Source organism: Bos grunniens, chromosome 5 (assembly GCF_055505025.1).
Source record: "Bos grunniens cultivar Pamir isolate PY7600 chromosome 5, Bosgru_T2T1.0, whole genome shotgun sequence".
NCBI lineage: Eukaryota > Metazoa > Chordata > Mammalia > Artiodactyla > Bovidae > Bos > Bos grunniens.
The window spans coordinates 115,434,453-115,987,985 of NC_141169.1; the positions used below are offsets into that span (position 1 = coordinate 115,434,453).

At 50.6% G+C, this 553,533-nt stretch overlaps 5 protein-coding genes, 2 long non-coding RNA genes, 1 other non-coding gene and 1 pseudogene across 20 annotated transcripts; 4 read left to right on the forward strand and 5 right to left on the reverse strand.

The window, feature by feature from the left end:
* The first annotated feature begins 73,932 nt into the window (after positions 1-73,932).
* On the forward strand, positions 73,933-142,127 carry MPPED1 (metallophosphoesterase domain containing 1). Its single transcript, XM_086403188.1, has 6 exons — positions 73,933-74,451; positions 83,602-83,783; positions 112,577-112,802; positions 135,038-135,153; positions 136,913-137,026; positions 139,793-142,127. The coding sequence occupies exons 1-6, from the start codon at positions 74,228-74,230 to the stop codon at positions 139,909-139,911; spliced, it is 981 nt and encodes a 326-aa protein (XP_086259314.1). The 5' UTR covers positions 73,933-74,227; the 3' UTR covers positions 139,912-142,127.
* On the reverse strand, positions 120,742-120,813 carry TRNAC-GCA (transfer RNA cysteine (anticodon GCA)). The gene has a single exon. It is a non-coding gene; the product is annotated as a tRNA-Cys (tRNA).
* Positions 142,128-153,721: 11,594 nt separating the features above from the next.
* Positions 153,722-406,529, reverse strand: EFCAB6 (EF-hand calcium binding domain 6). Of its 7 annotated transcripts, XM_086403189.1 has the most exons (33): positions 406,326-406,492; positions 404,860-405,066; positions 386,012-386,100; positions 385,614-385,759; positions 376,013-376,224; positions 365,072-365,160; positions 354,035-354,101; positions 331,356-331,492; positions 327,112-327,224; positions 319,732-319,856; positions 312,608-312,756; positions 295,667-295,774; positions 293,375-293,480; positions 283,984-284,151; positions 280,526-280,585; positions 280,269-280,429; positions 273,918-274,091; positions 271,670-271,838; positions 247,029-247,143; positions 244,634-244,767; positions 238,911-239,146; positions 223,921-224,017; positions 220,200-220,318; positions 209,055-209,249; positions 203,291-203,446; positions 196,471-196,666; positions 192,939-193,130; positions 171,275-171,502; positions 163,603-163,833; positions 161,938-162,097; positions 160,322-160,506; positions 156,795-156,944; positions 153,722-154,157 (listed from the first exon to the last, which is right to left on the reverse strand). In XM_086403189.1, the coding sequence occupies exons 4-33, from the start codon at positions 385,750-385,752 to the stop codon at positions 154,035-154,037; spliced, it is 4,494 nt and encodes a 1,497-aa protein (XP_086259315.1). In that variant the 5' UTR covers positions 385,753-385,759; positions 386,012-386,100; positions 404,860-405,066; positions 406,326-406,492; the 3' UTR covers positions 153,722-154,034. The 7 variants fall into 7 exon arrangements, 6 of the variants coding, with proteins under 6 accessions (XP_086259315.1, XP_086259316.1, XP_086259320.1 ...); XM_086403190.1 differs by lacking the exon at positions 386,012-386,100 and having other exon boundaries at positions 406,326-406,529; XM_086403194.1 differs by lacking the exon at positions 386,012-386,100 and having other exon boundaries at positions 273,918-273,993.
* On the forward strand, positions 163,640-165,277 carry LOC147373217 (uncharacterized). The gene is made up of 2 exons (XR_015164619.1): positions 163,640-163,779; positions 164,471-165,277. It is a non-coding gene; the product is annotated as an uncharacterized LOC147373217 (long non-coding RNA).
* A 9,658-nt stretch (positions 406,530-416,187) lies between the features above and the next one.
* SULT4A1 (sulfotransferase family 4A member 1) lies at positions 416,188-451,597 on the reverse strand. 4 transcript variants are annotated; one of them, XR_015164620.1, is made up of 8 exons: positions 451,296-451,572; positions 434,498-434,628; positions 433,234-433,314; positions 431,463-431,589; positions 427,714-427,808; positions 420,532-420,670; positions 418,942-419,075; positions 416,188-417,661 (listed from the first exon to the last, which is right to left on the reverse strand). XR_015164620.1 is itself a non-coding variant. In XM_086403195.1 (7 exons), exons 1-7 carry the CDS (start codon positions 451,462-451,464, stop codon positions 417,549-417,551), a joined length of 855 nt encoding a protein of 284 aa, XP_086259321.1. In that variant the 5' UTR covers positions 451,465-451,597; the 3' UTR covers positions 416,188-417,548. The 4 variants fall into 4 exon arrangements, 2 of the variants coding, with proteins under 2 accessions (XP_086259321.1, XP_086259322.1); XR_015164621.1 differs by lacking the exon at positions 451,296-451,572 and adding an exon at positions 437,648-437,824; XM_086403195.1 differs by lacking the exon at positions 418,942-419,075 and having other exon boundaries at positions 451,296-451,597.
* Positions 451,598-458,526: 6,929 nt separating this feature from the next.
* On the reverse strand, positions 458,527-473,932 carry PNPLA5 (patatin like domain 5, triacylglycerol lipase). Its single transcript, XM_086404362.1, is given in 14 exon segments — positions 458,527-459,941; positions 460,495-460,611; positions 463,055-463,175; positions 465,058-465,231; positions 466,373-466,433; positions 467,681-467,816; positions 467,818-467,873; positions 468,143-468,208; positions 470,259-470,491; positions 471,087-471,179; positions 471,182-471,374; positions 471,513-471,534; positions 473,401-473,516; positions 473,837-473,932. Coding segments are annotated over 14 exon segments (1,569 nt in total). The 3' UTR covers positions 458,527-459,856.
* Positions 473,933-491,303: 17,371 nt separating this feature from the next.
* LOC147373220 (uncharacterized) lies at positions 491,304-504,347 on the forward strand (annotated as a pseudogene).
* Positions 504,348-517,873: 13,526 nt separating this feature from the next.
* Positions 517,874-551,713, forward strand: LOC147373221 (1-acylglycerol-3-phosphate O-acyltransferase PNPLA3-like). 4 transcript variants are annotated; one of them, XM_086403197.1, is made up of 9 exons: positions 517,874-518,137; positions 520,592-520,824; positions 522,003-522,068; positions 525,166-525,375; positions 526,879-526,939; positions 529,996-530,196; positions 533,010-533,142; positions 538,077-538,181; positions 539,694-551,713. In XM_086403197.1, exons 1-9 carry the CDS (start codon positions 517,951-517,953, stop codon positions 539,698-539,700), a joined length of 1,203 nt encoding a protein of 400 aa, XP_086259323.1. In that variant the 5' UTR covers positions 517,874-517,950; the 3' UTR covers positions 539,701-551,713. The 4 variants fall into 4 exon arrangements, with proteins under 4 accessions (XP_086259323.1, XP_086259324.1, XP_086259326.1 ...); XM_086403198.1 differs by lacking the exon at positions 529,996-530,196; XM_086403200.1 differs by lacking the exons at positions 526,879-526,939; positions 529,996-530,196; positions 538,077-538,181; positions 539,694-551,713 and having other exon boundaries at positions 533,010-533,140.
* Positions 520,056-520,750, reverse strand: LOC147373222 (uncharacterized). Its single transcript, XR_015164622.1, has 2 exons — positions 520,623-520,750; positions 520,056-520,425 (listed from the first exon to the last, which is right to left on the reverse strand). It is a non-coding gene; the product is annotated as an uncharacterized LOC147373222 (long non-coding RNA).
* Positions 551,714-553,533: the final 1,820 nt, after the last annotated feature.

The following is a 553,533-nucleotide window of genomic DNA, read 5'->3' on the forward strand; positions in this document are numbered from 1 at the left end:
TCCCTCTCTCTGCCCCCTGCTCCTACGTCCCGCCCTGTCCGTCGAGGGTGGCCGCTCCTTAGGGGGCAGCACCCATCCACCAGCACGCGCGCGCGCGCGCGCGCGTACACACACACACACACACACACACACACACACACACTCTAGGGAGAGGAGGGGGCCTGCCCACCGGCTCTGGAGGTCGAGAAAGGCCCCGGAGGCATCCATTTGTATCGAAAGAAACGCAGACCGCTAGAAGCAGAATTGCTCTTTCATCCATTTCGTAAGTGTTTATTGAGCACCTACTGTGTGCAACTTCCCTGGTAGCTCCGACGGTAAAAGCGGCTGCCTACAATGCGGGAGACCAGGGTTCGATCCCTGGGTCAGGATGATTCCCCTGGAGGAGGAAATGGCAACCCACTCCAGTATTCTTGCCTGGAGAATCCAATGGACAGAGGAGCCTAGTAAGCTAACAGTCCATGGGGTCACAAAGAGTCCGACACGACTGATCGACTTTACTTTCACTGTGTGCCCAGCACTGGCAAGGCAGCCGTGAAGAAGACAGGCAGGAAAACCTTCTGAAGATCGTTTTCACATTTACGTTCAAAACAAACCAACTTTTTACCGCTCCCCAAAAGACAATGGCCTATAAATGCGCTTGTCCTAGGACAACCGCGGGATCCGTGTCTGCAAGGGGGCGCGGCGAAGATTCTGTGTCTGCCTCGCGGTCAGTCTTGGCTGCCACAGCTTGTCTCAAGGCTGACGTCTTACACAGCAAAGTTTGATGAGCCCCCGCCCCCAGAATGCAAGGTCCCGCGGGATGGTGGGCTGGGGGTGGGAAGACCAAGCAGTCAGGTCATTCCACCCAAAAGTTGCTCTGGCAGGGCCTGGGGTCTACACCTGACTCCTTTGAGACCTGGATCCAAGACCCCCTGCCCAGCGGGCAAAGTTGGAAATAAATGGCCCTTCTCAGCCCCAGGCAGGACGCTTGAAGGCAAGAAAGTTCAGCAAACCCCAAGGCCCATCTCCTTGACAACCACCAATAAGAGCTTCTTTTTTCCTCTCCTGCTCTCCAGGTCTACTGAAAGACAAGACTTCCCTCTTTTTGCCCACTCTGCTTGCGCCAGTACACACCCAAGTTTCCTCTCCACATTGGCTCCCTTCCCTGCCCCCCAACACACCCACACACGCAGGTACACCCTCCAACACACCCCCTCAGGCATACAGGCTCTCGCACTCATATACATCCTCACCAACACCCTCGCACACAATCCCACACTTTAAACACGCAACCTCTCACACACAAATGGGTGACTGCACACACACTCCCACAACCTTCTGGAGGCAGTCTCCACAGCCCTGGAAGTTAAATCGGTGTCCAGCCACCTTTGCTCCCTGTCTGACCTCGTATCACGGACAGCCTGTGGCACTAGCCTGGGGGCTGAGGCAAGGGGTCCCCACACGGGGGGACCAGAGAGGGTTAGCCCTCTCCCCCATCACACTTGACATATCGTGTATGGTTGTGCTGGCCAGTGGTTTAATTTGGGAGACCCTGTTACCAGGCTTTATTTTGCCCTTGCGTGGCTTTGGGTTTCTGGGGGAGAAGCACCCTCAGAACATAGGTTTCTGCATGATGCACACTGTCCTGTGTATTAGATAGCAGAGTAACAAAGGTGAGTTGGGGCGGGAGGGCAGGTCCTTTCAGGGGCTCGAGCCGACTAGAAACAATGCTCTTTAATGGGCTTCTTCAACAGCAGCCCCTCATCCCTGGCCCGGTGCCCCCCAAGCTTGATGGTAGCAGGGGGTTCTTATTTTGGGCTCCGTCGTCCCAAATCAAGGAGGCAATGGAGGCAGGATGGTGGCCTGTTAGACTGTCCCTCCCAGAACCCAGAGGCAGCTCTCAGTGACACCAAGTCCTGTCCCCAGCTAGCCTCGCCAGAGTGTGCAGAGAAAAAGTCATTCCTTCCAAGAGATGATGGTCTGTGCAGAGGAGTCAGGAAGCAGAGAGGGCTGGAGAGGAGACACACTCCTAAGTCCCCCACAAATGCACTCAAGGACATGGCAGAGAAAGAGGTGGTTGGTTCTGGCACAGGGGTGGTCAGGGAGGCCTCCCGGGGCACAGGACCCTGGAATTGGGCACCAAGGGTGAGGAGGAGATTTCTGCGATGGACAAGGCCGTGTGCAAGGTCAGCGGGAGAAGGTGGGGACCTAGGAGTGAGTGTTCTCAATGCATCTCACAAACTGTAAAGTGCTGCACAAGGCTGTTGGTGACACAGAAGCCAGCTGCTCACAGAGACGGTGGTGCCTGGGCAGCTGGTGGGGTGAGATCCCGTTTGTCTGGACTCCAGCAAGGGGTATCTTGAAACTAGATACTAGTTTCTCATCTAGAAACTGAGCTGGGCGAGTGAGGCCTGGACATGGATGAGACAGTCGCCTTGGGAGGGAACACTCCATGGCTCCTTGTTGCCTACCAAGCAACGCTGAACACTCTGTGGGGCTCACAACGCACCCTTTGCCCTCCCCAGTGGTCCTCTCCTCAACAAACCAATGCAAAGAGGGCCCCACAGGCATCCTATGTTCACAGCTCTCAGTCTCTGCCAGGATCACCCTTGATCTTCACAAGGCTCACCCCTCTTCTTCTGCCCCATCCCCACCCCCAAGCAGGGGGTAGGTCCTCCTCTGGGATCCAACAGGCACTGCCGCTTTCCCATCAGAGTCCAGCTCACCCTGGGTTTCATTTTTGTCGCCTCCAAGCCTGGGGGTTCCTGAAGGTGGGGCTCACAGCTGATCCGCATCTGGAGTCACAGCTCCCAGCTGGGACCTAAGGAATGATTGTTGGATAAATGAATGAATGGACAAAGAAACAAGGCAGACATCACTTAACTGAGGATTTGCATCACCCCAGGGAGTGGATAAAGCTTATTTTGGCTGTTTGACAGGGTCCTGGGGCGTGAATCCAGCTGCCCACACACTCCTGGTCACCTCCATCCTCGGTGCCCACAGGGAAGCTGGGCTGGCCAGCAGGACCGCTGTCCTCTGGGGCCCTTTGGCGCCCCCTGGTGACAGAGGCTTGCGCAGAAGCTGACCTGAGTACTTCTCTTCTGCCAGACAGACACACAGCCTGGGCCACTGGACGCCAGCCTGCTGACTCCAGCCCTCCATGTAAGAACACCTTGCTTTTGTTTTTACTTCCTCATGAAAAAGTCTCTTGATTCCTAACAGTTGTTCTTTAACCACAGAAAGTTCTTTGAGAAAATAAAGTTTAAGCATAAAATGTCACTGCAGGGATGTGAAAGCCTTGATCTTGATGACTTTAGAGGCTTTCGTTATCCTCTCTTATTAAAAATGAACGTTCATAGTCATACCACTTCGTGTTTGCATACTTCTTTAGACCTTGAAGGCTCATCCTTTCTGTAATCGGTAGGTGACTATGGGGGCTTCTCTCTCATGCAACTGGTGGCTCAGTGGTAAAGAACCTGACTGCAATACAGGAGATGGAGGTTTGATCCTTGGGTTGGGAAGATCCCCCTGGAGAAGCAAATGGCAACCCAGTCCAGTATTCATGCCTGAAAATCCCATGGACAGAGGAGCCTGGTGGGCTACAGTCCACGGGGTTGCAAAAGAGCCGGACACGACTGAGCAACTAAACAGCAGCAGGTGACCAGGGGCCCCATGGACCAGGCTCCTCGGCTCCAGCTCTTATTTTCAAATGAGGGTCTCAGTCCCCAGAAGCCAGGGACGTCTCCAGCTCATGTTCCAGACTCCTCTGAGATCACTGGCCTCAGATTCAGCACTCAGGGTATTCTGACCTCCTGGCTCTCTCTGTCCCCAGTTATAGCAACAGGTACAATGTAAGCAGTGTCCCTGTGTTCCTAGCATTGTGCCCAGATGTCTTGTGTGTTACATCACTTATCCCGAGAGGTAGAAACTGCCACCATCCCCACCTTACACCTGAAAAAACAAAGACCCACGCCACTTCCTTGGGGACCACAGAGCCAGCTAATGGCAGACATGGGATCCGAATTCAGCTCTGTGCAGCTCCTGAAGACAGGCTCCAAGCCACTGCCTGCGTGCTAAGCCGTTTCAGTCGTGTCCAACTTTGTAACCCCATGGACTGTAGCCCGCTAGGCTCCTCTGTCCATGGGATTCTCCAGGCAGAAATAGTGGAGTGGGCTGCCATTTCCTTCTCCAGGGGATCTTCCCTACCCAGGGATCGAACCTGTGTCTCTTATGTCTCCTGCATTGGCAGGCAGATTCTTTACCACTAGCACCACCTGGGAAGAGCTGATAATAAAACCCACTCGGAAGGCATTAGGGCACTCCTGGCTGTAACACACAAAGTATGTTTTGGTTTCCATATTGAGAAAGGAGGTTTTTACATAGCAGACAAATTGTAACAGTTCACAGTTCATATGGCTGATTTTAGGTACTAACCAGTTTCATGCTCACCCATCTATCTAACAGTTCCTCCCTTCCCAGTTTATTTTCTTATCTAGGATGGCAACAAGTCACTCTAGGATCCTGGGAGGGGTTGTGTAGAAGTGGGAAGTGATGGGGAGGTGATATGACACACACACACACCATTCCCCCCGGGGAAATGACTCAAGCTGCAAGGCCATACATGCAGGGAACGCTGGAAATGAAACCTGGAGACATTCCAGCATCACAGAGCGGGGAAACTTCCGCCCGAAACCCAGATCTGCTGCCCCATGGCCGGGCCCACCAGAGCCCCCTTAGGCACCTCAAAGTCGCCAACTGGGCCCTCACCTCCTCCTGCCTAGGGCTGCTCCTCAGGGCTGGCATCTTTCCTCTCTCCTCACCCACCAAGCCCTGTCAACGAATGGCACATCACTTCTCTCCATTCCCAGAGGCCGCTGGCTTTGACGAAAGGACACCAACTTCCGCCCGCATGACTCCATAGATGCTCACACCCACACCCATCAGAGTAGCGGAGTCAGTGCTCAAAGGCAGACCGGACCTCTCCAGTCCTTGCTGCCTACAGGACACCGTCCACTCAAGGCCGTGGGAGAGGGATTTCCTGGTGGTCCAGTGGCTAAGACTCCACGTTCCCAATGCAGGGGGCTTGGGTTCAATCCCTGGTCAGGGAACTAGATCCCATGTGCCACAACTAGAGAGCCTTCGTGCGGCAGCTAAGACCTGGCCCAGCCAAAAAAACAAAAAACGCTGTGGGAGGTGGGCCTATCCTCTGCCTGGGAAAGCCCTCGCCTCCCCTCTGCCCTGCACTGCCTCATGCCTTGAGCCACAGCTTTTTCTGCTCCCTTCTGTCTCAACAAACTTCCCCATTCCTATGTCTGACAGGCTTAGACTCAAGGCTCAGGAGCTCTGTCCTGCCTGCGACTTTGTGGAGTGAATCCAGCCGCCCATCTTCTCCTGTCCCCCTCCATCCTCTGTGCCCTGAGGGCACGCTGGGCCTGCCAGCAGGACGGAACCTACGACCTGGGGCCCTTGGTCTTGCAGAAGCCCTCGCCATGGGCACTGGTTCCGCTCTGAAACCTGGAACTGATTGGCTAGAAGATTTTTCCTTCACTTAGGTCAAGATGTTGGGGTGGGCAGGTGAGTTAGACTTCCTGGTCACCTAGTATCCCTTGCAGACCTTAAGCCAAGACTTCAGTAGTGAACAGGTGGCTCTGGTTGGGCCATTCATTGTATTTTATGCCCCAGCTATAAAGTTCGTCCAGGGAGAAGGGGGTGACGGGATGAGACAGTTAGATAGCATCACCGACTCAATGGACATGAGTTTGAGCAAACTCTGGGAGACAGTGAAGGACAGAGAAGCCTGGCGTGCTGCAGTCCATGGGGTCGCAAAGGGTCAGACACGACTGAGCGACTGAACAATAAGAACATGTGACTAAGTGAAGCCCATCAGATGTCTGCCCGGGGGTTCTCTGAGTGGGGCTGTTGAGGTGTATCTACTTCCGTACATGGGCAGAGAGCAGTGAGGATGGGTGTCGGAGCTCCCCGTGGCTGTGGTTCTATTGCCATGCAGACAGCTGGCCTCAGGGAATGAATCCGTCAGAGAGCGGAGGAAAGAAATGGGAAGGGCCAGAGAAGAGACAAAGAGAGTAGAGAAGGCCATGGACCCCCCTCCATCATCTCAACCTCCTCTGCCCGTTAAGGTCACTAGCTGGCACTCTTCCCAGTGACACTGCCCATGGACGCCACTTGCTTGAGATGCAAGCATCTCTAAAAACCCAAGCCAATACAGCCCTCCAAGGAGACAGAGCCATCAGGAAGCCAGACAAGGGCTTCATGGCTGCAGACAGGATGAGACCCCTAATACTAGGTAGCAAGCAGGGACCCCATGAATGAATGAGGGGGTGACCGGTTTTCTTCCTTCCCTCCCACGTCCAGCAAGTGGTCTGGCAGGGCAGGCACTGAAAACAGGCGTAGCAGTGGCGACGTCTGCCTGGAATCCCCTCAAACATTTTCTCTCGGGCTAATTGTTGGCAGCAATCATAGACAATCAGGAGGCGACGATGCTGGTCAGCGACATCCGAGAGCGGGTCTCTCAGGATCCAGAAAGTCGAGGGTGCATGTCCCAGGGACCCATGGCTTTCCCATCTTCCAGGGTCTAGTCCCAGACTGCCATTTGCATGGAAGATGCTGGCCCTTCTCTGGTCCTAGGGCCTAGCCTAGTTCAACTCCAAGACTGTCCTCAACACAAAGGAGGAAGAGCTTGTGTGACCACAATAAAGGTCTCCCAAGAGCCGCCCTTGGCATGCTGCAGCCGGTCATGGCTCCCATTCACAATGAGCCATTGTGGTTTTCCTGCCTGACATCCTTATCTCCCAGGACTATGGGGGGCGGGAAGGAGACTGCTCCAGGGAGCTTGGGTTCTCCCGCCCTGCCCTAGGGTCAGCAATGTGCTTTGATAACTAGCCAGGCCAGGCTGATATTGACAATGGGCATTTGCGCAAGACTTTACCAGACTCCTTCACACCCATCATCCTGTTTGATCCTCAAAGACAAAGGTTGAGATCACGTGTCTCATAGCCTGTTTTGCAGGCGGAGAGCCTGAGTCCAAGAAAAGAAAATACCCCCCACTGTAGACTGCACTGTTGTTTGGTCACTAAGTTATGTCTGAGCTGTTAGTGACCCCCATGGATGGTAGTCCGCCAGGCTCCTCTGTCATGGGATTTCCTAGGCAAGAATACTGGAGCGGGTTGCCATTTCCTTCTCCAGGGGATCTTCCCAATTCAAGGATCGAATTCACGCCTCCTGCATCACAGGCAGATTCTTTACGGGTGAGCCACGAGGGAAGCCCATAAAGTGCATTGGCTCCACCTAAATTCTTAGAGAAAGGAGAAGAGTTATTTAGTTGTTGTGCTATTGTCCAAAAGAGACAGATGAGTTATTTCCATTAGGAAGACATTTACTGGGAATTCCGTGGCAATGGCAACCCACTCTAGTGTTCTTGCCTAGAGAATCCCAAGGATGGGGGAGCCTGGTGGGCTGCTGTCTATGGGGTCGCACAGAGTCGGACATGACTGAAGAGACTTAGCAGCAGCAGCAGCCAGTGGTTAGAACTCGGCCTTTTCACTGCTGCGGTCCAGGATCAATCAAAAAAAAAAGGGAAATTTACTAAGCAATGACTTCCTGTGCTGGACACTAAGAACACAGGAAGAGACTTGGACCCTGTTTAGGAAGAGCTCAGGCTAGAGAGGGAGACCCTGGCTCATGAATTCTGCAGGAAGCAGCCAAAATTCCCGCCAGAGGGCCCTGCCTCTTAAATCCACCCTTGCTCCTCTTTGCTTTACTGCAAGTCTCCTGCAAGCGACCACATGAATTGGTTTTAAACCGGAAAGGACAGAACTAGGTAAGCAGCTGCGTGTCCTCAAGGACGTTCGGCTTCAGCTTCCCCACATGTAAGACAAGTATAGGAAGCTCTCGTCATAAGTGCTCAGTGAGGACTTCCCGGCGGCCCAGTGGTCGAGAATCCGCCTGACAATGTAGGCAACACAGGTTCAATCCCTGGTCTGGGAAGGTTCCACATGCCCTGGAGCAACTAAGCCACGACTACTGAAGCCCCCCAGCCCTAGAGCCTGTGCTCCACAACGAGAGAAGCCAGCACAATGAGAAGCCCACGGACCACAACTAGGGAGAGCCTGCACACAGCAACCAAGACCCAGAGCAGTCAAACAGAATCAAAGAACAAGTGCTCAGCAAGGGAGAGATGAGACGAGGCACGTGAAGCTCTTGGCATCGTTGTTGGCATGCAGCTGACACTCAACAGAAACTGAAATAAATTTTAGACAGGATAGAGTAAGTGTCAAGAAATCGGTGTAAAGAAAAGTTCAGGGAGGGCCAGCTTGGCAGAAAGAGGAGCATGGCTTAGAGTTCATTGGTTGTGACAGAAGGTGGCCCTGGATACCGTAAACCACACAAGATCTATAGGAAAGAAGGGGATGCCTTACTGGTGGGGAGGGAAGGGGCTCAGATCAATCCCAAACTCCTTGTGGTCACAGGAATGAATTCATAATGGACTGGAGTCAATAGGCAAAGTATGTGAATAGGTAGTTTACAGAGGAGGAATTCCTAAAGGACAGAGTATTTCCAGAAAGAAAAAAACAAAACGCTAACTTCACTCCTATCAAAGGGGCCAACTAGCTCAATGAGACTTGCAAAAAAGACAAATATTAGTAACACTCAGTGCTGGAGAAGCTGCAGGGAGATGGACAGTCTTGGGCACTGTTGTGGGAAGTACACTGGCACTTCTCTGTCAAAACTTTGGTCTTTCCTCACCTCTAGGGTGGGGGTCTGAGTGAGGAGGGCACACACAGGAACGTCCTAGGGGTGTTGGAAATGTTCTATACTTTGGTCTGGGTGGGATGACAGAGATGCATCCCTGCATATCAAATGTACTGAGCTGACTGTTATGCACCTTACCCTATGTATTGTATAAAAAAGGAAAAATGAAATAAAATGCAAAATCACCTTTGATCAACCATTGCCCATCCAAGAATCTCTATCCCTTGCTCATGGACAGAGGTAGCTGCTCCAGGATGCTCAGGACCCAGTCGTTAGCAACAACTCTTGAAAACAACTCAGATATCTTTCAGTAGGGGAAGGCTGGAGGAAATGGTGGCACAGACACAAAAGAATATTAATATGCAGCCATGAAATAGCATTTCGGAAAAAATGTTCCTGATGCATTGTGGCAAAAGCAGGTTTTCAAACAAGATCTGCGATGCTGCGCTTGCAAAAAGCACAGAAACTAAAAATCCCTCTCTGTTTGTGCTTGTGTATTTGTATAAAGTCTCAAAAAGGGACATCCAAGTGTGAACAGTGGTTTCCTCCATCGAGAGGGATTAGGGAGCCGCCACTGAGATCTTTGAGTCTACTGTGTCCCCGCGTGTCATGGAATTGTTTTGCAATGGGCAGTCACTACTTTTGCAATTAAAAAAAAATCCCACAGAAATAAAATCAAGCAGGAGAGGTGCCTGGCACACAGTAGGTGCTCACTAAATAGCTGATAAAGGGCAAGGCTTCGGTTGCCCTCAGGTTGCTAAAGCTTCTCCTTCAGACTGCCTGCTCCCACCGGGGTGGGCCCGCATGACCCTGTGCCAGGCTCCCCCAGGGCCCTGGGATGTTCCTGGAATGGATGCTAGGGGAAGCTTGAAGCCGGTGGCCACATTTCCCTGGGGACTGCTGCTCTACAGCCAGAGCTCTGCTGGGTTGGCTCCAATTTTTTATTTGTAGGGAGATTAAGAAAAAGTAAAATAAAACATATAAAGCGACCCAGCCATCCTTTCCAAGTCCACTGCGGGTGGATGGTGGGGCTTGGGGCGGGCCCGGCGCCTGCAGAATAGCTGGCCACAAAAAAACAAACACGATCGTGGGGCACAGAAGCGCTCTATGCGCGCCCCTCCTCCCGTGCGGTCCCTCGGCCTCCGCGCGCCATCCCCTCCCCTCCCCTCCCCTTCCCTCCCCCTCCGGGAGCCCCTCCCCCGCCCCCAACCCTCCCCGCCCCGCCCCCAACCCCGCCGAAGACTTTTTGAAGTTGATCAATGAAACATGTTTTATTTACGGGCCCGTTCCTGGGCAGAGACTGTGCGAGGCCTTCGTTAGTTCCACATAATGAAAGAATGGGCCGATTCAAGGGGGCTTGGGAGAGAAAAGAGGGAAAATTAGAGTTCGGTCTGCTCACTTAAAAGAAGAAGAAGAAGGGGGTGGGGGAGTAGGGGAGAAATTGTGGATTTGCTAAATAAAGCTCCCGGGCTTCATTCAGGGCCCGCGGAGAGGTCCCGGCTCAACCCTCTGAGTCCAGACAATGTGGGCCGGAGACTGGCCGGCCGGCGGCTCGCATTCCTCCCCGGGCTGGAAGGGCAATGGGCTGTTTAAATTGCTACTTAAGTTTCCAGCTGTTTTACCAGTGATTTGCCCAACCTAATAGCTCTTTAAGGCTTTAAACAAGAAAATAGCTCTTCTCACGGCTCAAAGCAGCGGCACTGGTTAGCTCAGACGGCGCCCATTGTCCGAGGCTTAAACCCTTCTCTGCGCCGACTCCCCTCCCCCCCCCCCTCCCCAGCGGTCCCAGACTTTGTCCAGCTCGTGGAGGCTATTTATCCTTTTAAGATGCTGGTTTTCTGGGCTTCTGTCCAGAGGACTTCTAAATAAGTCCTTATTTGAGGGGACTGCCTGTCTGCTGCCCTTACATGTCCCCCCAACAAGTTAGTGACAAATTGTAAATTTCGTAGGACCCTAGCGCCTACTTAGTGGACACCTACTGTGTGCCAGACCTTGGGTCCCCTCGTCTCGTTTCATTCTTGCCCTGGTCTACAAGGACGTGGTCCAGCTATGGGCACAGCTTTACGATGGGGACCCAGACACAGTGGAAGGAACCCACCTGGCCAAGTTCACACAGAGGCCTAGAGCCGGGTCAGGCTGGTCTGATTTCCAGGGTCTAGATGCTTAACCACCACCTGCTACTAGGTAGCCGTGGAAACTTGAACAGGCCACGGGAGGGGACTGCTGGGATGTGGGTTCTAGCTTGGTGCCTCTGGCTGTGGACATTCAGAGGGCCCAGTTTCCAGGGAGACCGCACGGGTTGTGGGGAGTGGGCAGGACAGGAGGGGACCACGGGGAAGGTGATGGTGGGGGATCTGACCTCATCCATCCCAGTCCAGAACCTCCCTCTAATTGTCTGAAAATAATTCTCTATCTATTATGACTTAACTGTGTGTGTGTTAGTCGCTCAGTCGTGTCTGACTCTTTGCCACCCCACGGACTCCTGTGACCACCAGTCTCCTCTGTCTTTGGGATTCTCCAGGGAAGAACACTGGAGTGGGTTGCTGTCTCCCTTGTCCAGATGACTCAACTCTAATGAACTAAAAACCACGGTTGTTTTTCTGACTATAAAAGCCATACATGTCAATTGTGGAGACCTTAAAAAAGATATCAAAATAAATAGAGAAGCACCTGTTAAACGTTTAGGGTGCTGCTCAGCTGGGAGTGAGCACTCAGTCTGTGTAAGCTGTCATCATCTTTGTCATCTGTGCTACCCTTTTTAAAAAGAATTTTATTGAGTATAGTTGCTTTAAAATGTTGTTTGTTTCTGCTGGACAGCAAAGGGAATCAGTTATACATGTACACATAACACCTCTTTTTTGAAATTTCCTTCCCATTCAGGTCACCACAGCACACTGAGTAGAGTTTCCTGTTACACAGTAGGTTCTCATCAGTTACCTGTCTTATACACAGTATGCCAATCCCGATCTCCCCGTTCCTTCTATTCCCCGTTCCCTCTGGTGTCCATACATCTGGGCTCTATGCCTGTGTCTCTATTTCTGTTTTGCAAATAGGTCATCAGTACCATTTTTTCTAGATTCTACGTGTGTGTGTTAATATACAATATTTGTTTTTCTTTCTGACTTCACTCTGTATGACGGACTCTAGGTCCATCTACATCTTGGCAAACAGCACAATTTCATTCTTTTTTCTGGCTGAGTAATATTCCTCTGTATATATGTGCCACATCTTCTTCACCCACTTCTCTGTTGATGGACAGTCAGGTTGCTTTATCCCTGTTATCCTAATGAAGGCGCTGGACGCGAGAGCACTGTGGTGTGCCTTTCCTCCTGGGCTTTTTCTCTGTGTATTTAAACATACCCAGGCTTGAGCTTAATTTTACTATGCACTGTTTTGCACATGCATACATTTTTTCCCTCTAAATTCATCAAGCCAGGAAGCTGTGATGAAGGCTTATCAAATTTCTCTATTGACCCTATGCTCTCGGATTACACAGTGTAGATTATGAGCAAGATAACCGTGCAAAGGAAGTCATTAGAGATGACCTGGAGATCTTTGCAGGGGAGCAAGCCACAGGAGGCGGGAAAGTCCCCAGATAAGGTGCACGTTCAAAGTTCAGTTTGGGAAGTGGAGACTGTGTGTCTGCCCAAACCACAGGCGGAGGTGGGGCCAGAATCCACAGCCTCAAGGCCAGACACAGTTAAGGGGTCCCACTTTATTCCTGCAGGTAATGGGGAGCCACAGATGCTTCTTGAGCAAGGGCTGTGACCAGGATACTTTTGCATGGCCCACACTTAAAACACCAGGAAAGACAGTCTTGAGGTCCAGCCTGCATCCTGGCAAAAAAAACAATGACTGCTCCAACAGAGTAGAAACTGGCTGCCCGGCCTTCCCTGACCACCCGTTGAAGAATGAGACCCAGTCCTGTCTGCCCAGTGGGGCCGTCCTGGAGCCTCTGATGTGACTTTGTCTCTGTATGTGGGAGGGAAGAGCTGGCAGGCGTGGCCTCTCACCTGCTTCTGCCGTCCAGATGCTCACAGGTTACGACCCATTCACTCTGTTATTTGGTGAGCAGGTTTTAGAAGCATCAATTCATTTTATTCCATTTATTTTACAGATAGGGAAGCTGAGGCTCAGAGTGGGGAGGCAATATGTCAGGTAAATGGCAAAGACAGAACTAAGAAATGTTTTAAACTTTTGTACCACGGTTTGCAATTCCTGCTCATCTCTGCCTTATCCCTTGTCTTTTTTCTTTTTTTAAACACATACTTAAAACAATATTAATATTATAATTTTGCTACTGGAAAAGGCACAGGGACACACAGATTGATTGGAGTGCAAACTGCTGTAACTTCATGGGAAGGCGATTTGGTTATATCTATCAAAACTTTTAATACAAAAGTCCCAGTTCGATCCCTGGGTTGTGAAGTTCCCCTGGAGAAGGAAATGGCAACTCACTCCAGTACTCTTGCCTGGAAAATCCCATGGACAGAGAAGCCTGGTAGGCTACAGTCCATGGGGTCGCAAAGAGTCGGACACAGCTGAGCGACTTTCACTTTCCATCGCCTAGAATTATTCCTACAAATATAGCCTCATGTGTGTGCAAAGATGTGTGTACAAGGATGTTCACCACAATACTACTTGTTAAAAAACTTTACAAAAACGTGTTGATTTATTTTTGGCCGCGTCAGTTGCAGCCCCTGGATCTTTGTTTTCATGTGGGCTTCTCTCTAGTCACGGTGCGCAGCCTCGCGAGTGCAGGCTCAGGAGTTGTGACGCATGGGCTGGGTTGCCTCACTGCAGTCTTAGTGGGATCTTCGTTCCCCGACCAAGGACTGAACTTGAGTCCCCTGCATTGCAAGGCAGACTCTTAACCAGTGGACCGCTAGGGAAGCTCCACTAGGGAACTGCTTCTTATGTCTAGAACTGGAAGAAAAAGAACCAGCAACTCTAAGCATCTATAAATGGTGACCGGTTAAATAATCTTTTCTACGTCCACATGTCGAGTATTATACAGCCATACAAAAGAATGGAGGAAACCATTTCATACTCCTGATATCAGTGTGTGAGACTGACTCTTTTCTCTCTAAACTTAGGCATTATTTTCAAGCTTTGACATTTTGAAAAAAAAAGAGTATTTTATTGCTTTTACTTCAGTCAGTTCAGTTCAGTTGCTCAGTCGTGTCCGACTCTTTGCAACCCCGTGGACTGCAGCATGCTAGGCCTCCCTGTCCATCACCAACTCCTGGAGGTCACTCAAACGCATGTCCATTGAGTTGGTGATGCCATCCAACCATCTCATCCTCTGCTGTCCCCTTCTCCTCCTGCCTTCAATCTTTCCCAGCATCAGGGTCTTTTCAAATGAGTCAGCTCTTCGCATCAGGTGGCCAAAGTGTTAGAGTTGCAGCTTTTACTTACATTTCTTAATTATGAGTGAGGTTGAACATTTTTCATAATGTTGTTCATTTTAAATTCTTTTTGTATGAATTTCCTTTCCATATACAGCTTTTGCCTGTTTTTCTGTTAGGTTTTAAGTCTTTTTCTCACTTGTATGAGAGTTTCCCAAATTAAAGCAATCAGTCCTAAGAAACGTCAGACACTGTTTGACTTTTGTCATGACTTTGCCTATACTGTTTTCTTCACCTAGACATTTAAAAATTTTATGTAAATCATATTTTTTAAACTTTGATTTTTTTTTTTGGTACAGAAGATATATTTTAAAAAATAGCTGAATCAGTTCTCCTTTCCTTTTTTGAATTTTTTCAATCAATTTAAAGCCTGGATGTTTCTTATCCCTCCAGAGACTTGGCCAATATTACTTATATTTTTGGCCAGTATTTCTAGAATTTAATTTGCTTTATAAATCATTTATTCTTCAGCATATAAAAATGGATTAAAACTTGTACTTTTCCTCACATGGTCTCATATTTATTCAGCCTTCCTTCATTGTTCATTAGTTGGAGAAGACACTGTTATTATAGTTTGAGTTATTTTACAAAGGAAAGAGAGTTTCTCTGCTCTCCATTAATCATGGATTCTAATATCAGAGAGGGATTATTTCTCGTCTCTTTGAAAATAATCTTTGGATTTCTCACTCATTTATTTCCTCAAATGAATTTTATTATGGCTTCTGGGTATCCTGCTTAGAAAGAGCTTTCCTTTCCAAGATTATAAATAACTTCACTTATGTTTCCCTTTAGAATTTTTATGGCTCAATATTTTTTTGTTGAAATCTTGGATCCATCTGGAATTTATTTTGGTGTAAGGGGTGAGGTAGGGATTCGATTTTATTCTTTCCAGATGGCTGACTACCCAGGTATCTCAACGTCCTGCTTTGACTAATAGGTCTCTTCCCTCTGATATGAAATGCCTCCTTTTTTTCCCACGTGCCAAATTCCCACACATATTTCCATGGATTTCTGCACTCTGGGCTGGATTGAGTGTCTAGTTCCTTTCCAATACTAAACTTTAAAAGTTATTGTACTTTCATAATATGTTTTAACATCTGGTAAAGCCAGTTCCCGCTCATTAGTTTTGTTTTTCCTTAGAATTTCCCTGGCTGGTCTCACATGTTTATTTTTCCAGATGAAATTTGGTATCATTTTGTCAAGTTCCAAAAAATAAATAAATAAATAAAACCCGTGTTGGTTTAAGACCTTTCCTACCAATGAATATACCTCCCCCACCCCCCGATTATTGTTATTAACCTTTTGTTAGTTCATTTTTCTCCATGTTAACTTTTTTCTGTGGTACAGAAGATTTTTTGTCTTGATACAGCCCAACCCTTTCTCCTCTGCTTAAAAAAAATATCAATAATTTTAAGAGCTTGAAAACATCCTATTCCTTCAGAGATCTGGTCAATATTCACTTATATTTTTGGCCAGTCTTCCTAAGATCTGCTTTGCTTTATAAACCATTTGTGTTGTGACGATCTGTGAAAGATGGGGAAAATGTATTTAAACTGATTTTTTAAAAAATTTCATTTATTTATTTGGTTGTACTCTTGAGAGTCCCTTGGACTGCAAGGAGATCAAACCAGTCAATCCTAAAGGAAATCAACCCTGAATATTCATTGCAAGGACTGATGCTGAAGCTGAAACTCCAATACTTTGGCCACCTGATGGGAAGAGCTGACTCATTTGAAAAGACCCTGATGCTGGGAAGGACTGAAGGCAATCAGAAGCGGATGGCAGAGGAAGACATGGTTAGATAGCATCACTGACTCAATGGACATGAATTTGAGATAGTGAAGGACAGAGGAGTCTGGCTGGCTACAGTTCATGGATTTGCACATAGTTGGAGATGACTGAACGCACACACATGCACACACACACCAGATCTCAGCTGTGGCATGCGGGATCTAGTTTCCCAATCAGGGAGAGAACCTGGGCCCCCTGTTTGGGAGTGTGGGGTCTTAGCCACTGGACCACCAGGGAAGTCCCCTAAACTGAGTTTTTTTCATGTTCGACTTCTTTCATTGTTCTTTGTCTACTCAAGACAACCCTATCATATCTTAAATTCGTTTACATGAGAAGCTTTCTTTGTCTCCATTCTGTTTCATCCGTGCCTGTCCTGCTATTTAATCCAGAGGCTAATCATCTATTTTAACATCCGAGAGGACTGATTGCTTATGTTTCTCAAAATATCCTTTGGATTTCTCACCCTTCTATTTCCCAAAATACACCAGCCTGTGTGATTCACGTGGCCCTCGCGAAAACCTGGTGAAAGAGGCTAGAAGCCTTAATTCCGTTAGCCGAGTGTCCCCTTGAGTGACAGGGGCTAAGGGACAGATCAGATGAAACACAGTTGTCACAGCCCCGCGGGAACAAAAGTGTTCCTTTAGGATATGAAATTCCCCGGAACTGCCTGGCCAGCAGCACCTTCGGTTGTTGAGTTTAACACTTAGAAGAAAAGTTGGGGATGGCGTCTAATACTCAGCCTCATTGATCAGGGGGCTGCCAACTAGGAATCTTCAGTAAAACTGGACCCCACAACTGAATCAGCATAAGGACATCAGGAGAAAGGGGCAGAGGGTCCCATCTGGGCTGAGCTGGGGGCTGAGCTGAGATGGGATGAGGTTTCCCGCATGCCTGAGGCACACGCACCTCCCCGTGCCCCCCGACGGATTCTACTTGGTCTCTGTGACCTCAGGTGCTGAGCGTGTCCCTGGAGAGTCCGTGTGTCAGCCTGTGTCTGTGTCATTAGCGTGTGTGGTGACAGCCCTTGATAGCCCGGCTGCTTTCAAGGATCGAGGTTCTCAGATGAGGGGCCAGGCCAAGCATTCCTGGGAGAATCCCTCATTTGCAGTTGACATGGAGATGTCAATATCAGCAGCCCCTGAATGAGCTAGGAGGTTGACGCAGATGGGGTCTCGGCAGGAACCTTCCACCAATCCGGGGCCATAACTCACCCAGGGGAATGGCCCTGATGATGGTTGAGGGCCAGTGGGGGGTGCCTGCCAGGTCAAAGGCAGGGTCCAGGGGGAAACGAGACTACCACTCCCCCTCCACACACCCCCACCCCAGGCCCACCCTGGCAGCCCTGGCTGGCAGGCTCAGTCTAGGATCAGGGGGATGTTGTTTATTTCTTTTCTTTATTTTTAGCTTTTACTTTGATCAGACTTATACAGGCAAATAGTTCTACAGCGTTTGTTAAGAAAAACAGCAGTTTCCTGCTCTTGTTCCCCACTCTCTCCCATACGCCCTCCCCAGAGGCTATTTCACCTCCTTTAACTGATTATTTTGATTTTTACCTCCCTGCCATTGAAACTGCATCTTGGTTTCTGTAGTTGTCAGCTTTATCGACTGATTTGTTCTAATAGGGGAGGATTTTGCTGTTTCCTGCCTCATCCCCACCAGGCACACCTCTCCCAGGCCTGATGAACACTGGCCATCTCTGTTTTCAGTAATTAAGGGCATGGACTCTGGAGCTGCCTGCCCTGGTTCCAACCCTTGTTTTGGCACTTTCTAGCTGTGTGATACTAGATAAGTCACCCAGCCTCTTGGTTGATAGCCACCTACCAGGACTCGCTGGGAGGTGAGTTAAATGAGTGTTGTTCAGTCGTTAGTCTTGTCTGACTCTGCGACCCCGTGGACTGCAGCACGCCAGTCTCCTCTGTCCTTCACTATCTCCCAGAGTTTGTCCAAGTTCATGTCCATTGGGTGGGTGATGCCATCCAACCATCTCATCCTCTGTGGCCCCCTTCTCCTCCTGCCCTCAATCTTTTCCAGCATCAGGGTCTTTTCCAATGAGTCAGCTCTTTGCATCAGGTGGCCAAAGTATTGGAGCTTCAGCATCAGTGCTTCCAGTGAATATTCAGGGTTGATTTCTTTTAGGATTCACTGGTTTGGTCTCCTTGCAGTCCAAAATAAATGGGCATAAGCACTGAATAGACATTTTCCCAAAGATGAAATGCAGATGGCCAACAGACACATGAAAAGATGCTCAACACTGGTAATCATCAGGGAAATGCAAGTCAAAACGACAGTGAGATGTCACCTCACACCTGTCACAGTGGCTATCACCAAAAATAAGGTAATTATCAAATGTTGGTGAAAATGTGGAGAAAAGGGAATCCTTGTACACTGCTAGTGGGAACATAAATGGGCACAGCTACTGTGGAAAACAGTATAGAGGTTTCTCAAAAAACTAAAAATAGAGCTACCCTATGACCCAGCAATTCCATACCAGAGTATATACACGAAAAAAACAGAAGCATGAATTGGAAAAGATGCCTGCAGCCCAGTGTTCATAGCAGCAGCATCTACAATTGCCAAGTGTCCATTGATATAAGACATGGATAAATGGATAAAGAAGATGTGGCATATACATATGTACACACGAACTCACACACAATGAAATATTACTCAGCCATAAAAAAGAGCAACATCCTGCCATTGCAGCAACGTGGATGGGCTTGGGAGATATTATGTCAAGTCAAATAAATCAGACACAGAAAGACAAATACCATATGTCACTTATATGTGGAATCTAAAAAAAATACAATAAGCTAGTGAATACAATGAAAAAGCAGACTCACAGATGTAAGGAACACGTTAGTGGATACCAGTGTGGGGGACAGGGGCAACAGAGGGCTGGGAGGCGCAAACTGTTGGATATAAGAGAGGCTGCAGGAATGTCTTGTACAACACGGGGAATACAGCCAATACTGTCTAATAACTGTAAATGGAATATAACCTTTAAACAGGGTATAAAAATAAGAAATAAAATTTTAAAATGAATTCATTTACGTAAAATGCTTGCCTCACACAGGCTCGAAATAGAATGTGCTCACAAGTGTCAAGATGAAGAGAAGGCCATATCTGTGACAACCTTTGAGTCAGTGGTACCCCCATCCCAGCTGATAGCTGTCCTCTTTCTCCTGAATCTCAGTGGTACCCCCATCCCAGCTGTTAGCTGTCTTCTTTCTCCTGAGTCTCAGTGGGACCCCCATCCCAGCTGATAGCTGTCCTCTTTCTCCTGAGTCTCAGTGGTACCCCCATCCCAGCTGATAGCTGTCTTATTTCTCCTTTCTTAGGTTCTTCTGCTGATGCTGCTAACTCAGTCTGGAACTGGCCTCACGGCTATTGGATACATCAGGCTTTCTGCACTTCCAGCCAGGGGCTGGGCTGCTGTCCTAGGGTCTCTGTTCCCTAGCAGCCTGGGGAGTCCCCTTTCCTCTTCCAGTTTCCTGTATCCCATACTGCTCTCTCTCTTTTTTAAACAATTTATTTATTTGGCCACACTGCACAGCAAGTGGGATCTCAGTTCTCCAACCAGGGGTTGAACCTGTGCCCCCTCCACTGGAGTGCAGAGTCTTAACCACTAGACCACCAGGGAAGTCCCTTTCCTCTTTCTTGATTTATCCCCTTATTCAGGTGATCTTGACAAGTAATGTCCTGAGAAAGAGTGTACGGAAAGTACAGTCCATTCTCATTATTTGAGGGAGTTAAATTCTATGAGATAATCCTAAAGGGAATCAGTCCTAAATATTCATTGGAAGGACTTATGCTGAAGCTGAAGCTCCTGATGGGAAGAGCTGACTCATTGGTAAAGATCCTGATGCTAGGAAAGGCTGAAGGCAGGAGAAGGGGACGACAGAGGATGAGATGGCTGGATGGTATCACCGACTCGATACACATGGGTTTGAGCAAGCTCTGGGAGATGGTGAAGGACAGGGAAGCCTGGCGTGCTGCAGTCCATGGGGTCACAAAGAGTCAGACACGACTTAGTGACTGAACAACAATGACATTCTGTGAAGTCACCACAACACTGAGTTAGCCCCTGCCGTGCCATTGCTCCCAGCAGAAACACAAGGTTAGATTGCTACGAGTCTGTGGTCACAGTGTTTTCTTTCTCTTCTCTTTTTGGCTCTTGGCTGCTGCAGTGGCTTGCGGGATATTGGTTCCCCGACCAAGGATTGAACCTGGGCCACAGGAGTGAAGGCCTAGAATCCTAACCACCAGGCCCCCAGGGAACTCCCACAGCATTCGTATCAACTGATCAACACCTACCCTTGCTTTCTGGGGGCTTTATGTGTATTTTCTGTGTCAACACGCTTTATTTAATGTGTTGCTGACTCACTGGCATTGAGCTCTCGGCCACCAGCACAGTGACTCAAGCCTGAACAAAGCTCAGCCGACACACGCGTTTTCTCCCTAAGGCACCTCGGTTTTTTGTACTTGGGAACAATAGACGACCTTTCAGCACTTTGCCTGGAACAACTTTCAGCAGCAAAATCACTAACAAAAAGCACAAAAAAGTAAGAAATGCGGCGCTTCGTAGATTGCCGAAAGGACACGGTTTACAGTATGAGAGCTGAAGAAGGGCATTGAAGATTTTGCTACTGAGTGCAAGTCTGTGAACGATCACGGGTGTACCACGAGTATTGACTTTGAGGTTACGAATACATTTTAGTGAGTAGGTGAGTTTGCACATAAGGAATCTGTGAATAATGAGGATGGTCTGGAAATGTTTCAAGACTTTCACTTTGCTTTGGACCGATAGCTTCATTTTATCCTTCTGTTGGATTGACCGCTTGTCTGGGTAAAGACATTTAGCTTGGGAAGTAACTTCTTCAGCATTTTTCAGGCATCATCTGGAGCTGCTGATGTAGTCGAGAAGCTTAAAGCTAAAGGGAGCCTCGTATGTGACCCTTTTCTGCTTGTGGGATTTTCTTTTGTCCCAGCATCTCAAGTTTCATGATGATGTACCCTTGTATGAGTCTCTTTTTATTCTTTGCCCAGAGGGGTACTTGGTGGGTCTTTATAATTGATACATTTAGATCCTTTTGTTTTAAAACATTCTCCAAGTGGTTGATGAATTGCTTCCCTTCCTTTTCCCTGGTCTGTTTCTGGAAGTTCTACTAACTGGATGTCATACCTCTTGGACTGCTCCACTTGTTTGTTTTTCCTCCTGTATTAGTACCCTTCGGAGGGGGAAGAATCTGCCTGCCATGCAGGAGACTGCCTGCAATACAGGAGACACAGCTGCAATCCCTGGGTAGAGAAAATCCTCTGGAGAAGGAAATGGTAATCCACTTCAGTATTCTGGCCCAAAAACCCTATGGACAGAGGAGCCTTGCGGGCTGCGGTCCACGGGGATCACAAGAGTCAGACACAACCTAGCAACTGAGCCACCAGCACTGTATTAGTTCCAGGGTTCTCCAGAGAAAAAGAGCCAGGAGGAACCGTCTTTGTTTTTATTTCTAGCTCTACATCCTGTTGGTTTTGAATCTATACCTATACATCTTATTGGTTCTGTGTCTATCTATCCATCCATCCATCTGCCTATTCACACTCACGAATTTATGAAGGCTAAGTTGTACAGGCTACTGTCTGCAAGCCGGACATCCAGGGAAGCTGGTGATGTAACTTCAGAGGCTGGTTCTGTAAGTTCCAGTCCAAGGATGGGAGAAGATGGATCTCTCGGTTCCAGCAGTCAAGAGGAGAGAGAAAATTCTTCCTTGTTCCACCTTTTCGTTCTATTCAGGCCCCCAGACAGTTATATGAGACTCACCCACTTTGGGGACAGTAATCTGCTTTCCTCTGTCTACAGATTCAAACGCTAATCTCACCTTGGAAACACCCTCACAGACACAGAAATAATGTTTAGCCAAATACTGGGCACCCTGGGATCTAGTCAAGTCGACACATAAAGTGAACCAGTACATCTCCTACTTCCGCCTTGGTTCTTTTGCTCTACTTTCTAGAATATTTCTTCAGATTTGCAGTCAAGCTCTTCTATTCTGTTTAAACCTCTGCTAGATTTTGGTTTCGAAGAGTTCTTTTTAAAACTTGAAGTGTAGTTGGTTCAGTGCTGTATTAGTTTTTGCAGTACAGCAAAGTGATTCGGTTATACATATATATACACATTTCCTTTTCCATATTCTTTTCCACTAGCGTTTATTACAGAATATTGAGCCTAGTTCCCCGTGGTGTACAGTAGGCCCTTATCTATCTGTTTTATATACGGTACTTTATATCTTCTAATCCCAAACCCCTAATTTATCCCTCTTCCTGCTAATTATGTTTGTTTTCTATGTCTGAGTCTGTTTCTGCTTCACTTGCGTCATATTCTAGATTCCACGTGTAAGTGACATCATATGGCATTTGTCTTTCTCATTCTGACTTCGTATGATGATCTCTAGGCCCATCCATGTTACTTCAAATGGCATTGTATCATTCTTTTTCACGGCTGAGTAATATTCCACTGCCTACATGTACCACATCTTCTTTATCCATTCATTTGTCAATGGACCTTTAAATGGAATAGCTTCCATGTGTTGGCTATTGTAAACAGTGCTGTTGTGAACACTGGGGTGGATGTATCTTTTCAAATTAGTTTTCTCCAGATACATGCACAGGAGTGGTATTGCTGGATCATATGGCAACCCACATTTAAGTTTTAAAAGGAAACTCCACATTGTTTTCCATAGTGGCTGTACCAATTTACATTCCCACCAACAGTGTAGGAGGGTTTCCTTTTCTCCATACCCTCTCCAGTATTTGTTATTTATAGGCTTTTTTTCAATGATGGCCATTCTCAGTGGTGTGAGGCGGTACCTCATTGCAGTTTTCATTTGCAAATTTCTCTAATAATTAGTGATATTGAGCATCTCTTCCAGTGCGTTTGGCCATCTGTTTGTCTTCTTTGGAGAAATGTCTATTTAGATCTCTGCCCATTTATCGATTGGGTTGTTTGTCTTTGAGTTGTACAAGCTATTTGTATATTTTGGAAATTAAACACTTGTCAATTGCATCATTTGCAAATAATTTATTCTAGTCCACAGACTGTCTTTTTGTTTTGTGTATGTTTCCTTTGCTGTGCACAAGCTTGTAAGTTTGAATAGGTCCCATATGTTTATTTTTGCTTTTATTTCTATTGCCCTGGGAGACTGATCTAAGAAACCATTGGTACAATTTATGTCAGAGAACCTTTTACCTATATTCTACTCCAGGGGTTTTATGGTGTCATGTCTTATAGTTAAGTCTTTAAGCTGTTTTGAGTTTATTTTTGTGTAGGATGTGAGGTTGTGTTCTGACTTCACTGATGAAATCCAGTTGGTTTTAACCAGCTTAGCATTCAGTTTCCTCACCTGCAAAGTCTTCCATATGCTCTTCAGCTTCTTAAATTTGGTTGTTGCTGTTTCTTCCCCCATCCTTTCCACTTTTCTTTGGTTCTGGCTTTCAAAGAGTCCCTTTGCTGTCTTTTTAATGGGGCTTGGGGAGGCAAAACACCAATGCAGGTGTTGAATCTGTCATCTGTTGGAAATCCCTGTTTATTTCTTTAATGTCTCTGGCATATTAGCCTGCAAGCTTCCTCGCAATGCCAATTCCTCATTGAGTCCCCTGAGTAAGCACAGAACCCAGCCTCGGCAGTTGTGAACTTGATGGTTTAGGTGAGAAAAGCCAGTTGACCTTCCCACAAGGGAGGCAGATCTCAAGCCAGGAGATGGGACTTCCTGGAATTGGACAAGTCGTTTTGTTTCTCTGTGCCTCAGTTTTTTCATCTGCAAAATGGGTATACCTAGATTACCTCATAAAGTCGATCTAAAGCAGAGGCCAGAAGGTATATACGAGGGCACTGAATGAACACGAGACCATGTTAGATATTTAGTTAATAGTAATATGGAAAGTATGATCACAGTATTAGAAGTAGGCAATGGTGAAAAAACACGGGATTGGAAATCTGTAACTTTTTTTAGGTTGAAATCTTCCAATCTTTTGAACTTGAAGAAATATCCTAGAAAGAGTAGCAAAAAAGCAAAGCCAGAGACAGGAGGGATGATGGTTCCTTAGCTCTCCTGGGCTGCCATCCTGCTTCTGCCCCTGCTTTTTTCTTTCTTTTTTTAAAAAATGTATTAATTTTTTGGCCACACAGCATGCAGGATCTTAGTTCCCTGACCACCAATCAAACTTGTGCCCCGTGCAGTGGAAGTGCGGAATCTTAACCACTGGAGCGCCGGGAAGTCCCAGCCCCTGTTTTTAAAGTAACTTTGATCGTGTGTTTCCTTTCTCAGTTCAGTTTCTTCTCCTCCAGCACCATCATCACCGTCTCACAAGTGTGGATACACAGCGAAAGTGCAGCATCTGTCATACCACCAACACTTGGTCCATCTGCTCTCAAACTCGATAAACACCACGGTTATATATAATTACGTATATACTTTTATTTGACTGTTATGACAACATTATGAGGTAGGTTTATTAGCATCACCTCTCTCTTAGGTTCAGAAAATGGAGACTCCTGGGAAGTGACTTGCTCGGTGTCATGAGACTGAGAAGTGGTAGGGAAGCCTGTAAAGCCGGTTTTATCTGACTCACAAGCTTGCCTTTTACCTCTGAACCCAGCTGTCGCCGGGGCCTCCCTAGTGCTGTGCTTTTGTGATTCCTCCTAAACCCTGAGGCCATGTGTCCAGGGGCCGAGGGACTGCTTCACATTACAGCTTGTGAGACTTTCCTTCCTGACCCTCACTTTCACTGGTTTTACATCGCAAGTGTTTTAAGGTGTTTTTCCGTCAAGTTAAAATACACTTTCACGAGGTTGGCGGATCCAGTGTAGACTCTGAGATACTGTTTGGCTTGGCACGGCTTCCAAATGTCTCCCAGCCACGGTTGCTCTGTATTGCTTTTTGCCAGGACCGAGATCAGAAATAACTCGGCTGTGAAAAAATATATATAAGCTTGGCAGCTGTCCTTGAGGAAGATGAATTGCTGGTGGGTTATTTTCCCCCCTTGAGTCAGAAGTGTGAAGGTAGGTGGGGGAAGCAGCAAGGTTTTGAAAGACCCATGTATATTTAGGTACCAGGATCCGTTCCATTTTAAGAGAGACGAGGGCTGAAGCATCGGTGCTCCGTCAGACAGGGCAGCTTGTTTTCTGCCAGGCTCTGACGCCCATGGGTCGCGCCTTCTTGGGAGGGTCGCTGAAACCCACAGGCCCCAAATGTGGTTGGTTTGATTCCAGCTGGCAAGAAATATTTTCATTTTGTGGCATGAAACCTTTTTTTTTTTTTTAACTGGTCAGTTTTGAAACTTTCTGTGACCATATCCTGGTTGAAACACAGTTCTGAGCACCCAGATGCAGCTGGGATTAGCAGCGAGCGGCACACAAATATCTCGCACAAATGTTATCCTTTCTCCCGACACCTGAGAGAAGCCGTCAGGCAGGGCATGGGTTGGACTGGAAATTCACAGACTGTGCAGATGAAGCAGACTGGGTATTGTAACGAGGATTGGCTTGTTCATTCATTTATTCAACTTTCTCTACGCATTTCTCAGGTGCCCACAATATGTCAGGCTCAGAGCAGGACCGAGAACACCAGACTGCCCTCCCTTCTGACCCTGGAGGAACCCATGGTCTTGAGGGGAAAATAACACAACAGCAACCCCCACAAGCACCACAAGAAGCCCACGGGTCATTACAGGCTGCGGTCGTGTGTGTTAATAGAGGCAAACAGGCTGAAAAGGCCAAAGTAAGTTCTGGAAAGTTCTCAGAGACAACTTCTCTTCCTGGCGCTCTGCCAGATTAGAGGCCTTTCACAGCTCCCCTGGTTATAATTAACATGCTGGATAAAATATTTTTTTAAACTTCTCTCTTGACACATTGCTGAGTTGGCATGAAAGTCGGGAAATGACGGATCTCGAAAATGAAGTGGGGGCGACGCCCTTTGACCTGTTTCTGTAGCTGCTGAAATGCCAGGAACAGGAGATAAACACTGGATACCACTCGAAGGCAGGATTTGGTGGGAGACCCCCTTCAAAGTTAGAGTCCAAGGGCTACGTCCAGAGGGTAAGGAAGGAGTGAAAAGTGCGTCTCACCCTGCAGAAGAGAAAGCAAGGCTGCCTGTTTTGAACTTGACACTGGGTTGAGAGAGGGGAAAGAAAAAGAATCTCCCTTGAGAGTTTGTAATCACAAGCTGGTCCTCACATGCTTTTCAGTTTGAATTTATGCTACTTGTGTGGCTCAAACAAACTCAACTGGAAAATTTAAAGTGGTCGCTGCTTGGTCGTACCCCTAGTCAACTGGCAGAAGCAAACCCTATGCCTCCCTCGGAGAACTGAATCACATGTCAACCATATAGAACGTCCACAAACACAGTTCCAAAGGAAAGGAGCAGCTCGCAGTGAAAACTAATAATAAACTCCGCAAGGAGGAAAAGAGAACCGGCAGGAACGAGAGACGATAGAAACACCTCTTAAGCCTTTAGATTTGAAATGATCCTATGCAGACTGAAACAAATTCAAACAACTATCGTTGTGTCTCTACAGAAATAAAAGAGAGGTTTGAAAGCAAGAGCAGAGAATGAGACTGTCATGGTCAGGTTTGAAAACGAACCCAAGAAAACTGATGAGAAATGTTAAGACCTGTAATTTGAAACTCAGTGGACAGATTGAACAGTGGATTAGATACAGCCAAAGAGAGGATTAGTAAACCAATCGAGCCACAGGAAATATCCAGAAGAACAGAGTGAGAGGGCCTACGGTACATCTTTTCAGAGCTCTAGAAGGAGACGATAGGATGCAGGGACAGGCAATGAGAACATAATGGCTGGTAATTCTGTAGAATTGTTGTGTTGACAGATACCAAACCTCAGATCCAGGAAGTCCGGTGAACCTTAAGGAAGGTAAATGAGAAGAAATTCACATCTAGACACACGATAGAAAAATTGTGGAATATCAAAGAAGAAGAGACGATGCTAAGAGCATCGGAGACAAAAATAATCTCCAAATAAATCCGCTCCAGTGTAAATCCACTGCTGGGGTTACACCGAGCATCTCACTGTCCTCAACGGAAGCCAGGAGACAGTGGCGCTGTATCTTTAGAGTGCTGAGAAAAAGTGACTGTCAGCTTAGAGCTCTGTACCATCCTTCAGGAGCAAAGGAAACGGACTTCCCTGGTGGGCCAGGGGTTCCGACTTCACCTGCCAATGCAGGGGGTGCAGCTTGGTTCCCTGGCTGGGGAGCCAACATCCCACGTGCCTCGCAGCCAAAACACCGAAAACATAAAAGTGCAGCAATATTGTGACAAATTCAGTAAAGACTTTAAAATGGTCCACATTAAAAAAAATTCTTAAAGTAAGGGAGAAATTAAGATATATGCAGAAGAATAAAAAACCATGAGATACTACCACCAAAAGGCTTCACGAAAGAAAATTCTAAATGTAATGTACTTCAGGCAGAATAAAAATTATTCCAGGGAAAAGGCAAGATACATAAGGAAAAATGGGCAAAGATATTGGCAAATATTTGGAGAGAAGCTGAAAAAGAAGAATTGTATCATTCTACAAGGCTTCCCTGGTGGCTCAGATGGTAAAGAATCTGCCTGCTGTACAAGAGACCCGGGTTCGGTCCCTGGGTGTGAAAGATCCCCTGGAGAAGGAAATGGCAACTTACTCCAGTGTTCTGGCCTGGAGAATCCCATGGAGAGAGGGCTGCAGTCCATGGGGTTGCAAAGAATCGGACGACTGAGCGACTAACCACATGCACACAATATTATCTACTTTATGGTAGAAGAAAAACAGGCTGGTGCTGAAGTACTGAACACCAACATATAACTTTGGAGGGAATGGCCAAAATTTAAGTTTTCAAATTCTTTCAAGGACTTGAGAAGAAGGCAAATATATTAAGTTTAGACGTTGTTAGTTAACTGCTCAGTATTAAAATGGCTAGGGTAAGCAGGAAAAAAACCAGTCATAGCATGTACAAGTTCCAAACAGTTAGAAAAATTAGGATAAGGAAAAGAAGATTAAAAATCTCAAATGAGGGACTTCCCTGCTGGTCCAGTGGCTGACTCCAGGCTCCCAATTCAGGGTTTGATCCCTGGTCAGGGAACTAGATCCCACATGCCACAGCTAAGACCCAGTCAAATGCAGAAATCTGTGATTTTTTAAAAATCACAAATGATTGAAAAGAAGGTAAAAGGAGAGCTGGGGACAGGAAAAGATGGAATGAATAGAAAATACATCGTAAGATAAGCTATCAGTAATATATGTAAAAGGACCAAAGTCTTTGGTTTAAAGGAGATTATTTTAGATTTTTTAAAATTAGATTATTAATTAATAATTATTAATTATTTTAGATTTAGTTTAAAAGAGATTTATTTAGACTGGATTTTAGAAACACCTGGATTATGCTCTGTGATGGGAGATAAACTTCAGACATAAGGACCAGAATGTTTAAAGGTCCCAAGTGTAGAAAAAATTTACTAGGCAAGTACTGACTCAAAGAAAGCTGCTACGGCTGTATTCATGAAATAGAAATAGAGATTCAGGGAGAAAAGCATTATTAGAGATAGGGTTAGATAGATGTTAGATAGACAGGGTTAGATGAATGCTTCAATTTTCCAGGAAGTTCAACAGTCCTTAATTTATATATAACTAATATCATAGCGTCCTGCCCCATCAGTTCAGTTCAGTTCAGTTGCTCAGTCGTGTCCGACTCTTTGCGACCCATGAATTGCAGCATGCCAGGCCTCCCTGTCCATCACCAACCCCTGGAGTTCACCCAAACCCATGTCCATTGTGTCGGTGATGCCATCCAACCATCTCATCCTCTGTCGTCCCCTTCTCCTCCTGCCCTCAGTCTTTCTCAGCATCAGGGTCTTTTCAAATGAGTCAGCTCTGCATCAGGTGGCCAAAGTATTGGCGTTTCAGCTTCAGCATCAGTCCTTCCAATGAACACCCAGGACTGATCTCCTTTAGAATGGACTGGCTGGATCTCCTTGCAGTCCAAGGGACTCTTAAGAGTCTTCTCCAACGCCACAGTTCAAAAGCATCAATTCTTCACCACTCAGCTTTCTTTACAGTCCAACTCTCACATCCATACATGATCACTGGAAAAACCATAGCCTTGACTAGATGGACCTTTGTTGACAAAGCAATGTCTCTGCTTTTTAATATGCTGTCTAGGTTGGTCACAACTTTCCGTCCAAGGAGTAAGCATCTTTTAATTTCATGGCTGCAATCACCATCTGCAGTGATTTTGGAGCCCAGAAAAATAAAGTCAGCCACTGTTTCCACTGTTTCCCCGTCTATTTGTCATGAAGTGATGGGACCAGATGCCATGATCTTAGTTTTCTGAATGTTGAGCTTTAAGCCAACTTTTTCACTCTTCTCTTTCACTTTCATCAAGAGGCTCTTTAGTTCTTCTTCACTTTCTGCCATGTGGGTGTTGTCATCTGCATATCTGAGGTTATTGATATTTCTCCCAGCAACCTTGATTCCGGCTTGTGCTTCCTCCAGCCCCATCACTTGATGGCAAATAGAAGGAGGGAAAGTGCAAGCAATGACAGATTTTATTTATTGGTCTCTAAAATCACTGCCGACGGTGACTGTAGCCATGAAATGAAAAGATGCTTACTCCTTGGAAGGAAAGCTATGACAAACCTAGACAGTATATTTAAAAGCAGAGACATCACTTTGCCGATGGTTTTTCTAGTAGTCATGTACAGATGTGAGAGTTGGACATTAAAGTAGGCTGAGCGCCGAACACATTGATGCTTTCAAATTGTGGTGCTGTATAAGACTCTTGAGAGTCCCTTGGACAGCAAGGAGATCAAACTAGTCCATCTTAAAGGAAATCAACCCTGAATACTCATTGGAAGGACTGATGCTGAAGCTGAGGCTCCAGTACTTTGGCCACCTGATGAGAAGAGCCGACTCATTGGAAAAGATCCCCTGATGTTGGGAAAGACTGAAGGCAAGAGGAGAAGGGTGAGACAGAGGGTGAGATGGTATGATAGTGTCACCGACTCAATGGACATGAATTCGAGCAAACTCGAATGGTGAAGGACAGGGAAGCCTGGCGTGCTGCAGCCCATGGGTTCACAAAGAGTCGGACACAACTTAGTGACTGAACAACAGTATCAGAGCTGCAAAACATATAAACAAACACAGGGAGAACAGGAGTAGAGACGTAGCCACCTCGTAATGAGCTATTTCTTAGGCCATCTCATGTGACATCTGTTGAACATGACTGTAAATTTAATATGAACGACATATGTAGACTGTGGGATCCCAGTCACATTCTTTTCAAGCACGCTTAGAACATTTAGAAAAGATGCTAGTCTATAAAGGCAACCTCAGCAAAATTTGAAGATTAGGGCTGCAGTCTGGATCTCCTGGGAACTTGACTCTGAGATGGAGCTCAGGGTTCAGGAAGTTTATTATTAGGGAACACTCTTGGGACTGGCGCCAAGGAGAAGGAGAGGAAAAAGCAGGCTGATATAGCAGGAAATTGAGCTGCAGTGCTCTATTAACGGCAGCCTTGGCTGCCTCCATGGACAGCTCTGGAACAGGTATTGTACTCTAGGTTCTTGGCTTGGGGGAGGGCCCTTTATCCTCCCACATTTACTGGAATCAGCCTGAAGGAGGCACGAGCTTGGTGGGGCCGGGCAATTTCTTTAGCCCATGCCACCCTCTCCCTCCCAAGGCTGACACTGAGGACCACCTTCTGGACCGCTCCTTTAGCACCTGGGGGAGTAAGTCCTTCATCCCAGCAGGTGTCCTGAGCAGTGATCATAGCATCCAGCACCGTGTGTACACAGACTCTATTCTCTGATCACAGTCCAAAGAAATCAGACGTTGATAACCAAAAAGGTAACTAAAAAAAGCTCATACTGTTGGAAACTTGGAAGCAGGCACCCAAATGACTCACGAACCACCGAAGAAATCATAACCAAAATTAGAAAATACTTAGTACTGAACAATAACAAAAATATTTGCATCAAGACTTGTGAGATGCCACCAAAGCAGTATTTGGAGAAGAGTTTATAACTGTGAATGTTTGTATTGGCAAGTAAGAAATGATCAAACCTAATAAGCTAAGTATCTAACTTGAAGAGTTAGAACAAGGACAGCAGAATCAACCCAAAGACATCAAATGATTAGAAGCACAGAAATGAATGAGACAGACAGCAGAGAGTAGGATGAGCGAAGACAAAAGAGGATTCTTTGAAAACAATAAAAATATTAGACAAATCTCTTACAAGATGAATTAAGATAAAAGAGAAGGCACAAATAGTCAGTATGAAGAATGAAAGGGCATGATGACAGATGAAGTGCAGACCACATGGATCATATAAAAATAGCATGTTGTTGAGTCACTCAGTCGTTTCCAATTTTGTGACCCCATGGACTGCAGCACACCAGGCTTCCCCATCCTTCACCAGCTCCCTGAGTTTGCTCAAACTCATGTCCATTGAGTCGGTGATGCCATCCAACCATCTCACCCTCTGTTGTCCCCTTCTCCTCCCGCCTTCAATCTTTCCCAGCATCAGGGTCTTTTCCAATGAATCTGCTCTTCGCATCAGGTGGCCAAAGTTTTGGAGCTTCAGCTTCAGCATCAGTCCTTCCAACGAATATTCAGGACTGATTTCCTTTAGGATTGACTGGTTTGATCTCCTTGCTGTCCAGGGGACTCTCAAGAGTCTTCTCCAGCACCAGTTATACTAAAAATAGTATAAATGACCTTATTTATTGGAAGTCTTAAATGATATTGACAAACTCCTAGAAAAATTAAACTTACGAAAACTGACTCAAGTAGTAGAAAACCTGAATGGTTCCATAATTATGAAATAAATTAAATTAGTAGTTTAAAATCTTCCTATATGCAAAACACCATTTCCTGATGGCTTTATAAATGAATGCTGCTATTAAAAAACAGACTACCTCAAGATTACCTAAATTTCTACTCCAAAGTGAAGGCAGTACAGTAAAGAAAATTTTTAAGTTAATTTCACTCATGAACACAGGTCCAAAAATTCTTTTAAAAAAGTCAGCTTAGTGAATTCAGCAATAATTGAAAAATACGGTGCCTCATGTTTAAGTTGTGTTTATCTTATGAAGGTAAGGTTGGCGTATTAGGAAAGGAAGGGACATACTTCATCACATTAACAGTTTAAAGGAAAAAAGTGATTATTTCATCAGATGAAAACTTATTCAATACAACTTAACATTCATTCGTTACAAAAATTCTCTCCAAACCAGGAATTGAAAGGAATGTCCTTACCTTGTAAAGGAAAATAGATAAAAATGACATGATATATAATAATGAAATAATGAAAATATTACCTTGAGGATCAGAAACAAATCAGGGATGCAAATTCTTTTCAACTTTAAGGTTCGGTTCTAGCCAGGGTTGTAATACAAGAAAAACTAAACGACATAAAGATTGAAAGGGAGAAATAAAACTAATACTAAAAACAGACAGTATGACCATCTATTGGAACATAAAGAAAGCTGAGTGCCGAACAATTGATGCTTTTGAACTGTGGTGTTGGAGAAGACTCTTGAGAGTTCCTTGGACTGAAAGGAGATCAAATCAGTCCATCCTAAAGGAAATCAATCCGAATATTCATTGGAAGGACTGATGCTGAAGCTGAAGCTCCAATACTTTAGCCACCTGATGTGAAGAACTGACTCGTTAGAAAAGACCTTGATGCTAGGAAAGATTGAGGGCAGGAGGAGGGGATGGCAGAGGATGAGCTGGTTGGATGGCATCACCAGCTCAATGGACAGGAGTTTGAGCAAGCTCCGGGAGTTGGTGATGCACAGGGAAGCCTGGTGTGCTGTAGTCCATGGGGTCACAAAGAGTCAGACACGACTGAGCGACTGAACTGATTAGTTGTGAATAAGCAGCAGGTATAAACTGATACTGTCCCAAGCAAAGAAAGACATGTGGTCACTCTAACATGATCTCATTTAATGCCTTGAACCCTACAGGGTAAGTGATGGACAGGGAAGCCGGGTGTGCTGCTGTCCATGGGGCTGCAACTGGACATGACTGAGCGACTGAACAACAAATTATTAGAATCAAATGTCCAGCAAGTCTGTTCAATATATAAAAACACATTAAAAAGCCAATTGTATGTTTATACACTATCTGCCATCACTTAGGAAAAACAATCTAAAAGAAATGTCATTTGAGGATGTGGAGAAAAGGGAACCCTTGTGCACTGTTGGTGGGAATATAAATCCGTGAGCCACTGTGGAAAACAGATGGAACTTTTCCCCTAAACTAATAATAGAACTACCATATGACCCAGCAATTCTGCATCTGGGTATGTGTCTGAAAAACTCCAAAACACTAACTTGAAAAGATACAAGCACCTCAATGTTTCAGTTCAGTCGCTCAGTCGTGTCCGACTTTGCGACCCCATGAACCGCAGCACGCCAGGCCTCCCTGTCCATCACCAACTCCCGGAGTCCACCCAAACCCGTGTCCATCGAGTCGGTGATGCCATCCAACCATCTCATCCATAGCCTTGGCTGGACGGATGTTTGTTGGCAAAGTAATGTCTCTGCTTTTGAATATGCTGTCTAGGTTGGTCATAACTTTCCTTCCAAAGAGTAAGCGTCTTTTAATTTCATGGCTGCAATCACCATCTGCAGTGATTTTGGAGCCCAGAAAAATAAAGTCAGCCACTGTTTCCACTGTTTCCCTATCTATTTGCCATGAAGTGATGGGGTCGGCTCCAAAATCACTGCAGATGGTGATTGCAGCCATGAAATTAAAAGACGCTTACTCCTTGGAAGGAAAGTTATGATCAACCTAGATAGTATATTCAAAAGCAGAGACATTACTTTGCCAACAAAGGTTCATCTAGTCAAGGATATGGTTTTTCCAGTGGTCATGTATGGATGTGAGAGTTGGACTGTGAAGAAAGCTCAGCGCCAAAGAATTGATGCTTTTGAACTGTGGTGTTGGAGAAGACTCTTGAGAGTCCCTTGGACTGCAAGGAGATCCAACCAGTCCATTCTGAAGGAGATCAGCCCTGGGATTTCTTTGGAAGGACTGATGCTAAAGCTGAAACTCCAATTCTTTGGCCACCTCATGCGAAGAGTTGACTCATTGGAAAAGACTCTGATGCTGGGAGGGATTGGGGGCAGGAGGAGAAGGGGACGATAGAGGATGAGATGGCTGGATGGCATCACCGACTCGATGGACATGAGTCTCAGTGAACTCTGGGAGTTGGTGATGGACAGGGAGGCCTGGCGTGCTGCAATTCATGGGGTTGCAAAGAGTCAGACACAACAGCGATTGAACTGAACTGATGGGATCAGATGTTTATGGCAGCATTATTTATAATTGCCAAGATAGGAACACAGCTTAAGTGTCCATTGACAGATGAATGGATAAAGATGTGAGATATATCTATGAGTATATATGAATATTACTCTCAAGAAAGTTCTGGACCAGAGAGGATGCACTCCAGAGCTACCAGGGTGAGTCTAGCCCTCGGGCATCCCTAGCTGCGTTGAACTATGGGCACACCCCCCGCCACGGCTCTCCCATGCTCTAAACTGGTCCCTGTGCCTGGATGATGGGAGAGCAGCACCCGGCCCCCTGCTCAGGTCTCAGGTCTGCTCAGCGGCCGCCACCCACATGCCAAGTGTCCCTTCATGTCACTGTCGCAACCTCTGTGTGTATGTCTCTCCCCTCACCCCCTACCCCTCTACCCTGCAAGGTCCCAGCTTTGGAAGGATGGAAAGCTGCTGTCTAGCTTGGTCCCTGGGATGGCCCTGGAATTCAAGGATCTGCACAGATCTTGTCTGGGAGTGGTCATTGGCTGTGTATATAAGCCACTCACGAATGCTCATAGCAGTAGCTTATGGGATGTTTGGCGGTGTCCAGAGATATTTTTGATTGTCATGACCTGGGGGTGCAAGACCAACCCCAGACAGAGGAGAATTAAATGATGCAAAAAAAAATCAGCGGTGCTGGGGTTTGGGGGCAGGAGGAGAAGGGGACGACAGAGGATGAGATGGCTGGATGGCATCACTGACTCGATGGACTTGAGTCTGAGTGAACTCCGGGAGTTGGTGATGGACAGGGAGGCCTGGCGTGCTGCGGTTCATGGGGTCACAAAGAGTCGGACACGACTGAGCGACTGAACTGAACTGAACTGAGAAACCCCGCCTTACATGGCCTGGCTACCAAGGAGCCCCCTTGGTCTCAAATGCGGATGCCTTCTGAAGTCCAAGGGCTGCACAAATGTCTTGGGGGAGGATTGAGTGGTGTTGAAGGGGGGACAGAGTCATCCAGCCCAGCAGCGACTGATGGACGCCCAGTGTGGCCAGAGTTTCTGGTTTCTAAGAAAGCCAAAAACTCTGGACTGGGGTATGAAATATGATTTTTAAATGCTAACAACTAAATATGATTTTTTGAAAACCTTTGTAGACTGAACAGAACCGTATACGTCGTCCGCTGTGCTTGGCCGGGCCACGATTCCTGCGCGGGTTGCGGGAGGGCAGCCCCGCGATGGCCGGGGCGCTGCTGCCTCCCTGTGGCCGCAGCGGGGAGGTGCCGGCTGTGATGTGGATAAAGGGGTTTGTGATTGTCCGCGAGAACCAGGGTCCAGGCTCCTGCTGACATTCTCGGGAGACCGGGGTTTGACTCAGAGCTGCCCGGTCTACAGTGAGCGTGACAGTCGGAATAACCCTCTTTGGGCCTCCATTTCCTCAACTGAAAAATGGGGATGGGTCTTCCCTGGTGGTTCAGTGGAGAAGACTCTGCACTCCCAATGCACGGGGCCTGGGTTCTAGTCCCTGGTCAGGGAACTAGACCCCGCATGCTGCAATAAGCCCTGGAGCAGCCAAATAAAATTTTTTTTAAGAAAAATGGGGATGGAAACAGGGGTTTCATTAGGGTTAAGTGAGATAACAGTGGTAAAAGGGCCAAGCATTGGCAAGGTGACGGGTGTGCACACAGCCAGCGTTCGTGTCACTTTCGGAGGTTGGCATCACTTCCTGGGCAACGCTCACCATCAGGTCAGCTATTCACGAGCACCAACGACACCCCGGTGCTCTGCCCTCTGTGCAGAGGTCATCTTCCCTGATCCTTCCGTCGTCCAGGAGGCAGCTGCCTCCAGCATCCTCACTGACCAGCGATCAGATGGGACTACATGGGTGGGGCAGGTAACCAGCCCAAGGGCTCCTCAAACACCAGGGCTGGACTGGAAGCTGAGTTCCACCATGTTTATAGAGAAGTGCATGACTTACCTACAAGGGGCCTTAGGATACGGGCTCCAGGAGTGGCTGCAGATACAGTGAGGGGCCAAAACTTGGAGACGGAGGGGACTCCGGTGTGGTCTGGTCCACGGAGCCCTCCCAGCCACCAGTGAGTCGCCTCACTGTCCTAGAGGGAGGCGGGCTTGTCCTGGCTGCAGCATCCCTGAGCCACCATGTGGCCGGGGACTCCTGCTTGCCTTCTCAGTCTCCGAACCATCTTGGCTTTGGTCACCCAAAGACAGGTCACCTTGGGGAAACTGAGGACGTGCGGCCCCACTGAGGAGCCTGTGCATCTCTGCGCTTGCTGATGAGGGGAGGTGGGCGAAGAGGATTATAAAGCTTCAGATCAACTTAGGTGGGAGGGAAACTGAAGCCAGGGAGGAGATAGTAACTGCCAAGTGCCCCAGGGACTGGCTTGTCTTATGCAGGGCCCTCTTCTCTCCTAAAGGATGATGGGCTCATTCAGGGAGAAGGGGTTGGGTAGGGGTGGGGAAGATGGTCTCCGGCAGATGGCGTTTGACTACTTGGCATTCTGCTTACTCATCCCTTTAGATGGGAGAGGAGTAGCATCTTCCTGAATGTGGGTCTAACTCATATAAATGGTGGAAACCCATGAACCCAACCCCTGGAGAAACAGCTGCTCCTTGTAAGGGCTATTTTTGTACCTGGTGGTAGATGTGCCAGGGAGCCTTGCAATTCCCACCTCCTGGGTCCTAGCAGACCTGCCTCCTTATCTGAGCTCCACCTCCTGCTGCTGTGTGACCTTGGGGAAGCCCCTCCACCTCTCTGAGCCTCACTTGTAAAATATCAGTCACATCCTTCCTACCTTGCTGAACTGGTGGGGAGGGCAGCTGAAGCAATGTTGCATGCTCTCCTTGCCCATTAGCACGATTATGCTAACATCTGGGCTTCCCTGGTAGCTCAGACGGTAAAGAACCTGCCTGCAACGCGGAAGACCTGGATTTGATCCCTGGGTCAGGAAGATCCCCCGGAGAAGGAAATGGCAACCCACTGCAGTATTCTTGCCTAGAGAATTTCATGGACAGGATCCTGGAGGGCTACAGTCCATGGGGATTGCAAAAGAGTCGGACACGACTGAGCAACTAACACAACAATGCCTACAATTAAATGGTTCCTGAGGAATAAGTTGTTTAATCCCAGCCTCCTGCCCTCAGAGTCCACAGAGACCATGGTTGTCTTGTTGGTCACCATTCATCAGTGCCAAGCACAAGAGCCGGCCCTTTGTACACGTTTGGGAGTTAGTGAAGGCTTTTAGTGTCTGACACATCTCTGACGTATAAAGAAGTCACATCTAGGAAAACCACGTGGAGCAGTTGTTTGGAGGAACTTGTAGGGAAGGGGCGGCCACGCCCCCTACCCCCCCAACAGGACACACCTGCCCACGCTCAAGGACAACGGTGAAAAGCGGACACAGATGCGCTTCTCAGCTGTGCCCAGCAGGTGGCGCCCGCCCCTGCCCACAGGCCAGTGGCAGTCTGGCTGCGTGCTGTGAGTTGCTGGGGTGTCCCCTCACAGTGTATTCATTTCGGGGGTGTGTCTGCTCACAGTTCCCGGCGGGGAGCAGAGGGCTTTGGTGCAGTCTTCAACGCCCAGCTCAGCAGCCGCTCCAGGCAAAAGGGACCCTTCCTGGGGGTCCAGCGGGGGGTCTGTGTGGGGAAGGTGCTCGAATGTTGTTACCCGAACCACGTGGAATAAGAGGTCCCAGCGGAGGGCTGGTGGGGTGGGCGTGGGCAGGAGGAGCCCCGAGACTCCTGTCTCATTCGTTTGAAATGAACAAATGTTTACATGTACAAAAGCCTGTGTCTGAGTGGGTCATGGATGGATGTAAAAAGAATTGAAGGAAGGAGGGGAGGGGGGAGAAGGGAGGGAGGGAAATGAAAGGAGAGGAACCTAAGCAGAGCCAAAGGGCATAACGTGGGACTTCCCTGGGGGTCCGGTGGCTAAGACTCTGCACGCCCAATGAGGGGGGCCCAGGTTCAATCCCTGGTCGGGGAGCTAGATCCCACACAGCACAACTAAAGATCCTGGTACCATAGCTAAGATCCGGTGCAGCCAAATAAATAAATATTCAAACAAAAAAACCCAAAATGGCATAAAGTGAAAATTAGGTCTTTCTGCCCCCAGTCAGCCCCACTTGTCTTGGCTTCCTGAACATTCTTCCATTGTGTGTGTATGCTCGCATGCACACATGTGTGTTTGTGTGGAGGGGGGATGTCAGAGCCACACCATAGGGAAAGAAATAGTCTTGTCTTGAAAAACTCCTTAGCCAGAAAGGTTTGGGTCCAACTAGAGAGAAACTGTCTTGCCAGTTTGTGGGGGATGGGAAGAGGGTGGAAATCAGACTCTGAGTTGGGGGGCTTCAGGATCTGACTCCCAATATTAGCATCTCTCATGGACGACAGTGCTCTGTGGTTTGCAAAACCCCCTTCTAAGTCACACTCAGTATTGGGTTTGGGGCTCTGACAGCTCAGGTTGGAGGGTATTTCAGCTTCCCCTTTACATAGGGGACCAGGGCCAAGGGTCCAGGGGACAGCTCCGTGCCACACAGTTGGTGACCAAACTGGAGTACAGAGCTGGGTATCCTGGTTGCCTCCCCCCGACTCCCCCCAGCCTCAGTGATCTTCCAGGTCCAGATGGCAAGGGAAAGACCAGACACTGGGGACCTGACCCACTGATGGGCAGACAGGTGGGCACCCAACCAACCGACCTGGCCCAGGCCCTTCCAGCTTGGTGGCTCCTAAAGCTGGTTGGAGACCAGCCTTCACAATATTTTCTGTTCTTCCTCCCCCTCCACTTCCCTCCTCCCTCTTTCCCACTTGTCAGGAATCTGCAAGAAGAGTGGAGAGCGGATTGTAATTGCCCCCCACGGAACTCACCTGCCATGAAAGGGTGTTAAATAACGCGCAATTTACATGTCTTCCCTGTAGGAAATGATAGAATCAGAGCTTTCAAATTAGCAATAGATTTTTCTAATTGAATCTATTTCCCGTACGGCAGGTGAAGTGAGAAATGATCAGGTAGCTCAGTTTCCCCTGCAAATGGACCACCAGACAATTGAAGGAGCTAAATGCTTACTAAAAGTGCGGGTAAAATTGATATTGTGTTTCTGGGAAATGTGTAGCATGATAGCTGAGGGGCATGTGCGTCCACGTGGTCCCCCTCATGACAAGATAAAGGGCGTCTATACCCAAGGGGGAAAAGGGTGTGGATGAGGGGTGGATCTGGGAGGAAAAAGGGGAACCGGATGGTTGCCCCCGAGCTACCTGTATTAGCACACAGCCAGACCGTGAGGCTTGGGGCTTACTCTGTTGTGTTAAGGGCTTCCCGGATGATAAAGAATCTGCCTGCAAAGCAGGAGACCCGGGTTTGATCCCTGGGTCAGGAAGATCTCCTGGATGAAGAAAAGGGCTCCCCACACCAGTATTCTTGCCTGGAGAATTCCATGGACAGAGGAGGCTGGTGGGCTTCAGTCCATGGGGTCGTGAAGAGTCAGACGTGACTGAGGGACTAACACTTTCATTTTTTCTGTCTTCTGTTAACCTGTTTTTTTCACCTGTGAATGGTAACCATAAGATAGTTCTGGTGAGCGTGAGGAATAAATAAGATCGCATGGGAGGCATTTAAATGGTGCCCAGCACATAGACGCTCAGTCGCTCAGTCACTCATTTGTGACTCTCTCCGACCCTGTATACTGCAGCATGCTGGGCTCTCCTGCCCTTCACCATCTCCCAGAGCACAGAGTAGGTGCTCAGTAGAATAAACGCGTCTGACTGTCAGTGCTACTTCTTAGCATTACTATGTTCGCCTGTGTATTAAATGTCTATAATAAAGCATCACAGCACGGAGTGGCTTAAAGCACCACGTATCTGTCATTCACATTTCATGGCTTCTGTGGGTCAGGAGTCTGGCAGAGCTTAGCTGGGTCCTCTCAGCTTCAGAACCCTTCCAAAGCTCCAATCATGGTGTCGGTCCAGGGCCTGCAGTCTCACCCGAAGGCTCAGCTGGGGAAGGATTCACGCCCAAGCACGTGGTTGTTTTGGGATTCCACTCCTTGCTGGAGCCCACTGTGGGCTCTATGCCCCGTGGGCTTCTCCGGGATAGCAGCTCACGACACAGCAGCACAGGTCGTCAAACCCAGCAGGGCGGGGAGTCTGCCAGCGAGGCAGGAGTCACAATCTTGCGTCACCTCATCACAGGAGTGACATCCATCAGCTTTGCCACGTGCAGCGTGTGTGTGCTCAGTCGTGTCCGGCTCTTTGTGACCCCATGAATCACAGCACACCAGGCCTCCCTGTCCATCACCAACTCCCGGAGTCTACCCAAATTCATGTCCATCGAGTCAGTGATGCCATCCAGCCATCTCATCCTCTGTTGTCCCCTTCTCCTCCTGCCCCCAATCCCTCCCAGCATCAGAGTCTTTTCCAATGAGTAGTCCATGGTTAAAACCAAGTCCCAGGTCCTGGGACTTCCCTGGCAGTCCAGTGGTTAAGTCTCTGTGCTTCCATTGCAGGGGCACTGGTTCGATCCCTGGCTGGGAAACTAAGATCCTCCTGCCATGGAGTGTGGTCTGAAAGTAAATAAAAATACAGGCCAAAAAAAAAATTCAAATAAAAAAATGTTAAGAAGTCCCAGGTTCCGCCTGCACTCTGGGGAGTCGTGGGGGTCTTGGTAGAAGCTGCCAGATCAGATCAGATCAGTTCAGTCGCTCAGTCGTGTCCGACTCTTTGCGACCCCATGAACCGCAGCACGCCAGGCCTCCCTGTCCATCACCAACTCCCGGAGTTCACTCAGACTCACGTCCATCGAGTCAGTGATGCCATCCAACCATCTCATCCTCTGTCGTCCCCTTCTCCTCCTGCCCCCAATCCTTCCCAGCATCAGAGTCTTTTCCAGTGAGGCAACTCTTCGCATGAGGTGGCCAAAGTACTGGAGTTTCAGCTTTAGCATCATTCCTTCCAAAGAAATCCCAGGGCTGATCTCCTTCAGAATGGACTGGTTGGATCTCCTTGCAGTTCAAGGGACTCTCAAGAGTCTTCTCCAATACCACAGTTCAAAAGCATCAATTCTTCGGCGCTCAGCTTTCTTCACAGTCCAACTCTCACACCCATACATGACCCCTGGAAAAACCATAGCCTTGACTAGACAGACCTTTGTTGGCAAAGTAATGTCTCTGCTATTGAATATGAGGGGACCAGCATCACAGCTGATTGTGGTTCCCTACTGGTGGAGTGACCCAACCTTCATTCCTAAGTCTGGATTAGCAGTCCTACCTGGATCGGGCTGTCATTTCCCATGGATGTTTCCCCATCCTGATTCTGCTGTCAAAGACCAGGCCGCCTTCAGGAATAGGGCACTTTCCCCCCTACCGGCAGGCATCTTAACCCTGCATGTACCCCAACCTCTAAAGCTTTTTGCTGCTGGGAGTCAACACAAACCCTGAGCCCTTTACGCACTGCAGGAGAAATCTCACTGGGAGAATATGTGTGTGTTAGTCGCTCAGTCGTGTCCAGCTCTTTGTGACCCCATGGACTGTAGCTGGCCAGGCTCCTCTGTCCATGAGATTCTCCAGGAAAAAATACTGGAGTGGGTTGCCATGCCCTTTCTCCAGGGGATCTTCCAGCCCAACCCAGGGATTGAACCCATGTCTCCTGTATGGCAGGCAGATTCTTTACCATCTAAGCCACTGGGAGAATAACCAAGCCCAAATCAAACCCCACCCCAGAAAGCTTATTGATTTAGGGGTTGATGGAAGAATCAAACCTTTTCAACCGAATTTAGAACTTGCAACCTAGGTCTTTGAAACACTGAGCTTGGTGGGAAAAAAACCGTTACCAGAGGAAACTCACAGTGTGGCAGGAGCTATGATGGGCAAAATGTGACACGGCTGAAACGCCGTTGGGAGAATGAAATCATCAGGGCAAATGTCGTATGGGAAACTATGGATCCCCGTGAATATGAGTTCAGTAAAATGAAAATAAAAGTAATAAACCAGAGGATTTCCCTGGCGGTCCAGTGGTTAAGCCCTCACGTTCCAACACAGGAAGTGAGAGTTCAATCCCTGGTTGGGGAAGTAAGATGCCACCTGCCTCAAGGCCAAAAAGCCAGAACATCAGCAACAGAGGCAATATTGTAACAAATTCAAAAAAGACTTTAAAAAATAAACAAATTAGAAACAGGTTAACCTCACTTGGCAGAAGACTGGCCAAGAAACTAAACTAACGGAAGGAGCTTCAATCTTGAAAATGATACAGTGCTGATAGAATCCCGCCAATGAGAATGCTTGTTACTGATAACAAGAGGTCAGAAGGCTGGGCCAGGCATCGCACTCTGCCCCCAGGGAGTGCCGCGCTGTTCCCCCAGCAGGTGGGGGCCCCTCCACAGGGGTCCCAACACCCCCATCACTGTCCCCCTTCCCTGGGATGAAGGGTGCACAGCTGGGGCTCCCATGCCCCATGGGGCAGATGCTCCTTTGTCAGGGGCCATCAGGCAGGGTGACGATGCAGGGTGACGATGCAGGGTGCTCAGGGCTGGAGTGATGACAATGGCCTGGGGCAGAGGTCTGGGTGAGAGGACTCGTTGGGCCTGCCCTGGGCTCCTCTGTGAGGACAGAGGTTCCCCGGGGCCTGCCGGGTTCTGAGCTCAGGAGCCAGAGCCAGAGCCGGAGCTGTGCTGGGGACCTGGCCCGGCTCGCTCAGCCCTGGGGCAGGCAGCCTGGGCGGGGGTTGGGGGGGAACGGTCAGCTGAGTCCAGTTGATGGGAGGCTGAGGAATGAGGAGAGGCCAGGAAAGCGGGGGGAGAGATGACTACTTATTGAGCACTTACTGTATACACCCGGCACCTGACGGCAGGCATCCAATACAGGCCTATAAAACCCCATGCAGGAGATCACCGTCTGTCCACCTTGCACTTGAAGGCCCGGGGAGAGGAGCTCCAGTCCCAGGCCACTCCACGAGCAGGTTGCAGGCCCGGGTCTGTCCGTCTGTCTCTCTGTGTCTCCAGAGCCCCCCTTGGGCCCATGGCCTCCCAGCCCAGTCTTTCCCTGGGATCCTTTCTCACAGATTAAACGCCCCCCACCCCTCACAATTATTCCCCCTAATGAAAGCGCCCTTGTCTTTCCCGGTACGTGCTCTCTCTCGGGAAGGGCTTCACTCCCCTCCCGCCCTTTGTCCCAGGCCACAGCCTCCAGGCTTTCCCAACCTGGGCTCGGCCACCTCCCAACCCCCTCAACTCCCTCCCGCACCCCCCATTCCCACCCCCTCCCTCCCCCCGGCCCCGTCTCAGGAGGCCCCCGGTGAGGTCATCCCTGTGTCAACAGGAGCCGCACAATGGGGCCAGGGTCTGTCTTTCTGCTGAAGAGGGAGACTGGGCTGCGGGAAAGAGGCAGGAGCCGGCAATTACAGGTCCCACAATGGGGCGCCGTCAAGGGGCCTCCGTCAATTAGAGCCGCTGCGCAGGCAGGGGGCAGGGGAGGGGTCGGGTGCAGGGGGCCAGGCAGGGCCCAGGAGCACCAGGCCAGGTAGGTTATTGTTCCTCCGTTCCACACTCGGTCATTCATTCATGTTCATGTTGTCTGAGCACCTACTATGTGCTAACCCCCCAGAGGCCCAGCCAGCAAGGTCTGGCTCTGACAGCAAATCGCGGTAGGGGAGGCAGACAGTAGATAAGTGTGCGGATACGTGCACGTGTGCCACACTTCCCGATAGACTCAAGCGCCACGAGGGAACTAAAACAGCAGGAAATCGTAGACAGGTAGGAGACAAAGGCGGCAGGAGTGCCCAGGCAGACAGGGCAGGCTTCCTGGAGGAGGTGACGTTCGAGCTGAGACCTGGGAAGCGAGACCTGGCCAGCTGCGCCACAGCTGGAGGGAGGCGTGTCCCAGGCAGAGGATACAACAACAAGTCCAAAGGCTCCGGGGCAGGAACACGCCTGGTACGCACAGAGGTCAGCAAACGGCTGATGTGGGACGAGGGACGCGGGTGATGGAGCAGACAAGGGGGCTGTGGTGTGGTGGGGGTGGTTCTCATCAGCCCCCAGCGGGTGTCTACACACAGCTGCTCCCACCTGGGCTGTGGGTCGGTAGCTTGAGATGAACCACTGTGCGAGGAGTTGCACCACTTGTGCGTGCTAAGTCGCTTCAGTCATGTCCGATTCTTTGCGACCCTCTAGGGCCGTAGCCTGCCAGGCTCCTCTGTCCACGGGATTCTCCAGGCCAGAATACTGGAGGGGGCTGCCATTTCCTCCTCCAGGGCATCTTCCCCACCCAGGGATGGATCGAACCCGCGTCTCTTACATCTCCTGCTTTGGCAGGCGGGTTCTTTACTGGGAGGTCCCCATTTACACCGTGGAAATCAGCCAATGCTACACGACGGAGCTTTTCCCCCCAGAAGACCCACAGTTGGCAGTGAGCTCGGGCTGAGCCAGGGGCTTTCTAAACACTGTACCTGCCCTAGCTTATTGAATACCTAGGATGGCGCCACGAGGTGGAAGTTAAGAGTAACCTCACCGCGTGGTACAGCCAAAGAGAAAGAGGCCCGAGCAGCGCAGCAACTTGGGCGAGATCCCCCAGCTGGTGAGCGGCAGGGCTGGGGGGTGGGGTGGTCTGAGCCAAGGGGCTCCCGGCCCCTTCTCGCAGCTTCTGTTTTCCCCTGGGTAGGAGCCCAGCTTGAGCACACGGCTTGGCACAAGGGCTGCTTGTTAAAGGGATGAGGGATGGGGCGAAGTTTGCTGGGGGAGAGTGTTGACAGCGGGTCAGCGGGCCGATGCTGCCAGCAAGAGGCCACGCCAGACAGGGAAGTGGGATGAGGCTGGGGCAGGGCTGGGCGCCGGGGGCTGGCCGGGCGTCCCCGCCAACCTGCTCACCAGGTCGCTCGAGATCGCGTGGACTGCTTCCCCAACAACGAGGAGACAGGGTGCAGCCCTCCACCCACACGTGGTGCACGCAGCGCGCGGGGGGAAGACGAGCGTGGCTGCACCAGCGCCGGGCTGCTGGGGGCATCAGAGCCAGACACGCAGCTGGCACCAGGGCGTCTGCCCCTCCGACGCCCCACAATCTCCCTTCAGCCTCTGTTTGCCATGTAAACACCCAGCTTCCTGCTGGAGGCTGCCTGGTCCTGCCCGCCCTCCCTCGGTGTCAGGCGAGAAAGGTGGGCAAGTCCACTCGGCTCCCGCGGGCCTCCTGGATCCGTGAGCCGCCGAGTATTCAGAACACAAGCTTCCAAGGGTCAAATGCGGGCTTCCCTGCTGGCTCAGTGGTCAAGAATCCACCTGCCAGCGCAGGAGACAAGGGTTCGATGCCTGATCCGGGAAGATCCCACGTGCTGCCAGCAACTAAGCCCGTAAGCCCCAACAACCGCGCCTGCGCTCTAGAGCCCGGGAGCCGAAACTACGGAAGCCCACGTGCCTAGAGTCTGTGCTCTGCAACAAGAGACGCCACCGCCAGGAGAAGCCCGTGGACCGCAGCAAAGAGTAGCCTCCACTCCCTGCCACTAGAGAAAGCTTGAGTGCGGCCCCGAAGACCCAGGTGGCCAAAAATAAAGAAATAAAATTATAAAAATGGAGGGCCATCAGAGTTGTACTTGTGCACGTATGACTGCTATATCGCTTCAGTCGTGTCCAACTCTTTGCCACCCTGTGGACTGTACCCGCCAGGCTCCTCTGTCCATGAGATTCTCCAGGCAAGAATACGGGAGTGGGTTGCCATGCCCTCCTCCAGGGGATCTTCCCCACCCAGGGATCGAACCCGCGTTTCCTGAGGCTCCTGCATTGCCGGCGGATTCTTTACCACTGGGCCATCGGAGAAGCCCCAAGGAGGTCAGCTGGGACAGCGTGACAAGCTCCAGCTGATTGAAATAAGTCAGGCCAGAGGGTGCAGGTGCGACCCAGGCCACACCAAGCAATGGTACAGGCAAAGGCAGGCAGGTGGAAAGGACTGGATCATATTTAAGGGCGTCACTGGGGCCCTGGAGGTCCCACAGCACCGCTGGTTGACTGTTGTATTGGAGCATTCGAGTTGCAGGCTGCTCTCTGCTGCCAGCTACCGAAGGGCAGAGCCTGCACTGGTTCTGTCTTTATTTCTTTGGTTGGTTCTTTTTTTTTTTTTTTTTAATACTGATTTATTTGTTTGGCTGCCCTGGGTCTTCGTAGCTGCACTCGGGCTTTCTCTAGTTACAGGCAGTGGAGGCTGCTCCTTGTCGCGATCCACGGGCTTCTCATGCCGGTGGCTTCTCTTGCTGCATAGCACAGTCTCCAGCCTCACGGACTTCAGTAGTTGAGACGCATGGGCTCCATAGTGGTGGCACACGGGCTTAGCTGCCCACGGCATGTGGGATCTTCCTAGACCAGGGATCGAACCTGTGTTCCTTGTACTCCAAGGCAGATTCTTAATCCCTGGACCACCAGGGAAGCCCCTCTCTTTGTCTGGTTCTTTTTGGTCCAACATCCAACCTAAGCAGGGCTCCTCTCTCTCTATGCCAGCTGTCTGTCTGAAGTATTAATACAAACCAAGCCTTACAGTAGCCCCAGGAGATGGTGCATAAAGCCCATTTTACAGATGAGGAAACAAAGGCTCTGACGTGGGGTCCAGACCTACCCAAGGTCAAGTGGTAGGGCCAGGATTTGAGCCGAGCCCCACCAAGCTCCAGAGCCTGTGCTGGCATCGGGAAGCCATGGCACCTCTGGAATGGCCCCCGATCTGGGAGCCCACCCGTCCTCAGGCCTCCTTCCTGATGTGCCGGGGTGCAGCAGCTACTCCCTGAAGCCCAGACACAGGTGACCAACCGGGCGGGCATCCACCAGGCCCTCCCAGGCCTCACGGGGGCCGCCCTCACCTCTGAGGCCTCCTGATGAGGGCAGGGGCGGAGGCGGGATGGGGCTCTTCCCGGGTTCGCCAGGGAGGCCTAGAGAAGTCACTGTGGTCAAGCAGACAGGGCTGCCTTTGCCTTCCTGCAGGGGCCCTCCTTTTCACTTTTCACTCTGGAAAGAGGGCAGCAGGGGGATGGGAAGGGTGGCAGCTAGCCCCCTCACTCCTTCCACCTGTCAGCAGGCTGCCCAGAAGAAGCGGATTTGGATTGGCAGAGGGGGACGCGAAGGCTCAGAGAATGCAGAGGGTCTCCGCGGAGGCAATCCTGGAGCCAGGGCTGGGGTCTCTTATCCTCATTCGAAGCCAAGGGCAGGGGACAGTTTCCTGAGACGTCTCTGTGAAATCAGGGGTCCGCCTGCCCAGCCCGCAGCTGCCTCCCCTGGGCACAGTCAGGATAAGGATGGTGGTCCTGCCTCTAGGAGCCCCACACAGCTGTCCTGAAGGGCCCGCCACGTGTCCACCACGAGGAGAAGTTGGAGAGCCCACGAGGCCCCGTCTCCTGGCCCTAGGCTTCCTTAGCCATCAGGGCCATCCATCAAGGCCCATCCGGCTGACCATTGGCTGGCATTTGGGGTGAGTGTTGTGAGTGCTGAGGTGGGGCTTGGACCCGAGTGATGGACAGGACTCTCCTCTGAGCAAAGGCCACCCTGGCTGAACTCTGAGAGTCGGTCAGGGGCTGAACGGAGAGCATCCCTGCAGAGGAGAGAACCTCGTCCAGATTTCGGATGGTCACTCTGATGGGCTGACTTGACTAATTTAGACAGTTCCAGAAAAGACCAGGTGGATTCCCAGCCTCAGTGTCCTGATTTGTGATGCGGAGGGCTGGACAACCCCTGCCCCTGAGTGAGGACCCCTCCCTGCCTCCTGTAGCTGTGGGCTGGGGCTGGCTTCCCACCCTGCTGGCCTGACAACCATGCCTGAGGCCACACATGGGGTCTCAAGGCTGTGTGAGCCTGGGCAGGTCACTTAACCTCTCTGAGCCTCAGCTTGCGCCCCTGTTCAGCCGAAACAACAGTATCCACATCACTTTTCACTGCTGAATCCTTCTGTTTACAAAAGGGTGTGGCACAAAGTAGGTGCTCAATAAATATTTTTGGAACTAATGAATCAGCATTGGAGGATAGGACTGAATATTCCATTCTTAGCACAATGCCTGGCATATAGCAGTTCTAGATAAGCAATAGCTTTGTGGCAGGTTTTTAAAAAATTTTATTTATTTTTAACTGGAGGATAATCACTTTACAATGTTCTGTTGGTGTTTTTTTCTTTTTCTTAACCGGGGGAGAGGACTGAGCTAGCACGCAATCTCAGAACCAATGAGAAGGAAGTTGGTAGATGCATTTGGAGAATAGGGTGGAGTAGGGCATGGAACAAGACTGGAAATTTTCCTAGGATCAAGAAAGACAGACTCGAAGGCCGCAGCCAGGAGGCTGCACTCTGTCCTGTTCAGTTCAGTCACTCAGTTGTGTCCGACTCTTTGCGACCCCATGGACTGCATGGGGTCCTCCCTGGACAGGCCTCCCTGTCCATCACCAACTCCTGGAGTTTACACAAACTCAGGTCCATCGAGTTCGTGATGCCATCCAGCCATCTCATCCTCTGTTGTCCCCTTCTCCTCCTGCCTTCAATCTTTCCCAGCATCAGGGTCTTTTCCAGTGAGTCAGTTCTTCACATCAGGTGGCCGAAGTATTGGAGTTTCAGTTTCAGCATCAGTCCTTCCAATGAATACGCAGGACTAATCTCCTTTAGGATGGACTGGTTGGATCTCCTTGCAGTCCAAGGGACTCTCAAGGGTCTTCTCCAACACCACAGTTCAAAAGCATCAATTCTTTGGTGCTCAGCTTTCTTTATAGTCCAACTCTCACATCCATGCATGACTACTGGAAAAACCATAGCTTTGACTAGATGGATCTTTGTTGGCAAAGTAATGGCTCTGCTTTTTAATACGCCGTCTAGGTTGGTTATAGCTTGAGAGCAGGGGAAAAGGCCCAGATGACTGGCGATGAGCAGAGTGGTGGTGGACACCAGGAGGGAGACCCTGCCTGGCCTGAGGAGAGGGCCAGGAAGCAGGGAAGCAGAGCCGGCATGGGTGGAGGCCCTTTTCCAGGAAACTTGGCTGAGAAGAGAAAAGAGAGGTAGTAGCTGGGGGGTGATGATGGAGGGACAGCGGTCTTGTTTCATAGGTCAGGAGAGTTGAGAAGATATAAATGCAGGTGGTAAGGCGCTGGACCACTGGGGTGCCTGAAGCCACAGAAAAGGCGGTACTGACTACAGGGGTCCCTGAATGAGGCAGAGCTGGAGGGGCAACCCTGGAGGGGGGGATTCAGGAAGGGCTTCAGCTTTGGGTTTAGACCAGTGGTGGTGGTGGGGGGGTTCTGTGGCTGAGTGGAGTACGAAGGCTGGCCATCTTCTGGGGGGTGGGGTGGGTGGGTAGAGGCTCCAGAGAGCTGTGGGGAGGGGCCAGGTCTCTGGGGAGAGGGCATGGTGGAGTGTAGGGGAGCTCTGCTGGACCATGGTGAGTCTGGGTGCAGCTCCAGACCCCAGCCTGCAGGGAGCTGACCGCCTCTGTTGTACAGGGTGAGGCGGGCCTGCCGACTGAGGCCGTGGGAAGGTCACAGCCCAGCAGGTTCTTGGGGAGAGGAAGGTAGGTGATGTCTGTAGGGCCAGCCCTGCCTGGGGGCTGCCTGGGGCCCTGGCTAGCATTCTGGCTCATCAGAAAGAGCACACCATTGATTAGTGATGTCTGCTCGGAGCACACGATGGAAGGGGAGGGCTTGAGCCATTTCTGTGCTGCCCCCCTTGCCCAGGCAGCAGCAGAAAGCCGGCGGCCAGGCACGGAACACTGCTGGGACTGGTGTCGTTCCACCCCACGCAAGGACTCAAGGTGTGACTCAGCCCCAGTGCCTGTCATCCGTAAACTGGAAATGATAGGGCCACCTGTACGGGCGATCATGAGGATGAAAGTCATGATGTGTGTGCTCAGACACGGCAGCTTGTGTCGCCTCTGTGATGGGCAGAAGGAGCAGGGTGGAGTCAGGGAGTCTGGGGATGGGAGTCAGGAGGGACGCTGAATGAGCGAGGCTCCACTGGGGTGGGGGCTTGGGGCACACGTCTTTCCCTTCCCCTCGGCTGTCCGCAGAGCATCGTCACGGATGAAAGCACGTGGAGGGTGGGGCCGTGAAGATCTAGACAGGTCCTGGATACATACTGGCCAGGTCACCCAACAGGTGACCCAACTTCACTGTAAAATAAGGTAAGACAAGGTGATCGTCCTGATGAACTGGAGCAGTGAGATTTATCAGCAGGCCCGTGGCCTCTGGCATCGACCATCCTGGATAGTTCAGTTCAGTCGCCCAATGGTATTGAACTCTTTGCAACCCCATGGACTGCAGCATGCCAGGCCTCCCTGTCCATCACCAACTCATGTCCATTGACAGAGAAATCAATGGACAGAGAACTCATGAAAGTCTGTTTTCAGCTCCCTCCCCTCCACTCCTCCACTCTCCTTTCAGCGAGTATTTATCCTTCACCCTCAGCTGAGGACAGGCTATCCCTGCTCTTATGATTCTTTCTCAGTCTGGTCCTAGTCTCTTCTTTGTACGGTACGGCAGTAGGGTGAGGTTGTGATAGAAGGGCACAAATATCTCTTCCAGCTTTGGTGGCTCTGTTCAAAACTGCTCTTAGGAAGGGGCTGGACACATTCAGACTAGAGTGTGAGTGACTGCCACGGCAGCAGCACAGCAGTACTTTGCTGGCCTCTTCCCTCCCTGCCAACGCCAACCTAGGAGCTGCATTTGGTCTCAGTGCCAGTCTTGTGGGAAGAGAGAGACTCGTCCAAAGAGGGTGAAGATGGGCAGGGGTGGGGTGTGGCCAGCTTAGCTGAGGGAGGGATCATTGCAGGGACACGGGTGTGAGTCTGGGAGCCGTGGGACTCAGGGAGATTTCTGCTGATGGCCCCAGGGCTCCTCAAGGCCACCCTGGAAGAGGGAAGCCGAGGGTGCAATCCTGCAGGTGGGTGGGAATCAGGGGGGAAAAGCGACAAGCTCCACAGAAGATAAAACCTTCTGACAGGTAAGAAGACCCCAGAAGTGGAACAGGTCCCTGGGGAAGTGGGGTGGGATGGGCTTTGGGGACAGACAAGCAGAGGTGTGAGGGTCCTTGCAGGATGTGGGGGAGGGGGCTTCCTCCCCAAAGCAGGGGACTGTGGGGGGTGCATCGGCACAGGAGGCTGGCACTCCCGCCCCCACTGCGATGCCTCCCTGGGACTCTCTTTGCCTTTCACCAAGGAGAGCAGTCCCTCCCAGTGGGAGGGCATCAACAAAGGTGAGGGGGCTCCCTGGGGCTCCTCTGTCTAATAGACCTGCCAGCTGTGGGGAGTGGAGCTGGGATCAGGCAGCGAACAGCACGGACACACCAGTGGTCAAGGAGAGGCCGGGCAGAGGTCTCCCGGGCACTGTCACTGATGGGCACTTGCTGAGTCATGGCAGCACTAGGGCATTCACAGTCCTCACCCCACGTGATTGGCGCCACCTAACGCGGCAGGTATGTTTACCCCGGTTTCACAGGTGAGGGACCAGGTCCAGCACCCTGCCCCAGGACCCCAGCAGCAGGTCCACACCCGTGCGACCCCTCGGACCCTGCTCGCCCACCAGCACTGCGTCCGGCAGGTGAGAGGTGCCTGGAGGGAAGTGGGGCGGGGCTGGGGGATGTTGGCCTGAAGCCCCAGTCCCAAGTGCTGCTGCGCCCCAGGCCTGCTTAACTCTTGATCCCCTCTCGGAGGGAGCCTGGATCCCATTGCTGGCCATGGGCTGAGGGGGAAGGCAGAGCAGGTACAGACCCGTGTGGGCCCGGGAGGGACAGGTTGCCTAGGGAAGTCCATCCTGTGTGGCAGGGGCCGAGGTCCCCCGACCCCCTCCTCCTCAGGATGCAGACTTAGGAGCAGTGGGGAGCCCCGGAGGTGTCCAATCAGGGGAGAGGGGTTCCTGACAGCACTGTGGGGCAGAGGGCTCAGGGAAGGCCCTGAGGTTGGGGGCTTCAACTCAGGAGGCAGCCGGACGACTGGGGGAGCCAGCAGAGGCAGGAGAGAGGGACAGAAGGTGGGCATGGGGGTGCCCAGGTTTCGGATCCTGCTGCCTTTGATGGGGGTGCCCGCTCTGAGCTGGTGACGGGTGCCTTCACCTCCCAGCTCTCTATTCCCCTGGGGCATTCATTCTAGGGTCTGGACCCACCTGGGGGCCCTGCTTGGTCCCAGCCAGGACTCCTGTGCTAGGACCAGCCTGGGTCTGTCCTGAGCATCCTGGCCTCCCAGTGCGGGTGGGGGAGGCAGAGGGCTGGATCTGGGCAGGACCTCTCTGCCCTGATCCTTTCCTGGGTCCCGGGAGCAAAACCCTGCTTCCTCCCTTCTTTCTTCAGGTTTGGCTCTGGCACTGCCATTGACTTGGCTCATCGACTTGAAACTGGGGCTCCCACTACTGGGTGTGGCACCTGGGCCCTGGGGTTCTTGTGAGGATAGGGTCCCCCCCGTCCCGGTATCCACAAACCCAAGCTGCTTTTGGTAGGGGGCGGAGCAGCTCCTAGACGGCCGACCCAGAGAAGGGAAGACTCAGGGCAGTTGGCTAGTGCCAGAGCTGCCTGGAGAGGTGTGTGAGTGCCAGCCATGGAGCCAAGCGCTGCCAAGGGTGGAGGGCAGTCTGGGCTTCACCTGGCTTCTCCAGGAGCCCAGGAGGCATCTGGCACGTCCACCTCTTTTCTGGGTGAGGATGCAGGACCCGGGGACGCTGAGGAGATCGAAAGCTCAGTTGGAGGCAGCCCGTGGAGCCTGCTGCGTCTCAGTTCCTCCCACCGCCTCTCCTGACTCCGTCCCGAGCTGGTGCACGGGTTGCCAGGATGGAGGGAGGAGACCCACATCAAGTGCCTGGGATTTACCTCCTATGGCCTATACATCAGGGAGCCCTGGGCATTTCGTCTCCCGGGCCCCTCTTCACCATCCCTGTGTCCCCTCTTCCCTCATCCACTGCTGAGCGATCAGACCAGGCTCTGCCCACGCTCCCCGGACTCTACTCTGCGGCTACAGGGGTGCTGGGCGGGGTGAACCTCTGCCCACTCCTCTCTCTGAACCCCTCCCTTCATCACCCCAGGGTCCCCTTTGGTTCCTGCCTCTAGATCTTTGCTTACTTGGCCCCTCCCCCGAGATGCCCTCCTTCCTCTGCCCTTGTCACCAGGCACTGTCTGAGCATCTCCTCTTCATCTGTCCCCTTGTAGGGTGAGAGGTCCCCTGTGAGGCCCCCATGTGCCCAGCAGTGCATGGCCATTGCTAGTTTCCAGGCCCCACACCCTTTGGATCCCTTGCTCAGGGGCAGGGTCACCTCTGAGTCCCTCTAAGTCTCTGGCTTTGCCTGGCCCTGAGGAGGTGGCTAGGATATCTATGGAAGGTTATTGAATATGAGCTACCCACTGGCCTGACCTCTGTTGCACCCGTTTTTTCAGAAAAGGAAACCAAGGCTTTAGTGTTCAAGTGTGGTATTCAAGGGCCCCCAGGCAGTGCAGGCAAAGCAAGGGCAGGAGCCCTGGGTGGGGCCAGCTCCACCTTCTCCCACTTCTTCACTGTCTAGGAGGTCAGAGGACATAGTCTTCTGGGAAGGACCGGAGAAGTCTGCAGGGCCGGACTGGGCATGGCCAGGACCCTGGACAGCTCAGCAGAGCTCAGCAACAGCTGGCAGGGCTGGGACGGTCCCTTGATGTGTTGCGGGCCTTTGGTGGGGTTGGAAGGAGCTGGCCTGGCACCTGGCAGGGAGCAGGATGGGTGAGGGGGAGAGCAGGTGTCCTGGAGTTTGAAGATCGGCCTTGCAGTTTCCTTTTTATCACATACTAGCTGGACAGGCCTCAAATAATCTTTTGGAACCTCAGTTTCTTCATCTGTAAAATGGGCCTTCTGGTCTCCCTTTGCAGGGATGGTCGCCCCTACCTGAGGTCCCAGCCAGGCTATGGTGAGAAATAAGGCAGCTCTAAGGAATCTGGAAAAATTCTCTAGAAACACTAAAGGCAGCCAGTGAGGGGCGGGGCCAAGGGTGCTGGGAACCTAGGCCACCCACCTTAGTGGTGACTCGGAGTGGCACCAGGAGCTGACCCCACCCTCAGGAGGCCTGTGGGCTGGGCACCCTCCTGCTCCCGCAGCCTGCAGGGAGGTGGGTGGCCTCCCAGGGCTTGGCCTCTGTCCAGCTCCTGGTGACTCCAGTCCTGGAGCAGCATCGCTTGGGGCAGGGAACATGATTCCTGAAGCGTGTCTTGGGCCCTCTGTCCAGTGACAAATGCCTCGCCCCCCAGGCCCATCTGCCAGGGGCAGACCCCGGTGGAATGATCAGTCAGGTGTCTGGAGCTCGCTTTATACAAGGAACCCTTCTCTGCAGCCCCCTTCTCTTGCTTTCAGTCTTCTCCAGCATCAGGGTCTTTTCCAATGAGTCAGCTCTTCTCGGAGGATGAGATGGTTAAATAGCATCACTGACTCAATGGACATGACTTTGAGCAAACTTCGAGAGATAGTAGAGGACAGAGGAGCCTGACCTGCTGCAGTCCATGGAGTTGCAAACAGTCGGACGTGACTCAGCGACTGGACAACAAAAACAACAGCCTCTCTGCTCCTGGCTTTCTGAACGATGATCCGAGGGTCATGTGGGAGAGCACCCCGGAACGGGGTGGAGGACTCATCTGGCCCACAGCCTGCCTGAGGTCCTCACCTCGGGGCAGGAGAGAGCTGTGGGGTCTTCCCACATCTTGACGTTCACCTTTGAGCAAGTCCAGGAGTGAGCTGGGACATCACTTTTGTCCTCAGGCTGAGAAAACCACGAGGATGTGCCAAGGGCCCAAGCTACTTGGTGGCAGAACTAGGTTAAAATCCAGATCCCTAGAATTGGTATCAAGAACTGTGATGGTGCTAACAGCCTCCACTTGCTGAGTGCCACCGGGGCACTGGGCCCTCTAGCTGCACTGCCCTTGAGTTAGAAATTACTGTACCGGCTTTACGAAAAAAAAGGAAGAGACTGAGGTTCAGAGTCACAGGTTGTAAGTGGCAGAGGCTGGACTTGAACCAGTGGTTCCATAGTTGGGGCAGTCCTCATAGGCTATACCTGACCCTAACCAGAGGTGGGAAGAGTCTGGGGGCTCCCGACAGGGGGGCTCCCGACAGGGTGGCTCTCCCACCCACGGCTCCGGGCTGAGGGGAAGACCCAGGGAAGAGTCTGGGGGCTCCCGACAGGGTGGCTCTCCCACCCACGGCTCCCGGCTGAGGGGAAGACCCAGGGAAGGCCCACGCCAGATGGCTGCATTTGAAACTGACCAGCCTTCAGGGTCCAGATAGACCTGAACCAGCAGGCGGAGACCTTGGAGGGGCGGAAGGGGGGAAGATGTGGGGGTGCAGGGTCAGGCTTCACCCTTCCAGCCCCAGCTTGGGTCACCTCCTCCAGGGAGCCTCTCTCAATCCCTCTAGCCCATGCTAATTCCCACTTCCCCTAAATCCTGGGGCTTCCTCTGTCAGGGCGATTCTCAGGGCCTGACCCAGCTCCTGGCATGCCACAGGGGCCCACTGAACATCTGCTGAATAATAACTGTTTCCTACGGGCTGGCTCTGAGCCAGGCACCATGGAGGATCTCCTCTGCCAACAAGGCAAGTCCTCCAGGGCCTGTTACTTGCCACACCTCCAGCTCACCCCAGCCCCTGCCCTACACTGCCCCCCTCACTCTGCTCACTCCCCTGCCTGGACGCCCCTCTCTCCACTCCTCATGATACTCTGATGATTTTAGAAGAGTTTGAGACAACATAAAGGTCCCATAAATGGAGTTACGAATCACCCTTCATGTTATCCCCAGGGTTGACCTGTGGCTCTACAATACTACCGAGCTCTTTTTCTTCCCCTCCTTTCATTTTTCAAAACCCAGAGTCAGGGGCCTGCTTCCCTTGTCCGCAGGATGTGTGATGACCACGGACACGTTCCTGCCACGCTACATGCCAGCACCAGGATCTCGCTACTTAATATCCCCTGGACACACCTTAAAACCGATCCCCTCTGGCTGGGCACCTGGCTTGTTTTGGATAGGGGGCTACTATAAATAGTTACTGCCCCAGACACCTTCCTGGAAAGGTGGATTTCTTGGCCAGCGAATATCACCCCCACGCTCTTTGGAGACTCTATGGCTTGGCACGGCTGGTCCTTCTGCTGGGTTGTCCTTATCCCATTTATCCTCATAGCAAAGCCGTCTTCCTTGGAAACATGCCTGTCACCTCTTTTTTTTTTAGAACATATATATTAAATATTTATTTATTGGGCTGGGCTGGGTCTTAGTTGTGGCATGTGGGATCTAGTTCCTTGAGCAGGAACGGAACCCCGGGCCCCCGCATTGGAAACGTTGAGCCTCCACTACCGGACCACCAGGGATGTCTCGCACATCACCTCCTGCTGAAGCGTCGCTGCTGCCCTGTTCTCAGCTGCCCTCTTCTCTCTGGTGTCGTGAGCATCTGCTGACCTGCTTCTCCAGCGGGGCAGACAGCCTACCATCTCCTGTTTTCCCCTCCGGCTTCCAGCACATAGTAGGGGCCTGGGAAAGACTTCCCCGCTGAACGAGCCATCCCCTGGCTGGTTGGCAGTGCGGGATTGTGTGGTGTTTCTATTAGTCTCCATGAACAAGTGCCACTGTGTTATTAAATTTTCCCAAAGCAGAATGTCTGCTGTGTTTGCCAGATTGGTTGCTCTTTTAGGAGTGGGTCTACCCTGCCCATCCCTCACTCCTCATTCTCCGTCTTTCAGAGCCCATTCGCTGGGCACCTACTGAGCTCCAGGCCTATGGGACGCAGTGCTGGGGGCCGAGGCAGCCTGACCCCCAGCAGGCATAGCCGGGACCAGGGTAGGTGTGGGTCAAGTTCAGAGCTCAGTGCCTGGGACAGGGTGGGGCAGGTGATGCCAGGCCCCGTAAAGGGTGGGGACCTTATGCTTTGACTGGAAGGAAATGGTAAGTGTTGGGCACACAGTCGGTGCTCCATAAACGTGTATTGCGGGAAGGTAAGGGATGCCGTCTGGGAGCTGAGTGGAGGGCGGGTGGGATCAGAGGAAGGGAAGAAGCTGAATTTGGAGGATGAGTGTCACCAGAATGTCTCTACTATCGCCCCAAGACCAAAACTTCACCACCAATTCTCAACCACATGTCCCCCATGGTCTGCGAGGTCATGAACAAATTGTGCCTTTGTCCTTGGCTGGTAACGGGTGGAGTCTGTTGGGCTACTGAGCCCAAGTCCTGTCTCCCAGGCAGGTACGCTGGACTCCTGGAGACACTGTGCTCGGGAAGCCTCCATCCTGAGGGGAGGAAGATGCACCCGGTGGAGTTTGGGATGCTCCTTCATGCTCCAGAGTTGGGCAGCCGAGCTGCAGGAGCTGGGAGGCTGTGTGCTAAGTGGAGTTGAGGTCAGTAGACCTCATCCTTCACCTGCTTGTTCCTTCACTCACTCACTCAACACTGGCCTTGTCCCGGGTGCTGGGACACAGAACCTCTTGCTCAGAAGCCTTCAGGGGCACCCACGACCCACTGGGCACGGCATTCAAGGCCAGCCTATGGAATGCTCCAGGGGTCCGCGCCTCCTTGCCCTCCCCACCCTTCTTGTCCTGGCCTCTGCTGTTTGTGCTCTCAGGAATGCCCATCAGGCCCCTGTCCTCTGTCCACACTCTGCCCTTTCTCCCAGGCCCAGTTCCAGGCTCTCTTCCAGGAAGCCCGGCACCATCCCCCAGGCTGGGCCTCTCTCCTTACCACCCAACATTTGGTCCGGAGTGGTCTCTGGGTTTGTCTCCCCTTTGGCCTTTCATGGATACCCCCTGCATCCTTGGTCACCCAACACAGGTCTGGGAGACACACAGTTCCCAGGACAACACAGGCCCCTGGTGGATGCTCTAGCTGCCTGAGCTGTGGAGCTGACAATGGAATGATCAAACATTCTCCTTGACAGCAGGCCTGTGCTTTAACCTGGGGTCTCTTTCCTAAATTTCCAGGGGACGCTGCCACTCCTCTCCGCCTGGCCTGGAGGGCTTGCCTTGGGGCTCCGACCCTCAGAGGGCCAGGCCTACTCAAGCTGGGCATCTGCAAACATCAGCATGGCTTCGGGGGCCCGAGAAATATCATGGGGGGACACTGGGGGGAACCTGCCTTCCAGGACTGGCCCCAAAGGAGAGCGGGTGACCTGCCGTCTCCGTGCCCACCCACCACATTTCACCTGTCCCTCCTGCTTGCCCAGCTCATCTTGTGTTTCTAGCCCAGACTCTGCCCCAGAGATACTGTGCAGTGAGGTTCACAGACAAGGAAACAGGGGAGGGGTGACCAGCCCAGGCCCCCCTCAGCCGGCCCTGGCCCAGGCTTCCATCATCTCCCTCTGCAATCCCAGCCTCTCCCCTCCTCTTCAGGGCTGCCTGTGCATGTTGAGTCGTCTGAGCCGTATCCAACTCATGACCCTATGGACCGTAGCCCGCCAGGCTCCTCTGTCCATGGGATTCTCCAGGCAAGAATATTGGAGTGGGTTGCCATTTCCTCCTCCAGGGGATCTTCCCGACCCAGGGATTGAACCCAAGTCTCTTATATCTCCTGCTTTGGCAGGCGGGTTCTTTACCTCTAGCACAGCCTGGGAAGCCCAGGGCTGCCTGAGCAAACTCTAAGGTAAAGCCGGTCAGGTGCTCCCACTCAAAGACCTTCGATGGCTCCCAGTGACAAAGCCTACCCCCTTAGGCAGGCATCCAAGCCCTTCAGCTCTGGTTCCTTCTCCTCCCCCTCCTGCCCACATTTCCTCTTTCTCCAGCTCCGAGGAAGCTGCCATCTCAGATACGCGAAGGCCCTGCCTGGACTGCCTCTTCCATACCTTCTTTCCATGACACCCACTTCACTGGGGGGTGTCCACCTCCAGGAAGCCCCACTGGGTAGTGGCTCCCACTTCCCCTCCCTCACCTGCCCTGCCCCTGTCTGCCTTCCTCCCCAATAGGGTGTCCTGTCCTTGGGGATTGTGTCTGAAGCTCTGATGAAGGCAGAATGCCATGTGAGTGTGCCAGGGGAGGGGGACCCACAAACCTCTGTTGGGGTGCCTTAGATGGGCCTCCTCACCTCTCGGTCTGGGAGGCCCCAGCCTGACCTGTGCCCTGTGGCCACCAGTCTCCACCCATGGCAGGGGTGAGAGGTCATAAGGGACCAGTCCATCTCCCCAGGGTGGGCCCACCAGGTGCCGCTCCCCTGTCTCCCCAGTGAGTCAGAGCCTTCTTCAAACCAGGGGCCAGGTCCTCGGATCCGGCCTGATGACTTGCCCGCTCTGGGTTAGCTTTCCGCTGGCCACCCATTGTACTCCGGGTCGGGGACCTGAGACCCCCAGAGGGAAGACATGGGGACACCGGAGGGGGACCAGGCCTACGCAGCCTAGGGGCTGGGGGTCCACATCTCTCGGAAGAGGGGGCGGAGGAGGACTCGCAGACGCCCGGCAGGAGGGGTTCCGGGCGGGGTGCCCTCGCGGTCCTGGGAGAGGGTCCGGGCCGGGGGCGGGGGGCCGCGGCGCCCCGGAAGGAGCCGCGCACGCCCCAGCACGCGGTACCCGCCGCGGCGGCCTCGGATCCGGAGGTGAGCGCGCCCCCGCCCCGCTCCCCGCCCACCCCGCGCGCTGCGGGGCCCGGGGGGCCGGGGGCGGGCCGGAGAGGGGCGCGGGGCGAGGCGGGGCCGCGCCGGCCCTTTTCCGCAGCGCGGGCCCCCTCCTCCTCGCCGCGCCCGGGCCCGCTCTTCCCCCTGGGGCGGCGGGATGCGGCGCCGGGCCCGGGCGGGGGCCGCGGGCCGAGGCCTGGCCGGCTCGGCGGGGGCCCCGGCGGGCGGGCGCGCGGGGCCGGGGCCCGAGGGCGCGATCGCGCCCCTCCCGGCGCCGGGGCGGGGGGAGGCGGGGAGGAAGAGGGGGCGGGCGGCGGCGGGCGGGGGAGCCGGGCAGGCTCGGAGGCGCGCGGCGGGCAGGCGGGCGGGCGGGCGAGGGAGCGGGCGGCGGGGAGCCCCCCGCCCCCCGAAGGAGGAGTCTGGCTCCCACTTGCTGCCTCGGACGCGCGGCTAGGCGGCCGCCGCCGGAGGAGCCCCCGCCCCTGCGCGCCTCCCTCCCCGGAGCCGGGCCCCTGCCTCCCTCCGTGCGCGCTGCTGCTCGCGGCCGCCGCGGCCGCCGAAGAGGAGCCCGGGGCCAGGTAGGGCTGGGGGCGGGCGGGGCGCGGGCCGGGGGCGCGCGAGGGGCGCGGGGCGCGGACGCCGGGCCGGTCAGGGGGCGCGGCCGGGACCCTCTCCGGGCGCGGGGTGACGCCCGCGGCGCGGCGCAGGGGCGCCCGCAAAGTTACTTTGGCTGCCTTCGCCGGGTGCTGGCGCCCTGGCCCCGCAGCCTGGCTGCTCCGTGGGCCGAGCGGGTGCCGCGGGGAGGGGCTCGGCCGGAGCGCTGGACTTCGACTGGGGCCGAGGGGTCAGCGAAACTTTTCCCCGGCTCGCCGGTCGCTGCTGGCTGCTGGCGGAGTTGCTGGTGGAAGCAGCGCATTGGTGGGGTGCAAGTGATGAGGATGGTGATAACAATAGCAGCCCCTCGACGCTGAGAGCCTACTGTGCGCAGCGAAGCCCCTGCTGGTGCTTGGGGGGCGCAGGAGGCGGGGACTGATGCTGATCCACTGGCCACTTTGGCTCCGCATTGCTGGAAACTTCATCCATCCATCCACCCACCCAGCCATCCACCCATCCATCCACTCATCCGCTCACTCATTCCGCACATATTTATTACTGTCTGCTCTGTGCCGGTCGCAAGGGATTCAGTGGCTACCCAGGCAGGTTCCAGCCCTCGCAGGCAATATTTCAGGGGCTGCTCAGGCTAAGCAGCAGTTCTGCCTCTTGTGTGTTTCTTCTGGTACTTGTTACAGGAAGGTGAATTCTCACGCCAGTCTCCCTTGACCTGGTGGAAACAGAAGAGGGTCGGTCTGAGAGCTGATGTGTCCAGGAGTCTGTTGTGTCCAGGCTTCGTGTCCTAGACCCCCCACCCCCTTTCCTCCATTGCCTCCCCACTGGGGCTGGGCGCCGGGGCTGGGATCAGGAAGCCCCACTCTGAAATTGGCCCCCAAGGCCACTTAGCTGTCCTCTCTGGGAAGTCTTTGCCTGGGTGCTGGGGGCTGAGCTTCTCCCATCCCTTGGGGGCTTGGTTGCCTCTCCCTCCTGGATTCTAAGGCCCCTATTGAATGGCCCAGAGGAGAGCTTGTTAAGTGGCAAACAATTATGAAATTAAACCCGGGAACAAAAGTGGGGTGGTTGGTGAATGGTGAGCTGGCTCCGCAGGACTTGAATGGTGGTGGGAGACTTGTTAGCAGGGCTCAGCCAGGCTGGGGGCTGGGGGTTTGACACTACCATCGTCCATATCCTGGCTGGTATTTGCAACAACAGAAAAATGCACCAACTTCACGAATAATTTGTCACATTGCCTAAAATGCTTGGGGGATGTCGGAGAGGCCACCGGCTGACTGCCACGTTCAAGTTGGAAGCCGGGCTTCCACCCATGGGAACCAGTGAACTGGGAGGCTGTTTGGGGAGGGGCTGGTGGATTTGGCTGGGCCGAGGCAGGCCTCTGGTGGTGGATAGCACACCGGGGCTGTCGAGCCAGCTGGTGGGGATCGGGAGGCATTCTGGAGCCCGGCACAGTGTCCGTGGGGACCGCGGTGTGAGAGTCGTGCATAATAAACTGTGCTTCATGATGCCCGGCTCCTTGCAAATTGGCTTTCCGAGTGGCAGCCCCACAACACTTGTAAAACCTTTTTCCTTAAGATGGGTTTCTGCGAAATGGTTACATCTATTTGAGTGCTCACTCCGTGGAGGTCCATTAATTGGCTGATGGCTAGTCAAAAGGCGATAATCCAGTCACAGTGGTTTAATCGTGTCTTTGGAAGTGGTACAACATGGGGCTGCCTTCCTATTTATTTCTCAGCCCTAGGAGTTTCCGAAGACCTGGATTGAAGTAGACCCCTATGATGCTGATGTGGACGGGCTCAGATTTTGTCACCTACCCGAGGGATGTCATATCTCGGGCACAGTTGCCGTATGAACACTTAAAATCATTCATATACACCCTAACCCTGTAGGCTGTGTTTATGGACAAATAGGTCTAAGTAGAGGTAAGAGACTAGGGCTTAGGGTCTCTCTGTTAAGACCCTCACTGTCAGGATTGCAGTGACACACAAATGCAAGAAAAGCCTGCTTTTGAAAAATTTCCCGGTCCACCGGTTAGACTATTAAATCTTCATCCGATGAAAGCGATTTAAATTCATTTGTTTTCCCTTGAACTTGCTACAATCCCTTGCAGGCTCTCACCTGCAAGGACACATCTCTCTCAGGACACATCTCTGCACTTGTTTGAAGAATTAAGCATGGTAGCAGGATTTCACCGAAGAGTAGCGCTCAAGGAGAAAAACCAGCATTCTGGGCGCAGGTTCCGGACTAGTGGAGAAAAGAAAACCCTCCCTGAAGTGCAGTCATCTTTTAATCTATCAAAATGATTTCATTTTTCCAATTTCAGGCCCGTGAACCAATCACGAATAGCAGGGCAGAGGAAATTAATCGGCCAGGCAACGACTTTTAACAAGTAAATATTATGCACAGAAAAACACGCAATTAGTGGAGGTTAGTTAATGCCTTTTAAGTTTCGGCGGCGAGCTGCCGTTAGGGTGGAATTTCTGCGTTATCGCTGAATTGTCTGTCAAAAACCTTCAGTGTGACAATGCGACATGTCTCTTCCATCGCCCCTCCCTCTCCAGAAACAGAAAAGGGACCTTTTCTAGCATCACCCCTTTTTCATTCTTCTCTCTGAGATCTCTCCGTTCGGCAGTTGGTGTTTACCTTTGTCTGTCTGCACCTCTGGAGTGAGGGGTCCTGGGGAGAGGGACACCCCAGGTGTAGGAGCCCGGGAATGGAATCTCAGGCTTGAGCTGTGCCCGCTGATCACAGTGGAATCTCGGATGAGAGACAGGCTGTCCTGGGGTCTTCCTTCCGGCCAGACGTCTTACCCTCTAGGATCAGTGTGCCAAACACTTGCTGGGCAGGGAAGAGACGGGGGTGAGGGGAATGTGTCCCATAGTGAGAACCGCCGAGCCTGTGCTAGTTCATCCTGAAGGCAGTTCTTCCCTGCAACCGTGTTTCCTGGGGTGTCGACATCCCCCAGGTGGAATGAAACCACCAGCTAGCAAGCATCCTCTCCAGACTGCTGCTGACGTTGTGTGACCTGGAGCTGAAGAAGTGACAAAATTGTAAAAAAACAAAAGCAACCCTAAGGGAGAGAAAAAAAGAGAGACCCCCTTTTTGGCAGGTGGTGTTGGAGAGAAGGTATATATAATTTCTTCATTAATTTGCTGTGGTTCTCCCTGGTGATGTGGTCATTCTGCTTCCAAAACAGATACTTTATTTTGACCCTACCCCCCCCCCCCAAACGAGATAAGACTCCATTGTGCTTTATTTCCATTTAAAGTATCTGTGACTGCTAAGGGCAGGCCAATCTCATGATAGACAGTCTTAGCAAGTTGGGATTATGTATTTTAGTTTTGAACTCAGGTAGTGGCTCGAGATGGCCTTTGGTCTTTCTATACCATTCTGTGAATTACTGTTCCGGGTTTCTTCTTGGATGTGAACTTGGCCAGCTTGATGTTAGACTTTGGTTGTACATCAGAGGCAGATGCAGCAACCGAAACAAGAAGTCACCCCTCTGGCTGATTGCGATATGCGTTGAGTTCAGAACCAAGAATTGACCAGATCCCTCTCTCCACCACCCCAACCCCAAACCCTGCAAGTTTGCTTCGATTGCACGACTTCACATGTCCCTCCCCTCCTTCCAAGGATCTGAGGCTCAGCCCTGAGACACATGGAAAGACTTTTGGCACCACCTGTGCTAATTTCATCACTTTCGGGAGAACATGAGGCCTGATTCGCGTTTCCCCTTCATTTCATTCTCCTGCATTTTCCGACAGTACCGCAGCCTGCAAGGCTGCAAAATATATGGCACTGGCTACCTGAGAAGCGTGAGCTCTTCCCCGAACCCTGCCTCTCCCCCTTCCCAGCGAAGCGCTGTGGCATTGCGGTGCTCATGGAAAAGGCAGCCGGTCCCTCCCCCACCCTGGGCTCCCTGCACAAAGGGGCGTGTGTGGTGGGGGTAGGGGGCACACAGAGAACGGAGTTTTGCTTTTGTTAAGTTTGTCATTCAGACACATTCGTTAATTGATCATACTTTTGGAGGTTTCATCCTTAATTGCAGATTCCCGCATGATCACACACACAAAAAAATGCACTTAAGCTGATCATAAAAATGGCAAAACCCCAATCTCCGACTTAAGTGTAGAATTACCATAGTGCCGATTTGATTATGCTTCAGTGACATCTGTTTAATAGATTTCCACGAGAACTGTAAATCCACGTTTACTTTCTTTGCAAATTGTATGTGAACGCCGAGCACCCAGGACCACCCTGCTGCTCCCCCTCCCCGCCACCGTGTGTGCCCCACACCCCCAGGAATGTGGAGTGTGACTGGATGGATACGTGGGAAGGGGACGCAGAATCCTGGTTTTTTCACGTGTACCTCTTTTTTCCTTTTGTGTGTGGGTACGTCTGCGTGCACGTTTGAAACGAATCTGAGCAGCTTCCCACCTCAACCCCACAGACTCTCGAATCTCCAAATGCTTTATTTTGAAAACTAGGACATAGCACTTTGCAGAAGAAAAATCAGTCCATTCACCGTTATTTATGTGATTGCTGATCGGCTAGATGGATATAGAAAGCACCAAGAATTATAATAATTTATGGAGCGGAGCAGTGGTTTACAAACATTATTTCTTAACCCGAGCTTTGAGGGTTTCTTTGCTTCTCGGGCCTCGTTGGGTGCTATGGGAATGGAGGATATTCAGAATTTGAAGACCAGCCGGGTGAACTGACTGTCTTCCTATCTAAGGTTCAAGGAATAAGTGAGCAGCTATTTGTGGCAGACAGGACATGATCCAGTAAGTAGCTCTCTTCATCATTCTGAAATAAAAGTACATAATTGGAAAATGAAGCAGCAGCGGCTGCTGGGGTGGGGGGCAGCGAGGAATTAGAAAGGGTAATTTAAAATCATGTAGTCATAATTCAAAACAGGCCCGGCTAAAAGGTTTGAAAGTGGTAAATGCTTTAAAGTCACTTGTGGTTGGTCCTTTTTCAAGGAATATGGTCTAATTTTCATAGTATTTGTGGATTCCTTCATCGACTTACTCATCAACTTATTCAACGTGGCTGCTAATAGCTGCATGCCAGCGTTCCCCAACCCTCTTGGAATCCACAGTTCATGAAGAAGGAGGAGGTCAAATATAAGAGCTTTATTTTCGGGATATCAGGGGATTAGGTCTGAATTTTTTTTTCTTGCTAGGCTGTCTGTCCCCTTTCTTTTCCTTTGGGTTCTTGCAGTGTTTCTTATTTTTACCTTTTCTGATATTTTCAACTACTGGCTAATCAACTGCGTATTTGCTGGCACTAACAAAATAAGGGGGGGAAAAAACAGTTTAAATGTGATTTTTTTGAGCTCGTGTGGAAGCACGGCCTATAAGAGAATCATCCCCAAACCCCCACTTTGGTATTAATACTCTTCTGTTAGATTCCATTTCCCCAGCGTTTTGCCTGGGGTGGGAGCCACGACTTAGGAGGTGGTAGCATGGATTTTCTGTGACACTTTGCCACCTTGCTACTAAGCTCTCAACTAAAGCATCAGCGCCTTTGGCTGAGCTGACTTTCTCTCAGCATCGCTCTGGGTGAGCGGTCGGATCCAATCGTCTGCTTGCTGGGCTGCCCCCTTGGCGGGCTGCCGGCTACCCCCAACTCAAGGTCCAGGGAGGAGAGGCGTGGGAGCGAAGACGGGGTTGGGATCCTGCAGAGGTTTTCCAGGTGTTGGGCTTTGTGGGAACGCTGCTGCGGTGCAGTCTCTCCCGGCAGGTGTTTCTCGGGGGCGTCTCCTGTTTAATGGATAGTCTCTCCTGTGTGGTCATTGATTGTCCTCCTAATTTGGGATTCAGGACAATATAACATTGCCCTGGCCTCACAGTTACGGCTTTCTTGTTCTTCAATCGCCAAGTCATGTCCAACTCCTTGAGACCCCATGGACTGTAGCCCTCCAGGCTCCTCTGTTCATGGGATTTCCCAGGCAAGGATACTGGAGTGAGTTGTCATTTATTTCCTCCTCCAGGGGATCCTCCTGGACCAAGGATCAAACCCGTGTCTCCTGCATTGGCGGGCCGGTTCTTTACCTCTGAGCCACTCTAAACATGCTAATGCTGGAGAGAGACAGACGTTGGTCACCTTAACAGCCTCAGGTTGGCTTTGATTATGGTGACCTTTGCCCTTCGTGACATTTTCAGCTGTTGAAATGGGGACACTTTTGAGAGCCGGAGAGAATGCTGGTCATAATGACTGACGGGACAGCAGATGTGAGCTGAGACTGTCCCGGGCCCGTCCTGGCTCTGAGGAGCCTGTGGACGTGCTGCTCAAGCCTAGTGGAAAAAGGAAGCTATCTTGGGGCTGCCGATCGGCGACCCTGGCAGCACAGTGGCTCGTAGATTCCCTCTCAGGCCCGTTGGGCAGATTTGGGCTGCTGGGATCACTCAGGTCTCTCCTTTGCAGAAAATCCACCTGCTGTTAAGATGCTCTTTTTTTGGGCCTTGGGCACATGCTGGTAGGTGTAGGTAGGGGCCTTCTCGGGGCCCCCGAGCCCCCTCCCCTCTAGGGTCTGAGTTGCCCTGTTGATCTGTCCAGCTCCTCCTGCTGGGTCCCAAGCCCTTCAAGGGTCAGTTTCCCATCTGAGTCATTTGGGTCCCAGAACAGGATCTTCCCTCTGAGTTGGGGCAGCATGTGTTTCAGAGTTGGCTGGAGTCCTGTGGTGCCCAGGGCACGGGAGTGGTGAAGTCGGCCTAGAAAACTCGTCACGGGGCAGGTGGTACTGGGTGTGTCCAATTGCATCACCCTGGGAAGGACTGACCTCTGGAACGCCTGGTCACAGGGTGGGCGGGTGGGGGCTGGGAGCCCCCTGAGTATCTGAAAATCTCTGCTTGATGCTGGGAAACTCCGCGCAGAGCTCTTGGGCTTCTCTGGAACTTTCTGACCCGAGGGGAAGAGGTGCTTGAGGGGCACCTGCTGTGTGCCAGCTCTCTGCCAGGTGGTTCTGCAGGCGCCGTGCCCTGGACTCCTGCCAGTGGCTCTGGGAGGGAGGTTCTGGCATCCGCGTGTTTGCAGGTGAAAAACCTGGGATCTGAGGAGGTGAGAGGTGCTCTGGAGTCTGGACCTGAGGCCCAAGGGCTGCGGTTTCTCTCACTGGTTCATTTGCTCATGTATTGTTTTATGCTTTGGCTTCTGACCTCAGACTCAGAACGTTCATCTGGGAGCTTTGGTGAGAGAAAGCCTGGGAAGGCTGGGGGCCGGGGCAGGCGACATCTCCCCAAGCCAGGAGATAGGTGTGGCACCTGGGGTGGGGGGCGGGGCGTGCTTGGAGCCTTCCAGGCAGAGGAAGAGCAGGATTGAAGGCTCCGAGGTGGGGACTCCCCGTGTGCAAACCCGGAGCAGAAACTGTGGCCCGAGTGGTGAGGCTGGGGTCGGCGTGGGGTCCTGGCTTATCTGAGGGCCAGTGTGGGCTCCTGGGCTGGTCTGAGGGGCTGAGTGTGCTTCTGGGCTGGTCTGAGGGGGTGGTGTGGGCTCCTGGGCTGGTCTGAGGGGCTGAATGGGCTCCTGGGCTGGTCTGAGGGGCCAGCGTGGGGTCCTGGGCTGGTCTGGGGGGCTGAGTGGGCTCCTGGGCTGGTGTGAGGGGCTGGCGTGGGGTCCTGGGCTGGTCTGAGGGGCTGAGTGGGCTCCTGAGCTGGTGTGAGGGGCCGGCGTGGGGTCCTGGGCTGGTCTGAGGGGCCGGCGTGGGCTCCTGGGCTGGTTTGAAGGCCTGAGTGGGCTCCTGGGCTGGTCTGAGGGGCCAGTGTGGGGTCCTGGGCTGGTCTGAGGGGCTGAATGGGCTCCTGGGCTGGTCTGAGGGGCCAGCGTGGGGTCCTGGGCTGGTCTGAGGGGCTGAGTGGGCTCCTAGGCTGGTCTGAGGGGCCGGCGTGGGCTCATGGGCTGGTTTGAGGGCCTGAATGGGCTCCTGGGCTGGTGTGAGGGGCTGGCGTGGGGTCCTGGGCTGGTCTGAGGGGCTGAGTGGGCTCCTGAGCTGGTGTGAGGGGCCGGTGTGGGGTCCTGGGCTGGTCTGAGGGGCTGAGTGGGCTCCTAGGCTGGTTTGAGGGGCCAGTATGGGGTCCTGGGCTGGTCTGAGGGGCTGAGTGGGCTCCTGGGCTGGTCTGAGGGGCCAGCGTGGGGTCCTGGGCTGGTCTGAGAGGCTGAGTAGGCTCCTGGGCTGGTCTGAGGGGCTGAGTGGGCTCCTGGGCTGGTCTGAGGGGCTGAGTGGGCTCCTGAGCTGGTCTGAGGGGCTGGCGTGGGTTCCTGGGCTGGTCTGAGGGGCTTAGTGGGCTCCTGGGCTGGTCTGAGGGGCCGGCGTGGGATCGTGGGCTGGTCTGAGGGGCTGGTGTGGGGTCCTGGCTGATCTGAGGGCCTGAGTGGGGCCCTGGGTGATCTGAGGGCCGGATTTCCCCTCAGGGCAGCAGGATGCTCCTGATGAGATCTAGTGTGTGGGAGGGAATGTCATGGCCAGGGTGCCTCCTGGGCCCTTGTTTCTGGAGGCTGGTGTGGTGTGTGGGCTTGCTGACACACCACGGAGGGCAGGCAGGTTGTGGGGCAGCCGCGGGAGGAGGCGCCTGGCTCAGCCTCTTTCCTGGCCGTAAGCTTCCGGTGCCGTCGGTCCCTAATGCCTCCTCACCACCTGGTAGCTTGGCCGGCGCCCGGACTTCTCCTGGCCTGACTTGACTTAGGACGCCAAAAAATAAATGCCTCTGAGGGAAAACAGAAAGAGAAACTGCCTTGTGAGAGAATAAGACTTTTGAAAAGCAATCCCTAAAAAAAATGGAGGGATTTTTCAGCAAGAATTTTTCAACCCAGACATTTCAAGAGCTTTTCAGCTTTCCCAGTCTGGACTGACCAGGCCTTTGTGGGGCAGCCAGCACAGTTTCCCCACCATCCCCTCTGTTACCTCCAGACAGGGCCAGTGAGGAAGCGGAAGCACAGAGAGGTTAAGGGATTGCCCAGGGTCCCACGGCTCAGCAGTACTGACGTCAGAGTCTGGGCCCTTCTCTGTTGCAGAAGTGCACCAGGGCCAAATAATAATGCAATGAGACAGTTCATTAATGCTGCCTCTGCCTCAGGGCCTTTGCACCTGCGTTCCGCTGCCTGAATTCTCTTTCCCAGGTTTCTGGGCGTGGCTGGCTCCCTCTCAGCACTCACTTTAGAAACGATGTCACCTCTTCAGTCAGTCCTTGCTTGATCAAAAGTTTAAAGTCACAGCCCTCTTCTCCCCCCGTACCCCTTACTCCATCACCCTGTCCTGTCTCCTGCCCGGTACCTGTTATTGTCTGTAGGTATCTCTTCTATTGACTTATGTGTTTGCTTTGTTGCCCCCACCCCCTTGAGGGCAGTGACCTGTTCATTCTTTTACTGCTCTTCGTGGCATCTGGACTGGTGACGGTGTGTAGGGCCAAGGCAAACATTTGTTGAGTAAGGAAATGCATTAATTGGGCTTCCCCAATGGCTCAACGACTTTCCTGGTAGCTCAGACGGTAAAGTGTCTGCCTACAATGTGGGAGATCTGGGTTCAATCCCTGGGTTGGGAAGATCTCCTGGAGAAGGAAATGGCAACCCACTCCAGTACCCTTGCCTGGAAAATCCCATGGACGGAGGAGCCTGGTGGGCTACAGTCCATGGGATTGAAAAGTGTTGGACACGACTGAGCGACCTCACTGATGGCTCAGCAGTAAAGAACTCTGCTGGGATGCAGGAGACACAGGAGATGTGGGTTCCATCCCTGAGTTCGGAAGATCCCCTGGAGGAGGGCATGGCAACCCACCCCAGTATTCTTGCCTGGAGAATCCCGTCCACGGGGTCACAAAGAGTTAGACACAGTTGAAGCGACTGAGCATGCACGCGTGCAAAGGCATTAACCAGTCTATTCCACCCTCTTCTTTGTGGTCCCACTTCCTTCCTGCTCCCTGGCACGGAGGAGGCCCCTGTGGCCCGGGCTGGGTGTGCGACTTGCTCAAGGTCACTCTGCTGGCCAGAGATCCAGGACGGAAGCCCGGGTGGTCTCTGTCCCAGCATCCTCTGCGTGTGTTGCCTGCACGCGTTGCTGTTCTGTGGACCAGGTGTGAATGCTTCCCAAGCTCACAGCCATTTGCTGGGGAATCGCGCTCCCGCCCCGTGGATCGGCTGTGTTCTCCGCACGGTGGCTGATGCTGCTGCGGCTCCATAAATATTAAATGGGTATTAAAAGAAAGCTCTGCGTTCCCAGTTTCCCTGATTTCTCTGAGCAGGGCCCATTGCAAACCCCCTTTATGTGAAATGCAGCGTTTCACTGCAGAGTGCCTCCCGGGACGCTGTGCCGCCTGCCTTTCCTGGCTGAGTCCCCTGGTGCTGAGTGTCCTCCCCCACTGCGGCTGGCCGCAGGGCATGCAGGCACCCACCCGCTCCCTGGGGGCAGGGGGACGGGTGAGGGCCTGGTCCCTGCACCCCTCCCTTCATCTCTGCCTTCATCCTTGCATCTCTTCACCCTTCCCTCCATTTCTCCATCCTTCCCTCCATCCCTCCATCCGCACATTCACCAATTCAATATTTATGAAGCATCTGTGATGAGCCCTGGGGTGATGAGGATGGTGATGATAAAACCAACACTCACAATGTTTTTGAGCGTTTACTAGGCACTGGGCTCTGTGATAAGCTGTTTACACATGTCACCTCATTTAATCCTCATGACTGTCTGATGCTGGCTACTCTTTCTCTCTTCCATTTCGTGGACAAGGAAACAGCCTCTGGCAGGTGAAACCTCTTGCTCAGGGTCGCAGAGCTGTGGGGGCTGTGTCGGAGGTACCGGGTGATGAGCAATCAAGTGAGACCCAGGCTCAGCCCCCCGAGCACATGCAGGCCCTTCATGGGACCCTGGGACAAAGACCCCTGATCAAGGCTTCTCTGGGGAAATACTGGCCTTGTGGAGGGGTGAAGGGTGAGGTTAGCCAGCTGGGGAGGAGGACAAAGGCGGTCCAAGCTGCCTGCGTCCAGATGTCAGCATCACCTTCTCTCTCTCCGTGCCGGGCTTGGCAGGAGACTTCACTTCTCTGTGACTCACCATTCTCATCTGCAAAATGGGAGAAATCAGAGTATCTATGTTACAGGTAGGTGGTGATCTTAGAGAAGGCCCCCTGAGAGGATTTGAATTGTGTGCTTTGAACACAGCACTCCTTAGCTGGAGGCATCTGAGCACTAGAGCCCGCTGGGCGCAGACCTGTGTAGCTGGAGTGTAGTTAGGGCCCTCGGGTCTTGGGTCCTCATCATTGGAGCCATGGAAACCCAGGGAGAGGATTTCAAGCAGGGCCGTGATGTGGTCAGCTTGCATTTGAGAAAACTGAGGTTCTTCAAGGCTGCTCTGCTGTCTGCTTTGCTTGGCCTTGCTTGGCCTTCACATCGAATGCCCTTGGACCACAGGCACCTCAGTGCCTGGGCAGCACCTGCCCACAGCGGGCCTTCTGCACACAGGTCTCCAGCTGAGCTGAATAGTGTGATGTTGTGGTTTAGTCACTGAGTCCTGTCCGACTCTTGCAACCCTGTGGGCTGTAGCCCACTGAGCTCCCCTGTCCATGGGATTTCCCAGGCAAGAATACTGGAGTGGGTTGCCATTTCCTCCTCCAGGGGATCCTCCCGACCCAGGGATCAAACTCGGGTCTCCTGCATTGCAGGCAATCTCCTGCATTGCAGGCAGATTTTTTTTTACCAACTGAGCCACCAGGGAAGCCCCTGTGATTGCAATAGTACCTGAGAATATTAGCTAGGAACTTGGTACCTGTGCTCAGAATTCCTGTTCATTTAACTCATATAGCTGCTCTGGGAGGTGATGTTACTGTTATCAAATCCACTTTCCAGAAGAGGAAGCTGAGACTTAGATTAGGAAGTTGGCTTGAGATCACACCCTGGTGGCTCAGAGGATAAAGAATCTGCCTGTAATGCAGGAGACCAGGGTTCGATCCCTTGGAGAAGGGAATGGCTACCCACTCCAGTATTCTTGCCTGGAGAATTTTATGGACAGAAGAGCCTGGCAGGCTACATTCCATGGGGTCGCAAAGAGTTGGACTTGACTGAGCAACTTAACACTTCAAGGTTAACACAGCAGCTCAGCACAAAGAGGGGACATTCAGACCTGGGCTGATGGAGCCTGTACCTCAGCGTTTGCTGCCCCAAGGCCTCTCCCAGGGATAACAGGATGGTAACAGGCCAGAGGCCTGGATGCCTGGACTCACCCAGCCAGGAGGCCGGCCACACAGCATGTGGTTAGGAGAGCTGATTCGCTTAGAAACAATGAAAAGGACAGGGAACAGGAGTGAGTCGTCTCCTGGAGAGAAGAGGCTGATTTTTTTCCCCTGATCTTCCCAAGTGGATAAGAGGGATGTGTATGCTGAATCAGGATGTATTTGGGAGGGGGGGAAGGGAGTGAGGGGAGAAGAGAAGGATATTGCTATTTATTGCACTGTGTATGGGCATGCTTGTTGAGAGTTAAAAAAATTAATAATCCACTTCTGCTTTGCACCTAATTAAAATGTTCTCCAGTCTTTAATTTTTGTCGTTTTCCTAATCTAGTTTATTTTCTGACTGTGTCTATTCTGCCGCTTGCAAAGAGGATTTTTCTTCGTTTAATGTGACTGGGATCTGACTGTCCAAGAATAGTTTAAATGATGTTATTTTCTCCTTGGTTAAATGTGGCACAGATGCAATCGTCGGAGGGTCTTAATGACCAAAACCTGAAACAAAACAAATCTTTGAAGCGTTTCCTATTTACATAGTTAAAAAAAAAATTATGGAAAAAAGCAAGAAAAAAAAAAAAAGATGATCTTAGTTAAGAAGCTGCGGCTGTCGTGGCAAGTCTGTGTATCAGAGTAGGATGGAATCTTATCCAGGATTCCACATAGCTGAGCTGGAATCGAAAAGGGACAGTTTCATCCAGTAACTACAAATACAAACTGCACTTTCCAATGAACGAAATGAAAAAAATATATATAGCATTTGTGAGCTGTGATTATGAGTGGTTTCAAGGTTTGACTGGGCACAGCGAAATTCCTGAGATCCTTACAAAGCTTTTGAGAAGGTTTTTTGTTATTTTTTTCTTTTAAAGTAGGTCTTCCCCTTCCCTACCCCACACCGCAACGGCCACCCCCTGAGTTGAGTTGGTATACGGCAAGCTTTCTGGGAAAATCCCTTCTCCAGGCTCTGCTAAAAGATCTTTAGGCGAAATGGTTGTTGGTGAAGGAATTTGCCCCCGCGCCGTCTTCACCTGCTTGGGCTTGTGTGGGTGCGCATGTGGGTCTGTGTGGGAGAGTGTGTATGCTTGGGTGGGGGGAGGTCTGTGTGGAGGGCGTGGGGTTGGAGGTGATTCCTTCTTATTCCCCAATCCTGAAAAGTAAAACTTACCTTACCTGTTTCCAGAATACCAGCCATTGTCTTCCGCATCTCACGGTCACCCTATGGGCTCTGGGGGTGGGAGGGGGGTGGTGGTGGTTTGTTGAAGGCAGAAAAAAAGTCTTAAGTATTTAAACATGTTGGACCATGCATGCATCTGTCCATGGTGTTGTGGTTTTTGTTTTATTTTTTTTTTTTTTGGTCCCCTCCCTCCCTTCCCTTTTCTTTTTACCAAAGTATATTCATCAAACTGCTGAGTTGGAAAGATTTGTAATGAGTTTTTGAGCTGTACGACTGTGGGTTTTTTTTTCCCTCTTCCCCGCCCTCTCCCTCTTTCTAAATCTTCATCTGACATTAAATAAGGCAAATCCCAAACAGATTAACTGTCTCCTGGTTCTGCTCCGTCTCCTCAGTCTGTTCCCAGGTCTGGCTCGGGGCCGGGCGGCGGGAGATGCCCGCGGGGCCCGCGGAGGTCCATGTGGCGCGCTAGGTGGGACCCCGGCGTCCTGAAGGCAGAGGCCCTGGCCCTCCTGCCCTGCGGCCTGGGCATGGCCTTCTCGCAGTCCCACGTGATGGCCGCCCGGAGGCACCAGCACAGCCGGCTCATCATCGAGGTGGACGAGTACAGCTCCAACCCCACCCAGGCCTTCACCTTCTACAATATCAACCAGGGCCGCTTCCAGCCGCCGCACGTGCAGATGTAAGTGGGCACCCCTGATGGAATCCACACCCCACCCCCCCGGGTGGGGGAGGGGGCTAGAGCGGGAGGGCCGCCTGGGGGTGGGCTCCTGGACTCGGGGTACCCCACCGTCTCCTGCGCGTTGACGGCGGTGGATGGTGAGGCTCGGGACGGGAGGGACGGGGGAGAAGCTGCAGTGTGCTGGTCTTGTGGGCTGACTCTGGCCCAGAGTCTTGTTTCCTTTGGCCAGGAGGACGTTTTACAAACATTGAAAAACAACGTGATGGCACGTAAAAATCCAGACTTCTGGCTTTGCTCTACGAAACCCAAAGTCGTGGCAACCCCAGGCCCATTTGGCCTCGTGGTAGCGTCTGTGGGGCGGGGGGCACTGAGTTCCAGCTGCTGCCCCCTTGGTGTTTGGGTTACTGACCCCCTGGTCTAATTCCTGTTCCTCATTGCACAGATGGGGAGACTGAGGCACAGAGAGGGGGCAAGACGAGACTTGCTGCAGGACCAGGACAGGGCAAGACCCTGGTCGTGGACTGACTGTTCTCCTTTCCTTCTGCCCAGACCCCCTTGGCTTCCCCCAGAGAACTGGGGAATTCTGCCACCTGCCCTTTGGGGCTGATGGAAAATATCAGAGGCGCCCCAGCAGTAGGGCTGCAGTGAGAGCGCAGACTCAGGACCCTCGCACGAGGAGAACCTTTCTGCTCCCTGGGTCTTTTCCAGCGGTTGGGAGAGGAGCCGATGGCACGGGGTAGAGGGGGATAAATTCCTGGCCCGGCCCTGGGCGGCTCCCTGTGCCACTCCATCTCCCCCTCCTTTGTCTCCGCTGGCCTGTCCATCAGTCCGGCCAGACAGGTGACCCCCTGCGAGCCCCACACACCTGGCAGGCACCGGAGCTGACATCTGCCTCCAATCCAGGGTGTTCTGCATGCTTAGCATCCTTTCCTGGTGATGTCTGTGGACAGGAGTACTCACGTGCTTTCCTCTGAGAGTTTAGGCGTTGTCCGCTCCACTGTTGAAACTCCTCTCAGCCTCTTCGGGGTACCCCTGTGCTGGGTCTGTCTGGGTCTCTGACAAGCCCCTGGTGAGTGGAGAGCCCCACGAGTCCACAGTGACAATATAGGAGATGAGAGCTGTGGTGGGACGTTCCTGGGCTGTGGGGCCCAGGGCAGGTCCCCAGACCAGCAGGCTGGTCAGATTTCCCCCCCGAGGACACAGGGCCCGGCTTCCTCTTGGGCCATGGGCACTAGCTCTGGGGGGCAATGGTCACGTGAAGTGCTGGCCGCTGCCCGTTTAGGGAGACAGGAGGATCTGGGATGTGACCCGAGTCGAGAAGGAGCCCGGGGGAGTTCCACTCCCAGGCCCAGAGGTGGTGTGACTGGGTCACTGCCTCGTGTTCCTGTGTGTTTCTCTCAGGACGAGTCTTCTGTTGTAAAGGGTGGGTGCAGCGATTATTCGTGGGAGCAAGGGCTCTGGAGGGCAGGGGGCACCCAGCCTGGGGGTGGGCCCCAGCACTGGGACCTCCCTCTTCCCTGCAGTGCCTGCTCATTTCCGTGGGGGCTGCAGGGCTGGCATTGTCAGTAAGATGAGATGGTTGGATGGCATCATCGGCTCAGCGGACATGATGAGTTTGAGTAAACTCCGGGAGATGAAGGACAGGGAAGCCTGGCGGGCTGCAGTCCGTGGGGTCGCAAAGAGTTGAACACGACTGAACAGTTGAAGGACAAGAACAAGATTTCTCTTTGGGAAACTCCCTGCAATGTCCAGTTTGGAATCAGACGGCAGATTTGGGCAGGACGGGAGGCCTTGAGTCTCAAGCACGCTGTTCCTTGGTCTCTCTGGGACCTTGAGGCCTGGCGTGGCTGCTGCCAGGGGAGGCCTTCCCAGGGCTGGGTTTTCTCTTCTGTTGATGGAATTGGTCCTCCTGGGCTGCAAGTACAGTGCCTGAGGTCCCCAGATGCTGGGAATGGGTGGGAGCCCCAGGCCCTCAGGCGGAGCAGGTGGGGGTGTGTGTGTGTGTGCCTGTGTGCACGCCCATTCAGAGGGGTGCCTGGGCACAGCAGATAAAGCCAAGTAGAGACAGACAGAGCTGTCATGTAGGGGACCCCTGGGTAGCCCCAGTCGCAGAACAGAGCTAGGGCTACAGAAGTCAGGAGAGTTGGGGGAGCCAAGGGGCTGAGGGAGGACCCTCTGGAGAAAGTGCCTTGTAGGTTGAGACCCAGAGAAGCAGGATCAGGGGCAGCAAGTTGGGAAGTTGCCGCAGGGTCTGAGCCAAAGGTAGTGGGAATGTCCAGGAACTTCCAACCCAGGCAGGAAGCTCGCGGGCCCCTGCGGGTCAGGCTGTGTCAGAGGAAGGGCGGTGAGTGGCCAGGTGAGAGGGGTCAGTCCCCTCATCTAACAACTCTGGCTTATTGGTTCATTTCTTCATTCACTTACCCAGCCGGGGTGTCTGTGAGCAAGTTGCCAAGCACGCTGGTTAGATAGGAATGTGGGCTCCGGGGGCATCCTTGGTGGCTCATTTGGTGAAGTGTCTGCCTGCAATACAGGAGACCCAGGTTTCATCCCTGGGTTGGAAAGATCCCCTGGAGAAGGAAATGGCCACGCATGCAGTATTCTGGCCTGGAGCATCCTGTGGACAGAGGAGCCTGGTGGGCTACAGTCCATGGGGTCGCAAGGGTTGGACATGACTTAGCGACTAAACCACTGCCATGGGCTCCAGGCTAGACCACCTGGATTTGAGTCCTGGTTTTGCCGCTTGATTGTGATGTGTCTCTTGGTGCCTCTGTTTCCCCGCCTACATAATGCTGCTCCTTGTATTGCTGAGCATCAAGTATGTGGATCCACGTAGAGAGGGGCCTGGCGGCAGGCATCCATGCCTACTGGACTAGGTGCTCGGGACTCAGCAGTGACCACAGATGCAGCCTCACCTGCACTGAGCTGATGATCCCGTGGGCTGTGCCATGAAAGTCAGAAAGTGCAGTAGCGTAGGGTTCTGGTAGCGCTAAGTGCCCTGGAGAAAAAGCTTAATGGCTTTTTGCGGTCACTTAGCTGTTGTGGGCAGAGCAGGTTCACACTGGCCTGCCCCGCTCCATCCCTCCTGGCTTGCTCTGTGCGGTCCCCTCCTGAGGCTCAGGCAGTAGGGCTCGGGGGTAGTTAGGGATTTTGGCCGGGCTCCCGAGGAGAGCATACAGTGAGCCCCGGCTCTGGACTCCTGGTCCAGTGCTCTCTGATTGTCTGCTTGGGTCACCCTGGCTTGGAAATGCAGCTTTGCACACAGCCAGGTGAAGCCGGGCCCCTGCAGGACTAGGTGGGTGGCCGCTGTCTCCCACCCCCCTTCTTCCGACTCACACCCTGCGCGCAGAGGAAGCGTGTGGGTTTCCATGGCGAGTCTCCACCGAGGGAGATGCCACTTCCCAACACGTGATTTATCGCCGCCCTGGGCTTTGTCTCGGGGTGAGGGAGCGAGGGGCCTTATTTAATAAATCCACAATTTATATTTAATAACAACAATGACAGCCCAAACGTGGCCTCCGATGGAGCCCTGTGATTTATGCGGTTGCCCCCAGAGACCCTGGTGGTAACCAGGCTGCCTTTGCCTGAAGAACGAATGACTGGATCTGGGGCTCTGGGTTTGGAGCCCTGAGACCAAAGACCCCCTCACCCTGGGGACTGAGCAGTGCTGCCCCTGGGGAGATCCCCTCTAGGTACCGGCCCCTATGTCCTGAGCGGGGCAGGTGGACCACTGGCCTGGTGCTCAGTGAGTGAGAAGGCAAGAACCATGCAGGAGGGACAGATTACCATAGGGATCCACCTTAGAGGAGACTGGAGCCAGGCGTGGCAACTCCTCTTTGGCCTTTTTTATTTATAATATTTATTTATTTGTTTGACTGTGCTGGGTCTTCACTGGCGCACGTGGGGTCTAGTTCCCTGACTGAACCCAGGCTCCCTGGGTGGGAGCATTGAGTCTTGGCCACTGGACCATCAGGGAAATCCCTCTGTCTTTAAAAGGAGTCCTATTGGTGGATACTCAGTTCGGTTTAGTTCAGTCATCCAGTCGTGTCCGACTCTTTGCGACCCCATGGCCTGCAGCATGCCAGGCCTCCCTGTCCATCCCCAACTCCCGGGGTTCACCCAGATTCTTGCCCATCGAGTCGGTGGTGCCATCCATCCGTCTCATGCTAGTGGAATCATTTAAAGACCCTCCAAGCACGTCAGACTGTGTGGGGGTCCTTGATGAATGTGGCAGGGTGGGGGGCATCACTCTGTGCCAGGCCAGGAGTGTCCCCTGGTTCCCGGCCTCCTCACTGAGTAAGGCTGGAGAGCTGATGCCCTCACTAGGTGAGATGGAGGCTTCAGAAGGGGCCCGCTGGCCCCTAGCCTGTCCAGGTGCTGCGAGGTCTCTAGGAGACAGTGAGGGTCAGCCTTGAGCCCAGGAGAGGTGGGGGTTGGGGTGGAACGGCAGGCAGGCGGCCCTCACCTGGGCTCTGTCTGTTCTCAAGTGCCACCCTGAACCTCTCCCCAAGGGCTCCGGGTGGAGTTCTGTTTTCTGGGACCTTACTTTCTCCCTCCTGCCTCCAGGCTTTGCACAGGCTGCCTCCCCTAGTCTATGTCCTGCTAACATGGACTCATCCTTCGGATCTCATCTCCTCAGAGTGCCTTCCCCGATCCCTTGCCAAATCTCTCTGGCTGCCCTCCTTCCCCTAGATCTAGGCATGCAGAGCCTCCCATTCACGGCACTGCTTCAGCCTGTGCTGATACATGCACTCGTGGGAGAGCTTTCTAAGCGTTCCTCCCCTCCGCCAACACGGGCTATCTCCCAAGCCTAGCATGGCGGACAGGAGGAGAGAAAGAAAAGGGAGCGAGGATTAGGCAAGGCACACGCTCCAGGAAGAGTGAGGGGATCAAGGAGGGCTTCCTGGTGGCGACGGCATAACCCCTGGGCTTGGAGGACCGGCAAAAGCAAAGCCAGGATGTGGGGAGGAAGGGAGGCATGGGGCCTCCGGGTGCAGGCTTGCCTTAGAGCCAGTGCTTGGTGGGAAGGAGCCTTAGGCAATCGTGCAGCTTAGCACCAACCAGTCCTTGCCTTCCCCTGGGCCTCCGTTTCCCCACTGCTAGGAGAGAAGGAGACTAGAGGTATCTCTCATTCTAAAAACCGTGGCTGGTGCCCAGTCACATGATTGGACACGGTTTTGGAACTTCACTGAAGACAGGTCCTGTGCCATCCAGCCCCCTGACCTTCAGGGTACCCTGTTTCCCCAGAAATTGAGATATGGGGTGGGACGGCCTCTGCCTCCCACGCCTCTGTGAGTTTTTGGCATCAGTAGTTGCACTTCCAGGGTGTCAGTGGCTCAGGGGAGAGACCGACAGGGGGCCAGGACGTAGGACACAGGCTGCAAGGGACATGCATCAGGTTTCCAGTTCTCACAGCATCTCCAAGAGAGTGGGTGGTCCCCACCGCACAGAGCCGGATGGGAGGCTGGGAGGGTCTTGGGCACAGTGAGGAGGCCACTGAGCCCAGACGCTATCCTGGATCTGGGCGCTGGAGGCTGGGTTCTCTATTCTGCATCTTCCCTGCCGCCAGGGTTCCTGTGGGAAGGTCCCGGGGGAGGCTGGGGGGACGCGGTGACAGGTTTCAGGTCTCAGAGAAAGAAGGAAAGAGCCACAGACTTGCTTGGGGCCATCTCGGCAGGTAGACGCTTTGCAGGAGTCGAGTTTGCCCCCTCCCAGACCTGGAACATTTATTTCCATCCTTTCTCTCTGGTCCCCCGAAGAACGTGGCTGGGAAATAACCATTTTCCTCTGTTTTATGAGGTTAAGTGCTCCAATTCCTGTTCTGAAGACCCAGGTTCAAATTCTACTCTATAACTTAGGAGCCCCGGTCCTGGGTGTGGAACTAACCTTTCCAGCCCTCAGTTACTTGCTACACCGAGCTGCTACAACTCAAGGGTTAGCTGGACTGCAAACTGTCGTATGGGTAAAGGAGAGTGTCCTGGCTCACATCCAGGTTTGGGCCCAGCTTCAGGCACAGCGGGATCTCGGGCTCAGCTGGTGTTGCCAAGCCCTCCCACCCTTTGCGTGCTGTCTCCTCCTCAGTACCCTCATTCTTGTTCTTTTCCTCCCTTCGAAACACAGGTGGGGTTTCTAGGAGCTGCACAAGGTCTCCATGGGTGTCCAGCAGGTGTTTGGTATGTAGTAGGCTGGACTCAAGAAGCATTTGTCTATAGATTGACTGGATGCAATGAAGTAAGGCCTGGAAATAGTCCAGCTTGGTGTGAATTCTGGAACCAAAAACTGGCTTCAAATTCCAGCTCCACCAGCTTCCATAGCTGAGATCCTGGGCAAGTCAACCTTTTCTTTTTTTAAAAAAAAATTCTTTTTTTAATGTGGACCATTTTTAAAGGCTTTATTGAATTTGTTAGAATATTGCTTCTGTTTTATGTTTTCCTTTCTTGGCCACAAGGCCTATGGGATCTTAACTCCCCGACCAGGGATCAAACCCACACCCCCTGCATGGGAAGGTGTGGTCTTAACCACGGGACCGCCAGGGAAGTCCCTAGCCAGCCTTTTTTTGATCCTCAGTTTCCTCATCTATAAAATGGGCACATGCAGAGTGCCCTGCTCAGACGGCCCCTGTGAGGGTGAAGAGAGCAGATGCGTGTACAGTGCTTTGCACACAATGAGCTCTCTACCCGCGGGAATCATCAATATCATTACTGTTGTTATTATTTCAAGGTTGAGCATTTGTTACAATCCGAATAGCTGGAGGACAGTGCAGGGAAATAAAAGTCTGTTTTTGTTTTTTCCTCTGGGGATTATTAGGTTTGCCTCCTCACGGAGCTCAGAAGCCTCAGGGCGAAGAGAAACAAGAGCGGAGTTAATTAAAGAGCCTGGGCTCCAGGAGCAGGCCCAGCCCGACTAGTGCCCGTGGAATTTGTGTGCTCCTGGCTGGTGGGCAGCAGGAGCGTCAGCTGGCTCAGGGCTCCTGTACGGAGGGACGCACAGGACGAGGGGTTGCTGGGGCCCGAGGTGGCTCTGGGGATGATGTCTCACTCCCTGTGTCCCCCTTCTTTGTCTCTTGGACTTGGTCTCAGCCGCCTTGTGGCATCTTTACAACCTTGGTGTATGTGAGGCCAATGAATGAATGGATGAGTTTGATTGACTCACTCATGTTAATTACTGGGCCAGGCCAATAGCCCAGTAGTGACTGGCTGCCTTGCTCCAATATCAGCTGTGTTAGGGGCAGACAGGTGGATTCCCAGGCCTCTTACCTGCAAGACTTGTCTGTCATATGGTGGGTGGTGGCGGGGAGCGACCCAGAGGACAGAGGAGTGGCAGGAATTCCTGGGAGGGAGATTTGCGCTTCTCCACTGGTTGAGGCATCACCTCCTCCTGGCAAGTTCAGGGGGCCCCAGGCCAGACTAGGGCCTTCTCTGGCCCCCAGGCCCTCTGCTGCCCCATGCGACCTTGTGGCTTTATTGTTACTAGCTGGCCAAGTCTCGTCTCCACCATCAGTCTGGGACCTGGCCTGGTTCATTCACTTCTCCAGCTCTGAGCTCATAACTGGTACCGAGTAGGCGTTCAGGGTGTGTTTTGTTGAATGAATGAAGGACGGAAGGAAAGAATGGAGAGAAGAGAAAGGACTCCAAGAACCCTCCTGTTGGACATCATCAGACTCAGAAATTCTTCCTTTTCCGCGATCGGACCTAACTCTGACCCGCTGGGGGTCCTCGCTTGACTTAACCACCCCCAGCAAAGGGCCCTGGAAGTCTCTTCCCCGGAGGCCGGGTGACGGGGTGATGCTGGCACGGGGCTGCGGCTGCCGCCGGGCGGATGGAGCTTCCTCGTGCTCTCTGCACATTAGCATGCTGAACCCACGTCTCTCGTAAGGTGTTAATTAAATTTATTCGAAGTATATTGTCTGAAAAAAAAAGGATAATTAGAAAGATGTCTTTAAAAGTATTTATGTAACTGATATGGTACTGCTTTTGGTTTGCCGCATAATTAGATTTAAACACAGCTCCTCGAGCGGCATACTCATTTGGAGAGAGCAGCTCGTTGAAATGTCATTGTGCTGTTTTTCAGCGTTTTGAGCCTGGCAGAACCAGTCAGCTGAGGAGGCAAGAGCTGGGGTTCTCGGGGAGTACGCGAACTGGGAGCAGGGAGCTGGGGTTGTTTCCCACGGTCTGCATTTGTTCCCTGGGACACCCGGGCCACCGGCTCAGTATCCTCACATGCAAGACAAGAGGGCTTCCAGGGCCTCCCGGGGACCGAGAGCTTACAGTTACACAGCCACAGCTTTTAAATGTTCTGTGTCGTTGCCTAGTGAGGGACGGAGCTCCATTATACAGGTGAGCAAACCAAGGCCAGGCATTTTCTTGAGGTTATATGTTAGCAACGATCAGCAGATCTGGGTCTTCTAAATCCAGAGCTGTTTTCCTGCAGGACCCTGGAAAGCCCTCGTTCTCAACATGATCAGACCAGCTCATAGGTTTGGAAAATTGCTGTTTGCCTTTCGTGCCTTTATCTTGCAAGTTCCCATGAAATCCTGCCCTGCACACATGGCTCTCCCTGGATGCTCTCTCTGCACGGCCCTGCAGAGTCAGTTCTTCCAACTGGATGAGGACCTCAGTCCATGCATCCTCCATGGGGCCGACAGCAACCCCCCAAGGGGGTGAAACCTGGATTTTTGGGGGTGAACAAAATCTTACTCTTATTATAAAGTGCAGATACACACATCGTAAATGAACAGATATACAGAGTATCTGTGGTGTTAAAATTTCACAAGAGGAGTGAGTAGAAAAAGCATCAGGTCCCTTAGAGGCTGATGATGGAAAAAAAAAAATGGTTGAGAGGCACTGCTTATCAAACAGCAGGTCAATTGTGGTCATCACACAGGTGCACGTAGGCCCACGTGCTGGGCTGTACCTGTCAGCTCTTTCCACTCATCACCTCCTTTAACCCTCACACAACACCTGGGGGTTCCTGTGTTACGGAGGGGAAACTGAGGCTCAGGGGGAAATCTTCTGCCAGATTGGTGAGCGGAGGGTCAGGGTTTGAATGCGGGTGGATGTGATCTGGACCACACGTGATCCGATCTGGATGGGACGTGCGCTGTAGGCTCCCAACGCTTTGGCCCCTGGACCCCACGGTCCCCTCTCTCCCCAGGGTGGACCCGGTGCCTCATGACGCCCCCAAGCCGCCCGGCTACACCCGCTTTGTCTGCGTGTCTGACACCCACTCAAGGACGGACCCCATCCAGATGCCCTACGGCGACGTGCTGATCCACGCCGGGGACTTCACGGAGCTGGGGCTCCCGAGCGAGGTGAAGAAATTCAACGAGTGGCTGGGTAGGTGCCAGAAGGGGTGGCGCCTGGGAGCGGCCAGACTCGGGCCAGACCCCTGCCGCCGCCCCTCCTCCCTGCTCTGCCTGGCCCCTCCCCGGCCTCTGTCACCTGTCCACCTCCCCAGGGAAGCCCCTGACCTCCGGGACCAGGCCTCAGCCCTCTGACTATCTCGTCACACCTGGGAGGTCTCCTGCCCCAGCACGTGTCTGTGCTGTGACTTTCTATTTGTGGGATATTTTTCGGCCTGGGAGACTCCCTTCCGCAAACCCAGGTTCATTTTTGTCTGGTTGCGTGTCCAGCCCCCAGTACCTGGTCCAGGTAAGTCCCAATAACTAACTGAATGAATGAATGAATGAATGGGTGAGTCAGTGGCTGACTGGGTGAACAAATGAATGACTCTCTGGGAACAGTGATACCAAGGCAGGTGCTCAGCTGGTCAGACCGGCTCAGACACCCGCCACCCTCGACCGCTGCCCAAATGAGAGGACCCTCCTGGCCTCCGTGGCCCCAGCAGGAGCCCAGGGGTTCCGGTGTGGGCTCCTCCGTGGACAGCTGTTGGTACAGGCAGCAATGCGAGTGCCATCCCATGCTGTGGGAGATGGTGGGCCGTGATTCGCAACACAACCCCCAGGGTTTTGTCTCTGGTTTTGTTTTCTTCCAAAATAAGAAAGACATAAATATGGGGTGCCCTCCTGGGAAAAGCTGCTTGCTTGGAATCCAGAGAAACCTCACGGCGACTCTCCCCGCCACGGCCCCAGTGGGGACTGCTGGACGGCCCCGGTGCGCAGGCCTGCTGTCTCGGAGGCGTGGGGCCGGGGCCGGCCCACCTCCCCTCGCAGCCCCTCGTGGCCGCCAGACGGTCCCCCGCGCCTCCCCAGGGGCATCCCGCTGTGCAGTTGGCTGGGAGCTCCACGAGCAGAGGGCCAGGAGCGAGGCGGGTAGCTGCAGCGAGAGAGGCCCGGCTTTGCCAGTCGAGACAAATATTTACAAGCAAGGCCTTTCCCTCCTCTTGGCAGGCTTGGAGCTTTCAATATTGATCTTTCAAATGGGAAATTCTAATTGAGGCCCCTGTTTGGGCTGAAACCTGTGAAGGCTGGGATGGGGTGGGGAGCGCTCCTCCAGGAGGTGAGTCTGCCTCAGTGCATCTCCCTTTGCCAGGTCCTAGGAAGGGGGCCCTCGCGGAGATGGCTTTCTCTTGAGTATTTATTTACTGGATTTTGGCTGCATCAGGTCTTAGTCCCTGGGAAGCCTCACCCCTCTTCGGTTAGTTGCGGTGTTTGGGCTTATTTGTCCTATGGCATGTGGGATCCTGGTTTCCCCGATCAGGAAATCTAACCTGTGTCCCCTGCATGGCAAGGCAGATTCTTAACCACTGGCCCACCAGGGCAGTCCCGAGGCTGCTTTCTTAGCCCCCTGCTCTAGGGTCTCAAAGAGACGTGAGGCTGAACCGAGAGTCCACGTCCCCAGCAGAGAGCAGGAGTCGCTGGTGGCTGGGCACGTGCTCTGCCAGGCCCACTTGGTAGGCTCCTTACCGCTGCTGCCCAGTTGGATGTGAGGAGCAGCTGTTTGGCATGGGCGCTGTCTGGATCCTTATCTGACCAAAGGCGACGTTGGCCCCCGGCCCCGCCCTGAGGTTCCCAAAGGTGGGGACTGTTTCTGATGTACCCCTGGCCCAAACGTGTTCCTCTCCATGCTGAATGAGTAATGAAGCCAACAGTTGCATGTACCATGGCGGGTGGGTGGCCGGGGCGGGGGGCTGGTGGCCAGGGCTGGTGACCGGGGGCCGTGAGCTCTCAGTGCAGGTGCTGAGGGTGGCCTCCCCCTGGATGGGAGGTTTCAGGGACAAGCTGTCGCTGGGCTGGGTTTGGCCTGAAAAATCGGGGAGTTTGTGCGGGGAAAGGGGTAGCTGAGGCCAGAGCCTTCGTGGGACATGTGAGAGGTGGCGTTATGTGTCTGGGCTGGAGGGAGGGGGTCTGGGGGAACATGAAGGCAGTGAGCCTGAAAAGGGGCGTGAGGCCTCCCAGAGACTCTGAAGCCGAGTGGAAGCCAGGGGCCTGGGAGGCCTGCCTGGTGAGATGGCCATTTTAGGAAAATCTCTCTACCTGCCTCTTAGTAGAAGTCAGAACTAGGTGCTGTGGGAATTTGCGGGGGAGGGGGCTTTCTTGGTAATTTGCACTTGGCGTTGGATTGATTTATTTGCCTGATCGTGGCAGGTGGGAAGGGTGAACTTGCAGAGGGGTCTTCCTTTTACAAAAGGGGCTTCTCCCCTTGGCAGCCTTGAAGAGTTTGCAGATGTCAGTGCTTGTCACTCAAGTGGACTGGGCGGGGCTTGAGGCTGAGGAGTGACTGAATGGGCCGGGGGGGGGGGGGGGGGGGGGGGGAGGGGAGGGAGGGGATGATTTGCATGTGAGCATCAGTAGGAACTGTTTTGAGCATCCAACTGCAGCCGGCTTCTCGGGAGCGTGCCTGCTGGGCAAAGGGACTCCCCTCTGAGGGCTTGTGGCTCACGTGCCCAGGGATGTGGTTGGTGATCATGGTGGAGAGATGGACTCAGGAGGTGTGGTTTTATAAAGAGCTCGTGTTTATCGACTCTTCACGTGTGCTGGGTGCCCTTTATGTATATTTTTAAATCATTTGATTCGCTTGGTCAGGGGATGAGGCAGGAGCTATTATCATCCCCATTTAACAGAGGAGAAACCAAGGCTCAGAGGAGTGAAGTAACTTGCCCGAGGTCACACAGCCAGCAAGTGGCAGAGCTGGGATTCAAACCTAGGCAGTTGGACTCTGGAGCCAAGCTCTCATCGTCTCCTCTGTATCACCTCTCTTGTTTTTGTGGTGAAACTTCTCTGTTTTGAAATAAAGATGTGCCTTTTGGGGCCAGATGTCCAGGGTCAGCTTCCTCCCAGGTGACCGCAGCAGTCAGGTGACCTCTCTGAGCCTCTCTGACCTCATTTTAAATGGGGAGGAGGTCAGGCTTCCCTTATCCTGTCTGCCTCTTCGGAGGTGAGTTGTTTTAAGGCTCTATTGGGCTGGAGGAAATGCTCAAGTGTTATAATCTGTAAAAGGCTGTGCAGATGGCCAAAGCCCAGGAGGTGGCGTTGGCCAGATCGGGGCTCCCCTTGGGGTAGAGGTAGGGGTCATGGGTTGGTCCCATGGAGGGCTGGGGGATTTGACCCGAGCCTGCATGCTGAATTGCAAGGAGAAGCGGTAGATGATTTGTGTGTCAAAGTATGTTGAGTTTCCGAGAAATGTTGACCTAGAACCTCATCTATGCAGGCGGTTCTTACACACACACACGCGCGCGTAGGAAAGACTGCAGGGGCTCTTCATTCCTCCGTCAGTGCACCTCTCTGAGAACATGGGGTAAGTGTGCAGTGGGTGATGGTAGGAGTGAGGAGAGGCCACTGCGTTTGATGATGGGGATGCCGCGGACGGGTGGACCCACCGGAAACAGCAAGAGGACCATTCTCATGATGAGGTCTGTGGAGCGCTGGCCCTGGATGATGCTGACGGAGAGCTCCTTGAAGCAGCCATGGAAGGCCTCCCTGAAGAGGTGGCCTTGGGTGAGGCATGAAGGTGACAGTGAGCCCTGCAGGAGGAACATTCCAGGCAGGGGCACAGCGGCTGCAGAGGCCCCGCGGGCAGGCGGCAGGAGGGTTTCCACCACTGCAGCTACGCCCCGTGGGCCAGCGGCAGGAGTTTGGGGTTGATTCTAGGTGAGCTGGGCTCTTCGGGAGGGTTTGCAAAAGGCAGTGACCTTTAAAAAGGCCTGGACTGCAGAGGCAGAATGGAGGCCTCAAGGCCAGTGAGGGCCAAGGCTCTGGAATGTTCCAGAAGTGATGTCTGGGACTGTGGGGGATTTTTATTTTCTTCTTTGTGGTTCTCTGTTTCTTTTATCCCTCTGATTTTTCTGTAGGGAGCATGTATTATTCTCGTAGCTTTAATTGAAGACAACACTAAAGTCCATTGCTTTTAAAGAAACGTTGGCCTCTCTGGAGTCTGATGCGTGGCGTATCCCAGGATGGGGGTGGGGACGGTGCTGGGCCCAGGTCAGTCCTGGCATCATCCAGCTACTCAGGAGGTCACCTGGAGTCCCTTCCCCAGCCAGCAGGGCCCTGCCTGCCTCTCAGACCCACGGGCCCAGCCCTTCCTCCTCCTGAGTGAGAAAGCTGCTGATCTGAAATTCATAACCAGCTTCTTCTCTGCTCATTGATCTCATGGAGAATACCTACAATCATATTGTAGGAGCCACCTCCAGACAGACAGGAGGAGATTTAAAAAATTAATAAAGACCCTTTTGTAAGAGAAGATTAGGTGCCTAACTGGGGAGACGTGCGGCTCCCCTCACGCGTCTCTAATTTGCTGTCGGGTGGGTTGCTCTCAGCCTGGCTGTGAGGGTGTCCGCGTTTTGCCCACTTGCAGGCTTCTGTCTGGGTCTGTGTTCTTTAGAGGGCACTAGGTTGGGGGTGATAGGGCCCCCTGACAGATCCCTTTTCCCGTGGGCCATTAATATCCCCAATACATTCATGAAGTAGAACCGCCAGATGGATTTGTAAATGTCCCAGTAAGCAGCTAAAAAATTGCTAAGGATGGGCTTTCCAGCTGTAAAGAATGAAAAGAAGAGCACAGTTGACTGAAGATGGAGAAGAATGTGCTGGAAGCCCCATGCTCATCCGCAGGAATCGCGTGATGACGGACGGGCAGCCTGGAGCCTGCAGGCCGATTGGCCCAGTAACTCGTGTCTGTGCAGGGAGGTGGGACGGCAGGGAGGTTACGCGCTCCCGTCTGGCAGTCAAGAAGGCCTGTCTTCACCCCTACTTCAGCCTCTTATTTGCTGTGTGACCTTCACTTAGTCGCTCAACCTCTCTGTGCCTCATTTGTAAAATGGGAAGATTTATTTACCTACCCCAGAGGGTTGGGGAGAAGTGATAGTCATATGCTTAGTACATCGCGGACTCAGGGAGAAGCCCTTGAGGAGTGGCGGCTGTTGTCATAAAAAGCTTGCTTCTCCCTGATCCGAGACCCCACAAACACACCTGCCAACCAACCAGCCTCAGCACTGGCCGAGCCGTTTTGTTCTGGCCACACCGGTTGACTCCAGTTCCCCACCCTGGACCTTGGCTCATTCTTGTCCTCTGGCTGTTTCTCGTCCACCTGGCAGAGTCTGACCCACCCCGGCTCGAATGTAGCTCTTGTGAAACTACACGCCCCACGGCCCCCTCCTGCCCTGCTGGGCTACATCGGTTCTGCCCCCCGTACACCAGGACTCCCTGTTCAGGGCTTGGTGGTGGCCCTTGGAGGGAGGCCCCTGTGTCTTCATGCCTCCCGTCGGCCCCACCTAGACTGTCCGCCCCTGGAGGGTGGGACGAGCCTCACCCCCAGCGCCGACCGGGCCTCAGCCTGGGGAAGCCCTGGACAGAGGCATGGACTCGGGGTGGGTGTGCTGTGAGCTGGTCCCTGCATCCTGGCAGGGCTGGTTGCCATGGGGGGCGGCAGGGAGCAGCCATAAGAGGGGCTTCCAGGAGGGCAGGACCGTGACACCAGAGAGTGTGAGCTGTGGCTGTCACAACATGGGACTTGGGGAGAGTCTTCGCAGGGGCAGAGGCCGAGCGGGGCGTCTCCAGATTGAGGCTGGGAACTGAGGCCAGTGGGTGTTGGGGACCCGGCCTAGGGAGGGCCAGGTATTCCGGGGGTGTGTGTGGGCTCCCCTCTGGAAGCCAGGGGTGCTGAGCAGAGGCTGAGCGCCCGGGAGCACCCATGCCCAGGACGACCCCGAGGCCTGGACACCGCCCGCGTCTGCCCCAAGGCAAGAACACCGGCCCGTTTCTGCTTCCAGATTGGAGTGACAGCCATGCCCTGGAGAACTGTCAGTTCCTGACTGGGGATTCGCGAGATGCTGGAAGGCTCGCTCTCTGTGACTGGCAGGTGCCAGGTTTTCCTCCGCACCCCACCCCCTGCCAGGAGAAGCCTGCAGCCTCCACAGCCCCTCCTCTCCCCTGGAACTCCCAGCTTCACACCCTAGCACTGGCCTCAGAGTGACCGATCACCCCTCCTCTCCACCTCCCTGTCCACCCTGGGGCCTCCTTCTCCAGCTTCTCTCTCTAGCGCCCCCTTCTCCATCTCTCCTTTTGTTTCTGGTTCTCCTTCTCACTGATGGTGGCTCCGCTCAGGACCAACCCTGAGCTTCTCAACCGCCTTCTGTCCAGATGATAATGAGCTCCCCCCGCAACCAGATCTTGCTCCCACCCAGACTCACAGACGCCTCCCACTCTGCCCCGGACCAGATCTCTCTTTGAGATCCAGAGGGTGTATTATTCAGTCAACTCAGAAGACACCTCCTCCTGGCTGTCCACCAGGATTTTAGACTTGTTCTGTGTCAAGCTGAACTCCCAAACTGTAGATCCACTCCCAGAGGGTATGTGGTAAGGCACGGGCCTCCACTGAGACCCTCTCAACCCCAGCTCCCTTCCCTCTGAAGTTATCAGGGCCTCCTATTGTTATTTGGGCTCTGCTGTTGTCTGTCCTGCCCATGTCCTCGTCACTCACTTCTGCCACCACTGAGCTGCTTTGAGCTCCCAAGTGGGCCGTCCTGCCAGCCTCCCCATCCTCCTGCAGGACCTGTGAGCCCTTTGAGGGTCGAGGCTGAGCTGGGTCAAGTGCAGGTCCTCGGAGTCCCCCCTGGCCCTGAGGGGTGCTGGCGGGCATCTGCTGAAAGGTCTGTAGAGCACCCAGGAGTCGCTTAATTAAGTGACTCTACCCTTAGCAGCATTGGGCAGGGAGGAAGATGAGGGCCTGGAAATGGAGAGCTTAGAAGTTATAATTAACTTTTTACTGGCGCCCTACCATAAAACGATGTGTAAGACAATATAAAAGGGGTCCAAGGATCTAGTTAAACAGAGCTAGGTCTTTTGCAAGTAAACCCTTAATTAAAATCTGTGAGGGAGGAAGGGAGAGAAAGGGAAAGCAGAGAAGCCGTTCCGAGGTGGGTTTCTTAGGTGTTTGCCTCATCTGCCGCTGCAGGGAGGCTGCGGGGCCGCGGGCAGGGGCCGGGGGTGGTTGGGGAAGAAAGGGCTCCACGCAGTCTTTTTGCCTCTGTGCCATCAGATACGAGAGCCCCTGATAGGAGCTGCGGGTGGACCCGAGGGGCTTTGGCAAGGAGCGGGGGGGCCTCAGGGTCCCCGTGCAGGAGCGGGAGATGCCTCCTGAGTGCAGAACTGGTCTTTGCGGGAACAACCGTTTCAGATGCGGCTGGAAGTTGACGACCTCCCCACCCACTGCCCACCCTCAGCCCTTCTCTTCTTTCCCCCCACCCAACCCCGGCCCGGGGTGAGGCCGAGGCCAAGTTACCGCTCCCCACTCCCCGCAGCTCTGGCCACAGCGGCTTATGCAAGTCGCTGCTTTTGTCTTATTCCTGAGAAAATTGGTTTTTTTGTTTTTCACCTCATGCAAAGGCTCCCTTCTTCCCAGAGCCTCGGACCTTCATGTTCACATCTGTCTCTTTGTGCCCAGTACCTGCCCCGGGCCGTGGACTGTCCCCACAGTGGGCATCAGAGCATCAGGCCTGAGAGACAGGACCGGGGTGGCTCTGGCCCGGTGTGTGCACACCCCACGAGTGGGGCTGAAAACCTTCTGGGTTTCTTGGGCGGAGCCATCCTGCTGTCCTGCCCAATGTGGCCAGGGTGGTGGGGTGCAGTGGGTTTCCCAGGACTGGCCGCGGTACCAGGGTGTAAGCGGCTCAGCGGGCTGGCAGGTCCGGGCGGACAGGCTTCATGTGGACTGAGGTCAGGGTTCGCAGCCCCTTCAGTGGAGCTGGGAGTCTGGTTCTGGGCCCCTCCTTCTGACTCTGACCTTAACCTCGCTTTTCCTGCTGAATGTTCACGTCCATGTCCAAAAAATATGACGTTTGGACCATGTGTCGACTGAGGCCCCTCCCTGGGCCCCAGCTTGGGTCTCCTCTCGGACCAAACTCCTTCTGGCCTCTGAGCCCTGCTGTGGGTGAGCTGAGTGTCCATCTCTCCCACGGGAGAACAGGGGAGGGGTCCACACGCGTCCCAGTCATCCCAGGTCTTGGGTGGGGTGGGGTGGCGCTGTGTTCACTGTCTTGTCTTGAAGATTTAGTGATAACCGATGTAGCTACTTCCAGAGGGCCCAGGGACCCATGTATGGTCTGACAATGCAGTCAACAGGCAAGGTCACTTCGGTGATTGGATCAATGAATCAGACGATCAGGGAGAGGTGATAGTGATCAAGGTGGGAGGGTTTTTTTTTTTTTTTAATATAGATGGTTTCAGTTCAGTTCAGTTCAGTCACTCAGTCATGTCCGACTCTTTGCGACCCCATGGACTGCAGCATGTCAGGCCTCCCTGTCCATCACCAACTCCCGGAGTAGATGGTTTAGGATGGTCTAAAAGAGGTCCCATGAGTAGAGGAGGACCCAGCCCTGAATTGCCTGGTTTACAGGCAAGGTCTGCAGGGCTGAGCCCAGAGATGGTAGAGGCCAGGGAGGAAGGCCCAGGTCTGCTGATGCGTGGGGCAAAGGTGTGAATTTTATCCTAAGTGTTAAAGATGCCACGGGGCCTTAGAGTCCCTTGGACAGCAAGGAGATCCAACCAGTCCATCCTAAAGGAAATCAGTCCTGAATATTCATTGGAAGGACTGACGCTGAAGCTGAAACTCCAATACTTTGGCCACCTGATGTGAAAAACTGACTCATTTGAAAAGACCCTGATGCTGGGAAAGATTGAAGGCGGGAGGAGAAGGGGATGACAGAGGATGAAATGGTTGAATGGCATCACTGACTCAATGGACATGACTTTGAGTAAACTCTGGGAGTTGGTGATGGACAGGGAGGCCTGGCTTGCTGCGGCCCATGGGGTCGCAGAGTCGACACAATTGAGCGACTGAACTGAACTGAATGGTGTGACTCGGTGTTTTGAAAGACTCCTTTGGCTGCTGGGTGGTGCATGGTCACAGCAGGCGGAGGAGGACACTGGGGCCCCAGGAGAGGCAGGGGGACCTGGGAGTGGACCTGGAGGGGGCCCAAGGGACAGAGAGCAGGGCGGGGGTTCGGCTACGGCGTGGAGATGAGATCAACAGGAGAGGCTGCTGGGAGAGACGGGCTGGCGGGCCGGGGGGATGGTTAACAGGTGTCCACAGAACCTGGCAGGCCTGGCACGAGGTGGGCAAGTCTTTGTCACCAAGTGGGCTTCCCTGGTGGCTCAGATGGTTAACGAATCCACCTGCGGTGCGGGAGATTGGAGTTCGATCCCTGGGTAGGGAAGATCTCCCTGGAGGAGGAAATGGCAACCCACTCCAGTATTCTTGCCTGGAAAATCTCATGGACTGAGGAGCCTGGTGGGCTACAGCCCTCGGGGTTACATGAGTCAGACACGACTGAGCGACCAAGTGCACGCATACACACGACTCCAGTTTTTAGAGAGTTCATAATGGTCATCAGTGGATGTGCCCAGCAGGCTTAAAGCAGATCCTGGCTCATTTGCTTGTTAGTCTGGATAAAAAGGCCTGATCCAGACGTCCTCCAGACACAGGAGGTTGCTATTCCTACATAGACTAGAGATTGAATATTTAAAACAAAATTTTTTTTGACTCTGGGCCTCACATCATCTCTGGCTGTCTCTGTTTGGGAGTGGGTTGGTGTCAAGGGATTTTGGTTGTGTGTAGGCACAGTGGCCAGCTTGACTGATAAACAAGTGGTCGCCCAGAAAGAGGGAGACTGATGCTCAGATCAAAAATCGGAGGGCGAGGAGAGCAGAGGTTTGGTATTCATTCAAAAAATTAACTTTCTCTATTTTTCATCAAAAAAAAATTTCTCACAAAGCCAAGCTGTGTTTCAGGGGCTATAAGAAAATTAACTTCTAATAAAGATGAAAAATCTAGAATTCTAAGTGGTAGTCAAGCGATTTTGGCCAGCCATAATTATAGTATTTTCATGTTAATGTATAAACCCCTTGAAAGGTGTGCTTAAGTGCTAATTATCTATTTACAACAGAATGGCTTTGGAAATGAAATGAGACCCACTGCGGTGTGTGTGTGTGTGTGTATTTCAAACATGTTTTGTGGGTTTTTTAAGACTGTCATCCTAAAAGTCTTTGCCTTATATTAAATTTTTTTTTTTTAATGTTTAAATAAGGTACAGATATATTTCTCTGAAAGGTGTGGGCTCTCTCAAAGTTTTTCCTTAGTTTTATTTTTTGTGTTTCGTTGTTTCGTTGTTCGTTTGGGTTTTTGCTTGCTTATTTATATCTCATCTTGTGTGAAAAGATTTGAGACGGTTTATAAAAAACAGTAAGAATGGTAAAATGGTAGAGTGTTGGTGATAAATTAAGAGCCAGAATTAAGACAAAGAAATCAGAGCAGTTCAGAGGGCTGGCTTAGACTATCAACACCCGGGGCTCACGTGGGCTTGCTGTGCTGAGCCTGAGCTTCCTGGTGGCCAAGGTGAAAAATGGTGGACGCATCTGCAAACGGCTGCGATTGTTGGGTGGAGGAGATGTGTCAGTTCCTCTGATTGGTCCATCTGCAAACGCTGCGATTGTTGGGTGGAGGAGATGTGTCAGTCCCTCTGATTGGTCCATCCCCTGTAGCGATGTCTGATGTCCGTTTCAGCTGTGACTCTCTTGAGGATCAGACCTGTGTTCTGGTCATTTCTGTGTAGGGGGACCTTGGTAAAGATTTTTGATTTGAATAATGTGAATAGAAAAAATAATGACTCTTTATTTAGTTTTTTCTAGGACATAAAACATTTCTGTCATTCATGTTGTGCTTTCTGTCTCCCTCCTCTGCTTATTGTTTGGATTGATGGAAGCTTCTTTTTTTCCCCTCTACTGGTTTGGAAATTCTCCATTCTTTTTCAATTTGTTTAATGGTTACTCGTAATAGTTTAATATGCATATCCAACTTAGTCTAAAATTAATCAACACTCCCCCTCTTCCCTGAAGGTCGCTGGAATGTGCCCACCACACCCGCTCCTACTACTGTCTTATGTATATTTGTTGTCTGGAGTTTGCCGTCTTACTTTAACACCACCTCACAGCAGTCACCGTCATTACTGTGTGTGTTTTCCCATTTGCACCTGATTCTTTACTCAGTGGACATTTGCTGAGCCCTTTTTTATGTGCAGGGTATGATTCTGGGCACTGAAGATGCAGCAGTGAACACACAGAAGACAGGCCATGGGCAAACAGGGCTATAACATGCTGGGAGGATCAGGGATCAGGGGACAGGGTGTGACATCACCTTCTGATGAAGTGGCACCGGAGCAGAGACCAGAATGGAGGGAGCCAGCCATGTCCACGTCAGGGAGGACATTATTAGCGGGGGCAGCAGCTCTGAGTCAGAGAGTTGGTGGAAGCTTCAAGGACTGGCAAGGAGACATGGGGCCTGGGGTGCGCTTGGAGGGCCCCAGGGCCAGTGGGGACCGTAGAGGCTGAATGGGGACCAAGTAGGGCAGGTGGGGTTGCTTCATGTAGGAGGGAGACCTTGGCATCTGGGCAGTGTTTGGACAAGTGGAGGGTGGGGTGCAGGCCTTCCAACTCAAAGGGGCAGGCTGTCCAAGAGTCCAAGGCTGGAGCTCTTATTGCCATTAGGTTGTACTCCTTCATTCATTCAGCGTACATTTACTAAGGGCCTCCTCTAGTCTAAGGCATCTGTTAGATGCCCAGGATATGGTGGGGAGCAAAACAGCCAAGACTCCCATGCAACAGGAACATAAACAAGAAAATGCCATGATGTCAAGGAGGCAGAACTGGGTGAAGTGGTAGCCTGTGACCAGAGGAGACACTCAACCGCCTCCCAGGTGTGTGAGATGGAGAGCCGGTGATTCACCTGCCCTGCATCTGAGGGTCCTCATCCATCTAGAGGAGGATGGTGAGGCCTTCCTCCCAGACTGGTGATTGTGCCAATGAGAGACGAAGGGTTAAAAACAACTTGTTCTCTGAGGCTTTGCTGGGTTTTCCATTGTGAACCTTCTTCTTTGCCCTGAACTGCATTTTTCCTCATCAGGGCTGGTTGTGGGCTGTGGAACCATTGGGAGAAATCGTTGGTTGGAAGAGAAATAGCTGGTTGGCCATTAGAGAGTTGGGGGAAGCAAGATTCTCTTGCTAGTATGCTTTTTTTTTTTCCCTACAAACATGGAGAGATGTGTTTGGATATGAAATCAGTCTGTGGGTTTTTTAAAATGTCATTTTCATGTTGGACTTCATTCCAAAACAGGAATAGTCAACAAGCCAGAAAATCCTGCCCAGCACAGAATTGAAATATTCCGTCCCCCTGTGCACACACTTATCAAATGTCTGAGAGACTCTATTTTTCTGTCTACACCACCTTCCTCTGCCTGCCCCCTGCACCTGGACTCAGCCCAACCTTTGTCAGAGGTTCGGTGACTAGTTTGGTTTGGAGGTTAGGACCATCAGTTAAAGAAGGTGTGGGAACTGCCCTGTCCTGTTATCCTTGCCATGGCTTACAGAGCTTGCCCCTTCTCGTGGAGTGTCCCCCAACCCCTACCCCAGCCTCTCCCAGGCGGCCCTGCTCAGATGCTAGGTGCATGAGAATTCCCTGGAGAGGTGGCGGGAAATCTGGTTGAGATGCAAGTCTCAGTCTGGTGGTTCTGAGATGGGCTGGAGATCCTGCATTTCTAGCCTCCATATATTTGTGGTTTTTTTGTAGTTTGTAGTTTGTTGTTGTTGTTGTTGTTTTTGCCTATAGCTGATATCTAGTCTTTAGCATTGTGGTCGGAAAAGATGCTTGAAATGATTTCAATTTTTAAAAATTTACTAAGGCTTGATTTGTGACCCAAGATGTGATCTATCCTGGGGGAAGTTCCATGTGCACCTGAAAAAAAAGTCACCTCTGCTGGTTTTGGATGAAATGCCCTGTAGGTATCAATTAGAGATTCTGCATTTCTAGCCAGCTCCCAGCTGATGAGTAGCCAGACCCTGAGCTGTCCAGTACTGCAGCCACCTGTCTCTTGGGGATATTGAGCACTTGAATGGTGGCTAGTGTGACTGAGAAACTGACTCTTGTGTTTCATTTCATTGCAATTAATTTAAATTAAATAACCACAGGGGGTTAATGGCTACTGTAGGGACAAGACAACCCCTTGAAGAGTCTGCTGTTACTGTCTCTGTGGATGAAAGAACTGAGCTTGGATAGGTGGAGAGCTAGCCCGAGATTGTATAGTGAATAAAAGTGGAATCAAGATTCTAACCCAAGGCCTAGGCTCTTTAAAAATTTTTAAATTCTTTTTTTAATACCTAGTGGCTCAAACAGTAAAGAATCCGCCTGCAGTGCAAGAGACCCAGGTTTCATCCCTGGGTCAGGAAGATCCCCTAGAGAAGGGAATGGCTACCCACTCCAGTATTCTTGCCTGGAAAATTCCATGGACAGAAGAGCCTGGGAGGCTACAGTCCATGGGGTCGCAAAGAGTCGGACTGAGTGACTACACTTTCACTTTTAAGATGACCTTGTATATTCAGAGTATCCATGCCCTTTCTATCAGCAGATTCCTCCTTTCCAAGTCTGTTTTAGTATTTGTGGTCAGAAGTAACACTTTATAGCATCAGAACCAATTCACAAAGTCATATTTAAGTTGCTGACAGGACACAAGAGGGTTCAACACTCTATGTTTCATATGTGAGAGCCACATTTTGCTACAAGGCCTCATATACAGGTTGTATGAGAGCTGAACAATGATTTTTTTTCTGGACAGCACTTTACAGTTTAAAAGGTGCATTCATGTTGTTTGCTCTGAAACAAACAGCCTGGATCCTGAGTAATGTCATCCCCACCTTACAGATGAGGAGACTGAGACCTGGTGTAGGAATGTAGTTTCCTGGGGGTCACCCAGGTCCTGGCTGTCAGGGGTCACCTTCCCAGAGAGCCCTTCTTGATGGCCCTACATGATCCACGCCCCCATCTCAATGTGCCCTGTCCCTCTCACCTGGCTTTATTATTTTCCATATCTGTTATCCCCACCTGACCTAGTACTTAATTCTTTGTTCGTTTATTGCTGATTCCTAGGAAGGTTCATTCCTCAAAGGCGAGGATTGTGCTGTTTGTCTCAGTCATGTTGCATCTTCAGCACCATGGACAGCAACAGCCACCCAGTCGGCACTCAAAATTGTTACTTATTATTTATAAATTAAATGATTTATAAATCCAGAAGTGAGAGAAGAGCCAGTGGAGAGCATGCGGCTTTGGAGCGGGCAGGACTGCCTTCCCTATCCTGCCTGGCCACATGCCTGCTGGGGAGCACTGAGGAAGTGATTACTCTCTTGGGCCTCAATGTATTCATCTGCTGCTGCTGCTAACTGCTAAGTCGCTTCAGTCGTGTCCGACTCTGAGCGACCCCAGAGGCGGCAGCCCACCAGGCTCCCCCGTCCCCGGGATTCTCCAGGCAAGAACCAGTGTGAGGCCAACACACATTTCTTTGTAGGCTGTTGTGAGGATTGAATAAGCCACTGCAGGTGGGATCCTGTTTAAACATGTGGATCTGGAGAGACCCCCTTGAGTTTGGATTGTGGCTCCATTCTTCCAAGCCACCTGGCTTTCAGCATATTATGTCTTCTCCCTGAGCCTCAGTTTTCTCATCTGTAAAATGGGACTGATATTGGGAGAGTTCTGTGAGGCAGGGACTGATCCTGCCCTGTGAGGCAGGGACTGATCCACGCAGGCTGAGCCCTGGGCTCAGCACAGGGCCTGACCTGAGAGCTACTCACGTAACAATAAATGCCGCTACTGTTTTTGTTGTGGCTGTTTTGTGAACGCATCTAAAATGCCTGGCAAAAAGCAGATGCCCAGTTGATGGGAGCTTTGTTTTTGTTTCGTTTTGTTTTAAATGATGGACCAGATTTAAGCTCTTGCCCATACAGTGTTCATTCTTTTTTTTTACCCACTAACAGACAATGCTGTGATAGTTTCAGGTGGACAGCGAAGGGACTCAGCCCTGCATATATCCGTGTCCATTCTCCCCCAGACTCCCCTATGGGAGTTTTAATTACTATTGTTAATATCAGGCAAGGATGCCTTCCTTTAAAAATGTTTTTATTTATTTATTCATCTGGCTGTTTCAGGTCTTAGTTGTGAAATATGGGATCTAGTTTCCTGACCAGGAACTGAACCCACACCCTTGCACTGGGAGCATGGAGTCTCAGTCACTGGACCACCGGGGAAGCTCCCTGCCTTCCTTTTAAAAAAATATCAGATATTTAAAACCTAGCATTTAGTTCTAGAAAATTTGCTTTTCAGAAAATCAGTTTTTAAAAAGTGTATAGGTTTGTTTTCTTGATTTCTCTTAAGAAGGGATTTCACACCTTTCCAAGTGTGCACGATGCAAATGAAGATCTGAGCGCTCTGGGAAGGCCGTTTGGAGCTAATTCGGGGCTGGTTTGACAGCCGTGACACTGAAGGGGAAGCGTGGAGCTGACAAAGCTGGGCTTTCTCTGGTGGCGTCCCAGCCGCTCCAAATAGTCACTTTCCAGACTAGCATTTGTCATACTGGTGTTTGAAAGAAGTTTTTTGTTTATCGGTCCAACCAGAACCCTCTCCCCTTAACACTCTTTGTTGGTTCCCTGCTGTGTCCCGGGTGAAGTCCAGACCTTCCTGGGTAGTGGCGTCCCCTCCTGCTGTGACCCCATCTGTCCCTTCCCAGGCCTGCCCCCTCTCGCATCGTCATCTGCCCTAGGTTTTTAAGCAGTTACCAAATACCTGGCCAGTGGGTTTTCCCACCTCCATGCCTTTGCTTTTGGGGCATAGTCTTCCCGGAGACCCCTCCCAGCTTTGTCTGCCTGGAGAGCTGCTATTTCTCTGATGCCCATTCTCATCCGCCTTTACGAAGCTCCCCCCTCTCTTCTGATGGGGGAAAGGAAAACTCACGGCTGTGTATGGTTCCTTAGGACTTGGTACCACCCCCATTGTATGCATGCGTGTATGATCAGTCGTGTCTGATTCATCGAGACCCTATGGATTTAACCCACCAGGCTCCTCTGTCTATGGGATTCTCCAGGCAAGAATACTGGAGTGGGTTGCCATTTCCTTCTCCAGGGGTTCTTCCTGACCGAGGGATCGAACCCAGGTCTTTTACATCTCCTACACTGGCAGGCAGGTTCTTTACCACGAGCGCCACCTGGGAAGACCACCACCCCCATTACAGATCCCAAATCGCTTGCATGTGTCTTTCCCACACTAGATTACAGGAGAAGGGGCTGGGGAGGGGGGAGCCTCTCTGTCCCCAGCTCCCAGCACAGAGGGTCCAGAACTTATTAGGACCAAGGAGAGTGACTGTGGAATGAAGGAGAGAATACACAAAAGTGGTGAGAGGATTCTACTCTCCTATATTTTAATCTTCAAAATGCTTGTTTAGCTTTAAAACACTTGGTTTCACTAAGAAGTATTTTAAAAATAGGAATCTTTTGTCTTTACCATTTTCAAATACTTACTTCAGTTTACTGCGAAGAAGATTGTTTGGATCAATTTCCCCCCTTTAAATGGTTGGTCTGTAGGTGTCAGAAGGCACCAGAAGAACCTTATGGAAAATGTTTGTTCAGTAACATGAGGGTCAGATCTCTGCCCTGCATCCTTGCCTTTCATGCAGAGTGGTCAGATCCCAGGTGAAATCCATGCTGGGAATTTTTTGGAAGGGTGGAAGCAAGTATAGACTTCCTAGCCTGGAACTCCTCAATTAGGGCTTTTTGATAAAGTGGGGAGGGTAAGGGGGCCCAGTCGTTAGATGGCCACTCAGTCCCTGTCCACCTTGAAATGCTGATGACTTCCAAAGTTCTAGATTTATTCACTTCCAAGGTCAGAATGATTGGCCACCAGGGTTCTAAGATTCAAGGACTCTCAGAGTTCCAACAAACTAAGGTTCTACGTAGGATTCAGGGTGCTCAGTTCTCTTCTAAAATTATTTAAAAAAATTTTTTTGATTAAATATACAAACATTTACCACTGTAACCTTGCTGAAGAGTACAGTTCAGTGGCATGTAGTTCAATCACACTGTGAATGGAGCCCTCAATACCATCTACTTCCTTCATTCTGTCATGGAGCCATCACTGGCGGCTGTCTCTTCCCCACTATCAGTGAGCCATCACCACTGTCTCTCCTTCACACTGTCATGCAGCCCTCACTGCCGTCTGTCTCCTCACACTGTCATGGGGCCCTCACCATCCTCTGTCTCCTCACACTGTCATGGGGCCCTCACTGCCATCTGTCTCCTCACACTGTCATGGGGCCCTCACTGCCATCTGTCTCCTCACACTGTCATGGGGCCCTCACTACTGTCTGTCTCCTCACACTGTCATGGAGCCCTCACTACTGTCTGTCTCCTCACACTGTCATGGAGCCCTCATTACCGTCTGTCTCCTCACACTGTCATGGGGCCCTCACTGCCATCTGTCTCCTCACACTGTCATGCGGCCCTCACTGCCATCTGTCTCCTCACACTGTCATGGGGCCATCACTACTGTCTGTCTCCTCATACTGTCATGGAGCCCTCACTACTGTCTGTCTCCTCACACTGTCATGGGGTCCTCACTGCCATCTGTCTCCTCACACTGTCATGGGGCCCTCACTACTGTCTGTCTCCTCACACTGTCATGGGGCCCTCACTGCCATCTGTCTCCTCACACTGTCATGGGGCCCTCACTGCCGTCTGTCTCCTCACACTGTCATGGGGCCCTCACTGCCGTCTGTCTCCTCACACTGTCATGGGGCCCTCTGTTTCATCTGTCTCATGAACTCTTCATCTTCTCAAACTGAAACCCCATATCCACGAAACACTAACTCCTCCAGCCCCTGGTACCACCATTCTTTTGTCTCTGTGAATTTAGCTATAAACATCTGCTACAGGTAGAATCATACAGGCTTTGTTCTTTTGTGACTGGCTTATTTCTCTGAGCACAATATCCTCAAGGTTCACCCACGCTGAAGCTTGGAGTCAGAATTCCCTCCCCTTTAAAGGTTGAATTGTATCCCATTGTATGGATAGAGCACATTGTATTCATCCATTTATCTGCTGATGGACTCTTGAGTTGGTCTCACCTTTTGGCCTTTTGAATATGAGTGTACAAATGCCTGTGCCTCTGTTTCCAATTCCTTAGGTTATATACTCAGAAATGGAATTGCTGGATCTGTTTTAAATTTTTTGAGAAATTTCTGTACCATAGTGGCTGTTTCATTTTATTCTCCCTCCAACAGTGCCCGAGGGCTGTCATTTCTCCATATCCTCACCAGCTCTTGTTGTTTTGTTTTTCTGATAGTAACCTTTCTGATGTATGTGAGGTTATTATCTCAGAGTTCTATTTGCATTTCCCTAGTAATGTGATTTGCAAATATATTTCCCCCAATCTTTGGGTTGCCTTTCACTCTGCCGGTGGTATCTTTGATGTGCAGACGTTTTAAACTTTGATATGTTTTTTCATTCGTTGCTTGTGCTTTTGGTGTCATATCCAAGAAATCATTGCCAAATCCAGTGTCATGAAGCTTTCCTCCTATGGTTTCTTTAAAAGTATTATAGCTTTAGCTCTTACTTTTAGATCTTTGTTCCATTTTGAGTTACTTTTTGCATGCAGGAGACCTAAGAGATGCGGGTTCGATCCCTGGGTTGGGAAGATCCCCTGGAGGAGGGCCTGGCAACCCTTTCCCGTATTCTTGCTTGGAGAATCCCATGGACAGAGGAGCCTGGTGAGCTACAGTCCAGGGGGTCACAAAAAGTGAGATGTGAATAAAGTGACTTAGGAAGCATGGATTAAGTGGCTAGCTTCATTCTTTGACATGTGGATGTCCAGTTTTCCCGGCACCATCTGTGGAAGACTGTCTTTTCCTCACTGAGTGGTCTTAAGTTCTTTGTAAAAAATAACTTGACCATATACATTTATCTCTGGACTCTATTCCATTGCATTGATATGTGTGTTTGTGTTTATGCCAGTACCATACTGTTTTAATTACTGTAGCTTTGTAGTCAGTTCTGAAGTCAGGAAGTAAGAGACTTTCAACTTGGTTTTTCTTTTTCGAGATTCCTTTGGCTATTTAGGGACCCTTGAGATTCCATGTGAATTTTAGGATGGATTTGCTGTTTCCGAAAGAAACATCATTGAAATTTTGGTAGTAATGGCATTGAATCTGTAGATCATTTTGGGTAGTATTGACATATTAATAATAGGAAGTCTTCCAATTCATGGGCACAGGATATCTTTCCACTTATTGGTGTCTTCTTTAGTCTCTTAGCAGACATTTTGGAGTTTTTACATACAGATCTTCTTCCTGCTTGGTTAAATTTATTTTTATATATTTTTTTCTTTATGATGCTGTTGCAAATAGGGTTGTTTTCTTAATATCCTTTTCAGATTGTTTATTGTTAGTGTTTAAAAATGCAACTGTCTTCCCCATTGTTTTTGTATCCTGCACCTTTGCTGAATTCGTTTATTTTGTTCTAAAATCTGTACTGCTTTTCAAAATGGTCTTTAAAGGTTTGTTTACGAAGCCACAAGATATCTTGAAAATATTATGTTGTTTAAAATAAAGTCATTGAGAGCTCCTCAGCAGGAGGTTTTGTAAGGACTCAAGTGTATAGCACCATTTTTTCCATTTCTAGAGAAATGTTTAATGCAAAAACTTTGGTGTATATAATACGTCTGGGTGATTGTGACAGATATGGAGAAATCGTGGCTTCAGCTACAGATGGATCAGGGTTCAGGTTCCGACTTCTCTGCTTAACCAATTTGCACTTCTTTAACATAACTGAGCCCCAGTTCCTTCATCCACTGATCTACTGCCAGTTTTGTGGGGCAGTTGTGAGGGTTAGATGTCGGGCATGGGGGAGCATGTCTCAGATTCTCAGCAGGTGACACCTGCGATGCCATTCGTGGCTGTCGGACCTGCCAGGTGAGGAGCTGCTTGGCCGGATCACCTGCCTTTGAACCTGGTTGCCAGACCTCCCAGCACTTAGACCCTCAGAATCGCAGAGGAGTCAACCAGTTCAGGTTTTCTGCCTGCTCTGTCTTTCCACCAGTCTCAACTGTGGCCTCATTTTATTTGGTTCTAGATTTTGAGCAGGAGGTAGAGCGAGTGAGAGATCAGGCTGCTCTGGGCAGAGGCAGGAGGCAGGTGAGGAGTGCCTGGCCTCTGACGCCTTCGTTTAATTTCATTGCAGTTTTATTTATTACCCTATTGTTGCTCAGTTGCGTTAGACTCTTTGCAACGCCCTGGACTGTAGCCCTCCAGACTCCTCTGTCCATGGGATTCTCCAAGCAAGAATTCTGGAGTGGGTTGCCATTTCCTTCTCCAGGGGATCTTCCCAACCCAGGGTCACACCAGCATCTCCTGCGTCTCCTGCCTTGGCAGGCAGATTCTTTACCACTGTGCCACCTGTTAAGGTAATGCATGTGCGCAGTGAGTCATAACAGCTACAAGGCTTATGGTAAAGCCAACAGTCTTCTCCCTAGTGATTTCTATTCCCTATGCATATTGGGTAGCTGCTCCTTTATTACCACGGCGTCTCTAAGTAACAACCTCATATTGCTGCGTTTTATTTTTCAATTTTAGAGATTCCTTTTTAATGTCTTACAGTGAAAACTTAGAGACTCAGTCTCTCTATCCATATATACACATCTCTGATCCTTTTTCTACAGTCCCATCACAGTTTTTGGTTAAATGTTCACTGTATAACCTATTGTTTTTTGTAAAGTAATTAATTGGTTTGTTTGTTTGCTTTTTTCCCTGTGTACCCATCGTGGTTCATCCCCGTCTCCTGCAGGGTTTTAAATGCCTCTCAGCAGTGTGGTGAGCTGGGCTGGACCCTCTGTTGGCTCATTTTTCTTGTACTTCCTGAGCCTCTGACCCCTGCCCCAATCTGGATTAGCTGCCTGCCAGGCCTCTGCACCCTCACCATCCTGGGATCGCCCTTCACCATTTCCGTTTGCCTTCCTCTGTCTTGGAGCTCCTGGTCCTGAGGTCCTGTGACTTCCTTTTTCTTGGTTTACTCCCTCATTCTGGTGGAGCACACGCTTCAGTAGCTTTTCTGAGAAAGAATGCACTGGAGATAACTGTCTGGCCAAATGGTACGTCAGGAAAAGTATTTTGTCCCCCATAGTAATTGGTAGTTTGGGTGTAGAGTTGTGGGTAGCAGATCACCTTCCCTCAGAACGCGGACGGCGTCGCTCTGTTTTCTTCCAGTCTCCTTTGTCTCTATTGAGTCTCTCATCCTTCGTATGTGGCCTGCTTTGTTTCTAGACAGTGTGTCTCAGATGTGAGTGGTTTTTGTTCATTATTGAGGTAACCCTTTAAATGGAGCAAATATTGTCTTTCATCCTGTGAATTTTTCAAAATTTCCCACCCCTCTTTTTTTTTTCTTCCTGACTTCTTTTTTGTAGTATTCACATGTGAGTCCTTGGTTTTTGTCTCGCTTCATTGTTATTTTGTTTCAATCTCAGGGAAATTTCCTCAACTACCTTTTCTACTCTTTAACCAAAACTAAAATATTCTGCCACATTTTAATTTCTTTTGTTAACAGCGCCCTGCTGGAATTTCATGGATGCAACGTCTTCTATCATCTCACCAATGGTGATAACTATATATGTATGTTTTTTTTTTCCCTGCATCAACCCCGTTTTCTCCAATTTCCTTTCTTATTTGCGCCTCTGCCCGTTTTCAGCTTGGAGGCTTTTCTCTGAGATCTGATGACCCTATGTGTTGTGTTTAAGAACCAGACACTTGAAAGCTGTTTTTTAAAAAATATTTATTTATTTGGTTGCACCTGGTCTCAATCGCATGTGGGATCTTTAGTTGCAACATGTGGGATCTTAGTTCCCTGACCAGGGATCGAACCCAGGCCCCCTGCATTGGGAGTGTGGAGTCTTACCCACAGGACCACCAGGGAAGTCCCAAAGCTGTTGATAAGCTGTGTGTATACATGTGTGTATATGTGGAGGGGGAATGTACCACGATAGCCCTGGCTGTCTCTTTGGGGAGCACCTGATGTTGCTGTCTGTAGGTTTTCCTCCTGGACGTGTCTTTCTCCCCAGAGATGAGTTCCCTGGTTTGCAAGGCTGGCTTCCAGAGTTTGAGAGCATGTCGGGGAAGGGGCCTGGGGCCTCCATAGTCACCGTGTTCATTCTTGCCCTTCATCTTCCTGCTGTTCAGGCTCTTGCCTCACTGTCCATCTCCCCTCAGGACAGTGGTCTCTAAGTGGGGCTGTGGAGCCATTGTTTTCCCTTGAGAGTAAATGCCCTCTTTTCTGCAGAGATTAGGGGGTGAAGGGCATGGTGATGGCCTGATGGGGGGTTCTGGGCCTGCCTGCTTCCTGATGTTCTAGGTCAGACTGTGCCCCTGAGCCCAGGTCCCCAAGCCGCCTGGGGCTCCGGCCGTAGCTTGTCCTGCTTCTTGTAGGAGAGTCACACCCTTTTATTCCTCTACCATTGACGTCACAGGCTGTCAGCAACACGCAGGCAGCGTGGGTGTTCGGAACACCTGCCCTGTGTGAGCCCTTCTGTTTAACACAGTCAGCACCTGTCTTGGGGACCCCCATCCCAGCATCGCCTGGAAGGTCTTAGGAAGCTGACAAGAGGTCAGGACCTCCGTGTCACCTTCTTGTGGGACCGATGGGGAAACTGAGGCCTGAGCAGGGGAGGCCTCACCTGGGTCCAGGGAGGTGGTAACAGAGGTGAGGCTCAGCCCAGGCCTCCCAGCCTCCAGCCCAGGCTCTTCCCGGAGCCTCTGGGTACCAGCCTTGTGCCCGGGCCTCATGCCCCACTGATGTCTGTTGAGGGAGTGAAAGACACGACAGCTTGGGATCTGCCGCGCGATGTGCTGGTCATCTTAGTGATGGTCCTTCCAGAACATTCTGTGATGGGTTGCCTGGGGGACCTTAGGTGACTCAGTGACCTCACCATCCACCCCTCATCCTTAGTCCTGCATGGGATTCAGGTAACGTGTATGAGCACCTCCCCGTGTAGCCAGCCCTGTGCTAGGCGCAGGGAGGAAGCAGTGGGTTCCAGGGTCAGGACGTCCGGCCGATGGGGGAAGCGGACAAAGCAGCTGACAGAGCGCAGGCTGGGCAGGGCTGGGTGAAAGTGGGTGATCATGGAAAGCAGCCTGGAGGAAGTGGCACTTGGGCCCGCTGGTGACGGGTGAGTGAAGTTGGAGTTGGCTCAGGAAGAAGGCAGGAAGGGAGTCCTAGGTGGGTGGAACAGCGTGAGCAAATATCAGGAAGCCTTCGGCAGCTCAGAGGTGCATGGTGTGCTGTGCTGCGGGAAGGTGAGGTCGTGGCACCGACGGGGCCTGGCCTGGAGGGGGCGCCATAGCCTCGAGTTCTGCATGCATGCTACATACAGGGTCACCAGCTTGGCCCTTGGTGAAGGTCTCAAGGGGCCTTTTGTGAAGTGTTTGGTGGGCGGGTGTGTGTTCTGGCAAGCCGTGACTTCTGGGGAAGTTTCCGCAAAATCTTTCTGGCTATAGGAGGCCTAATTTTTGGGAGAAAGAACACAGAAACCTTTCAACTGTCCTTTGCAGCCTCAAGTCGTATCTGGTCTGCCGTAGCGATTGAAACGAGCATTTAAATAGAAGATGAGGACTGAATGTTCCTGGTTTTAAAACATTTCCCAGGAAAAACAAATGTTTGAAAGTTAAACATTTTGGCTATTAGGAGGAAACAGAAGAAAAATTGCATTTGCCTTTTAAATATGGGCACTTGTGTTGGGTTATAAATCCAGAGCTTCCCACACAGGGCCCGAGCCGGCCAGCCTGCAGCTTGGCAGAGGGGCCACCCTCCCAGGACCGTCTGTCCCACAGTGGGGGTCTGAACACCCAGGTCTGGCCAGGCAGTCTGGATTCCGGTGCTACTCTGTGACCCCAGGCATGTGACCTAACTTCCTTAGGTCTGTTTTCTCATCTCCATCCTCCCAGCTCCCATCTCTGGATTTCCTGGTGACAGAGTGACATGAAAGCGTGAGTCATTCAGTCGTGTCCAGCTCTTTGCGACCCCATGGACTGTAGCCTGCCAGGCTCCTCTGTCCGTGGAAATCTCCAGGCATGAATACAGAGTGGGTAGCCATTCCCTTCTCCAGGGAGTGTTCCTGACCTAGGGATTGAACCTGGGTCTCCCGTGTTGCAAGCAAATTTTTTACTCTCTGAGCCACCAGGGAAGCCCTGAGAATACTGGATTTCCTGGTAAAGCATGGCATTTCATCCTCCTTCCAGCCCTAAAGACAATGATGACAGCTGCCATCTGGGTTGTATAAATCCTGCCTTTGAGTATTCTGAATTCTGACTTGGTATCTTGGAGGCTGGCTGGCCCCAAGTCTCTGGCGGGACTAGCCCTCCAGAGTTTACTCATTGACAAGAAGAGTAAGGACTCGGTTCTGAGCATACCTTTCAGAAGCAAACCAGCCGATCCAGAGTTCTCCACCCCCACCCACCCCCAGCCCCCAGCCACGCCCTCTCCAAGGTTCTTGTATGCTGTCCTGGTCCCCCCAGGGCCGGGAGCAGACATCGAGGATCAACCGTCTCCCCCAGAGCCCATCTGCCTTATTCACTAGCTCATCTTCCACCCCCTTGTCCTGTTTTTAGGGATTTGTGAGTATAAACTTCCTCCTCAGGACAGTAATTTCCAAGTCTGCGAGTCTTACCACCCCTGATTAAAACAACCCCCTGTTTAAGTGCAATACAGGGGCTTTACCTGTCTTCCCGATTTGATTTTTCTAAGAACTCTGTGAGGAGCCCTGAACATTCCACCTTTATGGGTGAGGATGCTGGGGCTCAGAGAAGTGATGGTTTTCCCTCCAGGCCAGATAGCCAGGAAGCGGAGGTGGGTCCAGCTTTGCTTTCTAAGGGTACCTAGAAGCATCGAGTGTGAATTGCTGATCACAGTGCCTGGCACAGGGCAGCACAAACCAGCGTCTGTGGGGAGCACAGCCTCTGCGGCGTGCTGCCTCGCTCAGCCCTGCCCTTGTCCCAGGCTCCCATCTTCAGCCTCCCCTGCCCGCTCGTGCTGCACTCAGAATTCCCTTCCTGCATCGCCGGCCCGTGTCCTCCACGCGTGCACGGCAGTGGCATGCGGGTACCCAAGCCATGTGCAGCCCCCATGATGGCTCGAGGCTGGCTCCGCATTCCAGAGTTACTCTAGACCGCGTGCCATCCCAAAAAGTCTGCTCACGTGACTCTCCCAGACATCGGCAAGTGTTTAAACACAGAACTGTCAAAGACGCACTAAAAATGCAATCAGAGATCGTTAACGCTGTCTCTTTATTCCAGTCCCCTCTGCTGTTTTCTGCGAGCCGGGGATGTGCGGGTGGGGGAGCCGTAAGGGGGTATTTGTCTGATTGCCGCTGCATTCAGACACACTAAAACTCCACCGGGCTCCATACGCTGCTCCGGGAACAACGTAGATTATGGAGAAGCTTGCATGTATCTTGTTGAATTTAACAGATTATGCAGTTGGAAGGCAGTGTTTTCTGTTAAATGAGATGGGGAAGTGTTAGCGAGAAAGCATTGTAACCTTTTGGAGGAAGATTAATCTTGGAAGCGCAAGTAGTGGATTTTGTTCGCATCCCTCTCTGCCCAGAGCCCCGCACACACTCGCTGCTGTGTGCATGCCACGTGTGGGTGTGTGTCTATTTGGACATAGATGGCCGGTGAAAAGTTAAAACGATATGGTCGTCTTCCAGGGCTCTGCTGATGAATACCTGATGGGTCTTTTTCACCACCCACAAAGCCATGGCCCGCAAATGCCAAGATCTCAAGTGAGCTGGCTGAGAAGAAAGGAAACATTTTGGAAAGACGGGCTGAATGTTACCATGCAGAATACAAATGCCTAACAATGCTCACCAGTTCTGAAAAGCCCGGAGGTTTCCATGAGAACTTGCTGCTTCTCCCAGACCTGAGGCTGGGAGACCACCCCCTGGCCCACCCAGCGAGGCCCACCTGGCCCAGGAGCTGAGCAGACCTGCAGATCCCCATGCCACTCTCCCCGAATGTCCTGTCTTTCGAGTCCCCACCTCACCCTGTGTGTCCTCCTAGAGGCTGGCTGGTGTGACTGCTATTCTGTGTGCCTGAAAAATAAGCCACGCCAGGACAGTTGGAGGAAAAATTTGGAGGAAAGGGAGGGATCCAGCTAGAGAGAGATCAGTTGGTATAAAGGAGGCAGAGCTATCTCAAGATGGGTGGATTGATTTATAAATGCCTCCATCTGTCCGTAATCCTCTCATCTTTGTCCACCCATCGGCTCACTCACCCACCCATCCCTCATCCACCCAGTGATCGTCTCCCCCTGAGAAGCAGTGTAGCATGACGGTGCTGAGTCAGGGTGACTTCGATGAGGCCGAGCTACAAAGACTAAATGTCCAGTACCCTCTGTGCTTGTGCATCACTTTATTATGGATTTGTGTAACCTTTCTGAGCCTCTGTTTTCCCAATTGTAAAATGGGGATAGTGGCTTAAGTGTCTTTGAAGGTTAAATAGCTGGTGAGTTGCTACATTCAGACAGATGTGCCTGGGGCTGGACCTCCAGCTCAGGAGGATGTGGGGCTGGGAGGTCTCTGTGTTCACACACGGATGAGCCCCCTGCCTCCAGGCTGCACGGCACCCATGTTTTAGAGAGACCAGACGGTATTTGAAGGTGTCATGACGGCTTGTTGGGGCTCCTGCCCCCGCCTGGCTTTGTGTACAGGAGCTCGTTCTCCCCTGGGAGGGAAGAAGCCTCAGTCACCTCCTCTGATCCGAGGTGGGAGGAGCCGGAGAGAGCCGACCGTCTCCTGCCCACTCCCCAGTCCCTGGTAGTCGGGAGCTGCGGAAATAAATGAAACTGTACGGTTGGAGTTATTTGCTAATTTGCTTAAGCAACACCCCCAGTCTGAGACATGACATAAATACATTAGTCGGGGAGGCACTTGGGGTGGGACGGATGGGTGATGTGATAGAAACGCAGAGAACCAGCGCTGGAAGGCAGTTGTGGTGGCCGCTGCTCCAGCCGTGACTCCAGTGCAGCGAGGAGCTGGCCTGGTGGCCTTGAAAGAATCTGAGCTGCTGACCCGGAGGTGTGGGGTCAGCTGGACCAGCGCCTAGCATCACTTGCCCCACTCATCTGCTGTGGGACCTCAGGCCCCTGACGTGCGAACCTGGCTCCCCAGTTACGAGACCAGAGGTCACTGAACCTGCCTCGGGAGCACCCAGCCTGTTTCCAAGGGTGGCTGGCCTGACAGCAAGGTCCAGGAAGTGGCGGGTTTCTCTCTGTGATGCCCTCAGGCCCTCTCCCCTCCTCACCGGCAGCCCGAGCATCACTGGAGGTTGGGGGAGGGGTCTCTGCACCGTGTCACCTGGGGTCCTGGTGGGGCCTTTGATTTCCCGATTTCTGCTGGGACCTGCTTGGGCTGGAAGTGGGTGAAGCCCACATATCTCCTGTCTGCCCCCGAAGCTCTCCTGCGAGGGGAACAAGCAGACTGCTCAGCACCCCTGGGCCAGGCCTGGATGACAGATAGGAAGGTGGGTGAGGCAGGAGGCAGAGGGGCCTTACGGAGCTCAGAGCGTGGTCTTGTTGGCAGCCGAGGGGCAGAGGCCAGGTCTGTCCCCTTCTTGTCTCCAGGGACTGTGGCCAGGCCATAAGCCCCAGTGCCTTAAAATGAGTGCAGCGGGCCCGGGTGTCAGTGGTAGAGACAGGTTGGGACTGCGCCAAACTGACCTCTGCTTCTTGCCTGAAGGAGGCATAGGTACCTAGCACTTGCCTGGGCCAAGACTGTGAGATTTAAAATGGATCGATTTCTAGAAAACAGAAAGAATGACATTTTACTGAGGGTTTCTCTAATTTTTAACGTTGGTGACAAATTGAAATTTTAAAAAGACGAGAAAGTTTTTTTTCGCCGAACAATATGTCAGTGGGCAGGGCTGGCCTGCGGGCTTCTAGTTGCAAACTCTGGCCCAGGGAAGCCGACTCCGTTTTGAACCTCAAAAGCCTTTTTGTGTTTCCATTCATTGGCTTGCCTGATCCCAGAACAGTCTTGCGAGGTAGACATTTTTCTTCCCATATCATGGGTGAGGAAACAGAGGTCCGTTTAACAGAGGAGGTTAAGTCACATGGCTTGTTACTGTCTGAGCCCCAGCTGTCAGCCCTTAGAGCCCCCATGCCTGTCACTGGACAACCTCCCTGAGTTGACAAACACCAGAGAAGAGAGAATGCTATTTTTCTCCAACCTGTAAAGAAGTCTGGGGACTTCCTAGCAGTCCAGTGGTTAAGACTCTGCCTTCCGGTTCAATCCCTGGTCTGAGAACTAAGATCCCACATGCTGTGCAGTTTGGCCCAAAAAAAGAGATGTCTTTTTTTTGAGGGGGAGTGGGGTGACTGTGAGGCAGTGATGAACAGACCAAGTGTCAGGAGAACCACTCACTGTGTAGCCCCCAGGTGAAGGGGCCTGAGACAGGCAGGCGGGGACCTGGGAGCAGGGTCTCCTTCCCGGGCGGAATTGGCCCGGACAGAAGAACCGGAGACAGAGAAGTCCTGAGAATGAGACGGGGCCCCTGCAGCTCAGAGGCCCAGCAGGAAGCTGCCCAGCCCCCTCCCGCTGGTCTGGGGGAGCTTCAGTCGGCCGCCCAGCAGAAATGGGGGCAGGGAGACCTCAGGGTTGGTGATCAGAGGGCACCTGTCTGGAGGGAGGGTCACCTCTGCCAGGGCTCCCAGGGGCTCTTGCCTGCCCCCCTTCCCCCAACTGCCCTGTGGCCTCCGGAAGCCAACAGCAGTGCCCCCTGTGTGTGTGTGTGTGTGTGTGTGTGTGTGTGTGTGTGTGTGTTGGCTCTGCAGGCAGCCTGCCCTACGAGTACAAGATCGTGATCGCTGGCAACCACGAGCTGACCTTCGACCAGGAGTTCATGGCCGACCTCATCAAGCAGGACTTCTACTACTTCCCGTCCGTGTCGAAGCTGAAGCCCGAGAACTACGAGAATGTGCAGTCGCTGCTGACCAACTGCATCTACCTGCAGGACTCGGAGGTCACCGTGCGGGGCTTCCGGATCTACGGCTCCCCGTGGTGAGTGTGAGGACGCCGTCCTGACCGCTGGTGATGGTGAAGCTATGTGAGAGTAGGGGGGATGGTGGAGCTGAGGCTGAGGGCTCAGAGGGAGGTGGGGCTGGGAGAAACCATGGAGAGACTTGGGGCCAGCTGTCCCCGCACGCCGTGTGACCCTGGGCAGGTCACTGCCACTCTCTGAGCCTTGGTTTCCCCATATCTGACAGATAATTAGATATGCTATACTGGCTCACATTTAAACAGGAACTATTATTACCTTCATTTTCCAAGTGAGGAAACAGGGGCACAGAGAGGGTGAGGGTCTTGCTGAAAGTCACACAGCTAGGAATGGGCAGAGCTGAGATTAAACCCAGGCAGGTGGTTCCAGAATCCCTGCTTTTAACCATCATCCTATACGCCAGGATCTCCCTATTGTCTGTCCCTCTGACACATGGAAGATGCTTGGGTGGAGGTAATGACTCATTAGCCAGACTGAGATGAGGCAGTCAGAATTTCCATGGAGGACCAAAGGCCTGGTTTACTGTCCTGGGGACAGCAGTTGTTTAAATCACCAGCGTGCATCAAGACTTTGTTCCCTGTTGGAGACACAGAGCAATCAGGCCTTATCCTTAGGTTCACCTGGATGAGTGGGCATCAGGGTGAGAACAGATCATGACTGGTCTCTGTGATGGTCAGTGTGTCCATAGTAACTCAAGTGATGGTGATGGTGGTGATGATGGTGATGGTGAAGATAATGATGATGGTGATGATGGTGATGGTGGTCGTGGTGATAATGGCAGTGATGGTGAAGGTGATGGTGGTGGTGATGATGGTGATAATGGTGGTGGTGGTGAAGGTAATGATGATGGTGGTGATGATGGTGATGGTGGTGATGGTGCTGGTGAAGGTGATGGTGGTGATGGTGCTGGTGCTGGTGAAGGTGATGGTGGTGGTGGTGATGGTGGTAGTGAAGGTGGTGGTGGTGATGGTGATAATGGTGGTGGTGGTGAAGGTAATGATGATGGTGGTGATGATGGTGATGGTGGTGGTAGTGATAGTGAAGGTGGTGGTGAAGGTGATGATGGTGATGGCGATGGTGGTGATGATGGTGCTGGTGCTGGTGATGGTGTTGGTGAAGGTGGTGGTGATAATGGAGGTGGTGGTGATGGCGCTGGTGCTGGTGAAGGTCATGGTGATGATGGAGGTGGTGGTGATGGTGCACGTGATGGTGGTGATGATGGTGATGGTGCTGGTGAAGGTGATGGTGAAGGTGACGATGGTGGTGGCAATGGTGGTGATGATGGTGCTGGTGCTGATGATGGTGAAGGTGATGGTGGTGATAGTGGTAGTGATAATGGAGGTGGTGGTGATGGTGCTGGTGAAGGTGATGGTGGTGGTGGTGGTGATGATGGAGGTGGTGGTGATGGTGAACATGATGGTGGTGATGATGGTGGTGGTGGTGGTGATCGTGGTGGTGGTGATGGTGGTGGTGATGGTGGTGATGGTGATGGTGGTGATGATGGTGATGGTGCTGGTGCTGGTGAAGGTGATGGTGGTGGTGATGATGGTGATGGTGACGGTGGTGATTATGGTGATGGTGCTGGTGCTGGTGAAGGTGATGGTGGTGGTGGTGGTGATGATGGAGGTGGTGGTGATGGTGAACATGATGGTGGTGATGATGATGGTGATGGTGCTGGTGAAGATGGTGATGGTCCCGGTGAAGGTGATGGTGATGGTGGTGATGATGGTGGTGGTGATGGTGAAGGTGATGGTGATGGTCCTGGTGATGGTGATGGTGGTGGTGCTGGTGAAGGTGATGGTGATGGTCCTGGTGAAGGTGATGGTGGTGGTGCTGGTGAAGGTGATGGTGATGGTGTGGTGGTGGTGGTGATAATGGAGGTGGTGGTAGTGATGGTGGTGGTGATGGTGGTGGTGAAGGTGATGGTGGTGGTGGTGATGGTGAAGGTGATTGTGATGATGGCAGTGGTGGTGATGGTGAAGGTGATGGCGGTGATAGTGATGGTCCTGGTGAAGGTGATGGTTAGGTGAAGGTGATGATGGTGATGGCGATGGTGCTGGTGCTGGGAAGGTGCTGGTGATGGTGATGGTGGTGGTGGTGGTGATAATGGCAGTGGGGGTGATGGTGAAGGTGATGGTTATGGTGAAGGTGATGGTGGTGATGATGATGGTGTTAAGATTACAATAATGGTGATGATGACAACAAACCATCCCTGGGCGATTACAGTCAGCTGGGCCCTGGGCTTAAGTCTTCATAAGAACTGTCTCTAATACTTGACCCCTGTGAGGACTCCTTTATTGTCCCTGTTCTACAGGTGGACAGACTGACTGGCCCTTGGAGGCCCAGCTGGCAGTGGCCACAAGATGCCAAGTACTGGCAGGGGGAGGAGGATACAAGGAAGGAGAGACCTCAGGGGCTTGAAAGAGTGGCTTGATCATGGAAGGGTCTCTGGAGGGGATGGTGTGACCAGAGCCACATAGGAGGAAAGGGGCATTCCCAGGCGTGGAGGGTGACAGGGCCTGAGGCTGTGCCATCAGCCAGAGCAGCGCACTTAGGGAGCTGATGGGCGATCCAGGGGACACGGGGTCTGTCCGGGTGCAGAGTCTTCAGGGAGAGCAGCTGCCAACTGAGAGTAGCCAGGAAGCCTGGGCTGCCCCCACTGATGTGGCAGGTGACCCCTGCTGCCTGGATGCTGCGGGTGGGTTTAGGACATGGTCCCACCCTGCCAAGGCTCCCTCAAGGGGCTGGGGTGAGATGCCGGGCTGTCCTTGAGCCCCTAGAGGTGCCTGCGTTCACCTCCCCAGTCCTCATCATGTACAGGGTCTCCACAAACCCTCCCGGGAGCCTATGGGATCCCAGACAAGGTCTGGTATGGCACTCAGGTGTGATGAGCTCGGGGCCAAGGCTGGGAGACGAGGTGGCCGAGTCAGGCCGTGAGAGCTCAGACCAGAAGGGGAGGTGTGTTTAGGCTAAAAAGCAGAAGGAGGTGGCTGTCGGAGGAGGAACTGGGGTAAATGGAGGCCTGGAGGTGATGGGAGGACCGGAGTGTGAGGTGCAGGTGGGGAGGCGGGGAGATGAGGGTCAAGGGTCCGGAGGGTCAGGTGTCAGCCCGGGCACTCTGGGCTGGATCTCTTTGCCCAGTGGTCTCCCACAGCCTGTCTCCTCTGCACACTCACGTACCCATACACAAACACACATTTTTTTTTTAAACTTGTATTCCTTAGAAGTTAACAGCATGGCTTTGAGACCAAACTGCCTGGGCTCAACTCTTGGCCTCACTTCCTATGGGCTGTGTGACCCTGGGCGAGTCGCTTAACCTCTCCTTGCCTCTGCAAAATGGAAATAACGGGCACCTCCCATGGAGAGTGGTTGTAAAGCTGTCAGGAGGGTTCAGCTGAGCCGAGTGGCTGCACCAAGCTTTCCATGGACAGAGACACCATTCTTGTTCTTTGCTGTGTGGAGCCGCCCCCCCTTCCCCTCCTGCCCCCTCCCCAGAGCCCAGCGTGTGGGATGGAGCACGGCAGGGCCAGGGGGCAGCAGGCGTCACTCAGTGTCCTTCCTGTCCCACCCAGAGCAGCTTGATGCAGCCCCACAGCTGGGCTCCAAAGAACCCCTTTGACAGCCAGCTCCCCAGGCTCCTGGCCAGGCTGCCAGGCCAGCCCTGTGGCCTCTCTGCCAGCTCGAGGCCACGTGCTAGAGCTGCTGAGGCCTGGATGAGGCTGCTGTCGGCCTTGCTGGGGTCTGGCTGCAGCATGCTCCAGCTGCCCCTGGTCTCTGCTTTGCCTTTTGTGACCCCAGAACCAGCAGCTGTGGACCTCAAGTTGCAGGTCCCCTGGAGCCTGAAAGGGGTGAGCATCTTCTCCTTGACCCTTACCTTTCTTCCTAGCTGGGTGCACACCTCCCTCCACCCCATGCCTTGGCGGGCCCAGCCCCAGGCTGCGGGAGTGGGAGGGGCTGCAGGACAGAGAAGGGACCTCGCGCAGGGCTTGGTGAGATCCAGGAGGGCTCCCTGTGGGAGGGGGTATTTGAAGGAGGCATGGTGTTTCTGTAATGGCATCACTGACTCAATGGACATGAGTTTGAGTAACTCTGGGAGTTGGTGATGGACAGGGAGGCCTGGCGTGCTGCAGTCTACGGGGTCACAGAGAGTCAGACACGACTGAGCAACTGAACGGAACTGAATTGGTGTTTCTGTGGGCTGAGGAGGTGGGAAGGAGCCACTGTTACGTGCTGGGCCCTGTCAGACTCTTCTTGGGCTGCTGTTGGTTCATAGCCCTTGACACAGACAGAGGGCTAAAGGGCATCTCATCTGCATTCCAAGACGCAGGCCAGGAGCTGGCATTCCATGCAGCAACCCCAGGTTCCCTTGGGCCCTGTCTGGGGCTGGGAGCAGGAGAGATGTGGGCTCCTGTGCTGGGGAAGTCTCCCTGAGTTTCTTTGCGTGAACCAGTTGTTTGCATCTGCTTTCGGGCATCATGGAGTTAATCCTGACTTCCCGCTGCCACCTTACCCCCCTGGGACTTGCGTGCCTGGGAAGGCGGGCCCCTGCCACCATGCCCGCTGGCATCTCAGCTACAGTCGTGGTTGGGCAGTGGAGTGGTGAGGGAAGGGCTGTTCAAACTGCGGCTTATCACCACTTCTTCGCTGTGTGACTCTGGGCAAGTACCTTAGCCTCTCTGGTCCATCTGTCTAGGAAAATGATCCTAACTCCCTTATAGGGAGGCTGTGAGGTCTGTGCGGACCCGTCCAGATGGAGGCTATGCCCAGAGTGAGGCCTTGAAGGTTGATTGTGTTTGTTACTGCTGCGGTGGAGACCAGGACAGAGGGAGCTATGTTCCTGCTAGTACTTCAGCAGCCCTCAGGGGAGGGCCAGGCTTGCAATCACTTCATTTAATGCAAGGGCAGGTAGAGGCCCAGGTGAGGATGCAGCTTGCCCAGGCCCCCGGTGGGTGGTTCTCCTGACTCTCTGTCTGCTCCATGTTGGAGGCCCCTTTATGAAGACCTACTGTGCGCCAGGCATGGAACAACATGCTCTTTGTGTGTTCCTGGGTTCTCTGAACAGCCTCAGGACGCACCTCACACCTGCCTTGTTGGCCCGTGCGAACACTGAGATCTGGGGATCAGAGTGACGTTCTCATGATCAGTTCATTCATTGATCAGGTGATTGCCCTGGGGGTGTGCCATGAGCCAGGCACACACAGCTCCTGCAGTCACAGGCTTTTCATGCTCGTGGGAGGCATGTCAACCACCAACTCCTTGATTCAACAAAAGTCGCGAGGAGCTCTAGGGGCTGGGGTTGGGGAAGGCTCCCCACGGGAGAGCCATAGGTACAGGCAGCTCTGTACCTATGTGGCAGGATGTGGCAGGCAGAGGGAACAGCCCTGGTGAGGGCCAGACAGAGGGCCGTGGGCACACTGGGGTGGAGTGTGGCTTCCAGGGTCTCGGAGAGAGCAGACGCCAGAGGCTGGGCCGTCGGGTGGGCTGGCGGCTGCCGTGGTGGGTGGTGGCCTCCCCCTGGGCTCCCGGTACTCTTTCTGCCTGTAGCCAGTGTCCTGAGCCCCTGGGGACCTGGCACGTTACATCCAAGGCCTGGAAGGGACACTCGTGTGCTCGTGTGTGCTGGGCTGGTGCTTAGTCACGCTTGTACCTTGGGCCCAGACACACAGGGCCATCCCCACTGTCCCGACTCTCACTCCTCGTCTGACCTCAGCATGTCGCGTCTCTGAGCCTCTGTCTCCCTTCTGAGCGAGGGGGCCCTAGCATCTTCTCTGTGCCGCCCTGGGTGAAGCGCACGGTGGAGGGGCAGTGAGCAGTCCCCAGAGGGGGTTCCCGGCCAGAGAGCCTCGTGGCCTGGCTGCTGACTCTGCCTGATTCCAGGGCAGGGGGTCTGTGTGCCGCCCCCTCCAACTGTCTGTCGAGGGAGAGGCAGGGTGAGCTCGCCCCCAGTGCCAGCCACCTGGGCACAGGCCGCTTGGAGGGGGCAGACAGCAAAGCTGATGGTGATTATTATTAAATTCAGATGTTCCGGGTTTTCCTTTTCTTTTTCCTGTGCCCTTAACATGTTGACTACCATGTGGAAGACAAGCGACTTTAGCAGCATCATAACACCAGCAGGCAGGGATCAGGGATCAAATAAACTGGTAGCCCTGAGTAGCCTAATATCGATGGCATCTGGGGTGTGTGGGCAAAGCTGCCCGGGGCTGAGGGGCAGACCTAGTCTGTGTTGTCCGAGGAGGCAGATCAGGGACAAGAGGCAGTCTCATCAGTGTGGGAAATCTATCCCACAGGTGAGAGCCCAGAGGGGAGGCAGTATGGCTTTGCTGAGTGGTGAGCTGCCTGCTACAAGGGGCATGCAAGCAGAGATACACTGTGGTTGGGCCTGGTGTCCTCCCAACCTCTCCCCTTCCTAGAGGGCCACCATTTCTCTGCCTGAGGCTGATGATTCCCTGTAGGTGGAGGGATGCACCAGCCAGCTCTCGGGGAGGTCCTTTTGGTGCTGGACTTGGGAGGTCAGGAGTGGGACCGGGCTGGCCTTGATATTGAAAACTCACCGAAGTCAGCCGGGAGGAGGAAGCAGACAGAAAACTCACAGTTATCACGACTGGCCTTTCCTTTAAGGACGACCAACCGGAGATGCTCTGCTTGGGAGACCAGTGGGTCAGACTTGAGCGGTTCCACTTCTTGTCCGACACACACTTGGAGGCCCACAGTGGCCGTCGGGTGCCTGGCCCCCTGCGGGGGAGAGGGCCCAAGAATGGATCCAGCCTGGCTCTTCCCCCCACGACAGGGCACCATTAGCAACCCCACTTTGCAGGATGGTCAGAGGCAGAGAGAGAAAAATGTTTTAATCTGAGTATGCCCTCTGCAATATTTTAAATGTCAAAATGGAAGTGTTTTTGCTCAGTCATGTCTGACTCTTTGAGACTCTGTGGACTGTAGCCCACCTGGCTCCTCTGTCTGTGGGATTTCCCAGGCAAGGATACTGGAGTGGGTAGCCATGCCCTTCTCCAGGGCATCTTCCAGACCCAGGAAACGAACCCAGGTCTCCTGCATTGCAGGCAGGTTCTTTACCATCTGAGCCACCAAAATGTACTTACACTAAAAAAAAAAACTATATATTGTTTGCCTGAAATTTAAATTTAATGGGGAGATCTTCTGGCCACCCTAATCCTGAGATAGCTGGATTCTGCTTGCTTTTTGAATGTTGTAAAAATGGGCTCATGTGCTGTACCATGCCTGCTTTTTTGACTCAATGTTATATTTTTAAAATTCCTCCAGGCCATCATGTGCAGCTGTGCTTGGGTCTTTTTTCCTTGCTGTGTAGGATTTCACCGTATGAATATTTCATGACTTATTTATCCATTCTACAAATAGGCCCCTTATAAATAATATTACTGTGAACATCCTACATGTATCTTGGTGCACAGAGAGAGATACTCTTGAATGAGGATGCCCCCCCAACACACACCTAGGAATGGGGTGGTCAGGAGAGCCTCCGCATAGCTCTTCAGTGGAGGCCAAGAGGCACAGTCACTTGTCCCGCCCCTCTGTGAGCACTTTGTGCGACTTGTAAGTTGTGCCCATCTGGCGGCTGGGTTGGTATCACTATGTGGTCTTCACTTGCGTTCCCTTGATGACCTGTGAGGCTGAGAATCTTGGCCACTTAGCTTTCTTCTTTTGTGATGGGCTCAGGTCTTCTGCCCGTTTAAAAACCCCATGGACCATGGCCTGCCAGGCTCCTCTGCCCATGGGATTCTCCAGGCGAGAATGCAGGAGTGGGCTGCCACGACCAGAAGGTCTTCATTTTGGTGCAAAGTGAAGTCGCTCAGTCGTGTCTGACCCTTTGCGACCCCATGGACTGTAACCTAGCAGGCTCCTCCGTCCATAGAATTTTCCAGGCAAGAGTGCTGGAGTGGGTGGCCATTTCCTTCCCAGGGGATCTTCCCGACCCAGGGATCGAACCTGGGCCTCCTGCATTGCAGGCAGACGCTCTACCATCTGAGCCACCTGGGAAGCAGCCTAAGCAGTCACAGGTCTGTGTTTTTCTTTGTGGCTAGCGCTTTCTGTGTCCTATTTAAGAAAGCCCTCCCTTGAAGTCATGAATGTGTTTCCACATCATCTGAGATCTTCACGGTTTAGCCTTTTCTGTTTAGGTGTTAGCTCCACTGGCTGTGATCGCGCTGATGGCGTGAGGTAGGGATCCCATTTGGGGATTTTCCGCGTGGCCTGGCACGCATATGGAGTTCGTCCTTCCCGGCTGCTCCATGTTGCCCTTCTCACCCGACAGGCGGGGAGCTGTGTCCGGGCTGTCTCTAGCCCCTTCAGTCCACTTGGCTCCAGGACCACACTGTCTTAATTACTCTGGCAACCGATTTCTTTCAAGTCTCTTTTCCTGACCAGAATAGTTGAAGCTCCAGGAAAGCAGGGACCTGTCTTCCGGGGGGCAGGGCAGGGTGGTGTCATATCACCACATCCTCCGTCCAGCCCAGTATGGGAGGGATGAAGGTCTCCCTGGGAGCCACAGGCTTGTGTGGCCACCCTCCCAGGGCACCGTGACTTTCTAGAAGTCATGTCTGGTCTCCTCAGATGCAGACTGGGCATTGGGCACTGAGCCTTGGCCCAGAGCAGCTGAGAGGAAGGGAGCGGGAACCAAGCGCAGAAGAAGAGGAAGAGCTCAGCTGTTACAAAATCCTAAGTGTTAGAAAAAAAAAATTCCGTATACATACCGTATTCATTTATGGGTTTTGGATGCATTTTTTGTTCTCATTTAACTGAAAACGGCCTTGATTTTTTTTTTTTAAGGAGTGAGAGAGGGAGTGAAGTTGGCACGCAGCTAGTCCATCTGGTCTAATTACGTCTGGTATTTTGAAAGAAGGCATCTACACCAGCTGAGACAGGAAACTTTGAGAAGTGGCGGCCGGGCCACTGCTGGGCGTCTGGGCTGGGATCCTGCTCGGTGGCTTGGAGGCCTGGCTGCCTGCGGGCACGGCAGGGCCTGGGGGCAGCTGAAGGCTGAGGGGTCCAGCGCTGTGCAAACCGCCAGCATGAGCGGTGACCTCGGGTCAGGTCTTGGCTTCTGGGAAATGACAGCGGGCAGTCCCCTTGTGCAGGGGTGTTCTTAGGAGTCAGGTCTTTGGCGTAAGATGCTTGGCACACACGGGAGTCCCACCCACCCCCAAACCTTTCCAGCTACGGCCTCGACTGCCCAGAATGGGGGCTGGGGGAGGTTGTCTACCTACAGCCTGTGTGGTCCTGGGCGAGGTGGTGGTGGACTCCAGTCTGAGCTCCCGCTTCTCTGTGTGCACGGAGCAGGCCCGGTACAGGGTGGGGTGGGCAGACAGGAGCTCAGCTGCCAGGGAATTTAAAGCCTGTGCCCCGAAGCTGCTGATGAGACAATAACATAGTTACTGTTCATACCACTGAGTTGACCAGAGGCTCTCTACCTGTAGCTGCTCCAGCGGCTCAAGCCTTTACCACCAGGAGGAGGTCTGACCCTTGTCCCCATTATATAGCTGAGAAGACTGAGGCCCACGAGGTGAAGTGACTGGCTGAAGGTCCCACAGTAACTGAGAGTCCCGCTGGGCCTGCCCAGAACTGAGGACAGAGAGGTCGCTAAAATAAAATGCTTTCTAAAAGACTTGATGAAATACATCTTTTAGAGAAAAAAGAATAGAGGATGAAATTATGAGCTCCTAACTTTTCCCTTGCTTCTCAGCACCTCTTACCAGCATGTGGTCAAAGTCCTGGGAAGGCTGGGTCAGTGGGGCAGGATCCTGGGTGGGGCGGGGACCTGAGGCAGCCCGCACTGCCCCTGCGGGCCAGAGGCCGGTGGGCGACCACAGTGAGGCCAGCGTGGACTGCTGCGCCCCTGGCTGGGCTCCTGACCCTTGGTCCTCCTGGCTCGGAGTGAGGAGTGGCTGGGTCTGGGACTCGACTCCAACCACCTACAACCCTTTGCTCTTTTGCTATTAAGAAAATCTTTTAAATCTTAAAAAAATACTGATTTTTCAGGCTCTGCAATAATTCTCCAAGTTGTTTGGGGTGTTGTAATTTGAGGTTGCCTGTTTTTGTTCTGGCTTCCCAGGTGGCTCAGCTGTTAAGACGCCACCTGCAATGCAGAAGATGTGGGTTCGATCCTTGGGTTGGAAAGATCCCCTGGAGGAGGGCATGGCAACCCACTCCAGTATTCTTGCCAGGAGAATCCCATGGACAGAGGAGCCTGGTTGGGCTACAGTCCACGGGGTCACAAAGAGTCGGACATGACCGGGCAACTGAGCGAACGAGCACGCTTATGTTCTGCAAGGCTGTATCAGGGGGTCCTGGGAAGCCTGACTTGGGGGTGCCCGCAGAGAGGATGTCTGCAACAGCCTGTGGGTGCACATAGCCAGGGACTGCTTTCCAGTCCTTTCCTGGCCTAGTTTTGGCGGCGTGCAGGTTCACCACCTGCGGAAGCCTGGGTCGGGGGATCCAGGGGAAGCATCCTCTCCCTGGTGGGGGCATCTGCTTTTCCCAGAAGCCTTCTCAGGGCCAGCTTTGCGGTCACAGCACGGCCGTGAAGACCCACATTCCCGGCTTCAGAGGCTGGAGGTCCTGGGGCATTTAAGCCATGCTTGTTACACTCCACCCTGCATTTCTAGACGGTTTCAGCATGGGCCGTGGGCGTGGTCTGTTGAGACAAGAGAGGCCAAGGCTCTTAGTCCCCTTCGGTACCTGCAACCCTCATTCCGCAGACTTCCCAAGAGCTGCTCCACAGTTCCCTCACTCTGCCAGGCACTCCCCACAGGACAAGGCAGGACTGTTCTTATCCCTGTTTTGAGGGGGAGGGTGAGGCCAGGCGTGGGGGAGTCAAGTGACAGGTCCAGGATCTCAGCCATAGGCAGGAACTGGACTTGGGTGACTCCGGGGGTCGCCAGCCCTGACCTGCTTCATCAGCTGTGGTTTCCCAGCCTGTCCCCTGGCACATTCTTCCTGTAGCCCCTGTTAGGCTTCTGAACCAGTCGGGGCTGGCCTTCGGGGTCCCAGGTTCCTGGCCCCGTCAGTGGTGCTTCAGAGCCCTGTCCCAGGGCCCTGCCCGGGTGCCCCGAGTGAGGCCCCTGGAGCTGCTGGTTGGAGCATCGCAGAATCTTGGTTCATCCCTCTTTCCCCTGCCTGGAGCCCAAATCAAATTTGGAACAGCCCATGTCTGTTCAAGGGAAGCTGGGAAGCCTGCCTCTCAGGCTGACCACAAGCCCCACCTGAGCTGTGGTGCCCCGCGTGCCTCCTTGGTCAGTCCTGTGATGGCAACATGACAGACTTGGGAGGGTCCCCCAGGGACGAGCAGTGTCCTCCACCAGCGATCAGTTCCCTCTCCTTCCTCCGCCGGAACTTACACTTGTCATATACACCACTGGCGGTTGATGAGTTTTTTTAGAATAATTTTTATGTATTTGGCTGTGCTGGGTATTTGTTGCTGCGTGGGCTTTTCTCTGGTTGCAGAGAGCAGGGTGCACGGACTCTGGGGTGCACGGATCAGTAGTTGTGGCATGTGGCTTGTGAGCTCTAGAGCACAGGCTCAGTAGCTGTGATGCAGGGGCTTGGTTGCTCTGGGGCATGTGGGGTCTTCCTGGCTCGGGGATTAAACCTGTGTCTCCTGCGTTGACAGGCAGAGTCTTTGCCACCAGGGAGGTCCTGATCGACAAGTTTGGCTGGAGGAAGAAATTCCTCACCTTCTGGCCCCACGCTGTGCTGCCTCTGGGTGCGTGCACACACATGCACACACTAACACACACACAGGACCCCCACACTGCACAGGCAGCACGCACGCACACCACACAACACATACACACGTACATGTACACACACAGGGCCCCCACACCACACATGCAGTACACACGCACACACACATGTACACACATACACAGCCGTACACACACACAGGGGCCTCACACCACACCTGCAGTACAGACACACACATGTACCCATTGTCTGTCTCCCATATGCTTCCTCTCACACATGTGCACACATGTATGTACCCATACACACGCACACAGAGGTCCCCACACCACACGTGCAGTACAGACACTCACATGCACACACTCTCTCCCTCTCCCATACGCTTTCTCTCGCACACGTGCATTCCGTCTTCTCACACATGCACTCCTGCACACAGATACTCTCTTCTCTCACACACAGGACTCTCTTCTGCTCTGCCTTGACTGTCCTTATCTTTCCTGATTTCACAGTGTTTTCTTTATAGAAGGGCCCCTCAACACACACACACACGCACACTCTTCTACACGAGATTAATGTTTGAACGCGTCGTCTGCCTTCTTCCCGCCGCAGAGTCCCAGCCAGACAGAAGATGAATGACTCTGAGTGTGGAAGGGTGGGGAAAATTAATTAGCAATGACAAAAGACCCCATTTTGGGTTCACTCACCTCGCTGCTGACTTGCCGTAAATGGGCGTCAGGCGCGGAGTGTGACTGACAGGCCCGCTCCCGCTGGCCCCACCGCAGGGTGGGTGGCAGTGTCTCCCCCAGGCCCCCTCAACTCGCCAGCCTGGGAGATGCAGAGAAGGAGCCAGGCATGCCTGTCTCCCTCAGAGCCGGGACCTCCCTGGGAGACGGGGAAACCTGTGGATTGAGGAGTCAGCTGGAACTGGCTCGGGAGACCCGGGCATGTCACCCCATCTGAGCCTCGGTTTCCCCTTACTGCAGATGGAGCACAGACTCGCTGGGGTGCCGAGAGGGTCCCAGGACACACGTGGACCAGTGACAGGCGTCATCCTCACCTGAGAGGCAGGGGGCCGTGGCCGGCTCCCTGGAAGTGGCCCCAGAAAACCGGGCCTTTGGGGGACAGGGTGCTGGGGCAGGAAGGGTAGACGGGGATCAGGATGCATGGTGGGCCTGGAGTGGACCTGTTCCACTCGTCTTGCTTGAGCTTGTCTTGTCTTGTCAGGCTTGTCTGAGCTCAGGGGTGGCCTCTGCGGTGAAAGGTCCCTGCAGGTCCCTGCAGCCTTCCTCCTGTAGGAGGAGAGGCGCAAGTGGAAGCCCACCTGTCCTGCGGGAGCGGGCACTGTGAGAGGCTCTTCCCTTCCATCTGCAGGGCAGCCGCCCAGGCCCTCACCTGGGGAACAGGCTGCCTTGGGAGGCAGGGACGGTCCCCCGAGGGAGGGGAGTCGGGAGAAGCCAAAGATGTGAGCATCGCCTCTGAGGTCCCCTCTGTGAAATGGGCACGCAGTTCCCCTAGGCAGGTTGTGGCAGTGGGAGGGAGAATGGGAAGCTCAGCAGATGGTGAGAGTTCTGTTTCTGGTCCTGGTAGGGGGTCTCAGGGCTTCAGGACTTCCAGGGGCTCTGGGGAGGATCCTATCGGGAGGATGCGGGGAGAAGAGGGTTCATGCTAAGTTCTTCCCACCTGCCTGTCTGCCAGGCAGAGCACCTGTCAGTTCGTTCCATCATTCATTCATGCATACCTGGTGCAAGCCCTCCCTGACATCTGCCTAGACCCAGCCATCTTTTGGGGCAGGAAGGACTCAGGGATGGTTGACCTGGGCCTGCTCAGAAGGAGCCAGTGCAAGGGCGCTCAGAGCAGGAAGGGTTACCTGTGCTCGGAGATGGAGGTTATCAGGGGAAGCTTCCTGGAGGAGGTGGCCTTTGACTCAGGTCTTAATAAATCACGGGTCATGGGTTCCGAGGAGAGGCTGGGAAGGGCGTTTCAGATGGCTGGAACAGTACGAGCCAAAACCCAGAGGTGGGGAGAGGCTGGGCTGGGTTCAGGAAGCAGAGGATCGTTGTGGCTGGTGGGTGGTGAGCTCACTGAGGAGTCTGAGCCAGACAGTCCAGAAGGTAGGCTGGGGCAGAGCCCAAGGGCCCTGTGTGCCAGGCCACGCAGTCCAGGCTTGCCCTGGAGGTGATGGGGAGCCGTGAAAGGTTCAGGAGTAGAAGTCACAGGGTGTATGAGAGGCGTGTCTTCTCTCTGCAGCCAGGCTCAGAGAAGGGGAGCAGACAGGGGACACTCAAGAGTTGTTCAGAGGGACAGGCAGCAGTCGTCATGCAAGAAGGCGCCCAGGGGGATCCTGTCTGGGTCAGCGGCCCACTGGGCACCGGATGCAGGAGCCAGCAGCCCTGGTCCAGGCCCTCTGGCCTCCTGTGTGTGCTCAGACACACCGCTTGGCCTCTCTGTGGCATTGTCTCCTCACCTCTCAAGTGGGGGCCTCCCGAGAGCTCTGTCCTGGGGACTGACTGAGCTAAGGTGTGAGCGTGGCTGGGAAAGTGGGGTCCCAGACGGCAGGACTCCTGGTGCTGCGGTCGTGGGTCTGGGGTGGAGGCGCAGCGCCCAGCTCTGGAGTCCGCAGTCCGGATTGGAGTCCTAGCCATTGCCACTTGGTTCCCAGGTAACCTTGCGCAAATCTCAGAACCTCTCTGAACCTCAGATTTTGCATCTGTAATGAGGCCGTGATGGTGGTTGCGTCCCGGGATGGGTGTGAGGACTGGGGGCTCGTGGACAGTCTTTGGAGCTTGGCCTGTGCGGGTGTCACTTCAGTGACCTCTTGGCATCCTCCAGTAAGGGGGCCCCTCCCCTGCCCTCTGCTCTCAGGCATTGTGCCCTGGTCTAGGTGTACCGCCGGGCCCAGCTGTACCTGGGGCACCCTGGACCTCCTCCGCCCCACACCCCAGCATCCCCGGGAGATGGGGTGGCTGATTAAATGGCCCCCGGTACATCCCCTTCCCAGAGGCATGCGCCTTACCTGGGGAGATGGAAAAACCAGAGCAGGGAAGGCTGTGTTTTCTACAGACAAGTATCGCCTCCCTCCCGCCTGCTGTTAGGGAACCCAGAATTCACACTTCAGGGGGAAACCGTTTAATGATTGGCCACGAGGAGGTCATTTATATTGGCTAAGCGGGCCTAATTAGATGGGATTCGAAGGTTACCATAAGCGCACAAAAAAGCTGTTAAGGGGTTAACCTCTGAGAGATTACATTGTATTCAGCGCTCTGTTAAAGTTTGAATTAATTTTTCCCATGGGTTTGTTCACATTCTAATTTTCAACTAAATGAGACATCTGTTTCAGAAAAGGAAAATTTGCTCTGGTTGTCATGGCAACTATCATTCTGTAAGAAAATTATTCCAATGGTTACTTTAGAACAGAAAGACAGAAATTCAGGACATAAAGCCGCCTGCCATTGCTCAGTCGGAATTCTGATCCGCCTGAGCTCCTTGGGGTCTGTGATGTGTCTTGGATGGTGGGTGGACATTGGGGTTCCTGGCCCTGGGGGCAGTCAGGCTGTGGGTCCGGGCAAGACGCCAGCTGTGTTGGGGCCAGAAACCATGGCCCTGGCAGCACCAGGGTCTCAGGAACACTTGTGGGTCTCAGACCACAGCTGCCCCCAGGGTGGATGGGGGATTCTGGAGCTTGGCTGCTTGGATGACAGTCCCTGAGAGCCCCTGCCTGCCTTGTCCTATGTCTGGAACCCCGGGCAGCCTTGAACTTCATCTCTGACCCCAAAAGTCCCCGCTGGACCAGGAGAGGGGGTCAAATGACCAGACGAGGATGCTGGGGGAATCTGGGCCAACTTCACTGTCAGTAAGGGCAAGGGCCACCCCCTGCCCTTTGGCTTCTCTTCCCATGGCATAAACCTGGATGGATGTCATGTATGCGTGGCTTTTCTAGACCCTGGGGAGTGTGGTCACCCTGAAGAGTCGGTCTCTCCTGCTGCTCTGGCCCCCACTTCCAGCCTCCCTTGGGAAAGGCCCGCTAACAGCCTGCAGACCCCCTGAGGAACATCTCTGGACGGTCCCTTGTATGACTTGACTCTCTGCTCCCCTCAGATTTCAGTCAAGGCCAGAACATGCCCATTTCCCAGTGACAGGGCCCCTGGATATCTGGAGGTTTGTTTTCGTGGTGGTGGTACTTTCGTTCTCTTAAATGTCCTCCCTCCCACCGTGTCTCCTTGCCCTCTGTGTCAGCCAGTGGGGCACAGCATCAAGCAGGAAGGAGCCCCTCTAATGGGTAAGATCTGGGGCACAGGCGTCCTTATCCCAGTTTACACACATACAGAGTCTGGGAGCATCCTGCCCTGGGGCAGAGGTGGAATGTCTGATGCCAACTTGGGTGCCCTTGGGCAGATGTCTTGGGCATCCCTGGGGGTGGGGTGGATTCCAGCTTCCCAGGATTATGAGGGCACGTGTTTCCAAGAACCATCTCTGGGGAAATGCCACCCCCAGACGCAGGCTCTTGGGTGCTGGAAGGGAAGGCGGAGTAGGCAGGGGCTCGTGTGGGTGGGCTCCCGGGAGGCCTGTGGGGCCTCTGATATGTTGCTGAGTGTCTTTTCCAACAAGCTGCTCCTGCCGCGACTCATGGGAACGAGCAGACGTCTTCTCTCCATACTGATGAGGTCTCGTTCCCCTCTTGTAAATATTTGATTAGGGTTTTTGAAAAATGGATGCTGTGTTTGCAAGGCAGCACCAGAAGGGCGTTGCTCCTTTTCCTGTAAGCTGATGGGCTGTGGGCTTCCAGGGGACCACCGGGCTTGGCTTTAGCAGCAGTTTCCAGGCTGCTGCAGCCTCCCCTGCAGGGACCCTTTCTCGGCTCAGCCAAAGTGGGGCTTTGAGGGCGCCCAGAGTCTGCAGACTTCAGAATGGCAGAGCTGTGAGCTCTATGTTAGGGCTGTCAACCGTTTTTGACCAGGAACTGTGGTAGGAAAAGCATTTGTCTTTTTTACTTTGTGACTCAGTACACCCTTATGTGGGTGTCTATTTAAATACAAATATATTTAACTGAAGTGTCCCTTCCCTGCTATGCTGTACTCTGATGTTTTCTATTCTTTTTTCCTTTTCTTTTTCTTTCTTTCTTTTTTTTTTTTTTAATGTGGTTTGACCCTTCAAAACGCAGTTTGAAAAGCCCTGCCCTAGGCTAAAGGTTTTTCATCTAGGTTCCATGAGTGGGTTTCAGAAAGGGTTTTTCATGATAGAGATTGTGATGGTAGTGGTGATGGTGGTGGTGGTGGTGATGATGGTTATGATGGTGGTGATGGTGGTGGTGGTGGTGATGATGGTTATGATGGTGGTGATGGTGGTGGTGGTGATGGAGAGGATGGCAGTTGAAAAGCCTTGGACCAGGCCCTGTTGTAAGCACTTTACCTGGATTAATTGTTTTCAAAGCTGTATTGAGGCAAATGGTGTTATTATGCCATTTTACAGGGGGGATAATTGAGACATAGAGACATTCAGCCACTTGCCCAAGGTCACATAGGTAATTAGAGGTGGACACATTCTAACCCAGGTCTATATGATCCCAAGATTCCCTCTAGTTCAGTTCAGTCGCTCAGTTGTGTCTGACTCTTCGACCCCGTGAACTGCAGCACGCCAGACCTCCCTGAAAGTGAAAGTGAAGTCACTCAGTTGTGTCTGATTCTTTGCGACCCCATGGACTGTAGCCTAACAGGCTCCTCCATCCATGGGATTTTCCAGGCAAGAGTCCTGGAGTGGGTTGCCATTTCCTTCTCCAGAGATCTTCCCAACCCAGGGATTGAACCCAGGTCTCCCTCATTGTAGGCAGACGCTTTACCATCTGAGCCACCAGGGAAGTCCTAACCATCCATCAACAACTGCCCGAGTCCACCCAAACCCATGTCCATCGAGTCGGTGATGCCATCAACCGTCTCATCCTCTGTTGTCCCCTTCTCCTCCTGCCTCAATCTTTCCCAGCATCAGGGTCTTTTCAAATGAATCAGCTCTTCGCATCAGGTGGCCAAAGTATTGAAGTTTCAGCTTCAACATCAGTCCTTCCAATGAACATCCAGGACTGATCTCCTTTAGGATGGGCTGGTTGGATCTCCTTGCAGTCCAAGGGACTCTCAAGAGTCTTCTCCAACACCACAGTTCAAAAGCATCAATTCTTTGGTGCTCAGCTTTCTTTATCCAACTCTCACATCCATACGTGACTACTGGAAAAACCATAGCCTTGACTAGATGGACCTTTGTTGACAAAGTAATGTCTCTGCTTTTTAATATGCTATCTAGGTTGATCATAACTTTCCTTCCAAGTAGTAAGTGTCTTTTAATTTTATGGATTCAATCACCATCTGCAGTGATTTTGGAGCTCCAAAAAATAAAGTCAGCCACTGTTTCCCCTGTTTCCCCATCTATTTGCCATGAAGTGATGGGACCGGATGCCATGATCTTAGTTTTCTGAATGTTGAGCTTTAAGCCAACTTTTTCACTCTCCTCTTTCACTTTCATCAAGAGGCTCTTTAGTTCTTCACTTTCTGCCATAAGGAGGGTATCATCTGCATGTATGAGGTTATTGATATTTCTCCCGGCAATCTTGATTCCAGCTTGTGCTTCCTCCAGCCCAGCGTTTCTCATGATGTACTCTGCATATAAGTTAAATAAGCAGGGTGACAATATATAGCCTTGACGTACTCCTTTTCCTACTTGGAACCAGTCTGTTGTTCCATGTCCAGTTCTAACTGTTGCTTCCTGACCTGCATACAAATTTCTCAAGAGGCAGATCAGGTGGTCTGGTATTCCCATCTCTTTCAGAATTTTCCACAGTTTATTGTGATCCACACAGTCAAAGGCTTTGGCATAGTCAATAAAGCAGAAATAGATGTTTTTCTGAAACTCTGATTTTTTTCTGATTCCCTCCAAGTTGGGTGTAAAATCGCGTATGTGTCGGGAGGGGGTGTTTTTCTGCAGAGATAACCCTCAGCTTTCTGCAGACATGCTAAAGCAGGCCTGGGTCAGGTATGCCTCAGGGAGGAGGCACCTTCTGAGGGGACTTTCCCCAGTGCTGCCCACCTCACTGCCTTCCCCAGCCCCAGGCACCTGGTCACATCACATGGAGGGCACGTCCTGAGGTTGGGGATCCCTTGGGACAGCCCAGACCTGGGGGTGCAGACAGCTCTCCGTGCCCGCCCTTACTGTCTATTTCTCTCTGACAGGCCCCACGGGCAGATCCCCAGGTCCCTACCTATACGGGTGGTTCCTCTGGTACCCACTCATGGCTAGGTGTCCAGGAACCCCATCCCCCTGCCCCAAGAACAAGGCAGGAGGCACAAGTCACCCTCAAGATCAAAACTTAGCCTGGTGGGGGCTTGGGGAGATGGTAGCCTGGCGTGTGCTGCTTGCTTTTAGTAGTAAGTTTGTCTGGGTGGTACCTGGGGGCTTTCATTCCAAATGGAGGATCATATCCAGCCTTGAGGTTTTGGCTGCAATCCCAAGACAACAGAAAGAGTTCTGTTTGACATCCTGTTCACAAGCTCACTCATTCATCCAGGCTCTCTCTCTCAACACCAGTCATTGAACAAACATCTGCCCCTCCCCTGGGCAGGTGCTGGGCATTTGGGGTGAGAGGGAAGATGGAGGAGACAGGGCTTTGAAGGAGAAACGTGACCCAGTGTCCCAGGCAGGGGTCATGGGTGAGCAAAGGCTGGCGGCAGAAGGGAATCCCACAAGTGTCTGAAATGGGAAAAGACCTTTGCCCCCAAAAGGCCATTGTGGCCGCTCATCTTCCTCCTTCACAGGCCTACGTTCCAGGATTTGACACTGCAGGCTCAAAGGCAACGGGGAGAGGGGGTCAGTTCTGGGTTTCAGAATGACTTCTACACTGACCACGGTGTGACCCTGGGGACCTCCCTTCCTCTCTCGCTGAACCTCAGTCTTGTCCAGAACCTACCATGGTGGGACTAAATCAGTTCTCAAATGCTGTCCCCTGGAACCCCCAGGGTTCCATAGAGGTGCACTGGGCGGCTGCCAACAAGGCAGAGGCAATGGGCCAATAGCCAGGGATGTCAGCCTCCCCCAGGGGTGCTCACGGGCCATGAGGGGGATTTTAGTGGCAGCTCTGGGCACATGAGAGGCTTTGAATGTGAAAGCCCAGCCCCACGACCAACTTGTGTAGAGTATGCGGCCAATGGTGGGGAGGTGCCCAGCCTGGAGGTCTTTGCACCTGGGCCCAGATCCCTGAGCCAGCTCACTTCTCTGAGCCTCTGGTTCCTCATCTGAAAAATGGGAATAATCCTAGCCCTTAATTCACTGGGTTCTTGTAAGAGTTAGGTGAACCCTTTCCTGTGATGTAATCAGATTGTTGTTGTTCAGTCACTGAGTCGTTTCTGACTCTTTGTAACCCCATGAACTGCAGCATGCCAGGCTTCCCTGTCCTTCACTATCTCCTGGAGTCTGCTCAAATTCATGGTCATTGAGTTGATGGTGCCATCCAACCATCTCATCCTCTGTCGCCCCATTCTCCTCCTGCCCTCAATCTTTCTCAGCATCAGGGTCTTTTCCAGTGAGTTAGCTGTTTGCATCAGGTGGCCAAAGTATTGGAGCTTCAGCTTCAGCATCAGTTCTTCCAATGAATATTCAAGGTTGATTTCCTTTAGGAATAACTGGCACCTGGCAAAAAGTAGGTGTGCAGGGAATGCTGGTGACAATTTTTGCTCTCTACTCCGTGGCTCTCAGTCTCCTCATCCATAAAACAGGAAGAAAGAGACCTGTCTGCTCACCTTGTTGCAGGTGTGAAGGTCCCTAGGGTGGCCGATGAGGAGGTGATGGTGGTGATGGTGATTAGTTTCCTAGGACTGCAGAACTAATTATCACAAACCACAAAGCTTAAAACAACAGGCGTCAATTCTGCCCAACTCTGGAGACTGGTGGCCTGAAATCCAGGTGTCACCGAGGTTAGTTCTTACAGAGGGGACTGAGGGAAGATCTGTTCCCTGTCACTCTCCCAGCTTCTGGTGGTTGCTGGAAGCCTGGGGGTTCCTTGACTGGTAGACAATCACTCCGGTCTGTGCAGCCACTGCACATGGCCCTTACGCTGAGTGTCTGTGTTTTCTGAGGACACCAGTCACTGGATTAGGACCGCTCTAATCAGGTATGACCTCACCTTTATTATGTTGCAAAGACCCTACTTCTAAATAAGGTCACATTCACAGGTATTGGGTTCATGCTTCCACATATATTAGTATTTTGGGGGAGACACAATTGGACCCCCAATGGTGATGATAGTAATGATGATGGTGGTGGTGGTGGTGGTGATGACGATGGGGTGAAGGTGGTGGTGGTGGTGGTGATGGTGACGACGATGATGGTGACTTTGTAGATGCTAAAGGCTGTGTTAATTTGGGGATCTCATAGTGACTTAGCCCTAAGAGCTGACTCTTAGTTGGGATACTTTCATTGTCAATGAAAACCCAGTTCAGATGGCCTTCTATTGGCCCACGTAACTGGGAAGTGCAGGGGTGTGGTGGGTGTCAGGTGCAGTTTGATCCAGCTGCTGCCCTGGAGCATGTGTTCCAGCCATCTCCCTTTAGGACAGTGTAATAGGTGCTGACAACTCCCAGGGTAAGAAGCTCACTGGTTGATATGCAGGTGTGACAGCATTCCTTCTCTCATCACTGAAGCAAACATCTGGAGTTGCCTCCAACTGGAAGGGTTAAGGTCACATGCTCACCCTGTGGGATGGGGAATGGCTTGCATTGGTCCGTCTAGGGCTGGGATGGGCAACAGGTTGGAATTCTGTTCATTGGTCTCTGTCCACCTGGCCCTGACCTTGATGTTGAGGGTGGACTCAGCACTGTGGAGCCCCTGCTGGGAGCTTCAGGGTGGGGACAGGAATGAGCATTCCTACCTGGGACCTTCTGTCTCTTGCTGGGGGCCCCACTGGCCCCAGATGTGGGAAGGATGATGGATGAGCATTTTCCCACCGTGGGGACAGGTGAGAGTATTCTCTGGATTTGCTTAGAAGGGCTTAGAGCAAGAGAGGTCTTTGGCAGAAGATTTTTTTTTTTTTTAACTTTCACTTAAAAAAATTACATGACTATTTGGTTGACCCAAAAATTTGTTTTTTCTATAACATATTATGGCCAACCCAATAATATTCTTCATCATAGAAAAAAGATGATTTTGTTTTTTTAGTAGTGAAGCCAGAAGGAAAAGGTGCGTCAGGGGCCTTCCCTGGTATTTCAGTGGTTAAGAATCCGAGCTTCCTCTGCAGGGGGCATGTGTTCGATCCCTAGTTTTCGAACTAAGATCCTAAGTGAGACAAAGCCAAAAAAAAAAAAAAAAGCCAAACAAGACTGGTCACTACCTGGGCAACAGTCTGGATGAATTCGCACCTTGAATCCCCATCCAGGTGGACACCTCCTGGGTGTGAGGTGCTGGGTATCTGACTGGTTCGGATGGCCACCTTTCCTGACTCTCATTGCCCCCACTCTCGGTGGCCAGCTCTGAACCCCCTGCTCTTCTCCTACAGGCAGCCCTGGTTTTACGGCTGGGGTTTTAACCTCCCACGTGGCCAAGCGCTGCTTGAGAAATGGAACCTCATTCCCGAAGGCGTGGATGTCCTGATAACCCACGGACCGCCGCTGGGTAAGACTCACCTGCCCCCACCTCGGGCGCTTGGCCCCGGATGCCCGCTCGTGCTGGGAGGACACAGGACTCTGGTGCTGAGGCCGGGGCCGCTGGGGCTGTCCAGGGAGCTGCCAAAGGGTGCTGGGGCACCAGTCACCCCGCTGTCGCTCTCATTTCCTGAGCACCTACTGCGTGCTGGGGGCTCCACGTGTTACCTCCTGGACTGCTCACAGCCAGGTGGTGAGGTCAGACTCAGCTGCCCCTTTCACACAGGTGGACACCGTGGAGCTCAGGGGTGTCAAAGACCTGAGTCCTGGGGGCTGAATACCACAAGGTCACTCCCAGCAGGCCCCATCCTCTGCACCCCTCACCCCGGGAGACCACCCACCCCAGCAGTCTCCAGCTTTCCTCCCAGCCCCCACGGCCCCCACTTCGGTCCCAGCTGATGACACCACTTGTCATCCCAGATGGGAAGGTTGTCAGGTGAGGCCCAGCGCAGCCCCAGAGTCCCTCACTCTGATACCTGTTCTGGGGGAAGCTGTCCTGAGCACCTATGTGTGCCAGACGACCAGCCAACACCCTTGGGTGCCTCCCTCCACCCTCACAAAATGTTCCCCATTTCCAAATGGAGAGAACCTGGAGGCCCAGGGCCCTGACATGGTTTAGGCACGACAACGTGGCTTGTAGTGGGGCTCTGGAGCAGGTTTCTTACTTTCTCCCTCCTCTCTCTGTCTCCTTCTTCCCTACTTTCCACCTCCCTATCCATTCCCCTACTGGCATCTTTTGAGTTCGTGCCTCACCACATCTGCTTCACACACAACACACAACCCCTGCTCTGGGGGTTGCCTGTGTACTCAGCCCAGCCCAGTTGTTAAACGAATTGTTGAATATGGCACAGAGAGGTTAAGTGACTTGTCCAAGGTCACACAGCCTGGGACTTAAACCCAAGGGTCTGCTCCAAGCCTACTTTCCTCCCACTTCCTGCCTCTCCCCTTCTCTTCCTCCTCTCTCTCTCTCTCCTCTCTAAGTCAGGTCCACTGCAGCCTGTGTGATTCTTTGCAGGATCCGTCTTCCCCTCCCCAGCAGTTTTAGAAACCTGTTTCTCCCGCCCAAGCAGAGAAGGGGCTGAGCTGAGCCCTCGTTGTCCGCTTGGAGTAATCAATTACTCTTCGTTTGTGTAGCCATGTGAGGCTAATAAGCCGCCACCATATGGGCAGCTCCGGGAGGCTGGCCGTGCGAGCAGACGCAGACGTGGGCACGTGCGTGAGGCTGCAGTGGATAAAGAGGGTGTTTTCCTGATTTTGTGATGTTTGTTTAGAAAGTTTCCGACCTGCAAATTCTGCTCCCGGACTCCTCCCTGCTGCTGGCTCACCTTGGGCCTCACCTGTCCCTCTCAGGCCTCAGTTGGCTTCTTTCTGCAATGGGTGGATGCCAGCCTTGAGGCCACTTTGAGCACGAATGGTCTGGAGGCTCTCAGCTATGGAGCCGTCTTCCCTACCCCACCTCCGCCCTGTGCTGCCTGGCACACTTGGGCTCTTATAAGTGTGTTCTCTGTGAGGCCCTGCAGGAGGAGCAGGGGACGAGGGAGGTGTGGGAGGCCACAGGCCCTAGGAGGTGCACGCTGGAGCCAGGCTTCCCTCCCTGAGGCTTGGGCAGGGCAGGGTGGGTCCAGGACTGCCGTGTCCCTGAGACTGCAGAGCTGCGACCTGGGCTTTGCGGGGCCAGGGCCGGGCCTGCCTGGGCCCCGTCACTACCCTCCCTCTCTCTCCCCTGCCAGGCTTCCTGGACTGGGTCCCCAAGAAGATGCAGCGGGTGGGCTGCGTGGAGCTGCTCAACACGGTGCAGAGGCGCGTCCAGCCGCGGCTGCACGTCTTCGGCCACATCCACGAAGGTCAGCGAGGGCGGGGGCCGTACACGTGGTTGTTGTTATTGTTCAGTCGCTCCGTCGTGTCTGACTCTTTGTGACCCCATGGCCTGCAGCACGCCAGGCCTCCCTGTCCTTCACTTAGCTCCTGGAGTTTGCTCAAAGTCATGTCCATCAAGTTGGTGATGCCATCCAGCCATCTCATCCTCTGTTATCCCCTTCTCCTCCCGCCTTCAATCTTTCCCAGCATTAGGGTCTTTTCCAGTGAATCGGCTCTTCCCATCAGGTGCCCAAAGTAGTGGAGCTTCAGCTTCAGCATTAGTCCTTTCAATGAGTATTCAGGGTTGATTTCCTTTAGGATGGACTGGTTTGATCACACGCTGGTGGGGGAAGTGCACCTCACTGGCTTCTCAGGGGGGCCCTCTTGGCTCCCTTGAACCCGGTCACCTCTTCCCTGGCCAGTGGGAAATAGCCCACCACCTACATACACTTTGTATCTACATATGCCTGTCTACACGCTGGCTGTCAGTTACCTATTGCTGAAGTGTTTCATCATAGGAAGATGAGGGCAAAGTCTGGCAAGACTCAGGGGTAAGTTTTACTTCCTAGAGCCCTGCAACTCTGCCGTGCCTCTAGCCTGAGAAGTCTTCAGAGATAGCAGGGGGCTTTCTGGAGGAGGGGACATTTGGATGTGACCTAGAGAAGGATTGCATTTGGGGGTACACTGTGAGCTGTCTACAGGGCTGGAAGCCTGTCTTCCTGTTTATGTCTCTATGGCCTGGCATACAGTAGGTGCTTAATGAATGTGGAGGGCTCCCTGCCTACCTGAGGGGCTCTAGCGGCACTTCTCCTCCCAGTGTCCCCACCCAAGACAGACATGAGGTTCTGCCTTCTGTCCTGGGGCAGGACCGCTTGCTGTGTCCACATGGCTGGAGTTGGGGGGTGTCCATATCATCTCAGGCAGTGGGCAGGGTGGCTGTGAAGGTGACTGGCAATGTTGGTGGCTGCAGTCCTGACTGCCGCCCTGTCCCTGTCCTGGCCTGTCACTGCCCAGGATCTGAAAGGTCATGGGAGAGATGGATGGCGCATGTGCTGCAGGATAATAATAACGCCTGTCGCTTTCTGTAGTCCCACTGTGGACATGTAAGACCACGCCCTGCATGATTGTACAAGCAAAATGCAGGCTCCAAAGAACTCGTAACCTGTGCAGAGGAGGGGAAGTGTCCCTTTTGGTGCGGAGGTGATCTGAGCTGAAGGTTGAAGAGGATTCTGACAAGTAGATGTGGTGGGAAGAGGGTATGATGAGGACAGAGGTGTGGAGAAGAAAGTACGTGACAATGGCGGTGATGGTGACCAGGGTGGAAGTGGGGAGGATGGTGATGTTGATGGTAGTGATGATGATGGTGGTGGTGCTTGTGGTGTTGAGGTGACAGCGATAGTAGTGATGATAGAAGTGGAGATGATGGTGGTGGTGGTGGTGATGGAGATGGTGGTGGTGATGGTTCTGATAATGACAGTGATGGTGATGGTGGTGGTGATGATGGAGATTATGATGGTAGTGGTGGTGATGGTGGTGATGGTGGTAGTGGTATTGAGGTGACAGCGATAGTAGTGATGATAGAAGTGGAGATGATGGTGGTGGTGGTGGTGATGGTGGTGGCGGTGGTGATGATGGAGATGATGGTGGTGGTGATGGTTCTGATAATGACAGTGATGGTGATGGTGGTGGTGATGATGGAGATGATGATGTTGGTGGTGGTGATAGTGGTGATGGTGGTAGTGGTATTGATAGTGATGATGGTAGTATTGATAATAGAAGTGGTGATGGTAATGATGGTGGTGTTGGTGATGATGGTTCTGATAATGACAGTGATGGTGTTGGTGATGGAGATTATGATGGTGGTGGTGGTGGTGGTGGTGGTAGTGATGATGGTAGTGTTGATAATAGAAGTGGAGATGATGGTGGTGGTTGTGGTGATGGTAGTGATGATGGTAGTATCGATAGCAGGAGTGGAGATGATGATGGTGGTGATGGTGGTGGTGATGATGATGGTGATGGTGTTGGTGATGCTGATAATGGTGGTGGTGATGATGGTTCTGATAATGACAGTGATGGTGACGATGGTGGTGGTGATGAAGATAATGATGGTGGTGGTGGCTGTGGTCTTGGTAGTGATGATGGTAGTATCGATAGCAGAAGTGGAGATGATGATGGTGGTGGTGGTGGTGGTGATGATGATGATGGTGGTGGTGGTGGTGATGCTGATAATGGTGTTGGTGATGATGGTTCTGATAATGACAGTGATGGTGATGGAGATAATGATGGTGGTGGTGGCTGTGGTCTTGGTAGTGATGATGGTAGTGTTGATAATAGAAGTGGAGATGGTGGTGATGGTGCTGGTGGTGGTGGTGCTGATAATGGTGTTGGTGATGATGGTTCTGATAATGACAGTGATGGTGACGATGGTGGTGGTGGCTGTGGTCTTGGTAGTGATGATGGTAGTATCGATAGCAGAAGTGGAGATGATGGTGGTGGTGGTGGTGGTGCTGTTGATGATGTCAGTGATGATGTCTCGACACGCACTTTCCAGGCACCGGGCTGAACACGTGGATTATTATGTCATTTGCTGCTCACAGCAGGTCGGGAGGAGTTTCTTGCTAATACTCGCCCCAGACATCTTTAGCCTCCTGCGGCTAAGTGTCCTCTGACTACCACACCCGCCAGACCACCGTCAATTGCTCTGGGTCCTGGTGTCGATGCTCAGCCCTGACCACTGTGTGCTTACTTTCTAGGGTACGGAGTCATGGCAGATGGGACGACCACCTATGTGAATGCCTCTGTGTGCACCGTGAACTACCAGCCCGTGAACCCACCCATAGTCATCGACCTCCCCACCCCCCGGAACTCTTGACTGCCCCCACGGCCCCAGCCCTTCCCACCACATCAGCTCCATACGCCTGGCCGAGAGCACGGACCCCCAGCCGCCCTTCCTTCCCTGCACACAGCCTGTCCAGCTCCGGGAACAGCCCAGCCGACAGGCTGAGGCCTTGGAATGAAGAAAATCACCCCTGACTCTGTCCCTGGAGTCGGGACCCGCGGGCTGTTGGGGGCTCCACACTCATCGCTGATTTCTGCGTGTCCCTTCCATGTGTTCCTTGTTAAAGGACCTACTATGCTCGCAGCCGCGTCCTGCTTGGGACGTGACGGAGTCTTCATCTGCTCAGTTGGACGCCCTCGTAGGTTTGGGAAGCTGCTGCTCTTGGACGGATTCTGAAGTTCTGGCACAAAATCTCCCTCTCACTGAGGGTCTGAGTGGCTGCACGCCTCAGGGTTGGGAGGTGGATGGGTGGGGTGTCGCAGTCTGAGTGCGGGCAGCCCTTCCGCTTCTCCCAGGCCTCTGAGGGAGCGATCAGGGACGTCTCAGGAATCGGGCTGCGTCTGGCCAGGCCACCCAGCCGTCGGCTTCTTGCGGTCCCGTGTTTTCTTCCTGTGGGCATTTTTGCTGATGTGAATGATGGCCTGAGCATCCTGGACACCTGCTTGGAGCCTGGACTTGGTGGGGTGGAGAGGGGTTGGTTCTGTAGAATGAGCTTGTTGAAGACCCAGGACTGGGCCGGAGGATCCCCACGTGCTGGACACCCCTGGTCCCCTGGGGTGTGCCGAGCTCTGCAGAACCCAGAAGCTGGGGGGTCCATGGGCCGAGGCAGCGCTGCGCCCTGTGCGCCCGTGGGGATGTGGACACACTCATCCTTGCACCCCTCTTAACCTAGTGAGGTGAACCTCGGGGCTCCCACTGCTGTCCTCGGATGTGTTCTGGCCCCCGGTGGGATTTCCCTCGCCCCTTGGGTTCTGTCTCCCCTGCCCTTGGCTGAGATGGCTGAATGGTTCACAGTTGTGGTACCGGGTAGCAGCTGCCCCCTAATGGGAACACGGCCCAGAGTCAGAGTCGGGACTGGACTCCCGCAGTTCCACCAGGGGGACTTCAAGGACTGCAGCGTTGGGCTGAGTCTCTCTGATGGACAGAGAACCAGCCAGGCCTGCTTGGGGTGAGGCCGGCGAGGCCGAACTGGCATGGGCAGCATTAGATTCTTTATTTAAAATTTAGGTATTCTGTTTATCATAGATTTTTTCTCCCCTGCATTAATTTTGGTTTTTAAAAACACTGCATTAAAATAGTATCATTGATTTGGATCACCGAGTTTTTTGGTGCCCTCTTCAATTGTGTGTCCGAGAGGAGGGCCCTGCCTGCCTCCTCTTCATCCCAGGCCTGGGAACCAGCATTTAACGAGCCCTTTGCAGATGTGATCCCATTTCCAGCGCTCCTGCAAGGTGGGTACTGCTGGCCCTGTTTTAGAGATGAAGTGATTGAGGTCAGAGAGGTGAGGCAACTAGCCTGAGGGTGCACAGCTCAAAAGAGGCAGAGGCAGGGTTTGAACCTTGGTCTCTGGCTTCACAGCCTCCTGCTCTGCCAGCACCCGAAGCTCTGCCCCTACAAGGCGATGCAGGACTCAAGGCTCTTTTTCTTTAAGGATCCTGTTCAGCACCTGTCGGGTTCGTTTCTCACGGAAAGCCCCTGGAGCCCTGGAGGACTTGGATCTCTGAGCCCAGGGTCCCAGGAGACCGTGATTCCTTCCCTATGAGAATGGGGCTCCCATAGGGTGAAGGACCCATCCAGGGAGCCCAGGAGCAGCAGCATGCTGGCCGGGGCCAGCTTTACTCTGCAGCCTGCAGGGCTTCAGGAGTCCTGTTCAACCCACGTGGTTCCTGGTAGCCGGGGATGTTTACAGGGTCTCTGGGGGCACCTCAGACGCACGGCGTGTGTGTGCTTAAATGGGTGGCAATGACTCCAGACTCTTCCGATCGCCTCTACTGAATTTCTATGCGGACCAAGAACTATAAACTTAAAAAAAAAATTCTTTTTCCTAAGGTATCTTCAGAATATGGTGTATTTTTATGTGGAAAATAAAAGTTATGAAGGCAGCTGTTACTTTAAAAGAAAAATTCATTAAAAGTCCTTGAGGTATGAAAGATGATGGCGTGCTCCTCAATCATTTTGGCATAACTTGATTGTGGCTGTAATTTTTTTTTGTCAAGCATGTCAGACAATAAAGTCTTTGTAAAAAGAAAGAGAAGTCCACTTGGTGTCTCTTCCTCTGTCTCTGGGTGTTGTGTGGGGCCTGTGGGGGAGGAGAGGTGTCCTCCCGGCCAAGTCCTGGGCTGAGTTCAGAGGCCGAAGACCTTCTGTGTGCCAGCGACTAGCATCCTTCTGCTGGCTCTGGCTTCCCTCAGAGGTGGTTGGCACGTGCACTTCTGTGCCCTGTCATGTTCACATAGCTCGAGCATCTGGTCCTCCCCCAAACAGTATTTCAAGGTGGCCTTAGCTTTGGCCTCTTCCCGGAAGCAGCAAGTTCCAATCCAGCCCTTGTCAAACTCAGGGTCCAAGTGTTGCCCAGGAAAAGCTCTGGCAGATATAATGACTACAGTTCTAAAGCTCCCTAGCTGTAGGAGTTCTGCCATTTTCATCTGTCCATCCGTCCATTGATCTATCCATCCATCTATCTATCCACTATCTAACACCATCCATCTATCCATCCGTCTATCCATCCATCCATCCATCCATCTCACCACCATCCATTTACCCACCCATCCATCCATCTAACCAGCATCCATTTATTCATCCATCAATCTAAACACCATCCATTTATCCATCCATCCACCCATCTCACCACCATCCATTTATCCACCCATCCATCCATCTAACCACCATCCATCTATCCATCCATCTAACCACCATCCATCTATCCATCCATCCACCTATCCATCCATCTATCTCACCACCATCCAATCACCATCTATCTATCCATCCATTCATCCAATAACCATCCATCTATCCATCCATCCACCCATCTCACCACCATCCATTTATCCATCCATCCATTTATCCATCTAACTACCATCCATCTATCCATCCATCTACTTATCCATCCATCCATCTCACCACCATCCAGTCACCATGTATCTATCTGTCCATTCATCCAACAACCATCCATCTATCCATCCATCCACTTATCCATCCATCCATCTCACCACCATCCAGTCACCATCTATCTATCCATCCATTCATCCAACAACCATCCATCTATCCATCCATCCACTTATCCATCCATCCATCTCACCACCATCCAGTCACCATCTATCCATCCATTCATCCAACAACCATCCATCTATCCATCCATCCATCTCACCACCATCCATTTATCTATCCATCCATCCATCCAGTCACTATCTATTCATCCATTCATCCAACCACCATCTATCCATTCATCCATTTATCCATCCATCCATCCATCTCACCGCCATCCGTTTATCCATCCATCTGGTCACCATCTATCTATCCATCCATTCACCCAACAACCATCCATCTATCCATCTATCCATCTAGTCCAACTACTGTCCATCCATCTACTCACCCACCCATCAATCCATCCACCCTGCAAACATTCACTCAGCACCTCTCTTGGGCCTGATTTGCAATAGGGACATGGCAGTGATGGCAGCGATGGATTTAGGAGGTGGGGTTGATGAAGGATGGGTGTGGGGAGCCAGAGATGATATAATGGCTGTTGGCTGCTGGTCATGGAGGGGGAACATGCGGCAGGAAGAACAGGTTTGAGGAGAGGATGCTGAATCCTGTTTGGGACTCCGGGGCTGGAGGTGCCTTTGGGAGATGTAGGGGGAAGTGTCCTGTGGCTGGGGGTGGGGTGTGATAAATGGACCCAGAGGGGAGGAGCCTCTCTGGAGACCTTCATTTGTGGGTCAGAACAAGAGCCATGGTTGGGGAGCAGGCTGGGGGTAGCTCAGATGGCTCAGATGGCATCAACCCGCCGTGACCCTCTCCTGTCCTCAGACTGGCCCACCTGTAACCCGCCCTTCCAGACAGCTCCCTCGCCAGAGCCTCAGACGTGGCTGCAATGACGGGTCCTGGGCCTCGGGTCCCGCCCGTAGGCTGGGGCTTCGAGGCCCTCCCGTGGCTGTGCTCAGTCGCTGTGTCCGCGAGCAGGGCTCCCGGGCAGGGGCAGGGACCCCCCGGGGCTGCGGTCACCCCGGAGGCGCTGTCTCACTGCGGGTGCTGCTTTAGCGCCTGGTACCCGCTCTGCTGGGGAAACTTCCAGGTGGCGCAGCGGTAAAAAAAATCCGTCTGCAAATGCAGAGATGAAAGAGATGCTGATTCGATCCCTGGGTTGGGACGATTCCCTGGAGGAGGAACGGGCAACCCTCTCCAGTATTCTTGCCTGGAAAATCCCATGGACGGGGGAGCCTGGCAGGCTACAGTCCATGGGGTCGCAAAGAGTTGGATACCACTGAGCACAAGCACCCGCTCTGCTGAGACGCGGCAGCTGCTGAGTTCTGAGCCCTGTGTTCCTGCTGCCTTCAGTGTAGACGAGGTGCGGGTGGGGGTGGGGAGACGGGTTGACGCCATCATGAACTGCGCACCCCCCCAACCCCCACTCTCAGCTCGGCTCTGACTTGTGCAGCTTTATTCAGTGGTGGAGCGGGGTCCATAGCAAAGAGAGTGTAGCACGCTGGGCTCACTCACGCTGCCAGCCGTCTCTGATACAGGATGGGGTCCCTGCTGACGCTCCTATTGTCTCTGGGAGTCCAGGGGGCAAGCCCAATGAGCTGCAACCCTTCCCTCTGCCTCTTTCCTTAGGGGAGCTCACACTCAGGAAGCCCAGCCCCCAGCCGCTTTTTCTTGCAGTTTGGCTTTCATGGAGCTGAGTCTTGAACATCCTGTCTGAGCCACAAGGGAACCCCTCTTCAACCTCCACCGGGACCAAATCCTCAGGCCCTTTTCTTCCAGCAGACCCTCGCCCCAGCCCCCTGGATAAACTAGTAGAGATGACAAGCTCTGTGGACCTGGGCTTCACCCAAGACTCTCCCCTAACGTCACCCACAACTCCCAGCTGGGGGTCTTGTGGCAGAAGATCCTGGACACTCCACAGGGTCCTCAGTCCCATCCTCCTTTGAAGGACTAGACTGCAAAGTCCTCCAGGATATGGGAAACAGGCCCTGTTGTCTGGAAGCTTGAGAGGTACTTTGGAAGGCTCCTCTGATCCAGGGAAGAAGCTGAACCCTTCAGCTGTCACATGCTTGGGGCTCCGTGAATGGCAGTCAGGGTCAGGCTTGGGGGCCCCGAGGAATATCAAACCCAGTGTTCAAGGGCGATCAGGGAAAGCTTCCTGGAAGAGGGAGCCCTGAACAGGAAATGGTTTCCCCACTTTAAAGAGCTTTTTCATTTTGAAATAATTTTAGATTTACAGAAGAGTTGTAAAAACGGTACAGAGAGTCCCCACAGCTTGCCCTGATGTTAACATCTTACATAACCATGGTCCATTTATCAAAACTAAGAGATTAGCACGGTGTAAGGCTATTAGCCCTTCCTTTGGATCTTTCTGAATAATGTCCCATCCATGAGTCCGTGTGGTATTTGGTCTTTATGTCTCTGTAGCCCTCTGTGGGTTGGTGGTAGTTTCTCAGCCTTTCCTCAGTTTTCATGACCTTGAAAATTTTGAGGACTGGCTATTTGGTAGATTGTTCCTCCAGTTGGGTTTCTCCAATAATTTCTCAGGATTTGCCTGTGGTTGTGTGTTAGGAGGAGAAGCGTGTGGAGGTAATGCGTTCTTCTCAAGGCATTATACTGGGGTTACGTGAGACCACTGTGACTTACCACATGGTTATTAAACTTTTTTTTTTAAGTATTTGTTTATTGATTTTTCACTGCCCTGAGTCTTTCTGTGCGTGGACTTTCTCTAGCTGCGGCAAGCAGGCTTCTCGTTGCGGTGACTTCTTTTGTTATGGAGCAGGGGCTCTAGACTCTCAGGCTCAGTAGCTGTGGCCCACGGACTTAGTTGCTCCAGGGCGTGTGGAATCTTCCCGGATCAGGGATCGAACCCGTGTCCCCTGCATTGGCTGGCGGATTCTTACCTGCTTCGCCACCAGAGACGTTCACGTGGTCGTTAATCTTGATCACACACTTACAGGATATCTGCTGGGTTTCTCCACTGGAAAGATGCTAGGTTTCCTTTTCCATACTCGGTCTGTTAGAAACAGTCACTAGACCAGCTCACACTCAAGGAGAGGGGAATGAGGCATCCAAGAACGTGGACATAGGATAAAATCACCACATTGACTTACACCTATTTGGAGGAGCCATCTCCAGGCTAGTTGAACCGCCTAACACTTTTCCCACTGATTTTAGCATCCATCCATGGGTCTTGCCTGGAGCAGTGGTTACTGCGGTATTCTCATGGTGATTTTCTATTCCAACTTCTTCCCTCCTACATTTATTATTTGAAATTGTTCTGTAAGGGAGATTTGCCCCTTCTCTGCCATTTGCTTATTTACATCAGCGTGGATAATCGTTAGGTTAGAACCTATTGCTGTCATTTACTTTGTTGCTCAGACTGCTCTAACTCTGACCATTTGGGAGTTCTTTCACGTTGGTTCCTGTGCTCTTCTGACATATTCCTTTTGTTTGTTTGTTTCACTTCCTTACTTTGGAGCAGGCTCATCTTGCATTTCCCTTGTCGCAGTGCATTCGCTGTTTCTCCTTCAAGTTCTGGCTCTTTTTATTTAGAAATTCATATCTGGATTGTAGATGGGCAAGTTGCTACTGGGGTATCACTATTTCTAGACCCTCTTAGTGGACAGAGCTAGGAAATATTTTTTAGAATACTAATCCATGTAAGGGGCTTCCCTGGTGGCTCAGATGGTAAAGAGCCCGCCTGAAATGCAGGAGATGCGGGTTCAACCCCTGGAGGAGGAAATGGCACCCCACTCCAGTATTCTTGCCTGGGAAATCCCATGGACGGAGGAGCCTGGTAGGCTGCAGTCCACGGGGTCACCAAGAGTTGGACATGACTGAGCAACTTCCCTTTCACTTTTCACTTTCATGCATTGGAGAAGGAAACAGCAACTCACTCCAGTGTTCTTGCCTGGAGAATCCCAGGGACAGGGGAGCCTGGTGGGCTGCCATCTATGGGGTCACACAGAGTCGGACACGACTAAAGCGACTTAGCAGTAGCAGTAGAGTTATATATCCATGACCCCGGTACTATAGGAAGCAGTCCCATTATGTAAAAGATTCTTTTATTTGGCCCTTTTAAAATCACACTGTTTTCCAAAAGGGCTTCCCTGGTGGCTCAGCTGGTAAAGAATCCACCTGCAATGCGGGAGACCTGGGTTTGATCCCTGGGTTAGGAAGATCCCCTGGAGAAGGGCATGCTTTTGTAATCCCACCAGCAATAATGAATATTCCTGTGAGTCCACATCCTCAACAGAATTTGGTATTTAAAAATTTTGACTATTTGAGTAGGTGTGTTATATCTCATTGTGGTTTGAATTTCCATTTTTAAATGACTAATGATGCTGAACATCTTTTTATATGTTTATTTGCCATATTTCTTTTGTGAAGCGCATGCTCGGATCTTTTGTGCCCTTCTTAAAAACGAGATTGTCTGTCTTCGTGTGTTTGAATTTTGAGGTTCTTTAGGCACTGGACACAAGTCCTTAAATGAATACATGATTTGCAAATCTTTTGGTCTGTAGGTTGTCTTTTTACTCTTTTAACAGTTTCTCAGAGCAAAAGTTTTTCATTTTCATTAAGTCCAATTTATCAATTTTTTCTATTATAGATTGTGCTTTTGGTGTAGCCCATTGGTAAACCCCAGGTCATGCAGATTCTCTGATGTTTTCTTATAGAAATTTTATAGTTTGACATTTTATACTTGGGTCTACAATACATTTTGAGTTGCTTTCTGTGTAAGGTGTGAGATACGTGACAATTTCATATTTTTTCAAATGAACACTATTTTCCCATTTAATTTCCTTTGCACATTTGTCAAAAGTCAGTTGATTACATTTGCATGCATTTATTTATGGACACTCTATTTTGTTCCATTGATCAAAGTGCTGTGATCTTGCCAAAATCATATTTTATTGATTACTATAATTTTATGGCTAAATCTTGAAGTTGGGTGGTATGAATGCTTTTGCCCCTTTTCACAGAGAGCAAAAAGAGCTGTTTGTTTTGGCTACTCTAGTTTCTTTTTTATTTAAAAAAATAAAAAAGGGATTCCTTTACTTTTCATATATACATATGTGTGTATATATATATATATATATATATATGGAGAAGGAAATTGCAACCCACAGTATTCTTACCTGGAAAATCCCATGGACAGAGGAGACTAGCAGGCTAGAGTCCATACAGTTGCAAAGAGTTGAACACAATTGAACAACCGAGCATACAAACATACATATATATAAGAATATTTACAAAATTTTGTTTTAATTTATAATCTGTTAAAAAATTGTTTTTAATTTGTTTGGCTGCACTGGGTCTTAGCTGCAGCATGCCAGACCAGTTCCCAAGCCAGGGATAGAACCCAGGCCCTATTTGGTCCCCTGGCTGTGGTTTGCTAACTTCTGATACAAAAGGACAGTAGATACTAAGCACATGTGTTAAGTCACTGAGTCACTGACTCAGACGTTGGCCGCTCCTCGTGGGGTCCGGCTGGTGCCCGTGCCCCCAAGTCCCACTCTTTGTGACCCCATGGACTGTAGCCCGCCAGGCTCCTCTGTCCATGGGATTCTTCAGGCAAGAATACTGGAGTGGGTTGCCGTGTCCTTCTTCAGGGAATCTTCCTGACTCAGGGATTGAACCCACGTCTCTTATGTCTCCTCTCTTATGCATTGGCAGGTGGGTTCTTTACCACTAGTGCCACCCAGGATGCCCAGTAGATACTGAGGTAAGCATTTTTATGCTTGGGGAAGAATTTGTCTTTCTGTTGGGAGTTGAGTGTGGGGCTCGGGTCAACCTCATCAGAACTTGGGCTGCATTGTCGTTGCTCCCTCCTTGCCTTGGGGCTTCCTCTGTGCGGCCCCCTGGAGAGACAGGCTCCTGCAGCTCTCTTAGCTGGTTCCCCTTTTATTCCGTGATGGTTGGTGTGGTGATAGGGAAGGGGGTGGTTCTGATTCAGACCCTGGGAGCACTGGGAGCCTTCCTCCGTGCCCCTGTGCTCCTGCGTGGGTTTCTCCTCCACCTGCCCCCAGGAGGAGTGCCTGCTCTGCCCCCTCTCCTGCGCTGGGTTCCCACCAGTGCCCTCGGGCACAGTCTTGGTGTCTTCTTCCCTGCATGGTGCGCTTTTCTGCTCCCTTCGAGGGACAGGGAGGTGGATTCTGGCAAAGTGTCAGCTGGCTCCTCCTCTAGCCCCTCCACGGCGGGTGCAGGAATGTGGCAGCTTTCTCCAGGACCCCCTGATGTCCGTGAGCTCCTGCGGTGGTTCCTGGAGAATCCCAGTTCCTTGGTGTCAGAGTCCCCCGAGTCTCCACGTCCTCAGGCTAGCCTGCATTTGGTTTTGGGCAATTTGTTGAAATGTTACAGCGGAATCCTCTTGCTGGTTTACATGGTATTTTGTGTCTAGCCCGTAAAAGCCAGAGCTTGGGTCTGGCATCTCCTTGAAGGTACCTATCTCCAGACCGTAGTGAACTGTCTGTGTTGACTCCATTCTCGGGTGGGTTTACGGAAAGTTGTTAATCTCCTTTGGTCTTGTACAGGAGGGAGTGATGCCCTCTCCAGGATCTCGAGGCCCCAAACCACAGGTGCTTCTCAGACCTCGGTTGTATCATGCTGATTTGTGGCTCTTTGGCCAAAACAAGTCACGTGGCTGAGTGTGGCTTCAAGGAGTGGGGAAATGGATGTTATTCAGAGACAGGGACTTCAAGGTCAAAAGCAAGGGACGTGGATACACGAAGGGGAGACAGGTGGGGCCATTTGCTCTCATGTGGGTTCTATTGTGATGGGGAAAGCAGGCACTCCGTTCTTTCTACACCTTGGGATCCAGAGGGGCTGCTGCTCGCAGCTGGGCCAGGCCCTAGGAAGGACACCCAGGGCTGAAGACACCTGACCAGGATATAAGGGCCCAGGAAAGAGAGGAGAGGGCCCCCAGAGCCCACCTGGGAACACGGGGCTGCCTTCCGGAAGCGGCCCAGCCCCCAGGCTCCCCGCTTTGACTCTGAGGGCCCTGGGCTGAAGCCCTCCTCTGACCTCTTGCTGTGGTTCCGTCTGAGGTCCAGCTCTAGGCATGGGGCCAGGGCTCTTCGGGCTTCTGTAGACCCAGGGGGGGAGCGAGCTCCGCCCGTGGCAAAGGTCTTGAGGAAGGAGGCTCGGCATACGCAAAGGCGGGATCGAGCCTCGGGAGTCCCCCTGGAAACTCTCGAGCATCTACCCCCAAAACCAGAGTCTGCCTACTTTCTGCTTTGTGCTTTCACCTACACCTCTGACTTTACGGGGGGCTGTCCCCCACTACCTCTCTCTGAAAAAAGAGTTAGCTTACAGCTCCAGTTAACAATTCCTGGGTGTGACAGTGTTTCAACCTACAAACTCCTTTGGAAATCCTCTAGCCTGCCTGAATAGGTTTTTCCGGCCACATGTGATCGTTCAGAGCCTCCCAACTGTGAGAGGCAGGAGGTGTTCTAAACTGTCTAAACACAGATTCCTTTGAGTAGTTAGAAGATTGATTAGAAATTGTATTGGTGAAGGGTTTTTCACTTATTGGGCCAATGTTTGCTGCTAAGTCTCCATACTCCTTACCTACTGCGTCCTTGGCAGTGTATTGATTGATAGAATGGGTGTATAGAAATGTAAGTAGTAGCCTCAATGTTTGTAACCTTGGACCCTTGAGTTAATTCTTTTCTTGATTGAGCCCACCTCACCTTTGCCCTATAGGAATGCAGCTTTGTCTAATGCTTTTTTGGAGGCTGGTGCCTGACTTTGGAATAATCACCTTTAGAGAAAAATAAGTTTCTTAAAATGTTAACAGGCCTCCTGGCCAGAAGATGATGTAATTCACCTGAACTTTTGCATATGATAAGTTTGAAAGCCTGGCTTCGATTAGGACCAGGAACTGCTGTCCTTGCATGACTCCACCCCTTCCCCCATTATCCTCTATGCACAACTTAAGGTATAAACTACTTTGGAAAATAAAGTACGCCCCTTTTTGTTCACCGAAATTTGGTCTCCCCATGTCATTCTTTCTTTCACCTTCTGGCTGAATTTTTCCTCTGAGGCGGGGAAGCTCGTCAAGCCTACTAATTTTGCCTGGGCTTCTAAGATCCGACCGGGGAGGCCTTAGTGTCTCCTCTCCTTCGGGAGAACGGGAGGACGCCTGCGGCCTTCATAGGTGACGTTAATTCCCTGCTTTGGAATTTTATTCAGCCTCTTTTCTTCACTGAATTTTCCTACTGAGCTATCCTTATTTCAGCTGCTTTTCTCCACTGAATTTCCTCACTGAGCTATCCTCATTCTATTACTCTTTATATCCTTAATTAACATTTAATTAAGCAGTTGTTTCCTGATCCTCGCCGACGCCGTCTCTCCTTCGAATACCCTGGATCAGCTGGGGCTGGACCCAGGCACCCCACCAGGCCTGATCCCTTCTCTTTTGATCGTCTTTGATCTACCTTGTTGGGGGCTCTAGGAGGCAGGTGTGTGTTTGACCCGTGGGGCTGGGAAAAGACCCATGGATGGATGAGCCCGAGGCAAGCAGGGGTCCTCTTCATTTTGCAGATGTGGTGATGGAGGCTCAGAGAGGAGAGCTGCACACGGGCCAGGGGATGAGCGGGGCAGCGGGACACCCCGGCCCTTGGTCCAGCGTTGCTCTCCTGACTCAGGCTTGAAGGGTCCAGGTGTCAGGAAAGCAGTAGCTGCCCCAGCTCTCCTGGGGTTAAGGGAGGGTGTGGCTAATAGCCCACTCACCTACAACCCTCTACTCGGAAGCCCTGCTAACTCTGAGAGAGAAACCCCACTGCAGGGCTAAGCTCTTTCCATGTGTGTGTATATTGTGTGTGTGTGGGGGGGGATGATTGCCCATTTTACAGATGTGGAAACTGAGGCTCAGAGAGGGCAAAGTGACCTGGCTGGGTGTCACGGTAGAGCTGGAACTTGAACCCAGTGTCACTGACACCACAGGTACTCTGAGAATATTTCAGGAGGGCCGGTGGTCTGGGTGTGGCCAGTTATGACCCCACTGAGTCCTGCTTCTGTGTCAGGATGAGCCACTTGCCACTTGTTGAACGCACTGAAGGAAATGCCCAGCTCAGCCTGGGGAAGTCAGGAAGGCTTCCTGTAAGAGGTGGCTCTGCACTGAGTGCTGAAGGACAAGTTGGCATTCCCTGAGAAGCAGGTGAAGAGTGCAAGGTTGTGTGAGAGGCATCTCAGGAAGGCTGAAGCCGGGCACATGGGGCAGGGGCTGGACACACAGGAGGGGCCCCGAATGCTGGGGCAGGGGCATCCACCCACCTTCCCTCTTAGCAGAGCTGCCGGGGTGGAGGGCATTTCTGCTCCACGGCATTGACTTGGAACCACAGCCCCATCCTACATCCTCCTCCCTGAACTCAGGCTGCCTGGGCACCCCTTCCCCTGTGGTGGGCATCTTCCTCCTCTGAACTCCCGCAGGGCTCCCAGATTCTCTGGGATCTTGGGGTTTCCCCAGTCCTGGCCCAGCCAGACCTCCTCAGCCTGGTCGCTGATGCCTCCCTCGCCAGGCTGAGCAGGACACCAGGAGCCGCCTCCTCACTCCCATGCATCCCACAGGGCATCCTTCCCCTCTTCTGGGGCCTTGGTGTCTCCCTCTCTGCAGTGGGAGTGGAGACCCCACTGGCTGGCTGGAGTGTGGTGTGGCTGGCGGGGCTCAAAGGAGGTTGGCGCTGGTCTGGCTTTCTAAGAGCCCCTGTGGCTTCTGTTTGAACATTGGCCTCCTTCCCTGATCAGCAGCCATGGCTGCGTCCAGAGGGAGCATGGAGAGGAGGAGGAGGCGTGGTCATGGTGGTGACGGCCCCAGGAAAGGGGAGGAGAAGCTAGGCCACTGCCCAGGTCCCCGCGGAACCTGCCCTCCTGGTGGCTGGGGCCGCGGTGGGTGCTGGGTGGTTCCCCCCCCCCCCAGGGAGGGCCTTGGGCTGTGTCGTGCTCCTGAGTTTACTCAGGGTGACAGTGGAGGGTCCTGGTCCCCACCCCTCCCTGACATCTGGGGTCACACAGCTCAGGGGCAGCCCTCTTGCCTGCCTCTCCAGTTCCTTCCAGAACCTTCAGGAAGGAAACAGGCTCTGTTTCCCTTCCATCTGCTTCATGACGGGTAGGTAGAATTATGGTGATTTAAAACTTCTCTTGGCTTGTCTTCCCTGGTGTGACTTCCCCGGTGGCTCAGACAGTAAAGAGGGAGAGCTGGGTTCGATCCCTGGGTTGGGAAGGTCCCCTGGAGGAGGAAATGACAACTGACTCCAGTGTTCTTGCCTGGAGAACCCCTTGGACAGAGAAGCCTGGCGGGCTACAGTCCAAGGGTTGCAAAGAGTCGGACACGACTGAGTGACTAAGCACACAGCCCAGCACTTGGTCTGTCAGACCCTGCTGTGTTCTGAAATGGGTACCGCTGGGCCCGGAAGGGCTGAGCCCCCGCTGCACCGATGGGGCCTGACTCAGATGTCGGCCGCTCCTCGTGGGGTCCGGCTGGTGCCTGTGCCCCCAGGACAGAGAGGTGGCCCTGTGGACAAGCCTGGCAGGGGCGCAGGTCTGCCTCATGTCGGGGAAGCCCCGGGGCCTGTGTGGAGGAGGAGGGTGTCCCTGAGTCACCCAGCAGGCTCTTAACAAATAAAACTGGCAGAAATTCTGAGTTTCCAAGTTTATTGTTGGTGGTTCTTTTAAAGTCTCAAGAATCATTCTTGCAAAAGCTAACATTTTAATTTGCTCAGACTAAGAGGGGTCCTGAGCTCAATGGGGCAGCCCAGGGCCTTCCAGAGCAGCCGCTGCCAACCCTGGAGCCCAGGCCTGGGCTGACCTCACAAAGATGCAGGTTGGGTGTGGGTGTGGGCGTGGGGGGATGCCCCGGACATTCATGAGACCCTCTGCTGATAGATTTCCCGGGGCGTGGGGACCCTGCGGTCCCTGTCTGTCCGCACTGGGCTCACGGTGCAGGGCCCCTACTGGAGGAAAGCCCTGAGGAAGTCGTTGTAGGAGATTTTTGAAGACAGAGTCTTGTCGTAATACTCCAGGATGTGGAAGAACTCCTCCTCGGAGAGGTTGATGCTGTACTGCCTCAGGACCTGCAGGGGAGAGGAGCCGCCCCTGGTACTGGAGCCGTTCAAGACCAAGACCAAGGAGGCTGGCTGCCAGGAAGAGGCTGGGCCCTTGCCCACCTCTCCTCCCACCCCGAGCCTGGACAGCCCACCTCCAGAGTCACGCCCTCCCTCGCCGCCCCCCCTCCCCGCCCCCGCCACCCTTCCAACAAGGCAGCCCTGTCTAGCAACACAGGTGTTGTGAGGCTGGTCAACGTGGAGGACGAGGAAGATGGACAGAGCGGAGGGGATTGGAGGGGAGACTGGCCACGGAGCCTTAAGTAGGTAGGAGGCCTTGGGGTGCAGCTTCAGGGGAGGGGAGAAGGGCAGGCCCGCAGGTGTAGGCTTCATCGAGTAGTTATGACTCAACAGTAATACATCCCTTGCCAGAGCCTGCTGATTTCCCAACCAATACCCATTGGCCCTTCCCCTTCCATTATCAGACCCTGATTTTCTTCCAGACTGCTGTGTGCCCAGCCAAAATGAAAGGTGACAATTCTCAGCCTCTCTCACAGTTCTGGCCACTAAAACAAAATGAGAATGCTATGGTGGACTTTTCGGAAGCCTCCTCTAAAGAAAACAGGCATGCCCTCCTTCTCTCTTCTCTGCTGCCTGGAATGCTGAAGTGATGCTGGGGCTCCAGCAGCCATCTTGGGCTTATGAGGCCACCTTGGGGAAGGAATCCAGGTATTGAGGATGGTAGGAAAAAAAATACAGATGTCCCTGATGACAGTCCAGACACCATGCCAGCTCCGGACTTCCTACCTCTGGGATTCTTTTACATGAGAGAGAAGAAGACTACCATGTCTAAGCTGCTCTGATTTATTTCACCTCTGTTACATGCAACTGAGACAAACTGTGATAGATATCGTATTAAATAAATATGAAGATTAGGTTATACATTTCCTATGTATATTTTGTGTTATAATTCATTTCTCAGAGGAGGCTAGAGAGTGCGGTTGGAAGAACCCAAGTTTCCTCCAGGGCTGGCAGGACTGGCCCGGGCCCGTGGGGCTGAGGTCAGCTGGCCTGCCTCTGGGGCTGATGGGCTGAGAGCAGGAAAGGGGAGTGAACCTGGGTGTCCAGAGGGCCCAGCACCCATCGGGTCTCATTGCCAAGGGCAATGTCTTCGTTTCTCTTGCCCCCTCCCTGCTTGTCACCCACCCCAAGTTCTTAGGGTGTTATCTTCCTTCTCTTCTCTGGCTGAGAATTGTATTTGACCCCAAAGTAAAGACCGGGGCTTCTCTGGTGGCTCAGACAGTAAAGAATCTGCCTGCAATGCGGGCGACCCAGGTTTGATCCATGGGTCAGGAAGATCCCCTGGAGAAGGGCATGGCAACCCACTCCAGTATTCTTGCCTGGAGAATTCCATGGGCAGAGGAGCCTGGCAGGTTATAGTCCATGGTCTTGCAAAGGGTTGGACATGAGTGAGTGACTAACCAGCGCTGTGAGCTGGAGGCCACGTTGGGGAGGTGACAGGGTATTCACCGCCGCCAGCGACAGGCCTGGCCCCACCCTCTGCGTGTGTGTTGCTGGTGGGGGGAGGTTGCTCCAGGGGCCCCTCACTCTCTAGTGCCCTGCATGGGGTCCTTGCAAATTCAGACCCACTAACTGCCGCTCATCTGCCTGCATCGCTATTTAAGAAAAGCTTTTTTACATAAAATTTTTTTGTCTTAGTTGTTGAAGCGCAGAGAAATCTAAGGAATACATTTTTCCTAAGTGCACTGAGAGGTCATAACCCTTTCTTGCTTTGATGTGTTGACTGAGGTTTTTTCCTGGCTGTAATATTTGATTTTTAATCTAACATTCTAGACTTCAATTATTTTCTCAACCTTAGTGTTTAGCTAGGACCGGGATGGGAGAGAGAAGCAAAGAATGGGACCAGGCCCACTGACAATTTGAGGAGTTCTGCGTTATTCCAAATGTGGGAGTTTTAAGTCACCCTCGAGGGTGGCCCGTTTCTTTCCTTCGGGAGGAAACCCTCCAAAGGTTAACCTCCAGAGGTTCTGCGGGGTAAAGTCTAGCATAGATTCTGTTCCAGAGGTGGGGTTGTGGGGGCCGTCGCGATTACAGCTGGTGGACTGGGGCGGGCGAGGTGCTCCCCCAGACCGGCAGGAGAGGCCCCGGAGTCCAGTCTCTGCTGGGGGAGCTGGTTGGCCAGACTGCATGGACCAGGGTGGGCAGCCCCTCCATGCCAGGACAGCAGAGGGAGAGGGGAGGGCTGAGTGGGGGGCTCTTGCAGGGCAGGGCTGGGGTCTGCGGACCCTGAGTAGCCAGGCCCAGGACGTGCTTCAGTCCCCGAGGTCATCATGCTGCTCTGCGGCCTCGTGTGGGGTGCAGGCAGGGCTCTGAGGAGCAGCGGCAGTGGAAGGCTGCACTCAGGTGTTGGTGCCCTGGGAAGGCCCAGCGGGATTCTAGAAGCCTTTGGGGTGGGGACAGCCTGGGGTCGGCTGCAGACGACAAGTGGACGTGGCCCCCAGTAACCTGGGGGAGCCCAGGAAGTGAGGTCTGGACAGCTTGCCCATGCCTGGGCCTTCCTCCGGGCCTGGTGAGGTTTTTCTGGCCGCTGGCATTTGGTGACCACGTCCTATTTGGAGGGAGAAGCCCCGCAAGAGCCATGCTCACCTTCCTGAAGTCAGCCACGCTGAGAAGCCCCGTCCCGCCCTCATCGTAGGCCTTGAACGTGCGCCGCATCGGCCTCCAGCAGTGCACGATCTTGGGCTGAATCCGAAGCAAGGCAGAGTAAAAGGAGCAGGTCTCGGCGCCGGCTTCTTTCTGGGAGAAGAGCCAAAACCCATCAGGAGGTGAGAAAGGAGCTCTGGGGTGGGAAGGATGGTGTGGACAGGCTGTGGCCCGAGGCGGAGGGAAAGGGCTGTGAGCTCCTCTCCTGGGCCTTGCTTCGTCTTGGCCCCCAGGGCTCACTCCCCACCCAGGGCTCCCCGCTGGAAGGGAGTCTGCAGGCTCGTCCCAGGTGGCTCGGTGGTAAAGAATCTGCCTGCCCAACATAGGAAATGCAGGTTCGATCCCTGAGTCGGGAAGATCCCCTGGAGGAGGAAATGGCAACCCACTCCAGTGTTCTTGCCTGGAGAATCCTGTGGACAGAGGAGCCTGGCGGGCTACAGTCCACAGGGACGCAAAGACTCGGACACGATTTAGTGACTAAACAAATCTCAGCACAAACAGCGTCTCCTGGGAGGAAGGTAGGTCTCTTCATCACCATTTCCTGGACCGGGAAATGGAGGCTCAGGGAGGCAAAGGGGCAGGATCAGGACCCCTCGGGGCTCCGTTTGATGCCAACACCACCAGACCACCTCCCAGGGAACCCCTCCCTGTGTATTTGAGGGGATGGCCAGGCAGATAACCGAAATAGTTGGAGGGGAAAAAAAAAGAGGTTCGATTTGGATCTTCTAGTAGGTTCTTATAATGAACAGAGTTTTTTAAAAATCGCAAGGTTGTAATTATATCTAGTAATTAGACAGCACACTACACTGTGATTATTTCATTTAGGTGCTATCAGATTTGAAAACAAGGTATTTTAGCGTGATTTAGCCCCAACACATGTCTGAATATCACAGAGGTGAACTGTAGGCAATAATCTGCAATACATTTTGGGAAAGTTTAATTTTTAACATGGCACCACATCAAACACACTAGCACAATGTTAAATTGCTTTCAAGTTTTACATCCTTTAGCACCTATGATAAACACTCACCAGGTGCCCTGTAGCTTCACCAGCGGCTGATTTACCAATCAGCTGGTCCCCACCCACGGAAGAGAAGGGATTCTGTGAGCACTTGCTCTTCCCACACCTAAGTCTGGCTTGAGAAAGGGTTTTCCCATCCCAGCCCGGGACACCAACCCACCCAGGGGTCCTTGGCCGCTAGCAGTGCCCCCCAGAAGCGAAGTCCCAGGGCTCCCCTGGTGGCTCAGTTGTTAAGAATCTGCCTATAAATGCAGGAGAGACATGGGTTAGATCCCTGGTCCTGGGAGATTCCATGTGCCTCGGAGCAACACAGCCCATGCTCCACGACTACTGAAGGTGAAAGTGAAGTCGCTCAGTCGTGCCCGACTCTGCGACCCCACGGACTGTAACCCACCAGGCTCCTCCCTCCATGGGATTCTCCAGGCAAGAGTACTGGAGTGGGTTGCCATTGCTCTCTCCAGGGGATCTTCCCGACCCAGGGATCGAACCCGGGTCTCTGGCACTGCAGGCAGACACTTTACCATCTGAGCCATCAGGGAAAGCCTGTGCTCTAGAGCCTCGGAGCTGCAGCTACTGAAACCCACATGCCTAGAGCTTGTGCTCCGCAACACAAGAAGCCACCACCGTGAGAAGCCCGCACAGCACAGCTCGAGAGTAGCCCCCGCTCGCTGCAAATAGACAAAAGCCTGTGCAGCAAAAAAAGACCCAGCACAGCCAAAATAAGTAAATAACTAGAATTATTAAAAAAAAAAAAAAAGCAAAGCCCCAGCTCACTTCCTCAGAGGAGTGTATGTGCTGTTAAGGCTACAGAAGAAAGCCTCAAAACACTAGAAAAGGAAATGGCCCTTGAGACGGCTGGCATGGTGGGGCCAGGGGCCGCCTGCAGAGGGGACCAGGCAGGGGCGGGGCAGGCCCTGGTCCCACTCCTTCCTGGGAGAGGCTCCCGGGAGTCTCACCACCTGTCAATCAGGCCCAGGGTGGGCTCCTGGATGGAAGGCAGGACTGTCCTGAGCTGCGGAGTGGAGGCTGTGGTTGGGTTTGGGTGCATGACCAGAGCTGGGGGCGAGGCAGGGGCACACGGAGGTGAGCTGGAACATCTGCCAGGGGGCCCAGGCTCCTGGTTGGGGGGTGGGGGGTCCTATCCCAGAGCGCCTCTCACTTCCCATACACAATCTCAGTCACCCTGCCACACACACACAAGCAGTCCATGAGCAGCCTTTGGACGCCTCTGCGAGGGTAGGCAAGGCACTGGGAGCAGGCCGGCCTCTGCACACGGGGGGCTTGGAAGGGGGCGTGAAGCCTCTTCCCAGCAGGCCACCCCTCACAGGCTCTTCAAAGCCAGCAGACCACCCCTCACTTACAGAACTGAGGCCCAAAGCAGCAGAGGAGGGCCAGAGCGGGCAGGGGTCTCCATGGCTCTCCAATTATGCTCACAGGTGGACCCTCTGACAATTGAACGAGGAAAGTATTTTCTCTACTTACAGAATAACTGAGCTACAGAAAGAATTGTCATAAAGCTAAGTGCTTCTTCCATAGTTTGCTGCAAGCCTGTGGTGCTAGCTGTTGCTTGTCTAAACTAGAAACCATGGAGAGATGCGGCCCGATTTTGCACAAAATGACAGATTTCGCTGCCTGGAATCCACCGTTTGCTGGCTGGCACACCATCACTCGGCTGCCGCTGGGATGCGGGATGGGGGTCTGGGTGGGGGCTGCCGGGCTTGCCCCACACCTCTGGTCCCCACAGCCGGGACTGAGGGTGACTGGCATTGGCCGTGTTTGTCTCCAAGTCAGCAACGCCTGTTCGTACTTATTTAATTCAGTGTAACTCAATTCAGTGTTACAGATGATAGAACGTGAGTGTGGAAAAGTCTTCACGCTTCGGAAAGACTTGACCAAAGCGTGTCCTTAACGGTGTGGTTGAAATGGGTGTGGGTAAGAGGCATATGGCTACAAATGACAGAGAAAGGTGAAAACCCAGGGCCTCCACTTGCAAGATTTAAGCATCTTTAGGGTCTCATTCCTCTTCAAAGAAGCAACAACAGGGTTGCAGACAATGCATCGTGGGTGCAGCTTATGCAAGAAAGATCCCGCGTCTCTGAGCAAGGTGGGCCCGTCTCAGACGCCTGATGAGCGAGCAAGCAGTCACGTGTGAGGTACAGGCGTTTCCCTTCACTGTGGCCGCCCCCCCCAACCTGCGTCTCCAGTTAAGTGACCGAAACCTGCTCCCAGCAGCCCTGTGAGCCACCGACTCTGTTCCCTCCAACCCACAGAGGTCCCCTCGGGCAGGTGCCGCTCAGCCAGCTTGCGAGCCTGGGATCCAGGCTGCTGGTTCCCAGCCTGGTAAAGGTTCACACGTGCATTGCTTACATGAAGTGAGACGACAGGGTTTAGGAGGAGCTGAGAAACCCATGCAGCCTGGCCCCACCCTGTCCTCTGGTGATTCACGTACCATTTTATTCGCGTTCTGGATTTTCATTCTCTGCATCAGCGAGGTCTCCTTTGCTTTTAACAGGAGGACGCAGCTCTGGATGAAGCTGCAGTAAGCGAACTTCCCGTTGTTCTTCAAGTCGTACTTGATGAGGAGCTGCTGGCACTCGTCTCTGCTGATGTCCAGGTTGAATTTCTCCACGAGAGCTGAAGGCAAGCACATCGGTTCACTTGGAGGCGGGCGGTTCCCTCTTGGTTTGATCACAGCTTTCACTCACTCACTCACTCATCACTCCTCACTTGCTGAGACGGCCCGGCCCCATCCTTGCTTCACAGGCTCGCGGCCGCTGGCTGGACGGATGTGGAAACACACAGGCAGTGACAAGGTAAGTGTGGCCGGGACGGGGGGACCCCGCGTCCTGCTGGGCTCCCTCTGTCCTGGCCTAGCCTGCTGGCCCAGCTTTGCCTGGTCTCTGTTGCTGCGGTCACAGCAGTAGGAACATAGCATTGTGGGGGGCCATGACCTCAGGCAGCGAGAGCATGGAGCGAGGTTCCCGCCGCATGGGAGTCGGGCAGGGCCAGGCAGGTGGGGAGAAGGGAAGGTTCCATGTGCTAGGCTGTGGGCTTGGCAGGGGCCCCTGGGGTCAGGAATTCAGACTTGGCCCTCTGCAAGCATTTTCAACTGGGCTTCAGAGATATGCTCTCAGGGGTCTTCTAGGCTACACCAAATTGTGCATTTGGGGTTTTCATTCTAATGAAGATCTTAACATTCCATTCTGGAACACAAGGACCTCCCTGAAGAGACAACCACTGTGCACTTTGAGGATCTGTGTCTGGCTTTCTTTCTTTTTAATTAATAATTTTTGGTTGCGCTGGGTTTTTGTTGCATCAACCGCTGTTGCTGCTAAGTCGCTTCAGTCGTGTCCGACTCTGTGCGACACCACAGACGGCAGCCCACCAGGCTCCCCAGTCCCTGGGACTCTCCAGGCAAGAACCCTGGAGTGGGTTGCCATTTCCCTTCTCCAATGCATGAAAGTGAAAAGTGAAAGTGAAGTCACTCAGTCGTGTCCGACCCTCAGCGACCCCATGGACTGCAGCCTTCCAGGCTCCTCGGTCCATGGGATTTTCAGTATGCAGCAATTAGAGGGAGCGTAAATCCAACCGATTTTCATAAATATTTGAAGTTTACCAAAGTGATAAGTAAGCAAGTAATTATGAGTCGCTCAGTCGTGTCCGATTCTTTGCGACCCTATGGACTGTAGCCCGCTCCAGGCTCCTCTGGTCCATGGGATTCTCCAGGCAAGAATACAGGAGTGGGTAGCCATTCCCTTCTCCAGGGGGTCTTCCTGACCCAGGGACTGAACCTGGGTCTCCTGCATTGCAAGTGGATTCTTTACCCTCTGAGCCACCAGGGAAGCCCATTTGAAGTTTACCAAAGTGATACATGGCAAACACCGAACCAACAGCACCAACAGAACCAACCAACAACTGACTTGATCGACCTGCCCGGTGAGGGCGGAGGCGTCAGGAGCCTTTGTCCCCCAGATGCTGCTGCAGGTTGCCCAGGCTCCACCAGGAGGAGGGGACCTGGGCTGGGAGGTGGCCCCATGCACCCTGGGGGGAAGGAGTGGGACGCACTCAGGAACTCGGGGCCAGGGATCTCGCCCTGCTTGTTGAAGTCCCTCTCCTTGCACTCGCGTAGCAGCTCGCGCCAGCAGCCCTGGACCTTCTTGCGAAGCTTGGTCTCGATGGGCTCGCAGTTCTGCAGGGGCGGGGTCCCGCTCACGCTCGAGGGGGTCTAGCAAGAAAGAAAACAGTCTTGTACCTGGAGATTCTAGAGGGACATTATAGGAGAAACCTACAGATGTTACCCGGGTTTTGAGGTGCGCAATTCATAGGAGGTGTTATTTCAGAAGTAGAATGAAAAACCATTTTAACTAGAACAGTTTTGGGTGCAAATATATAGCCTTTCCCTTCCTGGCATCTAGAGGCCCCCACATTTCTTGGCTCAAGGCCCCATTTGTCCTCCAGCTTCAAAGCTGCAACAATAGGTGTGTGTGTATGTTAGTTGCTCAGTCGTGTCCAACTTTTTGCGATCCTATGGACTGTAGCCTGCCAAGCTCCTCTGTCCATGGAGTTCTCCAGGCAAGAATACTGGAGTGGGTGGCCATTTCCTTCTCCAGGGGATCTTCCCAACCCCTGATTGAACCCAAGTCTCCTGTGTTGCAGACCAGATTCTTTGTCATCTGAGCCACCAGGCAATGGTGGGTGGGTCTTTCTCAAATTGAGTCTCTCCTGCATGTCCCGTGTGCCTCTGTGTCCCCACTGACTGGACAAGGTCAGGTGGGCCCCCTGGACACTCGGGGACAATCTTGTTAGCTGATAAGCAGCTCTAACTCCATCTGCAACCTTGACTCCCCCCTCAGCAGGTAAGCTGCACATCACAGGCTTCAGGGACTGGGACGTGGATGTCCTTGGGGTGCTCTGACCCCCTTGAGTCTGATCCACTCACCATCTTTAACGCACTAAACACTCCACTTACAGGTTCACTGGCTGCCCATCATCCCCTAGGACAGCATGAACTCCACAAGTGCAGGGGCCGGTGTTCATTCTCGGCACATAGTAGGTGTGCAGTAGACACGTGTTGACTGAATGAGGAACCAGCTCCGTCTCGGATGGCTCACCACGCATGGAGCATGGAGGTGGGTGCTCACGTGCCCAGTTGCCATCCCTTCAAACACCACCCCACCCCTCGTCATGCTTCTTACAGAGGAAGGGAGACCCTCTGCGAGACTGAGCCCCTCCTTTCATCCCGGGCTGGGGGACTCAGCCCAGGACCAGGGCTGTGCAGTCAGACAGGATGGGTTTGCCGTTGGGCCTCTCTGTACTAACAAGGGACCCTGAGCCCACACGGGTCCCTCTTAAGAGTGTTGGATCTTCAACTGTAAAATGGGCATTAACACGCCTTACCTCTCGGTACATGGCCCTCAGCAGATCTGTCCACCCTGGGGGCATCTGTGTTCCTGGGTGACAACGCCCTTGACAATGGCTGACCTGCCCCCTCCCCCAGGTCCTGCCCCCCACCCCCAATTCTCCTCTGTCTCTTCTGCCCCTGATGCCCACCACCCTCCCCTCCAAGGCAGGTGACTGAGAGGACCCACCAGTGGCTCCTCTCCAGAACCCCCCCGGGCCCAGGGGCTCATTCTAGGACACCTCTGTCACCCGAACCCTTGGGGACACGAAGTCCCTGGCCTGGGGAGAACGTGGACCCAGTGAGATGCCGAGAGATGGGAAGAAACTCACGCAGGGGTGACTCCGTGGCTTGGACCCCGCTTTTGGGTCGCGAGTGGGCGACGACCCTGCGGACCGGCCCCGGTCCGAGACCTCGGGGACGCTGCTCCCTCTCTGCGCCTTGGCTGAGTCACTCGTGGCCGGCGGCGTGGCCGGCTTGTCCACGTTGAAGCTGCTCAGGAAGTCCAGGTACCTCAGCCTCCCCTTGGAGTTGACGGGCATCTCCTCCCAGAGCCTGTCAAACTGGCAAAGCAGCAGAGGTCACCCTTGGGTCAGCGCACACCCTAGGCAAGGGGAACAGAAGCCAGTGAAGGCGGTGCGCTCCTTTGCTGGGTCCCGGGCTCACATCAAGTTAAACAAAAATTGAAAAATGAAAAACACCCAGCCGGCCAGCCCCAGCTTCCTGGGAAAGTGGGGTTGGGGAGGGGCACAGATTATCCATGGCTTCTGCGGGACATTTTTTAATTGAATTGGGCCCTTAGCGAGCACTTTAAGGCCATTAAATCTTGCATTAGTCACAGAGACTGAGCTGCAGGACGGAAGAATGTTCTAGGGGAAAACGCAAATCAAACCCCAGCCTCTCTGGGTCCCCGGGGAGCCTGGCGAGGCTCCCTCCTGCTGAAGAGCCCCAGAGCCCTGGGAACAGCCCGGGCCGCAGCGCAGTGGAAGTCACCCTCAGGGAGAACAGCGTCCTCTCAGGAGATGAGGAGAGAGGCGTCTGGAGGACGGGGAGCAGTTTATGGTCTTGGCGTCAGCGCGTCTGTTGTCACTGGGCTGAGAGGGCCCTGCGAGCTGCTCTAGGTGGCTTGAGGGCTTTCAGGGAGCTGAGAAGAATGGTAATTTAGCTTCCGTTTTTTTTTTTTTTTTTTTTTTTTTACAGCCCCTAAGGCCCAGCTTCCAACCAGCAACTCCGACCCTGAGGCCAAGGAGGGACATTCCTGCCCTGTGCCTCAACTTGGTCAGAAAGCCACTCGGCTTGCCCGCTCCACTGGGGTTTTCCAGGAGCAAATGAAAAGGGGCCATGTCCGACGCTGCTTGAAAGTCTGGACAAGATGCAGTGAGGGCTGAGGAAGAGTGGGAGAACGTTCCAGGCCCTGAGAAGGAGAAACGGTTTAGTCTGGGACAATCTTCTTGACTCGTCTTAGCTTTTTGTGCTAAGCTTTTAATTTTTAAATAATTACAGGTTTGCAGGATGTTCCAACAATGATACAGAGAGGTCCCCGGATCCTCTGCCCAACTTCCCTCCAAGGTTACATCTTATGTAACAACTTCGTGTGTGTGTGTGTGTGTGTGTGTGTGTGTGTGTGTGTGTAGTTCAGTGTCATTTATCACATCTAGAGTTGCATGTTGCTTTCGTTTTGATCAATGAGGGAAACCTACTTCATGGAGTGGAAGTGAGGGTCCTTGAGAAAGTGGCCACAGAAGCTCAGACAGACCTCACCGGCACCAAGGTCTCCTCCGGAAAGTTCTCCAGGACCACCAAGGAAACCAGATGCTCTCCTCTTCCTACCTGCACCCTGATGGAGCCACCCCTGTAGGTGACACCTCACCGGGCCGAGAGACTCCCTGGAGGGGCCTCTGAAAGTCATCTTTAAATGCCAACTGTCTTGCAAAGGGGCTGACACTCAGTGGGGTCTCAATACGTTTGTTAATGGCTGAAGATCCCCCAAAGACTCACATGATAAAACTGACCAGACGGGAAGACCCTTTAGAAATGAAGAGGGACAGGGGACAGGGCGCTCAACCACGTTCTGAGTGCATCATCAGGAAGGGCTTTACGGAAGGAAGATGCAGCTCAAGAGGAGGGCGGGCTGCCGGGGGGCTCTCAGGCCCTCCCGTCTTAGCAAGACTTGGGAGGCAGGCAGGAAGAAGGTCATGCTATGAAGGACAGAGACAAAGGATGGGATGCGGCGATGAGTTGAAGAACAGATGTGAAGACATTTACAAAACAGCCCAGGACAACAAAAGGGGCTTGTTCTCAGGCATGTGAGGCAGGGCCCACTACCTTCCTGATGAAATCCTATGACGCAGTGAGATCAACGCAGGACCATGCAAACCCTATTCTCATCTTCTTGTAACTGAAGGGGACTCGATGGGAAGAATACACATCCCTAGGGTGACTCGGGGGCTCCCCTGGTGGCTCAGTGGCAAAGAATCCACCTGCTGATACAGGAGACATGGGTTCAATCCCTGGGTCAAGAAGATTTCCTTGGAGAAGGGAATAGCAACCCACTCCAATATCCTTGCCCGGGAAATCCCATGGACAGAAGAGCCTGGCGGGCTACTGCGGTCCATGAGGTTGCAAAAGAGTAGGACATGACTTAGTGACTACACAACGACAGGATAACAGGAGCCTGGGTGGGCTGGTAAAGAATGGGAGGCCACATGTGGTTCTCCAGTCCTGACAGGTTACAGCCCAGGACACTGATGGAGCCAGGGATGCAGCGCAGGATGGCGGCTGGGGGTGGGGGTGCTGCGGGGACAGGCGAGGCATCGAGAGGACTGGGAATGGGCACCCCAAAAGTAGATTCTGGAGAATTACAGTCCTGTGAGCTGGACATGAAACCTGGGCAGAATTCTTGTGGTTTGTGAATAAGCTGAAAAGCAAGTGAGTTTCCACGTCATGTGGCAGAGCGTGGCCTGCTGAAAGGTCCCCTGGGAATGCAGAAGAGCAGTCATCGGCCTGCTAAACATGAGGACTCAGGACCTCGGTCCTGCTTCTGCTCGTGAGGTGGCAAGCTGCAAGGGAACGCCACCTCATCTTACCAGCAAGAAAAAGGAATCTGAACTCAAAACTCTTCTTGAGCCTGTCTGCAAGCTGAGGTTGCAGGAGCCGAGAGGACTGAATTCCATCGAGCCCCAAGGCTCCAAGGAGATCCTGACACCCCAGCTCTCATGCCCGGTGGGGCTCAGGAGGAAGTGGGAGTGTGGGAAGAAATCAGCTGAGATGTTAGCAAATTCCCCAAGGCCAAATGGGGGCTGGCGCTCAGGCTGGGAGTCTTGGGCACAGGGAATGATCAAGCTCACAAGCCCTCCTTCTTCGGCCTTTGCTGCTGCTCCTGAAGGGGAGGCTACTGGTGGAGGACAGATGTGAGACACCACCCGTTTCTCCAGATACCCTCTCCTGGGAGGCGAAGCCGCTGAGGGAGGCAAAGCGAGTCCACTCAAGCCCGGGGGGCTCCTTCTGCTGGAGGGATCTGCCCCCGAGCACACCAGGGGCGAGCATAGCAGTAACAAAATTCAAATGTGGCTCGATCACCCACCAGACTGACTCAACAAACCCCCACACTCACAGCCTGACAGAGAGGAGGTAAGCCTGTTTCCAGCCATAAATATTATTTCCACCACAGTCTACGATTCTCCTTTACATGCTGTCTGTCATTCAGCAATTTTTTTTTAAAAGTTCTACATACAAACAAAAGGAAAACTGACCCATTGCCAAGAAATACAGCTGTCAACAGGTAAGACTCAGAGATGACCCCCAGTGTGGGGATTATCAGACAAGGACGTTAAAAAAACTATGGACATTAAACTAAGGACATTACAACAACACATTAGATCCATGAACTAATGCGTCCGTGGATGTAATAGAAAAGGTGCACAATGTGCATGAACAGAAGGAGAATTTCATCCAAGAGGTGGAAGCTATTTTTTAAAATGCACTGTTACGTTCAAACACAACAGAGAAATGGGATTAAGCAGAAACAGAGACGAGCAGCGTGGCATTGGCGGCCTGGTGTGATGCAGGTGGTGGGTGGGACTCTCTCAGGAACAGACGAGAGGCCCCCGTGTGAGACGGGCAGTTAGATTGAGGCCATCGCCCACCACCTGACGTGGAAACAGAGGCAGCTGGGGAGAGCCGCGGCTAGCCTGATGCTGACAGTGGGCGCAGGATTTCCACGGTCACTGAGGATAGAGGCCTGGAGGCCAACACAGGAGGAGCCCAGTCAGTCTCTAGGACCAGCCAAGGCAGCTTTGGGACCACCTCCAAGTGGGGACCATGCCCAGGGTTGATCCGCCTGGGCGAGCTGCGTGTGGAGCATTTGGGGCTTATCGCAAGCGCCCGCCTGGCTCCCGTCTCCTCACACCTCACCCCCAGTCTCGGCGCGGGGCCTCTGGTAAAAGGGAACTGGCACTGGCAGCCCCTGCCTTTCTTTCTCGCTGGGACCTGGGCCCTGGAGCAAGCATGTGATAATTAGCAGACGTCTCACCTGCACGGAGAGATGCTGGAAGGCAGCTAAGAGATCGCTTTAAAGTGTCAGGGGGAGAAAACTTGGATTTAGAACTCTATCCCCAGCCAAACTACCTTTCGAGGATGAGCATGAAATAGAGAAGCTCTCTGGCTTACTTGTCCCTGAAAGGGCAAGTAAAGATGCGGTTGAGCAAAAGAGGAAGTGAACAGGAAGTGGGAGTGGGACCAAAGGTGGGTGATGGTGGACATCAGATCAGTGAGGCACCCAACACCCCCCTTCCCTGTCACCACCCCAGCAGCACCCCATCCCTGGCTCCTTCGGCCTCCTTATCCTCTGCCCCTCTTCTCTCTCTTACACCCAGACTCACTGAGCAAATCCTGTTGCTTCCAGCTCCGAAACACATCCGTGATTCGACCTCGTCTGCTCCCAGCCATCCACCTGGCCTGGTCTTTAATCACATGCCTCCTTCCCAGGGGCCTCCCCTGACTGCCCTCCTCACAATGTATTGCCCCCACCCCTCCCTACAACAATTCCCCAGCACTTCACTCTTTCCTGGTTTTTATTTTTTGCCTCTATGGCCATCCAAGATACACATATCTTAACATATTTTGTTTACTGTCCATCTGCCCCTCAAGGAACAAAGACCCCATGAGCAGGGTGTGTCTCCTGGGTCCACATCCCAGCACTGTGTCCTCAAGGAAAGCACCCTGACCCCCTGGGTCCAGACCAGCCCCTAGCTCTGCTCTCCTAGCATGCCGAGCCTCCCTTTATAGCAGAGAGTGGTGTCGAATCACAGAAATGATGTTCCCACAGGCATTTAATCTCTCTCTACCCTCCCGGGATGCAGACTCAAGGGAGGCAGGGAGCAGGCCCTCGTTGGTTCCCCAGGACCTGATGTCAACACTCTGCTCAGAGGACCAGAAGTCCACTCCTCAGTGAAGGAGGGGGTGCCTGCTGCCTTTGGGCACTCACTGTGCAGCCAAGACAGACAGCGCTGTGCGCAAGGACACGCAAGAGGGTGCCAAGGGGTCGGCAGATGGAGAGCTGGGGTGGGGGGTGGGTAGGGCAGAGCGGGGTGTGGTCAGCTCCAGCAGGGAAAGGCGTGGTCAGAAAAGAATTCACTTGACCAGAGAGATACAAGGGGGCGGGGCCGGGGGCAGGCAGAGACAGCAGGGGTCAAAGATGGAGAAGGCAGAACTGCAGCCTGGGTGGAGGGCGCCTGGACCAGCCTGGGGAGCGCTGTCCCATCTCCTAGGGAAGGACACCGAAGCTCAGAGAGGCTGAGTATGCCAAGGTTACACAGCTGGACGAGTGCAGAAGCAGGGCTGCCTACATTTCTCTCACTCCTAGAGGTGTTTGCTTTAGAAGCATCACATCTGGAATGTTCAGAAACGTTTGAGTTCCTCTCCCTAATGCAGCTGCGTAGTCACAGTCTTTAGGCAGTCGCCATGGGCTGCTCTAAATCGCCTCATTGGGACAGGCTCTCCCTGTGGGGCCCCTGTCTCCTTAAGCCAGATCCAAGAGGACACAGTTCTATGGCCTTTTATAACATGCTTTACACAGAGCCATGAAGACCTTCAGTGTCCAACTTCACCTGCTCTGAAAGCCACTCTCCTTTTCTGAAAGTTTAATTGTGCCAAAAGTTTTCCAAAGATGTGGCACTTCTCGGCTTAGGGAGCTCTGTTAAGTCAAGAAAGCTGGCCCCTCGGATTCACGATGACTGGATCTTTTAGAGATAAGTTTATAATGTAGATAAACTAAGTCCTAGAATCTGTACCGGCAAGCTACTGAACCTGGCCGGACCTGTCCCAGCGTCTCCGACGGACTCGTCCCCTTGCTGGGACGTGTCCAGTCCAGCGTACACGTTACTTCTGTATCTTACTCTGCCAGACTCAGGACCATCCACCTGAGAAGGTCGTTGGCTAAGCAGCTCATGCGAGGAGAAAACATATGGATCTCGGGGGCTTTTGCTTTCTGTTTACCAGCCTGTATCTAGAAGCAGGCTTCCCCAATATAGCACAATTTCTGCTAATCATCACCCAACTTAAACCGCGGTACTTATGCCAGACTTTGACGCTTTTGATGATGCAGTCTGTCTCTGAGATATGTCCGTGTATTTTTAGAAGGCAGCGTTTAAGTGCTTGATCGTGTGGCAGGGGATATGGGGTGGGGGTGGGGGTGTCTGTGCTGGGGATGGGGAAGCTTTTTCTTCGTGGACCATTAAAATCAAATTCTCTGTTGAGAATGCCAGATACGCCAGCATGTCATTAATTTACATCTACAATTAGAGTAAAATTTTACTCATTTAGATGGAATGAAAAATCTTTATTAGTAAAACCTTTATTAGCAAAACCTTTATTAGTTGGCTCCATAGAATAATAAATGCAACTGTATTAATTTGAAAGGCTTCCATCCATTGGTAGCAATGGAGAGACGTATTTCAAACAGCTTCACTTGCTGTGGTTGTTCTTCGGGACAGAATTCTTTGGAAAGAGCGCTTAATTTTTCTTAGCAAAAAAATGGTCATAATGCCCAAAGAAGTGGTATTTTAGGAAAGTGAGATCTGATGTTCGTATTAGTAATATCTTTAACAAATTCATTCTTTAGGGTAGTGAGTTCAGCGGCCTGAGTAGGGCTGGAGGGTGGGTGTGATGATCACTCAAGATTATTTTCAGTCCTTACCCTAAAAACTCTGAGACTAGGAGTCTTGAGGTTGGAGTGGAGTCTCTCCCAGCTCTGGGTGGGGGGGGCGTGGGGCGGGACAGAGTGACATTCCCATATAGGGAGCTGTAGGAAGCGCATGGGCTAGGTCTGAGTGGAACCAGGAGGAAGAGGGGAGGCTGGGTTGCTTTTGTGAGTGTTCTGGATTTCCTTTTTCATCTGAATTATTCTCTGGGAATGGATGGGGCCTCAGTTCGTCTGAAAGCAGGAGCGGGCTGGTGGCAGTGCATTTTCTGGGGGAGAAGGGACAGCCACGTGTGTGTTCAGATTGTTGGTGCTCTGTGTTATTAGCTGCTCAGCGCCTGGGCTGTTGGGGTCTGGGTGGGGGACGTGGACATGGTCCACCCGCGGGACATGCTGAGCACCTGCTCTGTCCAGCCTCACCTCCCCGGCTCAAGTGTGGAGAGAAACTTGCCATTTCTCTGGATCAGTTGGGCCCCAGAATGATCCAGGGAAGGAGTAAGAGGGGTAGCGGGAGCTGGAGCTGAGTTTAATTCGATTTTAAAAATAAAGGTGACATGATTTGCACTCTAATTGAGATGGTGCATTCCATACCTGTTACAGGAACAGAAGGCTCCTGTGTCTCTTTAGTAAGATTTAAAACAACAGCAGCAATCCCCCTCTCCCCAAAACTGCCAAAAAAAAAAAAAAAAACCCTTCCCATATTTAAAAAATAGAGAACAACCTTAAACTCTCTATACTCTGGGAAACAGCCGGCCTGATGCTCATAATGACACTGCTTAGGAGGCTGAACAGAACGCAGTCCTTACTTGCTCGTCCGTCAGAACCTGGACGTGGCGAGTACAGATGGACCGGAACTCGTCCCTGGAGGCGGTGTTCGTCTTCATGGTGTCAAAGTTCTCGAACTCCTGGGCGATGGCGTGGTAGTGGGAGGTCAGGGCCTTGTGCAGGCGAGCCAGCAGCTCCTGGTTTGCCATTTCCTTGGGCGATAAGGGCCGTGGACCTCTGGGCATCTTCTCAGCCCACTCCACAGCGGTCTGGGCAAAACAGAACAGAAAATTGATCCCTTTAGTGAATAATGAATTGCCTTAGCTCTGGGAGCCTCAGGCAAGGGTGGGGCCTGGGAGGCCCAGCTTCCTGAGGAACTTGAGCCAGGAGTCAGAGAGACCAGAGGCAGGACTGCAGGTGCAGACTTGCCTGAAAAGTGGGAGCCTGGGCTGACCAGCCGCAGAGTAGGGAGCAAAGCGACTGAGCCCGCAGGGCAGGGCAAGGGCCGGGCCCGAGGAGGGCACACCTCTTACCCTCAGCCATTCGCTCACTCGGCCTGTCCCCTGGTTTGCTGAACACACACACTGTGAATGTCTGCTCTGAGTGGTGAGGGACTCAATAGGGATGCGGATCCAGACTGCTTTCATTTCCAGCCCTCCGTACGGGCTGATTTATGCTCATGACAGCTGTGATGTGAATGGCATTGTTAATTTATTTGCTTGGCTGTGCCAGGTCTTAGCTGTGGCATGCAAACTCTTAGTTGCGGCATGTGGGATCTAGTTCCCTGACCAGGGATCGAACCCGGGCCCCCTGCATTGGGAGAGTGGAGTCTTAGCCACTGGACCACCAGGGAAGTCCTGTAAATGGTGTTTCTTTTTGTTGACTGCTACCATATCACGCTGCAGCTCCACTCTCGGTCAAGTGTCCTTGAGACTTTGAGACCCTCAGGGATTTAATCCTGGCGAGTGCAGAGTCCTGCAGTTGGAGGCTGCAGGGACCACGGAGCTGGCCTGCTTGCCTAGATCTCATTCTGCACCCCTGGGAGGTGCTTACAGGGCCTGGGGACGCTGTCCATGGTGCTGGGGAGCCCTGAGGAGGGATAGGACCAGTCTGGGCACAGGACAGCTTTCTGCGGGGAGGTGTGAGCCAGGAGGAAAGAGAGGATCTTCTTACTGGATGGCAGGCTGATGGGCTGGCAGTGAGCATGTGGCCAGGTGAGCCAGAGGGGCCTGTGGAGGCCTGCAGCCCACGTTCAGTAACTGCTGATGATCAGTGTGGTGGACAGAGAGACCACAGGAAGAGCAGTGAGTCGAGTTACTGATTGATTCTCAATAGCCCTGGAAATGACAAGGGTTTCTGTGTCTACCCTGGGCACCGAGGAGACTGAAGTTGGAAGGGAGAAGCCGGGGCTAGGGGGCGGGGTGGGCAGAGACTGAGTCCTGAGCCTCCTGCAAGGGTAGTTAGAAGGGCGAGGCCTGCAGCGTCTCTTTGCTGCCACTAGGAAAAGGCCCCAGAAGCCAGACCTGTGGTCACCACATCAGCAGGTGGGCTCCTGGAGTTATGAGGAAGGGGTGGGGCCCTGGGGTTGGGGGGCGGGGCTGGGCTCCATGAGAACCCAGGGGTAATAAGGCATGAAGGCTGTCCCCACACCAGGGTGGATTCTCAGATACATTGGGTTTCTCCAGTCAAAACCATTAGTGACTGGTGGCTAGAAGGCCGGTTCTTTCAAAGCACCAGCACCTGGCCAGATGATCGCATCCATTCCCCACAACCTATGTGAAAACTTGGTCATGACTCAAGTTCAGCAGTTCCACAGGAGTATGTGGAGTATATGCTACTTTCCTGCAGGACAGAGCAGAACGTTCCTCTACAAAACTGTATCAAACACGGGATGCTGCTGACAACACCATCAAAAGCGTGGCTATACACCCTTACAACACTCATACCACAGCCCACTACATCCTCGACCACCCAAAGGTTAACAGACGCTTTCAAATACATCCATTGGGAGCCATCTGCAAAGTGAATGAACGCCTTTCATTTTTCATTCTAGAAAAAAAAAGTAATCCTACAGATGCATCTTACACTTTTTCGAACAGTTGGAAACACGCCTCCTGTGTCTAAGTATGAAGGCCTTTCCCTAAACACCGCGAGGGGTGTCATTGATCAGAGAGCAGAGGGATCTTTGCTGGGTGGTTTCCATCCCTATGCTGGTCACACCTGTGGGGCCTGAGGAGGACACGCCACGGGTGAACATAACTGGAAAGAACACGGGTGTCGTGTTGCGCGGGGCAAGGTGGAGACCCCTCTGACTCTGGCTCTAACTGGCCGTGTGAAGTCCACACGCCACCGAATCAAGTTTTCCTGGGTTTCCTCATTTTTTCCGGGAGGAATCTAGGCTCCCACGAGACGGGGTGTGTGAATGCTCTTTGAAAGTGTTAACACAAAAAACAAATCAGAAATTCTTCTGTTTTAACAATAGATATGGAAGAACTCTAACAAAGTAAAATGGGCAATCTTAGGTTAATATGCTTTAAACTCTAGAGGAAATTGAATCATTTTCTAGCAAGATATAGATTACTAAATTTAACGTAAGTAACATTACGAATAGACAGGTAATCAAAAAAGAAGTTTAAAAAGCTGTTAAAAGAGCTACCATCTATCACTAAAAAGGTGTCAAGGCCTGGAGTGGGTGGGTTGCCATGCTCTCCTCCAGGGGATCTTCCCAACCCAGTCTCTGCCTTGCAGGCAGACTCTTTACCATCTGAGCCACCAGGGAAGCCCAAGAATACTGAGGTGGGTAACCTATCCCTTCTCAAAGGGATCCTCCTGGCCCAGGAACTGAATCAGGGTCTCCTGCATTGCAGGCGGATTCTTTACCAGCTGAGCTACCGGGGAAGCCAGATAATTTTTACATTAGTCAAATTATTCCAGAACACAAAAAGGGATATATAGTATTCCAGTTCATTGTATATTACCCTAACACAAAAATATAATCAAGAAAACACTTGAAAAATATGAGCCAATCTAGTTTACGGACATAATGGCAAATATAACAAAACTTTTTTTAAAACCATTTTTTTTAGGAATATTTAGTGCTGTGTTTTAAAACGGCACACCAAAATCAATTAGGGTTTATTCCAAGAATTAGGAAGTTTTCCTTATAATTAGCAAAGGTCACATATCAACACATGGCAAAGTTCATCTATCAAAATTTGGCAGTCATTCCCGATAAAATGGTATAGAATAGAAAAGTACACACATACTATCCAGGAATAAAATGAACATCTTAAACACAAGAGTATTAATCAGACACTATCTGTCAATGTGTGCCATGGGTGAGATATGAAGCATTTCCATTAAAGTTAGAAACAAGACAGGCAGGCTCACCGCCAGTTCTGCTGGTCACATTTTTAGAGGCTCTAGCCTTTGAAATAAGATAGGAAGATGAAATAAATAGTTGAAAACAAATGTTGAAAAACAACATTTATCATTACTCTTGGGTATGATTGTACAACTAGAAAATCTCAACACAATTATGAAAGCGGCTGAATTAAAGTAAAAAATGCAGAAAACGTAATACCTTTTTTCTTATACAATAAATACAACCAGTTAGAAATTATCTCATAAAAAAATCCACATTAATGACAAAGCTATTGAATACTTTGGGATAGATTTCATCTGAAAGGCATGAGACCTATATGAAGAAAGCCAGACACATTCTACTGAAGGTTATCAAAGCAAGACTGGACTAAAAACAGACACATACCATGTTTCTGGATGTGAAGACTCCATTTCAGAAGAGAAAACCTTTTTCAAATTATAAATAAATAAAACTCTAGCAAAAATCACAATGGCTATTTGGGGGGGGGAGACCCATTAGACATAGATATTAAACGTAATATAGAGACATAAATATGTGAGATTTGCCACGGAATTTTTGGAAGAGGCTAGCAATGATGTTTCTGAGTCACCAGATATCAAAACACCACAAACTTGATATAAACAGAACAATAGAATGAGAACAGTAAGGCCCAGGATATACAAGCAGAACAGTGGACACCTACTCAGGCTGTTCATGAGTGAGAAGGAAGTCTCTTCTGTGACTGAGCCCTTACTTCACAAAGCCCATTGTTACAAACTTACAAAGGCAGCAGGAAGGAGGAGGTGTGGTACACACAGGATGGAGTAATAGGGTGGAGTATTGCTCAGCCATAAAAAGGAACATTTACATTGTTCTGGCATTTACAGTGCCATTTGAAGCGACACGCATGGACCTGGATATTGTCACACTGAGTGAAGTAAGTCAGGCTGAGGAAGACAGTTACCATATGACATCACTCATATGTGGAATCAAAAAAAAAAGGAGCAGGGTGCAGTGTGGTCTGGTTGACTCCAAGAGACCTTTGGGTGAGGGCAGCCCTCCTAAGCAAGACTGAACATCCCAGTTTCATAAAGGGAATTCTTTCTTCCCTCTTGAGTTAACAGCTTCAGAATACCATCCCCCCGAGGTCTGCATCTCAGCAAATGGAAACTGGCCCAGTGGCCCAGCCTGCCTGGAGTCCTCTGTGATGCGTCCATCATGCAATCTGCCTATCATCTATCGTCCAAACCTCCCCAACATCCCAGTGGCCCCACGCCCAGTGCGTACCTGGAAGCTGACTGCTCCACCCTCACCTCCTGGTCCAGGCCCCCATCATCTTGCCACAAATCATGGCCTCCTTCCTTCCACCCTCAATCTGTTAAAAGTACACACGCATGAGCATCACATGCACATACGTGTTAGCACTTGTTCTCTGGGCAGAGGGGTGGGGGAGGGCCGAGCCATAATCAAAAAGCCAGCATCATTTTCCCCTGAGGACAATCTCTGTAAAGTGCAAGTCAGATCATGCACAGCTCTCCAAAGGCTCCCCACGTTGCTCGGAGCAACCGGCAGGGCATCACAATGGCCGCCAGCCCGCCCACTGGGACCTCTGACCTCACTCCGTGCCGGCCTCCCGCTGTGCTTCATACACACAAGCTCGTTCCTGCCTCAGGGCCTTGGCACTTGCTGTTCCTGCCCTCCCCTCAAGGTTTCCACACATTCCTGAGCCGAACGACACGTTCATTCCCGCTCCCTTTTCTTTCTCCTTCTCTGTCCCACGTTCCGCTCTCTGATCCACCTTATATTTAACCTAATTTTCTGCATCCCAACAGATAATAAACTTCAAGGCCAGGGCTCCAGTCTTTTGCTCACTGCTGAGTCCCCGAGTGCTTTAAAGAACCCGGCACACAGTGGGGCCTTGATCTTTGTTCAAAGAAAGAATGGATCAGCAGTGTCACCAGCATAGCCAATCAATCAAATGACCGCTCTGCACGGCCACCCCGGGTCTTCTGTTAAAAAGCTCTGGTCTAGAGGCGTCCCTGGTGGTCCAGTGGTTGAGAATCTTGCCTTCCGAGGCAGGGGACACAGGTTCACCCCGCGGTCTGGGAACATCCCACAGGCTGTGGAGCAGCTAAGCCCACGTGCCACAACTGCCGAGCTGGCGCTCCAGAGCCTGCGCTCTGCAACAAGCAGCCACTGCTACAGGAAGCCGGCAACCACAACTGAGAGCAGCCCCGCTGATCACAACCAAGGAAAAGCCCACGTGCCGCAAAGAAGACACAGTGCGGCCAAAAGTGAAATAATTATTTAGAAAACTTCATCACTCTTTAAAAATAAAATGGAAATGAAACCAAGGTTCCGTTTGTTTTTCTTCTAAGAAACACAAATTTCTGGAGTGACAATATCAGGGTTGGGAAAGGTAGAATAAGGTAGGTGGAGCCACGAAAGTGCCTGTCCTTCCACCTGGCACCTGCCCTTTGAAGACTCTCCTCAAGGAAGTAAACAAGATGAATTCATGAAATCACAATCACTACAGTATTATTTGGAGAAGGAATTGGCAACCCACTCCAGGATTCTTGCCTGGAGAATCCCGTGGACAGAGGAGCCTGGTGGGCTACAGTCCATGGGGTTGCAAAGAGTCGGACACGACTGAGTGACTAACACACACACACAGTATTATTTACACAGTTTACAAAAAATTAGCAACACTTTAGAGGTCAATATTGTCTAAATCAGGAGAATGGCTAAATAAACCATAGTATTTCTACAATGCAGCTATTTATTTAGAAGGCTTCAAGAAATAGTTTAACAGTATGGTAAAATGTTTGCGGTGTGCAAATTGGTCCAGATGACCACACACATGCACACATGTGCACACACACACCAGCACTAACGCTTGCTCTCTGGAGGAGGAGTAAGCCAGGGCAGAGGCGGGCAGACGACTGGGGCTCCTGAGCTGCGATCTTGCCTCTCCCGCGGGTTGGGGTCTGGAGGTCAGGAGGCAGGGACGGCTTGGTGGCAAGCAACGCAGAGGAGGAGTGGGGGTCCGGGAGCCCTGCTCGGTGTGACTGCCCATTTCTTCCTGGGCAGGAAATCACAGTGACACGTGGGTCACAGTGAATCCCAGAGGGTCCGGGGGGAGGGGCGGGAGGGGGGCGCCCGAGCACCTGAGCCAGGCATGTGACCCACACGCGGGTGATGCACCCAGAGAGGACTAACACTCAACGCACGCCCATGATGGCTGCATCGAGCCATCCACAGACACCCCTGGAGCGTCTGCTGCATGCCAGGCTCTTCTGCTGATGCGCGGGAAATGGAAGTAAAAGATGATCCTTAAATAGCCTCTGCCAGGGGAGGGTCTTGGGGCCGGGGAGAGAGAGGAGAGCCAGTTTCACAGGTGAGCAGAGATTATGAGACGGGTCGTGTACTCTCGACACAGCTGATGGGAATGGCTCCCTGAGGAGGAAGCCTCAGAGCCCGGAGGTGAAGGAGGCACAGATCCTCACGAACCTCACGCGGCAAGCTGGCGTGAAGGTCGGGGGAGCAGCGCTGGCCTCCTGCACCCCCAGTTCTCTTCCCCAACTTCCCCAGAGCCACACCAGGGGCCAGGCTGAGGACGCAGAGAGGGAGGGCGACTCCGGTTTGTCCCAAGGCTGGTTTCACGGCGGGTCGGGGAATATGCTTGGGCTGCCAGCAGAGATGATTAATGTGTGTTCATGGCAGAAAACTTGGAAACTACAAACAGGGCACAAACCGAAACAAAGGTCGTGGGGGCCCCGCCCCCAGCGGCACCACGGCCGTCGCCCTGGTGCCCGTGGGACCAGCCTGGGACCGGAAGGTCCCCGGGCCCCGGGCACGCAGTCCCAGCCCGCCCCACCCCGTGCCACCCGGGGCACCCACGGACCTCGGGAGGGCAGGGCCTCCCGGCTCACCCATCGGGGCACTGGGCTTGACGCGGTCAGGAGCCCATGTTCTGCTCCCTTTTTTGCAAAGCCGCGCTCCGAGTGATTGGAGACGCTGGGGAGGAACAGATGGCTCTTGGTCTGGCGCTTTTGTGTCCCTGGCACTTGTCACGTGACCGTTCTATCTGAATGGGGGAAAATAGGGCTTTTTCTATAACTGGAAGCAGTGTTTCTCCTCATCAGAAAAGACACCACTATCTTCAGATGCAAATGTCACTTTCCAAAACCAACTACGCTTTACATAAAAGGCCTCCTCAGGATAGGGATCGCAGCTGCAAGACAGAGCTTGGGGAAAGGATGGGGCGTCGGGTGCCTGCTTCCGTCCCCACGACTGTCTGGAGTGGGAGCGGTGGGCCCGCTCCTCCTGCAGCCGTCATCTGACAACTGGATGCTCGCAAGGCTCTTCCGGTGACTTTACAAATGAGAAAAAAAACACAAAACAATAGTGGAATCTTATGTACACGGGTCTGACCCAATTACAGGATGATTTCCATGTTTGGAAGGAATCCTCTCTCATTTTTTCAAGGGTATTTGTATAGAACTTTGTTTTACTAAACGCTTGTCCCTCTTGATATCACAGAGAAATATAGACCACCTGTGCAAAAAAAACTCCCGGTCCCCTTTGTGACTACCCAGCAGCAGTAGCACAATACAGAAAAGGAAGAATGCGCCAAGATACGAAGCACACGGTCAGCAAAGAACCAGCTGATAACATTGCGCTTCTGTGGGGCTTTTCTTGGACTCAAATGTAGCCACGTAGCTCATTTAGTAAAAACCAAGCTTTACAGTGAAATCCAGTGGTTCTAAATCCTGCTACTGCTTGGACTCACCCAAGAGGCAGCTCCAACTAGTGCGGGGTCAGAGGGAGGCGGCACGGACTGGGGGGTCAGAGGGAGGCCTGTGCTGAATTCCCAGAGCCCCCTCTTCTGCCCCAGCTCAGAGCCCCTCCGCTACCCCCACAACCCCGACATCTCTGATGCCGCCTTCTGCTCAAACTGGGGTGTCTCCAAGTGCAGACAGTGCTGGGTGACCATTGGGGGGAGCTTACAGGCTCAGTGCAGGGCCCCCCAGACCCTGTCCTGTCCCCCTGGGGCTCAGGCCGCACTTGCCATCATCACTCAGCGCCTGACACGGAACAGGAAGAAGGGACGGTTGCACACGCCTCTGGAGCACTGCCAGGGAAGCCACACCAGGAACCCAAGTTTCGGCTGACTTGGATCGAGCTGAAGGGGGTCAGAGGCTGGGCCGGTCCAGCGGAGGGGCCCGGGGTGGACGGTGAGGACTGCTCACGGTCACCCGAGGGCTTCAGCGCCGGCCAGGGCTGAACGGAGCTCCGCGTGGGCTCTTTCTGGTGGCCTCGGGCGAGACACACACCCTCCGCCATCCCTTTACCCACGGGGATAAAACCCGAACTATCTCCAAGGGCAGCCTCAGATCTCAACAAGATGACACACGCAGTGCTTCACCCGATGGCTGGCCGACACGGGCGGCCTTCTTGCTGCTCCTGCCGGTTTTTTTAAGAGACATTTTGGCCTGAGTCAAGAGGTGGGGCAGACATGGGTTTGAGTCCTGGCTCCTGGCTGCCACAGTCTCTGTCACAAGTCATCAGAGGGGAGAGGCACGTGGCGCCTGCTCTTGCCTGCAGGTTAAGCCAACCTGCCTGGGATGGAAGCCTGGTCTAGATGTGGTCACACACCCTGACGCGGGGGAGAACCTGGGCTTCTAACCAGCAGCCTCGGGCCTGCCGTGGGCTCAGATTCGGGATGGCCAGGGTACAGCTCTGCTCTCCCATCTTCCAGCTGGGCCTTATGCAGGCACCTCACTTCTCTGGGCCAAGGCTCTCCGTCTATAGCGTCATGCCAGCCACACCAGTCGGAGGGAACTCCCCATGAGAATCACTCCAGAAGACAGGGGAAAAACAGGGAGCACCCCACTGATTCAGGAATTAGCTCTGGCTCTGCTGTAGGGAACTCATATTTGAAGGGGGTTGTGGGTTTGATCCCTGGGACAGGAAGATCCCCTGGAGGAGGGCGTGGCCACCCACTCCAGTATTCTTGCCTGGGAAATGCCACAGACAGAGGAACCCGGCTGGCTGCAATCCATGGGGCTGCAAAAGAGGTGGACATGACTTAGTAACTGAGCTTGCATGCACGGGGAAACCCCAAGGGAGAAGCCTGTGCCCTGCAGTTCACAAAAGCTGGGGAAAGTTAGCCAAGGACGAGAATCAGTGACACAGGGCAGGGTGTGCTCTGGACGGCTCACTGACCCAGGAACTCTGTTAGCTCGCGTTCGGCTTCATTGTACTCTCATTCAATAGCTCTATTAAGGGAGTGATTTTAGAAAAGAGCCTTCTAGTACCCTGTCAATAAATTGTGTCCAGCCTCGTCTTGGCTGACTTATCAGTTTTCCATGACACAGTATCTAAGCAACTTCTCCAGACAACAGGGAAGCGAGAACACGGCAGGGAGGGCAGGCGAACTGTCACGCGATCCAGTGCAGCTGGAGACGGAGACACGTGGGTGTATGCTTCCTGGAGGCACGGGGCACTCAAGGCCTGCTTCCTCAGCTCCTGTCTCCACAGCCTTTGCCATGCGGCTCCGGGTTTCCTCCCACCGAAGAGCTGAGACTATTTCCCTATCCCACAGCTTTGCACTCAGCCATACGACTGCTTTGGCCAAGGGAATGTCAGCAAGTGCCATGGGGTCAAAGCATTAAGAAGCCTTTGCGTGATCGGCAAGCCCCCCTGTGTCTGTGGTGCTGTCTTGAGAGGAGCTGAGCTGCTTCACTCTGGTCCAAGGGAGCAGAGACATCCCAGGGAGGCCACCAGAGCTGAGCCCGGGCCAACCAGCCCACATGCAAAAGCTGAACAAGTGTTTACAGTCCTGGAGGTGCTGGGGCTCTTTGTTATGCAGCGACAGCTGACTGATTCAGTTCTGAATTTCTGGTTAGTGAGAAATAAAAGGGACTGCGCTCAGACTACAGAGAAGGTGGCCTTTTGGCTGTCACTGCTCCTTGACGATGGTCACCAGATGTCACTCGTCCTGTGGGTGTCAAGGTGGCCTTTACCTGGCTGGGTCCACATGGTTTAGCAAGGTCTGCTTCAGCTCTCAGGTTAGAATCACGTCAGTATATTGATTTAACTCTTAGGAAGGATATAATTAAGCTAATCAGACTGCATGATTCTTCTACTAAGTTTTGTTCTGAATACTTAGGGAGACAATTAAACAGTTTTTTTCCCATGATTCCTTAGAGGAGGGGTAAAAAAAAATCCTGAAATTTCATACAGAATAAGAACACAGCAGGTAGCAAAAACTCCTAATTAGAAATACTCGGTAAAGAATTCTTCCACTTCCTTTTAAAGAACAGTGTAATTACTTCTAAGAATTGAAAAATTGCTTCATTTGATCAAATATTTTGATTAGCAAAGAAATTAATTGTACTGTATCTTCATTTGTATTTACAGTGAATTAATGAATGCTAAAAATAACAACAGCAGCAAAACTGCCTGTCAAAAAAAAAGATAAAACATTTAAAAAATCTAGATGAAAATAAAGTGAAAGCTCTGTGTGCAAACGTGCTGATACAGAGGCCTCCCGCTGGATCAAGGAACCAACTTCGGCAACTCCCAGGGACCCCTGCGCACAGGGCCAAGGGTGGATGCTCGGGTATCAGGAGGTCTGGAGGCCTTAGTGATGGACGGATTGGCCTTGGCAATTCAGCACGATGCGTGCAGAAGTGAGGGAGATACACCAGAACTGCGGGTACCACTCGGGTTTCCTGGGGCATGACGCTGCCAACCCTGGGGTCTCTGACCAAGCAGGGATTCTTTCTGGGTGATAAACAGATGCAGATCTGGAGATTTCAGCTTCTTTTCCTTTGGAAAGGCTACACTCAAGCCAAGCTTCAAGCCAACTGAACCGAGGCTTACTGAGACCCGGTCCTGGCAGCCACCTTTTGCTGTGCTCTTTCACCCAGGCTCTGAGCTGCAGCCTTGCGGAAGCTCCTCTGACCCTCTCCTTGCCCTTGGGGGCAGCTGTGTCATCCCTGTTTCTAGACAAGTAAGTGGGGCTTCTCCCTGAAGAGATCAGGACCTGGGCTGCTCCCCTGTGAGCTGATGATGGAGCTCAAGATGGCCTGACTTCAGAGCTGTGCTCTCCCATCCTCCCGTGACCCCAGCCCCCACCACACGCACGAGTACAGAGCCTACCCGAGAAAGGCATCAACACAGACTGAGGGCTACTGCGGGCCTGTCCCAGGCTCGGGGACTTGAACGGCTGAGGCCAGCCCCTGCCTGGAGAAGCTGATGCTTTGGGATGCCCGTGGAGGCAAGCACGGGGGAGACCCACCCCAAAGCCCTGCCCCACGGCCTCCCTCCCAGACCCTCTGTCCTGGCCTCGCATCCCCCTCCCTCTCCTTGTCCTCACCCCGGCCCCAAACCCACACTCCAGCTGTTCCCAAAGTACAGGTTTCCCATCTTGGGTCTCTGCACACACTCATCCTGACACCTGGGAAGCCCATCTCCCGACGTCCAGACGCACTGCGAGCTCGTTAGAGAGCCCTTTCTGCCTCCTCTGCCCTGACCACGTAGACCGAGGGCCTCCCGCTCAGGCTCCCTTCCTCTCCACAGCTCAACATTCGCAGAGGGTCCACTTGATATGTCTGCAAACACCCAATCCATAGACCCTTTGGTAGCACGAAATTGCCATAAAATGCAAAGAAACAGAGGAAACACTTGAGCTACCCCTGTGACCCTTTAATGATTCAATAAACTCTTGGCTGAAGTCATTTATGAAACTATGAAAATGAATTCTTCCACCCAAATAAATTACACACTGTATAATCACATCATTACTGAACATTGTACACTAAGCAGGCACTCAGTGAAGGAGGATAGAATGAAAAATAATAATAATGCAGACATTTGGTGTTGGCTATGTTCAGGACCATGCAAAGCTCCTTCCACATTAACTTGCTTAACCAGAATAGCAATCCTGTACGGTGGACACTCAGACACTCAGACTGACAGCAACAAGCTGAGAGCGGGGCCCTGGTGCTAGTTGGATTTCTAATCCCGGCCCTGGTGCTTCTAGCTGTGCGGCTGGGAATACATGCTGAAGCTCTCTGTTCCTGTTGCCTGCTCTGTGGTGCTGGAGAAGACTCTCGAGAGTCCCTTGGGCTGCAAGGAGATCCAACCAGTCCATTCTAAAGGAGATCAGTCCTGGGTGTTCATTGGAAGGACATGTTGAAGCTGAAACTCCAATACTTTGGTCACCTGACTCGAAGAGCTGACTCATTTGAAAAGACTCTGATGCTGGGAAAGATTGAGGGCAGGAGGAGAAGGGGACAACAGAGGATGAGATGGTTGGATGGCATCACTGACTTGATGGACATGAGTTTGAGTCAACTCCGGGAGTTGGTGATGGACAGGAGGCCTGGCGTGCTGCAGTCCATGGGGTCGCGAAGAGTGGGACACGACTGAGCGACTGAACTGAACTGAACTGAAAAGGTTCTTAGGAGGATGAGCTGAGTTAATTCAGGTAAAGTGCCTGGAACAGGGCTGGGCTCACAGCACATGCCCAGTGGGTATCAGCCTCTGTTTGGACGTTGGTATCTGACTGTGGGTGGCAAGAAGATGCAGGAGCTGGCCGGGCAGAATCACCAGGGAGGTGGCGCGCTTCCTCCTCCCAGTCTCTTATCAGGGACCATTCACATTCAGGCCTCAGTGAAGGCTGAGAGGTGGAGCTTTCTGGTTCCTTAACGAATGGTCGGAGCCATCTCTGCCGGAGTAGTCCTCGCCCCTGGGGAGGTTTGTGCGTGGTCACCTGTCCTCCCACCAGCCTGGGCACCAGGGCTGGCCCAGGGCCTGGCACATCGTTGTTCACGTTTGCTAAACGTGGGGAGGTAAGCTCCCAGTTGAATGGGGCAGTTCAAGGCAGAACCCAAGCAGCTCCCCTCCAAGCCAGACACGCGTGTACACGGTAACAATTAAGACGCAATGCCATCCTGGATTTGCTCTGCAAGGCCTGCTTGGGACAACAACTTTTTGGATTGACTTCTAGCTTCCTGATACAGTCACGACCTTGTAGAATCAGTAGTACAGCTCAGTGCTGGTGTTTAATTGATCCAAACACCGCAATTGAATTGGATCACAAATCCCTAGAGGGATGAAATGAGTGAGGGTCTCTGGGGCAGGCTACACCACAGTCTGCTTACTTGAACAGGCAGAGAGTGTCTCGCCCAGGTAGGAATAGGGAGGGAGTGCCAGCCCGGACACCAGGGGAATGCTCGTGAGGCACTGGAGGAGCTGCCCAGGGCCCCCTGGAGATGGGCTGAGGCTGGCCCTGCTTGCGGTGTGCAGGCTCAGGTGGCTGCAAGCCTGGCACGGCCTCTTTGCTTTTCTGCAAGACGTGTGGAGACCAGGCTGAGTTTGCTTTGGCGGGCGAGCCCGTCCTGCTTCCAGCCAGGGCCCATCTGGCAGCTGCTAGAGCAGCAGGTGCCCAGTCCTCCCGACTGCCCAGCCTCCTGAAAGCTGGTGAAGGCGCGGGTGGCGGGGCTGCACTGCTCTTCCTTCCGACTGGAAGCTCCAGGTCCAGGTGGGGCCCTGGACTGTGGGCTGCTTCAACCACTCGGGTTTGGGAGAACTGGGTTTTTTGCAGGTGGTGCTCGGGGTAAAGAAACCGCCTACCAATGCAGGAGACAAAAGAGACTCGGGTTCGATCCCTGGGTTGGAAGATCCCGAGGAGGGCATGGCAACCCACTCCAGCGTTCTTGCCTAAGAGAATCCCATGGACAGAGGAGCCCAGTCCACAGGGTTACAAAGAGTCAGACACGACTGAAGCAACTTAGCACGCACACACGCATTTTAACCTCGTGAGAAGGACAGTGCGTCACGCTGACTGGTGGTCAGGTAACCTGAGCAGGTTGGCCCCTGACTGCTCCTCTGGTGTGACGGTGTCATTTCATTCCACGCGGTTGACTCCGTTTCTTTTCCTTTAGCTCAGGCACGGTGGCCCAGAGCCCCTCACCCTGCACTCTCACCAAGGTCACCCCAAGTGTCCAAGTGACCTGAGTTATCCCTCCCAAGCTGTGTCCTCGACCGTCTCCAGGACAACAATAACAACAGGTAGCAAGTATTCCATTGGAAGTGGAAAGTGAGTGAAATTTAGGGGAAACATTCAAAAATCCCCAAAATTATATCTAGAGCACTTGGATTTTTTTTTTTTTTGGCATCAGGGGAAAGAGTAAATAACTGGAATGGCATATCTTAATAATTTCTTTAACTTATTTCCAATAATCTTTGGGCCTTTTCCTGAAAAGGAAATGTCCCCATTCTTTACAATATTCATTAAAAATACATGGATACCATTATACTTACAATAAAAAGATAAATAAATCAAAGTAACACTGTTGGCAACTAATATAAGCGTGATGCTCATGAAAGATTACAACCATTTTGATGTGGGTTACGGTCTCTTCTTTGGTTGAAAACTATAATCTTAAATTCTCCCTTAGGAAAAAAATCACCTCCAAGTTGCTTAACCTCTCACTGGATAAGTTTAGAGGTGATATATTATAAACACCAGGTAAGGACTGATCTCACTGGGTCTCGGTTAGCTAAAATGTGGCAAAATAATTACTCTGCATTGAATAAGGATGCGCTTTGTTAAAAATTCCATTATTTCCATGGTAATAAAGTAGAAAGATTTTATACGGGTTCCTACTGTGTCTTTTAAAAATTCTATGTCTGCTCTGAGCATTATTTTATATTCACAAAGGATGCTGAAATTTCACTTTAAGACTTAAATGTTAAACAGAAATGATTTTCTAAAAACAAGGTGATACTCTATATAGCTCGCACGTAGCTTTTTGAAGGTAAAATGTTTTTCCCAGAAGTGAAAAAGAGGTATTTGCTGAGGGCAGACACTCAGGTGACATCTCTCCCAGCTTGCGAGAATCTTACGAGAAAGGTGTTGGTGCTGAGGTCCACGGCTTGTCCTGGTTAATCTTTCTTTACTTTGCAACCGAGGCCTTGGGACTGCTTCAGTTTTGATAATACCTCCTTGCTCCTCTTTGATGCCACCTAGGCGAGTGCGTCTCATCCTGACTCTGGCCGGCAAAGCTGACCGGTGCCTGCCTTGGTGGTCAGCAGCTTGTGGGCTCGGGGCTGGGTGGTGGTGCAGGGTCCCTGGCGGGGACACGGGGCCCACGCTTGGAGCCGATGCTAGGATGGTCGATCTGTACTGGCTGTGCACCCCCCCACTTTGAGGAGCGCTTCAGGGGTGCGCCACGGTGCAGCGGGGGCCGAAACGCCAGGGCTCAGCTGCACCCTGGGATCTGGAAAGTTCCACAGCATTTGGTGTGATGGGAGCTGAGGCGCTTTTCCCCGCAGTGTGATGGACACAGGAGACGGATCTATACAGGTTTTGGGGGGGCATTTGGCCCCCATCTAAGAGACGGGTGAAGCCACCGTCTTTACGCTCTGGGTGCTCCTAGCTCCCTTAAGGCCTTTCGCGACGCCTCCCCTACCTTTGCAGCTATCCCTTCTCCAAGAGCGGATTCAGTGCAGCTGGGGATTATTCACAGCGAACTTCCTCTGCAAGGAGAGGTCCCGACCGCCTTAATTACATTTCGGTAATCTCCTTTTAATTACTTGCCGCCCGTGCATCCCCTAGAGGAAGGGATGGCTGGTGTCGTATTTAATGAGCTCGAGGAGGATGCATTAACTGTTCCTGTTGTTAGTTAACTTCTTTTCCTTCTGTCAAGAATGGTCGTCAGTCCGCGACTAGACTTCCGAAATCGCCACCAGGTAGGGGCAGGGTCCTGGCTCGTCCACAGCCGCCTTGCCATCCCAGTCCACCCTCGTGGGAGCCGACTACGTCCCCGCTGAGACATCTCCAGGGTCTGGGACCTGAATTCTGGAGCGAGGCGTGCGGGGCCCAGGCGGTCTGCCCCTGCCCCCTCCCCAATCAGCAGATGGACGTGCCCTGAACATCCAAGGTCCCCCTGTGCCTCACCCTTCAGGTCAGCAGTCCCAGCCTCAACTTGCTCTTCTGGTAAAGGCACCTCCATCTTCACACCCACTCCCCGAGCCAGTTCAAGGGCTGATACCATTTCACACCAAGCGCCTAGTGCACGCGGACGGGCAGAGCAGGAGGGCCGAGCAGTGGGCTGGGGGGTGCCCTCGTCCCTGCTGCAGCCCCTCCAGCCCCCCGGCCCCATCTGTCTTGAAGCACACTTCCTGCCGTCACCCGCGTTACAGTTAGTCCTAAAGCGTCCTCTTAGGAATGTTCGGCAAGGTGCTTCCAGAGGCGCAGGGGACTCCGAGATGAGGTCAGGGGGAACGAGCGTGGTGGGAAGCAGGGGGCAACACTCGAGGCTCTGGGAACAGCCCCCCCTCGCCATGCTCTGGGCTCAGGGACTCCAGAGCCGGCAGAGATGCTCAGAGGGACCTGTGAGCAGGGATGGGCCTCCTCCGCTGCCAATGGTGCAGCCTCTGGACGGGGCCCGTGAGGACTCCGCGTGGCCAGTGGGGCCCGCGGGAAGGGTTTGGACACGTTCTCATGGGTGTTTGGCAAGGACACGCTGTAGCAATTGGAGGCCTGGAAGCCACTATGAGTCCCGTGATGGGGCGTCGGTCACACCGACGGCCCAGGACACCTGTCCCCCTGCTCCGTTCCTCAGTCACAGGGCTGTTCCTGACTCACTCTCTCAGCACTCATTCTCTGTCTCTCGCCAGCACGTCCCTCCCCTGAGCACGCCGGCCTCCCTGCTGGCCCCCGCCCCCTAAGTCTTCTCCCCCGAGGCCCCGCATGGTCACGACACTCTTCTCCCCAAACCTTCCCTGGGTCTCCACGCGGTTCAAAGTGCTACGAGGCCGCCCACCCCATCGCTCCCTGGGCGCCTGCTACTAACCCTCTCTGCCCTGCCCCTCGCCCCAGCCCAGGCAGCCCAACCTCAAGCCAGCCGGGCTCTTCAGGGCGCCCCCCCACAACCAGAGTCACGCGGCTCCCTCCCTCCTCTCCGATGGGTCTCAGCTCAGACGTCCACTTCTCACCGGGCCCTCCTCTGCCCAGCTTTATCTGACCCCACAGCACAGGTCAGATGCTGACATCTGATACGTTTTCTCATTGCTCATCTGTCTCTCTTGCTAGGATACAGGCCTGGCTCAATGGCTGACCTCAGGACCCTGCCCAGTGCTGGGTGCGCAGCGGCCCACCGGAAGCCCTGGCTGATGGACAAAGTGGGTGGGAGGGGGCACATCCCACCAGATCCACGCTTTAGAGACACACTGGTGACATGGAAACGCCAGTGATGTCACGGGAGGGGAAGAGGCAGCTCCGGGAGGGATGTGCAGGGGCCTAGAGGAGAGGCTAGGTGGCAGGGGTGGGAAATGGTGAAAGTTCTGGGGCGGGGGATGGCTAAGAAATGGGGGGACAAGAAGCTGAGGGACAGGGAGGTATAGCTAGAGAAACAGCAGGGCTTACAGGGGCTGCTTGGTGGGATGGGACTGGGGTGAACAGCTGATCAAGTGGTCTCTGTCCTGAAATCTTTGGCAACAATTCCTTTTTTTTTCTATATGGGCATATACTACTTTGATACAAATAATAAATGTTTGTTTAAAAAAAGAGTCTTTTAAGAGTTGAGGAAAATCCCCAACAACCCCCCAGTTCAGCAGCACACGCTCCCTGTCCTTGAGCCCACCGCCAAAGGACATCTGTATAGGGAAGAAGACCAGAGGTGAATACACCAAGATACTGGGCTTTCCTGGTGGTAAATAATCCGCCTGCGATACAGGAGGCCCAGGTTCGATCCCTGGGTCGGGAAGATCCCCTGGAGGAGGACATGGCAACCCACTCCAGTATTTTTGCCTGGAGAATCCCATGGACAGAGGAGCCTGGCAGGCTACAGTCCATGTGGTTGCAAAGAGTCAGACATGACTGAGTGATTAACACTTTCATTCCAAAATGTTAACACTTTATCCCGAAGGGTGACTTTAATTCTCCATCACAATGATTGCTATGCTCCAAATCATGCAAATGGATACAAATGGCAACTATTACTATTAGCTTAAACCATATGAAATTGTCAATAGTCAATCATTTAGGGCTCTAAAGATGGCAATTTCATAGAATGCAACCTCACAGAAAAAGAAATTATTTTCTTTAAATGGGGCTGCTTTCAAGATCAATAAAAGTATTCCTATCCTTTTTACCCAGTTATTGTATTTCTCGGTTTCTTTCTTTAGGAGAAAAAATCCAAAATGTGGATGTAGACATAGAAAGTGTTCACTGCAAAGCAAGTGACAATCTCAAAAACTGGGAGAAAAACTCTAAATGCTTAAAAACAAAGGGTCAGTGGAATGCTATACAGACATTTAACTTATGTTTGGAAGAACTTGAAGTGACATGGAATGTTAAGGAGAAAAAAAGCAAGATACGTGATTACATCTGCAGCGTTACCTCCACTGGGTAAAAACACTCATTTGGTTTGTATGCTAAGGTTCACGGCTGCATTATTCACAGGAGCTAAAACTTGGAAGCAGCCCAAGTGTGCGCTGACAGGTGAATGGGTAAGCAAAATGCAGTCTATCACACGACAGATATTCTGAGACTTATCAAGGAAGGGCGTTCTCACACGTGCTACAGAAGGAGGAGCTCCGAGGGCATTATGCTCAGTGAACCAGGCCAGACACGGAAGGACAAGTACTGTACGATTTCACTCACCCGAGGCACCTAAAGGTGTCAGGTTCATAGAGAAAGCAGGACGGCGCTTGCCAGAGACTGGGGCAGAGGGGTAGGGAGTTAAGTGGGACAGAGGCTTGCTCTTGCAACATCAAGAGAGTTCTGGAGATGGATACACAGCAACATGAGTGGGCTTAATGCCACCAGGCTGTGCACTTGGAAAAGGATGAGATGGTGACATTTACAGTAGATGTATTTCACCACGATAAAAGAATTGGGGAGGGGGGAGGCACTAGAAATAGAAGAATAAGCTCTCCGAAGCAGCCCTGGGGCCCTGGGAAGAAGACCAGCTCGGAAGCTGAATTGCCTGGCGTCCAACTGGCTGAGGAAGCAGGCGGGTGGTGCCTGACTTCCGGAGCCCACCTGCTCCACCCATCCCCTCCCTCATCCCAGGTGAGGTGATGCACGGGGTGGACCCGGAGCTCAGAAGGTCTCGCTCAGCAGGATGGAGCTTGTTACTGTTGCACCATCATCATGGGGTTAAATGACTTTTTCTTTTTTTTTTACACTTGTATTTTCAAAAATTTTCTCAACAGGTATTTCTTTTAAAATCAGCGAAAAGATGTAAGTCACATAAAAACAGGGAGAGTCACCATAAACAAAGAGAAAAGACAAGTCATGGATCAGGAGGAGATATTTACAACGACCACCCAACAAAGAAGTGGGGCCCTTTTAGGCACTTCCCAGAGGAGGGAGCCTGGGTGGCTGATAACATTTGAAAGTGTCGGCAGAAAATAAATCTGGATAATACCAAGGGCTCCAGGATATGGCACGTGGGGAGCTCTCCCGCAGGGCCGGCCGGAGTACACGCTGATCGCTGCAGCCACTGTGGGGGTGTCTGTGGAGCTGAACCTGTGCCGTCCCGCCCCCTCCCCGACCCAGTCGGTCTCCGTGGAGTGACCCTGAGTGTGCGAAGGACACAGTCACAGAAGGCTGACTGTGCAAACGGCAAACCACCTGCCCGCTGTGAGCAGCAGGACAACTGAATGGGGTTTGCTCGTTCAGCAGAATGTATCCATGTCTCCCTTCACTGGCTAGTTCTACAGCAGCTTCAGTGGGTGAACTGAAGCCAGTGTAACGACATGAATAAATCTTAAATTCCTGATAGTACAGCAAGAAAACCTAAAGCTCTGAAGAGTTTGATATAATGTCATACATATATATAGTTTTAAAACAGAAAACACAATAGTACATAGGAATGACCATCGAAATGGCAAAGACGAAAATCTTCACAGTCCCCAGAGCGTTTAGAAGCCTGGAGGCGGGAGCCAGGCTTCGGGGGTCACTAACCAGCTCTGCCACCACCTCCGGGAGTGACTGTGGCCAATGACTTGACGTCCGTGCCCCAGGGCTCGTCTATGAAATGGGATATTACTAGCATGTGCCGCCAGTGATCGCAGAAGAACTACGTGCGTATAAAGGGTTAAGAACAGTGCCTCGCCCACGTAGACTTTGCTGTTGTCATTATTACTGCATGGAGCCTCAGACCGTAAAAATGTTCATACTATCTGCTCTAGCAACCTCACTTCCAAGAGTTTATCCCACGTGAGTGACTGAGGATTTATGGACTCAGATGTTGATTGTGTACAAACGTGTGCAGTCGGAAATGACCCGAGCGTCCAGCTATGCGTGCCTGTGTGCTAAGTTGCTACAGTCATGTCCGACTCTCTGTGACCCTACGGCCTGTAGCCCGCCAGGTTCCTCTGTCCGTGGAATCCTCCAGGCAAGGAATATCCAGCTATGACAGTGTGTGTGTGTGTGTGTGTGTGTGTGTGGCTGGTGTGTGTGTGTGGCTGGTGTGTATGTGTAGCTGGTGTGTGTGTGTGGCTGGTGTGTGTGTGTGTGTGTGTGTGTGTGTGTGTGTGTGTTGTCAGGGCGGGGGGCGGGGGGTAGGGTTTGCAGTTAAATACATCCCAGCACAGCCTGTTGAGATTTAGCTGCCGCATTATTTTTGTATTTTTCCTATTTGTTATCTCCTCTTCCATGAAGGCAGGGACCATAGCACCGTCTGACTCAGCACAGAATGGCGACCAAAGAAATCCAAGTTCACTGAAAGTAGCCTGTGATTTCACTACTGATGTTGGCCCATTTACAGTTAGAGATGGAGGAAACAGCCTAAGAAGGAACAGTTCATGCAGCCAGAGAAGTGGTCCCAGGAATGAACAAGAGCCCTGTGGTCAGCCATCCACTCTCCTCCAGGAAGTCCCCTTAGACTTCCCCCAGGACCCTGCTACAACCATGTTGACCCCTACCCCAGGCTTGGCTGCTGCATGGCCCAGAGCCTGGAACATAGTGGGTCCCAACAAGGGTCTCCTACGTGGGTCCCAACTCCCTCAGGGCCTGACTTCTCCGGACACCAGATCATCTTCAGGGATCTATGACTCCTAGAACTTTGAAGTCTCTCCTAAACTTCTTTGAAAATCAGTAAAATAAAATAACATTTCAGTGAAGTAAAGGATACATATGTACCTTCTGACACTCAACGTAGAATCAATATCAACTTTTCATTTATAATAAGCTAATTAACTCAGGTGGTTGCCGATTTATGTGACACGGTTTTAATCAATTATCTATTTTGCCAAGACTAATTTTAGCCCTTTTCCAAAGAGAAATGCTTATGTGCTGCGGACACTCTTACCTCCTCAACGTAACTGCTGAAGTTCTGGAGAAAATATTTCCAATTTATGTAGGGGGTGAGATGAAGTCTGAGTTTTCTCAAAAAATAATGATACTGGTTATCTGTTAGCTTGTAACAGAAATCCTTAAGAACCTGTCCAAAATCTGAAGCCTTTACAAACCCAGTGTCCTCTTTATCCAATGCAGAAAATGCCTACAATTTCAAAAAAAAAAGCAGATATTACAGTCAAATATTTCAAAAATATTTTTCTTAAGTATTGCTTTTTGGAATGCAAATGAAATAAAGTGAATGGGAGTTCCCGGTAGATTCTAAATTACTAAATAAATGCCCCAGGACTGAGAGGCAGGTAGAAGGTGCGCCTGGTATAGGAGCCGATGTGTTGTTGAGGAAACTCACTTCCCTCCCTCCAACCTGGATATGAAGAGGAAGAGGGGTTAGAGAGGAACCCCAGCCTCACTGGTCTCCAGCCGAGGGGTGAAGGAACCTGCCTGAGGTCTCTTCATCATTAAACTCGAGCTCCTGAATGAATCATTCATAACTAGAGACTCAGGTGAAATTCCACTGCACTGGGATGTAGGGCAGGGGTCTCGTGATAGGAGTCTAACGTCAGAAGTGTGGCCAGGAGGAGGAGTCAGGGGACCACCCCTCCCATCCCCACCCCAGGGCTTGAACCCTGAGGCTGCTGTCCTTTGCCCACCCTTGGCCAGAGCCCACACGGCCTTCCTTCCCAGGGACACCCCACCACCGACATCTGTGCTGGAGGAGCTGCGGAAGACAGTGTCAACCCAGCAGAACAGCAGTCAAACCAAAGTGCAAACATTTGCTATAAAAAGGAAGCACGTTTCCCCCCATCTGTTGAAACAGAACTATTTGTTTCTCCTGCATTAGAAAACCTATATCAAGGTGCAGGTTAAGATCTTAGTTTCTTAGGTGAGAATTGAAGGTGCTTGCAGACGGAAACCCAAATTCCCTTGCGGTTAATTGTCACTCAGGACTAATTAGGCACCCTCATCGGTCCAGGGGGTGGCGTTATGCGTGTCACTAAATTAACCTCAAATTGCTGTCTGGCTGCGAGCTTGCGTTTGCCTGTGGCGATATGACACAGCCAGGGACGGTGGGACGTCTCTAGCGCCACGGCCCGGGAGGTAGACTTTGAACCTTGGCTGTGTTACCCACCGTAAGCCCTCAACCTCTCTGTGCCGAACGTCTTCAGTATAAAAACCGGGACTTCAGAACTCGCGCTGGTCTAAGTTTTACTGCAGCAAACCTGAAGACACATCCGTCCCAGGTACCTGCGCACAGTGGATCTCGACAGGTTGTTAAGGGGAACGACCCTCCAGATGAAGGGCACTGACTGAGCATCCCGTCCTGAGGGCGTTAGAAGGCCCCGTGGAGCCACAAGGCTCCGTGGACCTAAGGGGTGAGCTGGGGTGTGGCTCACTGTGGCCATGGGACCCGCACTTCCCTGGGGCTGGGTGGCTTCCTCGTGCATCAGTCCAGCCTGACAAGCCACACACAGGCTGGGGGCGGGGAGGCTCAGATATGAAAGGCATGGACGGAGAAGCCTGGCAGGCTACAGTCCATGGGGTCACGAAGAGTCAGACACAACTAAGTGACTTCACTTTCACTTTTCACGTTCATGCATTGGAGAAGGAACTGGCAACCCACTCCAGTATTCTTGCCTGGAGAATCCCAGGGACAGAGGAGCCTCGTTGGCTGCCATCTATGGGGTCGCACAGAGTCGGACATGACTGAAGCGACTTAGCAGCAGCAGCAGCAGGGAGCTATAGACTCTGCACAGATATACAGGGTGTTGCTGCATCATTTCAGAAATAAGAGGCTGCATCGAGACGGGTCCCCCATGACCTGAGGAGACGCCTTATGTGTCTCTGGTCCCCTTGCTGACCCTTCTCCCCAGACACTGTCATTCCTTCCTTCCCTCCCTGCCACAAAGGCCACCCTCCCTACAGGCCACCTGCAGTCTCGTGGCCAGAGAATTTCACTCTCCTGCTTAAAACCTCGCCCCCTAAGGAGTGTTTCTCGGGAGTGAGAACCGTAGCTCATCCCGCAGTTTCCACGGACCTCAGTCTGAGAGCCACCCTGAGCTGGGAGAGGGCAGGGCCACCCTGCAGTGGACTTCTTTGGCCTGCACGGTGCCCCCGACAGATCTGAAACATGTGTTGACATTGAGAAATCAGGAGGTTTCATAGCTGCTTATAAAAAATGCAAAGATCTAGCTGAGCTGGGACCATTTCTCAGCTCAGCAGCGGTCGGTCAGCGGAAGTGCTGAGCAGAAGCTGCCCTCTGGACAGGGCTGTGCCCCCCCGCCTGCTGCGGCCGCCCGCAACCCCTGCGGCACTTCCTTACTCCTGGCTCCTCCGTGAGCATTGAGTCTGCAAACCTCACAAGGCGACCCCTGGGCCTGGGCAACCTGGTGTCGACAGGGTATATAGACGGGATTCCAGCTGACCTGCAGCGAGGTCACACTAATCTGTGATCTTTAGATAGTCATTAAAAAAAAAAGACACAAAAGTGTCAGATCCTCATCGTGAATTCCTACACGCAGACCATCTCTGCTGTCCCGGAGGAAGGCCACACTCACTGGCATTCCAGAATAGTCACGGGCTGGCTGGGCTGCCCCTGGCCTTTCGTCTCTCCCTCTGACCCCAGAGGCTTGGACTCAGGAGCCCAGCTTGCCTCCCGGCGCCGAGGGGGTTAAAAAGCCCAGGCCTGGGTGTTTGGGCGGGTCCGTGGGTCTGTGTATCACAGTCACAGAGACAGCCCTGCTCCCACTGTGCTGTCTGGACCGTGCACCTGGCATTGCACGGGCAGCTCTGGATTCGCCGTCTCATCAGGCAGCAAGGCCTGCCCTCTGCACACGGCATCTCCTCTTCCCATGTCTGTTACAGGGGGCAGCTCACGTGGGGACCCTCAAGGGGGACCAGCCCCTCGCCAGGAGCATGGCCCGGGCACTGTCTTCCGAGGATGCGCCCCATGGCACTATCCCCATGTAGTCTGGGTCTTGACATACCCCACGGGGTCAAGAAATGTCAGCCTCAATGTGAGTGTACTGAGGGGACTCCCTTCTCACATTCCTGGGACTCTGGTCACAGTGAGACTTTGGCCACAGCCCTGCCCTGGGCAGCCTCTTCAAGGCCACCTTGAGATGGCATCGCCCACCCCCATGGGCCCGAGAGCCCACTCTCACCTGAGGCCTCCATCCTCTGCCCTCTTTGCCCAGAAACCCCTGCCCTCACCGCAGATCCAGCCTCTGCTGGAGGCGAGTGCTTCGGCCTCACGCAACACATGCTGGCTGTGATCATGGCAGCTTTGCATGGAGCAAAAATGGACACACACATGTGCTCACACAAACAGTCTGGTGCCGACCCACCATCGGGTTCTGATGCCCCAGGAGAATGGAGGGAGGGGGAGGGGCCCAGGAGGAGGGGCCAGTTTGCGAGGTGGTGTTCAGGAGCTGGCATGGTGCCAGGGCTTCGGTCCCCTCAGTAAAGGCGCGTGTGGCCTGCCGTACCGTTGACAAAGCCAGACTGGAGGCGGCAATGACTCCCTGGATGTTCTTCAGAACCTCCTCTGGACTTAGGGCTGCAAAATTGATCGGCACGCTCTCCTCTTTCTCCTGGGACTGAGGTCTTGTCGGCTTGTTGTTCTCCACCGCTCGCAAGAAGTCAAGGTAATTGATGGAGTTATTGTGCCAGGCGATTCCCCAACTTGTCCCCAAAGAAAGAACACAATATATTAGTTAAAAACGCCATCACTTACTCAATCAACAAACACCTGCTGAGCACAAAACAGCACGGGGGACACGGATAAAGAGAGGCGCCCTTTCCTGGCCGGGAGGTGCCGCCCATGGGCCAGCTACGCTGCTATACGAAACAGTGTGGGGGACACGGATAAAGGGGAGGCGCCCTTTCCTGGCCGGGAGGTGCTGCACATGGGCCAGCTATGCTGTTATACGAGGGCTCAGGGGAGGGCTATGACAGAGGTGGGGCTGCAGACCGTGCAGCGCTGGCGCTCTGAGTCTTGAAGGCTGGACAGTCGGGCTCACAGGGTTTGAAGAGCAGAGGGTGGGGGAGGAGGACTGGCTGGAGGAATCCGGCCCTGTGATGGGGGCGGATGCAGGAGCCTCAGCACAGACGTGACATGTGCGGAGACGTGATCTGGGGAGATGCGTCTGATGGTGATGGCACAGCCGGGATGGAGGCAGGACTCGAGTGGTGGGGGCCGGGGCTGTGTTCCTCGAGACCTTAGCTGACCAGGGCCCTCTCACTGAGAAATGGTAAGGACTCTGAAATCATGGAAATAAGTCAGAGCCAGTGATGAGGAAAAGACGGGCTGAGTAAAATAGATGTTAAATTCTTTTTCAAAGAGTGGTTGAAACTATGTTGGCAAGCTGAGAGCACCCAAAACATCTTTTTTTTTTTTTTTTTTTCACAAAACCTACACAGCTTAGTATTTTCTCAAACGGCAATTCCCTGGTGGTCCAGTGGTTCAGAATCCACCTTACACGGCAGGAGATGCAGGTTGGATCCCTGGTTGGGGAACGAAGACCCTATGTGCTGCAGGGCAACTAAGCCCACACGCCACAACTGGAGAGTCTGGGTACTGCACCGAAGGAGCTCACGTGGCCCAACTGAGACGCGACGCGGCAGATAAATAAGTAAACATGTTTTAAGAAGACATTCCATCTGGGTGTGCGTCTCAACAAGGACATCCACGCGGAAAAAGAGGCTCCTGCACTCCACTCCAACACACAGAAAAATACCTTCAATTCTAAAAGAAGACTCTGCAAGAGCAAATCCAAGTTTCCTGAGACTATAGAGCTTATTTATTAAAGATGTAAAATAACGCAAAACACAGCTTGATGGCACTCAAAGTTCACGTTTCTGTAACAGATTCCCTGGGGATCACTGGCATCTTAACCCCTATGCGCGCCTTCGCAAGATGGAGTGTGTGTCAAAGAATAGCTCGGAACGCCAGCAAGTGGAGAGGAAGGTTTCCAGAGACTGGAATAGCAGCTTCTAAAGAGAAGGAGCCAAGAGCCGTGTTTCTCCAACCACAGCTGCAGAGCTGCTTTCCACGGGCCCCGCGTCTCTGGCTCGCGCGGCTGAGATGCCGAGGAAGAGGATAATCAGCTCCGTTTCATCGGCAGGGTAAATTGCCAACTTGGTGTTAAAATTTAGTAATAAAATCAAATGCATATGCTAATCTCAGTATTATTTAGAAAAGTCTATTTTGGATCTAGAAAAGAATAATCTACATATAATTATAAATAACAGAGATGTTTATCATCAAGAGGTCTTTGAGAAGAAACAAGCAACTGAGCGATGGATCCTTATTAAGGTTTCAACTCGTAAAAAAGTTGATCACCCCATTGACAGGTGGACTACAGAAATTCCACAGCCCTTGTGGTGTTTACGAAAGTATCAGGCCTGACTACGTTTTAACAAGAGTCTCTTGTAATCATTTAGTTGATTATTTATCTGGTGCTATTTTTCGTGATTTATTCACTGAATGCATTTGAATTCATGTTCAGCTGGAAATAGATTTAGTGAGAGGAGACCCTATTTAAGGAAGAAGAGGATACAGGCATTTGAGGATGAAATGGTTCTTCTTTTCTCTATGCAAACACACACACACATCCACACTCATACACTTACGTGCACAGACATATACATACATGTATACATATAGACAATACAACACTATCCTTTAAAATTTTAAGGGAAAATGACTTGCTCTCTACGAGTCTATGTTCTAGCAAGCTAACAATCTGTGCAAAGGAAAACAAAAAACACTTTCAGACAAAGAACTGAGAAAATTGTTTTCCTGTCCCCCCTTTTCTTAGGAAATTACTCCAGGAAATACTCCAGCAAAATAAGAATGCAAATTCAGAGATAAAAAGATGTGGGCTTAAGCAACAGGGGCTCCAACCCTGGACAGTCCGGGAGGCTCTTGGTGGGGACCTGGAAGCAGGACGCAAGGAGCCAGGCTCTCGGGTGGAGGGAGCCCAGGGGAAATTGGAGGCAAGAGAAAGTTAGGGCAGACCCTGGGGGAGCTGAAGGCTGACGATGTTCAACTCCAAACACTGAACCCCACTTTAGAAAACAGCGATAGTTAAAGAAAACACCCTGTTCTCTTTGTTCTAGGAAGTAGTTTACAGCAGAGTTTACAGCATTTCATAGTTATGACACTGTACATATTCATTTACAGCCTTTCCGCAAATGGCTTAAGAAACATGCACGGTGTCCCTAGGTTTGCCGACGATGAGGTGGGCACGGAGGCCCAGGGGTAGACCCACTGAGAAGAAAGTTAATTTTCATTCATTACTTGGACACTGAATACTATGAATTATGAATATGTACATAGTCATAATTATGAAATGCTGTTTAATGGCATTTGAGTTTTATAATCAACCTGTGAATCAAGCAAAGAGGATCTGGTTGGGGCTGCAGGCCATGTAAAAGTTAACTAGCTTTTGCAAAAAAAATATCGTAGCCAACAAAAGGTGGGACATGGAGAGAAAAGGTGACAGGAAGGGGGTAGCGGGGCTCTGTGCCTAAGAGCTTGGAAGGGTCACTCTCATTCTTACGACAAGAAGGAAGCCCAACATACTGAAAACCAATGGCCTTTCTTGGTCCCATCAGAAAACTGAGGTCACAGGGCAAAACATTACCTCCAAATCTGGAGAGATGGGTGAACACAGAGACTTACAGCCAAGATCTGCTTTCCTGGAACAAAGACCTTTGGAGCTGTAAGCCAGTAGGAACACATAAGTGGTAACTTGGGCAACAGTAGAAAATCAAAGACAAAGAGAAGAGCTTTACAGAAGCCAGAAAGGGCGGAAATCTTGTTTATAGAGGAACAAAGATAAGAATTACATAGAGTTTCTCATCAGAAATCATGCAAGTAAGAAGATAGTGGACTGAAATATTTAAAGTGTTGACAGGAAAAAAAAATCACCACCCTAGAATACTATATTCAGTGAAACTTATCTTTCAAAAGTGAAGGAGAAATAAATACCTTCTCTGACAAACAATCACTGAGGGGATTCATCACAGCCAGCCTGGCCGTCAAAAACGCTAAAACGCGTTAGCGTTGTCTTCTGAGAGAAGAAAATCAAAGAGCCAGAAACATGGATCTACCTGAAGGAAGAAAGAGCATGGGAGAAGGAATAAATGAAGGTAAAATGATATCTTTGAGGGACTTCCAGGCTGCCAGTGGCTAAGACTTCATGCTCCCAATGCCAGGGGCCCAGGTTCAACTCCTGGTCAGGAAACTGGATCTCACACGTGGCAACTAAAGCTCTAGCATGCCGAAATGAAGATAGAAGATCCCAAGTACCACAATGAGGACCCGGCACAGCCAGATAAATAAATAAATATTCTAAAAATAATAATATCTTTTATCTTTCTTATTCTTAGTTGGTCTAATAAACCACTGTTTGCTCAACGTTACAGTAACAATGTACTGGGTGATTATAGCAAACGGACAGGTGAGGTGGATACAGCAGTTATAAGGCAGAGGTCCCTAACCTTTTTGGCACCAGGGGCCAGTTTTGTGGAAGACAATTTTTCCACTGATGATGGGGGGCGGGGATGGTTCAGGAGGTAATGTGAGTGATGTGGCGCGGCAAGTGAAGCTTTGCTAGCTCGCCCACCGCTCAACTCCTGCTGTGCAATGTGGACCAGTACCAGTCTGTGGCCAGGGATTGTGGACCCCTAAGGAACAGGAGACAGGACTCGGGAACACTTACTCTGTAATAAGGTACCTGCACCTTCTGTGAAGTAGTAGCATGTTACTTGACATGGGACTTAGGCTACTTGTCCACTTGGACTGCAAATTCTAGAGCAACTGCTCATATTTTTTTTAGTGGGAAGAGAGGGAATGCTAATATCCTCACATCACAAAGAGAGGAACGTGAGATCCAGGTGCTCAGTCACAGACCTGCCAACCTGCACAGCTATGGGCTGTGGCAAGTTAGAAACTGCATGTGGAAGCAGTTTGAGGAGGGGCAAGCAAATGAACTGTTTTGATTCAAAATTACAAGAGGATAAGGCTTGCAGTTCAAGTGGCCCCAAAGCACATAACTAGTTCACTTCCTCCTAAAGTGACAGAAGAAGGAGTTTTTAAAAGGTGTCAAACAGTGGTTCTCAGGATGCTCTGATTCAGCAGTGTAAGCATCACTCAGGACCTTGTTAGGAATGCAGATTCCCAGGGCCCAGGCTAAGTCAGAGAGCCTGAGGGAGGGGCCCAGCAAGCTGGGTTTCAGATGAACAAAAATAACTTTAGTATAAATGTATACCAAATATTGCATGGAACACACACACACACACACACACACACACAAAACTGTTTATCTGAAATTTACATTTAACATAGCATGTTATGTCTTACCTGGCAACCTTAGTCCCTGGGAAATCTGACGAGCCCAAAAGAAAAGTTTTAAACATTCTGACATTGGGAGGCTTCCAAGGAAACTACCTGCCAGATTACCCTGCCAAAGTAGTTCAACCAAAGTTGACTAGCTCTACCTATCTGTGCAGAACTTTTAATCTGCTTCTTAGTATCTCACTCTTATTTGGGGCATATTTTTGAGGAAAATGTCTAACATGGAAGATGGGAGGAAAAAGCAACACTGAGGAGAGAAGCAACATTTCTCAAGTGAAGAAAACTTAAAAAAAAATCTATTGTTAATGGTTTCAGAGGAATGAACTAGTATATCCATGAAACAAGAACAGGATACTATAGAAAAGGAATATTCTGAGAATTAAAAACATGCACTGGTAATTAACAATATGAAAAGTATTTTTAGCAGGGATAAAAATCTCAAAAGAAGGGTTGCAAACTAAAACTGAGAAAATCTCCCAGAAGGTGGAGCAAGAAGGAAAAGGGATGGAGGACAGGAAAGGTTTAAAATACTGGGAGACACTTCAAGTGGCTCACTAGTCAATAACAGTAGGAGGCTCAGAAAGAAACAAAAAGGAGAGGAGCTCGTTAATGAAACAAATCAAGAAAGTTTCTGAGACTTGAGGAACGTGAAAAGGGACATCTGAGAAGATGAAGCTGACAGATTAGCTGAGGTTGTCTGAACACACTAGAAAGAGATTTCACAAATGGGAGAGAACTGGGGTTTAATTAATGATAAGAAGTACATAGAAACGAAGCAAACAAAAAATAACGATTAACTCCAGGGAAAACAAATGCTACACAGGAAAAGAAAAGTGATCATTCCGTCACAGTAATATAAACCCCGAACACTCAGCTACAGCACACGGTGACACGGCAGACGGGGAGCCCGTGCAGGTGACACGGCACACGGGGAGCCCGTGGAGATGACACGGCACACGGGGAGCCCGTGCAGGTGACACGGCACACGGGGAGCCCGTGGAGGTGACACGGCACACGGGGAGCCCGTGCAGGTGACACGGCACACGGGGAGCCCGTGCAGGTGACACGGCCAACGGGGAGCCCGTGGAGGTGACACGGCCAACGGGGAGCCCGTGGAGGTGACACGGCACACGGGGAGCCCGTGGAGGTGACACGGCACACGGGGAGCCCGTGCAGGTGACACGGCAAACGGGGAGCCCGTGCAGGTGACACGGCAAACGGGGAGCCCGTGCAGGTAAACGTGCGTGGGTTTCCATGGGGTCGGGGAGGCTGGCGGTGGTGAGGGGGTTGGCGGTTATGCGATGGGTGAAAAAGAGTTAAACCCACATTTTCCTGATAGGAAGCCGATAGACACTGCCTTAAAAGTGAAAAATCAATAAGTAGCTATTTAAGTTTGTCACTTATGACTATTAACTTAAGTACCAAAAATAGGCATTTAAAGCATTGGAAGTTATTGACTCTAAGGAGGAGAAGGTGGGGGTGGGGGACATCAGGGCAGAGGGCTGCTGTTTCTAATAAGCCTTGCAGGATGACTTGACTCCTGCCCAAGTGTATGAATAACGTGGGTGAAAGAAAAATAATGTGAAAAAATGATGATTGTGCTGCTGGACACACCTGCAGGAAAATTATGTATTTGTCAAGTTGCTTTCTTTTTTCTTTGGGTTGACTCAAACCCAATAGAACATAGCCCGACCAGAGGATTATTAGAAGGCTCATTCTTTTTGTTTTTTAACTGAGTCACATTGGCTTATAAATGTTCTGGGAGTACAACATTATAGTTTTACTTCTGAACACAGGTTGAAACTCAATTTTTGGTGGCATGGGGGTTACTTCAATGCCGAAAGGCTGTTTGAGTGAACAGGGAAGGAAAAATTCATGAAAGCGACATGACCAGCCTGATTTTCAGTGCTGTGAGAACCATAGGTAACTTGCTCAAAGGAAACCTGTTTAGAAGATCGATCAGCTCCTCTTCCTTCAGAGAACAGCCACACTCCTGCAGCAGCCTCCGCAGCCTGCCCAAGGATATGTAGCCAGTTCTGGATTTATCTAGTTTGGCGAGTGCTTTGCTGATATCTTGATCGTGGTCCTTAAGTTTATCCCTGAAAGAGAATGCATTTGAGACACACACACTCCAGCAGGGAAAACCAATAATTTCTTTGGAGCAAGAGCTCCACGATCATTCTAATGCGATGATCTGATGATTCATCTACCAGCTATTGTTGAAGATGCTTTGCAGCCTTGGTATAATACATACATTGAAAGGTACTCGGGAAAAAAAATCATCATTATCATTTTATTATTATTATTATCAGCAAAACTATGTTAGAGAAATTACAACCTTGGCTTTTTACTAGAATGAGTACTTTAAAAATGGAGCGAAGCATTTAAAAATACAGTGATATCACAGACATGGGAAATACACCTCCATTCTCCCTGACGAAGCCTTGGTGGGTGCCTGTCACATGCCAGGTACTGCTCTGGGTGTCAGAGCGGCCACCCTAGCAGAATTTCCGTTCCAGGTGGGGCAAGACCGATGATAAACAGAAGACACCAGTGGCCTGCACGATGGGTCAGTGGGACAGCTGAGTGCCGGTGAGCAGGGCGAGGAATGTCCACAGTGGGCCGGGCTGCAACCCCCAGTAGTGGGTGCCGGTGGGCCTCACTGGGGAGGCAACACTTGAGCAGAGATGGCAGCTGAAGGACTCAGCTGGGATTTAGCCCCCTGCAGACCTCTCTGGGCCCAGGGATAGCCAGTGCCAAGGCCCTGAAGCAGCAGCGGGACCAAGGATGGCGAAGAGCCTGGGTCCCGTCGGTGAGCGTTGAGGGGGCAGGGGTCCAGGACCCCTGTCTGCTGCCAGGTCCTTCGCTGTGAAGAAACGCAGCCATCGTTTGCGTGCGTCAGTTGGCAAGCCAGGACCTGTGCTGCCTTCATGTCCCATCTCCCATTCTTTCCTCTTGCCAAGGGAGGCGGGTAACTGTCATCCCATGTTATAGGAAGGGGACAGCGTCCGCCCATGCGGACTCTGGGCTGGCCAGTGGTCCCTCGCAGGGACACAGGGACGACGTCTAGCTGTAGCTCCTGCTTTAGTTAGAGCACTGATTTCCTTGGGAATGTGTTCAAGTTTCTGATTCAGTCTTTCAGGAAATTTCTTCCCAGACTTAACAGAAATTATCGGTAAGGGAATAAAAACATGTGGATGTCTTTGAGAATGAGCAGTCTTGCTCCGAACCTATGGGGCATGGAGTTTATTTTATAACTTCGGCTTATCTATGTCTCCAGAACGCTCTTCCTACCACACTGAACACTGTGCCTATCTGACTCCAGCTCGGCTGTGAGGTTCTTAGTCGGGGAAAAGAAAAAGCCAGAAACTCCAAACTCGAAATCTTCGCTGGTACTTGTCTACCACCTGAGATACGTATTGCGGATTGTTCCTGTTGTCAGACACTAGGCTGGGCATGCCAGGCTTCTCTGTCCTCTGCTATTTCTTGGAGTTTTCTCCATTGAGAAAACCGTCCACTGAATCGGTGATGCTATCTAACCAGCTCATCCTCTGCCACTCTTTTCTCCTTTTGCCTTCTCCTTTGTGGATACATACCCACAAATAGGTTCCTTGAGTGTGCCTGGGAAAAACATTATCCATAGCAACAAAAAAGTCAGAAGTCAGGAGAGGAAAGTCTGAGAGTATATTGGGGTGGGGGAGGCAAGGACGCCGAGGCCGTGCGGGTCACGGTCTCCCTTCCCCACTGGCTCCCGGTTCTGAGTTGGCCGATGTGTGCCTCCAAGAAGCTGACACGAATGAGCTGCGCTAACTGTCTGGGGATGTGTCTCGAGAGAGGCAACTGCCTGGATTCCCGCACAGGTGTACTCTGAATTCAGTCCCATGTTACAGACTGGTTACTCCCCATCACAACTATTACATTACACTTAATCCTTCAAAAAGGGAAGCAAATGAAGGTATAAAAAAAAAATCAGAACTTTTTTTGAGATACATATTTTTAGAGAATTGAGGCGTTGAGCCTTTCTTGGACTGGTTTCCAGGCAATAATCACCTCCCTTGCAGAGTAAGAGTGAGTGAGGATTCGGGCCTGGGATCCAGCCAGCTGCCCAGCAGAACCCGTGGCAGCCGACGCAGCGTCTGGGCCCTAGTCTGGACGCGAGACGGGAGCCCTACAAGGGTGGGGCCACAGAGCGCCCCGCCCTGCGGCCAGGCCGGCACGATGGGAAGAATCCTGGGTGACCCAGCAGGTTTTGCTCCTGAGCCTCTCAGTTCACATCTCAGAACAGCCAACTGTGCTCTGTGGCTGGTTTACTGATGCTGCCCTGACCCTGAATCTTCAACTCAGACTTGGGCCCCAAAAGAGCAAGGCCTGGAAAATAAATACAGGCTTGAGAAAGGACTCTTCTGAATCTTAAAAATGTATTCAGGCCACTTTAAACAAAATCGATTCACTTAAATTTAAGAAGCACACGTGAAATTCCGTGGCTCAGACGGTAAAGCGTCTGCCTACAATGTGGGAGACCCGGGTTTAATCCCTGGGTCGGGAAGATCTCCTGGAGAAGGAAATGGCAACCCACTCCAGTATTCTTGACTGGAGAATTCCATGGATGGAGAAGTCTGGTAGGCTACAGTCCATGGGGTCGCAAAGAGTCAGACACGACTGAGCGACTTCACTTTGATGAGCACGACTCCTGTTTGTGAATCTTATCAGGGTTCGGCATAAAGGAGGAGGCTGACAGTCCGGGAAACGTTGCCTCCCGAAGGGTTCTCTGGAAGACCCACTGACACCGAAACTGAAAAGCGGGCTAACCTGAAGGGCAAAGCGACGTGAAACCTCACAGTGTGACTCCTTGAGAACAGGGGCCGGTCCTGAGTTTTTATGGCCCAGGCTTGTGTTCCTGGGTAGGAGAGCATGACGGTGGCAGGGCACTGGCCGAGCATGCGTCGGTTCGCCGAGCTTGGTGCTGTGAAGATGTGAGGGGCATCGTTCACTGGCTCCCAGCACTCCCAGCCACAGACCACACGCACCAGTAAACAGGAGCGGGAAGAGAACGTGTGTGGGCATCGCCAAGGACGCGCGGTTCCTCTCCGAGCCTCATTACTCACAAGCGGTAGGAGGGGAGGGAAGGGGACACACGCGTGGGTAATGAGGCCAGCCCTGCCTGGGAAAGATAAATCCCACTTTTTCATTCGTTTTATGGGATATGTGATTTATGACAATCTTGTGCATATTTTTACTTGAAATTTCAACAACTCAATTCTCTGCTTCTGGGCTTTATAACTTAGCAACTTGGACATAATTCAGGGGTGTGTTCAACAGGCCTTTCTCTTAAACCCCATTCAGCCATCACATCCCGTCTCTGTGGCCTTGGAGTGCTTCTCTCCTCCAGGGGATTCTTTAGCTCATTCACTCATTCAGAGATGGTGCGGACAGAGAGCTGACCGGACAGATGGGAGGTGGACAGAAACACAGATGAGAGTGCCGTGGAGCGGCCCAGGACGGGGACGGATGCAGAGTCTGTCTCGTCTCACGTCATGTCGAATGCGGCAACACTCTCTCCTGTGTTTAATTTTTTGTTGCTGCATAATCGACATATAACATCGAGTTGGTCTCAGGTGTACATGGTAATGACTTGGCGTCTGTACACACTGTGACGTGGTCGCCAGGACAAGTGTAGATGCTGTTCGTCACCAGCCAACAGATGAGAACTTTCGAAGATTTACTTTTGGTGACTTTCAAATACACGGCACAGTACTACTCACTACGGTCACCTCACCGTGCTCACGCCCCCAGGACTCATCCTACCGTCACTGCTGTGCTTTGGGACCCCTTCACCTGCTCTGACACGCCCCCACCTCTGGCAACAGCCAATCTATCTTCTGGATCCACGAGCTTGCTTTTGTTGCTGTCGTTTTCAGATTCCACGTACGAGTGAGACCACCCATTTCTGTCTTCCTTTGACTGATCTATTTCATCTGGCATAATGCCCTCAAGATCCATCCATGAGAGCACAACTGGCGAGACCTCATTCTTTTTTATGGCTGAATGATATTCCATTGTGTGTGTAGATACATATTTACACACACACACACACACACACACACACACATTTTCTTTATCCATTCTTTAAAAATTTTAAAATATGGCCTTAGTGACTAGTTTTAAACCTTGAAAAAAGCCATGCACAGTCCCACCATCCAAACACAACATGATGCCTTCTGCACAGCATCTTCTGGTCCTCATGGGCAGGCATGTATGTTTGGTGTGGTTACCATCAAGGCACACAGACTGTTTAAAATTTCATTGCCCACCAGTCTTCCATCACAAACACTCCCACAGGCCCCATGGTGATGACTATAACTGGCACACACCACCTCACGTTCCTTGGAGCCGTGTTCTCTACAAGCCCGGGTACTCATCTGCGATGGGCAGGTGTCTACTTTGTTGCTGCTTTGAAGACACTGCAAGTCATACCTTATACCTGCTGAACTCCTCTGAATTATTTCTGTGGGATAAATCCTCCAAGGTTGAACTGCTGGGTTTAAGAACGTGTCCTTTCATGCACTCACTGGACAAATCCCCACTGAGTGCCTGCTAGGTGCCGAGCACTGTTCTAAACTAAGGGGAGACAGGCATGGCCTCCTGGAACCTGCATTCTAGTTGCCCAGGGGAGGGGCCGGGTGTGTATGTTAGTACAGACCTAAAAGCTTCAGTTCTCAAGTTCAGTTCAGTCGCTTAGTCGTGTCTGACTCTTTGCAACCTCATGAACCGCAGCACGCCAGGCCTCCCTGATCATCACCAACTCCCGGAGTCCACCCAAACCCATGTCCATCGAGTCGATGATGCCATCCAACCATCTCATCCTCTGTTGTTCCCTTCTCCTCCTGCCCTCAATCTTTCCCAGCATCAGGGTCTTTTCCAATGAGTCAGCTCTTCACATCAGGTGGCCAAAGTGTTGGAGTTTCAGCCTCAACATCAGTCCTTCCAATGAACACCCAGGACTGATCTCCTTTAGGATGGACTGGTTGGATCTCCTTGCAGTCCAAGGGACTCTTAATAGTCTTGTCCAGCACCACAGTTCAAAAGCATCAATTCTTCAGTGCTCAGTCTTCTTTAGGGTCCAATTCTTATATCCATACACGATTACTGGAAACACCATAGCTTTGACTATACAGACATTTGTTGGCAAAGCGATATCTGCTTTTTAATACACTGTCTAGGTTTGTCATAGCTTTTCTTTCAAGGAGCAAGCATCTTTTAATTTCCTGGCTGCAGTCACTGTCCAAAGCGATTTTAGAGCCCAAGAAAATAAAGTCTGTCACTGTTTCCACGGCTCTGTGACTTAACACCAGTTTCTAGAATCTACAGGGGCTTCATAGGTGGCTCAGTGGTAAAGAATTTGTCTGCCAATACAGGAGACGCTGGTTCCATCCTTGGGTCAGGAAGATCCCCTGAGAAGGAAATGGCAATCCACTGCAGTATTCTTGCCTGAGAAATTCCATGGACGGAGGAGCCTGGTGGCCTACTGTCCATGGGGTCACAAAAGAGCCGGACACGACTGAGCATGCACACATACTAGAATCTACAGCAGTGAACGAGTGTGATAACTTCTCGGCGGCGCTGCCAGCACCAGGGGGGACAGCCTCAGAACAGCCAGGGTCAGTGTAGAACAGACACTGGCCCCTGGAGAGGTGCTCACCGACTCACCTGGCTGGCATGGCCTTCTCTGTGCTCTGCTGCAGCTCCTTCAGCTCTTCTTGCACCTGCTGAGGCTTCGTGAAATGACCCATGAAGTTAAAGTACTCCTCCGCGTAGGGCCGGTGAATATCTGCTGAGTAGTTAATCCCCAGTTTCTGTAAAAATTCTTGGTAAGTGATGTGCCCTCTTCCCTCACTGTCGTACCTTTAAAGACAAACACAAAACTCTCAGCTGTGGCCGCCGAGGGGGCATGCTCAGGGCTTTAACCCTGTCTACACTCCATCTGCCTGGTTCCTCACACCCTAGGTTCCTGCATTACTGGCCTCCCTGAGGGAGTCAGACGTGCTGGAGCCCAGGGCTCACCCAGGCCTGATCTGAATCTGTTTTTAACAAGATCCCCAGGCCATCCATATGCTCATCAATATTCCATCGAAACCCACCGCTCCAGTCAACAGGAGGATCACCTCATACGAGGTGGTCTTGGTTCACGCCCTGAGAGCAGCCGGATTCACCTACCAGCTTTCGGTAGAAACATGACTGTGACCATGGAAAATTAAAACAAACCCTTCCACTCATTCAAAGGTCTTTTATTGAGCACCTCCACCAAAGAAGAACTATGCTAAGGTTCAGAAGAAAAATCCAACAACAAAAAAAAACTCATATTCAGTCTTAATACTCAAATAAATGAACGCCCCTTGATTCCAGTTCCCCATTTCCTCTTTGAAGAGATGCCAATTACACACAACCAACGCGAGAGGCGAGGAAAGAAAACAAGATAAGAATTACGCTGCATACCTTTTATGCCATTTTCTATTATTGGGATTTTTCTGAATTATAATTCATTTTTTTAAAGAAAAAAGCATAATGGAGGGTTTTTATCTCCCCAACATTATTCAAACAGAATAGAAAGAATTATTTCAATAAAAAGTTTTAAGGCAAGTTTTCAATTTTCTTTAAAGAAAAGAAAAGCATTTATTCTTACAGATCTTGGTCTTCTTCTCTAACTGGTAAAAACAGCATTTTGTCAAGGTGATTTTTTTCCCCAGATGAACTCAGTGTTTTGAGAACCAAATATTTACATGATGTCTGGGGTGCAACGCTCCAGCCGGCTGCTGCTCAGGGCTTTGTTGGATGGAGCGTCAACGTGGCCGGCTCTCCTGTGGGAGGCAGGGCCCCTCTCTGCGTGCAGCCCACCTGACACAGTAGGACTGCAGAATCGCATGCTCCCTGGGTCCTCTGTGACCCTTTCAACTGAGTGATGACAAGGAAGATGGATTTATTTACCTGACTTTCTCGTCTCTCCAGGGGAGCGGCGGTGGGTGGAGGATGTGGGGTGAGAAGCCCCCAAGGTGGCTGCTAGCCCAAGGCCCCCGTCCACTCCCTTCTCTGCACCCGCAGGCCTGCAGACCCCACCTCCACCTCCTTCCCAGCACCCAGGCCTGTTTTCAACAGGTACTCTGTCCCAGAAGGTGAGGAGTGTTCCCTCCTGTGACTAAGAGGCAGGGAGGGAGGTGAGGTCTGACCCCAGCGAGGTCCTCCCATCACCACCTCCCCACCGTCTGCTCTTGGGTTCCTGGCCTGCTCCTGTGAGCACGGGGGTGGGGGGTTCTCACACCTGCAGGTGGAGATCAGTACTTGACTGCTGGCACTGTTACTGAGGATTTGGGAGAAACTTCCAGACCTTTCTCAATTCAGTTCAGTCGCTCAGTCGTGTCTGACTCTTTGCAACCTCATGGACTGCAACATGCCAGGCTTCCCTATCCATTACCAACTCCCGGAACTTGCTCAAACTCATGCCCATCAAATCAGTGATGCCATCCAACCATCTCATTCTCTCCTCCTCCCTTCAATCTTTCCCAGCATCAGGGTCTTTTCCAAGAAGTCAGTTCTTCCCATCAGGTGGCCAAAGTATTGGAGCTTCAGCCTTCAGCATCAGTCCTTCCAATGAATATTCAGGACTGATTTCCTTTAGGATGGACTGGTTGGATCTCCTTGCAGTCCAAGGGACTCTCAAGAGTCTTCTCCAACACCACAGTTCGAAAGCATCAGTTCTTCAGTGCTCAGCTCTCTTTATGGTCCAACTCTCACATCCGTACATGGCTACTGGGAAAACCATAGCTTTGACTAGACAGACCTTTGTTAGCAAAGTAATATCTCTGCTTTTTAATATGATGTCTAGGTTGGTCATAGCTTTTCTTCCAAGGAGCGAGCATCTTTTAATTTCGCGGCTGTAGTCACCATTTGCAGTGATTTTTGGAGCCCAAGAAAATAAAATCTATCACTGTTTCCATTGTTACCCCATCTATTTGCCATGAAGTGATGGGACCAGATGCCATGATCTTAGTTTTCTGAATGCTGAGTTTTAAGCCAACTTTTTCACTCTCCTCTTTCACTTTTGTCAAGAGGCTCTTTAGTTCTTCTTTGCTTTCTGCCATAAGGGTGGTGTCATCTGCATATCTGAGGTTATTGATATTTCTCCCAGCAATCTTGATTCCAGCTTGTGCTTCATCCAGCCCAGCGTTTCTCATGATGTACTCTGCATATAAGTTAAACAAGCAGGGTGATAATGTACAGCCATGACGTACTCCTTTCCTGATTTGGAACCAGTCTGTTGTTCCATGTCCCGTTCTAACTGTTGCTTCTTGACCTGCATACAGATTTCTCAGGAGGAAGGTCAGGTGGTCTGGTATTCCCATTTCTTTAAGAATTTTCCACAGTGTGTTGTAATCCACACAATCAAAGGCTTTGGCGTAGTGGCATCTGTTATTAGTACAGCCTTAGGGCTTGCAACCCTCCCAAAATACCATTCTACCTTTATTCAATGAGTTTTCTAAAATAGAACGAAGTGACCCACCCACCAGAGGCGGCCCGTGGGGGCTCTGACTCCTGGGGCTTGTGTGTGCATGTTTAGTCACTCAGTCGTGTCAGACTCCTTGAGACTCCACGGACTGCAGCCCAGCAGGCTCCTCTGTCCGTGGGATTTCCCAGGCAGGAACACTGGAGTGGGTTGCCATTTCTTACTCCAGAAGATCTTCCCGACCCAGGGATTGAACACGCGTCTCTTGCATTGACAGGCGGATCTTTACCACTAGTTCCCCCCCGGGAAGCCACACCACTGTACCTGGCTTTCTATTCCAGGTGGCAGGAAGGGCTGGTGCCGCTAGCAAACGGCTCCCCCTACTGCTGGTGATGAGGCTCCATCAGGGCGCCTGGGAGGGGGAGGGGCTGCCATTTCTCAACCATTTCTCACGACCCCTGGGCCGTGGTCCTGCCCTGAGCTTCACCACATCTCTGCCAGCCTCGTGCCACCAGATGCAGCTATGACTCACTCTAGAAAGACACCCCTGGAAGAAAGCTCCCCGAGGGCTCCCCACCCCAGGGGGAGGGCTCCTGAGAGAAGGTGCACAGACGACCCGCCCGACAAGAAAGCCCCGGCCAGCAGGGCACCCGTCTGGAACCTCTCTTTCTCTGGTCCTAAGGTCAAAGGACTACATCTCCACCTCCCCTGGGTCCCTCCAGGCCGTGATGAGGACCAGGGGCCGAGGTGCATGGAGAACCGGGACCAGGGCCACCCAAAGGCTCAAGCACGCCCTGCCTCCACCTCCCCCTCCAGTCTGTGTCTCCCCTCCCGGCTCGCTGGAAAGCTTCCTGAGGAACGTGCCTTGTTTTATCTTGATGGGCAAACACAGCTCCCAGCAGCCCACCCTGCAAAGGCTGAGCGAGTGAACGTGAAGCGTGCGTGTCCCTAAGGAAGGCCTGCCATCCCCGCGGGGAATACTCGCGGGATTCCCAGCCACAAACTCTAAATCGTGACACTTGGACTGAATGAAAAGACACTTCTTAATTACTTCATTGATAAAGATCATACACATTCTCTCCGCATCTCCAAGGAACAGAAGACCAGATTGCACAACTGCAACTAAAATATTGTTATGCATGTGAATAATAAGAGAGTTAATTCAGCTTACATAACCTCACCCTTCATTATATAATCCTTTGTGTCACATTAAAAAAAAAAATCAACTTGGTTATAAAGGTTGAATTTTAAAATGGTTCGGCAACAGATGCACCAGGAAAAATGTGCATATAAAACAGAGGGCCCATAAAAACTCACATTTGCATGTGGCAATGGCCACTAATTTATGACATAATCAGATTACTGCCTGTCTATTGCACACATAGCCGTTCGGTTGTACACACGGTGTGAATACATTCGCATCGATCGCTGGGCTGAGAAAGTCTTACTCTTTTGTGCTCAGTTTACTGCTTGATTCTTACATAAAGGACAGAAGAACCTTCCAACACCACTGACCCCAGATTCAGAGCGTCTGGTGCGAGCCCCACTGACGACCCAGGCTGGCAGCAGAGGGAGACGTGGTCCTTGGGCAGCTTGGACGTGTGGGTCCTTTTGGGGAACATCCGTGGGGAGGGCAGCGTGCCTGCTCAGAGGGCTGCCCTGCAGAGCACAAAGTGTCCGGCTGCCTGAGGGTTGGTGCCCAGTGGGCACATTCACCCAGGCCGGGGGGAGCCACAGACCGGATACTATCTGCCTCAGCTCCACCCAGGGCCACAGTCTGGCCCTTATGCACCTCAGTAAGTGACCGTCTGGCCTTGGATGCAGCCACACCAGAGAAGGGAGACCCACTCCTTCCAGGACTGCCCAGCATTCCTGGTTCTAGAGGATGTCAGCTGCTAGAACACCCTTAGTGAGGGGCGAGGGGCCTGCCGGGTTAGTCCTCGCCAAGTTGAGCCCCCCTTCATGTCCAGCTCTTCTAACTCGACTCCTACCATCAGCACATCCCATTCAACCTCTTTTTTTCCCTTTCTTTTTAAACAAGTTTTATTTATTTATTTTAATTTTTTGGCCACACTCTGTGGCATGTGGGATCTTAGTTCCCCCATCAGGGATGGAACTGCACTCCCTGTATTGGAAGGCAGGGTCTTAACCCCTGGACCACCAGGGGAGTCCCAGTCCTTCCTTTCCTGAACTGTTCCTTCAGCCTTTCCGAACCCTTTCCCACCCCGGGGCTCTCCGGCCCAGCACAGCGCCTGGCGGGTTCTCTTGGCCGAGCCTAGGAGACAACCCAAAGCTTCACGTGCTCACACGTGTCCACGTGAGCCGACGCACAGGACACAGGGATTCTGTGATAGTCTTCGCTTTTCATACTGGAATGCTCATGTACAGCGTATCTACCCAAACAAGAAATGTGCATAAACTGGGCATCATCTCCAGAACATTCTACCAGGTCTGCGTGACCAGCTGGTTGTACACGACAGGCGTCTATACTCAAATTTCCCAGGCTGCTGGCTGTCCTGTTTGAGTTGTCTGTGTGTTTTTATAACACAACGGCTTTGTAGTTTCTTGGCAAAGTTGGTTTTAGGTCCAAAATAGCAGAAATCTATCCAAGGAAGCTAGGCTACAGGAGGGGCTTGGAATGCTGAGCGCCCCAGAAGTGCATGTTCCCCGGAGCCCTGGTCCTGGGGCTCCCTGTCCCCTCGGGCTCTGCTGACATAGGCAGCACCCTCCCCCTTCTGGGGGCCTCCCACTCCTGCCCCCCAACTCTGGGCCTCTCCGCTAGCTGGGACGCCCTCTCCCCGCTCTGGCTAATGACAGCTTATTTGGGGGTTAGGGTCAGGCATCGCACCGCCGAGGGTCCCTCCTGGAACACCCACAGCCCAGGCTGCCCGGCTTCTCCCTCCTGGCATGCAGATGCTGTCTTCCTGGCTGAGTCGTGGGCAAGGGGCTGCCTTCATTTCTGAAGCCCCCGAATCTGGCACCGGGCCTGCAATCTCGAAAGTTTCAGGAAATTCCTGCTTAATGATCACCTCAGATGAAGGAATGAGTGAATGCACATTCATCCTGTAATTTATTCTCAGCCGTCTCTCTGAAACCAAACGTGTTGCTCCTGAAATCTTGGGCTGAAAGATCCTACTGGCTTCACTTAGGAGGTTTCCTTTCACAAGGGCCTCCTCCAGGTTTGAGGGCTGTGTATCTTTAACCCTGGGTGAGCCAGGCTCACTTAAGACGCACCTGCCCCACTCTGTCCACCCCAAGAGGTCAGCAGGGGCCACAGCCCACCCATCCCTGGGCCATGGGCTGGGGGCAGAGGTGAGTCACTCCGGGCTGACCTGCTGCACTCTGCAGACCCCCGAGGACCCTGCTGAGGAATGAAGCCACTTCGGAAGCCAGATCCCGGATCACCAGTTGGAAGAGAAGTGTCCAGAAGAGCTGCTAGACACGCTAGGCTTCCGGTGAATAAGAACCAAAACATCCATGTGCCAAGTCACTGAGACCTGGGGGTTAACGCATTAATCTACTTCCGCAGTGTAAATGCGACCTCCGGACGCCTCAAAGCTCTAATCGAGTGCAGGTGCTTTGTTCAAGTGCTGAGTGAGCGACGGGTGATGACAGTTATTTTGTCTATATTCTCCATGTTTTCTAATTCTGTGTTTTCGAAAGAGCTGGACGTTATTGTCCTGATCACTTCCAGCTACCCAGTTTTGGCGGTGGGCTTTCTTATTCTCACCAGTAGACTCCAGGAGCTGGCAGAGCGTGTCACATTGGCCCCAGCTGCTCCCGCCTTGTCACTCATGGTGGAAGAATGCCCCTCCCTTGTATGAGCAGCTGCGGGAGGCTCGGTGGCGGGGGGACCCTGGGCAGCCCAGCGCTGGCCGCCCCCTTGCCAGGCCACACCTCCTGCTTTGTGCAGCAGGCAGGTGGGGACGTGGAGGGAGGAAACCAGGGTGAGTTGTGTCGGCAAACACTGAACCATGGAGAGGAGTAGGCCAGTGGAAGGGGGAGGGGGGAGGGTGAGCACGGTTAACCGAGATCACAGAAATGCCTAGAAAATGGATGAGAAACCACACCACCGAGTTCGTCATGTCTGCTGAGTGGGGCATAGCTGCTTTCTTGTTGCTGTCTTTTCCTCTTCCTTAGGCTTTTTTGAAATTCAAAGACACTTGCTCCTTGGAAGAAAAGCTATGACCAACATAGACGGCATATTAAAAAGCAGAGACATTACTTTCTCAACAAAGGTCTGTCTAGTCAAGGCTATGGTTTTTCCAGTAGTCATGAGAGGTGGGCCATAAAGAAAGCTGAGCGCCGAAGAATTGATCTTTTGAATTGTGGTGCTGGAGAAGACTTGTGAGAGTCCCCTGGACTGCAAGGAGATCCAAACGGTCCACCCTAAAGGAAATCAGTCCTGAATATTCAAATTCATTGGAAGGACTGATGCTGAAGCTGAAACTCCAATACTTTGGCCACCTGATGCCAAGAACCGACTCACTGAAAAAGACCCTGATGTTGGGAAAGATTGAAGGCAGGAGAAGGGGATGACAGAGGATGAGATGGTTGGATGGCATCACCAACTCGATGGACATGAGTTTGAGTAAGCTCTGGGAGTTGGCGATGGACAGGGAAGCCTGGTGTGCTGCAGACCAAGGGGTCGCAAAGAGTCAGACACTACGGAGCAACTGAACTGACTGATGCTTTTCTGGATTTTCCAAGTCTTCTAAAATGAGAATGCGTTAATATTGCTATCAGAAAGTAATTTCAAATCTGTATGATCTTTTTGCTATTTTTATGCTTATCTTTGCCTCATTATACTGTTTGTGAACATTATACTGTTCACACAGCCATGCCATGGGATAGCTGACTGAAGCTCAGAGAAGGGGAGCCACTGGCCAAGGTCACACAGCTCACCCTGGGCTCCAGGGGACAAGGCACAGCCCCGCTCAGAGCACAGCCCTCAGCTGTGGGCTACTTGGCCACCTCAGGGGGGCCTCCTGATTTCTGCCCGAGCTCATCAGACAAGCCCAAGAAGCGTCTCATCTCATGGCTCAGCCTCTCTCGCCAGCTGCTGCTGCTGATTAGTCACTAAGCCGTGTCCGACTCTTTGTGATCCCATGGACTACAGCCCTCCAGGCAGGAATACTGGAATGGGTTGCCATTTCTTTCTCCAGGGGATCTTCCCAACTCAGGGATCAAACTGTACTCTCCTTCCTTGGATTCTTTACTGCTGAGCCACCGGGGAAGCCCCTTTCTAGGCTGCTAAAGGCTAACTGTCACTCCCTAACTCTGTCACACCTATCACTTCCTCCCCAGTCCTCCAGGCCCCCACCAGGGAAGTTTACCCCGTCCTCTCACTTAGAACCCCAAGACAGCCCCCAATTCACCTCCGTGCCTCCCTTGCCTCTCTGGCAATTCATCCTCCTCTCTGTGGCCAGAGTGATCTTTCTAGACTATGGAAACCTGCCTCGATCTGTCCCTCCTAAACACTTGGCCTTCAGGACAGAGTCCCCACCTTGTCCTTCCCTTCACGATGTGGTTCAGCTGATGTGTGGGCCCCCCCATATGACCCCGCAGTCCTGGGATGTGACACCCCCTTTGCCACTTGGCTGGACATTCACCTGGTGGCTCTCAACCCCACGTTTGTCCTTCTGCCTGTCTTCCCAGCTACCCCCGCTGCTCCAGGGGAGCTACGTCCATCGGAGGTGGGGAGAGGGCAGGGCCGGGCTGTTCCCAGGGGCTCCTGCTCAGCCCAGCGAATGAGATTCCAGCAGGTTCCGAAAGGCATCGGGGGTGGAGGCCACTTCCTGATCTCCGGGAAATACCTTGTCTCCCCTTTGCCTTCCAGTCCCTGATGGGGAGCAGCTCCTTGTCTCTGGGTAACCCCCTCCTTGCTCTTCCAGCCCTAGGGGGCGGACAGCAGCCTCCTGGCCTCTGAGTAATTCCACAGTCCCTTTCAGACTTCTGGTCCATCTGACATCTCTGTAATCAGTCTCTCCCTTAGGCCCCGCTCGGCTGTAAATACGAGGGCAGCTTCTGAGGTCCTGCCGGGACACTGTGGACGCGCTCCTGGGGCCCCCTGTCTCCATCGCCCCTCTTCCCACCTACCCCGGAGGTGACTCCCCATGTGGAGATGCCATAGTGGGCTCCCCACCTCTGCTCCTCTTTCCCTGGACACACGTCCAGACTGTTTCTCCCAGCCTCCCTGGCCAGGGTGCAGCCACATGCAGGGATTCTGGTCCACAGAGTCTGGGCAAGGTGACAGTCACGTTTCCAGGCCTGGACCTTACAAAGCTGACCAGACGGTCCTCTGTGCTCGTTCCCTTCTCTGCTGGCAGACACGTAAGATCAGGGGATGGGGGGCGGGCTCCCGGTCCCCGAATGATTGTGGGCAGAGCTCCCCACCACCCACATTAAATTGTGACGTCCTTACCGGGGCAAGCCCCTGGGATGTCGGCCTTGTGTGTTATCGCAGCTGGCCCTGACCCTGACCCTGACCACTGGAGTTAACTTAGCAGAGCACAGCAAGGCACAGAGGTTAAGTGACTTGACAGGGGCCACAGCGCTGTGAAGGGGTGGAGGCAGGGGTCATGACCATGTGGCTGCAGAGCTCTCAGCCACTCACCATACATGACGAACAGCCGGCTACACAAAGGTGGCCGACGTCCTCATGTCAGTTTGCAGCACAGGGTAGACACTGTGTGTTTATAGAATAGTGGTGACACACGGATAAAGAAACTTTAGCGAAAAGTAATGGTGAGACTCTCCCTCCCACGAGCAGGGAAGCCTGCTCTGTCTCCCATCAGGAAGAGGGCTAGGCGTGCCCTCCTTCCACAGGGAACCCCCAGGGACACCTGACTCTCACACCCCTCATCCCTAAGGCTGGCACCCAGCCTGGGGGGCTCATCCCACTCCTCCCTGATGGAGACAGCCGTCCCCTTATGACCCACGGCCCCATCAATCTCTCCTCTGAACGGGCTCCTGACTCATCTTCCTGAAGCGAGACTTGACCCACATCGCAGCCACTCAGCCTGCGTTGTCCCCGACGTCCCGTTAGCGTTGCCCGGAAGCGAGGACCGCGCCGGGCGATCAGCCTTGCCTTTTCCCCCTCAGCCTGGAGCCCAGGGACCGCTTGGAGAGCCCCTCGCCGTCCGCCTGCCCCATCTAGACCCTAGGAACCATTTCAGCATCACTCATCCATGCCCACAGCACCCTGCTTCAGCTCCCTGTCTGCTGGGCCTGCCCCTCCTCTGGCGCTTATAACAGGCAATGCTCACTCCGGTGTTGTGGGGGGATGTTTGTGCCCGCCAACAGCTCCCTAAATGTCAGAATGACACAGTCATCGCCGCATCATCTGAAATGTCTATGTGGTGAGAGCTCCATGCGCCTGCCCGCTGCGACCCCGTCCTTTGAGTCCTCAGGTGGGCCCACTCACTCAGTCTGTTAAAAGGGAAAACGGGCAGGGAGACCAAACTCACCCTGGGTTGGAACTGATCTAGAAGAAGAATAGGGTTTTGTAAGAACTTCACGATGCTTTTCTAAATTAGACACAAAACAGCCCACCTAATTCTAAACTCGGCCAACATTATAGCTTTCCACTTTAAACAGATGAAATGCTGGGGGAAAAAAAAAACAAAACTGCATGAACTGCTCCATTGAGCTGGCCCCCGAGAGGACCTGAAATATTGGGGTACGACCCTGGGGGATGCCAGCGGCGACTAACACATAATGAAGGAGGAAGCAATTCAGAGACGGATCTGGAACTCAGAAACGGACCGCGTGGTGAGGGCACCTCGAAACTTAGACACCTACCCAGGGAACGTTGTGATGGGGGGGTCTGGTGCAGAAATAGCTTAAAGTACATTTTGAAAAATGTAGCCAATACTAGCTCCTGGTTTCAGTTTAAGACACCCTCAGGAAACTATTCCAAGTTGCCAAAAGTTTGGTTATTTTCTTCCAACAAATTACTAATCTAAAAAACACTTGTGTAGCATCGATTTCCATCTCCGGGCAATGGAGAGACTGCGTTCCCCTTAACCCACTGCAGATCTGTCCGCAGAGCTAGCTGTGTTCGAGAGAAGTCTTTGGGGAGTGACTTCATTCTCAGAAACAGTGAAAGGATGCACTCGAATGTGCGGTTCCCGAGAAACTCAAAACCCTCATGTCCAATGTTGGTGACAAGTGTTGACCTGGTTCCTGTGCTCTGAAAGGCCGGCCTGTTGGCCAAGGCTGCTTTCAGGGTTGAACAGGGCAGATACAACCACAGGAAAATATTCCTGGCCCTGCCTGACCCCCGAGTTGTGATGAAAGCCCGGTGCTGATTTTGGCAGTCAGGAAGGAAGAGACAGTCTTCAGATGCCACTCACCTCATCCAGAGCTTTTCGAACTCTCTCGGCATGAGGGGGATGTCAAAGCCGTACAGCGCGTTCTTCATGTCCCGTCGTCGAAGGATACCGTTGCCCTCGCTGTCGGTTTCTATAAAATTCTACAATATAAAAGACAGCATTTAGTAACATGTAAAATGCGCTCAGAGAGTATCTGGGACAGTCTAAGACTTCCCCTTACGCACGTCGCCTCCTGTTGACTTTTTTTTTTTTTAAGATTTTTTTTTTTTGGATGGGGACCATTTTTAAAGTCTTTTATTGAATTTGTTACAATATTGCTTCTGTTTTATGTTTTGGTTTTTCGGCCACAAGGCAGGTGGAATCTTAGCCTCCTCACCACGAATGGAACCCACGCCCCCTGCGTTGGAAGGTGAATCTTAACCCCTGGACAGCCAGGGAAGTCCCTAATTCCTCCTTCGTATATGTTCCAAGTACAGTCCTCACTCTGCTCAATAAGACAACGGAGCAAAAGGTCCAGTGTTACATCCTAGAACGGGCTTGTTTCCGGGTAACGAGTGGTCTTGAGCGTGTGGCTGGGGTTTTTTTTCCTGAGCAACAATTTGGGTTCAAACACTGTTAGCAATAAGGGCCAACCAGAGCCCGGGAGGTGAGGTGTGGCCCCACTGCTCGAGGTTATCGTCTCCACTTTTCAGAGAACTTGGCCCCCAGCGTCAGAGGGGAAACCAGGGACACAAGACGCCATAGTTGCTATGATGAGGCGACGTGGTACCATTTTAACACCCCCAAGGGGTGCAAAAGGTCTCTGGGGATGTCAGGCATTTAAAGGGCCACAGACTAGGAGGGCAGGTAACACAGGGTGTTGAACACTGTCTTAAACTGTTTCTAAACAATAGTTCATTCCTCCTCCTTCCAACATGCTGTGCGGAAGACACGATGGGTTCATTTCCCAAGTCCTTTGCAAGCATCGTACTTCATGGCAAAACCATGAAATGTTTTCTGGACGACTAAGAATCAGACAAGAATATCTCTATTGCTCTGTATTTAGCCTTGTACTGGAGGTACGAGTCAGTGTAGTTAAGCAAGTTAAAATTGGTAAAAGGCAAAACAACAGGGCAGGAAGAAATGTAATCGTCATTATTCACAAATGACATGGCTGTATACAGGGTATACGAAGAAGTCACAGATAAAGTGTTATAAGAAGAGGAAGTGGCAATAAATCTGGATTCTATGAAAAGTGAAAGTGAAAGTTGCTCAGTCGTGTCTGACTCTCTGCAACCCAACTGACTGCAGCCCGCCAGGCTCCTCTGTCCATGGAGTTTTCCAGGCCAGAACACTGGAATGGGTAGCTATTCCCTTCTCCAGGGGATCTTCCCAACCCAGGGATCGAACCCAGGTCTCCCACATTGCCGGTGGATTCTTTACCATCTGAGCCACCAGGGAAGCCCCAGGATTCTATATCAATAGGCAAAATCATTCACATTTTAATATATCAGACATGAAAAATGAACTTTAAAAAAATTTCATTTACAACAGCACCAAAAATAAAAGTCTGAGGAACAAATCTTATAAATGATTGTACAGTTTTTACATAGGGAAGTCTAAAACTGTTTTGAAAAACATTTTAAAAGGTCAAAATAAATGGAACTACACTGTGTTCATTAATTGGAAGGCCCCATGTAGTAAAGATGTAATTTCTTGCCAAACATCCCAATAGTTTCTTTTTTTTCCTTTGTAGAATTTGACAAACTGATTAAAAAACTCTAATAAGAGAACAAGGAGGAGGGAGCTGCCCACTGGCTAACTGAGATGCATTACTGGACTTCCCTGGTAGCCCAGTGGTTAGGATTCGGCGCTTCCACTGCAGGGGCCCGGGGTTCCATCCCTGGTCAGGGAACCTAAGTTCCCAGCTGTGGGGAAGTAGACCTGCCTACTAGCAGGCTGACACTGGCTCCAGGCCCACAACCACCCCCTCCAGAAGGCCACTCCAGCGGGCCAGCACTTCCTGGGGCCCTGTAGTAAGAAGAACTATGTTATGTCTATTTTACCACAATTAAAAGAAAATAACTTTATTCATTTATTTACTCCTGCCACACACCACTGAAATCCCAAAATATATAAATATTATTCATGTGTGTATTTATTTTGTGACGGCTCTCTGTCGCTGCGCAGGCTTTTCTCTAGCTGCTGAGTGCAGGGGCTGCAGTACAGTTGCCGTGTGAGGGCTCCAGGGCACGAGGGCCTGGAGCAGTTGTGGAATGTGCACTCCTAGCTGCAGTTCCCCGGCTCTCGAGCACAGGCTCAGTAGCTGTGGCTCAAGGGCTTAGCTGCCTCATGGCAGGTGGGACCCTCCTGGATCGGGGATGAAACCCGTGTCTGCTGCGTCGGCAGGCACGTTCCTTACCGCTGAGCCGCCAGGGAAGCCTCTGCCACAGTTTTTTTAAAAAGCGACAGCGTGTGCAGCCGGTTGTGATCCATCCACTGCCTCACACTGAAAACCACCCGGTCTGCCCCGAGGCCTGCCCCATCCGTGCAGTCCCCACTGTGCCGGTCAGCCCCGCAAACCCCCTGCCTTGGTTCAGCTTCAGGCTTGGCATTCTCACCTCCCCTGCACGCCTGTCCAACACCTGCTCATCTTTCTACTGGTGACCTCTTCTTGGGCACCCCGTTGTATGCGCATCGTTGCCATTGTGATCCGTACCATTCTTTAGAGTTCTTGTTGGTATTTACGCCACAAGTCTCTGGGGGCACAGACATGTCTTTATTTTATCTTATTTTTGGTCATTGTATCTTTAGTACCTTGCAACCAGGACTTTCCTGGTGGCTCAGGTGGTAAAGTGTCTGTCTACAATGTGGGAGACCTGGGTTCGACATCTGGGTTGGGAAGATCCCCTGGAGAAGGAAATGGCAACCCATTCCAGTACTCTTGCCTGGAAAATCCTGTGGACAGAGGAGCCTGGGGGGGCTACAGACCACTGGGGTTGCAAAGAGTCGGACACAACTGAGCGACTTCACTAACAGAGCATAGTCAGCTCATAATAATATTTGCTGAAGAAACCAATGACCTTATTTTCCAAAAATACTTCAATAGACATGAGCATACTAAGCTGTCCCCAGAGGGGACAACGCCTCTGTGTTTCTGAGGATCCAGTGGGATGCGCCCCCAGTGGTGCCTGGCAGGAATGGGGAGCCCCATGACTTTATGTGGCTCCCCAGGTGGCGCTAGTGGTAAAGAACCCACCTGCCGATGCAGGAGAGACGTAAGAGACTCAGGTATGATCCCTGGGTTGGGAAGATCTCCTGGAGAAGAGAATGGTTACCCACTCCAGTATTCTTGCCTGGAGAATTCCATGGACAGAGGAGCCTGGCGGGCTACACTCCATGGGGTCATAAAGAGTCAGACAAAACTGAGTGACTAACACTTTATAACTGTGTAAAAAGAAATATGATAGCATCTTACATTGCTTCATTAAAATTTTTAATTCATATCAAACCTGAGATAAAGCCAGGAATTTCAGTCCATGTAATTCCTAAAATCACTTTTTTTTCCCCTAAAGACAAAATTGACCTTGAATGTGAGAATTTATTTTGAAAAAGTATTTTAAGAATCAAAGGAGGCACTATATTGGTATAAAAAGTTGCTTTCCCATCTCAGTGACTGGATCAAAACAGCTCCATCATCCCAATGACCTTGGAACACTGAAATAGCTGCCCTTCCCTTTTAAGGAAACAATCGCTTTCTCACCTTAGACAAGTCTGACCATCTGGTTTTTGCTTTGGTGACAAGGTACTGATGCGCCTGTTCACAAGCTAGTTCTGAATCTGCAACCTTCTGTTTTGGTCTTAAGAGAAAAAAAAATTATAAATAATTCTGTTTCAATTTAAAAGACTCATTAATCTCCCAAGGGGTTCCCCTACTCCCATTCGTGACAAAGGTACTATAAAAGTCTGCTATTTCACATCTGGTCTAACTTAATTCTTAAAATACAGTTTTACTTCCCTAGTTAGGGAAATCTTAAATTTAGTTAGGAGTCCTTGCTTATTTCCAGATAAATGCTGTTCAAATTTTCCAGCGGTTCACAAAACAAAAAGGGTTCGTTTATTTCCAGAGGGATAAGAAAACACAGCACAACATTGTCTTTGGATGAAAAACCAAAAACTTTTATTTCTGAATGTACAAGTGGGTGTGATAACTCGGACCAAAGCAAACAGTCTGAGAACCCTAGGGGAACATGACCTACAGATTTGGTCTCAGCTCATGCTCAAAGGTTGAATCTGTGGAATACAAAATGATCAAAATTCTATTTACTCACAGAAAGGTGGGCGCCGAAGACACTTTCAAAAAAGACTGTGGTTAGGCACACGAAGTGCAGTGAAGACTGGCTGAAGGAATTTGGGATGCCCTGGACTCTTCCACTCACTACAACAAATTTGGGGAGCAGATCCTATAAAACCTTTTGCCACTTCTATCTCTGAGGCTGCCCTGCTTGGATCCCTGTTCACTCATGGGCATGTGGGTGATCGGGGTGTCTTGCCTGAGGGTGAGTGAGCAAGCCCCTACAGGGACCTTCACAGGAATTTCTCCCCAAAGGAGCCCGGAAAACCAGGAAGAGGACAGCAAAAAAACCCCACGTTGCCCTTTACTTTTTCATTTTTTGGTCGTCTCGTGCAATACTCAGGGTCTTAGCCCCCTGGTGTCGTTGAGTTGCTAAATCCCGTCTGACTCTTTGTGCCCCATGGATTGTAGCCCGCCAGGCTCCTCTGTCCATGGGATTTCCCAGGCAAGAATACTGGAGTGGGTTGCCATTTACTTCTCTAGGGAATCTTCCTGACCCAGGAATGGAAACCATGCCCCCTGCACTGGAAGCGTGGAGTCTTAACCAGGGAAGTTCCCCAGGTCACCCTTTGAGAGAAGTATAATTCATGTTCCAGCAGGCGAGATGCTTGTGAGGAAAGAAATCTAAAGAAAAAAATGCAGCAAAGGTTTATGTGATCCGTGCCGCTCTGCGGCTCTGTATATGACATGTATATGACGCCGGGTGGGGCGGACGTGATTTCTAGGGTAACCATGACCCCCACGAGCTCCAGTCGGGCTGCAGCTGCTGGTCACTTGCCACACGGATTTCCCAGAAATGTTGGCATCGTCACCCCACTTTGCAAAGGGGGACGCTGGGCTTTGGAGAGGTGAAACAGCCTGCCGAAATCACATAGCCAGTTCCGGAAATCCTGGCCCCTCAGCTCAGGGCCCTCCCAGGCTGGAGGCGAGGCTTTCTCATCATTTTCATTCCAGCTGAAGCCACAGCTTTGGCAGCTCCTCTAACGTCAGTCCTCAGAGGAAAGGACCCATTACGCGACTCAGTTCACAGAGGTGAGAGGGCCACCATGGTTTTATGCGTGGAGGATCTTCTTTTCGCTTAACATTTGTTGCCGGGAGCCGGCGTGAGGACCGCCATCAGTGGCAAAGGTCATGAGGAAGGAGGCTCGACATACGCAAAGGCGGGATCGAGCCTCAGGAGTCCCCCTGGATATTCTCGAGCATCTACCCCCAAAAACCAGAGTCTGCCTACTTTACTGCTTTGTGCTCTCACCTCTGACTTTACTGGGGGCTGTCCCCCACCACCATCTCGCTCTGTGATAAAGAGTTAACTTACAGCTCCAGTTGATAAAGTTCCTGGGCATTAGGAGTGTTTAAATCCAAACCCCTCAGATAGCTCTCTAACTCACCTGACAAGTTTACCCGGACTCCTACAGCTATGCATACGATTGTTTACAGTCTCCCAGCCTCGAGAGGCACGGGAAGCTTAAGATATTCAAATAGCTTAGAGCCTCTCAGAGAGTTAGAAACTGTCAGAATAAACCTAGTAAAGGATTTCATTGATGAGCCAATGCTTGCTGCAAAGTTTCCACATCCCCTGTATTGTATCCTTGAATGTGTATTAATTAATATACTTGGTATGTAGAAAAAATAAGTAGTGGCCTTGGTGCTAGCAACTTTAGACCCTTAAGGCAATAAATTCTTTCCTTTGTTGTAAACCCACTGCACCTCTGCCCTATAGGAATGCAACTTTATCTAACACCTTTGGAGGATGGCGCCAAACCTTAAAATAATTACTCTTAGAGAAAATAAGTCTTACGGTTGACAAACCTTTGTCAAGAGTCATAAAATGTTAATAGGCCTTCTGGCCAGAAGATGATGTAAATCACCTAAACCATTTGTATAAGATAAGTTTGCAGAAAAGAAACCCTGGTTTCGATAAGGATCAAAGACTGCTGACTTTGTATGATTTCACATCCCCTATTATCCTCTATGTGCAACTTAGGGTATAAAAGCCCCTGTTGAAAATAAAGCTGTCGGCCTTGCTCACCAAAGCTTTGTCTCCCCATGTCATTCTTTCTGTTCACATTCTGGCTGAGTCTCCATCTGGAGCGCAGAGGTCCTCTGCGACCATTTATTTGCCTGGGCTTCTAAGACCCACTCGAGAAGGTGCCTAAGGTGGGGCACCTTCTGCTATTCGAGAGGGTGCCTGCGGCCTCCATGGTCAGAGCTAACCTGATGTCACAGGTTATGTTGATTTTCCGTGTAAACCAAGCTACTCAGCCTCTTTTCTCTGCTGAATTTTCCTACTGAGCTATCCTCATTCTATTACTCTTTATATCTTTGATGACTATTTAAATAAAGCTATTGTATCCAGTGAACTCGCCGAAGCCGTCTCCTCTTTGAATACCCTGGATCAGCCGGGGCTGGACCTCAGCAATTTGTATCTCACTTCAACGAGCTCAGTTCTGCCAGCACCGCTGGAGCGTCCAGCCCAGTGCAAGGTTGGGGCGAGTGAGGCCTGCGGCTGCCATCTCTAGGGAAAGTTCTCCTGGGACATCCCGGTCCCGTCCTACATTTAGAGCAGACAGCAGAAGACTTCCCTGGTGGCCCAGTGGCTGAGAATCTGCCTGCCAATAAAGGGAGTCATGGGTTCAACCCCTGGTCCAAGAAGATTCCACATCTTCCTGGCAACTAAGCCCACAAGCCACAACCACTGAGCCCGTGTGCTGCAACTACTGAAGCCCTTGTGCCTGGGGCCCATGCTCCGCAACGAGAGAAGCCACCCCGGTGAGAAGCCTGCACACCACAGCTAGAGAGGAGCCGCCTGCTTGCCGCAACTAGAGAAAGCCCGCACACAGCAGTGAAGACCCAGTGCAGCCAAAGAATAGTAAGTAATGGTTTAGTCGCTAAGTCGTGTCTGATTCTTGCGACCCCATGGACTGGGAACCCTCCAGGCTCCTCTGTCCATGGGATTCTCCAGGCAAGAACACTGGAGTGGGTTGCCATTTCCTTCTCCAGGGATCTTGCTGACCCAGGAATCAAACCCAGGTCTCCTGCATTGCAGGCAGATTCTTTACCGACTGAGCTACAATGGAAGCCCTCCCCGAGACCAAAATATAAAACTATAACTAAACACAATTAAAAAAAAAAACGCAGACAGCAGGGTATGGCACTGGAGTCAACAAATTAAGCAGTGACCATTTGCTCTTTACGAGGCTTCTCCTCTAAATCCTGAGAAACTCTGCTGCTAGTCTCAGCTGTCTGGGACCGCCCCCAGGTTCCCTGATGACAGCACTCTGTACCTACTGGTCACCGAGACCACGGTGGCCCTCGTCACCCCAGAAGCCCACACTGGGCTGTTGTCCTCTGTGTCACTTGGAAAGGGTCGTATTCAGAGCGGCGCTTCTTTGGTGAATTACATAGACTTTGACCCCCTGTGGATTGGCAGACAAGAGTTCTCGCCCCCGCTCAGCGGGCAGGTGCAGAGGACCGGCAGCGGCTGGGCGGAGTCTTCTCCCTCCTCCTGCTGAGAAGGACCACGTGAGGCTGGGCCCCCTTGCGTTCCTCTTCTGGCAGCTGCCAGCTTGTGGGGTACACAGGTGAACTGTGGCTTCTACATCGCCAAGCCCGGGAGTCCTGGTACTGACACGTGGCACTGCTGACCGTCTCTCCCACTCTCGTCCCCTTCACGGCACTGCTCTTTAAATCACAGCGTGCGTTGGAACACCCACCACCTGGCGAACATGTGCCCCCAGCGAGTGCGTCTCCCTCTCCACCTGCCCCCCGCGCCTCCTCCCTCCTTCCCCTCAAAGCTCATCTACCGTCTGAGAAGCCGTCCCTGTTCCTGCCCCCGGCCACTGCCTGCTGCTGTTTGTCCACGCCTCTGTGTCACTGGCACGGCAACCTCACCTGCTTCCCTGTTCCATCTCTCTCCAACTGCCTACCGGACTTCACAGAATCATGGAATTTCAAGGCTGGAAAGGGATCCAGAGGTCAGCCAGTCTAGTCCTCTACTGCTACTTTGTTTTTGTCGTTGTTCAGTCACTGGCCCTTTGCAACCCCACGGACTGCAGCACACCAGGCTCCTCCGTCCTCCAGTATCTCCCAGAGTTCGTTCAAACTCGTGTCCATTGAGTCGGTGATACTATCTAAACATCTCATCCTCTTCCGCCCCTTCTCCTCCTGCCTTCAAACCTCCCCAGCGTCAGGGTCTTTTCCAACGAGTCCGCTCTTCACTTCCGCCCCCTTCTCCTCCTGCCTTCAAACCTTCCCAGCGTTCAGGGTCTTTTCCAACGAGTCCGCTCTTCACTTCCGCCCCCTTCTCCTCCTGCCTTCAAACCTCCCCAGCATCAGGGTCTTTTCCAACGAGTCCGCTCTTCACATCAGGTGGCCAAAGTATTGGAGCTTCAGCTTCAGCATCAGTTCTTCCAATGAATATTCACGGTTGATTTCCTTTAGGATTAAGCCATTTGATCTTGCAATGCTACTTTACCACTAAGGTTTTGGAAGATTAGGTGGATTACGTTGCGTTTTCACAACTATTGCTTAAAGGACTGTAGGTCCTAATGACACACAGTCCCCTGCCCTCACCGTTAGACTTCACCCGACCCCAGCGGGCTCACCTGGACTTACCCCAAAAAGGATGGAGGTCCTGAGAGGCCTGTTCTGTCTCTGCAAAGTCAACTCACTACCAAAATGATCCCACTGTCTAAACACACATCCAAAACACCCTGATTTCTTTATTGGGCTATGAGGCTTGGTTATTTTTCTTAGTGACTCATGCTCAAACCAGGGACTCCAACTGATTTCCCATTCATTTCTTCTCTGTTCCGTTTTATATCCTTGTCTCCTCTGGAGAGATTGGAAGGTTTTTCCATGGCCTTTTCCTCTCCTATGGCCTGCCCTTTTAGATCTTGACAGGCAGACCTAGCCTTCCTATCAACCAGTCCACCAGTCACAAACTCTTCCCATCTGCTGCCCTGGGTCCTACAAACACAGTGACGAGCAAGGCACACAGAATCCACGTCCACAAGGAGCTCACGCTCTGATGGCGGGAACGTATAGCAAACACTTGGAAAAATAAGTCAGTCAGGTAACTTCAGATACTGAATGTGACTGAGAATGAGGGACTAGCGTGGGGTCGGGGCCACTTTAGCCAAGAAGGCCAGACAGCAGCTCCCCAAGGCCTGAGTGATGAGAAGGTGCTGTGCAATCCTGCGGAACAACATTCCAGGCAGGGCCAGAGTCCTGAGATGTCCCAGGGAGAATGGAGCAGGCACGTCTACTTCACCCTCTCTCTCCCACTGATTACAACTCTGGACAGAATACAAAAAGTAACTCTCTGAGGACACCCAAAAGTAAGTAATAGGATACTGGTGGCTGGCGGGATCAAAACTTGAAGACCGACTTATGCGGTGGTGAGTTTCACAGCTTTTTCCCTCCTATTTCCAGTTTAAGGGCTGCTTAAAGACAGTTCTAATTGTGGAGTTGTGCATTGGATGTGGACAGAAAAAGCCTCAAAAGAGAGCCTGTTTTTCTGACCAAAGAATTAGGAAGGCAAGCCCCTGAAGTGCAAAGGACATGAGGGAATCCTCCCCCTTCTTGCCACTTCTTACTGTTCCATTCCTGATCTGAGGCAAGAGAAAGTGGAAGTCGTTCAGTTGTGTCTGACTCTTTGCAATCCCACGGACTATCCAGTCCATGGAATTCTCCAGGCCAGAATACTGGAGTGGGGAGCCTTTGCCTTCTCCAGGGGATGTTCCCGACCCAGGGATTGAACCCAGGTCTCCCTCATTGCCAGCGGATTCTTTACCGGCTGAGACACAAGGGAAGCAAGCCCAGTTACAAAACCGCACTTCTATGTCAAGCAATGGTACTGGCCAAGGAGGTACCCCAAATTGAAAGTCTTCTCTCAAACCAGAGGGGAAGGTGAAAGGGGTCCCTGTGTTCAAAGAGGATTGGAGAAATCCACATTATTATCCTTCTCCTTTTCTCTTTCACTATGTTGTCCTGGAGGGGGACCCAGTCATGAGAAGCACTCAACAGCACAGAGTGACTAAAACCTAAGATTTTCCAACCACAAGACCAAAAAAGCGGGTTGCTGACTGCTGGGGAGGGTGGGAAGAAATCACAGAGAGGAGAGAGCTAGAGAAAGGGAAGCTCAGACGCATGGAGTTCCAGGTGCACACGCTCCAATGTGTGCACAAGTGAGACTGACCCACAGCAGCCCAGTGAAAGCGTTGAGAAGCTGACTAAGTGTGGTTAGGACTGGCTCCTGGGAACTGCCTTCATGGGCTGCCCTGATAGAGCTGCAACGGCCCTGAAAAATAAACTGACGTTGAAACCACAGAGGGCAGGTCAGGACATGCACTCTGAAACTAGCTGGACTGATCGCCTGCTTTGAAAATCAATCAACCAACACACCACCAAGGATTTTAACAGGAACAGAGTGTCACAATAGAACATTAAAGAGATCCACAATACAGTCCCAAATTACTCGGTATGCGAAGGACCAGGAAAATGCCAACAATTTTCAAGATAAAAGACAAACAAGCACCAACTCCAAGATGACCTAGATGTTGAAAATACCATATTTTAAAGCAGCTATTATAATCATGAGGTAAGAGTACACATTCTTAAAATAAATGGAAAGACATAAGTTCAGAGCAAAGAAATAGCAGTTAAAAAAAAAAAAAGCAAAAGAACCAAGTGGAAACTTTAGAACTGAAAAATACAACAACTGAAATAAAATTGTCACTGGACTGGCTCAATGAAGATGGCAGAGCCAGCAGTGACAGTCAGTGAACTTGAAAACAGAGGACTAGAAATAATCTGATCAACAGAGGGGAAGAAAAGAATCTCTCCAGGGACTAAGATACAGAGACCTGTGATACAAAAGCAGAGGATCTAATATCCAGGTCACCGGAGTACTGAAAGGAGAACAGAAGAAGACTGGTACCAAAAAAAGTTTAAAATTTTGGGAAATAGTAGCTGAAACCTGCTCAAATTTGATGGAAAAACATAAATTTACAGATTCAGGAAGTTGAGCAAACCTCAAAAAAGATAAACTCAAAGAAAATCATGCTCAAACACACCACGCCCTCCTCCAGGGGGTCTTCCCGACCCAGGGATCGACCCGCGTCTCTCGCGTCTCCTGCGTTGGCAGGCAGGTTCCTGACCACCAGCGCCGCCCGGGAAGCCCTCGAGCTGCTGCTGCTGCTGCTGCTGAGTCACTTCAGTCGTGTCCGGCTCTGTGCGGCCCCATAGACCGCAGTCTTCCAGGCTCCTCCATCCCTGGGATTCTCCAGGCAAGAACACTCCACATACTAAAACTACTGACAACTAAAGATAAAGAAAAAATCCTGAAAGCAACTTAAGAAAAATGACACATTTATAGAGGGCTTCCCTGGTGGCTCAGTCCATAAAGAATCTGCCTGCAATGCAGGAGACTCGAGTTTGATCCCTGGGTCGGGAAGATCCCCTGGAGAAGGAAATGGCAACCCACTCCAGTACTCTTGCTTAGGAAATCCCATGGACAGAGGAGTCTGGTGGGCTACAATCCGTGGGGTCACAAAAGAGTCGGACATGGCTCAGTGACTAAACCACCATGGAGGGAAGACCATTTGAGTGACTGTAGATTTTTCCTCACAAACTGTAGGGGCCAAAAGACAATGGAACAACATTTTTCAAGTGCTTTAACAGAAGAATTGTCAACTTATAATTTTATATTCAGGAAAAAAAACTGTTAGGAATGAAAGAACAATAAAGATATTATCAATGAAGGAAAACTAAGATTTGTCTCCAGTAGACTTGCTAATTGGAGAAGGAAATGGCAACCCACTCCAGTATTCTTGCCTAGAGAATCTCATGGATGGAGGAGCCTGGTGGGCTGCAGTCCATGGGGTCACAAAGAGTCAGACACGACTGAGTGACTAATGGAAATTCTTCAGGGGAAAGAAAATGGCAGCAGAGAGAAAATTGGAACTTCAGAAATAAAAGAAGAGGTGCAGAAATGGTGAATATAAACATACATTTTTCTCAGAGTTTTGAAACACATGAAGCATAAATGGATTAAAAACAGAAGGAGAAATAGACAAATGCAAAATTATCATTGGAGACATGAGCACTCCCCTCTTGGTAACTGGTAGAACTAATAGAAACTAAGCAAGAATCTGAACACTTATAACTAACTTGATCCAATTGACATTTACAGAACACTCCACCCAGCAACCGCCAAATACACATTATTTTCAAGTACACATGGGATAAAGAGTCTGCCTGCAATGCAGGGGACCTGGGTTCCATCCCTGGGTTGGGAAGATCCCCTGGAGGAGGGCATGGCAACCCACTCCAGTATTCTTGCCTGGAGAATCCCCATGGAAGAGGAGCCTGGAGGGCTACAGTCATAAGGGGTCGCAAAGAATCAGACATGACTGAGTGACTAAGCACAGCACATTCACCAAGATAGACCATTTCTAGGGTTATAAAATGAACCTTAACAAATTTAAAATAATTAAAATCATACAAAGTATGCTATCTAAACTTAACAGAATTAGATTAGAAATCAATAACAAACAGCTGGAAACCATGGAAATATTTTGAAGAAAAAACATCCTTCTAAATAATCCATGGTTTCAATAAACACTCTAAAGGGAAATTAGAAAATATTTTGAACTGAGTGAAAATAAAAACTACAACTTGTCCAAATTTGTGAAATGCAGCTCAATCAATACCTATGAGAAAACTGACAGCGTTAAGAAATAATTCAAATAAAAATCTGAGTTATTAGCTTAAGAAAATAAAAATGAAGGACAAACTACAGTTGACCTTTACCCCACACAGGTTTGGACTGCACAAGTCAACTTATATGCCAATCTTTTCAATTAATACATTGGAAAATTTTGGGGGGATTTGTGACAACTTGAAAAAACTCACAGATGAGCCACACAGCCTAGAAATATTGAAAAAATTTAAGAAAAAGGTATGTTATAAATGCATAAAATATTTGTAGACACTAGTCTATCCTTACATAGACATAAGGTGATATTTAATATAAAATTAATGCCTTAATTTTCTTCCTGATTTATAACTTTACTTTCAAAGAATTACATTACCATGTAGTATGTCTCTCCCTCTCTTGCCCCCTCTCTCTCTCATATTGGAGAAATTGTCTATCATCACAGGTAAGGGTTGTTTTTTTGTTTTTTGTTTTTTAGAGTAACGATGATTCCAATACTGCATTTTGAATATGAGTGTAATATTGTATACCATGGCTCTGCAGGTGGCTCAGCGGTTAAGAATACGCCTGCCAATGCAGGAGATACAGGAGACATGAATTTGATTCCCAGGTTGGGAAGATCCCCTGGAGGACGAAATGGCAACCCACTCCAGTATTCTTGCCTGGAAAATTCCATGGGCAGAGGAGCTGGGTGGGCTGAAGACTCTGGGGTGGCAAAAGAATTGGACATGACTGAGCATGTATGCACACAGGCACTGTATGCTATACAGATTTTATAATGATTAATTCACTACTGTGTAGGCTAGGCTGCTGTTGCTGCTGCATCGCTTCAGTCGTGTCCGACTCTGTGCGACCCCATAGACAGGACTATGCAGCCCACCAGGCTTCCCCGTCCCTGGGATTCTCCAGGCAAGAACACTGGAGTGGGTTGCCATTTCCTTCTCCAATACATGAAAGTGAAAAGTAAAAGTGAAGTCGCTCAGTTGTGTCCAACTCTTAGCAACTCCATGGACTGCAGCCCACCAGGCTCCTCCGTCCATGAGACTTTACAGGCAAGAGTACTGGAGTGGGGTGCCATTGCTAGGCTACCAGGTAGCAATTGTATCAGTTACACTAAGCTCCCTTAAAGCAATCATATTGCTGCTTCTTTGTTATCCGTGCATGAATTGTTATACCTCTAAGTAAATATGGACTTCTTTTTCACATTATCTTTCCATCTTTGAGGTGTCGAGTTGTACACCAGCATGTATGTCGCCTACAGTGCTCTGTATCATGGGAGACAACACAGACATGGGTACTGACAGACAGACAATTCATCCTGTGACAGACAACAGGAACTTACAGTGTTGATCAACACTGTACTGTAAATGCATGTTCTCTCCCTCATGGGTTCGATCCCTGGGTTGGGAAGATCCCCTGGAGAAGGGAAAAGATACCCACTCCAGTATTCTGGCCTGGAGAATTCCATGGACTGTATAGTCCATGGGGTCATAAACAGTGGGACACCACTGAGCGACTTTGACTCACTCACTCACTCATGATTTTCTTAACGATATTACCTTTTCTCTAGCTTGCTTTATTGTAAGAATACAGTATATAATACATATATAATCTGTGTGTTAATTAACTTAATGTTATTTGTGAGTTGTCTAGTCAGCAATCATCCATTAGTAGTTAAGTTTGGGGGAGTCAAAAGCTCTGCACAGATTTTTGACTGTGGGAGTGGATCAGCTCCTGTGACCCCTGTGTTGTTCAAGGATCAACTGCATACTTAAAGCAAGAAGGAAGAGAAAGTATTAAAGAAGAGAAATCAATGAAATTGAATGGAAAAACAACAGAGAAAAAGGAATGAAACATAAAGCTTGTTCTTTGAAAATATCAATAAAATTAATAAAACCTTCAGCTAAATGGATCAACAGAAAAGGAGAGAAGACATCAACTACCAATATCAAAAAATGAAAACAGGGCTATCACTAAAGACCCCACAGCTATTGAAAGAACAGCAAGGAAATACTGTGATCAACTTTATTTTCATGAATTTAACAGGTTGAACAAAATGGACCAATATTTTAAAAGACACAAATTATTAAAACTCAGTCAAGAAGGAAGAGAAACCCTAAAGGATCCCGTAACTATTAAAGTAATCGGATTTACAGCTAAAATTCTTCTGAAAAGGAAACTCCAGGACTGAATTATTTCATAGGTGAATTCCATCAAATATTTAAAGAAGAAATAGCAAATCTGTATGATCCAGAAAATAGAAAGTGGCATTCATGACTTTTATTCTTTCTTAGAGATTTTCCAAAGAAACACAAAAAGGGCATTTATTTTCTTTATGAAATAAAGCTCCTTTTATCTTGCAATTACCACATGGTTCCACTGAACCCTCTTAGAATAGGACAGATCATGGGGTCTTAGTGAGCTTGATTTAATGACACTAGCTCTATTTCATTATTCTAGGAAACATTCAATTCTTTTTCATTCATTGTTTCCAGTTATGCTAAAAAGAAAAAGGAGACTAAATAATAACAGGAAAACAAACAAAAACAGAGTCTCCTAGCAGGATGATATACTGAAAAGCATCACCACTGTTACGTTACCCCTCACTTTTCCGATTGCACTGCCCTAGGTGTAACAGCATGTTTCCGAAAGGTATAAAAGACGCCAGGGACCCCATCCTGGGGTTATGTTAGCTTTCACTGAACACAGTTGAGAACTGAGAATTCTTACTTCATGCCCAGATGGCAAAGGGAAGAAAACTGAGATCGTAAGATGTTCCACAATGATTAGATGAACCAGAAGATGATGGTGAACTGGATCATAGAAGCCAAATCTCCTGATGAGTGAGTGATTCACATCCAAGAACAGCAAGGAAATCTGTTTTCAGTCAGTCAGTCACTCATCAGGAAGGACCGGATCATACAATATTTTGTGACAAGAAGCTGGCCATCCAATTTTGCTAAGAGGATGCTTGACAGCATTCTTTCCTCTTTGATGATGTACACGCACCAAAAGGAACTTGATGTGGGTTGTCAGCAGATAAACGGACAAGGCCCGTGTGCTATAAACAAGGGAACAGATGATGTAAACGTATCGGGTCACTGGACTAACCACTCTAACTGGTATTTACACATCTAAAGATGAAAATGCTGTGCAGTTGTGAAGCAAACAAGATGGTCTTCCTGTCTTCAACAAAGTTATGAACCTTCAAAGTTTTCAAAAGTATTGCATTTGATGATGCAGGTGGAAGGTGAAGGCCCAGAACGCAGAGGGGTCCAAGTGAGCGGGCGGGATGGCTTCTAAAAACGGGAGGCGTCCAGGTTTGGCTAGCGGAGAACAGTGAGACTGGGGGGTGAAAGAGACCAACTCTCCACACAGAGGAGGTGGCCCCAACCCACATGCACCCTGAGTTCCAATCTCTGTCCACTGCCCATCACCTGGGTCCTTCTGGACCAGTCAGAAACTCACCTCGAGACCCCAGTTCCTTCATCTGCAAACTCAGGTAGCGATGCCTCCTTGAAGAGTTGTAGGGTATGAAAAGATACATCTTCACGAAGCACAGGTTCGGGCTCCAGCCATGGGAAGGCTTGACTTTCTAAAGCAGTGCCTTGGTTGGGTCTCAGAGCTCGGACTACACCAGAGCCTTGGGGCCCAAGCTGGTCTTCCTGCATCCAGCCTCTGCATCCACCCTCTACTCTGCAGCTGCTGAAGGATGTCTGCATGGCACAACACACCCTCTGACACACCATGGCAGAGGATTCTCTCCAGCCTGCTGACCAAGCCCCTTCTCACCCGGCCCTCCTGCAACTTCAGGCCTCCTCGCCCACTGTGCATGCCACTCTGTGCCCGCATGCTCTGCCCAGTCCCTGAGTAGGCTCTGCACTCCCTCCTCTGCGGGTCTGCAAGTGCTGCCCCCTGGCTCTGAACCACAGTCTGGTAACTCGCATTGGACAAACCCCTCCTCACATCTCAAGATCTAACTGAAATGTACTTTTCCTCCTCACCTCAAGCAGGCTTGGTCTCTCCCCTCCCTGGGGCACTTCAGATATCCTTGTATTCTTCTATATCTTTCCGAAAGGTATAAAAGACGCCAGGGACCCCATCCTGTTTTTATACTTGTCCCGGTTCAGCCCCAAGTCCCTCAAGGAGAGTGTTCATCTCATCCACCTTTGCACCACAGAGTCCTGGGGTGCTGCCCAGCTCACAGGAGACCCTCGATAAACGTGGGATGGATGAACAAATAACACAACTAACACGGCCGAATCACGTGGATGGGAAGACTGCTCTTTGTGGTTGAAATTGTCCATATCCGTTCTGCATAAATTCTCCAGAAAGTTCTTTTTGAAGGATATTTTCTTGCTTTGTTTGAATGTTAAGCAATCAAGTCTCATATTAAAGCTCCTCACAACTGGAGCAATTGGAAGCAGGTGTCCAACTCACGTGTTCCATGATTGCTTCACTTAGAAATTTCTGACACTACAATCGTTTTCTTCCTTGCTAGCTTTTTAAGTAGAGACAAAATAAACCCAGCAAGTTCCGAAGGGAAAATTAAAGGGCAAGGTCAGCGGCCTCCGCAGCCTGCACAAGTGGCAGAGTCTGGCCCAGTGACAGGGGCTTCTAGGGGGTCCCCCTCCTGGGGAATGCCCTTGTCTGGGGGTGGGCACTTGTCTGCAGCCCCTGGGGGCTGGAGGTGCCTTAAGGGCAGAAGGGCCCAGGGATGATGTCACTACTGGGCTGAATCTCTGAGTATCAAGGGCAGCCCTGAGCTAGCAAAGTGGAGGCTAACATTTCAAAAAATATTGATATTGTACTTGTAATAATTGGTAAGGGAGAGGCTGAATGTTTCCTTCATTCATGCCTGTCAACAGATCTCAGTGGGGGAGGAGACTGTGACAGGTCCCAGGTAAGATGGGAGGCCCGTCACTACTTCAAGGAGCAGATGCCTTTACTGAGCGAAGCTGAGGAGACGAACAAGTCATGGCCCCAGCTGGACACACAGATTCTCCTACTGTGAGCGAGGCTGGCGTGGGGTGAACAGGGGTGGGGGGTGGGGAGTCCTGCCTGACAAAGGGCTGGAAGGGGTCCTTGCATCTCCCAGAGGGCTGGCACCGCTGACCCCAGGGTTTAAAAGAGACAAATATATAAGCATGTGGGTGGATTTATGCACATGGAAAAAAGAGAGGACACTTGGTTTACACCAATCACCACAAGCTGCTGTGGTGCCAGGCTTACTGCCCAAGGTAAGGACTCAGGCCTGGGGGAAGTCCGAGTGTTCTGACAAGCACCCAGCTCCGCCCTCTGCATGCGGTGCTCCCAGAGGTCTTGGAAGGCTGAGCGACACGCGTATCTACCTGGCCCTGGGTTCATAACAAAGAGAACGTACAAGTACACATGTGTATTTACGTGTAAATTAACCAGACTGGGATGACGCACAGGGAAGTACAAAAAAAAAAAAAAAAAAAAAACGATGCTCACGGGCGCCCAGATCAAGTGTATCTTCTCACCTGTCTCTGCATTTCCTAGTCTTTCTACACTGAGCGTGTGACCCTGAGAGTGGCTTTTCTTGAACTAAGGAAAAGACAGAGTGAACAGATCGGGGACGCCAGCTGCCCCGCCCCCAGCCCCGGCCCTCGGCACCGTGTGGAGCCCGCATGGACGCCGCCCCGCGCTGGCCTCTTACCTGGGCAGTCTCTGGGGCGCGTCGTCATCCGCACTGAACGACCTCTTCTCGCACAGGTTCCGAAACTCCCGGAAGTTTAACGTGATGCTGAGCCTCAGGCCGAGAAGGCCCAGGAGGCGCTCGAACTCCTCATCCTTCAGGTTGAAGAGCAGGTGCTGCAGCAGGCGGTGGAGGTCGTGCATGGTGAGGACGCCGTCCCTGTCTGTATCCATCTTAAAGAAGGCGGCGTACGGGTCCTGGAGCCGGGACACAGCGTCACAGCCCGGCCGCCGAAACCTGGGGCCGCCCTCCCCGCCCCCCCACTGCCACTCCCGCCCTGCGCTGTGGACTCATCCCCAGCAAGAGGGAAGGGCCGCGCTTCAGCTGTGGCATTTTTTGGAGATTTCCCTGCCCCGGGAGTACCCTTGCCATGGTTTGCTTTCCCAGGCGCCCTCTTTCAGCGCTCAGAGCTCAGGAAAGGGACTGGAGCAGCTTTTCTTTCCCTCCTGTTCCTTTGCCTTCTGCGAGTGGTACTTCCAATATCGGAAGTGAAGACCGAGTATGCTGGAGCTTTCCAGCACATAAAAATCTGGTCCTCGATGTTTTTAATACGGCTTTTGGAAATGGCAGCGCCTTTCAGAAAGGCGGCTGCTGTCTACAGGGGAACCCGCGCTGAGCTGAACTCTGCCAAGGAGCTGCCCAGAGGATGGGCCCTGGTTTGATGCCTGGGCTGAAATGAAGGCCCAGCCCGCCTGCCTGAGCCCTGCCTCTGCGTCTGCAGGTCGCGCTGCGGTGACTCCCACTTTGCAGGTGAGGGAACAGAGGCCGGCAGGGAACCTGAGGCTGCAGCCGGGCTGGGGGGCTCAGGGCACATCCAGGGGGCAGGCTGCCCAGTTTCCAAGCCCGGCTCTGCCCGGTACTAGCAGAGTGACTGAGGAAAGAGACTGAACCCTGCCAGGCTTCTCACCCATCACAGAGGAGGACAGACTCACTGCCTACGGGGTCATCGTGAGGACTATGCCGAGCAGGCGAAGCGCTTAGGAGCGGACGGGTAAGTCCCATTAGGGTCTAAAACGCTGTTTGTTACTATTACTGTTGCCGGAGGTCGGACAGCGAGCGCCCAGCAGTGGGATCTGAATTGGGTCCATCTGGGCCAACACCCCCGCTCCATGGACTCTGGCTCCCTGTGTCTCGGGCTTGGAGTGCAGCCGCTGCGGCTGTCATCCCCACCCCCGGTCCCACCAGCACCTCACACGGCCCCGCCTGGGGTCTCTCCGGCCACTCTGGGGGACCTGCCTGCACCTCCGTATCCTAGGACCCTCCATAGAGGTCACATAAAGCAAGACTTGCTTTGACTCAGGTGTGAAATTAAAACCAGCTGGGGTTTTGTGGAAGACCTACTTGTACTCACTTATTCACTCACCAAAGTATGCAATCACTTCACCAACTTGTGCAATCGTTACGTTAACTACAGTGGGAGCCGACATCAAGGGCTGCCCCTGCCCCTCAGAGGTGCCACCATCCAGCAGCCTCGTCCCCGGGGGCACCACCCACTGGGACCACGGGCCTGTCTCTGCCACGGACTCCCTCCACGTCACAGCTCCCAGTCCTCACACAGCGGCCAGATGCATGTCTCCAAAGGCTTTGCAGCATCTCCCCTTAGACGTCAGCATGAGCAAGGCCCAAATCAAACTCCTGGCCCCCAGCTCATCCTCCGGGGCCTTCCAGCTCAAGAAGTGGCAGCGCCTTCCTTCAGCGGCTCAGACCACAATCCGGGGAAAGCAGCAGAATGTGCAAGGACGCAAGGGGAGGAAGGGCGCTGGCCGGAGCATGACCCAGGGTCAGGGCGGGGGGCATCGAGATGCGTCAGAAAGGGGCTACAGCCAACCAGGCAGGACCCCGGCTCATTCTGAGAGACAGGGGCCGCCCTGAGCAGAGCAACGTGTGGAGACCACTCTGCAGGGTCAGGCATTCAAGACAAATGGTGAAGCGAAAACAGTGGCTGAAGCATACATATGCTGCTGCTGCTAAGTCACTTCAGTTGTGTCCAACTCTGTGCGACCCCATAGAAGGCAGCCCACCAGGATCCCCCGTCCCTGGGATTCTCCAGGCAAGAACACTGGAGTGGGTTGCCATTTCCTTCTCCAATGCATGAAAGTGAAAAATGAAAGTGAAGTCTCTCAGTCGTGTCCAACCCTCAGCGACCCCATGGACTGCAGCCTGCACCAGGCTCCTCCGTCCATGGGATTTTCCAGGCAAGAGTACTGGAGTGGGGTGCCATAGACAATCATAAGTGTGTCTATTGTAAAATGGGAGCTCGGTAATAACCAAAATAAACCTCCAATTGGCAATCTGTGCCGGGAAGATGTTTCAAGCACAGTAAACTGGCTGCCCTGCTCCTGGGGGCTGGCTCTAACCACAGGGAGCTCCGCACCTCCCCTCCCCTGGACTCAACATTGTTTCGTCTGCTGAGGTGTTTGTGCCTACACACTCTGGGGTCTCCACACCTCGGGGTCTCCACGTCCCAGGGTCTCCTCACCTTGGGGTCTCCACGCCCCGAGGTCTCCTCACCGTGGGGTCTTCTCACCTTGGCGTCTCCACGCTCCAGGGTCTCCTCATCCTAGGGTCTCCATGAGCTGTGGTCTCCATGCCCCAGGGTCTCCATTCCCCAGGGTCTCCTCACCCTAGGGTCTCCTCACCCTGGCATCTCCATGCCCCAGGGACTCCTTACCCTGGGGTCTCTTCGCCCTGGGGTCTCCACGCCTCGGTGTCTCCATGCCCCAGGGTCTCCATGACCTGGGGTCTCCACGCCCTAGGGTCTCCACATCCTGGGGTCTCCTCACCCAAGGGTCTCTTCACCCGGGGGTCTCCATGCCCTGGGGTCTCCTCACCCTGAGGTTGCCTCACCCTGGCGTCTCCATGCCCTGGGGTCTCCTCACTCAGGGGTCTCCATGCCCTGGGGTCTCCTCACCCTGGAGTCTCCTCACCCTGGGGTCTCCTCACCCTGGAGTCTCCTCACCCTGGGGTCTCCTCACCCTGGCGCCTCCTCACCCTGGAGTCTCCTCACCCTGGGGTCTCCACGCCCTGGGGTCTCCTCACCCTGGGGTCTCCTCACCCTGGGCTCTCCTCACCCTGGGGTCTCCACACCCTGGGGTCTCCACACCCTAGGGTCTTCTTGCCCTGGGGTCTCCATGCTCTGGGGTCTCCCCACCCTGGGGTCTCCTCAGCCTGGGTTCTCCACACCCTGGCATCTCTACACCCCAGGGTCTCCTCACCCTGGCGTCTCCACGCCCTGGGGTCTCCTCACCCCAGGGTCTCCTCACCCTGGCGTCTCCTCACCCTGGGGTCTCCTCACCCTGGCGTCTCCACGCCCTGGGGTCTCCTCACCCCAGGGTCTCCTCACCCTGGCGTCTCCTCACCCTGGGGTCTCCTCACCCCAGGGTCTCCTCACCCTGGCGTCTCCTCACCCTGGGGTCTCCTCACCCTGGAGTCTCTACACCCTGGCGTCTCCTCACCCTGGGGTCTCCTCACCCTGGAGTCTCTACACCCTGGCGTCTCCACGCCCTGGGGTCTCCTCACCCTGGGGTCTCCTCACCCTGGCGTCTCCTCACCCTGGGGTCTCCTCACCCTGGAGTCTCTACACCCTGGCGTCTCCACGCCCTGGGGTCTCCTCACCCTGGGGTCTCCTCACCCTGGCGTCTCCTCACCCTGGGGTCTCCTCACCCTGGAGTCTCTACACCCTGGCGTCTCCACGCCCTGGGGTCTCCTCACCCTGGGGTCTCCTCACCCTTGGGTCTCCTCACCCTGGCGTCTCCATGCCCTGGGGTCTCCTCACCCTGGGGTCTCCTCACCCTGGGGTCTCCTCACCCTGGGGTCTCCACACCCTAGGGTCTTCTTGCCCTGGGGTCTCCATGCTCTGGGGTCTCCCCACCCTGGGGTCTCCTCAGCCTGGGTTCTCCACACCCTGGCATCTCTACACCCCAGGGTCTCCTCACCCTGGCGTCTCCACGCCCTGGGGTCTCCTCACCCTGGGGTCTCCTCACCCTGGCGTCTCCTCACCCTGGGGTCTCCTCACCCTGGAGTCTCTACACCCTGGCGTCTCCACGCCCTGGGGTCTCCTCACCCTGGGGTCTCCTCACCCTTGGGTCTCCTCACCCTGGCATCTCCATGCCCTGGGGTCTCCTCACCCTGGGGTCTCCTCAGCCTGGGTTCTCCACACCCTGGCATCTCCACACCCCAGGGTCTCCTCACTCTGGGGTCTCCATGCCCCAGGGTCTCCTCACCCTGGCGTCTCCTCGCCCTGGGGTCTCCTCACCCTGGAGTGTCCTCACCCTGGCGTCTCCATGCCCTGGGGTCTCCTCACCCTGGGGTCTCCTCAGCCTGTGTTCTCCACACCCTGGCATCTCCATGCCCAGGAGTCTTCTCACCCTGGGGTCTCTTCACCCTGGCATCTCCACATCCTGGAGTTTCCTCACCCTGGGGTCTCCACGCCCCAGGCTCCCCTCACCCTGGGGTCTCTTCACCCTGGAGTCTCCATGCCCCAGGCTCCCCTCACCCTGGGGTCTCCTCACACTGGCGTCTCCACGCCCTGGGTCTCCTCACCTTGGGGTCTCCACTCCCCGGGGTCTCCACACCCTGGGGTCTCCTCACCCTGGGGTCTCCACACACTGGTCCTCTGCCCCATTTTGAAGCTAAATGGTCAGTTTATCAAACTGATCTTCTTTCCCACTTTAATGATCCTCTTTTACTTCCCTTGTGGCTCAGCTCGTAAAGAATCCGCCTTCAATGCAGGAGACCTGGGTTCGATTCCTGGGTTGGGAAGATCCCCTGGAGAAGGGAACGGCTATCCACTCCAGTGTTCTGGCCTGGAGAATTCCATGAACTGTATAGTCCATGGGGTCGCAAAGAGTCAGACACTACTGACTACTTTCACTTTCACTTTACTTCTCAACACAAAAACAGTTGAGGTCATTCTGCCCCTGCCTCTGTGTTTGAATGGCTGCTATTTCCCCCATCTTTTTCATGACAACTTCTGCATGCAACCCATGCCTCAGTCATGCAGAGCTGGGAGCTTTCCCAAAAGCCCATGGCCTGTCTGCCACCCACCTTGAGTAAGCCCACTCTTCTATTTTTTGCTCCTTTCTTTTCCCGGCCAGCACATGCTAAGGGTTTAAGATTCCGTTTGGGGGTCACCTCCTCCAGGAAGCCCTCCTTAATGGTTTTCCTTGAGCCCCCACAGATGTACCAGTCCCTCTATGACAGCCAGTCACAATGTGTCTGAAATGTCTGTTGACCATCTGTCTTGGGCTGGACTGAGCTCCCTGAGCAGGGCTCCCAGTTTTCAGCCCCAGCTTTCGGCAGAGAGTCTGGCTTATGACATGAAAGGGCACAAAGCCTGTTTGGTGAGCGCAGGAGAGGAGTGGATAGGATGGCTGAAAGGACCCTAAATTCGCTGTAACTCAGGTTGTCATGACTTCCCGCCCCTCCCTGTCTTGTGAGGAGGGTCTCCTTACTTCTCCAATGTCTTTGAGGGGCAGAAGGCAGGCCTAGCAGAGTGTCAACAAGGGAGGGGAGGGGATTGCAGAGTTAAGTCCCTTCCCCAGAAGGGGAGAAGGGGCAAGCCTGGGTCTAGGAAGGAGAGCTCTGGGGCTGCAGGGCTCATACCTGCTGTGGCTGAACAGAGAGGAGGATGGGGCGGGGGGCTGGGTCCAGATAAGGCAGGCAGCAGGGAGGTCGTGATTTACCCGGAAGAACTCCTTCAGTCTCCGGGGGAACTGTCTCAGGCACTCTTCAGCAGTGACAAAGAAGCTGTCCACATCACCTTTGGGAAGAACTGGAGTCTGGGGTGGGGTCACTTCTGGCTCGTTCATCTTAGGATCTGAAACAGTGAATCAGGAGGCTTCTGTTAGTGGTGGGCGCACCTCTGTACTTCTATCTCAATGCTTAACTTCTTTGGTCCCCAGTCCTGTTAGAACTCTTGACAGTACTACGACTCTGTGACAGAACATGGCTTGAACTCTGTTCTGATCTTAGAAATGTCCCTGTCACCACAAGAAAAGCTTGTCCTCAGACCATCGGGGCCACCCTCTCGCTTGACGCGTTCCCACGTCTGGCTCCTCCGTCCTTGCTCTAGGGCAGGGATCACATCCTGCTTGTCTATCCCTTCATTACCAGAGGCAGAGAAGGAGGATTCCTGCCCGTTCTGTTTCCTAGAATCAGGTCCTCAACGCAGGAACGTGTAATTCAGTCACGGAGCAGGTTCTGCCCACGTCTGTGCTGGATGTTAGACTGGAGGCCTCCAGACACCTTCTGGACAAACCTTGGCCCTTTCCATGGCTCTAAGAGGCAGAGTCTCTCCTTGAGCCTGGTTTATGCACAAGGAGACCTATTACTATGTCCATTCTACAGACGAGGACATAGGGGTCCAAGTGCCCCGAGGTCACAGAGCTCACGGGCTGCTAACCCAGGCCCGCTGGCTTCCAGCAGGTTGATGACTGAATGAGGCCATCTCTCTCTTCCCTGAAACGGAGGAAGGAAGTGTAACCTCAACTTAAAAACCAGCCCATTTCCCTGAAGTTGCAATGACTTGAATGTGGCCTTCTCTAAAGCCAGGCTGCAACCTCGGACTTGGTTTAGGACACAACTCTCTACACATGCTGTAACCCCCTCCCTGATGTGGTCTGAGGGGTGAATGGCAGGCAGGGCCTCTGGAACTCACGGGCAGCCTTTAGTCCAGCCTTGAACCTGACCTCTGCCTCGCCTGCACCTGGGTCTGGAGTGGCCTCTCCACCCCGGGTTTGCTATGCCTAGTGGATAACATCTCCCCCTGGTGCCTGATCCCCTCTGCCTTGCCCACCCCCACCCCCCATGGCCTGGAGCCTCCATCTCCCCACCTCCAGCATCTGGCCATGTGTTGGGGGGACTGATAGGGGACAGAGGAGTTGGGGAGAGGGGGAAGAGAGGAAGCTGCAGGGCGAGGTGCCCACTCGTGACAGGCCCCCTGCTCTGGAACCTCAGGAAGTCACTGCTCACTCTAGGCCCCTGATTTCCTTGCCTCAGTGATGGATGCACCAGGGCACCGGAAGCACTCACTAAGATAAATGCGGGTTCCTTTCTTTTTATTGCCTCAAAAAGTCAAAGCGTATAGCCAAACAAAGTGTCAAAATCCTAAAATTCCACAGCTTCTCATGTTGTTTTTGGGGTAGCAGGTTGCAGGACCTCTCTCCTTTAGGATCAGCAAATGATATCTGGTGGGGGCGCTGGATGGGACCTTCCTCTTTCCTGGCGAGGAGTCACGGCTGCCAGCTCCTTGAGTGAGACCACTGCACTATCCAGTCTTCGGTCAGACCAACCCCGGGGGAGGACAGCACAAAGCAAGTAGGGGTCTGGGTTCTGCCCTGTCCAGCCTGCAGTGCTTTCATATAATCTGTGGACTCGTGGATATATACACGGGATTTCTGCAGCTTTTCCGGAGGGCTTATTTGTCCATCTAAACTTCAGTAAGAGTGGAGACAAGGGAGGAGAGAGACAACAAGAGCTGAGAAGCTGAGAAGCGTGCTGGTCGTCCATCTGCCGGGTGTGTGGCTGGGAGAGCAGAACAGGGGCAAGGGGCAAATGGGAGGACCCAGGCGCTGAGCAGACTGCACTGTGGACCATGAGTCCCCTGACAACCCTGCGGGGCAGGGGGAGGGGAGGGACAGGGCCAGTGGATCTGGGCCAAGTCACTGAATCTTTCAGCACCTCTGGGTCCAGGAAGGACACAGTCCCCGCTGGTGCACAGGTGGCTCTGATGACCGATAACCAGCATCTACTTTTAGGAGGAAGACCTTAGAGGACGCGAGGTATGACTGGAGGAGCACAGGCTTGGGAGTCAATTTTAGAAACCATTTGTGCGCTTACTATTTGTAGAAGGCTCTGCCAGACAAAATTTGGCACTCACAGTGCAGCTGAGTGGGGGTAAAAAAAAAAAAGGCCGAAACACGGATAAAATTAAACAAGAGTGTCTGTTTCAGTCTTAGGACGCATGTGATTTCCACATCTCAGCTCACACTACTTCAACCCCAGTGGCCTTGGGGCCCCATGCGGAAGGACCCGTGGGGCCCTGCGTGGGAGCCGGGTTTGTACTTGGCTGTTAGCTACCTTCGAATCCCGCTGCAAAATCAAGATAACTCATCCCTTCTTTCTTATATCCTAATTTTGTGGTCAACAGAGCGTACTGATCGTCATCCATGGGCATTCCATAATCTTCTAGGACCTGACGAGGAAGACAAATGAGGGGGAAAGGCTGTTAGGTGGTTTCGGGTCTTTGCTGGCTGAGCCCTCCAGCCCCGCGACGAGCTCATCACCACGGCCTCTGTGGGCCAGCCTGGTTGTTACTTGTCTGCTCCCACCCCCAGCTTCCCACGGGCAGGGCCGGGTGTCCTGGGGCTGGGGCCCTGGGCAAGGCTGGTTGGTTGAGTGAGAGAACAAAGGTGCAGGCGGGCTCCCAACCTGGCCCAACCTGGCTTTGGTCAGCCTGGCACGCAGGCTGCAGGCATCGCTGCAAGCCTTGTCACTGGCTGTACCGTCCAGGTGTCCAAATTCACATTTGCTGTGACGGCAGCAGCTTTCGAGTTTCAAAAGTTAGGTTCATATATATTCACATACATGCCAGGAAACACGAACAGAGTAGAGTAAAGCAAGGGGATTTGAGGACAGAAAACTAGAATTTTGATCGGAGTTTCATCAGTTTAAACTATAAGTTACTACGCTTTTTGCGGGGGATCCACAGACACCTGCTTTCCTCTCCTTGTGTGATCCACTCACTGAAAGTTACCCAGGATCCCTTCACTCCACCACACATAACCTACTGTTGACCTACGGTCTCTCTTTTGTGTGGGTGGCAGGTAGGGGCTGGGGGTGCAGCAACTGAGAAAACATACTTCCCTGCATTGCAGACGGAAGCAGAATCCCCTAGATGACTCTGCCCAGGAGGAACTGATGGTCTGGGCTGTTCCAGGGGCAGGTGACATTGGCAGCCCTTTGCTGAGAGCCAGTTAGTCAGCAACCTGGACACAGCTACCTGCCCAGAGGTGAATGCCCCCAAAGGGATGCCAGAAGCGGGACAGAAGACAACACCCCCGCCTCTTGCGAAGTGTTCACAATTTAAATGAGAAAACATGGCTTTCCTTCCAGAAAAGGACACTGAATCATAATTCAAAATGTGTCTGTGCATCTAAGGACCAAAGATACCCAGGATGACTAGACTCTCCCAGGACGGACACAGGAAGGCTGTATGGAGATGGGTTAGAATAAAGGCTCTGCCTGAGTGTTGCGGGGTGGGGAACACACAGACAAGATAAGACATGGTGCTGATCAGGGGCTGTGGTGGCACAGGAAGCCAGAAGGTAGAGAACAGAGGAATAGTGGGGTCAGTGCTACACAGACTGCATTCTGTGGAGGAAGCTGAATGCGGGGGACGGAGCAGGAGGATGGGATGAGATAGAACCCATCATCACCATGACCATCATCACCATCACCATCAACATTACCACCATCACCACCATCACCACCACCGTCACCACCATCACCACCATCACCATCAACATCATCATGATTTAGCAGTGCTTATCGGTAACCTCAGATATGCAGATGACACCACCCTTTTGGCAGAAATGGAAGAGGAACTAAAGAGCCTCCTGTTAAAGGTAAAAGAGGAGAGTGAAATAGCTGACTTAAAACTCAACATTCAGAAAACTAAGATCATGGCATCCGGTCCCATCACTTCATGGCAAATAGATGGGGAAACAATGGAAACAGTGACAGACTTTATTTTCTCGGACTCCAAAATCACTGCAGATGGTGACTGCAGCCATGAAATTAAGACACTTGCTCCTTGGAAGAAAAGCTATGACCAACCTAGACAGCATAGTAAAAAGCAGAGACTTTACTTTGCCAACAAAGGTCCATATAGTCAAAGCTATGGTTTTTCCAGTGGTCATGTATGAATGTGGGAGTTGGACCATAAAGAAAGCTGAGCACCAAAGAATTGATGCTTTTGAACTGTAGTGTTGGAGAGGACTCTTGAGAGTCTCTTGGACTGCAAGGAGATCCAACCAGTCCATCCTAAAGGAAATCAGTCCTGAATATTCATTGGAAGGACTGATGGTGAAGCTGAGGCTCCAATACTTTGGCCACCTGATGCGAAGAGGCAACTCATTGGATAAGATACTGATGCAGCGAAAGATGAAGGTAGGAGGAGAAGAGGACAACAGAGGATGAGACGGTTGGATGGCATCACCAACTCAATGGACATGAGTATGAGCAAGCTCTGGGAGATGGTGAAGCACAAGGAAGCCTGGTGTGCTGCAGTCTACGGGTCGCAAAGAGTCAGACATGACTGAGCAACTGAACAACGATGCCTATTACATGCCAGGCATTGTCCTGAGGTCTCTACAGGTATTAACATCTCATTTAAGTTGTGAGAAAAGCACTCTTACTAACTCCATTTTAAAGATGCAGAAACTGAGGCTATGAGAGTTGCCCCAGACACATGATTAGGTAGGGACAAACCTGGGATCCAAACTCAGTTCTTCTTCTTGACCGCTGTGGTGAGAGCCACTGCTGGGAAAGGCCACTGGCCTCCAGACAAAGAGAGCACGTGGAAACAGATAGGAATGCCAGTAGCGAGTGGGGGAAGAGCTCCTCTGTGGGGTGCTGGCCCCCCACACGGATCCAAGCAGACCAATAGGCAGAGGCTGACCTGGTCTCCGCAGAACACCTCGCGATGCCCTCGGGACACCCGAGAGGGGGAAGCCGCCAATGAGTGGGTACGAGGCCACCTGCCATTCCCCATGTCCCAGGAGGCCATCAGGAGACAGATTGTCCTCGGTTCCCGGGGTCTGACAGGTGGTGCCTTCCGCCCCGGCCCCCGCAGGCTAGAGCTGTAAAATATAGACCCACTTAGCAGCACCATGGCACTCACAGCAGCAGGGCAGCCACCGGCTCCTGCTTTGTGCTCCCCTTTCCGGTGTGTGGGCCAGGACCCAGGAGCGGGCCTCTCTGGCCATCTATGTGAGTAATAAGCTGAGTGTGACTGCGGCTCGCTGTGTTTGCACCTGCCCAGTTGGTCAGGCCCTGGCCATGGCTGGGCTTGTGTGCGTGTTAAAGTAAACAGGCTGCGGGTCGGGCTTGGTGCAGGACTGGGAGCAGAGAGAAACGAAGGGGGGATGCAGGTGTTACGGTGTTGCCTGGGGGCTCGGCGGAGGCGGGGAGCAGCGCCGGATGCCCAGACTACCCCGAGGGCCCGCCTGGGGACCTGGGCAGAGTGTGTGGCTGGGGACTCTGGCGGCTCTGCGCCATCTGCACATACACCCGCCCGCCCCGCTCTGCGCGGGAGTCTGTCCCAGCTTGGGATGGGGCAAGCGTTCAGACAGCCCGCCCGTGGCTCTCGCACGGGCACTCAGGCAGCAGCAGCGGGGGCTCTGAAATGGAGAGGTCGGTGGCTTTCTTTGAAAAAAAATAACTTTATATTTTCAAAACAATTACACATGAATTATTCATTGCAAATTCCTCCTGCTCAGTCCTTTCATAAAAACATATGTAATGGATGGTAAGAAAATGTCTGTAGGCAAATGTTTCCACAGCCTGGAGGGGTGAGAAGCCTGGGGAGGCTGGGCGTGCCTTAGGCAGCCTGTCCTGAGGTTGTAGGCGTGCCATCCCCGAAGGGCACAGAGTGCCACCGAACATGCAGTGTGCACGAGCACCGTCCCCAGAGAGGCTCGAGGTCTTCACCGACATGAGCGTCTCTCAAGCCTCCCCTTGCGCCACTCATTCCTGGGATGAATAGGGCCACCGATCAACTAGATTTATCGCAACCCGTGGAGGCGATTTATAACACAATGTAGGGCTAAACTGCAACATGTATAAAACCGACCGTAACGTGTTTAACCACTGAAGTCTTGTCCTTTGGTCTTTCCTAGGAGGCGTTTTCCTTAGGAAAGTTCCTCAAAGAAGAACGAACTGTGACTGGCACGTCCTGACTCTCCAAATCATCACTTCTGCCGTTCCTGGGACACCACTTTGATCGGGGACTGCTTCTTTATGAGCGCACACCACCATTCTGAGGAATCCTTGCCGGGCTCCCCCGGTGAAGACAGGGGTGCCCTGGTAGGTGCCCAGTAACTGGACGGTGACTGAGTGACTCAGCCTTTCCAAGTCCCGCTCTTGCACAGCGGCCTTTGCTTTGGGGAAACCTACACTAGTCTCTGTGTGAGGAACACTTGTTGGCCGTGACTGGGGCATCGCTTTTGTGGTGGCTGAATCTAGGGGGTAGAAGAGACAACCTTAATTTCTCACAGTCTATTCAGTAATACTGAAGCATGCCACCCAAAATGTGGGAATCTTGCAACCATGGAGATTCCTACGCTGCCCCGTCCTTCAAGCCGGAGGCATTTTTTACATCTATGCCCCACAAGACAAGGTTAAAACATCTGCTTTAAGCACTCAAATGCATTTTTAATTGAGAAACAATAGCCTTTTATATTTAACTGAAGAGTAAAATCGGACCATTTCCCATGTTTTTCTTCCTTCGTGATCATCTGAGTCTCCATCTATGGTATCGAATTCCTTCAGTCTGGAGAACTTCCTTCAGCACTTCTTAGAGTGAAGACCTGTTTGCAGTGAATGATCTTCGTTTGCTTTTTCATCTGAAAACACCTTTATCTCACCTTCATTCTTAAAGGAGATTGCACTGGATGTAAATTCTTGGGTGAGGGGTTTCTGTTGGTTTTAGTTTCCGCTGTCCTTTCAGCAGGGTGAAGTTTCTGTCCCACTGTTCTCTGGCCACCATCATTTCTGATACGAGGTGACGGTCTTTCAAATCATCGTTCCCCTTTTACCATGCCGTCTTTCACGTGCTGCTTTGAGGTCTATCTCTTTGATTTTGGTTTTCAGTTTATGTACGATTTTGTTCTTTGTATTTATCCTACTGGGGGTTTTCTGTGTTTCTTAAATTTACGCATGTAAACTTTTCAACAAAAAATTGGGAAATGTCAGCCATTATCCACATATGTCTTCTTCCTTCTGTGACTCCGATTATATCCATGTGAGACCTGATGTGATTTCACACATCCCTCAACTGCTGTCCTTTTTCTTTTCGAATCTTTCCCTTTCTCTTCTTCAGTTTGTGTAACTTCTTTTGATGTGTCTTCAAGTTCCCTGACTCTTCCTCGTGTTATCTCCATTCTGTGGTTAAGCCCATCTGGTAAATTTTTCTTGGTGAATTTTTATTTCAGATATTTTATTCTTTAGTTCTAGAATGTCCATTTGGCTTTTTTCATAAATTCTACTTCTCTGCTGAGATTTCCTGTGTTTTCATTCGTTACTTTCCTTTGCATGACTGAGCATAGTTTTAATGGTTAAAAATTTCAAGTGCTAAGTCTAACATCTGGATCATCTCAAAGTCTCTGCTCTTGAGAAAGGTCACACTTCCCTATTTCTCCATATGTTGAGTAAGGTTGGGTAGGCTTCCTGGACACTATGAATGTTGTGGTGTGTGGAGGTTCTGGATCCTGTTACATTTTGTTTACCTGTTTGAGTACGCAGTAGACTTGGTTACACTCTGTCTGCTGGGCAGCAGTTTAAATCTCAGTTTGGCTCTTTTATCCTGAGCCAGGCTCCTAGCAGTCTGCCCTGCTTTTGTATCATCGGGGTCAGCCAGAGATTTGGGAAGAATTTATAAACAGAGCTTAAGGCATCTACATTCTGGCTCTGTCCTCTACAGAAATCTCCCTTTATTCCCCAGTGGCATCAGTCACTCGGACCTCCCTCTGCCCTCTGGTTCTTCAGGCTGGAAAGGCTGCTGGTTTTCTATCAGTACTTTATCTACCTTATGTGGCACCAACTTCAGCCTTCACTCAGATGAGAAGCTGAAAACATGGGAACATTTCCCCATGCTATTTCCATTTCCAAGAGTTGACTCCTCTCCAGAATCTGGTTGCTTAGTTTCATTCTCCAGGACCTTCGGGTACTTTATTTAGCTATTTATTCATTAATTTACTGACTCGTTTAACATTGTCCAGCGTTCACAGTTACGTCTCTAGGAAAGTTGGTCTAGTAGCAGCTGATTCACTCACAGGAGAAGCAGAACTCCCTGATGCGATCACAGCTAGGACCAGCACAGCAAACGCCTTCCCAGCCACCCACCTGCAGCGATAATGCTCTTTTTTGAGCATCCACAGCCCCTCCGCTTGCTTCTGTTGTAAGCAGTCCCTCAGGCGCTCGACAAATAAACGCCTGTTGGATGGAGAAATCACCAGCACTTCTTTTCCATCTGTGTACCCCTAGGGCATACAGTAGGTGCTCAGCAAATGCCGAATGACAAGAGGAGGCAGGGGCGCCAGCGTAGGGGAACCCTGAATGCTCTCCCAACTCCTGCTACGTGCTAAGCCGCTTCATTTGTGTCCAGTTCTTTGTGACCCCAGTGGATTACAGCCCACCAGACTCCTCTGTCTATGGAATTTTCCAGGCACGAATACTGGAGAGGGTTGTCATGCCCCTTTTCCAGGGGATCTTCCTGACCCCGCGACCAAACCCATGCTTCTTACATCTCCTGCACTGGCAGGTGGGTTCTTTTACCACTAGTGCCACTTGGGAAGCCCAACTCCTACTGCACGTCGGGGTGAACCTTTCGCCTGATGTGAGAGAGTCCACGTGAGGCAGATATGAGTGGCAAGTGGTCATCTAGCCTTGGCTAGGTAGTAGCTAGACTACCCAGAATACTGCTAGGCAGGACAAGAAGACATTGTCCCGGGAGGCAGACAAAAGGAAGCAGGAGGAAAGGGAGGCGGGCTTGGAACTGCAAGGTTGACTTGTCCTTGAGACCTGAACTACAGAAGCTTCAGATTTGCAAAGATGCACGGCTCTGGTGCCGGGTCAGCCATGATCTTTATTGTTCCTCCCTTAGCCCTGCACTTAGTCATGTTCTCTGCAAACTGTCAGTCTGGGGGACCAAGGGAAAGACTCGTGTTTACACTCCGGCTTACACAGAAGCCAGAGACTTAAAGACCAAGATGCAAAGTGAAGGCAGAAGTCGGGTGCACAGACCTGGAGACTGCTAGTTCAGCCATTCCTCCCCACCTGGAGATTCTCCCACCTGTTACTTGTGAAGGAACCAATGAAGGTTCTGGGTTTTATTTTTAATGAATAATATCACTTCAGCTTCTTGAAATACACATTCATAGTTAAAATGAAACAGGCAAAAAAAAAAAGCTTCTCTAGAATTTCAGACTTACTCTATCTCCCCACCCTCCATTCCCTATCCCAAGAATTCCTGCTCTTCCAGCCCTTCCCAACCCTTAGCTGCCTCAGTCATCAGAGGGTAGAAACAATCAGAGAATTCAGTCATCAAGACGACCTGATCACACGCAAATTTGCTATGAGGGATTAGAGCACCAAGGCTGGAAAAGAGTACGGAACTTTCAGATCAGATGTGTACTCAGATAGAAAGCCGAAACTCTTTTGGCAAATGTTTCCGTGAATATTCAGGCACACAATCTGACTGTCCACGTGGCCCCAGCAAGCAGGGTGTTCACAGCTGATGCAAACCCACCTGAGAGGCAGTCACGGTGCTGCCGCCCACAGAGGCCACGGTGCATTCAGTTTGAGAGGCTGTTGCCTGTTCCGAGTGCCGTTCAAGTGACGGGTTTCCTTTTAGTTTCTTATGTGACAGGAATATCGTGAAGAATGAAGGACGCTCCCAGGGTGTGGAGCATCTCAGATAAAGGACACCGAGCATCTCAGTGTCCTGGTGTAAGGACACCGATGGCAGGGACTGTTCCGGAGACAGGGACTCAGAAGTGGGATCTGAAGCTGGGGAGCGTCTAGAGCACAGTCCCAGCATCAACGGCCCAATGACAAGACCCAGGGCCGACTTCAGAGCAGCAAACAGGACTCCAGGGGGTAATGGACGCTTCACAAGTGTCACCGAGAAAGAGAACTGACTGAAGATATACCAGGTGCGGTCATGTTACTAAGTGACTTCCACACACTAGCCTTTTTTAAGCAGAGCAACAGCTCCTCAACAGAAATAGGACCAAGTCCATCCTACAAAGGAGGAAATCAAACTTTAGGACGGCTAAGTAAAAACAACCGTTTGCCAGAAAGAGCCGCTGTGAGTGGTGGAGCAAAGGCTTGAACGCATGTCGGCCTGACACCATGAGATATCACTGTCTCCTGACTCCGTGGGGGGAGAGCCTGGAGCGTGTCAGCTGCGGCATTTACAGGTTCACTTACATACAGATGAGGAGCCTGGAGCCCAGAGACACCAGCACCTGTCCCCGGGGCTGGGCTTGAGCACAGAGACACGTGAATAACTCCAGCGGGGGTACTGCCCAGGGATGCTCAGTAACTGTGACAAATAGCCCAGCACTGTGGCTGAGTCTGGACTCACCACTCCCCACTGCAGCGAGCTGCCCAGCAGTCTGGGAGGACATGGCTGAGACCGGGTCTGGGTGCTCCGTGAGGCTTTGTGGCCCAGATGTTTGGGGCAGGTTGACAGCAGGGACAGAGGCTCTGTGAGCCAGCTACCGCGTAACAATCATCCAAAATGTGGTGGCCAATGACAAAACAAACATTTGTCCTTGAACCAGTGGGTCTGTGGCTCAAGCGCAGTTTGGCTCATTTAAGATGGCCTTGGCGGGAGGTTCCTGGTTCAGTCTGCAGGGTGGCTGTAGGCCCGTTTCACGTGCATTCACTCTGGGGACCACGCGGATGGGACAGCAGCTGCCCCGGGGAAGTTCTTCTAACAGCCGATCACTGGAGCCCAAGGCCATGCTGGACCCACAGCTGCTGCTTAGGCTATCTCAGCCACACTCCGCGCCCAGCAGCACTGGGTAAGTACCCCCTGAGGTACTGGAGAGCAGAGAGGGAGGGCCATGAAGAGGGGGTGAAGGACAGCAAGTGCATGAACTCTGAGGTCCTTTCCAGCTCCGTGAGTCCATGGATCCTGTATATTTGGTGGCAATGCTATGACCTCTAGAAAGATACCACTATCACAATCCAACCACTCTCCCAAATCTAGACACGCTTAGCCCTTAGGGGAGATCCCTGGTTCAGATCCAGTTCCACCCGACCCATGGGTGATGGTGCTGAAAATGCTTCCAAAAACAATCTATCCCCCCATCTTCTGGACCTTTGAGACACACTGAGGGTTTGATAACCGCAGTCACCAAGCTGTAAACCAGTGGGGCTTTTTCTCTCCTTTCCTGATGCAGGCGTGATGATGACAATGAAAACAGTGACAATATGATTTGGTTTAGTGGAGTTTTTTAAACTATATTATCCCCCTAGAACAACAAGACTAAAATTGTGTTTAAGGCTCAGAGTGAAAAAAATGCTGAGCCTAAACGCGACCTTCAGAAATTGTAAAAGAATAAAAGACAAGGTGACCTGACAGCTTCCAGTAACAAGGAGGTTCCCGGGGTGACTCGCAAATGGACCAGACACGTCTAACCTTGGAGGCAAGCCCCCAGAACGTAGAGTGCTGTTTTGCACACGTGTAAAATCTTCGCACATTCCACGGGCAAATGAATCCGGCACTTTGTTAACAAGCTGTGAAGACTGCAGCTGAAAGCGGACAAGCCATTTCTCCTTCAGAGGAGACTGTTCTTCAGTCCCGGAATCATGTCTGTTGTTCAAAGGGCAGGTGAAGACAAACCACGGGGCCCAAAGCCGAGCACAAGGTCAAGGTGGCAGGAGGAGCTGCCACCGGGCGGCCACACCCCCCTCTGGGCCTGACTTTACTTCTCCCTTCTCAATTTCAAAAGCAGATACATTTTTAACATATAAACTTAACGCAAGTCCAATTATGATCTTAATAATGCATTTGGGAGGTAACTCTATATGGATAGAGTTTATAAGGAAAGATTTAAATCTGGCCTGAGAGTAGCCAAGAAAATACAAAAAGGAAAAAATAAGGAAAGATCTGTTTTACTAAAATAAAAAAATTACATTGATATAGAAAAAGATGTATAGAACTGTGCAACAAAATGAGAATTTTCAGATGTATGCCCTAGTATAATGAGAATTTCACAAACGACACAGGGAAAATATAGAAGAGCCTCATTTTACACAGTACAAAAAAAATTAACTCCATATGGATTAGGAATTCATATTTAAAAAGTAAAGCAGTAAAAAATTCTCACAAGAAAGTCTAGATTATCTGTAAAGTATGAGAGGGAGACCCGGAGGGACCAGGGAAGAATGGAAACTTATTAAGCAAGACTAGAATTTATCTTTAATGAAAAAAAAGAGGAAAAAAGAATGGAATATAGATATATTGGGTTGTACAAAAATCTTAAAACACTTTAATGGCAAAAGATATAATAAAACAAAGAGACGAATGATAGGTTTTATAAATATATTTGTAGTGCGGAAGACAGAGAGCTAATACATTATTAATTAATTCAAGAGCTATTGGGGGACACCTATATTGGAGACACTATTCAAGCCATCAGGAACTCAAAGGTGAACAAAGATCGAAACCCTGCCCTCGGGTGCCAGGCTCCACTGAAAGGGTTAACCTACGGTATTGAGTTGCTTGTGTCCCCAGAAAGATATGCTTAAATCTTAACCCAGTTCCTGCACATGTGACCTTAATGAAAACAAGGTCTTTGCAGATGTAATCGAGTTCCCATGAGGTCATACTAGACTGGGCTTCCCCGATGGCTCACCGGTAAAGAATCCCTCTGCCCATGCAGGAGACACAGGTTTGATCCTTGGGTCGGGAAGATCTCCTGGAGGAGGAAATGGAAACCCACTCCAGGATTCTTGCTTAGAAAATTCCATGGACAGAGGAGCCTGGCGGGCTACAGCCCATGGGGTCACAAAGGGTCAGACGTGACTGAGTGACTGAGCAGGCACGCACGCACACGCTGGATTAGGGGTGAGCCCAAGTCCAAGGACTGGAGTCCTTATGAAAAGAAGGGACTCTGGAGAGTGAGGACAACACAGGTGAAGTCTCAGACACAAGCAAGAGGCCAGAGGTCAGCGTGAGGGCAGTTTAGCAAGCCAAGGGCAGCCAGGGACCGCCAAGCCAGCAAGGCTGGGAGCCAGAGTCGGCAGGGAAGGGCCCTCACACAGATAAACCGTGGCAGGCTGCAGGACTCTGCGACGCCCGGGTTTCAGGCTTCTGGCCCCAGCACTGTGAGAGAAGAGATTTCTGTGGTCCCAGCCACCCAGTTTGTGGTGATTTGTTACAAATTCCTAGGAAACGACTACACGCGCATTGGCTCATTTAATCCTTATCACTATCCTACAATCCCTGGAGAAGGAAATGGCAAACCACTCCAGTATCCTTGCCTGGAAAATCCCACAGACCGAGGAGCTTGGTGGGCTGTGGTCCATGGGGTCGCAGAGTCCAGCATGACTGAGCGACTGACACAGACTATCCTACGAGGTAGCTACGAAAACGATCTCCGCTGAGGGATAAGGAAACTGAGGCACGGAGACGTCTGCCCAGGGTCACACAGTTGTTAGGCAACAGAGCTGGGATTTGACTCCCGGCACCCACTCTGGGATTCTGGTCTGGAGAATTCCATGGACTCAAAGAGTCGGACATGACTGAGCTTTGACTCAAAGCTTTTCACTTTGAGACTTTGAGTGTGGCTCAGAGTCAGCCTTTGAGACGAGATCAGGTGCGTACAGGGTGGTATGGCCGTAGGCAGAGTTTTAAAACGCAATTCTCCAATGCTCCAAAATTGACTGGGTTCATTCCAAGAATACTGAGTACTTACTTTACGCTGCGCCCTGTTTCAGATGCTTGGGACAGGGCAGAGAATAAAAAGGACACAGGTAACTGCCCAAGTAGCAGGTCCACCTCAGGGAGGAGGGCAGGGCTGCAGGGGGCTGGGGGAGAGAACCAGGCTGGAGCTGATGCAAACCAGAGTGTTAGGGAAGAGCTGTGGCAGCCAGGGGCTGGGGTGGGGTGGGGGCGGGGTGAGGGCAGAGGCAGGGGTGGGTCAGACTATAGGCTGGGGTCAGATTAAGCAATCCTACCCCAGGGAATCCGTTCCATGGAGATGAAAGCATCAGTACATAGAGATACATAAAGAATGACTGTTTGAAGAGGGGAAAGAGAGAAAAAGAAATGAATGCCCATCAAAAAGGGAAGGGTTGCTGTTCAGCTTGCAGTTCTTTGCTTCCACTGAGAACAAACAGAAAGCCAGACAAAAGACAGCAAAACATCTGTCTGACATACAGACAGCTGCTGAGACAGATCAGATCAGATCAGTCGCTCAGTCGTGTCCGACTCTTTGTGACCCCATGAATCGCAGCACGCCAGGCCGCCCTGTCCATCACCAACTCCCGGAGTTCACCCAGACCCACGTCCATCAAGTCAGTGATGCCATCCAGCCATCTCATCCTCTGTCGTCCCCTTCTCCTCCTGCCCCCAATCCCTCCCAGCATCAGAGTCTTTTCCAATGAGTCAACTCTTCGCATGAGGTGGCCAAAGTACTGGAGTTTCAGCTTTAGCATCATTCCTTCCAAAGAAATCCCAGGGCTGATCTCCTTCAGAATGGACTGGTTGGATCTCCTTGCAGTCCAAGGGACTCTCAAGAGTCTTCTCCAACACCACAGTTCAAAAGCATCAATTCTTTGGCGCTCAGCCTTCTTCACAGTCCAACTCTCACATCCATACATGACCACTGGAAAAACCATAGCCTTGACTAGACAGACCTTTGTTGGCAAAGTAATGTCTCTGCTTTTCAATATGCTATCTAGGTTGGTTATAACCTTCCTTTCAAGGAGTAAGCCTCTTTTAATTTCATGGCTACAGTCACCATCTGCAGTGATTTTGGAGCCCAGAAAAAGAAAGTCTGACACTGTTTCCACTGTTTCCCCATCTATTTCCCATGAAGTGGTGGGACCGGATGCCATGATCTTCATTTTCTGAATGTTGAGCTTTAAGCCAACTTTTTCACTCTCCACTTTCACTTTCATTAAGAGGCTTTTGAGTTCCTCTTCACTTTCTGCCATAAGGGTGGTGTCATCTGCATATCTGAGGTGATTGATATTTCTCCCGGAAATCTTGAGTCCAGCTTGTGTTTCTTCCAGTCCAGCGTTTCTCATGATGTACTCTGCATATAAGTTAAATAAACAGGTGACAATATACAGCCTTGACGAACTCCTTTTCCTATTTGGAACCAGTCTGTTGTTCCATGTCCAGTTCTAACTGTTGCTTCCTGACTTGCATACAAATTTCTCAAGAGGCAGATCAGGTGGTCTGGTATTCCCATCTCTTTCAGAATTTTCCACAGTTTATTGTGATCCACACAGTCAAAGGCTTTGGCATAGTCAATAAAGCAGAAATAGATGTGTTTCTGGAACTCCCTTGCTTTTTCCATGATCCAGAGGATGTTGGCAATTTGATCTCTGGCTCCTCTGCCTTTTCTAAAACCAACTTGAACATCAGGAAGTTCACGGTTCACATATTGCTGAAGCCTGGCTTGGAGAATTTTGAGCATTACTTTACTAGCGTGTGAGATGAGTGCAATTGTGCAGTAGTTTGAGCATTCTTTGTCATTGCCTTTCTTTGGGATTGGAATGAAAACTGACCTTTTCCAGTCCTGTGGCCACTGCTGAGTTTTCCAAATTTGCTGGCATATTGAGTGAAGCACTTTCACAGCATCATCTTTCAGGATTTGAAAGAGCTCAACTGGAATTCCATCACCTCCACTAGCTTTGTTCGTAGTGATGATTTCTAAGGCCCACTTGACTTCACATTCCAGGATGTCTGGCTCTAGGTCAGTGATCACACCATCGTGATTATCTGGGTCGTGAAGATCTTTTTTGTACAGTTCTTCTGTGTATTCTTGCCATCTTTTCTGAATATATTCTGCTTCTGTTAGGTCCATACCATTTCTGTCCTTTATCGAGCTCATCTTTGCATGGAATGTTCCTTTGGTATCTCTGATTTTTTTGAAGAGATCCCTAGTCTTTCCCATTCTGTTGTTTTCCTCTATTTCTTTGCATTGATCGCTGAAGAAGGCTTTCTGAGACAACAAGGGCTCAAAGGGACACAAGTCGGAGTGAAGGGGGAGCCTCAGAACTCGGAAGAGAAGGAGGTCACAGACCCATTCTGGGAGCAGAGCCAGGGTTCAGGACCAGGGCCGAAGGCCCAGGTAGGCGGTCACTACCAGCAGAGAGAGACACGCAGAGTGCGTGGGACTGCAGAGACCAGAATCAGAGGCTTCAATTCTCAGCTTCCTGGTGAGAAGGGGAAACAGAAGACCCTGATACTGTCAGTGTTCCCCTCGAGGCACTTGCTGAATTCAGAAGCCATGGGTGGGGACTGACAGAAGGCTAAGGAATCAAAGCAGAAAACCTCAGAAAAGCTGAAGGGATTTTTTTTGGGGGGGTTACCTTTTTGAGTCCTGAGGAAACTAAGGTTAGACAGAGTTCAGGACTTCTCAGGGATGAGGGCTCAAAGAGTAGCCCATTCTCTGAGTTAGAAGAGCTCCCCAGTGGCTCAGTAATAAAGAATCCACCTACTAAAGCAGGAGACACAGGAGAGGCAGGTTAAATCCCTGGGTCAGGAGGATCCCTTGGATAGGAAATGGCAACCCGCTCCAGTATTCTTGCCTGGAGAATCCCATGGACAGAGAAGCCTGGCGGGTTACAGTCCATGGGGTCGCAAGGGGTCGGACACGACTGGAGTGACAGCACACAGGCATCAGTTCAGTTCAGTGCAGTCGCTCAGTCGTGTCTGACTTGCCGCGACCCCATGGACTGCAGCACGCCAGGCCTCCCTGTCCATCACCAACTCCCGGAGCCTGCTCAGACTCATGTCCATCGAGACGATGAAGTCATCCAACCATCTCATCCTCTGTCGTCCCCTTCTCCTTCTGCCCTCAGTCTTTCCCAGCATCAGGGTCTTTTCCAAGTAGTCAGTTTTTCGCATCAGGTGGTCAAAGTATTGGAGTGTCAGCATCAATCTTTCCAATGAATATTCAGGACTGATTTCCTTTGGGATGGACTGGTTGGATCTCCTTGCAGTCCAAGGGACTCTCAAGAGTCTTCTCCAGCACCACAGTTCAAAAGCATCAATTCTTCTGCACTCAGCTTTCTTTACAGTCCAGCTCTCATATCCATACATGACCACTGGAAAAACCATAGCTTTAACTAGATAGACCTTTGTTGGCAAAGTAAAGATGTCTCTGCTTTTTACTGTGCTGTCAAGGTTGGTCATAGGTTCTCTTCCAAGGAGTAAGTGTCTTTTCATTTCATGGCTGCAGTCACCATCTGCAGTGATTTTGGAGCCCCCACAATTAAGTCTGTCACTGTTTCCATTGTTTTCCCATCTATTTGCCATGAAGTGATGGGACCAGATGCCATGATCTTGGTTTTCTGAATGCTGAGTTTTAAGCCAACTTTTTCACTCTCCTCTTTCACTTTCATTGAGAGGCTCTTTAGTTCTTCTTTACTTTCTGCCATAAGGTTGATATCATCTGCATATCTGAGGTTATTGATATAATCTTGATTCCAGCTTGTGCTTCATCCAGCCTGGCACTGCGCATAATGTACTCTGCATATAAATTAAATAAGCAGGGTGACAATATATAGTCTTGATGTACTCCTTTCCCAATTTGGAACCAGTCTGTTGTTCCATGTACAGTTCTGACTGTTGCTTCTTGACCTGCACACAGATTTCTCAGGAGGCAGGTCAGGTGGTCTGGTATTCCCACCTCTTGAAGAATTTTCCACAGTTTATTGTGATCCACACAGTCAAAGGCTTTGGCATAATCAGTAAAGCAGAAGTAGATGTTTTTCTGGAACTCTCTTGTTTTTTCAATGATCCAACAGATGTTGGCAATTTCATCTCTGGTTCCTCTGCCTTTTTAAAAAAATCTTTAAAGACTACAGGCTAGAAGGGAGTTTTTTTGGCTGGGTGGTTGATTTTGTTGTTGGAGTGTTCACACGCCGCAGGGCAACTAAGCCTGTGTACCACAAGCACTGAAGCCCGTGTGCTCTGGAGCCCATGCACCACACGAGAGAAGCCCCCCACAGTGAGAAGCCCAAGCACTGCAACTAGAGAAAGCCCATGCACAGCAGTGAAGAGCCATTCTAGCTAAACATAATAGCAATAAATTAATTGAAAAAATTAGTCCAGGCGCAAGCATACAAAAATACAAGATGGAAAGAAATAGCAAAGGTAAACATACAGATACATATGATATCTTATTTACCATAAAAATAGCATCCCATGGGATTCAGCATCGAGGTAAAATTTAAATGCATGACAATAGTAACATAAAAGATAGGAAGGGGTGAATGAAATTATTTTTATATCTAGCCTTGCTAGAGAAGTGGTAAAAATAACAGCATATTTAAGTACATACAATAAGACAAGGATTCATATCAAATCTCTCGGGCAGCCTCTAAAGTCTGACAGAAGAACATACACACCAGTAGGCTGATAGAGGGGAAAACGGAATGGTAGAAATAGTTAAATAATCTAAAAGAAGGTAAGATAGGAAAGCAAAGAATACATGGAACAGTTGGGTCAAACAGAAAAAAAAAATAGTAAGATGATATTCATAGATATAAAATCAACTCTGTGTGCTTATGTGCTCAGTCATGTCCAACTCTCTGTGACCCCATGAACTGTACCCACCAGGCTTCTCTGTCCATGGGGTTTCCCAGGCAAGAATACTGGAGTGGGTTGCTAGTTCCTTCTCCAGTAAAATCAACTCTATCAGTAATTAAATGTAAAATGAAGTGACTACTGCAAGAACAAGACTAAGGCTGTCACAGTCTGTTTTTTAAAATATCAGCTATATGCTGTCCATGTGAGACAATTTAAATATAAGCACCCAGGAAATTTGAAGTAAAAGGATAGGAAAAAATATGCTATGCTAACATGAATCAAAAGAAAGCTGAAGTAACTATATTATTACCTGTCTAAAATAGACTTGAAGGCAAGTAGCATCACTCTATATCAAGAGAGTCATGTCATAATGATAAAGAAGACAATTCACAGGAAGCTTCAGCAATTCTGAGTCTATGTGTACCCAAAAATTTAGCTTCAAAGTGAACAAGGCAACAATCAACAGAACTAAACAGGATCTCACTAGACAAATCCACAATCAGTTGGGAGACCTCAACACATTTCTCTCAACAGCTAATGGGATGAGCAGGCAAAAAATTGATAAGGAGACAAAAGGTCTGAAAAACACAATTAATAAAATCAACTTGGTTGACCTACTTAGAAAACTAAAGGTCCGTGATGGAGTACACATTGTTTTCAAGTGTTTCTGGGACATTTACCAAAATTGTCTCTATACTGGGTCATAATCCAAGCCTCAGCATATTTAGAAGGATCAGTTGAAGTGATTTAGACTTAAAAATCACACCCTTTGATAGCTCAGCTGTTAGAGCAGAGGACTATAGGTTCGATGCATGTGGACTTTAAAATCTATTCTCTGATCACAATGGAATCAATTTTAAAATCAATAATAAGAGATAAACTAGAAAATATCAACTGTGTGGAAATTAAACAGTAAACAATTGGAAAAAAAGAAGAAATCACAACAGAAATTATAAAACATGTTGAACCGAATGACAATGAAAACACAGTATACTGAAACCTGTACCACGCGGCTAAGACTGCACCTAGAGGACAATGGATAGCCATCAGTTCATATATTAGAGAGAGAAAGGCTGGAAAGCAATGATCTAACATTCTATCTCAAGAAATTAGAAAAAGAAAAGCAAATTAAATCCCTAGCAGGTAAAAGGAAGAAAATAATGGAGGTAACAGCAGAAATAAAGAAATATAAAACAAATTATATAAGAGAAAAAAAAAAAGTCAAATAAAGTTGTTACTTTGAAAAGAGAAAACTGACAGATCTCAACTTCTGCATTTGGGTAGGATCAAGCAATTCACAGCAAGCAAATATTCCCAACGAAAACAATTAGAAAAAATCGAGTAAAAATAACAAAAAGGCATCAGAAAGCTGCAAAAGCCATGAGGTTTCAAGGGACCAAAATCCCAAGGTGGAAAGGACTCACCTTTCAATGTCAAGGGCTTCCCTGATAGCTCAGCTGGTAAAGAATCAGCCTGCAATGTGGGAGACCTGGGTTCGATCTCTGAGTTGGGAAGACCCCCTGGAGAAGGGAAAGGCTACCCACTGCAGTATTCTTGGGCTTCCCTTGTGGCTCAGCTGGTAAAGAATCTGCCCGCAATGCGGGAGACCTGGGTTCGATCTCTGGGTTGGGAAGATCCCCTGGAGAAGGCAAAGGCTACCCACACCAGTATTCAGAGCCAGACAGGACTTAGCGACTTTCACTTTCACACTTTCAGTGTCAAACTGAGGGGAGGCAATTGCATTTCCCCTGGGAACAGCTGACGCCTCTGGGAGTGGACTTTGGACTGAGAAATAGGTTTGGGCCAGACGGAGAGCCACTCCAGCAGAGCGTTCACTAGTAACATGGTGCTGGAGTGGTGAAGTTGGAGGGGGCAGGCTCAGAGCATGTCTGGCTCCCCCTTCCAGACATGTGCTGATCTCTGCAACAGGCCAGGGCTGGACTCTAATGACCTGAACTGAAAACTTAAAAAAGGACGATCCAAATCTCCACACTTAGGAGACAAAGGCCCGACAGGGAGGAAGACCCTGAGAACACAGAGACAAAAACGAAGCCCTAGAGGTGCGGTCCATCGACACTGAGGGTCTGCAGCTGCCCGGCCCTGGAGAACTGGCCAGTTTGGGCATGGCCAGGTGCCGAGAGGCTCTAGGTTTGGCATCTGTCAAGAGAATTATTGCTGGAAGATAGAGAAATAAATATAGACTTTTGATGGGTGTGTGGAGCTTGGAGCAACAAAACTGAAGATGTGAGGGACCTCCAACACACAACTGGTTCACCTCCTTGAAACATGTGTAAGATTAGGAAGTGGTAAGGAACAGCCAAGAGATGCTCAAGGGTGTTTGTGGGGCTTGGTTTAACCAGGGTCCCTGTCCCTAGATGGAGAAGACTGTGTGGGATTAGGAATTGATGGCAGTGAGTGGGGTGGGTGCCTGTTCCCCAGATATGTGAGTGTGACCAGCACCCAGAGGGCTTAAAGTACTCTGCTAGGAGGAAGTGAGAAAGCTCACCTCCTGCTAAGCAAGGTGAGATATCTTTGCCTTCAGGAAGGTGCAGAAGTAAAGGGCCAAGGCTGCTAAGAATCTGGGACAATGGGCTGGGCTGTTACAGACTCTGGCTTCCCTAATCCACGTCTTGGGGGCTCTGTGTGTGTTGGCTGATGAGCTCTGCAGCCTGTGTCTGTTGCCGGGGCCTCTGCTGGGACTCCAGAAACAGGACTAAGAATAACAGCGTGCTGAACAATGTTCAGTGTATTTACTGAGGATGAAGAATAACAATTTCCCATTAGGAACAGCCAATTACAGGGAACCAGAATTGTAGAGCTGCCCTCAAATTCCTGATGGATGGAATAGCTCAATTAGTCTAATTACTCAATTAGACTAATCTTGACTTATGTGTCCTTGGGTGTTTAGTCACTTTATGTTCCCCGTGGGTCACTAGTCCCAAGCAATGAAGCTTCTGCTTTATCCATGTCTCCATGTGGCTTAGTCCTATTGCAAGTGTGGAACAGGCACCCTCACAACATTTACCAAGAGAAAGGATGGCAGAGACTGTTGTATTTGCCTGCCTAATGTGTATTCTCTCCTTCTCCCATAGGAGCAGGACCTTGCTTTTTCTGGAGGTAGTAATGTACCCAGCCAAAAAGTGTGCATGTAAGTGGAAGCTTATGATACATTATAACAAAATGTTAAGTTTGAAGAGCTTCCAAAAAAGCCCTTTAAGAAAGAAAGACTTCTCTGGCTCAAGCCTTTGCCCTTCCCTTTTTCCTTTCTTTATGCCTGAAACATGTGTGTGATCGCTGGTGCTCCAGCAGCTATCTTGTATACATGAGGATAAGACTGGAAGAGTAAGAAGCTAGAAGCAACCTGGCTTTCTGAAGACAATGTAGAGTGGCTGCACTGACCCTATGGCAACAACCTCGGACTCCTCTCTTACAGGAGAAAAACAGCCACTTTAAAAATTTAAGCTACTGTTTTGGGGGTTTGCTGCTAATTCAGCAAAGAAGGATATGGAAAGGGGGGAAATGTATCCAGAGAAGGAATATAAAGATTCTAGATCATCCTAAAATTCAAAAATGGTTTTCTGCAACAAGTTCTTGACTCATTATTTAAATAAATTGGCACATTTGAAAACACATGGAAGTCACAGGATTTGTGGTGCAGAGGCCAGAGCAACGAAGCAGAAGAGGGGGGTTTCCTGAGAGACAGAATATGTGTCATAGGGTTGTTGTGAACAATGATTTAATGCTTGATGTGAAACACAAAGACCAGGCTAGTACAATTCCAGAAAGAACAGTCCTTTTCCCTCCCACAGTGGAAATTGCATACTTGACCATGAAAAACACACTGAGTTCATGAAAAGCCCAGTAGCTCTGCCTCTATCAGGGCTCTCAACTCAGTGTGGGGTCCCTGGTTATCTTACACTAACCAGAAACTCTGATATCTCCAACACTCAAGACAGAAAAGGGGGAAAGTTCAATTACCAGTTAACAAATAAGAGTTTGCATAACAGACAAAAGCCGCCTGACCCGGGAGGTGAAAACAATAACAGTCTCAGTGATGACCATGCAGGGACGCAGTGACCTGTCAGCTCCCACCTGGCTCTGGATTCTGTTCTCATGGGTCTCTCCTAAGAGGACCTGTATAGCCCATCACCTCCTGCCTCTAACCATAGGGAAGGTGATGGCTGCTAAGAATAAATCAGACTTCTAATTTAGAGTGCAAGGTATTCAGTTCAGTTCAGTCACTTGGTCGTGTCCGACTCTTTGTGACCCCATGGACTGCAGCATGCCAGGCTTCCCTGTCCATCACCAACTCCTGGAGGTTGCTCAGACTCACGTCCATTGTATCAGTGATGCCATCCAACCATCTCACCCTCTGTCGTCCCCTTCTCCTCCTGCCTTCAATCTTTCCCAGCATCAGGGTCTTTTCCAGTGAGTCGGTTCTTCGCATCAGGTGGTCAAAGTATTGGAGTTTCAGCTTCAGCATCAGTCCTTCCAATGAACACCCAGGACTGATCTCCTTTAGGATGGACTGGTTGGATCTCCTTGCAGTCCAAGGGACTCTCAAGAGTCTTCTCCAACACCACAGTTCAAAAACATCAATTCTTTGGCACTCAGCTTTCTTTATGTTCTAAACTCTCACATCCGTACGTGACTACTGGAAAAACCATACCTTTGACTAGATGGAACCTTTGTCGGCAAAGTAATGTCTCTGCTTTTGAATATGCTGTCTAGGTTGGTCACAGCTTTTCTTCCAAGGAGCAAGCGTCTTTTAATTTCATGGCTGCAGTCACTATCTGTAGTGATTTTTACAAGTGATGGTTTGCAAGGTATTCAAGCCAACGACAAAGCGCTGCCTGTGTTCAAAGGATGAACAAGTACATGGACACAGAACTGGGCAAGTGGGTATACAGGACTTAGAGCTTCACTCCCAATGCCCTGGGCTTGAGACTATGCAGCCACTGCCCTACTAACTGGTAAGACAGAGATCTGGGGGAAGAGAGGGCAAGAACATTGCCTCCCCACAACCAGACTGGTAGGAAGCAGTGAAGGTCATTCTTATTAAAAGTACTGTCCTTACCACACTCTGAGGCCAGATCCAAGCTCAAAGCTGCCATCGATTGTGCCCAGCTAGCCTGTATGGGCTTCCCTGGTGGCTCAGAAGGTAAAGAATCTGTCTGCAATGTGGTAAACCCAGGTTCAATGCCGAGTCAAGAAGATCCCCTGGAGAAGGGAATAGCTACCCACTCCTGTGTTCTTGCCTGGAAAATCCCATGGACAGAGGAGCCTGGAGGGCCCCAGTCCATGGGGCCGCAAAGAGTCGGACATGACTGAGTTAATAAGCACACACACACACAGCCTGTATGACACCCACCAGGCCAGTATCACTCCCAGCAAGGGTCTGAGGCTGATACAGACTGGCATGGATTCAAATTCGAGTGTCTGAATGGCTTACCAGCTGAACCACGCTGAGCCATGATCTTAAGTCCTAAGCTTTGGTCTCCTCATCTGTGAAGTGGGTATAATGTGATCTATATCTCATGGGGCTCCTGTGGCAGTTACAAATAGTGCTTGTCAAGCAACACCCCCAGTGCCTGCACACTGGCAGAGGCAGTAAGTGCTCAGTCAGTGTAGCGATACCATCACTATTCTAGCGACGGTTAGCATTATCATCATGGTTATTATCATTGCTATTATTCCCATTACAGAATTAGTCATCATTAACACTTAAAGCTCTCTGCCGAGTTGGTTTCAAAGGTTTCCTTGCCACTGAAGTTGGGTATTCCCAAACCTTTAACATCTGGATGCCTTGCATTATGTCCAATCTAAATTCTGGTTTCTTTCTACAGTATAAGCCCATGATTTTCCCAGCTCTGACTTCACCAGTGGTAGAATCACTCTCATCGGTAAATAATTTAACAATGAAAATGTACATTTACATAACGCTTTGAGGTTACCAGCCTCTAGAGTTGAAATCTGGGTCCCCAGCAGATGGTGGAAAGTCACTCCACGATTATTGATCTTCAAGTTAAACGGCTGGTCACGACAGGAGGTTTTCAAAGGTTAAACCCAACAAGTCACTAGGAGGGAAGCCAGTAGAATACTTCCCTAATTGTGTTCACCGTGAACCGGTTGTTAAGTCTCCTGAAACAACAGGCTTCTCTCCCTGCATCTCCATCCTCTGGTGTTTTCTGTTTTCTTCCGCACCCACTGCCGCCCACTGGCGTGTCTCCAGGAAGCCAGCAACCAGGGAGGGGAGGAGCATGCCGGCGCCACCGGGAAGCAAGAGCAGAGCTGCAGCTGCCCCTCCGCTTGGCCGGAAAGCAGAGACGGGCAGGGGGCAGAGAAGGGGGCCAGGGTGGGTTCGCCAGGTGGAGAGGGGAACCAGCCTCATGTTTAGGAATCCCTACTGGCTTCTGAAGCACCTGCTTGCCTCACTCCGCAGGTGGTGGCCCTTCAGGCTCCCCTGGGGATTCTAGTTAACTCTTCAGGTTCACCTGTTCATCCAGCAAATGTCCTCTGGGCCCTACCGCATGCCAAGTACTGGGATGCATCCCTGTCCAAAAGAGATAAAAACGTCTACCTTTGGAGCATGTGTTTTTACTGGAGGAAGATAAACAGGCAGAATAAAGAAATGAAGCAGGGGCTTTCCTGCAGGCCTGGTGGTTGAGAACCCACCTGCCAACGCAGGGGACCTAGGTTGGATCCCTGGTCCAGGAAGATCCTGCACGCCATGGCCATGCGGCAACTAAGCCTGAGCACCACAAGTGATCCTGTGCTCTGCAGCCTGCGAGCTGCAACTGTTGGAGTCCATGCAGCCTAAAGCCTGTGCTCCACAACAAGAGGAGCCAGCGCAATGAGAAGCCCACGCACCGCAACTGGAGAGCAGCTACTTGCTATAATCAGAGAAAAGCCCGCGCAGCAACGAAGACCCAGCACAAACAAAAATCAAAAATTTTAATTAAAAAAAAAAAAAAGAATCAGAGTCAAACACAAAGAGGCCCCATTTGCCAGGTGATTCGGGGTGGAACCCGGGACCAGGCCCTGGGAGAGTTCCATGATTCCTGCCCATTTACCCACCGAAGCTGCTCTTGTCAGCCGGCAATGGCTGGTTACCAGTTCCTGGTCCCCCCAGCCAGAACTCGCGGAACCATCCTTGACTCTTTCCTCTCCCTTACCCGTTAGCCCCATGTCTCCTCACTGGGCCCCTTAGGCGCACAAACATAGATCCTCCACTTCTGTGTCTCTTGCTTGGGGAAGGGGAGGTCTGGACTGTTTCCACAGCCATCTAATCCCTTCCCCCTTCCCCCACTAGCCGGCCCCCTCCTCCACCCACCCTCCACACTGCTGCCGATGAGAAGCTTGGAAATGAGATTCGGACAGAGCCCATTTCAGCACTTGGCATGGGGGCAGGCACTAGATAAACTGCAGCTGCTAATATGATTATTTCTCTTATTGGAAATATATTTCACTGCCTTCTTCTGAAGGTGTCCACACGGACACTACTACGTATTAGAGGCAAGGTTTCCCTTAAAAATAGCTGCAGATGATGAACTAGGGGGATCATAATAGGAATTTTAAGCAATTGTTCAAATTCATTCCGGAGAAGTCTGTGCAGAACCCTTCAAAGTGAGTTCTTTCTGGCACGAACCTTACCAGTTCCCATAAGCACATGCAAATCAGCACTCTGAGCTTCCCATTTTCACTGCCAGTTTTTTTTTTTCCCTCACTTTCTTGAGGCACAAACTGCAGCTCTGTTATCACAGCATCCCGGGAACCCCTCGCTGGCAGGGCTGGGGAGGGGCCTGAGCAGCCCCGCCCCGCCCCTCACCGCCCCACCTCGCACACGGAGCCGGGTCCTCAGTGATGGCCAAGGAAAGCACCGATGAACTCTTTGTTTTGAAAGGTTAACTATCAAAACCCAGCCGCATTCACATCAGAAGCATATTCTGAAGAAAGTTGCCAAGGACATTTTTGGCCAGAAGAATCCTTTTACATTGTCGGAAGATGCCTAGAAATGAATCCGTTTTGCCCTGGAGTAAACCCTGACTGAAAAAAAACTTAATGCTTGTGCCTTTAGAGCCTGGTAGCAAGCACAGTAAGACAACTGAAGTTCCTTCAGGAAACGAAGAAACGCAGAGAAACCTTACTCTCCTACCTTCTTGAAGTCATGTGTGTGAATTTTGCCATTAGGCTCCTTGGTGAAGTCGAGAAATCGTTTTCTGAATGCTGGGTCCTGCTGCCGTATACAGCTTTTGAGCTTTTCAATGACTTCATCCTTGGTCATGTTCCTGGTCACGGCACCTTGGCTCTCAGCGGGCGTGGCTCTAAAATCACAAGCAGGCAAGGTGCAGCAGCGTGCTTTCTGTAAGCCAGCAGCCCCCAACCTTTCTTGGTACCACGGACCGGTTTTGTGGAGGACAGTTTTTCCATGGAATGGGGGAGGGATGCTTTGGGGGTGATTTAAGCTCACTGCACCTATTGTGCACTTCACTTCTATTGTTATTACATCAGCTCCACCTCAGATCACCAGGCATGAGGTCCTGGAGGTTGGGGACCCCTGCTACAGACCTCACCCACTTATGGTTCAACCCAGGACAACACGGGGGTTTTCCATCCCCTTTTCACAAATGAGCAGACAGACGCTGAGGTCAAGGGAGTGACTTGGGGACGTCTACACGCCCGTGGCTCGTAGCTTCAGAGCCAGGCCAGTACTCTGTCTCACTGTGTCAGGAAAAGCTCCCCCTCCGTGGCTGAGGTCCCAGCACAAGGCATCAGGCCCGGGTGGGGAGCTTTGGGGCAGGGGCTGGCGTCACCCCTGAGGTTTTCAGCTGTGCTTTGAGCTGGCTGAATCTGGTGTGTGAGTGGGAAGACACGGCTGAGAAAGGATACTTTAGTGAACTGGGAAAATGCAAAGTCAGAGCCTTGCTACACAGCCTTAAATTAAACAGGCTGTTTCATGGTCCCCAAATCAAAGATCATCAGACAGCCATGGGAAGGAAGGGATGTCCACAATTGATCCAAGTTGATTCGCAAAATCAATTTAATTTATATAATACAGATCTTATGCGGTGTGCTCTGTGTCTGAGTGTGACAATCTACGTGTCTTTGAAGGATAATTACTCTCCAGCCCTCCTGCAGTCTCCCAGACCTCGTTTTGATGGCCATGAGATGGTCCTGAGAATGGACTTGGACCCCTCACCTGCTGCTTCTGTCGGCTCTAAGAGCTCTCCAGGAATGCCCACGTTTGATGAAATGTTAAATTGCCAGCACTTCTCTCACTGCTTTTTTTGGGAGGCAGACGTAGCTCTTCATAGAACCTTTTACCTTTCTCTTAAAATACCATCTTTCTACTCATCTATAAAGCAGCTACTATTAAAGTGCCCAGATATTCAAATTTCATCACCTTAGCATTAAAATATTCCCATTGCTCTACACTTGAGAATTTTTTAAAGGGGATATGACAAAGTGAAGTCGGCCGATTAGTTCTACATTTTACCTTTCCTTATGGATTTATTACAAGCTATAGAACAAGCAAGTTACAATAATATCTTTTCATTAGACTAAACCTATATTTTTCAAAATGAAGGGCGAGAATATTCATCAGTCTGACTTTTAATGGATTTACTAAGTATGTTTTACTGTTACGATTCTATCTGGCAATCATTTAAGTAATTCTATCATTCATGTTAGAAAATGTTAACCAGTGTTATGAGTATATTTTGCAATAAATATTATAAGCAGTAAGGAAGCTACAACTCTGGAAAAAAGTAAGTGTGACTGCAGGGAGGTAATAGTTGAGTGGCAGATGGGTTGTTTGGGAGCTGAACGTCCTGGGTCCTTCCCTCAGGGTGTCCACTAAGTTTGTGAATAACCTGAGCACGCAAAGTCACTTTCATTTGTGTCCAACTCTCTGAGACCCTATGGACTGTAGCCTGCCAGCTCCTCTGTGCGTGGGATTCCACTGGAGTGGGCTGCCGTTTCCTCCTCCAGGGTATCGTCCCGACCCAGGCAGGGGCTTCTTCACCTCTAGCGCCACCTCGGAAGCCCAAATAATGTGAGGCCAGCCCCAGACCTCCTCTCAGGCCTCAGCGCTTTCAGTCCTAGAATTAGTAAGTCAGCGCAGCATGGTCCTAAGACCTCTGCTTGCTCTAAAACACCCTGACTCTAATCACTGTATTCATCATTTGCCATCTTTCTTAATTAAATCCCAAAATACTTAAATACCCATTTTGGTCAACAAATATTTACTGTCTACCTTGCAGTAGAATTCCACAGACAGAAGAGACTGGCTCAGTCCAGTGGACTACTGTCCACGGGGTTGCAAAGAGTTGGACACGACTGAGCAACTAACATATCCTGCAGTAGGCACCGTGGTTTTAATACATGCTTTCGTTTTGTTTTACCTCTCAGAATGGTCTGGCAGTGGCTGCTCCTCTTTTTGAAGATGTTCATTTAACAGTTGACCCTTTGGCATGGAAACTGGAGAGACAGTGGGTGGGCGATTAATTCCTAGGCATGCCAAAAGTTTCTTGTAAAGGATTCTTCCTGAAGCAATATCCTGAAACTTACTGCAGAGTCTGAATTTTAAAAATAATTAGAACACGCCCATTAGAACAGCTGAAATAAGACAGAGCCTACCAAGTGTCGGCAAGGAGGTGAGTGGCTACAGGTCTCCTCCATGGCTGGTGGAGTGCGAGGTGGTGCTCCCACTTTGGAAGACTGTGGGGCAACCGAATGTATACTCATCAGAGGATCTAGCTATCCCACCCATAGGCACGTGGCCGCAAATAAAAACGTATGTCTGCACAAAGACTTGTATAATACCTGTGGCTTTCATTGTAAGAGCAAAAACTAGGAACAAACCAAAAGCCCATCCGTAGATGAGTGGATCCACAAGGCTGGGGAAGGCCATAAAACAGAAGCCTACTCTGCAATGACCAAGAACCAACTGTGGATACACACAACAGCGTGAGTGAGCCGCACAGACATTATGCTTGGTGAATAAAACCTGGCATCTTGTAGGCTTGCATTTACAGAGAATCCTAGAAATGCCAAGTCATCTGCAGTGATATGGTGCCAGGTGGGTGGAAGAGAGGGATTGCAAAGGGCACAAGGAAGCTTTAAGGACGATGAAGAAGTTTAGTGTCTGGATTGACAGCTTGTGATGGGTTCACAGAGATGTATACACTTGATGGATTTCTTCCAATTGTATTATTTAAATATGGGTTAGTTTGAGACTTCCCTGGTGGTCCAGTGGTTAAGACTCCATGCTCCCAATGCAGAGCAAGCCCACCTCACGGAGCTGCAAGAGGCTGGGGAAGTGCTCGTTCTGAAAGGAGGGAACAGATCATCTGAAAACCCGGACACAACAGAGAGCTCAGCATCAGCCTTGCTGAGCTAGGACCTGCGGGAACGGCTGCAGCAAATGAGAGCTCCCCGTGCGCTTGGCCCTGGGTGGCAGGCTTTGTGTCTACCACCTCATTTGGTCCTCACCACAGCTCTCATCTCAGCACTTGCCCAAGTTCACAGCTTGTTCAGGGCCGAGCTGGGATTTGAACCCAGGCCTTCTGGCTACAGAGCCCGAGTTCCAGAGGGGCTTGAGGATCCTGAGGGGCTGGGAAGCCACATTCTATTAAAGCAGCTGGTGTTTTCCTAATGGCAAGAGGACACCCAAGTGCTTCAAGCAGGGTTTTAATGTGATCATCTCTATAGGACTTCCTTGGTAGCTCAGATGGTAAAGCATCTGCCCCTGCAATGCAGGAGACCCGGGTTCGATCCCTGGGTTGGGAAGATCCCCTGGAGAAAGAAATGGAAACCCACTCCAGTACTCTTGCCTGGAAAATCCCATGGACAGAGGAGCCTCGTAGGCTACAGTCCATGGGGTCGCAAAGAGTCGGACACGACTGAGCAACTTCACTTTGTAGTTTAGACAGACTGGTTACACAATGGAGAAGGGATAGAAAGGCTTCCATCTCAAAAATCCAGGTGCCTGCATGATCACCCCACTAAAGTTCACCCATTCATTCATTCATTTCCTCGCCCTGTCCGTGAGCCAGGCACCCTTCCACTCCTAGGTACTGGGGCTTCAGCCGGAAGAGGCAGTCTCCACGTGTTATGTCCTCGGGAGGTGGCACAGGTAATAAGCATAAACAAATGACAGGAGCCATGAAAAGTGCAGCTGGGCGACAGGTGGGGAGTACCCGGGAGGTGGGGTCAGGGGAAGGTGGAGAAGGGGGCGAACGGAGTGTCCTGCCACTCTGGGTGGTGAGATGTCCACCAATCTCCTTTCCAAGTTAACATGTCTAAAATGAAACTTCTGATTTCTATCCCCAGAAACTGTCCCCCTCAGCCTCCCCCAGCTCAGATGACGATCCTGAGTCCCCAGGTGCTTGAGCCAGAAGCTTGGGTTCATCCTCACCTCCTGCCCACCCCACCCCAACCCACACTCCTGGCTGTTCAGCCAGTGGTTTTCCAAACACACCCTGAACCTCCACATGTACTCATGGTACGTATTTCTAGAAGAACCACAGCAACAAAGTGGGCGGGGGGTGGTTCTTATCACACCAAAGTGAAAAAGTCAAAGTGTCAGTCACTCCGTCGTGTCTAACTCTTTGCAAGCCCATAGAATGGGGCCTGCCAGACTCCTCTGTCCATGGGATTCTCCAAGTAAGAATTCTGCAGTGGGCAGCCATTCCCTTCTCCAGGGATCTTTCCCACCCAGGGATCAAACCCAGGTCCCCCACATTGCAGACAGATTCTTCACCATCTGAGCCACCAGGAAAGCCCCTTGTTACACCAAACTGCTTTCCAAAGAGGCGTTGTCATTTACACACCCACCAGCACACACGCGAGAACCACCTTCTCCTCTTTTCTGCTCTTTCCACGCGTTTGCAAATTTGCATTTCTTTTACTTCAAGTGGTATCAAACATAACTCATATTTTTTTCTGTTTATTAACCTACATTTTAACAAAGCAATAGCAAGCCTTCTGCTTAGAGCCTTTGGCAGATAGAGACATCTCATTAGGATTTAATCATACTGTTTTCATGAAAGGCAGACTTAGTGTAACCTCTTTACAGCGAGTGATGCTGTTTTAACATGTAAGAAAAGCCTTTTTTTTTTTTTTAATTAATATACTTCAGAAAAAGAGGAGTTGATATAAAGAAAATAAAGTGTACTCAGGTAGAACATGAATGTCGTTGGGCGACACCCTCCTTTTAGGGACAAGTAAATGGAGACCTCAAGAGGTTCCCCTCTGCTGGCCCCTGGAAGCCGCTGCAAACATTTAACAACTCCCAAGCCTCCTTTTCCACCGGCGAGCTCCCCCCTCAGCAACCGATCTCGCCTCCCCCTAAGTTGAGAAGTCTGGAGAGGCGACTCCTAGGTCAGCATCCCATAACCCCTCTTCCCTCCCTGGCTCCATCTGCTTCTCCTCTGCAGATGCTGGCTGCAGTCTCCCGCTTTTCCCAGCCCGCAGGCACGCCAGAGCCTGTCTGTGAAGCCAGCTGACTCCCTCCCTGACCCTGCCCTCTCTGCTCCACACACCTCCCGAGGACCTGCTGGGTCTCCCCCCACCTAACTGCTCACCCCACTTGCTTCCTTTGTGACCTCTGACCTTGCTGGCCCCCTGCCCCCTTAGCCTCAGGCACCCCCATCCGGTCCCATCGCCCCAAGCTTCTCGGCCTCCTCTGCTGCTGGACCAGCCGGGGCCCTGGTTGCCTGGTGGTGGCCTCAGGTCCTGCCCGAGGCCCGCTCACCTCAGCCAGCTGGTCCACCGTGGACCCCAGACAAGCGCTTGTCGAACAAACAAACGAGCAAGCGGTAGGTGTGAGGACGCCGGGGTCTCGGCCCGGCCCGGACTCCCCTCTGAGGCCCACGTCTTCCTGCAGCCCTTTTTCTGGCGCTTTCACCCCCGACTGGCCAACTCCATCTGCTCCCTCAGTGGCCCTGTCTCTCCCACCTCTCGAGCAGCCCCGGGCATCCCCGGAGACCCCTCCACCCTCGGCCGTCAGCCTCCCTGTCCAGAGTCAGCGGGCGGTTCCTCTGCTGCCCAGACCAGCCCGGAGCAGCCGGCCCCACGGTCCTTTGCCCCTCCTTCTTCTGGCCCCTTCCTTCCCCTTTGCCCCCCTTACACCCATTCCCGTCCCTGGAGCCAGAGCCGTGTTTACAGAGCACAGATCTGGCGTGGCAACTCGCCCCCGCTAGACCCTCTCTCGGCCTCCGGTTGCCCCTCAGCTCCGCTTCTCGGCTGTGGGCCGAATGGCAGAGGCGACAGGGACTCGGTGCACCCGCATCCTGCAAGCCTGCAGACCGGGGCAGGGGCATTTTCAGAGCCCTCCGTCCTGGCGGCTCTCAGGCCCTGTGGAGGACCCTGCCTACTTGATGACTCCGGTCCCCTGGGGGGGGGTGCCCGTCCTTCTCGCCCACCCTTCCTGCCCTGTGCCGCAGGCCCCTGCCGCTTTCCCCATGTATCCTGCCCACCTGTCCCGCGGGAGCGTCCCCTGCTGCCCCACGTCTTGCAAGGCTCTTCCCTTTCTTCTCCGGGTTCCAGCCTCCCGTCCCTGGGAAGCTGCTTGCCTTCTGTGCCCTGGCCCCACCCTCCGGGCTTCCAGAATGGTGTGTACATGGTACTCTGGTGCTCGCACGCCATGCTGGGTGCTTCTGCATCTCTTTTCCCCATGTTAGACATCCCCGCACCCCCTACCCCCAACCACCGCCAGTAAATGAAGGGATTTCTGTAAACCTATTAAAGAAAGCTGAGTGCCAAAGAATTGATGCTTTTGAACTGTGGTGTTGGAGAAGACTCTTGAGAGTCCCCTGGACTGCAAGGAGATCCAACCAGTCCATCCTAAAGGAGATCAGTCCTGGGTGTTCTTTGGAAGGACTGATGTTGAAGCTGAAACTCCAATACTTTGGCCACCTGATGCAGAGAGCTGACTCATTGGAAAAGACCCTGATGCTGGGAGGGATTGAGGACAGGAGGAGAAGGGGACAACACAGGATGAAATGGTTGGATGGCATCACTGACACAATGGAAATGGGTTTGGGTGGACTCTGGGAGCTGGTGATGGACAGGGAGGCCTGGCGTGCTGCAGTTCATGGGGTCGCAGAGTCGGACACGACTGAGCGACTGAACTGAACTGAACTGATTGATATAACAGGGGCTTCTCTGGTGGCTCAGATGGTAAAGCATCTGCCTGCAATGCAGGAGACCCAGGTTCGATCCCTGGGTCGGGAAGATCCCCTGGAGAAGGAAATGGCAACCCACTCCAGTACTCTTGCTTGGAAAATTCCATGGATGGAGGAGCCTGGTGGGGTCGCAAAGAGTTGGACATGACTGAGCAACTTCACTTTTTTTTTATTGATATAACAGGATGGCCAGATGCAGGAGACTCATGCAACACTCAAAGTGGCAGACCAAGTGGAAGAACAACTGAACCGCCCGGCCAGTGCTGGGCTCCTCCCTCTCTCTCCCTCTCCCTCGCTCTCCCTCTCCCTCGCTCTCCCTCCCTCTCTCTCTCCCTCTCCCTCCCTCTCCCCCTCTCTCTCTTTCTTCCTCTCCCCTGGGACTGAGCACACAGCAAAGTCACAAGCCAGACCTGCAAACACGGACATCCGTGTGGCCTCCGCCTCCGCCAGCTGCCCAGCCCAGGCCCTCGCCCCTCCCTGAGCTCCTCCAGAACCTCCTCTGGACTTGCTGTCACCTGCTTCTCCCCTTTGCTTTGTTTCTTCCCGTCGCCCCAAGCACACTGATCTTCCTCCAAGAGTTCTGTAAACTGGATGGACGCAAACAGCCGGCCCAGCACACCAAGCTCTCAAAAGCCCCTCCTGATGGGGAAAGCCTTGCTCCCACTTCTTATAAGCCACGGGGAAAAGGGGCTATGAGTGTTCACAGAAAGGAGACTTGAGAGGCCAACAATTGGTTCACTTTAAATCAATGTAATATGAAGCAAAGTAAAAAAATAAGACTTTTAACATTCCATTTGGAAGGACTGAAAGAGCATCCTTGTGATGCCACTGAATTTCCACCTACAGGAATCTCCCAGATCACTGCCCACACCCTGGGGAACACTGGCCGCCTGTTTCTGAGGGTGGCCTGTGGCAGGCGCCATCCCGCCTGAGTCCCGCTCCAGCCTGCAGGTTGTCAAGGTCATCTGCAGTGACAGAACGCTGCAGGGGATGAGCCCCTCCACCTGCAGGGTGGAACAGACACCAGGCAGGACCCATGGAGCCTTCAGGACACACTTCTTTTCTTTCTCTAATATCCCTGTCCCCTCCAGCTTCGGCTCAGCTACCACAAAGTAAGTTTTAAACTAAAATCAACTATAAATCACATATATAAACTATAAATCAGGCTACCATTTATGGGCTGGTTGGTCACAGCCAGACGCCCTGGGAGGTAAACAGTATGAAGAGTAAAACCATAGGAGTCACGGCGACCAGAATGGGACCCAGGCACCAGGGCTCACTCCTGTGTGTCTCCAAGGACTCACTGAACTTCTTCAGGCCTCCATCTCCTTACTCCGGAAAAGGAGTTGTAACGCAACCTTACACACTTGTGGCGAGGACTCATCATATAGTATATGTGCCAGGTTCTCAACCAACGTTCAAGGCTTAGTACAGGCTCAATAACTAGAAGCTATTACCAGTACTACCTACTAACATGGCAGAAAACATGTAGAAAAAGCTTTAGAATTATCAAACAGACTTTAAGGAAAACGTGACATGAACTAATTCTGTTACCTGAAAACTTACTTTACTAAATGTTCAGTTGTTAAAAATGGGCAGAATACACGCATGATTTTCTTGAAATTATTTCGCCCAATCAGTCCTGTGTCTCCGAGGTCATATGACCGCAGCATATTACAGAAAGCTGATAGATTCTTAGCAATCGAGTCATGAATAATTTCTTCCACCTACCAGGAAAAAAAAAATGATATTTACCAAGTTGCATGTTTGTAACCTGGGGTGGGAGGTAGCACCCTGGGGCCACACAGGAAAGCCTTACTTACTGAATCCCAAGCCAGGAAGAGAGGCATCTTGGTGTCTTTATAGGTAGGTATTTTGTGCAGCTGATTGGGAAACAGAAAATGTGTATAAATACAAGTCTCTCATAAAGGCAGTGGGGGCTTAGGAGGCAGACGGACTTTGGGCTGTCGGTTCTGTCCCTGACTAGCCAAGAGTTTAGACCTTGAGCAGGTGTGTCTGCCCACCAGCCCCCGTCTGGAAATGAGGACAACAACATTCAACTTGTGCTTATTTTAAAAAGTACAACAAACGTGAAAAAAATCCATCACCTAGAAATTAAATAATGAACACCTAGATTATAAAAATGGGGAATACTCTGTATCTTTTAATATTACATAGCAGAATTTTTACTGACACTAATCTTTGGAAGAAAAGTTATGACCAACCTAGATAGCATATTAAAAAGCAGAGACATTATTTTCCCAACAAAGGTCCATCTAGTCAAGGCTATGGTTTTTCCAGTGGTCAGGTATGGATGTGAGAGTTGAACTGTGAAGAAAGCTGAGTGCCGAAGAATTGATGCTTTTGAACTGTGGTGTTGGAGAAGACTCTTGAGAGTCCCTTGGACTGCAAGGAGATCCAACCAGTCCATCCTAAAGGACCATCAGTCCTGGGTGTTGTTTGGAAGGATGATGCTAAAGCTGAAATTCCAGTACTTTGGCCACTTCATGCAAAAAGTTGACTCATTGGAAAAGACTCTGATGCTGGGAGGGGTTGGGGGCAGGAGGAAAAGGGGATGACAGAGGATGAGATGCCTGGATGGCATCACCAACTCGATGGATATGGGTTGGGTGAACTCCGGGAATTGGTGATGGACAGGGAGGCCTGGTGTGCTGCAGTTCATGGGGTCACAAAGAGTCGGACACGACTGAGTTACTGAACTGAACTGAAGGCTTAACAATATGTTAACTGATGATAAATTTAAAAGTCACCAATTACATATTTCATTTTAAAATAAAATATATATCATATATGAAAATATATATATATATACACACATATGTCCAGCTCATCAAATTGTATACTGTATATTAAATTGTGTACTTTTATATATCAATTATAACTCAATAAACTAGTGTGTGTGTGTATAAAGGTATAAAGGTTTGGAAGAACACGCAAGAGTGAGTAAAAACGTAACACAATTCCTCCATGTGAGAATTAGCAGTGATCTTAATTTTCTCTATTTGCACATCTCTGTGTTCCAATGTTTCTAATCCATTTGTTTGTATTAACATTCACTCAACACACTGCTTTGTGAGGGTGCCTAGCACTGGACTATGCTTGAGGGTGCCTCTGACAGTGAAAACAGAGTAGACCCCGCCTTCCGAGAGGCACGACAACATCCTGATACAAACGTGGCCCCGTGGCTGGAACAGGTGTGTGAGGCTGAAGACTTCAAGGTTGGCTTCATCAGAGGGGTCCGGGGCATCGCTGGGAAGGCTGAGACCTACTGAAGGGCCCCGGACGAGGGAGTGGGAAGGGGATCCTGGCAGGAGCTGCGATGCTAAGGTTGGTGGAGGGAGCCTGGGGAGGCCGAGGTCCTGGCGGATGGCGAGGAGACCCTGTGAGAGGTGGCCAGAGTGGACCACAAGGCACTCCGTCAATCACGTTGGGACATTCTGCTTTATCTACAAGGCTACAGTCGTTAGAGGACTGCAAGCCCGGAGGTGGACAGGGTCTGATCTAGAGCAGGCCCTGACCACGATGCTGGCCACGTGGAAAGCACACTCTCACATGTCTACAGTTTTGTTTTTAAGGAAAAAAAATTGGATTTGATTAAAAAAGAAAGAAGAAAAAGGATGGCTACGTGCAGTCAATCCTAAAAGAAATCATCCCTGAATATTCATTGGAAGGACTGATGCTACAGCTGAAGTCCCAATAATTTGACCACCTGATGGGAAGAGCCAACTCACTGGAAAAGACCCAAATGCTGGGAAAGATTGAGGACAGGAGGAGAAGTGGGCAATAGAGGACGAGATGGTTGCATGGCGTCACTAACTGAATGGACATGAGTTTGAGCAAGCTTCAGGAGACGGTAAGGGACATGGAAGCCTGGCGTGCTGCAGTCTATGGGGTCAAAAAGACTCATACATGACTGAGGAACTGAACAACAAAAATATGCCGGGATGCGGTGATGGGCAGAGGCGATGATGCACAAGAGCTGGCACAGTCTGTGTCCCACTGGGGAACTCTGGAGAAGCTGCAGTTCTCTGTTTCTGCAGGTGAAAGGACTCCGGGACTCACTTCTGAAACAGCTCAAGAAGGACCCAGTGACGTGGGTTAGGATGTGCACAAGATGGGCTTCCCAGGAGGCACTAGGAGTAAAGACCCCGCCTGCCGGCGCAGGAGGTGTAAGAGACGTGGGTCAATCCCTGCGTCGGGAGGATCCTCTGGAGGCGGGCATGGCAACCCACTCCAGTGTTCCTGCCTGGAGAATCCCATGGACAGAGGAGGCACGTGGTCACAGGAGCCCATGGGTTCCCAAAGAGTCAGACACAGCTGAAGCAACTTACCATGAGTGCACACAAACCATAGTATTTAAACTGAAAGCTAACCTGTACCTGGTAAAAAGAAGTCTTTAACAAACATTGCAACGAAACTCTGCTAATGTCCATGGCATGCATTATCTGAAACTAATCCGATTTTTTCAAAGTCCTTAAAATTTTAAAATGCTAAATAGCTATTAAAGTTACCTTTAATAGAGGGATTTAATAGAAGGATTAACAATAACAAAAGTATCAACTTTTCAACCAAAATAAATACAAAAGTGCCACTAGAGGCAATAAGCAGTTGTTTTATTTCAAATGCATTCATGCTAAGTCGCTTCAGTCAAGTCTGACTCTCGGTGACCCCATCGACTGTAGGTCACCAGGCTCCTCTGTCCATGGGATTCTCCAGGCAAGAATACTGGAGTAGGTTGCCTTGCCCTCCTCCAGGGGGATCTTCCCGACCCAGGGATTGAAACTGCATCTCTTACATCTCCTGCATGGGCAGGCAGGTTCTAGCAGTGCTATCGAAATGCTGTGAAAAGGAGTTGTATCTGGGGTATCAAGTGCTGCCATTCAAGGAAAGGTTTTTGGAAATGTCAAAGTTCATCCCTCAGTGAGATTTAGAAAAGTGAAAGTCGCTCAGTTGTGTCTGACTCTCTGCAACCCCATGGACTGTAGCCCACGGAATTCTCCAGGCCAGAACACTGGAGTGGGTAGCCTTTCCCTTCTTCAAGGGATCTTCCCAACCCAGGGATCGAATCCAGGTTTAGAAACTAAAAGTTAAAATCAAACAGCTTTTAAACACAACTCTTGCTTAAAATTAAAATTAACCCTGGTGTAAAATGTGCATTCAGTTATTTAAACCATATCTCACCTGCATCTCTTATTTCACTAACAACACTTAAGTTTCCTACCGTAAACAAAAGCAAACGTGAAGTTGTGGCAAAACTCACCTTAGGGCTCTCTTCAATTAGCTCAATAAACCTGCTGACGTTGACACATCCGGTGCACCCAGGGTCAAGTATTCGCATTAGTTCCCTGAATTCTGAATCACTTATTTTTACCACCATGCAATTTAGAATGCGTTGCAGTTCTTGCCCTGTTATCTGTCCATCAGGTTTCTGAGCATGAAAATATTATAATGGAATGTTTTAAAAAAAGAAAAAAAGGAAGGAAAAGCATGACATGTACTGGGCAGCACTTAATAAATCAAGATTTGGGGCCAAATAGAATTGTGATCTGAAATACGAAAACCTCAGCGGATGCTCACTGTATAACCCACGTGCCAAGAGCAGTCGGGGGAGGGAATCTAGAACTTTGCCAGTGCCGTTGCTACGATGTTCTTCGTCAGGATGTGGCAACAAAGAGGCTGACCCTCTCCCTGGGGCAGGCTGAATGCTGCTGGTCTCAGAAGCCAAACAGCTTTTCCTGCCCTAACCCACCTGAGGACCCTGCAGCTCAGCCACACCAGGCATAGCATTTCCTGGAAATTCAATTACAACTTGCCAATTTACTAATAACGTTAACTATGCTTGTTTGCACTACCACCAACCTCGTCAATTACATAAATGGACAATTACTTAGCGAGAAAAATTTCAGCCACGCACCATAAAGAAAACGTGTTATGAGCATAATACTGAGAGGCAAACTTCTTCTCCCAGAATAAAAAATTACCAATAAGTGAATTGAATATCAAAATTGAGAGAAATTATTTACTGGAAAGGCAGGGGAAATAAAGGACCCTATCTCTCCATAAAGAGATATTGTGAATATTAATGTGACCAAAGACTTATTAAGTGATACAGCAGTGTATGAATGACAACTACAAATTTAGGGTCCAAAACTTGAAAAGGACAAAAGGTTTTCTTGGAGAAAATTAAGTAATTTAGAGGGTATGTTCAGGGTACTTTTTGGTGGGGGAGTGACGATTGTTTAATGTTCAAGTAGGAGTCGTTGACAACTAATATTTATGATTTTCAATAATCAACCATTCAGTTCAGTTCAGTCACTCAGTAATGTCCAACTCTTTGCAACCCCATGAATTGCAGCATGCCAGGCCTCCCTGTCCAACACCAACTCCCGGAGTTCACTCAAACTCATTCCCATTGAGTCGGTGACGCCATCCAGCCATCTCATCCTCTGTCGTCACCTTCTCCTCCTGCCCCCAATCCCTCCCAGCATCAGAGTCTTTTCCAATGAGTCAACTCTTCTCACGAGGTGGCCAAAGTACTGGAGTTTCAGCTTTAGAATCAGTCCTTCCAAAGAACACCCAGGGCTGATCTCCTTTAGGATGGACTGGTTGGATCTCCTTGCAGTCCAAGGGACTCTCAAGAGTCTTCTCCAACACCACACTTCAAAAGCATCAATTCTTCGGTGCTCAGCTTTCTTCACAGTCCAACTCTCACATCCATACATGACCACTGGAAAAACCATAGCCTTGACTAGACAGACCTTTGTTGGCAAAGTAATGTCTCTGCTTTTCAATATGCTGTCTAGGTTGGTCATAACTTTCCTTCCAAGGAGTAAGCATCTTTTAATTTCATGGCTGCAGTCACCATCTGCAGTGATTTTGGAGCCCCAAAAATAAAGTCTGACACTGTTTCCACTGTTTCCCCATCTATTTCCCATGAAGTGATGGGACCAGAAGCCATGATCTTAGTTTTCTGAATGTTAAGCTTAAGCCGACTTTTTCATTCTCCTCTTTCACTTTCATCAAGAGGCTTTTTAGTTCCTCTTCACTTTCTGCCATAAGGGTGGTGTCATCTGCATATCTGAGGTTATCGCTATTTCTCCCAGCAATCCTGATTCCCGCTTGTGCTTCTTCCAGCCCAGTGTTTCTCATGATGTACTCTGCATAGAAGTTAAATAAGCAGGTGACAATATACAGCCTTGACATACTCCTTTTCCTATTTGGAACCAGTCTGTTGTTTTATGTCCAGTTCTAACTGTTGCTTCCTGACCTGCATACAGATTTCTCAAGAGGCAGGTCAGGTGGTCTGGTATTCCCATGTCTTTCAGAATTTTCCACAGTTTATTGTGATCCGCACAGTCAAAGGCTTTGGCATAGTGCATAAAGCAGAAATAGATGTTTTCCTGGAACTCTCTTGCTTTTTCCATGATCCAGCGGATGTTGGCAATTTGATCTCTGGTTCCTCTGCCTTTTCTAAAACCAGCTTGAACATCTGGAAGTTCACGGTTCATGTACTGCTGAAGCCTGGCTTGAAGAATTTTGAGCATTACTTTACTAGCGTGTGAGATGAATGCAATTGTGTGGTAGTTTTGAGTATTCTTTGGCATTGCCTTTCTTTGGGATTGGAATGAAAACTGACCTTTTCCAGTCCTGTGGCCACTGCTGAGTTTTCCAAATTTGCTGGCATATTGACTGCAGCATTTTCACAGTATCATCTTTCAGGATTTGAAAGAGCTCAAGTGGAATTCCATCACCTCCACTAGCTTTTTTCGTAGTGATGCTTTCTAAGGCCCACTTGACTTCACATTCCAGGATGTCTGGCTCTAGATGAGTAATCACATGTGTAATCATGATTATCTTGGTCGTGAATATCTTTTTTGTACAGTTCTTCTGTGTATTCTTGCCACCTCTTCTTGATATCTTCTGCTTCTGTTAGGTCCATACCATTTCTGTCCTTTATCGAGCCCATCTTTGCATGAAATGTTCCCTTGGTATCTCTGATTTTCTTGAAGAGATCTCTAGTCTTTCCCATTCTGTTGTTTTCCTCTATTTCTTTGCATTGATCACTGAGGAAGGCTTTCTTATCTCTTCTTGCTATTCTTTGGAATTCTGCATTCAGATGCTTATATCTTTCCTTTTCTCCTTTGCTTTTCACTTCTCTTCTTTTCACAGCTATTTTTAAGGCCTCCCCAGACAGCCCTTTTGCTTTTTCACTTTCTTTTTCATGGGGATGGTCTTGATCCCTATCTCTTGTACAATGTCACAAACCTCAGTTCATAGTTCATTAGGCACTCTATCAGATCTAGTCCCTTAAGTCTATTTCTCACTTCCACTGTATAATCATAAGGGATTTGATTTAGGTCATACCTGAATGGTCTAGTGGTTTCCCCTACTTTCTTCAATTTAATCCTGAATTTGGCAATAAGGAGTTCATGATCTGAGCCAGAGTCAGCTCCCAGTCTTGTTTTTGCTGACTGTATAGAGCTTCTCCATCTTTGGCTGCAAAGAATATAATCAATCTGATTTCGGTGTTGACCATCTCGTGATGTCATCTCCATTTCTCTTGTGTTGTTGAAAGAAGGTGTTTGCTATGACCGGTGTGTTCTCTGGGCAAAACTCTATTAGCTTTTGCCCTGCTTTATTCCGTACTCCAAGGCCAAATTTGCCTGTTGCCCCAGGTGTTTTTTGACTTCCTACTTTTGCATTCCAGACCCCTATAATGAAAAGGACATCTTTTTTGGGTGTTAGCTCTAAAATCAACCATTATCAGTCTCTAATTCGAGTGTTTTCATCACACCCAAGAAACCTTGTGCCCATTTGCTGTCACTCTGCATTTCTACCCTATCCTAAGGGACTAATCTAGTTTCTAGCTCTATACATATTTGCTTTTTTTCTGGATATTTCATGTAAATAGGCTCATACCACATTTTATCTGTATGCACCTTCCATCTGCCTTCTTTCAACAGGTATCGTGTTTGTGAGGCTCATCCACGATGTTGCATGGATCGGTATTTTGTTCCTTTTTATTCTGGTTACTACTATTCCATTGTATGATATGGCACATTTCGTATTATCATAAGCTGATGAACATTTGGACTGTTTCCAGTTTGGAAATGAGGAATAATGTTACTGTGGGCTCTTGCACACAAGCCTTTGCGTGGACATGTGTTTTTATCTCTCTTGGGCAGAGGTGTCTAGGAGTGGAATTCCTGGGTCATGTGGTCGCTTGTTTTAAATTGTTAAGAAATGACTTGGTTGCTTTCTGTAGCAGTTGTACCACTGTGTGGTCCCACCAGGGGTGTGAGTGCCGTCTCCACAGCACCACCAGCACCTACTGTTATCTGTCTTGCTCAGAGTAGCCACTCCAGGGGGTGTGAGGTGGTCTCTCACCGCCCTATTGATTTGCATTTCCCTGATGACCAACAATGCTGAGCTCCGCTTCCTGTGTTAGCTGGGTATTCCTATATATTCTTTGGTGAAATGTCTATTAAAATCTTGTCCATTTTAAAAATTGGGTAGTCTTCTTATTGAGTTCTAAGAGTTCTCATATATTCTAGATGTAAGCCCTTTACCAGATATAGAATTTGCATACGTTTTCTCCCAGTTTGTGGTTTGTCTTTTCACCTCCTTAATGGTGTCTTCTGAAGAACAAAAGCTTGTAATTCTAAATTAGTCCAATGTATACATTTTGTTGTTTTATGGATCATGCTTTTAGTATCACATCTAAAAAAATCTTTGCCTAACACAAGATCACAAAGAATCGCACATATGTCTTCTTCTAAGACTTCTACTGTTTTAGCTCTTACATTTAGGTTTATGGTCCATTTTCAGTTAAGTTTTGTATATAATGTAAAGACAAGGTCTAACTTCATCTTTCTGCATTGCTCAGTCACTAAGTCGTGACAGAATCTTTATGACCCCATGGACTGCAGCACTCCAGGCTTCCCTATCCTTCACTATCTACCAGAATTTGCTCAAACTCACGCCCATTGAGTCAGTGATGTCATCCAACCGTCTCATCTTCTGTCAACCCCTTATCCTCCTGCCCTCAATCTTTCCCATCATCAGGGTGTTTTCCAAGAGTTGGCTCTTCGCATCAGGTAGCCAAAGTACTGGAGCTTCAGCTTTAGCATGAGTCGTTCCAATGAGTATTCAGGGTTGAGTTCCTTTAGGATTGATGGGTTTGATCTCCTTGCAGTCCAAGGGACTCTCAAGAGTTCTTCTCCAAACACCACAATTTGAAAACATCACTTCTTTGGTCCTCAGTTTTATTTATCGTCCAACACTCACATCCCTTCATGACTACTGGAAAACCATAGCTTTGACTACATGGCTTGTGTTGGCATACCCACTTGTCTCAGCACCATTTGTTGAAAAGATTATTCTTTCACCTGCTGAATTGGTTGAAAACTAATTGACCGTCAGTGTGAGGGTTTATTTCCATACCCTCAATTATGTTCCATTGATCGATGTCTATCCCATGCCGGTACCACCCTGTCTTTATTACTGTAACTTTTTCCTATGATTCAAAAGCTGGAAGTTTAAGTACTCTAACGTCACTCTTTGTTTCCAAAATTGTTTTAGCTCTTCTGCAACCTTTGCATTTCCAGATGAATTTTAAGATCAGATTTACAATTTCTGCAAAAAAAAAAAAAAAAAGCCAGCTGGAATTTTGATGGGCTTTCATTGAATCTACAGATCAATCTGGAAAGAACTGCCACCTTAATAATACTGAGTGTTCTAATCCATGAATATTAAATGTCTCTTCACGTTTTTACATCTTCTTTTCCTTTTTACCGTGTTTTATAATTTTCAGTACACAAACCTGGCCTTCTTCTGTTAAATTTACTTCTAGGTTTCTTATTCTTTTTATGCTGCTGTGAACGGAATTGCTTACTGAAGTTTATTTTCACATTGTTCGTTGCTAATTCATGGAAATGTAACGGATTTTTGTACCTGGAGCTTGTATCCTGTGACCTTGATGGATTCATTGTTAGTTCTAGCAGTCCATGTGAATTTTTTATTACAAGATCAAGTCTGGGATTAAAGACAGTCTTCCTTTTTTCTTCCCAACGTGTATGCCTTTTATTTCTTTTCTTTCCCGATTATACTGAAGTCTAGAACTTCAGTATAATGTTGGAAAGAAGTAGCTAGAGCTGACATTATTGTGTTTTTCTTAATTTCGGGCGGAGAAGGCAATGGCACCCCACTCCAGTCCTCTTGCCTGGAAAATCCCATGGATGGAGGAGCCTGGTGGGCTGCAGTCCATGGGGTCACAAAGAGTCGGACATGACTGAGTGACTTCCCTTTCACATTTCACTTCCATTCATTGGAGAAGGAAATGGCAACCCACTCCAGTCTTGCCTGGAGAATCCCAGGGACGGGGGAGCCTGGTGTGCTGCCGTCTATGGGGTCACACAGAGTGGGACACGACTGAAACGACTTAGCAGCAGCAGCAACAGCCTGATTTTGGGGGGAGTATTCAGTCCTTTGTCATTAACTGTGCTGTTACTGTTTAGTCACTAAATTGCGACAGACTCTTTTGCAACCCCATGGACTATAGCCTGCCAGGTTCCTCTGTCCATGGGATTTCCCAGGCAAGAATGCTGGAGTGGGTTGCCATTTCCTTCTCACCTATCCTTCCTACCTATCACCTATCACCAGTTCCTTCCTACCTTCAAACCTGAGCCTCTTGCATTGGCAGGCGAATCCTTTACTAGCCATCAGGGAAGCGCAACTGTGCTGTTAGCTTTGGGTTTATCATAAAGGCCCTTTATCAGGTTAGGGAATTTCCTTTCTATTCCTAGTTGGTTGAAAGTTGTTATCATGAATGAGTGTTGAATTTTTCAAATTTTTTTTTCTGCATTTATGGTCATGCAGATCTGTCCTTTGTTTCTATTAATATTGTGTGTGATGGTAACTGATCTTTTGGAAGTTAAACCAACCTTGCCATCCTGGGATGAACCTCATGTGGCCATAGCATTTAATCCTTTTTACACATTGCTAGGTTCGGTTTGCTAATATTTTTGAGAATTCTTGCAACTATATTCATGAAGGATATTGGTCTGTGGTTTTTCTTGTGATCTCTTCGTCTGGCTTTGGTATTAAGGTAACATCGGCCTCAGAGAATGAGCTGAGAAGCATGTCTTCCTTCTACACACTCTGAGTTTGTAGCAGGCAGCTATGTGTACAAGCAATCTTCCAAGTCTTCAACACAGAGGATTTGCACATTTTTGGTTAGATATATTTCTAGGTATTTGGCTTTTTTTTAAGGATTATTAGCAATAATATTTTAAAACTTCTTTTTCCAATTGCTTATTGCAGTTTATAGAAATACTACTGATCTTTGTATATTGACCCTGTATCCAATGACCTTCTCAATTCTATGATGAATTCTAATAATTTTTGTTTTTTGTTTGTTTGTTTGTTTTTTGTTTAATTCTAATAATTTTTGGAAGGTTCTTTGGGACGTTCTACTCATAAAATCATGTGAGCTGTAGATGACAACACTGAGAATGAAGTACATGAATAGGCAGGGCACAAGCTGTTTTCAGGCTAGAACATGAGCCACACCTGACTTCAACGTAAGTCAGTGGAGTGAGGGGTCCACTTAGCACGAGGGCAGAGGCACACTCAGGCAGCACACCCAGCTCCGTCGGGTGTGTGAATTGGAGAGACTGAAAGCCTGTCTTCTAACAATGCTGCGTCCTTCTCTATGGCAGGAGTGGGTCCTGCTTCCCAGGGCCACCTCTGTGGCCAAATGCCATTCCGTGCCCACTGCTGGCTCTTTCCCTCTGCTCTCCTTCTCCTACCAGGTCCCAGAACGTGGCCAAGACCCAGACAAATGATTGGCAGGCGTGGGGTGGGGGGATCCCCATTGGAAACCCCACCTCTATGGCTCTCGGTGTGTGACGGCTGTGGCTCTCCTGCGATACTCCGGAGGGTGAACTCGTTGGCAGTGGGGACTTCGCCTTATTCACCTGTGGGTTCTGTCTGGCACGGAGCAGACACTCAATTCCCCACCTTCTCCTGTGTGCGTTCATCAGTCTATTTGTCCAGAGGTACCTCAGGGACTGTTAAGTCACTGAGATTTGGCTCGGTAAGCATTATTACAGCCCTCCATTAGCGGAGGTGAAGATTTCACCATTTTTAATTAAATTACTTCTTCAATATACTAATAAAAGCTGAGGCAGGTGAACACACAGGAGCCTTCGTTTATCTTAAAGCGGTGGCCTGGTCAGTGCGCTGGCGGGCGGCTCAGTGCAGGGCGGAAGTGCACCAGCTCTGGGGGTGGCTGGTTCCAATCTCAGCCCCACCGCTCACTAGCAGGGGGAGCCTCGGGCCGGGCACTCAGCCCCAGCCTCCTTTCCTCAGCAAGTGAGGGCGAAACAAAAAGGATCAACTGAAGGTAATGACAGTGTCTCCCTGACAGAGGTATCGAGAGACTAAAGTGAGTGGACACCACAAAAATCACTGGAGACAGAGCCTGGCATGTAGAATGGGTTCCCTATTCCTGGCCGTCCTCAGAGAACAGGTTAGTAGGTGTGAAGATGAACTGTGCCTGGCGCACCAGCTACAGCATCTCCCCTGGACAAAGCAGAACCCAGAGCTCGGAATCCACGCTGTGCAGAGGCATTCTAGAGGGACAGAAGCATGCAGCTGCGGTCTCCACAGCAGAGCGCAAACCAGAACCCTCTGGCCCTCCTCCAGGCCCTGGGAGCCTCCCCCGAGCCCGGCCCATGGCGGAGACTGTCCCGGGGTGGCGGGCTTGGCCGGGGGACCCGGAGGCCAGGGGATTCCTCTTCTGTGTTTGAGCCTGAGGCAAAGTAGTTCACTGCACTCCTGGTTATTTACTAGAGATTCAGTAATCGGATGTGCTCAGTAAATAACTAACGCGTGAGACGTGGTTCTGAACCAAAGGCATCCGAATGCTGCTTTCTAAAATGAACGTGAAAGGGGGCAGGAGCTAATGTTTAAAGCAACATCATGGACAAGCCTCCCTTTGCAGGACAGGGAAGCAATTAAACAGACTATTCTGGGACTAAGAAAATGTTCCCATTCAGGGCTACAAGTTGGTTATGAACCCGTGGGGATGGGAGGAAAGCTTGACGGTCAAGGTTAGTCCTTAATTGTACAGCTAATGGTGACGAGTCACTCCATCCTTAACAATCTTGACACATGTTGCTCTCAGCCCCCGGCATTCATCTCACTACATTGCAGTAAACTTTATGTCCCCCATCTTCCCAACTAGACCCAGCTCTTGAGGTCAGGCTTTGCATCCCTGAGCACTCAGAAGAAGTGCCAGCATATAATGGTGGTGGTGGTTTAGTCGCTAAGTTCTGTCCAACTCTTGCAAGCCTGTGGACTGCAGCCCACCAGGCTCTTCTGTCCATGCGATTTCCCAGGCAATAAAACTAGAGTGGGTTGTCATTTCCTTCTCCAGAGAATCTTCCCCACCCAGGGATCAAACCTGCATCTCCTGCATTGCAGGCAGATTCTTTACCACTGAGCCACCTGAGAAGCCCATAGCATTTAATGGGAGCTCAAAAATATTTGTTGAGTGATAAATTAATGAGTATACAGTTTTTTATTGGTCCTGTTGAGTGTTAGCCTTCCTCACAACAGTGAGTTTTTCACGAGTTTCAAAATCTTACAGACTTGATGAGCAGCAGTGCTTTCTTCAACGATGAATCGTGATCTTCATGTCTAAATAACTTCGTGATAACGTTTTCCTTGTGAACCTGATTTCTAAAGTTGATGCTACAAAATAAGAGAAAGACAGGAATAAGGTTATGTTCTTGACCTTTGTTCTTAACGCAAAAAAAAAAAAAAGAAAAAAGAAAAAGAAAACCACCCTAACAACGTCTATACTAACGCTTTATTTCTGGATGGCTCCTCTTCCAAAAAGTGTCACATGCTCGTGTGGGCCCATCTGTCACTCAGTCAACGCGGTACCTAATCAGGGAGCCAGCTTGCAGGCAGTTCCCACAGGCGCCAATTAGTCTTGCAGCCCCATCACTCTCCCCTTCCCTTGCCGAATAGTCGTGGCCAGCCGTCTGGCCAGTTCGGGCCTTTGGTCTCAAAAAAAGACCAGGAAAGACGCTGAGATCACGGTTGAGAACAAACTGATCACTGTTGAGATCAGTGCCGAAAGCAGCACCTCCTTGTAGAGGCAGCGTGTTGCAGCCCACTCGCCGACATCATCACCGAGGACGTCACCTTCACAAGCTGTCCCTCGCCGCTGACAGCGGCCGTGACCGCCAGGACCACCTCTGTTATCAGACCCATCTCCCTCACTTGCCTCTTGCTTTCATCCCCCGAGATCAGGGCCAGCAGCCTGCATGTATGCTTGGAGGCCCGTGATCATCCACCGGGGAGATCAGAGCCATCTTCACCAGGGATTCTGATCACAGCGGAGGCTGAAGAACCTCCTGGCAATATACACTTGCCAGCCTCCCTTTCCAGGGTTCAATTAGACGGTTTGACATGTCCCACGAAATAAAGAATGGTGGTGAGTCAGACTGGCTCTGAACACCTCTCAGATCATTTAGGAGAGTTCACTGCTGCATCTATACAGCCATCTTAGCTTTTTCCAGTTGTACGAGAACAATCAAACACATACACCCCTGCCACCACTTTTACGGAACATAGGAAGTAGCAGAAATGCTGGGTCTGAGTTCTTCGTGTGACTTGGAACCTGGCTTTTCTGAAGACCACAAACACTGGCATGAATGGGTATGTTTGCACCAGTTTTGTCTCCCACAGTACCATTGACACTGGGGCCAGACAGTTCTTTGTTGCGGGGGTAGGAGGGGAGAGGGGTGGAGGTCCCGTGCTGTGCACTGAGGGATGCTTAGCAGCATCTCCGGGCTGCATCCAGTGGAGAGTGGTAGCACCCCTGCCCCAGCTGGGACAATACATTGCGAAATATCTCCTTGGGGGCCAAGACGGTCCCCAGTTGAGAACTACTCTTTCAAAGTAAATAAAGTTCACAGGTTAATTTGTACAGTCCTGAACAAGGTGCTGTGGGACAAGAAAACTATAAAGAAATAGAAGTAACTTCACTTAAGAAATGAACTCATAGAACTGCATGTATGGGGGGTGGGGTGTGGTGAGGGGCGAGGGGCTCTGAATACCTGGAAGGCTGGTGACCAGGGCAGTTCATTAAATATTCATAAACCCTGAGACAGGGATTGGACCTAGTGAAATGGGAATGAACGCTGTGGTATATTTCACTTTACAATAGAGCGTAGTGCTTTCAATGAACGTGCTGAGGTTATAAAGGCTGTTTTTTTTTCTTTAAGATTCATATAGGGCGATCATTACAGGGTACACATCAACACACACAAAATAGCTCTTAGAGCGAAAGTCTAAATGCTAACATGTCATGTTATTAAGTGTTTTTTTATGTTTCGGGGCCCCCACCACAATTTATGTGATAATGTAAATCTCAAGTTATAATAGACATTAGAATGAAAATGAAAATAATGGCACTCAAGGCAAATAATCCACAGTATATGCACCATGCAGAGTGTGGCTGGAAAACAAGTTAGCATACATTGCTCTTTTGCAGATAACATTTTAGAACTTCGTGTTTATACCCAGTTCTACAAGAAGATACTTAGTGCTCAGAGGACATTCAGGCTCCGATTCCGCCTCCATGACTCATGAAGCCTGTGATCTAGTGAAGACTCCCTTAATGTCTTATTTTGCCATCTAGAAGTTGGAATAATAATTATACCTACCTTACAGTTTAAGGTAATTTTAAATAAGAAAAATATATGGAAAATAATTTGTAAGCTATACATCATTATGTAAAAGCCTAATTATTCAATGCAGACTAATTTGTCATTCAATAAATGAAGAAAAAGTAATTTGAATATTCTCTAACCTTTTGCATATTATGATATGTGTAACCAAACTTTAGTTTTTTTTCTTTTACATACCTATTTCTTTTTGTCAAGGGAGCTTTATTGCTAGCTTCATATTGAGGTTCATAAAATGATGTTAAAAATTGCTTCCAATTGACTTTAGTGGTGGTTTTAAGTCCAAATCTGGATTAGAAAAAACAAAGATAGTATTTCAAACAATTTTTTCTATAACACTGCATGGATTAGGTGCTTACTATTGAACTAAAATGGCAGCAGTGAATTTACATGAAATTTTGTATATAAGGTAAACAAAATAATTCAGTAAAATAATACTGCAAATTGATTTTTTAAAAGCAAGGAAAAAACAAACTGACTGTACATCTCCATGTCTCTATATTCTATTCGCAGTAACATACATTGAAGGGAGAAACAAAGGGATTTGATTAAAATTCTAATGCTCCTGAAATAATTCTTTCAAACTCATTATTTGAAGAGTTCGATTGGAGTGGTATGCAGAATAAAAGCCCCAAGATGTTCCTGTTCCAGGTCCAGAAAACAGAGGAATACGAGCGAAAATCTGGGGTGCAAAGCTTTAGATATGTCTGAGAGACCCCCAAGCCTTAAGCAGGATGGGCAATGTGTACCCACATCTCAAGCCTTGTGGGAAGAAGAGTTCTACCTGGGCGCTCCTGCCATGGAGGGTCCCGTGTATCAGAGAACAGAAATCATGTAGATGGGAGACGAGCTGCTCAGCCGTTGACCGAAAATGGCGGCGGGCAGCGTGGGTGTTGGCAAGACTGCTGGCTTACTCTCAGAGTCGGCAGGGAAACAACGCGGAGGATCTCCTGTGAGTCTCACATGGGCCCCGCGCGGGAGAGCACACACACGGACACGGGGCCATCTAGGTCCTGCCCAAGAAGGCCACTTGGGAGAACGGGCCTTAGTAAAGGGAGGCTTTCCTTCCCTGCCTCCAGGTTGCCAGGGGCCGAGGAGGGAAGAAGTAAGTGATCAGCTGAGATGGAGATGCATTTGCCTTCATCAAAGAACTGCAGCCGTGAGAGCCAAGTGCAAAACCCAGAGAGACCCAGCAAGAGCTCTCCTGAAAGGAAACCCCTGCAGACAAAAGACACTTGCTAGGCCCAGAGAATGCAGTTTCCAGCTCACAGGAGAGCCAGTCCAGTACGAACATTCCTGCTCCCCTTTTTTCCTCTCCTTTCTCTGGGCACTTCCGCCCTGAAGGAGTCAGAACCCAAGTTTGCAATATGGGGAAGGAAGAGAAGTGCCAAGTGGGGAGAGGGGAAGAGGCCACTTGTGCCCCCAGCAGGCCCCGACTGGGCCAGGAACACGATTCACATTTAAATCAGGTCTACAGCTTTGACCATGATCTGTGACTAACTATTGCAACTAGTAAGCTGGGGCTGTTTGTGTGATCGAGACAAACAGAAAAATCAAAGTCTGCTCATACTTTTCATCCAGGGGGAAAAGAACTAACCAACTGAGGAAATACAAAGGGACAGTGGGAAACAAGCTTAAGCTGCCTAAGACTGTAGTGGGCTTCCCAGGTGGCGCTCGTGGGCAAGAGCCTGCCTGCCAATGCAGACAGACGTCAGAGACAAAGGTTCGGTCCCTGATGAAGCTTCAGTCCCTGAGTTGGGAAGATCCCCTGGAGGAGGGCACGGCAACCCACTCTAGTATTCTCGCCTGGAGAATCCCTTGAGGGAAGAGCCCAGCAGGCTGCAGTCCATAGGGTTGCAGAGTTGGACTCGACTGAGTGACTTAGCACTCACACACACACACACACACTCAAGACTGTAGTACTGCCATCTCAACTGAGGTTTACATTTGCACCCGTCCACCCAACTGTCCATCCATTCATACATTCACGTGTGGTGCCAAGCTACCATCATTTCTCACTCGGATCTTTGTGATAGCTCACTGGTCTCTTGTACCTATTGTTGCCTTCCACTGAAGTATTTTCACACTTTAATCAGCCTGCTCTTTTTGAAGTGCAAATGTGATCACTCTTTTGCTTAAAATCTTTCCACAACTCCCCATTACTCTTAGGACAAAAATTACAGCCCTTCAGTAAGCACAGCCTGCACAGTTGGACCCTATTCACACCTCCGACTTTATCCCGTACCATGCTGCCCCTCGCTCTCAGCTCCTTAGATTCCTCAGAACGCTTGTGCTCTTCTTGCCGCAGGTTCCTTAAACTCGCTGCTGCCTTTGCTAACTGCCACCTTCCCCCTCACTATCTCCCACACTTTAGGTAGTTAATTCTACTCCTCTTGCAAGCCTCAACTGAATCATCACTCTCTCAAGGAAGCCTCCCCTTTTTTCCCTAGGAAGGGCTGTTTGTCCTGCAGCACCATGTCTCTATCCTCTATTGCATTTATCACCACCTAAGAATTAGTATCATCAGTGGCTAACACTTGTATACCACTTCAGTTATGATTACTTTATACCAGCTAATGCTGACTGGTTATTGCTTCTGCTCTTAGCACCACGTACGTGGTCATGAGAAAGAGTAATTGATTGACTAAGTGATTTCATCAGGTGTACAATAAGTAGATTGTGACAGTGGTTTAATGCCTTGCTATTAACATACAAAACAAAGTTTCATCTTTCCTACTCAAACTTTCTTTTCCAGACTTCAAGCACTATTTTGATACAGTTTGCTAATGCTATATATTTTCACCTTAAATTTAAAGGTGAAAATTAAAAAGTTACAAATTAATTTTCTATATTGGAAACATTGTGACTACTATTAAAAATATGATCAGCTGCATATATTATGTTTAGGAAATTACCTTGCTCTTTGGGAAAAATATATATAGTACAGAAAAATAAACTCAAAAGAGATTAAAAAGTTAAACATAAAAACTAGGATCATTGAAAAATAGAAAAAAACTAGGTGTATATTTATCTGGTATTTGAATAACAATGGATTTTTAAACAAAACTGAAGAGAAGAAATCGCAAACTTATTTATTTAATTACATCAAAATAATAAATTTCTGTATATCAGAAATATTATAAGTTTGAACCAAACAATAGTCTTACAAAGTTACCTTTCATGATGATGCATAACAAATTGTTAATATTTTTAAAACATAAAGTGCTTTACAAATTAATATGAAAATATTAACTTGACTTCTTCTAGTAATGGTGGAGTAAGATCCTTCTGGACCAATCGTCTTAGAGATGATCACAATGACTCTGAATGTAATACCAAAAGCAGCTGCCTAAAAGCACTTCAGGGGTTTCTCTGTGGCCCAGCTGGTAAAGCATCTGCCTGCAATGCAGGAGACCAGGGTTCCATTCCTGGAAAGGAATGACTACCCACTCCAGTATTCTTGCTTGGAGAAGCCCATGGACAGAGGAGCCTGGAATCCACGAGGTTGCAAAGAGTCAGACAAAACTGAGCAACTAAGCATGTCACACAAAGGGACTAAAGAGTGAACTCTGGTGGGAAATCTATGCTGAGAAGAGAGGAGTTGTAAGAATATTTTCAGTGCATCTAACCCAGGCTAGGGTACTGTAACATGAGGGATAGCAAAGGCACCAGTAGGAAAAAAAAAAGTGGTCTTTGTAGCTTAGAAAACTAGAAGATTAATAAGCCCAGATAAACTGTAAACCTCGAGAGAAAGAGAAATCCTGGAAAAGAAGGGGCCAGAGAGGGATCCCCAAATTCTGTCTCACCACATTTCTGGCTGGTTTCTGAATCTCACATGATCAGGACCTACTAAAAAGTGTAGCTAAACACAAAAAGTCTGAATTAAAATCGGAACTGCCGCCCAAGAAACAGAATATGCAGCTTGAGTTCAATTAAGATAAGTGCCTACCAAAACAAAAGAAACCACACTCATTGAAAAATTATTATAACAGACGTTAGAGTTTCCACGATTTAACATTCAAACTTTCTAAGATAGAATCTAAAATTGCAGGAATATGAAAAACCAGGAAAATGAAACATTAGTAAGGAGAGAAACAAAGTCAATCGAGAGGAATCCCAAATAGCCCAAATGGTGGTGTTACCAGACAAGAATTTTTAAAGCAATGATTATAAGCATCATCAATGATATAAATGAAAACATGCCTAAAATGAGTCAAAAGATAGGAAATCTCACAGAGAAGGGGATATAATAAAAAGAATTAGGCAGAAATTTTACAATTATGAAAATCCTACCTGAAATTTTTAAAAAAAATCACTTGATGGAATTAACAAAATAATGGAGAAGACAGAAGGGAGAAAGAGTGAATATAAATACAAATCAACCAAAACCACCAAATATAACACAGACAGAATACACATATATTTATAAAATGAATAGAGCTTCAAAGACAAGACAGTCTTACATACATGTAATTGCAGTCACAGAAGGAAAAGAGAGAATAGGATAGGAAAAAGAATCTTGAGGACATAAGAGCCAAAATTTTCCCCAAATTTGATTAAGATATACATTTACAGATTTAAGATGCTCACAAACACTAAGCAGTTGCTGCGTGACACAAGCCAGGCCAGGGCACAGCACAGTCACCAAGCTGAGAGTCAGCGCGGCGAGAGAGCCGTCACACACACGAGGACGACAGTCTAACAGGCGACTCCTCATTCCAAACAATGGAAACCAAAAGGAGCGCGGCAGAACAATGAAGTGCTGAAAGAAAGATCGGTTACAGAGCGTTCCGTCTAAGAAGAGATCATTCAAAACTGCAGGAGAAATAAAGACTTCTCGAAATAAAAGAAACCTAAGGGAATCCATCTTTAGTACACATAGTTCAGTCGCTCAGTCATGTCCAACTCTGCGCAACCCCATGGACTGCAGCATGCCAGGCCTCCCTGTCCATCACCAACTCCCGGAGCCTACTCAAACTCATGTCCATCGAGTCAGGGATGTCATCCAATATCTCATCCTCTGTCATTCCCTTCTCCTCCTGCCCCCAATCCCTCCCAGCATCAGGGTCTTTTCAAATGCGTCAGTTCTTCGCATCAGGTGGCCAAAGTACTGGAGTTTCAGCTTCAGCATCAGTCCTTCCAACGAATATTCAGGACTGATTTCCTTTAGGATGGACTGGTTGGATCTCCTTTCAGTCCAAGGGATTCTCAAGAGTCTTCTCCAACACCACAGTTCAAAAGCATCAATTCTTCACCACTCAGCTTTCTTTATAGTCCAACTCTCATATCCATACATGACTACTGGAAAAACCATAGCTTTGACTAGATGAACCTTTGAAAGCAAAGTAATGTCTCTGCTTTTTAATATGCTGTCTAGGTTGGTCACAGCTTTTCTTCCAAGGAGCAAGTGTCTTTTAATTTCAAAGCTGCAGTCACCATCAGCAGTGATTTTGAAGCCCCCAAAAATAAAGTCTCTGACTGTTTCCATTGTTTCCCCATCTATTTGCCATGAAGTGACGGGACCAGATGCCATGATCTTAGTTTTCTGAATATTGAGTTTTAAGCCAACTTTTTCATGCTCCTCTTTCACTTTCATCAGGAGGCTCTTTAATTCTTCTTCACTTTCTGCCATTAGCATGGTGTCATCTTCATGTCTCATGTTATTGATATTTCTCCCAGCAATCTTGATTCCAGCTTGTGCTTCATCCAGCCCAGCATTTCTCATGATGTACTCTGATATAAGTTAAATAAGCAGGGTGACAATATACAGCCTTGACGAACTCCTTTCCCGATTTGGAGTCAGTACACATATCCCTCAACAAGGGAAGTTCTTTAGGCTGAACAAAAATGATAGCAGCCAGAGCCCTTGGCTCCTCAGAAGGAATAAAAAGAGCATCAGACATAATTAAGATGGAATGAAAGTGAAGTTGCTCAGTCATGACTGACTCTGTGACCCCGTGGACTGAAGCCTATCAGGCTCTTCTGTCCATGGAATCTTCCAGACAAGAGTACTGGAGTGGGTTGCCGTTTCCTTCTCCAGGGGATCTCTTTGACCCAGGGATCGAACCCAGGTCTCCCACATTGCAGACAGATGCTTTACCTTCTGAGCCACCAAGGAAACCCAAGATGAAATGAAATTTACTGAAAAACACAAATTACCAAAAATGACCCAAGAAGAAACAGAAAACTTGAATAGTTCTATATAATTTTTTAATTGAAATTTGTAATTCAAAACAGTCCCCTAAAGAAAACTTCAAACCTAAATGGCTTCTCAGATGAGCTCTATCAAACATTTAAGGAAAACGGTAGCAGTAGTAATAATGACGGCAGCAGTAGCAGCAATGCCAGTCAGAAAACGGAGGGGAAGGAAACAGATCCCAACACATTTCCCAGGCCAGTGCTAGCCTCTCAAAACAAATGTATAAGAAAAGACAGCTTTAGACAAATCGTCACTCATGAAAAAAAGATACCAAAAAAAACCTTAACAAATTTTAGCAAATAAAATTGAACAGTATATACATGGGATAATCTATCAGGGCCAAGTGGGGTTTAATCCCAGGATGCAAAATTGGCTTAGCATCTGAAAATCAATCCATGTAATTCACAATATTAATGGGATAATGGAGAAGTACATGATCGTCAGAATAGATGCAGGAAAACATTTGACAAAAATCAACATACAGTTTTTAAAATTCAGCTAAATAGGAATAGAAAGGAAATCCCTTAACCTAATAAGGGCATCTACAAGAAATCCATGGCTGACATCACTATAGTTTAAGATGGAATGGTTTCTACCTAACATCAGGAACAAGGCAAGGGTGTCTAATCCCACCACTTTTGCTCAGCATTGTACTTAATGTCCTATTGTCATACTTAATGTCCTACCTAGTAATATATGGCAAAAAAAAAAAAAGGCATACAGATTGCAAAGGAAGATGCAACCTTGCCTTTACTTAGAGGCACAATGTCTGTCTATTTAGGAAAAAACACTAAGGAATCCACAGTAAAAGTATTAGAACAAATTAATCAGTGAATTTAGTAAGGTCACCATATTGTAAAGTCAATAACCAAAAAAGTCAATTGTATTTGTTAGTATTAGCCATGAATAGTGAGAAAATGAAAAATTTTTTAATTCATTTACATTAGCATCAAAAAATAAAAATATTTAGGAATACATACAACATAATATGTGTAATATCTGAGCATTGTAAACAACAAAATCTTGCCTGAGGAAATTAAAGACCTAAATAAACAGAAAGATGTACCGTGCTCATGGAATGGAAAACAATATTATTAAAGTGAAAAAATCTTCCCAATGTACTCAGAAAAGTGGCAAATCTCCCCAATGTTACTTAACAAAATTTTAGCAAACTTGCTTTCTTTCTTTTTTAAAAAAACATATTGACAAGCTGAATGAATATACAGGAAGGCAAAGAACCTTCAATAGTCAAACAATTTTGAAAGAAAAGAACAAGTGTAGAGGACTTACACAAGTAAATTTCAAGACTTACTATTTAGCTACAGTAATCAAGACAACAGTGTGGCACTGTTTCAAGATGTATTCTTACAACTTCTGGAAGAGGACAGAGTCCAGAAACATACTCACACGTATGCGGTCAATTAATTTTTGACAAAGGTGCAAAGTAATTCATTAGGGAAATGATCACCTTTTCAACAAATGAATATCTGTGCAGGAACAGAATGAACCTTGACCTCATACCATATACAAAAATTAACTAGAGATGGACCTAAATGTAGGAGCTAAAATTATTAAACTTCTAGAAGAAAAGATAAGGCAAGATAAAATCCTTGTGCTATTGGGTTAGGCAAAGGTTTCTGAAAATGAACTCCCCAAAAATTACCCATAAAAATTTTAATGGATAAAATGTACTTCATCAAAACAAAAATACTTCTGTACTTCAAAAGACCACGTTAAGAAAATGAAAAAGCAAGCCATACTGAACGAAGATATTTGAAAAACATGTACGTGACAGAGAGCTAATATCCTGAACACATAAAGAGGAGCACAAGTGGTAAGAATACACCCGCCAACGCAGGAGACATGGGGCAACTGAACGTGCACACACCAGTAACAGGGAGAGAAACGATCCTGTAAAAATAGACAAATGCTTTGCACATCCACTTAACAAAAGGAGAGATACAAATGGCCAATAATCACACGAGGAGAGTCTCAAAATCATTAGTCATCAGAAAAAATAGGAGTTAAAAATAGAAATAGCTCTACACAAACTGCTGCTGCTGCTGCTAAGTCGCTTCAGTCATGTCCAACTCTGTGCGACCCCATAGACGGCAGCGCACCAGGCTCCCCCGTCCCTGGGATTCTCCAGGCAAGAACACTGGAGTGGGTTGCCATTTCCTCCTCCAATGCATGAAAGTGAAAAGTGAAAGTGAAGTCGCTCAGTCGTGTCCGACTCTTAGCGACCCCATGGACTGCAGCCTGCCAGGCTCCTCCGTCCATGGGATTTTCCAGGCAAGAGTACTGGAGTGGAGTGCCATTGCCTTTTCCACTACACAAACTAGAATGGCTAAAATTAGGAAGACTGGCAGTACCGAAGCTTCGGTGAGGAAGTGAAGCATCTGGCTTTCTTACATATTGCTGGTGGAACTGCAAAGCGATACAGTGACTTTGGAAAGTGGTTTGACAGCGTCTGATAAATTTAAGATCTACTCATCACTGTTGTTGCTGTTTAGTCTCTAAGTCGTATCCCACTGTTTTCCGACCCCCTGGACTGTAGCCCGCCAGGCTCTTCAGCCCATGGGATTTCCCAGGCCAAAAAACTGGAGTGGATTGCCATTTCCTTCTCCCGGGATCTTCTCCACCCAGGGTTCGAACCTGAGTCTCCTGTATTGGTAGGTGGATTCTTTACCACTGAGCTACCTAGAAGGCCCACATTCATCATACAACCCAGCAATTTTACTACTAAGTATTTCACCCAAGAGAAATAAAAACATATCCACACAAAATGAGACCTGTATGTGAATGTTCATAGCAACGCTTTCTACAATGTCCCCAAACTGAAAACAATCCAGATGTCTATCAATGGCTGAGTAGATAAACAAATTGGGGAATATCCATGGGATACTACTCAGCAAAAACAATCAGTGGAACATTTAGATGTGCAGCAACATGGATGAATCTTAAAACTTGGAAAGTGAAAGAAAAAGTAGTCACACACAAAAGACCGCATATCCCATTTGTGAGCACGCCAAAAAATAACCAAACTGTAGAGACAGTGACAGAGAGCAGACCAGCGGTCCTGGGGCCGAGAGGTCAGGGGAGGGACTGCTTTCAAAGTGCAGGAGCACAGCACAGGGTGACGGAGCGTTCCATACATTTACTCAGGGAGTGGTTACTAAACACACACAGTTGCCAAAACTCATTAAACTGTGTGTTAGTCACTCAGTTGTGTCCGACTCTTTGTGTCCCCATGGACTGCAGCCCGCCAGGCTTCTCTGTCCATGGGATTCTCCAGGCAAAAATACTGGAGTGGGTTGTCATTCCCTTCTCCAGGGGATCTCCCCAACCCAGGGACCGAACCCTGGTCCCCACATTGCAGGCAGGTTCTTAACAATATGAGCCACCAGGGAAGCTCATTAAGCTATACGCTTGAGAAAGAACTTTATATGACTTGTACTGGGACCACAATATTTTTGACCATTTTAGGAAATGGTCAAAGGACCTGAGCAAGCAGTTGTTCGTGAAGGAAGTACATATAACTATTAAACACGAAAAGCGTGCCAACTCCGCAGCGATCAAGGTCACATAAATCAGAATAACGACGAGGCGCTGCTCTTTCACCTATCAAATTAGCAAGTCTTTAAAGACAGCAATGTTAAATGCTGGTGAAAAGCACTCTCATGAACCTCACTCCTGAGAATAAATCAACATTTTTCTGAAGGGCATCTTAGCAAAATGGAATGTAAACCTTGGAAGCATTCAAAACCTTTGACTTAAAGGCTGACAAAACATTAGGCAGCTGTTAAAAATTAATTTCAAAGGTTTTTTTTTAACAACATAAAAAAATCCTCCTGATGTAATATTCTGTAAGAAAACAGAACATAATTTATTTCTCATATGGCATCAACCATGTTAAGCATGTATGGAGCATGTGTACATGCACACACATAAAAATTCTGAAGGAAATAGACAAAAATATTAATAGTGGCCATCTCTGGCTATTACAATTATGGGTAATTTTTTTTATCGTTTTTTCTATTTTCTAGTTTGAGCCTGTACAGTTTTTATAATCAACATGAATAAATGTAGTTTTCAAAAAATTGAGTCAGCAGATAATTTTGCTAATCACACGAGTAACCATTATTAACCAAAGTCACAAAGGTGGATATTGCTGGGTTTTTTAATTCTTAAAAATGCCTCTGGGGACTTCCTTGGCAGTTTAGCGGTTGAGACTTCACCTTCCAATGCAGGGGGTACCGTTTCGCTCTCTGGTCAGGCAGCTAAGATCCTGCATGCCTCAGGGCCAGAAAACCAAAACATAAAACAGAAGCAACATTGAAACAAATTCAACAAGACTTTAAAAATGCCCCAGGGGCTCCTCTTATTTCCTCAGGCCCCTATGCCTCTGGATTCTGATGCTGGGAGGCCAGTATTACTCCCAATCTATCTTTCCCATCCCAGGAAGCCAGGTGGGGGTCTTATAGCAGCATGTGACTCCATCTCTGGGTTAACGAGAAGAAACATAAATTTGGTTTTCACATTCAGGATGAATAGATAGTGGCTCCAGACTAATGATAATCTCTGAAGAACCGAAGTGCCAGCATGGTGTGTAGGTCAGAGGCTTATGGAGGTGGTAGATGGAGCCGACTCAATGGACATGAGTTTGAGCAAACTCTGGGAGATAGTGGACAGGGAAGCCTGGTGTACTGCGGTCCATGGAGTCGCAATGAGTTGGACACAACTGAGCAAATGAACGACGACGAGATGGAGCTCAAGTCCACTTTACAGTGGGTCCAGTAAGAGCATCGACTCATCCCCTGGTTGCTCCTTCAGGTTCAGAAAATGTAATTGGAGTAAGTATTCTTAGTCACTGCAGAACCCTCACATTGGTTTTGCTCTCCGTGGAATAAGGGCTGTGCTGATAGGAAAGGCCAAAGAGGAGACCCCACCCTTCATAAGAGAGTGGACAAGAAGTAATACCACTTCTGTGGGTAAGTGTAGACACTCATGCCTCTGGCAACGTGTGGAGATGAGGGGTGGGAAAAGGATTGATTTCTACAACCTTCTCATTGAAATCACCTGGCCACCCATGCAAAAGCTACTAATACTTGGGTATTAGAAACTGACCGGATTATTGCAAATATAATCAGGTGATGATGGCATTCACGTGTGCAAATCCACATAGCCCCTGGCGTCTCGAACGTAGCTACGGATATTTCATAGAGCTAACATCCTAGATTTCGTGTGGGGACTTTGAGCAGCTCCTGCCTGGGGACACAAGGCTTTCATCTCTACAAAGGACCAGGGCTTTCATCCCTCCAAGGTCGCCGAGGCTGAGAATGGCCAGCGCCGGACACGTCCGTCCAGACCCACTCTCTGCCCTCCTCCCCTCTGCACAGCATCCTGGTGACCTGCTTCAACCGGCCCCTCGTGCCTCTGGCTCTCAGACGGGCTGGCCAGTGGGAGGCGGCAGCAGGACTGGATGGCAAAAGGAGAGAGCAGGCCGGTTACCCCCCAGCCCCTCCCCGCTGGGCTGAGCGTGGCTCTGGCCGCACTCCTGCTGAAGGCCTTATCTGCTCTTGGGTGGCTGCCTCCTTCAGCGACCTTCTTGCTCCTCTCACTAACTCCTTCCTCTCTTGCCCCTTCAGACCTAGGAGAGAGAAATGCTTTCCCTTCTACTGATTGCACATTTCGCCCTGCCTTCACCAGGGTAAAAGTTCCTTCGGTAAACTTACATGCCATCTGTTTTCTGCCTGGACCCTGCCCAGTGCACTGCCAGACGAAAAGGCCCACAATCGAAGAGAGAACAGCTCCCTCACACCAAAATCTCCTGGTGTTGCCCGCCGTGAGTCACAGCGTCCCCCACCCCAGTCCTGCAATTATCATCTCTCCTCCATTCCCACTGTTTTGCCCTTTCTAGAATGTCACATAAATAGAAGAAATCCTAGACGTGTGGGTTAAAAAAGGTTTGGCCAATAACTGAAAATATATCCCAGGATATTGCTTCTACACTTCATATAATTTGGGCTAAATGGCTTGCTTTTTGTTTGCATAGCTCTGCCAGGCTACTAATGTTCCCAGCATGGATGGGAAATTTCTCACCGGGAGATGCTTCTGAGTGGGGACCTGTTCACGTGATGGATGGATGAAGCCCAGGCTCTGGTGAACGTGCAAGTCACAGCATTTATTCCATCCTCTCAACTCTCCCGCAAACCTCATTCTTCATATTTAAACACTGGTTTTGTTTTTAATAGATCTATTTTATATAAAAGGCTAGGCGACAATGAAAAGCACAGCATGTTAGTAATAAAGGTCAAGATATCGGTTCAATTACAGCCTACCATTACATTAGAATATATATATATATGGAAAATAGCTTTTAACGTCCCTAACATTTTATTTGGATCAAGATTTTATGTCTCATTACCAAGCTGTTAAGAGTTGTTAATTTAGGTCCTAGATCTGGAGTATTTTTTAAAAATAAACTTTAAAAAAATGCCTATTTTTTTTCTTTCCATTCTTAAATGTGATAGGAGAATAATTTCTGAAATCATTTTGTAGGGCATGAGAGTTTAGATTTTATTTTACTTCCTCCTTTATTCTTTTCTGTATTGTTTGCCTTAAAAAAGGGATGAGTTTTAAAACTTTATCTCTCAATTTCAAGTGCAGTAAAAATGGGTTTGCGTGTACACATTTACACAAATTTATCACACGTGTAGATTCACAGAACCACCGCCCCACACAGAACCCAGGACTGCCTCATCCTCCACAGCCTCCCTGCTGCTGGCCCTCTGGAGTCAGGCCCTCCCCCACCATTCACGCTGGAGTGATGAGGGTCTCCTCTCGCCCACCATGGGATAACTAGGCTCCTACGGTAGGAGCCTTTGAGACTGGGTAGTGATAAGGGTCTCCTCTCGCCCACCATGGGATAACCAGGCTCCTGCGGTAGGAACCTTCGAGACTGGGTTCTCTCATGCAGCACGTCTCTGAGAGTCATCCATGTGTAGGTATCAATAGTTCTTTCCTTCTTGTTGCTGAGAAATAGTCTATCGTGTAGATGTAAAGCAGCTTGCTGATCCAATCACCTGCTGAGGTACCTTGGGCTGGTTCCAGTTTGGGGTGATTATAAATAGAGCTGTCAACAGTCATGCACAGGTTTCTTAATGAACCCTTAAATCACTGTTTAAACACAAAAGTCATGCAGAATATGTCCAGTGCAATCATGGGCACGTCCTGGTATGTTAACAAAAAGACTAAGCCTAAATTTTAGAAGACGACTCGTGGCTTCTTGTGATGCTCAGATTACAAACATTGAGAGGAATTAAAGAGTTTCCTCTAGCAACACCAGGTGTCCCAACCACCTTCTGGGGGGCTTGAGAGGAGAGCACGGGAAAGCAGAGGTCAGCACCAGGCAGGGGCCCCCCCAGTGCCACCTGCCGGGAACACGAGTCCCTTTTCTCATTCACCCTTCGGAGGCCACTGCTTTCACGGCAGAAGCAGATTCTCCCTTCTTAGCTTAGAAAGTGACGCAATCAGGGGTAAGTCCTTCAACAGTCACTATGTAACTCAAGAAACAGATGAGAAACAAAGAACCGTGACAGTGTGGGGACCTCCGTGTTCTCTCCCAAGATTTCACAGAAAACAGGGCTGTCAGATGGCCAACCGCAGACAGAACCGTGGACAGAAATGTTCCGGCTCAAGAGAAATCTACAGAGTGGCGGGACAGAATACAGAAACACACATTAAACCAAATTATGGATAAGTTAATGGCACAACGTGGACATTAAAAACAACAGGAGGGAAAGGATTACATAAAAAGTGGTGGTGTAAATAAATTATATGTTTGGAAAAAAATATTTTAGTTGGGACACCCATCTTACTTCAGGAGGGACTGAAGCGTTTTGTGTTCAAAGAAATGGAAAAACAAACAGGGTAGAAAAGAGTTTTTATCAAGCCTAGACAAGAATGATAACTGGTAGAAGCAACAGAAGACGTTGCAAAGGACAAAGATTAGTGCATTTGATGATGTTAAAATGTAAACTTCTAAACAATGAGGAATCACAATGAAAGCGAAAAAGCAAGCTGGGAAAAACAGCTGCAGCACCTGTGACAGAAAAGGGTTCTCTGTGAATAATGAAATAATTACAAAAAATTATTAAACAAAAAGGTGATGAAAATGACATGAAAAACCATCCGTGGGGCCATTGACCAATTAGGACCTAAAGAGCATTCTGGGCTCATGGGAAGTCCAACCTCAACAATCCCTCCAAGAGACATAAGTTAGAGCAATAAGGGGGTTACCGTTTCACACCTCTTAGGTCATCAATATTTTAATACAATGTTAATATTTAGCACTGAAAAGAATATGAAACCAGAACCCTCACACCACGTTGACAGCAATGTAAGTCACTGCTATCTTCCGAGAAAACAACAATTCTTGGCAATTCTTATAAAAATTCGGGAAAACATTCACACTCTGCGGGCAAATGAGACTTTTAGAAATACACTCTGAGGAAAGAAGGTGCCGGCCAAGGAGGAAGCCGTGTGCCTGAAGATGGGGTCTCTAGGTGGAATCCCCCGACAAAGCCTGTCTGCAACCCCCTCGCTTACCACAAGCCCCAGTCCCTGCCGGCCCTGCCTGCCTCCGCTGCAGGTCTCTGCCCTCTTGCTCGCTTGTCAGCTTGGCTCCAGGCACTAGCTTCTTTGAGTCCCCAGAACAGGGCTCCAGGCGCAGCCCCCCAACAGGGCTGTGGCCCTGCCCAGGAGGCTCTGCCCTGGGCTGCTCTCCCTGACCTCACTCATTCAGAGAGGCCCCTCCAGCCCAGCCACCCTAGAATGGTCTGAGTTGCCGTTATTCTCCGTTACGTCCTTGCCAACCTCTCCACTGCCTTCATATACCTCACTCAGTCGTGTCCGACTCTGCAACCCCATGGACTGCACAGTCCATGGGATTCTCCAGGCCAGAATGCTGGGGTGGGTAGCCCTTCCCTTCTCCAGGGGAACTTCCTAACCCAGGGATCGAACCCAGGTCTCCCGCATTATGGGCAGATTCTTTACCAGCTGAGCCACCAGGGAAGCCCAAGAGCTCTGGAGTGGGTAGCCTATCCCTTCTCCAGGGGATCTTCCCAACCCAGGAATCAAACTGGGGTCTCCTGCATTGCTGGCAGATTCTTGACCAACTGAGCCATCAGGGAAGCCCTGGAGCCTTCATCACCCTGCACATTTTATTTCATTCCGTGTGTGTTTGTTGACATCAGTATCCCCGCCAGCAGGTAAAGCTCTTCGAGGGCAGGGATCGTGGCTTTCTTAGTCCCCAGCGAGTTCCTAGGCAAGTGCTCAGGAATTGCATGGTGACTGACCGATTAAACGAAAAATGCACGCAGAACTAAAAGGAACCTGAAGACTTAAGTGACGGTGACACGCAGGGTGCTGAGTAGGGAAGGAGGTGCCGTGGTCTGGATCGGTACTATTTTCTCCTTCTCTGTCTCTCATGCCTCTCCTTTCCAGATGACCCCGAGGTGTCCTGTAACGATTCAGAGTTTCGCAGGACAAGCTTCCATCAGCCTCAACCCTACGTCCCCGGAGAAAAGGATTTCTAGCTACCTGGACAGAAAGCCGGGTAAACCAAAGACAGTATTCCTCACCCAGAGGTCGGTCTATATATACCACTTCCAACTGAAAGGAAACAGGGGTCCTGGGAGAAACGACTGACTCCAGGTGTGGGCAAGAGATGTCCCAGAAGGGCCTGGGCGTTCCTTGACACCAAGAAGTGCTACCCAAGGACTTACGAGGGTCACCCAGCAGGACTCAGAGCCAACAGGAAAAGGCTCCCCTGGCCAAGACAGGTCAAGCTGAGAATCGAGGGGAATAATAACTCTAGTAAATTGAAACACACCAAATATGTCAACACTCATGAGTTCATAATCATATTTTTTTAAGAAGAATCACTCATTGTTCACTTCTAGAGGATGCTGGGAACACAATTCATTATTTTGAAAAGCAGTAAGCGAAGGGAAAGAACCAAGGAGCTGCTGCCTCTCTTATTCTGTGTCTCACGGTTACCAGACGGTGGGAGATGGGAAGCTCTCATTACAGAAGCACTCCAGGTGAGAAAAGGAGAAAGGAGACACTCAGTGTCACCACTTCACAATCGGGTACAGGGATGATCAACACAGCTGCTGACATCACAAGGAGAAAGATAAGCAGTGTATGCATGCTCGCTAGCACCTGTGAGGCATTCTTGCCCCCAGAATTGAACCTGGATCTGTGTACCTACCAATTCAGGGGCGGGGCTGGGGGGGGGAGACAGGAGAGCAGGTTACATGCCACTGCGGGTTGCAGTCAGTCAGGTTCAGGTTCTAAGAAACTCCACATAACAAACAACCCAGACCTATTCTATGAACGCATCTTAAGCAGGAAAAAAATAAGCAAATGGAGAGGGTCCCTACAGATTAAAAACGAATTATGGCAGATTGCAATGTACAGATTAAATTAGTTATAAAAGAAAATGGGAGACAATCAGTTACATCTGAATCCCAACTGGATGTTTATTAATACTATTGATAATTCTATTAAGTGTGAAACAGTATTTGCACCATGTTTCTTGCAAGAGTTCTTTTCAAGAGACACAGTGAGATCTTTTCAATGAAATATGATGTCTGGTAGTTGCTTCAAAAATATTTGCGGTAGAGGAGAGGTGGGCCAGGGTAGGGATGAAATGATTGGCCAGGAGGGGAATGTTTGAGACGGGTGGTGGGCGCATTTGTGGGTTCAGTGCATTATTCTCTTTACTTTTGCATGTGTTTGAAATTTTCAGTGGCAAAAAAAGTCTAAAACATTAATAAAATATAAATGAAGCTGTTCCTTATTCTCACGATTGACGTCTGGGGGGGAAAACGTCAAGGAAACAATGGGACTCTTACCTTTTCATTAACTGGATGAAAATTCTTCTTGGTAATCGGTATACAAAGGTGTCGAGGACAATCTTTAGGTAATTCAAAGACACATATCCACTTGTGCAGGGGTCCCCTGCACTCAGCGCCTTTTCAACCTTTTCATAGCACTTGGAAAGCTGCGATGAATTAAAATTAGAGTGCGGCATTCACAGAAATCAGTGGTGCAGAGCCATCTAACCACTTTATTTTCACCAAAACCTCTTCACATTTTCCTTCCCAAAACTGATCAAAAAGGTTACTATGGCATGTACTGAACTTCAAATGTTTAATTGATGAGCTTACTACAAAACAGTATCCCCAGCCACAGCTACTCAACTGACAAGGCAGACAAGTTTCTTGGGGAAAAACAGCACATATAATAGCTCTAACTCAAATTTCAGAGCTAAAAATACTTGGTGGATCTGCCAGTTTGATACATCTTTCTTAATATACTTGCAAGCCATCCTTACTGTGAGCCCATGCTAGGCTGCTCCTGATTAAGTCAGGTCAATCAAACAAAAAGCTGGTAGCATCTTATTAAAAATAGAAGTTGCTTTTACTGTAAGGGAAATCGTTAATATAAGAATTTCATAAACCTTGTACACATTGGACATTTCTTTAATTATCTTTTTTTTTTTCATGGGGAATTACAAAGAATCAGGGTGAATGAGCTTTGCTTATGGGACTTCTACAATGCAGTAAAGTAGGTTAACCACTGATTTTTATATGACTCATAAAAATGCTGTGAAGATTGGTTTTATTTCCAAAGGTTTTCCTGCTGTTTATTATTGAGTAATAACAATATTCTTCAATATTTCCAACCCTCTCCACTTTGTATGAATTCACTTTTTCCTGCTAACTGTGATAAGAAGATAAACAAAAGAACCATCAACTTGGTGTAGAAGGTGATGTTTTTAAAAGCTGTATTTCTCGATTCCTGGTCTGGGAATTAAGATCCCCACATGCCATGTGGCATGGCCAAAAAAATTTTTTTTATTTTTTTAAAGCTGCTGGAACAGGGAAACACACATACAAGGGTCTCTATCCACTAAACGAAGGAGAAGCACACTCATTACGACTTCCTCAGGGTGCACAGGAATATCAGAAATCTAAGGGGGAAATCTTTAAAAGAATCTAGAGACTCCCAGCGCCTAAGCTCCTTGGAAAGTTGCATAAAATTAACCCAAAAGGCGGCTAAATGTACCCATCTCTCTCTCAGGGAGAGGGGGCTGCCTGGGAGAAGACTTGTGGAGAGAAGCCAAAGCCAGACGTAGAGTCTGGTCTTGGTATATTTGTTGGATTAATGAAATCCGATTTTGTTATCTTAATGACATTCAGTTTCCAATATGGTTTTTTCCTAGGAAAGTGTTTTGACAAAATCAAGAACTTAGGGGAAAAAGCCTAGGAGTGAAACAGAAATCATGTCTTTGCAACACGTCGAACTTTTTTTGGAATTTTCATCGTTACTGTTCATAATGAAACAAAAGAAAAAAATGCAAGCAATTCAGCAAAGTATAAACAAGGCCATAAAGATACCGGAAGTCTCACAACCCACAGGTTTTCATATGGTATTCCAAAAACTCCAACATGATCACGTAAGAGTATATTACAGCTTTGCAACAATGGGACCATACCACACTTTCAGTTTTAACAATTTTTTTTTTCATTTAACAACATGTCATGAAACTTCTCCCACAAGAACTAGTGTGTATCTGCACTATATTTTGAAGCAACACAAGGCAACCACCACAGTATTGACAAACAAAAGGTACACTTTTTCGATTTTGTACAAGTGTTTTTTGTAAGTGTTTCCCTGATCCCCAACTGCAATGAGATGCCTCATTACTCTCTCTCATGACACCCCGTCCTTTTTAGTCACTCCACCCTAGGAAAATGGTATTTGTAAATGTGTATTTGCTTAACAGCTCTCTCCCTGATATATGGTCACGCAATCTCCATGAAAGCCACGGTTGTGTCTGTTTTGTTCACTAATAATGGTCTAAAATGAATCACAATTTGGCAAATGGTAGGCACTCGAGGTTCCCGGGTGGTGCTGGTGGTAAAGAACCCGCCTCTCAATGCAGGAGATGTAAGAGATGCCGGTTTGGCCCCTGGGTTGGGAAGATCCCCTGGAGGAAGGCATGGCAACCCACTCCAGCATTCTTACCTGGAGAATCCCATGGACAGAGGAGCCTGGGGGGCTGCAGTCCAATGGGTTGCAAAGAGTCAGACACGACTAAAGCGACTTAGCAGGCACACATGCACACAGGCACTCAATAAATATTTGTTAAAAATGGATATAGTTTTACCAAAAATGTTCTGAAGAAAGGTTTTTAAGTGTAAAAAGCTATTTGACACATCAGTAAAAAGAGAAATAAAATTAAATTATAGCTGAAATGCCATTTAAATATCATCAGACTTACAAAAAGGTAAAAAACGAAGGACTTCAAGTGTTGGTGAGTACATGGGACAACAGGAATTCTCACATGCTCCCAATGTGAGTGTAAATTGGTATTCTGAATTGGATACTGCCAAAAAAGGATGAGAATGTGTTCCCTACAACCCAGCAAGGAATGCCTGGGTATAATTCCCTCTGCACATACACACCAGAAACTTTTGCATATACACACCACAAGATATGTAGGCAACCACTTACAGGGGCATCTTTGGATCAGCACAGAGCCAGAAGCAACCCAAATGTCCAAGCATAGGACAGTCTATAATTTGTGTATATATAGCTAATGGAAAACCGTACAGCAACGAAAATATGACTACATCCATGATACGAGTGGATCTCAAGCTAAGCACAAATGGGATGAAAATAGATGGTTTTGCAACTGTGCAAACACTCTATAGAAAAGAAACAAACAAACATCAAGCAGAAGACAACCCAATCTGTAGGAAAACACATCAGCAAAATATATACATATATCACCAGCAAAGCTTTCATATGATAGAAAGGAGCTAAGTAAGAATACAAATTCATTACAACAAAAGCTTGAAGATGCTAAAACAATGAAAAAAAATAGAAAACAAAAGCGTTACTAAGGAACTAATAACAAATTAGGAACAGCAAGAATAAAAGACAAGGCTGAAATTAAAATTATCGGTAAAGGAATGGCTTGGGAATTCCCTGACGGTCCAGTGGTTAGGGCTGAGCACTTTCACTGCCAGCGCCCTGAGTTCAGCCTCTGGTTGGGGAACTAAGATCTTGCAAGCCAAATAAAGTAGGAATGGCTTGACAGAATCTCAGTGAAAGCAGAGGAAAAATAAAGATGATGGCATACTAAGAGAGGATAGTTATCATCAAGGATAGACAAAGATGGCCCAGTGTAAGGATAAGTGGGGAGACCACTGAAGGAAAGAAAGAAATATGCAAGGAAGACAGGAGGGGGTAGGAGGGATGGAGGGAGGAGGTATTCGTGACATGACACAGGGAAACTTTCCCTGGAATGAGGAACTGAATCTTCATTCATCAAAAGAATATACTGTGTTCCAGGAAACGGACAAAATGCTCCATGCCAAGACAGCTCAGTTTTGCTTTTTCATTTCATGGATCAAGAAAAAATACTTTGGGCATCATGGTAGAGAAAAAAAATTATAAGAAGGGAAAAAAAAAATCCGTTGACCTCAGGGTTCTTCTCAAGAACACCCAGTGCCAGAAGACATTGTAGAAAAGCAACATTTTGAGTAAAAGAAAGAATGGTGGAAGGATTATATCCAGCCAAGTTGTTGTTCTAGTAAAAAAAAAAAAAGGGAATAAAGCACCCATGAGCCTTTCTTGAGGGAATTACTTGACAATGAAATCCAGCCAACCCAAGAATATATCAAAATAAAGTCCTCTGAAAGGGATGAGCAAGGGGAGCACTGGAGTGGAGCGATACGTACTGAATTCATGTAAATATAAAATGAGGGTAAAACAACTGGGGGAATTATGGTAATAGGACAGAATGTAAATATCATAAACACTGAGAACAAAATACAAACAGCAAAAAATTGTGAGATGGGAGGGAGGGTGGAAGAAACACAGCAAGTGCCAGTCTTGAGGAATTTCACAGCAGAGCCAGCCCTCACTGTCTGTAATTGAGACATCCTTCAAAGCACCGTCATTTCTCCAACTCTTCAAGGCTTTCTTAATCTTTTTTCTTGTCTCAAAGTCCCTCTTGGGACTGAATATTTCTTGTGGTAAAGAAATATCTAAAGTCCAGAATATCTTTGGCTTCACTTGAGGACTGCGTCATGAAGAGGACCCGGGGTACAGAGCGGGCCGGACAGTCTCTGGCACAGCAACCTGGGCAGGTTGTTAAACCTCCTCAAGCTTCGGTCTCCTCAGCTTGAAACTGGGATGATAATGCTACCTAGCTTCTAGAGTTGCCATGAGGCCTGAAAACCCGAGGGACGCTTATAACACTGCCCGGCACAGAGGCGGCCCCATTTTTTGTGGTTGCTGTTCAGTCGCTCAGTCGTGTCTGACTCTTTGTAACCCCATGGACCGCAGCGTGCCAGATTTCCCTGTCCATCACTATCTCCCAGAGTTTGCTCAAACTCATGTCCATTAAGTCAGTGATGCTACCCAACCATCTCATCCTCGGTCACCTCCTTCTCCTCCTGCCTTCAAGCTGTCCCAGCATCAGGATCTTTTCCAAAGAGTCAGCTCTTCTCATTAGACAGCCAAACTATTGAGCTTCAGCTTCAACATCAGCCCTTCCGATGAACAGTCAGGGTTGATTTCCTTTAGAAATCAACTGATTTGATCTCCTTGCTGTCCAGGGGACTCCGAAGAGTCTTCTCAAGCATCACAATTCAAAAGCATCAATTCTTCAGAGCTCAGCCTTCTTTATGGTCCAACTCTCACATCCGTACATGACTAATGGAAAGATCACAGCTTTGACTAGATGGACCTTATGTTGGCAAGGTGATGTCTCCACTTTTTAAAATGCTGTCTAGCTTTGTCATAGCTTTCCTTTCAAGGAGCAAGCATCTTTTAATTCCATGGCTGCAGTCACTGTCCGCAGTGATTTGGAGCCTCCAAAAAGAAAATCTGTCACTGTTTCCATTTCTTCCCCTTCTTCTTGCCATGAAGTGATGGACCAGATGCTATGATCTTAGTATTTTGAATGCTGAGTTTTAATCCAGCTTTTTCACTCTCCTCTTTCACCCTCATCAAGAGGCTTTTTAGTTCCTCTTCACTTTCTCCCATTAGAGTGGTATCACAGCCTTGTTGTGACGAAGGGGCTTACATAACTCAATGAAGCTATGAGCCATGCCATAGAGGACCACCCAAGATGAACGGGTCACAGAGGAGAGTTTTGACAAAACATGGTTCACTAGAGGAGGGAATGGCAAAACCCCATGCTGCTGCTGCTGCTAAATCGCTTCAGTCGTGTCCAACTCCGTGCAACCCCACAGACAGCAGCCCACCAGGCTCCCCCGTCCCTGGGATTCTCCAAGCTAGAACACTGGAGTGGGTTGCCATTTCTTTCTCCAATGCATGAAAGGAAAAGTGAAAGGGAAGTCACTCAGTTGTTTCCGACTCTTCGCAACCCCATGGACTGCAGCCTACCAGGCTCCTCCGTCCATGGAATTTTCCAGGCAAGAGTACTGGAGTGGGTTGCCATTGCCTTCTCCAAAAACCCTATGAGTGGTATGAAAAGGCAGCCCCATAAAAGGGTTAATTATGAGGTTGACGGTGATGATTTTTTTTCACTTCTGGTAAACTCAAAGAAATTTAAATTAAATATGCCTTATTTGTAAAGAGGAGCATGATTCTCTTCTTATAAAATTATTTCTCTCTGTGTATCCACCCACCCACCCACTGATGCAGCCATCCTTCTATTAATATATAAAGACAGGCCTAGAATTATGTTCACCAAATGTTGCCTTCGATTATTTCTGGGTGGTGGATTTAATTTATTACTTTCTTCTTTATACTTTTCAGAATTGCTTACATCTTTTCGTAACGGTCATGTGTTTCGGAATGGCCGTGTTTTCATGAAAACAATAAATTCATTAACGACAACCAAGGAAAACAAGTTTTTACTAATCTACCAATGGGATATTCATGTGCCCTTTCCTCCAATGCCCTTAATCTATACGGCTTTTGTTAATTTTTTCTCATTGACAATTTTCTGCTGAAAATTTTAAATTAATAATTTACAAAAAGCTCTACATATGTTAGGAACAGTTACTATTTATCTGTCACTTATGTGGCACATGCTTTGCCAAGTTTATCATTTGTTTATGAGAGCGTGTGCTGTACCAATGCTTTTTCATTTTAAGACAAATTTATCAGTCTTTGTCTTTAATGATTTTGGGGCTTTATTTCATGCTTAAAAGTCTAAATTTTAAGATTAAAAATTTTCACTCATATTTTTTACTTTTAAACTTAAATAGTTGGTGCATATAGAATTTATGTTGGTGTGGAGAGTGGAAGGTTCCAAGCTTTTTTGCCCAGATGGCTGTCTAGGGAATTATCTAAATAATAATTACTGAATATTCTCTTCCCTGTCCCCATCACACTCTACTGGAATGCCGCACATCGTATGCTAAATTCGTATATCAAGATCAGTCCATTAACCAACTACTGTTTTAATTCAATTTGAATGTTCACTGCTGTACCACTGCCATATTGTCTTATTATACCTTTATAAAATGTTATATATGTGACAGCATAAGCCCTCTATTGTAACTTTTCAGAACAACAAAAAATATATATGTAAATGTGTGTACATATATAAATATACACACCCAGATGTAGGGAGACCATGTGTTAATACTAAATCTTCCAGTCCAAGAACTAGAAAAGACCTCTTCATCTAGTCAGGCTCTCCTTTATTTTTACTCAGCAAAGTTGTATCATGTCTGTATATAGGTCTAAATATTTCTTGTTAGACTTAGAGCGTGAGTGGCACCAAGGCGGTACCTGAGAATCAATCTCTCATCGAGGTCATTATTATCCATGCATTTTTGTTGGCAGAGGTCTCAGTGTTCTGGGAGATGGAGGCAGGTTACAAACACAGTTTAGAGACACTGTCTAGGCTGGTGGTTTTCTAGAGCTGTTCACTTTCTCGGTTCACAGTTTAGATAACCCTGGCACTGGGAAAAAATCTTACCTCTAGGCAAAAGGCCGTCTCAATTTCATCCAAGGAGTAGTTTTTCCAGATATTGTCAGATACAGCGGAACTGGGGGGTTCCTCTCTTTTGAAACTTTTGACTCGTTGATTCTCCCACAGGACCTCTATTAAAACAAAAGAACTTCAGTTTATGAAGACTGTCAAACATACATTCAAGTATTAAGTACTTCCTTTTCATCACCACCTGCATGTTAAAGGTTAAGACTCAAATGAACCAAAACATAAACTTTTATAATGAGTGCTATTAGAATTCTTAGACATTTTAGAAAAAAATAAAATCAATCTACTTGCTATCTTATCTAGGGTAAATCTAGACAGAGCAAATGCACACTAAGTAGACTAATAAAACCATAAAAGTAGTAGAAGAAAATTAAGAAGAATGTCATGTAATACATAATCACTGTGTGAGAAGTCCTTTCCAGAGCATGCATCAGAGCCAGAAATCAGGTAAATAACGGAGAGTCCTGGCAACATAAATATTTTATTTTGATTTGGTTAAAAAACACATAGGTGACAATGAAAGAAAAATGACTGGGAAAAGCTATTGTTAATATACGTGAGGAACACAACTTAATTTCCACAATATATGAGTAGCTCTCATGAATCAGTAAGATAAATATAAATCCCCAATCACACAACAGACTAAGGTTTAAACAGGTAATTGAAATTTTAAAAAAGGAGTTTTTAAAAAGCCAAGCAAGGTATGAAAAACTGCTCAGACTCACTCGTAATTTAAAAGGTCTAATTAACACCAGTTAATTTTTTCCTACTTGTCAAATAGGCAGGGATTAAGGCAAATGACTGTGAAAGAAATCAGTTTCGGCTTGTATGTAGAAAACCTGGTACTTGAATGTTCTCAAATTCCCTTCTAGAACCTTATACTAGAGGAAAAACGGGACAGAGGCATGTGTGCAAGGACACATTCTGTACTGTCTATAAGCGGGGGAGAATGCACCAACTTATATACCCACTCGTGGAAGACTGGTTCTATAAATTATGGCTCACAGACATTAAAAACAAAGGGCCTGTCTAAACCATGAATGCAAAAAATCTTCCTTGAAACTGTTTCATGACTGCAAGAAAAGACAATTTATCATAATTTAATTTTCACTTTAACACTTATTTTGTGTATTTTCCTGTCATCCATCCATCCATCTATGCATCAGAAATAAGACCTGGGAGGATAATACACCAAGAAAACACAGCGGCAGGATTATAGGGAAGTGAGAGTTTGTGTTTTGGGGCTTTCTGGCCTTTTTGCGACAAGTATGTATTACTTTTATAATAAAAGAGAATAAAATAAATCTAAGATATAGCCGTTTTCTTTCTCAAAGTCGACTGCAGAGAATCACAAATGGTTTCCCAGATTTATTTCCTAAAATGTCTGCAAATAAGCTCCACTCAAATTAAGCACACTTATAACTACTCAGCTGCAGTTAACAAACTGCTAGTCATCTGGAATTCCATTTTCTACCTCACACACACACAAGGAAGAAAGAAACGGAAAAAAGAGAAGAAAAGTAAAAGGAAAAAAGGAAGTCTCTAGTGGATCCCTGTGGCTACACGATAAAATACAAAGCCAGTCCTTTAGAACGCAGCCTGGAGTGCTGTGGTTCCAGTACGCCGAGTGCTTGAAACGCGGGCTCTCGGAACACGGAAGCTGCGAGGGCCTCACTCACTGAGGGGTGGGCAGCCAGGCCGGTCTCACTTGGGGAGGTGGGTCTCCCCCTGCTTTCCAATGGGGGGCTGCTGCTACTCTAACGGGGGCTCACACAGCGAGAAGTTCATCCATTTGCAGCAACGCATTGTGGGTGACTTTTCTACACGCAGGACAGTATTCGGGAAGTGGGCAGAGCAGCTCTAGATACAAAAGGGGGCTGACAAATTCAGCTGTGCCATGTTCACTGGCTCCTCTCTCATCGCAGTCAGACCAGCTTTCCCGCATCTCTGCAGCTTGATAATTCCTGCCCCCTCCTGATTTTCCCAAAATTTCCTGTGAAGGATTCTGGTTGATTTGAAATGGAATGGAGAGGAAACGCAAAACAACTTAAGTGGGCAGCTCTGTATGTCGTAGGTGCAGGAAAAAGGAAGTCCTACCCCAGTGTCCTTTCCTTGTGTGCTCAAATGGATGGCGTTTTTAATAAGCAAGATGACAATGGCTTATTAAGAACAAAAGCAGCAAGTCCAGAAATATGAAAAATTAGTAGAAAGTAAATATTGTTCTATGTACAGAAGTGGGTCACTGTAAATGTATGAACTAGAGACGCCTTTCTTACAAAACTTAATAAAATAAGCAAAAGGAAAAAGGGTAAAAACCAGCAAAGCAAATAAATAAATTTAAAATAGTTTTATAACTATAAATATAACTTTTATACAGTTTGTATAAAATATAAACTATAAATTTCACATAAATTTTTCACTATGCATTTATACTGCCCCCTTCCAATTTTTCCCCCCAAAATTTACACTATGAAAAACTGAAGCAAGAAGAAACTTAATATGGCAGACAGAAAGTTTTGTGTCTGGTCATGGTGGACTGGCTCATAATGAAGCAACCCTCCCAGCAGACAACAACGACAAACTTTGGCAGAAATATATACAAAAAACTCTCTGAAGGCATTGCAAAGCAAATGACATAAACTGGAGTCAACACTTGGAGAAATGGGAAAATAACTCATTGAGTTTCTTGTTTCCTTGGCCTTTTGCCTGAGGGCAGGCCTTGGCTGGAACATTATGCTAAGTGGCTAGAGTTTGGATATAAATCTAGGATCTTTCTGGTTTTAGGAATCAAAAAAAGAGAATTCAGGACTATCACTGCGACTGGAAAGTAAAAAGGGAAAGCACAAACATAAAGGAAAAAGGGATAGAGGAGAATCTCCAAAGCCTATGAATAAAACCTGCCAAAATCTCCAGCTAACACCACAAACTACAGATGTGCAAAGCAGAAAACAAGACACCCAGCGAAGCCCGAAACAGCAGAACAAAGATTTCACATGTTAACCCGCTTGGGGAAGACAGAGTTTAGTCTCCTACTAAGGTACACTGGCTACCAAAACAAAAACTTAAGTTCTTCAGAGGAACATTAGAGAATTCAGTCTCTATAAGGCAAAATTTACTGTATCTAGGATAATTTCCCAAATCACTAGACATAGACCAAAAACAAACAAAAAACCATAGGACACTATGATCCACGTTTTTTAAAAAGGAAATCAGTAAAGACCAAATCGCGAAATGACCTAGATGTTGAAATTAGCAGTTAAAAAATTTAAAGTATTTAAAAATGTTAAAGTAACAGTGTGTGAGAATATGAAGGACAATATACTCCTAATGAATGAACAGACAGGAAATCTCAGCAGAATAACAGAAGCTGAGGACTGTACCCTGCGTTTCGGGGAGTCTTTGGTTTTGCCTTTTTTTCCTTTTTGGGCTAGCTGCACAGCTTGCCTGTGGTCATGGTGTATGCAAAGTATGATATGACAGCGATATAACAAAGGAGAGGAGAGAAGAATCCAGAAAACGCTGCTTAAAGTTCCTGTAACTCACGTGAGTTGTGTTTTGCTGTTATTTAGCCACTAAGTCACGTCCGAAGTTTTGCAGCCCGTTGGACTGTAGCCGGCCAGGCTTCTCTGTCCATGGGCTCTCTCAGACAAGAATACTGGAATGGGTTGCCATTTCCTCCTCCAGGGGATCTTCCCAACCCAAGGATCAAACCTGTGTCTCCTGCATTGCCCCCTGAGCCGCCAGGGAAGCCCTTCATGTGAATTAGTATGATATTATTTGGGATTAGCTGAAGATGTATTAATATAAAGGAAAAAAATATGCTTAACCAATCCAAATTTCTTTTGACACAAACTCTACAAAAAAAAAAAAAGAACTAGGGGAGGGGCAAATTAGTGGTAGGGAATTACTATGTATAAAATAAATAAGCTCTAAGTATATACTGTACAGCACAGGGAATGCATCAAACTTTTATAGCTTTAAATAGAATATACTATATAAAAATGCTGAATCACTATGTTGTTCACCTGAAACTGATGAATTGAATAAGACTGTAAATCAACTATAATTCAATACAAAATGTTGAAGAAACCAAATATATTGGGAAAAGCTTATAATAATAATAAATAGCAGAACTACTATATGATCCAGTAATCCCACTTTCAGATGTTTAGCCAACAAAGAATTTAAATCAGGATCTCAAAGAGCTCCCACGTTCACTGCAGCATTAGTCACAATAGTCAAGATGTGGACACACCTAAATGGCCACCGATTGATGAATGGGTCAGGAAGTGTGGTTTATACATACAGTGAAATGTTATTTGGCCTTATAAAAGAAGGAAATTCTGCAACATGCAACATCATGGATGAACCTGGAAAACATTACGTAAAGTAGAATTAGCCAATCACAGAAGAACAAAAACTGTATGATTCCAATTATGTGAGCTCTGTAAAATAGTCAATTCATAGAACCAGAGAGCAGAATGGTGGTTGCCAGGGTGAAAGGGGTGAGGGAAAATGGGGAGTGCTAGTCGATGGGCATAAAAGTTCGTAAAGGTTAATAAATTCTGGAGATCTGCCATATAACACTGTGCCTATAGCTAACAATATTGTACACTTAAAAATCTGTTAAGTGGGTAGATCTCAATGATGTGTTTAATATAATAAACTAATTTTTTTTAATTAAAAAAAAGGGGGAAGGGGATGGTGGATAGAGAAAGAAGGAGAGGAATATAATGCAAAAAATCGAGGATCCTCCCGTGGAATAAAACATAATTCAAGCACAGAATTACTTACAGAACATTTTAATAAGAACACAAATTCATTAAAACAAGAGTTCAATAACAAGATAGTAAAACAGTGAGAGAAGAAAACAATATGGTAGGCCAGAGGAAACAACATTATCGAATAAATAAAGGAGACAAAACAACATGGTCCTTAGTGAAAATCAAATTACAGAGGTAGCTAAAAGACCTAGGATGATCCTTATGTATACAGAGGAAGAGGACAAAGAGAATAAAGCACTTCAAGAGAATGTATTCAATAGAGAAGAGCAAAACCATCCGACATAAGGATAGTTTCTATCATGGAAATGAATCTGAAAAATGGAACAGAAGCTTTATTCAAAGATGTATAATATTACTAGGATTAGAGAGCTGTCTCTCCTTTCCATATTGAGGTATGAACAGATGCCAGGAATAATGCTGACAGTGGTTATTCCTGGGTGGTAGGAACGGTTTGGTTGTTTATTTCACCTTGTTAGACATCCACCTCAGTGCCTGCCTCCCAGGGCTGCAGGAAGTAGGAAAAGACCCAGTACAGGAGCGTGTTCAGCCTGGTGGCTGGCACTGAACGCACACTCTGGAGGTGAGGCCGGTCACTGTGATCACCAAGTCAGGCACATGAGCCCGCTGCTGACGGACATTCTCTGTGATCAGGCTGGAGCCCGCCTCCTATTCCACCTGAGCTAAGTGTGCACAGCCCAGGCTTCTGCCAGACATGCTACCCCCCAGGGCCCTGAGCCCAGAGTGCTTACTCCCCTGGTGCTCGTCACACACATCCTGTGAACCCCAGTCCTGCAAAAGTGCCCCCTTAATCAGACATCCTTCTTCCTTCCATGAACGCCATGACACTTCGTTTTTCTCTTGTAGGCATTTAAATAGTTTGTTTTGGAACTGAGTGATTCCCTGGTAGCTAGCTGGTAAAGAATGCGCCTGCAATGCAGGAGACACCAGTTTGATGCTTGGGTCAGGAAGATCCACTGGAGAAGGGATAGGCTACCCACTCCAGTATTCTTGGGCTTCCCTGGCGGTTCAGCTGGTAAAGAATCTGCCTGCAGTGCGGGAGACCTGGGTTCTATCCCTGGGTTGGGAAGATCCGCTAGAGAAGGGAATGGCTACCCACTCCAGGATTCTGGGCTGGAGAATCCATGGACTGTATAGTCCATGGGGTCACAAAGAGTCAGACATTGCAAAGAATGGGAGCTTAACAGTTCAAATCTTGACCCTACCACAAACTAGCTATGTCACTTTGGGAAATTCATTTAACACCCTTGAGTCCAAGTTTTCTCCTCTTAAGATATGGGATAATAATATCCACCTCACAAAGCTGTTGAGAAAAATAAAATTGAAAGTTAAGTTTTATGAAGTAACTCCACAGAGCACAATAAAAAGACGTTTTTTTTAAGATTAATTTATGTGACATGCTTTATCTTATCCATCTTATTAAAATATTAACAGGACTAGTCCTATTAACATATATGTACGTTCATATACCTACAGACACACACACACACCTGCACGCACACACGCACACATACTTCTTAAAGTCAAGACGATTTCACTTGGCTTTGTACTCAGTAAAGGGCCTATTAGTCCAGTGACTTGCAGGTGAGCTAACACAGTGTAAAGGATGAGAGGGTCCTGGGCAGCTCATATGGCCTAGTAATTCCCCAAACTAGTAAGGCTTTGAAAAGTAAGAGTCCTGGGGTCTGCTATACACTATCTCGGTTAGTGAAACTGGGCTGAAATCTGAGAATTTATCGTTTTTTTTTTAAGCTTGCCAGTCAGGCAGATCAGGGAATCAGAGGAGGTAGTCCATGCATATTTGCTGCAATCACTTGTGTTGATCCCAGACAGTGACAACCCATCTTGAATGAGCCGGTCCCAGGTGGCAAACCCCTGAGGCAAGAAAACTCTTGCCTCAAACAACCTACAGCCGGAAGGGAGCACCTCCCGCTGTGTGCTCCATACATCTACCTGGAGGAGCTGCACCCCTGCTCTCTGCAGAACTGTGCAACCCAGGCATTGCGCTCCAAAGGCTGGGATTTCCACCAGCACGAGGAAGGCTTTTCCTTCTCAAGGCCGTATGCCTACATGAGCCTGGCTTAAAGTGTCCGGCATAACCACACCGACTACTCAACTATTTCCCCTTTTGTATCAAGATTTGTCCCATCATTAGAAGAGCAGTTACATGTTCACTGTCAGTAATTTTTGAAAATACAGAGGTAGCAAAAAGAATCAAATACCCAGAGATGTACCACTTAAAAGACAATCCATAGTTCAGATTTCCTTTCTAATCATTTATTGATATCCCACACACATTTTTCCAAGTTATAATTAACTTTGTGGAGATCATTGCTTGTGGCTGCACAGTTTATCACGTGAATAAGCTGTGACTCACTTAACCCTTTCCCTGTTTTCAGACATTTATGTCATCTTACAAATAAGGATACCGTCACTGTCTTGGTGGATAACGCATTTTCCGTATTTTAAAGCACTTCCTCAGGACAGAGTCACAGACGAGGAACTACCATGCTAAAGGATATTGAAATCTTTAGCTGTGTGCTTTAAAGATACTGACCTTGACTTCCCATATTATATTTAAGGTTCAAGTCATTATTTGAACCGAGGTTCTTCAAGAAAACGTTATAATCCACTGCAGCGTCTTTATCGATATTGTAGTGTTGTGCGAACCTAAAATAGAAGCATTCATTAGTATTCAGAAATTACGATACAGAGCATCTAAATGAAGCAGGTTTTTTACTGAGGTACCTTTACACTGGGGCTAGCATTAATTTTAATGCATTTCTCCAGCTAGAGCTAGAAAATAGAAGTAAACCCTAGGAAATGTTACTGTAAGATTTTTGAAATGCAAATACCCCTGAAACTAGCATAATCAACTATGCCTCAATTAAAAAATAAATTAAATAAATAAAACACAGATATTTGGCGGGGGGGAAATCTCATCACTCTGCCTCCAGAGGGCTGTGTATTGGTATGATTGGACAGGAATGTCTTAGGACTCGTGAAAGGAACGCCCTTGCCTGCACCCCTAGGGTCCTCTCCCCTCTCTGGTGGGAGTGGGTGAGGGGCACCTCTGCACTCAGACAGCAAAAGCAGGCCCCATTTCCTTTAATAATTGGTGGGAGATGGATCTGGGCCATGAGTCAGCATACGATTTCTATAACCAGACAAATCTAGAGCTGGGGGAGGACAGAACACAGCCCAGCTTCTTGACCAAGTACATCATTTCAGAGAGAAGCTGTGCCCAGGATGGCATATCATTTTAAAGCAGTTAAAGGTGGGAGGGGGGAGCTTTTCTTGGAGCCTTCTAGGACTTGCATGTATAGAAAGAGAAATTTTTAAAACACTTAAGCAATGTCTCTTCCTGAAATATACAGAGACACTCTTTTTTTAAAGTCAAGATAAATGGAATGTTTGGATTATTTTCTTTTTTGTTTCTAAAATGAAATTTCTATTACTCAAATCTGCTACTTGATAAATGGTTTTCTAGATAATTTCTGCATTATTACATTTATTTAAAAAATTGACAGTTTTTAAATGTTTGGTTATATTGTCTCCATATGTGTTGGTTTCTATAATTATCTAATTTCATGCTGCTTCCTAAAAATTTAGTAATTATCACTTAAAGTATTTGTTATTTTTGTTTTCCAAATTTAACAAAGAGTAATGTCGTGTATTCATTTCAATGCATACCTTTTTTTTTCCACTTTGGTGAATCCTCCCTATTGTCCTAATAAGAAAAATTATCTTGAGATATGATAGCTGCCAGATGTTAACACTGAGACTCCCTAAATAGCTCCATCTTTCATCCGTAGACTCTGCCTGGCAAACATAAGCTGTAAGCACAAGAACCCAGAAGGTGGCCCCTGATGGGCTCCTTTCCGAGTTGCTGTCCTGCAGAAAGTCTCCGCTGCTCTGCCGCTCCAGGAAAATGTCAGCATCCTGATAAAAAAAAAACCCGTCACCGGCTCTCCCGCTTCCTGTGAAAACTCAGCATTCCTTCCAACTGGTACTGGCTCAAGAAAATCCTGACCTTTCCTAAAGTTCAGCCCACCGGCATTCGTAATACCTGCTACACGGTCGCTGAGAACAGGCAGACACAACCCATGGTAATATTTCCTACAGATATGATGCAAAAATGAAGCCTCGGTACTTCCCAAGGATGCAGTATCTCAAAAGCCTTAAAAAAAAAAAAAAAGAAGGCATTCCCAATCCCAAGTTGGACACATTCCCAAGACTCAGCAATAAAGGCCATTTTCCCAGGGACTTGATCTGCAGGCGGGAGAACCCACACGTGTGTAGATGCCCAGGGCAAGAGGGCCACGTGGGAAGGCTGCCTTCAGGGACAAAGGAAATGATGCCAACGGACCCATAAACCTCTTCAGCACCACCACCTACACCTGCGCTTTGGGCTGCATTCACCTGCCCAGGCAGCAGGCTGACCAACTGAGTTTGTTTGTTTCTTTGTTTTTCAGGGTCACAAAAATGATTTTACCCGGATTCAAATATTTCGTCCTGCAGGGGAACGCACGGGACAGTACAGGGGTGCGAGACGGGAAAGGAAGAGAGAGCCCCGCGGGTCTCAGGACGGTCGGGCCAGGCGTAGCACCTGGCAGTGATCGTCTCCCCCAGTTCTTGTTTCCACAGGCTGGATGGTATTCTGCAGCCTCAAGAGAGCTATTTCTCAGAGAGCAGAGGGCACCCGTGGAGTCTTTATGATTATGAGATTATCGCTGTGAAACTAGCGCCTACTACGTGCCAGGCACATGGCCAGGCACACTTGGCACATTCCTCCAGGTCCTCCAGCCTGGAGAGGCAGGCTCCTGAGTCCCCATCTCTTTAAGAGAAAGCTGACTCTCAGGGAGGCCCAGGAATCCAGGGAGGGCAGACCTGACCCCAGGCACGCCTGACTTCAAAGCCCAGCCCACGCCCACTTCCCCGTGCCCCCCTACCACCCCCCCAACGCTGAAGGCTGATATTAAAGACAAAGCTGTCAGATAAAAGAAAGCATTCAAAAACGCATTGTGTTTCCTGCTGAAACACTGAAAAGGCAAAGCTAATACTGAAGCAGCTTCTCAAGGAAAGAGTATATTCTCCAGCTTCAACAAGAAAAGCATTAAAGCAATTGAAGAAATGGTCTACTTTTGATCTTCCCCATTTCAGTTCTAAAGGAAAGCAATTCTATTATGTTAAGTTCCTCCAGCCTTATCACACAAACAGCATTGTTTTTGAGGCTTAAAAAAAAATCTCAAATAAAAATTTGTGGAGTTCTTTATTATTCAATACTTGTGAGATAGGGAAACAGACAGTAACATTTTTTGTAGATTTACTAGGTTGGGAGACTGCAGTGCCAAACACAAGGTTTATTGTCAAATAAAACACTGTTTTGTATTTTGATTGCCTGTTTTAGAAGAGTGTTGCTTCTGTTCTATAATTGCATGCACAAAATTATTTAATTTGTTTTGTTTGGATCTTATTCTGGACATTTTCCCAGTCGGAAAGATGTAAAAATTAAAACATCTATTATGTCTTTTATATTCTGAGGTGGGTTATAAAGAGAAAAAGAAGAAGAAAATATTCAAAAGACTCGGAAATATCCCTACTTTAAGTCTCCAGGCTTTCCAGGCCCTGCCGTGGTCCGTGAGGCTGCTGTCACGTGCCCTCCAGATTTCCTTCCTCTGGGAGCAAATTCCTTTCCTAACAGAGGCAACGTCATCTTTATTTAATAAAACGACGTAAGCAACCACAATGGCCCATTTTACTAGCGATTTATAACTGCGGTGTGATGTGAAACCCTAGGCTCGGGGGGAAATAATCAGGCTTGGTACTTTTGTTAATGGCCTAGAGGGTGCTGAGAAAAGCGGGAAAAGGCAGGAAGACGACGAGGACCTCTTGACTGAGGTTACACATGGGTGCCCCTTCCAAAGTCAGGTAACCACAGAATCTGAGCATTTGGCTTCTTCTAAATGATCTGGAGCTTATTGGAGGCTCAAAAAATGTGCTGCTTCCACACACTGCCCTCGAGTCAGGAGCAGGTGGCCGCGGTTTTCAAAGGCCACGGAGCAGCTCCTGTATCCCCCAGCTCTGCCGTGCCTGCCCCAACCCCGGCAACCACAGTTCTCAAAGGAAAAGTCGGTTTCTGTTACTACATCAGGATAGAGGGCCAAGAAGGAGCGCAGCGACCAAAGAATAAACGGTGACATTTTCACTCTTCTCCTAACCCCAGGCCCAGAGCAGGAGTCATCTGTGAACTGGACTCCTGGGCGGCAGAGGGCGTGGTGCCAGGCAGGCAGAGGGAGATACTGGTGATGCATGGCTCAAGTAATTGAGATGAGTTCAGAGCTGCAGAGCAGCGGACTCTCACCCGAGGCGGGCCGGAGGAATTGGAGCCGTTAGTTCCCACTTTTGAGAATTTGTGGAGACCTTCAGGAACATGAGAGAAACGTCGACTGAGTATCTCTTTTAAAAATGGTCAAGACAGAGACTTCCCTGGTGGTATGGTGGCTAAGACGCTGCACCTCCCAATGCAGGGGGCCTGGGTTCGATCCATGGTCAGGGAACTAGATCCCACGTGCTGTAACTAAGAGTTCATATGCTGAAACTAAGACCTGGCACATAAATAAGTAACATAAATATTAAAAAATAATCCAGTGTTAGAACTATTTAAAAAAAAAAAAACAGTCAAGACAGAGAAAGCGGGAGGGAAGATGCTGCCTGGATCCAGTAAACCTGACAAGTCCCATTTTGAAACTGGTTGGCGCTTCTACTGAGCAGTGTCCCAGCGTATCTTTGCTTACTTACTTTTTGTATTCCTCATCTTTCATCTTCAAACAGAAGGTCTCCAGAACCCTCCTCAGCTCGTGTGGCTGGACCAGACCAGTTGTGTTAACATCAATGAGCATAAGGGCTTTGATGACAGTTTTAATGTTTTTGAAAATCTGCGTATAAAAAGCGATTTAGGAGAAGTCAAAAGATCCAGTGTTAAAAACCAGGATGGTAATAAAACATCGGGAGGATGAACGTGTTTAAACACTTCTTGTAAAATAAAATGTTTCCAAAGACGCACACTCGTAGATATTGCAAAATGACACATCTGTGGAAAAAAGGACACTTTCCATTTCTTGAATGTTTTCAAAGCAATTTTCTCTATAAATGGTCTTAGTAAGTTGAGAAAAAAACTTTCTGATGTAAAGTGGTAGGTCTCATACACAATTCATTCCCTTGTAAGAGCCACACAAAAATCTTTTTTGTTACTTGATACTTTAAAACTATAGTTCTGGCATAGCTGGACGAGGACAGTTTTTATTTTTCATAGCCATATGCAAACTATTTTTACTAGGAGCTAGAAAAATATGAGTATATATTTCAACCCCTCTGAATTTTTAAAAGACGTTACAGGAAAAGTTTTATAGCAATCTTTCCCAAATCTTTCCCAAATTCAGCAAATGCATATTTATTGAGCATGCGGACCTGAAAGGCATTTGGTAAGGCCCCAGGAAAACAGAGCTGTGTGCTGACCCTAAGCTACTTCTGCGTGGAGGAGAGAAACAGCTCAACGTGGGGCTTGGGGCTTGGGGCTCAGCGTGCCAAGGCCAGAACCACGTGAGTGAGTCCTACAGAGCCCCACAAAGGAAACACCGTTTCCCCACTTTTATTTAAAACTGAGGTTGAGGAGGCTGCATGAGTTACCCATCATCGCCCGGTTAGACGACGATGATGTTGAGGGTCCATCCCCCAGCATCCGTGGTCCCTGGATCAAGTCCATCCCCAAACCTCACCTCCCGCAGAGACAAGAAGACATGTAAACAAACGTTGCCCAAGACGGGAACCACGGGAACAAGAGCCCAACACCAGAGACAGACAAAGGAGGAGCTGTGGGTCTTCACAGAAGAGGACAAACGCCTCCAGCGGAGCCCCCCGGGGGCTTCCTGCAGGAGGCGGCATCTGAGCTGGGAGAGGGGACGCTGAGTACAGCAGGTGGGAAGGCACGCTTGTGCAGGGAGGGTGACAAACGTCCAGTCCGACTGGATCCTGGGAGGCCTGACTCCACATCCCGCTCCAGATCAGACCAAGTCCAGCCCGGACGCAGAGGGGTCAGTGCCCCGCAAGGAAGGGGTTTAGGGAAGGCTGCAAGATGGCAGCGTTGTTCCCAGTTTCCTCAGCGTCTTCACTGACTGCTCCCTTTGCTGCTCCCTTTGACCTGAAGGAGCCCCCTGGCAGCCCACCCACCCCAGGGTGAACGTCTTGGGGATCTCACCAGAGGAAGCACTGGGCTGGAGGAGGGATGGCCCTGTCCCTGGCTCCTCCTGGCTGGGTCATCTTGTCCCCTCCCCTGCCCCAATTGGAGGACATCAGCCCTGCACACCGGCCCTGCTTCAGCACTGTTCGTGCTGTCCACACAGACAACCTCTGACTCAGCCCCGTGTCCTCCTCCCGTCCAGAGGTCACCTCCCTGCTCACACTCACCCCTTGTCACCAGTAAGTGCTGCTCTCCAAAACCAAGCCTCACGTCCAAGGACCCCCTAACCTTCAGCTCCCTTCCCTGAGGGCTGACCCCCTCAACCTTCTTCCCTCCACCACCCCGCCACATTCCATCTTTATACCCCTACCATGGTCCATCTTTGGACTTCCCTTGTGGCTCAGCTGGTAAAGAATCTGCCTGCAATGCAGGAGACCTGGGTTTGATGCCTGGGTTGGGAAGATCCCCTGGAGAAGAGAAAGGCTACCCACTCCAGTATTCTGGCCTGGAGAATCCCATGGACTATACAGTCCTTGGGGTCAGAGAGTCAGACACGACTGAGCGACCTTCATGGCCCATCTTTATGCTCCCCGCCACACTCCATCTTTATAATGATTCACTACCTCTGTTCTCCGCCCGCCCCCTCTGCCTGCCTCCTCCTGTCTGGGCGAGACCCTAACCCTGGCCAAATCCAACTCACGGCCTCTTCCAAGTGCCCGATGTGGCTGGAGACGACAGGCCATGGAGCCCTACCTGGTTCCCCTCACTCAGGACACCAACCCCGCCAGCAGCGGGTGCATGGGAATCCTTGTCTCCGCTCCCCACCATCTCTGCTCTTCACTTCCCTTCCCATCCGTCTCCTTCCTCTATCACAGATAACCTTCCCCCTTACTTACACGGACGACAGAAGCCACTGGAACCCAACACCCTGTGCTTCTGCACCCAGGGACCAGGTCCCGTCCTCCTCTTACTCAGGGACCAGGGACAGGGTCCCGTCCTGCTCTCACCCAGGGACGGGGTCCCATCCTCCACACCCAGGGATAGTTCCTGTCCTCTGCACCCAGGGACCGGGTCCCGTCCTCCTCCACACCCAGGGATTGGTCTCATCCTGCTCCGGATGCCAACCCTGCTCCCCTCATGCACGTGATGATGTCTAGTACCTGAACCATCTTAGAAAGGAGACCTCCCTCCTCGCCTGGCCTCTGCCTCTAGCCGCTTCTTCCCTTGTGCAGAAATGCCCCCGGAAGAGCTGTCTGCGCTTTCTGTCTCCATCCGATCGGCTGTGTCCCCACCATCGCACAGAGACTGTGACCCTGTCGGGGTGGTGGCCTGGCCAGGTCCAGGGGCTCCTGGGGCCCATCTTGCTGCCCACACGTCAGCCCTCCACCCGGCTCAGCGCCCCCTCCTCTGGGCACACATTTCCACCCCGGCTTCCACACCCGTCCCGGGTTCTCCTTGGCTTCCTACCTTGGGCTTGGTCTGCTCCCTGCTGGTCCCTCTGAAGTCTGGGAGCCACAGACTCAGGCCCTGGGTCTCCTGGCTTGTCTAACCATACTCCCGCCTGGGTGGCCCTGGCCTTGGCCTTCATAACCAGGATGGCTCCAGCCATCTGTCTCCAGCTCTGGCCTTGCCTCTCAGCCTTAGTCAGGACATCCCCCTTGAGAGTCCAGCAGACACGGGCTCCACCTGTCCCACTGCGGCAGGGCTGTCCCGCCAGATTCTCTCCTCACACCCATGTTCAGTCCCAAGAGCCCAGTGGCCCTCCTGTGACGACTTTTCCAGGATCCAGCCTGTGTCTCTGCCTCGCACCCTTGGGCTGGGCTGGGCTGGGCTGGTGGGACCACCTCCCATCTGGGCTCCCAGTGTCCATGCCCAACCCATGGCTGAAGCTCCAGCAGCAGTGGGAGGCCTGTGTATCCAGGGCCAGGCACACACCCCTTTGTCCACAGTCCGCCTGCCACTCTGACTCCTACAGGTCAAAGGCCAGGGCCCCGCAGACTGGCTCCTGGCAGCGATCCTGCCTCATCCGGGGCCCTGCCGCTCCTCAGGAGTGCCGGCGAGGCAACTCTGGCCTCAGGAACATTCGCTTTTCCTTCTGCCCAGAACTTTCCTCCCCAGACACCCACTGGCTCTTCCTTCGCTTCTCTTGGGGCTTGGTCCATGTGTCATCGTATCCAAAAGGCTTCCCCTGACCCCACGCCCAACCCTCATCTTCCTGGTACTCCTCACAACTAATTTCAAGCCCGTCTGTATTGCCCGTCTCTCCCTCAGGGATGTGGGCTCCCTGAGAGCAGGGTTCTGTCGACCACGTCCCCCGCCCAGGGTCTAGAGCAGCTGCCTCAGCAGAGCAAACCAATGAATGAATCCAGCTTCTTTCTTTTCACCTGCTTGGGAGAAAGCCACACTCTGAGGAAGCTAGGTTCTATGTCTGCAAACACACCTCCCTGGAGCCAACCCTGAGAGCAATAAGGATTACATTCAGTGCAATCAAGGCTACAGTAATAGCATCATTAAATAAATAGTCATTGGATTTTGTCATGCGCCAAGCCCTGTGCTAACCTGTACACACGTCTCCCACTTCTACCGACGAGGGGGCCTTGGCTGAACCGAGCTCAGTATTCAAAACCCAGAAGACCAAGCCCGGAGCTGCCTGGACAGCATGGGCTGCTGTGAAACGGCTCGAGCGTGTCCACCCTCAGCTCCACCCCTTTGTCTGAAAGCACGGAGCCCCAGCCACTAGAGCACTTGTGCCTGAGGCCAAAAAAAAAAAAAAAACCCTCAGCACTTTGTCTGATGCCAAGTCCTGATTCACCTCTTCTGGTAAAACGGGAGGACGGGAGGCGATGTGCTTTTTTAAAAAACCCGAAGCAACCCATATGGGCCCCGTGGGGAAAGCGGGGAGCTGCAGAGCTGGCACGGAGCACACACCCAACCGGAGGTATGTCTCCAAGTCTCGTATCGCTTGTCAGACTGAAGCTTGGCAGCGTCTCGGCGGAGCTGCAGATGGTGAGGTTTATCAGAGGCACCGGAGCTGGGGCCACGGCGTGAGGGCTGCTCCCACAGGGGACGGAAGGAGAAGCGGCCCCAGGGGACGGAAGGAGAAGCGGCCCGAAGGGAAGGAAGGGCATGCCCTGCCCCAGCCCACTGCCCTCGCACTTGAGGAGGGAGACGAGGAGAGGGAGAGGGGCAGGGAGACGAGGAGGACCGCGCGGGGAGCACCCGGCTCCTCTCTGGGCCGGCCAGACACCCGCCACTTGGGCTCAGCAGGGACACGTCAGCATCGAGAGTCCCTGCCTCTGAGCCCCCTGCTCCCCACAACCCACCCCTCACACTGAGCGCCCTCACGTCACAGGCCCTCCCGGGTCTCTTCAACCACAGCCCAGAGCCCTGGACGGCCTGACCCCCACGACCTCCTGACCTCACCCGGCCCCCTCCAGCGACACAGGCCATCCTGCGCTTTCTCGCCCAGAGAGGCTTCTGCACGTCCGGCTTCCTCCACACGATGGGTTCCCTTGAGGCCCTCATTCAGGTCTCAGTCCCATGTCACCGGGCCCCAGAGGCCTTCTCCATGGCCTGCACAAAAGTGCGCCCTCCTCCCTTTCCTCCTTCGCATTCGCCCACACCTGGACGTGTCAGATTTCTTTCGATTGTCTTCCTTATTCATTGATGCGTAATCACCATGAAGGGGATTTCAGTTTCTTTGCTGCTGTATCCTTGGGCTTAGAACAGTCCCTGGACAGAGCGGGTGCTCAGAAACACTGAGCTCGCTGCCTTCACCACTGCCCAAATGCACTCCTGGCCCTGCCCCTGTCCCCCCTGGCTCTCCTGACTGTACCCTGTCCCATCACTGTCCCCCTGACTTCCATCTTGACATCCTGGTATAGCTCTGTCTGAAAGGGGTACCCAGCTCCTCCCCCCAGGAGGGGACCTCCCTACTCTCTGCCTGACCACGGCTCTCCAGGAGATCCATCACCCTTCACTTCCCACCCCCCTTCCCAGGGGGAGAGCTCAGAGAAGGCCAAGTCCATGGAGGGAGAAAAAGGCTGTGCAGCTTACAACAAGGGAAGGGCCTCCTTCCAAACCCAGCTTCTCAGAAAGGAGAGGGTGGTCTCCTGGCACGGCTCTGGGGCCTGTGGGAGAAGAGCTCACTGCGCTCCATGCGTGTGTGCTAAGTACATGCTAAGTCGCTTCAGCCGTGTCCGACTCTTTGTGACCCCATGGACTGTAGTCTGCCAGGCTCCTCTGTCCATGGGATTCTCCAGGCAAGGATACTGGCGTGGGTTGCCATGCCCTCCTCCAGGGGATCTTCCCAACCCAGGGATCGAACCCACCTCTCTTACGTCTCCTGCGTTGGCAGGCTGGTTCTTTACCACTAATGCCACCTGGGAAGCCCTCCTGCACTCCAGGTCCTGCAGACTCTTGCCTGCAGCCTGTTTCTGTATGCTGGAAAGCTAGGAGTGATTTGTACATGTGTAAGTGGTTGGTGATTGCAGCCATGAAATTAAAAGACGCTTACTCCTTGGAAGGAAAGTCATGACCAACCTAGATAGCATATTCAAAAGCAGAGACATTACTTTGCCAACAAAGGTCTGTCTAGTCAAGGCTATGGTTTTTCCAGTGGTCATGTATGGATGTGAGAGTTGGACTGTGAAGAAAGCTGAGTGCCGAAGAATTGATGCTTTTGAACTGTGGTGTTGAAGAAGACTCTTGAGAGTCCCTTGGACTGCAAGGAGATCCAACCAGTCCATTCTAAAGGAGATCAGTCCTGGGTGTTCTTAGGAAGGAATGATGCTAAAGCTGAAACTCCAGTACTTTGGCCACCTCATGCAAAGAGTTGACTCATTGGAAAAGACTGATGCTGGGAGGGATTGGGGGCAGGAGGGGAAGGGGACAACAGAGGATGAGATGGCTGGATGGTATCACTGACTCGATGGACGTTGAGTTTGAGTGAACTCCAGGAGTTAGCAATGGAGAAGGAGGCCTGGCGTGCTGCAATTCATGGGGTCGCAAAGAGTCGGACACGACTGAGCGACTGAATTGAACTGAACTGAAGTGGTTGGGAAAAAAAAATCAAAAGGGTATTCTCTGACACGTGGAAGTTATTTATGAGTTTCGAATTTCAAGACCTAAAAGTAGATTTTAATGGCACCCAGCCACGCCCGTTCATTTATGTAAATAAGTTTCCTCCAGAGGCCTCCCCTACAGAAGCAGAGTTGAGCACCAGGCTGAACCATCTGGCTGACCAGGATAAAAATATTGAGAATCTTCACAGACATTCGCGATCCTGTTCCACTCCCTTGCCTGCACCTCCACGGTAGGTGTCAGGCAGCAGGTGCACAGACAGAAGCAGAGTTAAAAATGGGGGCTGCTTCCCTGGTGGTCCAGTGGTTGAGAATCCCCCTTGCAAGGCAGGGGATCCAGGTTCAACCCCTGGTTGGGGAACTGAGTTCCCACAGGCCTCAGGGCAACTAAGTCAACGCACCGAAACTAGAGAGTCGGTGCAAAAGACCCACGTGACGAAGCGAGATCCTGAGTGGTAACCAAGACCCCATGCGGCCAAACAAATAAATATTTCAAAAATAAATAAATAAGAAGAAAACCAAAACAATAGCTAATTATGACTTTGAGTTAAAGACTCGGGAGCCAGAAAATGGCCTGAGGCTCTCTGACGACCTGCCCCCTAAGTCTTCTCTTCCCAGCCACCTGTCCCATCTCCTGCCCCAGACTCAGTCCCCGCTCCATCCTGGGTGGTCAAGGGCCCAGACAGGAGCCTTCCCGTCAAGCTCTGAGCCCTGTGCCAGGCTTAGGAGTGCACGGCCCTGCCTAGCTGTGTCCCGGCCCCCATGGCCCCTGCAGCACCACGGCCCCTGTGAGAAGGCAGCATCTAACCCTCTTCCCGGCCTCAGAGTCCCCATGTGGGGAGATGACCGAGTCCAGGGGGTGATCAAGAACCAAGCTATCCAGGGACAGGAACCACGGAGAAGATGCGCTAACAAGGCTGGAGCCTGCCCTCTGGACAGCAGGGTGGGGAGAAGCCAGAGAGAAAGCCTTAAAGGTCTGAAGTGTGGCTACATAAGACCAGGACTCACTCACTTCACATTTCAAGAAAAGGAAAAAAAAAAAAGCCCCATTCCACAGAAAAGTGTGAGTCACTCAGTTATGTTCGACTCTTTGCGACCCCAACCCACTCCAGTACTTTTGCCTGGAAAATCCCATGGACAGAGGAGCCGGTAGGCTGAAGTCCATGGGGTCATGAAGAGTCGGACACGACTGAGCGACTTCACTTTCACTTTCACTTTTTACTTTCATGCATTGGAGAAGGCAATGGGAACCCACTCCAGTGTTCTTGCCTGGAGAATTCCAGGGACGGGGAAGCCTGGTGGGCTGCCGTCTATGAGGTCGCACAGAGTCGGACACGACTGAAGTGACTTAGCAGCAGCAGACTGTAGCCCTCCAGGCTCCTCTGTCCATGGGATTCTCCAAGCAAGAATACTGGAGTGGGTTGCCATTTACCTCTCCAGGGAATCTTCTCAGCCCAGGTCTCCTGCATTTCAGGCAGACATTTTACTGTCTGTGCCACCAGGGAAGCCCACGGAAGAGTGAAGTAAAAAAAGAAGGAGGCAATTATTTTGGGTGGGGGGGAATGATAGGAGCAAAATTAAATTAAAATATTCTCCAAAAGACTTAGATGAACTCATAGAGGGCAGACTCACAAATGTTACTATAAGGAGCAGAGAATGTCTGCCGTGAAGAGTAAAGCCAAGGAGGAGTGGGGACAAGAAACCTCCTTCAGAGGCGGTAACAACCATGGAGAACCAAAGTGCCCCAGGCTGCCATCATTCTGGTAACCTTGGAACAGAGACCTGACTCCTTCCAACTCCAGTATTCTCATCTGTGAAATGGGAATGAATGGGGCACTGCGTCAGAGTGCACAGATGAAATGAGCTCACGTGTGCAGGTACCTCACAGGGAACAGACTCAATAGATGGTGGTCTGATAGGAATCACTGATCAACACCAAAGGCTGGGGACAGAGATATAAATAACGAGATGACCACACACACATGCTGGGGAACAGCAACTGGCTGAATCAGTGCTACTGCCCCACTCAGTCAACTCGTCTACTTCCTTCCCTTCCTCACCACCCAACCTAGGTTAACAGGAGCCTTGAGAGAGTGGAAGGTCTTGAGTAGACAGGAGTCCAGGGCCAAGAATGGGGCCTGGATCAATGGATAATTGTCAAGTGGATGAAGGTATGGATGATGGATGGATAGATGGATGATGGATGGATGAATGGATGATGGATGGATGGATGGATGAGCAGATAGAAGGATGGATGGATGAATATGGATAGATGGACAGATGGAAGGATAGATGGCTATATGCATGCATAGATTAGTGGAGAGGAAAATGGATGGATGGATGGATGGGTGATTGCATCATTCATGGGGAAGCATTGGTAAGCCAACAAAATCCTTGTACAGACAGGACAGGTGGCTGCAGAAGGGCAGATAAGCATGCCATTTCTGGGGACACAGTGATCTGCTCTACACTCTCCCAGGGGGAGGAACTGAGAACTGAACAAGGACAGCAGAGCAGGAGGGGCAGATTAGAGCAGTCTGTGTGACTATTGTGGGCACGGACAGGATATGTGAATTTTCAATGAGTTAAGTGGAGAAGAAGAAAGGCAGAAGGCTAACAATGAAGTACCAGAAAGAAAATTAAGCAAACAATCCCACTTATCATCACCTCAAAAAAGAATAAAAATACCTAGGAATAAACCTACCTCGGGGTGCAAAAGACCTGTACTCCAAAATAGTTTTCAGACACTGATGAAAGAAATTGAAGATGACACAAACAGATGGAAAGCATACCATGTTGTTGGATTGGAAGAATCAATATTATCAAAATGACCATACTCCCCAAGGCAATTAACAGAGTCAATGCAATCCCTATCAAAATACCAATGGCATCTGTTTTGGTTTTTTTTTTTGCAGAACTAGAACAAAATAATTTTAAAATTTGTATGGAAACACACAAAAGACCCCCAAACAGCCAAAACAATCTTGAGAAAGAAGAACCGAATTGGAGGAATCATGCTCCCTGACTTCAGACTAAACTACAAAGCTGCTGTAATCAAAACGGTGTGGTACTGACAGAAAAACAGAATCACAGCAGAACGGGGAGAGCCCTGAAATAAACGCACACATTTACGGCCAGTCTACAGTAAGAGAGGCAAGCATGTCCAGTGGAGAACAGACAGACTCTTCAGTAAGTGGCGCTGGAAACACTGGACAGCTACATCTAAAGAGTGAAATTAGAACATCCTTAAACACCACATACAAAAACAAACCCAAAATAGATTACATGTAGACCGGATGTAGACCTAAATGTAAGGCTGGATATTATAAAATTTATTGAGGAAAACATAGGCAGAACACTCATTGACATAAATCACAGCAATAATTTTTGGATCCATCTCCTAAAGCAAAGAAAATGAAAGCAAAAATAAGTAAATGGGACCTAATTAAACTTAAATGCTTTTGCATAGCAAAAAAAGGGGCTTCCAAGGTGGTGCTAGTGGTAAAGAACCCACCTGCCAATGCAGGAGACAAGAGACTCGGGTTCAATCCCTGGGTCAGGAAGACCCCCTGGAGGAGGGTATGGCAACCCACTTCAGTATTCTTGCCTGGAGAATCCTATGCACAGAGGAGAGGCACCTGTGGGCTATATATAGTCCACAGGGTTGCAAAGAGTCAGACACCACTGAAGAGACTTGGCACGTACACATGGCATAGCAAAAAAAAAAAAAACCATCAACAAAATTAAAAGACAACCTACTGAATGGGAGAAAGTTTTGGCAAATGATAATGACTGATAAGGGATTAATGGCCAGCATATACAAGCAGCTCATACAACTCAATATAAAAAAACAAACAACTCGATGAAAAAATGGGCAGAAGAACTGAGTAGGCATTTTTCCAAAGAGGATATGCAGATGGTCAACGGGCTCAAGAAAAGACGCTCAACATCACTAATCAGTAGGGAAACGCAAATCAAACCCACAATGAGATACCACCTCACACCTGTCAGAATGGCCATCATCACAAAGAAGACAAGTAATAATGTTGGTGAGGATGTGGAGAGAGGGGAATCCTCTGACACTATTGGTGGGAATATTAATTGGTACAGCCACTATAGAAAACAGTATGGAGGTTTCTCAAAAAAAGAAAAAAAACAATGCAACCACCATATGACCCAGCAATTTCATTCCTTGGTTCAGTTCAGTTCAGTCCAGTCGCTCAGTCGTGTCCAACTCTTTGCGACCCCATGAATCGCAGAACACCAGGCCTCCCTGTCCATCACCAACTCCCGGAGTCCACCCAAACCAATGTCCATCGAGTTGGTGATGCCATGCAACCATCTCATCCTCTGTCGTCCCCTTCTCCTCCTGCCCTCAATCTTTCCCAGCATCAGGGTCTTTTCTAAGGAGTCAACTCTTTGCATCAGGTGGCCAAAGTATTGGAGTTTCAGCTTCAACATCAGTCCTTCCAATGAATACCCAGGACTGATCTCCTTTAGGATGGACTGGTTGGATCTCCTTGCAGTCCAAGGGACTCTCAAGAGTCTTCTCCAACACCACAGTTCAAAAGCATCAATTCTTCGGCACTCAGCTTTCTTTATAGTCCAACTCTCACATCCATACATGACCACTGGAAAAACCATAGCCTTGACTAGAGGGACCTTTGTTGGCAAAGTAATGTCTCAGCTTTTTAATATGCTGTCTAGGTTGGTCATAACTTTCCTTCCAAGGAGTAAGTGTCTTTTAATTTCATGGCTGCAATCACCATCTGCAGTGATTTTGGAGCCCCCAAAAACAAAGTCAGCCACTGTTTCCACTGTTTCCCCATCTATTTGCCATGAGGTGATGGGACCGGATGCCATGGTCCTAGCTTTCTGCATATATATCCCCCCAAAAACCGAAACCACTACTTTGAAAAGATACATACAGCATACATCCAAGTGTTCACAGCAGCATTATTTATAATAGCCAAGACGTGGAAGCAACCTAAGTGTCCATCGACAGATGAATAAATAAAGAAGATGTAGTATAAAAAAGAAAGAAATTTTGCCATTTGCAAAGCAACGTGGATGGACTTGGAGGGCATTACGCTAAGGAAAGGAAGTCAGATAGAGAAAGACAAATACTGCATGATATCACATGTGAAATCTAAAAAAATATGGCAGACCAGTGAATATAGCGAAAAAAGAAGCAGCCTCACAGATACAGAGAACAAACTAGCGTTACCGATGGAGGCAGGGGAGGGGCAACACAGGAGTGGGAGACACTAACGCAAACTTGTGGGTGTGAAATAGGCTCGAGGTGTGTTCTACGACGCAGGAGAAGAGCCGATATTCTGTAATAATGTGAATGGAGAGCAACCTTTACAAATTGTATAAAAAATGTTTTTAAAGAAAAAGAAAGGTAGAAGGCTTGAGCTGGTCTGCTCCCAGGGGCTGCTCACCAGCTGGGGGGACTGGAGCTGCAGGAGCAGGTGAAGGGGACCACCGGGGCAGGGCACTGGGAGAGAGGGGAGGGTGAGCCCCGAGCTGCTCTGTCTCCACGGGAAACCACACAGTTCAGGGGCCCCCGAGGCACCATCCCTGTGAGTCCCCGAGTGCCCCATGAGCAGTCACAGAGGAGGCCGGGGGCAGGAAGGCCCCCTCTTCTTCCTCAGCCCTCATCACGCCCCTGATGAACCCGGGAGGAAAGAGGCTGAAGGAGGGCGAGGGGGCAGGTCCCATGCCCGCCGCGGGGGCCCCTGGGGCTGGAGGGAGGGCAGAGGGGCTGCTGAAGCTGGCAGGTGTAACCTGAGCTGGGCCTGTTATCCCGGACCCTCTGAGACCACCTTCCTTCCGGGAGGCGGCAGATTCACCAGCCCCTGCTTGGGAAGCAAAGAATCAAACTGCTTCCGTTTGTGCCCCCGCTGAGTGCAGACGGGTTCGATAAACTGCTAACAGTGGATGATTCTTACTCCACGGTTCTTTGTTTAAAATTCTCTTTATGGCACTGGGAAGGGAGCTCCAGGAGAGAAAGCTGTGAACCCAAATAAATATGACCACCCAGACTTGAAAGGAGGTGAGGAAGGGCCTCCTGTTCCCTCCCTGGAGCCCAGAACCCGCCCCCCAACCCCCGTGTCCAGGCCTGGCTCTGGCAGGGCCCCTTCCCCGGGGGGAGGACGGCAAACCCTCCTCAGGCCAGAGGGCAAGGCCTATGATGTTTTCCCAGCGTGCGGCCATTCGAACGGGCTCTTGTTCAGCTGTTTCCTGTTTCCTCACCTGGAGCCGCCTTCGTCGCCGGTTTCCAGCAGGAGGGGGTTGAGGGCCGCAGCCCACCCACCTGCCTGGGGCCGGGGGCGCCGGGGAGGGGCCCTTGGCCGGCCGTGTCTTGGCTCCGCGGCGGAGCACGGGGTTCGGCTGCCACCCTGTCAGTCTGGCAGCTTTCTGCCGCCACGACGAAACTCATTTTAAATTTAAGGAGTACACTTCTTTTTTTTTTTTAAATTGAAGCCAAGGAAAAAGATTTCTCTTACAATAAACACATCAATGCTCATTTTCCTTATTATTCTACTTTTGGCTATTTCGTATAAAATCTTTAATTAAAGTTTTTCTTTGAAATTGTCATTATCAACCCAGAAGAAAGAAAGGGGAAAAATAAAAAAGAACAACACAGCTGTGCAGATATGAAGCGCTATTCAGGACTAAATGAACTGGAACGGAATAAGTAGCTTGACTGTTATGTTCTTGGTTTTGGCTCTGTGTTCTCAATAGCACAGTCTAACTTGTCACTTTATATCGATTCCATCTGTTTACACTCTGCAGAGTATTGGCTTCCTACCGTGAACATTTCCTATTTACCAGCTGGTAGAGATGAGCCAAACCAGATAGGAAAAAATTAGACTACATTCAGAACCTCATAAACACAAACTTTCAATCTGGGGACGTGTGGGAGGCGCAGTGGCCAGCACTGCTCACCTTTAACAAAGGGGCCGACTTCCCCTCCCGCTCCTGCGATGTCCCCACCCTCCCCTGTCCCTGACTTCCGACTTCCGAGAGGACTCGGCGTTGACTCACTGGAGGGACTCAAAGCCTGTCTTTACCAAAGACGGAACAAGCTCACACAGAAAGACACCTAAAGAAGACCGGCGAAAACGGAGAGAAGGGATCGGATCTGGCTAAAAAGGAGCCCGAGGGAATTCTCCAGGCCAGAATACTGGAGTGGGTAGCCTTTCCCTCCGCCAGGGGATCTTCCCAACCTGGGGATCGAACCCAGGTCTCCTGCATTGCCAGCGGATTCTTTACCAGCTGAGCCACAAGGGAAGCCCATAAAGTGGAATTTGCTCAGTCGTGTACGAATCTTTGCGACCCCATGGACTATATACAGTCCATGGATTCTCCAGGCCAGAATACTGGCGTGGGTAGCCTTTCCCTTCTTCAGGGTGGGGGCGGGGAGAAAAGCTAAAGCAACCTAAAAGTCACAGTTGCTGTGCTGTGCTTAGTCGCTCAGTCATATCGGACTCTTCGTGACCCCACGGACTGTAGCCCACCAGCCTCTTCTGTCCATGGGGATTCTCCAGGCAAGAAACTGGAGTGGGTTGCCATGCCCTCCTCCAGGGCATAGTTGCTACCACAGAGCAAAAATCCAGCTCTGGTTTGGGGTTTCCTTGCAGCCACAGTGAAAAGAGAAACTTGCTGTATATACCCCACATATACCTCCTCCCACCTTTGACTTTCATTTTTAAGATGCTCACCGGCCACAAACGGCTTAAAGACATCTAATTGGAATTCTGTGGACTCACTGAACAACCGGCACAGCTACAAAAATAAGCCCCAAGAGGGTGCCTAGTCCAGAAGGAGTATCTCATGTCTCTCCTTCTTCCTAACCCCACCCACATGCCTAGGATGGGAGCTCCTGCCCAGACACCACGGGCCATGCGTACTGGGGTCCCTGTCACCCTGACTCCAGAACTCATACAGCTGCACCCCAGGAGGGGCAGGCCGGTCCCCCCCAGGACCTCCAGGACCCCACACAGCAGAGGTGCGCAGCAAGCACAGTCTGACGACGACGGTGAGGGACTGACTATCCTGGGGCCTGCTAACAGGCACCCCTGATCCCGGCTGCTCTCCCCTCCTGTGCAGCCCTCCTCTGCTGACGTCATCGCCTAAATCCTCTGCTCTCAGGCCATCGCCCCCATCAGAAACATCAACAAGCTCCACCACCACCACCCCGTGGCCCGTGCTTTAGGGTTAACAGTAGCTCACCTTCAAACACCTCCACCCTTTTCTCTACATTTCAGAAGTTGCTCTGTCCCTGTCACAGAGCTGGTCTCCTCCCTGACTCGGCCACGCGTCCCCGCCCACACCTCCGCCTCCTCTCCTCCTGCCAGGCTGCAGTCCTGAGTGCTGCCCCACGTTCACCCTCTGCCCTGTCCTCAACGTGGATGGAAAGCCCATCCATGGTCCAACTCAAGCTGCACTCTCACCTTCCTCGTGATGTCTCTCCTGTGCATGCTTCCTGCAGAACCTTATTTACTTATCCTGTAAATATTTACTGAGCTCAGATCAGGTGCCGGGGTCTGTTCACGGCACTGAAGTGACAGCAGGGAGCAGGGTAGGGAAGGTGCCCACTCCCAGGGGCGTATTTCCTAGTGATGGGCAAATAAACAAAACCTCGGGATGTTCTGAGTGCTGAGCGACTATAGATAGTGTAGTCCAGAGACCTTCGGGGGGTGTGGGCGTGCCACTCCAGTGGGGAAACTTCATGCTGAGCGCCAAAAAACCTGGGTGCTTGTCCGAACTTCGTTCAGTAAGTGACCAGTAACCATGGGGTGTCTTAAGCAAAGGGGTCAGATGAGACCCTTAACGTGTTCTTCACGTTAAGAACATGGCTCTGGTGTCGCATGAAATGGAGACTGTGAGGGGCAAGACCGGGAGCAGAAAGAACCACCCCCAGGGTGACTGGCAGGGCCCTCCACGGGGGCCGTGGGGATGCAAAAGCGCACGGAGCTCCGATACGGCAGAGGCTGCGGTGGACAGGACTCGCTGATGGACTGGAGCCACTCACTGAGATGGAGGGAGGTCCAGAGAGGAAGGCTTCTTGGGTGGCGTCGGCGGGACCGTTTGCCCTGGTTTGGTCTGTGGACAGAGGTGAGTCTGGAGATGCAAATGGAGACAGAAACGCGGGAACCAACAGCACGCAGCCCCTTAGAAGCTTTAAACCATAGATGACCGAGCACTTTTAATTTTCCACATTAACTCTTTGGTTTTATCCACTCCAAATGCAAACTCCTAATTTTTTGAAAGACTTCCATGAGCCTTGCACTATGGTAAGTTCATTTTATATTGTTTCTCATAGTCTCAACAATATTGGAAAAATCTTGCAAAATTGCTTCCCCATTTCACTGCTGAGAAAACAGTTTCCAGAGAAACTAGCTTACTTGGGGGTCACTTAGAGAGTGAGTGTCTTGGTTCAGATGCACACTCAGCCAGGGGTCCGGCCTGCGCCCCGCCCCGCACCGGCCTGTCCCCACACCACCACCAGCCTATCCCCCTGACACCACTGCCCTGTCCCCCCCCACACCATTGGCCTGTCCCTCACCCACTGGCCCGTCTCCCCCACACTGTGCTGTTTTAAACATTTATTCATGCAATCTTGTGTTGACTTGCCACATGTAAGAAAGATTTTTTTTTTTTAAAGATAAACTTAGTCTGAAAAAATATAAATTCTGACATAACAGCATCTTTGCATTACTTTCCTGATGAAGCCTTTAGTAAATTAATAATAGAGCAACCAAAAATAGGTCCTGGGGTAGGAGCATTTTCAATATCTTTTTTTTTAATAAAATGGCAGCTGATTATTTTGTTATGTGAAATGCTCGAGATCAAAATGTAAGCACAGCTCTTCATTTAGCTGCACAGAGACACAGGAACAAGAGCTGTGACATTATTAATCACTATATTCGGTTATGATTGATAGGCTTTTCTGCAGGAGGAGAAAGTGCCTCAGATACAAGCTGTCCCAACAGCCCCACGATATGCTAATATTTTCTTCAGATGAAAGAGGAGATGTGTTCAAATACCTGCTATAATAGGCAATTAATACCAAGTGCACCGGAGGAGAGATGATAAAAGCGGGATTAGGAGAATATTACGAATTAACGAAAAGCTTGTATGTTTTAGTAAATGGCCTCATTTTGAGCCTGACACAGTCTTTTTATTAGGCAAACAGGCTGTATTCTGATACATTCGTGCGTGCTAATGTGGTGTTCCAATGTTAAGGTATGTTTATGAAATGGCTGTGATCCTAACGACTGTTTCTTTATTCCTCAAGCGATAATTTTTTAAATCTCTTTTTTAAGAAAATCCACCTATTTAAGAAAATGAATATACCCATCACTTGCGTGTCTTCACTTTTGTGACAATATTACCGAGCAAGCAAGCAGCTTAGTGCCTCTAATTATTTACTAATTGCTCCTGAAATGACTGAGCTGCATCTGTGCGACTCCAAGGCGCCGGAGTGATCCCATAAAAACGCGTGTCAGTTCACTCCGTGTCCCACAGACAGGCTCGTCGCGGCTGACTGGGTCGACCAGATGTTCTGACATCACGTCACCCAGACTTGAAAGAATGTTCTTGAAGGGGTGGTGATGTGGTATGAGAGCCAATGACCTAGGGCTTTTGAGGTTTGTTTAGTTTTCCTTTTTTTTTCTTTTTCATGTCTTTGAATTGCACACTCTTAAATTCTAGTCTTCAATTTAAAACAATTTTTTTCTTGCCTGTGGAGGGGAGGAGACTAGTCGTGACATTTCTAAACACACACTGAAGTTCTTACATAACTGAGAACAGCTTCCTGTGTCCTGGCCATTCCCAGGACGTAGCTTACAGGGAGCATCTGCCCGCCACCCAACTCGAGGGCAGGACAAGATGATTCTCTTCCCCTGCTAGCCCCTTCTTTGATCTCCACCTCACGCTCATGTTAGGAGTTGACAAAAGATGAAACAAGTTCAAAAGACCTGAACGTGGTTGCCCTGGCAACACCCTGCAGCCCTGCTCTAGCCCTCTTGCCCTGACAGAGTCCTCACCTGAAGCCTGTGGAGAACTAAGTGCTGCTGCTGCTGCTGCAGGACAGGCCGGGGCGCCACAGGGCTGACAGGAGTGTAAGCAGCTGAGGAGTTGGGAATGAGTGTGAGACGGGCAGGAGGCCAGAGACAGAAAGGGAAAGAAACCTCCCAAATGCCTGTTTGAAGTGGATGCCACACGACCAACAATGCAACTCTGGGTTTAGCAAACAACCTCCGCTTGTTCATACAGTGGTGATCAGAGAGGCTTCTCTGGGACCAGCCGGGTCCACCTCCGGGCATAAGCAAGAGTCACATTTGCTACGGGCAAACGAGGTACTGGGGCTTCCCAGCTGGCACAGTGGTAAAGAATCTGCCGGCCAATGCCAATGCAGGAGACCCGGGAGACGTGGGGTCGATCCCTGGGTCGGGAAGATTCCCTGGAGGAGGAGATGGCAACCCACTCCAGTATTCTTGCCTGGAGAATCCCAGGGACAGAGGAACCTGACGGGCCACAGTCCACAGGGTCGGACAGGGCTGAGCGACTATACATGCACACACACACAAACTACGTATCACCGCCTTTCTTAAAGGGCCTCCTTGAGAAGCAGGTGGCTGGTAATTAGTAGCCAGGACCCCAGAGCCAGCTCCCAAGGCAGGAACTGCAGCTCCTCTGTCCCCAGCTGTGCACACAGGGCTCAACTGCTCAGCCTCTGTTGTAGCTTCCTCCACATCAAGATGGGATACCAAGAGCACCTGCCCCAGGGGGTTCTCCTGGAAACTGAATATGTAAACACAGTAAGCGCTTGGAACAGCTCCTAGTCAATGCTCAGTCCCTGCCACCTCTTATTAGTATCACAGCTGGAGAAATCCAAAAAATTACATCAGTGTCCAGAGGATTAAGGCCTGGCCAGCCTGGGGGTCCTTTCGCTGGGTGGCTGAAGCAGACACTGTCGGTCACTTTCTCCAAAGCCACTGACCTCTGCCCACCCCGTCTCTTTCTAACAAAGCCCTCCATTTCCATTTTGTTCATATATTAGCTTCCACTCGCCCCCCACCCATGGTCATGTGCCTCGGGCGAGGGAGTCCAGCCACTGCACCAGGGAATGACCAGGGTTAGAGCAACGCCATCGCCAGTGACTGGTTTGTGTGTGGACAAGACCCTGGGCTATGAGTCATGAGGAGACGTTCCACCGTGTTTATGGAGAGTCATACTGGCAGAAATGGTATGCTGGAAAAAACCCAAAAACCTGATACTGCAGTATCCATGTGTCAGACCTGGAATGCTGGCCACCTCCTGGTGACCAGAGGAGATGTGAGTGAGCAGACCCTGACCTGTGCTCCCTTCAGATTTGGACAAGATGAGAAGCTCCTTATCATCTCAGCTCGGTTGGACATTTCTCACAAGGCAGGACAACCAGACACCTCGGTGGTGGTGGCTGATGGGCTGGCTCCTGGAGGTGGGGAAAGCTCCCACAGGAAGGGTTTCAGGAGGGCCTGGCAGGACAGATAACGGGACGGATATTTATCGAGCACCCGATGTACGCACGGGGTCGCTTGCGTTACTCTCACTCATTCTTGTGGCCACTCCGGCAGGTCGGTGCTGTCGCCTCGCCTTCAGAGATGGTGGCATAGAGCAGTGACAGGCCTGAGGGCCCATGGGCAGGGGCAGGGACGGGGCTTCAGGCCAGGGGAGCCTCCTGCCCACTAAGCCCCACTGCCTCCCAGCAGACTGAGACCCTGAGGGGTCTGCAAACCAGAAAGCTTGACAGCAGCCACGCAGACACCCACCAAAGGTACAGAAGCGAAGCTCAGGGAAGCAGTCCTCTCTGTGACCCAGGAGAAGCCAGGATCGAGAGGGGAGGGCAAGCAGGGGCACACCAGACTCAGAGTGCCCACAGCGTAGAACCTGGGCGCAGATCGATCCAGGACCCCGGACCCAGAGCCTGAGGATGGCATCCTGGGGACCACCTGGGCATGTAGAGCTTCCTCCTCCCCGATACAGGGCCCCAGGACGCAGATAGCAGCCTCCTCGTGTGAAGCCCCGGGTCACAGTTCCCGAAGGGCAGAGAGTCTGGACCCAGAGACCACCCTGTCTATCTCCGCCTTGACAGGAGGGAGGAAACGAGGCTCAGGGAGACCAGGGGTTCAACTGAACGTGAAGACACACTGGAGGGTCTAGTGAAAGGGAAGTGAAAGTGTTACTCGCTCAGTTCTGTCCGACTCTTTGCAACCTTAAGGACTGTAGCCCACCAGGCTCCTCTGTCCATGGGATTCTTCAGGCAGGAATACTGGAGTGGGTTGCCATGCCCTTCTCCAGGGGATCTTCCTGACCCAGGGGTCGAACCTGGTTCTCCTGCACTGCAGGCAGATTCTTTACCATCTGACATATAGGGAAATCCCAGGAGACTCATAGGGAGGACATATAGTTGGAGGGGGAAGTCCCAGACTAGTGTGTTTGGAAGGTCTGGTTGTTATGTTTGTTTACTCGCTAAGTCATGTCTGACTCTTTGCGACCCCATGGACTATATCCCCACCAGGCTCCTCTGTCCAGGGATTCTCGAGGCAAGAATACTGGAGTGGGTTGTCAAGCCCTCCTCCAGGGGATCTTCCCAACCCAGGGATTGAACCTGCATCTTCTGCATTGGCAGGTGGATTCTTTACCACTGAGCCACTGGGGAAGCCCCTTGGAGGGCCTAAGTGAACCTGAATTAGGACAAGGCTGAGGAACCAGCCATCAGACCAAGCTCACAGCAGAAGAAATCAACTGAGACACGCAAGCAGTGGGGCTCAGGCAGTTTGGGGTGCCAGCAGCTAACTGCCTGTTGGTTTAGGATGGCTAGACCACACACACATTTAGCAAAGTCTGGCTCCCAAAATTCACAAGAGACATTTGCATGCATTCTTGGCTCCAATGAGGCTCGTGGACTTATATTTAAAACAAAAGCATTAGCATCTTTCACTCCCCAACTGTGTGGCTTGCCCAGCAATGACAACGTATATATGCAGAGAGCCTTCTTTCACTAATCGCCAGGTGTTCCTCTCTGTCACCAGGGCTTGAGTGTGGTCCGATTGCAGGACCCGAGCGGTAGCTGGAAACACGCTACTGCACAGCCAGCAGCCAAGGAGGGTACTGGGTTTGTTCTGTTTATTCTGGGCTCGGTGGGAAGGGATGACATTCATGAGTTCCTACCTATTCGTCAGAGGAAACTGTAGTAATCGCCATAATAATGACAGATGGCATCGCCTAAGTGTTCCAGGCCCTTTATACCAAATGTTTCTAAGCTACACAACAGCACCACGAGATGGGTGTTCCTATTCCCAAGCACGGATGAAGAAACCCGACGACAAGGACTTGCCCAAGACCACCAGCTGATAAATGGCAGAGCCCATCCAGGCCACCTGCCTGCCCAGGGCCAGGGTAGCTGGTCGAGCTGGGGTTCCAGCTTGCGTGGGCCTGACTGCTCGGCAGGGAGAACCAGGGAGCAGGTGTCCCCTCCCTCACCTGCTCAGCCTCTGGCTGTCACCTTTCTGTTCTCTCTAGAACCAGCGTGACAACTGCCCTGGTTGAAACTCACTCTTAGTGCGAGGGCTTTATTGGAAGGAGGCTGGGATGAAAAGACAACTGAGATGAAAGGCCAGCCATCCAGTGGGAAGTCCCCTCCAGCTTTCCTCTTGGAAGCCTCACTTTCAGTAACTTACAAGCCGGACCTGTGTCCACACCCTCCCCTAACCGTCATGTCACGTTACTGATCCACAAGGGCATCTAAGTTGACATGATGGCCATCGTAAACAGCTGACTTTCCCAGGATAATTTCATGATGAACACAGTTTGTGAAGAGACAAATTGAGGACATACACCATAAATAATATCCAGTGTGTTATGTATCTCTTGCTGCTGCTGCTGCTGCTGCTAAGTCGCTGCAGTCGTGTCTGACTCTGTGCGACCCCATACACAGCAGCCCTCCAGGCTCCCCCATCCCTGGGATTCTCCAGGCAAGAACACTGGAGTGGGTTGCCATTTCCTTCTCCAATGCATGAAGGTGAAAAGTGAAAGTGAAGTCGCTCAGTCGTGTCCGACTCTGAGCGACCCCATGGACTGCAGCCCACCAGGCTCCTGCGTCCGTGGGACTTTCCAGGCAAGAGCGCTGGGGTGGGTGCCGTGGCCTTCTCCCACAGAGTAACAAACGAACAACAATGGAAGCAGCAAATAATTGTGCCAGGGCTCCTACTGATGTAAACTGTAGAGAAAGTACATTTCTAGGAGCGCGTGGTGCTAAAAAATTATCACGCTAAAAGATGAATTTCTGGTGTTAACGGCACAAGCCGGGAGAACATTTTGTGGGGTTTAGACAAACATTTTGTGGGTTTCTGGCTCTGTTTGATTTTGAAACGTACGAAAATCTCAGAAAAGTTCAAAAAGGAAAGAAAATTTGTCACATTTCTAACCAACATATTGAGTCAAGGGAATTAAACTATGATTCTCAAACTGCTCATGTAACTGAGCAGGCTCACATGCATCTTAAATAGCGGTCCGATTCCAACCCTAAACGCTGTGAACACCCCGTCCCTCCCTAGCTGTGCCCCGCTATCCACCTGTAATCCGCAAGCAAGAACGAAGCTACATGCTCCTTCCTAAACACATGCGGGAGTTTTTGTGGCTAAATTACTCCATCCATAAATGTCTATCTCCCTGCGTGTCTCTGGTTATTTTTTACCATGCCGCTCTTGATTGGCACTCGCTGCTGAAAAGCAGCAGTTTTCTCAGTCTAAAGAAAACCTTGCCTTGGTTGTAGACAGAAACCAAAGGACCGCCTTAAGGATGATGATCTAAAGTTAAAGCAAAGGTAATTAATATTCCAGGACTTCTGCCGGTGTGGCTCATCACAGAGGAGGCCATCGGAGCGGGCGAAGGCGAGTGAACGCAGGCTCTCACATGCGATCTATTGAGTCAAGCGACTTTGACATGAGAACGCAGATGACAAGACCCAGCTCATTCTGCATCGGCTCCGTCAGCTCCCTCTGCTACCGGTTACTTTGGACAAGCGGCAGGGCAGGGGGTGGGGGGTGGGGGCGGGGGGTAGGGTTGGGGGGTGCGGAAGAACTTTGAAAGATCTCTATTACCTTTTCTCCTACTTGGGCCTCGAGCTCTTTTACCGTCCGACAGCCATTCATTTCATTCTCACCTCCCCTTAAAGACAACAATTAAAAACCTCTTGTTAGCATGTTTTCACTGAATTAACGTTTACATAGGACACACAGAGATGAAAATGATAAGAATTTCTACACTGCATATTTTTAAATGCAAGGTGCTTCTTATGTACTACCGTTTGCCAGAAGTGTGAACTCAGGCAAGTTACTTAGCTTCTCCAGGCCTGGGGCCCCTCTTCTGTAAAATGAAATACAACATCCACTCCTCCCAGGGCGGTGCGGGGACTGAGTAATTACAGCCTGCACTCCATGAGGCCTCATTCCATGGGTTAGCAGACATCCCGCTTTACAGAGGCTGGGCGGGCCAAAGGTCATGATGGGGAAGTGGAGGCCCAGTCTTCAGACGCGGGTGGCCTGGCCTCGCCGCCCCCTCCCCACCCTGGGCTGAGGCACTGCGTTCTGACCCTGTGGGCTCCCATTCCAACGCAGTGCATGCTGAGCCCTGCTGAAAAGGGCTGAGCCTGGCTGGACATCTGTAACCAGCCGCTTGGCTCCATCTGCTTGTATTAACTCTGATTTTGCATCCTCTGTCCACCCATAAATCACTTCAGACTCCCTCTGTGGAATCAACCGTGGGGCTAGGATGGGGACAAAGAACACCAGATGCCACTTCACAGTATTTATCCAGCGCCTCCTGTACCGAGGTCTGGGGCACCACGTCGAGCAGAACACCATTTCCAGTCTTGAAAAAGCTTAATGCCAGTGATGGTGACAGACGGGAAATAAGCAATCAAATAAGCAACGTTCAGTTCAGTTCAGTCCAGTCGCTCAGTCATGTCCGACTCTTCCAACCCCATGGACTGCAGCACCCCAGGCCCCCTGTCCATCACCAACTCCCGGAGTTTACCCAAACTCATGTCCACTGAGTCAGTGATGCCATCCAACCAGCTCATCCTCTGTTGTCCCCTTCTCCTCCTGCCTTCAATCTTTCCCAGCATCAGGGTCTTTTCAAATCAATCAGCTCTTCGCATCAGGCAGTCAAAGTATTGCAGCTTTAGCTTCAACATCAATCCTTCCAATGAACACCCAGGACTGATCTCCTTTAGAATGGACTGGTTGGATCTCCTTGCAGTCCAAGGGACTCTCAAGAGTCTTCTCCAACACCACAGTTCAAAAGCATCAATTCTTCGGCACTCAGCTTTCTTTATAGTCCAACTCTCACATCCATACATGACTATTGGAAAAACCATAGCCTTGACTAGACGGACCTTTGTTGGTAAGTTGATGTAATAAGAAGTGCTGTGAAGACAATAAAGGCAGGCGATGGGGGTGGCGGGGAGAGACAGGGTAAGAAGGAAAGGCCCGTCTCCTGGACGGGGTGGACAACAGGGCATTGGGATAGAGACCCACATGCTGAGGAGCCAGGAGCCACTCTCTTGGAGGAACAGCTCTCTGAGCAAAGCAAAGGAAGCACGCAGTGGCAGGAAGCCCAGAGGTGGCAGGAGTCTGGCACATCCCAGGGCTGGCACTGCAGGGGCTGGGGGACCAGAGCCAACTGAGCAGGGCCGAGGAACACGGGGTAAGCTCAGAGATGGAGGCGGGCACCAGCCCAGTGGTGCAGGGGGCCCTGATGAGGAACCTGGACTTCACAGTGGGACGAGGGGAAGACACTAGAGTGCTTTAAAGGGAAATTAACTTCATTTTACATAGAACGAAGGGCTCAGAGGAGTTGAGTGCTGGACCCAAGTTAAAGATGAAACCAGGAATCCAGCCTTACAATTCTCTGTTAAATGTCATATATTTAATACTGTTCTCATTAGGTATTGAAGAGATACAAAACAGTACATGTAGCATATGTTTAAGATTTAAGGAGTAAAAGGTAGACATACCTGCGTACCCCCCATCAGCTGCCCCAAGGGCCCAGGGAGGCTGCCCCCCTCAACCTCAGCCTTCTCCCTCCTCCTCCCACCTCTGCATTTGGTCAAGGCAGTTCCTCTGCCACCCTAAACTCCAAACTCCATCTCTGTCTCCTTCAAGGGAGCCCCATCTCTATTACCTGATACTAACTCAGTGACTCCAGCTTTCTTTAGACTGGCATTTCTTGGAATGGTATGTCTTTTTAAATCTCTTCACTTTTAACCTTCCTATAAACTTATGTTTAGGTTTTTCTTTTCGTGGGCTTTACTTTTAAATGGAATATTTATTATAATTACTGATATTTTCAGGATTTCCATTTGTCCTGCTTCTTCTGATTCTTCTTGCCTTCTTTTGGGTTGATCTAATTTTTATCATTCAGTTTTTGTGCCTTTTTTTTTTTTTTTTTGGAGTTTGGGAGTTACACAGTCCATTTTTAATCTTGTAGCAATTGCTCTGGAAATGACAACCAGCATACTTGTCAAAGGGCCTCTCTTCAGATGGTAAAGAATCCATCTGCAATGCAGGAGATGCAGGTTTGATCCCGGGGTCAGTAAGATCCTCTGGAGAAGGGAATGGCAACTCATTCTAGTATTCTTGCCTGGAGCATCCCAGGGATAGAGGAGCCTGGTGGGCTACAGTCCATGGAGTAGCAAAGAGTCGGACACGACGGAGCAACTGAACTGAACTGCTTTCTTTAGATCTACAGTTCTAGGGAGGCAGTGATGGTCTTCCAACACATCTTAGTTATTCATCCATTCAAAAGTGACTTTTGAACTTCCCTGGTGGCGCAGTGGATAGGAATCTGCCTGCCAATGCCAGGGACACAGGTTTGATTCCTGGTCCGGGAAGACCCCACACACTGCAGGGCAGCTAAGCCCGTGGCGCCACGGCTACTGAGTCCACAAGGTACAGCTACTGAAGCCTGTGGGCCTAGAGCCCGTGCTCGGCGACAGGGACGCCACCACAGTAAGAAGCCCGCGCCCTGCAGTCGAGACCCAGCTCAGCCAAAAGCCCGCGCCCTGCAACGAAGACCCACCTCAGCCAGAAAGAAGTAAATACGATAAATTACTTTTAAAAAGTCACTTTTGTGTAAGTGTTGCCCTTTGGCTTCTTTCTTTTTTAATCTTTTTTTTTGGCTGCATCACAGCATGCAGCATCTTAGCTGCCGGATCAGGGTATCAAACTCTGGGCCCCTGCAGTGGAGGAGCAGAGTCTCAACCACGGGACCACCAGGGCAGTCCCCGTCTTACTGCTTTCCCATCTTTTGGTCCTTGGGGTTCTGCCCCCACCTCTGCTTTAAATCTTGTTGGAGACTTGGCTGCTGGGATCCACAGGACGGCGCCTTCCGTCGGTGGTCCGGGCCGGGCCGTGGTCTCTTTGTCTGTTACTCCCGTCCTTTCTCTAGCTGCGCTCTTTGTAAGAGCTCCAGTTACATGTTCTGTGTCTGTGCTACATTCTGCCTAATGTTTTCTGACCGATCTTCCAGTTCACTTATTTCCTTGGCTGCATCTAATCTGTTTATTAAATTCATTGCTTTAAATTGTTATTATGAGATGTAACCTTGACCCAGAAAAGTATGTACAGCACATATGCATAGTTTGCTTACAATTAAGGCAAACACCTGTTTAACAATTTCTCAAATTAAGAAGCTGGGGCTTCCCTGGTGGCTCAGAGGTAAAGAAACTGCCTGCCAATGCAGAAGAAGCGAGTTTGAGCCCTGGTCCAGGAATATCCTACATGCTGCGGAGCAACTAAGCCTGTGTGCCACAACTACTGAGTCTGTGCCCTAGAGCCCGGGAGCTGCAACTGCTGAAGCCCGTGTGCCCCAAACCTGTGCTCCACAACAGCAGGAGCCACCGCAATGAGAAGCCCGCGCATCACAACGAGAGAGCAGCCCCCTTCTATGCAACTAGAAAAAAGCTCATGAAGCAACAAAGACCCAGCACAGCCAAAAACAGATAAATAAATACAATTTTAAAAAATAGTTTTTAAAGAATTAGAGCCAAACACAAAGAGGCCCCATCTGCCCTTCTCCAGTTTAAATATTTTCTCTCCTCCTCGTAGTAACCACTCTCCTAGCACTTTGGATATCATTTACTTTTCAGTTCAGTTACGCAGTCATGTTCAACTCTTTGCAATCCCATGAACTGCACACACCAGGCTTACTTGTCCATCACCAACTCTTGGAGCTTGCTCAAACTCATGTCCATTGAGTCGGTGATGCCATCCAACCATCTCATCCTCTGTCGTCCCCTTCTCCTCCTGCCTTCAATCTTTCCCAGCATCAGGGTCTTTTCCAAGGAGTCAGCTCTTCACATCAGGTGGCCAAAGCATTGGAGTTTCAGCCTCGGCATCACTCCTTCCAGTGAATATTTAGGACTGATTTCCTTTAGGATGGACTGGTTGGATCTCTTTGCAGTCCAAGGGACTCTCAAGAGTCTTCTCCAACACCACAGTTCAAAAGCGTCAATTCTTCAGCTTTCCTATGTCTAACTCTCACATCCATACATGACTACTGGAAAAACTATAGCTTTGACTAAATGGACCTTTGTTGGCAAAGTAATGTCTCTGCTTTTTAATATGCTGTTTAGGTTGGTGATAACTTTTCTTCCAAAAAGTAAGCGTCTTTTTCATGGCTTTAGTCACCATCTGAAGCAATTTTGGAGCCCCCAAAACAAAGTCTGCCACTGTTTCCATTGTTTTCCCATCTATTTGCCATGAAGTGAAGGGACCAGATGCCGTGATCTTAGTTTTCTGAATGTTGAGCTTTAAGCCAACTTTTTCACTCTCTTCTTTCACTTTCATCAAGAGGCTCTTTAGTTCTTCACTTTCTGCCATATGGGTGTTGTCATCTGCATATCTGAGGTTACTGATATTTCTCCCAGCAATCTTGATTCCAGCTTGTGCTTCATCCAGCCCAGCACTTCACATGATGTACTCTGCATATAAGTTAAATAAGCAAGGTGATAATACATAGCCTTGACATACTTTTATCTTCATTTACATTTATCTTTTATCTTCTTATAATTTTACCACCTAGGTATGTATCCTTAAACAAAACAGTTCAGTTGTCTGGTTTTGAACTTCACATGTGAACAGAAGTATTTGTTCACTTTTTCCTCCTTCCCTCAGTGTTACATCCATGAGTCATTCAGGCTGTTGACTACACATGTCATTTGTTGGTTGTCACTGGGCTTCCCCTTGTGGCTCAGCTGGTAAAGAATCTGCCTGCAATGGAGGAGACCTGGGTTTGATCCTTGGGTTGGGAAGATCCCCTGGAGAAGGAAAAGGCTACCCACTCCAGTATTCTGGCTTAGGTCTGTAAATGGTTCACAAAGAGTCAGACGCAACTGAGCAACTTTTCACTTGACTTCACTTCAGTTGGCGTTTTTGCAGCCTCTGACTCAATAAACATACATTAAGCACCTCTGTTGCTGCTGTTTAGTCACGAAGTCATTTCCAACTGTTCTGCCACCCGATGGGCTGCAGCGCGCCAGGCTCCTCTGTTCATGGAAATTCCCAGGCAAGAATACCAGAGTGGGTTCCATTTCCGACTCCAGGGGATCTTCCCAACCCAGGGATCGAACCCGTGTCTCCTGTGTCTCCTGCATTGGCAGGCAGATTCTTTACCACTGAGCCACCTGGGAAGCACATTAAGCACCTGATCTGTGCCAAGCACTCTCCTAGGGACTTGGAATACATCAATAAGTCAAACGGATAAAGTTGCCTGCCCTTGTGGAGCTCACGTTCTATGTTGAGAAAGTCTCACTTGTGTGTTAGCCTCAAGGGTGTGGGTGGAGTGACCTACAGGCTTATCTGGTGGAAGCACTGCAGACACTGGGAAGCACCAGTCAAAAGTGATAAGGTGGAAGCAACAAGAATGTCCTCAGTTTGGGAACACCATGAACGAGAGCAGAGCAGCAGAGTCCCATCAGGGAGGCCAGCCAGATCACAGAGGGCCTTGCAGTTTCCGTGGGATCACCTGCCTTTCGCTGGTAGCATCTTCTAGCATTTCCCTAGTCAAGATCTGCAGGAGGTGAACCATCTCAGTTTTTGTCTGAAATGTTGTTATTTAATCCTCAGGCTTTTTTTTTTTGTTTTTTTTTTTTAATGTTTCTTGCTGTGTTTGCTGCTGCTGCTACTGCTAAGTCGCTTCAGTCATGTCCGAATCTGTGTGACCCCATAGACGGCAGCGCACCAGGGTCCCCCGTCCCTGGGATTCTCCAGGCAAGAACACTGGAGTGGGTTGCCATTTCCTTCTCCAATGCATGAAAGTGAAAAGTGAAAGTGAAGTCGCTCAGTCGTGTCCAACTCTTATCGACCCCATGGACTGCAGCCCACCAGGCTCCTCCATCCATGGGATTTTCCAGGCACGAGTACTGGAGTGGGGTGCCATTGCCTTCTCTTTAATCTTTAGAAATTCAAAGATGCTGTCTGAACCTTTGAAAGTGAGAGTGTTACTTGCTCAGTCGTGTCTGACTCTTTGTGATCCCGTGGACTGTAGCCCACCAGGCTCTTCTATCCATGGGATTCTCCAGCCAAGAATACTGGAGTGGGTTGCAATGCCTTCCCCAGGGGATCTTCCCGACTCAGAGATGGAACTCGCGTCTCCTGTGTCTCCTGCATTGGCAGGCAGGTTCTTTACCACTGAGCCACCTGGGAAGGATAATCCAATGCAAAGGCTCCCTTTCTGCAAGTCAGTGTGAAGAAAGTTTACGAGATGGAGCTGAAAGGTAACCTTGAACATCATGGGCAAAGGCACCAGATGTGGCTCCCTTTTCCAAACAGTCTGGTCCCAGTGGTGAGCAGACACCGTGGGAAGAGGAGGAAAGGTGGCCAGGGGTTCCCACAGAAAGAGCTCTCCTTCTTATTCTTACAAATACAGCTTTTAAAAAAAATCTAGGAAGGCAAATACTTTAGCTCAGCACACTGAAGAGCTCCTCCCACACACTCACACCTTTCGTTGTCACTGTTGAGACATCTGTGTCAGTCTAATGGTCACTCCTCTGAAGTCAACCCCATCTTTCTTCTCCCTGCCTTCAACATTTTCTCTTTGATTTTAATGTTCTATAGTTTCACTGTGATATGTCTAGATAGGCATCCCTTTTTGTTTATCTGGCTCGAGATTCTAAACCGTTACCTTTTCAAATACAGTCCCTGTGCTACTCCTTCTCTCACATATCTGGAAACCCAACAAGAGGTATTACTGGGCCTTCTCTGCCCACCTCCCATGTTCTTACACCTGTCCTCCATGTTTGCATCTCTGTTTCTGAGCTGCATTCCGGATACTACCTTCAGATCTGCTTTCCACTCCACTAATGCTCTTTCCAGCTGTGCTGAATCCACCATTTTCACCCATCCACTAAAACTTTATTCTACAGCAGGCGTTATCTTTCAGTGCTAGCAGTTCCACTGTGTACTTCTTCAAATCTTTATTTTTGTTGCCTCTTGTTTTGCATTCATGTATTGAATCCATTCTTTCATTTCTTTAAAGCTATTACAACACTGGTTTTATATTCTGTATCTGACAGTTTCAACATGGCAAGTGTCTGGAGATCTGATTCTACTGGACAGGATTTCCATTTGTTTGCGGTCCTCATTCTTCATTTCTTCATGTGTCGTCAAGGTTTTCTGTGTGACACTTTACCTGTGGCTTTCTTTAAGGGCTATGTTGTAGACGTATCCCTCCCTTGAAGGGCACACCCAGTCCAGGACCAGTTTTAAGTAAATTCCTAGCCTGAGACTTTTCAGACCACACAGGTAGCATTATTTTAGGTATAGATCTTCATTAAAATTGACTTGTGATTACAATCTTTCCTCTATTCACCCAATGCCAGTGTTGAAATAGCTAGGTTTCTGTGATGCAGATCTATATTTTGATAATTATCCTTACAAGAGGGTATAGGGGTCCCCACTGTCCATGTACTGGTCTTCTCTTTGGTTTTTCCACCTTGGATAGACCCTGTAGGCTTTGTCTTTTATCCCTTTCACTCCGAAGACCCAACAAAACTGAAACACCAATTCACCAAGATTTGGCCAATACTTTGTGGCAAAAACTTCTTTATACAAAACTTCTCTAGATTCCAGTTCCTACCGCATGCTTAGCCTCTAAGAATTACTTCCTTTCTTGCCAGCTCAGTAATGCATTAAAATATTTTACCTTTAATCCACCATTTTAGTTGTTTTCAGTGGAAGTGTTGTTCATGGAGGTAGCCTACCATAGTACTAGAAACAGAATTTTCTATTCACTCTAATACATGGCCTTAAACAATAAGATCATGGCATCCGGTCCCATCACTTCATGGCAAATAGATGGGGAAACAGTGGCTGACTTTATTTTTCTGGGCTCCAAAATCACTGCAGATGGTGACTGCAGCCATGAAATTAAAAGACACTTACTCCTTGGTAGGAAAGTTATAACCAACCTAGACAGCATATTAAAAAACAGAGACATTACTTTGCCAACAAAGATCCATCTAGTCAAGGTTATGGTTTTTCCAGTGGTCATGTATGGATGTGAGAGTTGGACTATAAAGAAAGCTGAGTGCTGAAGAATTGATGCTTTTGAACTGTGGTGTTGGAGAAGACTCTTGAGAATCCCTTGGATTGCAAGGAGATCCAACCAGTCCATCCTAAAGGAGATCAGTCCTGGGTGTTCATTGGAAGGACTGATGTTGAAGCTGAAACTCCAATACTCTGGCCACCTGACGCGAAGAGCTGACTCATTGGAAAAGACCCTGATGCTGGAAAAGATTGAGGGCAGGAGGAGAAGGGGACGACAGAGGATGACATGGTTGGATGGCATCACCGACTCAATGACGTGGGTTTGGGTGGACTCCGGGAGTTGGTGATGGACAGGGAGGCCTGGCGTGCTGTGGTTCATGGGGTCGCAAAGAGTCTCGGATACGACTGAGCGACTGAACTGAACTGAAACAATAAAGAGAATTTAGCTTCATGAGTAAGCCAGATATCTTTCTAATTTACTTTAAATATTCAGTCTGTTGTGTTTAAGAAAGTAATGTATGATACTTTTCATCTCAAATTATTAGACTGAAGTTTCACAATTGAACAAAAACAAAAAAGAACTCTCCTGCTTTTAGTTTTTTCCAACTGTTGAGCTTTTTCAGCAAAGAATATTCAAATTATGTTACTTATCCCCCAAATGGGGATGGTTTCATTATGTCAAGAGTAAGAATATGCCTATGAAATGACCAGTCATTCTTCTGAATGAGTCTGGAAGTTATCCTAGCTCATCACTTACAGACAGCATCAGCAGATCACAAGTCCCTGATCCCAGAGCAGATAATACTTTGTCATTCTTGGTGGAGCTGCTGCACTGAATTTTTTTTTTTTAAGTGTTAGTCCCTCAGTCATGTCTGGCTCTGTGTGGTCCCGTGGACTGTGGCCTGCCAGGGTCCTCTGTCCATGGGATTCTCCAGGCAAGGACACTGGAGTGGGTTGCCATTTCCTTCTCCAGATGATCTTCCTGACCCAGGGATAGAATCCAGGTCTCCTGCATCACAGATGAACTCTTTCACCATCAGAGCCACCAGGGAAGGACACAAGTTACCATCCTAGCTGTTTTTACTGTACAGCTCACTCAGTTGGCAAAGAATCTACCTGCAATGCAGGAGACCCCAGTTTGATTTCTGGGTCAGGAAGATCCACTGGAGAAGGGATAGGCTACCCATTCCAGTATTCTTGGGCTTCCCTTGTGGCTCAGCTGGTAAAGAATCTGCCTGCAATGCCAGAGACCTGGTTTCAGTCCCTGGGTTGGGAATATCCCCTGGAGAAGGGAAAGGCTACCCACTCCAGTATTCTGGCCTGGAGTATTCCATGGACTGTATAGTCTATGGGGTCACAAAGAGTCGGACACGAGTGAGCGACTTTCACTTTCACTTTCAGTAATGTGAATATATCCATACTGCTATGCAAGGGATCTCTGGGACTTGCTCACCTCGCAAAACAGAAACTGTACCCAGTAATCACCAATCCCCCTTCCCTCTCTGCACGGCTGCACTAATTCTCACAACTCAGCTATATCCAAGATGGCTTCGATCACGAAAGTCACAATACCAGAATGTGCTAATATTTCAGAACCAAGTCTAATTCTCTCACAATTGTTTACACAATTCCTGAGAAAATGAAGCTTACTCATTTAGAGTCAGAATAATCTGAGTCAATAATTTTTCTACTATAAAACAATATTTCCTACATTGTACACTAGCATCAAGGAACTTAACAGCTGACAGAGACAGTAAAGTTCAGGCTTCAGCACTCTAGTTTTGCAGATAAGGCAAACGAGCCCCATGCTCAGGCTACAGCTATGAGGACCTCATACAAAGATCTCCTAAAATTTTTTCATTTATAGCTACAAAAATATGATCACTAGCCAATGAAAGACACTAAAAATGCATGGAAAAAACAAATTTAAAATGTGGCATCTTAATACTCTTACTTCAAAGTTTACATTCCGTATTTCCAAGTAATTCCCTGGTGGTCCAGGGTTAAGATGTGCTGCTTTCAATGCCAGGGCCCATGTTCCATCCCTGGCTGGGGAACTAAGATCCCACAAGCCTTGCAATGTGGCAAAAAAAAAAAAAAATTAAATTCCTTATTTCCAAATATGAAAGGCATCGCATATGAAGTATGTTGTGCTGGGTGTGTGCAGTTGTATCTGACCCTTTGTGACCCCATGGACGGTAGCCCTCCAGGCTCCTCTGTCCCTGAGATTTCCCAGGCAAGAATACTGGAGTGGGCTGCCATTTCCTTCTCCAAGGGGTCTTCCAGACCGAGAGATCAAACCCGACTCCCCCGCATCTCCTGCACTGGCAGGCAGAGTCTTTACCACTAGCACTACTTGTGAAACATGTTGGTCTGGTTTTAATTTGCTGTGTCTCCACTTTGAATACAATATTATTTCTCTTATCCTGAAACATATACCATTTAGACATCAGAATCTTCTCTAAGTAAATTTTTTGCCTGAGGATTGTATCTGTTGACATGTTTAGCTCTAATGTGCTTGTGTCTTATCTCGCATCACTTCAAGTTTTAAATTTTCATACGAGGAAAAAAACAAAACAAAACACTTACCTCTTTATAACATTGATATTCAGGTCAATTCCTCCAAATCTGGACAGGAATACAAGGTACGGAACAGCCCCAGAACTGGTGAGGGGGATCTACACCCAAACAAGAAGAGTGGCAGCTCGTTAGTGAGTTCAGGGCCAAGCCGTGGACAGCACAGCAGGGTTCAAGACACGGGCAGGGCACTCAGAGCAGGGCGGGCGCTCCAGGACGCTTACAGCTACTCAGCCCAGGCGCCTGAGTCGACAGGCACCATCAGCAAACCAAGCACGAGCAGCAGACACACCAGAATGCCAGTCTGCGCTCAACCAAAGCCACCAAGCCCTCTACAGAATTAGCTAAAATCTAGGTCCATCTAACTGGGAAAGACTGAGGGCAGGAGGAGAAGGGGACGACAGAGGATGAGATGGTTGGATGGCCTCACTGACTCGATGGACACGAGTCTGAGCAAACTCGGAGAGACAGTGAAGGCCGGGGAAGCCTGGAGTGCTGCAGTCCACAGGGTCACAGAGAGTCAGACACAGCTGAGCGACTGAACAGCAACAACAGGTCTTTCTAAAGGGTAAAGTAGGGCCCTCCCTGGTGGTCCAGTGGCTAAGACTCCTCGCTCCCAGTGCAGAGGGCTTAGGTTCCATCCCTGGTCAGGGAACTAGATCCCACATGCCTCAACTAAGACCCAGCTCAGCCAAATAAATAAATGTTTTTTAAAAAGATAAACTAACAGTAGTAGAAATATATTCTAATATATTTTACATATGTATTTATATATGTGTGTGTGTGTATAAATATATATATATTTCCCAAGAGTCTGAGGCCACAGCACAATTTATCCTCTGAGTATCATGTACCCTTTCTATACAGTCATATGCTTTTAAGGTAGAAAAAAGTCATTTTTAAATCTAAAATTCTACAAGGGACATCATTGGGCCAGGAGGGTTAATACGGACTCTAGAGTAAATAAAAGTATTACTACCTCAATGTTTACCAAAGTTGATAACTGTGCTATGATTAGGTAAGAGAACAGTTCTTATTCTTGAAGAAATACACACTGAAGTATTTAGAAGTACAGGACCAGTAATAGGACTTCCCTCGTGGTCCAGAGGCTAAGAATCTGCTTGCCAATGCAGGGGACACAGGTTCGAGCCCTGGGCCAGGAAGATTCCACGTTGTGTGGGGCATCTAAGTTCATGTGTCACAACTGCTGAAGCCTGTGCTCTCGAGCCCGAGAGCCACAACTACGGAAGCCCAGAGCCCAGAGCCCGGGCTCCGCAGCAAGAGAAGCCACCGCTATGAAGCTCTCACACCGCAACGAAGAGTGGCCCCTGCTCGCTGACACGAGAGAAAGCCCGTGCGTAGCAATGAGGACCCAGCACAGCCAAAAAACAAAGAAAGCACCATTAGTATAAGCAATTTCCGCTTAAATGGTTCAGAAAAAATTACATACATTATTTGTGTATTTCAAATATATATAGTTTGCATATGTGCACAGAGGGAGTGAAAGATTACAGGAGAAGCGAATGAGGTTAAATGTTCACAGTTGAAAAATCTGGGCAAGGGTAAACGGCCATTATTTGTACCATACTTTCCTTTACAAACTTGCTGGAGGCTTGAAATTACTTTTAAATAAAAAGCCAATTTTTTAAAAAAAGTGAAAAAATTATTTCCCCAGAAAGCATGTGAAACTAAAATTAAAATAAACACACAATCAATATAAATATATATTTTAAGCTTCATGCAAATACACAAGTACAATCTCCCGTACAGCTGAATGGCTCCTGAGCCCATACAACCAAGTCTGATATTTACTTAGCCCTTAAAATTCCAGCCTCAAAGCCTAGCACAGTTATCTCGGTCTTCCCCAAAGGACACGTTTCCCTTTACTGTTTAAAACATGTATAACTAGGACATGGGACTGTGGGGAGAGTGGCTCACAGGGTGGGCCTCTGCAAAGCCTTTTCCTGGAAAGGACACCAGGACTCTGACTTCTGACAGGGTGGTTTTCAGCAGATACAACTTGGGTAGGCACCTCAGAGGTTCCCAAGTCCCACAGAAGAAGGGCAAGGACAGATTAAACGTGCAGTTTCCCAGACTGGATGCCCCCTGGTCTCAGCAGTGATGAGCGTTAATGCGGAAGGGAGGAAGCTGACGGTGAAGGGGCTCATACTTCGTAAACAGGCACAGACACTGCTCTTGGTTCTAACTCATCCAGCCCCAGACCACCTTCTGAGGAAGCTGAAACCTTCCACATTTCACAGAGCAGAGGAATGACCTCCCCGCACAGCACAGAAATCTGTGGCTCCAGAGCCCAAGCTCATTTCACTACACTAACCACCTTATGGGGAAAAAAAAAAAAAAAAGTCCATCAACCGTTGAGGTTTTTGTCACATTTCATGTTGCTACTTGTGCGTGCGTGCCAAGGTGCTTCAGTCATGTCCAATTCTTTCCAACCCCAGGGACTGTAGCCCGCCAGGCTCCCCTGTCCATGGGGATTCTCCAGGCAAGAGTACTGCAGTGGGTTGCCGTGCCCTCCTCTTCCAGGGGATCTTCCCGACCCAAGGGTTGAACCCCCTCCCTTCTGTCTCACTGGCAGGCGGGTTCTTTACCACTAGCACCACCTGGGAAAATTAGTGCTACTTGTGAAGTGAAGTGTAAGTCGCTCAGTCGTGTCCCGACTCTGTGACCCCATGGGCTGCAGCCTACTAGGCTCCTCTGTCCATGGAATTCTCCAGGCAAGAACACAAGTACTACCTGTGATCTGATGCAAATTCTAAGGTGGCAGATACATTTTTGCAATGCCTAGTTTCCAAACTAAGCTCAAGGATCCAGTCTAAAAGGAAAGGCTGGACTATGGATTCACTTCTCCAGGATTTGCGATTCTGGCAAAAATCTCTTGAGACTCAAAACCGTCCACTGATGAATCACTGGAAGCAAATCCTTAGACTGCAGCTGGCGAAGCACAGTTTGTGAATGCACGTCCAGCGTGTTGATCAGAACCTTCCAAGGCTTCTCTTTCCTTGGGACAACCACCAAGACCTGAATAGAACTTTGCTTTCCTTCTCTGGCATCTAGTAACCGGTGCAACTTCCTTTAAAATGTTCAACTTATACTGATATTCAGAGACTGAGACACATTTAAAACAATTCATATCACTATTAATGAAACTAAGGAACAGGGTGGCTAACAAACAATGCCTCGTCTATCATCACCCTGACATTCAAACACTCTTGACACGGTTCTTAAGATAAAATTACAGCTAAAATAAATTCACTAAAACTGGGAAACTCTCTTCTAATTTTTAATGCATTTTGTAAATTTTTATTTACTTTATCTCTGGCTGTACTGGGTCTTCACAGCTGGGCGGGCTTCTCTCTAGTTGTAGGCAGCGGGGGCTCCTCTCGAGTTGTGGTGAGCAGGCTTCTCGTGGAAGTGGCTTCTGTTGTTGTGGAGCACAGGCTCCAGGGTGAGAGGGCTTCAGTAGTTGCGGCTCCCGGGCTCTGGAGCACAGGCTCAGCAGTTGTGCACGGGCTTAGATGCTCCACGGCATGCGGGATCTTCCCAGATCAGGGATTGAACCCGTGTCTCCTGCATTGGCAGGTGGATTCTTTACCACTGAGCCACCAGGGAAGCCCCCTCTTTTCTAATTTTTAAGATTTCCATGAACTATTTTACCAGTTTTATACATTGCCAGTTAGGCTTATATTGACCATTGAAAAAGAAAGTTGGGTATCACCACGTGGATTAGTCATTAAAAGACCTAGAAAGGTCACACACCCTGTGAAGTCCAGGGATTAGGGAGACAAGCTCTGCCCTGCTTTCCCAGTGAACCTGGCCTCCTGTGAAGGCACTGCACTCCGATCTCCTGGGTTTATGCATGGGTCACGAGAGCTCAAGGTTCTAGAAACACACGCTGATAGTAAGACAGACCACGTGAACCTGTTATGTAAAGGCTCTGAAGTTCTACAGTTCTCAGTGACTTCTTTTTAAAACAGATGTCGCTTTTAAAAAAACGGATCCACATTTCACATTTTCTGTGCTGTTCCTCTTCCTGCATAGCTGATTAGCTTGGGAGGCTGTCAAAATTTTAAATTAACATTAGATCATGAATATAGGGAGACATTAGCAGGAAATAATATTTTCACTTTCCATTTGGTATAAAGAAAAGATCAGTTCAATCAAGCTTGTGATGAAACGGATGCGATGTTTGTGAGGACAAATGTTCTTTAAAAGCAAGAGAACATTACCACACGACACAGCACTTCCACTCCTAGGTACGTACCCAAGAGAAGTGAAAACATATGTCCACATAAAAACTTGTACGTGGAAGTCCCAGCAGCGCTGTTCACAGAAGCCAAAACGTGGAGACAACCCAAAGGCCCATCACCTGACGCTAAAGAGGCTGCGTTGTCTCCATGCAGCGGAGCACCATTCAGTCATAGCAAGGAGCGAAGTACCAATTCATGCTGCAGCATGGATGTTCAGCAGAACTAAACATTATGCTGAGTAAAAGAAGCCACACACCAAAGATCATACACTACATTATTCCTTTTTATGAAATAGCCAGACTACACAATCTATTAAGACACAGAGTAGATTAGTGGTTGTCAGGGATTAGGGGAAGGGGGAGTGCAGAGTAACTGCTAAGGAATACGAAAGTTTCTTTTAGGGATGATGAAATGTTCCGGAATTAGATAGTGGTGATTGTGAATCACTCTGTGAACATATTAAAAACCTCGGGGGTTTCCCTGGTGGCTCAGTGGGAAGGAATCTGCCTGCCAGCACAGGAGTCACCGGTTCAATCCCTGGTCCAGGAAGATCCACAAGCCTCACAGCAGCTAAGCCACGCAACAGGACTACTGAACCTGTGCTCTCGAGCCTGGGAACTGCAGCCACTGAGCCCACGGCCACAGCTCCTGAAGTCCGAGTGCCCGAAAGCCCGTGCTCTGAAACAAGAGGAGCCGCCACAGGGAGAAGCCCACGCACCGCAACTAGGGAGTGGCCCCTGCTCCCCACAGCCAGAGAAGAGCCTGTGCAGCAGCGAAGACCAGCACAGCCAGAATAATCAACAAATGAAATCACCGGAAAACCCCACAGACCCGTCCACTGTTAAGTGCTGAATTTTATGATATGTGAATCGTATCTCAGTAAAGCTCTTATTTAAAATGTGGATATAATAAATAGTGAAAGGTGAAAGAATCAATATATATTATTTCTGAGATTCTGGAAGCGAATAAAGGGGAAACATTTTTTAAAAGAAGAGGAGGAAAGCTCTTCACCTTCCTCCCCCTTCCCTTCTTCCCTGTCTGCCCCTCACAATTCAGTCCTGCAGTCATTAGACGGGGCAGAGACACGTGGTGTCTGCCATGTCAGGGAGCCTGGTCCAGAGCCAGGGAGCGCACCCACACGGCGGGCAGAGGGCATCCACCTGGGTGTGTGGGCGCTGGAGATGGGAGATGGGTGATGAGTCACATGCCAGCACATTCAAATAAGTGAAACAAGCGGGTTCAGTCCCTGGGTTGGGAAGATCCCCTGGAGGAGGAAATGGCAACCCACTCCAGTGCGCTCGCCTGATCTGTCCCACGGATGGGGGAGACTGGCGGCTGCAATCCCTGGGGTCACAGAGTCGGGCCTGACTGAGTGACTGAGCACACACACACGCACATGTGTGTATAGGGATGTGCATATGGAACAGGCCCCTGGAGCTCTGCCCACTTAGAGGGCCCGGAGCAGTAGCGTCCAGGAGCAATGAGCAGCCCTGCTGCCTAGATCCCGGATTCCGGATGCCTGTTTGCATTAAAAAGAACCAGCGCTCTTTGGAGAGACAGATGATTCCAGGACTGAGCATGGAAAGTACAGGTGAGCTTGTAACATCTTGCATCAGGAAGTCAGAAAGTGCTCCAAAAATGCTAGGGACACGTCAAAAGGACACAGAAACCAGCATGAAGGTGCCTTTGTGGCTAAATTAGGGACAATTTAAATATCAAAATAAATAATGAAAGCAATGGATCATAACCCACTTATTAAAACAGGAAATCTCAAGTCCCTGAAAATATATAAACAATAAAGAATATATGAAGCTTGGTGAGGAATGACACATCTACACAGCTTCCAAGATGTCTCCTACAAACTGCTTATTAATTACACAGTATAAAGAACATTCCGCTGGGAAAAGAAAGGGGGATCTGACAGCTCCCACCTTAGTGGAGAGACCGCAGTGAACAGCAGCAGTGATGGGACAGGCGGAAGTCACCTGCAACCTAGCAAAAGGTCACGAGGCGAGCACAGTGAGGCTTCTGCGACATTCCTGCCGAAGATGCAGGCCTCAATCTAGCCATCGGGAAACACCTACCATCTGACAAACTCAAGTTGGGGACACTTTACAAAATAACGGGTCTGCAATCTTCCAAGTGTTACGGTCCTCAAAACTAAGGACAGACTGCAAAACGTCCAGATGGAAGGAGACTTGCCAGATGCGCTGCACAACTGTGACCTGGGTCCGGGGCTGAGGCAGTCGTTGTGATTTGACGTTACTGTCTTTACCATTATGGTTGCATTGTGGGAGTACAGAACAGGGCTGGTTTTAAGGAAACATGCAAGGAGATCCAACCAGTCCACCCAAAAGGACATCAGTCTTGAGAGTTCATTAGGATTGCTGTTGAAGCTGAAACTCCAATACTTTGGCCACCTGATGTGAAGAGGTGACTCATTGGAAAACACCCTGATGCTGGGAAAGATTGAAGGCAGGAGGAGAAGGGGACGACAGAGGATGAAATGATTGGATGGCATCACCAACTTGATGGACATGGGTTTGGGTAGACTCCGGGAGTTGGTGATGGACAGGGAGGCCTGGCGTGCTGCAGTCCATGGGGTCACACAGAGTCGGACACGACTGAGCGACTGAACTGAACTGAACTGAACACTGAGATACTTGAGGTAATGAAGCAGCTTCCTTCTAAATGGCTTAGGAAAAACAATTGTTCTTTGCAGTATACTTCCAACTGGTCCCTAACTCTGGGACTGCTTTTTTAAAACAAAGTAGCAGAAGTTGTGGCAGAGAAAGCTCTGAACAGACTAACCTCCCACAGTCCCCTGTAGACTCTGTCAAAATACAAAAAAAGAACTATCTAAAGGCTCAGGAGAGTGAAAGAAAGCAGGCAGGTGTTGGAGGAAAAACCTTTAAAACTTCAGAAGAAAGGACAAGTACAGAGTTTCCTGTTCTTAATGGCTTTGAACCTGAGTGGCCACAGTCAGTGGCCAGCACGAAGCAGCTCACCCCCACCAAAACCCGACTGTCTTTCTGGCCTGAAGAACCAACACACTGAACCCAAAGCAACCACAGCCATTAGCAATGTGAGGGGGATCTGAGACAGGAGAGAGAGAGAGGAGGAGCCCCACCTTCTGTATACACACCCTGTCCACATTCCAGCTGACGCCTGAACCATGCGTGTGCAGGTCACATGTGAAGAGTCCCAGCTAAAGACAAAAGAGGTGGGAGTGAAAATTGATACAGCCCCTCCGGAGAACAGTATGGAGAGTCCTTAAAAAACTAGGGATGAAACTACCACATGACCCGACAACCCTACTACTGGGCACAGACCCTGAGGAAATCATTGAAAAAGACACACGTGCCCCCGTGTTTACTGCAGCACTATTTACGATAGCTAGGACACGGAAGTGGCCTAGATGTCCATCAGCAGATGAACGGAGAAAGAAGTTGGAGTACATGTACACAACGGAATATTACTTGGCCATAAAGAGGAATGCATTTGAATCAGTTTTAATGAGGTGGATGAACCTAGAGCCTATTACATGGAGTGAAGTAAGTCAGAAAGAGAAAAACAAATATTGTATATTAACACATATATATGGATTCTAGAAGGACGTACTGATGAACCTATCTGCAGGGCTGGAATGGAGACGCGGACACACAGAACAGACTTGCGGATACAGTGGGGAAAGGAGAGGGTGGGACGAATGGAGAGAGTAGCGTGGGGACATACACCACCGTACGTGAAACGGACAGCTAATGGAGAGCTGCTGTATAACAAACGGGGCCCGACCCAGCACTCTGTGACAGCCTAGAAGGGTGGGACGGGGTGCAGGGTGGGAGGGAGGCTCAAGAGGGAGGGGACATATGTGTACCTATGACTGACTCATGTTAATGTATGGCAAAACCAACATAATATAAAGAAACCATACTCCAATTAAAAATAAATAAAATCTTTTTAAAAAAGACAAAAGAGCTGAACCAAGATATGAATGACTGCCCGCTGCAGGCAAGAAAGAATTTGGAAGCTGACTGCCGTGCCAAAGTAAAGGCATTGACAGTTGAAGGAGTCAGTATAACAGAATCCAGTGTCTCCAGGGTACCACGCTGTGTAATCAACAGCCAGAGCCACATGCGACTCCAAAGCACGTGGATCACGGCCAGGGCAATTGAGGAAACGAGCGGTTACCTTTAATGTTAATTAATTTAAATTCTAAAAGTAAGCTCGTTTTTGGAAAATTCTTATGTTTGGAATAACTACGTGAAATTAGTATTTCAACTGCAAATTTTATGAAATCTCAATACAGGTTAAAAAAAAAAAAGGTAGAGACATCACTTTGCCGACGAAGGTCTGTATAGTCAAAGCTATGGTCTTTCCAGTAGTCATGTATGGATGTGAGAGTTGGACCATAAAGAAGGCTGAGCATCAAAGAATTTTGAACAGTGGTGCTAGAGAAGACTCTTGAGAGTCCTTTGGACTGCAAGAAAATCAAACTAGTCAATCCTAAAGGATATCAACCCTGAATATTCATTGGAAGGACTGATGCTGAAGCTCCAATACTTTGGCCACCTAATGCAAAGAGCTGACTCATTGGAAAAGACCCTGATGCTGGGAAGATTGAGGGCAAGAAGAGAAGCGAGCAACAGAAGATGAGATGGTTGGACGACATCACTAACTCAATGGACAAGAGTTCGAGGAAACCCCAGTAGATGGTAATGCATAGGGAAGTGTGGCGTGCTGTAGTTCAGGAAGTCACAGTCAGACACGACTGAGCGACTGAACAACAATAATAAGATACAGATAAAGTATTTCTAATGGAAATGTGGTGTCTGAACTGGGGTCTGCTCTAAGTACACACCAGGCCTTGTAGACTTGGTACACAGAAAAGAATGGAAAATATTTTACCACCGATTTTGAATAGTGATGACATGTGGAAATGAGACATTTTGGTCAAACAAAAATATTATTAAAACTAATTCCACTTATTTCTTTTTTTCTTTGTAATGTAGCTACCAGAACATTTTAAATTACATATGTGCTTCACATTATGTTTCTATTGAAAACCATTAGTCTGGGATATAATTCAAATACACTCAACAGTGAAGGACCAACTATTTGTTTTCATACCTAATTCAAGACTCCACATTGCATTTAGTCGCATTGAGCAGCTTCAGCTGCATGCAACAAATTCTGATAAATTCTCTTTTCATTTTTAGTTACAATTATTTTCTAATTTTCCATGTTATGGCCTCTTAGATATACCCATCATTTAAAAGTGGACATTTAATTTCCAAATACATGGGGGTTTTTAAAGTATCTTTGATATTAATTTATCATTTTGGTATGAATTTCTCATTTAAATGCTTTCTTCTCTGCAATCACCCTCTGTATTTTTTCAGTCTTTTAACTTTATTGAGCCTTTCAATGCCTAAGTCAAAGATCTTTTGGTAAAGGATACATTGCCCTTGAAAATATGTGGGTTATTTTCAAATATCTTTTGATACTGATTTCTAACATAATTCCACAGTGATAAGAGGACAGTATGATTTCAAACCTTTAGACCATGAAATTCTTGCACCTTGTTTTATGTCCCTGGTATATAGTTTATGGGAACTTGAATAGAATTTGTATCTTGCTGTTGTGTGAAAACTGTATACATCTCAATTATGTTGAATTGGTTCATAGTGCTTTTCAGGTCTACTATCCCCTCGTACTTTTCTGTCTATTCATTATATTAATTTTTAAGAGCTTGATATTGAAACTCCAACTAAAATTTTTAACTTATCTACTGAAAAAATAATTGTAATATATAGTAGAACTATATGTAACTTTGTTCTGTATGTTCCAAATCTCCATTAAATGTGCTATTGTGCTTCGATAATTTAAAAAATAAAAAAAGATTTTTTTAAATGAAGGACCAGAGTAATGTGACCCTTCTCAAGAAAAAAAAAAAAATCAAAACAGGCCAACCCCGAGATGAGAATTACCAGACAAGGACTTTAAAGCAGCTATTTAAAATATGCTCAATGAGTTACAAGAAATATGTTCATAATTGAAAGAAAATCAATAAATCTAAGCAGATAAATAGCAGTTATAAAAAAGAACCAAATGGAAATTCTAGAACTGAAAAATACAATGTCTAAAGTTAAAAGTTCACTGAATAGACTTAATAACAGAATGGAGATGCTAAGAAAGAGTCAGTGAATTTGAAGACAGATCAATGGATATTATGTAATCTGCAAAACAGACAGGAAAAATATTTTTTTAAATGAACAGAGCTTCACTGCCACCCATGGGGTCATTTTTAGTTACGCTTGTGAACTCAGTTGTGACATGCGGGGTGGGGTGGGGGGATCTGTTTCCCTGACCAGTGATCGAACCTGGCCCCCTGCATTGGGAGCATAGAGTCTTAGCCACTGGACCATCACGGAAGTCCCCCAAATATTGTGTATATGGAAGTCTTAAAAAAAAAAATAAAAGAGAATGGCTATAATAGTGCTGCGTGCAAAATACGACCCAAGCACACGGTGGTGGCCCAAACCTGCCAGGACTCCACTCAACTGTGACAAGTGAAACTCTCTGTGGGACAGCGCGGGGAAAGCCAGGCTAGGTCATGTGCCCCGTCCTCTCCTGCATCTCCCCACCGCATACCGGGTGCTTCCAAGTCTCCTTCGCCTGATACCTGAGCCAGAACATCCTGAAACTGTTCTCTCGTGAGAGGCAGCAGGAAGGTTGTGATGACCCTCCGCAGTTCACTCTTGGTCACCGTCATGTTGTTAGCGGTGTCGAGCAGGTGAAAGGCTCTCTTCAACTCATCTCCTTTCTCGGTAATTTTTTGAAATAAAATCCGTTTAACATCTAAGGACGACAGTATTGGATTTGCAACAGTTGTGGCTGTGAGAGAGAGAGAGAGAGAGAGAGAGCTATTTACTGGACGTGCTTAAGGCTACGATGATGAAAACTACTTCACTGCGTACTAGGACCCAGCAGACTTCTAAAACAGTGTTTCTTCTACCATATCTAGGTTTATAAGCAGATGACCCGCAATGGCAAATCTGCAGTCATTGTCTTCACCTCTGAAATTTACACTTCAATCAATATAGACAATAGCAGTCACATTAGAAAGAAAGAAAAAGGCAAAGATTCTTCCCTAGAAAGGACCTATGTCACTGGATATTGGAGTTAAAACCTAGTTAAGAATTAATGTCATCGCAAATAAAGCTTTTTCTTTCAAATTTATTTTTTATCGAAGCATTAGTTGATTTAAAGTATTAGGTTAATTACTGCTGTACAGCAAAGGGATTCAGTTATATACTCATATGCGCACACATTCTTTTTTTTATTCCCCTCCATTACCGTGTCATAGGATATGGAATATAGCTCCCTGTGCCACACAGCAGGACCTGATGTTGTTTGCATCTGCAAACCCCAACCTCCCTCTCTACCCCCCCAACCCCCACCCCTCGGCAACCATCAGTTTGCTCTCTGTGTCCATAATTCTGTTTGTTTCATAGATGGGTTCACTGTGTTATGTTTTAGATTCCATGTATAAGTGGTACATATTTGTCTTTCTCTGACTTACTTCACTTAGTATGAAAATCTCTAGCTGTATCCATGTTGCTGCAGATGGAATTATTTCATTCTCTTTTATGGCTGAGTAGTACTCCATATATATATATATTTATATATATAAGACTATATATATATATTTTATATATCAGATCAGATCAGTCGCTCAGTCATGTCCGACTCTTTGCAACCACATGAATCACAGCACGCCAGGCCTCCCTGTCCATCACCAACTCCCGGAGTTCACTGAGACTCACGTCCATCTAGCTGTATCCATGTTGCTGCAGATGGAATTATTTCATTCCTTTTTACGGCTGAGTAGCACTCCATATATATATATATATATTTATATTTATATATATAGGACTATATATATATTTTATATATATATAGGATTTCCCTGGTGGCTCAGACGCTAAAGTGTCTGCCTACAATGCAGGAGACCCGGTTTCAACCCCTGGGTTGGGAAGATCTCCTGGAGAAGGAAATGGCAACCCACTCCAGTACTCTTGCCTGGAGAGTCCCCCGGTTGGAGGAGCGTGGCAGGCTCCAGTCCATGGGGCCACAGTGAGTCGGACGTGGCTGAGCGACTTCACTCACTCACTCACTCACTGTATCTATAAAATGTAGGTTGCTTACGTCGTTTCCATGTCTTGGCTATTGTGAATAGCGCTACTATGAACACTGGGGTGCATGAATAATTCTGGAATTACAGTTTTGTCCGGATATGTGCCCAGGAGTAGGACTGCTGAATCACACGGTAACTCCCACTTTCAGTTTTCTGAGGAACCTCCATACCGTTTTCCACAGTGGCTGCACCGATTTACATCCCACTGACAGTGCAGGAAGGTTCCCTTTTCTCCACATCCTCTCCAGCATCACATAAATCTTCAGACCATTGTATTCACTTTTCATCTTGGTGACCACAGTCCATTTAGTACCTCTGTTTTACGCAGTAAACTCCGGTCATGTGAAATGTCTTGAACGTTGCTGCATTTTTCGTCAAATCATTCACAAGCAGGGGCTTGGAGAGAGTGACTCGGTATTTCCCTTGAAACGAGAATTTCTCATCAAGCAGTGGAACCTTTCTGGCACGTGGACACGATGGCTTTAGCCTTGGGGTGACCTGGGCCAGATGATATCAACAGATTCGGAGTGCCAGCATGGACCTTCCCAGAGGCAGCGAGGGGCCTGCTCACAGCTGCAGGGTGACTGAGCTGCCTTCTGTTTGAGGCAGTAACAGAGGACCTACCAGCACCCCCACTGCCGTGAAGAGCTCCCAGGTGCCCTCAGCTCAGGAGGAGCAATGTGGCAGGATCCAGGGACCACTCCGTCCTTCCAGGGGCTTCACAGGCCGTCACCCCAGTGCCCGCCTTCCCTGAAGCTTGCTCTCTGTGCACACACGAGGCCTGTGCCCAGTGCTGGGGGTTCCTCTTGCTCACAACGGCCACAGCGACCTCCAGGCAGGGGATCATTTAACAGGGATAACACTGGAGACCCTGAACGTAGATGGCTGGTTTGAGGTGACCGGATGAGGGTCTCAGGAAAATCTTAGAGGACACAGTGACATTTCCACTGCAAGGCTGTGTTCCTCGAAAGCAAGATAGGGGGTTGGAAGTGTGGCTGCTGTGGAGGACGGCCAGGGGAGGGGCTGCACAGAGCAGACCTCGGCCAGGAGAGGAGACTGGGAAAGTCAGAAGGAGCCAAGGCAGGCGGCCCTGTCCTCTGGCCTTGCGCTCTGGCTGTGAGATGCCACAGCAGGACTGTCACTGAGAGGGTGACACGGCCCAATCTTCATTCTCAAATATTGATTTATTCGGCTAAGCCAGGTGTTAGGTGCAGCACAAGGGTTCTCCCATCTTTGTTGTGGGACGTGGGACCTTTACTTGCAGCATGAGAACTCTTAGTTGCAGCATTTAGGATCTAGGTCCCTGAGCAGGGATCGAACCCGGGCCCCATGCAATGGGAGTGCAGAGTCTTAGCCACTGGACCACCAGGGAAGCCCTCTTTCATTCTTAAACTTCACTCTGGTATCACATGGGAGAGAAACAGAAGGGGGAGGAGAGGGGTGGTGGAAGACGTGCTGGGTGATTACAGCCAGCTCAGATGAGTCTCAAGGGAGGTCTACACTACTGTGATGGTCAGTGGGTGCAACACAGGGGTGAATAAAAGAGCGGTTAAGATAGAGGAGGTCCACAGAACACTCTGATGTGATGTGCTGGGTGAGCAGGGGACGAGGACGAAGTTCGTGTGGGTGGCTGGGTGAGCCGGGAGAAAAGGAATACGGAGGATGGGGTTGGTTGGTGGTTTTGTCTGAGATGGCCGCACAAGCTGCCCACCACACATGCTTCTCTTATGATATCGTGTTGACTCTCCTCCCGTCAGAAAGTGGGGTGTACACTCCTCCCCCTTAAAATGTGCATGAGTCCGTGGCTAAGGCAGAACTGGCACGATGTGATTGCTGAGACACGGCCACAAAGAAAGCACTACAGCCTCTGCCTGGCCCTCCTAAGACGCTCACACCAGTTGCTGCGCCGCAAGGAGGGCAGGGAGCCACGCAGAGGCCGCGCGGAGGTGTCTGGCCAACAGCCCCAGCTGAGCTTCCAGCCAAGAGCCCGCACCACCTGTTGGCCATTCGAGAGGGCCAGCCTTCAGAAGATTCCAGCCCTAGATGTCGAGTTGCCCCCCGCCTTGGCACCTCCCCCACTGAAGTGCAAAGAGCAGAGACAAGCCATCCCTGGGACCTAACTGTAGATCTGTGAGCAGAACACGTGATGGTTGAGGTTTCGAGCCTCTGTGTTTGGGGGAGTTTATTCATAACAATGCACACTTGGAACAGAAAAGTCTGCAGGAAAGCTAAGGAGCTCGGTTTGGGATATCCAAGTGGGGATGTCCATTCGAAAACTGAATACACAAATCTAGAGGTCATAGTGGGTGGTGCTGGAGATCCAGGTGTGGGGACTGGCTGTGTGGGAGCCTCAGGAAAGAAGGCAGGCAGGAAGAGAAGAGACCCTTTCGAAACATTGGCTTGAAAGGATGTGGAATTCATTCATTCAAAAGGTATTTCTGAGCACCTGTCACAGGCCAGCGCTGCTCTAGGCACTGGCGGGACTGCCGTGAGTAAGACAGGAAGCTCTGCTCTTGGAAAGCTTAGATAGACTCCAGAAGAGAGAAGCAGGAGGAGAAACAGAAAATAGATGATGATGTAACAGTAGATGGTGCCAAGTGCTTACAGGCAGCAGGACAGACCACGGAGGTGAGGGCGGCCGGGGAGCTGTCTCAGGTAGGGGAGTTGGGGGGAGCCTCTCTGGGTAGTCTGATGAGCTGAAACCAGACGGACAGAATGAGCCAGTCAAGCGCTGCAGTGAGAGTGTCCTCAACAGGCAGAAGAGCCTCCAATAAAGAGCCCCTGAGCAAGAGTGAGTCTAACGGGTCCAGGGAGCAAGAGATCTCTGTGGACAGAGGCGTGTGTCCAGCGAGAAAGGGAGGCAGTGATGGCTGAGATCGGAGTGGGTGACACCTCAGATCCCTGCACAAGGACTGGGGTTTTCTCCAAAGGCAATGGGAAGGCTCAGGAGAGTTCAAGCAGTGAGTGATCTTATTAATATATGTGGCTTGTAAAAAGTTACTCTGGTTGCTATGCGGAGAGTAGATTACAGAGGGGCAAGAAATGAGAAGTTCAATGAGGAAGCAGTTCCAAGTTCCAAGAAGAAGTGACGGTGACTTGAACAAGGTCAAGGTTGTGGTGGAGGCAGGGTTTTTTTTGCGGGGGAGGCAGATTAGAGACATAACCTAGAAACACAGCTGACAAAGTCTCACTGATAGATTGGCCTGGTGAGCTGGAGAGGGCTGATGAAAAGAAAATGAAATCAAGGATAAGTCCTTGCACTTGAGGAACTAGATAAAGGATGATGCTCTTTACCGGGATGGAGAATGCCAGGTGTCAAGAGATGTCCCATCAGTTTGTGTTTGAGATGCCCGCTAGGTGATGCTCAAGCAGAAAGGTCAGGGGGCAACCGCAGATGCGACCTGGAGCTTAGGACAGGGGTCACAATGGAGCTGCTGTTTGCTGCAGTGGTGTTTCAGGACATGGAGCCAAATGCTTACCTACGAGAGGTCAGACAGGCAGAAGACTGGGCTCAGAGCCTGGGGGAGAAGGAGGGACTGAAGTCCCCAAGGATGCTGGTTGTGCAGGGGCGGCTCTCTGCTTCCCTCTGTGTTCCTGTTGCTTTGAACCTCAGAAGCAGCTGATTCACGTGGCGGAGCTGCAGGGCCCCATGTCAGCTGGTGACAAATATTTCTCCCTCTGCCCACGCAGCCTGGAATTCCTCCTCCTGCACCCAGCATCATGGAGGGACCCCTTTATATCTGTCTCCATCTTGAAATCTTTTTTCAGACTTTTCACGTGTATTTTCAATGCTTCCCAAGAACCCCCTTCTTAGCAACCAACGATTCTAATTTTAAAGTATCAGAAAATATTGATTTGAAACGATCTGATTTTACCTGAAGGAAACTTTTTATTTCATAAGTCTAATATGCCTTCTTTGGTTTAAAATGAAAGCAACAGCCAAACTTGCATAACCTGCTGGTGGGAGTACGAATTGATAGGATCTTTCTGGAGGAGAATTGACAAAATTTTTTACTTCCATTTAGGATATAGGAAGTCACAGAGACTGTCATCCTGACCCCAGCAAAGAGAACCAGGAGGATAAGCTTTAAAAAAAGAGAGAGAGAGAAGGGTTTGAAATCCATCAAAGAACTGAGGATGCGAAGAAACAGAAAGGACCAGCCACTCCTTGGAGAGAAAGCCCCCAGGACTCCTTTCCTCCTCGCAAAGTCTTGGGAAGAGAAGCAGATTCATCCTAGACAGGGGCGTAGAGAAAACCACCAATGGGAAGCATGTAGCAGCCGTGTGGACCGATCCCATGGACTTGTATCGCCAGAGCCTCAGGCACACAGCAAGTCTGCACCCATCCACATGGGCCTTCCCACATGGCAGTGGCAGCACCTGAAGCTGGGAGCAAGGCAGGGGGGCTATGAGCTATGCCCTGAGACATGGGGGGTCTTCCCTAAGTATCAGGCAGCTGCTCACCATGGCTGAGTACAGACCAGCGGCAAGCCCCTCTGAAGCCTATGGGACCCTCACCAAGTGCCCGTTGGTGGCCCACTGCAGACTGGAGGCAGGGGGGCAAGGTGGAGGGGGACCTCCTGAGGTGCACAAAGCTGGAGTCTGAGCTGGAGAAACCCTCCTCCAATTGTGGCGGGAGGGCTGGAAGCAGAGAGTCCCCCCTAGGACACCAGGCTGGCAGCTGGACTGGGAAGCAGAGATGACTGAAGTGTCCACGCTGCTCAGATCTCAGGGTCTGCTGAAGGGAAGTGTTTGAAACAAGAGGTCACCTGAATCTAACCACCACTGACACCAAATCCAGACACGACTAAATCAAGAAATAAACTGAGCCAGTCCACCTCATCAGAAGCCTGAGTGGAAGGAGCATTCCTTTTTCTGGTGGTAAATATGATTTACTTCTGTCTCTACTCTTTTTGGGGGCTTCCCTGGTGGCTCAAACGGTAAAGCATCTGCCTGCAATGTGGAAGACCTGGGTTCGGTCCCTGGGTCAGGAAGATCCCCTGGAGAAGGAAATGGCAACCTACTCCAGCACTCTTGCCTGGAGAATCCCATGGACAGAGGAGCCTGGTAGGCTACAGTCCATGGGGTTGCAAAGAGGCGGACACAACTGAGCAACTTCACTTCCCTACTCTTTCTGGGGGCTTCCCTGATGGCTCAGAGGTAAAGAACCCATCTGCTAATGCAGGAGATGTGGATTCGATCCCTGGGTCGGGAAGATCCCCTGGAGAAGGAAGTGGTAACCCACTCCAGTGTTCTTGCCTGGGAAATCCCATGGACAGAGGAGCCTGGCAAGCTACGGTATGTGAGGTCACAAAGAATCAGACATGACTTGAGCGTGTACACACTACTCTCTTTTACACAAATGTCTGCTGCTAAATCTTTTTTAAATTGCAAGACAAGTGAAATAAGAAAACATGACCTGATGAGGAGCAAAACCAATCATCAGAAGACCCACAGAGAACAGATGCGGAAAATGATCGGGTATTTAAACTAAGAATGACAAATATGTTAAAGAGATTAAGGGAAAACTGACAACATGCTGAACATGTGGGGGATTCCAACAGAGAAGCAGAAACTTTTTTTTAAAGCACATGAAAAAGCTAGAAAGGAAAAATACAATATCAAAGTGAAGAGTTCATTTAATTTGCTTAACAGCAGACTGTCCACACGGCAGAAGAAAGGACTCATGAGTATAAAGTCAGGTCTACAGAAACTATTCAAATTGAAACATAAAGCAAAAAACATCTTAAAAGGAAACAGGGTGTCTAGTATCTGTGGCTCACAGATTTACCCATGAATTGTGTTTATTTAATACGAGTTCTGTAATACATATCTACACGTGTGTGTGCATGAATGATGTGCCGTTGCTGGACAGCCAAACACTCAATGGTGACCAACTCTGGAGAGGAAAGGGGTGCTAGGGGACATTACATATGTATGTAAATAGTTTTTATTTAAGTGTTTATTTTAAATATATAACTTTTATTTAGAAAAGGAAAAATAATTCAGTACATTTTAAAAACCATCAGTAAAAACAAAAGGCAGATGACAGATGAAAAAAGATACAGATTGCACATAAAGCATTCATACTTTTAACAAAGAGCGCTCACACAAGTAACTAAAAAGACCCGCCCACAGCGGGCGAATGGGCAAAGGACATGAAGAGGCAGTTCGTCAGAGGAAGACGTGAACCTGACGGACTTGACGATCAAAGATAAGCTCGCCATTAGGGAAACGCAGGTTAACAGCACAACAGAATGCTGTTTCATGCATATCAAATGGACAAGAAGTCAAAGACAACATTCTGTGTTGGGATGCTCAGAAACAAGCACTTTTAATTGTTATCTGGGGGATGTGGAGCTACAAGCTTCCTAAAGGCGATTTGTGGCGCCTTTACGAGTGTGAACGCCCCTTAATCTGGTAATCCTGCTTCACTCCATTCTTCATTGTGCAGTCAGAAAGCTAGTTAACGAGGATATATCTGCAGAACACTGCGGGCGTGGAGCAGCTTTGTTAGTGACGATAAATGTCTGTGGCGGAGACTGCCGGTCACCCCGACATCCATTCTCCCCTGCTTCCAGAGACCCGGGCAGACAGACGCCCATCAGACGTCGTCCGGGCTCCGCTCCGGCTCTCCGGCGGGGGCCCGTGGCCTCCTGCGGATGGCAGGTGGGCACGGTGGCCAGCGTGACTTCTGAGCGGCTCGCCTCTCCTCCGGCCTGTTCTTCCGTTGTGCTGCTCTGAGCCCTTCCGGCTCCTCGGGCTATGCGTCCACGGCGTGCGCGTGTCTAGTCCAGCCCTGGTCTCTCTTGGCTGGGATGCCTCCTCTCCCTTTCAAGACCGTGGGCTCCTCCAGGGCAGACCCTCTACAGGACCTGCTCTTTATCCTCAGTCCCTAGGACAGTTCTTGTTACATCTTAGGGCTAAGAAAATGTGTGCGAAGAAAGAGAGGGAGGGAGGAAGGAACAAATGAGAAGACGCACACTTTAGAGAAAATATAATGTCAAATTTTATTGCTTTAAAATTGATCCAAATAAGTTAGGCTTTCAGGTCCACTCAAAAACCTGCATGCAAATGTTTATACCAACTTTATTTATAATTGCCAAGGCATGACAGCAACCAAGATGTCCTTGAGGAGTGAATAAATGGTTGTACATCCATACAAGAGACTATTATTCAGAGAAAAAATAGAAATGAACTGTCACACCATGAAAAGACATGAAGGAGCCTTACGTGCGTATTGCTAAGTAAAAGAAGCCAATATGAAAACGCTTTGGACTGTATGATTCCAACTAAATGACGTTCTCAAAGAGGCAAAACTACGGAGACAGCAGGAAGACCAGCGGCTGCCTGCAACCAGGGGGTGGGAGGGATGAACAGGCAGAGCACGGAGGCGTTTCTGGGCAGTGAGACTGTCTGTGAGACGCGGTAACAGTGGATACACATCGTCACACATTGATCAAAACCCAGAGGATGCACAAAACAAAGAGTGTGAACTCCAGTAACGTACCAGTAATGGTGTGTCACTTGTAAACACTGTCCCACACCATTGCGAACGCTGGTAATAACGGAACCTGGGGAGGGGAGTGCAGAAGTGTACAGGAACTCTCTGCACGGTAGCTCAGTTTCTCTGTAAACCTAAAATTACTCAGGGCGTCCCTGGTGGTCCCGGGGTTAAGGCTCAGTTGGTGCTTTCACCGCCGTGGCCCAGGTTTAATCCCTGGGCAGGGAACTAAGATCTCACGAGCTGCACGGCATAGCATAAAAATTTTTTTTAAAAAAAAGCTACTCAAAAAATATAGTTTATTAACTAAGAAAAAACCTGAGTGAGGCAGTATACTAGATAATATAGTAGTTTAATTCCATGGCTCCTGTAATGTCTGGGTTCAAATCCCAACCCTGCCACCTAAAAACCACATAACTTTTGGGCAAGTGGCTTGATAAACCTGGGTCTCAGATTCCCCATACAGATAGGCACAGTAACAGAATCTATTTCACAGCTTTATTGGGCTGACAACACATCGTGTGAGGCCTCTGTGCAGAGTCCAGCATGCACTATCAGTACCATTTGCTCAGGAATACTCACATGAAGAAGGTCTGAACATATTTTGGAAAACACTCCTTGAATACACTCTGCATGGTGAAGAGTGCGGTCTTGAATGTGTGAATTTCCGTGTGTAAGGACATATAATATGCCAATCTGGTACAACTGCCATTTTGCACATTAAATCCCTGTGAAATGAACAAAAACAGGTCACATGACCCTCAACCACATCCCCCAGTGAGGCCAGCCTCCCGTCTACTCCTTTTCTGAAAGGGCAGCCGGGGACTGTAAACATGTAGCTGGTCAGGACCTCGCCAATGTTTCAGAGACCCCCTCTTAAAGTAAATACAAAATTGTGGGTTTTAGACTCGCTTTTATAGCATATCCAATAATCTTCAAAGATGGGAAAACAAAGAGGCGTTTGGACAGGACACCTGTACCTGCTAGTCACTCATTCCTGGTGGGTGGGGCAGGAAGGGTGTAAAGTTTCGGTCCTCTGAACTCATCCAACACACAGTCAGAGGCGTAGCTGGGGAAAAGAGCACCAGAAATGGTAGAGTGAAGGCCTCTGAAAACCTTCTCCAAAAGAGTAATGAGAACACTGGCAAGAACTGTCAGAATCAGCTGTTTCAGAACTCTGGAAACTAACCAAAGTTTGCAGCAATCTGGGGAGTATTCACTCATGGGAGATGCCAGAATCCGGGAATGAACCCCCATTTTGTGGCATTTTGACTTCCCCTGTTCCCTATCTCCCCTCATCCCCAAATCTGCAGTAGCCATGAAACCAACATCCTGTCATCACAGGGAAAACCCAGCAGCCCGCCAGACCCTGGAAGGGGAAGAACAGGGTGGAAGCACCTTCAAAGCCCCATTAGCATAAACTCTTCATTCTATGACTTACCTGAGGGCTCCCTGAAAGACCCCCACATGCAAGGCTGTCTTTATTTGAACTGATTCAGAGCTTTCCCAGGGAGGACCAGCTATTGTCAAAAGGCATTTGATTGGAAAAAAAAAAAAAATTCAGGGGCAACTGTTGTTTAAAATTGTTGTTGTTTAAAATTGTTATCCACCCAAGGAGGGTGGATAACAGATAGAGCAAATAAAAGACTAACTAAGTAGCTTAAACGGAAAAGCTAGGGAACAAGATGTCCAGAGGGGCTTTGAGAAGCTCCCACATATTCCTGGGGATCTACAAGGTGGTGCGCATGTCTCGGGCTATGCGCTTGCTCAGAAAGAGCTGAGCAGGCCCTCAGCACTGGCGGACTTGGGAGGCTCTGCACAGCAGGAGGTGAAGGCCGAGCCAAGGCTGTAAGCTGCCTGCCTGAGTGTGGACAGAAGGCTCAACACACACCAAGAGCCCTCAGCAAAGACTATCAGGCTGCTGTGTCCAGGCATTTAAAGAGAGTTCTGTCCCAGCTGCTGACCAGTCAGGGACACTTCGGTGGCCATGCATGACAAACGATACAGAACTTACCAAGTTAGTTTAGAAGAGCCTCTAAACAAACAAAATGCAAAGGAGGGCCAAGATGATTTGAGAATTGCCCAGTTTTCAACAAAAATTTTATGACACTTGCAACCACAAAAAAAAGTATGGCCTACACATACTTGTCTTCAGAAACCATGCAAACACGGAAAGAGTGGAATGAAATATTTCAAGTGTCAAAAGGAAAAAAAAAAAAATCCACCAACGTAGAATTCTGTATCCAGCAAAACATCCTTCAGATTTAAAGACAAAGACCTGATCATATCAACAAAAATTGAGGAAATGTCACCAGTAGACCTGGTTGTAAGAATTATTAAAATAAATTCTTCAGAAAGATGAAAAAACTCATGTGCAGCAGAACTCAGACCTATGTAAGGAAAGAGCAGTAAAGAAAGAATAAAGGAAGGTAAAACAAACATATACGCAGAGCTGATAACAGAGCCCCAATAGACACGAAGTAAAAACTGGTAAACTCAAAGAAGAGCTAGACGCTGCAACAATAATAACTGGAGACTTTGATACTCACTCTCAGGATGGACACAATTAGCCAGAAGACTAACAAGGACACAGAACAGCTGAACAACAACGCTTTAAACCAACAGGACCTAACGGACGACTACAGCACAGCTCACCCGACAACGACAGGACACGTGCCTCCCAAGTAGACAGGGGACAGTTTCCAGGACAGACACCACATGCTAGGCCCTAACACAAGCCTCCACAAATTTAAGAGGACGGAAAGCATCAAAGTATGTTCTCCAATCACATGAGAATGAAATTAGAAGTAACAAAAAATTAGGTAATTCACAAATATATGGAAATTACACAACACACTGTTAAATAACCAGTGAGTCAAAGAAAAAAATCATGATAGAAATCAGCAAATACTTCTAGATAAGTGAAAATGAAGGCACAACACACCAGAATAAAATGGAGAATCTGGAAATGAACCCTTAGGTGCAGCATTAATTGATTTTTGATAAGGCTGCAAGATCACTCAGTGTAGAAAGAATAGTCTTTCCAACAAATGGTGCTGGAACAACTGGATATCCACAGCCAAAAGAATGAAACGGGACCCCCATTTCACACCATGTACAAAAATTAATGAAAAATCAACCAAAGACCTAAATTTAAGAGCTGAAAATACAAAATTCTTAGGAGAAAACATACATGTAAACCTTTGTGACTTGGAATTATGTGATGATATCTTAGATATGACATGAAAAATGCAAGCAACCAAAGAAGGAATGTTAACTGGACTTCACTAAAATTAAAAATTTTTGTGCTTCAAAGGATACTATCAAGAAACTGAAAAGACAACCCACAGAATGGAGTCAATTATTTGTCAATCATATATCTGATAAGAATCTAATATGTAGACTATATCAAGAACTCTTCCAACTCAATAATAAAAAGGCAAATAACCCAGTTTAACAACGGGCAAAGGGTCTGAACAGACAGTCCTCCCAAGAAGATACACAGGTACATGAAAAATGCTCAATATCACAAGTCGTTAGGAAAATACAAGTCAGCAGCACAAGAAGGCATCCATTAAGCCCCCCGGGGGCCTCCCTGGCGGCTCAGTCCGTAAAGAATCCACCTGCAGTGCGGGAGACCTGGGTTTGATCCTTGGGTTGGGAAGACCCCCTGGAGGAGGGCGTGGCAACCCGCTCCAGTATTCTTGCCTGGAGAAGCCCCATGGACAGAGGAGCCTGGAGGGCTGCCGTCCACGGGGGTCACGACGAGTTGGACACAACTGAGCGACTAAGCACACAGCACACAAGGGATGGTATAATCAAAGAAACAATAACAAGTACTGGTGAGGGACTGAAAACCTCATGTCCACGTGGAAACTGTACACAAATGTTCATAGCAGTATACCCACAGCAGCCAAAGAGTGGAGACCACCCAAAGGCCCATCAACGAGGAAACAGATCAGCAAAAAGTGGTCTACTCATTCAGCGGGCTATACATAATTCTGGAGATGGAAATGGCAACCCACCGCAGTTCTCTCGCCTGGAGAATCCCATGGACGGAGGAGCCTGGCGGGCTACAGACCATGGGGTCGCAGGAGTCGGACACGACTGAGCGACTAAAGCAGCACGTACAAAATTCAGCCATAAGAGGGAATGAAACACTGATTCATGCTACAACACAAACAAGTCTTGAAAACGTTACGCTACAGCCAACCATGTACTGTATAATTCAACTGATGCAAAACACGTAGAATAAATACATCCATAGAAATTGGAAGCAGATTAGGCAGTTGCCAGGGTCTAAAGGTAGGGGGATATGGAACAGCTAATGAGTACGGCGTTTCTTTGGAGGTGACAAAGGTTAGTGGTGATGGTCACACCCTCAGTGAATACACTAAAAGCCACAGAACTGTATGCTTTAAAAGGATTCATTTTATGGTATATGAGTTATATCAGAACAGGACAGAAAAAGGAGGGGAAGAAGGAGAGGGAGGGGAGGAGGCGGAGGCAAAGAGAGCAGCTACTGGCCTGGGCACCTTTGGCATCGGGGATGTCCTGTTTATCTGGGGCGCTGTGGGGAAGCGCCCACCCAGGCTGATGCCCCACAGTTAGGGCAAAACTGGCTGTGCTCCCTACACCCGCCAGCAGGAGGCACTAGCCCTCAGTGGTCACCATGCTATTACATGCATTTAGGAATTTGCAACTCAGAGACTGCCAGTCTGTGGCTTATTGGCATTTCAGAAATCAGGGCAAATTTTTGATTCACTCCTTTCTGGCCACTTTAGGTATAAGAGTAAGAGACAAAACTCTCCCTTGCCTCAAGTGAACCAAGAGGCCTAAGTTCAAGCGCTATAAGGAAGTTTTATAGCCATCACCTGTCTGACGCTCCTAACTTGGCCATCCTTTTCAGCTGGGGAAAAAAAAAAGTTTTCTCAGGCTTCCCTGGTGGCTCAGTGGTAAAGAATCTGCCTGCCAATGCAGGAGACACGGCTTTGATCCCTGATCTGGGAGCTGGAGCTTCCCTGGTCGCTCAGTGGTAAAGAATCCACCTGCCAATGCAGGAGAAGCAAGTTTGATCCCTGGTCCAGGAAGATCCTACATACTGCGGAGCAACTAAGCCTGTGTGCCACAACTACTGAGCCTGTGCTCTAGGGCCTGGGAGCCCCAACTCCTGAGCCCGTGGGCTGCAACTGTCGAAGTCCTCTCACCCTAGAGCCGGGGCTCGCTCAGCAACAAGAGAAGCCACCGCGATGAGAAGCCTGTGCACCCCAACTAGAGAAAATCTCGCGCAGCAATGAAGATCCAGCACAGCCGAAAAAGAAAACAGTTTTCCCTGCTGGGCTTCACACGGCAACAAACGTGCATAATTAATAATAGTCAAGCCGAGGTGGGTGTGCGCAGCACTATTTGAGTACACAGACTCAGGCTAGGCAGCACCTCTAACGCACTGGATCTGAAGAACCTCAAGTTTACAGGGTTGAAGAAATGGATCGGACTTCCTCACGTACAGGAAATCCACATTGGCCGGTGCTCGGCTTCCCTCTCTTCGGGCAGGCCTACACGAAGAGACGCCCAGCGCTGCGTCAGTCTGCACCTGTCCTATCTGCCACCGACCGTCGGTAGGTCCTTGCAGGCCGGGACCGCCCCGGGGCTAATGCTGGGGGAGGCTGAGAGCTTCCACCGCTCTCCACATATCTCCTTCTTCAACCAGACACACTTAACTGCACTGAAACCTAGAATCACAGCACTGGTAAATTTCCAGAAGAACGTGGCTCTGTACATGCTCAAAAGGTGCTTGTTAAGCTCCTTCTAGACTGGAGCCTTCAGAGTCGGACACGACTGAAGCGACTTAGCAGCAGCAGCAGCAGACTGAAGCCTTGCGGCGGGGTGGGGGGTTGGTCAATGAACAAAACTGGCAAAATCACAGCCCTCGGGGACCTTAGATTCTAGTAACGGAAGACACACAGCAAATAAAATAAGTAAATTAAACACGAGTGGGCTTCCCCGGTGGCACTCGTGGTAAAGAACCCACCTGCCAATGCCAGAGACTCAAGAAAGGCAGGTTGGATCCCTGGGTCGGGAAGATCCCCTGGAGAAGGGGATCCGCTCCAGTCTCCTTGCCTGGAGAGTTCCATGGACGGAGGAGCCTGAGGGGCTGTGGTCCACGGGACTGAAAAGAGTCAGGACACGACTGAAGCGACTTAGCACTACTAGCACTGTACACATGCGTAACTGCTGTGGGGATAAACGGAGTAGAGGAGGAGAACAGGAGACACTGAGCAAAGGTCTGAAGGGAGCAGAGCTGCCAGGAGGGCAAAGAGGCAGCAGGCGGCAGACGGACGGAAAGCACTGGGCCCCGTGAGCGCTAGGCTCTGAAGACGCTGAGCGGCTGGAGGGTTAGGCACAGGATTACGCTCTGGCCTCTGTACTTGGAGGATCCCTCTGGTTGCATGTCAAGAATGGATCGACAGAGGCAAGAGAGGAAACAGGAAGACCGGTTACAAGTCTCCTGCCATCGTCCACGCAAGAGGAGCTGTGGTGGGGAGTGGGGTCCTTCTGGGGAAAGTGCTGAGGAATGATCAGATTCCAGGCACATTCTAAAGAGCTTTACAGATCGGATCTGCTGTGCAAAAGAAAGGCTGGATCGAGTGGCTGTGAACTGAGATGGGAAAGATAGCAGGTAGACTGTCTGGAGGGGAAGATCAGGAATTCCTCTGGACGTGTTACATCTGAGATGCTTACTAGATATCCCGGTGGAGATACTGAATAGGCGGCTGGATGCACGAGGTTTGATAAAGATGGAAGTTTGGGGATCATCAGCATACAATGCACGTAAAGGCATGCTATCGGACCAGCCCACCAGGAAAGGGGGTGTGAGAAAGAAGAGCTGCCGGGGCCAAGCCCTGGGGTACACTGACTTTCAGAGCTCAGGGACATGAGGAACTGGCAAAAGAGACCGAGGAAGAGCAACCAGCGGGAGAAGAGAAAAACCGGGGGACCGGAGTGTCCAGGGAACCAAGTGAAGAAAGTGTGTCAAGGAGGAGGGGGTGATGCTGTGTGTCAAAGGTTACAGGGATAACCACGTAAGATGACCAAGAACTGCCCCGGGACGAAGCCAGGCAGGAGCCACCGATGGTCTGAACAGTAGCCACACTGGTGGAACCGGGTGGTTGGCAGGAAGCTTGCCTGAGTTCAGATAAACTCAGAGAAGAATCAGTGACAGCAGACAGGGGCACCTGTTTCCAGGAACTCGGCTGTAAAGCAGCAGTGGGGTGGGGGGCAGCAGAGGAGAGATGGGCAGCCACAGAGAGCTGTCTTTATCACAGGAGAACTGGCAGCAGGTCTGAATACTCGTGGTCGCGACCAGCCTTGGAGGCCAAGAGGGATGAAGCAGGAGAGAAGGGAGGGAATGGGTGGTTCCGGTGGGTTTGCCAGTGGAGACAGGATCTCCTTGGGTGCCGGAGCCTCTTCTAGGCACAGGGATGGCTCATGACAACCAAGACAGCAGAGCGTGTGAGCAGACGCAGAGCGGAAGGCACGTGGGAGTCCCCTCCTGCTGGCTCTCTCTTCTCAGGGAAAGGGAAGTCGGGTCAGCAGCAGCACATGAGGACGGGGACAGGCATCTCAGGACTGAGGGTGAAGGGACAGCTGGCTGGACGGGAAGGCGAGCAGGAGGGCGGGAGAAGCAGCACGCACGACCAGCAGAGGGCTGAGAGAGCCCACCCGAGGCCCGTGGACAGGAACCTGAAGACCAGGGCAGGCGGAGGCGGCCTTTCTCCAGCCACAGTCAGCTGCTGCACGGGGAGGCCACCGAGCTGGGTTTCATCTGGGTCCACGTTTTGGACAGCGGACTCCCCTGGTGGCTCAGACGGTAAAGCGTCGGCCCACGATGTGGGAGACCAGGGTTCGATCCCTGGGTCGGGAAGATCTCCTGGAGAAGGAAATGGCACCCTACTCCAGTACTCTTGCCTGGAGAATCCCATGGACGGAGGAGCCTGGTAGGCTACAGTCCATGGGGGTCACAAAGAGTCAAACACGACTGAGCGACTTCACTTTCTTTCTTTCCTCCTTGGACAGCACGTGTGAAGCGGCAAGAGGAGGGCATGTGTGAGGGAAGTGAGGACACGCCACAGTGTACTCGGGAAAGAACACCGAGGGTGCGGGAACGATGAGGCACGTGAGAGCCAACCCGGACCGATGTGATCGCGGAGCCTGCCTGGGAGTCCCACCTAAACATCCTTGGTGCAAGCACGGGCTGAAGAAGAGACACAGAAGCTCCAGCTTATGAAGAATTTTAAGGGGGAAAAAATTATTCTAATCCTATTAGCATTTAATAGGGATTCCTTTGAGCCGGGAAATGCGCTTAAGATTTATGGGAAAAAAAAAAAAAAAAAAACTCATCATTTAACCCTTCCCAGCCCAACCACCTACGGCTCTTCCCATTTCATAGGTGAGGACTCGGGAGCGCAGAGCAGGAAGCGACTGGCCCAGGCACACAAAGCGAAGCCCGGAGCTGGTGCCCGAGACGGGCCCTCCCAGGTACAAGTCAACAGCCAAGGCTTTCCTGCTGCTTTTTTGCAAAATAAACAACAAGCCCCTTGAAGGCAGCGGTGCTACGCCTCTGTCCACCCCGACCGCCACCTGCACGGTTAGGGTACCGGGCTCCTGCCTGCCCTGCGCTCCGAGCACAGGGGTGGGGGGATCGGCCGTGACCGCGCTCCTCGTTGTGGTTATCGCTGATGCAAACAGCCACTTTCTTTATTTTGTCCATAAATTCCCTTCCTAATAACAATAAGGCATGCCAGGGCTCTGGCCTCCTGCCTTATTACGCCACCTGAGGAGTGAGATAATCACCCAGAAATGGACTGCCTGTTGTGCATTTTATTACTTGAATGCAAAGTGATTCAATTCAAGAAACACTTAGTTGAAGACAGAATGAGAAGGAAAAAAAAAGTAATCATATGAAAAGTAATTCCTCCTAATGCTGCTGAGTGCACTGCAGGGAATAAGCCTCTTCCAGCGGGAGAATGGTCTGGATGACCTGTTGGGTCTTCTCCGATCCTCATTTCTACCAACTGCGGGACTGTGAAAGCTAGTGAGACTTCAATTATGACATGAATATTTCAGAGAGCCAAATCTGGACAGCTCTGAACACGGAGCCTCCGGTCTGGGTGTCCCACCTAAACATCCTTGGTGGGAGCACTTGCCAACCAACTCTGCTCTCGACCATTCATCCTCCAGCCAGTGCTGCAGGCGCGAGTGGAGGGCCAGAGAGAAGAGTATGACCCACCCGGCCCCCCAGGAGCACGAGACCTAACTCAGGATTTGAAGAAAATGGCACGTGTTTTCAAAGAGCAGGAACAAGGTACTCCCGCAGCACGTCCGGCCACCCTGACGGCGCACCTAGAGTCACAGTGATGCCTGTCTTCCTGACCTGCATCTCCCGGCTCAGGCACTGGCTTCAAGACTTTGCCCAAGAGACGTCCTTGGGGTCCATCTCAACAGGACTGGAGCTATTATTCCATTTCCAGATTCCTCAAGCAGACAGAACATGGTTTTCTGTTGTTACTAATACTATTATTTTCTCTGTGTGTTTCTTTTCCATCAAAAAAAAAAATTAGTTTTAAAAGGTTATTGAAGCAGACATACAGCTTTCAGTGGTTCTTCAAATGTGGTCCCTGAACCAGCCATACCAACATCACCTGGGGCCTTATCAGAAATGCAAATTCCCAGGCTCCACCCAGACCGACCAACCTGAATCTCCTGAGCTGGGGGGCCCAGCCTCTGTGTTTTAATAACAAGCTGGGACCACTGCTTCACAAGAACCTGAAGCTGATTTACATGGACAAGTCTATAGTTTTTAAGGAAGCTCACAAGGAAAGTTCCCAGTTTGACATCAAAATGGAGTTAAAAGACCAGCACATGCTGTATTTCGGGGATTCAACTACCGTCACCTCACAAGAACCCATTTTTCAGGCCACTGGTTAATCATCAACCTTGTGAGTTAGATACCGCTATGCACATTTTTAGCTTCCCTGGTGGCTCAGATGATAAAGCATCTGCCTGCAATGCAGAGACCCAGATTCAATCCCTGGGTTGGGAAGATCCTCGGGAGAAGGGAATGGCAACCCACTCCAGTATTCTTGCCTGGAAAATTCCATGAACAGAGGAGCCTGGCAGGCTACAGTCCATGGGGTCACAAGAGTTGGATACAACTGAGCAACTAACATTTCATTTCATTTTTCATCCACATGTTTAGAGGCAGAGAAATGAAACACTAGCAGGAAAAGCCAGATTTACTCATGAGGCCAAGACCCAGAGGCACCGAGCTTTTTGCCCAACTGTATCAGGGGTGTGCACTGGCCCAGGTGCCTGCACGTGGTCTGTGGGCAAGCTCACACAAACACGGAGACAAGAACCATGAAGTCTGTACATATTAATAGAGCGATGAGAAAACCTATCAATTATCAAGAAAGGATACCTTGCATTTGCAAAACAGTCTAACAATTCTGCAACCTACTCAAAAGAACATGCAGAAAATGAAGTGAGTCGTCTACATAATGGAGACGGCAATGGCAGCCCACTCCTGTATTCTCGCCTGGAAAATCCCACGGACAGAGGAGCCTGGTGGGCTATGGTCCATGGGATCACAAAAGAATCGGACACAACTTGGCGAATAAACATCTACATGAACAACTAGTCAAATATGAGGATTCCTGGGTTCGTGGCACTAATGTGTGAAGCCCAGTCTGCCTCCCTCATCTGGGTCCCGTACTCCCTTAAGATCTTAGAATTGGCTGGCAACCCCTCACTGCTCTAAACATAGAAATTATAAGAATGCAAGTTGATTTACAAATATATTTCAAATGATAGGGTATCGTAAAAAACAATTTAGCCAGTCATCTGAATTCAATTTAGTGGAAAATTCCGTTTATAAACTGACCTCCTTCCCAGCCAGCACCCAGACAGTCTGAGCCTCTCAGCCTTCCTCCATCCAGGGTCCCCACCCTCCGCTACACCAAGGTCTCCTCAGACCCCAGCATGGGCTTTCACCTTCCTCCCAAACCTCATTTTTACAAATACGTTCTCTGGCAGCGTAAATTTCACGTCTACCCATATATGCCACGAGACCCACCCACCAGCTCAGAAGTTAACTCAAAATAAAACACAAGGGACTCTCCTGGTGGTCCAGCGGTTGAGAATCCGCCTTGCAATGTAGGGGACGTGGGTTCCATCCCTGGTCGGGGAACTAAGATCCCACAATGCCTCGGGGCAACTAAGCCTCAGCCGCCACGGAAGACGCCCCTCCCCACCTTGTGACATGACGGTTCCGTGGGCCACGACTGAGACCCAACACAGCCAAATAAATCACAAATAAATATTTCAAAAATATATATAACACAAGGCTTGCCAAGTCTGAGCAGGTGATTATTTACCACTATTATAAATAATATAGAACACGTGGAAATGGAAAAACATGTTTAGGACAAGGTTAAGAGGAAAAGGTATACTATATACACACGGTATAAAAATGTTATTTCCAAGGGTGGACAGGGTCTATTTTCTAGACAAAATAGCTATGTTGGGATGGTGCTAACATCAGTCTTTAAACGTTGTCTAATAAACATGCATCGAATTAACAGACATGAGTTTGAGCAAATTCCAGGAGACAGTGAAGGACAGGGAAGCCACAGACAAGCGTGCCTCAGTCCATGGGGTCGCGGGGAGCCGGACACGGCGTAGTGAACTGAACGACAATAAACGTACATTAGCTACACGACACAGCGTGCCTGCCAGGGCCTACCCGGCAGCACAGGACCCAGCTCCTGCCTTTGTCACCCTCCCCGCCTGCTTCCCTCGGCCCCACGGGGCTCTCTGCCCAGATCCCCCGTCCTACTCCTCACCCAGCTAACTCCTCTCTCTTCCAGATCCCAGCGTGCCCACCCCCTCCTTGGAGACGTCCCCCGGCTCGCCTCGTCCACATCCTCCTGGTAGAGTCTCTCATCACAGCCTGTCCTTCCCCTGAGCTGCACGCATCTCAGTAGGTGATTATGCTTTCATTTGGGGAATTATACACTTCATTATAGACTGCACGAAATAAAACAGTGGCTCGGTGCTACGGTACCCCCTGCCCCAGTGCACCCAGCACACCTCTGCAGCTCCAAAAGTGTTTGTCAAATTAACGAAGGGAGGATTTTCACAGCCCAGTCATCCAAACAGCATTCTCCTCCCAAAATGCACACATGCACACTAACACACACACACTCTCTCTCTCTCTCTCTCTCTCCTCACACCCCGCCACTCCTGGATTTTGTTCCATATCCTCACTCTTTCCCGTCAGCCAAGGTACAAGTCCTGGCATCATCTGTGATTTCTCACTCTCATCCCCTGTACTGAGAACCAGTGACCTGAGTGAAAGGTTTTCTTAATTCACATCCAGGATTGTTTGATGTCTATGTTCCCTGTTAAGAACCATCAATGCCACGAGAGCAGGAACCACATCTGATGACAGCGGTCCAAAAATAATGCTTCCTGAGTTTAACTGAATTGAGTGTTGTGGGTTCGGGATCATTTATATCAGCATGAATGCCTTGCTGGCCCAGAACACAGAGCCTTAAAGAAAAAGAAAAAGCTTACTGCAATTTTGTTTGTAACATGCCTTCTCTACCATGGACACAAACACCTAATCTCAGAAAGTGCCTCAGAAACTCACTCTTACCTAACGAACATTTCCAGACTCACCACCACACCTAATGTGCTGACAGATACGGCAACAGACGACAGAAAAACAAGTTGCGTCGGAGGAACTGACCACACGTCGGCTGTCAAACGGTTGTTCCCAGCTCAAACGCGGTCTCCCTGGCAGGCTTTTAAGATGTAATTGCTGGAAACCACTGGGCCCTCCCCGCTCCTGTGAGCCGACCAGGAGTGTTGAACGCGTCCTGTTTTTATCGAAGCCGGCCCAGCAAGTCCTCGGATGCTGGCAAAGGGGGCATGCGATGGATTCCCAGCTTGAGCTTGGCACCGGGAAGTCGGGCAGCTGCTGCCACCTGCAGTAGGACACGGGGACCTGCGCCGTCCAGAGGGCTCTGCCAGCCTGCGGGGAGGCATTTGCCGAGTTCACCGTAGCTGTCTAACAGCTGGGGTCACGTGGAGCACCCAACAAAGGACCCCGACTTTAAAATGTACGGGCCGATGCTTGCTGATAAGATATGTAAGTTTCCTAGACAATTCTGGCCCAAGAAGCAGCATTTGGCACACGCCTGCTGGGTGAACAATGGAAACAAAGCAGATGGAAGTGGTCCCGGTTATTACCACCAACTTTCTGAGCCCGGCACCGTCCAGGAACCCACAGTGCTTCTCCGAGCCGTCAGCTGACACAGACCTTCAGGAAAGAGCGGCGGCTCGCTGGCCTTGGGACTGCTCCGTACAGTACTGGGGACGGTGAAGGTGTTTGTTTGGGTGCTATTTTGTTTCATTTCCTTCAAGAAAAACTATTTCTGAATTGGTGAATTCTGGAAATTAAGAAAGCGGCGGGGTTAGGCGGATTTTTTTGTTTAGCTCACCAAACCACGGGAACAGAGACTTTGGGTCTGCAGAGCAACCCAGCGGTTTTGCAGGTTACTGGAGAACTGTGCCCACCGCCACGGGCAGGTCCTGTACATGAATTTCATGCTAAATTCTGGGTTTGTCACATAGAGATATTTTATGCCAGCACCATGAGCACCACTTCTCTTCCCATAACTCGAACTCACACACACTATACATACACACACTACACACACAAGCACACATACACCAAAACCATATACACACATCACATACACAAATCACACACACACACACACACACACACACACAGACTACCGCCACATTTTAAAATGCTGATCTCCTTTTGTTACTTCCTTGCTTTAAGAACTCCAATTGCTTCCTACTGCCCTTAGAAAACTGACCATGGTCCGTAATGACAGCTGAGGTTTGCTTCTTTCTCCACGACTGGGATCTGGCCCTTTCTAAGTGGCAGCATGGAGAAGGCGATGGCACCCCACTCCAGTATTCTTGCCTGGAAAATCCCATGGACGGAGGAGCCTGGTGGGCTGCAGTCTATGGGGTGGCGAAGAGTCGGACACAACTGAGCGACTTCACTTTCACTTTTCACTTTCCTGCATTGGAGAAGGCAATGGCAACCCACTCCAATGTTCTTGCCTGGAGAATCCCAGGGATGGGGGAGCCTGGTGGGCTGCCGTCTATGGGGTCGCACAGAGTCAGACACGACTGAAGCGACTTAGCAGCAGTAGCAGCAGCGGCAAGTGGCAGCAGGGACTGTCTGCGGTACCTGGAGGACACCTGTGACGTTGGTCCCCCCGCCCTCTCCACCCCTCCCTTCACTACCCGAGTTCATCCTCATTCATGTAGATTCCAGAAACAGCCCCTTAGATCGCATCCAGGTCTCCAGCTCCCTTCTAATCCATCCTCCTCTGTGGCCAGGATCTCTCTTGCTAAAGCACACACTCACTTACGTTACTCCCTGGCTTAAAAAACGTGCAAGGCAAAATCACCCATGTGCTAAAATTTCACATAACTATGCACCAAGAGAAAAGAGACTGAGTCCTGTCAAGACGGGTGAAATCTGAATAAAGTCTCTATTTGTTACTAGGACTGCAGCAGGGACAGCACCCTGGTTTTGCTAAGTGGATTGTGGTTATTCTGTAAGATGGTACCATGCGGGAAGCTGGGGGCACATGGGAACTCTCTGTACTAATTCTGCAACTTTTCTGTGAATCTACATTTTTTAAATTAAAAAAAAAAAACCAACAACATGCATTTGTATGACTACTCCAGGTATACAAACTGAAGTCAGACTCCTAATTGTGGTTTGTATAAGGCCATTCACATCGTTAATAACCTGGCCACAAGAAACTTCCAGACACCACAGCTTCATGCCTGCCGGATTTCACACAAAATCCAAATGAATATACCATGCAGGTCCTCACCTCTGTGTACTGGGTCATGCTCCTGCTCGAATTTTTTACTCCTGCTAGAATCTCCTTTTTCACCACACTTCATCTTTCAAGACTGAGGGTGGAGTCCCTCCTTTCATGAGGCCTTCCTATCCTCCTTAAAACTAATCATGCCTTATATAATCCAGAAGAGAAGAAAACCCTAATTCAAAAAGACACATGTCTTAGCAGCACAACCTAAGTGTCCATTCACAGGTGAATGGCTAAAGAAGCTGTGAGACGTATATAAATACATAATACCCCATTTCACTCAGCCTTAAAAAGGATGAAATGATGCCATCTGCAGCAACACGGATGGGCGTAAAGACTGGCATACCAAGCGAAGAGCGTCAGAAAAATCAGTACCGCGTGATGCCTTTTATACACGTAACCCTTAAAAAGTATAGAAATGAACTTATTTACAAAACAGAAATAGAGCTCACAGACACAGAAAATAAACGTATGGTTACCAGATGGGAAAGGGAGAGGGATGAATTAGGATTTAGGGGTTAACAGATACACTCTGCTACATAAAAAACAGGTCAACAACAAGGACCAGGGGGGACGGACTATCCTCACCGCCCTGTGTGGCCGGTACCTGAGGGACTTCCCTGGTGGTCTAGTGTGTAAGGCTCCGTGCTCCCAGTGCAAGGCAGGGCAACCAGAGCCCACACGTGACAGCTAAGTTCATATGCCACAACTAAAGATCCCACATGCCGCAACTAAGACTCGGTACAGCCAAATAAAATTAAAAAAAAAAAACCTATAATGAAAAAGGATCTGAAGAAAGATGGTAGGTGTATAATCGGATCGCTTTGCTGTACACCTGAAACTAACACAACATTGGTTTTTGTCTGTTTTTAATTTTATTTTTGGCCACTATGAATGGCATGCAGGATCTTAGTTCCCCAACCAGGGATCAAACCCATGCCTCCTGTGGTGGAAGCACAGAGTCTTAACCACTCAGCTACCAGGGAAGTCCCAATTCAAATGGTTAACCAGCTGTGTGTGTGTGTGTGTGTGTGTGTGTGTGTGCGCCCAGTCGCTCAGTTGTGTCTGACTCTGTGCAACCCCATGGACTGCAGCCTGCCAGGCTCCTCTGTCCATGAGGTTTTCCAGGCAAGAGTACTGGAGTGGGGTGTCATTTCCTCTAGCCCCACATCTACCTTCACTTTGATTCTCTGCTTCCAGGCTTTTCTCTTGGCTGTTTATCTGTGGCCCCTCCTCGCCAGGGAGCCCCTCCCATGGAGGCAGTCGAGTGCACTCACCATCTTTACGCAGCACCTACCACCGTGCCTAGCACACAGGGGGCACTCTGTTCATCTTTGTTCTGGATGGACCACGGCTATTAACAGCTAACACTGCCAGGGTAAGGAGCTTGGACTCATTTCACCCTCGACCTTGAAAGCTAAACAGTGTTCTTAGCGTGAGCAAGGCACTGTGATGAGTTCTTTAGGTCACCCCCGGCCTGACGTCAACCTCAGTTTAGGTTTTCTAAATAAAGAGAATTCTGAGCCGTTCATGAGTACGAGTCTATCAAAATGTACAATAAGGTTGAAATTAGCAAGGAAAATAAAACCACTGCTCCCCAAACAAGCACCAAGTCACAGACCATCAGATACACTTATCAACCACCGGCAAAAACACGGTTAGAAGGCTATCCTACTGATGTATTTGTTTATTTGTCAGATAAGCACGGGTGTCCAGTTTTTAACAGATGCTATTTATATCAGAATCATAACAAAAGTGCCATCCATCTGCCTTGGCATCCAGAGAAGACATAATTCAACACGAGAGTAAGAAATGTGCACAGCCCAACAGAAATGGCATCGAAGCAAAAACTGTTGGAACTGGAATCATGGGGGGGAAATTAACACTTGACAAAACTGGGGGAAAGTTGCAAGCAGCACAAAAGATCTTGGCAGCTAAATCCAAACACTTGAGAAAAATCTTCTCCCCGTCTATTCTGATATCAAATGATGTTCTGCCGTAGTAGGGGCATATTCACTTTAAAGCTCCCTTTTGGACCTTCTACACACTCACTCCTGCATTTACTGAGCATCAAGGGTTTAGAGTCAAGAAGACGTGGAGTCAACGTCGGCTCCATTACCGACCATGCAAACTTGAGAGGTAATTAACCTTCTCGTCACCCAGTTTTCTCACTTGCAAAACGGAGATAATCTCTCTCTTTAAAGCAAGTGTTCTTACCAGGTGGCTCAGGGGTAAAGAATCCACCTGCTAATCAAGACACAGGTTCGATCCCTGGGTTGGGAAGATCCCTTGGAGAAGGAAATGGCAACCCACTCATGTTCTTGCCTGGAGATTCCCCATGGACAGAGGAGCCTGGCAGGCTGCAGCCCATGGGGCCGCAAAGAGTCGGACATGACTGAGCGACAGCATGCACGCACACTCTTAATCTGGGATCTAGGGACAAGGTTCACGTGTGTGCACTTCTGGACCTTCAAACTCTCTGAGATTAAATTCCAAAGGGTGCGAGAGATGATTTTTCCAGAGGGAGGACACATGGCTTCCACCCGGCCCCCAAGGGGCAAGTGACCCACGGGGGTTCAGTGCAACCCTCTACAGGCTGACGCTAGCACTCCCTGGTGGTCCAGTGGTTAAGACCTTGCCTTCCAATGCCAGGGTGTGGGTTCGATCCCTGGTTGGAGAACTAAGATCCCACATGCCACGGGGCATGGCCCAAAACAACCAAACAAACAAAAAAGGCTGCCACAAGACCCAGACAATGTATCTAAAGATACTGACGCGCAGTGGGCTGTGCTCACTCCTTGATGGCTGTCACAGACTCTAGGTCTTGGGAAGGCAGAGAAAGAAAAATCAGAGCCCAGGTGGAAGGCAGGGAGACCGTTATGGTGCAAGGTGCTGAGTATGGTCTTGGCTTTTACAGGAAGGGCAAAAAAGGATGGCAAACCAAAGTCAGTCCAGAAACAGTCCAGCAGGAGAAAATGACAGGGTGGAGACCCCAGGCAAAGGAGGGTGGCTGGCCATCTCTGCAGTGTCCTCACTGCCTAGACCAGGGCCTGGCGCGTGGCAGGTGTTCAATAGGTAACTGCTAAGCAAACAAATGGCTGGAACCAACCCCGGGGACCGGATAACATCATTCACCGAAAAACAAAATTCAGAAGGTGTTCCTGAAAATTTCTATGCTGCTGGCTATTGTTTAATCTTATTTTGTTATGTATTTTGTAAATTTTGACTCTGATTTGTGCCTTGTACTACTCAAAAATTCTATACAAATGCAACAGTCTACATTTCTTTCCCTTAATAGCTAGGACACTGAGCCTACACCCTGGGCACTCTGTGTTAAACGGATCATCTGGGACTTGCTGATGAACCCCAGGAGAAATGTCCTTTCGATGGAGGCATTAGAAACACTTTCTTTTTTCCAGAGGAATTAAAATGCCTTATTTGCCTGGACAAAATGAATTCAACTTCTTTCTTTTTTTGGTTGTTTTGTTTTTAATTTTCTTTTTCCTGAGTTTAAGAAGTTCATAGCTAATAAAACGAAAGAGAGGCAGACTCACAAATATAGAGAACAAACCAGTGGTTACCAGTGGGGAGAGGGAAGCGGGGGTGGGCAAGATGGAGGTGAGGAGGAAAATGGGGTTGTTATGGGATTACGTGAAATCATGTGTGTGAAATTTTAAAAGATTATAAACCACTATAAAAAATGTAAAGAATCTTTTATTTGATTAAAAACAAACAAAAAAAGAAGCTCACAGCCAAATTTGCAGCCCAACTATATTAATCATTACGAATTATCTGACTATTCTCTTCTTGAAGTTACTTTCCTATTTACCATATTGTATGTATTGTTACAAGTCCCCTCAAAGCCCAGTGGGACGTGCAGGGCACACACATCTCTGAGAGTGTGAGAGGACTGGCTGAGAAAGCAGGCTCTGTCACCAGGCAGTCCTGGAGCAGAGGTCACACGCCACAACCTATCTGTTTTGCAGCCCCTTAGCTTCTCTACATCCTTGCTACCTCATCTGTAAAATGGGAATACTAAGTGTACTGTTTCATAGGCAAGAAGCACTCAATTTAAAAAAGGTAATAAGAGGTTCCAAACTGTGCCTGGAACACAGCGAGTGCTCAGTATTAGCCAGGAGGAGCAATGGTAATAGAAATAGTCAAACTGCAGAAAAACAGGTGAAAAGATTAACAGTGGAGCCTGAAACAAATTAAACAAAAGAGCAGTAAAAGATTGAAACCAAGAGAAAAAAGTAGAAAATGAAGCTCTTTCATACTGGAAGTGTATCATGTTCATATGCTATCTCCATTCACAGAGTTTCCCCAAACACTCCTTCCCTTTACATCTCCTCTTCTGAATGGCATCGATGTCCTAGACAGCACTGTGTGGAAAGTGAATCAATATTTAACTAGTACAAGGATCCAATCTGTATAACTACACAAACCTAGATCTGGAGTGAAAGTTGCTCAGTCACGTCTAGCTCTTTGCAACCCCAAAGACTATATAGTCTATGGAATTTTCAAGGCCAGAATACTGGAGTGGGGAGCCTTTCCCTTCTCCAGGAGACCTTCCCAACCCAGGGATCAAACCCAGGCCTCCTGCATTACAGGCGGATTCTTTACCAGCTGAGCTACAGGGGAAGCCAGATCTGGGGGTAATTTTAGATAAATACATTTTACAAAAAGATCAGCTCTCTTGTGATATTTAAAGGAAGAAAGTGACTTTAGCTTCTTGCCTCATCACACTTTCTCATCTATATTAAACAGCTTATTTTTCAACCCTGGCAGGGGAAGGAGTCGCCCAAGAAAAACTTCAGTGACTCTCCTCATCTACTAACCTTAAACATTCACTTGATCCCAGTCAAGAGGCTTTACGAAAGCAACTGCCTTGTTAACAGCCAGTGGGCTCCCAGTGGATTCCTGCTCCAGGCGGGCCCCAGACTCCTGAGCATTCTGCTAGAGCTGGTTCTGTCTCCATGTGCCAGTCAGCTGGAGGGGTCACAGCAAGGGCGATGCAGAGATCTCTGCACGGGAGAGGTGGACAGCTGCAAAAGGGTACGGACACAGAAGACAAAATGGACAGCAGATATAACGTCTCAGGTAAGCAATTCTTGACAAATATCTACAAGCACAAGCACCCGCCATGGGCCAGGCCCTAAACTCAAGGTGTCGTTCCCATGAGCACAGCTAACTGAAATAAATCCTTGCCCTCTTAAACCTTGCAGTAAGGCTGAGGAAGAGACAAACATATTCACAGATAATCAAAGGGCCCTTGCCTGATTCACTTTCAGTTCCCCAGATTTAGCCAAGTAAATACATCTGTTGAAGACAATGGATAAAACAGAAGGAACAGCAGCATGTGAAAGTCGAAAAAAAAAATTTTTTTTACAGCATTTCTGTAGGTACACTCATTTAGCGGCACACACAATTTAAAAAACATTATTAAATTATTCCTCTTGAAAACGAAATAAGAGTCTTCTTAACAGGGGCAAGACATCTTGAAAGGCAAAGATTTTCAGGACAGAAGGAAAAGGAAGTATGGGGTAATTCAGCCAATGGTCTTAAATAACCGCTGAACATTTCAGAGTGCTTCCAAACAGAGTTCTGAGGGAGGCAGGGATCACTCCTGCGGTTTGAGGAAGAGGAATGTTCCAGAAAGCCTGAAGATTCTGATATGAGACAGAAGTGCTCAGTTTGAATTCTGGCTCTGCAACGTCTAGTGGTGTGATTCTCAGGGACAGCCCCCTTCACCCTGCGGGGTTCAAGTCCTCATTCTCAAGGCGGAACTTAAAATATTCGAAAGGCTGCTGTGGGGACAAACGGAAGAAGAAAACATGAGATATTCTGTAAGTCGGAGTGATGTGACCCTCAGAGAGACTGGGAGGCAGATTCACCACCTTCTACGTTGTTTATAGTCGGTCTTTATAGAAATAGAAAAAGGATGGGGCTATTCACTGCAGGAGAATATTCACTCTGGGAGATAGTGAAGGACAGGGAAAACTGGCGAGCCGCAGTGCATGGGGTCGCAGAGTCAGATGTGACTGAGCGACTGAAAAACAACAACGAATTCACTTCAGGAGCCCCCAGACCCGACAACGGCTCCTGGCACAGGCAGGTGCGCCACATACACACGTACGTGAAACGAGTAAACGGGTCACTACCGCCCCTTGGCCACAGACAAGGCGGGGATGCGACGTGTCCCGGGGCTGTGGCACCCCAGAGCTGTCCTCCCGGGCCCTCCTCAGCGCCCCCCACACTCCCCGCTCCGGGCTCGTGCCCTCTTGCCGAGGCCGCCCCGCCTTACCCCGGCCCCTTTCTCAATCCTCCGACTCATGGGAGCCAACTCGGCGCGCGGATTCCAGGGCCCCCTGGCCACAGAGGCCCAGCCCACGCGGTGTCGCTAGGACGCTGTTGCCCGAGCGACGACGGCGCTCGCTGACTGGAAAACACGTTTCCCCACCCGGCAAGAAACGGAGCTCCAATTGGCCAAGTCGGCTAGGACGTTGTCGCCGAAGGGCGTGGCCAGGCCTGCCCGGTGGCTCCACCCCCCGCCCCGGGGGAGGAGCTTCCGCCGGAGGTCAGGTCCTCCGGGGGGCTGGTACCGCGGCGAGAGTCAGGGTGGCGGGCATCATGGGAGCGCTTTTCTGCTAACCTGGCCGTCGCGCGAGCGGTCGGACGGGTCGCAGAGTACCGCTTCGAGCCGCGTGGCCGAAGGAGGTTAGTCTCATCCTGCGAAGCAGACTCCTCACCTGTTAAAAAACCAAGCGTACCCACCCAGAGCCTGGGCTCAGGATGAACAAAGTCCAAGTCAAAGTCGCTCAGTCGTGTCCGACTCTTTGCAACCCCATGGACTATGCAGTCCTCTTCCCAACCCAGGGATTGAACGCAGATCTACCAGCATTGTAGGCGGATTCTTTACCAGCTGAGCCACAAGGGACAGCCTCAGGTGAAGGCAGGTGTCTAAGCCCCGAGCACGTCTGTGCCCTTCCTACGTGTCAGCACTTAGCGATTCCGGTTGTTGCCTCCTGCGTCTAGTTGTGTACGGCTGGCCTCCTCCCGGTGATCTGGGGAAAAGGCAGGACAAGGTTGCTGTCCCCAGCCTGGTATCCTCAGCACTCACATCCCGGTCTTCCTCCAACCCCTGTAGATAGTAAATAAATAGTTATCCGATGAGCCAGTTTTTTACCATGCTCACAGGCTGAGTAGAAACTCAGGAAGTCATGGGATAATAATGTGGTGTGGTTTAGTCGCTCCTGTCCGACTCTGAGGACCCCATGGACTGTAGCCAACCAGCCCCTCTGTCCATGGGATTTCCCATTGGAAATACTGGAGTGGGTTGCCATTCCCTCCTCCAGGGGATCTTCCTGGACCCAGAGATCAAACCTAGGTCTTCTGCATTGCAGGCAGATTCTTGACTGCCTGAGCCACCAGGAAAGCCCAGTAATAGTAGCAATAATGTGGCTGACTCTTCGGAGCACTGCCCTTACCAGGCACTCATCTAAATACTTTACATGCACTTAGTCGTCATTGATCTTCATAACAGCCCTAGGACGTAGGTTCTAGGAGTAATTATTCCCATTTTACAGATAGGACACTGAGGCACAGAGAGGCACAGTGCGTCAGTGGCAAAAGCAGGATTAGAACCCAGGCAGGCTAAGTCCCAGGCTTCCCTGGTGGCTCTGTGGTAAAGAGTCTGCCTGCAATGCAAGAGACCCAGGTTTGAAGTCGGGAAGTTCCCCTGGAAGAGGGCATGGCAAACCACTCTAGTATTCTTGCCTGGAGAAATCCCATGGACGGAGGAGCCCGGCAGTCCATAGGGCTGGACAGTCCATAGGGTTGCACAGAGTAGGGCACAATTGAAGCAACTAAGCAGCAGCAGGCTGAGTCTCAGGTCCTGCTATGCGTCACCCTGTTCGTCATTGTGTTAACTCACAGGTGAGAGAGAAGCAATGTCCCCAGAGGCACAGCCTTACTGAGGAATCCCAGCCACATGGTTCTGTCAGTTGATGAGTTACAGGGTGACCTGCCAAGAGCCCCAGAGAAGGATGTTTTATGATCCCTCTTGTCGATCTGATTGTCCATCACTGGCTAGCTAGTTTTCTACTCACCGAGAGAGTCAATTCATGTCTTCTCTCTGCTCAGACCTCCCACACCCTTTAACTCATCACCCTGAGTGAGTGACCTCACCTCAGGTCCCACTGAGAAAACCAGTCCATAAGAAGGGAATGTACATTTGCCTTACAATCACTTTGGCCGCCATCTCTTCTGCTCTTGTTCCAAAAGAGGCTTTGGAACTTTGGAACCAAAAGGGAGCTTTCCACAGAGGCCACTTCTGCCCCTTGTGTCCTAAACCCCATGGCCATTCACCAGCTCTTGGACTGAACTGTCCAGGTCAGCAGGTCTCCAGGGGTGGTCTGGGGACCCCTGAGTGTCCTGAGACCCCCTTCAGAGAGTCCATAATTGTCGAAACTATCTTCATAGTAAGATATTGTTTGTGTGTTCACTCTCACTTTCTCATAAGTGTACAGTAGGGTTTTCCAGACACTGCATGATGTATGACATTGCAACAGACTGAATGAGAACAAAAATAGGAGAATCCAGCTGTCTTCTGTTAAGGCAGATATTAAAGAATTCGTAAAAATATAAACGGCCTTTCTTCACTCATTCTTTTTGTTTTGGAAAATACAATTGCTTCATAAAATGTTACTATGTGACAGGTTTATTGTTATTTTAAATGAATTGGTAAACAAATGTTTAAACTTTTTATCACTTTTACTGTCTGCTGCTGCTGCTGCTGCTGCTGCTGCTGCTGCTGCTAAGTCACTTCAGTCATGTCCAACTCTGTGTGACCCCATAGACGGCAGCCCACCAGGCTCCCCCGTCCTTGGGATTCTCCAGGCAAGAACACTGGAGTGGGTTGCCATTTCCTTCTCCAATGCATGAAAGTGAAAAGTGAAAGTGAAGTCGCTCAGTCGTGTCCAACTCTTAGCGACCCCATGGACTGCAGCCCACCAGGCTCCTCCGTCCATGGGATTTTCCAGGCAAGAGTACTGGAGTGGGGTGCCATTGCCTTCTCTGTTTACTGTCTAGTATGATAAATAGTGATAGATATAACTCACACAAAAAAACAAAAGCTTTGGGGGATCCTCAGTACTTTTCAAGAGTGTAGGACTTCCTGGCCATCCAGTGGTTAAGACTCCATGCTCTGGTCTTCCCGGGGGGCTCAGGGGTAAAGCATGCACCTGCCAATGCAGGGGACACAGGCTCCATCCCTGGTCTGAGACGATCCCACTTGTCATGGAAAAACTAAGCCTGTGCTCCACAAGTACTAAGCCTGTGCTCTAAAGCCTGAGAACTGGAACTGCTGAGCCCAAGGGCCATAACTACTGAAGCTCAAACACCCCAGAGCCTGAGCTCTGAAACAAGAGAAGCCACCGCCATGAGAAGTCCAAGCACCACAGCTAGAGGGTAGCCCCGCTCACCGCAACTATAGAAAAGCCTGCACAGCAGTGATGACCCAGCACAGCCAAAAATAAATAATAAAATAAATAAAAATTTAAAACCCCAGATGGCGCTAGTGGTAAAGAACCTGCCTGCCAATGCAGGAGACAAGAGACTTCAGTTCAGTCCCTGAGTCGGGAAGATCCCCTGGAGGAGGGCATGGAAACCCTCTCCAGTATTCTTGCCTGGGAAATCCCATGGACAGAGGAGCCTGGCGGGATACAGTCGATGGAGTCGCAAAAGAGTTGGGACACGACTGAAACAATCCAGCCCGCACACACTCGGGTTTGATCCCTGGTCAGGGAAGATCCCAGATGCCGTGTGGCACAGCTGAAATGAAAAAAAGATACATTTCAGTAGCACTAAAACCAGTTACATTCCCTGCTGGAGAAATTGCCACAGCCTCTACTACACAACCACTGTGAGACTTTGAAAACCTTTGATGAAATCTGGAGACACAAACCCATGGAAAGGCGAGGGCAGTGCATGTACGCCTGTGATAATCCAGCAGCCAGCTCATCCCTCAGTGATCCAGGAGAAACTTGGGGTGATGGAGAGCTATGTGTGCCCTCCAGGTGCTGAATACTCACGGCTACGTTTTCAGCACAGCTCAGTACCTCTGGGAGACCAGGCTGTGAGATCAAGGCTGTGATCATCTCATGGTTAATCAACAGCGATGTTTTAAGTGGAGGTTATGCTTTCATGTAGAGTAATAAGTAGCAGGAACCGATTGACCCCTCAGAAGTTAAGTGCTGTTTCCCACCTCGTCTATTAATAAAGGGTGGACGAGCTGGCCCGTGCCACGAATGCATGGTCCATTGAAAGAGAAGTGGAGGACGCCCCTGGGAAGCCCACTTGAGATTTCTCTGGTGGTTGTGCTTTCGGTGGCCTCGCAGAATGGAGACCGGACTCTCCTGAACTGTCCTTAGGCGAAGATAAAATTACACGAAAAGAAATGAGGTACAGGCATCTCTTTGGGAAGAACCACCGTGGTTATTTTTTTATTTACTAAAATAGGTGCTTCCTCTCCGGGCGGGATGTGTACCTTGACAGATGACGCAGCTGCTCATTTTAGTTCAATCAGCCAGAAACCAAATTGCACATTTTAAACATTGTCGCTACAAATAACTGATTATCGTCTGTAAACAGGGGACCATTTTAAGATCATCTGTGGAGAGACGGGTAGCCGCTCCTGGGTTTCTTTCCCCTTTTGTGCGCCAGTAGATGGGGATGCCTTTCATTTCCCTGAACAGTTACTGCCTGTCTCTGTTCGCGAAGACAGGAATCAAAATCCACTTATCTTACCCCTGAACAAGATTCCACGGTGAAGAATACCAGTGTTTAGAATTTTAATGAATTCTGCCCTCCGAACGTCTTATTGCAGCAATCTGAGAGGAACGGCCCACCCTCCGGAACAAAGCAGCAGTTAGAAAATAACAATTTCTTGTTTCCTACACCTGGGCAACTAGCAAACCCCTGACAATCACAAGCAATTCTCTCTGCGGAGAGCCAGGATCTCGCGACAGCTTGTAATTAGTGCTGTTTAGCATTTAATTTGCCTTTAGTTAGGTAACAAGCATTTATTGATTACCTGATAGGAGTGGAGCGCTGTGCTAAACACAGGATGGGGACAGAGTGATGAATGAGGCGCAGGCTCTACTTACGGTCTACATGCGGCTGAAAACACATCCTCGGGAAAGGAAACTTGGAACCAGGAACAAAATGTTTTCTTAACAAATGTAAACCAATATCCCATTATAGAGAGTTATTACTCTTTGAGAATTCAAGGCACACTCCTGGCACACTCCATTCTAAGGAGAAAAGTACTTGCTGCCACGGCTTGTCTCATGGAGAGAGTGGGGACACCTGAGTCACTCCTTCTCTGGACTAAGGAAGGTTCTGGCCTTTTCTGCTGCAGAGTCCCAAGTGTGGTAGGGACCCAGGAGGGAGAGAGCCACCAGCCCCTGACAATCTGTCTGCCCCAATCTGCAACCCCTCTGACATCTTTGGTAAAAATGGAAGCCTGGGTACCCACAGGACGGCAGCGTCTGAACTAAGTTAATTCATGATGGCCTCCTGGAGACTGTTTTTTGAGGCCAGCTTGCGGCAGGTGGCGGACATGAATTGGCAATACTTAGAAATAGCAGCAGAGAAGGCAATGGCACCCCACCTCCAGTACTCTTGCCTGGAAAATCCCATGGATGGAGGAGCCTGGTGGGCTGCAGTCCGTGGGGTCACTAAGAGTCGGACACAACTGAGCGACATCACTTTCACTTTTCACTTTCATGCATTGGAGAAGAAATGGCAACCCACTCCAGTGTTCTTGCCTGGAGAATCCCAGGGACGGGGGAGCCTGGTGGGCTGCCGTCTATGGGGTCCCACAGAGTCAGACACGACTGAAGCGACTCAGCAGCAGGAGCAGAAATAGCAAAGGGGGCTTTTCAAGAGGGCGAAACGGCCTAGCCGGGTTGAGGAAGAGCTTGCAAGGGGCGTAGGAGTGAGCTGTGTGGCCAGACCGGAGAGGGCGCAGGCAGCAAGTCACAGATGATGTGCTTGCAAAGTCTGAGGCTGTTGAGACGACCAGGGTAGGCTGAATTCAGTGGCCAGTCGGGATGCTGCGGACATCAGCATGTCTTTTCTGAGCTGACTTCTCGGCACCAAGGAGAATGAGACATGGTTTGATTCTTAAGAAACAGACAGTCGCTGGGTTTGGGGTCTGTTAGGAGGGGCATGGCAGTGATCCCCACCCCTGGGAGGAGGTGCAGCCGGAGACGCCAGGGGTTTCTCGGAGTAGACCGCACCTGAGCTGAGCTTCAAGCTTAAGTCAGTGTCATCTGGGAGGAGTCCAGGCAGAGGGGACAGGCTGAGTTGGGCACAGGGGACCTAACAGCCAGGGGTTCTTGGGCAGACTGAGATGGGAGCCAAGGTACCAGCTGCATTTGAGTAAAAAAAAAAAAGTTTTTTCTGGAAATCACATGTACTGTGAACTCTAAAGGGGAGAAATAAGAGACAAGAAAAATAGGGTTGGGGGAGATTTTTAACCAAATCACTTAAGTTTTTTTTGAGGATGCAAAAGACTGGAGAAGAGAGTCTTATTGGCTTTGGGAGTTTTTCCTTCTGCAGAGATGGCCTTGCTCGCGATATTTTAAGACTTCTGTTCCCAGCTGGTGCCCGACACCACGGATACATGTAAAGATGACAACTCTCAAGAAGGGAAAATGCATTTTCTGGTTGATTTTTTTTTTCATATTTTAAACACATTTAGCATTCTCTGGTTTTTAAAGAAGGCTTTTAATAGAGCACAGATTCCTTTCGTCAATGGTGAGGGGGACAGATTTAAAGACTACAGCTCAGACATCCAGTGCCAACTAGCTTACAGGGATCCAAGTGTGAGAATCAGGCTGTCATTTAATGTGTAGACTTGGCAAAGGCTCAGCGCGCCTCGGAGAAGGCGCTGGTGGGCCCAAGCCGTGTGCCGGGTGCTCCCACAACCAATCCTCTCTGCCCTCGCTGGCAAAGTCCATCCCCGGCTAAAAACGTCACGCTCTCCCCCATGGATCAGCTCCTCCGGGGTTGGATGGATAGGCAGTTTGACCACTTAAGAATCACAGCATGCTTGGACAGGGTAGGATTTCAAAACACTTGAGATGAGACCTCCTCGTTATGAGATGAAAAGGGGCCGTCCCCTCAGTCCCACCACCAGCGTTGGCAGAGTGGGTTACAGCCGAATGCCCGACTCACTGCAGTGCGTCCTGTTTCTTCCCACCTGGCATGCCCCTCTCTGGCGCCTGTCCTACTCACATCCTGCCTGTTTACAGACCATCTCTCGCCCTGTCTCTTCCACTCAGCCGTCTCCCTGCTGTCACTGAAGTCGCCTCTCCTTGCTCGGCATCTTCAGAGGCTGGCTCTCTGCACCACTCCTGTTCCTGACTGGGGAGGAGGCAGGGCACCAGCCTAAGTCTTGGGAAGTTATGGCCCCCGAGGGCAGGACCAGGAGCAGTGCCTAGAAGGGGCAGGGCAGACGGTGTTCAGAAAAAATGAAACCCACTCCAACAGTGCAAGATGCCTCTCAGCAAATATTAGGTGCTAATTATATGCCATATTCTGACCTAGGAATATACAGCCCCGCTCTGCTTTCAGGGTGTCGCTGTCCGCACGGGGAGACCAGCGCAGAGCAGTAGGCGGGGCAGGGTGAGAGGAAGGCAGGGAACACCTGGGAGCGGAGGGGCGACATTCACCAGGTCGGGCAGGGCTGGGCATCTCAGGGAGGCCAGAGAGGGGGGAGGCTGAGAGGTGGGGGTCTGCTTAAGTGGCCGGAGAGGACCACCAGCAATGGAATGACCGTCCCAGAAGGTGGTCAGCCTGTGGAGACTGGACATCCAGGGATGTCAGAGGGCATTCCTCACTGGGGGAGCCTGGACCGCCTGGCCGACGTGCCACCCCAGTCTGAAAGTGCTTGTTCAACAGGGAGGGGTGGAAGGTGATGCCTTGTGGGCAGGGCTGGGACCAGGCTCTAGGGGAGGGCGGGATCCACAGGGCGGAGTCCTCCGGGACACCCAAGGACTCCCCTCCACCATTGCAAACAGCAGCCACCCCGCTCAGAAAGGCGACAAAGCTGTGTCACACGTGGGGCCTCCTAGGACAGGGGCTGCACACCCCCTGCATCCACAGGCCTGGGGGGCCTCCCCGTGGACTGATGTCGGCCGTCGCCTGTGACTTGGCCACTAGGGGGCGCTCACCAGCAAGGCCAGGCACAGATCTGTGATTCGTCGTGTTTTCAAAGCCACTTTTAAATCCTGTGACCATCCTATGAAGTTAGCGTGATGGAGATTGTATATAAATTGTCACACTGGATTGGAGAATTTAAGTGGCTTACCTGCTCAGGTGAGAGGGCCTTCTTGGGTATTTCACATGAAGGGACTGGGTGCATGGTGGGGGGTTGGGGGGAGGTGGTTGATGAGTCCTGGATGGCTGTGTCAGAGCCTGGAGGCCACGGGGACAGGTCCAGCTGGTGGGGGGCTGTGGCTGAATCCAGCTACTTGGGCGTTAAAGCCTATGCAGGTCCCCCAAGTGCCTTTTGGAATCTTTTCAGTCTGCGAAGTCCAAAGGCCAGGCAGCCCGGGACTTCCCTGGAGACGGGGATGTGCAAGAACCCCATGGTGGGATCCGTAAGGTCAGCCCACCGCCCAGGCCTCTCTGGTCCTGTCCATCTGTCCAGATGTTCCTCGCCTTGGTCCCTCAAACCCCACCCACCCCCAGGGGCTACTACCCGCCGGGCCACTCTGCTCTCTAACCTGGCTTCACTCGGAGGATCCACAGCACCTTTGCCCTCAACTCACTTTGCCTTTAACCTTGCCCCAAGTGCAAGAGGCAGCAACAGCTCCCACCACACGACGCCCTAGAGCATTCAGAGCCAGGGGAGGGGGCGGACGGTACCTCAGGGTTCTGACACGGCCGACCACCCCCTCCTTCTGTGGATCCGGTGAACCAGGAGGCCGGTACAGGCCCCTCACGCTCTCTACCTGCAGCAGGGTTGAGGGTGGGGGGGCACCCCCAGGCAGCATTTCTTCAGTTAAGCCTTCTTGGGCCTTCATTTCTTCTTACAAAATCCAACTCTCGTGACCCCTGAGGCCTTCTGGGAGCTGGGCTCCTGCCTGCGCCAGCTTCGAGCCTCTGAGCACTGCCCAGCACACACCCCCTCCCCCAGGCGGCCCCCAGCCCGGGGTCCCTCACTTGCCTCCGGTCTCCACTCAGGGGGCCTCTTCTTGTTGGCCTCCCTGGTCCTTCAGGAGTGCACGGGCCCCCAGCAGCGCATTTGGGCCTGAACGCACCCCGGGTTTTAGGACATCACTTCCCTGCCAGAGCAGGCACGCCACACAGGCTGGGGACCCTAGTGCCACCAGCAGTGCCTGCAGCCGTCCGAGGTGTGTCCTGAGTGGATCCAGGACTGCGGTGAAACATCCACGGGGCAGGGCTGGAGGGGACGTTCACTGAGCTCCATGAACACGCGGCCCCACCCTGCCTCTCTATTCAGTGGCTCCACCTTTATTATAATCTGCCTGCTTTTAGGTGATCTGGAGGTAATTTAGGAGCAGACCCCTCCCACCCTGGAACATAGCAGACTGGATGTGGGCCCAAGGTGGGTCTAGGTCATCCCAGACACCAAAGTAAATTCCGGGACTTCACCAGAGACCCAAAGGAGCTAGTTCATTTGAAAATCAGCATGACTTTTCAAAGAGTCCAGGCTTTTTATCCAATAAAAGAGCATCCTGGACTTCCCTCCCACAAGGCATCAGTTAGATGGGCTCTGGAAGTCACGGAGGCAAAGGAAAGTCAGCAGGTCAGAATCTACACCACCATCTGCCTTGTTGAAGGGGGCCTTCCCAGACTGAGCCCAAAAGGCCTGGACTCCACATGCGGCAAAACCTCTTCCCACGTCTCTCCTCCCCCACCCTCCCTCTCACTTCAGCTTCAAAGAGATACCAAAAGGTGGCGGGACCCACAGCGAGGGAAACCCAGCCCACCCAACCCAGGCTGAGACCCTCACCCCAGGGGCAGGGGTCAGTGGGCTCGCTCTTACCGCCCTGAAACCCAGAGGGGACCACGGCGGGGTGGAGGGGCCCCCCAACTGTCCCCACCCCCGTCAGCACAGGCTGGACACGAGGCATGGGATATGTCTTTATTAAAGATGCAAGCAAGCACAGAGAAGTCTCACGCGTGGTGCTCAGTAACATCCATACAGTACTAAAAATAGAAAAATAGAAAACAAATTTCACAGAAAGCAGCCGCCCTCGCAGATACACAGAAAAAAGGTGCTGCCAAGCCCACCGTGCGATGCCGTGGACCACCTGCCCCGTCCAAGCTGCTCTCCTTGACAAAATGACGGAAGCGCTCGCATCCGCCCTCGGCACAGACCCTCCCGCGGAGGCGGTGACTCCTCTGGCCCCACCACCCCAGGCACTTCCCAGCCCCGCGCAGCCGGGACAGCCCAGTGCACAGGGGCGGCGACACGCGTGCCTGTCGGCGGCCGGCCCCACGGCTCGCCCGCCGCCTCGTCACTCCTCCGGCCTGGCGTGGACCCCCGCCTCCGGGCCCTGGAGCAGCACCGAGGGGACCCCACCGGCCCATCCCGGCCAAGACGGGGCACCACACGCACTGGGTGGGTCTGTGGGGCTGAGAGCCGCAGGCCCAGACACAACAATGAACGGTAGGTATAGACCCAGGAGTTCCAGAAAGTACTGTCAAGCCATCTGTTTGCCAACATAAGCAGGTTTCTGCTTCGGGGAATCAAAGACCGTGGAACGAAAAGTCAGGTTCTGAGCAGGTCTGTCTCTGCTGGGGTGGGGGGTAGGGGTGGGGGGCGGTTCTTGGGTCACCGCGTCACATGCCCATCCCTCCAGGTCCTCTGCGTTGGCCTCAGGGACGCTGGCCGGAGGGCAGCCTTTGAAAACGCCCCCCGCCCTGCGAACAGCTTCTGCTGTAACTCAGGGCGACTGCTGAGAACTGAGCGCCGCGGGGGAAATGGGCCCCCCACCCCAGCCTCACTCCGGTCCTCACCAGGGGAGGACAAATGGCTGTGCCGTGTGAACGACAAAAAAAAAAAAAAATAAAGTCAACCCTGAGCGCTTCCTACCACCTGGGTGTGGCTCTCCTGAGCCCCTCAGAAATGAACTTTTATTTGGTTTACTGAGATTTATTTAGGTTTCCAGTGAAAAGCTCTATAAAATACAATACGTAGTGTGGGTTGTAATAAAGGTAGACACTCTAGCTGCATATGTTAACAGACGTGACACATGTGGTCCACCAGCATCGCCATCTTTGTGGGCAGACGTTTAGACTTCAAAGGCGAGACAGCTGCTCTGGATCAGAACTCAAACCCGCTTTCTCCAGCTTCTCCGGCCATGTCCCCTCCCTCCCCCGGGGTCTCACTTCCAGAGTCTGTCCAGCAAGGAACAAATGAGTGCAAACGGGACTCTGAGCTATAGTGTCTGGGTACTGTGAGCATGCAAGTGTGCGGTTGCTGATATTATAAATAAAAGTCGAACGTGAGGTCGCACTTCCCCATCTTCTGCTTGTACACCAGGTCAAACTTCTCGTTCATGGAGACGGTGAAGATGTCCTTCCAGAGCCCGACCCTTCCTGCAACACACACGGGGCGGGCGAGCTGAGTTCACTTGCGGTCAGGCCAGCTGCCAAACCACAGGGAGCTGGGGAGAGCGACCTGGAAGGCTCCACATGAATCCCCGGACCCCTCTGAACCTGTCCCGCGGGGATCACCATGGCCATGTGAACCTCAGGCTAGCTGAGCCCACTTCCCTGAGTCTGGCCATCCTGGCATGCTTTCACCCAGGACCAGAAACGTGCAGAGCTGAGGCCCTGGGGAGGGCCTGCCCGTCCACCGCTGGGCCCCAGCACCAGGCAGAGCGGGGGCACACGTGCTAACACCCCCGAGGACGGGCAGTGTCCGTGACCCGGGTCTGCAGTTCAGGGGCCACGTGGGATCTGTGTGCCCCATGACACCACCACTCATGCAGCTCAACAGCTCCACCAAGGCAGCTGTTGCTTCTGGAGAATTTTAAAAGGCAGAATGTTTCATGGTGGGCAGGCAGCTGCCGGGGCCAGGTCAAGGGTGGAGATTTCGAGAAGCCTGCCCATGTGACGTCAGGGGAGAACTGACAGGGAATAAAACCATTAGAGCTCCCAACTCGACACCAAGACCAGTCCCACCCAGGCCCTCGTGGCTGCTCTATCACAGCGACATCCCAATGAGGCTTGGTCAGACCCCCTTTGCCCACCCCTTGCAGGACATGAGGGGCCTGGAGCCGACAGACTGATGGGCCGGCATGGGCCTTCCCCTTCTTCGTGAAGGGAGAGAGATCAAAATGATGAAAACTGCTGAACCCGCTTTCCTTAACTACGAGATCTTCGGTTCTGGGCACTATGAATGGTGACTGTGAAGAAGTCAGGAGTGGGTCCCTGCCCTCCGTCTGCAGTAAGTGCGTCACCCAGAGCACCACGGCCGAGCTTGTTACACACCGGCCTCAGGGCACTGAGTGCTCGCCTAGAATTCTGTTCAGCATCAGCATCTCTGACGGCAGAGCTCTGACCGTCCCAGCAAGCATCTCTCGTTAAGCTGTGCTATTAACAGTCACCCCTGTCCTGGCAGGACCTAATGTATGAAACTGCAACCCTGCAAACGCTGAGCTAACAGATCCAAAGTGACATGGATTTTCTCTTCGGTGATGAAAAATTATATGTTGGTGATGGAGAGGAAAAAAAACAAGAGACTGTTCTTGCTACCCTCTAAGGACACCTCAGGGTCAGAATTACAAGCTCTGGACCCACCACACCGTATATTTTTTTCCATGATTATTTTTCTCAGCTGAGGCAGCCAAGAGCTCATCAGAGGAGTCACCCACCTGGTTTAGGATTTGGACTCAAGACAGTGCAATTTATGCTGTGACATGAATCAAATCTAAGCAATGCAGCTGGCTACTCAAGCCCCTGCATTCTCACCAACGCAAGGAGGTCTTCTGAGCAAAGAGGCAATGTGCTAAAAGAAAACAAAACCAAAGAACTGAAATAAAGCAAAACCAAGGTAAACGATGATAAATGCAAACACAGCGGAAGGAGCATATGTGCACGCAGCGTGTTCTCGACACTTCTTAACCACACAAGTGAACCGAAAGGGGGGCTTCTGGAGAAGGTCACACCCAGGGGTAACAGAACACAGAGAAAGCAAAACTAAAAAAGAGCAAATAAATTTAAAATTATAAACGTTTGTGAAGATGCAGCCAGGAAATAAACGGCAGGGTGACGTGGCTCGTTAACTAACATCTTCCCGGAGAGTGGCCCACCTGCCTTGACAGGAAGGCACCCAACCGCCTGACCTTCAGGACAGCCTGGGAGCCACACAGGTCGGCAACCCGACTGGCCCTCCGTACAGGGAGGACGAAGGGCCAGAGCAGCCCGGCCAGGCCAAGGAGGAGCTCCTCTCTCCCCTCTGGGCGGCTGCTCATGGAGTCCGGTGTCATTCCGAGCCCTCCCCTCCAACCCAGGAGCTGGGAACCAGCCTCGGCCATGGATTTGAGGTGCCACGGATGTGAATGCCTGAGCCCTCTGCCGTGAAGCAGCTGCAAACAGCACGAGCCCTCGGGGCACAGAGAGCGGCCCCCATGGATCTGGGGAGGACTCCTGCAGGAACACCTGCCCACACCTCAGAAGGCTCCACCCCCAGCACCCCGCTCTTAGGCTGGGAGAGCCCCTGGCCTCTGTGACAGCTGCCCGGCCAGCCCTGGAGAGGCCTGCACTTCCTGCTTGCTGTCACTCTCTCACATGCGTGTACACACACACACACACACACACACACACACACTGTGCACACATACCCCTCACATATACACACAGCACATACACCACAGACACACACACCCCTTCCCTGGGATGCGCTGCACCTCACCTGTGTGGCTGCCTCCCCTGGGGAACAGAGGGAGACGGCCCTTGCTCACGTGTGCACGCTCTGTGCTCCTCAACTCCACAGCCCCAAACCCATCGCCAGGGTGGGGGCCATCTGAGGAGGTGTCTGCCTGAAAACCTCTTCCCCAAAGAACCTGAGACATCCCCCCGCCAGCAGCCGCCCCGCCGTGAACTCCACACCCTGTGCAGGGCCACAGGCTGACTCCAGCGGGGGCTTCCAGGATCCTCAGTGGCCCATTTTGGGTTACCTTCTTGCCCCCCACCCTGGGGAGCAGAAAGCTCTGGAGATATGAGGCTGAACCATGACTCGGGGCCGGGGGGAGAATAGGGGTCCAGAAAGCATGAGGACGCTGGCAGGGAGGGGGGGAGCGCCCCAGGGGCCGGGCGGCACGTACCCCGGCCCACGGGCAGGGCCTCGGGACGCCGGCGGTGGGGGGGGGTGGCCAGGGGCCGGGCGGCACGTACCCCGGCCCACGGGCAGGGCCTCGGGACGCCGGCGGGGGGGGGCGGGGCGGGGGGCGGGCGGCACGTACCCCGGCCCACGGGCAGGGCCTCGGCGTTACAGCACTGGTCCACCAGCTGGTGGCAGTGCTCGGTCAGTGACTCCAGCTGTGCCTTGTCGCAGGACACCCCCAGGAACCTGGCCAGCTGCTCCACCATGGTCACCAGGTCCTGGAAGACAAGAGCAGAGACGCGGGAGCCCATCAGAGGCGGCACCTTTGTGGAACACCACTCTGGGGACCTTTTATCCACAGCCTGACTCAAGTCCTCGAGACAAATTGGACGCCATCATCTTCAAGAAATAAGGATCCGGGTTAAAGAGACTGCCCGAGGGCGCTCAGCTCCCGCGCCGGCCCTCTGGGAATCTGGAAGCAGATGTGAGGCCTTGACGTAGCGGTGGCCATGTCCAGCAGCAGCAAGCAGTAAAGGAAGGCACTTGGGCACTGTGCCAGGGGCAGGACCAGCTCACTCTCCCCTTCCTTCCCCGCCATCAGCTGGAACCCAGACGGCGCTCAGGAGAGCCCTGAGGAGGGGGGGACCCGGGGGCCCCAGGGCCAGCCCACCTCGCAGGGCAGGGAACCTGGCTCGCTGCGAAGATTCGGTAACGTGAAGCCATCTCTGGGCCCCGGCGTCCTGGCACTGCTGACGGCACAGCTGCCGCTGCCTCACCGTCTCCAAGGGGCCCTACCCACCTGCTCGCCACACAGCCCCACCCCTCCGCAGCCATGCCCTGCCCCAGGAAACACTGAAGCCCGCCACGGTCTCCGCCCCAGCGTCACCGTCCCCAGTGTCCTGCCCATAGCCTGGGCTGTCTGTCAGCAGACCAAATGCCGGCCGGCGGTGGCTGGGTCACGTGAGGAGAACGCTAGAGGCTGTCTCCTCTCCCACAGGCCTGCAAGACAGACACAGCCTCCCGGCGAGTCTGGAGAAGCGGGGCACAGGGCTGTGTTTCAGCTCTGACGTTTTCTGTAAACTGCACGCCCTGCTCCCTCAGGATGAAATACTAAGTGATTCATAAAAGCGAGGCGCTGGGAGCAACCTGCCAGCTGGCACCGCGCCCTGCAGGTGAGTCCGCAGCTGGACGGGCGGGCTCCTCCTCATCCCGCCCTGCCATGGAGCCCCGTGCCCCCCCATCCCAGAACAGGGGTGGAGGGGAAAAAAGATGAAAAGACAACTCGTGTCCACCCAGACACGGGAACGCCCACAGCACTCTGCTCACAGTTACCCAGAATGGGAACAGCCCAAATGCCCGAAGCCCTGAGTGGATGGACAAACATGCGACGGTGGACACGCTGCCAAGAACATGCCCCAGGGAGCAGGGGAGCTCACCAAGAGGAGCAGAGGCCAGACACCAGCACACACCCGCCGGGTGGTCAGCAGCCTGCAAACCAGCCCCCCGCCCCTCCACAGACAGACAGACAGACAGACAGCCCGGACGAGACATGCAGACTCAGCCACCTCGGCCTTTGCCCCGAGCTGGTCCCCTCATCTCGGACAGGGTGCTGGGTGGTGCTCTGCCAGAAGCCAGCCGTGAGGAACTCCACCCGTGGCAAAGGTCATGAGGAAGGAGGCTCAGCATATGCAAAGGCGGGATCGAGCCTCAGAAGCCCCCTGGAGATTCTCAAGCATCTACCCCCAAAACCAGAGTCTGCCTACTTTACTGCTTTGTGCTCTCACCTACACCTCTGACTTTACAGGGGGCTGTCCCCCACCACCTCTCTCTGAAAAAAAGTTAACTTACAGCTCCAGTTAATAAAGTTCCTGGGCGTGATAAGAGTGTTTTAACCTACAAACTCCTTTGGAAGTCCTCTAGCCTGCCTGAATAAGTTCTTCCAGCCACATGTGATTGTTCACAGCTTCCCAACCGTGAGAGGCATGAGATGTTCTAAACTGTCTAAATACAGATTCCTTTGAGCGGTTAAAAGATTGATCAGAAATTGTATTGGTGAAGGGTTTTTCACTTGTTGGGCCAATGTTTGCTGCTAAGTTTCCATATCCCTTACCTGCTGTGTCCCTGGCAGTGTATTGATTAATATAATTGGTGTAAGTAGTAGCTTTAATGTTTGTAACCTTGGACATTTGAGTTAATTCTTTTTCTTGTTATAGCCCACCACACCTTTGCCCTATAGGAATGCAACTTTATCTAATGCTTTTGGAGGGTGGCGCCTGACTAATCACCTTTAGAGAAAAATAAGTTTTCTGAAGAAAGGGTCTTAAAATGTTAACAGGCCTCCGGGCCAGAAGATGATGCAAATCACCTAAACTTTTGCATATGATAAGTTTGCAGGAAGAAAGCCTGGCTTACTGCATGACTCTACCCCTTCCCCCATTATCCTCTATGCATAACTTAAGGTATAAAAACTACTTTGGAAAATAAAGTGCAGGCCTTGTTCACCAAAGCTTGGTCTCCCCATGTCATTCTTTCTCTCGCCTTCTGGCTGAATTATTCAGCCTCTTTTCTCCACTGAATTTTCTCACTGAGCTATCCTTATTCTATTACTCTTTATGTCTCTAATTAATATTTAATTAAAGCTACTGTATCCAGTAGCAGGAGGGCCTAGAGGAGCTATCCCACGTTGAAGGTCAGGAAAGGAGGCAGTGAGGAGATACCCCTCATCCAAGGTAAGGAGCAGCGGCTGCGCTTTGCTGGAGTAGCCGTGAAGAGATACCCCACGCCCAAGGTAAGAGAAACCCAAGTAAGACGGTAGGTGTTGCAAGAGGGCATCAGAGGCCAGACACACTGAAACCATACTCACAGAAAACTAGTCAATCTAATCACACTAGGACCACAGCCTTGTCTAACTCAATGAAATTAAGCCATACCCATGGGGCAACCCAAGACGGGCGGGTCACGGTGGAGAGTCTGACAGAATCTGGTCCACTGGAGAAGGGAATGGCAAACCACTTCAGTATTCTTGCCTTCAGAACCCCATGAATGGTACGAAAAGGCAAAATGATAGGATACTGAAAGAGGAACTCCCCAGGTCAGTAGGTGCCCAATATGCTACTGGAGATCAGTGGAGAAATAACTTCAGAAAGAATGAAGGGATGGAGCCAAAGCAAAAACAATACCCAGATGTGGATGTGACTGGTGACAGAAGCAAGGTCCAATGCTGGAAAGAGCAATATTGCATAGGAACCTGGAATGTCAGGTCCATGAATCAAGGCAAATTGGAAGTGGTCAAATAGGAGACGGCAAGAGTGAATGTCAACACTCTAGGAATCAGCGAACTAAAATGGACTGGAATGGGTGAATTTAACTCAGGTGACCATTATATCTACTACTGCGGGCAGGAATCCCTCAGAAGAAATGGAGTGGCCATCATGGTCAACAAAAGAGTCTGAAATGCAGTACTTGGATGCAATCTCAAAAACGACAGAATGATCTCTGTTCGTTTCCAAGGCAAACCATTCAATATCACAGTAATCCAAGTCTATGCCCCAACCAGTAATGCTGAAGAAGCTGAAGTTGAACGGTTCTATGTGAACCGTGAACTTCCTGATGTTCAAGCTGGTTTTAGAAAAGGCAGAGGAACCAGAGATCAAATTGCCAATATCCACTGGATCATGGAAAAAGCAAGAGAGTTCCAGAAAAACATCTATTTCTGCTTTATTGACTACGCCAAAGCCTTTGACTGTGTGGATCACAATAAACTGTGGAAAATTCTGAAAAAGATGGGAATACCAGACCACCTGATCTGCCTCTTGAGAAATTTGTATGCAGGTCAGGAAACAACAGTTAGAACTGGACATGGAACAACAGACTGGTTCCAAATAGGAAAAGGAGTACGTCAAGGCTGTATATTGTCACCCTGCTTATTCAACTTATATGCAGAGTACATCATGAGAAACGCTGGGCTGGAAGAAACACAAGCTGGAATCAAGATTGCCGGGAGAAATATCAATAACCTCAGATATGCAGATGACACCATCCTTATGGCAGAAAGTGAAGAGGAACTAAAAAGCCTCTTGATGAAAGTGAAAGTGGAGAGTGAAAACGTTGGCTTAAAGCTCAACATTCAGAAAAAGAAGATCATGGCATCTGGTCCCATCGCTTCATGGGAAATAAATGGGCAAACAGTGGAAACAGTGTCAGACTTTCTTTTTTGGGGCTCCACAATCACTGCAGATGGTGACTGCAGCCATGAAATTAAAAGACGCTTACTCCTTGGAAGGAAAGTTATGACCAACCTAGAGAGCATATTCAAAAGCAGAGACATTACTTTGCCAACAAAGGTCCGTCTAGTCAAGGCTACGGTTTTTCCAGTGGTCATGTATGGATGTGAGAGTTGGACTGTGAAGAAGGCTGAGCGCCGAAGAATGGATGCTTTTGAACTGTGGTGTTGGAGAAGACTCTTGAGAGTCCGTTGGACTGCAAGGAGATCCAACCAGTCCATTCTGAAGGAGATCAGCCCTGGGATTTCTTTGGAAGGAATGATGCTAAAGCTGAAACTCCAGTACTTTGGCCACCTCATGCGAAGAGTTGACTCATTGGAAAAGACTCTGATGCTGGGAGGGATTGGGGGCAGAAGGAGAAGGGGACGACAGAGGATGAGATGGCTGGATGGCATCACTGACTTGATGGACGTGAGTCTGGGTGAACTCCGGGAGTTGGTGACGGACAGGGAGGCCTGGCGTGCTGTGATTCATGGGGTCGCAAAGAGTCAGACACGACTGAGAGACTGAACTGAACTGATTGTATCCAGTTTGCCAACGCCGTCCCTGCTTTGAATTCCCTGGATCCACCGGGGCTGGACCCCGGCAGTGCTCCACCACCGTCGAAGCAGAAAAATAAACAGGCCTTTCAGAAGCACTGCAGGCCACCCCTAACTCGGGAGCTGCGCACGGCCCAGGCCAGAGCAAGGGCCTGGGGGCCTGCATGGGCTGGAGGCAAAGCCCTGTCAGGGGCTCTGGGCCCACCTGGAACCCTGAGGTCCAAGATGCACCCCTGATGACCAGGCACTGCAGGCCCCACCCTCCCTGAGGGCTCCACTGTGGGACAGACGGCGTGGAGCCTGGAGCATCACCCCTGCCCCTTGGCACCTAACCACCAGGGCACACACCACTCAGGACACGCCCATCAGGACACACCCCCTAGGCACCCACCCCCTCAGGACATGCCCCCTCAGGACACACCCCCGAGGCACCCACCCCCTCAGGACACACTCCTGAGGCACTCACCCCCTCACGACACGCCCCTCAGGACACACCCCCGAGGCACCCACCCCTCAGGACACGCCCCTCAGGACACACCCCCGAGGCACCCACCCCTCAGGACACACCCTTGAGGCACTCACCCCCTCACGACATGCCCCTCAGGACACACCCCCGAGGCACCCACCCCTCAGGACACACCCCTCAGGACACACCCCTGAGGCACTCACCCCCTCAGGACATGCCCCTCAGGACACACCCCATAGGCACCCACTCCCTCAAGACACACCTCCGAGGCACCCACCCCTCAGGACACGCCCCCTCAGGACACACCCCCGAGGCACGCACCCACCCCCTCAAGACACACCTCCGAGGCACCCACCCCTCAGGACACGCCCCCTCAGGACACACCCCCGAGGCACCCACCCCTCAGGACACGCCCCCTCAGGACACACCCCCGAGGCACGCACCCACCCCCTCAGGACACACCCCCGAGGCACCCACCCCTCAGGACACGCCCCCTCAGGACACACCCCCGAGGCACCCACCCCTCAGGACACGCCCCCTCAGGACACACCCCCGAGGCACCCACCCCTCAGGACACGCCCCCTCAGGACACACCCCCGAGGCACCCACCCCTCAGGACACACCTCCGAGGCACCCACCCCTCAGGACACGCCCCCTCAGGACACACCCCCGAGGCACCCACCCCTCAGGACACGCCCCCGAGGCACCCACCCCTCAGGACACACCCCCGAGGCACCCACCCCTCAGGACACACCCCCGAGGCACCCGCCCCTCAGGACACACCCCTCAGGACACACCCCTGAGGCACTCACCCCCTCAGGACACGCCCCCTCAGGACACACCCCCGAGGCACCCACCCCTCAGGACACGCCCCCTCAGGACACACCCCCGAGGCACCCACCCCTCAGGACACACCTCCGAGGCACCCACCCCTCAGGACACGCCCCCTCAGGACACACCCCCGAGGCACCCACCCCTCAGGACACACCTCCGAGGCACCCACCCCTCAGGACACGCCCCCTCAGGACACACCCCCGAGGCACCCACCCCTCAGGACACACCCCCGAGGCACCCACCCCTCAGGACACACCCCCGAGGCACCCACCCCTCAGGACACACCCCCGAGGCACCCGCCCCTCAGGACACACCCCTCAGGACACACCCCTGAGGCACTCACCCCCTCAGGACATGCCCCTCAGGACACACCCCATAGGCACCCACCCCCTCAAGACACACCTCCAAGGCACCCACCCCTCAGGACATGCCCCCTCAGAACACACCCCCGAGGCACCCACCCCTCAGGACACACCCCTGAGGCACCCACCCCTCAGGACACACCCCCAAGGCACCCGCCCCTCAGGACACACCCCCGAGGCACCCACCCCTCACGACACGCCCCTCAGGACACACCCCCGAGGCACCCACCCCTCAGGACACACCCCGAGGCACCCGCCCCTCAGGACACACCCCCGAGGCACCCACCCTTCAGGACACACCCCCGAGGCACCCACCCCTCAGGACACACCCCTGAGGCACTCACCCCCTCACGACACGCCCCTCAGGACACACCCCCGAGGCACCCACCCCTCAGGACACGCCCCTCAGGACACACCCCCAAGGCACCCACCCCTCAGGACACACCCCCGAGGCACCCACCCCTCAGGACACGCCCCCTCAGGACACACCCCCGAGGCACCCACCCCTCAGGACACGCCCCTCAGGACACACCCCATAGGCACCCACCCCCTCAAGACACACCTCCGAGGCACCCACCCCTCAGGACACGCCCCCGAGGCACCCACCCCTCAGGACACGCCCCCGAGGCACTCACCCCTCAGGACACGCCCCCGAGGCACCCACCCCTCAGGACACACCTCTGAGGCACCCACCCCTCAGGACACCCCCCCGAGGCACCCACCCCTCAGGACACACCCCCGAGGCACTCACCCCTCAGGACACACCCCCGAGGCACCCACCCCTCAGGACACAACCCCGAGGCTCTCACCCTGAGGCGCCCACCCCGAGGCACTCACCCGGTGCATGTCTTCGTACTTGAGGAATAGCACGTTCGAGTCCATGTGGTGCTCCCAGAACTCCTGCACGTGCTCAAACCAGGAGCCATAGCCCACTGTGGACACAAGGGGACAGGAGAGGTCACAGGAGGGATGGGCGAGTGGATGGCGGCTCGCTCCTCTGCCCAGCAGTTGTGACGCAGCTCCAGCTCCTCAGGCAGCCGCATGTCCCCTGGCCGCCTGCCCCACCGCTCCCACCTGCCAGCCTCTGCCCCACCTCCCAGATGCCCAAGGCCCGACCCTGAGCAGGGAGGCCTCCGTCCCCCCGGTGCGCAGGTGCCGGCTCCAGGAGCTTCTCGAACACGTGGTGAATGCAAGAGAGGGCCACCTAGAGGAGCTGGGCCCAGGGCCAGTCGGTCTGCAGTCGGGGAGGGTGGAGCTGACATGGGGCCAGACACAGGCAGGACCAGGAGGCACAGTGTGAAGAGGGGCAACAGGCTGTCCCGACACACGAGCTCATACCTACACCACAGCCGGCGTGTCCCACGACCCTCCGGGCTGTGGCCTAGGGCTGGGGTCCCACGGCCACAGGGGGACCCATGTACCAGTCAGTGTGGCCAGGCCTCTTCACAGCATTCTTCATAAAAACTATGGGTTCTCGTGTCCACAGGGTCACACTGATGCCCCCCACTGTGAGGGCAGCTTCCAAGGGGGCTTCCATGTGGACTAGAGGGAGGTCTCAGCCAGAGAACGTGGGGGCCCCTGGGCCGGTGGAGCCTCGAGAAGCAGGTCCAGCTGGACAACAGAGGCCAGTCAAGAGGAGTGGTCACACTGCCAGGGCCCTCACTTAGTTGAGTGCCCATCCATCTCCCGAACCCTAGGACATGACGCATGGCCCAAGGCCAGAGGAGCGCCCGCCCTGACGGCAAAGCCCAAGGACACTGGTGACGGCCACATGGGAGTGACCAGCACTGGGAGGGAGCCCCAAGGCCTGGGGCAGGCGCCTCCCACACCAGGCAAGCTTGAAGCGATCCACGAGGGCTGGGCGGGAAGCAGGGCAGGGAGCTGCAAAGGGGCCTCAGAGAAGCGGGGGGGCATGGGCGGAGGGGGTCAGAGGCAGACGGCACCATCAGACGGTGGCCAGGCAGGGGGGCAGAGGACAAGGACTTGGATCAGAGGCAGCCAGCCTCTCACACCCTCACTGGCCACGAGACGGAGCAGGCCCTGAACCTGTCTGCACCTCCTCCTCCGTGAATGGCATGACAACAGAATCTGTGCCCCCCCACCCCCCTACCACTGGGTTGCCGCCCCAAGAAAAGCAGGTACAGGTCTCGGCCCCTGGGGACCACTGGGGGCGTCGCTGTGTGTCCTCTCTGGCGGGAGGCACTGGGGGTCCCATGTATACTATTGAAGTCCACCGAGTGGCAGAGCCATGCGTACACACGTGACCAAGGCTGGGAAATGGGGACCCCGACCCCGCCAGCCCAATCCATCAGCAGTCGGCCATCCCGCCAGCAGGGCGCAGCGCAGCGGCACCCTAGGCCCACAGTCCGACGTGGGTCCTGGGAGTGGAGGTATGGGTCAAGGGGCACTGGTGGTGGGGATGGAGCAGAGCAGAAGGCCCTCTTCAGGCCATTTATGGAGAAGGAAGGGGGCGCTCTGGAAGGGGATGGGGGTGAGTGGGCAGAAATGAATCAGCAGTGCAGGCTACAGCCAAAGGCCTCACTAGGCCCGCTGCTGGGTGAGCCCTGGCCCTTCTGGCCTGGTCCCCCCACGGCCAAGGTTTCAGACTCCAGGTCTTGCACCCTCCCATCGGCCTGGCACATCCCTGCTCCTCCCACACCAGGAGGAGACCCACGCACAGGGCAGGACATGAGGGCCAGGCCAGCCTTCCCGATCTTCAGCATGGGGGCGAGTCCAGAGAAGGAAGGGACCTGACCAACTCGCTGGCAGGCTGGTAACCCTGGGGTCCCCAAGCAGACGCTCCCAAGTCTGGGCCCACAGCTGGCACGCAGATCGGCGTCCTGGGACTGAGCGGTCCACTGGGCATGGACATGGAGACCAGAACACCCCCCCCCCTCCCAGAGAACACTCGCAGACAGACAACCAGGGCCTGAGGATGGGGCGGTGGGGGGGAGGGGACTCGGGGACAGGGAGGCCGAGAAGACAGGGGACGCAGGCACTCCTCCACCCTGCTCCTGTCCCCTGGCACTCGGGCCCAGGCACCCCCCCCACCCACCCTGCCCTGCAGTGTGTGCGTCACAACCCCTGACACAGGCCTCGGGGCAGTGCGCCCAGACTGTCAGTGGACGGACAGCGAGTTTCACTGCCTCTTCTGCACGGCACTCAAGCTCTTCAGCACCTTGGACAGAGAAGGCAAGCCTTCTCAGAGCAGGGAATAAACAGGACCAGGTGCTCGGGTGCAGGGGCTGTGGGGGACCACAGCAAGCGTGTGCAGCCTTGAACGTCAGTGCTGGGCAGTGCCGTGACCTTCACGAGGTGGACAGGCCTGTACTAGATAACTTATAACTCCTCCAGCCTGAGCAGGGGGCTTTTAAGGTCTGTACCGTGGGGCAGTGTGAACGCAGTGGCCACCCACTGTTTGCAATGGCGGTGTCCCCGTGCCAGCAGCTGCTTTAAAGGCAGGAGCGCAAACCAGGACTTAAAACACGGCTCTGGGAACCAAATACCTGACAGACCAGGAGGGGCCCGAGCCAGGTGATGGGCTGGGCGGAAGGGAGGCTGAACAGAGGCCTTCAGCAGGTTCCCAGGGCCTTAAGGCACAACTGCTGAGGCCACCTACACTTGTCCCTTCCCATCCGGGGTCCCTCCCCGCCAGGCTGGGCTGAAGCAGAGACGCAAGGGCAAGAAAGAGAGGGCCTCAGGCACTGTGGGGAGCTCACTCAGGAGGTCTGGTCTTCAGCCAGGCTCCGATTCAGCCGTCCCAGGTCCCGTGTAAACTTGGGGTGCTGTGCTCCTGTACTGCCTCTATGCGCTTTATCATGCTCCTGCCACGTAATCTCACTGCAGAACCCCTGCCCTGCCTGGGCTGGACAACGAATGGACAACCAGGCTGAGGGTTCCCCAAGCTGGGAAATAAAACAGGAAGTGTATTTGCAGGAGAGTCTCGGGACTGACTTAATTCATTTCAAAACTCTCCTGAGCGCAAAGTCTTAAGCAGCAGGGTGTGCAGAGAAGCCAGGGTTGGCGGGTAGGGGAACAGAATCACCACCACGGCCAAGGGGACAGCTCCCTCCGTGGTCCACTCCTCCCCAGGGAGGGCAGACATGGATGGAGGGGCCCTGGCAGGCTCGGCCCCTGCCGAAGCCTCTCCCCTGGGAACATGCTTCCTGCCCAGAGCACTGTCCTGCCCCTCCCTTGGAGTGAACCCCACCTGCCACACTGGCCTGGGGCTGGCGGCCACATCTGACCCTCAAGTCCAGCTGAAGGCCTGGGGCCCTCACACGAAGCCGAAGCCTCCACGCTGGCCTTGGGCACCAATAACGGGGATCTAGGCCACTGTTCCCACAGCTTGGAATCCAGGCAGGGATACGGATGCTTTTAACCGGGAGACTTCTCAGAACCCCAAGGGTGTGGGGAGAGAGATGGGCTTTGGCATCGAATGCCCGCTCGGCCTGGCACAAGCTTCCTGACCCCCCTCAGCCCGAGCTCCGCTGCCCACCAGCAGGGAAGCAGGCCAGCCCCAGGGTTATCAGAGTCCTGGGGTGATGGGAAGCACCCCTGTGGGAACATCACACACAGACACTCACACTTGTCGTTCATGAACCTCCGGCAGAACTCCTGGAACGTGCCTCGGTAGCTCATGGTCCGCAGCGAGCGGTGGAACTGGTAATAGGACACCACCAGGTCCTTGGGGTTCCGGGCCATGTAGATGACCTGTGGTGGAGGGGTGGGCAGGGGGAGGAGGAGGCACAGGCGGGCAGACGGGGGAGGTTAGTCTGCAATCCTCCGGCCCAGGAAGGCCGCCCCGAGCAGGCTCCACTGGCCTACAAGCTACTCTCCTAGCCCATTACCCGTGGTGAGGTCAGCCCTTCACACACCACGACCAAGTGCCTTCTCACCGTTGCTCTGTCTCAGAGCTGCACTCCTGTCCACACGACAGTGTCAGCTAGGACAGTCACTTGCGTGTTTGATCACACTTCTGTCCTCCAGCACTACTTGTTTTTCTAAACTATAGTTGATCCTTTAGAGAAGACTCTTGAGAGTCCCTTGAACTGCAAGGAGATCAAACCAGTCAATCATTACGGAAATCAGTCCTGAATGTTCACTGGAAGGACTGACGCTGAAGCTGAAGCTCCAATACTCTGGCCACCTGATGCGAAGAGCTGACTCCTTGGAAAAGACCCTGATGCTGGGAAAGATTGAAGGCGGGAGGAGAAGGGGCCGACAGAGGCTGAGATGGTTGGATGGCATCACTGACTCAATGGACATGAGTTTGAGCAAGCTCCAGGAATTTGTGATGGACAGGGAGGCCTGGTGTGCTGCAGTCTATGGGGTCATAAAGAGTCGGACACAACTGAGTGACTGAACTGATAGCTGATATACAGTATTATATGTCACATGTATAAAACACAGTGATTCAAAATTTGTAAAGAGTATATTCCTTTTATATAAGATATCTGCTATATTCCTCGTGATGTACAATATACCCTGTAGCTCATTTTATACATGTTGTTGCTGCTGTTCACTCGCTCAGTCGTGTCCGACTCTTTGCGACCCCATGGACTGCAGCACGCCAGGCCTCCCTGTCCCTCACCATCTCCCAGAGTTTGCCCAAGTTCATGTCCGTTTTATATAACAGTTTGTATCCCTTAGTCCCCATTCCTATCTTGCCCTGCCGGCTTCCCTCTCCCCACTGGTAACCACTGGTTTTCTTTGTATCTTTGAGTCTGGTCGCTTTTATTACATTCACTAGATTGTTGCAGTTTTTCAGATTCCACTGAAAAAGCCATATAACGTGATACCAAACAGTATTTGTCCTTCAAGTGGCAGAATGCCCTTCTCTTTCTATGGCTGAATGGTCTTCCACCGTACACATCTACCAGACCTCTCATACCCATTCATCTGGTGACAGGCGCTGAGGGTGCTTCCGCAGCCTGGCGACTGGACACTGGGCTGCTATGAACGCTGCAGTGTCTCTAGCACTACTTTAACATCAGCAGAAGACAGAAGAATTATGGTCCTGACCCTCCTGGTGATGAGAACTATAGACCTCAAACATCTCATGCAGTTGAGAACACAGAAAAAAGCAGAGACAATGAAAGCAGCCGTGAGTCCTTAGGTCTTAAACAGGCAGAGGCTGAGCCCTGGCTGGTCAAGTTCAACTGTGAGGAAGAACCCAGATAAGCAACGTGGATATAAAACACTAGCGACAAGGCTCCAGGACATCGCTCCGGGGACCCCACCCCACCGAGGCTCTCTGGGAGCCCGTGCCTGTGACAGGCCCCAGTTTGGCCTGGCACAGGTGTCGCCGGTTCCAGGAGTGGGGAGCGGATGGGAGCAGCGGGGAGCCAGGGTTACCTTGGAATCGCCGTTGTGGAGGTCGGAGGGCAGGAAGCGGTAGGGGAGGTGGCTTTTGATGAGGCGGGGAGATGTCAGCTCCTGTGGCAGGCAGAGAGGGGAGGCGGTCAGAGGACGACACGCAGACTTTCTGACCAGCCCGGGGCCCAATGGGGCCTCGGACGAGTCAGGACCAGCACCCCTGCCCCAGAAACGTCTCCCTGAGATACGACCCCCAGCCCTGCCCAGGCTGGACCCTGGCGGGCAGACATGAGCCAGACACAAGTACCAACAGCCTGAGTCTAAGTGTACCAGCAGGGGTCTGCTCAGAGGACATGAGGGCAGGCTGCAGACTGGAGCGGCCAAGAGCGGCCGCAGGACGGGCCATGAAGGGCCACGGAGGAAACAAAAGCACAGGGAGGGGGGCTGCTGGGCTCTGCAGTGGTCTCAGCGCGGGGCTCCCCGCTGTTCCTGGCCACCCCTGGCCCCTCCATCGGCCAGTGCTCCGCCCCCAGGCCCTGACTCAGGGGTCCCCGCCGACAGGCCCTAGCCTGTCCACATTGCTCCTGTCCGGAGGGGCCACCGTTCAACCACTAGGACCCTCGGTTTTCCTGTCCTGTGGGCTCCAAGTGCTGCAAGGGCTCTGACGTCACAGAGTCAGCTCAGTTCTGGGTGGAACCCCAAGGCCAGGAGCAGGGCAGCAGCAGCAGGCGCCCACCCGGCTCCACAGCAGGGCTCGGCCAGCGGCAATGCGAACGCTGACCTGGGGGTGTGGGGGTGCTCTCAGAGCTTCAGAATGCCCATCTCACAGAAGAACGGACAGGGAGGGGCTACGCGGGCAGTGAGGCCTGAACTGAGAGGTGGCGGAGGGGAGAGTGGGGAGAGTGCAGAGAAAAAAAACCCAGGTAACATGAGGGGTGGGCCGGACGGGACTCGGGGATGTTTGTTTCACTCTTGGTACCAAGTATTTATGATGCAAACACATCCTACCCAGTCCCCACAACAGGCAGGACGAACCACAGGAGGAGGCCCCTCACCCCACCTTCCCCCCTACTCCCAGCAGCTGCCTCCTTTCCTCCTCAAAGTCACCCCCTGTCACCCTCTGGTTCGGTTCCAGGGTCACCGTCACCAGCTCAGGCTGGCAGTCTCTCCCTGCTGGCCACCTGGGATCCCAGGAGCTTGCTGTTTTCCTTCTAACCAAAGGGGCCCCAGGAACCCCTCGGGAGCAACCACAGGAAGGCCCCCAAGGGGCTCATGTAGGCTGTGACGCCTGCACCGAGCCCACCTTGATGATGTCCAGGCCTGGTTGCGGGTACTCCAGGACCGGGAGCTGCTCGTCAATGTTCATCAAGCCGATCTCATCAGGGTCGGCCCCCTGGCTCACCAAGTAGACCACTTCCTGCAGCAAGCTGGTGCCTGGAGGGAGAGAAGCTGGTGAGGGGGTGCCTGGAAGGAAGCCCAAGGGCCAGCCCTGCTCTCAGGGGAGCACCGACCGCCCCAGGAAACGGCTGAAGGGTTGCAGGTTTTGTGGGGAGGTCTTGGCAGTGTCCTGAGTCAAATGGAGGAACACTGGCTGACTCGATGCCACCTCTCAGGGTGACTGTGGCTGAGCCGGCCTTTCTGAGCTCCTGTCTTGCCAGCACTGAATGCAGACAGGAGATTTCTCGAGGCCGCCATGAGGGGTGAACAGGACGTGCGGTGCCTGCCTCCCCCAAGGACCCGAGGACTGTGATGAGCACGTGATCTCAGTCCTGGACTTCCAGAACCTGAATTTCCATTTACCCAGGAGTGATGAGGGTCCAGGGGAACGACTGGCCAGTCAATTATTTACAGTGAAAACCATGTCTCCTGGTATCTACTAAAGCAAAACACGGGTCTGACCTGTAACGAGAAATGTACCAGGACAACACCGAGAGACACGGACCGGAACAGCCCCACAGTTCCTCAGAGGAGCAAAAGGCAGAAGCAGTGACAGATCTCCTCTTCTTGGGCTCCAAAATCACCACGGATGGTGACTGCAGCCAAGAAATCAGAAGACATTTGCTTCTTGGCAGGGAAACCACAACAAACCTAGACAGTGTGCTGAAAAAGCAGAGACGTTACTCTGCCAACAAAGGTCCCTGTAGTTGAGGCTATGGTCTTCCCAGTGGTCACCTACAGTTATGAGAGATGGACTGTAAAGAAGGCAGAGTGCTGAAGAATTGATGCCTTCAAACTGTGGTGCCGGAGAAGACTCTTGAGAGTCCCTTGGACAGCAAGGAGATCAAACCAGTTAATCTTAAGGGACATCAACCCTGAATACTCATTGGAAGGACTGATGCTGAAGTCGAAACTCCAGTATTTTGGCCATCTGATGCTGAACAGCTGGTTCACTGGAAAAGTCCCTGACGCTGGGAAAGATTGAGGGCAGAAGGAGAAGAGGGCATCAGGGGATGAGATGGCATCACCGATGCAATGGACATGGACCTGGGCAAACCCTGGGAGATGGTGAGGGACAGAAAGGCCTGGTGTGCTGCAGTCCATGGGATCGCAAAAAGTCAGACACGACTCGGCAACTGAGGAACAACAGCAGCCGGGACCATGCTGAGAGACACAGACCAGAACAGCCCTGCAGTGGTCCTCAGAGGAGCAAACCTTGGAAACAACGGAAGTGTCGCTGGAGCAGCAGGATGAACGAATCAGCCCCGAGACTCAGACGACGGGAGCCACAAAGGGCGGCAGCGCCCGGCAGGGCTGGGTCCAGACACGATGCTGGGCACAGTGAGCGAGACGCCAAAGGAGTCTGCTCCATGGCTGCGGCCGCCCTCCAGCCTGAGACATGGGGACCACCACCCCATTTAGAGGGGAGGTTCCTGAGGCCTAATGGCCCAAGGTCACAGCGCCAGTGTGTGGCTCCCATCCGCCTATTCCTCCTGCCGAGGCCCATCCACCCAGCAGCTCGAGGCAGCTGCACTTGGGTGGGGCAGGCGGGGAGAGTGGGGGTGGGAACTGGGGGGTTACCCTTAGAAATCAGACCCTGAGCAGTTTCCTCCCAAGGAGGTCTTCAGGCTTCCCTGGTGGTTCAATGGTAAAGAATCTGCCTGCAGTGCAGGAGACATGAGTTTGATTGCTGGGTTGGGAATATTCCCTGGAGGAGGAAATGGCAACCCACTCCAGTATTCGTGCCTGGGAAATCTAATGGACAGAGGAGCCTGGCAGGCTACAGTCCGCGACTAAGCGGCCAAACCACCACCACCAAGGAGTTCTTCAGGATCTACGTTTAGTGCTCCCACCCCCACCCCAGGAGCCCCCACAGGCATGACCCAGACGGCCATTCCTGCACATTAGTACGTCTAACATCAATATCGACACAGCAATTTCACAAGCTCCATCCTTGCCTCCATTAAGGAGCTGCGCCGGAAGGCCAGCCTCGTTAGAGCCCACAGGAAGCTCTCTGCAGCCTGTCCCTCGCAGCCCCCTCTCCAGGGCAGCCCTGTAAGTCCATTTCCTGTTGGGGCACCGCTTGGCCCTCCCGTCTCCAGCTCAGGAGGGCACACCATGCCCCTGCCAGGCACCAGGGAGGACGGGGAGTGGGGGACCCGGGATCAGCTCGGGCAACGGCCCCTGGTGACCCCAGGCCAGCCAGATGTGACCAAACCACCACGGAAAAGAGCGACCGGGGATGATGACTCTACCAGGCAGTCACCACCAGGGTCCAGACAAAGCCCCTCAACCGAAGTCCAAATGCAGGCCCTGCAGGCAGCCCCGGCTCTGCAAGCTCTCCACCTGGCGCCTCCCCTGCCCACTGGCACCTCCAAGTCCCGCCACCGAGGTGTCCCCCCTGCCCAGCGCATCCACCCACTCTCCTGGCTACCGTGGCCGGGAACCCCGGGCCCAGGCCCTGCCTGCTGTTCTCACGTCCAAGGACGCCGTCCTGCTCAGCCTGTGGCCTCCTCTCCCTGGCTCTGGCCCTTTGTGCTGCAGCCAGCCTTCTCCACCACCCTCTGCACCCAGCACCCGGGGCCCAGGCCTGCTACGGGCTGCCCTTCTGCCTAGTCACCTTGGACTTGCGCTTTGGACCACCACTCAGAGGCCTCCCTGGACCCTCCAAGTCTCCCTAGCCCTGGGGGCACCGGGCACCCTGGGCTTCCTGTCCAGCTGCACGCAGCACTCTGGGCGCCGCTGGGGAGCTGACGGGGGGCAGCTCACGTGGGCAGGGAGCAAGGCTGCGTCGTGTTACTAGTTTCTACAGCAGCTGTAACCAATTACCACCAACTCAGCGGCCCAGAACAACCCAGGTATCGTTCGGGGGGCCAGGAGGCCAGCACAGGTCTCACAGCGCTAACACCAAGGTGGTTGGCAAGGGTGTGCCCTGTTCTGGGCTCCAGGGAGAAGCTGGACCCCCGCCTCCTGTCACCCCAGGTCACATCCCCTAACACCTGTGGGCACCGCTCACCTGGACCGCTCACATCGGAAATACCTCAGCCTCCTTGCACCCCAAGCCAGGCCGCCTTCCCGCGAAGATGGGCTGATGGGTGACACCCGGGGCAAGGCCTGACACGGCCGAGGCAGGGTTGACAAGCACCCCCGGGTGGATAAAGAAGCTCAGGGTTCAGGTTCCGGGCCAAGGTCACAGAGCTGGGGAGGGGAGAGCGACCCCTGGAGTGGTGGGAACCACAGCCCTACACCGACGGCCTCTCCAGCACCCCTGGGGGAGCACGGGGGGCCACAGCCAGCCACCCTGATGGGATGGGCAAAAGCAGGTGGGGGTGAAGCTGGGCCTCAGCCCCCTCCCCGCTACCCCTCTGCATCTGATCCCCTTGGGGAGAGGTGCCCAGGAGGCCAACCCGCCGCCCAGCAAATTCAAGGTGAGGTGGAGGAGAGCCAGGCTTTCAACCCAGGGATACACGGGACTGGCCAGGCGGGAGTAACACGAGCCACACGCTTTCCAGCAGCTCGTTTTCAAGTCAACAGATGCGAGTCAATGGCTCACAGGCGTGCTTCTGCTGACGGCAGGGAAACTGTTCCCAGGCGGCTCTGAGGCAGCGGCAGTGACTCTGACCGGCAGAGAACACTGAGGTTTCGGGTGGAACTCCCTGGGGCGGCTGGGGCAGAGCCCGTCAAGATTCCCACCGGAACCCTTGGGGACAGGACAGACCAGCACGCCACGGTTGGAGCCAGTCGGAACTGGACCCCCAGGCGCCAGGATCCTGGGGCTGGGAAACCTTGGAATTCTGTTCTTTTTATTTTTATTCTTTACCGAAGATCACACGTGTACACCTGGTTTAAAAGTTAGGAGAGGACTTCCCTGGCGGTCCAGGGGTTAAGAACCCGCCTGCCGATGCAGGGGACGCAGGTTCGATTTCTGGTCCGGGAAGACTCCACCAGCCGAGGGGCATCTAAGTCTGAGCCACCAGGAAGAGGAGCCCCCCATGCTCAACGCAACTAGAGAAAGCCCGCACGCAGCAAGGGCGATCAGAAGTCAAAAATAAATTTAAAAAAGAGTCAAAAGACTGAGGTCAGAAATCTCACGCCCCTCCCCACCCCACTCCTGTGAACACAGCAAAGCCCTGCTGATTGTTCTCTTACCCTCCAGTTTCTGACGTGCTTACACCGTTATTTCACGTCTGTACGTTCTGATGGGTTACTGACTTCTGACTGAGCTGCCTTCCTTCCTGCAGGCTTCTCTCCCCCACACGGTCTTGGCACAATTCTCGGTCTAATCCAAAGTACGGAGTGTAGTGGTAGCGCTTCCTCGCTCACTGTGTTTCCTTTGCTTGCTCGCTCACTGTTTTATGTGCCTGTTAACAATTCCTTGCCCGACTCTAGATAATTATTCCTGGCAAACACCCCACACACAGCCAAACGCAGGGGCTGCGCTCACACCCCATGGATCTCTGAGGGTCGTGCCCTGCCCCCCGGGGCCCCACAAATGTCTCCCCGTGTCTCCGTGGGGCTGGAGGGACCCAATCTTCCATCCGTGTGCCCCCTGGTGTCCGCGTGCACGGCGGCAGAGCCCACCCTCTATGAGCCGGAGCCTGATGACAAGCGCCTGATTCTACCTCGCTCAGGACGGCTGGCTGAGCTGGGTATAGGATTCCAGGCGGGGGACCCTGAATGCACTGTTCCCATCTTCCAGCTGCCAGCGCTGTGCTGAGAAGTCTGAGGTCCTGGTTCCTCGTCCCTTGAATGTGGCCCATTCTTATCTCTGGAAGCTTTGCGATCTTCTCTGAAATTTCACAGTTAAGTGCTTCAGCCAGGTCTCTTATTCGTGGTGCCTGGAGGCACATTGAGGCACGAGGGGGCCTTTAACTCAAGCTCCAGTCTGGAAATCCTGACTTCCAGTAACTTTCTCCCGCTGTCGCTATTCCCTCTTTCTGGAACTCTGAGATCTTCTACTTTTCCTACCTCTTTGCTCCCACTTGTCATCAATTTGTAACAATTTCTGTTCCACTTTCCGGGACATTTGCTCTGCTTCACCATCCAAACCTCACAGCTGAGTTTTAAAAATTTCAGCTACAATGTTTTTAATTCCAAGAGTTCTTTCAGGATCCTTACTTGCTCATTCCTGGTGTGACTGCTTTCTTCACCAAGAGCATACCTGACTTCACTCTCTTACAGTGGAACAGAGTCAAGAGTGCCAGGGTGGTTCTTTTTTTAGGTTTTCTTCTGCTCTGCTCATTGTGTTGGATTCTGCTGAGTGCCTTTTGCTGCTTTTTGTCTCCTTTTGGCAGGTCTCTGTCCTTCCTGTTGGGAGATGCTAAGATCTGGAGACCTTGAGTCCACCCACAGGTGAGAACAAGCCCCAGGACACAGCTCTCTGCGGTGAACGCGCCTACTGACCGCAGGGCCTCACATGTTTGAGTGCAGCCCAGCCCAGCACCCTCACAACTATGACAGCAGATGCCCGTGTGGGAGCATTTCTAAGTCTTCGCTTTGGGGTCAATTTCTCCAGAGGAGACGCCTCCACTCTCTGCCCTGCTGGACCACAGGCATCCCAGAAGAGCCGAGCAAGAGGGTGACGTTGTGGTCTTCACCTGATGTCCATTTCCGACTCAGCACTGTATCCCACCCTATTGCTGTGTGTGACAGTCCCAACTCCACGGCCTCTCTGGACCCACTTCCCCCAAAGAAACCTGCCTGTCTTTGCAACAGCCTCCTGCCTTCAAACTCCTCCAAGGGGCACAGTGTACGACTCCTGGGCCCTGCAGTGAAAGGGTCCACGTACCTGCTGCCCTCCCCTCTGCTGGCATTAGGTTCTCTAGCTGCTAAGTCAGCTAACATTGAGCTTCCGAAATCCACAGTCATCGCACTCCTCCTCCCAGGGGCTCAGAGCTTCCTACTTCTGGTCATCATGTAATGAGGTCTGAAGAGGACGCAGGGACGAGCACCTGTGCTCAGTCCACCCCGTGGGCGCTCTGCAGGCACAGGACACAAAGGTGCCACAGCTGGGGTCATTATAGCTCCCCCAGGAAAACAGAAAACCTCCTGCAACCCTCCTCCTCTATGGGAAGAAAGCATTAAGCCACTCGAGGAGGGGCAGCAAAACCTGCTGCTCCACCCCAACCCCAGGTGCTGGTGAAGACCCACCGTGGCTGGACACTGGGTCAAAGAAAAGAACTCTGGCCCTATGGGCAGGGCAGAAGCCCGTCCCTGGGATCCGAAGACCCCAAACGCAGAAAGAGCGATGTGAGACTCTTTCCCGCACAAGACCCACCATCAAGGCAGAGTTGGCAGCCACTGGAGGGCATCACTGAGAAAGTTCCATCAAGACCAAGAAACCCAGAGCCTACCTAAGGCTGCAGCTGGACCAGGCAACGCCCTCAAAACCCTCCTCTCTCAGCCAGTAACAGAGCAACAAGTACCAGCTGTCCACCCTTGAGGGAGGGGACAGGGTATGGGGAGAAACCCCTCTTAAGATTCAGACCAAATGCTGAAGGTAGGGCTGGGAAAGACTGCAGGCAAAAGATTGGGGCAGCAGAGGATGCGATGGTTAGATGGCATCACTGACTCAATGGACATGAATCTGAGCAAACTCCGGGAGACAGTGGAGGAAGCCCCTTGTGCTAACCAGTAGGTCCAAACACAACCTAGCACCTGGACAACAGGACAGGAACACTGGGGAAAGGGCCTCAGCACCAGCCCCGCCACGCGAAGCACAGCTGATGCTACGGGGTTAACACTCAAGTGACCAGAGAGATAACAGAACTCAGACACAGCCCAGTTCCTACCAGACTGACTCAGTGCCTACACTAATGGCCTGCCAAGAAGAGACAGGCTGATTTCAAAGCATCAATACAAATTGAGAGAGTCATTTCCTAGGCAGGTTGATAAGAAGTCTAGGGGTCCCCAAGGAGAGAGGGGCCTGGAATTCTCAAGGAGGAAGAAAGGACAAACTTTTTCCTCTACATTCCTTAGGATTATAGAGTGCCTGATGAACTATGGACAGAGGTTCGTGACATTGTACAGGAGACAGGAAGCAAGACCATCCCCATGGAAAAGAAATGCAAAAAAAGCAAAATGGCTGTCTGGGGAGGCCTTACAAATAGCTGTGAAAAGGAGAGAAGCGAAAAGCAAAGGAGAAAAGGAAAGATATAAGCATCTGAATGCAGAGTTCCAAAGAATAGCAAGGAGAGATAAGAAAGCCTTCCTTGGTGATCAATGCAAAGAAATAGAGGAAAACAACAGAATGGGAAGGACTAGAGATTTCTTCAAGAAAATTAGAGATACCAAGGGAACATTTCATGCAAAGATGGGCTCGATAAAGGACAGAAATGGTATGGACCTAACAGAAGCAGAAGATATTAAGAAGAGGTGGCAAGAATACACAGAAGAACTGTACAAAAAAATCTTCACAACTCAGATAATCACGATGGTGTGATCACTCACCTAGAGCCAGACATCCTGGAATGTGAAGTCAAGTGGGGCTTAGAAATCATCACTACGAACAAAGTTACTGGAGGTGATGGAATTCCAGTTGAGCTATTTCAAATCCTGAAAGATGATGCTGTGAAACTGCTGCACTCAATATGCCAGCAAATTTGTAAAACTCAGCAGTGGCCACAGGACTGGAAAAGGTCAGTTTTCATTCCAATCCCAAAGAAAGGCAATGCCAAAGAATGCTCAAACTACCGCACAATTGCACTCATCTCACACGCTAGTAAAGTAATGCTCAAAATTCTCCAAGCCAGGCTTCAGCAATATGTGAACCATGAACTTCCTGCTGTTCAAGCTGGTTTTAGAAAAGGCAGAGGAACCAGAGATCGATCGAATTGCCAACATCTGCTGGATAATTGAAAAAGCAAGAGATTTCCAGAAAAACATTTATTTCTGCTTTACTGACTATGCCAAAGCCTTTGACTATGTGGATCACAATAAACTGTGGAAAATTCTGAAAGAGATGGGAATACCAGACCACCTGACCTGCCTCTTGAGAAACCTATATGCAGGTCAGGAAGTAACAGTTAGAACTGGACATGGAACAACAGACTGGTTCCAAATAGGAAAAGGAGTATGTCAAGGCTGTATATTGTCACCTTGCTTATTTAAGTTATATGCAGAGTATATCATGAGAAATGCTGGGCTGGAAGAAGCACAAGCTGGAATCAAGATTGCCGGGAGAAATATCAATAACCTGAGATATGCAGATGATACCACCCTTATGGCAGAAAGTAAAGAAGAACTAAAGAGCCTCTTAATGAAACTGAAACAGGAGAGTGAAAACGTTGGCTTAAAGCTCAACATTCAGAAAACTAAGATCATGGCATCTGGTCCCATCACTTCATGGGAAATAGATGGGAAAACAGTGGAGACAGTGTCAGACTTATTTTTCTGGGCTCCAAAATCACTGCAGACAGTGACTGCATGCATGAAATTAAAAGACGCTTACTCCTTGGAAAGAAAGTTATGACCAATCTAGATAGCAATTCAAAAGCAGAGACATTACTTTGCCAAAAAAGGTCAGTCTAGTCAAGGCTATGGTTTTTCCTGTGGTCATGTATGGATGTGAGAGTTGGACTGTGAAGAAGGCTGAGCGCTGAAGAATTGATGCTTTTGAACTGTGGTGTTGGAGAAGACTCTTGAGAGTCCGTTGGACTGCACGGAGATCCAACCAGTCCATTCTGAAGGAGATCAGTCCTGGGTGTTCTTTGGGAGGAATGATGCTAAAGCTGAAACTCCAGTACTTTGGCCACCTCATGCGAAGAGTTGACTCATTGGAAAAGACTCTGATGCTGGAAGGGATTGGGGGCAGGAGGAGAAGGGGACGACAGAGGATGAGATGGCTGGATGGCATCATTGACTTGATGGACGTGAGTCTGAGTGAACTCTGGGAGTTGGTGATGGACAGGGAGGCCTGGCGTGCTGCGATTCATGGGGTCGCAAAGAATTGGACAGGACTAAGTGACTGAACTGAACTGAATGTATCCTGCCTGAGCACAGTCTCTGGATTAAACCTTCTGGCTAATTCTGTTATCTTAAAATGTAGGTTAAGGAGTAGGTCTGGTGAGGTCTTTACAACCTCCAGACATTCTTTGGATTCAATGGAGAGTGTATAACTCCACTGCTAACACTAGCAAGCGGGTACTCTTTCTGCCCCCTTCTGATGTCTATGTCAGAAGCTTTGTCTATCTCCTTACACTTTAATAAAACATTATTACACAAAAGCTCTGAGCGATCAAGCCTCGTCTCTGGCCCCAGATTGAATTCTTCTCCTCCGTAGGCCAAGAATCCCGGCGTCTTTTCGAGGTTCAGCAACAACCTTTCAAAATGATTCCAGTCTCTAATGCTGGCACAGTGTCCAGCATTCAGTCAAAGAGTAGTACACATCAAAAAAAAAAAAACACCAAAAAAAAAATCCCAGTCAGGAGACAATCAACAGAATCAGACTCAGAGGATATTAAAGGATTCTGTCTCAAATGTTGAAGGATTTCATGGAGAAGATGGACAACAAGCATAAACAGATGAATATTTCAGCAGAGAGATGGAAACCACAATGGAAATGCTAGAGAAAAAATAAAAACACAATAATGGAAATATAGAATGCTTTCAGTGGGCCCATCAGTATACCTGATACAGTGGAAAGGTCAGTCAACCTGAAGACTGACCAACAGAAGTTACCCAAACTGAGATGCAAAGAGAGAAACAGGGTGAAAAAGTAGAATGTCCAAGAGCTATAGGACAGTATCAAACCGTCTAACACATATGTAATTGGCATCTGAAAAGAAGGAGAGAGAATGGGGCACCAGAAATAGTTGCAGTGGTGACTGAGAATTCTTCCAAAATAAGGAAAGGCATCAAAGCACAGCACTGAGATGCTCAGGAACCCCAAGCAGAATAAGCATCCTCCTCCCCTAAAAATATATATATATCTGGACACCTAATATCCAAGCGCTGAAAACCAGACAAAGAGAACATCTCAAAGGCCACCAGAAGGGGAAAAAAAGATCCATTCCAAAAGGAACAAAGAATTTCAGCTGACTTTTCAGCAGAAGTGATGTGAGCCAGCAGACAACGGCATGGCACCTCTGAAGTCCTGAGAGGTGGGAGCGGGGGGCACAGGAGGATGCTCAGTCCCACAGTGAACAGATGAGAGGCGTTCTGGAAACAGAGGTCCACATCAGGTAATCAGAGGGGAGGGAAAGGGAGAGGAAGGGAAGGGAAGGCAGGAGCACCCCAGACAGAGGCAGCCAGGCTGGAGGGAAGGACAGCCAGCGTGCTCACCGTGCTGGTGAGTAAGGGCAGGACAGCTGACCACCAGAGGACGGCTACGGGGTGGACTTCACCGCTGCCTGAAGGCCATGGCGGATTTGGGGGAGAGATCGAACCCTCGAGGGCATGCTCTGGCGTTCCTAAGAGGTCACTTTGGCTGCAGAGTGAAAGGTGAACCCAGGAGGCAGGCCACACAACAGTCCAGGTAAGAGAGGAAGGCTCCCGAGACTGCAGCAGGGCCAAGAGGGGTGGGCAGGTTTGAGCACTTCCTGGGGGGAGGAGCCACAGAAGCACAGTAAGGAGGCGCATGTGGGGGCGGGGGATGGCAGTCCTCACTGCCTCGGAGGAAGCGGAGGTAAGGAGCCCCGTGAGACCCTGGAGCTCAGAGCGGGCTCGGGGCCTCCTCCTAATTCCACGAGTGTCAGCAGATGCTCGTCCCAGTGGCCCTGCTCTTGTCTTCCTCCAGAACCTTGTGGGTTCCTCTGGAGGCTTTCATTCCAGGTCTCATAGGGTGATGAGAAGACTGCTGCCCCAGCTAACCCTGGCTCTTGGGACCAGCCACCTCCTTCCCCAAAGCCAAGCCCTCTCGAGTATGGGCGAACAGCTGGAGTCAGAGCAAAGAGAAGGAAGAGGGAGGAGGCAAGGGAGAGGGAGGGGAAGGACAGAGGAAGGCGACAAGTCATCTGGAACCAAGCCTCTGGGGATGTCTTCAGGGAAGCGGGTAAGCAGGTGCTAGCTGGGGGTCACTCATCACCCTGCAGCTGGAAGGCAGGGATGCTGACTCTGATCTTGGCACAAACGTGAGCTCAGGGTGGGTGGCGAGTTCCTCCCCAAAACTTCCTAGCCTGCTTCCAGATCTGGATTTGAGGGCAGTCTCCTCCCCAGGCTGGGGGAACATGATAACCATCCCTGGAAACCTGGGAGCATCCAGCCCAGAACCGAGGCCAGGTCACTGCTGTCCCTCTGTCCAGGTCTTCTGGGGCTGGCTCCTCCCCACCGTCCGCAAGTCAAACCTGCATCCTCGGGTGCTGACACCGCCCTTGCCCCTCAGGGGGCCTGTTTCTATCCAAGAGAGGCAACAACAAAGAACACGAAGCTGCTCCGAGGCTCAAACACGATGGACGGGGAGGCCCCACCAACTCTCACGGCCAGGTCCCGCCACCTCCTCCATGCAGCCCCCCTGCAACCCTCCTCCTCAGAGCCCCTCTTCCTGGGCCCCTGACCTGACCCCCGAGAATGAGCACCCTGGCCCGTTGGGCAGCTGTCAGCATTAGGAGCCTGGCTTTCCAGTGTCCAAGTGAGCTCCTTGAGGGCTGCGTTCACGACACTCCCTGCGCCCATCTCCCGGGCCTGGGGACGCTCTCAGCCAAAGATCATCCAGCCTAGGGCCTGTGGGGCCCCCCGCCCCAGGGGGGGTCTTAATGCTTAAGACTTACGTGAACCCATCAGGTCTAATCCTCTCATTTTTCAAGAGCAAATTGAAGTCACACAGTGATAGGGCTGGAGTTGGGCCAGGCTCTCCCATACCCCCGGGAGTGACTCACTGTCCCCTGCCCCCCACCAGTGACCAGAGAATGGGGGTGCACTTCAAGACAGGTGGGAGCCAAAGGAAAGAAAAACCAGGAGCGGGGATGCCCAGGTCGAGCCAAGGAGCACATTCCAGAGCCCACGTGATCTCCACGGCTTCGCGGACAGACGTCGCCCAGACAAGATTGGATTTAACACCGGACACCCTGGGCTTCCCTCATGGCTCGGTCAGTAAAGAAGTCACCTGCAATGCAGGAGACCCCGGTTCGATCCCTGGGTCAGAGAGATCCCCTGGAGAAGGAAATGGCAATCCACTCCAGTATTCTTGCCTGGAGAATCCCATGGACAGAGGAGGAGCCTGGCGGGCTATAGTCCGTGGGGTTCCAAGAGTCGGACACGACTTAAAAACTAGAGAGAGAGAGAGAGAGAGACCCTGGGACCAGAGGCTGTAAGAAAGAAGGACCGTCAACACTGGACAGCGAGGAGGGTCCCCGGACACTGAAGGCACCAGGGCTCCCAGCGTGGGGTCACAGCGCAAACTGGCGCCGTCCCGCAGGACCTCCGTGACGATGGCAACATCTAAAGCCCTGCTGTCCAGCGCGATGACCACTAGCCACGTGCAGCTCCTGAGCTTGTGGAGTGTGGCCAGTGCTACTGAGGAACTGAATCCCTATAATTTTATTTCAATTCCTTAAACTTCGATACCCCCCTGGGAACTAGAGACTCCCGAATTAAGACAGCACAGTCCTAACCTGTCACCTGAGCTCCAATGTCAGAAACACAGAAAAGTTCTAGAAGTACTGGAGTACTGTGGAGAGGAGCAGGGTCCAATTGTTATGACCTCTCCCATCAGACGTTCCCCACCAGAGGAGGCAGGGTGGACAGGGGCCCTGGGGCCACCTGCAAGTTCACGACGACCCCCCCCAAGGGGTCCCTTGGGTCCACACTGGAGCCGTCCGTCCCCTGGCAGACACAGCACTCACTGAAGACAGGCACCCAGCGGGACTTTTCTCTGCATGCCCAGCCCCAAGGAAAGGTCTGGGCGCCACGGGTGCTCAGGGAGTGAAAGCTGGCATTGACGACACCCTGCCGTCTGCTTATGGCACATCCGGTCCAGGCAGAAGCCCCGGCTCATCACCCCACTCATCCTCATCCGCCTCCAGCAAGGCGCCGAGGCGGCCTCTCCCATCCTTGAGGGCAGCACAGCTCAGGCCGGTAGTCCCATCTGCCCAGGGCCAGCCAGCAGGTGAGCAGCACAGCTGCGCTCAAACGCAGGCTCCAAAGCCAGGCTCTCAATGTCCAAGCCAGAGCCTCCTGCAGACCCACTCCTGGTGGGGAGGAGGAAGCAGGGAAGCGGGGACAGGGAAGGAATGGAATCATGAGGTGGGCCGACTGAAGTCCCCGTGGCCCAGGACTCAGAACTCTGACAAAACCCCTAAAACCCTGAAGCATCCTGAGACTTCCACCCCAGGGCAGGGGAGAGAAGGTGGGATCCTCCCTCCTCCTTGGGGCCTGAGTCCAGCTCCCTCCTCCAGAGGGGCAGGGGCGAAACTGGCTGTGGACCAGAGGACGGATCAGACCTGACTGTCCCTCAGCTGCTGTGTAACTCTGAGTTAGTTCCTGCCTTCTCTGAGCCTCTGGATTGACACGGCAGAGCGCCGGGCACACAGGATTCGCCAAGGGGCCACTTCACCACTCCGAGGGCCCAGGCAAACTACACCTGGCCTGCGTTCAAAGTAACAGCCCCTTCAAGGGCCCGGGGGCAGAAGCCGCCTCTGTGACTGCGTGGTTCACCATGTGGATTTCACAGCAGGGGAATCACCTGAGGGCAACTGCCCGGGGTGGGGTGGGGGACCCAAGGGAACCCAGATCCTGCCCCCAGGCAGCTCCTCCTGCCACACCAGATGCCACTGGAGAGGACCTCCAGGGTGTGCCGTCTTTGGTTGAGTGAAAACTAGATATGGGGGACCAATTCTTCAGGCCCCTCTGGGATCATTTTGAGTAATGAACTTTACAGGCAGTGGGGGCTGAGAGGACATGGGACCTCCAGAAGCACTGGTCTCAGCAAGGTCGTCCTTCCTGAGAAAACGTCTCACTTTTCCTGTCACCACCCCACGACATGGACAAGCAGGGTGGGCTGGGTGAAGGCTAAGAACCAGGAGGAAAGCAAAAAAGGAACAGCAGATACTGGTCTACACAAACCCGTGACACTCTGCTGCTGCTTCATCCCAGGCCTGCCGTCAACTCAAACAAGCCTCGTCCCAGGCACTTGAGCTTGGGCGAGCCACTTCACCTCCCAGAGTTTCTGTGTCGGACTTCTGAAATGGAGACCACCTCTGGTCAGAGAGGTCTGCAGACAGCTTACTGCCATGAACACAGGCCTTTGTAAGTGACAAAGCACGGAGCATGGCAGGTCGTCAGCTGAGCGCTACTAATGTCCTTTCCCTCTGGCTCACACACAGTTCGAACAAGGGCATCTTCAGGCTGCCCGTGCACATGCTCAGTCGCTTCAGACGTGTCCAGCTCTCTGCGACCCCATAGACTGTAGCCCGCCAGGGTCCTCCGTCCATGGGATTCTCCAGGGAAGAATACTGGAGTGGGTCGCCATTTCCTTCTCCAGGGCGGGTCTTCCCTACCCAGAGATCAAACCCGAGTCTCCTATATTGGCAGGTGGATTCTTTGCCATTGAGTCACCAGGGAAGCCCTTAAAATGGGTTTGTGTTGTTCAGTCGTGTCTGACTCTTTGCAACCCCATGGACTGTAGCCCGGTGGGCTCCTCTGTCCACGGGATTCTCCAGGCAAGAATACTGGAGGGGGTTGCCATGCTTTTCTCCAGGGGATATTCCTGACCCACGGGTCAAATCCACATCTCTTACGTCTCCTGCATTGGCAGGCAGGTTTTTTTTTTTTTTTTACCACTAGCACCATCTCAGGCTGCCCGGTCCGCAGGTAAAAGGCAAAAGGAGCCAGCAGGGGGCAGATGGAGAAACAGTAAGGGCCTGGAAAGACCATAAGGGGAAAAATAATTTTAAGCTTTGAAAAGGAGGCTCTTTCAGGCTGTGTGCAAAGGGACCCCACACCAGGATCTCTGGCCAAGCTGGGTTCTCTGTTTCCGAAGGGAAGAGCCAATCTTTGCTCTCCTTCTGAGAGGAAACTCAGAAGGACATGTTTTTATCTTTGAAAGATGCAAGTTACAAACAAGATGTGAGGTTTGGTTATCCAGAAAACTTCTTTAAACTAACACCTCATTCCCATCAAGGTGCCCAGTCAGGTCCCTACAGAACCCCAGCAGGCCTCCAACACTGGGCCCGTCTAAAGCCTCCCCACAAGCTTCAGGGCCGTGCCTTTCAAGCAAGCTCTATGCCCGGGGCCTCCCCAGCCTGCCAGCGGCCCAGCTTCTCAGCCACCATCTCCTGCTCACGAAATGGAGGGGTGTAACAGAGAACCACAACTGTCCATCTGCCACTCCAAAATCCTCAAGGGTGCCCACATTTTTCATAATTCAGAGGTAGGCAGACCCTGCCCTAAACAGACAGGAGGCCATTTTCAGCCTTCAGTGATCCCACATAACAGAAGGGAAGCAAAATGCTCTCCCGCCCACACCCAGCTGGGGGTCTTATATATATGAATGACATCCCTGGCTCTAAAATCTGACCAATTGTGAATCCCCACACTTCCTTTCCTTCTTTCCAAAGACAGCCCAGCAGTGCCTCCAGACTCCTCTCCACCCCTCCACTCACAAGCCCCTTCCTCAGCCTTCCTGGGAGGACCAGGCCTACCCCCTGGGCATCTGGGACCCTGCGCAGCAAGGACAGCCAAGCCTACGGGCTCTGCCAGCAACCTGCCAGCCTGTTCCTCCGACCACGCGACCTCAAGGCCACCACCCGGGACACCAGGCCAAAGACGCACTGCACTGTCTGGGTTCAGAGCAGTGAATCCCTCTCTCTTCAGGACAGCGGCAACAACGGAAACCCGCAGGAATGTTCAAACAGGAAAGTTGCCCCTTTTCCCTACAAACCTCAGAAGAGGCACTACATCAAAAATCTCTTACATCAGGTCCTGGGCACATGCACACCCGCCTGGCCTTAAATCTCAGCTCCTCCTGCTCAGCAGCTGTGTGACCTTGGGCGAGCAACCTCCCCTCTCTGAGCCTCAGTGCCCACCATAGAGTGGAAGTGGGAACGATCACCTGGACTTCACACAGCAGTCATGAAAGTGACATCCTAATGCTAGGAAATGTGACTGCCCTGGGTCCCAGACGCCAAGATATACCAGGGTGAAGGAGGCGGCCCTGAATCAGGGGGGACGCATCGGACACTGCACTCTGGGCACGGGCCAGTCCCATCCCCCAGCCAGTGCCCACGCAAGGAAATGAGGGAAGCACGCAGCCCTGACGCCCCATTTCACCCCCTCCCCAAGATCATCACCAACACAGCCCTGACGCCCCGTTTCACCCCCTCCCCAAGATCATCACCAGGACTTGGCGCTCATCAAAGGGCTGAACCGAACCCAAGAACAGAGAGGTTGAGTGACTGTCCAAGGTCACACAGCCAGCTGGACATCGGGAGGGGAGGCAGGGAAGGGTGGCGGGCCTGGGCCTGTCTGCCTGGCAGCTCCGCCGCCAAACAAGGCTCCATCCCCACAGGACGCCACCTGGCCACGGACACCGGGGCTCAACCTCCAAACACCTGGTTTCCCCCCAAACCCCCGGCCGACCACCCCCACCCCGCCCTGTCGGGCTCCAGGCATCGCGCCCCCGCCCTCGGCCCCCCACCCCCAGTCGGCCCTCCGCCTCCCAGGGCGCGGGCCGCAGGGTCCACGCCGGCGCGCCGCAGAGCCAGCCGGGGCGGGGTCCGCGCAGGACTCACCGGACTTGGGGTAGGTGACGATCCACACGTCGCTGGGCCGCACCGGGAAGTTGGCGATCTCCTCCATCTTCCCGCGGCAAAAGGGCGGCAGCCGCACGCCGTGGAACTCGAAGTACTTGCTCTCGAACTCGCCCGGCGTGCTGGGGGTCTCCGCCTCGCTTTCCGCCATGCCGCCGCCCGGCCCCGCAGCCCCGCAGCCCCGCCGCCGCCGCCGCCCCGCGCCCTCTCCCGCCGCCCCGCAGCCGCCGCGCGGCGCTCCTCCGCAGGCGTGACGTCACGGCGCTCCTCCGCAGGCGTGACGTCACGGCGCCGCCCGGCCCGCGCCCCACCCCAGCCGTCGCGGGAGGGCGGGGGCGTTCCGTGTCTTGACGTCACGACGCCGGCGTGGATGCGGGCACGACGTCATGGCCCGAGCCCCGCCCCAGCCACCCCTCGCCCACCCTCCCTGAGGGCCGTCCAAGACGCCTCCCCCGCCCTCCTCCAGGCCGGTAGCCCGCATCACCTTCATCACGCATATGTTAACCAACCCAGGGATTCCAGCGATTCTGTCCTTCAGCAAAGCTTCAACACAAACTCAATAAACACTGCAACTAGCAATGACCCAAGAGATTCATTCATCGTTCATTCAACAAATATTTAGGGAGCCTCTGATCTGTACCTGCCACGGGTCGAGGGTCCAGACCAGTGATACTGGCAAGAGCCCAGCCCCCTTGGAGCTTACATTTGTGAATAACCAAGACAATTTCAGATCAGAATAAGACCTGTGAATCACACGCTTACAATATCCTGAGAGCAGGAAAGGGTTAAATCTGTTAACTGAAGATTTCCAGGGCCCACCCCAGAACTCATGAGACCCAGGACCCTTGGGGTAGTGCTCCACAAGTCTGTATTTAAAATATACTTCTTAGGCAGACTACAATTAGAGAACAACTGAATTCTATAGAGGTTTTAGAACAACCCCTCATCCATTCACTCAAGAAACACACACGGGCAAAGCTCATTTTATTGTGCTTTGCAGATGCTGTGCTGTTTACAAATAGAACATTTGTGACCATCTTGCATTGTCAAATGATAGTTAGCAATTTTTAGCAATAAAACATTTAATTAAGTCACTGTACATTCGTGACTTTTTTTTTAAGAAACAATGCTATTGCACAGGTTCAGTGTCCTGACTGTGAAAAGGGAATGATACTCTCTACTTCTAGGTACTGCAGTTGAGAGGACAGAGATAATTATACCAGCAAGAATTCAGAGCTGTGGGACTTCCCTGGTGGTCCAGTGGTTGAGACTCTGCACTCAATGCAGGAGACCCAGGTTCGATCCTTGGCCAGGGAACTAGATCCCACATGCCACACAAAGATCAAAGATCCCGCAAGCTACAACTAAGACCCAGCATAGCTAAATAAATAAATAAATTAATTTTAAAAAGAATCCAGAGCAACGCAGGTGGATAGGACCTACCTTCTCTCTCTCCTTCTTCCCCAGGATTGAGACACTCACAGTCTGGCAAGGGGGACATTGGCCATGTGTACATGGTGGATGAAATGTGCAAAGAGAGCATTAACTCTGATTCAGGGGGCTTGAGGATGTCTTTACAAAAATGCAAGAGAAGATCCCAAATACCAAGATATCGTTAAGAACAATTAGGTAATGGCACAAAGACAGGCAGCCAAAGGCTGGAGGAACTGAGCAAATAAACGAGCTGGTGTTTCAGGTGAGGGTCTCACTATGGAAGAGCAAGGAGGAACCCCGTCCTTTTAGATTAGAATCTAAGCTATTTCATGAATTTATTATTTATTTTAAAAATCTATTCCTTATCTTTGCTGAAAAGGCCTTTAAGCACTGTATTCCAGCAAAACCAGGCAGAGCCAGCGCCCAGATCTTGGTTTCTAAATACTTCCCCACAAAAAGGAACCAGAGTTTCTCAGAGAGAAGGCCACTTCCAGGGCTGGGCAAAGATACAAGATGAGCCTAAAATATCTTTGGGGCAGAAGAAGAAACCATTAAAAATGATGGGGCTAGGTCAAAAGAACACAGGAGCTAGCTTGAAATTAGGAACAAATTAACACTTTGTACCTATTAGACAAGAATTAGAAACAACTCAAATGTCCATCAACATTAGACTGGATAAATTGTGATATATTCATACAATGGAATTCTTACTATACAGTGATTTAAAAAAGAACGATTGGTGTATGCAACAATATAGGTGAATTTCACAGTCAAAATGATGAACAAAAGAAGCTAAACATAAAAGGTGGTATGTTGGATGACTCTATTCATATACAATTCAAGGACGGACAAAACTAATCTATGATCAGAGGTCAGAAAAGTGTTCAATTTGAGGCAGCAGAGGGGGTTGACTGGGCAAAGACACAAGACTACCCTCCAGAGTATTGGAAACATTGTGTTAATGTCTTGCTTTTAGTGATGGTCACATGATGATATAAGCATAAATACAGATGAACAGATGTGGATATAAATTTAGATGCGGACTCCATACCACATTAAAGATCCCAAATCACTTACATGGTTTTCCCACCAAAAATTCATAACCTGGATCTAATAAATCAGGACAGAATACAAAACCGAAGGAAAGGAACAGTCTGTGTAACAACTGACCTGTACTCTTCAAAAATGTCAATGTCATGAAAGACAAAAAAGAGTTGAAAGAACTTGTTCTAGATAAAAGGACTAAAGATAATTGAAAAGGACATTCTTGGGGCAATTTGCAACATATGAATGTGGACTCTTGATAAGCTGGTAATATTGTATTATTGTAATATAATATTGACAGAATCTCCTGGTGGCTCAGCAGTAAAGAACCCACCAGCAGTGCATGTGTGCATACTCAGTCACTTTAGTTGTGTCCGACTCTTTGCCACTCCATGGACTGTAACGCACCAGGCTCCTCTGTCCATGGGATTCTCCAGGCAAGAATACTGGAGTGGGTTGCCATGCCCTCCTCCAGGGGATCTTCCTGACCCAGGGATCAAACTGATGTCTCCTGCATCAAAGGTGGATTCTTTACCACTGAGCCACCAGGGAAGCCCTCACCTGCAGTACGGGAGACGTGAATTTGACCCCTGGGTTGGGAAGATGCGCTGGGGAAGGAAATGGCAACCCACTCCAGTATTCTTGTCTAGGAAATCCCATGGACAGAGGAGCTTGGCAGGCTACAGTCCATGGGGTCACAAAAGAGTCAAACATGACCAGGTGACTAGGCGGCATTGTATTAATTTTAAATTTCATGAACTTTAAAACTGTACTGTGGATATGTAAGAGAATGTTCTTTTTCTTAGAGGGAGATGCTGAAGTATTTGGGAGTGTAGAATTCTGTCTGCAACTTATTTTCAAATAGTTCTATGAAACAACACAATTATAACACGAATGTGTACACATACATTGAAAGAGAAGAAAATGTGGCAAATGCTACAACTGGTGAGTGTAGGTGACAGTGCATATTCGCTGTTGTCTTCTTTTTCTATCACTGCTATAGTGAATTACCACAAACTCGGGGGCTTTAAAACAATACATATTTTTTATCTTACGGTTCCGTAGGTTGTATGTCTAATGTGGGTGTCACTGTGCTAAAATCAAGGGTGTTGGCAAAACGCCATTCCTTTCTGGAGGTTAAGGATGAAGCCAGTTTTCTGCCTTTTCCAGCCACTAGAGGCCGCCCGCACTCCTGGGCTCATGGTCCCTTCCTCCCTCTTCAAAGTCAGCAACACTGGGTTTACTGTTTCTCACGTCATTTTACTCTGACATTGACTCTTCTTCTATCTCCCTCTTCCATTTTAAGATCCCTTATAATTATATTAGGTCTTCCCAATACATAATCCAGGGTAATCTATTTTAAGGTCAGCTGATTAGCAAGCTTAATTCCATCTGCAACCTTAATTACCTTTGACATATAGTCACAGTTTCTGGGAAGACATGGACATCTTTTGAGGGGGTGGGGAGGTGTTATTCTTGCCTACCACAGTTGTATTACTTCTTGAAACTTCTCTTTTGACTTAATTTTTAGAATAGAAATCTAAAGAAAAATCTCTGTTAATATAGAAGAGCCTGAGGACCCTACCAAAAAAGCTACTAGACTGAATAAATGAGTTTAGCAAGCTCATAAGACACAGGACCAGCAAACAAAAATCAAATACCAGCAATAAACAACTGAAAGTTGAAATTTTAAAAATACTGTTTGCAGGATCATCAAAAAACAATAAATGCTTGTGAATAAATCTAAGAAAACATATGCAAGATTCATATAACAAAGCTACGAAACATTGATAAGATAAATTTGTAAAATTTAAAGAAATGGTGACATATATCCTGGTCATCAATTAGAAGACTCAATATTGTTAAGATATAATTATTTCTAATATTTCAAAATATTTCAAATATTTCAAAATTCATCTGTAGAGTCTATGCAATCCCAAGAGAAGTGTCAATGGGCCCTTTTGTAGAAATTAACAAGCCAGTTCTAAAACCTATATAAAAAAGCAAGGTCACTAGACTAGTCAAAACTATTTTCAAAAAGAATAGCAGAGCTGGAATGCTCACAGTACTTGATTTCAAGACTTACTATAAATCTATTTACCTTAAAGCTAGAAATCAAAAGAGTGGGATTGGCATAAGCATAGACATATAGATAAATGGAACAGGACAGAGAGTCTAGGAACAGACACAAATATCTGATTGATTGATTTTTGACAAAGGTATCTCTAAAGAGCAAGAAACAGAAGATTCTTATGAGCCGAAAGTGTCCACCAAGTCCTGGTCTTCCCCATGGGTACTGAGCCCCTCTTCTCTAAGGATTAGTAAGAGGCTGGATAGTCTTTTGTCCTGAAGAAACTCTTCCTAAGTAACCTGGATCCGAAGTTCTCTGCCCTGTGAGATACCCAAGGCTGTATAGAGACTGCGGAGGGGCCGCTGGTCGCTGTCCGCGGTGCTGAAAGCGCACAGCTCACCAGATCCTCATGATCGCCCACGGCGGGACTCTGGGTAGACACGACACCCAGTGGCTCTGGTTTTGCTGTTTTATGTTCTGTCTTGATGCATATTTTCCTATTTGTACGGACTATCAAATCTTTAAGATTATGCTGTCTTTTATTAGGGAAATATGCAAACATACGCAAAATATGTCAAACATATGCAAAAATAAAAAGAATAGTAGAATGAATTTCTATGTACCCATCACCCACTGTCAACTGTTACCAACTCAAGTTTCATCAACTCTCACCCACTTCTCCCCACTCAGATGATTTTGAAGCAACTCATGTGTTATGCCATTACTTTAATAAAGACCTCTAAGAGATAAGAACTCTTTGAAATCATATTCCCAATACATTAACACAACTAAAAAGTAATGATTATTCCTTAACATCACCAAATATCCAGTTAGTGTACAGTTTCAGACTTGTGGGTGGGATGCTAAGTTCAGAGGGGTTGAGGTATCTGAGGATATCTAATGAAGCCAAGATTTAGTGCTGGGGCAGAGGTCACCCAATAGCATTTCATGACCCCGGACACAGATGGGCACACACCAGCCTGTTGCCACAGATGACCTTAAGAAAGTCTGAGCCCAGGGTGCTGGCTCAGGCAGATGGTCACACCCACAGAGTGGCCCCTGAGGACACTAGTGCCCAGGAACTACAGGCTTCAATCACATTCCTGCCTAGACAGGTCTAATTCAATACCAGAATTTCTGAAGAAAGTCCTGAGCTTCAATATTTATACCCAGCATTCTAGTGGGCAGACAGGATGGAACCACAGCCTGAACTAGTCTTTTTTTAATGATCCTATTTATTTTAGATTATTTACTGCTAATATTTTTATTTATTTATTTGGCTCCCCTGGGTCTTAGCTGCAGCATGTGGGACCCAGTTCCCTGGCCAGGGATTGAATCCAGGCCCTCTGCACTGGAACCTGGAGTCTTAGCCACTGGGCTACCAGGGAAGTCCCCTGACCTAGTCTTGAATGCTAACTCCGTCAATGATTTGCTGTGGGATCAGGTGCTTCACATATCTGAGCCAGACTCCTTGTCTCTTTAACTTACCAGGGGGCACCCCAAACCTGTCTTTACACCTGCAGCCACACTCCTGGAGCAACTTTCTGCCAACCTAGAATCTAGGCTTCCATAAAGACCCAGTTCAAACACCTAGCCCTCTGTGGCTAATCCCCTCCTGGAATCATCTCTCCTCCCCCTGAGCACGGTGGTATTAATTGTCTCTTTTGTGGGAGCTGGAGGCCCTTTAGAAACCAACTAGTCATTTTAAAGGCAAGGAAATGAGGAACTGATGGAGGAAAGAACTTGCTCAGCATTGCACAGCAGGTGCACAAAGAAGCTGTGATTTTTCCAGAGATCCTTCTGCTGCCTGGAGCACACACTTGGGCATTTACAGCTTTACCATTTACCCCAACGCACAGAACCACTCTGCGCTTTGGTTTCCTTGCCCATAAAATGGGGCAGAATAATGCTCACCTCCCAGAGTTGCTGTGAGAATTAACTGAGGTAACTGGATTTGAAAACTGTAAGTGGTGGGCACTTGTGAGGGTCAGACTCCCTATTACCTTCGCAGAAATAGCAATAGAGGAACGTGAGCTCCCTGAGGCGGGGATCTGCCTCGGGCTCAGTTCACACTCAGCAGACAGTTGGCGCTCAGAAAGCCAGGACTGGGAGCTGGAGAGCCACTCACCTTTCTGTCCCACCCTCATGCCCAGACCCTCCTGGATTCTACTCACCCTTCAGTCGCCTTTTGCTTCTCTGCTCTCACCACCCCCCAATGACTGCGAAATCCAAACAGTACCCTCCATGCCCCAAGCTCTGCCCACCCCACAACCACCTTACTGCCCACAGTGTACCCCTTCACCCCCTCTTCATTCTCAACTCAAGACCTTTGCAAGCACAGGTCCCCCTTTGCATGTGCTGTTCCCCTTGCTTGCAAAACTCTTCGCCGGCTCTCAAGTCTCATCTCAGACTTCCCCTCCAGTGCCACCTCCTCAAAGAGGCCCTCCAGGACCACCTGGTCCCAGGTTGCTCACCATCCCATCAGTCTCACCCTCCTGTCTCCTCACAGAACTGCCATTCCTGGAGATGATCTTATTTTCACCTTTTCCTGTTTCCTGTTTAGCATCTGTTCTCATGCCCCAACCAGAATATAAGTTTTGTTCACAGCTGTGTCCCCAGAGCCTATAACTCGTTAAGTCAGATGAATGAATGAATGAATGTGTCTCTTGTTCACACATTTATTCCTTGGCTTCTTTTTCTCTCAGGCCTGCCTCCAAGTCTTCATCCTTCCCAGCCCTCCTCAGGCTGAGTGTCTCTTAAGGGCCTGGCCAGGGGCATGGTGTGGGCTCTGCTCTCAGGATGGGAAGAGGAGCAATTCCTGAGAGAGGCTGGAGGAGGGTCTGATGTCCCAGCACCTTCTGTGCCCAAGAGAGGGAGGGGCCAGGCTGGAGGCACTGCTCATCAAAAATCTTTTTAAGGTACACATCGTTTTGATATTTGGCAAAACCAATACAATATTGTAAAGTTTAAAAATAAAATAAAAAAGATATTAAAAAAAAAAGGAACACATCAGGAAGACCTGTGGTGGTGGCAGCCAGGGGCCTTTGGGAACCCCAACAAAAGCACACATAGCTGAGATTCTGAGATTTTAATCCCTCTCTCTCTTCCCACCCTCCCATCTCCTGCTGGGGGTTCCCTGGGGAATAGACCCAGAGGAAGTCAGAGGTCAAGGTTTCTAGAGTGATGCAGAGCATGGAGATTACCCCCCGAGGGCTAGCGCAGGACAGAGAAAGTCAGAAAGGGTCAGAGAGGTGGCAGTCCTCACCCTGACATTTCTATTTGTTCCCTGTTCTGTGCAAGTGAAAGTGTCAGTCGCCCTGTTGTGTCTGACTCTGCGTTACCCCATGTAGCCTGCCAGGCTCTTCTGTCCATGGAATTCTCCTGGCAAAGATCCTGGAGTGGGTTGCCATTTCCTTCTCCAGGGGATCTTCCTGACCCAGGTCTCTCGCATTGCAGGTGGGTTCTTTACTGTTTGAGCCACCAGGGAAGCCAGGGATCTGGTATGCCCGTAGCATTTTCTCCACCTTCCCTGAAGTTCTCTGCATGCTGCTCTATGACACACCCAAGCCCTGATTCCCCGAGACGCTGCCCCAAGTCCCCCAAATGGAAATTCCAGAACCAGACATGTGTCTCAGCCCCTGGCTTCCTTCCTCCCTGTGATGAGACAGGAGGATGACCTGGGGTTGTACCAAGAGGCTGTGCCTCACCCAGAAAAGAAGAAGCTGAAGACCCAGGAGCGGGGGCTATGGAGAGACTCAGGGGGGCTCTTCTCGATCCTGGGGGCCACCTGCCCACATGGCCTGGGAGAAGAGTCTCTGTCCTCTCTACCCTCCATGTGGCTGACAATTCCAGTGCCCACCCTGGGCTAGGCTCAGGCTCTGAGCTCTAGGAGATGGGTCAGGACTCAAGGACTAGAGGCAGATGTGGGCATGGGACAAGGGCCATGATGGGAGTCAGGGGAGGCCAGTCACTGGGCTGGGCTGGCACGGTCCCCTCAGGCCTGATGGGCAGATCTGGGCTCCTTGGCCAGGTCCTTGGGAGGAGCGGTCTTAGGCTGGAGGGAGCTGGTGACAAGGAGGCTGCAGAGGAAGCAGAAGCCAGCAAAGGCGAATTTTCAGAGCCTGGAATTGGGTGAAGCCCTGGGTTGCTCTTCTCCCAAATTCTGCAATAAACACTTATCCTGGACAAGCGGGGGTATCAGGAAGGTTCCAGGGTAGCCGCTCCCTGGGAACACGGTGCCGACTTTCTTGTTTAGCAAATGGTGCCAAGTGGGTGTAAGGGGCAGGGGGTGGAATGCTGGGGTCTCCAGCCAGGAGGGAGGGAAGGTTGGGGAGACCCCACACCAGGCCCGGGGGACGTCTGGAAGGATGGCAGGGGATGTGGCAGAGCAGAGAGACCCACTCATGCCCCGTGACTCAGGCCATCCCTATGGATGAAGGGGGCAGGTGACCCCCCCCAAGACTGATGGATGTGACTGGCCAGCTCCTGCCTCAAGGCCATCCCAGGTCTGGCCCACAGCAGGGACCCAACATGTGTTCCGGGGCTGTACGAACGGGTGGATGGGGACACGGACGATGCGACTGCCCGCCCAGGGTCTGGGGAACCAGCGGCACCTCCCTCCGCCCGTCTCACCCGACCAACCTGAGGAGCTGGTCCTTCGTCCTGGAACAGACCTCGAGGGCCAAGCTCCTCAGCAAGCCTTGCATCCACCACAAGTCGGCGGGCATGTCCGGCAGCCACTCCACCAATCTGGAAGGAGAGGCAACGACAGTGGCCCCGGTCTGTGCCCAGCCTGGCAGAGCCCACCCTCCCCATGGGGCTGGTGCAGAGCTGGGGGCCCCCGCACCCAAGCACCAAGGCTAAGGGAAGGAGGAAGCGGGGTACAGAGCTCCAGGCGCATTGACTGCACTGTAGAGCAGGTCAGCACCTGCAGAGGCACCAGGGTGCGGGGAACGGTCCCCATGGACCATGGACTTGATGGAGACCACCAGGCCCTCAGGGCCATCGACTCCAAAGGGCACAGGTGGGAAGCCCTGGGGTGGAGAGGCCAGGGCCCTGGGGTCAGGCCGGCTTGCACTGCAGCCCCGCTGCCCTATTCATCCGCTGTGTGGTCTAGGCAGGCCAGGGAAACTTTCTGGGCCTCAGTTTCTCACCAGCCAAGTGAGGACCATCCCCTTACCGCCTCCACGTTTCTATCCCCCCTCCTCCTCCCCAGAACAGCCCCTGCCCTCCACCCTTCATGCCCCTTCATCCACGCTCCTTTAGGCTGCCAGCGGCTTCTTAAACACATCTGAGCCTGGCCTTCCCATGCCCAGCGCCCTCCTGGGACTCCCCACCTAGACCACTCAGGATCAGCAGAGGGCAGCATCACCCAGCTACAGCTGAGAGCACGCCTGGCCAGGCACTTTCTGAGACTCAGGCAGCCCACCGCGCACACTGCGACAAGCCAAACACGAACTGAATGTCCCCCCTTGTTTCTGGGCCTTCTGCCCCTATTATTGTAACCGGTATGTCGAGTATGTGGTGCTCAGTCGCTCAGCTTTGTCTAACTCTTTGCGACCCCATGGACAGGAGCTCGCCAGGCTCCTCTGTCCATGAGGTTTTCCAGGCAAGAATACTGGAGCAGGTTGCCATTTCCTGCTCCAGGAGATCTTCCTGACCCAGGGATCAAACTCCCTTCTCCCTGCATTGGCAGATGGATCTTTACAACTGAGTCACCAGAGAAGCCTCAAAACATCACCCTGCTTTGGCCAGTAATCAAACCCGGGCCTCCCACCTGGCAGGCAAGAACTCTACCACTGAATCACCAATGCTGTGGTTGAGCCTGTAGTTTACAGAAAAGACCCCTGCGGTCTAGGCTGGCGACTCCATCAACACTCATACATTGATCTTTTTGTAACTGAAATGGCTAGAATTTGCATTTGTCTTTTTTTTTTTTTTTAACTTGTGGTTGCAGTCTAAAAGCTCTGCATAAGAAAAAGTCCACATCAGCAGAAAGCTGACTCCCAGCTTTGGGTCACCAGCAGTTCAGACAGCAGGGCTGACCCTGTCATGGACTCTGCATGGAGTGGGCCAGAGACAAGTGGCTCGCTATCACAGACCTTCTTCCAGGGAATGGGGAATTTTTTAAAAATACAGATCTCTGCATGACACTTTCCTGCCAAAATCCTCCACGGCCTTCCTGTAACCATCAGGATAAAGACCACACCCCTCACCTGGCCACAGACCCCTGTGTGTCTAGCCCCTGCCAGCTCCCTCAGCTCCATCTTGTACACACTCCAGATTTTGGCTTCAGCCACACTAGCCTCCCTTTCTGCTCTTCTGATGAGCTTTACTCCCTCTGCCTTCTGCCCCAGGACCTCTGCACATGCTGCTCCATCCTTCTTGGCCTAGTGGACTCCTACTCATCCTTACTCATCAGATTATAGCTCAGAAGTTACCTCCTCTAAACAGCCTTTCCTGATCACATAGCCACTCTTGTGAGCTGCTCCAGTTCACAGCCACTGTACACCTCTCCTAGGAATCCATAGCCACTGTCGATCTCTCTAGGTATCTGCAGGCACAGCCGGATGGCACAGATAAATACGTGACGATCGGTGGGCTGTGATCCCCAGAAGGTCAGGGCTGGGTCTCGGTCAGTCCTGCCTCCCGGCCCCCAGACAAGGCCTGACCCTCAATAACTGTTGGTGGAATGAATGGACAAACAACAGGGAGTGATCCATGAACCAGCAAAGTCAGATGGTTAGTGAGGGCCTATCCACAGCCAGTCTGCTCTGGAAAGGCCTCGTTTTACAGAAAAGGAATCTGGGGCCCAGAGAGGTCAAGATACCTGGCCTGGGCCACACAGTTAATCTGAGGCAGATCAACCCCTAGAGCTACCCTCAGAAAGAACTCGTTTCCTCTGAGGCTCTGACAGGTGCAACAGTGGACCAAAGATCCTAGAGGCAGGAAGGTCCAGGCTGACCACGAGGCCCCGTTTCCGGTGGACTAAAGTCACAGCTGTTACCCAGCCACCCCATCAGTCCCGTCTTCCAAAGGAGACCAAGACTCCTCAGGGCCTGCAGCCAGCGTCAGGCAGTTTGGGGACACCAGCCCTGCTCTGCCCCTCGCCCCAGTGCCCCAGTGACCTTACTGCCATGGGCACCAGTCTCAACGGGTCAGACCCTTCCCAGGACCCCTGGCCACGCCTCACCTTCTGCTCCGGAAGTAGACATACTCAAAGGGCAGCAGCAGGTACGTCAGCGCCCACCCAGGCCCTGAGTGGCAAAAAGAGGCCCAGGCACTGGGGTCCCGCATGCAGGCTTTCTTCAGTGCTACGAGAGGCCACGGTTGCCCCTCACCCCTCCGGCCACCCCCTCAAGGTCACCCTTAGGGAAGACAGCCCGAGCCCCGTCTCTACCTCCCACGGCCCACAGAGGACGCCCCCACTCCCAGCCAGTCTGCAGGGGAAGCAGCTGCATTGATGGAGCCCCGCCCAGGCTCCCTCGTTAGTCCTAAAACGGCAGAGTGTGCCCCTTTCACAGATGAGTAGACTGAGGCTCAGAGTGGAGCAGTGACTCACCCAAGCCCATTGCCAGGAAGTGGTGGGGCCAAGACAGAGGCTGTTGGGCTCCCTGCACTTCTTCCACCTCTCCTGCCCTTCTGGAAAATCTGCTTTGGCCCCTGGGGGGACAAGTGCCCACCATACCTCCTTCCCATAACATCAGCGCTATTGATGACAGCAGCTGTGACCACACGACCGCTTCCTAAGCTCCCAACCCCTTAACTGATCAGCGTGCAAGGGCCCAGCATTCTGGCTGGGACACAGACAGAACCCGAATCCTGACCTCCAAACTATGGCTTGGCCATGCACACACCACCAGCCTCAACTCCAGGTTCCTGAAAACACAGTCCCAAGACCTAGCTCCCTGTAACCTGCCACGTGGCCTAGGGTGGGTCCCTTCCTGTCCCTGAACTAGGTCACCGCCTCTGAAAAATGGGATACAGGTAGTATCTCCATCAGTAGAGGAGACCAGGATTAGGATTAGGAGATGCTGTAAAGGCCTTCAGAGAAGCTCTCTGGTGCCCCCTTGTGGCTGCAGGGACACCGCCGGGGGTTCCAGAGCCCCAAGGTTGGACCTCAGGAGCTCAGCGTAGATGCAGACTTCGTCTTTGTGCCATATGTGGTCTCCCAGGCAGAAAGAGGGGCTCGCCTCATTTCCTCACCCACCCCCTTGCCCCTGCTCTGGGCTCAACCACCATCACCTCTCCTCCCAGCTTCCCACCTCTTCAGCCTGTCCCGTCCCAGCTGGGTGTAGCCAACACTGGGACCCAGAGTTCAGAGCAATCATGAACTCTGAAAGTGAGGGGTCGCCCCAGTGGCTCCCAGTCTCTTTCCTCCTGCAGCTTTGGAGGCCTTCTTCCCCACCCTCCAGTCGTCCCCAAGCCGATCTCTGCTAACCCACCTCTCCCTCAGCCGCAGGGGCCCCTCCCCTCCCCACCAACCCGGGGACATTTGCACAGGCCACGCCCACTGCCTGGATGCTCATCTGGCCCCTCTTTTGCTTGGCCAACTCCTCCATTCACACTTCACTTAGGTGCTGCTCAGACTCCCGCTCCCACGACCACGACATGTGTCTGCCCTTTCCTGTTGCTGCCTTTGTGACATTTAGGTCACTGAGCAGGAGGGCTGACTAATTGCTTTGCCAGCTGGGTGACCTTGGGCAGTTGCTTAAGCTCTCTGTGTGATGGTTTCCTCAACTGTCCAGTGGGGACCATTCAGCACCATCCTCAGAGTATCTGGGGCGGGCAGTGGGGCGGGGGTAAAAAGAGTCCGTCTCCACCTGGAGAGCCTGTGTGCGCCTCTCCTTTGTCCCTCGGCACCTTCCGCCCTTCTTTGGGCAGTGGGCAAAGACCTGGCTTTCTCAGGCACAGACTTGGGTTCGAATCCCCCAGTTGTAGGTCCTGAGACCTTGGTGAGCCCCTTCCCTTCTCTGAGCTTCAGTTTCCTCATCAGCGAAAAACACTCAGGCCCGCTCGGGTTGTGGTGAGGAGTGAAGGGGACAACGTGTACGAGGCATGGGCACCACGCCCGGCACGCCTGAGTCCTGTCCTCTTGCATATCACGAGCACCTTCAAGGTGGGGTCCCCAGCCCCAGGCCCCTCATGTGCAGGGCACCTGGCAGGTGAGCATGGATGGGATGGGAGGGGCAGTACCAGCCTCCAGCTCTGGGGAGAGCTGCTCAAAGTCGGGCACGTCCTTGACCAGCACATTGGGCACTGCCCAGTTGAGCGACAGGCCTCTGTCATGAGCAGCATCTGGGGTCCCGTCAGCTGGGGCTGGGGGCTCCTTAGACACCAAGCTCCACAGCACTGGCTCCTTGGTGAGTCCTGGGTTGGGGAGAGGAGGGACGCAATGGGTCAGCACAGCTGGAGCGTCCCAGCGACAGTGACCGCCCCCCCGCAGCACTCCATGCTGCCCTCACCACCCGCACCCCTCGACGCCCGAACCCAGCTCTGGGGACCCGCTGACCGCAGGATGAGTGGACCCTTGGCTGGTCCTGAATGACTTCGTCCTGAGCTCCCCGGCCCTGCTCTGTCTGCCGTCTGATTCCTGTGCACTTTCTGGTGGTTGACAGAGCCCAGGCCCGGAAGACCCAACCCAAGGCTCAGATCCTGGGGTCACCACCCGCCAGCTCTGTACGTGGTTTCCCTCCCTAGAAAACGGGGGAAATGAAGGCCTGCTGTGTATGGCTGTTTGGATGCAATGAATCAGATACAACAAACACACAAAGCTTGAGCCCAGGTCTGAGCTTTCTATGTCTGAGCACATATTATGTGTTCCATGAGTGCTTCCTGCTGCTGAGGGTTTGGGGCCATAGAGTGGGGATCAAGTGTCACGGACCCTGGAGCCAGAAGGCCTGAGTTCAAGTCTCAGCCCTACCGTGTTGAAGAGCATGGCGCTGTGGGATGACAGCCAAGCTCTCCAGCTAAGAAGACCTCTCTGACCCTCCCAGTGCTCCGTCTCACACACACACACACACACACACACACACACACAATCCTATGGCCCCACTGAGGTATGCACCCTCGAAGTGCCAAGTTCTGTTCCTTTGCTCTTGCTCTTCTTCTCCCTACCTAGAGTGCCCTCTTGTCAATATTTCTGCAGCCTTCATGACTAGTTAAAACCCAGCTTCTCAGTCACCACCTCCAGGAAGCCCTCGTTACCCACCCAACCCACCAGACGGGGCCAGGTGCCCCTGCTGGGCTCCCGTAACCCTGAGCATCCCTCCATCATCCCTGGGGGATGTCTCTCTCTTGATCTGTTCCCCCGGCGCCAGGCAGTGGGTAGCTGGAGACCAGGACACGTGTGCGATTTCTCCCTGGGTCCCCAGCATCCGGCACAGAGCAGACGCTGAGGAAGAGAATGAATGAGCCAAGGTCCTTGGGAACTCAAATGGCTGAGAGGCGGAGCCACCTGGCACTCACATAGGGGGGCGATGCCCAGCTCCTGTGGGGGGCTGCCACCTACCACGTCTCTCCAGAAACCTCAGGGCATCCAGGTAGCCTTGTCTGCAGCTGTCAGCCATTACCTGCCAACACACGGGTCAGGCTGAGGGGCAGCAGGCCTGCGCCTACCCCTCGAGCCAGTAGTCACAGGCCAGAGACTCATCTTCAGCTGGACCCCAGGACAGCCTGTGCTTCCCGAGACCCCCTCTCAGCAGGGCTTGAGGACCCCAAGGGTCCCTGGCCAGCACTGGACCTCGGGGAGACATGTCTTCTCCAGCAACTCCCTCCCTGCAGCTTCATTCACCTTCCCACTCTGAGACGCCCTGGCTGGGGGCTTTTGCTCCAACTCTCCTTTCTCTGGCCTCAGTTTCCTCCTCTGGAAAATGGGATCACAAGGCCTGGCCAGGGATGTCTGGGCCCCTACAGATCAGTACACGGCAGTGCCCTTTGCCCTCGGATGTTCGTGGCCAGGACCACCCTCAGATGGCCAAGGCTCTCAGTCAGAGCCCTGCCAGGAACAGGGAGTCCCCTGCAGGCCCAGGAAAGCCTGCGAGTGACCTCTCGACAGCTGCACCACCTTTCTGAGAGCCTCACCTTCCTCGGTTGTAAAATCGGGCTGAGATTTTCTGTCCACTCCATGGGTGTAGGGAGGATCAGCTTAAATGAACAGGACTTTGTGTCATGAATTACAAAATGCACACAACCATAAGAGAAGTGGAGGACCAGAGGAGGCCGGGGTGACTGGTGTGAAGGAGCTTGTTAGGATCACAAACTGTCAAATCACCCACGTCCCGGAAATCCCAAAGAGCAAAAAGCAGGAAACGAGGCTCTCTTGTCCACGTTTTTCTGTGCTTGTACCTTGCTGCCATACAGATGGTCAATCTGGCCACAGCCTAGGGCAGCCGTTAAGGCTGAGCATGGGTTTGGACTAGCTGAGGATCTGAAGTCTGGCTTGTTGTTTCCAGGCTGGGTGACTTTGAAGAAGTTTGCTTACCCTCTCTGAGCCTCGGTGTCCTTCCCTGAGGAGCAGAGATGACCACAATACCTGGTCATGAGCCTGACCCTGAATAGCACCTGCAGAGCCCTGGCTTAAACCCCAGTTCAGCAGAGGTTGCCTTGGGGTGCTGCCCCGATGTGAAGCATGAGGCAAGACACATTGGGAGCCCAGGCTGAGTTCAAGGGCTTGACCATGAGACTCAGGACACACGTCCTAACTGCCCCGAGCTTGTGGGGAAGGCTCCTGGGCACAGAATCTGACTCACCGGGCACTAGATCATGGCCAAGCCTCTAACACCTTCAAGGCTGGTCATGGGGTGGGGGCCAGACCTACATCGGGGCTGGAAGGGATGAGGCAGGTGATGCCCCGGAAGAGGTTCTTGGTGGAGATCTGGAAGTTGGCACTGAAGGCGTTCATCTCGTGTATGCTAGCAGAGCTGCTCTGGGGACAGATGTCCACCGTCCCGTTTGGTGGAGGGTGAGTCCGCGAAGGGCATATTGTTGCTTAGAGCACCGTCAATGTAGCGCTGCAATTCAGGGGGCCTTGCTGCCCTCGGGGTGCTCTCTGCCCACACGGCCACGAAGCCACCCCCAGAAACTGGCTGCAGCAGGTCACCTCCAGCTTCCCCGAACGACTAGGTTGTCCCCTCGCCCAGGATGCTCTGAGCACCCCTGGGACCAGGGTCGGGGGGCTGACACACCCAGTAGGTGCTCCAGGAGCCCTGGGTCCTCCACCCACACACCTCTCAGTAGGGATGGGGCAGACTGGGTCACTGAGCCCCCGAAGTGCACTTACCTTCCCCCTGAACGTGGGAGGAATCGTCCCACAGTAGAAAGGGAAGTACGCAGTGCAGACCAAGGCCTGGGAAGACAAGCCAGTGACAACACAGTCGTTTACGCTCCTGGCATTCAGAACCTGCTCTGGGAGTGGAGTCTAACCCAGAACAGCCCACACCGGTGTCAGGAGAGCTGTGTCCAGGGAGGGGAGGTATCACCTCGTCCCAGCCTAGCTCTCAAAGTTAAGAAGGGATTTGAGAAGTGCGGTTCGGTGCTTAGGGCTCAGTGCTTCCACTGCAGAAGCAAGGGTTCAATCCCTGTTCGCGGAACTAAAATCCTGCAGGCTGTGGAGTGCAGCCAAAAACCAGAAACATAAGAGGGGATTTGAACAGGAGTCCACCTGCCCTCCTCTTCCTGCTGGGCCCCTTGCTGACTCAGGACTGCTTCTGGGACTTTCCCCTCAAGGACAGACACCAAGCACCATTTCTCCTTTATCCAACTGCCAGGAATTCTCCACCGAGAATCTAGGTATATGTCCTAAAGTGTGTTCCCTGGACCAGGGGTCATCCTACGAGGGGCACCTCTGACAAAAACTCTGATTCTCTCCTCATTTGGAAAACACTGTCTACTCCTGCCAGTAGAGGCTCTGACAAGTCCTGCAGTGAAAACGATGCTTAACAGAGACCCTGATTCGGGTGATGTTTGGGGGCTGGAGGAGTCTCCACTGGGGGCAGGGCCGCTCTCCTGTGCATCGCAGGATGTTTAACAGCACCCCCAGCTTGTACCCTGTAGCTACCAGTACTTTGTGTGCATATGCACACGCACACACACACACACACACACTCACATAGAGCCGTCACAGCCAAAAGTGTCTCCAGTGTTGCTAAATGTCTCCAGGGGGAAAGATCACTCTTCGTTGAAAACTGCTGACCTAGAGCTTACCAGACTCACCGAGCACAGAACACTGTCTCTTGGGACTCAACTCCTAGAAACATCCCTCCAGCCCTTTCTGAGAGATGCAGAACCCATCCCACCTCTGACAGGATAGAGGTGCAGGTGAGAGCTTTGTTTCCACGGATTCGTCATCAGAGCAACAGCAGCTAATGTTTACTGAGCATCTACTGACTGCCAGGCCCTGGGCTATGTGTCATCCAGGCCAGGATGCTGGGACACTCACTGGAGTCCCAGGAGCCCATAGACATGAACGCACAGCAAATGGCCCCGCTCTTGCACACACTGGGCTTCCCACCTGCCAATGTGGGAGACATAGAGACGCAGGTTTGATCCCTGGGTCAGGAAGATCCCATCGAGGAGGGCATGACAACCCACTCCAGTATTCCCGCCTGGAGAATCCCATGGACAGAGGAGCCTGGTGAGCTACAGTCCATAGGGTCGCAAAGAATTGGACATGACTGGAGCAACTTAGCACAGCACCCCATACACCCGTCAGCACCCAGAGATGGTCCCCGTGCTGGGCGATGGGGCACCACGGTGAAGAGGATTCTGCTGCAGGGATCCGGGTGGCAAGGCTGAGCAGCGATGTGCCTGACACCTCTCTGAGTTCCCTGTAGACCCAGCCCCTCTCTGACCATGGGGCTCCCTGTCATATCCCCTTCCGATACTGGATTGCTTCTTATTTCCTTACACGAGCTTGTGGCCATTATCTGTACCCTCACAGGTTTGAATAGGAGCCCCCGGAAGACAAGGATTTTTGTCTGTCATTCTGCTGTCCCACTTGGGGTGGTGACTGGCACATAACAGAGAATCGATGCTTCTCTGCTGCATCCAAAGGCACCTGGAGGACCAGGTTGGGGGTGCACAGGCACCCCCTCTTCCGGGAAGAGCAGACCCAGTGGGGGCTCTGACTGAAGAAGCCTGACTTTGCCCCCCACCCCCAGCCATATCCCTCCATGTAGAGCCGAGGGGCCTCCGAACAGCAGGCTTGGGAGCCATACTCACGTGGCCGCCCCTCTGTGCAACTCAACTCCCTCGTTAGTAAACATCTCCTGCTTGATCCGCCCCCCTCCCCAGGGCCCCAGAGAAGCGTCTGCCCTGGAAAGCGCCTGCAGGTCACTCGGGTAGGAGAGGGCACTCACTCACCTGCTGCCAGGCCCTGCGTCCCGCCCCCTGCTCACCTCAATGACCTCATCGCGGGTGGCGAAGTCGGTGACAATGAAGTTCTTGCCCTCGGGCCAGTGGGTCAGCGAGATGCCCAGCCGCTGGGAGGCCAGGATGTGAATGTCTGTGGGCAGCGAGTCTTGCAGGTCCTGCCTGATGGTCTCGATGGGCATGAAGGCGGGGTGGAAGATGCCCAGGCTCAGCTGCTCCACTCGCTTGACCATGGCCAGGATGAGGGAGCAGCACAAATCTGCAGGGTGGGGGAGGGAGGGGGCCTTCAGCCCCCGCCCTCCCTCCCAGGTGCCAGGGGAATGAATGGTCTCCCCGCTCCAACTCCAGCTCAGAATTTCTGTGTCCGGCACTGCCTTCAAACGCTCTGTGCAGGGGGCTTCCCTGGTTGTCCAGTGGCTAAGACTCTGGGTTCCCAAAGCTGGGGGCCTGGGTTCCATCCCTGGTCAGGGATCCCTAGATCCCACACACTGCAACTAAAAGATCCTGTATGCCACAACTAAGGCCAGGAGCAGCCAAATAAATAAATATTAAAATAAATAAATCAATGAATAAATGCTCTGTGCAGCCTCTTGACCTTGGGAACGGTTTTCCAGGCACTAAGCCTCAGATTTATCCTCTGGAAAATGGGGATGCCCGTGGTCCCCCGTCCTAGGGGTTCTCATAAGGATTAAGTGAGAACAGGCTGGCTGTAGGGAGCGCAGGGCACCGCGCCAGGCTCCCTGAGACACTCCTCTCCGCTCCCACCCTCTCAGGTTGGAATCAGCCTCGACTCGGGCAGGTAAGCCGCGATGCTCCCTGCGCTCCTGATCCACGCAGTCAGTCCCCGGACTCACCGACAGACAGACCGCTGACGATGCTGACGGCGATGAGCGCCCCGGACGAGGAGCCGTAGAAGCGGCTGGGGCCGCGGAGGAGGCGCGGGCTGGCTGCCTCAGGCGGTGGATCACCCCCACGTGGTAGAGACCCAGGAAAGCCGCGCCCGCGAAGGACCGGCTCCAGCTGCCCTCCTTCTCGAAGCAGCTCGTGGCAATGGGACCAGACCCAGGGGTGCGGCTGGAACAGGGCCGGGAGGGATGATCGCTGGCCGACGGGGCAGAGAAGGGGTGCTCTAGCGGGAAGTTTCACCGGTTGAGTGCCGAGTTGGACTTGTGGCCAAGAGGTGAAGCTCAGGCCGGAGCCCAAGCCCCGCCCCCGGGCTGCATCACCCACCAGCCAATGAGGTCCCTCGAGCCGAGCCCCCCCCCCCACCATCCCCATACCCGGGTGTGCACCAGGTGTGCCCTGGCAGCGTCAGCAGGATGTGGGCACCTTAACGCGCCCCCACACACACGTCCTTGGCCGAGAACACAGTCCCAGATTTCTGGGTGATGGGGCCCCGGTGAGCGGGACCAGCTCTTCTGCCAGGTCTCTGACACTCGTGATGGAAAGGCTGTTCCTGCCCCCATTTCGCGGATGAGGAAACTGAGAGTGCAAGCGAACCTGGTAGCCGGAAGTGGGGGAGTTGGACACATAATATCCATCGGGTCTCGGGGGTCAAGTCAGACTTAATTCTGCAGCTGTGCTGGATCAGGGACCTAGGAGAGCCCTGGGAGTGGGAGTCTGGGTTCTAAACTCCGCTGCCCTCCCCCAGCCCCAACCTGTGCCTGGGACTTTGCTCAAGTTCCTCACTCTGTCTGGGTTGCAGTTTTGCAGTATAATGTGAGGGCTTGGATGAGCATCTACAGAGACCTTTCTGCTCTGATTGCTGCTCCCCCAAATACAGATCTGTTAATGGACGTTTAGGTTGCTTCCATTTCTTGGCTGTTGTAAATAGTGCTGCTATGAACATTGGGGTGCATAGGAGAAAGAGAATTCCAGAAAAATCTACTTCTGCTTCATTGACTATGCTAAAGCCTTTGACTGTGTGGATCACAACAAACTGTGGAAAATTCTTAAAGAGAAGGGAGTATCTGACCATCTTACTTGCCTCCTGAGACATCTGTATGCAGGTCAAGAAGCAACAGTCAGAACCAGACATGGAACAACAGACTAGTTTAAAATTGGGAAAGGAGTACATCGAGTCTGTATCTCAACACCTTGCTTATTTAACTTGTATGCAGAGTATGTCATACAAAATTCCAGACCGGATGAATCACAGGGTGGAATCAAGATTTCGAAGAGAAACATCAACAACCTCAGATATGCAGAGGTCACCACCCTTATGGCAGAAATCGAAGAACTAAAGAGCCTCTTGATGAAAGTGAAAGAGGAGAGTGGAAAAGCTGGCTTAAAACTCAACATTCAAAAAACGAAGATCATGGCATCCAGTCCCATCACTTCATGGCAAAGAGAAGGGGAAAAAGTGGAAACAGTGACAGATTTTATGTGGGGTGGGGGGGGCTCCAAAATCACTGTAGGAGGTGACCGCAGCCGTGAAATTAAAAGACGCTTGTTCTTTGGAAGGAAAGCTATGACAAACCCAGACTACGTACTGAATAGGAGAGACATCACTTTGCCAACAAACATCCATATAGTCAAAGCTATGGTTTTTCCAGTAGTCATATACCAGTGTGAGAGTTGGACCATAAAGAAGGCTTAGTGTTGAAGAGGTGATGTTTTTGAATTGTGCTGGAGAAGGTTCTTGAGCGTTCCTTGGACTGCAAGAAGATCAAACTAGTCAATCCTAAAAGAAATCCATCCTTAATATTCACTGGGTGGACTGATACTGAACTCGAAGCTCCAATACTTTGGTTACTTGATGCAAAGAGCTGACTCATTAGAAAAGACCCTGATGCTGGGGAAGATTGAAGGCAGGAGGAGAAGGGGACGATAAAAGATGAGATGGTTGGATGGCATCACCAACTCGATGGACATGAGTTTGAGCAAATTTGGGAGATAGTGGAGGACAGAGGAGCCTGGTGTTCTGCGGGAAGTCCATGGGGGTCACAAAGAATCAGACCCAACTTAGTGACTGAATAACAACAACAACAAAATACTTTTCTGCCATGTATTTTTAAAATAATGCATCAGTGGCGCCTTTTTGCCAGAGCATGAGTGGAGGGGCCGTTGTTGCTGGCCCTTTCCTCTTCCCCACCGTCCAGTTAGTGGGTTGATTAGGCCATCGGTTCTCAAGCCAAGGCTTGTTTCTTATTTAGTTCTGGGGAGCACCTGGCCGGCATGAATGATGTAGGGGAGAACAACTTTGAAGCCACAGAGGCGATCTCGAAGTAGATCCGGTGCACCAGGATCCTGGCGCCAAAGGAGCCGACGTCACTCTCCAGCGTCTAGCCGGAGGAGACATACAGGCAGCAGGGCGAACCCCTCAGCGTGTGTGACCACTGAGTGGCGGCAGTGCGGTTCATGACCAGCGAACTGGACGATCCCGAGGATATGCTTTCGTTTATTTCGAGAGAATAGATGACTCAAGGGAAGCTAAGGAAAGGGCAAATGGACCGGAACTGGATGGTGGGAGAGTTTGTGTGGACTGTTCTGTCACCCAGAGGGCCACATACCTACAGCAGGTGTACATATACACTGGCAGCCCGCCTTGTAGTGGTGGCCATGGTGGCGGAGGCGGAGGAGGTGGCAGAGCCGAGTTTCTTACTCTGATGGAGGGTGTGATCGTGGGCACAACAGGTATGAAGACTGTGATGACCGGTACAGAAGATCCCTTCTCCTTACTGTAGTCGATACAGATCATGGTCAAGCGCTCCGTCCTACAGCCCAAGACGCTATTGATAAACAGAGGGGTCGCAGTTGAGGACATCTTTTTCTCTTTCCTTTTATTTATTTATTTTTTTTTCAAATTTTGGATTTTCCCAAGCTTCTAATCCTTCCTACTCCGTAAAAAGAACCCTTAAAAAATCGTATTTAACATCTACACTTGTCGATTGCATTGCTGTTTTCCATCCCTTTTATTATATTCTTACAGATGTAATTGTTGTCATTTTGAGTAGTAAACATCTTGAGTGAAAAAGGAACCCTCAGTGTTACAGTTTGTAAATGATTTTTTTTTTTTTTTTGCTTTTACAGAACATTAACTCCTGGCAAATCAAATGAGGAAAGAAATAATCTTTTTAAATCTTCTTTTGTGTTAGATATTGCATTAAACATTGTATGAGAGATTTGCATTTACTGCAAACTCCTTTTTTAACTTTCTTTTGGGAAAGTCAGTAACACATAAGCAGTTCAGTTATGCCAGGCCTGTCTGGGGTAGCATAGAACAGTCAAATAGTTGCGTGTAGAAAGTTTGAAACCACAGAAGAAAACACTTAGTCATTTCTTTTGAAGAACAGAATTTTTGAATCCTAAAAATTACGTCGCTTTTTTAAAGATGTAAAACTTGTGGACTCCTGAAAAGCATTTTGTATTTAAAATACATTTGTTAAAAGTTAAAAAACATAATGTATTAACTGCCTGCAAGATGGGTTGGAAGGTGAGATATTACGTATATCAGCAGGTGTGACTATGGGGAGTGGATGACAAGAGAAACAGAAATGGGGAAGAGGAGGCAAGGAATAAAATATTAAAATAACACAGAGAACATGCATCTGAGGACCTAAGAAGAAGGGATGGGGCACAGTTAGGAGAGGACTGATAAGACGCCTTTGCTGGTATTTACCTTCTGCCTGGCACTGGGTCAGGCCTTTTTCCTAGGTCATCTATTTTATTTTCACAACTGCCCAGTGAGATATTATCAGTCCCATATTACAAATGAAGGAGCTGAGGTGTAAACCAGGAGCCAGGGTAGGGCAGGAAGCAGATGGGGAAGTGTATCTTTCAGGTTGGAGGACTCCAGAGGGGCTGGCTGGAGGGCATGGGGCTTCAGAATTTAGGGAGCAGAAGCTTCTCTATAGGAATCGGGGTATTCTACCCCGATTCTCAGGGAATCCTGGAAGCCTGAACCCAGGACATCTTCTTATACCAGAAAGCAAGCAAGTGTTCAAGAAATGACAGAATGGTGGCTTGTCCACATCCCAATACTCAGAACCTGCGAATATGTTGTTTTATATGTCAAAAGGGTCTTTGCAGATGTGATTAAAGGAAGGATCTTAAAACAGGGAGATTGTTCTGGGTTACCTGGGTGGATCCATTGTAATCACAAGGGTCCTTAAAAGACAGAAGAGGGTGGCAGAAGAGTCAGAGAGAGATTTAAAGATCATGAGATGCTGACTTTAAAGATGGAGGAAGGGGTCATGAGCCACAGACTGCGTGGCTCTAAAAGGCAAGGAAACCAATTGTCCTCTAGAACCTCTAGAAGGAACAGACTCTGCTAACACTTTGATTTTAACCCAGTGAAGCCCCTTTTGGACTTCCAAACTTCCAAACTAAAATATTCCATACCAACTTATGGAAAAACCCGAATGGACTTTTTTGCCAACCCAATAATAAAATTGTGCTTTTGTAAGCCACTAAGCTTGCTAAGTTATAGCAGCAATGAGATACTAACACACATCACCCCTGTAGCCTTCCGTGTTCGATCCCTGGGTTGGGAAGATCTGCTGGAGAAGGGATAGGCCACCAACTCCTGTATTGTTGGGCTTCCCTTGTGGCTCAGCTGGTAAAGAATCCGCCAGCAATGCAGGAGACCTGGGTTTGATCCCTGGCTTGGGAAGATCCCTTGGAGAAGGGAAAGGCTCCCCACTCCAGTATCCTGGCCTGGAGAATTCCATGGACTCCATGGGGACTCAAAGAGTCGGACAGATTAAAGGACACCAGAGATGGGGCATCTGAGCCACACACAGCTCTGGATTTGATCCTGGCCTGGAGGGAAAACAGCCCTAAATGACATTGTGCGGACGATTGGCAAAGTGTACATGTAAGCCATAAATGAAATCGCAGAGCTGCACTGATGTTACACTGGTGATTTTGAAAACTGTACTGTGGATACATAAAAGAAAGTCTATTCTTGGGGAATACATCGAGATATTCAGGATCGAAGAGGCATGGTATCTGCAACCTAATTTCCAGCAGTTACAAAAAAAAAAAAATCACTATCTTTCTATAGCTCAAAACCACATCTATTTGTCTCTGTCTGTTATCTAGAGAGAGAAGCAAAACATGCCAAATGTTACTGATCCCAGAACCTGAGTTACGGGGACATGAGAATTTTTGGGGGCCCAGTTCTTGCAACTTCTCTACAAGAAAACATGAGATCATATCAAAAAGAAAAAGACAGGAGACAGTTATCCCTTTCTGGCCTGGCTCAGCGGACTTGAGATGGGGGGGGGGGGTCTATCTTCAGCCATAAGTGGTGAGTTCTATTCAGCATCAGTGTTTGGATAGGGGTTTTAGACTCGCCAGAGATCACGGGCTCACTGAGGGGAGAGTGGTGCCTTTTTCAGAGATTCTGCAGAGAGCTGGTTGCTGAAGCAGTAAATGTCCCAAGCAGGAGGCCAAAAGAGGAAATAAGGAAACCTTCCCAGTGGCTCCCTAACTGAGCAAGAAGGAAAAGATAAGGAGGAGGAAAAAAGGAGGAAAAAAAGGAGGGAGCAGAGGGAAGGCCACGTGGCGTGCGAGAGGAGGGGTGAGCTGGGAGGTGAGGACAGGGACACCCCAAAAAAGAAGAGAAGACAGAAGTGGGGAAGTGGTTTCTGAGCCTTGACGACGGCTTGAAGCAGCGTGTCTGTTACAGGGAAGGACCGAATCTGAGTCTTTGCTGGATCTGTATTTCTTTAACCTTTTCTTCCCATGGCTTTTGTTCACTGAAAGGATGGTGTCCATACATAACGGCCTGCACTGGGGAGCCCTGCCCCTCTGCCTGAATGTTGAACCAAAGAGTGTTCAGGAAGTCATCCTGACCCTGTCCACCCGTGAATGATTGAAAGAAAGAAGAAATTAGGTCATCCCCTCTCTGGGACTGGCCATAACAGGAGGTATTTGCAAGATTAATGGCCTTTGTATTTCACTTCCTCTCCCCTTCCTCCTCTATGTTCTATAAAAGACACTGGACCGATAAGACCCCAGTAAGATGGTTATTTTAAGATGCTAGGGCTCTCACTCTCTCTCTCCTGCATGCATGCGCTCTATCGCTCTCTCTCTCCCCTGCCCCCCACCCCCCGCCACGTGCATGCACGAGCTCTCTCTCTCCTCTCTCTCTCTCCCCGCACACTCCTCCACTCTCTTCAAGTCTTTAGGTTGGCATGTCCTCACATTTCGAGGATGGATTCTCCTGCTATCTTCTAAATAAAATAGAGCTGTAACACTGATTTGCCTAAGAGCTATAACACGGTTTGTCCAAGACCCAAGAGCTGTGACGCGCCAAGGGCTTTGATGTTCGTTGCTCCAATTTTTGTTGTGACAAGACAAAGAACCGAGGAACATACACTCCGGTGAGACTAGCAATCATTATTTATATTTACTTCTTCTTTTCTAGGGCTTCCCTTGCGGCTCAGTTGGTAAAGAATCCTCCTGCAATACAGGAAACCCTGGTTCGATCCCTGGGTTAGGAAGATCCCCTGGAGAAGGGAAAGGCTACCCACTCCACAATTCTGCCCTGGAGAATTCCATGGACGGTATGGTCCATGGGGTTGCAAAGAGTCAGATATGACAGAGACTCACTTTCACTTCTTTTCTAAACATGCCTATATTCATACTCTCCAAGCCTTTGTCTTATTGACTAAAAAAAGATGTAAAACTTGAGAGTTGTGAGTTAAGTTTTATTTGGGGCAAAATGAGGACTGCAGCCCAGGAGGCAACATCTCAGATAGCTCTCAGAGACTGCTCCAAAGTGGCAGTGGGGGAAAGATAATATATAAGGTTTTGGTGAAGGGGGAGTTCAATACCATGAAGCACTCATTTTACAAAAGGCTTTTTGTTAGTCATGAGGATCTGATATCACCATGAAGGAATTCAGTGCTTCTCTAGATATGAGGAGATGCAAGGATTGAGATCATAAAATCTGTTCCTAGAAACATCGAACTATCTAAGACCTGTCCCACCAGATTCCCTGGAGCACAAAGAGCCACACTCTACCCTGAACTCCCTTGGGGGTTGTTGAAGGTCAACAGCTATGGCAGCATGGGGTTCAGTCTCCGCAGAGGCAGATGGCAAATGCCTTTGTTGTTCAGTCATTGGCAATGTTCTTGGTAAGTGTCAATTTGTAGTTGACAGTCCCCTCCTTCCCCCTATAGTCCCATTGTCCTCCACTGGAATCTCTTATTCCCCCTCCTTTTGCTTATCTAAGTCTTATTCATCTCATTCCCTGATCAGACTGGATACTAGTGAGGGTGGGGCTTGTGTTTCAGACTTGTGTCTCCTGCAGCACTTGGCCGAGTGCCTGTCACCTGGTCGAGGGGTGACTGATACATGTTTGTTGGTTTATTAATTAATGTCCACTTTTCACCTTGGGAAAGAATTTACATAGGTAACTCTATCAAATGATCAGAAAACATACTTTTCCTGCAGGTATTTGTTGCCTAAGAAATAAACTCATGCCATGGTGGCAAGACCTCAAGTCAAAGTATAAAGTACTAAAAATTATACTTGCTGTATATTCACTTTCACAATTGTTGTTGAGTTGTTTGAATATTTCCTCAAGGATCACACTTAAAAGGGGCAGGGCGTATCATTCAGAGGAATCAGACTTTCTCTTTAGTTCTTTGTAAAATAGCTCAAGGAGTTTTTGTTGGCATTGCCAGAAGAAATTCTGACACTGCAGGGTCATGCTTTTGTACTCACTGAAATGTTTTAGAATGTTCCTTTTGGAAGAGCTTGTATTTCACTATTTCCTTTGTGTAAATATAACACTTAATTATAAACACACACACACACACACAAAAAAAAAGATGCTAGGCTTCCATCTTCTCGATCTGCTGGTTATTCCTTGCCTTAACACCTTGTCACCCGATTCACAGGCCTGTTGTGTGGCTAGCAGAGTGAGCAGGGACTCAGTAACTTGCCCTCTACTCGAAGGAATGGGACTCTGGTCTGGAAAGGGCACAGGTGGCTACTCCCTGAGCCTCAGGTCCAGGGCAGGGATCTAAAGATCATTGCCCATGCATCCCCTACCCTGGGATTCATCAGTGTTCCTCTTCCCTGCCCCCACACTGCTGGGACTTCCCCTGGCTCCTCCAACCCCTGGATCTCTTTTTAAAATAATAATAAAAAATATATGTATTTGTTTGTGTAGCATCTTAGTTGCGGTACTCAGAATCTTCGATCTTTTGTTGCACTGTATGGGATCTAGTTCCCTGACCAGGGATTGGTCCTAGGACCCCTAGCTCCCAATATGGAAGCTCAGAGTCTTGGCCACTGGACTACCAGGAAGTCCCTTGCTGTCTCTTTTTATAAGGGTTGATATTGATCGGTCAGGCCTTCCTGAGGCTCAGACCTGCACTCTCTATTCTCTTTTTAACATTAAAAGGGGGACAAGTAAACTTTAATAAGTTACTGTATTCTTCTCCCAGCCATGAGTGATCTCATCCTTTAAAAGTGGGTGAAGATCGCCACCTGAGCTACGGAACGGTCTGACTTCTGGCTGGACCACAAGCCTCCAGATGGACTTAGGTGATGGAGGCGGCTGGCACAAGCTGTTGGAAGTGAAAAGGGGCTGCCAGGCTGCAGGGCACCGTGGGCACCAGGAGTCCTTGCCAGGTCTGCACCCAATGGGGAAGACGTCCGGCGAGCACTGTGATTGGGTGGCTGTTGTTTCACAGAGCAGACTTCATTTCTACAAGCTTTGAAAACTGGGAATGCAGTTTTGTGGGTGGCAAACCAAGGGAGGAGAAGGATGTTGAAATGGCCCGTGGTCAGCGGCTGGGCAGTGCTGGGTGGAAAGGCCAGGCTTTCTGACATAAACCGGCACAGGAGTCAGAGGCATCAAATCTGCCTTCTTCACTGCCCATATTCTTAAAACAGGAGAAGATGGGCTGCTTGACTGGCGGCATGAAGGACCACGTCGGGGCAGGGATAGCAGAGTGGTGAAGGCTGTGAAAGGCTGTGAAAGGCTGTGAAAACACAGCGCCAGCCGGTCACATGGTCCAGGCCACTGGCAAAAGGGCAGAAGGAGGCAGGAAGGGTTGCTGGGCCACGGGCAGAACCTGTGCCCACTCACCCTCAGGCCTGCCTCCATCCTGACTGTTGCATCTGGTCCCTGGGGTTGTGCCGGGATCTTCCAAGAGCCTTTCACCCAGGACCCAAGACCCAGATGTAAGAAGCGGCCACCCACCTACGTGGGTTCTGGAGTGGACTCTGTCCCTGGGGCTTGAGACAAGTAATTGCCTCTCTCTGCCTCTCTCTTCCCACCTGTGAATTGGGGGAATCATTACATCATAGCCTCCAACCTTTTCCGGAACGAGGGTGTCGCTTCACACACAGGCACACCTGGAGAGTCACCTGACCTTTTAGTCGCCTGAGTCAATTGACCTCTTAGCATCCACTGATGGAGAGAATCCCGAGCCACCGAGAGCGGCCCTGAATCCAGCAACACTTGGGAAAAGTACTGTACAGAGTATCAGTACAACTGATACTTTCCAGACAAGGACTGGAAAGCGCTTGTCCCTGTGTGTGCAGAGTCATCTATTTACCTCCAAACCAGGCTCACGTGGTGGGCCCAGGTCCGGGGCCTCCGCCAGTTCCCTTCTGCCCAACACGGAGGCTGGACACAGTAGGTCCTGACTAAGTCCAGAGGCAACACGGCTGAGTCCAGCTCCAAGGGAGATGGGTGTTGGGATCGGAGAGTCCATCCAAGTCCCACTTGAAGAAATCCAGGAGAATGGTTTCCACGGCTGCTGCTGCTGCTGCTGAGTCGCTTCAGTCGTGTCCGACTCTGTGCGACCCCATGGACTGTAGCCTACCGGGCTCCTCCGTCCATGGATTTCCCAGGCAAGAGTACTGGAGTGGGGTGCCATTGCCTTCTCCCAATTTCCACGGAGTATCTATCAAAAGACTTCAGGCCATCAGCGCGGAGACTTTGCCTGTGAGATATTGGGAGTTGGAGCTATTCTGGATAGATGGGACTTGAGAGGCCGGCAGGGCTGTCCCAGGTCCCTCTCTCAGTGTGTTCAGGGCAGAGAGACCGACAGAGACCCAGCAGAGGTCCATAGAGGATGGGGAGGGGCTGGGATGGTGCCCCAGGCCTCCTTCAGGGTGCAGCGTCCAACAGGAGACCAAGGATGGAGGTCCGCCCTTTCCAGGGCCAGGTGCAGAGCCCTTCCTCGGCAGCCCCCGTCTGATGTCATGAAGCGGGGTTAATTATCCCCTTTTCGCAGATGAAGGGACTGGAGCCCAGAGATGCCAAGGGACTTGCCTGAGTCACACATCGGGTTAGGGTCCTGCCAGGACCAGGTTGCTGGGCCTCCAGACCTGCCTGCTCCTGAAATGCTGCCTCAATTCTGCCAGGGAAGAGGGGCCAGCTCTTCACAATGTCACCAAGGCCCGGCCCCGGAAAGGGGAGCATGCAGCCCAGGGGCTGACCTGCTAACCAGACGGCCTCAGTGTAGCGAGGTGCCCGCGGGTGGCCTGGGACTGTCTGGGTTAGTGGATTTCCACTGGACGGCCCTGGGATGGGGAGGACTTCTGAGTGCGGTGACCCAGCGCTTCAGCCTTCGCTCCCAGCCCACTTCTAGGGCACCAGGTGCAGGGTGCTGACCTGACTTCCATGCTCCAGCCCCAGCCCTGGGGAGAGGCCAGGGGCCTCTACCTGCCCCTGCTCCCACCCAAGATGGGACAAAGGGACCCCTCAGCCCGGGACACCCCTCAAGATGACCACTGGAGCTCTGAGGGGACGGGAACCATGCGTCTTACAGATCAAACACCAAGCTGGTCTTCCTTCCTCTTCTCATCTCTGTAGTCCACCTCCATCCACAGAGGACTTACGGAGGACTCCCAGGAGCTCCCGTGTTTAGGACCCTGCAGTCTCACTGCTGAGGGCCCAGGTTCAATTCCCGGCCCGGGAACTAAGATCCTGCAAAGCCACACAGTGAGGCAAAAACAGAAACAGGGGTGTGAATGCTGAGCCGCTCCAGTCTCTTGGGGGTCTCTTGGTGAAGCCCAGGCTGGCCCACAGCCAGTGCCCTTTTCCCTACAAGCTGGTCTTCCCTCTCTGTCCTCTTCACCCCTGAAAGGGGACCAATCAGGGAAGGCTGCTTGGAGGAGGGGTTTGAGCAGAGCCTGGAAGGGTGGAGGAGCGGGGAGGGAGGGAGGCAGAGAGATTCAAGCAGGGCATTCTAGAGCAAAACCACACGGGCAGGAGAGCGTGGGGTGTGCCTGGGACTCGATGAGGGGCTCTTAGAATGGACAGGAAGGAAGAGATTCCAGATGAGGCTGGTGAGGCAGATGGAGCTCTAGTGGGTGGGCAAGGCTGGGCAGGGGTCCGGGCAGGAAGTGCCCTGTTAGCAGCTGGGCCCAGGTTGTGTGGGAACACATGAGAGTCGGGCCTCCCTCCCCTTACAGGCGTGCCCCTCTGGGATCCAAGGGCCCAAGCCTCCAGGAAGGGAAGCAGGGCAGTGTCTGGGCAGCTGGGACTGGCATCCTCGGCCTCCCCATGGCTCCAGCCTCCCTTGTAGGGGTGGGGACACCGAGGGGGGGGGGCGGGACACTGAGCCCAGCAGGGCTGAAGTGCATCCCCTGCCCTCTATGAGCTTATCTCTGCCCCTGTGTAAAGGGAAGAGCCGTCTGCCTCTGACTGGCAAGCGTTTTGCAAAAGATGCACGTGTATGAAAGATGGTGACTGGGCTGGGGTCTGTGCCACCACTTCCCCCTCCCTGTGGTTGGGGAGCTGGGCTTAGGAGGCCTTCGGGGTGCAGGAGGAAGAAGGGCCAGGACAGAGCTCTGCAGACTCACCAGCCGCCAAGGCCAAGGGCGGCCTGCTGGGGAGGAGAAGGGTGGCTGTGGCCGGACAACCTTTGTGGGCTAGGGCAATGCGGCGGGGGGGCGGGGCGGGCAGAGCCCACTGGGGGGCAGCACAGACCACTGGGAAAGGCACCCTTCCCCGAGAGCGGGCGACTGAAAACCCCTGTCCTTGTGGCTGCCAGGTGCCCGCTCCCGGGCAGCCAGGTGCCCAGTCAGCTCCCAATGAACAGGCTGCCGGGTGGGGCGGCTGGGAACAGGTGTGCGTTTCCCACCCCCTGAAGGGGCGTGCTCTTCTCCTGGCCCCAGGTTATCGTCCAGGTTCTCTCCCCGCCTGTCTTCCTGAAGGCGGCGGCCCTCGCTCAGCCCACCCCCATCTCTCTCTCTTTATTTTCGGCTGTGCCACATGGCTTGTGGGATCTTCCTTCCCGGCCAGGATTTGAATCTGCGCCCCCTGCAGTGAAAACACATTGTCTTAACCCCTTGACCACAGGAAAATCCCCACCCCATCTCTTTTGGAGATGCTCCCCCAGCCTTGAATTTTCCATCCCCTAGAACAATCTCCCCCTACCTCTCCACTCCCTCTCATCCTCTCCCGGGGATGCGGCTGGAAATCAAGCATCGAGCATGCTGAGCCTCCCCTCCCACCCCACCCCTGCCAGCTCCCTGGGTTCCCTAAGCATCTCACCTCTTCCCTCCTCCCCAGTGCCCGGCAGGGCCACGTTTCATCGCCTCTCACCCCATCATCTGCAGCTGCCTCCCACTGCCTCCCACAGTCTCCAAGGTGGCTCACAAACCTCCCCCAGACCCCTCGCCGACCTATTTACACAGGTGTCAGCCCAACCCTTCCAAGACAGAACACCGCCATGTGCCTCCGGATCCTGCCACAATGGCTGAACCCCCACCCCACTCCTGGCAGGCAGGTCTTGCTGCTGTCTCCATAAAGAGCCCTACGGAGAAGGCGCTGGCCGGAGCCTGGGACCGCACATCTGAGCTGGGTCCTGGCTCACACCTCCCAGGCTGGGCCACCGCAGGCAGGTCACTGCCCCTCTCTTAGCCTGATCGGGGCTGATGGTGCCTATCTGCCTCGCTGCTGGCTGACAACGGGTCTTCCGAGTGATCAGAAGGAACACGCACATACACACAGCAGAGAACAACTCACACCATAGAGGGAACGATTTCAAAAGATGCACCACACCGAAAAGGGGGCCCGAGAAAGAACCAAACTCGTCCAGAGGCAAACAGCAGCGTCGTCAGGGAGTGTCCGGCTTGAGAGGAGCGCGGGTAGGTGAAGCCACAAAGGCGCACCCGAGGGGAAGACATGCAGCAGGGTACTTCAGTGCACATCGGGTTCCGCCGCCTGGATCTTGTTCTTTCTTTTTTCCTTTTTTAAGCTGGGTCGGTTGCTGCCCGAAGGCTTTCTCTAGTTGCAGTGAGCAGAGGCTTCTCTCGTTGCCGAGCACTTTGGATCAAGGGCTCAGTAGTCATGCCACTCGGGCTCTGGAGCACGCAGGCTTCAGTAGTCATGGCGTACAAGCTTAGTTGCTCTGGCATATGGAATCTTCCCGGACCAGGGATCGAAACCATTTCCCCTTAACTACTGGACCACCAGGGAAATCCGAGTGATTTTTTTTTTTTTTTAAGGAGAATTATACAGAATATAGAGAAGGAAATGGCAGCCCACTGCAGTACTCTTGCCTGGAGAATCCCAGGGACAGGGGAGCCTGGTAGGCTACAGTCCATGGGATCTCGACGAGTCAGACACGACTAAGCGACTTCACTTTCACTTTATACAGAATATAAACACGTGAGAATATAAGGGTAAACTATCTCTGGGGAGATCCACAGGTACTATAACGCTGATGCCCCTGGGGAGCAGAGATGGAGGGATTTATCAGGGGAGACACACGTTCCTGCTATCCCCTTCTCTCCTGTGTATGCATAATCATCTTCAAAGAATTAGAACATAGGAGAATGGCCCCCTTTCCCTAGAAGTATGGGTTACCTGAGATTCATACAGATCTGTGGAGAGAATGGAAAGACCAATAAATACACCCCAAAGTGCTTTATGAACTGTTCAGCCAGCCCACCCTGGCTGGCTTACAATGATACACGTGGCCTGGATTCCTGTTCTGCCCCGAGTGCGTCTTGGCCGGTGACCTTGGGTAATTTAGCTGATCCATACCTCCTCACTCACTGTTGTTGCTCGCTTGATCAGTTGTCTCCGACTGTGACCCCATGGACTACAGCACAGCGGGCTTCCCTGTCCTTCACCATGTCCCCGAGTTTGCTCAGACTCATGTCCATCGAGTCGGTGATGCCATCCAATCATCTCCTCCTCTGTCGCCCCCTTCTCCTCCTGCCCTGAATCTTTTCCAGCATCAGGGGCTTTTCCAATGAGTCGCCTAAACCCCCGCCAATGCTGTAGGACCGCAGTGGGGACTGAATGAGTCAGAGCAGGGGAGGCATCACTCCTCACATGTGGTCAGCATGTAATCCACCGTTGCCGTTGTGTTATTATTTTAATCACGTGACACATGCCGCATGCTCTCAGGGACCATGAGCCCCTTGAGGGAGGGGCCACGCTACCACTGGTGCCTGGAGGAAGTGGGGCTCAGAAAAGGTGGACAGGATGCATGATCGGCTGCCTGGATGGGTCATGTTCACAGAAAGAGGAGGGAGGTTAGGATTCCCGGAGCAGTGAAGCTGCCCTGCGGGTGCTGGGCACAGCAGGTACCAGTCTGGACACCAGCTGGGCCTCAACTCCTCCTCCTCACCTCGGCAGAGCTAGGTGGTCCCTGCTTTGCCGATCCCACGCAGGGAGCCACATCTGGAGCCAAACCTCTCCTTCCTGGTGTTGAGCCCAGCCTGATGGGGAGCCCGACCACCTGCCCCAGGGAGTAGTTTCGGCAATGGCAGGGGCTCACTGGTGCTGTTCCAGGCCAGGTGTCAGCCCACGGAAATGCAGCTGGCTCACCCCCAATTCTGGAGGAGCCCCCTTGGGAGCATGGGAAGAGGGCAAGCTGGCAGCAAGACACAGCCCTTGCCTGCCCTGCCCGACCCCGGCCCTCCCACCCCTGACGGACAGAGGGCCCGGCATGCACGTTTGGCCCATATAGACAGACAGATGGGGGCCCCCAGTAGAAGCCACATGGAAGGTAAGAAAAGGGGGGCCCCAAAAAATCCCCTGCAGCAAGTCCTCTGAGCAGACCTGGCACCCAGGCCTGAGTGGCAGTGGGCAGCCCTGGAAAAGATGGGGCGGGGGGATTAAAGGAATGCATCCCTTATTGCCTTAAAGGAATGTATCCTTTGCAGAAGGCAGCTTGGCCCTGGGGGCCAGGGGGGAGCCTGCTTGCGCTCTCGTCAGCCGACATGGTCCCACAGGGGTGTGAAGGCGGTGGGGACACTGCAGAGGCGCCCCCGAGGGAGCCACCAGCCAGACAGATGTTGGAGGAAGCCTTGGAAAAGACGTGGCCGCCGCTGACTTGTGAGCTGGTCCCGAGCGGCAGGAGGCTCCCAGCCCCTCTCCTGTCCTTAGCATGCACCTTCCACTTGCCCTCCCAGCTCTCAAAAGCTGCTTTTAATTTTTCTGTGCTTTCATTGAGATATAGTTACTTTTCAATACCACATAAATGATAGGCGTGCAGTGGGGTGATTCACAAGTTTTCAAGGTTAGCGAGTGAGCACAAGCATGATACTCCACTTATAGTTATTATGAAATACTCCCTGTGCTATACAATATATCCTCCTAGCTTACTTATTTTATGCATAGTAGTTTGTGCCTCTTAACCCCAACCCCATCCTGCCACTCCCACTTCCCTTCTCCCCATTGGTAACCACCAGTTTGCTCTCTACATCTGTGTCTGCGTCTTCGTTGTTATATTCTTTAGTTTATTGTACTTTTTAGACTCCACATATAAGTGATATCATCCAGTATGTGTCTTTCCCTGTCTGACTTATTTCACTTAGCATAATGCCCTCCAAGTCCATCCATGTGACTACAAACGGCAAAATTTCATTCCTTTTTATGGCTGAGAAATATATGTCCCACATCTTCTTTATCCATTCATCTGTTGATGGACCCTTCAATTGCTTCCAAATCTAGGCAATTATAAATAATGCTGCTATGAACATTGGGGTGTATGTATCTTTTCCTTTAGAGTTTTTGGGTTAGGGGGATATATATCAAAGAATGGAATTATTGGGTCATATGGTGATTCTATTTTTGGTGTGTGCGTGTGAAACCTCCATCCGGTTTTCCATAGTGGCTACACCAATATACTTTCTCACCAACAGTGCTCAAGGGCTCCCTTTTCTTCACATCCTCACCATTATTATTTGTGTGTTGTTACTGCTGTTGTTTTTTTGATGATCATCATTCTGACGTGTGTAAAGTGATGTCTCAGTGTGCTTTTGACTAGCCTTTCTCTGATAATTAACACGGTTGAGCATTTCTACATGTGCCTGTTGGCCCTCTATATACCTTCTTTGGGAAAATGTCTATTCAGGTCCCCTGCCCGCTTGAGAATTTTTTTGATATTGAGTTGGATGAGCTGTTTATATATGTTGGATATGAGTCCCTTATCAGTTATATCATTTGCAAATGTTTTCTCCCATTCAGCAGGCTGTCTTTTTGTTTTGTCGATGGCTCGGACTGGTGCAGTAGGCAGCAGGGACGACGATGCTGGTGGGGCTGGGATTAAGATGGCCACAGCAGAAGGCACTCAGGAGGGAGAAGGGGCAGGGCCCGTGGCTGGAGGGAGGTGAAAGAGAGGGAGCAGTCTGGAACACCCAGGTTTCTGCTCTGGGTGCCTGGGGGAACAGCAGTACATAGACTGAGCTAGGGATCTGGGGGACAGAGCAGGTTTGGGAACAGGTGTTGAATTCAGCTCCGGATGTCTCTGGGGTCTGGAAAACATCTAGGTCAGGCCCCCCAATTCCAGCTGAGGCAGGTGAGACCCAGAGAGTGACATGCCCCAGCCCCCACACAGCAAGGCGCTGGCCATGACAGGGATGTCATGCCTCACTTCCTCACTATTGTTTAAAATGTCTCATGACCAGAAGAGAGCCTGGCTTCTATAAGTGGAACCCAGCTCCCCTAAACTGCCCCCAGACGCAGCTCCACCAGGGCCCATGGCTGGTTCACAGATGTATCCAGGTGAAAATCTGTGAAGTCTGCAGTACCAACCTCTCCACTTCGGTCTCCCACCTAAGTACTAACCAGGCCTGACCCTGCTTAGCTTCCAAGATCAGACACGATCAAGCGCATTCAGGCTGGTATGGCCGTAGACTCCCCTTGGGTCTGTATTTGAAAATGTCCATAAGAAGAGTTCCATCCAGACACGTCTTCTGCATGAACAAATACCCTATTGTTTAATCCAGTGACACCCTCTGTAGGCCCTACTCTCTGGGGTTGGACTCTGAATTTCTTGGTCTCTTTGTCCTTCTGTCCGGCTCGAGAACTGAGCTGCTTTGGGAAGCCTGCATTAGCAGCATCCTCGATTTAGATACTGTGAGCTGAAAGTTCACACTGTCTGTCCTGAACTAACTTACCTGGCCTGGTGGCAAATAACCCAAGGCTCTCTCTAGAGTGGGCCGCAGCTGGGGGTCAGTCAGAGGCCCCAGCTGATTCTGGCCCCTGGGGAGGAATCCGACCACATCAAACAAAGCCCAGGACCACCCACAACCAAACACACACACACACACACACACACACACACACACAAGGGAACACAGGTCTAGAATCCAAAGTAGAAATTGATATCTCCCAGTACGTACTCCCTCCCAGACCCCTGGTGTCTCTGAGAGGCGTGAGCAGGTGGCTGCCCCCAGGGAGCCCACCATCCACAGAGGAAAACACACACGCAGGAGTGACGGGCTGGAGGAGAGTCGAGGTAGGCTGGGCGGGTGGGGAGCTAGGGCAGCTGGTGTGCATTCAGAATGGGGGGGGTCACAGGCCAGCCGTCCCAGGGCTTAGAGGCTGAGTGAGGATTCCCCTAGCAGGGAAAGGGGGTGGGCACGGAAGGAAGAATAGGAGCAAAGGCCCCGGGGCAGGGAAGAGAAGGGAGAGTGAGACTCCAGTGCAGCCCAGTGAGCAGGAGAGTGGACAGGGCAGCTGCAGGCCTGGACGGGGGGTTGAGTGTCTGTGGCTGCTGTCGGAGCCCTGCAGTGGGTCTGCCCCGTCCTCACCCAGCACCCTGGTGAATTACTTGGGGAATGACCTTTAGCTTCTGTGTTCTTCCAAGTTCTTGGCAGAGGTCAGGAGTCCTTTGCATTGGCTCTGTGTGCTCCTTATGGCCCCAAGCTTTGACTCCTACTTGGAAGAGGTAAACTCATCTGGTAATGACCAATGGGCCCTGAGGCCGCCAATCCCAGGCTGGTTCCACCTTGCCTGAGAGACCCGGCAAGCCCCAGCCCCGCCCTGTCCTCCTGCAAGTTTAAAATCTCACGCACCAAGGAGGAGGCTGGCCGGTGGCTCCTGCCCCCACCCCCGGCATCTCTGGGTAACCGGGCAGGACCGCCCTGTCTCAGGGCTGTTTCTAGCGACAGAGTCCTGCCAGAAATTCCGTCCCTGTTACCCGAGTCTTCTGTTACCCGAGGCTCTTCACGTGGGGGCAGCTATTTGCATCCTGGTGTTTCAAATCACTGCGTCCTGCACCTCTGTGCCCTGCCAACTGGGACAGTCCAGGTGCTTCTGGTTCCACTCAGCTGCCTTTTCTTCCAGAAAGCAGGCCAGCTGTTCCAAAGGCCCGTCTGGGAGGGCCTTCCTCCCTCCAAAGTCCACGGCCATCATGACCAGCATTCAGAGTCACCCCACGTCTGCAGCCGGCACGCCTCATTGCTGGATGTTCCAGAAGCAGGCGTGTGTTCTCAAGGCTGGCCTTGCCCCCCTCCTCCCTCTGCAGCTCTCCTTGAAGCTTCTTCAAAAGGAACCTGTTGCCAGGATAAAAATGCCCTCAGATCTCTTTAAATAGATATGAGGGCTTTTTAAAAGTAAAATTAAGTGTATCTGTGGGCCAACCTCCATTTAGAAACACACGTTCCAGTTCACCATAGACTTCCCTTGGAAGGAAAGCCATGGCAAACCTGGATGGCGTACTGACAAGCAGAGACATTACTTTGCCAACAGTGATCCGTATAGTCAAAGGTATGGTTTGCCTAGAACTCATGCACAGACTGTGGTTTTCATTCTGTCTGCCCCCTGATAGATGAGGATAAGAGGCATGTGGAAGCTTCCTGATGGAGGGACTGGCTGTGGGGAAAACTGGGTCTTGTTCTGATGAGCAGGGCCAGGCTCAGTAAATCTTTAATCCAATTTTCTGCTGATGGGCAGGGCTGTGTTCCCTCTCCTGCCATGAGGGGTAATGGGGTAATGGCGACCTCCTTTAAAAGGACTTATACCAGCACGCTGCTGCTCCCAGCACTGCTGTAGCCAGTGCCCCTGACCCCACAGCAGGCCACTGTCAACTCAAGCCTCTGCCGGAGATCCAGGACACTCACGGGCAAATCTGGCTCAGTCTCGTGTGGGGTCGCTGCTCCTATCTCCTGGGTCCCGGTGCACACCAGGGTTTGTTTGTACCCTCCAAGAGTCTCTTTCTCCCAGTCCTGTGGAAGTTCTCCATGCCTCCACAGGAGACACTCACACACTCAAACGCAGGTGTGGCTCAGTCTCTTGCGGAGGTAGCTGCTCCTTGCCCTGGGCCCTGTGTGCACACGGTTTTGTTTGCATCCTCCGAGGATCTCTGTGGAGCTGGAGAAGACTCTTGAGAGTCCCTTGGACTGCAAGGAAATCCAACCAGTCCATCCTAAAGGAAATCAATCCTGAATATTCACTGGAAGGACTGATGCTGAAGCTGAAGCTCCAGTACTTTGGCCACCTGATGCAGAGAGCTGACTCATCAGAAAAGACCCTGTTGCTAGGAAAGATTGACGGTGTGGGAGGAGAGGGGATGACAGAGGATGAGATGGTCGGATAGCATCACTGACTCAGTGGACATGAGTTTGAGCAGGCTCTGGGAGATGGGGAAGAACAGGGAAGCCTGGCGTGCTGTAGTTTATGAGGTTGCAAAGAATTGGAGATGACTTAGCGACTGAACAATAACAACAGTAGACTGTCACAGTTTTTAAAGCTGGATTTCCAGCTGAGGAAGGTGCATCAGAAGCACTTGGGGTCCTTTCTCCAAGCCGTGTGGCCCCAGTGTTCCTCCCACCCCTCAACACACAGTTTCTGAAATATCTGTCCCCTCCTCAATCTAGGCCCGGCTCCTGTCACCTGTGGGCTGATGGCTGGCACCAAGGTGAGCTCTGTAGTCACACAGAGGAAGAAGCTTAGGGGCCAGCATTTGCAGAGATTCACGGAGATTCATGGAGATTCACGGGGAAAGGAAAGGGCCAGTGATAACGGTGGGGGGGGTGGGGGTAGGGCTGATCTGAGGGTCTGTGGGAGGTGGGCTTGGCTGAAGGCTGTGGGGACTGGAGCCAGCTAGGGTGGCAGTTGGAGGTGGGGTCCTCGCTTCACAAGCCAGACCCTCCTGTTGTGAACATCAGCCTGAGGGAAGCGGTCACCTCCAGCACGGACCTGTCCTCACGTTGCTGCTCCACCCTCTGCCTTGTCCCGGAGGAGCTTGCCCTGCCATGGGGCTGGCACCTGGTGTTCCAGAGCAAGGCTGGTAGCGGGCTGTCCTAGTGGGCAAGAAATTCTGGCAACGAGGCCCTTCATGAGGCCACAACTGGGGCAGAGTGGACACCCCTTACACATTCCTTCATCAAAGTCACCGAGTCCCCTTGACCTGCCCCAGGGCCTGCGCTGGGCACTCGGGACAAGATGTGGGTCAGCTCACTTGTGTCCCTGCTTCTGGGGGGGAAGCGGGGCTGCCGAGATGTGCATGTGTAAATAAATCGAGGTCACCTCCTCTCAGAAGCCCTCTCTGACTCCCTTTCCTCCTTCCCAATGGAGGTGCCCTTTGTCTCAGTGAAGAAGAAATTTGCCTAGGTTCAAGCCCTGACTCCACCTCCTGCTGGCCGTGGGCTCTAGACCAGTTACTCCACCTCTGAGCCTCGATTTCCTCATCTGTAAGAGAAGGTGACAATATTCCTTACCCCACAGAGTTATTGCAAGCATGAAACCAAATCCAGATACAACTCCTAGCATAGGGGCTATCATACAGCATGTTCCCGATAGTACTCGCTACTATTATTGTTGCTGTTATTAAAATCACTATTGCCCTGTATTTCTGTCTGCTATAGGACTTCCTATCTTTGATTATTCACGCATATGTCTTGATGTCTAAGCTTCCAGAGAGCAGGGACCATGAACCATTCATTTCTGCATTCCCAGAAAACTTCCTGGCAAACAATAAAGTTAATAGTAGTAACAATGAGATTGACCGATATACACTACTAAGGATAAACTAGATAACCAATGAGAACCTATTGTAGAGCACAGGGAACTCTACTCAGAGCTCCGTGGTGACCTAAATGGGAAGGAAATCCAAAAAAAGATAGGACATATGTGAGCGCATAGCTGATTCACTTTGCTGTAGAGTAGAAACCAACGCGACAACGGAAAGCAACTATTTGTGTGCTCATTCACTCAGCCGTGTCCGACCCTGGCGACCACACAGACGGTAGCCCTCCAGGCTCCTCTGTCCATGGGATTTTCCCAGCAAAGATCCTGGAGTAGGTTGCCATTTCCTCCTCCAGGGGATCTTCTTGACTCAGGGATCGAACCCAAGTCTCCTGCATCTCCTGCATTGGCAGGCAGAGCCTTTACCACTGAGCCACCTGGGGAAGCATATATAGTCCAATAAAAACTCATAGAAAAAAAATTTTAAGATAATGAAAATAAATTAAAAAATAAAATGATTCTCTACAATGATGAAAAAGGAAAAAAAAAAAAAAAACCAGCAGCAGGAATGATGACTGTCACACCATTTCTTGACCATTTCTCGTTACCATTTCTTGAGAACTTACTCCCTCCTGGACACTGTTGCGCGTGGTCCAGGTGGGCTTGTGTCCATCTCGGTGACACTCCCAGGGAGGGTCTGTTTCTCAGCCCTGACCCAGGTACTTACGACTCCTGTGCCATCTACAAACCACAGCAGGTCCAGGGGAAGGGGACCTGTGAGGAGGCCTGGGTCCTGATCAGCCCCCGTGCAGCCCCAAGAGATGACGGGACCCTGCCCCTCTGGGTGCCGCCCCATCTGGGTGTCAGGGCCCTTGCTGACGCAGAGGGCACAGGGTGATACAGGGGATCTGTCCTGCGGAACCCCCTCCCTTCCTTCTTCACAGGTCCCAGCTCTGGAGCCTCACCTCCTGGATGACATTTGGGGCCCGTGGGGGCCCCCTCCACGCCCGAACCTGGGAACAGCCACTTGCATGTGGGAGGTGGTGAGGCCCCACGAGGCCCAGCCTCGAACGTCTTGATGGGGTGGGGCTGTGGCCCGAAGTGGCAAGGGGTTGGCCACAGTCACACAGCAAAAACCCAAATAGCCTCTGATCCTGTCTGAAGGGGCCCTCAGAGGGGCTTCGAGAAGCCCCTGGAGAAGGCGCTGGGGTGGGGCAGGGCCCAGCTGGGCCGGCCTGTCTCTGCTCCTGCCCTCAGCAGACTTTTGCTTCATGTCAGCCTCCAGGCACAGACAGGGCAGTGGGGTCTTCATCCTCTTGGGGCCTCAGATGCTTGATAAGAGTGTGAAGAAAGCCCCGAGCCCTGTGCACAGACTCGCCCGCAGGGGCCACAGTGTCAGGGACCCCGAGGCCCACCTCCAGAGTCAGCTTAGAACCTGTCTGTGGCCGGTCAGCAGGCTCTCCCCTGAGAAACGCACTCCCACGGGTGGGAACAAAATTACCGGTGCCTCCTCAGCATGTATATAAAGACCAGCGAAGACCTCCTGGTTTCCAGAGTTGTGTCTCTGCATGAGGCACGTGGACAGAGTGCTCTTTTGAAGAGGGAAACATCCAGAAGGGTTGAATTGAGGGTGCTCCCCTTTCCCAGCTGAACTAGTTCCTGAGACGAACAAGCAGGGGTTCACTTCTCAGGGGATTAGGGGGCACCAACAAGCTGGTGTCTCTCATTCAACACAAAACTGAGGTACCTAATGAGCCACAGACTGTTCAGACTCCATCAACTTCCCACCAAATTCCAGATTTGGGGTGTCTTCTGTCTCTGAGCTTTGCGCTGAGTTGAACACTGAGCCTCCAGGTGCGGAGCACACGCCCATTTTACAGATGCAGAAACTGAGGCTCAGCAAGGCTGTGCGACCTGCCAAGGTCAGAGCAAGTGGTGGAATCCAAAGTCCAGCTGGGATGTGCCTGGCTCCCCCTGGCTTGGCGAGGGGAGTGGAAGAGGGTGGGGAAAGGGCCCGGGAGAGAGGACCAAGGGTCACCTCGGCCCGAAAGCCCAGGTAGGGGTGAAGGTGCAGTGTGACTGGCCCACAGCCCCAGGAGGCGGGTTTTGGTTTTGTTTTATTGTCAGTGGTGGGTCTTTGTTGCCGCACCAGTTTTTCTCTAGTTGTGGCAACGGGAGCTACTCTTCACTGCGGTGTGGGGGCTTCTCATTGTGGTGGCTTCTCTTGCTGCAGAGCGTGGGCTCTAGACTCACTGGCTTCAGTAGTGGCGGCCCACGGGCTACCTTCCCAGACCAGGAATCAAACCAGTGTCCCCTGCGTTGCAAGGCAGATTCTTAACCACTGGACCCCCAGGGAAGTCCCCGGGCCATGTCTGAAGCTCTCCACTGTGTACAGGCTGGACCTAGGCAGCCTTTCTGCATTCCGAGGCCAGGCCGATCTGGGCTGGATCTTTGAGCTCTGTCATCTCCTCTCACTCACTCTGGAAGGCTCTCTGTCAGGACAAGGCCTCAGAGGCTGCTCGGAGGAAGGCCTGCAGGCAGGCAAGAATCCAGGGAGAGCCAGGGTCATGGTGACGCCAGTCTGGATGTGTGGAAAGAGTCTGAGCTTCTGCAACCCTAGGTCTGCAATTGGCTCCAAGGAAGGTATGATTCTATGGCTCAAGTGTAGATGGTAAGTTGTGTCTGAGTCTTTGAGATCCCATGGACTGTAGCCAGCCAGGCCTCTCTGTCCATGGAGTTCTCCAGGCAAGAATACTGGAGTGGGTTGCCATTTCCTTCTCCAGGGGATCTTCCCCACCCAGAAATTGAACCTATGTCTTCCTGCACTGAAGGCAGATTCTTTAGCCACCAGGGAAGCACCTGTGGATCAGACATTGCCTTGTAAATACTAGAGAGGAAGGTGGGTGATGGGGGAAGGATGGGAGGCTGGCCCTTCACACGCCCCTGCCCTCGGTGCTCCCAAACCCACACCTCTTCCCATGGCAAAAGTCCTGTCCTCCCTAAAGCGCCTGACTTACAAAACAGCAGGCAGGACAGCAGGCGGTTCCTCCTCCTTGGGAAACAGACGGGGATGCTGCAAGCTAACTCTTACTAGGCCCCAGTCTGCGGGCCGCTCTCCAAGGACAGCTGTCACACTGTTGCTGTCGGTTGAACACATAACACACATTTTTAGGGAGAAGCCCTTGTCTCAGAATCGTACCAGCTTGTGCCTGGCTGGATCTTCCAAGGTCAAGTGGCCCCATGGTGGACAGTCAGCAATGCCTGGCCTGGGCCCTCTCCCAGGGTCTGTTTCATGCCACCCCGCCAGAAGAGCTGGGGGTGCCCCATGGTCTCAGATGCACTTTAAAAAGCAGACTCCTTGCAGGGCAGGAATGGCGATGCAGATGTAGAGAATGGACTTGTGGCCACAGGGAAAGAGGGTGAGGGTTGGCTTGATCGGGAGCACAGCGTGCTGTTCCATCGCTCAGTCATGTCCAACCCTTTGTGACCCCATGGAGGGCAGTGTGCTAGGCTCTTCTGTCCATCACTGACTCCTGAAGCTTGCTCAAACTCATGTCCATCGAGTCTGTGATGCCCTCCAACCATCTCATCCTCTGCTGTCCCCTTCTCCTCCTGTCTTCAATCTTTCCCAGCATCAGAGTCTTTTCCAGTGAGTCAGTTCTTTGCATCAGGTGGCCAAAGTACTAGAGCTTCAGCATCACATATACCCTGTGAAAGTGAAAGTCGCTCAGTTGTGTCCAACTCTTCGCGACCTCATGGACTATATGGTCCATGGAATTCTCCAGGCCAGAATGCTGGAGTGGGGAGCCTTTCCCTTCTCCAGGGGATCTTCCCAACCCAGGGATCAAACCCAGGCCTCCCTCACAGATTCTTTACTAGCTGAGCCACAAGGGAAGCCCAAGAATACTGGAGTGGATAGCCTATCCCTTCTCCAGGGGATCTTCCTGACCCAGGAATCGAATTGGGGTCTACTGCACTGCAGGTGGATTCTTTACCAACTGAGCTATGAGGGAAGCCCAGTTCAGCTGTGGAGAATGCGGTGTATATACCCTGCTGCTGCTGCTGCTGCTGCTAAGTCGCGTCAGTCGTGTCCGACTCTGTGCGACCCCATAGACGGCAGCCCACCAGGCTCCCCCGTCCCTGGGATTCTCCAGGCAAGAACACTGGAGTGGATTGCCATTTCCTTCTCCAATGCATGAAAGTGAAAAGTGAAAAGTGAAAGGGAAGTCGCTCAGTCACGTCCGACCCTCAGCGACCCCTTGGACCACAGCCCACCAGGCTCCTCCGTCCATGGGATTTTCCAGGCACAAGCACTGGCGTGGGGTGCCATTTGAAATAGATAACTAGCAGGAAGCTACCGCACAGCACAGGGAGCTCCGCTCGGGGCTCTCTGATGACCTAGAGGGGTGAGAGAGAGGCTAAAGAGAGAGGGGATATATGAATACATATAACTGATTCACTTTGTTAAACAGCAGAAACTAACACAAGGTTGTAGAGCAGTTATACTCCAATAATAAAATAAATTTAAGCAGCAGCATGAGCCAGCACTGCACAGAGGCCGACGAGGCACGGAAGGAACTGGGGGCAGATCAGTCACCCTGTGACAGGCCCCGGGGCTCCTAGCCTCTGAATCGCGGCCTCTGTTCAAAGAAGGAGAATGAGGTCTCTGGCACTCACACCTGATTTCGACAAAGTCTGACCCACCTGCCTCAGCCCCCGCCCCTGAGCTGGTGACCTGGGCTCCTCCCTCCAAAACCGATCTCTGAGTCAGGGTCTCCCCATGCTTTGTGTTCTGACATCTAGAAAACTGCTGCCACACCTCGCCCCTCTCCCAGGAGGGGTGTTAGCCCCTTCCCACTCCAGATGCTCTCCTACTCCAGCGAGGCTCCAGCCCCACGACCCCCACCCAGACTCTGATCCTACAGTCTTGCCACGACCCACAAGACCTTTCAGGTCCTCACTTTCCACCTTCCTCAGCTTATGTTCTGTGGTTGTCCGATGGCTCAGTGGTAGAGAATCCGCCTGCAATGCAGGAGACACAAAAGATGTGAGTTCAATTCCTGGGTTGGGAAGATCTTCTGGAGGAGAACATGGCAACCCATTCCAGTATTGTGTCCAGAAAAGCCCATGGACAGAGGGCCCTGGCGGGCTACAGTCCATGGGGTCGCAAAGACTCAGCATAGACACACACTCTTAATCTGGGCTCCAGGAACAAGGCCCACACGTGTGCAGAACACACCACCCTTACGGCAGGAAGCGAAAAGGAACTGAAGAGCCTCTTGATGAAGGTGAAAGAGGAGTGTGGGAAACCTGGCTTAAAACTCAGCATTCAAAAAACAGATCATGGCATCCGGTCCCCTCACTTCGTGGCAAATAGGTGAGGAAACAATGGAAACAGTGAGAGAGTTTTTATTTTCTTGGGCTCCAAAATCACTGCAGATAGTGACTGCAGCCATGAAATTAAAAGACGCTTGTTCCTTGGAAGAAAAACTATGACCAGCCTAGACAGAATATTAAAAAGCGGAGACGTTATTTTGCTGACAAAGGTCCATCTAGTCAAAGCTGTGGTTTTTTCAGTAGTCATGTGTGAATGTGAGAGTTGGACTATAAAGAAAGCTGAGCACCGAAGAATTTATAGTTTTGAACTGTGGTGCTGGAGAAGACTCTTGAGAGTCCCTTGGACTGCAAGGAGATCCAACCAGTCCATCCTAAAGGAAATCAGTCCTGAATATTCATTGGAAGGACTGATGCTGAAGCTGAAACTCCAATACTTTGGCCACCTGATATGAAGAACTGACTCATTGGAAAAGCCCCTGATGCTGGGAAAGATTGAAGGCAGGAGGAGAAGGGGATAACAGAGGATGAGATGGTTGAATGGCATCATCGATGGGCATGAGTTTGAGCAAGCTCCAGGAGTTGGTAGATGGACAGGGAGGCCTGTTGTGCTGCAGTCCATGGGGTTGCAAAGAGTCAGACATGACTGAGAGACTGAACTGAACTGTGTGCAGTCCAAAGGGTCTCAAGGTCACAAAGAGTCAGACACGACTGAACGACTAAGCACGTGCTCATTAAAAGGATAAACAAGTATATAAAAAAATGTTGAGTTTTTTGAGCAAAAATCAATTCGACCTGGGCAGTGCCAAATGGGGAGTGGTTAGGAGCACACCACCCACAGGAGACAGGGAGGCAAAGCCTCGCCAACAGGAGAGTCCTGCGTGGGCTGCGTCCTGGGCGAGCCTTATGTGGGAAGCCCCCGGGTGCTGTGGGGTTGGCTGTCCTCAGACTGCCGTCTCCTCACCTAGTGGTCTTTCTGGCTTAGGTCTGGGTTTAGATGCTGCCTGGAAACTCCCATGGATGGAGGAGGCTGGTAGGCTGCAGTCCATGGGGTCGCTAAGAGTCGGACACAACTGAGCGACTTCACTTTCACGCATTGGAGAAGGAAATGGCAACCCACTCCAATGTTCTTGCCGGGAGAATCCCAGGGACGGAGGAGCCTGGTGGGCTGCCATCTATGGGGTCGCACAAAGTCGGACACAACTGATGTGACTTAGCAGCAGCAGCTAAATCTAATCTAAGTGAACCTGCCTGCTCCCTTTCAACGAGGAGGCTCGGGTCTCCTGGCTGAGCATGGCCAGACAAAACCTGCACCCCGTCTCACCTCTACTCTCAGTCCCTAAAACCCACCCCCTCCTCCTCACACTCATTGGTGAGCTGGCTCTTGCCAGAAAGAGCACAGTCCCTTCCCATGTCGACAGCACTCACTCCTGTCCCCACGGTGCCCGACTCCATCACCAAAGGCAGTCGCTCCCTTGGGACCCTTCACCTCCTCCCGGCTCCTCTTCTGTAAGCCCTGGCTCCAGCCTCCTCCCTGGCAGCCTCTGCAACAACCTCACCTCTCTGCTTGAGCTCCTGGCAGGCACCTCCCTCCCCAACCCCCTGCTCTATCTTCCAGCCTGGGGAGATTTGTGCGGACTTGAATTTGCCAGACTTGCCAGTACAGCTGGACTGGGTCTCCCTCTGGCTCCTTCCCTTGCATTCTCTCGAGGCTGATCCTTCTTATCACACATGTTGTTAAAGCACTGATGTTCGAGAAGTTTCCCCTGGTCACCCCACAATGACTTCCCCTGACACCGTGTAGCTTATCTATTGTAAGGACAGCTCTTTTTTCTGTTTAACTTATTTGACTGAAGTATAGTTGATACACCACGTTGTGTTAATTTCTGCTGTACAGCCAAGTGATTCAGTTACACATATGTACACATTCTCTTTCATATTCTTTTCCAACTGTGGTTTGTCACAGGTTACTGACTATAGTTCCCCACGCTATACAGTAGAACCTTGTGGTTTATCGATTTTATGATAGTTAATATACGGTTTATATAGTTGGAGAAGGAAACGGTAACCCATTTTAGTATTCTTGTCTGGGAAATACTATGGACAGAGGAGCCTGGCAGGCTATAATTTCTGTTTAGTTCAGTCACTCAGTGGTGCCTGATTCTCTGTGACCCGGTGAACGCCAGGCCTCCCTGTCTATCACCAATTCCCGGAGTTTACTCAAACTCAGCTGTTGGGGGCCAGAGTGAGGTACTCCGCCCATGGCAAAGGTCATGAGGAAGGAGGCTCAACATACGCAAAGGCGGGATCGAGCCTCAGGAGTCCCCCTGGAAATCCTCGAGCATCTACCCCCATAACCAGAGCCTGCCTACTTTACTACTTTGTGCTCTCACCTACACCTCTGACTTTACGGGGGGCTGTCCCCCACCACCTCTTTCGGAGAAGGAGTTAACTTAGAGCTCCAATTAATAATAATTCCTGGGCGTGATAAGAGTGTTTTAACCTACAAACTCCTCTAAAGGTTCTCTAGCCTGCCTGACAGGCTTGTCCGGCCACATGTGATTGCTCCCAGCCTCCCAACCGTGAGAGGCACGAGATGCTTTAAACCTTCTAAAAACAGGTTCCTTAGAAAAGTTAGAAAACTATTAGGATAAGTATAATGGGCTGATTAGAAATTGTATTGGTGAAGGGTTTTTCATTTGTTGAGCCAATGTTTGTTGCTAAGTCTCCACATCCCCTGCCCTTACACACGTTAATGAATATATAGAAGAAATAAGTATTAACCTTTGATATTAATCACGTTAGACCTTAGGCTAAGTAAATTCTTTTCTTAACTAAAACCCACTACACCGTCACCTTATAGGAATGTAACTTTATTTGGGTGGTGTCTGTTTTAAGAATAATCACCCCTGGAGAAATAAGTGTCCTGGTTGACTGACCGCTGTCACAAGGAGAGGGTCATAAATTGTCAGCAGGCCCCCCTGGCCAGAAGATGATGTAACACCCCTAAGACCTCTGTATACATTTGTATGAAGCACCTGACTTTGATAAAAGTCAGGACTGCTGACCCCACGTGACTTTTGCATAACATCTCAGTGTATAAAAGTAGACCATGGAAAATAAAGAATGGGGATCAGTTTCTTGAAATACTGGTCTCCCCATGTCTCTCTCTCTTTCACTCTGGCTGAGTCTCCATCTGGAGCGCGGAACCCACCATGCTTACTAATTATGCCTGGGCTTCTAAGATCCAACCGGGGAGGCCTCAGTGTCTCCTCTCCTTCGGGAGAACGGAAGGACGCCTGTGGCCTACATAAGTGGTGCAAACTTCTTGTCTCGAAGTTTTATTGGTCTCCCGCGTAAACCAAGCCACTCAGCCTCTTTTCTCCACTGAATTTTCTTACTGAGCTATCCTTATTCTATTACTCTTTATATCCTTAATTAACGTTTAATTAAGCAGTTGTTTCCTGATCGTTGCCTACGCCGTCTCTCCTTCGAATACCCTGGATCAGCCGGGGCTGGTCCCCGGCACTCAGCAATGGCAACCTACTCCGGTACTCTTGCCTGGAAAATCCCATGGATGGAGGAGCCTGGTAGGCTGCAGTCCATGGGGTTGCTGAGTCAGACACGACTGAGCTACTTCACTTTCACTTTTCACTTTCATGCCTTGGAGAAGGAAATGGCAACCCACTTTAGTGTTCTTGCCTGGAGAATCCCTGGGATGGGGGAGCCTGGTGGGCTGCTGTCTATGGGGTCGCACAGAGTCGGACACGACTGAAGTGACTTAGCAGCAGCTGCTGCTTTGAGTCGGCGATGTCATCCAACCATCTCATCCTCTGTCATCCCTTTCTCCTCCTGCCCTCAATCTTTCCCAGCATCAGAGTCTTTTCCAATGAGTCAACCCTTCACATGAGGTGGCCAAAGTACTGGAGTTTCAGCTTTAGCATCATTCCTTCCAAAGAAATCCCAGGGCTGATCTCCTTCAAAATGGACTGGTTAGATCTCCTTGCAGTCCAAGGGACTCTCAAGAGTCTTCTCCAATACCACAGTTCAAAAGCATCAATTCTTCGGCGCTCAGCCTTCTTCACAGTCCAACTCTCACATCCATACATGACCACAGGAAAAACCATAGCCTTGACTAGACGGACCTTTGTTGGCAAAGTAATGTCTCTGCTTTTGAATATGCTATCTAGGTTGGTCATAACTTTCCTTCCAAGGAGTAAGCACCTTTTAATTTCATGGCTGCAGTCACCATCTCTAGTGATTTTGGAGCCCAAAAAAATAAAGTCTGACACTGTTTCCCCATCTATTTCCCATGAAGTGATGGGACCAGATGCCATGATCTTCATTTTCTGAATGTTGAGCTTTAAGCCAGCTTTTTCACTCTCCACTTTCACTTTCATCAAGAGGCTTTTGAGTTCCTCTTCACTTTCTGCCATAAGGGTGGTGTCATCTGCATATCTGAGGTTATTGATATTTCTGCCGGCAATCTTGATTCCAGCTTGTGTTTCTTCCATCCCAGCATTTCTCATGATGTACTCTGCATAGAAGTTAAATAAGCAGGATGACAATATACAGCCTTGACGTACTCTTTTTCCTATTTGGAACCAGTCTGTTGTTTCATGTCCAGTTCTAACTGTTGCTTCCTGACCTGCATACAGATTTCTCAAGAGGCAGGTCAGGTGGTCTGGTATTCCTATCTCTTGAAGAATTTTCCACAGTTTATTGTGATCCACACAGTCAAAGGCTTTGGCACAGTCAATAAAGCAGAAATAGATGTTTTTCTGGAACTCTCTTGCTTTTTCCATGATCCAGCGGATGTTGGCAATTTGATCTCTGGTTCCTCTGCCTTTTCTAAAACCAGCTTGAACATCAGGAAGTTCACGGTTCACATATAGAGACTGCTAATATTCCGGAAAATAAAACTACTATCTTCTCCTTGTTATCTGATTTACAGAAAGAGATTAAACACAGAGATAAAAAATATTTTGTGGGACATATTAGAGCCCATTCTGGCTTGCCTGGCCCTTTTCTTTGGCAGATGCATTAACTAAATAATTGCTTTAAACTTACATAAAAAGATTGACAAGGCCAAAAATTCTCACAAAATTCACCATCAAAATGCAGCTGGTTTAAGGTATAAATTTCATATCCCTAGGGAAACAGCTAGACAAATAGTTAACTTATGTCTAAATTGCCCAATATTTAATCCAACTCCACCATTAGGAGTAAATCCCCGAGGCCTTAGGCCTAATGCTCTCTGGCAAATGGACGTAACTCATATCCCGGCCTTTGGAAAACTGTCCTTTGTACATGTTACCGTGGATACATTTTCTCATGATATTATAGCCTCTGCTAGATCAGGTGAAGCATCAAGAGACGTAATTCAGCACTTGTTTCATTGCTTTTCCCGAATAGGACTCCCCAAACAGATAAAAACAGATAACGCCCCAGCTTATACTTCTGCTGCTTTTAAGAGATTTTGTCAACAATTTTCCATAGTACATTCAACAAGAATACCTTATAATCCCCAAGGTCAAACCATAGTGGAAAGGGCACACCAGACTTTCAAAAATCAGATAGCTAAGACGGAGAAAATTTAAGTTTTCCTCTCCACATCATGTTCTACACCGTGCTTTGTTTGTAATTAATCATTTAAATGTAGACACACAGGGGCAGATCGCAATGGTGAGACACTAGATTCCTGAAGGGGCTACGACTCGGTCCCTGGTCAAGTGAAAGACCTCCTTAGCAGAGAGTGAAAAGGGCCAGATGTGTTGCTAACTTGTGGGAGAGGGCATGCTTGTGTGTTTCCACAGGATTCCACTTCTCCTGTTCGGACCCCTGAGGTTACTGAGATTCCTGGAGTCCTAGAGTCCGGGACCAAGGGAAAATGGGGAGATCAGAAGCTCGTCGAGTCCAGACCTGAGAGAACCAAGGAAAAGCCAAAGGGCAAATGACCCTTCACCTGAGGCTTCACCGCTAGTACATCGCTTCAGGCACCTGGCCCTTCGGGAGAGACATGCTGATCGACTTCAGCGGTATTCTGCTCCATCTCATTGCTGTCATCGTACTCAACAACTGCCTCCAGCATGGTACCAACTTGGGGCCAGCTAAAACATCTCGCTCAGCGGGCTGAAGAATTAATAGAAAGGGGGAGATATGAGGCCACTCCTATAGTGATGTTTGTGGCTATGCTTGCTGTGTTGGCTTGTCAGACTGGGCCTATTTATCTAATCCACCTTCTTTCCAGCCTGTTGATTGGATGAATGAGCCCATTCATGTTTTTGTTAATGATACTCTTCTTTTGGGCAGGGCTTTCATCTGTCCTAATAATGTTAAAACAGTGGTCAGCACTTCCTTCAATTTTTCAGGCGTGTCCATTTATCCACCTATTTGCTTTGCCATATCTTCCTCTTTACAAGGATCAGCTCCGGTTTTGAATGGATGTGTTAGCGCTTCCTTGAAAGTCATGCTTACTGATTCTCCGAGAAGCGATGACTTTTGGTCTTTACAGCTGCTGATGCCGGGGGCATAAGAAAGACTTTTTGATGCCTTAAAAAAGGCAGCCCCTCATTCAAAGGATGGAGCTGTGCACTCCCCACTTCGGACTCTGATGAACAAGGACTGCAGGCCTGGGAAAGCATAAGCAGAATTTCTGGCTTTCCTCGTTGGAAAGAATGCATGTACGCCATAAAGTTACTATTCCCATTGCTGCCACCAGACATTTTCTGACCGAATGCAGGTGCCCCTATCTTTTGAATCAACGATGGGGCTTGATTTATGTAGAACCTTATAGGTTCACATGGAATAATTCATTTCTTCCTATGCCTTTAGTAATTACTAGGTGACATGCTAACGGATGGGTTCCTCCTTTATTGAGCTTCGATGGAACAGGTCCCATGCAGCCTGAGTTACTGAAAGTGTTGGCTGCTGTGGCACCTGTGATTTTACATAGACCTTTAAATGAACAAAGATATACCGTATGGGCCTGCATGCACTCTCCCTATGCCTTTTAACTGGCCAGAAATCAGAGTGATTTGGAAGTTTCTAAAGGAAAAACTGTTTACAATGTTATATGTGTGAATTGTTTTATATCAAATTGTGTTGATGGAAATGATTATAATAATTATAAGGCTGTGATGATCGTAAAGCAACCATCATATTTGATGGTTCCTGTAAAATTAGAGGGACAATGGTTTGATGATTATGCATTGAAAGTTTTATATGAACTTAATGGCTTAAGTTCTCGACCTAAGAGATTCATTGCAGCTCTGGTTGTGGGAATAACTGCCTTGATTGCCATAATTGCATCAGTCACGGTTTCTGCTGTTGCCCTGTCAAAAGAAGTGCATACGGCCTTGTTTGTTGATCAGCTGTCCAAAAATGTCTCCATAGCTCTTACTATGCAGGAAATTATAGATAAGAAAATAGAAAATAGGGTCAATGCTTTAGAAGAAGCAGTTCTGCTTATGGGGCAAGAAATTACAAACTTAAAAATTAAATTATCTTTAAGGTGCCATGCTGAATTTAAATGGATGTGGGTTACCCCTCTACAAGTGAATGAGTTCATGTGTCCTTGGAAACGCATTAAAAATCATATTTTAGGCATCTGGAATCATTCAGATTTTAGTATTGATATCTCTAAATTACATCAGAATATTCAGGATATGAAGCAGGTGGAGTCCGACTTTTCCTCTCAATGGCTTTCTAATTCCCTCTTTAAAAATCTGGAGGGGAATCTTTCCCATGGATCCTTTTCTACAATAATGATTAATGCGGCCATGTGCTTATGCCTGTTAGTTCTGATTTGTGTAATAACCCCTTGCCTTTTCAGAATACTCAGCCAAAATGTTTCTGCTCTATCTACCCAGTTTCATCAGATCAGATCAGATCAGATCAGTCGCTCAGTCTTGTCCGACTCTTTGCGACCCCATGAATCGCAGCACGCCAGGCCTCCCTGTCCATCACCAACTCCCAGAGTTCACTTAGACTCACGTCCATCGAGTCAGTGATGCCATCCAGCCATCTCATCCTCTGTCGTCCCCATCTCCTCCTGTCCCCAATCCCTCCCAGCATCACGGTCTTTTCCAATGAGTCAACCCTTCACATGAGGTGGCCAAAGTACTGGAGTTTCAGCTTTAGCATCATTCCTTCCAAAGAAATCCCAGGGCTGATCTCCTTCAGAATGGATTGGTTGGATCTCCTTGCAGTCCAAGGGACTCTCAAGAGTCTTCTCCAACACCACAGTTCAAAAGCATCAATTCTTCGGCGCTCAGCCTTCTTCACAGTCCAACTCTCACATCCATACATGACCACAGGAAAAACCACAGCCTTGACTAGACGGATCTTTGTTGGCAAAGTAATGTCTCTGCTTTTGAATATGTTATCTAGGTTGGTCATAGCTTTCCTTCCAAGGAGTAAGCACCTTTTATTTCATGGCTGCATCACCATCTGTAGTGATTTTGGAGCCCAGAAAAATAAAGTCTGACACTGTTTCCACTGTTTCCCCATCTATTTCCCATGAAGTGATGGGACTGGATGCCATGATCTTCATTTTCTGAATGTTGAGCTTTAAGCCAGCTTTTCCACTCTCCACTTTCACCAAGAGGCTTTTGAGTTCCTCTTCACTTTCTGCCATAAGGGTGGTGTCATCTGCATATCTGAGGTTATTGATATTTCTGCCGGCAATCTTGATTCCAGCTGTGTTTCTTCCATCCCAGGATTTCTCATGATGTACTCTGCATATAAGTTAAATAAGCAGGATGACAATATACAGCCTTGACGTACTCCTTTTCCTATTTGGAACCAGTCTGTTGTTCCATGTCCAGTTCTAACTGTTGCTTCCTGACCTGCATACAGATTTCTCAAGAGGCAGGTCAGGTGGTCTGGTTTTCCCACCGCTTGAAGAATTTTCCACAGTTTATTGTGATCCACGCAGTCAAAGGCTTTGGCACAGTCAATAAAGCAGAAATAGATGTTTTTCTGGAACTCTCTTGCTTTTTCCATGATCCAGTGGATATTGGCAATTTGATCTCTGGTTCCTCTGCCTTTTCTAAAACCAGCTTGAACATCAGGAAGTTCATGGTTCACATATTGCTGAAGCCTGGCTTGGAGAATTTTGAGCATTACTTTACTAGCGTGTGAGTTTCATACCTATGCTCTAAAAAATGAAAAAGGGGGAGATGTTGGGAGCCACGTTACGCATTACTGACAAAATGGAGGTACAGCCCTAAACCCGTCCCTTTGTTCTGTAGGCACGGACCCAGAATGAAGGAGTTAGGCTTTGTGATTCTGACTTGTTTTACCCTTTCCTCGGGCTGAGTTGACTGAGGAGAATATTAAGGTGCTTTTTGTTTTTGAGAGGAGCATGAGAAGGCATAAAGCCTTCTGCAGCTGTGCTCAAAGAATAATTCATAAAGTTAATCACTGATATTTGTTCAAGGACTTTTACAAAAAAGTGTTCCAGGCTGAGCACACAGGCCACAGCTTGAGGCCATGGAAGGGATTGCTATCTGAAGCCCATTTGTGAGAAAAGTTTATGGCAAAGGAGTTGGCTGAATTGAGGGCTTAGGAATAATTAAAATAATTAGAAGCTAAAGATTTAAGGATTGCTGTAATGTTAGCATAGTCTACTATAGCTTATAGAAATTAGGGACTTTAGAGATATTATTAGGTAGAAGCCCTTTCTAAGAAATAGTGAGCTTAGGATACTAGGGGCAAACAGGACTTAGAAAGATAAGAATTAAACTGCGGAATGTGGTATGCAGCCCAGACATTAGCATGAGTTACAGTGTATTCACAAGGACACATGAGAAAAAGTAGATAAGAAAATCGCTGAGGAAGGAACTCCTTTTGAGGGGCAACAATGATTTCTGGACAAAAATAAATCTGGGTCCATGGGAACTAAAAATACCAAACCTCTGACCTAATGCTTTTGTAAAAGTATAAAAGAGAATCATAAGCTTGAAATAAACAGGCAGTCCAAGAAAACTGAGAGGCTGCTTCAGTTTCTCGCCGACACTGCTCACCCCTTCAGGTTGAATCCCTGGCTGCTAGAGCTGGACTCCGGCACCAGACCATGTATAAAAAGAGAATTCTGACATATGTAGCACCAGCCAAGGAAACCAACTTCAGCATCTGAAGTAACTGGCCCCGGACACCCGCCACAAGGGGAGTCAGACTTGTAGGCGGTCAGATCACTATCTCTAGCAACCGGTCCAGGAAGCCAAACAATAACCCGGTGACAGCCATCCTCACAAGACCAGGATCTGTGGGCAGAGTCTTTGCCGTCTGAGCCACCAGGGAAGCCCTGATCACTTACAGCTTCCCCAATTTTTGTCTTGCTTCCAACTTAGAACCACAGAAAGTCAAATACACTTCAGTGCTGTTCAGTTCAGCCACTCAGTTGTGTCCGACTCTTTGCGACCCCATGGAGTGTAGCATGGAAGGCCTCCCTGTCGATCACCGAGTCCCGGAGTTTACTCAAACCCATGTCCATTGAGTCGGTGATGCCATCCAACCATCTCATCCTCTGTCATCCCCTTCTCTGCTTGCCTTCAGTCTTTCCTACAGCATCAGGGTCTTTTCCAATGAGTCAGTTCTTTGCCTCAGGTGGCCAAAGTATTGGAGTTTCAGCTTCAACATCGGTCCGTCCAATGAATATTCAGGACTGATTTCCTTTAGGATTGACTGATTGGATCTTAAAATTGGTTAAAATAGGAAATTTTACATTCTGCATATTTTACCAGGATTGGAATAAAAAAGAAGGTCTTCCTGATGATCCCGTGGCTAAGACGCTGCCCTCCCCATGCAGGGCGCTGAGGTTTGATCCCTCCTCAGGGAACTAAATCCCACAGGCTGTTAATACAACTGAGAGTTCAAGTGCCTCAGCGTGCCTCACATGCCTCAACTAAGCGTTCGCACACTGCACCTAAGATCCCTTTGATGCTGCATTGAAGACCAGGGGCTGCAAGATGAATCAGTAAATACTTAGAAAAAACGCAGCCTTGTGTGATGGGTGCTTCTGTTTAAAGACACCTCGTGTGACGCACACGTGACTCATGGATGTGGAACTGCCACTGGTGTCGTTCCTAAGCTCACTGACACGCCATCGTCTCCACAGTGAGGCCGGCACAGCCTTCTTGAGCTTGGCCGTACCAGGGGGCCCTCAGCTCTATGCCTGGGGACCATTTTAAGCTGGAAAATCACCACCAAAGGGCACCACAATGTGAAACAAAGAAGTAAACCGATGACAGAAAGGACCCTTGTTTATAGCAGCAAAAGAGCAATATTGCATAGGAACCTGGAATGTCGTGTCCATGAATCAAGGCAAATTGGAAGTGGTCAAACAAGAGATGGCAAGAGTGAATGTCGACATCTAGGAATCAGCGAACTTAAATGGACTGGAATGGGTGAATTTAACTCAGATGACCATTATATCTACTGCGGGCAGGAATCCCTCAGAAGAAATGGTGTAGCCATCATGGTCAACAAAAGAGTCTGAAATGCAGTACTTGGATGCAATCTCAAAAACGACAGAATGATCTCTGTTCGTTTCCAAGGCAAACCATTCAATATCACAGTAATCCAAGTCTATGCCCCAACCAGTAATGCTGAAGAAGCTGAAGTTGAATGGTTCTATGAAGACCTACAAGACCTTTTACAACTAACACCCAAAAAAGATGTCCTTTCCATTATAGGGGACTGGAATGCAAAAGTAGGAAGTCAAGAAACACCTGGAGTAACAGGCAAATTTGGCCTTGGAATACGGAATGAAGCAGGGCAAAGACGAATAGAGTTTTGGCAAGAAAATGCACTGGTCCTAGCAAACACCCTCTTCCAACAACACAAGAGAAGAGTCTACACATGGATATCACCAGATGGTCAACACCAAAATCACATTGATTATATTCTTTGAAGCCAAAGATGGAGAAGCTCTATACAGTCAACAAAAACAAGGCCAGGAGCTGACTGTGGCTCAGATCATGAACTCCTTACTGACAAATTCAGACTTAAATTGAAGAAAGTAGGGAAAACCACTAGACCATTCAGGTATGACCTAAATCAAATCACTTATGATTATACAGTGGAAGTGAGAAATAGATCTAAGGGCCTAGCTCTGATAGATGGAGTGCCTGATGAACTATGGAATGAGGTTCGTGACATTGTACAGGAGACAGGGATCAAGACCATCCACATGGAAAAGAAATGCAAAAAAGCAAAATGGCTGTCTGGGGAAGCCTTACAAATAGCTGTGAAAAGAAGAGAAGTGAAAAGCAAAGGAGAAACGGAAAGATATAAGCATCTGAATGCAGAGTTCAAAAGAATAGCAAGAAGAGATAAGAAAGCCTTCCTCAGCGATCAATGCAAAGAAATAGAGGAAAACAACAGGATGGGAAAGACTAGGGATCTCTTCAAGAAAATTAGAGATACCAAGGGAACATTTCATGCAAAAATGGGCTCGATAAAGGACAGAAATGGTATGGACCTAAAAGAAGCAGAAGATATTAAGAAGAGGTGGCAAGAATACACAGAAGAACTGTACAAAAAAGATCTTCACGACCCAGATAAATCACGATGGTGTGATCACTCACCTAGAGTCAGACATCCTGGAATGTGAAGTCAAGTGGACCTTAGAAAGCATCACTACGAACAAAGCTAGTGGAGGTGATGGAATTCCAGTTGAGCTATTTCAAATCCTGAAAGATGATGCTGTGAAAGTGCTGCACTCAATATGCCAGCAAATTTGGAAAACTCAGCAGTGGCCACAGGACTGGAAAAGGTCAGTTTTCATTCCAATCCCTAAGAAAGGCAATGCCACAGAATGCTCAAACTACCGCACAATTGCACTCATCTCACACGCTAGTAAAGTAATGCTCAAAATTCTCCATGCCAGGCTTCAGCAATATGTGAACCATGAACTTCCTGATGTTCAAACTGGTTTTAGAAAAGGCAGAGGAACCAGAGATCAAATTGCCAATATCCACTGGATCATGGAAAAAGCAAGAGAGTTCCAGAAAAACATCTATTTCTGCTTTATTGACTGTGCCAAAGCCTTTGACTGTGTGGATCACAATAAACTGTGGAAAATTCTTCAAGCGGTGGGAAAACCAGACCACCTGACCTGCCTCTTGAGAAATCTGTATGCAGGTCAGGAAGCAACAGTTAGAACTGGACATGGAACAACAGACTGGTTCCAAATAGGAAAAGGAGTACGTCAAGGCTGTATATTGTCATCCTGCTTATTTAACTTATATGCAGAGTACATCATGAGAAACGCTGGACTGGAAGAAACACAGCTGGAATCAAGATTGCCGGGAGAAATATGAAAAACCTCAGATATGCAGATGACACCACCCTTATGGCAGAAAGTGAAGAGGAACTCAAAAGCCTCTTGATGAAAGTGAAAGTGGACAGTGAAAAAGCTGGCTTAAAGCTCAACATTCAGAAAATGAAGATCATGGCATCCAGTCCCATCACTTCATGGGAAATAGATGGGCAAACAGTGGAAACAGTGTCAGACTTCATTTTTCTGGGCTCCAAAATCACTGCAGATGGTGACTGTAGCCATGAAATTAAAAGACGCTTACTCCTTGGAAGGAAAGTTATGAGCAACCTAAATAGCATATTCAAAAGCAGAGACATTACTTTGCCAACAAAGGTCCGTCTAGTCAAGGCTATGGTTTTTCCTGTAGTCATGTATGGATGTGAGAGTTGGACTGTGAAGAAGCCTGAGCACCGAAGAATTAATGCTTTTGAACTGTGGTGTTGGAGAAGACTCTTGAGAGTCCCTTGGACTGCAAGGAGATCTATCCAGTCCATTTTGAAGGAGATCAGCCCTGGGATTTCTTTGGAAGGAACGATGCTAAAGCTGAAACTCCAGTACTTTGGCCACCTCATGCGAACAGTTGACTCATTGGAAAAGACCCTGATGCTGGGAGGGATTGGGGACAGGAGGAGAAGGGGACGACAGAGGATGAGATGGCTGGATGGCATCACTGACATGATGGATGTGAGTCTGGGTGAACTCCGGGAGTTGGTGATGGACAGGGAGGCCTGGCGTGCTGCGATTCACGGGGTCGAAAAGAGGTGGACACCACTGAGCGACTGAACTGAACTGAGACAGGAAGGCACAGCTGTCAGCCACAGCTGGGAACGGCAGGTATAGGGCAACTTGAACGTTTTGGCTGCTCTGCAGATACCCATGAATGGCCCAAAACAGAGCTGTTTGCATTAATCTGGATTTATAAATATGCTCCAGTGAGTTCTAGGTGAGTTTGTGAATACAGAACCATAAACAGTGAAGATGGCTGAGTGTTTCTTTCCTTTCTGAGCTGGTCTCTCCTCTGTGACTTTCTCACTCGTCTCCTAGCCAGCGGTGAGGCTGTTTCCTGCCCAATAAGATGAACAATCCTAGGACTGTTCCTCCTGAAGATTTATAGGCCAGGCAGACCTACCCCGACATTTGCAAGTGGCATGGGTTTGACCCAATCCCAGTGAGTCTGGGACCAAAAGTTTTCCCAGGATGTAGGACTTTCAAGTGCCCAAAGCAGGGAAGTCCCTGGCAAACTGAGCTGAGTTGGACTTTTTATATATGTGTGTGTGAAAAAGATCTAAAGGTTTTAAATCTATTTAATATGGCTGAAAGTTGAAACCTTAGTCAATGCTTTTATCAAGATAAAACTATTGGCAACTCTACTGGCCCACTCTCACCTAGCTGCCAAAGTAAAGAGTAACAGGTTTCATGCCTTAGAGTCAGGCCAGTGAACTAACCAGCTTAATAGCAACAGGTGTTTCTTAATACCACAAAGTGTTCCTCAGTCTTTGGGTACTGCTGCAGCTGCTGCTAAGTCGCTTCAGTCGTGTCCGACCCTGTGCGACCCCATCGATGGCAGCCAACGAGGCTCCCCCGTCCCTGGGATTCTCCAGGCAAGAACACTGGAGTGGGTTGCCATTTCTTCTCCAATGCGTGAAAGTGAAAGTGAAAGTGAAGTCACTCAGTCGTGTCCAACCCTCAGCGACCCCATGGACTGCAGCCCACCAGGCTCCTCCGTCCATGGGATTTTCCAGGCACGAGTACTGGAGTGGGGTGCCATTGCCTTCTCCGAGTCTTTCGGTACAGCGACTGCCAAAACAGCCCACATTTGATCAGGATACCATGATATTGAGGACATGAAGTTCAGCAGGGAGTGGACACTTGCTATTTCTGGGTAACACCACTGTGTGACATGTACCTTACTTGGCCCCAGACTACCAGACAGAGCTTTGACCTGGTCATTCCTAAATGCTTTGACTCGCAGTCAGATTCTTGTTCCGGGAGCAGTTCTAGCAAGTCATAATGGGGAGTGGTGGGACTCCGGGGACCCGATGTGCCAGTGGCATCTGGAGTGGGACCAGTCTTGTGGAGTGAGCCCTTCACCCATGGAGACCGTGTTAACTCTGGGTAACAAGCGTCAGAACTGAACGCAATGTTGGACACCCAGCTGGTGCTTCTGAGAGTTGTTGAAGTGGTGTTGGAAAAGTTGTCAACATAATTGATGTCAGAAGCTTGGTGGGGAAAAACAGCATGAAAGTGTTATTCCCTCCGTTGTGTCTGACTCTTTGCAACCCCATGGAATGTAACCCACCAGGCTCCTCTGACCATAGCATTCTCCAGGCAAGAACACTGGAGTGGGTAGCCATTCCCTTCTCCAGGGGATCTTCCTGATCCAGGGATCAAACACAGGTTTCCTGCCTTGGCAGGCAGATTCCTTACTGCCTGAGCCACCAGAGAAGCCCATAAAACAGCTTAGCGTCAGGAATTCCCACAAAGTGTTAACATAGGTTAACACTATGTGCCATCTCTGCAGGGTGCAAGGGTTCAATCCCTGCTTGAGGCACTAATACTCTGCAAGCCTTGCAGTGTGGCCAACAGAAAGCCCGCAAAACAAAAACTGCCTCCCCTCACACAGCGGGATTGCTTAAAAGGAGTTCCTGGGTTACCACTTCCTCGTAGGTTTGAGACCTTGGGTAGAATAAGCTCAAGACGTGGTGATTCGGATCATCATTTCGGTTTGGAAACAGCTCCTCCTGCCTCTTGCCTCCCATAACTTCCATTGGAATCACTGAAATGAACAGAATTTTAGCTGTCAGCATTATTTCACCCGTTAGTTTATTTAATAATGGACTTTGGCTCTGGAAAACTCCTCATATGTCCAAGGATATATATTTACCCAAAAGTTCAATGATAGATTACCAAAGTTGATATAGTTGTAGACTTACTGCATAAGGGCCTCCTTTTGGAGAATATTCCCAGCGTGGGAGTAGTGGTTTGCCGCCCTCTTGTCAACGTGGCATGCCAGGCTCAGTCACTGGCTTTGGCTGTGAAGACCTCATCTCCCTTTCTTTACCCTTGGATGTGTGGCAGAAATATCAGCATTGCCTTGTTTCCCATCCGTAGTCTGGATATTGTGAAAATGGTGTCAGTATCCGGCCTTAAAATATATTTGTGTACTCATTCTCCAAATAAGAGAAGTATTTTGAATTTTCTGTTTAATCCATTGGGAAGTAAAGAAATATCTCATCTCCCTCTTTAAATTTATAGCAGGTGCTAATGCTTTTAAAGACCCAGCCGTGTTACAATTTCCCCTTTGTTTCAGTTTTCCAGGCGCGTCTCCAATAATGAACTCTTACATGGTGGCACGTAGTACGGATGCAGGAAGGAGCCTGACCACTTTGGCAGAGCAGGTCACGTGCTGTCTTCCCTTCCGTCCTTAAAATGTGCATTTATATCACATACAGGTTTGACACTGAATGTTGAAAAGCAAAGTAGGATCTGCTACAGGTCCCTTTAAATTTTATAGAAAGCATCGAGATTTTTAAAATGTTACTTATATGTACACTATCTTAAAATACTTGACTGTTGTCAATAAAGTGTTAGTATTTGTGAAAGTATTAGTCCCATTCAGAAATATATCTTATATTTCCTGGAAATTTGTGGCATAATAAAGCATATCCAGAGGTTATGTGTTTATGATATTATTTTCCAAACAATAAGTTTATTATCCTTAGGATAAACATGACTTGTTTCCTTGATTTCGGGCATATATTAACTTGCGAATTACTGAAGTTATCTGTTTCATCTTTCTAAAATTGTTACTGATTTTGTTGCACTACCGTTACCTTTAGAGAGGAAGAGGAAGGCTTTCCGGGGTGTATTTCTAAGGGAATTTACTAAATGCAAATAGCTTGTCAACGGAGAAGGCAATGGCACCCCACTCCAGCGCTCTTGCCTGGACAATCCCATGGACGGATGAGCCTGGTAGGCTGCAGTGCATGAGGTCGCTAAGAGTCGGACACGACCAAGCCACTTCACTTCACTCACCCTCACACGGTTAAGGAAACTAAGCTAAGAGGTGAAAGATGCCTGCAAAAATCTAACTCTGCTAATGAGTGGCGAAGCCTGCAATGGGCTCAGTCATCCCTGGCGGCTCAAATGATAAAGAGTCTGCCTGCAACGTGGGACATCTGGGTCTGATCCCTGGGTCAGGAAGATCCCCTGGAGGAGGAAATGGAAACCCACTTCAGTATTCTTGCCTGGAGAGTTCCACAGACAGAGGAGCCTAGCGGGCTAGAGTCCATGGGGCCGCAAAGAGTCGTACAGTACTGAAGCAACTAACACAACAACACTGATCCCATCTCAAAGCTCACAGCCTGCCCTGCGGGAGCACTGGGCAAGGGGCTGAGAGAGCTGGGACCTGGGACCCCCGCTCAGACCTTTCTTCTCTTTGTTTGGGCATAAGGGTGTCCACTTGCTGTTCATGTACCGCAGAGTCACTCTCAGCCCTGCTCCTCTCCCACCTTCATCCGGGTCACACCACGGAGCACAGATGTCCCTGGCAGCTGCCATGAACGTGTATCCGTGGACTGGAAGAGAATGCAAAGGCCAGTGGCTGTTGGCAAGACGACTCATCTGGAACCTGCATTCACAGCCTCTAATTTTAGTTGTAAGAGCAGCTATGCAACACAGGAGGGCTGGCAGAGGCAGGAGTCCCCGGTAAGGGGCAGGAGTCATCGAGAGATTGTGGACCCAACAGACCCTGCCAATAGCCTGTTTTCCCACCCAGAAATTTCATTTCTGTCCCACCCTGAGTGTTGGGTGGGTGTGGAGAGCAGTGAGTCGGGGCAGGCCTGTGAGTTTAGCCCCACCCTCACCCTAGCCAAGCCCACATGGTCCAGGACAAATCGAGGGCCAGCCCTTTCCTTGCGTTGGACTTCCATCAGTGAAGTGTCCGTGTGAGGTCGCTGTTGGTCCAGATGGTCACTCAGGTCTGATCCCACATCCCAGGGTCTGGTCCATAGAGGCGAGACAGACTGGCTCACCCTGGGGGTCTGCATTTCCTGAAGCAGCCCAGCCTCAGCCTCTGCTCAGATCCTGGCACGCCCCTCCTCCATACCTCCAGGCACAGGCTCAGCTGGAGCAGGGGATGACTCAGACTTGGGAAATTCTGTGGGTGGGAGGCGGGGGCGGGGGGCGTGTATAACCGATGTGGCCAGGCCATAGGTGACATTCGGAATCCTGGCAGCATCTCCACCAGTGGTTTTACAGATGAGGATTACACAGAGGGGGAGGTCTGATCCCAAGGCCCACACTCTGCACCCCACAATGGCTTGGTGGAGGGGGAAGGGGGTGCCTCTGTCCACAAAACAGGGGGTGGGATGGCCCAGCAACCATGGGGTGGTTGCTGGCTGTGCAACTCTGGGTAAAAGCCTAACCTCCCTTTGTGGGCTGCTGTGGAAATTCTCCGTGCAGTGCCGTCACAGAGCCCAAGGGGATCCCAGGCACTTCCTAAGGGCACAAGGAATACCCCAGGCCTGAGCCTCTGGAACCCCGAGATCCTGCCTGGCCACTCCCACCCCCAAGCACCTGTTATGTACAATTTTGACTTAGAAGTGAAGTTTTGAAAGGGACCTTCGTGTCATTATCATTCAATGAAAAATCTTCACCATTTGCCGTGAACCGAAGACGTCATGCAAAAACTTGCAGGAAGTCAAAAACATGAAATTCCATTTAGATGCTGGTGCCTAGTGCAAGCTTGCTTCCTCCTGTAAAAAGGTAAATGAATACACGGTCCGAAGGATATTAAGAACCTAAGTGGCGGACTCCCACGTGGTTCGTCTGCCCACTAACGCAGGCCACAGGAATTATATCCCTGGTCCAGGAAGATTCCACCCGCTGCGGAGCAACTAAGCCCCTGGATCCCAATTACTGAAGCCCAGGCGTCCTAAAAGCCCACGCGCTGCAACTCCTGAGCCTGAGTGTTGCAACTGCTGAAGCCGTGTGCCTAGGGCCTGCACTCGGCAACAAGAGAAACGAGGAGAAACCTACGCACTGCAGTGAAGAGGAGGTCCCCTGGGGCAGCAAAGAAGACACAGGGCTACCGAAAATTTTTAAAAAAAAAATTGTTTTTAAACTTAAACAAAGAACATTAAGTAGGCAGCTGTATGTTCTAACTGGTTTCCTGTGGTCACGTATGGATGTGAGATTGGACTGTGAAGAAGGCTGAGCGCCGAAGAATTGATGCTTTTGAACTGTGGTGTTGGAGAAGACTCTTGAGAGTCCCCTGGACTGCAAGGAGATCCAACCAGTCCATTCTGAAGGAGATCAGCCCTGGGATTTCTTTGGAAGGAATGATGCTAAAGCTGAAACTCCAGTACTTTGGCCACCTCATGGGAACAGTTGACTCATTGGAAAAGACCCTGATGCTGGGAGGGATTGGGGGCAGGAGGAGAAGGGGACGACAGAGGATGAGATGGCTGGATGGCATCACCGACTCGATGGACTTGAGTCTGAGTGAACTCTGAGAGTTGGTGATGGACAGGGAGGCCTGGCGTGCAGCGATTCATGGGGTCACAAAGAATCGGACACGACTGAGCGACTGAACTGAACTGAATTGAAGGGGTGAAAAGGAACCGGCAATGAAGCTCTCGATCTGCACTGTCAAAGAAGTTGCAGAAACTCCCTCTTCCACCCTCACCTGGCTCAGGTCTTCCGCTCTCTTCTCCGCAGGTCCAGACCCCTCCCAGGCCCCCGCCTCCGGGGGCGCGGGGTGGCCGCGCTACCCGCACTGGGCCGCCCGGAGGCTGGCTCGCGTGGTCCGAGCGGGGCGGGGGCGGGGGCGGGGCCGGTGACGTCGCGCCGGGAATAGCCCGGGCTGCGGCGCCCAGGCCCGGCGGAGAAGCAGGGTGGGCTGCCCCAACCTCCCGCCGCTATGTACGACCCCGAGAGCGGCTGGAGCCTGTCCTTCGCCGGCTGCGGCTTCCTGTGCGTCTACTACGTCGGGGTGACCCGCTGCCTGAGCGAGCACGCCCCGCACCTCCTCCGCCAAGTGCAAAAGTTCTTCGGCGCCTCGTCGGGCGCGCTGTACTGCGCCTCCTTCCTCTCCGGGATCCCGCTGGGTAGGTCCCGGGCTCCGCGCCGGGATGGGGCGCGCGCTGGGAGCCGGGCCTGGAAGCGGGCCCTGCGGGGGTAAAGCCGGGGTCTCTCCCAAACAGTTGGGTCGTCCAGTGCATCTTTTTTTGCCCGGCGCCGGGGAGCCCTGGAAGCGGGGCGTGCAAACCCGGAGCGCATCCTCGCCTCAATTTCCTTTTGGCGCCCGGGCTTGGAGGAAGCCCCCCACCGTACTCAGGGACTGAGAGCCAGGTGGTCTCGGAGCGACGGGGAGGAGGGAGCGTGACGCGGTCGGGGGAGCTGAGTTCCCATTTCCCCTGCGTGAGGCCAGGAGAGAGAGGCCACGGTGGCAACCGTCTCCATCGAGAGGGAGAGGGGCAAAGAGCAGGAAATGTGACCTCGGGGGTGACTAGACTGGACACACAGCCAGTCTGCACGGCTTGGACTTGAGCTGTGATAAAAGCCAACCCTTGCGTCTCCGGCTTGTGACCTGGAGACATGCACACAGTCCAGTGTTTCATTGATTCCGATGCACAGACCCCAGCACCGGAAGTTGGCCGAATCCAGCCTGGAGGAGGTTCACAGGTAGAGGACAGGTGCAGCGGAGCGGCTGGGCTTGCAGGGGGAGGCTCGGGACCAGCAAGTCCCCCGAAAGGGTCTGGAGGTTTTGGCAAGAACTGCTCCGCAGGGTCTGGGAGCCCCGGTTTCCTGCTTTAACTGCCTGTCTGACTTTGGGGAGCTCCGGGGAGCATTCCCAGGGCCTGTGGCTTGGGCAGGGTTCCTGAGCGCATCTCTCAGCCAGGGCTGACCTGGAAGAAGAGCCTGGCAGAACCAAGCAGCTCTGTGCAATCATGTGCCTTCTGTCTGGCCTCAAAGGGGCCACATGTGCAGGGAGAACCCAGTGGAGTCGGAAGTGGGTCAGGGCCTGCTGGTGTGTCCGGGCCCTCTGCGTCCCCGCATCTGTGGATGACCAGGGCTTGGGCTGGCACTGCCTGCCAGGGCAGTGCAGGCCACCAGAGGGGCCCAGGCCAGTGAGTGAGGTCAGATGGAGCATGAAAGGGCCCTGTGTCCACTAGATGGTCTGGCAATCGTAGCATTAGAGGTTAAAAGTGTCCTTGGTGGCTCAGAGGGTAAAGAATCTGCCTGCACTGCAGGAGACCCAGGTTCGATCCCTGGGTGGGGAAGATCCCCTGGAGGAGGGCATGGCCCACTCCAGTATTCTTGCCTGGAGAATCCCCATGGACAGAGGAGCCCCGGGGCTGAGTGACTCCCTTTCCAGAGGTTCAGAGTTAAGTCTGGGGACTTCCTTGGTGGTCCAGTAGCTAAGACTCCGTGCTGCCAATGCAGGGGACCCGGGTTGCGTCCCTGGTTGGGGAACTAGATCCCACATGTCACAACTAAGGGTTCTCATGCTGCACTGGGAATTTGCATGCTGCCTGGGAAGAACTGGCCTGCACAGTGACGATCAAAGATCTTCACACAGTTCCGTGTGCCGCAACAAGACCTGGTGCAGCAAATAAATAAGCAAATGTGTTTTTGAAAGTTAAGTCTAGAAATTTACGAGGTGCTTCCTCCGGGTTGACCGTGTACAGATTTTAGTGTACCTAATCTTCTCCGTCTCCAGAATGTAGGTGAGTGTTGTCCCACATTAAAAACATACTGTCTGAGGCTCAGAAGCAGTGATGTGACGTGTTGAAGTTGCTCAGCTAGTAAGCGGTAGAGACAGGATTCAAACTCAGGTCCCAGCCTGCGCTTGCTCTCTGCTCCCTGCAGGGTTAGGCCCATCCATGCTCAAGCTCTGATGCTGTGGGTTCCTGGCATCTGGCCTTGATGGAGGGATGAAGACGAAGGGAGGGCTCCCTGGGCCTCTGGAGGCTCGTTCCTCTGGCCCGGGAGGGTCAAGAACGGCTCTGACCAACAGGATTATGTGTATCTTTATTTCCTAGTTGTGGTTCAGTCAGCAAGTCGTGTCTGATTCTTTGCCACCCCGTGGACTGCAGCACACCAGGCTTCCCTGTCCTTCAGTATTTCCTGGAATTTGCTTAAATTCATGTCCATTGAACCACGTGGAAGAAATAAAAGACATCAGTGAAATGTGTTTGATTTATCCCAGTGTAGCCCAAATATTGCCATTTTCACATCTAATCAACACAAAACATTACCCATGCGATAGTCAGCGTTTTGTTGTTGTGATCGTCATTCTAAGCCCTCGGGATCCCGTGCGTCTTTTACCCATCAGTGTGGACTAACCACATCTCAGGCTCAGGAACCACCGGCCCGATCCGGCAGCCCAGGTCTAGACAAAGGAGAGGGTTGGCAGCTTCCTTGCCATCAGGTTTCTGGTCCCACCGCAAAGCAATGGCCACCTCCAGGGTGGTACATTCCTTTGCATATTTCTCTCTCCACCCCTCCCCCTCCCTTCTTCCCCTCCCTGCCCATCCTCCACTTCACCCCCCACCCAGACCAGACATTGCAGATCTTCATGGACCTCACCCGGAGCGCCAGAAGCCAGAAATTCGGGATCGTCCACCCAGGCTTCAGTTTGAGCAAGCACATCCGAGACGGTCTCCAGAGACACCTCCCTGACAACGTCCACCAGCTTGTCTCAGGCAAGATGGTCATCTCGCTTACCAGAGTGTCCGACGGAAAAAACGTGCTGGTGTCGGATTTTCATTCCAAAGACGAAGTCGTGGACGTAAGCGGCTTATCTGGGTACTGTCGAGTCGGAAGGGCCATTTCGTTTTGGAAGCAACACAGGGAGGGGCTGTTGTAAGCCAGTCTGCCCCATGTTTTACTTAAGATGCAGGAGAACCTGGCTGCCCGTGATGCAGGTTGGCTTCCTGCACCAGAGTGATGGAAGCTGTGTGCCTCCAGCGGGCTGGTCCAGAGCCTGTGCAAACCTGGGGTGTCCCAGACAGTGTCAGCTTCGAACAGTGTCTCCCCCTCCTTCACGACTTGGTTCATAACCTCCTGCTCCAGGGACCTTATGTGTGTGGCCGTCCTCCCAACGATGCCTGTTCCTTAATGAGGACCCGCCCAGTGAAGCCCACAAGGGTGGGAGCGTGTCTTGGTTACCTCTGTCCTCTGGCTCTAGCACAGAGAAGATCATTGGCGATATCAAAATGCCGTTTGGTTTGGCTGAGTCTTTTGTGAGAATGCCTTGGGCGTCATTTCACTTAACACAGGTCCATACGAGCCAGCTGCCTGGCGAATATAACCAGCTGCTTCTCAGCAGCCAGTGTCGTCTTCCACTTAACTTTGTTTCCGGGAACATTTTCTAGGTCCCAGCACCTGTGCATTCCCACAGGAGCCCTTTTCTCTCATTGCACCAGTGTTACATCATGCTTAATTTAGTGCTCGCTAGCTCGGTGAGATGCAGAGCGTGGTCCCCCGGGACCCGCAGCAGCAGTATCTCCTGGGGGTGTTTTAGAAGTGCAGGCTCTCAGGACCCGCCTCCAGCCTGCCTCATCAGAATCTTAGGGGTGGGGCCCCGAGTCTGTGATTGGCCAAGCTTTCCAGGTGATTCTGATGAGTGTCAGTAATTGCAAAGCCCTGATCTAATCTCCCAGAGGAGGCAATGGCACTCCACTCCAGTGTTCTTGCCTGGAAAACCGCATGGACAGAGGAGCGTGGTGGGCTACGGTCCATGCGGGTCACAAAGAGTCGGATGTGACGTAGCACACAAGCACGCTGAAGTAATAAGTGTGTGGGCAGGCTCATCTTCATCCAACCATTCAGAAAAGCACCTGCTCTGCCAGCAGCGCTTTCAGGCTTATTGCTGTCCTTGCTTGTAGAAGGCTTGTGAAGGCCCAGGGAGTAAAAGGCCGCCTGGTCTGGGCTGTGCTGTGGTTTCACTCTCTTTTGCCTTCGCAGGCCTTGTGCTGTTCCTCCTACGTCCCTTTCATCTGTGGCTGGATCCCCCCTTCCTTCAGAGGCGTGGTAAGTCCACTTTTCAACGGTGTTTCTGGGAATTCCCTGGTGGTCCAGTGGTTAAGACTCTGCACTTTCACTCCCAAGGGCCTGGGTCTATCCCTGGTCCAGGAACTAAATCCCGTACTAAGCATCTTGGAAAAAAAAAAGGAAGACAAGGCCCTGGGCTCAGGCACCCTGGGCCCCTGAGACCTGTCCCTAAATGAAGAAAGCCTTTTGCCTCTCAGCCTTCAGACAGAGGTTCCACAGCTGAACCCCTTCCAAGCTCTCTTGAAGCAAAACTGACTTTGTGTGGGATAATTAACTGCTCACCTGTAACGTAAGCTGTTCACATTATCTCCACATGAGCACCGACATAGGTGCCCAGTGGCCTACTTAGAGTATAAGTTGCTCAAGAGTCAATTTACTCACTTAAGGTTTAATTCTGAGGAGCTGAGAGTTTCAATCCTCTCTGCCTCTGACTCTGTCTTTTTCGGTCCATGGCTTTGGGCAGAGGCTTCCGACAGGGCTGTGATTCAACTCCCATGTAGACACATGTGGCTGTTCCTGAGCACTGGCTCAGGAGGAAGAGCAGAAGTTGAGGTGTCGGTCCTACAGACTCTGGGCTGGATGCTGGACCACCTGGCAGCCTCCTTCTAGGGCAGTGGTTGTCAGATAATTCTGTCCCTTGTCCCGGGACATCTGGCGACGTCTGGAGACCGTTTAGGTTGTCACAGCTGTGGGAGAGAAGACGAGACATCCCCATGTCTCAGCAGGAAGGCACTTCAGAAGCCCTTTCGGTTCACGCTTTAACAGCAGTACGGGCCTCACATTGCAAAGCGACTTGCAAAGGCAGGTTGCGAATAGGCTCACTCATGCCCCGGAGCTTCCGCCGGACAGACACACAGCTGGCCCTATTTACAGATGAGAAAACCGAGGCCTGGAGCCATGAAGCGGTCACCTGTGGTTCTCACAGCCCCTGCCTGGCAGACAAACCTAGAATCGAGTGTCTGCTTTAGCCCATGTTAGCTGGGCCACGTTGATCCGTTCCTTTCTTTCTTTCTAACATTTATTTGCTGATTTGGCTGTGCCGGGTCTTAGTTGCGGAACTCTGGCTCTTCGGTTGTGGCATGCAAATGCTTAGCTGTGGTGTCCCCGGTCTAGTTCCCTGACCAGCTACTGAAGCCGGCCCCCCTGTATTGGGAGTGTGGGATCTTAGCCACCGAGCCTCCAGAAAAGTCTCTGGACACATTTCTTAAGTCTTAGAAAGAATTGCAAACTGGGAGTCAATAATAGTGTGCAGTTGTTGCACTTTCGTGGAACTTACCTGCAATAATGCACTGAAGTGCCCGGCACAGAGGCCGGCAGGCACTCTTAAGTATTAGGTAAATGTGGGTTGTTTTGTCGTTGTTGTCATTGTCATCTTTGCACTTCCCCTTGGCCGCCCCGGCCGTGGGCCACACACAGTCACAGCCTCAGTGTCCTCAGACAAAACCTGCTGAAAGTCAGAGCAGAGTGTTCTTGGGATTCCACTGAGCAAACTCAGAACATTCCTCCAGGAAAGTTCAGGCTGGAGGAAAACCCCACAGGACGGAGGAGTCATTGGACTTTACAGTAGACCTTGAGCGGCAAAAGAGGGGATGTGTGTGTGTGTATAAGAGCTGCCCGTTGTTGTACAACAGAAAGTAAGACGACAGTGGGAAGCACCTAGGCTCCAGCAAACATGAATTAAAAACATACAAAACAATTGGAAAAACAGTCCCTTGCTTCTGCCCATCTCAATCTCAACTTTGCTGATGTTGGGTTCCGAGTCCCTTTCTGCCAGTGAGGGATCTGACGATGACAAACAGCTACGATGCAGAAACTAGTGGTGTGTGTGCACAGCTGATCACTGTGGGCCTCAAGGGAGGACTCTCCTGATCCCGAAGGCGTGCCTGAGCATGCCCAATCCTGTCCGGGACTCACATTAGGCCAAAGTGTGCCCTGGCATGTCTCCCTTTGGAAGGACTGGCTGGGGAAAGCCTCCCCCTTGTGATATTTGAAGGCTCCCCCACCCCCACCATGGGCAACGACAGCTAGACTATGATGGTTTGAGGTTCGGGAATCATTCAAGATGTTGGCTTCATAGGTCTAGACTCGATCCAAACTGTAGCACAACCTTGCTGCCCCAGCCTGGCCGTGGGCACTAAGGTTGTTTGAGGCTATGAATACATTAATAGGAGGACTTCCCAGGTGGCACAGTGATAAAGACCTGCCTGCCAATGCAGGAGATGCAAGAGTTTGGGTTTGATTCCTGGGTCGGGAAGATCACTTGGAGTAGGAGATGGCACCCCCATTCCAGGTATTCTTGCCTGGAGAATCCCATGGGCAGAGGAGTCTGGCGGGCCACAGTCCATGGGGTCGTAAACAGCTGGACACAACAGAGTTCCTGAGCGCTTACATGGAATATAGGAAAATGGATTCTCACAGTGCTTACCCAGATGCTCCTTTCCTGTGGGATAAGATGCCAGTTTTTAAGAGCGCAAGTCCTGGGTTTGCCGTGTCATTTAAGTCTCCAGTGCTGGTTCTCATTGCCCAGGTGTGGACAGAGAGTCAGGACCACAGGTTAGGTGTCTCGTCCAAGATCGCTCAAGCAGCAGGGGGCCTCGGGAATCGAACCCATGACCATCTGTCTCTCTCTGGCGCCATCTACATCACACTCTACCCTGAGTGCGCTCAGCACCCCTAGTGGATGCGAATTACATGGACTCGCCTGGGGTCGCTCGTGACTGGGCACAGCAACGTGGCCAGGCGCCAGCCTCCGTGTGCCTCTTCACCCGGCACTGTTCTGGTGCAGCGCGCGCGCTGCGTAACAGCATGTGGCAGTCCTGAGTGCCAGCCTGCAGCCTGGCCTGGCACAGAAATGCTCGCTAACAGCATGTGGCAGTCCTGAGTGCCAGCCTGCAGCCTGGCCTGGCACAGAAATGCTCGCTGGGGATTTGCTGCAAGAGTTGTTCCAAACTCCCTGGTCTCTCACTAGGTCTCCCTGCGGCTCTGAGAAGTCTCTATCCCTAATCTGAAGCACACAGAGAACTCCAGCCTAGAACTAATGACAATGTGTCCTTTTTTTTGTCCTCTCCCTTAAAAGCGATATGTGGACGGAGGAGTAAGTGATATCATGCCCTTCGTTGATTCCAAAAAGACCATCACTGTGTCCCCCTTCTATGGGGAGAGCGACATCTGCCCCAAAGTCAAGTCCACGTTCTTTCTTAACGAAGGGTTCACCAAGCTCAACATGCACTTCTGCACAGAGAACCTCTACCTGATGTTCCGGTCGCTGTTAATGCTGGATGTCAAGGTGAGAGGGGGCTGTGAGTTCTGGGGGTGCTGTTCTCCCCTTTGCGTCCCTCCTTGCCAGGCGACCCAGCAGCTGTTCAGGCTTCCCGGATGGCTCACTGGGTGAAGAATCTGCCTGAAATGCAGGAGACTCGGGAGATGTGGGTTCGATCCCTGAGTTGGGGGAAGGAAATGGGAAGCCACTCCATAATTCTTGCCTGAAAAATCCCCCGGACAGAGGAGCCTGGCGGGCTACAGTCCAAAGGGTCACAAAGAGTCGGAGATGACTGAGTGAGCAGAGCAGCAGCTGTTCCCCACACTGATGGACCAACAGCAACAAAGCCCATCCTTGGAAAGGAGCTCAGTTCAGGGCTGCCTCCCGCTGGCCACCGGAATCCCCTGGGGCCATTGGAACGGAGGGCTGGGGGTTGCCACTGAGATCTCACTTCCAGGGGCTGTGGCTTAAGTATCCACAGCCTGGATCCATCTGCCAATGCAGGAGATGCAAGAGACTGGGGTTTGGTCCCTGGGTTGGTAAGATCCCCTGGAGAAAGAAATGGCAAGCCACTCCAGTATTCTTGCCTGGGAAATCCCAAGGCAAAGGAGCAAATGAGTTGGACATGACCGACCATAGCACATCACAGCCTGGGCAGTAGGGTGTTTTGTTTTCTATTATTTAATTATCCCGATGATTCTTTTTAAATTAATTAATTTGGCTGCACTGGGTCTTAGTTGTGGCACAAGATCTAGTTCCCTGACCGGAGGTCGACACCCCCTGCCTTGGGCGTGCAGAGCCTGAGCCACCAGACCACCAGGTGAGGCCCCCAGTGATTATTGGCAGCCATGGTCAAGAATTACACTGCGTTTGGTGGTTTAATCTTTTCCTTTTTTTCCCCAGCTGGGCCTTGAGACTTGTAGGATCTTGAGGGATTGAACTCGAGTCCTTGGCCTGAGAGCGTGGAGTCTTAACCGCTGGACCACCGGGAAATTCCCCATTTAATCTTTTGTTTTGACTGTCACTATAGTGTGCTGGAACTTACCACCCTAATATAGTAAGAAAGTTGGTAGAATCTGCACAGTGACAGCTCTCTGGGGAGAAAGAAGGCCATGCCATACAGCGTACGTGAAGGCGTGTCGTCATGGGTAGAGATAAGGCTGGACCACAGCATCAGGTGCCCATGTGGTTTGAGTGCAGAGGAGGCAGCTCAGTGTCCCATGACAAGGAGATCAGGCCCCGGTATTTGTGAAGATGGAGGCTCATCCAGGGACCAAAGGACACCAGAGGAACCAGCTCCCGTCATGTTGGGATGCCAGTCCAGGCTGCACGCGGAGCGGGTGTCCTTCGAGGGGAGTCCTGCGAGGAAGAAGGGCTGCCTCTTCCGGGGAGCGCAGAACCCTGTCCACAGGCGGCGTCGACTCGGAGCTCGGGGGTTCCTGGCTCTGTGCCTGCCGTCTTCAGGCGCTGCTGGAAGGATTGCCGCTTAGTGACTCCGCCTGCGGTTCACGTCATGTGGTTTGTCCACAGATGCTTGGAGAGCTGTGCTTTCAAGGATATGTGGACGCGCTCAGGTTCTTGGAGAAGAACGGTGCGTATGGCGAGGGCGGCAGGCATGCCCTTTGAGTCACTTTTCTGTTCAGTCTTGGTCACCAGGGGAGCCATGCTGGTGCCATCACTCAACGCTCAGCACATTCACCTGCCATCAGGCTCGGCCCTGAGAGATAGGCAATCATTGGCCCATTTTACAGATGGAGAAATGGAGGCAGCCACGGCCCGCAGTCTGGGGAGCAGGGCTGGGGTGAGCCTGGCTGACCCTGCAGAGGTCACAGCCCCAGGGTTCCTTTCCCTCCGCAGTGTCCCTGTCTGCCAGCCGAAGGCAGCTCCTTTGCTTTTTCATTTCTGCTTGAACAATTGTGAACCTTTAGTTTGATGGGGAGAAGTCAGTGGCACTCCACTCCAGTACTGTTGCCTGGAAAATCCCATGGATAGAGGAGCCTGGTAGGCTGCAGTCCGTGGGGTCACACAGAGTCGGACATGACTGAAGCAACTTAGCAGCAGCAGTTTGATGAGGAAGGAAGAGAAACGGTTTCTGAGTCTCAGGTGAAGCCATCAGGAGAGCTGCCTCCAGCCAGGTGTGGGCCGCGCCCACCAGCCCAGCTGTGTTCTGGGGAAGGTCCTGGCTGGTCTGGGCTGGGGAACTTGGGTTCTTCACATGTTAGTGTGGAACCAAGTATTAGTTGTGTCTCGAGCTATTTTTCCCGGACACTAACAGTTGCTACAGTCACTGATCCTCTGAGTTAGTCTTTGTCCGAGGCCGAGGAGCTGGTGTGGTTCATGGGACATCCGTGTATTTATCTGCTCAGAAAGTGCTTACCGTATACCTTCCGGGCGCTAAGCAGTTGGCTGTGTGCTTGGGACTCCACAGTGGGTAGACAGATGCAGCCTCTGCCTTCCTGGAGCTTAGTCTTGGGATTGGGGAGGGGCCAGGTGCCTGAATAGAAGGCTGCCAGAGGGCTCAGTGCCCTGGCAGGAACGTACAGGATGCTGTAGATTCAGCTGGGGTTCAGTTAGGGGAAGGGGGGTGGGGTTCTGCAAGGCAGGGGAAAGCAGGGCTCCTGGGAGGACGCAAATCCGCAGTGATGCTTTGAGGGTGAACAGGAATGTTCTAGGCATGGGGGGGTGTGAGCGTGAGTCCTGCAGACAGGTAGTCTGTTCGAGGTGGAAAGAGGCATGTGTCACTGGAATGGTGGGGGTGGGGGACAGAGGAACAGATTAGAGGGAACAGGAATGGGGGTGAATGGAAAGAGGGGCAAGGCTGGGCCTTGTGGAGGTGGAGAGGGGCTTGCCTCTCACAGCCATAGGGAGCCAGGGAGGGCTGCTGACGCGGGAGTGAGGGCAGGCAGAGGGAGCTCTGCCAGGGCCCCTGGCTGCAGTACAGAGAGGGTGAGGCCAACATCCCCGGTCAAGGTGGCCACCATGGGTTTGGCTGGGGTCACGGCAGCAAGGTGGAAGGGGCCGGAGGGGACAGGACTTGGAGACGACCCACCAGAGATTGCCGAGGAGGAGGACTCGGGGATGAAGTCCTGCCCTTGGCGTCTGTGGCTGGGACCGGAGCAGAGGGTGGTGCTCACAGTTTGGGCCCTTGGGAGGGAGCGGGTCCTGCAGGAAAGCTCGAGAGCCCCATGGGTGGTGCCCTGGGAGAGATTTGGGTGGTTGGCAGAGGGACTGGGCCTTCCCAGGTGGCACTCGTGGTAAAGAACCCACTGGCCAACGCGAGAGTCGTGGGAGACGCAGGTTTGTTCCGTGGGTCGGAAAGACCCCCTGGAGGAGGGCCTGGCAACCCACTCCAGTATTCTAGCCTTGAGAAACTCCATGGACAGAGGAGCCTGGCGGGCTACAGTCCACAGGGTCTCAGAGTTGGACACGACTGAAGCGACTTAGCAGGCATGTACACAGAAGGCATGGTGATGTCAGAGTTCGAGGTTCTAGAACGCAGGTCTGAACTGGGATTGGCATTTGGGAGCCACCTGGAAATAAAAGACAATGAGGAACCTTCTAGAAGTTGCTAGGTGACTTTGGGCTAGCCCCTTCTCTGTCTGGGCCTCTGTTTCCACATCTGTAGCAAGAGGAGTTTGGAGTGAATGATGCCGACTGATTCTTAGTAATTCTAAATCCTGGCGTGGGCTGGGCGCTTGCAGCATGGGTGCTGGGTTTGGGTTTAAGGATCTAAGCCAGGTTCTGCCTCGGTCACCCTGGCTTCCTTGGGGTTCAGCAGAGGATGCATGGGGGCGGGACAGGTGTTCCTTGGAAACAGATTCTCTGACACATTCCTCAGAGAGAATAAGTCCCCAGAGGCTGAGCTGTGTGTCTGTCAGAGGCTGGAAAGATGCAAGGGAGTCGAAGCGGGAGGTGTAGCTTGGGAGTGAGGCGAGGGGCATGCAGGGACAGCCCCTGGGCTTTTAACCTGAGGTTGGAAGCGAGAGGTGAGCCCGGGGAGGTGTGGGCATCCAAGTCTACCCGTCCCACCGTCCCCACGCAGCGTGAGAGCAGCAATCACCCATGGGGATCAGCCCCTGAGCCCTGGCACCCAGGGCAGGGCCAGCACAGACTCTCCAACCTGTGGCTTCTTCTCAAGGTCGGGTGACGGAAGGGTGCCATCTTTGATATCAGACCTGGGTTTGAATATCGCTCTGCCGCGTGTCGGCTGTGTGACTTTAGGCAAATCCCTTCACCTCTCTGGCTTCTGATTCCTCAGCGTTCAGCTGGGAGCAGCTGCATGGGTCGTGCAGGGCCTGGAACACTGGGCTTCTCGAGTGGTTCAGTTGTTATGAATCATCCTTTCCTCTGAACCTCATGAATCCACATGTGGCTCTAGAGCCCACATGGCTTGTGCGTGACAGAGCCAGCTGCCCGCCTCATCCGTCCCCTTCCAAGTACCACCCTGTGCTCTCCCTGTTAGGACTGGTGGTCCCTGTTCGAGGTGGAGCAGGGGGGATCCCAGGCGGATTATTCCCAGGTGGATCCACGCTGCGTACCTATAACAGGCCTGTTAGCTTCCTCCAACTGGGTGGGCAGGTGGCTGGGCGAGTAGTGGCCCTGCAGACTGAAATCGCCTGATGGGTTTTGTTCCCGTGCCCTTCGCAGGCATCCGTGAGGGGCCCCATCCGTGCCTGAGCGCGTCCCCCGCAGAAGCAGAGTCGGAGCCCAGGAGCCTGGAGCCTCTTCTGGGTGTGGCCACGTGGGAGGCGGGGCCTGAGGCAGTCGAGCTGCTGGACCACCTGCGCCTCAGCGTGCTGACCTGGGACGAGGGCGTCCTGGAGACCCTGTCGCCCGAGCTCAGCATGGGTACTGGCTCTGGGGGCGGGGAGGCGGGGGGTGCAGAGGAGGCGGTGGTCAGTGACCCTTTCAGAGGAGGAAGGGCGGCTTCCCCGTGAGCTGTGGAGGAAGGTCCTGCTGCTGCCCCGGGAGAAACAGGGCAGAGCGACCAACGCTCGTTGGTCGGGACCCCCACCTCCGCGCATGGACCTCCCATCCCCCTGGGTCCTTGCTCTGTCTCCCTTCCCATTTGGTCATGGCTAGAGGAAAACAAATTCCAACTGAGTTTTTATTTCATTTATCTATTTATTTTTAACACCAAAAACATTTTATATTGGGGTAGAACTGATTTACAGTGTCCTGATATTTTCAGGGGATCAGTGAAGGAACTCAGCCATACAGGTATCCATTCTGTCAAACCCTCCTGCCACCCAGGCTGGCACATAACATTGCAGCTGGGTTGTTTTTTTTTTTTTTAATGTAATTCATTTTTGGTTGCACTGGGTCTTCGTTCCGTCTAGCCAAGGCTATAGTTTTTCCAGGAGTCATGTATGGATATAAGAGTTGGGACTATGAAGAAAGCTGAGCGCAGAAGAATTGGTGCTTTTGAACTGTGGTGTTGGAGAAGACTCTTGAGAGTCTCCTTGGACTGCAAGGAGATCCAACCAGTCCATCCTAAAGGAGATCAGTTCTGAATACTCACTGGAAGGAGTGATGCTGAAGCTGAAACTCCAATACTTTGGCCACATGATGTGAAGAGCTGACTCCCTGAAAAAGACCCTGATGCTGGGAGAGATTGAGGGCAGAAGGAGAAGGGGATGACAGAGGATGAGATGGTTGGATGGCATCACCGACGTGATGGACATGAGTCTGAGCAAGCTCCCGGAGTTGGCAGTGGTCAGGGAGGCCTGGCGTCCTGCAGTCCATGGGGTCACAGTCAGACACGACTGGCTGACTGAGCTGAACTGGGTCTTGTTTGCTGTCCCTGAGCGAGCAGGGGCTACTCTTGGTTGTGGTACCCAGGTTCCTCATTGCGGTGGCTTCTTTTGCTGCGGAGCACAGGCTCCAGCTGCAAGGGCTCTGTCACTGCATCTCGAGGGCTCAGTAGTTGTGGCACACAGGCTTAGTGCTCGACAGCATATGGAGTTCCCTGGACCAGGGCTAGAACCCATGGCCCCTGCGCTGGCGGGAGGACCCTTATCCACTGGACCACCAGGAACGTCCTCTAGCTGAGTTTTGAGTTAACCTGCTGTGCTCTCTGCTCAAAAGTCCAAACACACTGGGTTTCTAGGGGGCCTCCTGGGGTGGCCCGTTCTTTGACGATGCTGTTTGCTCTCTGTCCTCCCATCTAAGAGTCTTCTCTCTCTTGAGGAGCCCCTCCAAACGTCTTCCTCCTCCCCAAACCACAGTTTTGAACCTTCACTGAAGGTGATGTATCTTATCGTGTCATCACAAACTATCTGATGGACAGATGAGTGCACCGTCCAGTTTCCAGTCAGGCATTTGGGGAAAGTGAAGGAAATGGCAACCCAGTCCAGTCCTCTTGCCTGGAGGATCCCATGGACGGAGGAGCCTGGTGGGCTACAGTCCACGGGGTCGCAAAGAGTCAGACACGACTGAGCAACTTGACTTCACTTCAAAGCTGACTTATTGGAAAAGACCCTGATGCTGGGAAAGATTGAGGGCAGGAGGAGAAGGGGGCGACAGAGGATGAAATGGTTGGATCGCATCACTGACTCAACGCACATGAGTTTGAGCAAACTCTGGGAGATGGTGAAGGACAGGGAAGCCTGGCATGCTGCAGTCCACGGGGTCACAAAGAGTCGGACACAACTGAGCCGCTGAATAAAACAAAGATGAAAGGGATGCCGTTTCTTGCCTTAGGTACTAATGCCCTAGGATTCGCACTGACCAGCAGCTGCTCAGGTTATTGTGATCTGAGGCATGGTGAGGTCATCACAAAGGGGAAAATAGAAGGCTAGGGGTCCCAGGTGGCAGAGTGGAATCCAATTGCAGATGCAAAGAAAAGCTCATGAAGCCTGGGCTGGCCAGATTTGAGACAATTGTGTCTGCCTCCAAAAGTAATTTAAAGAGGTAGTGAAGTGGGATTTCCATTCTGGAAGCCTCAGTGCAGTGCCTAAGAGTCAGTGCAGCTCTCAAAGCATGGGGCCCAGGTTCAATGCCTGGTCCAGGAACTGGATCCCACATGTCACAGCTAAGACCCAGCACAGCCAAATAAATTTAATAAATAAAAAATAAACGAAGTAAAATGTAGTAGTGAAAGCTGCTCAGTCGTGTCCAACTCTTTGTGACCCCGTGGATTGTAGCCCAGCAGACGCCTCTGTCCATGAAATTCTGCAGGCGAGAATACTGGAGTGGGTTGCCATTCCCTTGTGCAGGGAGTCAGTTTAAAGGAGACTCTTTCAAAGGGATCCTGTGTCCTGTCGGCGATCCAAGGGCTGTGTAGGCACATTCCACATCTGACCTCAATTGTCATAGCTTCTGATTCTTTCCCTGCTGACTCAGATGGTCAAGGACACACCTGCAATGTGGGAGACCTGGGTTTGATCCCTGGGTTGGGAAGATCCCCTGGAGAAGGGAACAGCTACCCATTCCAGTATTCTGGCCTGGAGAATCCCATGAACAGAGGAGCCCGGCAGGCTACAGTCCATGGGGTCACAAAGAGTGGGGCACGACTGAGAAACTTTCACGTTCACTTTTTCACTTTCTGATTGCTTAGCTGCCAGGATTGGTAGGATTTATAGAAATTCCAGGCACCAGTTGGGGAAGGTGGCTTGGTTTTTACGCTGGTGGGAAACAGACCTCCAACTTGTGTTTTTCAGCTCTGAGGAAGGCAGTCAAAAACCCAGATGGGTACAGAAACAGGATTTGCAACTTCTTACCAGTTAAGATCATGTCCTACGTGATGCTGCCCTGTACGCTGCCCGTGGAGTCTGCCATCGCTGTGGTCCAGAGGTGAACGCTTTCCGTGGCTTTCTGGCTTCCTCTCGGGGCTTGGAGGTAGGGTGAGGATTCAGTGAGAGGAGTCACGCTGGGCGCTCAGCCCAGAGCCTGGCTCCTTGCACATCTGGGTGGAGCTCGCTGTCTGCGTGGAACACCCTGGAAAGGTGCCTGGTCGGGAGCCCCTGGCCACCCCAGCTCCTTTCCCATTGCTCCCTCAGGTTTGTGGCTTCTTGTAGGTCTGCGTTTTGGGGAGGGAGGGGGATTTATTCCTGTGTGTTGGAAGGATCCCGAGGCCTACGCTGTGTGGCTGCTAGATTCCCGGGCATGGTTTTCCCTCCGTTTTCTTCAGATTTTCTTTAGTGTTTATTTTCTTTTTGCAACGTAGTCAGCATGTCTTTCAGTCTGTCTTTCTAAACGTCCCAAAGTGAAAGTGAAGGTTGCTCAGTCATGTCCGATTCTTTGTGACCCCATGGACTATACAGTCCATGGAATTCTCCAGGCCAAGAATACTGGAGTGAGTAGGCTTTCCCTTCTTCAGGGGATCTTCCAAACCCAGGGATCAAACCGGGGTCTCCTACATTGCAGGCAGATTCTTTACCAGCTGAACCACAGGGGAAGCCCAAGAACCCTGGAGTGGGTACCCTTTCCCTTCTCCAGCGGATCTTCCCCACCCAGGGATCAAACCGGGTGGATTCTTTACCAACTGAGCTATGAGGGAAGCCCCTAAAAGTCCCAGCCATCCTTCAAAATCCGGCTCAGTTCTCTGGCTCTGCTGGACCTCCCAGATCACTCCCCAGCCCTGCCAGTCAGCCACCTGCCTTGCCCTGGGAGGAGGGCTGGCTGCTCTGGCATAGTTTTTCCTTCCTTTTCCTTTGTGTTAAAAAAGGACTCTGATAACTTCTTTGATTTGTGTATTGTGCTTGTGCTTGGTTTTCAGACCAGGATGCACATGGGCTTCTCTAGTCGTGGCGAGCGGGCTTAGTTGCCCTGGGGCGTGTGTGATCTTAGTTCCCTGACTGCCGTGGACCAGCCCCGGCTGATCCAGGGTATTCGAAGCGGGGACGGCGTCAGCGACCTATTTATTTAAATGTTTTATCAAAGATATAAAGAGTAATAGGATGAGGATAGCTCAGTAGGAAAATTTAGTGGAGAAAAGAGGCTGAGTAGCTTGGTTTACACAGGAGACCAATAAAACTTCAAAACAAGAAGTTTGCACCACTTACGTAGGCCGCAGGCGTCCTTCCGTTCTCCCGAAGGAGAGGAGACACAGGCCTTCCCGGTCGGATCTTGGAAGCCCAGGCATAATTAGCAAGTGTGGCGGGTTCCGCGCTCCAGATGGAGACTCAGCCAGAATTTGAGAGAGAGAGCGCCATGGGGAGACCAAGTTTCAGTGAACAAGGCCCGCACTGTATTTTCCAAAGTAGTTTTTATACCTTAAGTTGTGCATAGAGGATAATGGGGGACGGGGTGGAGTCATGCAAGGACAGCAGTTCCTGGTCCTAATCGAAGCCAGGCTTTCAAACTTATCATATGCAAAAGTTCAGGTGAATTACATCATCTTCTGGCCAGGAGGCCTGTTAACATTTTAAGAAACTTATCTTTCTCTAAAGGTGATTATTCCAAAGTCAGGCACCAGCCTCCAAAAAAGCATTGGACAAAGCTGCATTCCTATAGGGCAAAGGTGAGGTGGGCTCAATCAAGAAAAGAATTAACTCAAGGGTCCAAGGTTACACACATTGAGGCTACTACTTACATTTCTATACACCCATTCTATCAATCAATACACTGCCAAGGACGCAGTAGGTAAGGAGTATGGAGACTTAGCAGCAAACCTTGGCCCAACAAGTGAAAAACCCTTCACCAATACAATTCCTAATCAATCTTTTAACTACTCACAGGAATCTGTGTTTAGACAGTTTAGAACACCTCCTGCCTCTCGCAGTTGGGAGGCTCTGAACAATCACATGTGGCCAGAAAAACCTATTCAGGCAGGCTAGAGGACTTCCAAAGGAGTTTGTAGGTTGAAACACTGTCACACCCAGGAATTATTAACTAGAGCTGTAAGCTAACTCTTTTTTCAGAGAGAGGTAGTGGGGGACAGCCCCCCGTAAAGTCAGAGGTGTAGGTGAGAGCACAAAGCAGAAAGTAGGCAGACTCTGGTTTTGGGGGTAGACGCTCAAGAATTTCCAGGGGGACTCCTGAGGTTCGATCCCGCCTTTGCGTATGCCGAGCCTCCTTCCTCATGACCTTTGTCATGGGTGGAGCTCCTCACGCTGTCTCCCGGCAGTGATAGAATTCCAGTTGAGCTATTCCAGATCCTGAAAGATGATGCTGTGGAAAGTGCTGCACTCAATATGCAATATGCACTCAGTATGCAATATGCCGGCTCCCGGCACCTGACCAGGAATTGAACCCTCGTCCCCTGCAATGGAGGGCAGATTCTTTACCACTGGGCCGCCAGGAAGTCCCTTGACATTTTTTTTTTTTTTTAAATCTTTTTAACACCAAAAACATGTTTATAGGAGTATAGACGATTAGCAACGTTCTGATAGTTTTGTGTGAACAGTGAAGGAACTCAGCCATACATATACACGTATCCATTCTCCCCCATATCCCCCTCCCAAGCAGGCTGGCACATAACATTGAGTAGAGTTCGATGTGCTATACAGTAGGTTTTTCTTTCTTTCTTTCTTTCTTTAATGCAGGAGACCCAGATTTGATTCCTGGGTTGGGAAGATCCCCTGGAGAAGGGAATGGAAACCCACTCCAGTATTCTTGCTTGGAGAATCCCAGGGACAGAGGCTCCAGTCCATGGGGTTGCAAAGAGTCGGACTCGACTGAGCAACTAACAGTTTCACTTTTAAAGAATATTTCTTTATTTTTGGCTGTGCTGGGTCTGCGTTGCTGCGTGGGCTTTTCTCTAGTTGCGGTGAGTGAGGGCTGCTCTCCAGGTGCGGGCATGGCTTCCCACTGCAGCGACGTCTCGTTGCTGAGCACGGGCTCTCGGGCGCGTGGCTTCAGTAGTTGCGGTTCCCGGGCTGGAGAGCACAGGCTCAGTAGTTGTGGTGTGCCGGGGTCCAGCCCCGGCTGATCCAGGGTATGCGAAGCGGGGACGGCGTCGGCGAGGATCAGGATACAATAGCTTCAGTTAGATGTTAACTAAAGATGTAAAGAGTAATAGAATGAGGATAGCTCAGTAGGAAAATTCAGTGGAGAAAAGAGGCTGAGTAGCTTGGTTTACGCGGGAGACCAATAAAATTCAAGACAAGAAGCTTGCACCACTTACGTAGGCCGCAGGCGTCCTTCTGTTCTCCCGAAGGAGAGGAGACACTGAGGCCTCCCCGGTCGGATCTTAGAAGCCCAGGCATAATTAGTAAGCATGGCACGTTCCACGCTCCAGATGGACACTCAGCCAGAGTGAGAGAGAAAGCAATATGGGGAGACCAGTATTTCGAGAAACTGATCCCAATTCTTTATTTTCCATGGTCTACTTTTATACAGTGAGATGTTATGCAAAAGTCACGTGGGGTCAGCAGTCCTGACTTTTATCAAAGTCAGGTGCTTCATACCAATGTATACAGAGGTCTTAGGGGTGTTACATCATCTTCTGGCCAGGGGGCCTGCTGACAATTTATGACCCTCTCCTTGTGACAGCGGTCAGTCAACCAGGACACTTATTTCTCCAGGGGTGATTATTCTTAAAACAGACACCACCCAAATAAACTTACATTCCTATAGGGTGAGAGTGTAGTGGGTTTTAGTTAAGAAAAGAATTTACTTAGCCTAAGGTCTAACGTGATTAATATCAAAGGTTAATACTTATTTCTTCTATATATTCGTTAACGTGTGTAAGGGCAGGGGATGTGGAGACTTAGCAACAAACATTGGCTCAACAAATGAAAAACCCTTCACCAATACAATTTCTAATCAGCCCATTATACTTATCCTAATAGTTTTCTAACTTTTCTAAGGAACCTGTTTTTAGAAGGTTTAAAGCATCTCGTGCCTCTCACAGTTGGGAGGCTGTGAGCAATCACATGTGGCCGGACAAGCCTGTCAGGCAGGCTAGAGAACCTTCAGAGGAGTTTGTAGGTTAAAACACTCTTGTCACGCCCAGAAGTTTTTATTAACTGGAGCTCTAGGTTAACTCCTTCTCCGAAAGAGGTTGTGGGGGACAGCCCCCCGTAAAGTCCGAGGTGTAGGTGGGAGCACAAAGTAGTAAAGCAGGCAGGCTCTGGTTATGGGGGTAGATGCTCGAGGATTTCCAGGGGGACTCCTGAGGCTCGATCCCGCCTTTGCGTATGTCGAGCCTCCTTCCTCATGACCTTTGCCACGGGCGGAGTGACTCACTCTGGCCCCCAACAGTGGTGCATGGGCTTAGGTGCTCCTCAGTGTGTGGGATCTTCCTGGAGCAGAGCTCGAACTCATGCTTCCTGCATTGGCAGGCGGGCTCTGCCACTGAGCCACCAGGGAAGTCCTCCGCTGACATTTCTTGAAGCCCGAGACGTGGGGTCCTTTTTGTGTCCGGGGTGTTGGAAGCCTGGAGGGCAGAGGTCAGGCCTCCTTGGCAGCTTCCTCTGCGGGCACGCACGTGGCCGAGCACCTTCGATGTGGGCGCAGGGGATAGTGTCTCAACCAGAAGATGCTGTGTGCCAGGGTCCACGTTGCCCCAGAGGACTGGGCTCTGGGAAGACCCAGGCCTTTTATCTCCGTGTAAGTCCTTTGAGCTTTCCTGAGTCCAAAGTGGCCTCATTTTGCTTTAGGCTTTTAGGTGGGTTTGCCTTGCGGCATTTATCAGCTTGGGGTTAGAAGTGACCCTGGCAGTACCTGAACGACGGTACTGGCGTCAGGTGTCTGCCTTCGGGGTGGGTTTCTTCTTGTCCTTTCTGCTGTGGCTCGTCTTCACTCACGTACGAGGTGTGCGTGTCTGCGTTTCCATCCTGCAGACTGGTGACGTGGCTTCCAGACATGCCCGGCGACATCCAGTGGCTGTGGTCGTCCACCTCCCACGTGTGTTCTCAAGCCATGGCGCGTCTGCTCCCCGCTTCCAGGTAAGTGATTTGGTTGTGGGTCTGGGGGTCCACCCAGCACCCTCTCATCTGCTCAGGCCTCACGCACCATCCTAGGAATGTCATCAGACCCCGGAGAGGGGACAGGGACCGTGTCCCCTGGTGCCAGAGGCCCTGCCTTACGGGAGGCCGCTGGGCCCATCAGAGGTCCCAGTGTACCTGCTGGAAGCTAGTGACCGAGACTCCCCTGCAGAGAGTGTGCTGAAGCCCGGGGAGGTGTGTCCATGGAGCGTAATTTTTAAAAAGTTGTTTATTTAGCTGGGCCAGGTCCTACTTTCAGCATGTGGGATCTTGAGTTGTGGCGTGTGGGCTCTACTTCCCTGACCAGGGATCGAACTCCGGCCCCCTGCAGTGGGATCACGGAGTCTTAGCCACTGGACAGCCAGGGAAGTCCCCCACTGAGCCCATTTTGAGGGCAGAGGAGGGGGGAGCTGGCTGATGGAGCAGGAGCAGGGCCAGTGGACAGGTAGCATTGGTTTGCCTAAAGGGAGTGGCTCTGGGTACCGGTAGCACAGGCAGGGGGTGAGGCAGGGAGAGAGGGTCAGGGCCCCTCTGTGTGTGTGTCTGCGTGTGTGTCTGTGTGTGAATGTGTGTGTGAATGTGTGCGCATCTGTTAATGGAAATTCCTGTCTCACCTTAGACCCCCTGAATCCTGGTCTCTTGGGCTGGAACCCGGCCGTCCACACTGTTAACATGGCCCGGGTACTGCTGCCACCACTTCCTGAATTCTGAAAGCTAATGAGGAGCAAGAAGGACCTGGTCCCAGCAATGATTCTGGGACTTTTGTCCTGAAAGTCTCGGACCTTGGCTTCCTCCCCCGTTCCCCGGGGGTGAGCCTCCTCACCCCATTAGGTGTCTGTGAGGCTTTGTGAGTCCCCAGCTCAGTCCTGACACGTGGCAGGTGGCTGGGAGACGAGCCCTCCAGTGTTTCTATTAACAGACATGGAAGGTTTAAAGTAGGGATGGAGGGGTCTGGCTTGTGCTGGGAAATGACAGCAGTGGGCTTGCAGAGGCCGGATCCCCAGAGAGGGCAGAACTGGCCCATCGAGGGGAAGGGCTTGCTCTCCAGAGAAACTGCAGGGCTGAGTGCTGTTCATAGGCTCCAGTCAGAAGGATGATAGCAGCTGGGAGGCGCTGCTGAGCTCCAGGCTGGTCGGCAGGCAGGAGCAGGGGTGGGGGGGATGGTGGTGTGGCTGCAGAGGGCCACCCTGGCGGGTGAGCTGGTATGCCTGGAGGTGACCGATGGGCTCCTCCGGGCCTGTGCACGTCCAGTGGGAGGTGTCCAGGTGGCTGGGAGGGCCACAGGTTTGGAGGCCTGGGATAGTGATGTCAGCCCAGCACGGGGATGGGGGATCCGAGGAGGTGGTGAACTTGGGCTGGGCCACCCTGCACACCCCAGACCGTGTGACAATGTCCCCCCTCCCGCATCCCCACAGACACTGCAGACCAGAGCAGCAGGTCGGCGGCTGAGTCAGAATTCTTTGTTTGTTTCAGATCCTAAATCCCAGCAAGCGGCCAACGGCCTTCCTCCACAACCAGGACACTGTGGGCGTCGCTGGGCTCTCTGCTCCTACTAGGATCCGGACACCCACCCAGTGGACGTCCCGCAGAGGCTAGAGCTGACAACTATGATGTCCGCAGAATGACCTGTGTGCTGAGTTTGTAGTGTCCTGAAACCAAAGGCAATCTTTCTGTCTAACAAAAAGCTAGGAAGCTACTCTTGGTGTGCGCGGTGGGTGCAGAGCTCAAGCATATCCAGGATATGAGTCTCTAAGTATCGTTGGCTCGGTTGGGAAACTCCACGAGGGAGCCCGGCGTGGGGGCATCTGTGGCTGACTCGTCACCCACTCGGCTGTCCCAGGGCACGTTCCTAGGGTGACTGGTGTTTGGATCGGGTTTCCTTACCGGGGGGCGCTGGGCTACCCTTTGTGCAGTCTCGGGGGTTGAGGGGAAGGGCTGTGGTCCCATCTCTCCGTACAGAAAGCAACCTGTGTCGGGCGAGGTGGGGTGCCATCCTCCCAAGGACACCCCTGGTTTCGGGGGGCATTACGAGGTGGTAACGTACGTGTGCTCTGGTACATCTTGCTGCTGCTGCTGCTGCTGCTGCTGCTGCTGCTAAGTCGCTTCAGTCGTGTCCGACTCTGTGTGACCCCATAGACGGCAGCCCATTAGGCTCCTCTGTCCCTGGGATTCTCCAGGCAAGAATACTGGAGTGGGTTGCCATTTCCTTCTCCAATGCATGAAAGTAAAAATGAAAGAAGTTGCTCAGTCATGCCCGACTCTTAGCGACCCCATGGACTGCAGCCTACCAGGCTCCTCCGTCCATGGGATTTTCCAGGCAATAGTACTTCCCTATCCTAAATATTTGGTGGCGTTATATTAAACATAACTTTCAGCAGGCACTGAGAGAGGGCATCAGAGGGCAGACAGATGGAAACCACAATCACAGACAACAGGCCAATCTGATCACACGGACCACAGCCTTGTCTAACTCCATGAAACTAAGCCGTGCCGTGTGGGGCCACCCAGGACAGACGGGTCATGCTGGAAAGGGCTGATGGAGTGTGGTCCACTGGAGAAGGGAATGGCAAACCACTTCAGTCTTCTTGCCTTGAGAACCCCATGAACAGCATGAAAAGCCAAAAAGATAGGACACTGAAAGATGAACCCCCCAGACTGGTAGGTGGCCGATATGCTACTGGAGATCAGTGGAGAAATAACTCCAGAAAGAATGAAGGGATGGGGCCAAAGCAAAAACAACACCCAGTTCTGGATGGAACTGGTGATAGAAGCAATTTTCGATGCTGGAAAGAGCAATATTGCATAGGAACCTGGAATGTTAGGTCCATGAATCAAAGCAAATTGGAAGTGGTCAAACAGGAGATGACGAGTGAATGTCGACATTCTAGGAATCAGCGAACTAAAATGGACTGGAATGGGTGAATTTAACTCCGGTGACCATTATATCTACTCCTGTGGGCAGGATTCCCTCAGAAAAAATGGAGTGGCCATCATGGTCAACAAAAGAGTCCAAAATGCAGTACTTGGATGCAATCTCAGAAACGACAGAATGATCTCTGTTCCTTTCCAAGGCAAACCATTCAATATCACAGGAATCCAAGTCTATGCCCCAACCAGTAACGCTGAAGAAGCTGAAGTTGAACGGTTCTATGAAGACTTACAAGACCTTTTAGAACTAACACCCAAAACAGATGTCCTTTTCCTTATAGGGGACTGGAATGCAAAAGTAGGAAGTCAAGAAACACCTGGAGTAACAGGCAAATTTGGCCTTGGAGTCCAGAATGAAGCAGGCCAAAGGCTAATAGAGTTTTGCCAAGAGAACGCACTGGTCATAGCAAACACCCTCTTCCAACAACACAAGAGAAGACTCTACACATAGACATCACCAGATGGTCAACAGCGAAATCAGATTGATTCTATTCTTTGCCGCCAAAGATGGAGAAGCTCTATACAGTCAGCGAAAGCAAGACCAGGAGCTGACTGTGGCTCAGATCTTGAACTCCTTATTGCCAAATTCAGACTGAAATGGAAGAAAGTGGAGAAGACGACTAGACCATTCAGGTATGACCTAAATCAGTCCCTTATGATTATACAGTGGAAGTGAGAAATAGATTTAAGGGCCTAGATCTGATAGAGTGCCTGATGAACTATGGATGGAGGTTCATGACATTGTGCAGGAGACAGGGATCAAGACCATCCCCAAGAAAAATACAAAAAAGCAAAATGGCTGTCTGAGGAGACCTTATAAATAGCTGTGAAAAGAAGGGAAGTGAAAAGCAGAGGAGAAAAGGAAAGATATAGCCATTTGAATACAGAGTTCCAAAGAATAGCAAGGACAGATAAGAAAGCCTTCCTCAGCGAACATGCAAAGAAATAGAGGAAAACAACAGAATAGGAAAGACGAGATCTCTTCAAGAAAATCAGAGATACCAAGGGAATATTTCATGCAAAGATGGACTCGATAAAGGACAGAAATGGTATGGACCTAACAGAAGCAGAAGATATTAAGAGAGGTGGCAAGAATACACAGAAGAACTGTACAAAAAAGATCTTCATGACCCAGATAAATCACGATGGTGTGATCATTCACCTAGAGCCAGACATCCTGGAATGTGAAGTCAAGTGGGCCTTAGGAAGCATCGCTAAGAAAAAAGCTTGTGGAGGTGATGGAATTCCAGTGGAGCTATTTCAAATCCTGAAAGATGATGCTGTGAAAGTGCTGCACTCGATATACCAGCAAATTTGGAAAACTCAGCAGTGGCCACAGGACTGGAAAAGGTAATTTTCATTCCAATCCCAAAGAAAGGCAATGCCAAAGAATGCTCAAACTACCGCACAATTGCACTCATCTCACATGCTAGTAAAGTAATGCTCAAAATTCTCCAAGCCAGGCTTCAGCAATATGTGAACCATGAACTTCCTGATGTTCAAGCTGGTTTTAGAAAAGGCAGAGGAACCAGAGATCAAATTGCCAACATCCGCTGGATCATCAAAAAAGCAAGACAGTTTCAGAAAAACATCTATTTCTGCTTTCTTGACTACGCCAAAGCCGTTGACTGTGTGGATCACAACGAACTGTGGAAAATTCTGAAAGAGATGGGAATACCAGACCACCTGACCTGCCTCTTGAGAAATCTGTATGCAGGTCAGGAAGCAACAGTTAGAACTGGACATGGAACAACAGACTGGTTCCAAATAGGAAAAGGAGTTCGTCAAGGCTGTATGTTGTCACCCTACTTATTTAACTTATATGCAGAGTGTATCATGAGAAACCCTGGGCACGATGAAGCACAAGCAGGACTCAAGATTGCCAGGAGAAATATCAATAACCTCAGATATGCAGGTGATACCACCCTTATGGCAGAAAGTGAAGAAGAACTAAAGAGCCTCTTGATGAAAGTGAAAGAGGAGAGTGGAAAGGTTGGCTTAAAGCTCAACATTCAAAAAACGAAGAAAATGGCATCCGGTCCCGTCACTTCATGGCAAATAGATGGGGAAACAGTAGAAACAGTCACTGCCTTTATTTTTCTGGGCTCCCAAATCACTGCAGATGGTGATTGCAGCCATGAAATCAAAACTTGCTTACTCCTGGGAAGGAAAGTTATGACCAACCTAGACAGGGTATTAAAAAGTAGAGACATTACTTTGCCAACAAAGGTTCGTCTAGTCAAGGCTATGGTTTTTCCAGTGGTCATGTGTGGATGTGAGAGTTGGAATGTAAGGAAAGCTGAGCGCAGAAGAATTGATGGTTTTGAACTGTGGTGTGGGAGAAGACTCTTGAGAGTCCCTTGGACTGCAAGGAGATGAGTCCTGAATTTTCATTGGAAGGACTGATGTTGAAGCTGAAACTCCAATACTTTGGCCACCTGATGTGAAGAGCTGATTTGAAAACACCCTGATGCTGGGAACAATTGAGGGCAGGAGAAGTGGATGACAGAGGATGAGATGGTTGGATGGCATCACTGACTCAATGGACATGGGTTTGGGTGGACTCTGGGAGTTGGTAATGGACAGAGAGGCCTGGCGTGCAGCGGTTCATGTGGTCACAAAGAGTCAGACACGACTGAGCGACTGGACTGAACTGAACTGAACTGATATTGAACATAAAGGATTCTTAAAATCTGTTGAATTATCTATTATGAGAATCAATAAAATATTCAGAGAAGAAGCCTTGAAAATAAAAATCCAGCACATAAGACACTCACCCTGGCACCTGCCTCCCCCTCCCCCCGCCAGAGCTCTAATGGAGACGAGCAGGAGGCAGGCACGCACCGTCTCTCCAGGGTGGTAATCTGTTGGCAGGCACAGATTACATGGGCCCACTGCCCCGTGTAATATGACCCAAGGAGCAATGTGGCGTGTGTTTTGCTTATTTATGCATTTGAGGATACCAAAAAGGAAAGGAACAATCAGCTCAAATCCTACTTGTGGGCGTGAAAAATCGCAGCTGTCACCCACATCGTGTAGGTGTCCTGGAGCCGAAGAACCAGCAGGGCCAGACAGAGCACCGCACTGTGAGGACAGCAGGCAGGGGCTGCCTGTGAAAACACAGGGTCGGCTCGCAGTGCAGGGAAGTGCCCTGTGGGGGCTCCTGGCTGGCTCCTCACGTTTCTGAGGTCTCCTGTGCTGGTAACCCTCACTTCCCGAGTGAGGAAGGCTGAGTGGTGGGCTCTCTGGCCACCTGGGCCCCAAGTCAAAGCACTGTCCCCTTGCTGAGCTGACCTGGACTCCTGGTGACACCCTCACACCTTCCCTGAGCCCGGTGCTCGGGGTCCCAGTGGCTTTCTCTCCCAGAACCATGGCCCGGATCTAAACACATGCAACCCCACCTTAGCAGCATTTTACAATAACCAAGACACTTCCATTTAGATAGTATTCTCTGCACTGGGTCTGACGTCATCGTAGGGAAAAAGATGTGTTAAGATAGGATTACATGGGACTTATTTTCTTACTGTCTGTGATTATTCCATCTTCTTACCATCAGCATGTGTTTTATTAATTCGTTTCAAACGTGCACTAAGACGAGGAAGTGTATTACTGTTTCTTAGGAATATCCCGGGTTCCGCCTCACTGGTGCCTTGTCTCCTCCTCATTGGCTGACCCCAGGCCACCCCCCGACATCCTCACCGCCCCCCAGGCCCTCACCTCTCCAGCACTGCGGGTTTCTCATCAGCGTGTAAAACATTCTCAAGTTTCTCCCACCTTGTCAAATATTGATGATCCGCTCGGTACGCGGGGATGCTCCAGTATCAGGAATCATTGGTGTGCAGTGTGATTCATGCCAGGGAGCAACCGTCTGTTTGGTTAACAGATAGCAGAGCCTGCTGAGAAGCATGAGCCCAGTCTTGCTAAGGAAATAAAATGTGTGTGTAGAGTGGAGACTGAAAGACTGTTTGCCCGGTTACCGACGGTGGTTACCATGATGCCGTTCCCTGTAATTACATTTTATATTAAATTTCTGCGTTCATCAGGATATAATTCATAACAAATGTGATTGTTCAACTGCTTCCCCGTGTCTCTGCATCCTTCGCGCTGTGCTGCTTTCCTTGCCTCATGGCCAAGCTCCTTTAATCTCTTCTGGGACCCCCCACCCGATCCCTAAGCAGGTTCACGGGTCCGCTGCCCCAGATGGGCCACGCCAGGCCAGGCGGCCTTCGCGTGCTCTGTCCTGAACACTGAGGCCCAGACCCTCCTTCCTCTGGGACCCCAGACTCCCCGATTTCACCCTGGGAACCCAGCTCTTCCCCAGGGCCTGGACATGCTGCTCTGCGGAAAGCATCCAGCCACCCCTGGGGAGGCCTCGCTCACTGAGGACTCTCCAGTCTCTGGTTCAGGGGAGAGCCCTAACACCGCCCTCCTGTATCAGGTGGCCAAGGTATTGGAGTTTCAGCTTTAGCATCAGTCCTTCCAAAGAACACCCAGGACTGTTCTCCTTTAGGATGGACTGGTTGGATTTCCTTGCAGTCCAAGGGGCTCTCAAAAGTCTTCTCCAACACCACAGTTCAAAAGCATCAATTTTTCAGTGCTCAGCTTTCTTTATAGTCCAGCTCTCACATCCATACATGACCAGTGGAAAAACCATAGCCTTGACTAGATGGACCTCTGTTGGCAAAGTAATGTCTGTGCTTTTTAATATGCTGTCTAGGTTGGCCATAACTTTCCTTCCAAGGAGTAAGCATCTTTTAATTTCATGGCTGCAATCACCATCTGCAGTGATTTTGGAGCCCAGAAAAATAAAGGCAGCCACTGTTTCCACTGTTTCCTCACCTATTTGCCATGAAGTGATGAGACCGGATGCCATGATCTTCGTTTTCTGAATGTTGAGCTTTAAGCCAACGTTTCCACTCTCTTCTTTCACTTTCATCAAGAGGCTCTTTAGTTCTTCTTCACTTTCTGCCATAAGGGTCGTGTCATCTGCATATCTGAGGTTATTGATATTTCTCCCGGCAATCTTGATTCTAGCCTGTGCTTCCTCTAGCCCAGCATTTCTCATGATGTACTCTGCATATAAGTTAAATAAGCAGGATGACAATATACAGCCTTGACGTACTCCTTTTCCTATTTGGAACCAGTCTGTTGTTCCATGTCCAGTTCTAACTGTCGCTTCCTGACCTGCATGTAGGTTTCTCAAGAGGCAGGTCAGGTGGTCTGGTATTCCCATCTCTTTCAGAATTTTCCACAGTTTGTTGTGATCCACACAGTCAAAGGCTTTGGCGTAGTCAATAAAGCAGAAATAAATGTTTTTCTGGAACTCTCTTGCTTTTTCGATGATCCAGTGGATGTTGGCAATTTGATCTCTGGTTCCTCTGCCTTTTCTAAAACCAGCTTGAACATCAGGAAGTTCACGGTTCACATATTGCTGAAGTCTGGCTTGGAGAATTTTGAGCATTACTTAACTAGCGTGTCAGATGAGTGCAATTGTGCGGTAGTTTAAGCATTCTTTGGCATTGCCTTTCTTAGGGATTGGAATGAAAACTGACCTTTTCCAGTCCTGTGGCCACTGCTGAGTTTTCCAAATTTGCTGGTATATTGAGTGCAGCACTTTCACAGCATCATCTTTCAGGATTTGACATAGCTCAACTGGAATTTCATCACCTCCACTAGCTTTGTTCATAGTGATGCTTTCTAAGGCCCACTTGACTTCACATTTCAGGATGTCTGGCTCTAGGTGAATGATCACACCATCATGGTTATCTGGATTGTGAAGATCTTTTTTGTACAGTTCTTCTGTGTATTCTTGCCACCTCTCTTAATATCTTCTGCTTCTGTTAGGTCCGTACCATTTCTGCCCTTTATTGAGCCCATCTTTGCATGAAATGTTCCCTTGGTATCTCTAATTTCCTTGAAGAAACCTTTGGTCTTTCCCATTCTATTGTTTTCCTCTATTTCTTTGCATTGATCGCCGAGGAAGGCTTTCTTATCTCTCCTTGCTACTTTTTATAATTTATGGCTATAATTTATGGGGTCACAAAGAGTCAGACGCAACTTAGTGCCTGAACAACAACAGCAAGAACCCCAAACTCTTAATTTATCGCTCTCACACCCCCTCGCCTCTTTGGTGACCATAAGTCTGTCTTCTGTGTCTGGGAGTCTGTTTCTGTTTTGTATACAAGTTCATTTGCATCATATTTTCGATTCCGTGTATAAGTCAGATCATATGGGATTTGTCTTCCTTTGTCTTCACTTGGTGTGATAATCTCTAGGTGCATCCGTGTTGCTGCACATGGCATTGTTTCACTCTTTTCTAATGGCTGAGTGATATTCCATTGCGTATATATACACCACATGTGTATGCATTCATCTGTTGATGGATATTTAGGCTGGTTCCGTGTCTTGCATAAGCAAAGTTTCTGTCTGCCTTCCCCCACTGGAGACTAAATATAGGAACATACAATAGCCAGACCACGCATCAAAAGAGAATTCTGACATATGTAGCAACCAGCCAAGGAAACCAACCCAGCATCTGAAGTAACTGGCCCCGGACACCCGCCACAAGGGGAGTCAGACTTGTAGGCGGTCAGATCACTATCTCTAGCAACCGGTCCAGGAAGCCAAACAATAACCCGGTGACAGCCATCCTCACAAGACCAGGATCTGTGGGCAGAGTCTTTGCCGTCTGAGCCACCAGGGAAGCCCTGATCACCGACAGCTTCCCCAGTTTTTGTCTTGCTTCCAACTTAGAACCAGAGAAAGTCAAATACACTTTAGTGCTGTTCAGTCCAATCACTGAGTCGGGCCCGACTCTTTGTGACCCCATGGACTGCAGCATGCCAGGCCTCCCTGTCGATCACCGAGTCCCGGAGTTTTCTCAAACCCATGTCCATTGAGTCGGTGATGCCATCCAACCATCTCATCCTCTGTCATCCCCTTCTCTGCTTGCCTTCAGTCTTTCCTACCATCAGGGTCTTTTCCAATGAGTCAGTTCTTTGCCTCAGGTGGCCAAAGTATTGGAGTTTCAGCTTCAACATCAGTCCGTCCAATGAATATTCAGGACTGATTTCCTTTAGGATTGACTGATTGGATCTTAAAATTGGTTAAAATTGGAAATTTTACATTCTGCATATTTTACCAGGATTGGAATAAAAAAGAAGGTCTTCCTGATGATCCCGTGGCTAAGACGCTGCCCTCCCCATGCAGGGCGCTGAGGTTTGATCCCTCCTCAGGGAACTAAATCCCACAGGCTGTTAATACAACTGAGAGTTCAAGTGCCTCAACGTGCCTCACGTGCCTCAACTAAGCGTTCGCACACTGCACCTAAGATCCCTTTGATGCTGCATTGAAGACCAGGGGCTGCAAGATGAATCAGTAAATACTTAGAAAAAACGCAGCCTTGTGTGATGGGCGCTTCTGTGTAAAGACGCCTCATGTGACGCACACATGACTCACGGATGTGGAACTGCCACTGGTGCCGTTCCTAAGCTCACTGACACGCCATCGTCTCCACAGTGAGGCCGGCACAGCCTTCTTGAGCTTGGCCGTGCCAGGGGGCCCTCAGCTCTATGCCTGGGGACCATTTTAAGCTGGAAAATCGCCAGCAAAGGGCACCACAATGTGAAACAAAGAAGTAAACCGATGACAGAAAGGACCCTTGTTTATAGCAGGGACTGAGACAGGCAGGCACAGCAGTTCGGCCACAGCTGGGAACGGCAGGTATGGGGCAACTTGAACGTTTTGGCCGCTCTGCAGATACCCATGAATGGCCCAAAACAGAGCTGTTTGCATTAATCTGGATTTATAAATATGCTCCAGTGAGTTCTAGGCGAGTTTGTGAATACAGAACCATCAACAGTGAGGATGGCTGAGTGTTTCTTTCCTTTCTGAGCTGGTCTCTCCTCTGTGACTTTCTCACTTGTCTCCTAGCCAGCGGTGAGGCTGTTTCCTGCCCAATAAGATGAACAATCCTAGGACTGTTCCTCCTGAAGATTTATAGGCCAGGCAGACCTACCCCGACATTTGCAAGTGGCATGGGTTTGACCCATATCCCAGTGGGTCTGGGACCAAAAGTTTTCCCAGGATGTAGGACTTTCAAGTGCCCAAAGCAGGGAAGTCCCTGGCAAAGTGAGCTGAGTTGGACTTTTTATATATGTGTGTGTGAAAAAGATCTAAAGGTTTTAAATCTATTTAATATGGCTGAAAGTTGAAACCTTAGTCAATGCTTTTATCAAGATAAAACTATTGGCAACTCTACTGGCCCACTCTCACCTAGCTGCCAAAGTAAAGAGTAACAGGTTTCATGCCTTAGAGTCAGGCCAGTGAACTAACCAGCTTAATAGCAACAGGTGTTTCTTAATACCACAAAGTGTTCCTCAGTCTTTGGGTACTGCTGCAGCTGCTGCTAAGTCGCTTCAGTCGTGTCCGACCCTGTGCGACCCCATCGATGGCAGCCAACGAGGCTCCCCCGTCCCTGGGATTCTCCAGGCAAGAACACTGGAGTGGGTTGCCATTTCTTCTCCAATGCATGAAAGTGAAAGTGAAAGTGAAGTCACTCAGGCGTGTCCAACCCTCAGCGACCCCATGGACTGCAGCCCACCAGGCTCCTCCGTCCATGGGATTTTCCAGGCACGAGTACTGGAGTGGGGTGCCATTGCCTTCTCCGAGTCTTTCGGTACAGCGACTGCCAAAACAGCCCACATTTGATCAGGATACCATGATATTTAGGACATGAAGTTCAGCAGGGAGTGGACACTTGCTATTTCTGGGTAACACTACTGTTCGCCATGTACCTTACTTGGCCCCAGACTACCAGACAGAGCTTTGACCTGGTCATTCCTAAATGCTTTGACTGGCAGTCAGATTCTTGTTCCGGGAGCAGTTCTAGCAAGTCATAACGGGGAGTGGTGGGACTCCGGGGACCCGATGTGCCAGTGGCATCTGGAGTGGGACCAGTCTTGTGGAGTGAGCCCTTCACCCATGGAGACCGTGTTAACTCTGGGTAACAAGCGTCAGAACTGAACGCAATGTTGGACACCCAGCTGGTGCTTCTGAGAGTTGTTGAAGTGGTGTTGGAAAAGTTGTCAACATAATTGATGTCAGAAGCTTGGTGGGGAAAAACAGCATGAAAGTGTTATTCCCTCCATTGTGTCTGACTCTTTGCAACCCCATGGAATGTAACCCACCAGGCTCCTCTGACCATAGCATTCTCCAGGCAAGAACACTGGAGTGGGTAGCCATTCCCTTCTCCAGGGGATCTTCCTGATCCAGGGATCAAACGCAGGTTTCCCTCCTTGGCAGGCAGATTCCTTACCGTCTGAGCCACCAGGGAAGCCCATAAAACAGCTTAGCGTCAGGAATTCCCACAAAGTGTTAACATAGGTTAACACTATGTGCCATCTCTGCAGGGTGCAAGGGTTCAATCCCTGCTTGAGGAACTAATACTCTGCAAGCCTTGCAGTGTGGCCAACAAAAACCCCGCAAAACAAAAACTGCCTCCCCTCACACAGCGGGATTGCTTAAAAGGAGTTCCTGGGTTACCACTTCCTGGTAGGTTTGAGACCTTGGGTAGAATAAGCTCAAGACGTGGTGATTCGGATCATCATTTCGGTTTGGAAACAGCTCCTCCTGCCTCTTGCCTCCCATAACTTCCATTGGAATCACTGAAATGAACAGAATTTTAGGTATCAGCATTATTTCACGCTTTAGTTTATTTAATAATGGACTTTGGCTCTGGAAAACTTCTCATATGTCCAAGGATATATATTTACCCAAAAGTTCAATGATAGATTACCAAAGTTGATATAGTTGTAGACTTACTGCATAAGGGCCTCCTTTTGGAGAATATTCCCAGCGTGGGAGTAGTGGTTTGCCGCCCTCTTGTCAACGTGGCATGCCAGGCTCAGTCACTGGCTTAGGCTGTGAAGTCCTCATCTCCCTTTCTTTACCCTTGGATGTGTGGCAGAAATATCAGCATTGCCTTGTTTCCCATCCGTAGTCTGGATATTGTGAAAATGGTGTCAGTATCCGGCCTTAAAATATATTTGTGTACTCATTCTCCAAATAAGAGAAGTATTTTGAATTTTCTGTTTAATCCATTGGGAAGTAAAGAAATATCTCATCTCCCTCTTTAAATTTATAGCAGGTGCTAATGCTTTTAAAGACCCAGCCGTGTTACAATTTCCCCTTTATTTCAGTTTTCCAGGCGCGTCTCCAATAATGAACTCTTACATGGTGGCACGTAGTACGGATGCAGGACGGAGCCTGACCACTTTGGCAGAGCAGGTCACGTGCTGTCTTCCCTTCCGTCCTTAAAATGTGCATTTATATCACATACAGGTTTGACACCGAATATTGAAAAGCAAAGTAGGATCTGCTACAGGTCCCTTTAAATTTTATAGAAAGCATCGAGATTTTTAAAAGGTTACTTAAATGTACACTATCTTAAAATACTTGACTGTTGTCAATAAAGTGTTAGTATTTGTGAAAGTATTAGTCCCATTCAGAAATATATCTTATATTTCCTGGAAATTTGTGGCATAATAAAGCATATCCAGAGGTTATGTGTTTATGATATTATTTTCCAAACAATAAGTTTATTATCCTTAGGATAAACATGACTTGTTTCCTTGATTTCGGGCATATATTAACTTGCGAATTACTGAAGTTATCTGTTTCATCTTTCTAAAATTGTTACTGATTTTGTTGCACTACCGTTACCTTTAGAGAGGAAGAGGAAGGCTTTCTGGGGTGTATTTCTAAGGGAATTTACTAAATGTAAATAGCTTGTCAATGGAGAAGGCAATGGCACCCCACTCCAGCGCTCTTGCCTGGAAAATCCCATGGACGGATGAGCCTGGTAGGCTGCAGTGCATGAGGTCACACAACCAAGCCACTTCACTTCACTCACCCTCACACGGTTAAGGAAACTAAGCTAAGAGGTGAAAGATGCCTGCAAAAATCTAACTCTGCTAATGAGTGGCGAAGCCTGCATTGGGGCTCAGTCATCCCTGGCGGCTCAAATGATAAAGAGTCTGCCTGCAACGTGGGACATCTGGGTCTGATCCCTGGGTCAGGAAGATCCCCTGGAGGAGGAAATGGAAACCCACTTCAATATTCTTGCCTGGAGAGTTCCACAGACAGAGGAGCCTAGCCGGCTAGAGTCCATGGGGCCGCAAAGAGTCGTACAGTACTGAAGCAACTAACACAACAACACTGATCCCATCTCAAAGCTCACAGCCTGCCCTGCGGGAGCACTGGGCAAGGGGCTGAGAGAGCTGGGACCTGGGACCCCCGCTCAGACCTTTCTTCTCTTTGTTTGGGCATAAGGGTGTCCACTTGCTGTTCATGTACCGCAGAGTCACTCTCAGCCCTGCTCCTCTCCCACCTTCATCCGGGTCACACCACGGAGCACAGATGTCCCTGGCAGCTGCCATGAACGTGTATCCGTGGACTGGAAGAGAATGCAAAGGCCAGTGGTTGTTGGCAAGACGACTCATCTGGAACCTGCATTCACAGCCTCTAATTTTAGTTGTAAGAGCAGCTACGCAACACAGGAGGGCTGGCGGGGGCAGGAGTCCCCGGTAAGGGGCAGGAGTCCCCGATAAGGGGCAGGAGTCGTCGAGAGATGTGGACCCAGCGGACCCTGCCAACAGCCTCAGTTTTCCCACCCAGAAATTTCATTTCTGTCCCACCCTGAGTGTTGGGTGGGTGTGGAGAGCAGTTAGTCGGGGCAGGCCTGTGAGTTTGGCCCCACCCTCATCCTAGCCAAGCCCACATGGTCCAGGACAAATAGAGGGGCCAGCCCTTTCCTTGCGTTGGACTTCCATCAGTGAAGTGTCCGTGTGAGGTCGCTGTTGGTCCAGATGGTCACTCAGGTCTGATCCCACATCCCAGGGTCTGGTCCATAGAGGCGAGACAGACTGGCTCACCCTGGGGGTCTGCAGTTCCTGAAGCAGCCCAGCCTCAGCCTCTGCTCAGATCCTGGCACGCCCCTCCCCCATACCTCCAGGCACAGGCTCAGCTGGAGCAGGGGATGACTCAGACTTGGGAAATTCTGTGGGTGGGAGGCGGGGGCGGGGGGCGTGCATAACCGATGTGGCCAGGCCATAGGTGAGATTCGGAGTCCTGGCAGCATCTTCACCAGCGGTTTCACAGATGAGGATTACACAGAGGGGGAGGTCTGATCCCAAGGCCCACACTCTGCACCCCACATGGGCTTGGTGGAGGGGGAAGGGGGTGCTTCTGTCCACAAAACAGGGGGTGGGATGGCCCAGCAACCATGGCGTGGTTGCTGGCTGTGCAACTCTGGGTAAAAGCCTAACCTCCCTTTGTGGAGCGCTGTGGAAATTCTCCGTGCAGTGCCATCACAGAGTCCAAGGGG

What these genes read in the sequence shown, in the direction of transcription:
- MPPED1 (XM_086403188.1), top strand. Translation starts at nt 74,228, where the DNA reads ATGTGGCGCGCTAGGTGGGACCCCGGCGTCCTGAAGGCAGAGGCCCTG. An exon ending in CAGCCGCCGCACGTGCAGAT is followed by an intron (nt 74,452 to 83,601) that starts GTAAGTGGGCAC and finishes CTCTCTCCCCAG; the next exon opens with GGTGGACCCGGTGCCTCATG. An exon ending in CGGATCTACGGCTCCCCGTG is followed by an intron (nt 112,803 to 135,037) that starts GTGAGTGTGAGG and finishes CTTCTCCTACAG; the next exon opens with GCAGCCCTGGTTTTACGGCT.
- SULT4A1 (XM_086403195.1), bottom strand. Translation starts at nt 451,464, where the DNA reads ATGGCGGAAAGCGAGGCGGAGACCCCCAGCACGCCGGGCGAGTTCGAG. An exon ending in TCCACAACGGCGATTCCAAG is followed by an intron (nt 431,590 to 433,233) that starts GTAACCCTGGCT and finishes CCTCCACCACAG; the next exon opens with GTCATCTACATGGCCCGGAA. An exon ending in AGTACGAAGACATGCACCGG is followed by an intron (nt 420,671 to 427,713) that starts GTGAGTGCCTCG and finishes CTTGTCTTCCAG; the next exon opens with GACCTGGTGACCATGGTGGA.
- LOC147373221 (XM_086403197.1), top strand. Translation starts at nt 517,951, where the DNA reads ATGTACGACCCCGAGAGCGGCTGGAGCCTGTCCTTCGCCGGCTGCGGC. An exon ending in CCTCTCCGGGATCCCGCTGG is followed by an intron (nt 518,138 to 520,591) that starts GTAGGTCCCGGG and finishes CCCCCCACCCAG; the next exon opens with ACCAGACATTGCAGATCTTC. An exon ending in CAGGTTCTTGGAGAAGAACG is followed by an intron (nt 526,940 to 529,995) that starts GTGCGTATGGCG and finishes TGCCCTTCGCAG; the next exon opens with GCATCCGTGAGGGGCCCCAT.
- EFCAB6 (XM_086403190.1), bottom strand. Translation starts at nt 385,752, where the DNA reads ATGTGCAAAATGGCAGTTGTACCAGATTGGCATATTATATGTCCTTAC. An exon ending in AAAGATGAGGAATACAAAAA is followed by an intron (nt 327,225 to 331,355) that starts GTAAGTAAGCAA and finishes CTTCTATTTTAG; the next exon opens with GTTCGCACAACACTACAATA. An exon ending in GAGAAGGCCATGCCAGCCAG is followed by an intron (nt 203,447 to 209,054) that starts GTGAGTCGGTGA and finishes ATTCTCTTTCAG; the next exon opens with GGATAAACTTAAGGACCACG.